Here is a 576716-nt window from a genome sequence, read left to right on the forward strand (position 1 = left end):
GAACTGGAAAGCCATTCCAACCATTTAGAAGTTCATCTTTACCACGATTCACCTGGGGAATTTGGGGGGTGGATTTCAAAAAAATTATTTTGGAGGGGGCGCCTGGGTGGCTTAGTCGGTTAAGCGTCCAACGCTTGGCTTCAACTCAGGTCACGATCTCACCGTTGCGTGAGTTTGAGCCCCGAGTTGGCCTCTGACGTGGGAGCTTGCTTGGGATTCTCTCTCACCCTCTCTCTCTGCCCCTCCCCCACTCGCGCTGTCTCCGTCTCCCTCGAAATAAATAAATAAAAACTTAAAAACAATTTTTTAAAAAAAGAAGAGTGGTGTGTGTGTTTTCCAAAGAAAGCATTTCACATGCTCGATAGGCAAAAATATCTATTTTACACGCACCGTAATTGTTCTACCTAAGATGAAATATGTTATTTTTCTTAAGTAAGGCTACAGGCAGTTTATTAGCAGAGCTAATTAACCCACAATCAACAACTGGCTCACCTCTAATCACAACCTGCTTGCATTCTTCACAGGCAATGTGGTGGTGCTACAGCACTTATATTTATAAATATGTGCAATGCAATATGAACTATATTTATGCGGACAGCACCAATTTTTTTAGCCACAAAATCTGACCTACCTAAAACAGATGGCGAGAAAACTGGACTGTCAGGTCTGGGCCGAAGGCTGGGGCCCCTCATCCCAGGATGAGCAGGAATCTTTCTTTTACTGCTATTTTTATTTACCTTCCAGCCTGTGAGGTGCCTTTTCCTCCTAATGAATATTTCCGGGTGAATTCCTGGAGGTCATTGTGTGTTGTGGTCTCCGCCACGCCTCCCTGAGATCCCACTGAGGGCCCTGAATGGAGGCAGTACTGGTGAACTCCGGGGTGTCCTGGCCAGGGAAGGGGGACAGGTCTGCTGGAGCTGGAAGAAACATCAAGGGTGAAGAAATTCCTCTGAGCGTCAGGGGAATACTGCCAGGCCAGGCTGAAGTTGCTCCGTTGGCAGTAGGTGGCACACATTACTTCGAAGTTTGCTACTCTATGTTCCAGAGTCCAGAAATGCTCGTGTCTTGACCTCTGTTCCTTCGCAGGATTTCAGAATATTGAATGGGAGTCAAGAACTGAATGGTGAAAGAATATCTGGAAGCATGAATGCAAATCCTGGGTGTTTCCTACTTGTGGCCAGCTGGACAGAGGAAGGCACTGAAGAGAGGGATGGCCAGGTCCTGGGTAGACTAGAGGGAAGAGGAGCTGAGTGTGGACACACAACCTTTAAAAACACAGCGACTGGGGCACCTGGGTGGTTCAGTCGGTTAATCGTCTGGCTCTTGGTTTCGGCGCAGGTCATGATCTCATGGTTTGTGAGTTCGAGCCCCGAATCAGGCTCTGTGTTGAGAGTGTGGAGTCTGCTTGGGGTTCTCTCTCTTTCCCTCTCTCTCTGCCCCAATTCTGCTTGCTCTGTCTCTCTCAAAATAAATAAATAAACATTAAAAAAAAACCAGCACCCCAGTGCCTATGGCCCAGTTACTGGTCTGTGCCTGGGCCAATCAGACTGTCTCTTCCCAGGGTGAGGGTGGGTCGTTGTAGGGCAAGTGGAAAGGAGAACGCCATGGAGTCCATGGAGTCAGCAAATTCCCACGTATCTGAGGAAAAGGGGGAAGGAAGGGAGGGAGGAACGAAGGGACAGAGGAGGGAGGGGGGGAGGAAAGGAAGAAGAGAAATGACATTCGGGATCTACATCAGGCAATGTGTCAAACACTTTTACATCAACTATTTCACTTAGTTCTTCCACCCTTTGAGTAGAACATATTACTGTCATTAGATGGAAGTGGAATTAAAGTAAACGAATCTTAAAAATCAGCCCTTGGACCTGGGTCCATCCAGATCTCTTTGTGCCTATCATTTTTAAGGTGGTACATGTCTGTCTGTTGGATAATGAAACCACAAGGTGCTTAATGCACCTTGAATCCAGACTTCTGTTCTCCGTGTCAATGGGGCAAAACTTACCTGTCTGTTCGATCAGGGGAGTATTATAGACTCTCTAGTTCTGTCAAACAGAGCCCCCTCAATGAGGCCCAGGAGATCTCACATAAATTAAACGAGAATGTCAGATAGTATGTTTGTTTCCCAATAGTATGTAGGCACACTCCACCAGTTGGTCTAAGCCAAGGGTGCTCCTGTAGGGACAAGAGAGACGGTGTGGGGATTTCCTCGGCCTTGTACGGCAGGGAGAGGCTTCAGTAGGCAGGAATAGGTTTTCCAGGTTTTCCTGCCTACCCCCTTGCCAATGGCTGGGATTGGGCAGGTGGGAGAACTGGTTCTCTGGGATAGTGTCCATGCCCTTTTCTCTGGTCTGTTTATTTTTGAGACTGGGACTGGAAGCAATTGGGATCCAACGTGAATGGCGGCAGGGCACGGGGTCAGAGGGCAAGTCTCAGAAAACTGTCTGGGAGATGCTGAGTTAGGAATGGTGAAGCATCCATAATGTGCTGGGGGGTCTGGGCCAAGAAGTGGAATCTAGGCTTCAGTAATAACTCACATAGAACCCAGGAATGGCCAGAGCAAGACTAGTGGCTCGGGATGGGTGATCTGGAAAAGCTTCACAAGCAAGATCCAGTGTCTTTGACAGGGTTTATGTGTGAGTGCATCCATGGGTATACCTGGTTCACTTAGGAACGAGAGCTCAATTCTTTTTAAGGCCACAGAAATTCACTCAGGGAAGGTTTCATTTTCTGCGACTGGAGCAAGACATCACATGCTTAACCTGACAAAACTTTCTTTAAAATCACCACCTTCAACCTTATGAGGTTGGTTGGAAGTGGGAGGAGAGGGAAAGTGAATGAATAGGTAGCCAAATTATTCTTTGGGTCCCGGGACCACATTTCTCCATTTTGGGGGGTTTTCTCGGGGATGGAGGGCAGGAGGCATCATCTGATTCCTTGTTGTTTTCTTCATCAGGAAAGGATTTTAACAGGGAGGTTTACCAGATGTGTGAGGAGGCCAGCAGCTCACTCCCAGGAGAATTAATTCAAGTCTGCTGGAATTATAGGGTGCTGGGCCCATACTTAGAGATTTCCTTCTCTGAACTTGACCTTTTCTAGGTGTGAAATAAAGCAGGTGAGCTGGCCACCTCAGTTAAGAACAGAAGCACCACTGTTAGAAGGTTTGCCCACAAAATATCCCAGAAGCTATGTTACATGGAGAAAACTTGAAGACCATGCCCAGTGAAATAAACCAGTCATGACAGGATAAATACCATGTGATTCCACTCCTTGGAGGTACCTAGAATAGTCAGGTTCATAGAGACTGAAGATAGAAGGCTGGTTGTCCAGGACCAGTGGGGAGGAGGGGATGGGATGCTAGTGTTTAACAGGCAAGGAGTTTCAACTTGGAAGACAAGAAAGGTTCTAGAGATGGGTAGTGTTGTTGGTAGCCCAAATACACGAATGTTCTCCATGCCACTGACTGGGCATGTTAGTAAATGTCAGTGTTAATGTTAGTAAATAGATGTTAATAATGTTACTAAATGGATGCGTAGGTTAACCTGCTGTCCTAGACAAGGCTAATCATGGCCTAAAATGACTTTTTAGCCACCAGTTCTTAAATTTGAAAAATAATAGTGAAATCCATTTTCAAAAAAAAAAAAAAAAGAAACCAATGATTTCTCATAATCTCATTACGTTAGACAAACAACAGAGATATCACAACTTCGTAAGGTGGTAAATTATTCACAAAAGTCCCAGTTGCACACAGCAGGATGGGATCAGAATTTTTTTGTCACTGCCTAGTGCTCTGGGGGAATGTACCAAAGCGGAGCGGCCACTGCCACCATGTGAGGCAGAGAGGCCCGTGTTGGAACTTTGTGTCTATAGTCCTGGCGTGCGGCCTGGGCTTCCATCGAGTGTATCTCTCTGACTTGACCACACTTGACCATGATGCAGAGAAACCTCCCTAGTGGCCTAGTCTGCAGGGTGCCCAGTGGAGTCAGCCCTAGAAATACTCTGGCAAACCTTCTGTCTGACCGATGGCTTCTCTGCTTCCCTAATAAGCATCAGCCAGAGACAACATCCTGTTTGGACCTTTTTAATGCATCTGGAGTATCTGGAAAAACCAAGATTCTTTAGGTGCAAGTGACAGACACTAAATCCTAGTGGCTTAAAGCCAAAGAAATGTATCAAGTTGTATAACCTCAGGGTCAAGTACAGCTGGATCCTGGGGTTCAAATAGTGCCATCATCTCTCTCTCTCTCTCTCTCTCTTAGTCTCTGACTTCGCAGTTTCTTTTCCATTTGTCTACTTCTCTCTCAGTCAGGCCCTCTAGGCATAGTGGCCCTTGGTAGCAGTTGGCTTATGTCGTGCTTTTGGCATGATGTGAGTTTCTTTCTCGTGACAGGATTTACTCTCAAGCCCGTCCATGAGCTACTGGCATGGCCAGGGGGATGGAATACTCCGATTGGCCAGGCCCAGGCTGCCTGCCCACCCCTGAAGCCAGAGCCTCCATTGTGGGCTGGGCACGAAGGAGGATTTGTTCTCTGAAGGAGAAGTGGGCACTGTCACCAGAGCAGGGAGCAGAGTTGGACCAATGTGACGACAGACACGCCTTTCAAAGCCCACTCGTGGTGTGTGTGAGGTGGGCAAGAGAAGCTTCCCTGGGTGTAGAATTTCTCCACGCCCGTGTCCACCCCTCCTGTGCTGCCCTACCGTGCTCGATGTCTCCCCTGGTTCCTGTGCCCCATTTTGGCTTTTCTCTTTGGCTCATGCTCTCTCTCTCCAGCCCTGGGGTTGGTGACCCCACTTCAGATCATCTGGTCTGGCCTGAAACTGACCTCCCCTCCAGGTAGGACCCCTAGTGTCTGCCCTCTGCATCCACATCTTGCTCTGGCCCAGGCCACCCGACGTGGGTGGGGAGCCGAGCTCAGGGCTGCAGAGACGGTACTCTAGTATGGGGGTGGGGGAACCTCCCCCTTTTCAGACTTCGGTCTCACCTCCCTTGTCCTGCCAAGACTAAAGCCTTAACCCCCTCCCCCACCTTCCAAGTTATTTTCTTCATTTGTCGGGTCCCTGTTGTGATAGGTGGCATTTGGTGGTGGTGGTGCCGGTGTGTTATTTTCACTCTGCTCTGTGCACTGACACTTTCCAGAGGTGTGGGCACATTTTAAAATAATGATCTCCCCGTGGTCGAGAGAGCCTGACCCCTCTGCAGTGGCTGGAGCCGCTCTGGTCTGGGGGAGGGGCTGGCACGAGCCCCTTGGGACAGAGGAGGATGTCCCTCGGGGTGCAGAGAGCCTGGGCTAGAAGGTAGTGAAGAGGGAAGGGAACGCAACAGGTCTAGGTGGCTGGGTCTCAGAGATGCTGGTTCGTGATGATGGCGCCTGGTCCCCCTCACATGAGCTTGTCATGAGGACATCAGGCCCTGAGGAAGCGTGCTCATGATATCTAAACTCAGCAGGTGGTCTGGAAGACGGGAGGCTGATTCACTCTGGAGGGTCTGAGCAGGGGAGGGGTGCGTAGGAAGCCCCCGGTCATGAGTGCGCACAGATGAGGCCCCCACCTTGGCGGTATCAAAGTATAGGGATCATTCTGTGGTTGGAAGGAGGCTCTCTGTCTGTGCTGGAGGCACACTCCACCAGATCCAGTTCTCATCGCAAGCAGGTTCCTGACCCCAGGGTGCCCCGTGTCCCTCCCCCAAGTATTTCTGTGGCTACTGGTGACAAGCCTTTCCCCTGGTGGGCCCTGTGCCTACTGTTCCTGGACAAGGAAGGCTTGGGGCTCTTTGAAGACACCCTGACCTCATTCTTCCTCCTCTCTTCCCCATAAGGCCTCCCTCATTTGGCCGGTCCTGGCCGTGGTAGTTCAGTTCATTCATAGTTCAGTAGAATCTTCCTTAACATGCTACAACTCCCAAGACCAAGATGATGCTTCTTTGATTATCAACAAAGCAAAGCAAATATTTGTAAGTGCCTAGTACATGTCAGGCACTGTTGTAGTGCTTTGCTGTGTTGGACAAAACCATTCTAGTGGATGTAATGCATGTAAAGCACATAAAAGTACTTGCAGGGTGACAGGTTCTTGATGGAAGGAAGAAGGGCACCTGGATTGTTCCACACAGCAGGCCATTGCTTCTGGAAGTGTTTCCATTGTTGTGCATACTGTTGGGTCCCTGATGTATCCCAACTAACCGCCCCCCCCCCACCCCCGCCATCCCTCAGAGGCTGGACTGGACTGGCCTTGCCAACAGGGTCTGCAGTCCTGCCTCTTCTTCACTCCAGTGTGAACACAGTGCTGGCTGTTTCCTAGGGCTTCCTGAGCCCTGTCCTCAGGTCTCCTCCCACAATCTTTAGGGTCTTGTTCTTCAAACCAAAGCCAAGTGAATACAACAGTGTGTGATGTATCAGCCCAGAGCCAGAGAGGGCTGACTGGGTAACCTTTTCTCCCAAGGATCAGGCTAAGATTGACTCTTGCTGCTTGATGCCCTGGGTATGCTCTCCACACACACACACACACACACACACACACACACACACACATACACGCGCACACACACACTCACACACACACACACACATTGCACACATATACCATTTCTCACATCCTGGCCCACACTCTTCAGTAGGGTCCTCTTTGGATGTAATGCTGACCATAACCTCACTAAGCATGGCCTGCTCAGGTACTGTTTGAGGCAGGTGGGGAATGGATGGGAGGGGTCTTCAGAGTCAGAGAGACAGAGGATCCAGTTGACTAACCATAGAAGATTCCTTTTGGGTTCAAAGCAATGGAGCAGGGTCAGGAGGGCTGCCTTTTCCTTGTGGCCCTTACAGGTGGCAGGTAATGCCCCGTTTCAGGCTCACACCTCCTCTTTGCCTGGATGGTTCCCACCTCTAAGGCCTCACTCCAGAGGCAGAGTCTCTGGTCCTCCCTGTCTCCCCTTCTTACCAGGAAGGGGGCCGAAATACCCAGGGGTGAAGGAGAAATGGAGGACATGAGGAGCCAGTGGGCAGCCTGGAAGGGGGGCACTGCCGTCTTGGGACAGGATTTTCCTGTGCCTCCCTGAGAGGCAAAGTTTGGTCCTTTGACCCAGGGACACTGGGCTCCTCCCAGAGAGACCAGGCCTTTCCTCCACTCTGGCTTGTCTCCCTGCTATGGTCAGAAATTCAATTTGCAAAGATTCCCCCTGGTCTGGGCTGTGGCTCCCTTGCCTTGTCTCTCTGGCTCCTGCTGAAACGAGCCCCTCCCTCCCTGTCTCCTTTCAGATTTCTTGGACGAAATTGATTCTCTTTAAGCCTCTCACCCTGATGCAGCTCAGAGCAGTGGGGCCAGTGAACCTTTTCTTCAGCCAACTGTCTCTCCCATCTGATGGGCTGTGTCCATTAAACCCTCAGATTTGGTGCCTGTATGTGTGTGGCTGTGTGTGCATGCGTGCGTGCATGTGTGTGTGCACCCGTGTGTACGTGATGTATATGGCAGGTAGGAAGGAATCGAAGGAGGTGGGCACAGTTCTCAACAGAGGTAAATGTGATGCCCCGAAGGACATCCACTGTCCCCCCGGGCCCGGCTGGGGCAGAAGATAGCAGCAGGCTCTCCTGTGGTCATCCCTGTAGGCTGCCCCTTCCCCTTGGAAACTGATGGGAGCAGGCAGAGGGAGTTTCCATATTCAGAGGACTGGGGCACAGATATTTCTAGGCAGAACTCAGGCTCAGAACATAAAACTCCTCTCAACTCTTCCTTCTCTGACTCTCTCTGCATTCCTTGGAGATTGTTGACAGGCATTTCTCATGTCTGCACCATTGGTATCCTTCTGGGCTCCCGTGGCCACGAGCAGATCACCTGCACCGGCAGAGCTCCACATGCAGTTTGCTGCAGTGTGCTCCCAAGAGAACCCTTTTCCTCTTCTCTTCCATCCCCCAGTCCCTCATCTCCCAGGGTTTCCAGAATCTGCCACATTCTTGCTCAGCAGTGCAAGAATTATTTACTCACCCTCCGCCTCTCCTGTGCTTCCTGCATATCTGATTCCTCTGTTCATTCAATTTGCTGGCAAAATTATGTTCTCTCCATGAAGTCTGTGTGGACCACGCTCTCCATCAAGGTCCCTACTGGTAATCTGCCTCCTGTCCGCCACCTTGGGATGCCAGGCTGGGCAGTGTGGATTTTGGTGTATTACCTACTCACGGTATAATGGAGAGCCAGTTGTTTATTTGTTTGTTTTTAACTTCTCTGAGCTTCAGCTTTCTCCTTGTAAAGTGGAAAAAGAAGTGCCTGCCTCATACGATTATTGTAGGAGAGCCATGAAATAATAAATGTGAAGGTCCTGGAGCAGAGACTGGTGCATAGTAGGGGCTCCGTTGCCGGAAGTTCTTTCTTCTCGTGGTTATGTCTCGTTTGTTTCTCCAGTGAGACTTTAAAGTTCTAGAGAGCAGATGCTGGATCCTATTTTATCTCGGGATTCCCAGGGCCTCTCCCAAAACTTACTACAGAGTAAGTGCTATGGACTGGATGTGTGTGTCCCCTACAAAGTCATATGTTGAAGTCCTAGTCCCCAGTGTGATGGAGCTTGGAGGTGGAGCCTTTGGAAGGAAATTAGGTTATGAAGGTGGAGCCGGCGTGGATGGGGTCAGTGCCCGTATAAGAGAGACCCCACCCCTCAAGAACTCTTTTGCCCCTTCTGCCATCTGAGAACAGAGTGAGGAAATGGCTGTGTATGAATTGGGAAGAGGAGCTCACCAGGCATGGGATCTCGGACACCCCAGCCTCCAGAATGATGAGAGATAAATGTTTGTTGTTTGAGCCTCCCCCATGTATGGTAATTTGTTATAACAGCCTGAACTAAGGCAGTAAATGCTCAGTGAATGTGGTTTTCAGTCTTCGACCCAGCTCCTGACTACCTCTCTGGGGTTTTTCTCTCACTGCTAACTCTTTCCTTCACACCAGCTGTCTTGAACTATCTACAGTCCTTCCAGAATAGATTCCTCAGTGTCATAACCTTGGTGCTATTGACATTTGGGGCCGGACAGTACTTTGTTTGGGGGATGGGGACTCTCGTGTGCATCTGGGAGAAGATCCCTGATCTCCACTCTGATCCCCACAGAGGCCCTTGTTCTAAATCCCATATCTTTGCACACTTCCCACTGTGTCACCCCTCGTCGTTCCCTATTGCAGTTGCCTAGTTATGTGCAACTGTCTTGTCCACTCTGATTTGACCTCTTCAAAGCAGAATCTGCGATTTTTTCACCTTTTTATCTTTAGCACGTAATACAGGATCTGGAATATTCTGTGGTCGAAACGTGTTAAGTGAATGAATGGAAGAATTGATGGAAGCCTAGATGAATTGATAGATGATTGGATGGGTGAGTTGGTGGATGAATTTGTAAATAGGTGCATGGGAGAGCAGTTGCAAGGAAAGGTGAATTGGTGGATAGAAGGATGGATGCATGGGCTTTGTGAATAAATTAATAAATAGATGAATGGATAGGTGTGTGGTTTGATGAATGGTGGGGAGGGTAGATAGATGAATGTGTGAATGGAGAGGTGACTGGGTGGATAGAAAAATGGTTGGGTGAGGAGATAGATGGGTGAGTACATGGATGAAGAGACAGATGAATGAGTAGGTGGAGGATGGGTAGATAGGTATGTGTGTGAATGGTTGTATAGGTGGGTGGATGGATGGATGAAATTTATGACTGAGTCAATGAATAGATGAAGGGATACGTGTGTGGTTTGATCAATGGATGGGAGGTTAGATAGATGAATGAGTGAATAGATAGATGGATGCATAGCTAAATAGGTTGATGGGTAGATGGCTGGGTGTGCGAGTGAATGGATGTGTAGGTGAATTTTTTGAGTGAAATAACCTAGTTAGAGGATAAAAGGAGTTTACAAATGGGTGGATGAATAGATGGAAGTTGAGTCATAGAGTGGGTCAAAGCCAATGAATATGTAATCCAGATTCCTAACTCCCAATATGCTACTCCTTGGAAAAGCATGCATTGCCTTCTCCCATTGGGGCTCAAGACAGCATGGTCAATGACTGGTAAAGTCATTTATGTAGCATAGTAGGGAAGGGCCTAAGTGGCTATAAGCAGTCAGAAGCCCGAGAACCTGGTGTGATTCCTGGCTCTGCCAGTATCTAGCTGTGTGATCTTGGGTAAGGTGCAGGACACCCCTGAGCCTCAGTTTCCTCAACCGTGAAACAAGAACAGTACTGGTTCTCACAGGTTTGATGTGAGGGTGAAATAAAATAATCCATGTAAAACACTGTGTGATATCAGTCTGCCACATAATAAGCCCCCCCCCAGATGTTAGTTCTTCTTTTTCCATTATTAATTCATTATTAATATCATTAACATCTTGGTCACCATCATTGATTATCGCCCCCTTGTACAAAGGATCTGTGTCCCAATGTAGAATGATAGAACCTGAGGGGAACGTGAGGGGTCATCTGGTCCTGCACCTTCCCATAATGCAGACCCCAAGGCTTAGAGGTGAAATGACCTGTCCAAGTCCTTACAACTGCTGAGTGACAGAGCCGGGGTGCTTGAGGCCCTGGACATTTGTTCCCACTGCCCCACATGCCTCCCCTGAGACCCCAAGCCTGTGGTATCCTGAGGAGGAGTAACTACTTCCTGCTGGGGCGAGTGCTTCCTCCCGGGGTAAAGACTTTGCCCTTCGGCTCTCCTTCCCTTCTTCCATGGAGGTGTGGGCTGACGTGTCATGTTGTCTGCTTCCATAATGTCCTTCTGGTCTCCTCAGTCAGGACTCTCTGAGCCTCCTCAGAGAGGACACCTGAGTCAGGACGCAGTTGTTCTTTCATTCTGAGCTAAATGAGGCAGGAAAGCGGATAGGGACACAGGTGACCTACACACCTATCAGAGCCTCAACTTCCTCATCTGTAAAATGGCTACAATGAGGTTTCCCAGAACTGCCTCAAAGATAAAGACCCTAGCACACCTCTTGGTGCATGGAAACGACTCAGCAAATGTGAGTTCCCTTTGTTTTCTTGAGAGGCTGGGTTCTGGGAGCCATGGGGTATCAGGCCAAGACAGTCTCATCCTGGATTCAAAGGGGAAGAAAGGTTCAGGGCTCACGACTGAGTACCAAGAAGAAGAAAGGTGAAGAGATAGGTTCTGGAACAGTCTGTGACAAAGAACATCACCCAGCACCAGGGAGCCAGAGCCAGAATCTGGGTGCTGGACCTGCTAGGTGACAGTCTCCCGACCCAGCCAGGCTCCAGTCCGGGAGTGCAAGTGTTAATCTGCCTGAATCAGCAAAGCAAAGCGGGACTCACATCCATATGCCAGGCTCAAGGCTCCCAGGAACCAGGCGAGGAGGAAGCTTCCTAAATTAGAATCAGAGTGCAAAGCTGGGGTCACACCTCAGAGCAAGGGTCAAGCGGGGAAGCTGCCTGCAGACTGGGGCAGCTCAGACAGGCTGCTGGGGAGGGGCCACCCCTGCCTCTGTTTACAGAAAGCAGACTGGAGCCCCGTGACCTTGAGGGCACACCTGACTCAGCCTAGGGACCTTGCCCCCCACCGCCAGCCCCCTGCCTGGCCTCTGGGGCAGGGAGCAGAGGCCCATTTAGCTTCTAGCAGAGGGGGAGAGGGGCAGGGGGGAAGGAGGGGAGCTGGGGAGGGGCTGAGTGAGCAGACCGGCAATTAAGGCTGGTGAGCTGCCAGCGGCCGGAGGCACATCCTCCTCCTGCCAAGGAGAGGGCCCTTCATTAGCTGCCGAGCTCTTGCCGGCTCCAGCACCTTGGCGCAGCCTCGGGAGGCGGGGTGGGCCACCAGCCTCAGGTGGCACGGCTGCTGATGAATAAAAACACGTGGATGAGAGCTGGGCTCGCTCCTCTCAGCCAGCTCTTTCCAGACATCCCAGGCTCCTCCCGCACTTTTCCCAGAACACTCTGTGCCCAGGGAGGGAACGGGCTGTGGCTGGACTCCAGTCACCTGGCACAGCTACCTGGGAGGGCTCTGGACCCCTGTGTGTTGTGCGGGGGTTTGAGAAAGGAGAGAGAGCCCCCCAAGCTCTGGTTTTAATTCCATGACAAAGGATGTCTGAACTGTAGGGCTTGTTGGGGGAATTGAAGATACTTTTGATTTATAGTCTGGATTTTTGTATCTCTCTTGTACATGTATGCATATACTTAGAGAGAGAGACACAGTCAAGGTGAAAGGATACTAACAGAGCCCTCTGCTTGGCGCACTCGTGCTGGGGTCTGGAGCCTGGCAGGCAGGCCCCTCGTGTTCCTTCTTGTCTGAGACCCTGAACCCACAACACTGGGACTCTGGTTGACTTCGTATATGCCAGGCATTGTTCACTTGAAGAGGTAAAAAAGAAACCTTCGCGATCCAAGATAGCCTGGAACGTTCGGGAAAAGGGGCACTTGCTCTGGTTCCTGGAGAAACTCTGGCTGGCGTTCGAATTGCAGCTTCACATGTGTTGGAGGACAGGGGACACTCTCTGTGGCTGGAATCTGAAGATGGATGTGTGTCCTCCCAGTCCCTGAGAGTCACCCCCTCTCTTGGAGACAGCATCTGCCTGGGGTGGGGCTGGGGGGCCGTCTCTCTGGGTGGACTGGTACAGGAAGAACCAGGCCTCAGGGGCTCTGCTGGAGTTTCCTAGAAGCCCGGACTATGGAGCGGGCTTGGAGACTTCTAGCACTCCCTCTCCATTTTATAAACTGGGGACATGGACAGCTAGTGTGGAACATAATCTAGTGATAGAGAATCTAGCAGGACCCAATGCAGAAAAGAGTCTTACCCTGAATCTGAGGCCTTCCTAGGAGCTAGGAACTCCTGAAAAGTGAGTGCAAAATTGTAAGGAATGTGTGCATTTTCCTAGGGAGTGGTTCTGGGGAGCTTCCACGCATTTGCAAGGCTGCCTAAAGGACAACTGGTCAGAATGACTGATCTAATGGTGGTGGGATCTAACAGCGAGCAGGGATCTCAGTGGTCTTGTGCACAATGGTAGAGTGGGTGGGAGGTCACCTGCTGCTGGCCAGAAAAGGGAAAGGGGGCTCAGCAGGCAGCCCAGATCTGCATGAGCCCCATCTCAACAGGGCTTGCCCTTGGGTGTCCCCATCCCCCTCCACCAACCCCCCTGCAGAAATGCAAGCCCCCCCCCCCCACCTCCATTGATGAGCCGTGTTTGTGGCCAGACCAGAGCCCTTTTGTTAAGCAAACACAGCAGCCCTCCACTTAGCAGAAATAGCTCTGGAGCAAAAAGAGAGGGAGTGTGTCCACAAACCCATTTGCTGTTGAGGTGTCAGAAATAAATTTTACCACTGGAGTCTGTAGCATCTGATTAGTGAATTATTCAGTTGGGATATTGCGTTCCCTCTGACCTCATTAGTAACCCTGAGGTGAGAGGGATGCATTAGAGTAACCACCAGCCTGTCACGGAGGAGCAGAGTGGGGGCATTAAAGTGGATTAAAGTGCTTTACCAAGAACTACAGCACAACTCATAAAAACAGGGCATTGTTAAACCAGTGCTCAGCAAATAAACAGGCGGACGCCACTGGGGAGGGGAGCGGAGAGGAGGGGATCGGCAGGGCGAGGTGGGGTGCGGGGTGGGGGGGGCGCACAGAGCTTCACGGCTTTGTTGGCAATTCTGCTGCCGGGTTGGTGGCACTGGGAACCCAGGTTGGGGAGAGGGTGCTCTCCCAGCCTGACTCAGTTGATATTTGTGTTCAGCCCTTTCTCAGAGTCCCTGACACTTTCCACTGTCACCTTCTCTCCCTCTTCTGCCAATGGGTCTTAACAGCAGAGGAGAGTTGGCAAATTAAGAGTCAGTAAGACCACACTGGACATCTCCTGTGTTCTGGTCTCTGACTAGCTTTCCATTTCAGTGAAACATCGTGCTCCCCACAACCCCCTTCTTGGCCGGGGATGAAATCAGCTGGTGGGGCTGGAAGGCCACTCTGACCCCTCCGCCCTCTCTGTGCTCCAGCTTTGCCCTTTGTTCCCCATGTGAAGAGTCCCCAGCCCACAGCCCCTGTGTCTGGAAGGCGTGCCAGAAGGATCTGGCTGGTTCATGGATCAAAGAGGGCACTGTATTGGGTCAGGAGGTAAAGGAACCTAATCCTTTGCTCCTGGCCAGGAATTCTTATCCCCTTTATGAGATCCTTGGGGCTTTGTGTGCTCTAAACCCCACTCTTGACTCTCAAATCAAGCTGACTGGAACTCTGGGGGCCAGCACCCTAGAGAATGAAAGGACAGAGGGGAGCATTGGAGGGATAGCTCCGCTTCCGCTTATCCAAATTATAGGCTCTTCCACACGTCTGGTCCCTTGTTTTGGGGAGATAGAACCTGTTGCATAAACCTTAACACACAGAGTCTGTGCCTTCCTCCACCTAGGGACTCATAAGCAGTGTATGGGTTAAACAGGAGCCGGTTCTGGAAGCTGATACCTAAGCAGTTGTTCTGAGACAGCAGAGCCCAGCGGCTCCTCTCTATTCATCATGGAGCATTGCTCACTAACCTAAAGGTTTCAGGGTCTCCTCCTTGCCAAGGACCGGAACACAAATGGGGACAGGTGAGGAGGTGGAGGGCTGCAGTCTTCCAGGTCTGGATTTATCCACACAGACCAAGATGGGGCTGCTGAGGGCACATCCTCTCTCCTTTGTTTGGGGGTGGGGCTCTGGGCTGGAGTTCAAGGCTGCCCCAGGAGACCCAAGCCCCAGTTAGTGACCGGCGTGTTGGCAAATGTTTGTTCAGCAGCAGTCACAAATGGACGCTAAAAGGCTTTGTGGTTCATTGATGGTCATACCCCTTTCCAGCCCATTCTTCATCCATTTCTTGGGTGAGCCGCAAGCCCTCTCCACTGGCAGCTCTCACTTGGCTCTGGGTCCTAAACCCTGCCTGCTCACAGCCCTCCACGCCAGCAATCCCGGGAACTGGAGCTCTTGCCCCAGACCTGGTGTTTGGAGACCCCCAGCAAGGCTGGGGGCCCCGCTAGCTTTCTCCTCCACTCCCTTCCTCCTGGCTGAGCTCACGGTGACCGAGCAGGACAGGTCCACATATGCACACCTAAGGTCCCGCAGAGTAAGTAGTTCATTCACGACACCCAGGAGGCACATAATCGCACAGGGAACAGCAGAGAGAGGGGCTGTCGGGAGCTCCATTATCACTTCACTTTGGGGCATGGACCCCAAGTTTGGCGGGGGGGGGTCCTCTAGTTGCTGACCCCACCGCAATCACATGTGGAACGGCTGTGTGCGTGATAGCGGGAGCTCCTCTTTACGTGCAGAAAACAAATTCCCCACAATTGGAAGGGAGGTAGGGGATGTGGGACAGGTGTCTCTGGCCTGAGGATACCTTGAGGTGTGAGTATGTGCATCTGTTACAGCAGGGACGAAACTTATAGACCTTGTGCTAAGTGAAGAGAAGCCACACCAAGGACCACATACTGTATGATCCCATTTAAATGAAAGGTCCAGAATAGGAAAATCTATAGAGACAGGCAGATTGCTGGTTACCCCAGACCGGGAGGTAGGAGTGGATTGGGTGATGATGGCTAAGGAATGTGGGGCCTCTCTCTGGGGTGATGAAATGTTCTGAAATTGACCACAGCGAAGATTGCCCAACTCTGTAACTATCCCAAAAGCTACCAAATTGCTTGCTTGAAAAGGATGAATTGTATGCTATGTGAATTACGTCTTAATAAAGCTGTTAAAAATAATCTATGCACCTTCCCCCCCTTCCCAGGGGGTGTTTTTCCCTTTCCCTTGTCCCACAGAAGTAAGCCTCTCACTCTGTACTTCTTCCCCTGGAGGAGAGATGGCAGGGCACGTGGAAAGCCTGCGTGTCTCATAGGATTTTCTGCTTCGAAAGTCTAAGCCATTAGGCAAAGTCAGATGTGTTATGGAAAGATGAAAGGAAGAAGGACGAGATGCTTGGATATAAACGAAGTGGCTTGGCAAAGCAAAAAGGGAAGCTAGATTCTCCATCCTGGGCTGGAAAGAGATTCCTGAACAGGGGAGAGAGGAGAGAGAGGTGGGCCAGGTCCAGATCAGTGCCCTTGTCCCTAGCAGGGCCCCAGTGAAGAGGCAAGACCCCAGACAGGTGCGTCTGCATTCTGATGGATTTGGTGGATTCTCTGCCTACTATTGATGCATAGCAAACCACTCCAAAGTCTGTAAAACAATCATTTTATTATGCTCATAGACTTTGTGGGTCTGGAATGCAGAAGGAGCACTTAAGAAGCGGATGAGTGTGGAAGAAGCACTTGTCCTTGCTCTGTGACATCTGGGGGGGGCAACAGAAGCCTGGGGGTGACTTGCCAGCTGGGGGCTGGAGTCATCAGAGGGCCCTTTACTCACATGTCTGGCAGTCATCGCTGGCTGTTGGCTGGGATCTCAGCTGGGACTGTCAGCTGCAACACCCACATGTGTCTGTGTTTCGCGGCTGCTTGGGCTTCCTCATAACATGGCGGTTTAGGTTCTAAGCACACACATCTTATGAAAACCAGACAGGGCTGCACTTCCCTGTACAGTCACATGATGTCACCTTGTGTCATAGCAACAAGACCTTCTTCACCTTGGGAGGAGTTTCAAAGTCATTTTGTAAGAACATGTGGGATGGCAGATATCATGGCCGTCTTTGGAAAGACAGCCTGGCACGTGGGACTATATGCAGCCTTGAAAAAGGGTCCTTGTCTCAAGTACTATGCACAGGTAGTGAGCCATCAGACTCAAGCGGGCCGTACAGTAACTGTGACTATTTCAGTGGTAATCTGAGTGCACAGGTGGCTGACAGCATCTCTCACGCTGCCTGTCCCCTGGTTGTGTGTTGGCACAGCTGAAGACCCAGAAGCCCTGACCTAACCCCAGGGAGGCTGTTGGGCAGGGGAGCCTCCAGAAGGACTAAGACGACATTTCTGTCAACCAGGACAAAGGGGGCTCAAGGTGGGGAGTGGTGTAGAGCGTTAGAATTAATGTTTGCAAACATGTCTTGCACACTTAGGAGTTTGTGGCACGAGCTTCTGTGCTTGTGTGCAGTCATTTAGGTCTACAAAGGGGGTAAGGGGGTACCAAAGGGGGTAACCAAGGGGGTAAGGGACAGATGCCCAAGCTTGGAGTTAGGAGGAAAGGCTAAACCAGCCATTCAGCCTCCCCAGGTCTCAGGTCCCCTCCTGGCGTGGTGAGATTACATGATGTGTGATACATAGCACGTGGGATGTACTCTACAGGTCCGTGCCTGGAGCAGAGTGGAGCTCAATGCACAGGAGCCGTTGTCACCGTCTTGAGGCCAAGTGGCCATGGGTTAAGTCTCAAGTTGGGCAGTGGCCCCTCATGCATCTGAGAGAGTCATATTTCTTCCCCCCGGCCCTAGAAGATTGTCCAGAGTCACCAGTCTCCTCCCTGTCCCATGAAAACAACCTGCCTGTTGTCAGGTTGAGGGTTCTCAGTGAGGGGTGATTTTGTCTCCCAAGGGACATTTGGCAACATCTGGAGACATTTTTTCATGGTCACAGTTGGGAGGGGATGCTCCTGGCGCCTCGTGGTTAGGGCCCAGGGGTGCTGCTAAACATCCTGAAATGCACAGTCAGCCCCCAGGGCAAAAACGGATCCAGCCAAAATGTCAGTAGTGCCTAGGGTGTGAAACCTTTGTTCAGGGTTTCCAACAAGAAATAGACTTTTATTTATTTATTTTTAATTTTTTTATTGTTTATTTATTTTTGAGAGAGAGAGAGAGACAGAGTGTGAGCAGGGGAGGTGCAGAGAAAGAGGGAGACAGAATCCAAAGCAGGCTCCAGGCTCCGAGCTGTCAGCCCAGAGCCTGACGTGGGGCTCAAACTCACAAACAGTGAGCTCATGACCTAAGCTGAAATTGGATGCCCAACTAGCCGAGCCACCCAGGCACCCCAAGAAATAGACCTTTAAAGACAATTTTGAAAACACGGGTGCACTTTTACTCTTCCCATGGGAAGGGCATCCCTGCCCTCACCCCAAGGTGGTGATGATTTTTTCAGCATATTCCTGAAGGAGGTCCCGGCAGGTGAAGTTCCTTGGAAGTAATAGATTTGTGTAACTGGGTGATGTCTTTTCGCCTTTTGCAATCTTTCTTATGCTAAATATATATAATATTTTAAGGCATCATAAAATCTGCCTTCCTTATAGACCAAAAAAGTTATCCAAAATCAATATGAAATGATTGCTTGTCAGGCAAAAGGATGGCGGGACCAGAGTCCAAGTTCCTTACCCTGGGCTCAGGGATAATGAATTTGGTTGCATTGCTGACTCTGGTTGCAGAGACTGGCAGGAAGGAGTGGTCAGAGAGGCTTAAAGAGGAGGTTGTAGGTAGGCAGAGGCTGCCGTGAGGAGAGGCTCTGTGCCAACCAGGGAGACTGGTCCCGGGAATTTCAGGGCCCAGGGGTGGAGAGGCAGGTGAGGGGTGGCTTCGGGAAGCCCAGAAGTTGAGAATGGAATTGGTTTCCTTAGGGATCGCGGAGGATGTGAGAAGAAGAAAGAAAGAGGAAGTGAGGAGAAAGAGGGAGAGAAGGCGGGAGGCAGACGCACTGTCTGGAAACGGAGAGGAAGCGCAAGGGGACAAAACAGATGTGCGGGGACCACGTGGCCACATGACCCAGTGCCCCATCTTGTGCCGGGCCCCTACAGCTAGCCCAGTAGCTTTGTGTCCCAGGCTGGTTGGGGGTGCAAAATCCCTACAGAAGGGTTACAAAAGGGAAGAAGGTCAGGGTCAGAACATCTGGGACTGACTTCCAAGCCCCTTGAAGTCTGGGCTCAGTCAGGGGTGCGGCCTGGAAACCTCTAGCCCCCAACCCCCTAAGCCGATCCCTTTGTGTTTTTCTGTGTGACAAAGACACACCCACAGGAGCCCCCCTCCCTCCGTTGTCAGAAGCCCCTGTCTGTCCCTGGCAGAAGCTCGCAGAGCCAGGGTGCGCTGGCAGGGACGGGAGGGGGAGGGGGCAGGGAAGGCGGCTCGCGCTCCTCCCTGGCACTTGCTATTTCGGACCCACCGAAAGTCTGTTCCTCCTGGGTCTCCGCTCAAACGCGAGTGACAAGACTCCTCACAGCGATCTCTTTGCTTAACCCCTTTTGCTGGGCCATCTGTTCAGAGCTCTGATGTATGCTTCTCCTCAGAGCAGGCGCCACATTATTCAGGCTCCTTGCCTGGCACGGGCTCTGTCCTTCCCGGCTGCCCCTACCCCGCACGACAAAACCCAGCCGCTTGCTCACGTCCTGACTGACATGGGTACTAGCAGGCCTGTGGGCGAGTGGATCAGAGCTGAGCAGAAAATACCAGAGGCCTGGTTCCCTCCTGATCCTCCCTTCAGATCTTAGCGATGCCTCCCCCCTCCCCGGCTCCCCCAAGCTCGCTTTTAAAAATGCCCCTCCATCCCGTTACTATGGTGCCTGTGTTTCTCCATCATGGCCAGTGACGGGCTGGGGCTGCCCCTTGGCATTTCACATCACACCCTGATCCTTCTGGAGGGTCTCTGAGTGAGGGGCCCGTCTCCCCCCAAGGGTTCCTTAAGCTCTCATAAAGCCTCAGCCTCCCCTGGGGCTTTAGATGCACACTCCCTTTTTTCCTCATCTCCCACGATATTCCCATCATTCAGGATAGACTTTGTAGAGCAGTGCTGTTCAATAGAACTTTCTGCTCTGATGGAAACGTTCTGTATCTGTCTACACTGTTCAGTACGGTAGCCACTGGCCACATGTGGCTACTGAGGCCCTGGAATGTGGCCAGTGGGGCCAAGTATCCATATTTTTAAAGTAAATAAATTAAATTAAATTTTAATCGACTTCAATTGAAACTTACAATGGCGGCCGCAGCTCTGTACCCAGGAACCTGTTAGAAATGCAGACTCTCGGGCCTCACCCCAGACTTGCTGGATCAAAATCTCTGGGGCTGGGGCCCCAGCAATCTGGGTGTTAACCAGCCCTCCAGGGGGTTGTTATGCACCGTGAAGCTTGAGAAACACTAGCCTGGAAACCCCAACCCCGGGGGAAGCCCCAGCTCCTGTGTGATGCCTACCGCTCCCATCACCTGGACCTTTGGAGAGTCAAGGTTCCAGAAGACGGCTCCGACCCTCCTTCGGGTCCCTGTGCTGGGTTACTGTCCGCACCTCAGGCAGAGAAGGCAAAACTGGCTTTGGCTGGTGCCTCTCACACACCCCCAGAGCCGCCCCAGGCCGTGGGAAGTTCTGAATAATTAATGCAGCAGAGAGGGGCGCTGGCTTTTTCTGTTCAGCTTGCTAGGGGAGCGCCTTCTCCTGTGGGTGAGGTGTGCAATCATCACCCACCCCAGGAGCATTCTTCCCCGGGTGAGAACAGGCCTCGCCCCCACCTTTCCTTCCTCGCCCACAGGAGGCTGCGAGCGCTGGCTGGGGAGGCTTCGAGCCCTGCCTGAGAGCTAATTCCAAGGAAGGGGCCGCAAGGAGCCCAGTGACAACGCAGCCGGGGGCTCCTTTCCCTGATGTGCTTATCTCCCAGGTAATGCGCCGAGTGGTTCGTGGTGCTTACGCTTTACAACAGTCCTGTGACACGGTATTGTCACGTCTGTTTCTTAGAGGAGAAGCCTGAGGCTCAGAGAGGGTGAAAGTCCAAAGTCAACAGCCAGCCTCTCTGAGCCCAAAGCCCCAGCTTTTAAGGGCAGCATCCTGCTCTTCAGCGCAGGCAGCAGGTCAGGCGTGGGCCCCTCTTTGGAACCCCAGGCAGAGGGGGAGCGTGGACTGGCAGGGGTGCCGGCTGCTGCTAGTGCCCAGAAAGCTCTCTTTCTCTCGAAGCAGAAATCCCTGAGCTGGTGATTCAAAACTGAAGGATGCTTAATTGCATGTTACCCTTACAAAGGAAACTTTATATATATGATTCACGTAATATCAGCTCGTGTGGAAACCCTCACCCCTGTTCCCCCTCCCTTGTTTCTTCCTACCCTTCCTTACTCTCTCCCAACTACCAAGAGCAGGGTAGGGGGGGCCGGGCACCACAAGGGTGCTGTCGACCTGGGCGGAGCAGCGGTAGCAAGTGCAGGCCCGCCTGAGGTTGGAGGGCTGGGAGGAGCTGCCCAGACGATCTGTGTGTAAGAGGAGGGACACCGTCTAGAACGAGGGCACTTTTTGGCACCTGGCCTGCAGTGGCGGGCATGTGACTCCTCCCGAGGACCTTGGAATTCCCAGGACAGCTTCGTCTTTCCTCCCCAGGGAGGCTTCCTCCAGCACCTTCCATGTCTTCGCTGCCTGGTCCTAACTCCCATTCACTTTCCTGCTTGGCCCTCTGTCTCATCGCCCTTATTTATGCTCCTGGGTACAGATGGTCTCTGGGTCTGACTGCTCCACTCGGTCCCATGGCCTCTTTCCCTTCAGAGAGTCCGTGTCATCTTCCGAGGCTGCCTTCTGCCCTTGGGTGGAGAGATGGGGGTCGGCGGGGTGATCAGGGTGTAGAGAGGCGTGACAGTCAGGCCCAGAGAGTGACTTCAAGGAGCCCTAGGGGGAGGAGGGGACAGCTCAGCCTTCACTTTTCCCTCTGTGGCCAGTAGGTGGTGCTAGATGCCAGCTGAGGCCCAGCTGGGGCCTTGGCGATGCAAACCGCAGCCCTGGCTTACCGGAATGTTCTGCCTGCTAAGCAGCCCTTTTGGGTGGGATGCAAGGCATTGTGACCTGCGGGCTGATTCAGGACCCAGGAGGGGATAGGAGAACACACTTGTTTCCCTTCACTCAACCCCGTGGCCCTTATGGGCTGGGAATGAGTTAAGGAGAGACTCTGCCTCACCTTTTCTTCCCCAGGGAGATTAGAACAACTGGGGACCAGACCTTGCCTCCACTCTTGCTCAAATATCACCTCCTCTAAGCAAGGGCAGGCCCTTTGTCGCCTGGGTGCTCAGAGCAAGCCACCAGGGCACTTCACATATGGCGATCATGCATTGTTTCCAGGGCTCCCTAACGGAGCAGACTGTCACCTCCTGCAGGTCAATTTCTCATCGGTCCATTTGTGTAGCCCCCCCCACCTCCCCCCCCCCCCCCCCGCCACCCCAGGGCCTGGCACATGGCGCATGCTCAGTCCACGAGTGCATTGTGGAGTGAGTCAAAGGCCGCACAGAGACTGTATTGCTTTTCCCCCTTGGAGATCTTTAAAAACACTTTTGCCTAAGGGCTTTAGGAATGGCCCAATGGGTAAATACGGATGGATGTTTATGGAAGGGTGGCCTTGAAGCCCCTCTGGAAGCCAGTTCCCAGCTCAGAACTTCACACCCATATGTAGAATATGCTTCATTTCTCTTGAATTGAGGGCCGTTTATTGCACGCTTCCAGCATGGCAGGTATATCTCTCTAAGCAAAGAAGCCTCCCCACGTCCACAAAGAAGTGTGACATGCAGCCTGGGCACTGGGGCTCTGGGACTTTGGTCTTGGCTCCTTGGGTGTGTGGAGCTTGGGGAGATGCTGGACTTTTGGGACTTACCAGAAAATGGAAAGGGAGGCCTTCCTTGGGAGGGCCCCACTGGACAGGACATGGGCTGGTGCACTTAGCTCACAGAGGGGAGGGAAATTGTCCAGGCAGAGAAGTGAATGAATGCTAACGAGCGGGTGGGCATTTGCTCCTCAAACAAAAGTGATTTGTCTCTAGCTGAGCCTCCAGTTCTGCAGAACATTCCGTTTTATTGAGGATTTGGCAAACGGACCTGTAGCTGACATGAAGTGGTGGGGGGTGGGGCAGGTGATTTTTCCAGATGCCTGAAGATCTGGACAGACAAGAACGGAGGGATCAATCCACAAGGTGTGGCATAGTAGGGATAGACATAAAGTTCTGCCCCAAACGCCAACTGGTTGCAGGTGGCATAACTTCAGAGTTGCCCACGTGAAGACTTCTGTTCTAATTGACAAGTCAGCTGTGAGAGCGGATTGCCTTGTCCGTGAATCTGTGCTGGGAGAGAATATGCAAAGTGAAGATGTGAGCTCTGCTGTGCGCTGGTTGACCACTCTTGGATTTCTCCATCGGTTCTGGGGAACTTAGCATGGGATTCATTTAATATCAGCTGGTAATGAAACCCTCGTCCCCATTCCTTCTCTCTTGGTCACTTTCCAGTCTTTCTTGCCAAGTCCCCATGAAGGGGAGTCAGACTTGTCTTTTTTTTTTTTTTAATGCTTATTTATTTTTGAAGAGAGAGAGAGAGAGAGAGAGAGAGAGAGCAAGCAGAGGAGGGCGGAGAGGGAGACACAGAATCCGCAGCAGGCTCCAGGCTCCGAGCTGTCAGCACAGAGCCCGACGTGGGCCTTGAACTCAAGAACCGTGAGATCGTGACCTGAGCTGAAGTCGGACGCCTAACCGACTGACCCACCCAGGTGCCCCCAGAGTTGTCTTTTAAAAGATATGATGTGCTGTAACAGACACCAAGGGCAGCTGGACCAGGAGACTCCAAACTAGCTCAAGTGAGAAACCACCGAAGGAACCTGAGCTCCGTGTATTTCCTGAGGAAGAGGGAGAGAGAGAATCTTAAGTGGGCTCCATGCTCAGCACAGAACCTGGTGTGTGGCTCGATTCCACGCCCCTGGGATTATGACCTGAGCCCAAATCAAGAATTGGACGCTCAACCGACCGAGCCACCCAGACACCCCGAGCCTGACCTCTTTATTGCGGAGAGAACAGGGCCGGCAGCAGTAGGCTGAGGCTGAGTGCATCTGCCTGGGCTGAGATGACTCACTGAGCAGACATGACCAGTGGCCCCTCAGGAGGGGGTGAGTTCCCTAGAGGTTTGCGAGCCCAGGATGGGGCTGAGTTGGAAGCCCCTACAGTTCCTTCTGAGCCTCGGAGACTGAGAGCAAATAGCTCTCCACCCCTCTGCACCCCGGGGCTTCCTTGGGGCCACTTAGCCATAACCTGAAGCAGCTGGCAGGGTCACTGGCCTCACAGCTCAGCCTCTCCTGCTGTCCCCTGGCTGTGCCCAGCTATTTGCTGAGCCTGGAACTGCTAATTGCACCGGGTTCCCCCGGGTCTCTGGGTGAGGGCAAGGGCCGGCAACAGAGCTCATGTGTTCAGGGGTCTCGGAGGTAGGACAGCTCAGAGAGGAAGGCTTCTGCTGCTCCCCTCCTGCTCCCTTCCCAGTGAGGATCCAGGGTTCAAGTCCTACCTCTGTGATCTTGGGCAATCAGGGGAGCTCTCTGAGCCTCACCGTGGGTACTTGCTGGGTGGTGGCAGGTCCCCTTTACGTGGGCCGTTCCTGGAAGCCAGCTGTTTACTTCCTATCTTCTGTATAGTCTGAGGCATCTCCAACCAGAAGCTGTGGGGCCTTGGCGTCACTATATCTGCTTGGCTGGAGTGAGGGTGACTGCCCTTCCTGGTTTGTCCTTGATGGAGGCATTCCTGGGATGAAGGATGTTCTGTGCTAAAACCTGAAAAGTCCTGGGCCAAGCAGGCAAGTGGGTTACCTTAGAGCTGGAATCTGCACCCGTCCCTCTCTTCCCCTGCCGCCTGGCCAGCCCTGCTGTCAGCCCTCAGCCAGTGTGATTTGCTGAAGGACAGCTTGGGGCAGACGTTGAGGAGCGATGCTCTGTCCCCATGTTCAGCGCCACTTGAAATCTCCCCAGAACTCAGGAGCTGAGGGCAGTGTCCCATGCGGTCTAGGTCTTCCCTCCCCTTTCTCCTTTGGCATCCATTATTTCTTTGGGATGTCTAACGAATCTTGAAATCAGCTTGGTTTTCCCCTCTGTTCATCCCATACTGGGAACTGGTACCTCGGGCCGTCTGCTGCTCGAGGGAGGAGGAACAGAGTCAGAGGGCTCCATACTGGGGCTGGGCTTGCAGGGGCATCAGCGAACCCTGTGGCCATGTGGCCTCGGTGGCTGGGTCTTGTTCTTGCAAAACCCCATTATTCTGGGATGGGCACTGTTGACATTGGGCTTAGTACACGACTTTCCTTGGAGCAAGGAAATCATTGTGGTTGCTGGTTCAGTTCTCAGATATTTTGACTTCCTTTCAAGTTGTCCCGAAGGCCCTGTGGGAATGTGAGACCAGTTTCCCAATGATCATGGGATCTCACATCACTGAGGCGCCTTCCATGGAAGCACAAACTCCAGCTTCACACAAAGAGCCAGACAAAGGGACGTGGCCCCACCTGCCTTGAGCTTAGAACTCTATTCAAAGACCACACTACTCAGTTTGCGAGTTTTGTCTCTGGGACCCAAAGAAAGGTTCTTCCGAGATGGAAGGTGGGGGGAAAGGAAAGAAAGAAGCATTATTTTCTGGCTTAATTTTCTAGTTTAATTCAGTGTGCATTAGATCAGCACAGGTGCTGAGCTCCGTGCAAACACAGTAAGCTCTGGTTTTAAGGAACCTCGAGTTCTGGGAGGGAGGCAGATCTCTGAGCCATGGAAGGCTCTGATCGATGCTGTCATAGACGCTGGGCTGGTACACTCTGAACGTGCAGGGGCAGAGAGGTTAGTAGGAGAACTTGGGGAGGCTTGTTAAGGCGGTAGATGTCCAGGGTTTCGAAACCAAGGCAGGATTTTGACAGGCAGAAGCTGTGGGGATCAAAGGTGCAAAAGTGCAGAGATGGGTAAGGGTGGGTGGGGCCAGGTGAGACCGTGCCATCTGGAGCCCAGGTGTGGGGAACCAGGGCAGTCTGGTGGCCCAGGAGGCGGGAAGGGAGCCTAGGCCAGGTCCTCGGAAGTGCTACATACTGTATGACGGAGCCTGGACTGGACTCCTGCAGGCAGTGGGGATCTATGGTAAGTTTTAAAGCGGGAATCTTTCGATAAAACGTCAGCCCTCGCCATGTGCCTTCCACCCCTGCTGTCTTTTCCTTTTTATCCTTTAACGAGGAGTTTGGACCAGACTTCCCACAGCGGAGCAGCCTTGTCCTTTCTCCCCACACCCGGAGGAGGAGGCGGGGGCCAGGGCTGTTCTTGAGTCTGTCCCGCACAGATCGTTTCTCCAGAGCCACAGAGCGGAAAGTTCAACCTGGCACCTTCCGTCTGGAGCAGAGAGGTCTCCCGAGCCCTCTCGGCACCTCCCGCAGCTCCTCTGCCTGCTCCTTTCTCCCCGCGTGCTTCTCCTACAGCCTCCATTTCCTTCCACCTTCCCCTCCTTCTGACAGCAGGGCCCCATCCTCCCATCCCTACCCCCCACCGGACTCCACTGATCTCTAGTTGTTTAAGAGGCGGCCTCTGAGGTCAGACAGACGCAAGTCTGCTCCTGGCCTCCTCACTGTGTAACTTCAGGCTTAACCTCTGCATGTTTGGCTTTTCACCTGCAAAGGTGAATCGAAAGGCCTCCCCTGGAGGTCGGGGGTGTGCCAGCACCTGCACCCAAAGGCACTGTGGAGCACCCTTCCTGCCCTCCTCTCCCTGTCCGGGTTGGCTTTTGGCCCTTCCGGGAGGAAGGTTTCTTTGGCTGGGGAGCCAGTGGGCAGCTCCAGGTGGCATGGGGTTTCTTGCTATGCTTCTCAGAATGCTGCTGGCCTTTTAAACTGCCTCCCTGTCTCCCTTACAGGATAACAAGGGCATAAATCAGGAGCTGTCAGCGTTCATTTCTATCCTTGGGTGGACAGCATCCTGTCCTAGCAAGGCTCCAGGTCTGTCTTTGGAAGACTGGCTCCCCGAAGCCAGGGAGGATGACAGGCTGGGGCTGAGGGGGTCAGTTTAGGCCAGCACTGTATGGGGAAGAGCCAGTGTGTGCTGTGATTCCCGCATGTATCTGTCCCCCTGGCCCACATCAGTTCTGGGGCAGAACCCATGAGCTATCAGACAGGTGGGGACTAGAATCTTCTCCCTATAATGCCCGGCTGCCAGGATGAGATGTAGGCTTGCCAGGGGCTATCTCTGCCAGAAATAAAAGAGGGAGGATCTCCTACCAGGAGGCTTAGGCAGAGAAATCCCACCAAGGGCAACTTCCCCCTTTCTCCCTTCTCCTTCCAGGGGCTGGGACCAAGGCTAGCTCTAATAGAGTCAGTGAAGGTAACTACACTTGGGAGCGGTCCCACAGAACCTCAAGATTTGGCAAGAGAGCCCTCGCTTCAGGCAGGTGCCGGCCAGTATGGGGGGCCCAGCCGGGAGGAGTTTGTGAAATCCCCATTTTCACTCTGCCCATTTTACAGGTAAGAAGAATGAGACCTGGGTGGCCCCAGACTTGATTACAGGGTCTTATTCCTGCAGCAGCTGGTAAAGGATGTCAAATGTACATAAAAATAAGTGAAAGACAGCTCTCCTTAATCAAAGTTAGCCTCTTCCTCGAAAGGTCCTGCTGTTTGCTACGTGGCAGGGTAACAGTCTGCTCTCTTCCTTAGCTGGGCCGGCAGACCATGCGCTGTGTGAGACCAGAGACCAAATCTGGCTTCTCCACAATCTTGCCTAACCTGATGCTTGCCCTTTGGCGAGTCTCCGGGATGCTCCAAGTTCTTTTTCATGCTCAGTGGATACATTAGAAGTGAGGGATGCTGGGCGTGAGGGGATATTCCCATCCTGCTCCCACTTCAGCCCAGGAGTCAGTTGGAGAGAAATAGGAGGCCTTTCTGCCCACTGCCCGCCCCCCTCCCCAGCACAGAGTCAGCAAATTGGTCATCCTTAGGAAAGGTCAGCTGAATCAGCCCCCCTGTAAGAAACGTGCTTGGTATTTTTAGGAGCTTTTCAAGTTTGCAGCTCCTGACCTCAGCAGGAGGCAGTCAGAGCTTCTGCCCATCCGAGCGCAGCCCCAGCCCAGCCCCAGCGCAGCCTAGTCTAGCCCAATCCAGCCCAGCCCAGCCCAGTCTAGCCCAATCCAGCCCAGCCCAGCCCAGCCCAGTCTAGCTCAGTCCAGCCCAGCCCAGCCCAGACCCAGCCCCAGCCCAGCTCAGTCTAGCCCAGATTTAGCTGGGATCAGCCCCAGCCCAGCCCAGCCCATCTTCAGCCCCAGCCCAGCCCAGCCCAGCTCAGCTCAGTCCAGCCCAGCCCAGCTGCTATAACCACCCAGTAAGGCCAGGTGGGTAAATCGTGACTTTTTAGACTGTGTAACATCAGCTTGAAATCCTGTCCACATCACTGCCCCAAATCTATCATCTGACCTTGAGAAAGTCACATTATTCCCATCTGTATAATGGAGAGGTCATCATATTTATTTGCAAATCCATTCTGCAAAAGAGGCAGGATGAATAGGAATCTAATAAACACCCAAAGTTGCTGTACTCTGCTGAATTCTGGGAGATTATCATAAGGCCTGAGTGAGTTTGTGTCCGAGAATTTTGTGTTCCTCAGACAGGGATGTTTAGAGAGACGATGTCATAAAAAATCTGTCATAAAATGCTGTTGTGCGAAAAAGGTAGCTTTACGTTTGGAGAGAGAGGCATGTGGTTCAGGAGGGGCCAGCTGTGTTTGGGGCATGAGGTTCTGGGGTCTCCAGCCAGAATCCGCGTTGGTTCTGTGTTGTCAATGAAAGAATGCCTTAGAAGAGAAGCCTTGGGCTCTGCTCCTAACTAATTGTGTGGCCCTGGGGACATAGCAGTCATCGTGGGCCTGATTTTTCTACCTATAAAATGGCAGGGGTCGGGGAGGAGGGGTTTGGACAGTATGTGTGCTTCTTAACGCGTAGGTTTCCACGGAGGGCTTTGTGTCAATCAGGGGGCTTTGAGGGCAGGGATAATGAGTAGAGCGTGCATCTTCCAGGAGCACCCACTGTGCTCCACAGAGACATTTTATTATTTATTTTACTTTTTTAATTTTTAAAATGTTTAGTTTTGAGAGAGAGAGAGAGAGAGCGTGAGCAGGGGAGGGGCAGAGAGAGAGGGAGACACAGAATCCAAGCAGGCTCCAGGCCCCGAGCTGTCAGCACAGAGCCCGACGCGGGGCTTAAATCCACAAACCGCGAGATCATGATCTGAGCCAAAGTTGGATGCTTAACCGACTGAGCCACCCAGGTGCCCCTCACATTTCATTTTTAAAATGTATGTGAGTGTCTCCTCCTACTGTATGCTATGGCCATGCGTGTTCTGGCATGAACTAACGTTTTAAAATGTTTCCATGGAGGGGCGCCTGGGTGGCTCAGGTCATGATCTCACTGTTTGTGGGTTCGAGCCTCGTGTCAGGCTCTGTGCTGACAGCTTGGAGCCTGGAGCCTGCTTCAGATTCTGTGTGTGTGTGTGTGTCTCTCTCTCTCTCAAAAGTAAATAAACGTTAAAAAACTAAAAAAAAAAAAAAAAAAAAGAAATGTGAGACTTCAAAGAAATTTTTTTTAATTTTTTTTAATGTTTATTTATTTTTGAGACAGAGAGAGACAGAGAATGAATGGGGGAGGGTCAGAGAGAGAGGGAGACACAGACTCCAAAGCAGGCTCTAGGCTCTGAGCCGTCAGCACAGAGCCCAATGCGGGGCTCGAACTCACGGACTGTTGAGATCATGACCTGAGCTGAAGTCGGATGCTTAACCGACTGAGCCACCCAGGCGCCCCAGGACTTCAAAGAAATTTGATGCCCACTTCAACCCCTCTCCCGTCTCCCTGTCTTCCCTCCCCACCCATAGGGAGATTCATTCTCCTGTGTGCCTGGGGGTTCTGGGTGGAGAAGTGTGAGGAACGTTGGACTGGTTGATCTCCAAGGGTCATTCAAGTGGTAGCATTCTAGAATTGTAAAATGTGCTGTGGTGTGTGTGTGTGTGTGTGTGTGTGTGGAGGGAGGAAGTGGGGTTCATGATAAACTGATCTCATAGAAAGACAATTTAATATCTTCTTTCTTCTTCCTAAAGTTCCAGAACTGGAAAGTTCCAGTGGACTCAGAAGTTGGAAGGGAAAGTGAACTGGCTACCTTGGCCAGCAGGGGGCGAAGGGAGAGAACAGTGGGAGTCAGGAAGTGGGGCTGATATTTAAAATGTTCTATTCTGTAATCTGCGGATCAGAGCTAACAGATTACAAGCGTGGCTTCTAACTCAATCTGGCACAAGAGAATGGAGATTCTCCCCAACCCTTGCTTCTAATTAAGCAGCCTCATGTGCTCAGGGCCAGCAGTTACCTTCAACACACACAGGCACACACACACACACCCTCAGCCCCTACCCCATCCTTGGGCACTCCCCCAAGTGTCTGCCCACCTGCCTGCGGCTCCCCAGCTCCCCCGTGCTTACCTGCACAGCCCAGCCCCCTGGAGGTTCCTGCTACAGGTGGGGTGGCTGCTCTTGCCCACCCCTCCAAGCCCCATCTCTCTGTCACTGCCCACGCCCTCCCCCAGGCTTTGAACACACACTTGTTCACCTCATGTAAGATCAGAAATAAACTCTCTCTGGAACCTGTTCAAAGGCTAATGTGCATCCTCTCTTAATTATTGATTTGTTTATTACAGACGCTCGGGTAGGACATTCAAGGCGGCCGCTGTGCCCAGGGCCCACCTCTAGAACTCCTACCCCTCGCTGGAGTGGGGGAGAAGGCTGGGAGAGTGATCTCGTCTTGGGAAGGGGTAGTTGGCTGCTGGGTGAAACCCGCCCACAGGGAAGGTTGCAGACTAATCCTGCCCCCCAACAAAGCCCAGACTGGCCCAGTGCTCACAATGGAGTCCTCCCACTCTCCCTCTCTTCCCTATTACAAGGAGAAAACCCCTGGTAGAGGGCTGTAGGGATGCAAAAGGGTAGGCTTGTCCTCTTTCCTCCCCCTTTCCTTCCTGCCTCACTACTGGGCAGTTACACGCAAGAAGTGGTTCCGTGTGGTGGGCGCAGTGGTTGGGGTTTAACGCCTGCCTCTTACTGCCGCGTACCAGCTGGGCGACCTTGGACAAGTAATGTGACCTCTCTGGTTCTGTTTCTTCCTCTGCAAAACAGGGCGTTTGTGAGGATTCTGTGAAATCGTGCATACGAAGGGTGTAGAAGAATGATACACGTAGAGGTCAATACATCGTGGTTGCCTTTGTCATTCCCTTTCTTGTCCTCATTCTGCTCCGCTTCATCCCTGGGACTCCAGGATTGCAGGAGATGACCCGCCATGGCCCTCACAGTATGTTGGGGCAGCCCCTGGAAGGTCCCTGCTACACCTAAGCACAGTGGGGACCTCGAGCCTGGGCACGGCCACGAGCTCTGCAAGAAAGGGGACGGATCCTTCAGACAATGTTCTGCAGAAGTACTGCCCAGCCCTGGGCAGGGGAGCACAGAGCTGGTCACTGGAAGCACGGCCTCCAAGGCACACTGGGAAAGGGTCACAGCCATCCATCCACAGGGCTGGGCTCCTGGGGCTCTCTCTTTTGGGGTCCTGAGGGTAGTTCTCGAATTTGACATGATGAAGGGGGCATCCCGATGTCCCTGCCTTTTGGGGGTCATTTGCCTGACACCAGTTGAAGGGACCCGGGGTTCGTGTCCAGGCTAGGTCTCTGGGACCCCCTCCACACTCCACGCCCTTACCCCAGGGCTCTCAGGGGGTCTGGCTGGGGCTCACTGGGGCTAGTTTGTACCCCGCCCCCACTTCATCCCCTGTCGCGCCCCCCCGCCCCCCCAGCCCAGAACTCCCTGGGCTAGGCTTTTGTTCCCCCGGTTCCCAGGCAGTGCAGCTGGTGCTGTGGGCTGGGGAGGGGGTGGAGGACGGCAGCAAGCCTGTGGGAAGGAGCTGTCTCTTCATTCCAAAGGCGAGCATGGCTCCTCATGTCCCTTCCCCCCAACATAATGCTTCCCCAATTCCCACACTTGTGTCTCAGCAAATAAGACTTTTTTTTTTTTTTTGTGGTTTTCCACTTGCTCTTCATACCTACTTAAATGTGTGTGCGTGCGTGGTTCTCAGCAACCGTCAGCACCAGAGGGAACTGGAGCCGATTTGGTAATTTCTTTCTTTGAGTCCCAGGTATGTGGACAATGTCTTCCTCTCTGAGCCCGAGGACTTTGGGGCATCACCTCTCTAGCCTTCTGATCTCCTGGAGGTCTGTGCTGCTGTCAGAAATAGAAGTCAGGATGGTTTCCAGCAAGCAGAGAGGGCAGAATTTAAGAGCACCCTACTATGGGGGCTGAACCATCTGGGAAAGGGTGGGGCCCCTAAAGGAGAATATAGAGGAAAAGAAGGGAAATGACATAGCTACATTTTTCAGGTGAGGATGGAAGAGGCTCAGCAAGGTGACAGGATGTGCCCAGGCATCCGGCCAGTAGGTGCTGGAGCTAACATCTGGACCAGATTTGCCTGGAACTGATGCCCATGCTTTAGCTGCTCCTCCAAAGAGAGACCATAATGAGAGGTGTGGACAGAAAGCATTGCCTTGGCATTCCCTTAACTCTTGAGACCAACCGGTGGTTGATAATTGCAGGCAGATCAGGTGTGAAATGCTGATGGAATGTGCAAAGGTCCTGGTGTCCACTGCCTGGTTAGAAGGAACCAGTAGCTGTCATTTGTGGAGTGTTCCATATCCACGAGGCATTTTTACATATAACCTCTTCTTGGATACTCGGGATGACTGGTCCCCCATGTGGCAGAGGAGGATGTGGAGAATCAGAGAAGTCAAGCAGTGTGCCCAAGGTGACACAGCCCGATAGGTTTTTGACACTAAATGAACAAATTCGTTCAGAGCTGAATCTGGAAGCTGGTGTTTGAGCCAGGGCAGGGTAAGGTGTGATCCTGGCTGTTTTGCTGAGAAACAGGTGGAGAAAAGAGCAGTGTGGGAGGTGGTGAAAGAGTAACAGGAGACTAGGGGCTGAATAGTGTGCCTGGATTGGCCGGGAAGGACTAGAGTATGTAGTTGGGCCCCAGGAGGTAGGGAACAGGGCTTGGGTTTCTGCAGGACAGAGGCCACAGTACTGGGGCTGGTGGGCCTGGGCTCAGCCCCCTCCTCTGCTGGGTGTGAAGAGCTCATGAGAGCCCAGGTGGTCTGGCATTGCCTTGGGAACTGCTGTTCCCAACCTTCTCCTGACTGTGGAACTGAGATCAGGAGCTACTTATCTCTCTGTTCTCGAAGCCCCTTGATAATTGCTCTGCCAGGGACAAGTTTACAGCAGCAAGTATAACTCTGGGGTGTGGAGGAGGTAGTCAGCTCAAGGCACCCCAATTCTGTCCCAAACTCATGCGTGGGGTTTTAGGCAGCAAAAAGGTACATTAAATCACCTCCAAAATGTGTGATGCCCACTCTTGCGGGGACATTGAGGTAGGCCCTGGGGAGAACAGAGTGAACAGCAGGGACAGGTCCTAGCCCTGCTGGTGCTTAATAGACTGACACTGAGCCCTTATTTACGATGTGTTGAAAGGTTTCAAAGTGCAGGGTTTTGCTTAACAAACATGTGTAAGGCATCTGTTACTTATCAGTTGTGTTTAAGGGGTTGGCAAATCAGTACATAAAACAAGCAAGGTCCTTGTCCTCAAGAAACTTATACTTTAAAAGCTGGTAATAATGGGGAGGTGGGGTGGCGCCTGGGTGGCTCAGTTGGTTAAGCATTTGCCTTGGGCTCAGGCTATGATCTGAGTTTGAACCCTGCATCAGGCTCTCAGCTGTCTAGGCAGAGCCCACTTAGGATCCTCTGTCCCCCTGTCTCTCTGCCCCCCCCCCCAAAATAAGGGCACCTGGGTGGCTTAGCCCATTAAGGGTCTGACTCCGGCTCAGGTCATGATCTCAAGGTCCCTAAGTTGGAGTCCTGTCGGTGGGGCTCTGTGCTGACAGCTCAGAGCCTGGAACCTGCTTCAGATTCTGTGTCTCCTGTGCTGCCCCCCACCCCCCCTTGCTCTGTCTCTCTGTCAAAAATAAACAAACGTAAAAAAAAAAAAAAGGCTGGTAACAGGAAGAACATCCCCTTCTAGGTGAACAAAAATTCACCTAGAAGGTTCTGCCCCACCTTGTCAATTTCAGCCCCCTCCATTTCCTCCCCCCTCAATTTCAGTTTCCCACCTTGTCAGTTTTAGCCCCCTCCTCCCCTCCCATTTCAGCTTTCCACCTTGTCAATTTCAGTTCCTTCCTCTGCCAAATGAAGGCCATTGGCCTGGCTGCCCTTTGCTCAATACAAAGTAGGTGGGGTGTGTGTAAGTTACTGCAGGAGGCTTAAGAGGAATGGGTCTTTGACAGAGGGTGAGCGTGTCTGTCTGCCCTCTACCCTGCTCTTTGCAGAACCTGCAGTGGACATGGCTGGGAACCCCCTGCTAGGCAGGACTGTGGCGTCAGTCCCTGTGGCACTGAATTCCCACCCAGCCCAACTGCTCACAGCCAGTGGTGACTCAGCAGGGGCTACCCCCTGGGCAGAGGGAAGCTAACCCTCCTACCCCCCAACCCTGGAGCAACAGCCTGGCAGGAGAACCGGGGAGGGCTCTGGGGTTACTTCTCAGTGCCCAGTGCCTTGTTCCACATGGCGCTCAGGCCTGGGGCCTTCCCTGGCTGCTGGCGACTCTGGGGTCTTGGAATGCAGCTGAGAACATCCATGGGAAGTAGAGAGGCTGCAGGGGACCACCCCACAGCTCAGCCCCATGCAGTTAATTTGCTAGGGGGCATTGCTAGGGGGCTCTGTTTCCTGCATGTGTGGGATGAGATTTAGGGTGACCAGGGCATTTGCCCGTTGGTGGATAGTTGGTTGGTCCTGAGGCTTCCCAGTGGAAGCAGGAAAGCCTTCTGGGTACCTCAAACGTGGAATAATGAAGCTAACACACACAGAATGCTTACTGTGTGCCAGGCACTGTTCAAGGTGCTTTACTGCATTATCTCACAACCACCTTGTGAGTTAGGCCCTGTGAACCCCCACCTTGTGGATGGGGAGACCGAGGCACAGAGAGTTCAGTGCCTTGCCCAAGGTCAAATGCTATTGGGTGGCTCAGTCATCTCACTGGGTCTATTACATGAAACCATATTTAGTTTTGTTACAGTTGCCTACCGTCTTGTACCCAAGGTCACAGCACCTGTAGCCTGCAAGACTTGAAGTGTACTTTAAAGGGGCCATTGACAAACCTGAAGGTACTACCAATGACCACAGTGGGGAACGATCAGAAAACTGATTTTGAAGCGTAGGGAGGGCCCTGAGGATATTTTGCTCGGAGAAGAGTTGAGAGGTGGGCACCCTTCTGACTGGCTTGTGGAAATGAGACTAGACTTTTCCTTGGGGTTCTAGGTGTACCTCTAGTACCAAGGATGGATGCTTCAGGGAGGCTGGTTTTAGTATTTGAAACTGAAGGCTATCCAAGGAATAAAGCTGTTTGTGGACAGACTGGGAGGCCTTGGTTGGTATGAGCTTCCTGTCGCTGAAGGTGTTCAAGGAGGCATAGACTGAGCACTTGGAGATGTCATGAGCGGATTTCTGCATCAAGTAGGGCTGTGGGTCTTTGGCCTTGAGAGTCCTTTCCAGCCCAGAGATTCTGTGAATCTCTCATCCAGGGTAAGTAGAAGAAGTAGAGAATCACCTGGGCAGCATCCCCAGTGAGGAACCCCAAGCCCCCTCCAGACACTCCCTCCAGGGCAGCACAGGAGAATCTGGGTATCCTCAGAAAATAATGGACAGGATTGAGGAGTGAGAGGCAAGGGGCTCTGTTCCCCCTGGCAGGTGCATTCCCAAGACCTTGGGATTTGAGTCAGGATCCTGAGCTGGGGCATCTTGTTGTTAGATTCTCTTGTTTCTTTTGACACCTTGTGGTAAGTGGGGCTTTCACCCGCCATGTATGATCAAAACTCCCTCCTTGGCACCTGGCCTTCTGGATACTGTTACATGTCCCCAGCCTCCAACCGTGCCTTTCCGCCTCACATCTTGAGTTTGGGTCACCCAGGAAACAGGAGTTTTTTCTCAGACCCAAGTCCAAGTTGGCCAGCTCCAATAGCTTTTTGGAACAGCAGGTTCTTCAGGGCATGGTTTTCCCTCCGTCTCCTCTGGTGCTCTCGTAGTCACTACCAGTACATTTCTTTTCCCAGCTCAGAGTTTGGGCAGGAGGCCCTGTTTCTTCTCAGACTGGAAAGTCTGGCAGCACAGCTTCTGGATTTAGGCTGACACCACAGGAGTAGGGCATGGTGGGTGAATCCAAAGTGCCTGGGGTCTGGCCTGCATCCCTGTGACATGGTCCCTGCCTTAGGAGTGTGGGCTCATGGGAAAAGCAGATGTGGCTGGGTTTGAGTTTGGAAAGGCAGACATGTGAAGAGGGGGCCAGCAGAGGTTGGGGGGGGAGGTACTGGGAGGTGATGACTCCTGGGTCAGCGTCTTAATGTTTGTATGCCTGCTGAGTCTTTACTCCCTTCCTCCTTTCCTAGAAGGCAAGGGATTTTGGCTTTGGGGATACCTTACAAACAAAATAGTCAAGGAGGAATCTCAGGTGCTCACACAGCTGGAACATGCCCTTTGGGATGAGACAGGTGTTCAGTTTTCTCTGGATGGCACAGAGGTTGGACTGCTGTGCTCCAGGGGGTGGCCTCCCCTCTGGCTTGATGGGGGGCTACATCCAAATCAGGGGTTCCCACCTTATCCAAACCCTTACTACCAGAAGTAGAGCAGCTGCTCTACTGTAAAGGGTTTCTAAAACTTTCCAAAACATTTCTTTTCATTTTATAGAGAGAGAGCACGAGCAAGCGTGAGCGGGGGAGAGGTACAGAGAGGGCAAGAGAGAGAATCTTAAGCAGGCTTCGTGCTCAGCACAGAGCCCCACATGGGGCTCGATCCCACAACCCTGGGATCATTACCTGAGCTGAAATCAAGAGTCGTTTGCTCAACTGGCTGGGCCATCCAGGCGCTCCATCTAAAGCTTTACTTTCTGTTAAAAAAAACTTTGCCTCCTCTTGCCTCTGATGGGTCAGCTGGGGCTATAGTGCTAAGTTTCCTCATTTCTAAGACTGCAGCTGGCAGGAAGAGGTGGAAAGGTTTATCCCGATTGGCAGGATGCTGAGCTGGGTCCTGATCTCTCTGGGACCCAGTGATGGCTGCAGACTTAGAATCACTATGTGTCAGGCATTATTCCTCGTCAACCAGGACGTTTTTACCAAGGAGACACCCCAAATGCTCTGGATCCCTGTTGACGAAGAGGAGGGTGTCTACAATGGACGCTTTCTCCTGCTTTCTCAACTAAATCTGGTGTATCTCAGGGGTTAAGAAGTGTTGAAGCAAGAGTGTATTACATCCCTAGGTGAAGTGAGCACCTTCTTGTGCTTATGGTGAAACTTCCTAAGTTTGTACTTAACAAGGTCCCTGCACCTGATATACTCAAGTTTTGTTTTGTTTTTTTTTTTTCACCCTAATTGAATAGTATTCAGGTCCATGTAGAACCAGAGGATATTCAAGCTGGAAGGTATTTTGGGAGTCATCTTGGTACTTTTCAAACTGCAACGTGCTTATCAATCGCCTGGGGAGCTGGTTAAAATGGATATTCTGGTTTAGTAGGTCTGGGGTGGGGGCCTTAGATGTCTCATTTGAAGAACTTCCAGGCGATGCAGACGCTGCTGGCCAGAGGGCTACGCTTTGGATAGCGAGGTCCAACCTAGTCATTCTACAGACACGAAGTTGAGGCCCAGAGGCTTAGGTGACTTGCCAGTGGTCAGAACTGGAACTCTGTTCTCTCCATTCCTAGTCTATCTGCTTTAAAAAGGGCCTCCTTCCTTTTAAGCTGCCACTTCCTGCTCAGGCCCAGGGCTCTAGCATAAACAGAACATCCCATCTTAATCCCATTTTACTGTTAGGATGAAAGGCTTCTTGTTCCATCAGGGCCCCTAGCTTCACAGCCTGCATTTTTATTATCTCCAAAGGGGTTTTAAAAGTTTTTTTTTTTTAATTTGTTCTGACTTATGGGCACCTCCCCTTCTCTGCTGGAGATGGTAAGAATCGGTTCTCTCTCTCCCCCCAAAAAGTGTGCCGGGCATTGTTTAGGTACAACCATTTCAGTTTCAGCCTGGAAAAGTACTGTTGGGCGCAATCCCTTTGTCGTTCCCTGCTTTTTGGACTCTCCCCTGGGGTGGTCTGAGGAAGGTTCTCTGTATCTCTGCTGCCACCTGCTACCTCCTGAGGCCAAACTTTGACTCTGCCTCAGTTTCCCAGGCTTTCAGGTATTCTCAGGCCTCTCCCAGAATGGGACTTTCAGGGCAGGGTGGTTCCCAGCGGACAGAGGGTATCAGGGGGTTGGCCTAGGACCAGTAGGAACTGGTTTGTCAGACTAAGGAGGCCTCCACTCTCTGTCCCCTCCTGCTGGTGGGAGGGCAAAATGCCAGTCTGGGGACAAGGCCATAATGGCAACAAGGGGGTAAAAGTCTCACCAAGGCTGAGGGATCGCAGAATGTAAGGGGAAGTCGGGAAAACTGCCTTTTATAGACATGTTCCTTTCTTTCCTTTTTTTTTTTTTTTTCTTCCCAAGTTTACTCACAGCGACAGTGCCACTGGCAGGCGCCTGGTCTGTCTGTGGTTGCGCCTGGGGTGGGCGGGTGGCACCCGCATACCCCCTTCCCCCATCTTGCCTGCAAGTTGCCTGACCTGCATCGGAATCCATAGGGGGATGGGGGAGAAGCCTTTCAGATGCTGGATGCAGTTGAATTCAGCGTATTCGCCTCGTCGCCTGCCCTCATCCAAGATCGGGGAGGAGAGCCCAGCTTTCTTCTGCGTGTGAATGCTGTAGTGTGTTTGCCTGCTCGGACTTCCCTAACCCTTTCTTTTCCTTTCCCACAGCGAATGCTCTGGTTTTCTCAGCAAACAGCTCACATTTGGCATTTTGACGTTTTATTAGAAAAAGAAAAAGCCCTCCCCAGGCAAAAAGCGGGGACCCTTCTCTTCTCCGATGGGATCCGAGCTCGCGTCAAAGGCTGCACCTGCTTTGCGCCCCTACCAGGAAGGGGTGCTTGTGTGGGAGGGAAGAAGGGAGGTTCTGCGCCCCCGAATCCGGAGAAAGCAGCCCGCCCGCCCCCTCACCGGGCAGCCAGAGCAGCGCACCCGAGAGCCGAGCCCAAGAAGCCGGCCTCTGACGGTGCTGGTCTGCTTGCCAAAAAATGCCCCTTGCATCTCAATTTCCCCGGCCGTTTCTCTCCCACGCACGACTCGCCCGGGGCCACCTCGGCTCCCTAGCGCAGTCCTTGGGGCGCTGGTTCCATCCCTCCCCTCCCAACGCCGAACGCAAAACCCACCGCCAAGAAGGCGCAGGGGGTGCGGGGTGGGGGCACCAGCCCCTCCCGTGCCCCTCAGTCCCCTCCCAGCCGAGCCCAGCTCCCAGACTCTCGATCACGGAAATAAGTGTCATTTAGACGGAGAACCGCGCGTCCGCGGCCCCCCGTCCCTGGCTCTGGGTGCTTCTCTGCGGTTCCAGTGCGCTCCCGAACCCTCCTCCCCCGTCGCCGTTTTCGGGCCTGTGCCCCCCACCCAGACTCGGGAGCACTCCCCGGTCACCTCGGCTGCGTCCATTTCACTTCCTCTCGCGGTCCGGATTGCAGCAAAACACCGGGCAGCGCGAGGGCCAAAAAGTGGAAAGGAGAGCGCCTTTCGGCGTCGCGCAAGCCAGCTCGCTGACTCCCCCTCCCCAGCCCAGCCCCTCTCAATCCCAACTGCAACTTTTTCCCTTCCGTCTTGGTTTCCCCTTGGCCGCGGCGAGCGGGCGCCGGGCCGCGAGGCGTGGAGCGGGCGGGCGGCCGCGCGGCTGCGGGTGGCGGTGCGGGCGAGAGCCGCGAGCCGCGAGCCGGAGAGTGGGTGGGTGGGTGGGGAGGGAGGAGGGGAGAGGACGGGCGGGGAGAGAGTGGGGTGTGGGGAAGGGGAGGGGGAGAGGAGGGAGGGGGGAGATTCCGCTCTCCTGCCGCTCCCAGCCGGGGCGGGGGGGGGAGGAGGCCGCGAGGAGGGAGGGGAGGAGGGAGGGGAAGAGAGGGAGGGAGCCGAGGAAGACGCTCCGATAACCCGTGCGTTTCGTAAGGCTCTGAGCACTTGTACATTTCTGCAGGCGCGCGACGAGCCATTCGCGGCGGCTGCTGCAGCTCCGACTGCATCCTCCTCCTCCTCCTCCTCCTTCCCCCGGGCTCCGGGTGTGTGTCTGCGTGAGTGTATGTGTGTGTGTGTGTTTTGCAGGTGTGTCCGTTTTAATTCTGCCCAGTAGGTGGGACTTGGTGACTTTAGCACCATATTTTTCCTTTTCTTTTTTTTCCCTTCTTTTTCTTTTTTGCCTCCCCACCGTCTGTTGCAACCCTGCAAAGTCTCGGAGTCGGAGAGCGCGGCTCGCTTCCCGAGCCCCCGGACCCGGCGAGCCGGCGAGCGCCGAGCCGGCCACCATGCCAGGCAGACCGCGCCACTAGGCGCTCCCCGCGGCTCCCACCCGGCGGCGGCGGCGGCGGCGGCAGCGGCGGCGGCGGCGGCGGCCGCGATGGTTTCAGACGCTGAAGGATTTTGCATCTGATCGCACGGCGTTTCAAAGGCAGAGGCCCCCCCTCCCCCTTCCCCCCTCCCTCGCCGTCTTTGTTTCCTTCCCCCCCAGCTCTCCCCACTCCCCCCACCCCACCCCCCTCTCCTCTCCTCCTCCTCTTTTTTAGAAGCCGCGATCGGAGATGGATGTCTCTCTTTGCCCAGCCAAGTGTAGTTTCTGGCGGATTTTCTTGCTGGGAAGCGTCTGGCTGGACTATGTGGGCTCCGTGCTGGCTTGCCCTGCAAATTGTGTCTGCAGCAAGACTGAGATCAATTGCCGGCGGCCGGACGATGGGAACCTCTTCCCCCTCCTGGAAGGGCAGGATTCAGGGAACAGCAATGGGAACGCCAGCATCAACATCACAGACATCTCAAGGAATATCACTTCCATGTAAGTCGGGCGGCAGCTTCCCCAGCCCGCCTCCCCTCTCGCTCCGCGTCTCCCCCACGCCCGCCCGCCCGCCCTCGGCCGGGAGCCGGCCCTCCGCCCGCCCGCCCGCCCCAGCTCGCCGCTGCCCGCCGTCCGCCGGGCGCGCGTCAGGCTCGCCGTGGCTCGGGAGATGCTTTCGGGCGGCGGAGTCCAGGTGATCCGGCCCCGGCACGCGTGAGCCGGGGCTTGCGTGTGTGCCTCTCCTCGGAGGGGACCCCAGCCGGCCCAGGGCTTGCGGGGCCCAGCTCCCGCCCCCACCCGCTGTGGCTCGTCGAGTTCTTTGCCCCCCACTGAATAGCAACAGTTTGGCCACGCTCGAGTAGAATAAAGTAGACGAGGTTCGATTCCCGGCAGAGGCGGCGGCAGTGACAGCGGCGGCGCTTAGCCGGTAGGGAAGGTGACAGGGACTGTTCGCGATCCAGCCGAGATGTTTAACTATTTCCTTTTGGAAACCGCAAAGCACGCTGACAAGTAAACAAGTTGGGAGCTGGCTGCTCGCGGGGAGACTTTGGACATGTCGTGGCCGTCATGGACGCCTACCTCTTCCCTTTCCCTCTCGCCCGCCCTCTCCAACCCCATTTTGGGCATTTCCGAGACACCCCCCGCCTTTCCCACCCTCATCTGCATCTGGGCGCCTACAGATCCCGTCCTTGTGAGCTTTGATGACTGCTCCAGTAATTCCGAGTCAGGATGGAGAATGGAGCAGAGGGGACTGGCGTGTCTTGGGGATGGGGGTTATATGATCTTGCAGATGCGTTTTTTGGGGAAAATCCAACTCGGATCGGCGTTTTGTTTGGTTCTGCCCCATCTGAGCGAGACCTATGGTGGCCCGTATTTCCCACCCGCCCCCCTCCCCCCAACCTTGGGTAGGGGTCGGGGATAGAACTGTGAGCCCCGGGAAAGAAGAGCTCAGGGTCCAGGGAAGCTGGCCATCTTTTCTTCCACTGACCTCAGGGCCAGGTGACCCCCCCCCCCCCCGCCCCGCATTTTGACATCCAGAGATGGGTGTGGACGCACTGGGGTTGCCCAGGGCATAGCTCTCTTATCCCCCTCCCGAGGTCCACACCCCTTGGGGTCCCTCAAAGTGAGTAGGAAGCCAAGAGGGATTCACACTGAAGTCTGGGCTGGGGTCTCAGGAAGGCGTTTGGGGTGGACTCAAGCCCTGCTAAGTCTGCCATTGGTGCTGCTCTCCCCGGCGGCAACCCTCCCTTTGCCTCAGAGATGGGGCGGCCAGGCCGGGAGGAATTGCAGTCCTGCTCTCCCAAGAAAGCCCGCCAGCCCTTTTGGTTTCATGGAGAGTGTGCTCGTGTTCTTGCCACTAACGGTTTGAGGAAATGTACGGCCCAGGAGATGTCTCTGGACTCCTGGCCCAGGAGACCAGCTTGACCCACATCTTAGCTCTGCCGCTCACGTCCTCACTACCTTCAGCGGGTGGGCCTGGGATAATAAGACAAACAGCCAAGGTGGGAGGGGTTGGAGGGGGGCAGGGGCTAAACCGGATGGACCCAACTCTGCCTCTCCTGCCCTTCGGGCCACAGCATTCCAGCATCCGGGAGGATGCCTGGAGGAGGGTCTGGAGCGGGATCGTCAGGGAAACTCCAGCTGGGAAGTGCACCATCGGGCTGTGGGGGCTGGGGTGGGGAGAGCATAGCAGTGGGTCCAGGGGCTCAGGAGTGGGATCTAGGGATCTCCAGGGGGATTAGTGGGCCAAGGATTGGAGAGAAGGGGGCCTGGTGTGGGTCTCTGGGAGCTGGGGAGCCTTATTCAGCTTGTTCTCTGCTTCCAGGATATGTGTATCTGTAGGAAGCCAGAGGGAGGCAGGGATGGCCACAATCACGTAGGCTCTCTGTAGCCAGGCAGAGGTTTTCAGCGCTCCTCTGAAAGCGATGCTTGGGGAAGCAGTTTGATCGAGGAGAGTTGGCTTCTCTTTCCAGGCAGTGGTTCCGAGACAGAGGTGCTGGAAAGGTGGGTGATGGGTGGGGATGGGGCAGTCTCTTGTCCCCTTGGGTGTTGGAGGACTCCAGTGGGACATACAGGAGGACGGTGGGCAGGGAGTGTATTGGGAGACTGTGTGTGTGTCCCCATCCTTGCTTCGGGACTCTGCAGATGGGACTCCTCTCTTTAAATCCACCCCAACACCTAAGAGCCAGGGAACTGGATTCCCCACAGGAGCTGTGTGGAGTGGCAGGTGGGAGAGAGGCAGGTCAGAGGTCATGGGTCTGATGACCCTTCCTCACCCCATCTTTTCCCCAGTGCCCTGTTACATCTATGGCTGGTATTGACTGAACTCGGGGAAGGGCTTCGTCTTCTAGCCCAGAGGCAGAGATCAGTGGAGGGAGGCAGGGGGAATCATGCTCAGCCTGGGAAGCAGATGTCATCGTGTCCTGTTTTACCCGAGGGAATGGAAGCTCAGGGTGGCAGAGTAATGTTTGGGGGCACGTAGCCCCAGTGGAGAGCCAGGCTTGGATCTCTGTCCGTCCAACACCAAAGCTGAGGCCCCAATTCTGCCTGGAAGCCTGTGGAAGCAGGCCGGGAGGAGGGCCTTAAGGACAGACAGAAGCTCTCGCTGCAGGGCAGGAGGCCCGACTTCAGCATGATCTGGCAAGGGGGCTTGAGTTGAAGCCGGGGCTCGGCCGGAGGAAAGCGTGATCTTCCGATTTCTGGCGCTATCAGAGATGCAGAGTTGAGGGGTCCTGCAGTCTTCTTCTAGCCTGAAGCTCTTGCTGGTGGATGCTTAGGGTGCAGCTTGGGCAGACTCTGGGGGATGAAGAAGAGGCTGGGGTGTAGCCAGATTTCGACATCAGGCCTAGCTATGGGAACCGGGGGGGCTGGCTTCCACAGATGTTGTGGGACCGTAGAGTTCTAAGGTCCTTCCCTCAGTGCTTAACTGACAATACGTAAATTTTAAGACAGTTGAGAGGTGCCTCATGGTCTTTCTCTCAGGGTCGTGTGTGGCTTGGCTGTTGTGTACCCATCGGAGGCTGGCTGAGGGTGCCTCTGATGGAGCAGGGGGCTGTCCCGTTGGTATCAGGAGGGAAGCCGCTGTAAGGCATCAGGGCAGAAGTGTGGGTCTGCCCTCCGCTCCTCCCCAAGGGCCCTCTCCCTTGGCCTCTTTCTGTTTAGGAGGCCAGTCCCTCTGGAGCCCAGGGCACACAGTAACCTTACCTAGAAGGGTCCACGCACTGCCCTGCTGCGCTCTGGCCCCACCAGGCTCTGACGTCACAAAGGCAGAGGGCGGTGGCTGGGAGGTGGGCCCACTGTCTAGGTCAAGCCTGCCTGGGGTTGGATCTGAATGGTGTCTTCTTTGACTGTCTGAAGATCAAAGGGGAGGAGATGGCTCACAGGGCCCAGAGTTCCTGGGACTGGCTACCCTGCCTTGGGAATACCATGAGCTCTTTCTTGGCTGGGACTCTGAGCCACCAACTGGGTCTCTGCAGGAGCCACCCCAGGATGGCTGGTGTTTGCAGCTCTCAGGTCCTTCTGTGTCCCCGGTCTTCCCTGCAGGCCCCTGCAGATCCTTGCAAAAGGATCTTTTGGGCTTTGGCTGCTGTATTGACTCCTTGATACTTAGCCTTTCTAAGGATCAAGGGAAGAGCCAGCCTTGACAATTACCCTTGAGAGCTGGGATGCAGGCAGGGGTGTGAGCCAGGCCCCAAGGGCATCATGGAGCTCAGCCAGGCTCTTGGGAGTTAGGCTAGGCCTGAGGGAGGTGGGCTCAATCCGGAGGCCTTTGTGGTGAGATTTGGAAGGGGGAGTGGTGGCAGCTCTGGGGAGTGGGGCACTTCTGGAATGAAAACTGGGGACCCTGGACTCCAGAGGTCCTGGGATTTTGCTTGGAGACAGAGTCTTCAGCCCCCACAAGCCCAAGTGAGTCTTTCCCGGCACAGTCTGGGGCCCAGGGTATCCTCTCTACAGCTCCAGGGGGACCTGAGCATGTGGTGGTTTTGGGGAACACTGGCCCAACCTGACCCTAGCGTTGAGAGCCTTTGGGGACTGGTCCCTGGAGGGCTGAGCCTGGGGCCTGGGAGGCAGCTCAGGGTCCTGCCTGGCTGGAGTGGCGCTTGCGGCTGTGAAGAAGGGAGGGGCCTGATGTCTGCTCCCCTGGGATGCTGTCTGTCCTTGCCCCGCCTGTCCCTGTCCGCTGCCTTCTCTTCCTCTCTGAGTGTAATGGGGGAGCCCTCGCCCCAGCTGACTCTTAAGTGGGAGTGTGGGTGGGCCGTGACCTTCTCTCGGGATGACCTTTGCCAGTATTGTGGCATCTCTCCTGCCACTGGACTCCGTTCCTTGGTTTATACTGGGATCACAGGCACGGTCTCTGGCCTCCCTTCGGGGCCTCCAGGTGGCCAGAGGGAAGGTAGACTTAGAGAAAGGGATGAGTCACCATGAGTCCTACCACTGGTCGTGCCCCTAACCCACTGTGAGCCTTAGGAGGTGCTGTAGCCTTTCTGAGCCTATAAATTCAGCTATGAATTGAGGCCATGGGGCGGTGCCCCTTCCATCTTGGACATCTGCCATCCTAGCCCAAGGAACACCCCTACGAGGCTCTGTGAGGCCACTTCTAAGGGCACCGTCTTTGGGGTTGGTAGCTGACCTTTGTGATGCACCCCAGAAGAGGGCAGGGCTGATCGCTCTCTGGCCATTGGCCATTTTCCCCTTCCTTCTTCCTTCCCTTCCTACTTCTAGAGAACTCTGGCTCACCTAGAAAGAGCCACACAGTTTGGACTCAACTGCCCAGACCAAGTGCCACACTTAGCAATGTACCGGGGCCTGCAGCCTCTGAGAGGCCAGACACCCGGCTTCATGGCTGTCTGTTCTCTACTCTGCGCTCAAGGCAAGAAGGAGACCTCCCTCTGCAAAGCTTCCAGTCATTGCCCCAGCAGAGACCTCCTCTGGATGTGAGAGGAACATGCTAGAACTTCCATTTCAAGTTCTTCTTGTCTAGAAAAGGGAATGTTCGATATTTAGCATATGGACTGAAGATACACAAGCATATGATTTAATAAATAGGAGCGTTCTGGGGTCACAAGATAAAATTTTTACTGCTAAAGCATGCGTAATCAAAAAACCTTGGTGTGTCCATAATCCAAAAGGCTTAGAAGAGCCTGGGTTTGGGAGGGAGGTGGGTAGACAGTAGGATAGGTGACCCTGAAGCCCAGACTCTCCCTCTTGGCTCTGTTCCAGGGGAGGGGTGGGTTGATTGGCAGGGGGAGCAGGGAAAATGAGAGGAGGGGTCAGGCTGGGTGGCAGAGGAGAATCTCAGCACTGGACCACTGGAGGGCCAGGCTGGGTCTCAAAACGCTATCTCCTAGTACCCGTCAGGTCCTGCCTTTTGTTTCTGTTCAGCAAATTCTTTACCTCCTGAACACCTCAGCATTTCTCTTATGCTTTCCAGTTTACAGTGGTTGGGTTTATTTTGGCCACAGCTACTTGAAGCGCATAAGCAGGGATCATAAGCAGTCCCATTGTACCGTTCAACAAAATAAAGAAAAGGGTTGAGCTGCATGTCTCCCAAAAGGAAAGCTGTAGAAAAGTCTCATGACTCCTTCTGTGGTGCTCCAGTCATGACTTCTCTGGTTCCATGGACTCTTCTCTCTGGTGGTGGTCCTTTGGCTAGACATCCTGTGGCTCCATTTTCATCCAGAAAGTTCTTTCTCCCACGGGGGGCAGCATTCTGGAAACGGTCCGTCTGTGAGGGGTTGGAGGACAGCTGAGAGTCCTGGAAGATGGGTCTAGGTGTGGCCTGAGTGGAGGCTGCATTTGCCCCGCCCCTTACCAGATATGGTGGTGGCTGTCAGCCGCTCAAGTCGTCTGTTATCCCATGAGCCTCACTCGCCTTCACTTTGGGAAACACATACTCCTGGAGACCAGGCATGTTTGCTGCTCCTGTTTGATGGGTTGGATCACCAAGGATGAGGACTCCACTGAAGTCATAACAGAAGCTCAGTGCCCACTGGAGCCCTGGGAATCCCCATGAGGATCCTTAATTTTGTGCAGGGCTCACCAGAACTGGCGGGAAGGATCGGCTGCAGGCGTCCCCTCCCTCATGTTTCTGCCCAAGGGGACCGCGAGAGGCCCAGACAGAGCCAACGACTTGACTGTGGCGCCGGGTTACTGGAGGGTCCCTCTCTCAGGTGCTGGGGCAGGCGTCACCCTCTTCTGCTCTGTCAAAGCCAGAGCTTTGCCCACGACTGTGTCTCCCTCTGGGGCGATGTTTCCAAATTCTGGGTCCCCAGAGGCAGCAACTAGGCGAGGCTGGCAGCCACACGGCTCCTCGTAGCCTGCGGCCCTCGCCAATTACAGATTCACTCGGTGAGGCTTTCTGCTCTGCTCTGTTTACGTGCAGGGCTGGGGAGCCCATCCTCTCTCTCCAGCCTCACCTCTGACCCCCGGCCCTCCTTCCACCTGCCTTGTCCCATCACCAGTGTGCCTGGTCTGGGTGGTAGGAAATTTGGGATTCCTTCCTCAGAATCATCAAGCATGGAGAGGAACACGGTGGCTGGGTTTCCCCAGCTGATCCTCGGGGCCTGGCCTCTCCCTAGGTTTGGACAAGCCCCTTACCTCTTCTGGGCCTCTGTTGCCTTATCTGTAAGTTGAGCATAGCGGTAACTACTTCTTAGCAGTGCTCTGAGGGGCAGTGCCCTGTATCACGCCCAGCAAAGAGAAAGTCGTCAATATATAACAACAGTTAACTTGTACCGAGTGCTTCCTGTGTTGTAGACCTTGTTTCAAGCACTTTGGAGGTAATAGTTCATTACGATCTCACATGAACCCTAGGAGAGAGGTACTGTTAGTTAATATTAACCCCATTTCACAGGTGCAGTACGAGCCTAGATATCGAATTTGACTTGCTTAATTTTGCACAGAGTGGGCTGACATTTAATGTCAAGCTGTAGTGTCTGGACTCTTGGGCTAGTATATGTTGGTAGACACACACATTTGTATAGTCATTCGTGAATACACGACCGTCGTACTCCGTTAAGAATTAAAAAGAGGGTCGACATGAAGGCCTAGAAGGGTCGTTTATTTTGTAACATTCTGGGTCTGTGGATGAGAATTGCCCTGGCGGTGCGGTCAGAGGGGAAGGCGAATGAGATGATGGGGATGGGGCTGGCCTGGCAGCACTGGCTGATGGGGTCACAGACAGGCAGTCTCAGTCGGGGAGGCCTGGGGGCTTGCCTCCATGACCCGCTCCCCGCAGCACCTTCCCCCAGGGCGGTGTCTCAGCCAAGCCCTCTTCCCAGGCCTCCTTGACCACCCTGTGGTGTCTTGGCCTTAGGTCAGGTCAGCTCCCCCAGGGGACCGGGTGCCGGCTGAGTCCAGCGGGGATTCAGGAAGGCGACGGCTGGGTCCCCGCCAGCTCCACTCTGGGCCGAGGTGTGGTCAGCAGGATCGTGTCCCTGACTGCCCGTCGCCCGAGAGAGCTCGGGTGAGAGAGTAGAGGGCAAGGGGGCTTCTCGCAGGTAGAGCTTCGGGGTTTCAAGACCGCTGATGGACGCGGAGCAGAAGGGGGATGTCTACGGTGCCGAGCAGCTAGAGCTGGGAGCTGGTATGGAGAGCGTCTTCCCTGATTTCATGGCTCTTCTCTTGCTGCCTCCTCAGACCAGCCGGCTTTCCTCTCCTCCACCCTTCCTCTCGCCTGCGCTGTGCCCCGTTGCTCACGGAAGCTCCGTCTGCCTCTCCACGGGGATGAGCTGGACGCAGGGAGGATGGCTACAGCTGTCCCCGTGGAGATGGCGGGAGTCCTGCTGAGACCGCAGGGCCTGCCTTTGTGGAAACACCCTGTTTTGCTGCTGCTTGGCTGGAGGGCTCACCGCATCACAGAACCTCCCTGGCCTTGGTTTTTCTTTCTGGGAGTTGGGGTACTCCTGCCTGTCTCCCTCATGGGGTCATGGTCAGATCGATGTGGTAACGTGCTTCATGGGCTGTCTAAACAGTGGGGTGCCATGTGGATTGTTTCTATTTCTAGATGTCTGGGGGTATTTTTGAGTTAGGAAGAAGATCAAGACTTTGAACCATGAATCACCTGATCTGGAAAGGGGTTTGGAAATAACTGGGGTCCAACCCAGTTTTACCAAGGAGGAACGTGGGGCTCAAGGGAGGTGGATGGGCTTGGCTCAGTCACCTAGTGAGTCCTGGCGTGGGGCCCTGCCTCCCCAGCTGGTGTGGCTTTCCTTCCCCACCCTCTGCTAGCGGCTGCTGTGGGGCTGAGGGATTTGGGCTCTTCCAGAGGAAGGGAAAGGAGCCCCTAGTCTCTTGCAAAGAGAGAAAATGAAGGGAGCAATCTTAGACTCGCTGTCCTAACCTTGCTGCCTCCCACGGCAAACTAGGCTGTGTGTGCGCATCTGGGGGTGTCTTTGCGCAGGCACAAGCGCATGTCTTCTGTTCGCTGTGCACATCACGTCTGAGGTCTTCGTAAACAAGCTCTAAAGCCTTTGGCTTCCTGCTTGCCAAGTTCAGCTACGTGTAGACCCCGGTGGCCACCAGAGGGCAGTGCTGCGCATGAGACGGTAGGAGGCTGGTGAAGGAAGGCCAGCACCAGCCTGAGCTGGGGATGTGGCTCTAGCCTGGTGAGATGTGTGCGGGCTGGCAGACCTGGCTTTCAGACCCTTTCTTGAGCCAGGGATGAGCAGGGAGGTCGTCTGTCCCTGAGGCGGGGCTTCTCTCCGCAGAGCTGGTCCTGCCTTCACCGTAACTGCAGCCCAGCCACGGGAGTCTCCTGGGCCTGAGCTCCCCGGGACGTGGCTGGGAGAGTGCCCTGCGTGGACGGAAGTCACTGCTCTTCCCCTCTGGTCTGTCTCTGAAGCAGCAGCAGGAGGGATCCGCACATTTGCACAGGGGTAATGGAGATGAATGAACGGGACGTAGTTCCTGCCCACGAAGATCAGTCTTGATGTGGACACAGAGAAGTTTAGAGGTGGTTACGCTGTGGGGTTAGTGTCCCAGAAGAATTGAGCTTTATGAACTCCCCCAGGCTGTTTGATACACTGACCCAAGTGTGGGGGGATCGCTCACGGCTCCCTGCCCCCTTCCCCTCATGCCAAGCTTGGGGGTCACTTAGACATCAGGTGACTGCTCAGTAAATACCAGGTCCTGATGATTACCAGGTGCGAGACCTTGGTGCTGTCTTTTAGTCTTTCTGGGCTCTGTTTCTCCCTCAGAGATCCCCACGTAAGTTGACGGGCCCTGCCTGGACAAGCTGGTTTGGACCGTTTCCTTTCTGTGAGTACTTGGCTCTTTTCTGTCTGTTCCGGGCAGTCTCATATTCCGGGCAGGCGCTGTCTGGCCCCATTCGCTAGTTGGTCCACACGTGAGCCCTGTCCCACTACTGTGGTTGTCGGCTTTGGAGATGGGGCCTTCTGCTTTCGTGGTGGGTGTTCAGCTCACAGAGCCGCGTCTTGCAATGCTGTCCTGAGACCCATCCCGGGGCTGCAGATGGGACCCTCTCTGTTGCGGTCAGTCTTTCCCCACCTACTCGTTTCTGACACTTTTTTGAGGCTGGTACTTTGATTTTTTTTTTTTTTTTCAACGTTTATTTATTTTTGGGACAGAGACAGACAGAGCATTAACGGGGGAGGGGCAGAGAGAGAGGGAGACACAGAATCGGAAACAGGCTCCAGGCTCCGAGCCATCAGCCCAGAGCCTGACGCGGGGCTCGAACTCACGGGCCGCGAGATCGTGACCTGGCTGAAGTCGGACGCTTAACCGACTGCGCCACCCAGGCGCCCCGAGGCTGGTACTTTGAAGAGCAGGGGTGAAGCTGACGTTCATGGCCCTCCTGCTAGATTGGAGGTTGTCTGTGTATGCAACCCTGCTTATGTATAGCTTGAGATCACAACTCTGCCTCTTACTAGCTCTGTGACCTTGGACTGGCTACTTTTTCGATCCTCAGTTTCCTCACCTGAAAAACGGAGATAATGCTGATAATGCAACGATGCTATTGTAAGATTTCACGAGGGAGTGTGCACGCACGCATGTGCCGTTCCTCTCATTTTCTTCCTCTTCTCATTACCACACTCCAGAACTTCATCCCCACGGGCACAGATACTTCCTATGGCTCTCATCTGTTCTTTCTGCTTCCAGTCTTTTCTCCTTCTAGCTCAGCACACTCACCCTGACGGATTAAGCTTCTAATCCAAGGCCTTCTGTTAGAATAATTCCGGCGCCCGAGATTTTCAATGGCTCTTTTGTCTGGGAGGCAGCTCGGTGTGGTAGGGAGAATAGTGGCTTCTTTGGCCACGCGGCCTTCAGTTTAAATCCTGGCTCTGCCCCTATGTCAGTTTACCCACGTTGTGTAACTTCCCTGAGCCTCAGTTTCCTTCTCTGAAAGATCAGGCTGTGTCCATCTTTGTAGAATAGTTGTCGGGATTAGACGAGATTACGGTAGGTGCCTGGCACGTGATGGGCGCCCAGAGGCCAAACTGGCATGTAGTACGATGGGAGTCTCACAGAGGTGACAGGCAGTGACATTTCCGGGTCCTTGAAGCATGGGACTAGAGGGAGTTATGTGGGTGGAGGTAGCACCTGGGCCAAGCTGAGGAAGGCAACAGAAGGACCAAGATGGAGTATAATATCTGGAAAAGGTGACAAAGTGACTAAGGCACATGCCTTTCAAAAGAGCCGGGAGATAGCTGGTTCCCACTGATAGACTCAGTTGGGGTACCAGGGGGCAGAGTGTCCCAGGCGCTCTGGATGTGGGGAATTTCTATGCAGACTAATTCAGGAGCACCCAGCCTCTTGCAGATGGGGTCCCATGGACTTTTACTGCTGTTCTTGCCTGGGGTAGCTCCCCCTTCGCTAGATGATCCCATTTGGGGCTACTGTAATTGACTAAGCCTGTCAGCTACAGATGGGACTGTGGGACCAGTCCTGGGAGAAAGAATTTAGGAATCTAGTGGGAAGGGGGTGAATCCTGAATCCTCCAGTCCACCCTCAAGGGCCTCCCATTCACATTCACTCCAGTTCCACATTGAGCCACAAGAGGGCACTAGACCATGATTTCTGCAGGGAAGGAGGCACTGGTTTGCCTGCCCTGTTGAGATTGTGCCTTTGATCAAAGCTGGTTTTCTCACAGGTTCCAGCATCCCTGAGGGTCATGGTAAAGCCATTTGATTTAACTAGGGCCCGTAGCTCCATAGCTTAGAGTCTGATATCTCAAGGGAGGCTAAATTGGATAGTGGAAAGGTCATAGAATTTGGCTTCAAACTCAGGTTCCAACACTCGCCCTCCCCCTTGCTTGTTTTTTGTTTTTTGTTTTTTTGTTTTTAACTTTGAGTAAGTTACTTAACCTCTCTGGATCTCATTTTCTTCATCTGCAAAGTAAGGTGCTTTCAGAGGTGTTGCTGTTGTGAGGATTAAACTATATGATGTGTGGAAAGTGTCCGGAACATGGTGTTCACTCCATGGTTGGCCATCTGTCTCTTTCTGGAAGAAAGATGAAGTTAGGATGCAGGGCAAGAGTTATTTGCGTGATCACGTTGGCCTATTGGGGTCCTTTATACTCACCAAGGAGTGCTCTATGGTTCCAAGTCACTGGGGGGCAGCAGTGACACCCAGAGGCTGGAGTGGAGTACAGCAGTGTGTTCGGCTGGGCTGGGGTGGCAGTGGTGGGCACTGTTGGGGCAGGCGACATTGAAACTGCATCATGGGTGATTGGCTTCAGGGGGTCTTCGAGTGCTAGTGGCCACAGGTGATTCTCTCAGGTCACGAGTGGGATGGTGGCCATTGGAAATCTTTGTGGCCTGGGCCGATGCTATGAGGTTACGTACTGTGGAGCACACGCGTCCAGCTGAGTGACTTTATCACAGCCAGCCGATCCTGGCATCAACCACCCAGACCCTTCTGGTGTTTTCGGGATTGCTACTCTTTGGGAGGTGCTTTAATTCCAACCACTCTATCTGGTTAGCCCTAGCCACCAGCCACAAGACTCAGGATCTTGGAGGCTCGGTGTGTTTACCTGGAAAATGGCAAGAGGAGAGGTTGCTGGGCTAGTTGAATGGGAGGGTTTATTAGCTTGGATCTTTGGATATGAGTATCAGGAATTGTTTCAGGCCGTGTGCGTTTGCGTGTGTGTCAGGGGTGTGTGGGATCACGTGGGAAAGGGGGGGTTAGTGGTAACCGCTAAGCTTCAGGCTTTACTGGGAGAAGGGAGGGGCCTTTCCCCAGCAGAGGTGAGGCTGGAATCGGGGTGTGACTGGTTCCTTACCTTCGGTGGCCTCTTCCTTATGCACCTGAGATTCAGCAGGGAACCTTGGCAGACGTGCCAGGCTCAGAAAGTTATTTAATATCAGCTTTGCTCCAGATTGTGTTTCTGACTCCTTGCCACCTCTTAAGTGGCAGTCATTTTAACAAATGTGGCGGTAAGACACCAAGTGGGAAATAACATGAGAAAGTGAGGAGGGGGCCAGGGGCGTGGAGGAGGGGTGCAGTTTCATTCCCTTGGCAGAAACCTCGTCTTTGAGGCAGTTGTAGGCAGAGAATAATGGAAGAGGAGGTGGGGCTCCTCAACGCCCCTGGCAGTGAAGGGAAGGGCCTGACTTCCCAGCGTGCGGCCCCGTGGCTGCAGATTTCTCTCCTCTGTGGGAAGGTCCTGTGCCCTATGGGGTGGCTGGCTCCTGTCCCTGGGGAGATGTGCAGGGAGGGCCTGTATCTGTTTTTCAAAGGCCTATCTTCCAAGTGCATAAGAGACCGCTGATGGGGGCTGGTGTTGGGGCACGTTGAGTCCACTGTGGGTGCTGAACTGCATGTGCACCCGGGCTGTGGGGTGCCCAGCACCTGCCTCACTGCCTGCCGAGGCCCATCCCAGCATCTGGGCTACTGGGGAAGGGTGGGCAGGGGCACCAGCAGGGCCAGCCTGGCCCTTCCTCCTGTAGGACCCGGAGATGAGGGAGTCCCCTCTGTGTCTTACTAGTTCCAGCCTCCAGCCGTGCATGGTGCTAAGCCCTGGGACACTACACGGAGAGGATAAAGGGCCATGCCTTCTTGGAGCTTACAGGCTTTTTTTTTTTTTTTTTTAATTTTTTAAATGTTTATTTGTTTTTGAGAAAAAGAGACAGTGCGAGTGGGAGAGGGGGAGAGAGAGAGGGACACAGAATCATGGCAGGCTCTAGGCTCCGAGCTGTCAGCACAGAACCTGACACAGGACTCCAGCTCAGGGACCATGAGGTCATGACCCGAGCCGAAGTCAAATGCTTAACCGACTGAGCCACCCAGGCGCCGCTATAGGTTTTTTTTTTTTTTTCAAAGTTTATTTACCGTGAGAAAGAGAGCGAGAGTGTGAGCATGAGTAGGGGAGAGGCAGAGAGAGAGGGAGAGAGAGAATCCAAAACAGGCTCCATGCTGTCAGCGCAGAGCCCGATGCAGGGCTTGGAACTCATGAACTGTGAGACTAGGACCTGAGCCACCACCTTCTGAGCCACCCAGGTGCCCCCGCTCTTGGAGTTCAGAGTCGAGTTGGGGTGGTGAGCCTTAGTGAAAGGAGTGACAGCTGAAAAGGCTGTCTCAGGAGAAGCAGGGGCAGGATTTTAGAAAATTCACGTGATGTGACGTTTAAAGAAAAACACACACGCATGAAAACGTGGCTTCCCCGAGGTGGGCAGGGTGCAGTGTTTCTAATTGGAGATTTACAGATTCTGGATTCCCTTGTTCTCAGGCCCATCTAATGTCAGAGGAAGCAGTGGAGTTAACTTGTCAGGGTTGTGGGCCCTGGTCGTGAGGTCGACATTGGCCTTGCTGTTGTCCACAAGGGGCTCCATGGTATTTTCGGGGAAGCCATGTACGGAAGGCAAGAGGGGGGCTGCATTTCTGCTGCTGTCACTTTCTGACCTTGGGAGACCAAGTTTGGAGCAAGGTCACCGCTATTAGGAAGGTGATCCCCAGCAGCCGAGGGGACAGGGGCAGGGAGGCAGGAAGGAAGAGTGCCACGGGCCGTGTGTCCACCCACAGGCTGCAGGGTGCTCTCCCCAGACGCTCGTTCATTTCCCCAGTTCTGCATTTGTTCAGCGTGTTTCTGTGAGAGCCTGTGAGGGGCCAGCCCCTTTTGTGAGAGCTCCCTGGACCTTGCTCGTGGGAATCTACCTCCAGGCTGCAGGGAAGCTGGGCCAGGTGTGCTGAGGGTGCAGCCAGATTCCCTCTGACCCCCTCACAGGCCAGGTTCCTGGGAGAAAGTCCCATCAGAAGGTGATCTGGGTGGAGGAGAGCCACGGGTGGGATGAATGCCCAGTTGGTACACAGAGGTTGGCTTCTGTGCTGGTATAGGGTCAGCCGCCTGCTTCCTCCTCTGGGCACCCAGCAGACACTGTGCCCAGGCCGTTCTGGGCCTGCCCCCCCCCCCCCCGCCCCGCCCGTGGGGAACACAACACTCCCCCTCCTTTCTGCTCAGAGCGGTGCCTGGGGCCCCCAGGGAGCAGCTGTGTGACCTTCTCCCTTCCTGACTCTTGTTCTGGCTTCATTGTCCGGAGTAATTTCCTGTCTCCATGCAAATGACTGGTACTCTTTCCTGCCTCCCCACCCCACCTGCCCCAGTCCCAGCTTGCAAGCTGCCTCCCCACCCAGCCCATGTGCTGGCCTGCCTGCCTTCTTTCCGTCAGTCACTCACTCAGGGCTGCTGTTGTCTGGACTCTGGTCTGGTGTGTGCAGGCCTTGGGGCTCCACCCTGTTCCCTTTTCTGGTGTCTGTCTTTACCTGCCCCAGGTGGGTCAGTGGATGGAAGAGGGTGGCATGGCTAGGGTCTCAGTCCAGCTGAGACTCTTGGGTTCCAGCCACATGCCCTTTATGGCATCAGGCTCCTTCGTGTTTTTGTTTCTCTACTGTGCTGTGAGCATCAGCAGCTGGGGATTGGGTTGTATTTGGCTGTGTTCCCAGTAGTCAGGATCTAGTAGGTGCTCAGTAAAGACCTGATGAGCAGGATGGGGGTGCTTCTGGCAGAATGTCTCCCAGATCTAGAACAGATCCCAGCTCGGTGACCATGCACACGCCTCTACCCAGAGCACTGGGCACCTCCTTCTCCTTGCTCTCCCAACCTCTGTGGGCCTGGGGCTCTGCCCTCAGCAGAGCAGACTTCTAGAGTGCAAACCCTTGCAGTGACTGTGTTCCAGCGGCTGTTGTGAGGACTGGCTATTTTAATCCTGTCATTCTCGGCACAGCCCAACGAGGCAGGTACTATTATCAGCCTCATTTTTTGAAAGCACAGGGAAACTGCAGCATGGGGAGGCTATTGAACTTGTTCTCGGTTGGCCATTTGGCTAGTAAGTGGCAGGGCTGGGGTTTGAACTGGGCATGTCCGGTCCCAGGGCCCTCCTCATGCCCCTGGTGTTATCGGTGCCTCTCTCTTTCTTGCCAGCCCTTATTTCATTTAGTCTTGGCCCCCCACCCCACCCCGAGTCCCTGCAGCTCCCAGGTGCCCCTTGGCATACAAGACATAACACCGTGCTCACCTGTGATGTGTGAAGGGGCCTCTGGGACCGAGCGGAGTTTGAGATTCCTGAATTTTGTGGGCACAGGTGTTTTCAGTCACATCCCAGAGAATGTCTTCTGAGTGAGGACACCGGGGCAGAAGACAGGGACTTCCTGGGTCCTATCAGTGCCACCAGCTTACTGGGTGAGTCCAGGCACGGCGCTGGCTGTCTCTGGGCCTCCGTTTTCTTATACTTAAAACCAGGAGTCCCGCCCAGGTGATCTCGGAGGGCCTTTCAGGCTCTGACCTCTGATACTCTGAGCGTGGCTGGGGACTGGGTAGAAGGTTGGAGAGGGCCGAGGCTGCATAGGGGTGGTCCTATGTGTGTGGAAGGCTTGTGGGAAGGGACCCTGGGGGTTCTCACACCTGTGCGTGCATCCCTGGCCCCAGGAGGGCTTGCGGAAGCACAGACTGCTGGGCTCCACCCCAGAATTTCTGATTCCCATTTGTGGTGGGACCTGAGGACTTCCTTTCTAGTGAGTCTCTCCAGGTGATGTGGGTGCTGCTGGCCCTGGGACCACACTTTGAAAATGACAGCTGTGTTGATGGCTTTCGGGGCTCACTCCCTGGAGATCAGAGCTGGGATAGTATTGTGCATACGTTCTGTATGAATTTTCCCAGGCCATGAAAAGTTTGAATACCTCCGTTCTAGAAGCACACTAACCCACTCCCGAGCATATTTTGATGGGGCCCACCCAGGTGCCGGCTTCTCTCTCCATTCCCCTTTCTTCTCTCTGCACCCCAACTGTGGTGCCTGGCTCTATTCCGACCCTGGCCCCCACTGTCCCCTTTTCCCACCAGGCTGGACTTGCCAGAATGTGCTCTGGTCCACGTGATCCAGTATGTAGTTGGGAAATAAAAGCACAGTTAACGTTTTTCATAGTACTTTTCCAGACTCACAGTTGATTTTTAAGAACTGTCTGGAAGGCAGGGAAATAATTCTGTAATTGCAGCTCAGGAACCTTAGTTGGGTCCTAATTGCTCCCAGGGTCAAGTTCGGACTTCTCTGTTCACGTCTAGGCTGCAGCATCTCTCTGGCCTCCTGCCTCCCATTACCCCCCGTGCCTTCCCAAAACATCGCCATGCATTTCCAACTCTCAGTCTTTCGGTCAGGCTGTTTCCTCTGCTCACCTGAGCCCTTCTTGTCCCTCAGGTCCCACCTTTGAGATGTTCTTTGTTGTCCATCCAGACCTGTGTTTATTGATCTGGCTTCCCAGTCTCTGGAGCACGCAGTCCTAGGGGCTGTTGTTCTAGAGGACTTTCTGCTGGTCGGGCGGTTTCTATGGCATTTCAGCCATGTGCATGGTGAGCTGCTCACATTTCCCAGGTGCGGAAATCGAGGCCAGACCGTGCAAGAGCTTGCCCTAAGGCCACACATAAATGGCACAGCTGGGTTTCAAACCCAGGCTCACTCCGGATCCCACCTTCTCCCATTCATGGAGCAGCGTGTGAGGGAGTGAGATCATTGGCACAAGCTCCCATGTCCTCAGGAGGGGAGGAGATCAGGGGACCTGGGGTATGTTGATGTGCTACAACGGCATGTAGCTGTTACAGTGAAAATCTTGATGTCTGTGCAGTAACGTGGCTACGTTTTGAAAACCTGATGCTGATGGAAACCCAAAAACAGAAAACAAGCTGCAGAATGCTATGCCACAAGTGTAATTAAAAAAAAAAAGAAAGAAAACACGACGACCAATGTAACGTGTTGGATACAGATAATACAGTAAGAAGATAAAATTGTGGCTGGGTACGAACCGAGTTCACGACAACCTCGGTTCTAGGGAGAGAGGAAAAGGAACCGCAGGGCTGTTAACTTTATCTGTGATGTTTTCCCTCTCTCTCCGTGTTTTGAGATTAGCATGTGACAAAATGATAATTAGGGAATTAATTAATGATTATTCATTTCAGGTGATGGGTAAATGGTGTTCAACGTGTGATCCTTTCTGTTTTCTCTTAAAATGCAAGTTTAGAATAACCTTAAGCCATGAAAGATGATCATCCTTAAGCAGATTTATAATTTATCTATTTCTTAAATTAAAAAAAATTCCCTTTAATGTTTGTTTATTTTGAGAGAAACAGAAAGCGCACAAACAGGGGAGGGGCGGAGAGGGAGGGAGACACAGAATCTGAAGCAGGCTCCAGGCTCCCATGTCCCTGCCCAGCCAGTCTCCGCCCTCACGTCCCCAGAGGCAGTCTCAGCATTCTGATTTTTTCCCTAATAGATTGCTTTTGCCTGATTTACAGCTTCATGTAAATGGGAGTCGTATAATACACACTCAGCAACATGTTTTGGGAGGGTTCCCCTGCACATGGGGAGGGTTCCCAGAGGAAGAGACCGGGTTCATGCATCTTGTTGCAGGTAACAGAATCCGTTTCTTTTTATTGCTGGGCACTATTCCGTCTTACGGAATCCTTGAGTTTGTTTATTGAGTCTCCTTGTTGTAGGAACCCTGGCTTTTCCCAGTTGTGGACCGTTACGGGTAAATCCACAGTGAACGTTCTCGCACAGCCTTTTTGTGGACACGTGCTTTGATTTCTCTCAGGTCTGGACCTAGGAGTGGAATTTCTGGATGGCGTGATATATTTATATTTCACTTTATGAAACACTGCCAGATCTTTTTCCAAAGTGGTTGTACCAAGTTTACACAATAGGACTGCTTTTGATGAATCTGGGTTAGGATAGACACAGGGTGCTGTCCTGTCTTTGTCTTTCAGATGAGAACATTGAGGGGCAGAGGGTGGCGAATGTGTGTGATGTGACGGGGGGTGGGAGGCTGCCCCCGGAGGGGACGCAGGCAGGGCTTACCTGGAGATACCAGTACCAGCCCTCACCTGAGGCATGAGGGAGAGGAGGTGCTTCCTGAAGCTTAGAATGTGGAATTTTCCAGCGTGTGTGTGTGTGTGTGTGTGTGTGTGTGTGTGTGTGTGTGTACGTCTCAGGTGGGAATGGGGGAGAAGGGTGTTGGGGAGAGATAGCTAGGAGGCCGGGGCAGGGTAGGGGGAACGGAGTGGGGTGTGCAGGGGCCGGGGTGAGGGTGGAGAGGTCGGCGGGACCTTTGCAGGCCGTGGGGAGGGATTTAGATTTTAATGTGAGGACACGGGAGACCCTGGAATGTTTTTCCTTTCAAACAGGAGATGATCCAGTTTACATCTGAAGCGATGGGCGCAGTAAATGTGTTCCGGGAAGCACGCGGGCTTGTGGGCCTCTGGGGTTGGGGCACGTGGGGAGGGTGCCCAGAGGAAGAAACCGCTAAGAGGGAGCAGGCACCAGCCTCGTAGGAGGGACCGACGCCCCGGGGGGGGGGGTGCTGTTCTAGGTGGAGCCACTCCGGGAGAGGGACATCTGGAACCCTTAAGGAGCTGATGGGAGTTCCTGTGCCTGGTGAAGTAGGGAGGGCCCAAGCCATGCCAGCCCGAGGAGATGGGCTTCCGGAAGGGACAGCTGTGAGCTCCTTGAGGTGTGCGGGGGGGGGGGGGCCCTGGGTATCCGTTCTTTCTGGTGCCCAGCATCTGCCTGGCTGAGTACACCTGGACCAAAGTGCGTGTGCGTGAATGAACGGAGGAGGAGAGAGGGCACGCTGGGGACGTGGAGGCTGGGGGACAGTTTGAAGGTCAGGGAAGACCAGAGGCAGCCGTGGGTCCCGAGAGGAGCAGATTTGGTTGGAGTGGGGTCGAGTCCATCACCCCCTTGGCCAGAAGTCCAACCAGGCTGCCTGGCCCGATGGCCTGCGAAGGGCCGTCCACAGAGACGGCCTGGCCTCACCTTAAAGGCCCTGAGGTGCACGGTGGCAGCGTGGAGCTCCGACTGAGGAGTGCCATTTGCTAAAATATATTTGTTTATTCAGAGATTTAATTAACATGTTTAAATATTAAAGAGTAAACAACGTGTGTCTAGTGGGATTCAACATTTACCAACAGGAGTTCTGACTTATTTAATTATTTGTGCTCTCCTGGCCCTAAGAGCCACGTTTCCGGCTTTGTTCTGGGGAGGCCCCGGTGCTCCCCTGGAGGAGGCAGGGAAGTGGGCCAAGGAGAAGGGGAAGTCAGGGGGGAGGAGTGGAGTGTGGGGAGGGATGGTGGGGGGGAGGGGGGGAAGGAGAGGGGAGGAAAGGGGGAAGGGAAGGAAGGGGGAGGGGAGGAGAGGGGAGCGACGGGGAAGGGGTGAAGATGGGGGGTTGGGGGGTGGGGTGGGGAGGAGGAGGAGAAGAGTCTTAGGAAGAAAAGGAGGAGCTGTCCAGGCCAAAGAAACCGAGATGCTGTATTTGGTTTGTGTAGAGGGAAGAGAGAGTTTCAAGTTTAAGGAGGGTAGGACCAGGTTGCAGATTAGGAAGGCAACTCGGGAGTCCTTGAAGGAGTGGATACAGCTTGGGGGAGCGGAGGATGTCGGGGTTTCCTCTTGTGAGGACGCCTATTTTCGTGCGCTAAGGGAGAAGGACTCAGCTTCTCACCTCCAGGCCTGAGGGACCCGCAGTCTGACCAGAGCAGCCTATTCCGAGGCATCCGCAGAGAGGGAGGGGCCTGGGCAGATAATAAGACCCCAGCCACCACTGCAGGTGGAACTCTGAAACCAGGGGTGTTTTACAAGTGATCTGCATTATAATATCTCCGCAAATGAAGTCCTGGATGCCGAGAGATTACACTGGGGGTTATTTATTGGCAATGCGCTCTACGGTTTTAATTTTTTCTTTTTGCTTATTCAGGCTTTAGCTCCAGAGGAAAATAGCCTGGGGTGGCTTCGAAATAGATTCTCTCTGCCCCATTAACTTATTCAGTGAGTTTAATGGTCCTTTTTCCCCTCAGCCTTGAAGCCGTCATTAAAAGGCAGAGATTTATAAAAGCAAAGACACTGAGCCTTAGTCAAACTTTCACTCTGGGCTGGGGGTTGGGGGGGAAGGGGTAGGGAGCAGGGGGACACGCCCTTGGTCCTGGCTCTGTGGGTATAGCCCGCGAGCAGGTCCTCATCCTCAGAACACCAGCTCGCGGAGGCTGGGCTCGCGGTTTGCTCGTTGCTTGGGGGCCGTGACACCACCCCACAGACGCTTTCCAGGGGTGAGTCTCCCCAGCATTTCCCAGCTCTCACAGGGCTCGGGTGTCTTGGAGTGTCTGCAGTGTCACCCAGGGGCTGTGGGGAAGCTCCCCCTGGTCCTCAGCAGGCCTCTGAGACCATTTCCTGGTACATGTCGTTGATTAACACACCCAGATGCCTCCCTTCTGCTCAGGACTTTACCAAAAACCAGAAGACACTTTGCAGAGGGGTCACCTTCTCAGAGGCCAGTTCCCCACGAGCCAAGTGACTTAGAGGCCCAACCACCCAAAGGACCATTGAGCAAATGGCCAATTGGCCTTCAAGCAACTCACCGGAAGCCTGTTTGCCAAATGCTCAATTTGCCAAATTTACTAAGACTTTGATTTAAAGAATGCAATGATTGCATCAAGCCGAGTCAAGCCAGGGCTGTCCAATTCAGTTGAGTCTAGTTCACCCCACTTCGCTTCCTCCGTTATCTGAGCACCTGTGGTGTGCAAGGCTAGATACCCCAGAGGCTACAGCAGAGGAGCAGACCAGTTCCGGCGGAGATGGGACAAGCTCATCCAGAGAATGCAGGTGGTTGTGACCTTCCGTGAGGGTCTGTTGCCACAGAAAGATGTGTGGTGGGGGTGGGGGGGAGGCTAGGCGAACTTTGGTGAAGGAGGTGATAAGAGGGGTGTGCTTTGGTGCCCAGGTTGGATCTGGATAGGGAGGGAGGGAAGGGGAGGACATTTGGGGCAGGAAGTGCAGCATACAGCAGAAGAGGCTGCCCAGCCCAGTGCCTTAGAGGAGACCAAGGCCCCGTTAGCCTGGAGGGTAGGGAGTCCAGGGCCCTGAGGGCTGAGAGATGAGCCCCGGGGCTCTCTTGGGGAGGCTTCGACTGTTGACCTGAGACCATCTGAACTTCACTTGACACAGAATCCCAAGCTGGCTCCAGGCTCTGAGCTGTCAGCGCAGGGCCCGATGGCGGGCTTGATCCCAAGAACTTTAAGATCATGACCTGAGCCGGAAATCAGACGCTTAACCAACTGAGCCACCCAGGCGCCCCTGAAGATTTTTTTAAGTATGGTTGCTAATGGAAAATTAGAAGTAATAGTAAGTGTGGAAAATAGACAAAGAAATGGCTCGTGTTCCCAGAAACCTGGATAAAACCCATCCTTTGGTGGAGTTCCCTCAAGTCCTATAGTAGAATCAGTGTGTAAGGCAGAAAGCGATCTTTGAAAACCCTGTGCCCAGTGGGAGAGGCCCCGGGGGGCTGAGACTGGCTGAGGGGACAGCAGATTCACAGCACGTCTGTCCTGCCTGTTCTCGCAGATGCTCTCATTGAGTGAAGTGGGGGCAGAAGCACCAGTGTTTTAAAAATAGTTACTATTTTTTCCTCTTTCTGGTTGCACAGAGCTAAATTTGCATAAATTCGATGTATGCATGAAACCTTACCTGTGAGTGTATGTGTGTGTGTGTGTGAGAGAGAACATGTACGTGAGCTGGTATTGAATGTCAGTTGCATGTGGTCTGAGAAGAGGAGCATACAGTAGAGGAAGACGGCAGGAGGCGATCACAGCAGCTCAGAGGTGGGGTGATGTGGGTGGGAAACGAGGGGAACGGGAAGGATATTTCAGAGACTATGCAGAAATTTCAAACCACTCTGATTACACCCGTTGAGTGTGAGAGATGGAGGTGTTAAGAGGGACGGAAGTTTCCAGAATTTGGGCGAGGGGAAAATATTTCTGCCCTGAGCAGGTATAGGTGATGGGGGACAGGGTGACTTCTGTCTGGGACACAGAGTCTGTGGTGCTTGTGAGAGCTGATTCTCATGCAGGGTAGAAAGTGGCCTGGAACAGGACACCTTGTCTCTGATGGGGCCCTTGTCCGTGAAATGTCCCGAGTGGAGAAAGCACCAAGGATTCTTTTTAAAGAAGGGGGCATATCCTGGATCTCAGGACCAGCCCGCCTTCTCAATGGTGTCCAGGCTTTTCTTTGGGAGAAGGACTTTCGCTTGTGAGAACTTTGTTAAACCTTTCCAGAAGCATTTTACCTTTGTCTTTATTGGCAAGATCTTTTCGGCTTCTCTGTCCCTCTCCCCCCACCCCTCCCCTCACTACTTCTGTAGGTGGGACGGTGCCTCTCTTGCTCTAAGCGCATCTCTAAACAGGTATGCTGCCAGGTAATAGAAGTCCAGATGCCAGCATTCTGGTGGAGCCCAAGATCGGTTGTTGGATGGTTAGTAACAGTAATGGGGAATGTTAAGATAAGTGTTCACCTACACTCAAATGCTGCTCCACAGTAACTTTTCACTGCCCTATGAGGAAGGCCAGATCTCATTTGCCATTTTTAGAGAAGGCAAATGACTTGTCCAACATCCAGCTCTCTGCTAACAGAGCAAAGGGCCCTTTGCACAAAATCTAATCTTCCCATGATCAAGGTCTCTGGCTCCAGAATGGGGACATGGGAACATCCTTGGAGGAACAACAGGTGTCCGTGCATGGATTTGGGTCATCTTGGAAAATGTAAACATGCTCTGATCCTTATCCGCCATCTGGCTGCAGAAGTCCTGATGCAGAAGGAAGGATGTTGACAATGACGATGGCAGCAGTAGTAATGGCATCACTAACTCTGGGTGCTTACTCTGCACCCAGCCAGAGTAAGGTGCTGGGCACCTGTGATTCAGTGACTCTAATTCTCACATAACTGAACTTAGGTCGTGTGCCTGAGATCACCCAGCTAACAAGCAATGAAGTGGATTGGAGTCAGGGAGTCTGTGCCCAGAGCCCGTGCTCTCACGCCCACAGTCAGTCATGGACACCAGTCCAGGCTGCGCCTGGAGATCGTGGGACCACCCCTCACTCCTCAGCCCTGACCATCAGCTGGATAGAACCTGGTTAGATTTTCCACGCTGGGACAAATGTTCCCGCTGTCAGTTCACTGAGAAATTCTGCTCCATGCTCCCTGGTCTACATTGATCCATTCACCTCGAATAAAATAACCATGTGGGGAACTAGATAAAATATTTGTACCATTGATTGTTTCATTTCGTGGACGATGGCAGCGAGCAAGTGCCTGTGAGCAGGGGAGGGGGGGCCGTACCTGCCCATGTGCAGAGGGCGGCTGGGAGCAGAGCCACAGGGCTGCTGGGGTCCCCGGGGCATTGCCTGGGCACCCAGCTCTAAGGCTGACGAGCTAGCTGGTTTGGTTGGCAGGCTCCAAAAGGGGGTGCCTCGTAACACCTCTGGGTACCAGCTGTGTTAGCCGCTGACCAGGGCGTTGTCTTTCGGAAGGGGAGTGCTCAGGGCACCCAGCCTGAGGAGGGTGTAACCCTTCCCACATCTCTAAAGGGTCATACAGGAGATTTAGTAAGTTCAGGGTCTTCCTTATTGAGTCACCCAAGGAATGCTGGGATGTGTCACAGTTCTAGAAGCAGATTGGGAAGAGCTGGGGTTTGCATCAGGCAGGCTTGATCCTGGTTCTCTGGATGTTGGGCAAGTCACTTAACCTATCTGAGCTTCTGTTCCTCATGGAACAAATACACTCCTCCTCCCCCCCCGCCAGAGTGACTGTTAGAGTTCAGTGAGATTGTGTATGTGACCACACCACCTTGTGTTTGGCTCCAGGTAACTGAAAATGGAATTTGGTCGTTTAAACACACAGGGGGCTTATTTTCCTGGTGTAAAATTAGACGGCAAGAGGTGGGCTGGGGTTGGTCTAGCAGCTTGGATTGTATCAGAGGCAGCATCTCTGTGATTCTCTTGGTTTTTCTGTTATGGTTGCAAGGTGGCTGCGGTCCTTGTGTACTTATAAAGGGCAGGTCGGAAGGAGGAGCAGTGAGGAGTGTCCATCAGGAAAGGAAGAGGTTTCCAGAGGTACCCCTGCACCCAGACCCCTGCATGTTCCAACTGTGGCCATCTCTGGCTGCTGGGGAGGCTGGGTCAGTGAGCATGCGGCTTTCAGGCTCCCAGTGAGCAGAGGGGGAGCCAGAGGTGTGTGCCACAAATGCTGATGTGGTAGCTCTCCTCTCTCGCTCTGCGGGAGGTGTGTGTGTGTGTGTGTGTGTGTGTGTGTGTGTGTGTGTGTATCACAGTGACCCCCTCAGGGAGGGTGAGTGAAGAGAGCTGGGCTTCTGTGCTGTGGAGCTCTTGGGGGGGGGTGGGGCTCTGGGCCTGCCTGGGGATAGGGGTCAGGGAGGACATGAATGCTGAGTCACTCTGGACAAGAGGAAGGAGTAGGGCAGGGACAAACAGCCACCCCGACTCTCAGGGGATTGGGTGCAGGCTGTGACCTTTTCTCTGTGTACCTGGGGCCAGACTGGGGCAGTGGGGTGATGTGGCGGGCTCTGTGTTTCAGGGAGATTGCTCTGATGGCAGTCGGAGATGGATGGGAAATAGCAGACACCTGGGGAGGGGGTGGGCAGACCCTTGGGAGACAGAGTCACCTCCAGGTGGAGGGACAAAGGGCAGAGTTAGGAGGAGGGCGGTAAGAGTGCAATTGAGGGGGGCATTGGAGAGGGAGATGGCAGGGAGGCCAGGCTGGCCAGACATGGTCCCTGGGGGGGGGGCGTGTGAGGAGCCTGTGAGCTGGGGTTTCCAGTGAGGAGCCTGGGGTGGGAGGAGCGACTGGCAGGAGACAGAGGCAGCTCAGGCCTCAAGAGTGGGTTGGGAAGGAGAGGGATGCGTCTGGTTCACACAGCGGGTTTGGGTTTTGACTTGGAAATCCAGAGGCCTGTGTCTGACCGGGGAGTTGGCATTTCAAGGCTGGCCTTGGACATCAAAGCCAGCCTGGAGATTTGTGAATTATGTGCCTGGAGGTGAGAGCCGAAGCCAAGGGTGCAGTGGACAGTGAGAGGGGCTGAGGGCCAGGGAGAGCCTCCATTTGGAGGCAGGAGTGAGGAGAGAGGGCCAGGAGGGAGCGAGCTAGGGGGGAGAACGCCTCGTGCTGCTGCCACCAGGCTGCAGCCTCTAGGACGCAGGGGGTGGTCAGCCAAGTCCTGGCCAAGTGAGGGTGGGCTGGAGGGGAAGGGCAGAGGTGGGCCCAGTGAAGCAGTGAGTACAGACTCGTCCCTCCCAGGCTTTGGCTACCCAGCCTAGGATCAGGGGCGGCCAGCGGTGGGTTGGTGGGAACACATTTTTTTAAGAGGACAGAGGCAGTGGGTCACACTCCCCTCCGCTGGCACTGGAACCGGAAGGAGCCTGCGGAGTGGAAAAGCCGAAGGAGCAGGAGACGTGGCTCAGGGTGGAAATGGGGCGTGTGGAGCTGGAAGAGAGAGGATGAGGGACACAGACCCAGAGGCCGGGACAGCATCTGGTGCCACTGAGTTGCACTGCCTTGCACGGTGCTGGGTCTTTGGATGATTAAAAGAAGAGGGACCATCCTTCTCTGCTGAAGGAGCAAAAGTGGAGAAAGTATCCAGATGGCAATAGTAAAGAGGAAAGAAGACGGGAAAACCCGAGTCAGATGTCTTAGGTCATCCAGTGAGCTACTCAACCCCCGAGCCTCAGTTTTCTCGTATGCAAAATGGGGATAGTCACGGTACCTTCTTAAGGAGGTTACTTAGAGGATTACGTAAGACAGCGCCCATAAAACACTTGGCGTGTGTGCTTTCCATACGTTCTGTGGTGGTGTTGTCGTTACTTTTATTGGTAGTGGGATAGTACGTCACGTCCTCTGCTGAAACGTGTGTGGGCCCAAGGGCAGGGATGGGGGTTCCGTGGAAGAGGTTTGCATGAGCAACAGGTGAGGCAAAGCCAATGGAAGCATGGCCCAGTGCTCCACCTGGGGGCTGAGACAGGACGGAGGTTGGGGGGGAGGGTGCTGCAAATGGGGAGGAGGGGCTTCTGAGGCTGAACATCCCTGGCCCTTAGGTCTCCCTGCCCAAAGGGGCCCTGGGGTGCCTGACAGTCTCAAGGAGCCTCTGCCTGCCCACCGCGGACCCCGTCTAGAACAGTTTGCGTCTGAAATTGCTGGGACCAGATGGTTCATCTGGGACGGGAATGTAAACCTTGTGGGTCTGCACCCCAATCCCCAGCCTTGCGGAGAGAGTGACGTTAGAGGCGTGCAGGGGGCTGGGGATTGGGGGACGGGGGCAGGGGAGGGAAGAACACAGCGCTGCCCGAGAGTACCTGGCCTGTGCCGCCTTGGTTTTAGGACTCTCCGTCTCAGAGCAGCAGGCCAGGGGGGCTGGGGGCTTGGGGGGGCTCATGTCCCTCATTGTGCAGATGAGGAAACAGGCCCAGAGACAGAGGTGTTGTCTGCAGTCACAGTGAGGACTCACCCCCACACCTTTGACTCTGTGTCCAGTGCTCTCTTGGCTTCTAAGCCGCTTCCTGGAATTGTCCTTGGCCTGTCCCATCGGCCTTTTGCAAGGGCCTTCTGTCTGGGGCCCAGGGTCTGAGGAGTTCGGGGCCAGAGGTGGAAACAAAGTGTGGGCTGTGTGTCAGGGCTGCGAGTGACCACTCACTGACTGCAATTCATGGTGCCCCCAGGATGGCCTTGTTGTCCAGGCCCTTCCTGTAGGTAGGCTCCTCCCAGTTCCCCACCCCTTCTGACCCAGCCAGTCAGGGGTCCTTGCATTTCTCGAGGGGGCTTCAGATCCGTGCGGGTGGGGAAGCATCTGCACTGTCAGTGCCTGGCCACTTCCACTAATCACAACCCTGCTTTATGAATCAGCTGGGAGTCGAGGAGAGAGGCCTTCCTACACATGGCAGCCCGGCCTCAGCTCCCCCTGCCTCCTGTCTCTCCTCTTCTCCTCCACTCCTCTCTGCCCTTCATTCATCTCCCGTTTGCTCCGGGGGCCTTCTCTGAATAGCATCTGGGGCCCCTCCTACAGAAACCGGAGTGTTCCTGGGGTTTGCCGAGAGGAGGTGGGCAGTAGAAGCTTGTGGGGCTCTACGGTCTCTGTAGGATCAGGCTGAGGGTGCGGGCTCAGCACAGAACCCCCATCTGCTTGAGCCCAGCATTTGATGTCTTCTGGGCAGAAGTGGCTTCTCTTACTCCAGCAAAATCTTGACCCGCGTTGGAAGGAGACCCAGAGGCAGGGGCGCAGGGGGAGAGATCCACTGGGGTTTCTCCGTGGGTCTCTCTTCGTTTCATCTTGAGACGCTCTCCCTCTGGTTCTTCCTGGCGTTGCCCTTTGGTCGAGGAACGTACGGCCTTCTACACCCTGCCACGAGAAATGCCATGTTTCTTGCACCCCCTTGGTGCTGGTTGGCATTCAAGTGAAAAGCAGAATACTAGGAATGAATGAAGTGAGGTAACTACAGGAAAAAGCAAATATTACCATAATGGCTTTTCAAAGTCAAGGGCTGTGTTTCTGTGCTTGCTAAGCCCTGCTCCCGGACTTGGTTCGACTCCAGAGTTCCTGCAGAGCATGGGGGCCGGTACACATCTCTGCCACCCTGCCCGCCTCCCCACTGCAGCATCGCCCATAGAGCAGCCTCCCTGACGAGGCGGGGACTCCTCAAGGTCAGTGGCGGGTCTCCTCCTAGCGGCATTGCCTAAGCCCGACAGCACTCCTGGCACATGCCTGGGCCATACGTTCCTGTTGAAGAAGGGGTGTCACCGGCCTCGAGAGTAACAGTGGCAGTCCCGATAACTCCTGTTCATCGAAGTCCTACTATGTTCCGTGCTTTACAGAGATGATCTCAGGAATAATGACAGTGTTTGTCTGAAATGGGCGTTAACACTGCCATTTGCTCCGTTCCACAGATGAGCAAGCTGAGTCTCAGAGCACTTCGTAGGTCATGGGCCCAAAGTCCTGCCACGGGGAGGTAGAGGAGAGAGAGTGTTTGGGCCCTGAAGTGCAGACCATGCAGGGCCCGTCTGCCTGTGCCCACAGGTCCTTGGAGATTCCTAACTGCTTGCTATTTGGACCTCAAACTCTGACTTTCCAACCTGCCCTGGACCCTCTCTGTCAGTTCTAGGGGCTGAGCTGTGGTCCTGGGCCAGGGATGGCTCCCCGTCTTGCAGGCAGGACCCTAATCTGAACTTGGGGCCTTGTTCCTCTCAGGCTTGATGCTCACACAGGGACCTTCCAGCCGTACCCTCCACAGGGCGACAGGTGCAGGGCTGTTTCTTACAGGGTCTATGCTGCCCAAGAGGTGGTGTCTGAGACCTGTACTGGGAGGCAAGCTCCGGGCCCTCCTAGTTCTGTAGTTATGTGGCTGTTGCGGCTCCCCAGAGCACACAGAATGAAGGCCATCCGGCCACGCCCCTCCTGCCCCAAGTCTACCCCTTCTGCCTCATTGCCCCTTGTCCCTGTGGTCCTCTGCCCGTGTGTGTGAGGCACTCACTGCCTCTGTCTTCAATCTCCACTCTGGACCATAAGTTTCTGAGTTTCTGCTCACCCCCTGTTAATGACAATAACGGCCACCTTTTATCAAATGCTCATTTTGCGCTAAGAGCTATTAGTGTGCAATCTTCTTTAACCCTTTCCTGGCTCAAGGAGAATATTATCGTGCTCATTATATATGTAAAGAAACAAATAGAGACCCGGAATGGTTGGGCACCTAGTCCGAGAAAGCGTGGGATGGGGGTGGTGATGCTGCCTCTGGCAAAGCTTGTCCCCAGGTTGCAGCTGCCTCCTTGTGTGGGGCTCTCCCCAGCTCTGCTTCAGGGCAGCCCCGTACCCCCTGCCCTTGCTGCCTTTGCCCTCTTGTTTCTGGTGCATTCTTCCTCCTGCCAGCTGCTCCAGTGCCTGTGGACGCGCGGGCAGAGAGGGGCTCTGGGGAGGAAGGGGGCAGCGAGGCAGTGGTGGCACAGCTGTGATCGGCCGCCGCCCCCACCCCCGGCACTCATGCATGGCGACACGGGCCACTGAGTCCTCCTGGGTGGCCTCCCGTGATGCTGTGTCCGGGCCAGCTGGTCAAGGACAATCCACTTGGCTGATGCTAGGGAAGGAAGGTCACCGTCTGCCCTGGGGCCCTTGTACTGGGTGGGAGGTGGTGTTCCAGCTGGAGCTGCTGACATCTGCCTTCTGCCGAACCCCGGCCCCCCTCCCTGCAGCTCCGGCTGGAGGCAGAAGGGAAGCGGGGCCTTCCCTCCCCTCCCCCCGCCCTGCGACCGCACACCCTCCAGCCAGCTTCCCCTCCTCGCCCCAACTGCTCCCCCAGCCACCGCTGGCCCACCTTACCCCGCTGCTTGCCTTGAGTTTGGAGGCCACTCAGTGCAGGTTGAGAGTCCAGCATCCCCAAAAGGATCCTGTGGCCCCATAGTGACACTTAGTCTTAGGCGGCCACTGCCCGACTGTGGGACATTGAGCATCATGAAGTCCCCTCAGGCTTCAGTTTCCTTATCTGCCGTTAATAACAGTACTTCCCCCACAGAGTAGTTGTTGGAATGCCAGGTACCTAGTCCCATCCCTGGTACTCCAACATCCCGGAAGTGAGCCCTCTGGTTCTAGATCACGGCTGTTCCCTCCAGGAAGTGGTCAGTTCATGTCAAAGCACTGCCTTTGGTCTACAGCAATGGCAGTTTTATTTATTTCAACCTGATAACCGGACAGCCTAAACATCTGGGGCATGCCTGTGAGCTCTAGGTGCTTGCCTCAGTTTCCCCACCTCTCAAACACTAGTCACAGGAAATATCGTGGGGTGATGACTGAGTTCCATGTGCAGTGGTATATTGAGCGTGAAACGGAAAGTGGGGAGTCAGAAGAGGGGAGTGTTTTGTTCTATTATTCTTTTCTTATCGAAGAGCGGTTTCAGTGGGGGTCGGAGCACAGACTAGAATTTGATTCCTGCTGGAGTTTGAATCCTCAGGCTGCTACTTGCCAGCCGGTGACCTCGGCCAAGTTATTCACCTTTCTGTGCCTCCGTTTCCTGACCTCGAAGAGGCGTCATGGTGGTACCTGCCTCGTGCTCGCGAGGGGAGAATATGCAGATTCACGTGCGTGTTCACGCCAGGCTCCTGCTTCCATATCAGTGCCTGTGTGATGGACGAGCTCTGAGTTCAGACCTGCGCTCCCACTGGCTAGCAGACCGACCCTCCGTACTGCCCCACCCTGCATAGGCTGAAAAGTTTGCTTTCTGGCTCATTCTCTGAGGCATGGCCTGCTTCTGTGGCCAAGATTCCAGTTGCAATCAGGTGAGCAAGGAGCCCCCATTCAGGCTGTCGTCTCTCCCGAGTCACATAAGCTGTATTGATAAATTAATCTTATATTGTTGGGACCAAACAGCCCTGTAATTTTTCTATTGTGCGGCCTAATCAGTCTCGACAATGTGTCATTAGTTTCTTTTTGTTTGGAATCCGACTCCCTGGGCTGGCCTTTGCGAGCCATTGAACGGGACTCCCGCCTTCCCCAGTCGCCGTGACTGGGGGGCTGGGCTCCGTGCCTTAGAGTCCTGGCCTGGACGCCCTGTCGAGGTGTGCATGTCTGGCGGCTGGTGGCCTGTCCGTGGACAGAGCGGGCACAGCACCAGGGTCAGGTTATCTGGGGTCCACGCTCGGCCCTGCCCTTGGCATTCGTTGGCTGTTTACCTTGTTTATTGACTGTGTTTACAATCTCTCAGTATTTTTTTTTTTATCATTATTGTTTTTTTCTCATGAATTTGTCATGATGTGTGAAGCAGTTAAGGTGAAGCGTATGTGGCAGAAATCTCGGATTCAAGCTGTGCCCCCATCTCATCATCGCTATGGCCCGAGAACGAGACGGGAGGAAGTGCCCCAATGCGGAGGGTGGTTATTTCTTCGAGACAGGATTATTAGTGGCTTCAGTTTTCTTGGTATCTTCTCATTTTTCCCGAACTTTCCATAATGAGTCTGTAGTACTTTCCAACCAGGGAAAGAGTAATTGAAATGAATCAGCATTAAATCTACCGGCAATAGCTTTCCCCATTTGTAAAATGAAAGGGTTGGATGAGATCCCCAACCCTGGCCACGCACCAGAATCCCTGGGATAGTTTGTTAAAAACACAGAGAGCGGATCCTGGTCTCCATGGTGGGGGTGGGGGGTGATTATCCTGTAGCCTGGGATCCGGCCCAGGAATTGGCATTTTGGACAAGTGCCCCAGCACTTTGAGATGTTACGTCTCTCGGGTTTGGATCCCTGGAGGAGTTGATCCGTTAGGCCCTTTCTGCCGTGCTCGTACCCCAGGGCTGCACAGTTTTAGACCGTGGGGTGGAAGCAGGGAGGGCAGTCCTGTGGCCTGCCACTCCCCTGGCTTGAGGAAGGAGTCTTCAGACGGCTCCTGCTCCGGCTGGGAAGAAGCCAGCCGCCCACATGTGTGGCCGTGTGCTAGGAATGGGTGGTCCAGAGATGGGTGGGCTCCAGGAGTGCCTGGAGAGGGGCTTTCATCCAACCGTTTCCTAAGAGGCCGCAAGGCTGGGTCATTTCCCATCTCTGGTCACATATCATTCTAGGTAACTCTCATGCTGGGCCCTGTCCTCCCCACTGGTCAGGTAAGAGGTGCAGAGGGGCTAAGCGACTAGCACAGCTGGATTTGAACCCAGCTATCTGTACCTTGCACATCTGTGGTGGCATTTCCTCCTCCAGCAGGCCTCCCTGGGGGCTCTGGCTTGGTGGTCTTCGAGGTCTCAGTTGTCCCTCTGGGTAGAAGAAACTGGGGTCTTACTGTGTTCTGGTGGGTCTTCCCCCCCCCCCCCCCCCGTCCTCACCTCCAGCTGCACCCCTGCCACAGAGACCACTCGTCCCCCCAACACGCTTTGGCTCTTCATTTGCTAGAGAAGCTTTTGCACCGTGTCCGTGTGGCCAGAAGCCCGTGTGGTCATTGTCCTCCCTGCTGCTGGCATTCTTTCCCTTTCCTTCCATTTAGTTGATTTTATCTTACTGTATTTTGATTTCCTGATTGCATCTTTTCTTAAACCCCAGCCTATTACATTGTAGCCAGATTGACTTGGGGGGTTTTCTGCAGGCCTTTGAAAGCCCATCTCCCCTGCCAGCCCATAGGTCACACTAGAGGCCAGGCTGGTAGGGGCCAGGGAGGAGGTGAAGGCACGCCTGGGTTTGGACGCAGGGTTCCCAGTGTGAGTCACGTGATCTTAGTCAGGTTATCCTGTGGGTCTTGATGTCCTCAGATGTCGTCATGCGCACAGTGGGGATAATGCCATTCATCTCAGAGAGTGTGGACAGCATGGCCCAGCACCAGAAGTGCTGGGAGTGTGTTAGTCACTCCCATTAATGTTCTTCTAGTCTCGGTTTTCACCCTAATCACCCCTGGAAGCCTGGACAAATCCCTACTTCAGTTTCTCACCAGGATGAACTGCTTTGCAAATGGAATTGTCCCCCAACCCCCACAGCTAGGCTGCTGGGGGCCTGGGCTCAGTGGACCTTGTCCTGGGACAAGGATGTTCTACCCACTGGGGGGTGGGGGGAGCAGGAGTGGTTCTAACTTCTAGGCTTTTGCTAGATTCTGTTGTTGATGGGCATCTGAAGCTGAGAGGCCAGCCGCCTGCTTCGGGAGGCCCAGCCCTGGCTGGTGAGGGGCTCTGGGATCCCCCCACGTTGCAGTGTCCCAGCTGCCAGCCCGGGCTTCTCCTCGAGAGCCCTGAGCAGACAGCACAGTTGTAGCTGAACGGCCACACAGCTGGCTAGAGAGGATTAAACTTAATGTGCTGTCAGTCCAAGGGATTTCCAGCTTCCCTGTCCTCTTCCCATTGATTATTTCGCTTTGATGTTGAAAAGGGAAGTTGGACTCGGCTAATGGGCTTCCCTCTGTGCCCAGGCAGGTGGCATTCTGCATGTGTCTGCCCCCCCCCCCCCAGCCCTTGCTCCCTATGTGGTTGGTGGTGGTTGATGTATTTCCCATCCGTCTGGGTCCAAGAGGTTGTCTCCTGTCACCGTTGCTAGGGCTGTTGCTATGGCATCTGTCATCCAGGCTGTGTTGTGAGAGACACCAGGTGGGTGATCTCATGCCCTCTTCTGTACTGACTGTCCCCACTGCTGGGATGGAGAAAGGCCTTGGTGGGAACACAGACTGGGTTCACAGACAGGTGGGTTTGGATGAGAATGAAGAACCGGTCGGCTGAGGGAGTCCCAGGCCCCCTAAAGCTCCTCCTTCCACAGGGGTTAACGTGAGATCAGAACCGTCCATGAGAGGAGCAGGTGCGAGGCTGGAGGTGATGTCATTGAACTCTGGGTCCTGGTGTGGGAGCAGGAGCAGCAAAGTCACCTGTGGCCTGGGGGGAAGACCTCCTAGGGACCCCAGACCCCCAGAGGAACGTGAGCCTGACAGCTGGGACGTCGGGGCTCCAGCTGACCTCTCAGTCCTCACCATCTTCTCGCCTGTCGAGAGACTTCTCTGCCAGCTGGTAGCAAGAATCCTGTCCGATCCACAGAACAACGCTAGGTAATGAGCATTGCTCTCCTGTTTTACAGAGGAGAAAATCTGAGCTCGGAAAGACGCAGCAAGGCACGTGGGGTCGCAGAGCTAGGAAGTGGCAGAGGCAGCGTTCGGACGCGGGTCTGTCTGGCCCCGCGGCCTGGGTCTCCTCCACCAGCCACCACGGCCTTGCAGCAACGGCCTGATGATTCCCCCATGGGCGGTTTTCTGTGGAGGCCTCTTAATACCGTCCGTGAGAGGCCTCCACAGAGGGCCGTCCTGTTTAGGCTGAGGGCAGACGCTTCCCTCATTCTACAGGCAGGGGTTTGTGTGACTTACCTGCTGACACATAGTGGGTCAGGCTAGATTAGACGTGGTTCCTTGAAGCACAGTGACACCCAACCCCGGGGGAGCAGAGGTGTTCTGGGGCCCCCACTGGCCTTTGGGAAGAACTGAGATTCCTGTCCTCCAACTGTTCTTCCAAGATGCCGGCCTGAAGAATGGGCACCAGAGTCTGCTGTGTTTCTCTTTTCTAGCTGTGGTAAAATACATGTCAGGGAAGAAGTCTGCAGTTCAGTAGTGTGAAGTACATTCATACTGTGCTGTCAGTCTCCAGGACTCTTTGTCTTGCAGACACGAAACTCTGTATCCGTTAAAGAAACCAACTCTCCCTTCCTCCCTCAACTCTCCCAGATCCGGCAACCGCTTTTTTCTACCACTTTTCTACTGTTGTCACTTTGAACTTGACTACTCTAGGTATTTTGTATAAGTGGAGTTACAAAATATTTGTCTTTGTGTTACTGGCTTATTTCACTGTCCTCAAGGTTCATCCGTCTTGTAGCATGTGTCCAAATCTCCTTGGAATAATACTCCATTCTATGTATATACCACACCTTACGTATCCACACATCTGTTGATGGACGCTTGGGTTACGGCACCATGTGCGTTCTTGGGAATAATGCTGCAGTAAACACAAGTGTATAAATCTCTCTTTTGAGACCCTACTCTCGAATTTTGGGGGGGATATATACCTATAAGGGGAATTGCGGGGTCATATGGTAATTCTGTGTTAAATTTTTTGAGCAACCACATGGTTTTCTTCAGCGGCTCTACCAACAGTGGACAAGGGTTCCAGTTTCTCTGCATCCTTGCCAACATCTGTTGTTTTCTGATTTTTTGGTAGCAGCCATTTTAATGGGTGTGAGGTGGTACCTCGTTGAGGGTTTGATTTGCATTTCCCTACTCATTAGTGATGTGGAGCATCTTTCTTCATGGGCTTGTTTTGGCCACAAGAGTGCTTTTGGGAAGACCTGTTAACCTCGAGCCCCAAACTGTTCTGTTACTTCACTGCCCTGTGACTCCACCCTTTGGAGTTCCAACCGAATGTAGCCCTTTATTTTGAAGGGATTTGTATATAGAGGAAGTGGGGCCGAGAAGATGCCACAGACAGCTACAGCAAGGCAGGATGGGGGACGTTTCCTGAGAATGGGGCAGACAATAGACTCTGGAGTTCTTGCGACGGGAGGAGGGCGTGCATTTGAGAGGACCCCGGGGTCCCTAAAGGAGGGGTGATCATAATTTCCCAAGCCAATAGCCTTCACCATCCTGGGCCACCCAGGGGATCTGCCTCATGGAGTCCCGTTCTAGGGGAGGATGGATGTGGTGACAAGGCGCTTCTAGCTGCTGAGCCTAGATTACAGAGACCGCCCTCCCTCTGGCTGTGCCCACGTGCCACAGCCCTCTGCCAGGCCTCGCTGCCAGTTTGGGGCTGTGCAGAACAGCTTCCCCTCTGCCGGCCTGGTGCTGGTGGGGCCTGGTGCTCGGGCTGGGCTGGTCAGACCCCAGGGGAGGGGCTGTTTGGGTGCATTTGATTCTCTAGCAAGGTTTCTCTCCTTCCTAGGCTCAGGTACACCAGGATGGCTTCTGTCTGAGTAGGAACAGGTGCCTGGGACCGCTGTGTGCGGTTTTTAATATCTGGCCTTGGTGTGGCCTGGGCGTTAGACCTTGAGCTCTAGGGGAAAGATCTGCTACTTGACTTCAGGAGGTAGTCCCAGTACAAGCCAGGTTGAGCTCAGAATGCCCTTTTGACACAGTGGTTTGTCCCTCTGACCTTCCTGCCCACACCCTTCATGTGATCGTCGATTAAACAGAAGCGCTGTGGGATGGGGCCACTAACGTCCCTGCACACCGACTTGGGTTGATGCTGTGTTTTACGCCCTGTGTTTTACACCCATTTCTTATGTGAGTCTTGTGATGACCCGATAAGGGTGGGGGCGGGGGGATGGTTTCTTCCCTTTGATGACCGAACAGCGTAGTGCAAGGACCCTTCGCATTAACGTTTAGATTTTCTTCTTTTATTTATTCTTTGCATGTGTCACTCTCTGTGGCTCAGTATTGAAAAGGTCCAGTGAAAGTTGCCCTCCCAGGTGCCAGTGTCCCTCCCCTGAGGCCCTAGATAGCACGTGACTTCCCAGAGGTGGCCCACCTGCATTCGTTTTGTGGCTGGCCTTCCTGATCTCCGTTCTAGAATTCCTTCCACCTCTTCTCTTTCTGTCTTTCATCCCTGCAGCAGCCTAACTGCTGAGAGCTGCCTTTTGACCTTCTGGATTTCTCTCTAGCAGCTCCTCCGGCAAGGCTCAGTGCTAGGTGGCTGCTGCCCGTGACGCCGGGGAGGGCCTGGGTAAATGGTGGTGTAACGTAGGCACGAATGTGTGCCCGCGGAGGGAATGACTGCGGGAGGGCGGGCGTGACGAAGACCGGGGGAAGCCACGAGAGGCTTTGCTGCCGTGGCCCTTCCCTGGTGACAACTTCTCTCCTTCACTGACCTCCCCCCCCCCCCCCCAAGGATGACACTCTGTTTGAGTCTGGATTTGTCAGGGAAGCTGTTAACACACTTGAATGTTTTCCCTCTGATAGAGTGCCATCGCTGAACTTTAGAACTGCTTCCTGAGCTTTAAATGCTAGATGTGGGAGGAATCCAGGCACCGGAGTGGGGGAGAAAGAAGGGAGAAGACCCCGAAAGCGTTTTGTTCCTCAGCCGTCTGCTGAGCACCTGTTACGTGCCAGGCACTGCCCTTAAGGAGCTCGTCTCCTAGAGAAGGGGGAGCCCTGGGCCCAGATGGTTATGAGATGAGATGGCCAGTGTCCTTCAAGCTGGGATCATAAGGGAAGGCAGCGCACCATGGAAAGATGCAGAGTATTCATTTGGGTGGGTGGGGGGGCTCATTTTTCTTTGAGGGGGGCTCATTTTTCTGTCTTGATTCTCTATGCTTTCATTGTCTGCTTTATATTTTCCTGGCTCAGAAGAGGTCCTGGCTCTAGTTACCTCTCCTTTTCTAGAAGCAGTATAGCATCACGGCTGTCTTGGCTTGGATAATGTCCTCACAAAAGTCCCATGCGCCCAGAAACCCAGAATGTGGCCTTATTTGGAGATAGGGTCTTTGCAGATGTAATTAGTTAAGATGAAGTCGTACTAGATTCTGGCGGGTCCTAAATCCAATGACTAGTGTTTCTAAGAAGGCCATTTGGTGGCGCCTGGGTGGCTCAGTCGGTTAAGCGTCCGACTTCAGCTCAGGTCACGATCTCATGGCTCATGTGTTCAAGCCCTGCGTCGGGCTCTGTGCTGACAGCTTGGAGCCTGGAGCCTGCTTCGGGTTCTGTGTCTTCCTCTCTCTCTGCCCCTCCCCTGTTTGCACTCTGTCTCTCAGCAATAAATAAACATTAAAAAAGAGAAAAAAAAGAGGCCCTGTGAAGGCCCAGACACACAGACGGCAGAAGGCTGTGTGAGGATGGAACAGAATGGGGTGATGTGCCTGCAAATCAGGGACCGCAAGCGTTCTCAGCAGCCACCAAGACCCTGGAGAGGCCAGGAAGAATTCTTCTCTAGAGCTGTCAGAGGGCGCATGGCCCTGCTGATGCCTTAATCTTGGACTTCTAGTGTCCAGATTGGTGAAAGAGTAAGTTTTTATTGTTCAAGTGACCAAATTTGCGATACTTTGTTATGGGAGCCCTAGCAAACAATACAGTGGCCAAGGGCACGGATGCCTCGGCTGCATTGCCTCACTTCACACCCCCGTTAAGCTGTGTGACCTTCGGCAAGTTACTTGGCCCCTCTGTGCCTCAGTTTCTCTTCTGTACAGTGGAGATCGTGGTAGTATTTACCTCAGAGGGTTGTGCGAGGGTTACAGTAAGTTCCCGAACATGAGGCATTTACGGTGGTGCCCGAGCAGGGTAGGCCCCGGGTACGTGCTGTCGTTTGAAGTCCGCCTCCACTCGCTCCTGAGCCACACGGCTCTCTTCACACCCCAAGTGGTTCCAAACTGCCTTGTCTGTCTGTCTGGACTTCACAGTCTCAACTTTTCCAAGAGAAGGGCTAGGGCCAGCTCGAACAGGAGCTTGTCCTTGTCCCTCCCATTTTACTCTAATTCCAAGGATGGGAAGGAGGTGAGGGAAGGAACCCAGGTAGCTCTGAAAGCAGACCGTTTCCGCCGGCCAGCAAGGGCCGTGGACCTACCCGCCGGGAGACTTTGAACCAGTCGTGCAGTCTTTGCGGGCCTCGGCCTCGTGTCAGAAAGGAACAGGCTCCAACCCCAGGATTTACCGCTCCGGGTTGTAGGTGACCAGTGACTGTTCTTCTCGTTGCCTGTACGTCCGAACAGGGTCTGTGTGAGGAGAGGAAAGGCCTGTTTTCACTGTGGTGTAAACCTAGACAGGTGCTGGGGGCAGGGTACCTCCCAGCTCCATGGAGCTGGCCGTGTGCATCCGTGACCTGCTTCTCCTCGAGCGGGGCGATGCTTTTCACCCCGGGAGGGGCTTGAGGACAGAGTTAGGCCCTGCCCAGTCCAAGAGCCCTGACATTGGACCTTCAGCCATGGCTCTCAACTGGAACATTGGAGGTTTGCCTGGTGAGCTTTTTGGCCCACAGCAGCCATGGCTGGAACATGGTGCTGCCTTGGCTTTGGGAGGCCTGGGGTGTGAGAGTGTGTGTGTGTGTGTGTGTGTGTGTGTGTGTGTGTGTGTGAGAGAGAGAGAGAGAGAGAGAGAGAGAGAGAGAGAGATGGTGCAAGCAAAAACAGGCTTAAAAAATTTTTTTTAAGTTTATTTATTTTGAGAGAGAGAGACAGCATGAGTGGGGGAGGGGCAGCGAGAGAGGGAGAGCGAGAATCCCAAGCAGGCTCCATGCTGCCAGCACAGAGCCCAATGTGGGGCTCAAACACACGAAGCTGTGAGATCGTGACCTGAGCTGAAACCAAGAGTCAGACGCTTAACCCACTGAGCCACCCAGGTGCCCCCAGAGTACCTTCGATGAAGCTTGGACCAGGTTGAGAAAGCAGCTTCGAGGAGCCAGGAGAAGGGAGAGTCAGAAGTCAGCACAGCTCAGCCCTCAGTAGTTACACTGATGGGAAGGAGGGGGTCCATCGACACAGAGGTGGTTCATAAACACCCCAGCTGAATGTCGGCCTTCCCTGCGTGTCCCATGTCTGACCTTAAGGCTCTGCCTATGACCGGCAGCGTGAAAGGGCTGCATCAGGGGCATGCGTTGAAAGACCCAGGGACGTGCCGAAGAAATGAGCTATTAGGACTTTGAGTGGATGCTTCAACTATTCTGTCTTAGGGGTTCTTCACATTTGATTCATCTATTAAAATTGGGTATTTACAAAGCGATGTGTCTGGGCTGTATTTTCTTGCTTTATCCTACAAAATTGACTTCATTGAATTACAGTTTATTTATTTATTTATTTATTTATTTTATTTTATTTTTAAAAAATTTTTTTAATGTTTATTTATTTTTGAGACAGAGACAGACAGAGCATGAAGAGGGGAGAGGGTCAGAGAGAGAGAGAGGGAGACACAGAATCTGAAGCAGGCTCCAGGCTCTGAGCTGTCAGCACAGAGCCCGACGCGGGGCTCGAACTCACGGACCTCGATATCATGACCTGAGCCGAAGTCGGACGCTTAACCGACTGAGCCATCCAGGTGCCCCTTGAATTACAGTTTAAATGTGTTCATGATCCATATAGAGTTGGTTAAAAAGAAAAATCAAAAGCGCTCATTTGGAGAACATTTTTGTCTCTTGCAGAAATATAAAGACTACGCTTTTCCCAATGTCGCTCACAGTCTTTGATACAAGCCTCCATGTTACAGATGCATTTCTGGATTGAGTGCCCGGGAAAGAATGTTTATTTTGACAAATGACAAGTAATGTGATTTATTTCCCTTTTCACCTTAGCTTCCAGGAAACCCATGGCGAAATTCAGTGGCTGATTGTGGGAATTAGTTCATCTTGGATTTCTGTTGGCATACATTTCTCTGTTCCCTTTTAAGAGTCTGTTTTGTTTATGTGCCCGATTTTGCTGTTTTACATTATGTCTACATTATATGTTCCCTTAAGTCCTTTAAAAATGAGTGGAACTCTGGTGTATATACCCAGAAGATTTGAAAGCAGGTACTAGAACAAAAACTTAGACATGAATGTTAATAGCAGCACTATTTAAAATAACTGAAAGGTGGAAACAACCCAGGGGTCCATCATTTGGTGAATGGAAACGCAGAATATGGTGTATCTCCACAATGGAGTATTGTTTAGCTATAAAAAAGAAATGAAATTCTTTATTTCTTTTCAACATTTATTTATTTTTGAGAGACAGAGAGAGACAGAACATGAGCAGGGGAGGGGCAGAGAGAGAGGGAGACACACAGAATCCAAAGCAGGCTCCAGGCTCTGAGATGTCAGCACAGAGCCCGACGCAGGGCTCGAACTCATGAGCTGTGAGATCATGACCTGAGCCAAAGTCAGATGCTGAGCCGACTGAGCCACCCAGGTGCCCCAGTTATACACTTTTAAAATGGTTAATCTTATGTTAGGTGAATTTTGTCTCCATTAAAAAATTACTGTGTTGAAATAAAAAAAAAAAAAGGAGTGTAAAAATTTGTATGAAATCCTCAAAAGGATTTCTATTGAAGACAGGACGCGTCATTGTCTGTTTTGGGACCCGCCCCTTCTCTGAGTTGCTTGTGCCCTGGTTCTCCCGTGAGCTCCGCAGAGTTCAGTGGTCTGGGGCCGCCTCACCTTGTCAGGCCCTCCCTGTTCGGGGAGAAAAATGTTCTCTTCCTAGGTGTGGCCTGCCGGCACTCTGTCTTCCTCAGCATTTTCTGAGAGCACTGTATCGCATACATTTGCACATCACCGAACACAGGGATTGGTAATGTTGGTGTGGCGCCATGGGGATAAACGGAGGGGGTGTTTGCAGCTAGAGGTGGCCTGGCCGGTGGCCTCCTCAGGTCCTGCGGGGACAGTGTCTGTAGTACGTGGGTTGGGGAGCTCTGGCCCAGGCCAAGTAGAGGTTTAACTGTAGGGAAAAGGGATGTGTGGGCGCATGCTCAGCCTGCCTTTGCCGGAAGGCCAGAAGGAATGTTACCTCCTGTAGGTGCTCCCATCCATCCCTGCCCTTCCGGGCCTGACTCCTGCAAACTACCTCTTGCAAACTACATCTCCCAAGCTCCTTTGCTAACCGACTCCTGGCTGGGCTTGGGAAGGGAGAAGGCAGGCTCCCACCCCGCTATCCGGGCATCGTCTTGGCACCTTCAGCAGTGGCTACACCTCTTAGAGCGCCAGTGCCTGCCGCACACGCTCCAGCTCTGACCCTGGGCTTCACAGCACTACCTCCTCCTTGTATCCCTTCGACCCGAGGGCTTCCAGATGCTGCTAACCTCTGGGTTGTAGTGTGGGTCCCTGTTCAATCTTCAGCATCTCCCGCAGGTCACTAATTTCCCCTTCAGACTTCCTCTCTCGGGGTATAGGGTGTGGGCTCCATCTTCCTGATTGGACTCTGACTTACATCACGTCTTGGCCACACCACTGGCCTTTTAAATTGCACCGGCCGCTGACAAGAACGACCTTGGTCCTTGTGCATACATCTTTCTCCTGTACCTGGGCAGCCGTAGGCAGCTGGCCCCAGAATTCAGGACCCCAAGGCCTGGCCAAACATCATCTCCATACAACCGATAATGGGGAAGAACCCAAGTTCGGGGTAGCTGCTTCCCTTGTCTGCCTAGAAAACTCCTATTCATCCTTTAAAGCCCAAATATCTTTACTGCTTGATTGCTCTTTTTCTCATTTCCTTCAGGCTGGAGCAGTTGCTTCTTCATCTGTATTCCCAAAACAGTTCATATAAATAACGTCTTCTGGTACTTTTCAGTTAGAGTCACTGAGGACCTGTTTCTCCCGTTGGTGGATATGTTCACTGAGGGAAGGGACGTGGCCTCACTCAGTTCCACGTGTCTGATGCCTCATTCTGGGCCCATAGCTGGCAGTGAAACAGTTTTACCAAGTTCCCTGGTACTCTAATCTGGCTGTGTATTAGGATCACTTGGGAAGCTTTTAAAAAATACAGATGTCCAGGTTCTCCCTAAGCCCGGTGAAGTCAGAATTCTGAAGTCTGTGGAGCCTGGGCATTGGCATTTTCCAAAGACTACAGTTGGTGATTTCAACGTACGGGTACGGCCGGTGTTGCGAACCATTGATTGTGGTGACTGCTTTGACTCATCACTAGCTCTTATTCGTGTTTCCTGCCATCAAAGTCAGCATCTCCTGCAATTTAATTCAACCCAGCAGAGACTCTTGAGTGCCTGTCTATGCTGTTGTCGAGCGTTGTGTAGACAGACTCTTGCTACTCAGAGGATATTCCGTGGACACCAGCAACATGCGTATCACCTGGGAGCTTGTTAGAAATGCAGAATCTTAGGTCCCACCCCGGACCCACTGAGATTTTTTTTTCAGTTTCACCAGCTTCCCAGCTGGTTTGCAGGCATGTTACAGGCTGAGAAGCAATGATGTAGATATCATACAAATGTCAAAGTGCTCATAGTGAATCTCTTTTCTTATCCACCCTGTTTTGTTTCCCTTTGTTGGGGGGGGGGGGATCATTTTGCATTCCTTTCTCAGACTACAGTGGCACATCCAAAAGGGGTCAAGACTAGGCAGGAGACGGATGAGGTGATGGGTCCCTCAGTATGGGAGGGACAGGAGGGATGCATGGTCTTTGAGAAATGGAAGTCTCTCTGGGCATATCGAGAACCAGTGTTTGGGAGGCCCCAGGGATGGGCTGTTTGGGAGGAATGATTCCTGTTTCTGACACTGCCATTCCTTTGGGAGTGATCCAGGCTTGCTGGAGGGATGCCGTGGCTGTGGCTGTGCCTGTGCCGGACGGAGGACTGCGGTGGATCCACGTGGCCAGGGAGCAGCTTGGCATTGATGTGAAAAAAAGCAGCCTTGCTTGTCTCATGCTTCTGGGGTCTAAGCCCAGTGGGGAGGAGTTTCTGCAGGCCAGCCTGTCAAGACCCACAAGGTTACCTGTTGTTCATGTTCAAGTGGAGCATGGTGACCTGTGTCTGTGCACGGGAGTCGTGACTTTCAAAGGCAGCCTGGATGGGGAAGGACTCCTCGTGTGTCTGACCACATCTCTGCCATCTCCCCAGGGCCGGGCGCCTCTGGCCCTGAGTGTGTGTTCAGGCCAGATTTGCCGGTGATGCTGACGGTGTGGCCAGGAAGCCAGGAGGGGCGATGGCCTGTCTGGGAGGGCGGTTTTGGCTGGGGATCTGCCTCTTTTGCCTCTGGCAGAGGCCTCTGCTGTGTGCTGTTGCACAGTTGGTAACTGGATCTTTGAGAGAACGTGGAGGAGGAGGGAGACCTTTCTCCGGAGACCACTCCTGTTCCCCAATACGCTTCTTTGCTGCCCAGGCATATGTGATCGGATGAGGCCACGGAGGTAGCACATAATTCAGAAGGACAGTGGTGTGCGTTTCTCTTGAGCTCCTCAGATATGTTGGAGATACACTTTCAGGGGAACCAGGATTTCATCTGAGACATGATGTAGTAAAGGGTGTGGTTGGGCTGTGGGTAGGAATCAGAAAGTTTGGGTACAAAGGCCAACGTCTGGCGGGAGGCTCAGTTGTTAGGACTGGCCCAGCAGTGAAAAGTGGCCCCACCAGTGAAAAGTGGGACAGCTTCCCTCCTGTGATGTGGCTGCGGGCTAGCGGGTCAGGGCTGTGGGAAACCTCTGTTCAGCCGGGTGCCCTCCCGTCGTCATACTATCCTGGATCCTTCTGTTGCAGTCAGACCCTGCACGCTGTTTATTCTGGGCCTGGAGAATCAATTGGGAGTAAGAGGGCTGACCCTGGAGTCCACCGGTTCATTTTCCTGAAAGGCTGCGTGTGGCTGCATCGCATTTGGGGGCTCAGGAAGTTGAGGCTCTTGCTGGATATGTTCCCTGTATCTCAGGTCTGTAGCAGTTCGTAGCCTCCTAAGAAGAAATCCGTGGCAGGGAGGTGTGAGTGTCCGTGGGCGTCTCTGCCTTGTTGGGCTCTCAGAGCCCACGGAGGCTGGGACAGGGGCTTGCGTGAGAGTCTCCAAGGGCCCTGGTGGCGGGGCTAGCTGGGATGGTCTGTGAGCCCGGGTGCACATCAGCCAGTCTGGGCCCTGGACAGGCCTTGCGTGTGCTCCCTTGAGCCAGAGTGGTCTGTATCTCCCCCCACACGGACGTTGAGGCATCAAGGCTTCATCTGAAATGTGTCTTGCAGCTGAATTAACATCTTCTGTCTCCCCCCCGCCGTGTACAGAAAACCATACGCTAAGGCAGCAGAGGGGAGAGAAAACCCCTTTTGATGAACGTCACGTGTCAGCCCTGAATTGCTTTCTGCTTCCCTTCCAGTGTCCAGGTGCTCCTGTGGCCGTTCGTTTCCCCGTGAGAAGGGTGGGCGTGGGGGGAGGGATGTCGTCCCCACCTCAGGCCCCGTTTGTCGCTAACAGTGATGTCTCAGAACCGCGTGGTCTCTGCCTCCAGTTCCCATAAAAGCTGAGTTGGATCTGACGGACCCCCGGCTTTGCCACCTCGCACAGGTGTCCCGCCTTACTGAGAGGTGACGCTCGGTGAGCGCCAGAGCCAGGGACTGTGCCTGGCGGGCAGCGGGCCCTCCGTGAGTGTTTCTCCAGCGCCTGCAGCTTGCTTGCCTTGCCCAGCAGCCGTGGATGCGTGCGGCCACAGCACGTGGCTTGTATGGGCTCCCAGCCTCACACCTTCGTGTAATTGATTAGCTCATTCAGCAAGAACTGTTAGCGCATCTTGTGGTGTAACCAGGGTGCCAAGAAGGGGGCCTTCCTGAGGGGAGAGGAGCTACGCCCGCAGAGAGCTCCCACGCTAGAGGTGAGAAGGCTCGATAAACGAGAAGCTCGGCCACGTGTTAGGAATTCAAGGCAAGACTGTAGAGTGAGTAGCGTCGAGGGATGAGTAGATCAGAACATCACTCCCCCACGTTTCCATACTGCGTTGTGCTTTTATGTGGGTTTTTCAACAGTTGTCACGTTAACTGTGAAAGAGGGGGGAGCCTGGGGTAGCCCGGGGAGAGGGGAAATACCAGCAGTGGCTAGAGGGGCCAGGGTGCCGAGGGGCCGGCAGAGCGTCGGGAAGAGAGCTGCCTCAGAACTCAGCCCACGCGAACCTGCGTGACATTCGGGGACGTCACCCAACCCCCGGGAGCCTCCGTGCCTTCATTTTGGACAAGAGTGAGAAAGCGCTTCTGTTAGGGTGGCGGTGGGATTGCAGTGAGGTTCCGGGGGTAAGCGCAGGGCCTGGCACACAGCAAAACACCAAACCATGTGGCCCTTCATTCTTCGAAGTGGACGGTTGGGGTCTGAGTCGTGTAGTGGGAGACAGTGCCGGGAAGGCAGACTGGATTCCCTTAGTCTAGTAGCCGGTGGGCAAAAAGGTGTCATAGTTTGGGAACCCCTAGCAGCAGACTCAGAAACCTGCTCAAAGGCGGGTGGTCTTATGTCTATTTGGGACTTAATCCTGGGAAACCTAAGTAGGTTGTGGGGAACTGATAGGGGAGGCCAGAAAGCGTGTAATAGCAAACCAGTGACAGGACAGGACACCCGGCGATCAGTCCCGGGGGAAACTCTGGGAGGTGGTGTAGAACACCGGAGGGAGGGCCTGGTGGGGGCACCCCGGGGTATTTGTTCGCCATCAGCCAAGGTGCTCCTGGGGTGCTCAGTCCCGTGGGCACTTGGCCTGCCCCCCCAAAAAGCTCTCAGGCCAGTAATTAACAAAAGTTCAACTGAATAAATTTATTTATTTAAATGTTTATTTCTGAGAGAGAGAGAGAGAGAGAGAGAGAGAGTGCTAGTGGGGGCGGAGGGCAGAGAGAAAGGGAGAGACACTGAATCAGAAGCAGGCTCCAGCCTCCGAGTTGTCAGCACAGAGCCCGACGTGGGGCTCAAACTTAGGAATCGCGAGATCATGACCTGAGCCGAAATCAAGAGTCGGACGCTTCATCCACTGAGTCATCCAGGCGCCCCTCAGCTGAATAAATGTAAGGATCAGATTGGCTTTGTTCGGTGATTCATGAATCAGGCAGTATCCCATCTAGCTCCAGTGAGCTGCAGGAAAGAAAGTTTTTTAGAGGCAGGGAGGGAACAGAAAAAATGGAAATTATTAGCAAAGAATGCATTGTGTTAAAAATTTTTTTTTTATGTTTTATTTATTTTTGAGAGCGAGCACGCATGCGCACAAGGTGAGGGATGGGCAGAGAGAGAGAGAGAGAGAGAGAGAGAGAGAATCTGAAGCAGGCTCCAGGCTCCGAGCTGTTGGCACAGAGCCCAACACGGGGCTCGAACCCACAAACTGCGAGATCATGACCTGAGCCGAAGTCGGATGCTTCACCGACTGAGTCACCCGGGCGCCCCAAGAATGCATGATTTTAGGCCATTATTTTGCCCTCCTAAGGGAAACAGAAGGGGTCTGTCAGAGGATTACCTGTTAATGCTGACCAGGAAATCCCAGGTTGGCTGGTTAAAAGTCACATTCCGGGCGGGTGGAAGCTGCAGTTAGATTTCGTATTAAGTCTTGGTTTGCTGACTTTGGGGCTTAGGCCAAGCCACCCCGTTTTGGGTTTGCCGTCTGATTTTTAGTAATTGCTCCCTTTTGATCAGACTCAGCCTGGCAGAAAGGTGATCAAGATGTAAGGCCAAGCCCCGTTCTCCGCGATCGCTCCGTAGTTCTTACGGCTTCTGTGGATCCTCCGTGTGGTGATTCACGGGTCGTGACGTTTCTTGCTTCGTCCCTGTGATACCCCTGGGCCACGACCACAGGTTCGCGATTTTTAAGTTGGCCATATTCTTCATTCCTTTTCTGACGTTCTGGTCTCAGGGAGGTCATTTGCTTGGTAGTTAGTGGCGATGGACAGGCATTAAAAGCTTTTGAGAGGATACAGCGCACCAGGGAGATTATCATGATTATTGTCAGTAGGATAATTTCCAGTGTTTGGAGGGTACTTCAGGGCCACGGTCCCTAAGACCCAAACTAATCAAAATCAGATAAGCCAGAGAAAGACCTCATTGAGGGAATCACCTTTTTATGCTAATTGGCTGGCTCAGTGATCTTAGTTCACAGAGTTTCAACTTCCCCAGGAGTGTTAATCCCAGCGCGGCCAGGTGGTGTTGGCCGCGGCACAGATAACTCCTCGCTCAGCTAAAAGGCCATCAAGGACTGTTCTGTTATCGACAACGATGTTGGCTTGAGAGTAAGGATATTTTTGGGGCATCTACTGTGTTAGCAATGGATTCTGCAATATTTCCAAGACGTAAGGAAAGGTTTCTGATTGTATTCTCATTTACATTTACTCCTAACTAGGGAACATATGGCCTTGCCAAAGGAGGCAAACCCTGAGTCATGAATGCCTCCTGGCGATTCCTTTCTAACTCAATGATGTAAATCCAAGAGGAGTCAACCAGTGAAGTGTCTTTGTTCATTTGCAAGAAGTTAGAGGCACAGTCAGATAACCTGAGCGACAATGCCCGGCTCTGTGCCAGCCATCAAGGCGTTCATAGGTCCAAGGAGAGTAGCAACCACCACTGAAACCGACAGATCCTCTGGGGGCACAGACTGTTTCCTACTAAGGTGGCACTGGGAATGCATTAATTCACAGGGACTGCGGTGGGTCGGTTAAGTTTTCTCTGAGCCTGAAACAAAAAGTTCTAACTTCCAGAGGCTTCCCCCCACACTTCACAATGGCCCGAGATACCCGGATTGAGGGTGTTAATCTTTCCGGGCCCGTCCCAGTGTCAAGGAAAGAACGGGAAGAAGAAAGGGTGTCATGTTTGCTTCAAGTGTGACGTCTTGATCTGGCGTCTCGGGAGGAAGCTGTCTACCTTGATGTCGGCTGCCCCTCTTCCTAGGCTGTTGAATTTGGAGGTCTCCGGCGTTTGTACGGGACCACGTGGCATCTGGCGCCTTCTTCAGCTGTGAGATGCGTACCCAAGGGTTAAGTCCGTGAAACGTGGCTGTCATGTGGGCAGTTAAGGGAACCCGGTATTGGTGCCTTCCAAGGACATTCAAGGATCGTCTTTGTCTTTACTGACTCCCAGGTCCCAAGGGTGGGAGAAAATTGGAAATGTTAGTTTGGAGAGTCATAGCCAGATTTTTGAGGAAACTGGAAGAATTCAGCTATATGACAGAACCTCAAAGACAATTAAGAGGATTAGAAACAAATATAGATAAAGGTGTAAACATAATTTCTTCTCTCTACAATTACTTTCATTTTTTATAGTAAAGCTAATTTGTTTGCATTAAACTTTGCCTAATTATTTACATAAGTGCAGCAGGAATAGTGCTTGACTGCATTAAGCTCTTTTTTAAAGATTGCTTTGCTGGAACATTGTAAGCAAGGGAACAGGCCGATTTTTTTTTTTTTTTCAAGGGGCTTTATTTGGTCTGTAAAGTCGACCTTAATTCCTTAAAATGGTCTGGTCGTATCTGAGTCTATGTATCTCCCTCTCCCTCTGAAATATGACGTTTCCAGTCAAAGCCTTGGTAACATAACCAGTGTTTGTAATTGTGTTCGTTAAAAGGAGAACCGATTCTTATTGAACTTGTGTAAACACCTAATTATTTTGCCATGAAAGGAATACTGAAGGGGTTTGGAATTCTGGAGGGATCGGTGTGGAGAAAAAGTAGATTTTTTTGTTGTTGTTGTTCACAAAGGTGTATCTTAACCAAATCGTTGGCAGCTTCACAGACGAGAGATGAGGATTTCCTAAAATCTGGAAAAGCAAAACATTAGAGAACCAGCAGTGTGTTAAACAAGAAGTCATAAAAATTATAATCGTCTTCCTCAGGTCATTCAGTTCCGTGTAATTAATTCTTGTTGGTCTTAATCTTCTGTGCAAAGTTTTATGAAGCTACCAGTTTCTCCATTAGTGTTCTGTAAATTCCTATTCTGTCCAGTGGTGGGGTCGGTTGTCAGAACCCGTATCGAAGTGATCAGAAACCTGTATTGTAGAGTGTTTGTCAGATGCCTTTGCTTGAACGTCCCTGAAACGAAACGCATTTGCGGGAAGCTTTTGTAAAGCATCTGAGTAAAACAGTAACTGCCTGTAAATGATAAGACTTAAAAATGGCTATGGTGAAAGGTCTGATGAGAGTTTGTTACGATGCATTTGACAAGGAAATTTGGTTATTTTTGTAATCTACAACATTTTGAGATAAGAACTGGAATTGTAAGTGTTTACATTCTGTTAGGACATGATAGATCTTTAGGAGTTTCATACAATTTCTGGGGCACCTCTATCAATAACCTGTATCCACACAAATATGATCTAAGAAGGTTTACTCTCCCCTATTTGACAATGTTTCCCACGTAATTTATCATACTAAATAAGCCTAATTGGTTTAAGATCTTTTTGTAAGGAGAGAGAACAAATCATTTGAGATGTCCCTGGATCTTTTGGAAGAATCCCAAAGTTAGTTCAAAGTCAAAAAGAATTTTATTTTTGAGGCGCCTGGGTGGCTCAGTCGGTTGAGCGTCCGACTTCGGCTCAGGTCATGATCTCACGGTTTGTGAGTTCGAGCCCTGCGTCAAGCTCTGTGCTGATGGCTCGGAGCCCGGAGCCTGCTTCTGATTCTGTGTCTCCCTCTCTGCCCCTCCCCCATTCATGCTCTGTATCAGAAATAAACATTAAAAAAATTTTTTAAAAGAATTTTATTTTTGGGAGGTTTGTCAAAAATATCAAAAGGTTTGGACGCTTGGTCAAATAAGATCATGGGTCTCTGTGAAATAATACTTGGTCATTCATTTAACCAAAGTAACAATTAAAAAGTAACAACTAAAAACTGTGTTGGAAAATACAGAAAGTTAGTTGTAAAAAGCTTTAGCTGTTTTAATATTGAAAAGACTCAGTTTTTTCCCCTAGGTAATCAAAGACCTGATAAAGACAGAATATAGAATGTTTTACTTGACAGATGATATGAAAGGTAAAGAAAAACCTTGGTTTACACTTTCTTACTAAGAGCAGACCAATAATCTAAGAAGATCTCTGTCTTTTTAACACAGAGCAAAGCCCAATTTTAATTTTGCCCCAGTGTACTTTTAATACTAAAACTCATTTTTAAATAAATTAATTTTAGTATCAGCCAGCTGGACCACACATTAAAATTCCTTTTCAAAGATTCCTTTTCCACCAACCTTCTCTAACTTTGTTTTTACATTCAGATTCTGTCCTTTGTTTTTCCTCTATCAAATCACCAGCCTCGCTTTAGGGCAAAATTACTTTCTTTTCCCTCAACAAAAATGCATTTCCATTCCTCATGCCTTCTTTTACTGAAAGCACACATTCTAATTTCTTGCATATGGAGGTGTTTCCCTTACTGTTTCTAGTGGCTTTAAATATATATGTGTCTATATATTTGGCATACAATATCCTATTAGTTTTAGGTGTCTGTTGTAGTGATTCAGTATTTTTATACATTAGAAATAATCCCCGTGATCGGTCTAGTTACATCTGTCACCGTGCAAAGTTATTAGAATATTACTGACTATATTTGCCATGTTGTACATAACGTTCCAATGACTAACTTATTTCATAACTGGGAGTGTGTACTTCTTATTCCCCTCTCTGGTAACCCAACAGTTTGTTCTCTGTATTTATGTATCTATTGAGTCTCTTTCTGTTTTTTGTTTTGTTTTAGATTCCGCATATAAGTGAAATCCACACTATGTGGTATTTGTCTTTCTCTGACCTATTTCACTTAGCATAATACCCTGTAGATCCATCCATGTTGTTGTAAATGGCAAGATTTTTCTTTTCATGGTGGACTATTATATTACATGCGCGCGCGCGCACACGCACACACACACAGCGCATTTGCTTTACCCATTCATCTATTAATGGATCCTTAGGTTGCTTCCATATCTTGGTTTTTGTAAATAATGCTGCAGTGAACATAGGGGTAACATGTATCTCTTCCAGTTTGTGATTTTGTTTTCTTCAGACAGATACCTAGAAGTAGAATTGCTGGATTGTAGGGTAGTTCTATTTTTAATTTTGTGAGGAACCTCCATACTGCTGTTCCTAGTGGCTGCACCAATTTACATTTCCACCGACAGTGCACAAGGCTTCCCTTTTTTCCATGTCCTTGCCAATGCTCGTTATTATTTTTTTTTTTTATCTTCCTTATAATAGCTGATCTGACAGGTGTAAGGCGGTTTTTATTTGCATTTCCCTGATGATGGGTGATGTTGAGCATCTTTTCATGTGCTTGCTGGCCATCTGTATGTCTTCTCTGGAAAAATGTCATCAGGTCCTCTGCCCATTTTTTAATCATATTTTTTTTGATATTAAGTTGTATAAGTTCTTTATATATTTTGGATGTTAACCTCTCACTGGATGTATGATTTGCAAATACCTTTCTCCCATTTAGGAGGTTGCCTCTTTGTTTCATTCTTGGTTTCCTTTGCTGTGCAAGAGTTTTTTATTTTGATGTGATCACATTTGTGTATTCTAACCTTTATTGCCCTTGCCTGAGGAGACTGGTCCAAAAACAATATTGCTAAGACTGATGTCAGAGAGCTTACTGCCTGCTTTCTTCTAGCAGTTTTATGGCTTCAGGTCTCAAATTCAAGTCTCTAATCCATTTTGCATTTATTTTTATATATGGTGTAAGAGAGTGACCCAGTTTCATTCTTTTTCATGTTGCTATCTGTTTTCCAGCACCATTTATTGAAGAGACTGTCTTTTCCTCATTGTATATTCTTGCCTCCTTTGTCATGGATTAAGTGACTATGTAAGTGTGGTTTTATTTCTGGGTTCTCTATTCTATTCCACTGATCTTTGTGTCTGTTTTCGTACCAGTACCATACTATTCTGGTTACTGTAGCTTTGTAGTATAGTTTGAAATGAAAGAGAGTGATAACCTCCAGCTTTTTTCTTCTTTTTCAAAATTGCTTCGGCTAATCACATATGTTAATTAGAATTCTTAACCCGTAGGAACCTTAACTAGGGAGTAAACAATTGTGAACTGTCTTTTACATTAGCATTCTGTGAATTGGCAGGCTTATGAGTACTTTTTATGATTTCTAGAAATGTGCTTTTTCAGAGAAAAATTTTCAGTGTGCATAAAACACATTTGCTAATGGACTCAAATATCTTTGTTTCCTCTGTATAAGAAAGCAAAATATGGATGTCTGTTTTCAGTAAGTAATGTTTAGTATGTTTATCTTACCTGGAATGATCTGGATATTCAGTGAATTTAGCTTAACTCATTCATTATATATTAGCAAAACTTTAAGGTTTCAGGTTACCAAAAAGATAAAGGGGAACTACTTTAAAAAAAAATTTTTTTTTCAACGTTTATTTATTTTTGGGACAGAGAGAGACAGAGCACGAACGGGGGAGGGGCAGAGAGAGAGGGAGACACAGAATCGGAAACAGGCTCCAGGCTCTGAGCCATCAGCCCAGAGCCCGCCCAACGCGGGGCTCGAACTCCCGGACCGCGAGATCATGACCTGGCTGAAGTCGGACGCCCAACCAACTGCGCCACCCAGGCGCCCCAATAAAGGGGAACTATTTAAACAATTTACCTAAAACATTTTTATCCTACTTACATGTGTTCAGTTTACTTGTTTTTTTTTTTTTTTTAAGTTTATTTATTTATTTTGAGAGAGAGAGAGAAGAGAGTCAGCGGGGGAGAGGCAGAGAGAGAGGGAGACACAGAATTCGAAGCAGGCTCCAGTCTCTGAGCTGTCAGCACAGAGCCCGACGTGGGGCTCAAACTCACAAACCATGAGATCATGACCTGAGCTGAAGTCAGATGCTGAACCCACTGAGCCACCCTGGCGCCCCCAGTTTACTTGTTCTTAACAACTATTTTCAAATTCCCCGCAAAAACTTTGTGAGACATTAGACAAAGTCAGCCATTGTACCAAGCTCTTTTTCATGTTGACAAATTTTGTAATAGAGGTAACATGAACTTATTTGATTATAAACGTGGGTGGGATAAAAGTATTAAATTAGATACTGATAACTGTAAGACATGTCTATATTAATTAAACCAACAAACTTAAACTAGATTTAATACTGAGCCTCTTTCCACATCATGTGAGTCTGAAAAGCAGTTGGGTTAGTTTCTATTGTATTTCTGAGATTTAGAAATACTTGATTTGTGAGGCGCCTGGGTGGCTCAGTCGGTTAAAGTGTCCGACTTCGTTTCAGGTCATGATCCCGCAGTTCGTGGGTTCGAGCCCCACATCGGGCTCTGTGCTGACAGCTTGGAGCCTGGAGCCTGCTTTGGATTCTGTGTCTCCCTCTCTCTCTGCCCCTCCCCTGCTCATGCTCTCTCTCACTCTCATTCTCAAAGATAAATAAAAAACATTAAAAAAAATTTTTTTTAAATAAAAAGAAATTCTTGATTTGTAAGTGCTTATAGTTAAACCAATTAAACAGAGCTTTGATATTTACTAGAATTTGGTAAGGATTTTCATTAATTTCAATTTTAGTTTTCCTTAACTATTGAGGGAATAACATAGCAGTTTACCAGAAAATCCCTCAGCATCCTGTCAGTTTGGGGAGGAGCCCATACAGGGGTGGATAGGGGGCCTCTGGAGTTGGTGGTTAAAAAATTTGCATAGGGCCTTGGAGAACAATCTCTTTTATAGTGTCCCAGTTGATTACAACTAACACATTGATTTCTGGGCCAGTGGTTTGCTGAGGGGCCCCTAGGAGAGTGTGATGTGGGAGGCCCAGGCGTCATTTTATGTGCTGGCCTTGTAGCTGCAAAGCTAATGATTTGGTGGACGTTTGTTTATGATCTTGTGTCTTTAAATTTTCATTAGCCTTTCACAATGAATTCTTTAATGAAGTTGCTTCAGACTCTTGAAGCCTTTTGGAAGCTTCTACGTACCAATTAAGATAGATCTCCCATTCTGTTTGCTTGCTATGGGATCCCTGATTTCCAAGCCTTCTTCTTCAGTAAAAAGATCTTGTCCAACTGGAATGTACCAATAAGGCCATTGTAGCTCTTAGTTGCCTTTAGTAAGATTTTCCCATTTGTGTAGGTATTTATAGCATCTGAGATGACAGGTTTTAGACATAAAATAAGCAGGTGTCCCATTTTTATTATTACAGTTGACCCTGAACAATGCAGGGGTTAGTGGTGATGACCTACTTCGCAGCCATAAGCCTGCATATAAGTTTTGACTTCCCCAGAACGTAACTACTAATAGTCTGTTGCTCACTGGAAGCCTTATCAATAACATAAAACGTCGATGAACACGTATTTTGTATCTGATACGTATCACATAGCCTATTTTTACAGTAAAGTAGGCTAGAGAAAAGGAAGTGTTACCAAGGAAGTCAGAAGATCCTTTTACAGTACTGTACTGTACAATACCTGAGTATTAGTCAAGCCTGTGTTGCTCAAGGGTCAATTGTATTTGTTTATGATTATCATTTTTTTAGTCTAAATTTTGGGTTTCTCGGAGTCCCATCAGTGCCTAAGGGGGATGGGCCTTGAGGTGGGGGATTGGGTGGTTTCATCATACACCTCATGACGTGGACATTTTTTGAGGTTGGCAGATTGCCTCCTGTCAATCTGACCGGTTCCGTGACCAACTTATCGTCACAGGGGAGCCTTTGGGTTGGGTGTGGAGCGCTCTAACAGCTTTTAAAAGCTCAGCTCGTGCCCACCAATGGTGCGGCTCTTTGGCCTCTGAGATCCCCATTAGCAATTAACCTTTACCTCCCATGCACATTAGCAGAAGCCAGCGGTGACTGCGGAAACGAAACTGTGGACCTCAGCAGTAACCCAAGAACTAGGGTCTGGGGAAAGGATTGGACTCGTGGACCTCAAAGAATGGGGATGGTGGACAGATTCCACACACGCGGAGAACGGCAGCTGCTATCAGCAGTTCCCAGCGTGGAATCGGGGGAAGGATTTCAAACAAACGGGAAACTCCGGACGAAAACACCGGCAATTCCCGGTTGGAATCTGAGGGCAGAACGCAGGGCCGGGGTTTTGAAGTTACCATAGACTGGCCAGTAGCAGGCCCCACGTGCACCCGTGGCACTTCCTGTGGAGCCTTGGACTGGGGAGAGGTCTGAACCAGCAGACCTCAGCAAATGGGGACTGTGGCCCCGGGGCCCCACATGCTTTGGAGTTACCTACTTGCCACCGATGGTTCCCACATGAATCTTGGGACAGAATTAAGCGCTGGGGTTTCACACTCAAAAACTTGGGAATTGGGAACTGAAAAGCCAATTAGATCAGGAGCTCTGCGTAAAGAGGGCAGAGCTCAGATACAAGAGGGAGCTGACTCCGGCCCTTGGAGATGACAAGAAAGATCGTAAACTCAGAGGGTTCCCAGGGTACCATGCTTGTGTTTCTCTTTGTGCCCCAAACCGTTGAAAGTCTTCTTCAGTCCTGGCGCTGGCCCCAAATCTGTTGAATAACAGAAATTTGGCTGAGTAAATTTGAGGATCTACTTGGCTTTGATGTTCAGTGATTCATGAGTAGGGCAGCATCCCGGCTAGCAAATAGAAGGGAGCTCCGAGGAGCAGCAGGGAAGAGGGTTTTTAAAGGCAGAGTGGAATGGAGAAAAGGAAATTACTAGCAAAAAAAAAAAAAAGTGCTGTTTTAGGCCAGGGTAGAAGGTGTCTATCAGTGGATTGCTTCCTAATGCTGACCAGGAAGCTCCAGGTTGTCTGGTTAAAAGTGCTATGTGTGGGGACCGAAAGTGCTGTTGGGTTAGGCATTACATCTTGGTTTGCTGGTGGGGGGGTTAGCACCAGTGACTCCATTTTGAGCCCGCTGTCTCCTTTTTAACATGACAAAGAGATGCAGGGACCAGGCACGGGGAGTCAGCCAGCAGCGCCACGTGGACTGGTCTGAGGGAGATCCATGTCATGTGGGTAAATGAGGGTTTGCACTGCCTCATCCAGCCTCAGCCTGACCCTGTTTTCCTGCCAGCCATTTGCACGTTTCCTTCCTAGGGAATCAGCGATACTAGACTCTTGTCTTTACCTTTGAGGTCTCGGGCCTTGGTTGTTACAGGTTCCCACCTTTGTGCTGAAACCAGGCCCACGGGACCTGCTCAGACTCTTGCAGACACAGGTCACCCACCGCCTGTAGTTGGTACTCACACGGCAGACATGAATGTCTGCTCCGCAACAACCTCTTCTCTGGAAAAAGCGCTGTGCCCAGGTCGTTGTGCGGAGGTGGGCTGGACCAGTGATGGAGAGGTGGCCTCTGAGGACTTCTGGGGCAGGGACAGGTTTGGGGCCCAGCCTGTGACACCCCAAAGACGAATGTGAGTGAATCTCTTAGCAAAAAGTGCACCTTTAGTCCTGTAACTCCCCCGATAACTGTCCGCGGGAGGTTGCCGAGGGCTGGATGGCCTTCAGAAACACTGACTCACTGGGTTCTTGGAGGCTTCTGCTTTAGAGAAATGGGGCATTCTGTCTGAAGCCGCCAACTGTGATTTCAGACTGCACAAATCCGCTGGCCGGAGAGGAGATGAATGACCGAAGGGAGGGGCAGGGAGAGAAAGCCAACGAAATGGGGGAGACAGCCAGCGGAAGTGAGGTTGGAAGAAACTGAGCAAGACTGCAGAGAAACGAGGATGGTGGTGAGGAAAAGCTCCCCGCTGCCTCCCCACCCCGGGTGAGATTAATTAGGAGAGCACCGGGAGGGCAAGAGATGAAGTCCGGGCGGAGAGTTCAGGAAGGTTTTGGGCAGCAGGAATCAACCAGGGACAAGCCATTAGAAGTGTTTGGGAATGCTAATCTGTGGACCCCTGGCCCCTCTTCGGAAGCAAATAGATTTGCAGTTCTCAGCCCTGGTGGAGTCCCTTTCCAGGAATCCAGACTTCTTGGAAATGTGTTACCTTTTACAAAGAAAGGAGAAAGGGAACAGAGGAGAGAATATATAGAGCGCCGCTCACGATTATTGCGTAAAGCTGTCATCCACGAGAAGAGCTTGGTGTACTCTTCCAGGGCATCCCCTGTTGAGCAGATCCAGTGGGCTTCAGTGAGCAAGCAGTTTCCAGTAAGAAAAAGCCCAGCATTGTGGCCTCCTGGCCTCCTCTTCTGACGTGTTGGGACCCCAAGATAACCTGTATGCAGTGGCTTATGTCTCAAAGATCGGAGCACCGTCTCTAACTCGGTGGGCTGGCCAGAGCCACCCGGGAGCGCAGATGCTGTGAATCAGGAGTGTTTTCCTTGGAGCTCATTTGCACCTTGACCCCCTCTGCTCACGTGTAGCTTCTAGAAAGGGAGAGTTTGGTGCCATACTATTTCCCCAACGGTCTGTGCTGAATACCGGCTACCGTACGATCTTAACTCTTCAGGAAACGTGCAGGCAAGTGTTGTGCCACCCTGGGCTCCACATTCCTGACTTGCACGTGGTGGGGTGGCTTGAGTGCCCCCCACTCCCCCATTAGAGCCCAGGGACCCACCGGTGGTAGGTGCAGCTGTTTAGGCATTCTGAATTTCCAGGGCCGTGCCGGTAGAGAACAGGAAGAAAGGTAGGGAAAGGTGAGCTCGGGTCTAGGGGAAATGGACCCAGCTGTGCTGGGCCCCAGGGTATAGTCAGCAACCCTATTCTAGCGTATTTTGGTGGGGAGGATATGGGATTTGAGTCCGGTTGGGGCTGGTATGGCTGACCATGACCTCTAATATGGGGGGGGGGGGTCTAGGCAACAGTGCTATTATGAACACAAAATTGATAATTCTGTGATTCAAAGGGGGGTAGATCAGGGCACACCCAGTTTGAAATTGGTCCCATCAGTTATCAGAAGTTGGCGATGACAAAGCGCGAGCAGGATCTGGGCCTGGCCGCTGGGAGGAGGCCAACATGCGCTGTCTGGGTTGGTAGTACTCCACTGAGTGGCTAGGATTTGGGCAGGACCCCCGTCCCAGCACTGCACTGAAGTCACGTTGGTGAATCCCTCACCGTGGGTACTGAAGGGGGGTGTGCCGCGGTGCTGTGAGAGGTCACCCGGGCACATAGTAGGTGCTTTACAAATGACTGGATGAAGTGGAGTTGCAGGACTGACCTGCTGCCGAGGGGAGGCCCCGACTGGGCAGCGCAACCCAGGCTTGCGATGAGCCTGTGGGGTACAGGCGTTTTGGGTTGACAGCCAGGAGGCAGGCCGGAACCACGACAGGCTTCTGGCCTTAAGTCCTTGCTCACGGTGAGAGTGGCGGGTCTGGGTGAGCTCAGCAGCCAGAGGCTCACGCTCAGCACTCAGTAATGCTGCCAGTTGACTCCCTGTTCCACCCCGACAGCCACGGGCTCTGTGTCTCTTTCTTCTCCTGGATGGTGCGAGAGGAGAGCTGGTTGGGGTGTGCCCTGAAAATCCCATGTGTTCTGGCCCCAGCTCCCCTCTCCAGCTCATGGGCTTTCCCTTTCACTTAGCCCTTGGGCCCCGGCACCACTTTCCCTCCTGTGCCATTTGCTCTGGGAAGTGGGGCCCTGGCAGTCCTGCCTGCCCAACTGCGTTCCGGGAGCCGGCTGTGGGGCGCCACATTCCCAAGCCCCTCGGCTCCCTGAGGGGACTGTGCTGTTACCAGCCTGCAGAGGAGGAATGTCTGCAGAATGGAGGCCGAATGTCCAGATGTCCCCAGGTGTTGGGGTTGGAGACAGTGTCACCTTGACCTTGGGGTTTCTGGTACTTCCAGTGTGGAGAGCCAGCCTCCAGTGGGTGTGCGTCACCTGCTCCCCTGAGAGGGCATCCCTGGGTGTCTTTGTCGCGTTTACCTTTCTTGTCCCGCCAGGGGGACTCCCCAGACGGGGCCTTGGGCCTCTCTTTGCTGGTTGCAGGAGAGTAAATGCCTCTCTCCAGGGTGCAGCCGACAGCTCAGGAGAGGCGAGTGGCTGCTGCGTGCCTGCCAGATTTAGTGAGCGCTTTTAAGGAACCAGGTGCCCCGTGGGGGCTCTGCGGAGGCGGAGATAAAAGACTGTCCCTGCCCTCGAGGGTCTCAAAGTCTCGTGGGGAGACAGGCATGTCAAAGAGTATAAGACAAGATCCCCAGTGTCCTGTGGGAAGCACAGTCTGTTTGGAGCTGATACTTGCCATCACACACCATGTAGGACCAGGACATTAAAACGGTGGAAGCATTTCACAGCAGCGGGGAAACAGCTGCCGTCCTGAGCCCCCTAAGTGACCACACCCAGTACCCCAGACACGCGACTCTTCTGGAAACTTCTCCCCCACTCTTCTGCCCCCCCCCCCCCCGCCCCTGGATCCAGGAACTAAGGATCAGCCTCAGTTCGGCCTGATCAGTCTGATCCAGCCCTTTGGCCAGAGTCCATTTGGAGTTTCTGCTCTGCCAGGTGCTACTTAGGTCCAACATCAACCCTGGTTCTGTGACAGCACAGCCGAGGCATGAGGCGCTCATGCCTTAGCAAGGGGGGCCTGAAGAGGACTCTCGGAGGGAAGGGGCATCTGAGTTGAGTTGAAGGAGGAGGTCTGAAGTGCACGTGTCCGTCTGTCTGTCAGTGGCTCAGTGGTTTGTGTGCCTCTGACCCATGACATTGGACTTTGGCCGTGCCCCGCCCCCTGGACTGCTCTTGCCTCCCACAGGACAGAACCCACCTGGTTCCAGTGTTAAGGAGGAGCTGCCGAGAGTCGCTCAGGATTCAGGAGCACGGAGCGAGCACAGGGCAGGAGGAGGGACCGAAGTAAAGGGAATGCGGCGGATTCCGTGGTCAAGGAGTTGACGCTCTCCTGAGGGAAGCCAGGCACGTGATGCCTGGACACGGAAGTGACAGGGTCACATTCATACACCAGCGGCCACACAGGAGTAATTCCCCAGTAACTGGAGGGTGAGGCCGGTGGCGGCTGACGGCAGCTGGGTGAGGGTGGTTTGAAGAGAGCTTGTGGAGGGAGGAAGACGCGATGTCAGGACCCAGAATATGGGGCTCCACCAAGCCCTGGCGCCCAGGGGCCGGCAGGGAGAGGCGGTGGCTCCGAGGAAGCCAGAGGGAACCGGCCCTGGCAGCGAGGGCTTCGCTTGGCTGTCTTGTGAAGAGGAAGCCGTGGGGAGCGGGCAAGAGGAGGGTCTCCCGCTGCAGCCGTGTCACAGCCTCGGCCACTGCGGCCACAAGCGGGATCACTCTCCTGGCCAGGCAGGCCCCGGTGCGTGACCTCAGTCCCTGCACAATCCAGCGATTGCTTCAAAGGAAGAAACTCACTTCTTGCCCCCGTACCGACCAGTTTTCCAGATCTCTGCAGACACCCAAGCGGGTGTCCTCCAGTTCAGTTGGTCGTGATGCCATGTGCCGTGAGTTAGTGTCAGTCCCCGCGGTTAAGGGCTCAGTCCTGCAAGACCGCACCACCCCTCTACTTAAGATGCCAGTTGCAAGGCCAGATGGCCACCTGCGCTTCTGACCAACGAGCTAGAGGTCGAAGGTTCCCAGGACTCCCTCCTTGGATTCAGTAATTTGCTTAGAACGGCTCACAGAACTTGGGAAAACCATGTATCTGCCAGATGACCAGTTTGTTATAAAAGGATACAAGTCAGGAGCAGCTAGATGGAAGGGATCCATGGGGCGAGGGATGGGGGAGGGGCACGGGGCTCTTCCCTTCCCGGGTGCACTGACCACCCCTTCTCTCTGCCCCGCCCCCTGCATCCCCTGCATACTTCCCTGCGTTCACTAATTGGAAGTTCCCTGAATCCCGTTGTTGGGGATGTGTATGGAGGCTTCTTTATGTGGGCATACTTGATTAGATCGTGGCCATTGGTGAGGAAGTCAGCCTCCAGTCGGGCGGGGCTGACAGTTCTAACCCTGAGATTACAAGCTTGGCTCCCCTGGCTCCCCGCCCCCAGCCTGAGGCTGCTCAGGAGCCCCTAGCTACCGGTAGTCTTATTAGTAGACGACAAGACACTTGCCGCTTTGGAAATTCCAAGGGTTCTAGAAGCTGTGTGCTAGGAAATGAGAGCAGAGACCGAATGTATTTCTTACTACGTCACACTGATTGTGTTTTGGGAGGGGAAATAAACATACTTTAAGCTCTAGGGTGTTCAGACAATGTGCTAGGTCTTTTATAAGCACTATGTAAAAAAAATTTTTTTAATGTTTATTTATCACTGAGAGAGAAGAGAGACAGAGAGAGGGAGAGAGAGGCGGGGAGGGACAGAGAGAGAGAGGGAGACACAGAATCCGAAGCAAGCCCCAGGCTCTGAGCTGTCAGCCCAGAGCCTGACGTGGGGCTCGAACTCACAAACAGTGAGATCATGACCTGAGCTGAAGTCGGGCGCCAACCGACTGAGCCACCCGGGCCCCCCCCCCCCCCCCCCCCCCCACCGCTGTACAAGCACTGTTTTAATTTGACGCTTCCATGAAACTGGCATCAGGATCATCTCTAGTTTATAGATGAAGAAACTGAGGCTGTGGGAGATTGCCCAGCAGGTCAGTGGCAGTCTGGAGATTCAGAGCCCCTTATTTTTTGCTACTCCAAATTCCTTCCAAAAGTTGAGGGAGGAGCTAGGGAGGTGGGGGTGTGACGGAGCTTAACAGGCTGGCTCTCTGTTGATGGGAGCGCACCTCCCTGACACAGCTTGGCTTTTTGCCTTCTACGACAGAGGGATGAGGGAAGCAAGAGTCCCAAAAGCCACTCGTGTGGGTCCCACTAGCAAGTCCCCTTTGCTCTCTGCTTCGGTCTGGATTTGAGCCTCAGGGAAGCATTTCAACAGGGTGAAGGATTGGACACAGGGGGTAGTGGAGAAGTGGTTTCTGTTCTCAAAGGGTCTGTGGCTCTTCATAAAACCTCTGCCTCCTCAGTGACAGGCTTCTCTGCAGTGTTGAGGCTTCCTAAAGGAAGTTTTAATTTAGCACGAGAGGCATCAGTTAGCCCCGAGCCTATGAAAGACACGGTCAACCCCGAAACAGGTTAGAGATCACAGGCTGGAAACTGAAAAGTTTCCTTCTGGGTGTGAGACTCTCTCAGATACGGGCTGTGGAGATTAAAAGAAAAAAAGGGAAGTTAGTTACTAGGGATATCATGGAGGAGGGATTGGCGGGTCTTGACTCTAAGAGAGAGCGAGAGCTAGAAAGAGATGTCAGAACGCATCTTGGACAGACGTGGTTAATAGATGCTACTTGCATGGCCCTTCTCTGTGTATTAGGCCCTTGGCAGACATCACTAATCGATCACAGCTCTTTCCTGCTTACCCCCAGATTCCTTCTAAATGCGGCCATCTGTGTGAGCTGTTGCCAGCCCACCGGTGCTGCACATCGTTTGAAATGTGCTCACCAGCTCCGCTGTAATGTTTCAAGTCAGGAGGACTCAGCAGAGGTCGTTTGGGAGAATCCAGGAGGTTGAGAATGAGCTGTTCTGTCTATGCTTGCTCTTGGGAGTCCAGGGGAATAGGTATTGTGGGAACAGGAACTACAGGACAGGGGCGAGGTTGGGTGTCAGGGGTAGAGCCGAACTGGAAATAATCTCTAATTAGGCAGTAATTGAAGTCATTCGAATAGAGAGATGCCTTCCAAGAGAGGGAGGATATGGGGAGAGGAACAGACGGCTTGTGGCCGGAGGGAAGGAAACTGCTTGCGATGCTGAAGCAAGGCAAGAGGAAAATTAACAAGAGGAAAAGTGGAATTTCCTTCCCTGAGTGAGGAGGACCATCTCTGCAGCCCCCTAAGTGGAAACCTCTGGAACCCTTAAGGAACTCCAGGGTTGGTCTGCGTCCAGATCACAAGGGCTGATGCTGTTAATGCGTTCTTTTTAGGTCTCAGTCGTAAGCCAGCATTTCTTCCAGTGCCCATGTCTTTCAAGGTGCCTCCCCGCTTCCCGCAGCCTCCCACTGCACATGCCTCTTCCAGGCCTGGCCCAGCCCACCCTTCCTCCTCCACCCTGCACCTCCTCCCTTCTTCTCCGTGGCTTGCTCATGTCCCGGCGCGCTGTGCTAGGCACCGCCAGTGCGATCTTGTCTTCCTGATGGTTACCTTGACTAATCACTCTGACACCCTCAGGTTGCAGAGATCATAATTCCTTCAAAGTCAAGGACTCCCTTCTCTCCCAGGGACCCGGAATTACCGTCTAACAATCAAAATGCCCCGGGCCTTGGAGCGACGTTTCCGCATTAACTCGGAGGCAGAGTTGCAGTAAGGAAATCTGCCCTTTTAATAGGGGAAAATATTGCCCTCATAAGTCTTTATGCAGTGCACTTGAGCTCAGTGTTCACTTACCAATTCGCCTTTATAACTTCCATATTGAGTGAATTAAGTCCTCCATGTGGGTAGTTATTAAAGAAGTGATAAGTGCTTTATAATTCAGTAAAGGGTGGCCTGGCCATTTCATATTTTCCTAAGGAAATTGGCCACCCGAAGGGCAGCACTTTCAGGACCCCTGGGGCCGGCTGATTTTAGGCATAAAGCTTGCACTATTGGATTACTTTCAAGCCAGCTGCTCCGGTCTGGACCAAACTCTACTTCTTGCTCAGACTTTTCTTCTCCAAGGCCCGTTGGGGAGAAAGGGTCAAAGTCATTGCGTCTCTCCCCGCCTTGGGCTGTTTCTACGATTCATCAAAGACCTCTTCCTTCTCTTCTGCTTCAAAGCTGAGATGTCTAGTGAGGGCTGGAGGTTTTATGATCAGTGTGGTTTGACTTTTCATCTGTAGACAAGAGGAGAACGTCTACTAGAGTCCACAGGGTTCTGACCTCCCCGCTTTCTACCCCCCCAGCCCCATGGGTACAGCTTGTTCTTTATACCTCAGCCTCTTCAAATGGTTGGGGAAAATACGAGTCCTGTCCAGACGTCGGCAACCGTAGGGTTTTCATGACTTGGCTGCAAGGTCCTCAGGTTGCAAGGAAGGACGATCGTTTATTAATTTGTTCATTCGAATTTTCTGCCATGTACAGGGATCTAGTGGTGGATACAACAGTGACCAAGATAGACAGGTTGCCTCCCCTCATGGAACCTGCATTTTGTTAGTAAAGAGACACAGTAAACAAGTCAACACATACGTGGGGTAATTACAGATTTTGCCAGGTGATCTAAAGGAAATAGCATTTCTCAACCTTGGCACTGTTATCATTTTGGGCTGGAATCATTTCTTTGTTCTGAGGGGGCTGTCCTGTGTCGTAGGATATTTAGTCACATCTTTGGCCTCTGCCTGCGGGACCTTCCCAGTCGTGACCATCAAAAATGTCCCCAGTCATTGCCAGGTGTCCTCTGGGGAAGAGAATCCGCCCCTGGCTTGAGAACTGATCTAGAGGAAGGTTATAGAGAACGACTTCGGCTAGGTTGGTTAGGGAATGCCTCTCTGAGGAGATGACATTCAAGGAGATTTCAATTACTTTTAAGGGTGAAGCCAAGCGCAAGGGCCCTGAGAGGAGGGGAGAGCTTGGTGTTTTGGAGAACAGAAAGGAGACCGGTGAGACTAAAGCCGAGTGAACAGGGTTGGGTTGAGCCGAGGAAGGAGACGCCTGAGCCAGACGCGTGGGGCCTTGCTGGCTGTGGTGGAGTCTGGATTTCATCCCAAGTGTGGGAGGAGCCACTGGAGGTCCATTTTTGGAGGGTGGGTACAGTGGGGGAGGGCGACATGATCAGATTTATGTTCCAAGAAGCTCATTCAAGCTTCTGAGCGAAGGACAGATTTTTAGCCAGAGTAGAAACAGTGGCCCTGTCTTGGAGACAGTGGCCTTTGGGAGAGGTGATGATGGCCTGGGCTCAGGTGAGGAGGTGGGAGACGGATGGAGCTGATGTCTCTCGTGGAGGTGGACTTGCTCAGGTGCAGATAATGCAGGAGGGGCAGGATCACTCACTGATGAAGTTTGGCTTAGACACCTGAGTGATGCCACTGCCGTTTATTGGGACGGAGAGGCCCAAGCGGGAGGAAAGCAAGGGCCGATGTCGGACCTACTGATGTATCAGGAAAGAGCCTGGGGAAGTGTGACCAGAGACATGCATTTGGGCGCCCTCAGTGCACAGATGGTGTTCAGAGCCAGCACGTGGGCAAGATCACCATGGCATGGTGGGGCGAAGGGGGCCCCTGGGGCAAGACCTGGGAGACGCCAACATTTAGGGATCAGAGAAGGAATATGGGCCCTGCAGAGGACACTAGGAAGAAGTCGCCAGGGGAGGAGAAAGAAACTCAGGAGAGAGGAGAGTCAAGGAATCCGTAGAGAACAGAATGTTTCAAGAAAGAAAGAGTGGTTATTAACAGGGTAACATGCCCCTGAGAGATTGGGTAACCAGACAGCAGAGAAGAGTCTGCTGAATTTGCCAGCATGGAAATCACTGGTGACCTTGGCAGTGCAGTTTCAGTAGAGTGGCGGGGGCAGAAGACTAATTGGGATGGAGAATCCAGGGGGGGTGAGGAGGGAAGTGGTTCCTCCCACTCCTGTGGGAGTAGACAGATCCTCTGAAAATATTGGCTGTAAAGAGATGTAATGACATGGGTTCGTAACTGGAGGAGGACATGGAGTGAAGGAGATTTTCCTTTGAAATGGGCTCTCCTAGAACATGTTTGTATGCTGATGGAAAAATCTAGTAGAGAGAAAGTGAGGGTACAGAGAAGAGAGGGAGAGACAAGGAGAATGAGTCCTTGAGAAGGTGAGAGGGGTTGAGGGCAGGGGAAGGTCTACGTGGGGAGCTGATGGAGCATTGAGTACATTGTTGATCATTTTGTGGGCTCCCTAATGCATGCATGCATTCATTCACTCATTCATTCGTTCATTCCTTCCCTCAGTTGTCACTGGAGACATATACTTCTGGTCGGTACCCTCGGAAAACTGATCTGGTGAAAGTCAAAGTCATGTAGGAAGGGGAAAGATGGAAAAGATGTGCCAAGGTGCCGAAAGCCCACCTCATCTCCTCCTGTGTTTGGCGAGAGGGGGCCCTGCCCACTTCAAGTCCCTCTCCTGACACTGATCGTGAGCAACAGACCTGAGATCTGGTCCAGGGGCCTCCAGAGACCATTTCTGGGCCCTGTAGTGATTCTCTAGGATGCCGACTGGGATGTTGAATGGTGTGCCGTGGGCCACATCCCTGTTCAGAGATCAAGTTCAAGGTGCCTGTGGGGTCCGACCTGTGGGCTCCAGGATGCTCAAGGGGTCCAGAGTGAGGACTGTGTGGGTGCTGATTATGGCAGGCCCCAGGCACGAGGTGGCTGCTGGGCAACAGCCTGGATGGCTTCCCAAGCATGTACTTTCCCGGGGGTACCTGCCCTTATTTGAAATTCTGGAGGTGAGTGAGTGGTGAGTAAGACAGATACGATCCCTGTTCTCATGCGCCGTAGTTCTAGCCTATAGACAACTGACGACAGCCACATAATCAAATAATCAAATAAGACAATTACAGATGGTTATTAAGGGCTGTGAAGGACATGAACAGGGGCTTGTGTCAGAGAGCAGCTGGCGGGGAAAAGGAGGGGGTGAGCTCACATAGGGGTCAGAGCAGGCGTCTCTGAGAAGGTGACCTTTGCAGGGAGCCCTGAGGGATTAGAAGGAACCGCAACGAGTGTTTCATGGAAGTTCTGGCTGGGAATAAGTCTGGTGTGTTTAAATACAGGCAGGAGAGGGTGGCAGGGGCCCAGAAAACAAGGAGAAGGTGTTAGGGGAAGGGGCCATAGAAGTGGCCAGCGGCCAGTGGCCAGCTCATGCAGGGCCTCCGGGCCATGGCACAGTGTTCCGATCTTGTTGTAAGAGCCAAAGAAAGCGGTTGGAGGGTTTGGAGCGGGGGAGAGTGTGACTGTGCAGGGGTAGAGACTGGTCAGGGGGAAGAGTGACATCAGGGAGGCCAGTTAGGAGGCAGTGTCTGTTCGCAGCTTAGAGGTGCGGCTCCACGTGTGCCGATGTGTGGGCATCCTGGGGTCTCCAGCCTGCACCCACCTGCCTGCCCAGCCGGCAGCAGTTAGACTGGGGAGAGGCCGGCCAGTCTGGTCACAGGCGAGGCAGGGGGTGGGGGGCAACCAGGACAGCTTAGATTCCCCAGTGAACCAGCCAAGTACCAGATGAGAGGCCTTTTCTTAGCCAGGGTAGCAGAGGGTGTGTGCCCTTGTCCTTTTCCCCGTTAGCAGACGCAGCGTCTCCGCACCTGAAGAGCACAGGTGTGTGCGCAAACGTTCCCTGTTCCTGGCAGGAGCTTTGGAGTTGATCAGGAAGCCGACACAGATGCTGTCGTTTCCCATCTGTTCCCGGCACGGTCTGAATGTTCCTTTCTGCAGTCCCGGGGGTCCCAGATGCTGGGCTGGTTCACCGTGGTCCTTGGTGTGCAGCTGCTCGGAGAGCTGGTGCGCTAATGGGCTGGCATGCTGGGGTTGCCAGCCCAAGAAAGCTCTCTAGGCTCTCAGGCCCAGCTCCCCAGGCATCTTGTACCCGCCCCCCCCCCCCCCCCCCCGCCCCGACAGCTGTCAAGGGAGATAGAGCCTGGTGACTTGGCTGGTGTGATCCAGTGCGGCTCTCCCCAGCCCTCTTGGTTCCTCAGTGCCATAGAGCTCTTGCTCCAGACGGTTTGTTTATGATGCTAAGCATATCAGATAATTGAAAGCTAATGCTTCTGTCTGGATCACTAGACATAATATGCCTGGATAACAAATCAATTTCCTTATTGCCCTACAAGGCTTTGGAGTCAAATGCGCGGCACATTCGTTGTGATTGTGCGTGCGTGCGGACGTACGTACTCGTGCCCATGCGTGCGTGTGCTCTGGTGCTGATTTGTTAAGGAATGGAATCCCAGGCTGGCTTCCCCTAGGTACTCCGCTCCGTACTTCATTTCAGGCCCGCATCCTGGAGTCAGGGTTCGGAGAAGGGGGTGGGGCCCTCAGGTCTGACCCCGACCGTCCGGCGAGAAGGGACAGGTGTGCACAGCCTTGTTCGCTGAAGCTTTTAGGGTCTGTGTTGGAGGAGTGGAATACTCGGATACAGGAACATCTGAGAAATGCCTGTTTCAGCTGCCGCCTGCCAGGATACACCTCCCAGAGCGGATATACGGAACATGGTATTAGTGTGTCCACTTAGGTGCCCCCAGGAAAATGTCAATCGACTACACCTCTAAGAATACTTCACTTACCTGTTCACCTTAATTATCCAGAAAGGAGATTAGGAACAAAGAAAATAGGGACAAGCATCTACCTATTCATGTGTGTGTACACACGCATATGCACATGTGTGTTTATTTTTTTTATATTTTCTTAGATTTTTTTTTTTTTTTTTTTTTTTTTACAGCTCAAGCATTTAATTTTCCAAATCAGGAAACTTTGTTTCTCAATGTGTTCAGTAGAATTAGATTTTTTTTTTAACATTTACTTGTTTTTGAGAGAGAGGGAGACAGAGTACGAGCAGGGGAGGGCAGAAAGAGAGGGAGACACAGAATCCAAAGCAGACTCCAGGCTCTGAGCTGACAGCTCAGAGCCCGACATGGGGCTCGAACCCACTGTGAGATCACGACCTGAGCCGAAGTTGGACGCTTTACCGACTGCGCCACCCAGGTGCCCCTATTCTCTTAGATCTTTACACAGATTCTATTTACTTTTACTTATGTGGTTCCAACAGTAGTGATGGAATCAGCTGTTAATCACTCAGATGCTATGCGTCAACACTGAACTGGGAACTAAGACATTTGCCTCATTTAATTCTCACACCAACCAGATTTCCTGTGAGGACACTGAGGACCGGAGAGCCTTGAGTAAGTGGCCCAGGGGCATCCATCTTCCAAGTGCCAGAGCTGGGTGTTGGCTCCTGGTCACCCTGCCTCCAGGGTGCCCACCGCTCAACCTCTGTGCTCCAAGGGGCTGCGGAGCAGATCGGTCGCAGTGCGTTTCAGGGGAGGAAAGGCCAACACCTCGGGGAGGTGTCGAAGGGGTGATGGCCCACGGCCGGATAGCAAAGAAAGAGCCAAAAAGCTGCTGCAATTGGATACAATCACCATTAAGACTTAGGAATCATGTCCGGGTAGGGCCATTTGGGTAGAGGTGTAAATTCTGCATGCTTCAGGAACCTCTGAAGGTGTCACTGTGTTATAGCTCAGCAGACTAGTTAGCTTGGTCATGATGATCCCAGATCATCAAGAAAATGTAAGTCATGTTCTGTCTCCTCTGCTTAAAAAGTCAAGGAGGTGTGTAATGCATTTTCGGGCAAAAAGAAACATCTAGCAAGGAGGTTGAACATGCAGAGGTTTTGCATTTAAATTTAGTTGTCCGGAAAATTTGGTTATGAAGAACAGATCATTAATAGCAGTGAGAAATCCCAGTGCAAATAACAGCGGTCTTAGTGCAAGGGAGGAGAGAGAGAAGATTGCAGAAATGAGGTAATACCGGCCTGCCATGTGTAGAGGAAGGAAGGATGCTGTCTTGTGCCACCAGCTAATCCCTTGTCTTGTCCAGCGTCCAGGTGATGAGGAGAGTTCTGTCAGGTGAAGGGAGACACCTGTCTTGGCCTTTGCATGAACTTCAGTCCCGTCATGATGGAAGGGGGTAGATGTGTCCATGTTCTAGAGTTTTCTATGTATAGTACTTAAATATTGGAATTCTAAACAACTCTTAAACATATCCACATGACATGTTTTTAATTAAAATATGGACCACACAGTCTGTACCATCTAATTTTTATGTGCCTGGAGATTGCCAATTCATTTCCATATTGGCTCAAGCCAAACAGAAGGAAGAAAAAAAAAAAAAGCTATGGTACAAAAAGCACAGTCAGATTTATTCTAGCACAAAGGCTTTTTATATTTTCTGTGGATATCTTAATTAATATTTCGCTTGTGCCCTAGTTCATCCCCAGAATGGGTGTGAAGCAGCTGTCTGATTTCAGGACTGCATGCTGTTGTTGTGAATTGCTGGGGGTGACTTCATTTCTGATAGTTTTTCTTCTACTCGTGAAGAGGCCACGCACACGCCCAACCCCAGTCCACCAGACAGCAGCGTGTTCTTTGACCACAGAGGCTCACCTAGACCTCGTTGAGGTTTTCCAAGCTGCACCCCTAAGCCTGGCTCTGGCTTGGTTGCTCAACATTATCATGAATTAAGCCTCACTTCCTCCCTTCTCTCTGGAAGAGTGTTGCACATTTGCTCTTGGCGAAGCGTTGGGATTCTGGGGTGTCCAGGGAGGGTGGTGGCCCGAGAGGAGGGACGGACAGGGCCCCGAGCTGATTCTCAGGCTGGAGCATTCCCATTTCCATGCAGGACTAAGTTATGCAGAAGAGGGACTCTCAGTGATGGAGAAAGCTCTTGGCTGGTGGGTTCCAGGCTGAGCCGGACAAGAGGAGACCGTTATTGCCTCTGGGATGTGTAACTGCCCCTGGTTCAGTGTGCCAAAGAGTCCCTTATTTCCTCAAGTAATGCCCTTGACTTGAGGGGGTCTGGGAGCCATGGCTTTTGATTTTCTCCTTTCACCTGGACCCAGGGACCTAGAGGCAAGCTTTCTGGTTTTGGCCTGGGGCCCCTTAGTATTTGCTGCAAAGCAGCCATTATCAAAGTTGTTGCTGTTTTAAGCTGTGGAATGCATTCTTCAATGGTGATCTCAAGACAGAAGCCTTTATAATGAAGCAGGGCTTCCCAATATGGACATTTAGAGCCAATAATTCTTTGTTGTCCTGAGTGTTTGTGGAACATTTAGGAGCATGTCTGGCCCCTGCCCACTAGATGCTGGCATCATTCCCTGCCCCCACCCCCAAGTCATGACCGACAGAAATGTCTGCAGACGTTGCCAAATATTCCTTGGGGGTGGGGGGGCAGAATCACTTCCTGCTGAGAGCAACGGTATAAAAAGACTCCCCTGGAGGTACTTTAGTCAGGACGGGAGCCTGGAGCCCACCATCTTGCCTCCTTTCTGCCCCCACCCCTCGCTGCTTGTGATGGAAGCACACAGACTGAGCACAAGGCTACAGGTCTCTTCAGGGCCAGCCACCACCCTGTACTCTGTGCTCGAGAGGACAAGCACTGAGTCTCGTAGTCCCACTGACTCGTGTTCCCGGCAGGGCTCGGAGTTCTTCCCACGGTGAGGTGGGCTCCTGGGATGCCTCCGTAGGGATTGGCTGGCACAGCGGGGGGCCCTGGAACACAGTGACCGGTGACTGCCCCACACAGGTTCAAGTGCCTCACTTTCCTTTAAAAAATGATCATTATGGATAGTGTTTCAAGCGGTAAAATAAGCGCTCAGGGAAGACATCCTGGAACCCCAGAAAACCACAATAAAAGAAGCCACATATAATCAATCGTACTAGGCCCAGGTCACTACTATTTACCACGAACAAAAGCAAACCAAATTTGCTCTATTTATCCATTTGTTATTTTAATTGTATTTTTACTTGTATATTTTTATTTATTTTATTTTTAGAGCCTGCCTTTTCCACTTAAACTTTTAACACGTGGCAGCCAGTATAGTTACCGTAACTGACCCCCCCCCCCCCCCCCCCCCCCCCCCCCGCCGGGGCTGGTTCCCAGCGGTGAGTCATAGGAGAACTTGGCAGGTGCCCGGCCCATGTCATGCACAAATGTCAGGCTGCACCTTTGCCGCCCCCGCATCCCTCGGAACCTGCTCCGAGCTGCCGGCTGTGCATTCCCTGAACCTGTTCATAATTTCTGCTTGAACAGTTTTCCTGGAGGTCATAAATGACAGATTTACTGCCCCTCCATTTTTCTGCCACATGGAGTTTTTATCAATGATTGCTGAGAAGTGACAACTTCCAGCAGAACCATGATGATGCCGTTTTTAGCTTGAAAAGACTTCTCAGCTTCAGCGAAGCACAGGGTTAAAAATAACCATCCAGGCTAGCATTCCCCGAGGACTTACTGTGTGTCCCGAGCTGTCGTACGGGGCTTCTAACCTCGTCTTTTCCATCCACTTCTCGTTCTTATGCTGGAGGTATTTTATTACCCCGTTTGACAGATGAGGAAACCGAAGCTCAGACAGGTGGAGTAACCTGGGCAGAGGCAGCGACGGGGCCAGGCTGTACGTCCCGGCAGACTGGCTCGAGGCAAGTGGATGTGGTTTTGTTGCAGCTGTGGTTTTGTTGACCTGGCTCTAGACCTAGACTCCTCACCACACCGTGGCGCCGTGGCTGTGAAAATGCTCTTCCCCCTTATAGGGAAACTCAGACCCAACAGAGGAAGCAGGGGCCATCGCCTCGTAACCAGGGAACCCTTTGCACCAAAGAGTTCACCCATTGCACTGCCATATCTCAGTGTGTGCCTATGTCGAGGAGGGGTCAATGTGTGGCCATAAGGGTAAGTGTGGCCGTGAGGGCCAGGAAGGGCAAAGTGTTAGATTGCACTGATGATTGCCAACTCAACCATAATAGAGACACATTTACGGATTTCTAATGTGGCCTAAGAAAAATGGTTTCGTTTATTTAAGCAGTTGATTGACAGCTGCTTGTTGGGAGCAGATCCTGGCCTGCAGCTGGGCTCCTGTAAATGAATGGTTGTCTTTAGGAACAGTGTGACCTACTTGGGAGTTTACCTGGACTGATGGTCCAGTGAACACACCTGGGGGGCACTGGCACAGGTCATTTTATTCCTTCTGGTATTCCTTTTCACCTGAAACGGAGCCAGGGTCCCTGCCCTGGCAGGACCAGACCCAGCAAACTGCCCTGGGGCCGCGAGACTTCCAGGGAGAGGACTTTGGAGTTGGAATTCGGTCCCGACCTGGCCACCTGGTCCATGTCCCCAGCAGATGCCAGTGTGTCTGGCTGCTCAGCAGGAACCCCGAGAGAATGTGGTACAAAACGGGCTCTCTGCACACCTTGTCACTGTGCGGCTTTGAAATGCTTCCAGAGGCCCTGGCCACCGCCGCCCTGCGGACTTCCTGGCTCTGGCTCTACTTGATGGCAGACGGAAGAGCCACGGGTGGGGCGGGGCCGGGGAGGAGGTGTCTGGGGAAGGTGGCTGCCACTTTTCTGGCCTCAGTGCGCCTCGGATAGCGGATAGCGGTGTCGCGGGATGAGCTGAGAGGGTACTTTGACCTCAGGGGCCCTAATGGGGGGGGGGGAGTATCAGATCCCAGGAGGGTGGGTGGGCCCCGGAGGGCCTTCCCCTGAGGCCCCTCGCAGTTCCTTGGGGCAGAGAGGTGTATGAATGGTAATTTCTCGCACAACCCTAGAGTTGGAAAGGGTCTTAATAATCAGTAGTTGGATGGCTGAGTTGGAGGATGTTTGTCTCTGGCATTTGGTCAATATCAAAAAAAAAAAAGAAAAAAGAACAGGAATCAAACTTAGGACAGGCCAGCCTCCTGTGCTTACAGAACTTCCCAGTTCCTTTGCTTTGGGTTGGAGCTTATCTACTGGACGAGTTAGTGCTGGTTTATGTCTTTCGATAAAAAGCTCTGGTTAATGGTGATTTATATCTTCGATGAATAAATCGGAGAAGATGAATTAATTATTACTTAGTAAATGTAGTGTGCCTGCTCCATGCAAGCCTCCTTAAACATGAGGTCCCTTGGGAGAAAGTTCTAAGCGGAGACCTTTGTGAGGAGAGAAACTGCTGATCTAGTGTAAACCCTCTCCCTTTGCACATGAAGACAAAAGAGGCCCAGAAAGGTCATATCTCTTGCTCACAGCCGCTGGTCCTTAGGTCCCAGAGGTGAAGCCGGAGCTGGGCTCCTTGGTCTCATTTTCCTTCTGTGACGCCGTGGCGCCTCCCTGGTCCCCAGCCTGTCCCCTTTCTGGAGTTGGTTCTGCCCAATCAAACTATTAGTGTTCTTGAACTCCAGATGTGTTAGGCTGGGGTCACCGAAACGAGGCCGTCAGTGTCTGGACCCTGGGGGACCTGAATCCAGTGTGTGCTCCTCCTGGGCTCTTCCACGCGAAAGCCATGCCCACTGTCCAGCCACTCTCCCCCTCCCCCCTTTAAAAACCGTATCATTTGTATTGTCTTTCTGGACCGCTAAGAAAATGAGCATGTCCTTAGAAGAAGGGAAACTAAGTCACGAAGCCCAACCGGGAAGCCGAGTTTCGGGTCTTTAAAAAAGAAGAGCTTTCTGGAGCTGAGAGGGGACACTAAATGTTGTCCCTGGGCCAGGTGCTCTGGGTCCCGTGACGATCTCCTCAGGCAGGTGGTGTGCATAGATCCTCACAGAGGGAGAAACTGAGGCTCAGAGACCCTTGGCCGCTTGGCAGAAGGCCTGGCTAGTGTGTAGGCGATCTGGGATTCGGAGCCGGGTCTCTCTGGCTCTGAAGACGGCACCTTTCCTGTGGACCCCGGCCGACCTGAACCCTGTCTTTCCTCCTCCCCCGCAGACACATAGAGAACTGGCGGGGCCTGCACACGCTCAATGCAGTGGACATGGAGCTCTACACCGGCCTCCAGAAGCTGTGAGTGTGCCCGGTCTCAGTCTCAGCAGGGGCTTTGGGCTGCCTCCAGGGTTGGGTGGGGTCGCTGGGAAGTCATGGGTGGGGATGGGGGTGGGGGGGGGGGGATGTCAGGCTGCCTCCTGGGCTGGGTGGGGTCACTGGGAAGTCGTGGGGGGGGATGGGTGTAGGGGGATGTCAGGCTGCCTCCAGGGCTGGGTGGGGTCACGGTGGGGTGATGGGTGGGTATGGTGGGGGGGGGGGGATGTCAGGCTGCCTCCTGGGCTGGGTGGGTCGCTGGGAAGTCATGGGTGGGGATGGGGGTGGGGGGGGGATGTCAGGCTGCCCCCAGGGCTGGGTGGGGTCACGGGTGGGGTGATGGGTGGGTATGGGGGGGATGTCAGGCTGCCTCCTGGGCTGAGTGGGGTCACAGGCGGGAGGGGGGTGGGGGGGTGCGGAGGGGTGCTGGGCACTGCCAGCTGTCCTCTGTACTTTGCTCCATTGTTTCTCTTTTAGTAGAGTCAGTACCACCTACTTGGGGGATGTCCTGGCCTTCAGAGGCCACGCCCTCCCCCTCCCCCATTTCCTCTCAGCCTAGAAAGCAAGGGTGTTCTGTGATCTCACCAGTATCTAGGGTTTCAGGGCAGGACCTGAACCCAGGTCTCCGGACTAGTGTTCTTGCCTCAACCCTGTGGTTGACTAATGGTCCCCCCCCACCAAAGTGCCACACTCCCAGCCACCTCCTTCTGACTCTAGGTGTTAGTGGCTCTGGGGCACTTGGGGTTGGAGAGGGAGTAGGGACAGTCACTGGACCAGATTCTTGAGGAAGAGACCGGTTGTTGTTACCTGCTTGCTGACCGCTGCGGGCACATCCGGATCCCTCTCCCAGGTCCTGGTGGGGTGTGAGCCCAGATACCATCCCCTGGGCCCCTGGTGATGCTGGCGGATGAGGAAATGCATTCAGTTCACAGGGGCGGCTGCAGGCGCAGCCTTGGCGCGACCTTCTGTCAGCTCAGCTGGGAGCAGACGTCCTGGTGCTCTGTAGGCTCTGCTGACCCTGTTTTTGTCTCTCTCCAGGACCATCAAGAACTCAGGACTTCGGAGCATCCAGCCCAGAGCCTTTGCCAAGAACCCTCACTTGCGCTATATGTGAGTAGAGCTGGGACCTGGGCTGCAGGGAGCGGGAGGGGGCGCGTGGCAGGAGAGTGCTGGGCGGCGGAATTGGAGACCTGAGGTCTGGGCCTGGCCTTGTCACTGTGTGCCCTGGGCCTCCAACTTTACCTCCTACAGTGAGGGTTTGGGATTTGAGGATCTCTAAGGTTCCTGTCAGAAGGAAAAGCCTAAACCAGGGCTTGGAGGGGGAAAGTCTCCTGACTCCCAAGTTTGTTTGTTTTTCATTTGCAGTTTGATGGGAATGTAAATAAGATATTCCACTTATCTGTGATGTGAACGCTATGCTTCTGAGAGCATTTGTAGGTCCGAGTGTGTGTGTGTGTGTGTGCATGTGTGGCTGTGTGTTGAGGTGGGGCTGGAAAAAGAGGGAAGGCAGGGGCAGACCAAGTGTTGTGTCTGAATAGGCTCTGGGTTCTGTGGAGAAGGGCTCAGAGAATGGAGACCCCTGTATAAGAGGTCACACAGCTTTGTCTGGGACAGTTTGCGGGTCACATGGCTCTGGGTGGGATTCTTGTCTGTACCTCCCTCCACCCCTTCTTTCCCTCTGCCTTCCATGTCTGATGGCGGAAGGGCCTCCTCAGGGTTGGCTCTGGTTGGACCTGTGGCCACCTTGGACATCCACTGGGCACGTTCCTGAGAGAGTAGAGATTCGGCAGGAACCAGGTGGAGAGGCAGGAGTCTGTTGTATTTGGGGAGAAAATGGAGCAGTGACGTGCAGGTGAATCTTTCCTTTGGCCACAGGAGAGTTGTACTGGCCGAGGCATTTTGCATTTGATGAGAGGAGGGCAGTCCGCTGGATAGGAGTGTCCTCTGAAGAGGCAGAACATCCAGAGGAAGCTCTCAGAAAGTGGCGGGAAGGGAGGAAGGGAAAAAGAAGAGACCATGGAGGATTGTGGTGGTAGGGGTGGTTCCCTTTGGGGGTCCTGGCCTCACCCTCTGTTCCTCTGTGTGCTTTCTCAAGCACATAGTAAGTAATCGGTGAACACACACACACACACACACACACACACACACAGCGACCAGTTATGGCCACCCTTGCTTGATGCTCACCTTTCTTTTCTCCATCTGGAACTGGCATGCTGCAAGGCCCTTGCTCAGGCCCTGACGTATTAGCTGTGGGGGACGAGACCTCCTTTCCAAATGTCCCATTTAGCAGTTGCCCCTTATCCTAGTCTAGCGTCTGTGGTGAGATTCTCCTCATGTGTGTTCTTTGCAGCTGGAGGCGTAGCTGGAACCAGAGGAGGGCCTTGGACCAGATGCTCCAGGTGTTTATTTTATTGGGGATTTGAATTTCAATGTAAAATATCCCAGGGGAAGAAGCTTTTGACCTCCGAGAAGTCTTGCTTTTCATGCTAACTCGTTCAAAGTTCACAAAGTTAACCGCCCATGGCAGGTCACGTGGGGACGGTGGAAGCTGGGGACCACATGTCCCCTCTGAAGGGGCAGCCAGCTGATGCTGCTGTTGCGTGGGGGTGGGGGCCTCGCGTTGCCAGACTTACTGTTTTTTCAAAAAGAGCTGGAGGTCCAGCGAAACCACTCAAGTTTTAAATGCTGGCAACTGAAGACAAAACCCCTCTACCCCACGGGCCAAACAGAACATCTCCATGCGCAGAATATGGCACATGGAGTACCAGTTTGTGGTAGTCACACTTGGGGGAGGGAAGCTGTCAACATGGGAGAGGACAGAGGCCGGGTGCTTATGCCCTAGAGACTTCTAAGGCATTGGGTTACCTGCAGCTCTCAGGAAAATCGAGGGGGCTTTGGGATCCCTCAGTTTTCTTTGGGCCCCAGAAATGGGAGCAGGGGTGCATCTCTGAAGTGCAATGTACTGGAACATTCCTTTGACTTACCCTTGAGATCCTGCAAGAAAGGTGTGACCCATGGTCTCCTTGGGGATGATCTGGGGTCTGTTGGGTGGTGGCCGTGACAGGCTTGTGGGGCTTGTAAGAGTCCCAAGGTTTGGTGGGCAGAACGGGTCTGGTTGGAGTGGTTCTGTTGATAACTGGGAGCCTGCCCATGACCTTGGGCCCTGTTTTCTCCTGGTAGCATCGGGCAGCTTTTGCCAAAGTGCTTGCTGTTGGCAAGAAGGATGGGCTACAATCAATCTACCCCCAATTTGGGCCTGGCTGTACATCAGAGGCCAGTTGGGATGCTTAGCTTGGTATGAGAGATTTAGCACCTGTCGAGAGGAAGCTACAGTGGACACTCCACAGAGGAGTGAAGGAGGTGGACTTCATCGATGGGCTTATTGGTTAACTTTTCCCACTTAATGAGGACACACCCCCTGATCCCAAGTGAGTGAATTTCCCAGCAGCTTCAGGACATTTTTCTGGCAAACGGGCCAGGTTTCTCTGCTCCCTTGCAGCATCTTCTATTTCTGTACTCTAAATGCAGTTACAAGTCTTGGGCCCCAGCTGAGCAATCACAAGATGATCACTTACTCCAACACTAATTGCCGAGCCCTGGCTTGGCGGCTTTTTTCTTTTTTTCTTTTTCTTTTTCTTTTTTTTTTTTTAGGTGATGGCTGAGAAGTCTTTTCTTGTCTCCTCTGTACGGAATAAGAAGCAGGAAGTGAAATCATCACCCTCTGTACTGATGTCAAGTTATCTAAATTGTCCTGATTGGCTCTGCCTCCCCCCCCCCTCTTCTAAGCTGCTGTTCATCACTCAGGGTCTGCTTCTTCCTCAGGGCAGAAAAATGAACCAATGATGTTGAGGCCAAGTTGTGTGTCACGAAGGAGGCTGGAGAGGAGGACTCTTGTGTCCTACTTCAAGGTTTATGAGTGACTGACCACCTTTTCTTGACTGCTTCAGGTTTTTCTCTGTCCTTTATTGAGCCTGAGAAAAGGAAATTGTGATTCATCTACACCCAGGGAGAGCCTTTCTGAGACACTGGCGTGTCCTTGACCCTTAGATCCTTTTCTTAGCTCCTGGATTAAGGATTCGTAAGGATAAAGATCTTCCAAGTGGATAATTGGAATAGCTATTTGCTCATCTGTAAAATGGGCACACTTTGCGGATGGGATGTGGGGAAGATGAGGTTAAGGAGGCACACGCAGCACTTAGCGCAGTGACCAATAAATGGTCAGGGTTCAGAAACCGCAGTCGTTAATAGTGATAATAATTACTGTTACTCATGGTGGTGATAATAGAACCAAAGAGGGGGGACCAAGTGGCCTTGATGATTCTGACCGCGACTTTGTTCTGGAAAAGTCATATATCCTGCAGTGCAGTCCATCTGTCTGGAGCCTGGGATACTCCCCTCTGCAATCTCTCGTGTCTTTCTTCCTTGAATACTGATGAATGACCCCGGAAAGATTCTCTGTTCTTTCCGTTTAGTCCCCCTGCCCTAGACTCCCTGAACACCCCTCTCTGATGATGTTAGTTTCAGAAAGGACCCAAACGATTCGGCTGATGAGCTTACCCTTGGTTTCCATCCGATTGGAGACCACATCCACATCCACATCCACCCGCACTAGTGAACTTGGATTATTGGCCGAGTTTCCCAGCCCCGTTTCTGCAGCTGGCTCATCTCTTCCTTTTTGGGGGTTTGTTTTCTCTGGCGTGGCTCACATCGGCCGGATCTTTGCAGTCTGGGGTCCCCATAAGCCGAATAATGTAGACGTCTGTCTCTGAACTGCACTAAAATGGTGCTATTTTCTTCCATCTGTGGAGCACTTCAGAGTTCTCGAAGTGCTTTCCCACATTATCTCCTTGAACTCTCATTCCCATGCTGGCTGGGGGAGGGTGGTAGGCAGCCCAGGAGGCAGGGCTAGAGAGGGTCTCACGTGTGAGTGGAAGCCGAACTACCGTGAAGTCCTCTGATTTTCTTTCCAGGAATCTTTCCGTTATACCCCATGGGCCAGAAGGGGCAATATTTTTCACGGAAGAAATTAAAAATTTTTTTTCTTCTTTTTTTTTTTTTTTAAATTTTTTTTTTTCAACGTTTATTTATTTTTGGGACAGAGAGAGACAGAGCATGAACGGGGGAGGGGCAGAGAGAGAGAGGGAGACACAGAATCGGAAACAGGCTCCAGGCTCCGAGCCATCAGCCCAGAGCCCGACGCGGGGCTCGAACTCCCGGACCGCGAGATCGTGACCTGGCTGAAGTCGGAAGCTCAACCGACTGCGCCACCCAGGCGCCCCTTTTTTTTTTCTTCTTAAGGTGGTCAGAAAATTTCATAAAAAAGCTAGTGTCAGGAGAGAAGAAGGAAAGGCTGGTATTGACTGAGAACTGACCCTGTGCCAAGGACTATACCTGGTGCTTTTTGCAAATACGACCGTGTTCCTCTTGGTAACCCTAAGTTAGGGTTCCTCTATCCCCATTTGATAGATGGGAACACTGAGGCACAGAAATCGTAACTGACTTCTCCCAAGATCACACAGTAGTTAGCGGAACAGCCAGGACCTGGACTCTGATCCCCAAGCCTCTGAAGTCGGTGTATTGTTCTGCAGACCAGGCATGTTTGTGTCTCTCCCTGTGGTTCTCCAGCAAGAACTCCTTATGAGAGGGGCGGGAGTCTTTAAAGTTTTATAAGAGAGAGCTGCTGTTTCTCCTGGGGGTTTATCACCATCCATCCTCCAAGACCTCTGTTGAGAAAGTTCTGTTTGGTTTCTTTTCCTATTCAGGTCAAATCCTGTAACGACAGTTATGTTACAACCTGAATATCTCTATTATAAAAGACTTCTTAGGATTAGCCTGTGGCTCCTTCATTTCCAAGAATATGCAATGTGAGATTCCAGCAAGCCAAAAGAATTTATTTAATCCCTTCGAGTTGTTGTGGTCGGGTTTCTCTGGTGTTCCGTTTCTTGCTTTTGCTCACAAAGCTCTGGATACCCCATTAAGTTGTTCCTCTCTGTCGTAAGCAGACGCACGCTTGATCTTCAGCTGAGTGAGCCAGCCCTGAGCTGACCTGTGTGGGAGTGTGATGGGGCGACGAGGGGGAGAATGTCCTGATGGGAGCATGATTGTGTCAACTGTATTGTGTTCCCAAGGAGAGAAAGTCAGTGGCCCTGGGCGGGTAGGAAAGAGGAATCGGCCGAGTCCCTGCCATTTCAGAACTTGACTGAGAAGGCAGTACATTTCTCTCGAGGTTATTGGGGTGGAAACGTGGTGAGATTGATTCATTATGTATTGTAAATCACTCAATGCTTTTTCTCCTTGAAGTAACCCCCCATTCTGGGATACGAGACAATGTGTAGATACTTTATCAGTAGACTTTTGCCTTCCTGCCTGCCTCTTCCCTCTGCACGGACTTTCCTCCAGGTCCCAAAGGGATTGGCGAGTGGTACTCTTGTCCCCTTACTGCTTCTCCCACATGCGCCCTACCTCCTCTGTTCCACATGGAGGACTTAGCCATTGAGCACTGTGTAGCTAACAGCATGGGTTTTAGAGAGAGAAGGGCCAGGGGTTCAAATCTGGATCCTTCACGTCTTACGTAGTAAGCTTCTATGCCTTACTTAGGCAAGCTGCTGAATTTCCGTGAGTTTTGAAGGGATTGTAAGAATTCCTACTTCATGGGATTGTCCTGAGCCTTCAATAAGATGATGCTTAGAAAGTGCTTAACATGGTGCTTTATGAAAGACTTAGTATATGTTTTTGCTGTTATTAATGACTTCTTCCCTGATCATTGGTTTCTGATTCTCCATAATCACAGGTAATTAAAGCAGAAAGGGCTCTAGAGCTAACCTCCCAAATTTATATTCCTGTCTCTGCTCTCATCCCTGCTTTTTATTTTTTTAAGTTTATTTATTTTGAAGAGAGGAAAAAAAAAAGCGAGAGGTGGGGGGAGTGCATCCCGAGCTGTCTGCGCAGCATGGGCTCGAATTCATGAACCAAGAGGTCATGACCTGAGCTGAAATCTAGAGTCAGATGCTCAACTGGCTGAGCCACCGGGCGCCCTTCATCTCCGCCCTTTAGATTTCTTTCATATGTTAAACCACTTTTGTTAAATCTCCTGCTTGACATCTCCCCTTGAGTGGCTAAGATTTGGGTCACACTTAACTTGGCGAAAACAGAATTGTTGGTTTCGGTCCACCTCCTCCCTCCAAACCTGTTTCCCTTGGTGGTTCCTGTTTTTGTAAGCAGTACCACCCGCTAGATCACTCACACGAGAATCTCCTGAGTCATTTTGCTTCTTCTCTTCCCTTCGCCTGCTTTCTTCTATCCTTCCACCGGTTACCCACCATATACCATCTTGGTCCAGGCTCTCTGGCAACAGCTTCCTAACTGGTTTTCTTACTTTTTGTTCCTTACATTTCGTTTCTAGTACCGTTGCCAGAGTGATATTTTAAATACAAAAATCCAGTTGTGTCATTCCACGGCTTAAAGCCCTCCAATTACTTCCCATGTTACTTAGAATAAAAGCTAAACCCCTTACCATGGCCACAGGATTCGGGCTGTTTTGGTTTCCTCTCTTTGTCTGCTTCCCTGGCACTTTCCTCCCTTGCTCTCTGCTGCAGCCCATTTTATTTTATTTTAATTCAGTTTTTTCAAATATTTATTTTTGAGAGAGAGAGAGAGCACCTGCGCGGGCGTGGGGAGGGGCAGACAGAGGGGACCAGAGGATCTGAAGTGGGCTCTGCGCTGCCAGCAGAGAGCCTGATGCGTGACTTCAGCTCAGGAATCTCTAGATATGACCCGGGCCGACACTTCACCAACTGAGCCACCTAGGCGTCCCTCTGCTGCAGCCTTATGAACTAACTCTCTTTCAGTTCCCTGAATGTGCCATGTTCGTTCCTCCCCTTGGAGTTTTTGTCCTTGCTGATCCACTGGCCCCAGATCTGTGCATGGTTGGCTCCTTGTCATCATTCTCTCTGATGCCCCTTGCTTCGCCCAGCCTCTCTGACCACCCAGTTTCCGTGGCCTTTCTTCTCTTCATGCACCTGTCACCCAGTTACAACCTGTGGCTTAACGGTTTCCCTGGCCCTTGTTACTTTCGACTGTGTGGAAATATCTCTTTCATTTATCTGTTAAATTGTTTATACCCCATGTCCCCTGCAAGAATGTCAGTTTCCATGGAGCAAGGACTTTGTGTTCTCTGCTGTAGCTCCAGTACCTAGAATAACACCTGTCCCATAGCAAGTGGCCCGTAGCTCTTTGTTGGACATAGCCATTTGTTGGCTAGTCTGACTTGATCATTCTGTGAACGAGAGGGTGGATTTCTTCTATAGTAGAGAAGAATTCTGACCAAGATCTATGGGTAGGAACTGAGCCAGGACTAGAACACAGGTCTTGGTATTAGCAGCGTGACATTCTTTCCACCGTATCGTCCTGTTGACCGTTTTCGGGTCCTCTCTAGCCAGACCTCCTCACACTCTGTGTATGGTGGAGAACATTGAAGCTGTGTTAAAAAGAAAGGCTATACTGGGGCGCCTGGGTGGCGTAGTCGGTTAAGCGTCCGACTTCAGCCAGGTCACGATCTCGCGGTCCGTGAGTTCGAGCCCCGCGTCAGGCTCCGGGCTGATGGCTCGGAGCCTGGAGCCTGTTTCCGATTCTGTGTCTCCCTCTTTCTCTGCCCCTCCCCCGTTCATGCTCTGTCTCTCTCTGTCCCAAAAATAAATAAACGTTGAAAAAAAAATTTAAAAAAAAAAAAAAAGAAAGGCTATACAGGGCAAATAATGTGCACAAAACACCTCTACCATAACACTGCTATAAAATGTGCAAATAGGACATAATCCCATCACAACACCACTCTGCTGAAGTGTCACATGAAAACGTACAGTGAAGGCAACTTCTCTCTTTGAGATTTCTGCTCCTACAGCTCTGTCTGCTCAGAAGCCCCCTCGAACCTGGTGCTCGAGCTGATGCCTCGCACGAAATCCCATCAGCCAGTTTGGTTCTTTGGATGAGTAGCTAAGAGGTGCTCTCGCACCACACTGCCCGAGCTTGACTTCCAGCTCTGTTCCATATATCTGTACATCTTGGGCAAGTCACTTAACATAATCTGAATCAGTCTGTGCCTGAATCTCCTCGTTTGAAATACGGGGGGTAAGAGGGTTGTTATGTTAGCAAGATTACATGGATTAATGCGTACGAAGTACTGAGATGAATATGTGACCCATAATAAGAAGCGGTATATGTCAGCTGTTGTTGCTGTGATTCCTGAGGTTACACTGTGACAGTCACAATCTCAGTATGCAGCCAAATAAATACGTAGAGAACTATGTATTAAGGCTCTCCTGTGTTCCTCCCCTTCTAAGTGCTGATGCTCTAGGGGATTTATCATGCACAAGACATGGTTCCCGTCCTTACAGAGCTTACCAGGTATTTGGGGGAATATGAGGCCTTGGCATAGGCCTTGGCATATTTGGAGAATATGGTTAAAGCTGTACAATTTCTCCTCAGAAAAAGTTCTCCCCCTCTGCCCCAGCACACCATTTTGTACGCATTTGGGGGGATTTATAGCCTTCCTGTGGACCTGAGTTAAGAACCTGTCCGAGGATGTCCTAGAGACAGGCGTGTGGTGGTTGGGATGTGTGGTTTATACCTAGCAGGTCACAGCCATTTGAAATTCTTTTTTTAATATTTATTTTTGAGAGAGAGACAGAGAGACAGAGTGCAAGTGGGGGAGGGGTAGAGAGAGAGAGGGAGACACAGAATCTGAAGCAGGCTCCAGGCTCTGAGCTGTCAGCACAGAGCCTGACGTGGGGCTCAAACTCACGAACCGTGAGATCATGACCTGAGCCGAAGTCGGCCGCTTAACCGACTGAGCCACTCAGGTGCCCCAGGGTGCCTAAAACTACTATTCTAGATGTGACAAATGAGGTTTATATTATGCCATATCCTCCTGGGCATAAAGGAACACTTTCATAACTTACGGTCTTCACTGTAGTTAAGATAGGTTAGGAATAGACTGGGTATGGTATGGAATTTCTTTTTTGGGGGTGATGAAAAATGTCCTCAAAGTGGTTGCGCAACCATGTGAACGTACCAGAAAATATCGAATCGTACGGTTAAGTGGGTGAACTATATGGTACGTGAATTATATATCAATAAAAACAATGCACGTGCGTGTGTGTGTGTGTGTGTGTGTGTGTGTGTGTGTGTGTGTCCCATGCCTCTCTCCAGCAGAAGCTTTTGGAGCCTGTGTGGGGCTTTCCTGTCTCTTTGCCCTTTGTCACGGGACACAGGATGTTACATTCAGACAGAGGCTGCTCCATTATCCTGAGTCTCGCTGGGAAGCTGATGGGGGGACAAAGCCACAGCTGACCTTCTGTGGACATGCAGTATGAGAAAGAACTAAACATTGGCTGTAGTAAGAAAAGAAACAGATAAACCAGGGATAACGATGGCCGTAACCCGTGCATGGGCAGGCACGTACTGGGACCCTCTCCGTGCTTAGCTGTCATTCTCTTCCTTTCTGTCTCCCTCAGGAAGGGGTCTCAGAGCACAAGGGAGGCGGATGCTGTTGCAGCGATGGCTTTGAACCTTCGCGAAGAAGTAAATTGTGAGCCAATGGTGGCTTAAACAAATTTTTTTTAACGTTTATTTTTGAGAGAGAGAGCACGAACGGGAGGGGCACAGAGAGAGGGAGACAACAGAACCTGAAATCAGGCTCCAGGCTCCGAGCTGTCAGCACAGAGCCCAACGCGGGGCTCGAACCCACGAGCCGTGAGATCATGACCGGAGCTGAAGTTGGATGCTTAACTGAGCCACCCAGGCACCCCAGTGGTGGTTCTTTATAGAGGTTGTGTGTTACTCATGATACCACTCACGCCTTTGACACTCTGCACAAAGTTGACCTTTTCCAGTCTTCCAATCCAAGGCAGCGGAGGGGCCGCTGGCTTAGACTCTTAAGTATGACTGTCGATCAGAGGTGGGCTAGAGTGGCTAGGAGGCTCGTGGAGCAGGTGACAGTGGGGTTGGGCTTTGGAGGAGGTGTGGGCTTGGATGGATGGGCGTGGGCACTTATGACACAGGGGCTGCCGCTCTCCATGGTGTGAGAGCGGCCCTTTTCCCACTTGAAATTCCTCCCGGAGCTATTGAGACACATGTTCATGGTTCCAGGCTGTGGGGTCTGGCCAGCAGGTCAGCTCTGAAAGAATTCCAAGGGAACAGGGTGTGGAAACGGAACCGTTTGTCACTGGAGGAGGATTTTCCCAGATCATTATGAGGCAGCACCGTGTGTCTGCTGGTATGTCTGCTTTGTGGGCAGGAGGGAAGAAGATGCTGAAGTTTGGGCTCACGCGGGTGTGGGGAGCCGTTTGATACCTGGATGGCTGTCATTTTGAGAGGTACCATTTGGCTGTCAGCTGGGTGATGCTCCTTGAACTTTCCTCTTTTTCTGCATTGTTCTGTGACCTTAGGTGAGCCGCTTAACCTGTCCAGTCCATTTCTACGTCTGTAAAATGAAGCAGTGTTGTAGATGGCCCAGGCCTGGCCTCAGCATTTTGGGAAATCTGGGATCGTCAAGGGGCAGGGCCAGGGGAAAAGCTGCAGTCCTTCCCCTCTCCCTACCTCCCCGCAGGGCAGGCACTCCGATGCAGTGAGTCCCATGGACTTAACATCAGTGAAGCACTCACTGTATGCCCAGCTTTCTGTGCAGCACTCACTATGTGCCCGGCTTTCTGTGCACTTCCCACATCACTTTATGGCAAGTGGGCATTGATGTCTCCGTTTTGCAGATGGGGAATTTGAGGCACAGAGTTAAGTGACTTGCCTAAGTTGACACAGCTACTAAGTGGCAGGGACAAGCCAACCCTGGGTGGGCTGCCTCTGGGACTCTAGAGCCTTCCCTTTTATTAAAAGGGAATTGTCTGTGGCCACCCGAGGTCCAGCCTGGGCAGGAGTCCGTTTTCTGGAACCCGGCTGGGAAGGATGGTCAGGCAGTAAGCTTCAGAGTGGCACTTCTCAGGATCAGGGATGCTTTGGAAGAAGGACCGTGGGAGAATACTAAGGGGGTGTCTGAAACCAAGTCCTCGTTTTCACCCGGCTGCCAGCAGGGTCTAGGTGGGTGGGTGATGCCCGGCTGGCCCTCAGGGAGCCGTTAGCAGAGCATCACACGGGGTGGGTGTTCAGTAGAGAGAATGGAGCCTGGTGATGGAAAAGGTGGAGATAAACCCACACTTATGATGTATGGAGGCAGGAGAAGGAGGCTTTCAACTTGTCTGTTTTCGGACAAGGCTGCTTTGCATGGCCCCCGCCCTGGCTGTCTTTGGCCCCAGCCCCAGGAAAGACTATTTGCAGGTGGTGGAGCCCACTACAAAAAAGTGGAAGGGTATGGACCAGGTTAGATGAGCTCTAAGGTCCCTGCCTCAACAGCTCGTGGTTTTGTGCTGGGGTGTGTGCAGCTTCAGCACCTGACACCGCCTTGCGCCACCGAGTGGTGTCATTTCTGTAGATCTGCCGGGGTCTTCTTCCCATAGCCCAGCCTCTACAACATCTGGTGACACCAGACAGAGCTTTTGTTGTGCCTCTTTCAGACGGGTCCTTCTTGCTTCCATAGAACCCAAGTGTGTTTTGTATCCTAGAATTCACCAAGCTCAGGATTTCCAACCTGGAATTTCTTAGCCTCCACGTATTTATGTGCTGCTTCTGATTTCTAGTCAAGTCACACCCTCAGTCTCTGGGTGATTGCCTTTCTGGAGCCCTGGAAAGAATTTGCATCTTGTTCCCTAGGGAGGCAGGTAGCCAGCTTCCTAAATTGAGTTTCTTTCCTCTTGTCCATTTGTGTTTCTCTTGCAGCCTCCCTGTGGTCCTGGGATTAAGGATGTCCTCCCTGATAATTTCTTTCTGTTCACTTTGTTTTATGGACAACATTCTGATCCACCTAGGGCGGACCCAACGTGACCCAGACAGTGTGGCTGCGTACCTTGCCAGCCAGAGTGTTTGTGATGTGTGATTCTTTTCATCGAAACCCTGTGTGCGGCATAGAGCTTTTTCATTTCAGGTATCTCCATTCTCTAGGATGCACTGGACTGAGCTTTAAGGGTTTTCTTGTAACCTTGTCAGCTTTCTCAAAGCTCAGTCTGATGCTGAGTAAACACTGTGGCCTCCGTGTCTCCTAGCCTTGGGGATTAGACCATGTGCCCATGTTTTCCAGCCTTGGTTTTTCTTAGTAGATTTTCTTTCCCTTTTTCCCCTCCCCTAAGGCTTCATTACTTTCCATTTGTCCACATCTCTTTTCTCCATTTTTCTTGTTAAGGACAGATTTAGAAAATGAGATTAGTCTCGTGGCTATTTTGGAGTCATCATTAATTCTCGTCCCTTTTCATTCCTTAGCAGGCCAGCAGTCTCGTGTCTTTTTTTCCCTGGTTTTTTTCTTGATGGATTTGTAGAAGTCTCTTCCCGGGGTTAACCCCTTTGTCTCTTGGGACTTGCTGTCGTCCTCTGCCCTTTCCCGGGTGGGCTTCTAGGTAATCCAGCCATTGTGACTGTTCTGGATCAGAAGGGAATTGGGTCCCCCAGAGTGGGGCTCAGCCACATGCTGTCCCTGACCAACCTTGTGTCTTAGAGTCTCGTGAAGTTTATTCATAGTGGCCCTTGGGGTCATGTGGCATTTTCCTGAGATGTGAATTCATTAATTCCCATCAGAAACATCTGTTGAGGTCCTAGTATATCCCAGGCAAAGCTGCAAAGATGAATTACATTTAGGTCTCTGGCTTCAGTGGGTGGGCCAGGGGCAGGAGAGAGAGGCAGAGGGTGGAGGGAGTTACTCTACAGTGTGATGGGGACTAAGGTCTCCCGGGGATTGCTTAACAAAGGGAGGTGTCGCATCTTTGGGTGAGCAGGGAAGGCCCTCTGGGATGGTGATAGACAGTCTGAAACCTGGGAGGTGGGGTGGGAGTCAGCAGCTGGAAGAAGCTTGGTGAGGGGTTGGGTGGTGGGGTATTGGGTGGGGACTATTCTGGGTGGAGGGAACTGGGTGCTGCAGCCCCCACTGAACCTGGAGTCAGGCTGACAGCTTGACCACCGTCCCCATCTTGCCCTGTGGTCCTTAAGGAGGCAGTACAAAAAGGTACCCGCCCCCCCAGGATCCTTAGTTTCCCTTTTCTCATTGGCAGGTCTGATGCCCAGGGCCATCAAATAGCAAGTGGGCTTCTGCCTGTGAGAGACTGAACAGCTTCCTCCCCTGAGGCGCAGTGAGCCCATTTCTGTGTTGTGTCAGGGCCACTGAGAATTAGGTGCCCCCAGCAGTGCCTGCTCCACGGGGGAGTCCAGGGGGATGGCGTCACTACTCACCCACCCAGTACCATTCTCCTGAAATAAAAGGGAACCTTGGTCTTCTTGTCCTTCCCCACATCTGGTGTGCCCAGCTGTGCCTCGGGGGGCAGGCAGCTCACCCCTCCAGGTGGCAGTGGGGCTGCCCCTCTGCGTGCCAGCTGTCCGTCTGCAATCAAGAGCCTCTGCTGATGCCAGCAAGGGCGGTGTTTGCAAAGATCAACCGTGTGCTCCTTATTTATTGTGCGGAAAAGAAAACAAATTAAGGCCTTGTAATTATACAGTTGGGCATGTTCTTAAATAAAGCTTAAGCAGTCAGAACTCCATTTAGAATATTAATAATTGCATTCCCCAGGCCTGATCCCCAGCAGCTTTCTCTCTTTTTGCTCTTTCCCTCTTCTCCCATCCTTCCCTTCTTCTATCCCCCCTTGTTTCTCTCACTGGTGTCCGTCTCTGCTTGGACCTCAGGAATCTCCGGAAAGCCTCACTCGACGGCCATGACTCGGCGTACTTGAGAGCCCGTGTTGGTCTTTTCAAAGACCATCAACAGCATTTATTAGGTGATTTCATAGGCATGGGGCCCTCCTAGGATTTTCTTGCCCTCCTTCCTCCCCTCCCTTATTCTGGTTAAGCGCTGAGAAGAGGCATAACGTGTTTTGGGGCACGGATACTGGAGTCCGTCAGAACTGGGCTCTGTCCCCAGCCAGACCGCTGAGCAGCTGCATGACCTTGGTCAAGACACGTAATCTCTCCGAGCTGGTTCTTCCTCTGGCGATAAAGTCATCCCCCTCGCAGGCTTGTGTTTTGGGACTTGGATGAGAGAATGCATTTGGATCCCTGACACATAGCGAGTTCCTTACAGATGTTAGGTCTTTTCCCTTTGTATCTCTCTAGATCATACGAGACTTTCATGGAGTTTGTAATGTTTGTTGTACCATACTCACGCTTCCGTTGATGTGCCCTGAAGATGCTTGGCACCTATTAGGTCTTCCTGTACACTTGTGAAATGAGTGGATGTATCTGGGGGCCCGCAGGGAGACAGAGAGTGAGGGTGGTCAGTGTGTGGTGTGGTATTACAAGAGTGCCACGGACCTGTTTCCTCTTGTGACTGATGACCAGTTCCCTGAGCAATGTGCTCATCCCCAACATGGCTGTAGTGCTTTAGAAACCACTCTCAGAAGTACCACCTTATTTAACATGCAGTATTAAGGTGAAATAGCAATTACTCTCATCTGTCTTATCATTGAGGAAATGAAGAGAGTGAGTCACCCAAGGCCACATAGCTAGAAGTAGGGAGGTAGGAACCAGGATCCTGGTCTCAGACTCCCAGTGCCTTGTCTTTTCCACTATACTGGGCTGTTCCCTAAGTAATTGCTGACACCTGGGAGGAGACTTACCTGGTTTTTGGACCTCAGAGTTTTGATGCTGCTCTGAGACTTTCCATAGACCCATCGCCACCTTGATTTTTTTTTTTCTTTTGGTTACTTTCCTGCCACATGGGAAATGCATACCAACACTGATTTTCCTGGTAATTTTATGGTAGTTGGGTTATTGACAGAAACTAACTCAAAAATAGCCTAAAACATTCAAATATTGTTAGATTCATGGTCTATATTAGGTGATGGTATGCATAATGCTACGATGAGCCTTGTTAAATACAGGTGAAAGGTGCTGTGGAAACGTCTCCCCATGGCCGGTGCTGTGGCCTGGGGGGTGGGAAGGGATGGAGATTCTAAAGCGGGATTTGGTTCGGGTGGGACTGGATTGTTCAGTCTAGTTGGGAAGATAAAGTGAGCTTCTTAAACCAGAGATGCTGATATGTTAACTTTTGCTGATAGGTGCTGACCATACCAGACAGAGATGTTCTCGTATTCCAGGGATGCTGGGGAAGGACATGGGTCTTAAATTTGTTTTTGAAGGAATGTGTGCAGTATTTTATAGGAGGAAGGAGAAAACTAGATTGTGTGTGTGTGTGCATGTACATTTGCAAGCAAGCAGGGAACAAAGCTGAGACAAAAAAGAGAAGAAATATTTATTGTGTTAAGCTCCCTGCTAAGCACTCCTCCAACAGTAATCCTGTTCGAATAAGTGACATTCTTCCTGTTTTATAAATGAGGACTCTGGGGCTCAGAGAGGTTATGTAACTTGCCCAGAGTCACACAACTAAAGTTACAGATTCATATCTGTAAATTTCTGCTCCAGAATTCATGTTCTTTCTGTTGTATCATGGTGCAAAGGCTGGTTCACGTCTCTGGAGGTGGTTAGGAGCCCAGCTTTCCCCAAAGGAATGTTGAAAAATTGTTTTTTCTCTGCAGGGAAACTGATACCTCACTACCATTACTTTTGCTTATGCAGCTCTCAGCCTCCTTGTTCCTGTCCCTGGGGATTCAGCACCATGGCCAGAGCCTAGGGAGCTCTGGGGGCCCAGTAAGCTGTCAACAGCTCCCCAGAGAGGCTCCCAGGTCCTGGGCTCCCCGTTTTCCTCTCTGTAGCATCATCGCAGTTGCTGGTGGCTCAGCTGTGCTCTTAAGTGAGAGCCGGGTGGTGTTCAGGAAGAGCCTCGCACATGGGGTGGACAGAACTCTGCTGGCCTGCCTGGTGAGATCCAAACGTAAACAGGAAAGGGCATGTGAGAAGGGTCTACTCATTTCCATTCTCTCCTCCCAGGTCCAGGGCAGAGGGGAGGAGGATTATGATTTATGACTTCGTTTACCCTGAACTGGGGAATCCTCTAGGTCCATGAGAAGGGAACTGAACTGGAGGGGGGCTCTTTGCTCAAGGGTAGAGCTCCCCGGGTCTGTGGTCCAGAGTTGCTGTCCTCATTCCTTTACCAAGCCTGTCCTGTTTCTGTTGAATGGGGCCGAAAGCAAGTGCATCTGTCATGTGTTTTATCATAGGAATAGTCAGAGGGGGACAAACTATGGGAGCAGCATAGCAGAGCTGGCTGAGTTATGGTACTGGTGGTACTTCTTGTCCCTGTGCCCTCTTCATTCTTGGAAGGCTTTCACTTGGGTGTATAAAACAGAGCCCTTGACTGGAAGTCCAGACACCTTCAGGCTTACGTGCAGGTGCAACGCACACACAGAGACAACACACACACACACACAGAGGCACACGCTATGGTAGTGTGCTAAGGTGATGGATTCTGGAATCAGACACACTGATTCAGCCCTTATTTTAACAGTACCAGCTTTGTGACCTTGAACTAGCTAGCTAACCTCTAAGCCATGGATTTTTTTTATCTGTAAAATGAGAACAAATCATAACAATAATATGGAACATAAATGATTTTGGGGAAGAGTCGGTGGACTAATATCTTTAATATCTGATATCTAATATCTTTAGTAATTAGTTCCTAACAAGCACTCAATAAATGCTACTCATTATTTCTACTTCTCAGAAAATTATTTCTGTATCCCAATTTTCTTTAGTTTATTCACATGATTATTGTTAATGATTCTGGAAAAAATCCCCATAGCACGGAACAAAGATTAGCAAGTTAATTAATTGTTTGCACTTGTGTTCAAAGCTCAAGGTTTAAATTAAGTTGAGGTCAGCGTAAGTAGCACTGGTATAAGAAAGAATTAGCTGAATTTGGCACCGTGCTCAATGCACGATTTATGAAATTCAGACCATTCAGTGAAATTGACTTGCATGCTTTCATTTAACAATGTTTGTGATCGAAGTGCAAACGATGTCTTCTGCTTTGTGAAAAGACCGGTAAGCAGAAAAGCAGTTCACAACTCCTTGTGTGGATGGTCTCCCCTGGGAGTACCAGTCTTTGCCAGGACCATGCCCTCATGTGCTTTTCCATTCTGTTCTCCTTAGCTCTCATTTCTGCCACGTCTCATTCCGAAGCGCCTTGGCTCTACAGACAGATGCCCTCCTGTTTCCAGATTATACGATCCTCACACAACCTGGGGGGATGTGAAGAAACAATTCCTTGAGAATCCACATGGAACCAAGTAGGGTGGGGGTCATTCTGGGCTCCATATATTCAGTATGAGATAAGAGGTCTTGCATAAGTCTCCGGGGACTCTGCCAGATCTCTGCAGGAGAGAGGCCATGGGGAATAGGAATGAGCACTGCTTTTCCCAAACATTTTGCAGAATTGGACAACAGAGGCCAAAAGACTGTGCATGGTATAAATTACAGAAAACAGTGGTGTAATGACATTGTTTGGTGAATAAATTAAAGCCCTGAGTCATGAGGCCAATAACAGAGAGGGAGCAGAGAAGTGTAATTAAAAGGAGAAAAGAGATGTTTTCAGCTGACATTGGAAGTGAGATTGAGATAGGAGTGGGGCTGGGAAAATGGGGGCAGCTGGCCCCTAACTGTGGCTGTAGCTCAGGAGAGGGGACATGGCTGTTACTGGCAGTCAAGGAGGAGAAGAGAGAGTGGTAATGTGGAGAATTTTAGTAGAAGCAAAGCCACGTGAGCTTTGGAAATAAGGATAGCTGTAGGATCCTGAACTCTGCAGGAATTTAGAATAAGCTGGGCTGGGAGAGTCTGTGTGAAAACAGATAAGAACCTGAGGAATAAGGAGGGAGATCCGGAGTGGGCTGGGTCTCCTTGGAGTCATGGGGTTCTAGGGGTTGTTCTCCAGGGTCTCTCATATCTGTAGCCCTGTGCTTTCTTGCAAATACTCTCTGACCTGCTGTTTCTAAGGATTAGAAATAATAAGATGTTTTATTTATTTTAATTTTTAAAAAGTTTTGAATGTTTATTCATCTTTTGAGAGAGAGAGACAGAGCATGAATGGGGAAGGGGTGGAGAGGCAGGGAGACACAGAATATGAAGCAGGCTCCAGGCTCTGAGCTGGCAGCCCAGAGCCCAATGCGAGGCTTAAACCCATGAACCATGAGATCATGACCTGAGCTGAAGTCAGACACTTAACCAACTGAGCCACCCAGGTGCCACCCCCCTCCCTGGCAAAAAAAAAAAAAAAAAAAAAAAAAGCAAAAAACCAAGATATTTTAGAGCAAGACACCTGCCTTGGGTCAGCTGATGTGCATGGATATAGGGACTGTGACCAACCTGACTGCATCCCACCATTCTGTGGGGCCAGCAAGGGTTAAAGACTAGAAGGGGCATTCAAATTCTGAGCCACATGCAAACTTTGAGACAAGTCTCCTTCCCCAGATTCTTCTAGAAACATAGGCGGTGAATGGTTTCCATGGGAGAATGTGTCTTATTCCCTTTGTGTGCCTGCACCTAGCCTTGCCTGCCGTGGACTAGGTACCAAATTAGTATGGGCTGAATGATCGAGGGGATGGAGGTTGCTTTTCAATATAGTAAAAGCTGGGATGATACTAAAACTTTGTTTAGAGACTTTGCCTATCTTTGTTGTTCTGTGCTATAAACCAACAGCTGGAAGAGTGCATAGCACATAGTAGGAATTCAGTAAAATTATTGTTCAAACTGGGGCACAAAGTGAAAGGGAACTTACTGGATGGGATTCTGGGACAACAGGTGTGAACTGGGACTGTTTGGGCAAATCAGGGTGTGTGGTCACCCATCATCGGTACTTGTTGAATGAACGGATATTGTATCCTTGGAGCTATCTAAAGAGGAGTGAAGGTTTTATGGGGTTTGCCTCCTTTTAGCCAAAGTACTTCCGTTTATCCTGGAATCATTCAACTCATGTTTTCTGGGTACCTACTCTCTACCAGGTATTTCGATCATATCAGGGATACAGAGAGTTTGAGAAGAGCCTTGTTGTTACTCTTAGGGTGTCCACTGGGTAATGAAGTATTGACAGTATTTGACAGTATGACAAGTGCTAAACTAAAGGGATGGGCAGACTGCTCTGGGAACATGTGAGTGGGGAAAGCGAGAGGAGGTGGCAGTCAGGAAGGCTTTTTGGAGGAAGGATATTTCAGGGAGTCCTGGAGGGTGATTAGGAATTTGCCAGAAATTCCAGGAGGAAGGAGCCAGAGTGTCAAGGAAGTCTGTTCATGGCAGAGAACTCATTGCAGATCAACTCAACAACGCTATGTTGCTGGATGCTCGGAACCATAGACTGTGACCAAGGTAGGTGGGCCCATGACCTCCCAGACGGTACGAACTGTTGGCCATCAGACACGACACCCTGTTACCCATTAGGGCTGACAGTGGAATGGCCATGTATGTCAGGATCCAGGAGGAGGGGCACCTACCCCATGTCTGGAGTGCTGACTCTGGCAGTGACCTAGGTGGGGAGAGAGGCGTCTCGATACCCACGTGGACCGCAAAGGGGGAGCCGATGTGCCCCTTTCAGCATCTCCCTTTCCATTCGGTAATGTGGGGAGCCTTTCACCCTGCCTTCCTCATTTTGCTATTGTTACCTGGGCGGACGGGCTGGTCACAGGACTGGGCCAGGACCACCGTGCTCCTGCACCGAGGTGGGAGGCCTGAGGTCTCAGGATCTGGAGGAAGAGGCTGGGTGGGAGGCGGTGGGTAGATAGGAAGCTGGAGGAGGTGGAGGGAGCTGGAGTTTGCTTAGCTAAGGCCCATCTGCCGCCCCATCCAGAGCTTTTGAATGTAATATTAAAATGTTCCTCATTATTTTCCTTGGATGGGTTTGCTATCCTGATATATTAATTATTCTTAAAGGTCAACAGCGCTCTTTCGAATCCCCTTCTGTTCTATCATGTAATCAGTTAATTAATTGGAAACCATTTAGCAGCGTCTGCTGAGCGCCTTGTCTGGTGCGAGTTTTCTTGTTTTGTTGTTCCTGCAGCGATGGCTCCCTCCACGTTCCTGTTTTCTTATAAGGATTTGGAATCTGAAGTGTGGGCCCCGCCCCTCATCCCTCCCCTTCCCCTGGCGGGCCCTCTCACTTCAGTCATACCACAATAGGTGTGATAGCTCATCATCTTTTTTCTTTCTGAGTCTCTGCTAGTAAGAAAAGCCCATCTCCGTGGAGTGCCTGTGTAAGACGGGCAGTGAATGGGGCGCTCACGTGTAATATTTTATTTGATTCCCACCATTTAACGTGGTAGAGATTCTGCTGCCATTTCAGAGGAGAGAAAGAGGTTCAGTGATGCAGTGGGCTCTCCCAAGAATTACGGAGCTAGAAAGGGGCCAAGCAAGGATCGGACCTCCTGGAAGCTTTGTATTCTCGTTTGCTATGGTGCTGGTCCTTCGAAGTATCCGGGAGAAACTGGGTTGTGGTAGAGTCTTAGGTAGAGTTCTTAGTCCCAGGTGCTGCTGGTTCATCACAGGTGTAAACATTTGAGAGGAACACGGAACCCCGTTACTTCTTTATTGCCTCCATTTTGCTTGCTGTTTCTAGAATCTGATGCGTGCAGAGGGAATTTCTCAGCAGCTTGAGGGCAGAGCAGAAGCGGGAAGCAGTGCTCCCAAATGTGCCCCCCCCCCACCCCCGCCAGCACAAGGCAGTCACGCTAAAAGGCTGACCTGTGCTCGACTCATTGGCAGCTCAGCGTGTGTGTTCTGCTGCCGGACTCCTGCCCACGTGCCTCCTGGAGACGTGCTCTGAGGCGCTCTGACCCTGGGCATGTTGTTAATGTATGTGGCTCCGCCAGGCCCCTCCCTGCCTGTGCTCTGGTCTGCGGTCAAGTCGGGAGCCCGTAGGGGGAGCGGATTGCTGGTTGAGGGAATCTCCATGCCTCTCCCTGGGCCCCTTGCTGCTGCCAGGTGGGTCTTGGTCCCTTTTGGCTTTACGTGTGGTCCCGGTTGGACTAGGGGACACGGTGGGAAATTTGATGTGATTCCCCCTCTCAAGAGACCAAGACTTCAGTCTTCCCACACCTGGGGGTGGGGAGGTTTTCCGAATTCTGCTTAAGAACGGTAGGATTTTGTCCTAGTGGGTCACAGGAAGACAGGGGTCATGGGAACCACAGGAGATGGGTCCCCAGTAACACACCACCTCCTGCTTCTCCTGGTAGGTGGTAAAGAACACAGACTGCAGCCAGGCTGTGGGGGTTCGATTCGTGGCTCCCCCTCGAGGCACCTGCTGGCCCAGGGTGAGGTATCTAATTTCCTTGTTCCATGATCTCTCCTTTGGAATGTGGTGATGATGACAAATGATGATGATGACGATGATAGCACGTCCCTTATAGGGTTGTTGTGGTGTTTAAGTGAGCTCTTTTTTTTAATGTTGTTTATTTTTGAGAGAGAGAGAGCATGCACAAGTGGGGGAGGGGCAGAGAGAGAGGGGGACAGAGGATCCGAAGCGGGCTCTGCACTGACAGCCAGGGAGCCCGATGTGGGGCTTGAACTCAGGAACCGTGAGATCGTGACTGGAGCTGAAGTCGGATGCTCAACCCCCTGAGGCACCCGCGTGCCCTAAGTGAGCTCTTACGCACAGAACCTTTAAAGAGAGCTGGCCCAGAGTAGTCGCTGTGTGTTAGCCATGGTCATCGCCACCACTCTCAATACCGGCCTCGCCACGCATTGAGTACCTACCGCGTGCCAAGCATTTGGTGGGGCACTTGATATCCATAAATTCATCTTAATCCTTAGAGCTGCCCCACACGGCAGATACTATTATGATTTGTGTGGTCAAGATGAAGAAACGGACCCAGGGCGGTTCAGTGATGTCCTTGGAGGGTGGGTCACGCGATTCCGAGGATTGGAGCCGAGAGTCGAGCTTGTCTGTCTGGCTCTGGGGTCGGTGCTATTTGCCACTATTGCCACTGCTCACAGCTAGAGCGGGAGCCGGTGTCACCTGGTGGGTTTGGTACCACGTAGGGTGCTGGGCTCATGCCGAACGATTCTGATTCCTCAGGTCTGGGCTTGGGCCCTGAGAATGTATATTTCTAACGAGTCCCCAGTGATGCTGATGCCGCTGGTCTTGGGATCACGCTTTTGAGAAAACTCCTGCCTGCCCCATGGGATGCGGCGTCCCAGAGCAGTAAGGTGGGGACATAATGAGCTCTCCACCACACTGCCTACCTGGGCTCTCCCTGCAGTGCCCCTTGCCTGTACATTCCATCGTAAAAATGAATCTGTTACCTACTTCCTCACGTGGTCTCTGTGACCGGGTCTCCTGGCCAGCCCAGTGGACGAGAAGGCTGCCAGGTGACAGTGGCATCCCTGTGTCCTCCTGGCTCTGCTGGAAGGGAGGCAGACAGCAGTCGGCTACAGGTCTTTACATCCGCAGACAGGCTCTGGTCTGGGAAGGGGGAGGGACACGGAGGCCTGAAGGGCTCCGGTGCAAAGGCACCTGAAGCCCGTAGGCAGCTGTCTGCAAAGCTATCTCTGGAAAGAGCCGCTTCAGTTAACCCTTTCATCCTAGTCGATGACACCATGCTCCAGTCTCCTAGGAAAATGCCGCAAGGCCCTGGGCTAAGGTCTCTGCTCCTTGGTGCGTCCCCTGGCCTCAGGGGGACCCCGTCCATTTGGCAGCTGAGCAGGGTCCCCACCTGCTCACATTAGTCCATTTCTAGCTCTGTCCCAGCCCTTCTCCAGACTGCCTATGGGTACCTCTCACGGTGCAGCCCTCCACCAGGTTTCAGATGGGGAGGCCAAGTCCCCTTTCTAGTTATTAACAATGGCGTCTGTTCCCAGGAGTTCTCGATTCCTTGGCTCTTTGCACGGTGTCTCTCCACATCTGGACACATGGCTGTTTTGTTCTCCCGTACTTGCACGATCATCTGACCTTTCGGGACAGAAGGAGTTGATAAGAGGCGAAGCAAACTTGTTGCGAAGACAAAACTTCACTACTGTCAGTGGTTCTGGAAGTGTGGTTCCCAAACTGGCAGGGTGGGCATCACTCTGGGAACTGCTTAGCAATGCAAATTCCAGGCCAGACCTATTGAATCAGAAGCTCTGGGAGATGGAGCCTGGTTGTCTGGCTTTTATAACCCTCCAGGTGATGCTCATGCCCAGAGTTGGAGAACCTGTGTCCTAGATGCTTCCCCCAACCCACCCCTGGCCTGTGTTCCTTCCAGCCACTCATCACGAGGGATCACGAGGGATCAGATGCATTGCTGGCTAATCATGTTTCTTTATAAACAGGCCCAAAGCCGCTTGGTGCTTAACATTGTGTTGTTTTGGGGAGAGCCATAGATCTTCCTCGAGTCCCAAGAGTAGATCTTAGAACGTGGATCTTGGGTGCCAGTTCTCGCTTTAGTGAGATACTCCGCGGGAATATGCCTTCAAGTCCTGCATCTTGAAGAGCAGGGTGGTACTCGTGCCCCTGCCCGCCCTCCTCCCTGCCTGCCTTCCCCAGACTCTGGTTTCTCCAGTCCCAATGGTGCATGTGGCAGTTTCCTCACCAGCCTCTCTGTGGCTGCAGCCACACTCACCTGTGGCTCCCTCCTCCCTCAGTAGCCCCTGCTTTGCTTTCTTGATTGTCTCACAGATGCTCCCCGTGTCTTTGTTCTTCACTCATCACAACAGCTCTTGAGTGAAAAATGAGTGTGATGCATTGGCCACATCACTGTGTCACCTTTGTTCATGTACCAGAGTCCCTTGGGTGCCGTGGCTCCTGGAGCCAGACCCAGCCTTCTCCTCCCCTGAGGGGGCCAACTGGTAGGAATGCCCCATGCCCGTCAACCCTCTACCCCCACCCCCTCAGAGCTGCAGAGAGAGCCCTCATGCTTCAGGGCAATTAGCTTTTGGTTAATTTGTCTGAAAAGAAACTCCCAGGGAGCAAAACCCCTCAGAATATAGTCTCAATAACATTCAAGGTCTGGTGAGAAGCAGACTGCAAGAAGGCTCAGAGCTGATGGTAAGGCTTTTTCATGAGCCTTACCTCTGGTCCCCAGGCTTTGTGGTGAGAGCTACCGTTCCCTTGACCTGTGGGGCCTTCAGTCTCTGCCCGAGCATGTGGGCAGGGGCTGGGCTTGGCAGGAGTTCAGACACCAGCACGGCTCCAGGGGAGTAGATGCCAATTAAAACGGGTGGCTGTGTGTTCTTTGGTTGAACTGAGATTTTGCTGATGCCTGAGTTCAGGGGGTTATCGCCTGGGCCTCTGGAACTTGTTTTAATGGGCTTGGGCCTGTCGGAGCTCCAGCAGTGACTGGAGATGGGCAGATAAGGGGAGAGGTGCCATATGCATGGAAAATGATAGATTGCATTTATCAAGGGCCAGGCCTCGTACCAGCTGCTTTCTGTGCCCCGTTTGCCAAAGTCTGTGTAATCCTCACCACAATTCATGGGGACAGGCCCTGCAGTATCCCCAGTTTCCATATGATGAGACAGGTCAAGTAACATGCCCAGGGTGACAGAGCTTGGGAACAGCTCCCAGACCCATGTGATGCCAAGGTTTTGTGGGAATTCAGCTGAACTTGCTGTACGTTTATTGAGCACTTACTATGCTCCAGGGGCTATAAAGGCTATCGAACTGAAAAGAAGTGTGTTCTTTACCTGAAGGAAGAGCAGTCTTCTGGGGGAGACCAGAACATACACAGCAGACAGAGCTGGAAGTCTGAGATGTGGGGAAGTCTGAGTACGTGAGGCCTAGACAGAATGCATGGGGAGAAGAGGAAGGAAGGAAAGGTTTCGGTGTGGGTGGCACTGGCCATACTTAGGGCTATTTGAAATATACCTGGAGGACAGGGAACAAGTGCATGAAAGTGTAGAGGACGCTGGGGGCCATGGTGTGGAGATGGAGAAGTGCTGGGAAGCTGTGAGGGTGTAGCCAGCCTGGTGATACCGCTCTGTTCGTGGTGGTGGTGGTGACAGTGGGGTCTTCAGGGTTAGTTATGAGAAGGGAGGTGTGGGGGGTGACGGAGTGGTTGAGGTCATTGTGCGTAAAGACCTGAATTTCAAGGTGGAGTCTGGGCTTGATGAGGTGGGCCAAGCATTCCTGAGGTCCAGCAGTCATGCCCAAGTTTAGTCTCTCGTGTGCTGGGCCACAGTCCTTCTTCACCCTCTCAGTGTGCAGCAAGTCCTGTCCCCTCTTTTCCTGCCTGTCCTGAGCTTCTCCAGCCCGAGAGGATGCTGGCAGCTGCTCACTGGTCCCCACAGGGTTGGGGACAACCGAAGTGACTCCTTTCCATGTGACTGCTGGATTCTGGGACAGATTGGCGTCTGGGGAAAGGACATCTGACTTTACTTTGGAGAACTTCTAGTTAGACTTCTCCACCTCCTGGAGGCTCCTTCACTGAGGGCCCCAGTCAGTGCCTGGCTTTTATAGATGGTCTAGAGCTTCGTGGACCAGTATGGTAGCCTTGGCCATCCATGGCTGTTGAGCCCTTGAAATGTGGCCCGTCCAAACGAGATGTGCTATGGGGGTAAAGTACACATGGGTTTCAAAGCTACAACACACACACAAAGGAATATGAAATATCTCATTAGCATTTGTGATATTGATCACGTCAATTGACGACATTTTATATTAAGTATGAATACAACTAGTTTCGTCTCTTTTCAGAGACCACTAGAAAATTTGAATCCGCGTATGTGGCTCACATTATGTTTCTATGGGTGGGTGCGTGCTGGCACACTCTTTCTGTAAAGATCCACGTACTAAATAGTTTAAGCTTTGCGGACCATTTGGTCTCTGTGACACCTGCTCAACTCTGTGGCTCTAGGCAAACTACAAGGGGTGTCTGAGTTTTCTTGCTTTCTGTTTTTATAATGTTTCTTTATTTTGACAGAGAGACAGATAGAGAGTAAGCAGGGGAGGGGCAGGGAGAGAGGGAGACAGAGAATCCCAAGCAGGTTCCACACTGTCCGTGTGGAACCCAGTGTGGGGCTCGAACTAATGAACCGTGAGATCATGACCTGAGCCAAAATCAAGAGTCAGATGCTTCACCAGCCAGCCATGTGGAGGCACCCCCCTTTTTTTCCCCAAAGTTTATTTATTGGGCACCTGGGTGGCTCAGTCAGTGAAACGTTTGGCTCTTGACTTTGGCTTAGATCATGATCTCACAGTTCGTGGGTTCGAGCCCCACATTTGGCTCCTTGCTGGCAGGGTGGAGCCTGCTTGGGATTCTCTCTCTGCGTTCCTCTGCCTCTGCCCCTTGCCTGCTCATGTGCTTTCTCTCTCTCTTCTCTCTCTCTCAAAAACTATTTATTTTGAGAGAGAAAGAGAGCATGCAAGGAGAGGAGAGGGAGAGAGAAAGAGAGAGAGAGAGACAGAGACAGAGAATCCCAAGCAGGCCCCATGCTGTGAGCACGGAGCCTGATATGGGGCTTGAACCCACAACTGTGAGATCATGACCTTAGCCAAAAGGCCTTAGTCGGGCGTTTAACTGACTGAGCCACCCAGGTGCCCTGTAAGGGTGTATGAGTTTTCTGTAGTTGCTGTAACAAATAACCCTAAACGTTGTGGCTTAAACACACAGATTTCTAGTCTTACACTGTGTAGCTCAGAAGTCCAACATGGGCCTCACTTGGCTAAAATCAAGATGTCTACAGGGCTGGGGTCCCTTCTGGAGGTTCTAAGGGAGAATTGTTACTTTGCCTCTTGCAGCTTCTAGAGGCCATGCCACATTCCTTGGCCTGTGGTGCCTTCCTCCATCTTCAAAGCCAGCACATCACATCTCTTTTCCCTTCTTCCATTGTTGCAACTCTCTCTGATCTTCTGTCTGTCCCCCTCTTCCACTTTTGAGGATGCTTGCGATTGCACTGGGGCTATTGGGAGAATTAAGAACAATTTTCTCAAGGTCCACACTCTTAATCGCATCTGCAAAGTCTCTTTTGCCATGGAAGTTGATATGTTCACAGATAACAGAGACTAGGATGTGGACATCTTTGGAGGACTGTTATCCCACCGAGGACATGGGCACAGACAACACGTTAATGAAGGGGCATGGTTGTGTTGTGACAAAATCGTATTTACAAAAACGGAAAAAACAGTGCTACCCCACGGACCATAGCTTGCTGGCCCCTGCACACCACGATGAACAGTTCTGCACCCAATTCCAATGTGTGGGTTTTTTTCCCCCTACACCACCAAGCAATTCTGGGACACCAGCTGGGTGTCCCACAATTCAACTCAATTCTGACACTGTCTACCCAGAGATAGCATCAGACTCCACAAGTGAAGGGCTCAGTCGCCACTCCAGACGCCAGTCCCAAATCCAGATTGTCGCTGGTGCTTCTCACAACCTGGCTGAAAATCAGCGGTTCCCTTGACCCCTCCCTTGGGTTCCATAAATTTGCTAGAGTAGCTCACAGAACTCAGGAAGCTCATTTACTCAACTAGATTACTAGTTTATTGCAAAGGATAATAAAGAATGCAAATTCCACAAGCAGATGAAGAGATACGTAGGGCCAGGTCCCGAATAAAGGCTCTTTTGTCCTTGTGGCGTTTGGGGTCTGGCATGGTGGCACCTGGAAGTGTTCCGCTTCGCCAGCCCCCAAACTCCTTTCTTACGGGGGCTTTATATGTAGGCATGGTTGATCAAATCATTGCCCATTGGCGACTGACTCAACCTTTGCTCCCTTTCCCCTCCCCAGAAATGAGGGAGTGGGACTGAGAGTTCCAATCAGCACCCCCCCCCCCCCGCCCATGTGCAGGGGTTTTACAAAAGTCACCTCATTCTCTGAAGTAATTTCAGGGACTGAGGACAAGAGATCAAATATTATAATAAAAGATCCTGCCATTATTCTTAACTGCTCAAGGAATCCTAAGTGTTTTGGCAGCTCTGAGCCAAGAACCCTGTACCAAGAGCAAATACATGTTTCTTATGACAGCCATCATTTCTCTATGTTACGTGGGGTGATTTTCGGGGGGTTGGGGTGATATTTTTGCTAGATGATTCTGTGGTCCAGTAAGTTTGAGATTCAGTAGGTCAGCTCCTTCTCTTAGGAAAGGCTCTGAGAAGTTCTGCAGTAAATAAGTGTGTTTTGTTTTGTTGAGAACCACATTATTCAAGCAACATGAATATTTTCCCTTTGGAAAATCCCTTAACGTACTGCGGACCTCAGATTCCTGGGAACATACTCTGGGAAACCCTGGGTTAGCCCAACACAGGGCCCTTGTAGAATAGCTGTCTCCAGCCTCCCAATCTAAGGTCAAGACACCAGTCACGTCATTGGAGATTTGATTAGAGAAAGCATTTTGGCTTCATTAAAGTTCATTAAATGAGCCATCCAGTGTAATTTAGCTGAATAAAAATGGCTCAAATGGCTTTAACCCCCACCCCCTTTTACAGCAGTTTAATTGAGGGAAAAGCAAATATATCAATGATGTAGAAGGATATTTCTTGGTCTTCAAGAGGAAGGTTGGGCAGCAGCCCCAGCTTTCTTGTCACAGACACTGGATTTTAAGAGGTTGGCTCTTAGAGCCTCTTGGGTGGCCAGCAACAGGCCTTGGGGATGGGATTGCATGGTGCTTCCTTCTTCCCTGCCTGTTCAGCCCAGGGAGTTTGGTGGCCGCCACCGTAACAGCTCCTCATGGCAGGCTGCAGTCACCTCTGGTGTGGGGTCAACTGTACACACAGTCTCAAGGTCAAGTCAATGACACATACATGCTCTGGCTCTTGGAGGAGTTTGCAGTAGACTGTCAGCCGCCTCCTTCTCCGTGGCTGGTTGGCTTCTTTCCAGCAAACTCTCTGTGGGGTTGGTGCTGCATCAGGGGGTTCTCCTTTCTTGACCTTTCCTCCAGGTTCTTCAGCAATGTCAAAAGAATCCTGGCAAGGGAGGGAGTTGGCTCTGTCCAAGAAGACCCACGGAGATATTTCCTTTATGGGGAAAGGGAAGGAGGACAGACAGATCATCAAGGGGGCACTGGCTCTTACAGAAGGAACAATCGCATTTTTCTTCTTTTTTTCTCTCAAAATATTTATTTTGAGAGAGAGCGGGAACGCACACACAAGTGGGGGAGGGGCAGAGAGGGAGAGCGAGAGAATCCTAAGCTGGCTCTAGGCTCAGTGAGGAATCCCAAGCGGAACTTGAACTCACAACTGTGAGATCATGACCTGAACTGAAATCAAGAGTCAGATGCTTAATCGACTGGGCCACCCAGGTGCCCCAAGAATCCCCCCTTTCAAAATGCTGCCTTCTTGGATGAAGGAAATAAGACTTAGATGATGATGGATGCAGCCAGTGAGCCTCGGCTCCTGGGAGCCTACAAGATGAGGAGGGGCTTGACCTTGGCCGTGTTCTGGTTAGCTGTGCTTGGAGCCCCTAGGGTGTTCAGAATCATGCCTTTTGCAAGTGGCTGAACGAATCCTCTAGGAAAAGTCAAGGGGCTGTGGCGTTCATCACTCCCGGTTCTCAGTATTCTTTTTTTTTCTTCCCTTGCTCCAAAGGGTTTATTGAGATGAGTTTCACATCCAAGTCCAGTGCAGAGGAGATGGGACTTATAAACAGGAATCTGGAAGGCGGCACAAGGGCTTGGGGTGGAACCCGGAAAGGAACACGAAATTAAAATAGAGGAAGAGAATGGAGGGCCGGCAGAGGAGACACAGGACTATGGCCCAGTGATAACAACATGGGGGTGGGTGGGGCCCCATTAAAATCCCATCCATTTATACAGATATACAGGGAGCTGTGGGGGACCTGAGGGACCCTCCTCCACCCTCCATGCCCCATCTTCTCCATGGGCCATGCAATGGATGCGGTTGGAGGTAAGGGTGGGCGCCTCCCCCAGGGCATTAGCTGCTCCCCACGCACTTACTGGCCCTGGAGGCACCGGGTAGTGTCTGGAAAGCTGCGTTGAGAGATGGAGAGGGGTGGCTGGTGCATCAAGCGTGCTTCCGGGGTGGGCCAGGCTGGGCCCTCCCCCTGAGCACAGCCCGGGGTGCAGCGGGCTCCGGGCTTCCTGTGGGACCCGGAGCAGTGGCGGCTGGGGCTCCTCCCAGCACTACTCCCAGGCAGGTCTGAGAAGATGGAGAAAGGGCCCAGGGCTTCAGAGAGAGAACCTGGCACCTCTGGTGTCTTGGAAAAGCCGATCCCCCAGGACACCCAGCCCTAGTTGTGATGCATCCAAGAAGGCAGCTCAGATACCAGGACTACTGGGTGTCAGGGCGCAGAGAACAAACTCCCTGAGGCCATCTGGGAGGGTGATTCCTGAAGGAGGCGACTCCTCAGGCTGGATGCTTGGGGAAAGGTAGGTGATGGGGTGCGGCCTCCTGGAGGCAGGGCGTTAGCACCACCAGTCTCTGAGTTGGTTGACAGGAAGAGCCCGGGTCTCTGAGCCTCCAGACCAAGGCTGGAAGTCGCCTCAATCCCACCTGCCCGGGCCAGCCCCCCAGTTGGCGTGGAGGCCAGGGAGGGGCCAGGTGGGTGTCCTAGGAAGCTCAACTTTCTCTTTTCACGCTCTTTTGCAGAAAAACACCTGCGTGTGCCCAGGGGGATCTACCTAGTGGACAGATGCCAGGTTAGATCTTAGCAGCTGGAACCTGATTGGGAGGTGGGTTCCTGGAGCACCTGGGCATAGAGCAAGGTAGTGATGGAAAGTCATGGCTTGGAGCCTTTCAGGGGTCACAGTAGAGCGGCCAGCTTGGTTGTCAGGGCCAGGGGGTAAATGAGGCACTAAGAACAACAAGTATATAGTTTGTTTGAACTGCTCTAACAGGTCTGGGCAGCTGAGACAACAGAAAGGTATCTCCCACAGTTCTGGAGGCTGGAGGTCCCAGGTCAAGGCGTTGGCAAGGTTGGCTTCTTTTGAAGCCTCTCTCCTTGCCTTGTAGATGGATGTCCTCTCCCCGTGTCTTCACACGGTCCCATTCTGTACATGTCTGTGTCCTAATCTCTTCTTATAAACACACCAGCCCTATTGGATTAGGGTTCATCTCAGTGACCTCACTTAACCTTAATTACCTCTTTGAAGTCTCTGTCTCCAAGTACAGTCACTTTTAGAGGTACTGAGGGTTATGATGTCAACATACGAATTTTTTAAAAAAAATTTAATGTTTATTTTTGAGAGAGACAGAGCACGAATGGGGAAGGGGCAGAGAGTGAGGGAGACAGAATCCGAAGCAGGTTCCAGGCTCTGAGCTGTCAGCACAGAGCCCGATGCAGGACTCGAACTCACAAACTGAGAGATCATGACCTGAGCTGAAGTCAGATGCTTGCTTAATCGACTGAGCTACCCAGGTGCCCCAACATACAATTTTTTTGTTTTACGTTTTATTTATTTTTGAGAGAGAGAGAGGACATGAGTGGGGGAGGGGCAGAGAGATTGGGGGACAGAGGATCTGAAGCGGGCTCTGTGCTGACAGCAGTGAGCCCAATGTGGGGCTCGAATCCACGAACCTTGAGATCACCACGTGAGCCAAAGTTGGTTGCTCACCCGACTGAACCACCCGGGCACCCCTCAGCGTATGAATTTTGAGGGGATGCAATTGAGCCCGTGACCAAGAAGACAAAACCACAGTGAGCGGGATCGAGGAGGTGAGGGGGTGGAGTGAGCGTGCAGGAACCGAAGTGGGGGGCCGGGCAGACCCGACAAAGGGTTCACGGGGTGGATGTGAACAGGTGTGGGGTGCCCGGCCGACCTAGGTGGCGGGTGGGACGGTCTGGCACAATAGCACGGGAATAGCGGGGCACCTGCCACCAGCGGTCCCTTACACAGTTGAGTCCTGAGACATAACCTGCCCCGTGGGCCTGCCTCTGCCAGTAGAGGAGGGGGCACTTCCAGATGTCAGCCGTGCCGTGAATCCAGGGAATCTATGAAGTTCCTCATCTCCTGGGTCTCTTGTGGATGGAGCTTAGTGTCCCCTTCTCAAGTCTCAGCCCCCAAGGATATGTTTCTTTGGGGCAATGGAAGAATCCATCTGGTTGGCTTTTCTTGGCAACAGGTCCCTCTTGAGTGATCCTCTCCTGGGACAGTAGGGTTCCGAGGGTAGAGGGTGACATCCTCTGCATTCACGGGTTCCGTGCTGCTGCAGTTGGGCGCCCCCTTTAGGAAGGTCATGGGACTGCTAGCCACACTGAAGTTCACTGGAGATCACCAAGGGGTTAATGCAGGAAGGGCCATCTCAGCCCTGTCTTTCCTCAGGGTCAGATTTTGGCCATCTGTGTGTCTGGCTCCCTGTCCCCAGAGCACCCAGTAACTGCCTCATCATTGTTCATGACTCTGGGCCCCAGAGTCTGGGCTGTGAGAGAGCCAGGAGCGCAGGACAGAATTAATGGCTTTGTTTGGTAGTCTCGGATGAGGGATATGGGGGCAATGTCACAGAGCTTGATTTTGGGAAAGTGTTTGATACATCGTCTCGTAAGATTGTGCTCACCGAATTAATTCCAGTGGTCAGGTGGCTTGGAAACTGGCCGCTGACCCAAGCAAAAGTCAGAGACAGGTGATAATGGATCTTTTAGGGAGGAGGATCCAGGAAGAGGCTGCTGTGGGGCCCAGAGGCAGGATGGTTCTTAAGTAAACCCTTGTCTGATGAGCAAGATAACCAGCCCATCAATAACTGGTGACAGGTGAGTGCAGGTGAGGCGCTAGTTGGAAGGAAAATCAGGGGCAGTGAATTCTGAGTGGGTGGTAAGTCTATTAAAGCCCTGTCTCTCAGCTTCCCCTTGTGCCCTGCACCACGAGCATTTATAAATGCCCGTGTGGCCAGAGGCGTGCCCTGCTTGTCTCGTGGTGGCCGTATGTTTGCCTTACTTGTCTTTTGTGGCTACATTTGTCTCTGGGGCTGGATGCTTCTCTCTGGCGAGGTGCTGTGTGCAGTCGCACAGGCTGCTCACACTGCACTCCTCCAGGGACTTGTGCAGCACAGTGTCACTGTCTCTGGCGACACCTGAGGTGTGTGTGTCTACCTGGGAATTTAGATGTCTGTGGGTTGCTTGCAAATGTCCCGGGGTGTGTCTCGTGTTGCTCGTTGCTGGAGCCTTTGCATTAAGGCCACTCAGACCTCCTCAGCTTCGGACAGCAACCTCTGAGCCCCAGTTTCCTCATCTCTGCTGTGGAGATAATGGTGATACCCGCTTTGTACGGTTGCTGTAAATATTAAATACGGTCACGAGTGTAAAAGTGCTTAACACGGTACCTGGTGCTTAGTTAGCCCTTGGTGAAAGGCGGGTGTTGATCGTGGTGGCAGTGCAGGGAGGCGGGAAGGAGTGAGGATGGGAGAGGGGAGAGGAGCTGGTCTGTAGAGGGAGTAAGGGCAGGCTTTCCTTCCCACAAGAGAGGATGGTCTGTGTACCAGCGAGGCAGTGGGGGAGGAGGGGACTTTGTCCTCCTGGACAGAGCCTGTGACCACTGCAGTGGCCGCTCCATCTGGCCAAGGAACTGGAGGAATCTTGCTGGGTGTGGCAGGGGCAGGAGGAAGATGAAGCTGGGACGCCCCCTGGAGGAAGAGGAGCCCACCTCTCCCTTACGGAGTGTCCTGCCCCCTGCCCCCCAGTCCCATCCATCTTGTAGTAAGGAGATAATACTGTTTCTTATTTGTGATTTGCCCAGAATGCCTGGTATTTTCTATCTTTCAGAATCCAATTTTCTCATGACATTTCTGCCTGATGTAGCATAACATGACCTTTGTGAAGGGACATAGGGACATTGCTGGCAGCCTGCCCCCTGCCTCCGGCTCCCCATGAACCCCTCGCACTCTCCGTGGCTAGACCCCCTCGGGGATGGGCAGGGTCCCCACTTCATCCGGATTACTCCTGTCTCTTGCTTCTTGCTGGGGGTGGAGTGGCGATGGTGGGGGAGGGACAGACGGGGCGTACTTCTGAGGGCTCTGTGACTCTGGGGTTCCTGGCTGCTGACTCTTACAGGGTGCTGCTCCGTTTTAGAACTGGGGGTTCTGTTCAAGGCTGTGCTGCAGGGAGGTCGAGACCTCATGGCAGGTGGGCCTTGCCTTTACTTTTGCTGCCGCTGTGTAGACAGTGAGCTGGGAGAACCACAAAACAAAAGACTCTGCCTGGATGTGTCACTCACATTTGCTGAAACATCGTAGAGGCTAATGGTAACAGGGACTCAGAGTGGCATCGACACCCGGTGTCCTTGACCCCGAGGTCTGAGCTCCGGTGCGAAACCTACTGTAAAGTCAGCCTCTAGCCCACACAGCTTGGCGTGTGCATCTGATCCACGCTCCAGCCTCCTGAGCGGTGGGTCCCAGGGCGCTTTGCCCCAGTGTGTCCTCAAGTGGTCATTGTGCAGGTCCTCCTTTATCACCCGTTTCCTTCTGGTCAGCGCGGGTGCAGGAAGTCTGTAGGCACAAGCAGACTGCTGGTAGGGGTTTTGTGAAGGGGAGCATGTGGACAGGTCACGGTTGATGAGCTTTCAGTGAGTCACACGCATTAGAGCTCTACACCCCACGGGCAGGAGGCGGGCTGCGGGGCACCTACCCTAGACAGCGCCCTGCGGGCAGGAGGGCCCTGGAAGGACAGTGCTGGCTGCAGGGGGAGCAGAACAGGAAGCTTAGGGCCCCCTCCCTGCCTATGGCCCCCCTTTTTTTGTCTACCAGTTCTCTGCACCTGCAGAAACGGGGTTGCCTTTCTTAACATAGTCACAGGCTGTCACCAAGGGTAGGGCGGCCTCAGATGCAAAGGGGAAGCCGTGTCCCTCGGGTCCTTGTGTCTGTCATCTGTCCCTGTGAAAGGTGTGCATACTCTCTGTGATTTCACCAGCCTGGACTTCCCCCGTGATCTCTAGCCCCTGGCCAACAGGCTAGTTGATTTCTCTCCCTGGATGTCTAACAGGCATCTCCAACTCAGTGTTTGCAAGGGGAAGCTCTTGATCTGAACCCCACCCCCAGATATGACCCTTGCACAACCTTCCTGGTCTTAACAAATAAAGCTGCTCGCCTTGTTGCTGGTGTCTTCCTGCCTCCTCTCCCAGACCCAATCCAATAGGAGGTCCTGGCGGCCCCCTCCCCCTCCCTTCCCCTCCTCCCAGTCCACCTGCTTCGTTATCTCTAATCCCCTTCCTCAATACAGAGACCTCCTAAGTGGTCTGCCACCTTCCAGCAGTCTTGGTCTTTTACTTAAAAAAAAAAAAAAAAAAAAAGGTAATTAGATTATGCCACTTCCCGACTTAAAGCCATCCACTGCCTTCTCGTTGGTTTTTAAAATAAAATCCAAGGTCTTCACTGTGGCCAGCAAAGGTGGGTGTGGCTCTTTCCTCTTCTCCCTTACCCCCAACCACTCTCCCCTGCGTTCTTCCCCACTGGCCTCCTCCCTGCCTTTGCTCTTCTTGGCATCCACTGCCCGGAACAGCCCAAGCCTGGCACTGGTTCCTTCTCACTCTGGGCTCAGCTCGCTGTTACCCTCTCAGAGAGCACCTCTCTAAGCTCCTGCGTAAAGGAGCCGTCTCCCTCTTCCACGTCGGTAATGCCATCACCTTGTCCCCTTCCTTCTTTTCATGGCAAACAGCAGCTCTCTTGCTTACTCCCTTATAACTTGAATAAAAACGTCAGGGGTTCCTTCTGTCTCGTCCACCCCTCATTCCTCACTGTAGCCTGTATTTGGTTCTCCCCAAGTATCTGTTATAGAAATCACCTAAATAGGGGTGTGCGTGTGTAAGCATATGTGTGCTTATGCTTATGTGAATAAACGAGAGTGTGCGTTTGCATTTGCTACCTGTGTGTTTAGTGGATGCCAGTACACATGCTTGTGTGCGTGCGGGTCGGTATTTACCTACGTGGCATCCTTACAGCCATCCGTGCTCATCAGTACGTGAGTACGTTGTTCCTGGGGTCCACTTCAGTTCTAGCAGTGTTTGACTGCTGCCTTTAAGGGCTGCTACCACATCAGAAGCTGTTTGTCGAGCCTGGCAAAGTGATAACCGTGGGCGTGTTTCTTCTATTATTTGGAACGCTAATGGCTACTCCTTTCCCCTGTACATCCTAATGAGAACAATTAAATAGCCATTAGGAGGAGAACAGAAGTGTGAACAAAAGGCTGATGTCTTGATCACTGATGGACCTCTTTGCTGTGGGAGAGACTGGGTAGAAGAAATTGTAGGTGACCTGCAGAGGTTTTTTCCACTATCGTGAATGTTAAGAATGCTTGTTGGTAAAAGGGTATATAGTTTCACTGATGCGAGATGAGTAAGTCAGTCCTAGATACGCTATGGTACAGCATAGTCCATTAATGATACCATATTGTATACCTAAAAAACTTGTTAAGAGGATGTATCTTATATTAATACTTACTGCAAAAAAAAAATAAATGAGAGAGAGAGTAGGATACTTTTAGAGTTGCTGGTTAAGTTTATGGCATCGTTTATGGTCACAGTTTCACGGGTATATACTTATCTTGAAGTATACAATGTATACATTAAATATGCACAGTTGTTTTTATATCCGTGACACTTCAGTAACAGAAATGAAAAAGAATGCTAGTTGGCTTGTGTACCCTGAGAGGTCTCTGTCCTCCTGGAGGAGGGTGGCTTCCAGAAGGTTCCCTGAACCCTTATTGTAGTGTGAGGATGTGGGGAAATGACCACGATTTTTTTTTTTTTTTTTACATTTGTAAAATCTCTCCCTTTTTTCGAAATCTTCTGCAAACCTAATCTGTGGCCTTGACTACTGGCAGGCGTATATTGTTAGCAGAATGGAGCGAAGGAGAACAACAACACAGCCAGGCTCCCGTGAAATAACCAAGCTTACTACCATGAGTATTACTTATGCAGATCTGTCCCTTAATTTCCCCTTTATTTGTCATTCTTGCAGAAACCTGTCGAGTAACCGGCTTACCACACTCTCATGGCAGCTCTTCCAGACGCTGAGTCTTCGGGAATTGTAAGTTTGGTCTTGAAGACCATGCAAGTAGTAGGCCGGGTGGGGAGACGTGTTGGGCAGTGGAGCCACCTGAGGTTGGGTGTGCGCTCGAAGGGGCTTCTCGGCTTGGGTGACACGGAGTATACCATGTTCAGTGAGAGTGAGCCACCCTGTCGTTTGATTTCTGAGGCTCTTTTTGGCACAGTACATTTCAGAAGAAGACAGGAATCTTACCTCCGAGCAGGGCACAGTTTTGTTATCTGTAGGTAACTGGTAATAATAGCGTTGACATTTATAATACTAAAGTGTATTTATGAATTTCTGATAAATCACATTGATAATACATGGTTTTGTAGATTATTAGGTGTGCTTTCATTTATGTGACTTTAGATTTATCATCATGAGCATCATGGGATATCTCCAATAAAAAATGTATTTTTTCATTTTAAGGTGAGGGTTCTGAGCCCCCAAAAGGCATGTGAGACACAGCCAAGATTGCATTATTAGGGATTGGCCAACCCAGGACTTGAACCCAGGCCTCTGACTTCAGACCACACGTCCTGTCCATCACTCATAATCTTTTGTCAGCCTGTTTGTCTTGAGTATGGGCATCTTGATGGTGGGGATGGTGGGAGGCAAGTCCATGTATTTATTTAATCTGCCTGTGGACTTCTTGGGCTTGGTGTCTTCCAAGTCTCATGGATTCAGCCCTATCCCCTCCAGTCATTTTGTACAAACCCATGTTGGATGGATGAGTGAAAATTCCTGACCACTGCTGGAAAAAATAACTCCTGTGGATGTGTGAGTCATCAGGGCCACCTCTGTGCATGAAGGACAGCATATTATGTCGGGGGAACAAATCAAGGAATAAATTGGAAAGGAATTAAGGTGTGGATGAAATTAGGGGGTCAGGGTTCCAGAGACACTGCTCACGTGTTCCCTTTTACTTAGTGACTCAAATCCAAATCACTGAATAGAGATCGCTTAGTATCTTTACCAAGAGGCAGTGGCCTTGGGTCTCTGCCCATGATGTTGGCCTTTCAACCTGTCCTCCCCCCACCTGGGAACACCTGAGTTCATGGTTGAGTCATAATCTTAGCTTTTCCAACCAAGTTGGTCAGGAGGGGAATATTTATATCCAGTGACCCAGTAAGCCCATTACTCCGGGAGGGCCTTGTATATCCTACTTATCCTTATGGAGCTGAGTGCCTGTGCTTCTTCAAAGGCCATTTCGGGTCAGGGAATACAGAGGTGATCTCTTCGACAGTATTGTAGACTTTAGAGAATACTGCTAGGTTAGTACTGCCTTTCTTAGGATTTTGCCCCTTCCTCTGGGCTACTCGTCTGGCCCGGGCATAGTAGACATAGCAATCAACAATTCTCAGGTCATGTAGGGCTGAGATCTTGATGTACACCAATTAAAAACTACCTGAGTTGGAAAAAGGTAAATATATATTTATTTGTTTATATAACACTGAAAAATTAGACGATGTCACAGACAGCTAAATGCCAGACCATTAGACTTGATGCATTATATTTATTTCCATCTTTGTAGGTGGAAAAAACCTTAGTGGTAAATGAACATGACTGCTAAGGTCACTGCCAACAGCGATTTCTGAGATCTAACTCTGTGCCAGGCACTGGGCCAAGCAATCTCTCGAATTATGTACGTTGTTTAATTCCTGTAATAATTTATCAGGTAGGAATTAGTACTGTCACTTCACATTTGGGGACACTGAGGTACTCAGCAAGGTTAAGTATCATGTTTTGGGTTACCCATTAACCAAGTGGTAGTGTATGGACTCAAGGTCTTGACCACTATGCTTAGCTGTCTCCCAGGCTCTTAAAATCTCTTTCTAATTCAGGGATAGGTTCTGTGATAATGTTCAAAAAGTGCGTGATTGCAGTTCTTTCTGACGTTGCCCTAGTACTGATCAGGGACTCTGTCATAAGGAGCTAATTGGGGGCTCTCTTTCTTGGGAGTCTCCTGTCTGGTTCTCCTGGAAGGCCTGCCCCTTCCTCTGTAGGAGGCGAGGGACAGTATCTCTCTGGGGGACCTCTGGGGTCTGCAGTTGGCTGAATTATTGAGAAAACGTTCAGTGCTCCTTCTGAAAAATCATTGGATGCGAAATCAATGGTGACCCGTTTCGTGGAGTTTTAGAAACAGTTGTTCCGTGGATATATATTTAAAGAAAATGTCAGATTTATCCCAGAGGATCATGGGATTCTGCATTCATCTTTGCCCGGGATCAATACACCGGTGAGCTAGATGTGACTTATGGAGGAATGAAGACGTCCCCTCCAGTGTGAGTCAGTGTGTGAGAGCCACCATATCCAAGAGTATTTTATTTCTGTCATATTGTTAAATAAGAAAAAAATTACATTGGAAAATAAAGAAGCCCCCCTCCGAGGAGCAATCACCCTGGTAGGGGTCTATTTTTGAGGAAGAATTGAATGTTGAGAGTGGAAAATTTATCTTTTGGATGGAGGGGCCTCATGTTGGCTCTTAGCTGTGGCTATGATTAAAATCCAAACAATCTCAGTTCCTGGCAAATGGAAGAGGGGGTAATATTTTCTTGTCCGACTTCCTGATTAGTCCACATGGCGCCATCTGCCACGAGCCTTCTAGACTGCCAGGGTCTGCCCAGTGGAGCCTGTGGACTGGGGTGTGGGGATGGGTTGGGTATTTCCAGGAAGAAAGAATCTTGGCCCTGGAGGAGAGAGGCCGAGGGGAGACGGCTCTCCGTGCCGTGGCAGCCGGAAGATCACAAAGCCAGAAGTGTGCGGCTCTGAGCCACCTTCTGCGGGAAGAGAAAGGGTAAACTAGGACGTGCAGTGATTTCTCAGCACATTTCATTCTGCCATTGAGCATGTCTGCCTACCCCAACCAGACCCTCTCCCACTAGAAGATCCTTGATAGGAGAAAGCATGCTGTTGGGATTCTTCATTGGAAAGACTGAGTGTCTTTGACCTTTCCAGTAGTAGAGGAGGAGACGAAAATGCTATATATTGAGCACCTGTTATAAACAAAGTCCTGTCTCATCCTTGGAGCAACCCCGCATGGGAGGTATCATTATAACCAGTTTTGCAAATGAGGGGTTGAGGCTCGGCCAAGTTAAACAACTGGTCCAAGATCACAGAGCTCAAGAGTGGTCATGGGAATTGGGATTATGGGAATTAGCATTACCACCATCCAGGTCTGCTGTTTTCAAAGACCAGTGCTCTTTCCTTAAACGACTCAGCAACGCCACCTCCCCCCACCCCTTCCTACCCCCATACTTACCTGTCTCCTTCTGGAAATCACTCTCAAGATGGTGGCTTCCCTAGTGACATCACCAGGGAAAAAAAACCCAGACAAGTTAGCATCTCAGAGCCCTTGTCATGTGCTGGAGGCTTCCTTTACTCATTTCTCACTTACTCTTGTCAGATGAAGACCATACCCATGAAGGGTATGGTCTTGGCCTGGCCCATTGCCCCTGACAAGTCCAGACTGTGTTTATCTTATTGGGAGAACTGGAAACATCTCTGAGGACTCCCTTTGGAGTCCTCAGCCCTGTTTCAATGGCACGAGTTTGCAGAAATTTGAGTTGATGGTGCACAGTTGCTCTGAGAAGTTTCTGGCTGTATCAAGATGGTGTTTTTTTTCCTTACAGAGAAGACTGGAACTGTCTGTCCAGAAATCAGAGCAAGAATCAAAAGAGATTGTCTTAGAGATAAAGAATGAACTAGAAAGAAAAGAAACTTGGATTCTGAATCCCATGACACAATTTAGGCAAAGGCAAGAGGCACCAGAGGATATAAACCCACAGCACGGAAACGTTCCAGAAATACCCTAAGGACCATTAGTGTATCTTGAACAGGCTTCTCTTAATACCCTGCATGCACAGAGCAGTCATGATTAAAACAGATTGGAGTATTTCATTTTCTTAAAGCAAAATGATATTACCTCTGGTATAATTTGCAGATTTAATTGACTTGGTAAAATATTAACTCAGTGTGGGGGTGGGTTTGGGCTGATCCTGGCACTTTCTTTCTCCCAGACTTGGGCATGATCACTTTCCATAACTCTCAGAGCAGTCCCTGAATGATCATGTGAATAGTAGAGTTACTGTAATAATAATTTCTGGCCTCTTTCTAGCCTCTTCTGGTTCACAAAGCACATTAACGTGTGTTATCACGAATCCTCATCACTTTGTGAAGGAGGGTCGAGCGCAATTACCCCCGTTTTACAGACGTTGAAGCAGAGTCTTGGAAAAGCAAGTTACTTGCCATATTTGTTTCCTAGGGTTGCCTTAAACCACCACAAATTTGGAGGCTTAAAACAATAGAAAGTGACTCTTTACTCTTCTGGGGGTCAGAAGGCCAAAGCTAAGGCTTCACAGGCCCCCTCTCCCTTCAGGGGCTCTCAGGAGGAATCCTTGCTCATCTTTCTGTCTTCTCATGGCTCTGTGGCTCCTGGTGTTCTGTGGTTTGTGTCAGTGTCACTCTAGTCTGTGACTCCCATCTTCATGTGGCTGCGCTCCCTGTCTCTCTGTCTGTGGTCTCTCCTCTTCTAAGGACACCCAAGTCATTGGATATAGGGGCCCACCCTAAATCCAGAATGAAGCTGTCTCATGACCATGCCATGATCCTTAACTTGATCATATCCTGAAAGACTCCATTTCCAAATAAGGTCACATTCGTGGGTCTTGGGGGTTAGGACTTGAACAGATCTTTGCGGGGGAGGGGGGGGGCAGGGGTTGGGAGAGACACAGTTCAGTGCACTGTCTTTGCCCAAGGTGACAGCCGGCTCAACCCAGATCTTTTGTGTACTTCTGCCATTGTGTTACCTCTAGGAGGCCAGCGATGATCACTTGGCCCTCTGGACGTGCTTCCCTCAATGACAGCAGGTCTGTGTCCCTTCTACATTTTCTCCTGCTGGCCCCAGATTGCCACTGGCAGCACTGTGGCGGGGAGAAGAAAGCCAGAGTGATGACTGGAGGGAGGGGAATCAGTGTTTTCTAAACACCCTGTCGTGGCCTTAGTCGTGCAGTGGGGTGTCTGTGTGTGCGTGCTTGGATGGATGGGGTTGAGTTAATCTGCTTGGATGGATGGGGTTGAGTTAATCGGTGGGAATCCCTTAGGGCCCTGCAATTAGGCCCCAGGCCATCTTGGGGCCAGGGCTGGGTGTTGGTAAGCTTTGCCCTGGAGCAGCTGTTGCTGTATTATTCATGGGGCCATCTGCATTGTTGATGGGGCAGGGAAAGCCTTACTTCAGGATCCTTGAGACAGCCCCTGAAGCCGGGGCTGAGGGCCCCTCATTGAGAGACCTGACGCGCGGGGACAACTGACAGCATCATGTAGATTGAGGGCTGCCTTTCTTTGCTTGTGGCCCATCTCCCCGAGTCAGGGTGCGAAGACTATGGTCCGTTCGCTCCGAGGATGCCCAGGGCACCCCTGTTGAGAGACTCGGCGTGCTTTCTGTTGTGTGTGTGCGTCTTGCCCTCTAGGAGGAAAGTCCTGAGGCATAGGGGAAAACTTGAGGTTTATTTTGCAGTTTCCAGGAGACTCTGGAATGGAGGGTGGGCCAGGTCTCATGGCACATCCTTTCTATTGGACCACGTTCTAGAGGAAAGGGATGGAAGGAAACAAAAAGCCGGTGTGCTTATCCGTGGCAATGTCAGCCCACTTAATTCTCCCACCAGCCTCAGGATACGTTGGTGCTGTCGGCCCTTTGGCGGGGGGGGGGGGGGGGGTCACTGATAAGTCGGGGTACTCAGCAGAGCAGGGCTGGGGTGAGGCAGGACTGAATGAAGCACGTGGGGCTCGAAGCAACCCAGCCCAGCCCCTTGCTTGCTAATCTTTTCCACCCAGGTGGATAATTTGTATTTTTACAACTACTTCATAATGAATGACCACATCTTGTCAAGTGAGCATCTGGGAAAAACCAGGCTGACCTGGTTCAGTTTGCATATATGCAAGCATCTGGACCCTGGCTACCATTCCAGGCCCGTCCACACCTCCCCTGCGACACGAATACAAACGCTGCTCCGCGTCCTTAGGCCTTCTTGCCCTCCACGTGCTGGGCGGCCATTCTGACCTTCTGCTTTTCCCAAGGAAGCCATCACACACCTGTTGCCCCTGCTTGCTCCTTGCCGTGAGGGTTAAACGGGGGTGATGCACGTGGAGTGTTGAGCGTGGTGGCGGGCACGTGCTAAGTGTGACGCCAATGTTTCTCCATTTTTCTTTCTCAGCTCTTGTTTTCTCTTGCCCACTTGTCTTCTTTCCTCTCAATCCGTTGTCTCGGCCACGGTGGCCTCTAGCCTTAATGCCAAGGCAGACAACCGCCAAGGTCTGGACCTCACCCTTCACTTTGCTCCTCTAGGACCTCATCCCGATTCCTAGTACATCGAACCTCTTTCTTTCCACTGGTTCCTTCTCTTCTGTTTTCAACTAAAGACCTTCTCTTTGATTTCCTGTCTCCTGGAGCTTCAGACCCTGGTGTCAACCTCCACTCATTCCCTGTGCCTCCAGCAAAGCCTCAAATACCACCTTGTCTTTCCTTTAAGGTGCCTGTTCAATCCCCTCCGCCCCTCCCCCACTCTTACCAGTCTACTCTGGGCCCTTATTAACCAGGCAGCAGCTCTCAAATGGGGGTCCGGGGTTCCCGCAGGGGTCCCTAAGACCCTCTCAGGGAGACCACGAGGTGGAATCTGACATGTCCTTTGCCTTCTTCACTTCCATTCTCCTGTGGGGGTGCCATGGACTTTTCCAGAGGCCATGTGCCACGTGATAACATTGCCCTGATGACCAAGGGAGTTTGTGCTAATGGCAGTGTCTTGTTTTAAAATTTTCTGTTTGCATTCCAAAATGGGAAATAGTGAAAGATATAATCTACACATGCAAAAGCTCTTTGAGGCTCTCAGGAATTCTTTTTAGAAGTTTATTCATTTATTTTTGAGGGCGAGAGAGTGAGCATGGGAGTGGCAGAGAGAGAGGGAGAGAGAGAGAATCCCAAGGAGGCACCTTGCTGCCAGCCCAGAGCCCGGTGCGGGGCTCTGACTCGCAAACGTGAGATCATGACCTGAGCCAAAACCAAGGGTCGGATGCTCAATCGACTGAGCCCCCTCGGTAATTTTTAGGAGTGAAAAGGAGTTCTGAGACCAAAAAGGTTGAAAACGTTGGCATCGAGCTTGGTGGCCTCCACGCGTCCACGCATGAATGAGGAGGAGAAGTCCCGTCTGGGTGCACAGAGCCTCACGCCAGGTGCTGGGTCTCATCAAGGTGTGCAGACTGGATTTAATCTCCCATTCATCCCTTTATCCTTTTGCTTGGGTGCTTTGAGAAGTGCACGCATTCCCTGCCTACACGGTGACCCCGTGTTTGGAAAACACCCCAACCAGTGTGCCACCCCAGCTCTCCTCTTCCCCAGTTTATCCTGCACAGACCGGCTTTGTTCCCATCACTTCCAGCTCCAAGGGTCTCACTGGTTCCCACTGCCCCCTGGATGAATCGCAGACTTCTTGATGTTCAGTGTGGCCGCGAGAGTCCTGCACCATCTGGCCTCCACTCCCCCTTGCAGCTTTATTTCCCAGTGCCGCTCGACATGAACTCTGTGCCCTGGCGCGACCTTTCTTTCCTGTGTTCCCGTCTCAGCCTCCAGCATCGCCTTGAACTCTTCCCCGGGTCTCTGCCCAGGAGCCACGAAGTCAGGGGTGGTGCTGGCTCCTCTGTGTCTCCCGTCACACCCAGAAGCACCTCGTAGTTGATAGGTGCGGTGGAGAGTGCACGGGGCTTGGAGTCAGCAGGCTGAGGTATGGAGCCTTGCTTTGTTGCACACCAGCCGAGGGACTTCGAGCATGTGACTCACCCCTCCAAACGTAAGAGGAGCTCCCTCGTCTGTAGGGGGACAGTGCCGGCCGTCTCCTAGGGTGGCTGTGGGAAGCAGATACTCAGTGAAGGTTAGGTCCCCTCTTCCTTTCTGAAAGAGAGCAGCGTACTTTCAGACCAAAGGGAAATCATGCAAAGGTGTTGCCATATTCTACCTGTGGTGTCCCACTGGCTGGGAAACACGGACTCCTCCCCCGGGGCCTCACTTCTTCCTGAAAGCTGATCAATTTGGATGCATGCTTAATTACTTCGGGATTCTGTCACTTGTCCAAAATATCCTGGTTACCCAAGAGCCCTTCTGTCTGGGCATCAGTGGATTTATCTTCCTACTGGTCCAGAAAGAGAATCACATCCCTCTTACCGATCCAGGCATTCAGATTTATCAGATGCCCTTTACTTGAAGAGTCTTATATCAGTGAAAGCCATTCATTGTCCCCTTAATGAGATAACTCCATTTAGAGGGGCGGGGACTTGCTCTAAGTCACATGGAAAGTCAGTGGAGAAGGAGGGCCTTGAACTTGACTTTTTCCCTGTCAGATGCTCTTCTTTACTAAGCTGAGTGCCGCTGGAGAACAGAGACTGTCTTCTTCACCTCTGTATCAGCAGCACTCAGCCCACAGCCAAGCATGGAACAGGTGCTTAGTAAGGATTTTGTTGAATTTATGAAAGAATAAATCTGGTCCCAGGATGGGCTTTGAGCATATCTTAGAAATAGCTAACTACTTACTCCCCAGGGAGAGTAACCCTTTCCTTCCTCCTTCCTTCCTTCCCTCCCTCCCCTTCCCTTCTTTTGTTCATTCAATGGGTATTTATTTGCCAAGCTCAGTTATAGGTACTGGTGATACAGCAATGAACCAAATAGGCAATGTCTCTGACTTCCATGGAGGTTAATTTTTGTTTGGTGAGACAGATGGTAAACAAGCAAATAATTTTTCAAAGTGATGCTGGGCAGTGACAAATCCTCAAAAGAAGAGAATAGTTGGGGGTGGGGAGGACTGGACAGTGTGAGGGCAGGGGGTAGCAGTATCTTACCTGTAGGAGTGATCAGAGGAGGCCATATGATTCTTTAGTGAAGTGAGAGAGCCAATCTAGCAGATACGTTATGGGTTAGAACTCTGCAGGTAGAAGGGACAACATGTGCAAAGGCCCCGAGGCAAGAGCAGGCTGGTCATGCTAGCGACCTTGTCAGACAGCAAGGTCAGTGTGACTGAAGAAGAGGAAAGGAGCGTGAGGTAGGAGATGGGATCAGAGAGGTGATGGAGAGCAGTGCGCACCCCGTGGACCTTTGACTTTGGCTTTCAATGAGATGGGAAGCTGCTGGAGGCGTTTTGAGAACAGGAGCATCCCAAGCTGACATATTTAAAAGGGTCTCGTTGCCAAGGTAGGTTAAGTGGAGTGGATTTCTGTTTTTCAGACGAGTTTATTAGTTTAAAAACTAGATAAATTCATGGACTTGTAAGTATTTTTTAATTTTTCTCGAGAGCTGGCTAAACCCCTCCTCTGCTTCGTCCCTGAAGAGCAGGTGGGGGCCTCCCTCGCAGCCCCGGGGAGGGAGCTGGGCCATCTTCGGTTCAGGAGGTCCCTTCCCCTGTCGTCTTGCCCACAGGAGATTGGAGCAGAACTTCTTCAACTGCAGCTGTGACATCCGCTGGATGCAGCTGTGGCAGGAGCAGGGGGAAGCCAAGCTCAGCAGCCAGCACCTCTACTGCATCAACGCGGACGGCTCCCAGCTGCCCCTCTTCCGCATGAACATCAGCCAGTGTGGTGAGTGAGCCGCCCGGCACCGCGCTCCGGGGAGGCATCCCTCACACCCCAGACACAGCCCTGCGCAGTAGCCTGGAGAGCCAGGGCCTTACCCACCCCCGCCCCCGGCCTGGAACTCTGCACAGGGTGCAGGTCTAGCTTACCGTTTACCTCCTTGATCATTCCTGTTCCTTCGTGAGCCAGGCGTGAGAAGGCTGGTTTCAGGAATGAAGACGGGTTAAGGGTGTCCCTTGTCCGTGGACCACAGTTGACCAGCTTGTCAACCAGACCCGGAGGAGTATGTCTCCAAGCATGGTTTCTAGACCTTTCTGTATCAGGAGAATCTCAGGTACTTGAGAAAAGCAGGTTCCCGGGCTCCACGGACTTACAAGATCCCAGAATGTCTCAGGCTGGGTCTCGGGAATCTGAATTCCTAGCAAACTCCTCGTGGGAGTCTGAAGCAGACTAAAGCTTGACAAGCAGTGCCCAAAGTGGAAGATGCCGTTTGACGTCATTGCTGCAGCTGCCCCACCCCCACCCACGAGGTCTGACATCTGCCCAGGAGGTGCAGGGACTTGTGGCCTTCCCGGAGCTCCAGCAGCTGGTGCCAAAAGTGCCAGCATCCAGACCAGGGACGAAGTTTTGGTGTGAAGTGTTGTTCACTTACCTTTCCCCTCATCCTGTCCTCCCTCCCAGACCTTCCTGAGATCAGCGTGAGCCACGTCAACCTGACCGTACGAGAGGGTGACAATGCCGTCATCACTTGTAATGGCTCTGGATCACCGCTGCCTGACGTAGACTGGATAGTCACTGGCCTGCAGTCCATCAACACCCACCAGGTAGGCGTCCGAGGCTCCGGCCCCATCGGGAGGCTGGGGAGGGAGCCCTCGCCCTAGTCTAAATGAGCTAGATCATGAATAGAAGCAGGGCATGGGAGGATAAGGAAGGGGAAGGAGAGTTCGTGCAGACTTCATTTTCACCCAGCTGCAGTCTTTTCTTGCCAGCTTGATCTTAAACATGCCAGTGAGTTTCTCTGTACCTTAGTTTTCTCATCTGTAAAATGGGTATAGGCTACCATTCACCTTCTAGGGTAAACGGGAGGGTTTCCTGAGCTCTTGGCTATAGAGAGCCTGGCCCTTGGTGCGCACAGCAGCAGGAAACGCCTCCTTCACTTGCTGTACTGATTTCTTTTTGATCCCTGAAGGTGTTCGGGAGTTGGGTGGGGAGTCACTTTGTAGAAACCGATTCCTTCTTTTTGTTGGGGTTTCAGACCAATCTGAACTGGACCAATGTGCACGCCATCAACCTGACCCTGGTGAACGTGACAAGTGAGGACAACGGCTTCACCCTGACGTGCATCGCGGAGAACGTGGTGGGCATGAGCAATGCCAGCGTCGCCCTCACCGTGCACTGTGAGTGGCTGCCGTTAAGGGGGTGGCTGTGCACCGAGGTGATGGCAGCGTGGGAGGCGGGGCAGGTGTTCGAGGAGTTAGTCCTGGGCTGGTAACTCCAGAAAGGCTGTCCCTGTCCCCCAGGAGGTGGCATGCTTCCACCTCATCTATGTTTCAGAATACCCCACAGTTGACCCAAGTCTGCCTTCTGTTACCCCCTAGAAGGTCATGGGAAGGAGCCCTCCAGGTACGCTGGACCCGGAAGGCTTGGGTAAAGACGGCCATCCCTTCCCCCTCCTTGGGGACGGTGGTGGGGAAACCGCTTGTCCCCCCCAGTCTTTTCAGAGCTGGCCGGGGAAGAACTGGGATTCCCATCCCAGTTTCTGGAAGGCTGCCCTGGGACGCAGGAGACTCTGAGTCCTGGGAGTCAGCTGGCATATCCCCCGCAGACCCTCCACGCGTGGTGAGCCTGGAGGAGCCCGAGCTGCGCCTGGAGCACTGCATCGAGTTCGTGGTGCGTGGCAACCCACCGCCCACGCTGCACTGGCTGCACAATGGGCAGCCACTGCGTGAGTCCAAGATCACCCACGTGGAGTACTACCAGGAGGGCGAGGTGTCCGAGGGCTGCCTGCTCTTCAACAAGCCCACCCACTACAACAACGGCAACTACACCCTTATCGCCAAAAACCCGCTGGGCACGGCCAACCAGACCATCAACGGCCACTTCCTCAAGGAGCCCTTCCCAGGTGAGGGTGGCGCGGCCTTCCGGGAGCATGCGGGGCGGGGCAGTGATAGAAGGCACAGCGTCAGCCTCCATACCGCCACCTCCGGTCACAGACTCACCCGGGGGCGTGTTCAGCCCCCACCAGCATTTTGAGTAAATCAGGTAAAGCGGCTGTTTTTCATCAGGCGTCGCAGTGAAAAGCCAGACCCTCTCGGGAGTGTGCAGCTGTGTGCATATGGACGTGCCCCTTTATGGTAGAGAGAGGGACTGAGAGCTAGACCAGAAAGACGGAGAATCTCGACCCAGCCCTTTACGGGTTGTGAAATTCTGGGCGTGATGGTTTGCTTTTCTGAGCCTCAGTTCCTTCATCTGTGCAATGGGCATGACGATACCACTCCTGTAAGAACCGCAGGCCTCTTAAATGACTTAAGGCGTGCAAAGCGCGTGCCACAGGCTTTGGCACCTAATGATGGTTCGACGACCTTCTGTTGCAGTGGTTTCAGGGTCTGTCCGGTTCAACCCCACATTTAACAGATGGGTGCACTGAGCCTCCTTCTACTTGCTGGTTAGTAGCAAGGCTTGGCGAGAGTGTAGGCTTCAGCTCTGAGCTTTCTCTCCCGTTCTGTGGTGACCTAGTGGGGTGGGGGTGTGTGTGGGGGGGTGTGGTACCTGAGGTCATCAGCCAGCGGTGGTGCTAATGCTGAGTGGACCTTTGAGTACTGAAGGAACTTTATGGTTTGACTGTTTGGGAGGTGACTCTGTCTTTCTCTGCCTGGGCTACAGTATTTCGAATACCTTCCTAAGTCGGAGGAGCAGAAAACACCCAAAGAGTTTAGTGCACGTGTGGGTAGCCTCTCTCGGTGGGTTCAGCAGTTGATGGCTTTCCGTCAGTGAAACCCGGGATCTTTGATGAAACCCGGGATCTTTGATGACCTTGGTGATTTCTGCTGGGAACAGGCTGGATGACCTTCAGTCTCCAGATCTCAGGGGTTCTGCTGAGGCTAAGGGGAGTGTGAAGACTGGTCTCAGGTGCGCGTGCACCCCCCCTCTCCCCCGGCCCCCCCTCACACACGGGGCAGCCAGAGCCAGCACTGTGCCACATCTGCTTATGTGCAGGTGACTTCAGAGCCCGCACATAACAGAGGCCGCAGCTCCAGGAGATCCTGTGTATCTCAGTGCAAGGAGAACCCAACGGGAGGCTCTAACAGTGAAACTCCGGAGAATGAGGCTGCGTGGGAGGCCCCATTCTTGCCACTGAGGCCCAGGGGGAGGAGGGTGGTGCACGGTCGCTCAGGAGAGGGTCTAGAACGCTCTGGTGTTTAAGACCCTGGCATTCCTGTTTGGTCCGGCATTTCCAGCACCGCCCCCAGCATGCCCAGCCGAAAGCTTCGGGACTTTTCCCACCGTGGGCCACGCCATCCCTGCTTTGGGAGCTGGAAGAGTCCCGGGGGCACTGTGGAAGCAGCAGCTTTTAGCTGCAGAGATACTTTGCTCTTAGGGGCATATAGTCAGGCCAGGCCTTGCTGGTGTGAGTGGCTAGAGAGGCCCTTTTGCCCTGCCTCTGTCTGCCTAGTGATGAGAGAATGAATTCTAGTTTTTTTTTTTTTTAACGTTTATTTATTTTTGGGACAGAGAGAGACAGAGCATGAACGGGGGAGGGGCAGAGAGAGAGGGAGACACAGAATCGGAAACAGGCTCCAGGCTCCGAGCCGTCAGCCCAGAGCCTGACGCGGGGCTCGAACTCACGAACCGCGAGATCGTGACCTGGCTGAAGTCGGACGCTTAACCGACTGCGCCACCCAGGCGCCCCCGAATTCTAGTTTTTAAAGAGGAGACTGTACGCTCCCTGATGGGCAAGGAATGAAGTCCCCTGAGACAGCATGTTTCCAAAGGGAAGCTCCTGGGGCCTGGAGAGAGCAGGGAGCCCTCGAATACTCAGGAGGGAGGGTGAGTCACTCTGGGCTCCTCCCCACAGAGGCTGCCCTGAGAGCCGTTCTCTGTATCCTCCCAGCCTTACAGATACCCTTTTCTGTCCCCAAGAGACACAGCATCCCCATCTCATGGTCTCTGGAGACCCTTGCCACCTTATCAACTCTCTTTAGGCCAGTGGTTCTTAAAGAGGGGTCCCCGGACCAGCAGCATCACCATCACCTGGTGTTAGAACCAGATCCTTGAGCCCCACTCGGACCTGCTGAATCAGAAGCCCTGGGGTGGGGTCCAGAGCTCCATACTTTAACAAGTCCCCGGGCGACTTGGTGCTCCCTCGTTTGTAATCTGCTGGCTCACTGCCTCGGTGTTCGGTGGGCTGTGGCCACAGGAGGTGGGCGTGAGGGGAGAGTCACAGAGAGGCCCCAGGGGAAACCGCCCACCCGCAGGTACTTCCTCAGAGCCACGTGCACCCTGCCAGGGCCATCCTGTGCGGAGGTCTGCTTGCTTTATGAATCTGAAGGAATCAACGCATGATGAAAAGGCAGTGACAGGGAAAAGATGGGCCAACGTCAAAACGTCTAAAACGTTCAGGAGAGTAAATTACCTGGAGGAGCAGGCAGTCCGCCTCGTACCCGCCGAGCCCTGGCTGGAGGGCTGTCTGTGGATTCCTGCTCTGCTCTTTTGCCACGAGGCTGTTGGGACGTCCCATTTATGTTTATCACAGGTGGTCCTCTCTCGCTCTCGGGCAAGCAGAGCATGGAGATTAAGAGCGAGGGTTCTGAAATCAGACCGAGGCGCAAATCCCTTCTGCGAGCCTGCCAGACAGGCGGCCTGTGCTCCGAGAACGGGGTTGGCGCTCGGTACGTGATTGGCGTGTCACGAAGGACGATCACTAGCCTGCCTCTGCTTCTTCATCTGTAGGATGGGCGCAAGAACAACAGCTCCCTGCCTAAGTTGCCCTGAGGAGGAAACGCAGTGACGAGTGCCAGGGGGGCTCAACACCAGCTGTTAGCTCTTAAACCGGGATTCTTGGGAGGTGGAGGGATGCGATGAATTTAGGAACCTAAATCGCTCATCAGCTCTGTGATCTCAGGGAAATTACTCCGCCCCCTGCCTCTATCTCGAAGGCGGTGGTGAAGATTAGCTCGCCCATGGTGGATTCATCCACCTCCAGTACTGACAACCGTGCTTGGCACAGAGTAAGCCCAGAGTACCGTTTGTTTTAATTTTTTTTTGAAAACCCACAAGGGCAACTGACAAGGGGATCTATGATGGGGGCAAAACAAGATCTAAAGGTGAGGGTCTCCTTTCCTGACTCCTCATGGTCCTGAGACCCACGGGAGAGATTTGATTGGAATGAATATATTTAATGGGACATTCTGGAAATGCGGAGGCTTCCATCAGTAAGGATTTTCTCAGTAAGACATTAAAACAAAAATGTTCTGGAAAAGTTGTGTGTGTGTGTGTGTGTGTGTGTGTTTCCAAACTGTCCATGCTGAACAGAGAGAAGCACTAGAATATTCAGCATGGCATCCAGCCTTTGGTGAAGGAGGTCCCTGGAAGGATTGGTTAGAGAGGATGGTTCAGGAAGCATGGAGCTCAGTCCTCTTTGAGGTTCTAGGACCTTAGAGGGGGTACCAGAGGGGATCAGGGCATAGGAGTGGGAAGCCAGGAAAAATCAGGGATTCACATGTCCAGAGCGGAGGGCCAGGAGAGGCTGGGGGTGACTGCAGGGTGGGCTGTAGTCTGGGAGAGAATGTGAAGTTGGAGATCCTTAGATGTGATAGAAGGAGGAATGTTGTTAAGGGGTGTGTGTGCGCGTGTGTGTGTGTGCATGTGTTTTCCTGCACACATGCAACAAACATCTGAGAACCCTTGACAGAATATTTAGGAATAAGTGAGCTGCCATAGCTCTTAAATTCTCATTTTTTACTTGGCCGGGAAGTCCAGTTCCTTCACGGAGATTTTTACAACAGCAGAAGCAGAATTCCCTCGGGACGCTGGGTACAAACGAAGGGAGAAATCATTGCCCTCGAGCTCTCGGCCTCTGTCCAGGCTGGTTTCCTTGCCCTGAGGAACTTGCGGAGACCGGCACATGGTCACAGGCTGCTGGTGCCCGGTCCAGGGGCGGGGGGCAGGGGAGCGGGAAGGAGGTGTTCCTCCCGTGTTTGAGTCCCCGGCAGCTGAGTGCAGGGGTGCTGGGACGGGGCTCCTGTGCGGGATGCGCGGTGAGAGCGGATGCTGTGGCGTGGCCTCCCCGCTCCCTTCTTCCAGCTGAAGCTGGGGCATCTGTTCTCGCCAACAAGTCTCTGTCCGGCTCTTTGTCTGGACGCAGGCTGCTGCCTCCCTTCTCCCTTCTCTGGGCCTTGTCGGCTTTCCCTGCAAGGCTCTTCTTGACGCGATTTGGGACTGGAGGGGGTGCAGTCTGGGACTGGGAGAGCGTTGCACACATGCCCATGCCCGCCGCGGTCACGCTCAGACGGTCATCTCCCCGGCTGCTGGTGGGGTCAGAGGTGAGGACCACTCCTGGTACAGCTGTCCTCTTCCAGTGCAAAATTCCAGGTTAGAGGAGACCCATGAAGTCTCCCTGTTCCGAGGGTCACGTGCTTCCTGGACGGGAGAATGTTCCTAGGCTCCAGCAAGGGAGCTAAGCACGGAGGCTGATTGGGAGATTGCGGGGTTCACAGATGTGGCCGAAACATTTGGCTGACCTGAGACTACTCTCTAATAAATGGGAGGCTTGTGAGAAATAAGCAGATCGGTGTTAATTATGGATTGATCTGGCACCTCTCTTCCCTCAGGCTCTGAAACCAAGGGTAGAACCCCTTCTCCTCCATCCTTCCCACAAATCAGGCACTTGGTTACGTGCAATTTAGAAAAGGTGGTAGCATGATGGGCAGGCTCAGGAGTTTGGAGAAGGCTCCCTTGGTCTTCCTCAAATGTTGCAAAATGGACAACAGACAGGCCACTTATTTTCATATGTATATATAATATATATATTAATCATATGTATGTGCAACATATATGTTATATATATCATACATGTATGTATGTTAATTTAAGTTAAATTAATTTAAGTTCTAGTTACTTAACGTACAGTGCAATATTGGTTTCCAGAGTAGAAATCAGTGACTTATCACTTAAATACAACACCCAGTGCTCATCACAAGTGCCTCCCTTAATCCCCATCACCCGCCCAGCCCACCCCCCACCCACCTCCCTCCATCGGCCCTCGGCTTGTTCTTTGTCAGTAACAGTCTCTTGTGGTTTGCTTTGCTCTATTCTCTTCCCCCCCCTTCCCATGTACTCATCTGTTTTGTTTCTTAAATCCCACATATGAGTGAAATCATATGGCATTTGTCTTTCTTTGATTGACTTATTTCGCTTAGCATAATACATTTCTAGCTCCATCCATGTCACTGCAAATGGTAAGATTTCATTCTTTTTGATGGCTGAGTGATAGCCATACCACATCATCTTTATCCATTCATCAGTCGATGGACGTTCGGGCTCTTTCTATGGTTTCGCCACTGGTGATAATGCAAGCCATCTGTTAATGGTACATTCACTATAAATAGGACTTTCTCTAGACTCCTTCACAGAAAGCATCACTTTCTCCACAGGTAGAGAAGATTTGCTGGTGTATGCTTAATGAGCCATAATTATAATGACGGTGAGGACTTAGCCAGTGAATGAATGAATGAATAAGTGAATGAGCTGTTCTTATTTTTCAGGGTGTGGTAGGCTTGGGGCAGGAGTAGATGTAATATAATGCAGTGGTTCTCAGAGGGACCAGCAGCATCAGAATCATCTGAAAAGTTGGTAGAAATGCAAATTGGCAAGACCTTCCCCAAACTTCCTGACTCAGAATCTCTGGGGTGAGGACCAATAATCTAGGTCTATTAAAAAAAATACCTATTTTTTGGAAAAAAATTTTTTTAAGACTTTTAACTCTTCATTTTGAAACAGTTTAAGATTTACCCCCAAAAGTAACAAAACAGTACAAAGAACCTCCTTGTACCCATCACCCAGCGTCCCCAAATGTTAGCATCTTACATAAACACAATCCCATGTGCAGAAGCAGGATATTAACACCGACACTGCTATCCCATCTACAGACTTTATTCTTTATTTTTGTCCACTGGTGCCCTTTTTTCTCTAGGACCCAAAGCAGGGTCATAACACTGCACGTAATGCTACGTCACGTTATTCTCTTTCAGTCTCTGGGTTCCTCAGTCTGTCTTTGTCTTTCCTGAGCTGGACACTCTTGAAGAATACTCACTAGTTATTTTGTGGGCTTCCCCACAGTTTGGGTTTGTCTGCTCTTGTCTCCCAATTAAATATGGGTTAATGCATTTTTTGGCACAAACACCACAGAAATGATGCTGTGTCCTTTCAGGACATCATATCAGAGGGCACATCTATGCTTCTTATTACCAGTGACATTAACTTGGTCGACATCGTGTCTGCTACGGTTCTCCACTGCAAAGTGGTTTTTTTATTATTTAAACAAAGTTTTTTTTTTTTTTTTAAATATTTGAGAGAGAGAGAGAGAGAGAGAGAGAGAGAGAGGTAGGGAGGGAGACACAGAATCCGAAGCAGGCTCCAGGCTCTGAGCGATCAGCCCAGAACCCGACGCAGGGCTCGAACCTAGGAACCATGAGATCATGGCGTGAGCCGAAGTCAGATGATTAATCGACTGAGCCACCCGGGCGCCCTCCAAAGTGATTTTTTTCTCCCTTTGTAACTAAACGAGTATAATATTTTGAAACTTTGTAAATGTCTTGTTTCTATCATGCGTTCACACATTAATTTTAGCATTCATTGATGGTTCTTGCCTGAAACGGTTATTAACAGTGGTTATTTGTCAGTGGTAATTTTTCTAATTCCGTCATTCCTTCTGTATTTATTAAGTGGAATTCTACTGTAAGGAAGAGCTTTCTCTTCCTCCCCATTCATTCAGTTATTTATTTATATTGGTATGGACTCATGGGTATTTATTTTGTCCTATGACTTATGATGCATGTAGTTTGCTTGGGCTACCATAAGAGAGTATCACAGACTGGACGGCTTAAACAAGAGACATTTATTTCCTCCCAAGCCTGGAGGTTAGGTGTCCACAAAGTTGATGACGTCTGAGGCCTCTCTCTTCCTTGGCTTGCAGACAGGTGTCTTCTTTTTTTCTCTTTAATTTTTTTTTTTAACGTTTATTTATTTTTGAGAGACAGAGACCGTGCACAAAGCGGGGAGGGACACACAGAGAGAGGGACACACAGAATCTGAAGCAGGCCCAGGCTCTGAGCTGTCAGCACAGAGCCCGACGCAGGGCTTGAACCCATGAACCACGAGATAATGACCTGAGCCGAAGTTGGACGCTCACCCACCTGAGCCCCCCAGGCGCCCGCAGATGGGTGTTTTCTTTCTGTATCTCTACGTGGTCTTCCTTCCATGTGTGTCTGTGTCCTCATATCCTCTCTTAGAAGGACACCAGCCGTACTGGATTAACTTCCACCCTAATGACTTTATTTTAACTTAATTACCTCTTTAAAGACCTTGTCTCTCCGTGCAGTCATGTTCTGAAGAACTGGAGATTAGGATCTCAACCATATGGATTTTGGGTGGATATAATTCAGCCCATAACAATCCATGACTGTCCTTATTTATATTATTGCTTAAACTGTCCCAAATTTGGTCATTGGAAGCTCCTTCACCTTGGCTCCTGTGTTCTTTTCCCGTGCCCCCATTAATTTGGAGCACTTTCTTACTTTCCAGTACTATGAGATATTCCAGGTACATCTTATGCTTCCTCTGACCCAGGCCTGAAATGATGCATTTCTCCAGGAAGCCCTCATTCCTTTGATTGGAGAAAGATAGTGCTCACGCCCTAGATGGTCCTCTTCCCTGCTAGAATTTGAGAATCTCTGATAGAGTGGTTACGAGCTCAGACTTGGATTTGAATTCAGCTCCTTCTGTGCCCTCTTGGATGAGTGAGATGCGGTTCCTTCCTTAACCTCTGTAAGCTTGTTTCTGTTTCTGTTAAACGGGGCTAGTGCTCTCCACCTGCTAGGATGCTTGTAAGGATCGAGCGATGTGTGACATAGAGCATGTAGCTCAGCCCCTGGCTCATAGTCAATGTCTAATAATGACGAGCTTTCACTGTTAGGTGAGCCATTTCTAGAGGCAAAGGTCCAGTAGCACATTTTCATCCGGGGGTCGGGCAGGGTCATAGAGGGATTCCCAGGAACGTCTCCGGGACCTGCCAGAATAAACTCCACGTGTCAGTTTGAGGAATTCAGTCTTGGGGTCATAGCTGCTGGCATTTTCAGGGAAGGTCCGGGGAAGCCCACCCGTGCAGCATTTCTTCTTGGCTCTGAGGTACCACCAACACCCCCAGCACTCTGGGTACCCGAAGGACGGAGCATCGTGGGCGAGACGTTGTGTCTCGTTTTAATTTTCCGTCTCATAGGCCCCAGGTGGGCCGGGCCACCTCCCTCGAAGCTAGGAGCTTTCTCTCTCCTTCCTTCCCACTTGGAAGACCACCTCCTGAAGGGGTTGTGTAGTGTGGAGGAGGGGTGGATATGCCAAGGATTTTAGTTTGCAGTTGCCGGGTGACGGGGGAATCATGGCGAATGGGGGAGGTCGCAGCTATTAGGAAGCTAGAGTGCATCTGTTCTGGTTTTTATTACACTTGTTAATTATCTCTTTGTCTTTTTTGCAGAGAGCACGGATAACTTTGTCTCTAGTAAGTCTGCTTTACTTTCTGCTTTGGAACTGATTCATTCTGATACTTTCAGTAATTATTGAATCCACCTAGCCCTCTTTCCTATTCCACGGCCACCCCCAGACCCCTGGCAGCTGAGAGCATCTGAGTGAATTGTGAAGGTCAGCCGGAGAGTAGAAATACCTCTTAGGAAGCTCCAGGTGCACACCTCTTGGGCTCTTGGCCTCAGTTTCCCCCAGGGAGTTCTCTGAGGTCTAAGCCTGTTGTGGGTCTCCCTGCCTGGATGGGAAGGAGGGATGTGGGGTTTCATATTCCCGGGTAAGACCCCTGTTGGTCAACCCTGTTCTTGTGGAGAGAACGGGAAGCCTCTACACCTGTGTTCCTCACCTGCTCTGAGGACCCCGGACTCTGGCTGGGACTCACCTTGTGAGTGATTTACAAGCTCTCCTGATAGGCTTGTGTGTCCTCAAGTGGAATTATCGAGGCTCAGTTTATAAGCAGTTTGGGGCTAGGACTAGACAATCCTAAAAGAATGTGGTGTTTTGCTCATGGGCTGTGGGGAAACCTGTATTTATTGCTTTTCCTTTTGTCCCCTGTGGGAGAGCAGCGGGCACTCATTTCTGCCCTGTGTGTGGGCTGAGATAGTGGACAGTCCTACCGAGCGCACCCCTTACTGTTCGGCACAGACGTGAAGATCGTCTGTGATTCCTTTATTTGTCCTTGGTCTGAGAGGACTTGTCATCTCACAGAATGTCCCTCCAGAGATTTCTGAATTGGGGCCGTTTCGTGGCCAGGAGGTGATTTGAGACAGAGGACAAATGGACACTTGGCTTCCCGTCCAGGCTTTGCTGGGAAAAGGTGGTGCCTCCTGGTCAGATGGACCTTCTTGCGTCTTACCCTGAGCTGCCATTGTCCTGACCTCTGCGGTAGGGGAGCGGACACTGGGCTGTTCTTGGAGCCGCGGGCCTCCTGGGTCTTGCTGAGGAGTAAAGAGAGAGAGAGAGAGAGAGAGAGAGAGAGAGAGAGAGAGAGAGAGAGAGAGAGAGGCACTGGGGAGCCCAGGACAGGAGCAGGAGAGCCCACAACAGAGGGTAGCCGAGCATCAGCACCAGCTGCCATCACCACCAAATGTGCCCAATGCAGACCCTGGCCGGGATCCCAAACCATTTTTTCTACCCCTTTGTACCTAATAGTTCATGGCCCACGTGGCCCAGGTGACATTCCTTGTTCTGGAATGGGGGCAGGGGGATGGCAGTGAGGGTACTTTATTCCTTGCAGAGTTTGCCCTTGAGCTGTCAGCACCAGCTAGGCAGCCGAAGGGGCCTGGTCCCTGGGGACTCCTGCAAAGCCTGAGGAGGTCCGACAGTCAGAGTCTGGCTTGAAGGGGATGTTCTCCAGCAGGAACTCCTGAGGGGTCCTTGCGATTCGGGCGGGGACTGTGGCTGAGACCAGTGAGAGCCAACCTCCTCCTCCTCTTCTGTTTGGTTTTCAGTCTACGACGTGAGCCCCACGCCCATCACTGTGACCCACAAACCGGAGGAAGACACTTTTGGGGTGAGTCACTTTTTGATCAAGGGGAAGGTGGTCACTAAGGAAGTTGTTTTCAGACTTCGTTTTAGTAGCTGACGTTTTACCTTGCTTGGAGCCTGTGTATACAGCAGAGAAAAGAACAAAACTGTGATGAATGACCTCCTTTCAGGTGTTTGAAACCTGCCTTGTTTGATGAGAATAAGTCATTGTTTGAGGAAGTCTTTGAGGATCCGCTGTAGGCCCTAGGGCTCGGAAGAGAACGGTTTGAAAATCCCCGCTCTGTTAGGAGCCTGGATGGGCCTGATTTGAAGGGGACGCTAGCCACACAAGTCTCCTACGAAAGTCGAAGTTGCTCAAAGCGTATCCTTGGGTGGGTTTTTCAAGCCCCCCACCTCCCCTGCCTGACTCTCAGAGCCAGAGATTTCTCTGGGGAGGAGAGCAAAGGGGGCTTTTTTAGAGTCCAGATCTCCTAGAACGTTCTGGATAAGAATATTCTGTAAAGAATGTCAGTGTGAAGGTACAGAGTTTTTTGTTTGTTTGTTTTTTGCTTTTTTTTGTTGTTGTTGTTCATTAAAATAACAAACAGGGGCACCTGAGTGGCTCAGTCGGTTAAGGGTCTGACTCTGGATTTCAGCTCAGGTTATGATCTCACAGTTCATGAGTTCAAGCCCCACCTTGGATTCTGGGCGGGCATTATGGAGCCTGCTTGGGATTCTCTCTTTACCTCTCTCTCTGCCCCTTCCCTGCTTGTGCTCCTTTCTCTCCCTCTCTCTCTTTCGAAATAAATAAACTTAAAAAAAAAAAACAAAACAAAAAGAAACGACAACAAACAATAGACAAACCCCTCTGAGACCGCCCTTGCACTGTGGATGATGGCTCCCAGATGAGAGGCTGAATCATGGAATGTTCTCTCATCCAGTTGGGGAATTAATTTTCTTTTAATGTGCTGAACGTCTCATGAATTACTGCTTCTAAAGACTTCACTCAAGTCTTTACAAAGTCCTGAATGGGCTGCAGCTGTGCCTGCGGTGGGACCGCTTTCATTTGGGCGCATGTGGGTTTCTCGTGACTGTTCTCAACCGTTTGCTTTTGGCCCCTCCAGGTATCCATAGCTGTTGGACTTGCTGCTTTTGCCTGCGTCCTGTTGGTGGTTCTCTTCATCATGATCAACAAGTACGGTCGACGGTCCAAATTTGGAATGAAGGGTAAGGTGGGATTTTCATTTGCAAGGGTCTCGTGGGGGAACCGTGGTTCCTTTTGATCAAAAGATGCTGTTTTAATTCTCCCTTCGCCCTCCAGGAGGGCCTGTCTGGTAGTATGCTTAAGTGGTCCTGGTGGAGACGCCTGTCTACACCTTATTATTGGTAGTGATGGATTGGAAGCTGTGTTGGTGTCTGCGGGGGCCAGACTGTGGGCTGCCTGGTTTTGCCGTGATTGCCGGAAGCATCGCATAGCTGGGCTGCTGCGTGAGGGTAGTTTGTGAAGGCCGTTGGTAACAAAAAGGACTCCTTGTTGGAGTAACTTGGTTTCTCTCTTGCCACACTTGCCTTGGATTTGGGATGAGAAGGTACCAGCGTGGCTAGATGTGGGGCGGTGGACCCTGGCTTTGGGAGGTTGCCCGTGCGATGGCATTTCCGCACGTAGCTCTACACAGGGTCCCGGAACGGATGCCAAGATCAACGTGGTTGCTGAATCTGCTGGCCAGCTTCCACAACGCCGAGGACTCAGCCCGTAATGGCCAGGGTGGGCTGTGCGCCGAGGCTTTTCCACCAAGGCTCAGGGTGGGAGAGTGGCACAAAAGGGGTTAACACGGTGCATTAGCATCCATCTGCCCAGTCCCAGGGATGGATCAGACCAGATGGCTCCAGGGAGGCTGGGTACCAGTTCTCAAGCAGAAACTTGAATTTCAGGACCTCTTCCCCTCTGGGGTTTCCTTTTATGGCTGGTGTCAGACGAGAGGTAGGTAGGGAAGGATGATGAAAAGGTCCAACAAGCTGGCAGGTTGCTAGCTAGGATCCAGGTTGGGGCTTTCTGGTGAGAGTATGGCATCCACAGAGATGAATTTCTGCAGCTTCGACACATGAACTGGTATCTGTGGTGAGGGTCCTGACCTCGGGACTCTGGGACTGAAGGAGGGCCCAAGAATGAGATCTCCAGGGACTGTGGTCCCCTGAACTCATGCACATGTTTGAGTGTACGTGGCGGTGGGGTCGCAGGGGGTTTGGAACGGAACTAGTCCCCCTCTTCTGTTACAGTCTCAAAATATCCTGTGACTCCCCCAAAAGTTGAGAATGCTGATACTCAGCAAAAGATACCTATAGAAAAATAGAAAGATGGAAAAGAGGAGGGCAGACTATGGGCTTCTTAGAAGCTCCCTGCTTCTGTACTCTCTTTCCGTTCTTGATTAAGCCGAACAGGTCACAGCGAGGCAAGCCAGGTTTGCTTGAATCATACGAAATATTTTGACCCGGAGAAATACGTGTGCAGGCCAGTTATAAAGAGGGGATGGAAGTTTGACCCAAAGCCCCATGACTTCAGCATGATCAGACCACTGGGAGGCACCTTGATTGGAGATGCTTCATCTGCGCGTGCTCCCCTGTGCCAGACAGGGCTTCACAGAGGTGGAGGCTGAAAAGCACTGAGTGAGCCCCGAGCCTTCGATCTTGGTGTAACCCTCGGGCCCCTGGCTTTGGGGCCCCTGCATAGACTGTTGCTTGTGCAAAGTTTTCCGATCGTGGGAGGAACCTTCTTCCTAGCTGTTTCTCCTTCCACCTGAGAAGACATCAGGGCCTTGACCAAAGGGAAGAATGGGGCATTTCTGCTCCTCGCCGAGGAGGCACGCCACCAGCTGAGACCCTGTGACATGCTTGGCAGCACTGAGAGAGCAGATTTTTCCTATTAATTGTCATCCGGTTTCTGGAACAGTGTGTCCCCATGTCGGATGGATTAGGCAGCATCCAGGGCGGTGCCTTCCCCTCAGCTGTCCTCGGAGCCTCTCTCTCAGCCCCCGCTCCCCTCTCCCGGGCTGAGCTGCCTCCTTGGCCCTGGATGGCCCAGGAGAACACGTCCCCATAGGTGGGAGGGGCGTGTCCCCTACTTGAGAGCCAGGCAGCCTGAGGAAGGTAGGCTGTACTTGGAGGCCAGATGTGGGGGCGGGTCCCAGGCTGACCTTGTTGAGGATTAAGCCTGCATGTCTCTGCTCTCATGACTCCTGATTACTTGGGTTTGGGCCCCATTCTAGGATGAGTGAGTAGATGCCCCAGGCTGCATACACCCTGATCTTTTGTTGCTGGTAGGCATCCCAGTCCGGGAAAGAGCGTGAAGGTGTGGGTACCAGGAGCTCCCCACTCCACCTCTTGATATCCACCCCATGCTCAGCTTTGAATGTTCAAATCTCAGTTAGACTCTGCAGATGCCATTTAATTGCTCGTTGTTTTTAGCAGTTACTTAACCCCTTGCAGCATCTCTTGCCTTATTGGATTGCTGAGTGTTGAGATTTACGTGTAATTGGCATATAAAAGGGGCTCTGGGGCTGTAATTTCCCCCCTTCTTTTCTTTTTTTTTTTTAAAGAATTTTTTTTTCAACGTTTATTTATTTTTGGGACAGAGAGAGACAGAGCATGAACGGGGGAGGGGCAGAGAGAGAGGGAGACACAGAATCGGAAACAGCCTCCAGGCTCTGAGCCATCAGCCCAGAGCCTGACTTGGGGTTCGAATTCACAGATCGCGAGATCTGGCTGAAGTCAGACGCTTAACCGACTGCGCCACCCAGGCGCCCCTCCCCCCTTCTTTTCTTTATGTATAAGCCTTTGCTGGCTCCTTTTATTGTCCTTCTAAGAAGGGCCGTCCTCTTGACTCAGTCATGCCCTCCTTTGTCACACGCAGTATTTAGTAAGGATGCTTTTATTCTGTACTAATCCCAGTGCCTTGTCATTCCTTGGCACACACATCATCTGACTGTCCTGCTGGACCAGAAACCACAGATCACTCGGCCCGGGATGCCTGAAAGTTCGCACAATATCTGACAGATGCTTGTTGAACTTGAAATAGATGACCGTATAGTTAATCATAAAAGAAAGCACAGCATGTTTGTAACTCAGTAATGGGCTAATAAGGGCGACTTTGGCAATTGGAGGTGTCAGGGCAGTGGGAGATAGAGTGGGGATAATGGGGGAAACTCAGAAATAATACCCAGTGTCCACACCTGAGGGCCCGGAACACATTGTGTGGACGAGGCTTTCTTCCTTTTGAGAAATAAGAAAAAATACAGAAATGCGAAGGTTGGTATAACAAATACTCGTATTCTGACCACTCAGAATAAGTAACTTTTACTGTTTTGTTTTTATATTCGCATGTAATGTTTTATTCTTAGAATAAAGGGAGGAGACATTGCTGACCAACGAAATTTGCTTTAGCTCTCGCCTCTGGTCCCATGCTCAAGGCCGAAGGAGTGTCCCCATGGACAGCCACCAACCTGGGCTTCGTGTGTGTTCTTCAGTCCACTGTGTTTCTCCCTCTCCTTGTGTCTCTACCTCTCTTTCTCTGCTGTCTCTGAGCACCTGCCCTCCCACCTTTGACCCTCTCCCCCACCAGCTCACACCCTGCAGGCTGCCTCCACCCCATGGTGATGCCAGTGGCCAGGTTGGCAACCAGTTCATTTTACACTTCTGTGTGTATATACACATATGCAGATGTATTTTGTTTGTTCTTTTACGGGTCACGAATTGCACCCATAGACATCTAGAAAATGAAACTGTATATATTTCTTACATCGGTCTTATTAATAAACTTAATTTGGGCAAGAGAACTTGTGCCAAAATAGTTTTAACCGGCATGATGAAAGACTATAACACACCCACGAGTGATCACGTACAGTATGTGATACAAACCAATATATACCGTATACGAGAAAGTATGCACATGCATACATGTGTGGATTTATGTGTGCGTATATGTGTGTACATTTATAAAACACATTGTGTGTGTGTGTGTTTAAAGTTTGTTTATTTTGATAGTGTGCACGCATTTGGGGAGGAGAGAGAGAATCCCAAGCAGGCTCCTGTGCTGTCAACGCAGAGCACAACACTGAGCTGGAGCTCATGAGCCGTGAGATCATGACCTGAACCCGAATCCAGAGTCAGACAGTTAACTGACTGAGCCACCCAGGCACCCCAGACACCTCTTTACTTTGATCACCTGACATCTTGTTCATCAGCACTGGCTTGAGGAAGGGTCACATTCGGGTGGGAGCGCATCTCTTGGAATTGTGAAGGTTTTGAAATGATTCTGAGCTAGAGCAGTGGGGGTTTCCTTGGGCTGTTGCTGAAGCCCAGTGTGACTTTAGAGCAGTGGGGGGTGATTGTTTAAGTGTTTGGTGTAGTTTGCTTTGGGAACTGGCCTTCAGAACAGAAGGGGGTGCCCTCCCCCACCCCCAGCAGGGGCAGGGACCTGGAGGCTCCCTGCTGTGCCAGGGTTTAACTCTTGGATTGCTGGATCCTGGGATGGTTGGGAGAGGCAGGGCAAGGGTCATGTACTGGGAGGTAAACATATACAAACATTTCAGTATTTTAACAACTAATTGTATTGTGCCAGTGCATCCTGGGCCTGGAAATGACATGGTTGAGAGTTTACACCAACCTCCCTTTCCCAAAATATTTTTAAACTGGACATCAGAAGACCATGGCTGTGATCTATGGTGCTTAATGGTGTCTGCATTTATGGACGAAGGAGCTGTGCCTCAGAAAAGGAAGTGTTGTGCTCTGGATTCAGGGTGTGGTTAGGCCGAGTTGGGTTTAGGACTCCCGGCTCACAGCCCCAACCACTTTTCATGGCCAGGGAATGACCTAACTCCTTGGTCTTGGCCGCCCCATCGTGAACATCCACAGTGCACCTGCCATCTTCATTTCATATGGTTGTTAGAAAAATGATCAAATAAATGATGCACGTGTGTCTTGAAATAGGAAAATAGGTCCTGTAGTTTTCATATAAGGTATCCTAGTTATTTAACAGAGAAAGAAGCAAGTGTGTGGGTTTTTGTAGCCAGTATTTGGCCTCTTCCCTCATGACTACCTTCCAAGTCCTTACACACTTCTAGACCAGGGACGCTGTAGTGGTGTAGTTCATACTGTTTGACTTCCTCTTAACTCCCATCGAAGAGACAGAATACTGGTTTCTTAGAGCTGAAACAAACCTTAGACTTACTAGGTGAATGCCCCCATTGTGCAGGTCAGGAGACAGATCAGAGAAGTGCAGTAACCTGCTGAGTGCACAGCTATCTTAGGACAGCGCTGGCCCTACTTCCCACATATGTGGTGTGTGCAGAGAGCCTGGGAGGGTCCGGGAGATGAACTCGGAGATCAACCCAGTTCTTCCAACGCTTTGTCTTTGAATGCTGTCTCACTTGAGTGGGGCTTTCAGCAATGCCTCTTCTTAATCTACTTTTCTCGAGCTGGGGCACACCTGGCCTGGGGGAAAGTTGGGAGCTGATGGGAGAGTCCTGCTTCCCTGGCTAAGGGGACTTCCTGCGTTTCTTTCTGGACGTGTTGGAGACCTCACAACAGGGCAGCGGAAACCGGAAGGCTGGGGAGGAGGGTAGGCTAGCGCTGTTGCTGGGGCTTCCGGTAATACCTCAAGTGCCTCATCAGCCTACGCTTTCCGTTTATCCTAATGGTTGGATGAGTGCTGGTGCCTGTGGATGGGCACTCCAGGACCGTTCCATTGTGAATTAGCGTCCGTTAATAGGTACTTAAAGTAAAGTGGTTGCCTATTTGATGATGATTGGGGGTTATTAACATTCTTTCCATAAACAGATGGTAACTGTCTTCTGAGTGGATTGTAGAATCCTGCCAGAGTCTTGATTTGGAGGGGCTGGCTCCTGCCAAAACATATCGGGGGGGTTGGGGCTTGTGTTGAATGGTCTTATTATCCCTCTGGTTAACCTGTTGGTGAAGGGGGATGGTTGGACCTGGAAAGGCATCATTTCTGAGCTGTTTTCTAGCCTTGGAGCATTGCACCAAGAAGGACTTCTTCCGGCTAGGTGGAGGTGGGGCTGGGAGGGCTCTTGGTCTCCTCAGGTTCGATGCTCCAGCTGGCATCATTTCTTCCTCAGCTGGGCTAGAGGGTCCGTGTGTCCCCAGTTGTGAGCACACCGCCAGGGAATTGATGTCAGGAGAGTGGTGTGGAGATAGCAGAATTCTGGGACTATCGGAAGGCCATGTGGACCATAGGTGAGCATGCTGTTGGTGCCACTGAAAGGATAGCTTCTTCTGCCCTGAGAAATGCACCGTCTGACCTCTCTGTAACTGAATCAGAAGCCAAGAGCAGTGCAAGGCAAAAGCGAAACCGGGTAAAGGACTTGGGTTTCCTGACTTCCTCGAATACATTCATCCTTCCTTCTTGCTTATTTTTCTTTCTTGACTTCTTTTTCCATTTCCTCCTCTGAGTTGAGGTATCCCAGGGAGGAAGGAACCTTGGACCATTGCAGTGGTCCTGTACTAGGGATTCCTGGCTTGGGATTCCTGGTGGACAGTGTGGTTCTTTGAACATAATTTTGAGAGTAGTTTTTGGATTCATTTCCTATATTGTTATCCTAGTTCCTTGTACTCTGCTAACAAACGTTTCTCGCCCTTTCTCTCCTTTTGGGCTCCTCGACAGACCCTTCTACCCCCAAGAACACTCCCAACATCTGCTCAAGTTCTTGTTAAATAGGTTAGGTATGTGGCCAATCTGCAGGCAGGACGTAAAGTAATTGAATCCAGGAGCCTTCTGCTTCTCTTCCTCTGCTTGGACTTCATTGCGAGTTCCTGGCTGCAGATGAAGTCTCACCGCACTTGGTGACTGAATTCTAGGACGTGGTGCCCAGAGCTTCGAGAAGAAGGCTGGGAGGCAGCGTGTGTTTTTTTTAGCACGCCTCTGCTGCCCCGTGTTCATGAGGGTTTTGCGGGTGTGAGGCGAACGGTTCTAGAAGACCCTGCACCGTCGCCATGGGTCATCTTTGGACTGGGGACTGCTCCGTGCCTCTGTCAGGGCTCCAGGGAACCGGCTGCTCTCTGGTGCCGAGTCTTGTATTTGAAAAAGGAAATCCCTGGAGATAGAGTCTGCTACGAAATGTTTTTCCTCTGTCGTTACCTGCTAGCTGGCTGTTTTTGGCAGAGTCCTGCGTCCTGTTCAGTAGGGCCAAGCGTGGCCAGTATGTTTGGCTTCATAGCTAGAGCGATTGCCTCTCTGACTCCCTTGATTTTTGGCAGTAAGATACAGTTCTTTTTAATCCATGTTGTTCAAACTGGTTCCCGCAGGGTTAACATCCTTCGACACCTCGGTGTAGAAGTTCTCCGCCTTTTGTCCCCTAGGACGCATGTGACAGTTGACAGTCACATGCCTTACACATTCCTGTAGGTGTAAACAGGCTTTTGGACAAACACTGGCCCTCACAGAAGTTTCACACCTAAGAAAAATATATCAGGATATGAGTTAGCCAAAGGGATTTTTTAAAAACTGGGAATAAAGTCAAATCTATACTAATTTTTACTCTTGAAAAATTCACCAATTTTCAGTATTTTATTATTCATCTAGAGTTCCGGTGACATACTTTCTCACCGATCCAGACGTCCTCCTGTATCACGGGACCAGGACAGAAACCAGAATGGGTGGCGGTTGCCAACCTGGACTTTCTCACAGTCTACTTTGTCCAACATGGTTTTGCCCCCCCTCAAAATCAAGTTGCAACAGAAGCCTCCACCTTCTCGTGGAGCATTCTTTCCGTGTCTGTGTCTCCTGTGCGTCCTAGAGGCTTTCACTTGCCCAGAGGAAGAGTGACCGTGGACTGTAGCTAATGAGAAACTTCCAGCCAGCCCTGTGTTTATGCAGTCTGTTCTCCCGTGAACTGCAGAAGGCTTTGGGGTGTCCGGAGGTCCGCCCTCCAGACCACAGGCTGTAGAGCAAAGAGATCAAAACAACTGTTGATCGGGAAACACGCTTTTGGACAAGGGGAGAAAAACCACACGCAGTAAACAGTAACAAACCAGCCAACTGCTGCAGATCCCCGGCCACCGTTCCTTCTCCCTCCCCTGCCCTTCGCGCCGTGCGTCCATCATGGGGGTGAGCCGCATGGGGTGACAGAGCGGTGTGCTGCAGAGGGAATGGTATCCTCTGTCCAGCTGTGGCTCAGGGACCAGGTGAGTCCGCTGCCCGCTCCGGCCCCAAGCTTCGAGAGGAGAGGAAGAGGAACCTCTGGTCGGCCTGGTCTCTGCCTGGTTCTTTCACACAGAGGGTTAACAGCATACTCTTCTCCCTTCCTCGATACCCTAGTACATTTAGAGAGAGATTCCCCAAATCACCCTGGTACAAGCCCCTGTATTCTTTTCTCTTGTATTAAGTCTGCTTCCTTAAGCCAGAAGGGATTTGCTGGCATCCCCGTACCAGCCTCACTAGCTTCCCCCTTGACAGGATTGGCTCCCTAATTGGTGGGACCCAGTGAAAGATGTTCAAAAAGCATTAGAATTTCAAGGCGGTTACAGTAGAGCTTTCTGCCCCAAGCGCGGGGCTTTCCTGAGCATGGAGTCGGGGTGCAGGCCCGTGAAGCCAGCTCTGCTCCCCGAATGCAGGCCCTAGCGACTTTATCTTTCCTTGAATGGTGTTGAAGAAAACATATTTCTGTGGTTCCTTTTTCCAGAGTGGCTGGGATTTGGGGTAAAAGAGAACAATATTAGCTGATTTTTCTTTTCTTTTTTTTTTTTAAAGTTTGTTTATTTATTTTGAGAGAGAGATTGAGAGGGGAAGAGGAACAGAGAGAGAGGGAGAGAATCCCAAGCAGGCTCGGCACTGTCTGCACCGAGCCCAACACGGGGGTCGAACCCATGAACTGCGAAATCATGACCCGAGCCAAAATCCAGAGTCAGACGCTTAACCCACTGAGCCACCCAGGCACACCCTTTTCACTTCTAACATAGCAGGGAGAGAGAATGGGAGGCGATGAACATACGTTGAGTACTTCCTATGTACCAAATGCCTACTGTATCTTACAAATCATCTTCAGAGGTAGCTATTCCTCCCGTTCTGAGGATAAGAAATCTTCTCAGAATGGCTGGCTTACCCAACATCATGTGACCGGGAGGTAGGAAGACCAGGTGTTAAATGAGGTCACTTCAATCTGTGGTTCTCAATCTTAGCTGGACATTCCAATCACCGAGTGAAATTACATAAATCCCTCAGCCCAGGCTGCACCTCAGACCCATTAAATCAGAACCCAGAGGTGAACACCAGGCACAGGCACGCTTTTTGGATTTCACTTGTGCGGCCAAGGTGGAGAACCAGTGGTGTCCGGGTCCAAGACGCAGTCGTCTATTTCACTTGCTGCTGGCTCTGTGTGCTGTCTACGGACCGGCTGATCTGATCACTTGGGAGCTTGTTAGACGTGCAGATGCCTGGGATTCGCCCCACACCCACTGGGTCAGCACCGGGAGTGAAGCAGGGGACAAACAGTCTCTCCAGGCATTCTGATGCTCACTGAGTTTAGGAACCATTCTCTTACACTTGTCGAGAAATAACGGGTGATAATACCGCCAGCCTTTCTCAGACTCTCCTGTGCGAATGAACCTTGGTGGGGAGATGCTGGGGATCCTGTGAAAATGAAGATTCTTTTTTTTTTTTTTTAATGTTTATTTATTTTGAGAGAGAGAGAGAGAGAGAATGAGTGAGGCAGCAGGGGAGGGGCAGAGAAAGAAGGAGAGAGAGAATCCCAAGCATGTTGCACGCTGTTAGCACAGAACCCAATGTGGGGCTTGAACTCACGGACCATATGATTATGACCTGAGCCGAAATCAAGAGTCAGATGTTTAACCTACTGAGCCATCAAGGTGCCCTGAAAATGCAGATTGTGATTAATCGGGCCTAGAGAAGTGTTGAGAGTCCGCATTTTTGAGATGCTTCCAGAGACAGCTCTGTGGCCTATACTTCTAGGGACTTAGGCCCATACAAGGGACTAAAAGCCACTGGGGAAACCCTCAGGTCTATGACCTGGGACTTAGGTCCCATCTCAGGCCCTCTTAGGGCCTTTACCAATGCTAGCCAACCTCTGAGGCTTACTCTCTTGGCTGGAGTAACGCGACAGAAAGACTACAAAATCTAACCAACACAGGCACGCCTCATTTTATCGTGCTCCACACAGATGCTGCGTATTTTTTTGCAGATTGAAGGTTTGTGGTAACCTTCACGTCAAACAATCCTACCAATGCCATTTTTCCAATGGGGTTTGCCCACTTTATGTCTCTGTTGTCACGTTTTGGTAATTCTCACAGTATTTCAGGCATTTTTGTGATTATATTTGATTTGGTAACCTGTGATTGGTCATTATGACTCCCTGAGAACTCAGATGAAGCTTAGCATGTTTTATCCATAAAATACTTTTTAATTTCGGTATATACATTATTAGACATTGTACTATTGCCCACTATAGTGTAGCGTAAACGTAACTTTTCTATGCACTGGGGAACCAGAACATTAATTTGACTCACTTTATTGCTGTTTGCACATTGTTGCAGTGGTCTGGAACTGAACCCGCAGTATCTCTGAGGCGTACCTGCACTTTTTTTTCCCCTTAAGTTTGTTTCTTTTGAGAGAGAGAGAACACAAGCAGGGGAGGAACAGAGAGAGAGGGGGAGAGGGAATCCCAAGCAGGTTCCACACCATCAATGCAGAGCCCGACGCGGGGCTAGAACTCACGGACTGTGAGATCATGACCTGAGCTGAAGTCAAGAGCCCAGCGTTTAACTGACTGAGCCCCCCAGGCGCCCCTGAGGTGTGCCTGTGCTCCTAGGGCATTTCAGTGTTCCCCTGTTCGGGTAAATCAGCTTCTCATGTTTCCTAGGGCAGTTTCTGTACTGGCTTCCCTGGTTCAAACCAAACTGCCACCTCGTTCCGTGCAGAGGTGCTTGTGAGGCCTGCTGCCACATCCACTTATCTCCATGACAGGTGCGAGGTCAGTTGCCACCGATGTCCCCTTTGACGAGGGCCTGGGGCAGGGCCCCCAAGAGCCCAGTGGTCAGTTGGCAGGGTGGCGTTCCCAGCCCAGGGTTCCTCTCCTCTCCTAGAAGCTTGTGTGTCCTGTTTGCTCCTCCTCCCACGGCTGATCTTGAGTGCGGTGCTGGGCGCTACACGAGACGGGAGAAGCTTGGACTGGCAGGCCCCGGACTGGGTCAGGGTAGGGCCGTCGGGGGAGGAGGCCCCATGGGTTCAGTGGGTGCTCGCCCAGGCTGCCTGCTGGAGGCTGGACTTGCCTTCTCCTCCGTCCTGCTGCTCCAGGAGTCCATATTTGCACAGGATGCCTGGCCTGCCCTCCAGTTCACTGCGGAATTACAATTGCATATCGTTGGCCAAAGACTGGAACAGTTTTTTTTTTTTTTTTTTCCCACCAGTCCCAGAAATGCCAAGCTTGTCTACCTGACAGGCATCCTGAATTCAAAGGGGCCTCTGTGCTGTAGCAGCCACGCAGACCTGTTCCAGGCAGGGGAGAAGAATGCCAGTGTCTGTCCGTCTGCCAGCAGAGCCTGACACGAAGCCCCGAGGAGGGCGCCTGAATGGTTCTAGGAACCGCTTTTCAGAGTGACTCATTCCAAATAAGTGGAGTTTGGCAGATTGGCCTTGAACCAGTGGAGGGGGTGCCGAGGGGCACCCCATTGTTGGCTCGGCCTCTAGGAAGAGCAGGCAGGGGTTGAGCGCTTTTATTAGCCGTTACTGGTGGAAATGGCTCCAGCAGCACCAGCCCCTGCCCGGGCTTGCTTCGTGGGGGCGAAATGCCTGCCCGATCTGGCTCCGTGTGGGGCGTGCGGACTTCCGAAGAGACGCACGAGCAGAAATCAGGACCATTTAAGAAAATGGGGAAGTGGACGCGCACGTCTGCTGTTGCTGAGCGTGTGGCTTGGGGGCAGCCATTCTGGAAGGTGGCCTGGCGTTTTCATTAAAGGGCTAAAATCACGAGAGGCCCACGTCCGAGTAATTCCACTTCTGAGAATTTAACCGACGGTAATCCCCACAAACGGCCACCCGCATTTACGTGTGTGGACCTTCGTTCCACTGTGACTGCCACAGTCAACCAGACGGAGTGAGAATTGCTTAAGCGTCTAGCGACAAATGGCCAGTTGAGCACATTGGGGTCCACGCCTATGATGGAATTCAATGCAGACATTTAAGAAAGACAGTTTTCGAAAGTAGATTTTTAATATTTCTCAAGGGATATACATGCAAATAGTAAGAAAGCCCGGTAGCACAGAAGATAGCGTCGTGACACAGTCTCTGCCTGATTTTCTGCTCCTGGAGTCACCACTGTGAGGGGTTCTGGCCTACCCTTCCAGAGATAGTCGGTGCTGTGCCAGGATCGATGTTTCCCCCACTACTTTTATACAGACCTCAGCGTGTATTTTTTTTTTTAACGTTTATTTATTTTTTGAGAGAGAGAGAGACACAGCATGAACGGGCGAGGGTCAGAGAGAGAGAGAGGGAGACACAGAATCCTAAGCAGGCTCCAGGCTCTGAGCCGTCAGCACAGAGCCCGATGCGGGGCTCGAACCCACAAACCGTGAGATCATGACCTGAGCCAAAGTCGGACACTTAATCGACTGTTTTGCACCATGTTATTTTTGCCAACAGTCTGTCCTTGGGATCCTTCCATATCAGCTCAGAGAGATCTATTGTGTCCTTTTTTTTTTTTTTTTTCCTTTTTTCCAGCTTTATTAAGATATAGTTGATGTATAACATTGTGTAAGTTTAAGGTGCACGGTATGATCATTTGATGCGTGAATATATTTACTGTGTTCCTTTTTTTTTTACACGTACATATTTTAAAAAAATGATACTTTAAAGCAACAGTTGTTGACCTGAAAAAGTTAACAGTTCATTTCTAAGTGAGTAAAGACTGCAAGCAGGTTTCTCATTGTGTTTTTCCCCTAAAATAAAGGGGAAGTATTTTCACATAGATACCTAGGAAAAATACCCAGAGCATATAGTTAGATCAGAATGGAAACAGTAGTTAATTTTGGATGGTGGGATTATGGATGCTTTTTTATTTCATTTTCTGTGATTTTTGTTTTCTTTGTCTTCCAAGTATTCTGCACTGAACCTTAAAACGAAGCAGGAAGCTGCTTGGGGGGAAGGCTGCACTCCTTTACCGGAGGCAGAGTGCTGACTCACTCCCCACCGAGGCTCCATCTGCCCCTTCAAGGGGACATCGTGGGCTCTGGTGTCACTTAGGATTACTGACTGCACAGACCAGGGCTCCTTCCAGTGTGCATCAGAATCCTTGATGGTGGTGGGGACTGATGAAAATGCAGATTTCCTGGGCCACATCTCCTGAATCCAGTATTGTGGTGCGAGGTCCTAGGAATCTCTATTCTTAGAAAAACACCCTGAGTGATTATGGTGCTCATTAATGTTTGGAAACTTTATTGTAATCAGAAATTGGCAAACTTCTTCTTCTTCTTCATTTTTTTTTTTTTTTAATAAAAAGGCCAGATAGTAAATATTTTAGACTTTGCTGGCCATATGGTTTCTGTTGCAATCGCTCAAACTCTGCTGTTGTAGCAGAACAGCCATAGACAACATGCAAATGAATGGGCTTGGCTGTGTTCCAATAAAACTTTATTTACAAAATAAATAAGGCCCTCATTTCAGACCCCTGACGTAGGTTGACAGGGGACCCTAAAATTAATCAGAAGATGGGAGAGCTTTCCAAGAGCTCCTTCTATTTGAAGAAGCAGGTCATATTATAGTGACCATTAATAAAGTGCTTATTATATGCCAGACACTTTTCAGACACAAGTGAAACCTTAAAACAACTCTGCATGGTAGCTGTTATCCGTATTATCCCGCCAAGGCAGTTGAAGAGATGAAGTGATTATTAGCCCAAGATCACATCGTTAGTGATGGCAGGTTTGCTTGAATGCAAAGCCGAAGAGTATGAAGGTTGTAGTGTGACAGTCCAGTTTCTCTCCAGGCTTTGGGGAAGAATAATTTCAAAACCTGTTCCCAGGAGATCCGGTGTCCCCACGTGTCTCTAAGCTCCCAAGCCAAGGAGGAGTAGCCATGGCCCAGCACTTGATGGTGGTGCAAGTCCTAGGATCCTTCTGCGCCTCAGCCGAGGGGGTCCTGAGCACTCCTGGGGTCTCCAGGCCCTGTGGGCATCGGGAGACTTTCTTGTGGCCTTCCTGTGATGATTTCTCGAGGTTCCAGGTGGCCAACGTTTTCCCCACTTGGAGCCCATGGAGATAAGCTTGCACCCCACTCATCTAAGGTGGGTCTGAGCTAGAGTGGCAATGTTCGGCTGTCCGGGCTATTTCTTCCCTCCTCACTTTTCCCCACCCCAGCCTGCCTGAGCCTCCGCCACCTCGCTGACTCCAGGGGAAGCAAAAGCCCCTCAGCTGGGGACTCGGCTTGGCTCTGAGCCTGGTGGTTCAGCCTGATGGCTCTGCCAGGCAGCAATGTGGGTGGGTCAGAACCTGCTGAGAATACCAAGAGCTACCACGTTTTGAGAGCCTGGTTGGCCTTGAGACGTGGCTTCATGATGTGAAACCTTGCAGGCTTGGCTTCCTCATCGAATTAGCTTCAATCATTTACATAGAACAGGAACCGGAACGTAGAATCCAAGACCCGGAGCAGAGTAACTGCTCAACCAAACAGTAGCTAATTATACAGTCATTGTCATCATTCTGACAGCCTTCCTCTGAGGTTGACACGATCATCCCATTTGCTACAGATGAGAAGGCTGGGATTCTGGCAGGTCAGTAGTAGGGTCATTGGGTCTGTCTGACTCCAAAGCTGTGTGCTCTTGGTCCATTTAAAGTCAGAATGGAAAGGGCTCAGGGCTGCTGGGAGCCATGGTGATTCCCAGCCTGAGAAGCTGCAGGAAGCCCTTGACAGACCCTTCACAGGGTCTTTACTTGTCTCCATCATCTGAGCGCCTCCTGCCTGCTCACAGACCAGTGGCAAACGCCCCACGCTAACAGTCAATAAGTTATCCTGTGTCAGGTAGACACTGGGATGCAGGCCAATGTGGGCCCTTTGTGGTGCTGGTTCTGGCCCTTTAATCCCTGCCCCCCACTCCTTCCTGCTCTGTCTTCCTGCTTCTCTCCACAATGACTCCCAAAACCCACATAGCACATTCCGGCAGAAACCCCATTTCCAGATGTCACCTGGGGGCTTGGCTCAGGTTCAGAGATGTGGCTGAGACAGGTAAGAACCAGCAGCCTCGGCCAACGTACCCCAAACCGTGCTCAGGGGTGGCCTCCCTCCCCTGTCACTTGTATCTCAGCGAACTGTCCTGTGAGCCAGAGATTTAAGGGTCATTCATTCTCGACGTGTATCTCTCCTCTGCCAGTCCCCACCTGCTCTGGTGCAGCCCCCGTCTTGTGGCTGTTGTTTCCCAAATAGCTCTGGGAGCTGCCCCCTCTGTCTTTGCTGCCAGCCCTCCATTCCAGGCTCCCCGGTACGTGCCCCACACTGCAAAGCCGCAGAACCATGCTGGGCAGTGGAGATTTGCTTGTGTCTCGTTCCATGTCCAGAAATTCCAGGCTTCCCCCTGCTCTTACCAGAAGTGCCGATGCTTCTGGCGGTGTGTGGTGGGCCCAGCCTCATCTTGCTGCAGGATTTCCACTGTTTGCCCCTGAGGACTTTCCTCTGCCCCCGCACTGTTCCGTGCTCCCCGAGACTGCAGTCTGCCTGGACTGCCTTGTCCCAGGAGGCCTGCCTTGGCCACCCCGAGCGGGGGACGGTGCACCCGTGACTGGCTTTTATAGCCCCATGCACCTTCCTTCTGTAGCACCTTGCACCGTCATCGAAGGAGTGTTTGGTGAATGCTTGCCTCTCCTGGGAGACTTGTTGGGCTTGCGCACCCCGCATTATTAATGCCGTTTGACAGATGGGTGCACGAGCGTCCTCTGACCACCTTGGGCTCTGCACCCAAAGGGCCGGACTGGAGCTCCTCCCGGATCACCAGCACCCCCGTGGTTTCGTTACTACTGTGATGGGGATTGTGATCTGGGGGCATTTCTTTCGATGCCTGTTGATTACCAGTGAGACGGAGGTGGGGATATTCTCTTCCCAGGCATTGTGTCCCTCCTCCCACCCCCAGGGTGTCCCCCGCACGGGCAGACGCTAGGATGGAACTCCTTTCCCTGAGATGACCCGGTGTTTAAGTGGCCCTCCTTCTCCCTCAGTGTCTCTTCCTTTCCCCCACAGCCTGTGCTGCATTGGACCACCCGTCCAACTGACTCTTGTGTTCACACCACTGTCTGGCTTCTTCTTGTGTTCACACCAGTGCGGTTTCTTCCCCGGCGTGCTCCTGGTGCACATTATGGCAGAGAGTCAGATGGGCCTGGGGTCGAGTCTGGGGGCTGCTGCTGGGAGGCCGTGGCACTTACGGCAACTTATTAACTATCCTGAGCTTCTGCCTCCCCGGTTAATGAATGCTTTAGGTGTATATAAAGCTATTCACTTGGTCCCTGGCCATGTAGTAGTCCCTCAATTAAGTAGCGAGGGGAGAAATATTACGACTGTGGCTGCATTCAGATAACGCTGCGGGTAATCCACAGGTCCTCTTAGGGCTGTGGTTTGCAGCCTCGGTCCTACCTTAGCATCACCTGGGGATCTCTTAAAAAATTCCAGTGGCCGGCCCGACTGGCGAAGTCAGGTTCCCAGTGGCCTCCCCAGCCTCCTTCCTACTTAGCATGCACCCTTTGGGACGTAAGGAGATGGGAGGGAAAGCTCTCATTTATTGGGTCCCTACTGTGTGTCAGGCACTGTGCCTGGCACTGTGTCTACATGTTCTCCTCTTGTTTTCACTGCCAACTTGTGATACACGAATTACTGTCCCTGTTTCTTCTGTGACCTTCAGGAAGGATGAGTGTACTTGGTCAATGTCAGGCATCGGCTGACTTAAGGGCGAAGGATGGAGAGAGGAGTGTGGGGCTGGGGTACCGTCCTCTCACTCAGGTCGCTTTCTCCCCTCCTACCTGTGCGAGGTGCTTGCCCTCCCTCCGCAAGGTGGCCGGCTGAGCACCCCGGTTTCCATTCCCCCGCTCTGTGCCTCCGCGTGGGGGCCGGCTGCCACACCTGTCCACCTGCAGTGTTTAATGGCCCAGCCCGCTTGCTGCTCTTCGGGGCCCTCACCAGTCATCTGCCACCTGTTCTTCCATGTGCGGTCGGTCGTGCTGTTTGCTTAACGGAGAGATTTAAGCGCCTCACAAAGGCTCCCCGTGGATGAGGGGAGCAGCGTTCGCTGACTGGAAATGGGAGCATTGTTGTTGTTCTGTGTTTTATTGCCATTCATTTCCAGGCCCTCTGTGGGGCTGGGGAGAAGTGAGGGGTGGGCTGGGCACAGAGAGGGAGGGGCTCCTTCTTGCCTGACAGCACAGGTGGATCAGAGGGGGAATTCTGTAGGTCAGAGCATCTCAGACTTTATTGTGCACAGACGACACTCAGGAATCTGGTTAAAGATGCAGATCCTGACGTGATAGGTCCCAGATAGGCCCCTGAGAGTCTGCGTTTCTCGTGAGCTCCCGGGTGAGGCCGATCCTAGCCACACTTGGCTTAGCAAGGCTCTAGCTTCCAGTGAAGGACCCACGTCTGTGTTCTGACCTTTGTAATTTTCGCTTGGGGAGGTGTCCTGGAATGATTTAGGAATCTGGAGGTTAGCTCTGGCTGTACTCTGATTTATCATTGGACATCTTAGGAACTTCCCTTTTGTGCTCCATAGTAAGATTTGGGCCATGTGGCTTTCATGGTCCCTTCTGGTTGTACCATTCTGTAATTCTATCCATTGGGTTGGAGTGGGAGAACAGGGTAGATCAGAGGGAGCACAGAGTAGGGAGGATGGAGAGGAGCATCCACTGCACAAATTAGTTTTTCCTCTGAGGTCACCAGGCCTGGGTCATGAGAGGTCAGAGTTTGGGTGGGATGGGTAGTGAGCTTTCTTTTATGCTGTGTGTGTACAAGAGCCCAGGGTAGATTGAACACCTGGCAGGTGGGGGCCAGTAGCTCCTCCTTCCTGACTCCTACTTGGCTTCTCTGAATGGCAGGAGTGAATCTGGGGACATCTCCCATTCCGCGGGTCCAGTGGAGGGTCTTTTCTGTGTGGGAGGCACAAGTCTAGACCCTGGGGGTGGGGGTGCAGATGGCACATGTTCATGTCCTTAACGGGGACCAAGTGTAAGAGAGATGTATCTCACAGAACGTGGAGTCTCGTCACCTTTTCCAGATTGGAATCCCTGGTCTGCCAGGCCCTCTATCAGCTGTGGGGCTGGGCACCACCAGCTGGGATCTCTCTCTGTGCAGCACTGTCACATTTTCCTGCCGCCATGATGGTTAGCCTCTCAGGCCTGCAACGACTTGCCTGCCACCACGTCTGCAGGGTGGCACCTTCTCTTTCCACTGGTCTGTTCTTGGGCACCTCCCCAGTCCCTTGCCCTTCCCCACCGTGTTGGTCTTTTGGATCTCCAGGTTCTGACCCCTTCCAGTTTGGCCTCTCCCACCACCACCTGGGACTGCGTGATGATACCGCTCGCAATTCGGTGAGTTCGGGTCTCAGGTTATGTGATATTTTCACTTCACCATTTCCTGTAGTAGTTTTTGCACACAGTGGGCTGTATCTATCTATCCTGCCCAACTGGACGTGTCCATCTGTTGGTGGATGAACTTGGGCTCCCGTCTGTGTGATTGCTTTTGGCAGATGTGGGATGGGCCACGGTTGGGCCAGGGAGGCCAGAGAAGGCTTTCAGAGCTGCTAATTGTCTCTGCCTGGCTTTCCTCAGGGAGCGTGCGAAGCTTGCGGGCAGAATTCTGGTGTGTGTGGGGGGCCGATGGCGGGGGGCCTCTGCTCTTCTGGACCAACAAAAGCTCTGGACACTCGGACCTTTATTTATTTTTTGTATTTTATGTACTTATTTTTATAAAAGGAGTATAACTGCATCATAGAAAATCTAGAAATTACTGGGGGCACCTGGGTGGCTCAGTTGGTTGTACGTCCAACTTTGGCTCAGGTTATGACCTCATGGTTCGTGAGTTCGAGTCCCATGTCGGGCTCTGTGCTGACAGCTCGGAGCCTGGAACCTGCTTCGGATTCTGTGTCTCCCTCTCTCTCTGCCCCTTCCCCACTTGCGCTTTTTCTCTCTCTCTCTCAAAAATGAATAAACATTACAATTAAAAAAAAAAAAGAAAATCTAGAAATTACTGATGAAAAGTCAGCGGTAATCCCATTATTCAGTTACCAGTGTGAGCATAATGCCTGTGAACGCGTGTATGTGAACAGACACAAGGGCACGCACAGACTGAGATCTGTGTACCATCAATCTATACCTGAGTGTATCCACATATATATTTTACACATATATTTAAATAAAGATGGCCTAGAATGGTCCATGCTGTTTTTGGTTTTTGACCTTTTTTTTCCCCACTCAACAGTATTTCCTAAACCTCTCTCCATGCTATTTACTAGGCTTTTCCAGGACTCTGCAAAGCTTTTTTCTCTTTCTTGCTTTCCTCTTTCACGTTGCTTGTGTATTACACCATTTCATTTGGTTAATGTGGAATTTTGCCCATTTGCCCTGAGGCTACAATGCAACGGGGCAGAGAGTGTATTTATAAAATGTGAATGAGTGTAAGAAAGACCCAGGCCCTGCCTCCTCAGCTTCTCAGCTCCTCTCGGCTCCCTCTGTGCCTGTTTTCAGCCTGGCTTTGTTCAGGAAGCATCAGGTATGAGAGGCTTGGCAGAAGCCGACTTAACCTTCTCTGTCTGCAGTGCTCGCGGCCGCAGCATCAGTCTGCAATTATGGATCACCCACTGCGGGGCATTTCAAAGGCCTTGACGGTACAGCTCCTCCATGAGCAGAAACCAGTGTGGGAACTAGGATGGGCTCGCATGAAATATGTAATCCTAACAGAATCCTTAATCATATGCACATACAGTTCACCCTTGAACTTCGTGGGTTTGCATTGCACGAATCTCCTTAGACGCGTGTGTTTTTTGGTGCTGTTAACGTATTTTCTTTTCCTTATCATTGCCTCTTTTTTTAACATTTTTTTTTAACATTTATTTATTTTAGAGAGCGAGAGTGTGAGGATGGGAGGGGCAGAGAGAGGGAGACACAGAATCTGAAGCAGGCTCCAGGCTGTGAGCTGTCAGCACAGAGCCTGACGTGGGGCTCAAACTCAGGAACCGCGACGTCATGACCTGAGCTGAAGTTGGACACTTAACCAACTGAGCCACTCAGGTGTCCCATCCTTATTATTTGCTTAATAATCATTTCTTTTCTCTAGTTTTCTTTATTGTGAGAATACAGTATAGAATACACACATACAATAGGTATTCGTTGACTGTTTACAGAATCGGTAAGGCTTCTAGTCAACATTTGCTAATTAGTAGTTACGTTTTGGAGGAGTTGAAAGTTATGCATGGATTTTCATCTGCATGGGGATTGGCGCCCCAGCCCCGGAGTTATTCAGGGGGCAGCTGTACACACACCAGCAAGTGCAGGTAGCGGGGGCGGGGTGGGGCAGTGGGAGGCAGTGGCTGTGGACACAAGCTCTGGCCTTAGATGGGAACCAAAGTCATAGACTTGGTGCTTTGTGTCTTGGGTGAGTCACTTAGGCTCTCTGCATCTCACGTGTCCTTGTGTGTGGATTTGAATGGATCGTGCCTACTTGGAAGAATTTTGGGAGCAGGAGTTGGGATTACATATGGGAAACAGGGCAGTGACTCACACACGGTCAGGGCTCACAAAGTGGCCACTGGCATATTTTTAGGGATCTCATGGGTAGGAGAAGGGTAGTGCTTCCCTGTGTGTGTGTGTGTGTGTGTGTGTGCACATGTGTGTGCTTTCACTCATGAGGTCCCTTTCTTTTGATGAACTTAGACTATTTTACAGAGTTATTTTTATTCCACCTCTGTAGGAAGCATAGGGAAAAGACATAGCCCTACTCTCATTTTATTGGAAGATAAATTCAGACCCAGAGAAGCAGCAGCTTGGCAGGGCTGCTGGAAGGAGCGTCAGGCCGGGGGTAAGGAGGTGTGGGATGGCTGTGTGGCGTGGGCAGTCCCTGCTCTCTCTGACTCTCCATTTCCATGACTTAGAATGAGCCAACTGGTTGGGCTACCTCATTGCTAAGGCCTCTCCCAAGTCCAGCCTTCTGTGGCTCTAAGGTGATGGTCAGCGGCCCCTCCTCATTGTGTGTGGACACTTCTGAGGCATTAGGCATGTCCAGCCAGGCCAGTGCCCGCCGGTACCCAGGAGAGCCATGGCAGTTGCCTGGACTTGGCAGTGTTGAGAGAACACTGGGGGAGCCGCGATAATCATCATGTCCGTGGCCTCACCAGAATGCGCTTTATCTCTCTCTGTGTAGTTCAGTTTGAATTATTTACGATGATCCTTCCTACTCATTTGGGAAGATGAATGAAGTCTTAGTAATTGGAGCCCTTGCACAGCCTTCTCTTGGCTAACTTCTGTTGAGATGTCAGCCCACGGAGAGCGCCAGGACTTGAGACTCTCAGGCTCACCACCAAGTCAGGTGGGAACCAGCAGAGTTTCCAGCAGGCTGTGTGGTCGCCCAGCCTGCAGAGGCAGAGCACAGCTAAGCTCGCGTCCTGAACATAAAAGGCCAGGTGAGCAGAGAACTGACACCTTGGCTCCGGCCTTGAGCCCCTCGGGGTGGATAACTTATCCCCTGTGTTCTCCTTCCCCCTCCCTGCCGAGGCCAGTGGGCTATTGAGGAATGCTTGTATTCTCACAATTTAGCCGGTCAGTTTTCTTGAGCACGCTGCACAGAGCTGGCCTCAGGAATGATGAGACGACCCGGGGAAGCAGGAGCACAGGCTGCGGAGAGTGTAGTCAGCCAGGTACTGAGCCGACAGGCACGTGCGCGCGCGCGCGCGCGCGCGCACACACACACACACACACACACACACACACACACACACACACACTCAGAGTTGAAGCAGCTGAATTTCAGTGTTGATAGCTGGGTAGTAGCACCAGCATGAGACTGTCAAGGGCAGCTCACCATAAAAGTCAAAACATTGGATCAATGACAAAGTAAGAAACCAGCAGCTGGAATCTTGATGCTCACAAAAGATTGTGAGAGAAGGAACAAGTGACCAAACATTATGAAGATGTGATCTCTGATTGCAGCAGGGAAGACAAAGATTGTCCTAAGGAAATGCACATCTTCATTAGAAACAGTAGACTGGATTTCAAAAGGAGGTTGAGAAGCACCTTTTATGTGTAAACTATAACTTACCCATTTATGAGCTGGAAGGAATCTCATGCACAGCTCTGGGACGTACCTGCACGTAGCGAAACGTCGCTGTCTTTCAGTGTTCAAGATGGATGTGTGCCTTAACGCCTCACACCAAACCTTATCATGTTGAAGCCAACAATTTTAAGTTAGTGTTATTTGTAGCTAAGACACTCTGTAAAGCGGTATTCTCTGCCCCAGGATTAGCCCTGCGGTTGGAGGCAGAGAAGGTGTGGCTAGTTGGGTGAGGAGAGGGTCCATTCATTGTACTAGATGCTAGACTGGAGGGGGGATCGAGGGGCATGGCCAGCCAGAGTGAGCAGCCAAGTATGCAGGAGTATGTCTGTCATCTGGACTTGTCCAGTGGTGTCCCATGGAATGGAATCCAGGCTCTGCCACTCCAACCAGGACCTCTGGGATGCATCTAGTCTCTCAAAGGGGACAGAGCCCATGGTCTCTGGTTAGGGTAGGATCTGTGTGGGGGAAGGGAGGCTGTGGCTGGATTTCCATATGCCTGTATCCCTCCCTTTCTTGTGGGGAACACTTATGGCCACTGAAGACTTGTGCCTTTTAAAAGTCCTTATTCCCAGGGTGCCTGAGCAGCTCAGGCGGTTGAGTGTCCAACTTCGGCTCAGGTCATGATCTCATCGTTCATGAGTTAGAGCCCTGTGTCAGGCTCTGTGTAGACAGCCTAGAGCCTGCTTCAGATTCGGTGTCTCCCTCTCTGTCCCTCCCCTTGTCGCTCTCTCTCTCTCTGTCAAAAATAAATAACTGTTAAAAAAATTTAAAAGTCAGTATCCCTTATGATATCCCTCGCAGTGGTTTTATCAAGAGTGAAAGACTGGCATGAGTAGACACGACTTTGATGCAAAGAAGGAAAGCGGTTTCTATCTTTGTACAGTCTAAGGTCTGTCTGCCTCTTCAATCCATGGGCAATGTGGAAGCTGTCCTGTCTTCTCACCACTGTGTCGAATCAGAAAAATCGCACTCTATCTGCCTCCCCACACCAATAGGATATATATATATGTGTGTGTGTGTGTGTACAAAGAAATTTATTTCAAGGAATTGGCTCATGAAGTAGTGGGGGCTGGCAAGTCTGAAGTCTGTGGAGCAGGCTGGTAGGCTGGAAACTCAGGCGGGAGTGAGTTAATGCTGAAATCTTGAAACAGAGTTACACCTTTGAGAACCCTTGGATTTGTTTTCTCTTGGAGGCTTTCAACTGATTGGATGAGGCCCACCCACATTAGCAGAGAGCCTCCTTTCCTTAAAGTCAACAGATTGTAGATGTGAACAACATCTATGAAATACCTTCACATCAACACCTGGATTAAGGTTTGGTTAAATAAGTAGGCACCATAGCCTCGCCAAGTTGACATGTGAAACCACCCGTCACGTTGCTTAAGCTCGTTGAGCCTCAGCGTTCCCCATCTATGAAATGGACTTATAATTAGATCTGTGACAGAGGGTTGTTGTTGTGATGAAATGTACTGATATCCGTAATGTTCTTAGTCTGTCCCCAGTCGGGTACTAGTAGGTGGCTGGTGGTGTTAGTGTGATCGGCACAGACCATGGGAAACATGCCCAGGGGCATCAGAATGCCCTCCGTCAGCAATGCCTGGAAGGTGGCTATACCTTTGTGTAGCAGGCCTTTGAGCTAGTAGTGTAGACAGTCCTCGAAGGGCTGTGGGATTATGGAAGGTGATCCTCAGCCTGGGGTGGGGATATTCCTCAGCTCTTTGGAGGATTGCTGATTGAAATGCAGCTGTTGGGAGGAGGCTTCTTGAAGGGGTGTTGAGGGCAGCAGATTCTTCTGAGAGCCTTTAAGATAACTCTTTATAGCCCCCCCCCCCTTTTTTTCTTTATACTTTCCAGGTACATGGGTTTTTTGTTTTGTTTTTGTATAACTAAATAGAGATACTTAATTCAGGTCTAGCGGCTCATGAGAATAGACACATCTTCCCAAATGACTCTAATTCCGGAGGCATCACCAAGAGCCACTCATTGCTTCTTCTGTCAGCATCCTGTCCCTGTCCCATCAAGAATTCTGTTGCACAGGACTAGGGGAGACGGGTTCCTGAAGCTGGCACAGTGGCCCCAGACAGGTCCTTGTGCTGGTGGGTGGGGATTCCTCATCTCCTCTCCCCCTCTCCAGTCTATCCTTCTCCAGCAGGCAGAGTTTTTAATCTGATTGGAGAGAGTCCTGGACGTTCATTATAGGACTATGTTTCACTAGTGGTCAGGGTTCCTATACCTAACAGGTCAGCCGTATAGGGTCCTCTTTCTCATGAAATCCTCTGATACATCCTTCTGTTCTGCCTCCTTCTGACTGCTGTCAAGTAGGCAGGGTAGGCAAGGCCTACTTCAGTTCACAAAAGGCAGAGTAGGCAGGTCTGTTGGGCATGTAAGGTTTACCAGAACCCTCCACTGGGGTAGTTGGCTGCTGGCTCAGGGATTAACCCCGTGACGCTTCGATCCCATCCACCACTGTTTCTTGCATGAAGTTCTCTAGATGGAAACTCCTTGAGGATCGGGGGTAAATGGTAGGATGAGTCCTTCTTGGCTCCTGTAATACACTTACAACAGTACCAAAACTCCTTAAATTGTTCTTTGGACAGAGCTTGATTCCTCTTTCACCCCTTTCCCATGTGTCTCTTCTTTTCCCAGTAGATTCTGGAGAGGCTTACTGACTGCAAGGTGGCCAGCACGGGGGCTGGGAATGGGGGTGGCGGGGCATGGAGGGGTGAGGAGTGAGCCTCAGGTAACTGAATGTTGAGACCTCACTGTCCTCTCCGGAAGAATAAGAACGCACAATCTGCAGTTGTTAAGCTTTGTCCGCCATTGCTGCCTTGGACAGGAGCTCCCAACTCTGGAGTTCTCAAAAGGCCAGAGAAGCTCCAAAGCATCCTGGCCAGCTGTGTATTCCCCTCTCCAAACCCTGAAGCCTTTAAGTATGTGCCTGTGGGACTAGATCCTTGCTTTGATTTGATCACCTCACTGCAACATCCAATTTCTGGTTTCAGTGTTTGTGTCTTGTTTGTATGAACACTCAGAAACTATTAGATCGACGTGGGGATAGACTAAGAGACAAATGGTTAGTTTTTAAATGATTATTTATTTTGAGAGGAAGGAGGGAGGAAGAGAGGGAGAGAGAGAGTGAATATCTCAAGCAGTTTCTGTGCTGTCAGTGCAGAGCCCAATGCAGAGCTCGAACCTACAAACCTGAGATCATGACCTGAGCTGAAATCAAGAGTTGGACACTTAACTGACTGAGCCACCCAAGTGCCCCAAGAAGCAAGTAGTCCTTAAATCCTGAAGTCCTTAAGTCCTTCCCCTACTCCCTGGTTTTGATACAGAGCTGGAGACTGGAGGGAGACCAGGTGACTTTTTAGAGAACAGTGTTGGTTGGGGCAGAGCCAGGCTGCACCCCAGTCTCCTGACTCTTGATGCTGTGTTCTTCCGCCATAATGTTTTGCATCTCTGTGAGCTTAGATTCTGGCCTCCTTGTCTCACGAGCCCTTAGGAATTTTAGCAAATACTTGGGTAATGAAGGGATGGGGTAAATCAGAAAACCGAAGGACCCAGCCTTGGAATTTCCGTTCTTCTTCAGAACGTACACCATCACGGTCTTTTACCTCATCCAGCGTCTTGCGGTTACAGGCTGTGTCGGCTTTGAGCGGGTACCGCAAGGCGAGGCACCGTCTCTCCCCCCGGCTGCCCTCCTGATCGTCTTGCTTGCTTTTCCTCAGCTGGGTCGTGTTTTCCCGCCCACTTCCAAATCCAGTCATGCTTCACATTTTGACTGCTCTCCCTGGTTCTGTGAAGTCCCTAGACTTCAAGTTGCTGCGGCCTGTTGGCTAACAAGCTGCCCGATGTGCTTCCTCTGGGCACCTCCCCGGAACCTCTCACGGCCTCCTGGCTGGCCTTCAGCCCCTGTTCCACGGTGTCCGGGCCTTACGCCGCCCAGCACGTGCTCTTCTCCTTCAACCCCGTGCTCTCCATCTGGCCTTTGGGGTCACACCTTGCCATTCACACAACCCTCTCTCCTTTTCTGAGTGTCTTTCAAGGCTTAAAGTGAAGTGAGCGAGGCCTTGGGCACAGAATGTAAGAAGGTACCAGAAACCCCCAGCAATCAAGGTTAAAAAAAATCAATAGGTTTTTGCATTAAGTTTGAATTTCTTTACAGCATTACTTGGCAGGATGATTTCTCTTGATGGCCGAGTTTGGGGCACCTCTTCTGTGTCGTGCCCAAGACGGCGGTCTCATTTGCCGCGCCCTGACCCAACCCTGTCATCCACACTCTACCTGTCCGTGCCCCCTCTCTCCCGGCCTCGCCCACACCCCCCTTCGCTGTTACTCCTCGAGTCTTCTGGCCCTTGGAGACCCATTCCTTGAGAATTCATGTTCTGTTTACATCTTTTTCCAGGTTGTTAATAAAGATGTTAACACGTTCCGTAGGTCTCACCCCACCCTCTCCGTAGCCTGCGCGCTAACTGGGGCCCTTCCCCCGAGAAAAGACACTGCATTTTATCCTGAGTTCTGTTGTTTACCGTCTCCCCGTGTTTCCGTCCTGCCCGGCTCTGTGTTATCCTCCTCCAAACGCCTCAACGGCTCATGTCCCACATTTGCTTAAACTCCAGGAATGGCATGAAAGATAAGCCCCTGTAAATAAAGCTTAGGATCCTGTGAATGTTCGGGGCTGACCTACATGCACAGTCTGCCAATCTGGATTAATTTTTCAGGGAAGATTTTGTAGGGGCCACGGCACTAGCTTCTCTGAAGTCCACTCCTCTCCTCTCGCCTCCAGCCTCCTTGGCCACCCACTTGTTTTTGTCAATCAGGAAAAGACCTCCCTGCCGTGGGCAGGCATGACTTACTCCTCTGTGCTTAGAGTACACCAGCCACGCAGAAGATGTGTTTCCCATGGTGGTCTTCCTGTTTCTGACGCAGCTGGAACTAGATTTACCTTTGTTCTTCCTTGTCAGAGGAAAAGATAGATTTTCTAACATCAATTTGACAAAATGGAAGGATACTGCAGGGTGATACATCCTTTGCAAACAAGCACGAGCTCACAGGTGAAAGAAGGGGGGTGTTGTAGTCTTTGTTCTTTGTTACCAAAGTAGCAAATGCCCATAAAAGTAATTCGGGGAAATAGAGGCCAACATTAAGTTGCCCTCACACCCCAAATAATTACTCTTTATGTAACCTTGGCACCTTGCCTTTCAGGGTTCTTACATATTTACCGTGCCAGGGATGCAATTTTATGTCTTTGCTTTCACATAGCATGGTATCGTAAATAGTCTGGATAGCGTGACGTAATCATTATTACTGTCATTTTTAAGGATTGCAGGCCCTTCAGTCGGAGTCAGCTGTATCTTTTTACGTATCACCATTCCCCTTTTCTATTGGTCACTCAGGTTATAAATACAGCTCTAAATACCAATGAGGTGAGCATCTTTTGTGCATAACATTTTCCTTAGTTAGGATCCGTCCCATCGCTTAGATTCCCGATGATGGAATTAATCCCCTGTATCAACGGGAATGATGAACATGTTGCCAGAATGTTTTAGAGAAGAGTGTGACTGATTCACAAAGCCACGGTCCTCATGTAAAAGCATTTCTATTCCTCTGCTTGTACTGGGTAAAAGCATTTTAAAAAAGTTAATTTATTTACAGAGGGAGAGCAGGTGAGCATGTGTGTGAGCAGGTGAGGGGCACGGGGAGAGAGAGAATCCCAAGCGGACTCCTCACTGTCCGCACAGAGCCCGACATGGGCCTTGAACCCACGAACCGTGAGATCATGACCTGGGCTGAAACCGAGAGTCAGATGCTCAACTGGGTGAGCCACCCAGGTGCCCCTGGGTAAAAGCATTTTTATCCATGAGTTACTGTTACCCTAGGAGTTCCTCAGATAGACCTATAAATAATTGTGGCACTCTTCATAGTACTCTGGTCCATCCATTTTCTCATGCTAACAGCATCAATGATAGTAGCAATAACATCCCTACTGCTACCTGACATATTCCTTCGACTGGCATCATTTGATAGAAATCTATTTGAGTCACGTATGTAATGTTAAATTTTCTAGTAGACCTATTAATCAAAGTAAAACAGGTGAAAGTAATATGAATACTTTATTTTACTCAACCCAGTACGTGTGAAATATTACCATTTCCGCCTGTAGCACCACTAGCCACAGGTGCTTAATAGCCACGCCGCCTTCTGCCAGATAAGCCAAAAAGCTCTAGCAAGCTCTCTCTTCTTTCTTTTAGGTCGGCTGTTGAAGGCTTTTCTGTTTTTCATTCTCAAGTTCAGGTTGACCCAAAGCTGACTCTGAGGCAAGGACTGGATGGGCAGGTAGTTTATCTGGGAGGCGATTCCAGGAAGCATATGGGAGCAGGTGGGAAAACGCGAAGGCAAGGGGAGTTTCCAAGGACAGGTGTGACATTTGAGCAATTACTGCCTGAGGCCCGGAGCTCCACCCTGCTGGGGAGGGGTGAGACGTGCCCCCCATGGAGATCCAGGGATGAGGACATCTACTCACTGACCCCTGCTGTCCATTCATTGGTAGTGCTTGTCTCCAGGGTGTTAACACCCCCCACCCCAGGCTTCAGGTCTGCCCCCGCAGGGCCAAGCTCACTTCTGTGCTTCTAGAGGAAGTCCTCAGACAAAGCGGTAAAACGCAGGCTCTTAAGGGGGATTGTAGTCAGGGTGCTGAGGCTGTCTGCCATGGTTGTTAGTAAACTCAGGTGGACCAGGGATGTGAGGTGGGGCCGCCACAGCAGCCATCTGATCTGCCTCCGGGTCTACGTCAAGGTGTGGTGGGATATTCTTGGATGGGTGTGATCCCAGCCCAGGTCATTCTCAGTTGATAGGAATCACGGGTGATTCGGTCTGTATTCGTGTATACAAGCAACAGAAACTGATTCTTGCCCACTAGGCAAAAGCTAGTCGACAGAAGGATGTTGAGGACTCTTGGAATGTGAGGACCCAGGAGGAGCACTCTGGCTTGGGAAGGGGAGGGAGTATGATTTTGTGTTCCAGGACGTGGCAAGCCAGCAGCATAGTTAATATCTTCTAGTGGAACAGAAGATACTGTTTCTGAGTGTGGAATGGGAGAGAGGTCACTCTGGCTTCCTTTCGGAAAGTCACCACCTAAAATTATCCTTCCAATTATACTACATACGATAAAAGAAAGATGATTCCCCTATAGGAAATCAAGTTGCTATTAGGGAATGGATGCTGGGCAGCTAAAAATGGACAAATGGCCACTTGCAGAAGGGCACTGGGCTTCCTGGTGAAATCTGAATAAGATTGTGCCAATCAGTTTTCTGCTTTTGGTAACGCACTATGCTTGTGTGAGAGGTCACCACTGGGGGATGCTAGGTGATGGGTATGTGGGACCTTTTTGTACTATTTTTGCAACTTCTTGTGGGCCTATAACCATTTCTTAATAAAAAGTAATAAAAAAAAAAGGGCAGGGGAATTGGTACTTGGGGTATGTAGATACTTTGGGAGTAAAATTTGGAGAAATTAGAGTATCCAAACCTCATGTTTTCTCTTGCTTCATCCTCAAAGGCACCAAAATACTAGAGCTAAATCTTTAGACCTCAACTTTACTCCTCCTCAAGCCTTCCAACCCCGAGGAGGGTTAGGTACCCATTTACTTGAACTCTCGTGGATTTCGTGCTGTAGCCAATTTATTGTATTTTTTGAAGTTTATATTTGGAGATTTGATGTTGATCTGCAATTAATTGGACAAAATAGCAAGCAGGTCTGGAAAGGGACTGGGTTAATACAGCTTCTCAGTCCTATTTTGGTAAGAAGGAGGCGGGGGGATATGATCACGTTTATTGAAACATTCCCTCCAAATAGCATAGCAGCTATTTCTTTATATGGATTCCCAGCCAGAGTGTATTCTGAGGGGATGATTAGGTTCTAGAATGTAGCCATTGGTGTAAAGACAGTCAACTCCCTAGAGGATGTGAATGCTTCCATTCTTTGTTCTTGTGATGCTGTAATGTCAGTGGAACCAAAAGAGAGTCTGGGGCCGTGGTAGCAGGTACCTTTAGTGCCAGCGCTGTGTGCCGTCAACATGGATTTGTCCACAAACCCCAGTTAGTGGGTGTCAGGAAACCATTGCTTGTCTAAACAAGATCTGTGAGACTCCCACCCTCATTTAGCCGTCAGATTTCTAATAATTCTGTAATAAGCCTTTGGCCAATCAGATGCATTCTTTTATGATGGGTTTGCACAGATTTAATCTAAGCAATAGTAATAATTCACAACGATAGAAAACACTGAGCTGTATTCTTCCCATAAATTATTCCCTGGGAGTAAATCAGCTATTTAGGGAGGGAGATGCATTCATGTTTGCAGGCCGCTGGAGGCTTGCTCAGTCCTTTAGGGTTGTGGGGTGCTAGATAGTCCCACAGGCCCTGGTTTCTGAATCTGTGCACAGCCCAGCCCTCGGGGCTGGGGCGGGGGTACTCACAGTCTACACGTAATCCTTCTTCCCGGAAGGCAGAGTATTTTATGGGTGTGATCTCATTCTTCCTCCCAGCCTTCTCTGGAGGCTGGGAGGGATCTGCTTTGGGAAGCTCCTAGAAGATTCCTTTTCTTCCAAGACCTCTCCACAACTCACTTTCCTCCAAAGGCTGCAGCAAGAGGAGCCCACTCCACTGGCTTTTTCTAGAGTTTCCAAGGAGCCACACTGTCCTGGGAGGGGATTGGGAATGCGTTCTTTCCTTGTGTCACGGGATCGGGAGTCAGGGCTTCTCACAATCCTGGCTCCACCGCGTACGTGACCTGGCTCAGGCTGTGTGCCCCCTGCAGCCCTCAGTTTCCTGTAGGAATCAGGGAGGCTACCGCTTGTAATGTTGAGACTTTCAGGAAACGAGAGGTATTTACACAAGATAAGTAGAGGACCCACGTTATTATTAACTTTATAACAAAAATTACTGGGGCGCCTGGGTGGCTCAGTCGGATGTGTCCCACTCTTGATTTCGCGTCAGGTCATGATCTCATGGTTTGTGAGATTGATCACCATGTCGGAATCCGTGCTGACAGTGCAGAGCCTGCTTGGGATTCTCTCCCTCCCTCTTTCCTTCTCTCTCTCTCTCTCTCTCTCTCTTTCTGTCTGTCCCCCCAAAAAATAAATAAACAAACTTTAAAAAAGTACTGAATCCCCGAGAGAGGGTTAGAGGGATCCTCCCTGAGTCATTAGCCAGAGTGCTGCCTTCTGGTCCAGAGTGCGCATGGCGGAGGTGAGGCCCACGCTGCCTTCTGGTCCAGAGTGCCCGTGGAGGAGGTGAGGCCCGTGCCGTCGTGTTATGGCACTGGCTCTGGGATCAGACTGCATGATCACCATCATGATGACCTCTTGTACCACCTGGGATGTGAGACAAACACGCTGTAGTGGAAGTAACACAACTTTTAGATGCAGACAGAGCCTGTTGAAATCCTAACTCTAGGGTCTTTGGTCCCTTCCAGGCCCTTCCCTTCCCCGTGCCCCAGTCATGCCACCCATTTGGTGATGATACGTGGGTATCCTCCTTTGTTTCCAGTTCTCTCCGGAACTGGCTTTTTAAAGGAGAAGAATGGATGCCTGAGTTTGTGGACCAAAGTGAGGTTCCTCCTTGCCAGGAAAGGCTTCCCCATCTGTCTGAGGTTTCTTATCAAGGGAAAATAATTTTCTGTTTACACTGAAGCAAAGTGGCACTTGGTTTTGCCTTCTGTGGTGGGCAGAATGACGCCGCCTTCACCCCTTTCTTCCCTAAAAGATATCAGGCCCCCGTCCTTGGAACCTGTAAATAGTGCCTTGTAAGAAAAAAGGGTCTTTGCAGGTGTGATTAAATGAGGGAGTTTGAGATGGGGAGGTTATCCTGGATTACCGGGGTAGGGCCTAAATGCGGTCATATGTCTCGTGTGTGTGTGTGTGTGTGTGTGTGTGTGTGTGTGTCTGTCTGTCTGTCTGTCTGTCTGTCTGCAGAGAGCTTTATTGTTGCCACGGACCACATGTCCTCTCCCAAGCTCCAGGGGCATTAAAAAGCTGCCTAGTGGCTACAGGGAGAGCTCAGGCATGAGCCTGGGCCCCAGGGAGATGCCAGAGGGGCCCCTCAAAGGCTGCTGGGCTCCAGAGGCTCCTAGTCATGCTTGAGTGCAATCCTTTGGAAGAGCTACTGCTCAGCCAAGCCTGGGGGCTGGCCAGCCTGCGGACGTGAGTCGGGGGGGTCTGGTCTCCCATCTCCTTGGTGAATGTCCCCTCCTCATCCCGGAAGTGGTTCTCCACGCAGTCTCGGACATCTACGCGGGCAGGACCCAGGGCATGCAGACCCAGAAGGGGCCGGTTCAGGTTCTCCAGGACCATGGCAGCTTCCATGGAGTCCAGGGTTTTACCCCACTCATCTTGGGATGGCTTTTGCATGCCTTGGAAGAGGGGGTGACCACTGTGCTGGTTTTGCATCTTCAAGAGACGCTCAGCATCCTTGTACTTTGTAGCCGACTCCCAGAAGAGGTGGCCCACCCCCTCCAGAGGCACATCGTAGTGGTGGAAATAGAAGCCCAGAGAGAGGTAGGTGTAGGAGAGACCTGAAGATGCATGTGGACCAGGTGGTTGATAGAGGCCTCCATCATGCTGGAATAATTCTGACAAATCTGGGAGCTCACGGTTGATGGGTAATAAGGAGCCAAGCTTGAAATACGGTGTTGGCTGGTCCCAGAGGCAGAGGGTGGGCAAGAAGATGATTCTGAAAGTTGCGCCTGGACAAAAGTTTGGAGGGTGGTTGGAGGCTGGAAGAAAGGGCATCCCTGGGTCCGCTCCATCCGAACACTGTTGAAGGAATAGACTCGGGGGACCCGCAGGTGCACTGTCCATATGTACAGTTTCAAGAGAGAGGCTGAGAGCAGTTTGACTCCTCATAATGGGGGATGGGCAGAGAGGTTTGAAGGTGCTAGAAGATTGGAGTGATGTAGTCACAAGCCAAGGAATATGCTGATACCCTCCCAAAAGCTGGGACAGGCTAAAACCAGATTCTCCCCGAGAGCCTCCGGAGTGAGCACAGCCTTGCTGACACCTTGGTTTTGGCCTAGTGATACTTGATTTCTGACTTCTGGCCTCTAGAACTGTGAGAGAGTAAATGTCCCTTGTTGTAAGCCGCTGGGTTTGTGATAGTTTGTTAAGGCATGAAACCAGCATGCCTTCATCCTGTCGGGGCTGACCAGGGGGTCAGCCTCGCCTGGGGGCTTGATTTCCGCAACGTGAAGAGCCCAGGTATGGGAAGGCAAACCTCTGCCTGCTGGAGATTGACCCAGGCTCTGGTCCTGCTTATGGCTCGGACCTGCCAGAGGCGTGGCCGTTGCTCTAAGTGATCCAGGGTTGATGGTCAAATGGATACAGGACCTTCAGGCCCTGGCCTTGGGGGCCATGCAGTGGGAGCCTCCGTGGTGATACTAGCTGAGGGGCCTCAGCCACCAGAGCTGCGACTCTGCCCTTGAAGGTTGACCCTGCCAGGCAGCGTCGGCCGTCACGTTTCCGTGATCTGCCAGCCCCGTGTGCCCGTGGGAGGTCGTCTTTGTGCTGAGGAGCTGCGTCTGGGCTGCAGGCAGAGCAGACACGAGCTGCTCGCGAGGCTGTGCCAGGCAGGAGGGCGTCTTGGAGTCGTGGTTTCCGTTGCCATGTTGTGATGGAGGCTCCATTGTTGGATGGGGTGCGTGTGATTTGTGAGCCATGGGAGAAGGCCGGCTTCTGCGGGAGGTTTAGTTTTTTCAGGAAATTAGGGCAGATTCATGGTTCCTTCACTAACATGCCTTCTGATACGTTCTCTGGAGTAGGATGGGGCAGGGAGCTTTAGTTAGCTCCCTGGGAATCGCTCGTGATTTGGGGGACACTTATCTGGTAGGTGAGCCATGGAGATAAAAAGAGTCCAAGAGCCACCATCACGGAACAGTCTCCCCTCCCTCTAACCACACAGATGTGGGATCTTCCCGCCGTTGTGCTCATGGCAGATATCACTCCTTGATCACGGCCCTGTTAGGCTTGGACCCGGGCACGGAATCCTTCTCGACACGATGCTTTACTTTTCCATTACCACTTGAATCAGGGTTGACACTTGAGGGGACATACATTTGCCATTCCTGCTAATTCCTTCCCCAGTTTGGAGATGCCATGAATCTTCCCTAGTTCCCAGTAGTACGTTGGTCTTTCCAAAGTCCCTTTATAGGCCTCTGTTTAATGAGAGGTCTAGCCATCCCTTCCCCCCACTTCTGTGATTGGGATAAGTTGCAGGTAATAAAACCAGTTCCCAGTTTACCATGGTTCCCCATTTAGAGCCTTCGTGGGTCACAGATCACAGAGGAGGCCTGGGGACTAAATTTGGAAATCAGCAGCTGTCCTGTGATGGGTGTTGGCTGGTATTTTTTAAGGTGAGAGTTTTGGTCAGATGCCTTGAGCACCACCAGCAGGCACCAGGCTCCCAGAGTGCTGGGCGAGAGCAGGAATGTGTCTGAGTTGCCTGATGAGCTGTGCTTTCCTACACTGTTTGGGGCTGGAGGCCGTGGCCTTGCCAGCGGAGAGGAGGAGATCAAGCCAGCTGCCAGCTAGTGTTTGCCTCCTGGCTTTGCCAGTGTCTGGTATCTGGGCAGAGGATGTGCTGGGACTGTGCGGCTGGGGGGTGTCAGTAGCCGAGGAAGTTCTGAGGGGGCTGGAGGGAAGAGGAGACGGTGGAGGAGAACAGTGTAAATCTAGATCCTGAAAGTTACCAGCCGGTTGTTATTATGAACATTTTTTTTCCTGGTGTTAACTTCCTAGAAACGACTGGAGAGAAATCTGCCGTCATTTCATTTCTAGAGGAGAAATGACCGTGGCTAGATGTGCAATAAGGATTTCCTGTGTGCAAGTGATTTTATGATAGAGATTCTAGGCAGACCTTACTCTTGGCCCTTCTTTATGGCAATATGGATGGAGGAATGGTTGTCTGTGTGGCCTAGGGGGTGCGCTCCTCCCTCCCTCCCTTGCTTGCTTTTCTTCCTCCGTCAGTTTTGAGCATCCACCACGCACCAAGTACTGGTTTACACATCCGGGTTCGGCAGTAAATAGAGTCTCTGCTCTCATGAAGCTTATATTCTCGTGGGGACAGATGGACCAGACAGTACACCATCAGGTACGTGTGGAGCATGTCAGGTGCTGATACACGCAGGGCGGAGAAGAAAGTTGGGAGGATGCAGCCAGCTGGAGGGGCTGGGGAGCTCTGCCCAATAAAAAAGTGTCTAGCACGTGGACCAGCTGAGCACAGAGGGAACGCACCTCACAGACAGTGCGGGGAGGAGTGTTCCTGGAGTGGATCCAGAGAACTTGGAAGAAGCCTCACGGGTGGTGATCTGCAAGGGAAGTCAGTGACAGGGAAGTCTGGTGACGAGACAGGTCTGGGTCCTGGGATGGGTCCTCCTCTGCCTTCCGGGAGGATGGCGGGACAAAGCAGGGTTTCAGTGCCAGAGAAATTGGGGACCAGGCAGGGATTTTGCTGTGGTTTTGGCTGATACATGGACATTGCTTTATTCTCTTTTGTGATCCCCCAAATAGCCCAGACAGCAACTTGGCCTTCCCTAAGGTGCTGTGTCTGAATTGGGAAAAGGGGCCAATGCTCACTAGCCACCGCCTGGGAAGGTAGGTTTGTTATAGACAATGAACACTATCGCCCAGCTCTTTTTGTTTCGAAGGCTACGCAAGTACACGGTCACGTCAAAGTTTTGGAAAATAGTGAAAAGCACGGAGAGAGAGAGAGAGAGTAAGAATTACCTGCTTTTTTTTACTATCTTGAGATAACTGTTGTCAGCGTATTGCTTTCTATCAAATCAACGTGGGATCCTACTGTGCCTACTTCATTCATATAACAGAAATCTAGGAAGTACTGTTATGTACTAGGAACCGTTTTCAGCACTGAGGGTACGGCAGCACACACAACAGACCAAAAAAACCCTGCCCTTAGGGATTTCACTTTAGAATAGGGAGCGAGGGACAAACCAGGAAGCAAAATACGTGAAACGCCAAATGGTGATAAGCGCTGAAGGAAAGGAGCCGCGAAGACAGAGGGCGTTAAGGGGAGGCTGCAGGTTTCGATGGACAGCTACGGAAAGCATCCTAACTGGAAGGGTATCATTTGAGTAAATCTGACAGAGGTGAGGTGGTGAGCCATGTAAATATCTGGGGAAGCGCATCCCCAGAGCAGAGGCCCTGAAGTGGGAGCATGTGTGGCACGTTCAAAGAACAGAGGAGGGTGGTGGCTGGAGAGAGGGGGATTGGAGGGTAGTAGAAGATGAAGTTAGTGAGAGTATGTGGGACTGGGCCACACAGGGCCTTCTAGGCCGTGGTAGAGACTCTGGTGGCCATTCTGAGTGAGCAGGGAGCCTGAAAAGATATAAAGCAGGGGAGGGACAGGAGCTGACTTGTATTTAGAAGGGGCTCCTTTATGGGACATAACGACAGAGGTCCGGAGTGGGAGCGAGAAGGGCTGCTGAGTCCAGTAGTACGGATTGTGCACTGCTCAAGGGCAGGGTGTGGCAGCTGGAGATAGGGTCAAGAAGCACGTCCATCAGAGAGAGCACTTCCTCAAATTCAACCAAGGTGCACTCGGGCCAGTAAAGCTGGGTAGTTTCACTTTTTTTTTCTCCCTAGTAAGATGTCGCTAACATTTCACCCATGTCTTTAAATAGTCTCTGACAACATGTTTTTTAGTGGATGAACAGTATTACCTCATTTGGATGTACCGTAATATAATTAATCTCCTATATTAGACATTTCGGTTGTTCCCAGTTATTCACTATTTTTAAAAATATGCTGATGGATGTCAGTGTACATAAATCTCCATGTACATCTCTGATTATTTCCCTGGGCTAAATTTCTAGAAAATGAGTGATCTGGTTAAATAATATGCATTTTTAGGCTCTTGGTTATTAAATTATTTTTTAGATAACAGAGCTGAGCTCAGAAAGGTTGAGGCCTCCAGGCATGTAGCTAGGAGGTAATGGAGTGGGATGTGAATTCAAACATGTTGTTTTCTAGACCCATCTTCCCTCTGTCTCACCACACTTAGGGACAGCTCAGTTGTCATGCAGCCCACAGGCAGGGGCCAAGTGGCCTCATTTTGGTGGCTTTGATGATGATGAGGGTCGAGGAGATGAAACCAGCCAGCTTTCTTTAATCAACTCTGTGCCCGGAACTGTGCTCAGCACAGAATGTGAATATTCCCTTTGGACACTCCGAGTGACCCTAAGAGGCAGAAATAGATTTAGCTCCATTTATTATACATGGAGACACTGAAGATCAGAGAAGTTAAGCAGCCTACTTGAGGTCACACAGCTCAAAAGTGGGAAAGCCAGAGTCGAGCTCTGATACCTGCATTCTTTTTTTTTTTAAATTTTATTTATTTTTAAAATTCCAGTGTAATTAACATATAATATTTGTTTCAGGTATACAATAAATATAGTCATTCACCAATTTTGTATAGGACTCAGTGCTCATCAAGTGTACTCTTACTCCCTTTCACCTGTTTCACCAATCCCCCCACCCACCTCCGGTCTGGTAACCAGTTTGCTCTGTCTGTAATAGAGTTAAGAACCTTCTTTTTTTGTTTGCCTCTGCTTTTTTCTTTGTTCATTTGTTTTGTTTCTTAAATCCCATATGACCACAGTCCTATGGTACTTGTCTTTCTCTGACTGACTTCTTTCACTTAGCATCATACCCTTGTAGCTCCATCCACGTTGTGGTGGATGGCAAGATTTCATTCTCTTTTTATGGCCGAGTAATATTCCGTTACAGATACATATCTCCCATCTCCTTTACGCATTCGTCTGTTGATGGGCACTTGGGCTGCTTCCGTAACGTGGCTGTTGTAAATAACGTTGCGGAGAACACAGGGCTGCGTGTATCTTTTCAAATTAGTGTTTTCATTTTCTTCGGGTAAATAGCCCAGGAGCTAACACCTGCATTCTAAGCCAGACTGTGCTCCCGGGTGTTCCAAGACAGGAACCATGCACGCTGGTTTCTTGAGTGATAAATACTGGCTCATGTTGGCTGGCAGTTCGTTTCACAGCCCACCCTTGGGCTGAGAGCTTCTATGCTGCTCTTGCTCTTATTATTACTGTATTATTATTATTATATTGCTTATTATTACTATATCACTTTTATTACTGTGTTTATGCTATTCCAGTAACATGTTATATGTGCTGATGTATGTGTAATACTGGGAGGTACTACGAGTATGTGTATTATATTGCTATTACCCTGTGCTCTTACCGTTACTACTCTTACTACATTATTACTATTAATCCTGTGCCATTACCGTTACCACGAGCCACGTTTCTCGTGCTGGAACCTGGGTCGAAGAGACGGAGCATACGGTTACTACGGCAGATGGAAGGGGCCCCATAGGATGAACAGAAGCCTGTCATGCCTGTTAAGTTATTGCCTCATATTGTTGTTATTATTGCTGTAATTATTACTCTGATAATACTGATCATTGATATGACTACTAGGTTAAACATAGGCACTGATATTTCCAAGCCAGCCTCTCGGCTAAGTGTTCTGCTGCTGGCTTTCCTCACGGCAACCTCACAACAAAGGCATGTTCTTTCACTGTGCGCCTTTTGCAGTTGGGGAAACTGAGGACTAGGAAGTTTCATGACTTTCCCAAAGTCTCCCAGCTCCACACTGGTCTTCTTCAAACAGATTTATTGAGGTCTGACTTACACACAACAATCTGGGAATATTTAAAGTATACAGCATGAGGCTTTGACATCTAGCCCTGAAACTGTCACCACAGTCAACATGGGGAGCGTCCGGATGCCCCAGGGCTCCGACGACACTGATGTCAGGGGTCTCATGAAGAGCCCTCAGCTGTCTGCGGACGTCTGCTACTGATCAGGAGGAAAGTCTCAGCATTTTCCACTGCTTTTCCATGGACACATGCCGCTGCCACTTTCTTCTGGCCCCCACTTGCCCCAGTGCTTTCCATGAGGACCAGGATTCTCGAGTGACAGCAGACGCTTCTTTCCAGGGAGGGTGCCTCTCACAGGAGGGATTCTGTGGGGGCAGAATTCAAGGTTCTGGGACCCTCAGCACTCCCCTGGGGCTCCTTGCAGAAAACAGGAGACCTCGCTGGTTGAGTGAGACACAGTGGGGCCCCTCCCCTTCCCACTTTTCAGCTCTTGAACCTTATTTACTCTATAGGACCAACTCTTGCTTCCATATGCAAACCAAAGGCATTTCATGACTTTCTGGGGTGCACACTTTGCCTCCGGGGAACTCTCTGTGTCCTGTTAACTGTTATATTATCTACATCACACTCAGTTAATATTCAGATGAACTGTGTGGGCAAACTGACTTTAAGGGGTGTGTGTGTGTGTGTGTGTGTGTGTGTGTGTGTGTGTGTTCCATTGCTAGAAACTTCTCTGAGACCAAAATGTAACAAACTGGTCCTGCTCAGGTATGAGACAGGAAGCCGTGGCTCTTGCCTAAGGCTTGGTCCCCTGAAAAACCCACTGCCATGGTGGCCGAGGCCAACAGAGAGCAGCTCTCGAGGAGAGGGATGTTGCCCACATGTGCCCTAGGGCAGAAGATGGGTGTGTCCCCATTGCTCCTTGAAATACCTTGTGTGGGGGGAGAGCTGCGAGAAGCCAGCCCTCTGTCCCTGTGAACCCAGCACATTTGGACTTGTCCCTGTCTATGGGGACAACTAATAGTGACCACGTCTGTCTCCTTCCCTTTGCCTTTGCTGGAGCGGTGGTTCCTGAACTTGTCCGCACGTTAGAATCGCTTGGGAGCTTAACAAGACGCTGATGCCTGGTGCCACCCTTGGGATTTTGATTTAATTGATGTTGGAGAGGGCAGCCTAGGCTTTAGAATATTTAAAGATCCTCAGGGGATTCTCATGTGTGGCCAGATTTGGGTCTGGAGTGTAGCACAGAACTGCCTAAATGAAATACACTGACAGCCACATACGTGCTTTTAAGTTTCCTAGTGTAGCCATATTAAAAAAAAAAAAAGTAAAAAGAAACAGGTGAAATTAATTCTTCTGATGTATTTTATTTAACCCCATACATTTCAACGTTTCCAATTTAAACATTTTATGAGATATTTTAATTCCTTTTTTTTTCCTTTTTTGGTACCATGCCTTTGAATTCCAGTGTGTTTTTACGATTACAGTGCCTCTCAGCTTACACCAGCCAGCTTTCAAGCCCACTACTGAATTGGAAGTACAAGGCAGGCACATAGTAGGTGCCCAAGAAAAGTTTTCGAACACGTGAACAAGTAGTGGGAGGAGTCACGGTCTTATCTGTAGCAGTGAAAGTCTCCAGAGTGTGTCAAAGGTGCACCATGACAGAGCTCCCCGTGAACAGCCTTGCTTCTCTCTTAGGGTTCAGGCCTCAGACACCAACCCTACCCATGAGGTCCTCCTCCCTGATCATCCTTTGTTTCACCCCTGCATTCCGCTCCCTGCCGTAGGTGGGCGCAACCCTGGTGGGCAGAGTTTTGACATCCTAGGCTCGTTCTGCCATTGTCATTGCCTGTGCCACCTGTGCCATTCTTCTCTGTGCCTCTGTCAAATAACCTGTAAGCTCCTTATAGCCATAGTTATGTCCTCATTTGCCTCTGTATTCCTAGTGGCCAGCACAGTTTGGATTCAGTACGTGTTTGTGGAATGAAGTCCTAAACCAGCGACAGGAGAGATTTGAACTGCCATGGAGATCAGTTTTTTGGAACGAGACTGGGCTAGGCCAGGTCTTGCCTAGAAGGCAGAGCTGATCCAAGTGCTTCTTCATCGTCTGGTTATTACTGATTTTAATCACGTGTCTCAGTCAGCGATGGCTGCATAGTGCTGAGTAACAAACATCTCCAGTCTCCTGTTGCTTCCCAAAAGCATTCATTTCTTGTCCCCGGGCCTGTGGGTTGGCTGGCGTTTGGCTGATTCCAGCTGGGCTTGGCTGAGTTTTGCTCCAGGTTGTGGGTTAGGTCCTCCACGTTTCTGATCTGGGGGCCCCGGCTGAGGTAGCAGAGCAGATGGCAGATGGCTGGGGTGTGAGAGGATGAGGAAAAACACGTTGTGCCTCTTAAAGCCTTGACTTGGAACTGTTGCCATCACTTTCCCTACATTGTAGTGCCCAAAGCAAGTTACCCAGCCAAACCCAGAGTCAGTGGGGGCACGGAGTGGGCGGGAAGCAAATATTACCATTCCAAATGACTGTACACTAATCTGCTTTCCTGGCTCAGGGTGGTGATGCTCCTGCCTCTGATAGGTCCCTCTTGTGTCTCGGAGATGTTTTGCTTGAAGCCTGTTTTTCAGTGTAAAAGGAGAAGAGGATTGGGGCTTTTATCAGTCATAGCTTCTTTGCTGCCCTGAAGTTGCCTCTATCTTATTTGGCATTGGCTGTCTTGTTTTCTACCCCTTTGACCCTGTGAATTAGTTAACATAAGAATTCATGTAAATTCTCTTCTTCCTCTTCAGGAAGCAGTCAAGAATTGTCAGCCCCTGAAACGTAGGTTATCTGAACCATACTATGTGCGCAAACCCTGTGCACCCCCACATTGGGGCATGCGGCCACTGTTGATTCTACAGGACCCGCCCCCCCCCCCCACTCCCCCCATGTTGAGGAGAGGATGTGGCTGACCAGAGTTAATGGTGGCTCCTGGCACATTTTTATTTTTTCAGAATCTCTGCCTGTATTTCAAGGTGTTGCTGAGGTTTAAGGAAACCAACCCACTCATTCACTGTCACCTTGATAACCTTCAGCTCCGCTGGGCCAGAAGGCAGAGAGGGGTTACTGTGTGTATATGCAACTACAGAGGAAAGTCAGCAAGGTGAGGGAACAGGAGAGAGGGGACGGGAGGCTGGACAGCACGTCATTCTTCCATCCATCTGGTTTGGACCTTGCAAGTTCACTGCCGTTACGGAGACCTTGCCAAAGCCCACAGTTGAGCTCAGACCAGGGGCCCCGGATCATTTCCAGAGGAACCTGCTTGTAAGGATTCTGTTTTGAGTAAAGATGCTACTTCTAATGAAGCAGAACGGAACTCCTGGCTGATTTTCCCTCCCTCCTGCAGGCTGCAGGCCTCCGTGGGCTCTGAGGAGCACAGGCCTGGCTGTGAACAGAACGTTTTGACCCTGAAATCGTCCAGTGCTGCTGCTTTCTCCAGGCTTCTCCTGGTCTGATTTGGCTGCTTTTAGGATCCCTGCCTCCCAGCGTGGTGCAGGGGAGCAAAGAGACAGCCGGACACCCTTCTAGTTGGTTGGGGTCTCTGGGGAAGGAGGAGCTTTGAACCCAGTTTGAACCTCTGAGGGTTCAAGTTCCTGTTCTCTTGCACAGTATGATTTCCTGTTTCGAAGAAAAAACCCAGGGTTTTAAGAGCTTAAAAAAAAAAAGGCACTTGGACACGAAATGGCTCTTACAAAACAGCATGTTGATGAGTTAAGTATAAATGAATCAGAGACATATGGATTAAATTTCCCTTGCAATCCGCTGGGGCTTCACAATTAGGGGAAGAGTGTTTGTCAAAATGTGTGTCTGTCTCCGCCAGGGTCTGGGATGGAATCAGAGGCTGAGCGGTCTTGCCCACCTTCCCTTCCCCACGTCCCCTCTCCCCCAGTGCCGGGGCTTAGAGCCAAGGGAGTTACCAGCAAGTCCTGGGTTTCTTCCCTTTACTCCTCAAGCCTGCAGTCCTTTTCTCCTAATTGAATTGTTCCCCACACATCTCCCCTGTGCCTTCAGATGGGGGATGGGGCCAATGTCTAACTCCTGCAAAGACCTCGAACCCATGGGGGAAGAGAGATCAGCATGAGCCACACTGACCTGTGCGATCCTTTAGGAACCATCCCACGTGGGCCTGTACGATCTATCGCAAGCCTTCTTGGCAACGCGAACATCTGTTGGGGTTCAGACGTGGCAATTAGGAAAACCACCCCCAGTGGCCAGAATGGGGGTGGGACGGAGGGTTGGCAGCTTTGGTCTTGGATCTCCTGGGCACAATTCTTGCTGTCAAAAGAGGGCGGGGCGGGGCGGGGCTGGGAGGTGTTCTGGTCTCATGATAGTAATAAGGATACCTGAGGGACAGTTAGCTTGTTTTTCACTCAGAATCATCCAGATGTCCCAAAGTGTGTTGGCCATTGTGTCTTTAATTTCCTTCTCTGGTTTTGACCAAGGAACAGAGAACCACCATATATTTGGAGGGATTCTGAGCAGTTTCCGTAACTGTGTTGTCATTTTGCCCTAGAACCCTTGAGGCAGAAGAAATCTTAAGGAACCCCCCTGTGTAACACAAAGAAAGCGCTTCACCTGATGAACCACAGGGCAATTCACTCTCCCCATTATGCCCCCTGCTCCTTCCTCCCCCACTTGGTGGGACCCCTTTGTCTCCTTGGAACCCAGTCTGAAGGCACAGTGTTCTAGAATGGGAATCACTAAATTCTTTGGCCCTTAGTGCCAGCAGCAAACTTAATAAATGTCTCAGGGACATTATGTGGAGTGAAAGAAGCCAGACGCAAGAGAGAACATGCTATGTGATTCCATTTGTATGGAATGGGTTCAATAAGCAAAACTAATCAGTGCTGATGGAAGTCAAATAGTGGTCACTTCTGGTAATGATTGGAAGGAGGCATGAAAGGCTGGAAACATTCTGCATTTTGATGTGGTTGATGACGAGACAGGTGTATACCTATATAAACATTTCTTTTTTTATTTTAAAGTTTATTTATTTTGGGGTGGGGGAGAGCATGCGTGCGAGCAAGCAGGGGTAGGGCAGGGAGAGGAGGAGACAGAGAATCCCAAGCAGCCTCTGCACTGTCAGGGCTCCTTCACCTCACGACCGTGAGATCATGACCTGAGCTGAAATCAAGAGTCAGACGCTCTTATGGTTTGGCTCCCTCCCTTTCTACCTTTTTTTTTCTTTTTTTTTTCTTTTTTCCTTTTTTTTCTTCCCCAAACCGTAAGGGACTCTTAAAAACTGAGAATAAACTGAGGGTTGATGGGGGGTGGGAGGGAGGGGAAAGTGGGTGATGGGCATGGAGGGGGGCACCTTTGGGATGAGCCCTGGGTGTTGTATGGAAACCAGTTTGACGATAAATTCCATATTAAAAAAGAAAAAGAGTCAGACGCTTAACTGACTCAACCACCCAGGCGCCCCTAAACATATTATGAGCTGTACACATAAGATCAGTGTCCTTGATTCTCTTAATTGTATGTGTATGATTTATTAACTAAAAAGTAGAAAAATCCTCATCACCTCTTTCCCACCCCTAAAGGCTGGGGGGCTCCACTCTCTGGTGAACCTCTTAGCACACTGACTGAGAGTCCGGGCTTGGAGATTGTTGGTGTAGGGGTGAAGGCAGAGCCCAGGGCGAGCAAGACACAGGGAAGGGTCAGCCTCGGAAACTACAAGTGAGGTCTCCTGCTCAAAGCAGGGGCTTTAGTGACCAAGAAGGGCGCAGTGGAACTGAGGGCACCCAAGTGGCTTCTGATTGAGTAGCCTCTGTCTTATCACAAAGGTGAAACTCAGTGAGTCTGTGGATGGGGCTTGGCGGGCCCTGGAGGGATTGCAGTGCGGTGGAGCCCGCCCTGCTTCAGGCACTTCTTGCCGCCTTAGACGGAGGAAGGCGCCTACCTTCCCCCTTTGGATACACAGAGGAATGTGGGGGCGCCGAGGAAGGAGGGCACTGCCTCCACAGCCCTTGTAGATTCACAGGGTCTTCGCAAGTTGGAGGCGTGCAAGGGGACGGAGGGTTCACAACCAGCTCGCCGGACTTCCAGAAAGGGGCTGCACTTAGGACAGGCAGTTGGAAGGTTGCTTGAAGAGACGGACTGGCCTTGTCAGCCTGGTGTGCCTGGACTCTGGTTGGGAAACCTGGCCGGTCAGTGGGATTGAGGAACGTGGCTTGGACAAAGCATGGCAGCAGATTGCTTGGGGTCAAGGCCCAACGGGAGCAGGGGGGCACTTCGGGCTGCTTCTGGCTGTCCAGCAGGTGTGGGACATCTCCTGCCCCATCCCACTTCACCCACCCTCTCTCCTCTCCCGAGCCCCTGAACCCGTCATTGGATCCAGACCCTGAGGCTTTCTGTCTCATTTCTAGGGTCCATATGTGGAGGCCTGAACCTCTGCCAGGCCAGGCACACTCGTGCAGGAGGGAGATTGCAGTTCTCTTTTGGAAAACAGTTTTCTTTCCAACCCAAGCAGCTGCCCTCTGCCAATCAGTGCTAGAAGTGAACTACGTACAGCTCTCCTTGAAAGTCCCCCTCCCGGCTAATGTGCCCCAGCCTCTTTCACTTAGTGCTAAGGCTAGGGAAACCAGACCCAGTGGCTCTCAGAGACTTCATGCTGCCTCGTATTGACACTTGAGTTCTTGAGAGATAAGTCGTTTTTTTGAACTCGGATGATTAGACCAGCAGTGCCGGCTGAACCTCTGCAGGCCCGCTTTCTCTTCTTTCCAGGGGAGCCCCCAGGTGTCTGCCATATTGGGGCCACCACTGCCACGCTTGTGTCCCCAACTTACTGCTCTCTACCTCTGGAGAGAGCCAGGCCAGGTCTTTACCTTTGCAGCTCTGGCTCCCAACTCCTCCCTTCAGCAATCTGGGGCCCTTTGGCCTCAAGGTTGGAAGTTCCGGGCCATCACGGGCTTTGGCCAAACCTACTGGGACTTTCTACAAGTGATGTTTGGTCCTTGGGTCCATGGTGGCTTTTGGAATAACTTTTGCTTATAAATTATTGCCTTTGGGTCTAATAAGCTCTCAAAAATCAGCATGAAGAAGATAAACAAAAGGCAGGAACAGGCAATTCCCAGAATAAAAAAAAAATGAAAAAAGAAGGTAAAAGTAAAGTGGTTAATAAATGTACGGAAATTTGTTCAGCTTAAGTAGGGATCAAAGAAATGCTAATTAAATCAGTTACAAGATTCTGTTTTCCCCTATTAAATTGGCAAAAATGATAATACACAATAGTTTAGATGCAGAAAAATGGTCTGAGGGTATAAATTGTTGTAACTTTTCTGGAGGGTTGTTCAACGGAATTTTTAAAAAACATTAAAAATGGATAGTCTCTTTGACTTGGCAGTTCTGCGTCTTGGCATTTCTGTTACCTTAAGGAAATAATCAGAGATGTTCACGAGAGTTCACGTACGAGGTTGTGTACCGAGGCACTGTTTGTAGTGGTGGAAAATTGGAAGTGACTGAAATATTCAACAATACGGAATCTGTTATATAAATCATGCTTCATTCAAATAATGAAACACCATGAAACCATTAAAATATGTTGTAGAACAATATTTAATGGCTTGAAAATATTTACAATATTTGCTGCATAAAACAAGTCAGATTGTAAGTCAGTATATTCATTATGGTCCCAATTTTATATTAACAACCAAAAAATTCACGTAGATGCATAGAAAAAAGTTGGAAAGACACACACCGGCAATATGCTTGTGGTTATTTCTAAGTATGGACATTATGGGTGAATTTTATTTTCTACCTTGTGATTTACTTTTGCCCTTTGCAAGTAAGAGATTTTTTTTAATGTTTTATTTAATTTTGAGATAGAGAGAGAGAGAGAGCAAGTGAGCAAGCCAGCAGGTGAGGGACAGAGAGAGAGAGGGAGACACAGAATCTGAAGCAGGTTCCAGGCTCTGAGCTGTCAGCACAGAGCCTGACGCGGGGCTCGAACTCACAAACTGTGAGGTCATGACCTGAGCCGAAGTCAGACACTAAATGGACTGAGCCACCCAGGCGCCCCTGCAAGTAAGAGATTTAACGTATTTTTCATTGTTTGAAATTTACGTTGTTTCCAATTTTCCATTATTTTTTAAAGCTTTTTTAAAATTTTATTTATTAGAGAGAGTGTGCATATGGGTGTGAATGGGAGAGGAGCAGAGAGAGAGGGAGAGAGAGAATCCCAAGCAGGCTGCTCATGCAGTGCAGGGTTTGATCTCACGAAGCATGAGATCATGACCTGAGCCGAAATCGAGTCGTACGCTTAACTGACTAAGCCACCCAGGTCCCCCTGCAGTTTTCTATTATTGCTAACGCATTGATGATTGTCCTTTACTTAAATTTTTGCACAGGCATCTGTCAATTCATATAAGTAGAATTTTGAGGTCAAATGTCACGTCCACTAAACACGTGTTACGTCTGTAATTAAAAACAATATTCAGAGGCGCCTGTATGGCTCAGTTAGTTGAGCATCCAACTCTTGATTTCAGCTCAGATCATGATCTCACAGTCATGTGATCATATCCCGAGTCAGGCTGTGTGCTGAGTGTGCAGCCTGCTTGAGATTTTCTCTCTCTCCCTCTGCCCCTCCCCCTGCTCACATGCTCTCTTTCTCTCTAAAAAAGCCAAAATGCAGCCCTTTGAAGGTCTGTATTAGAATTCTGACCCCCGACTCAAGTCTGTATCAGCTGGCCATGTCTAATGTCCACTCTCCATCAAGCTGTGGATGGAGAGCTTGTGACTGCCAGTGCCCTGGGATCAGGAATCATTGTTGACATGGGCCCTGCCACCTTTTCCCGCAAGTTCTTACTGCCTCCTAAACTTCTGGATCCCAGAGGCATCATGGTCTCCCTCTCCTTTAGCATCATGGCAGCTGGCAGGTGGGGTCAGGAAGGGAGAAAGGCCCCAACGTACATGGAACACCTGCTCTGTGCTAGGTGCTGACTCAGCTGTTGTCTAGCCCTGGAGCATCTCCGTTGACTCTTTCTCACCGTACCTCTAATTCCAGCTTCTTCGCTTTGCCTTCGGAGCGCGTCATGGGCCTGTTTCTCAGCTCTGCCGCCGGTGCTTCCTGTCCGTGCATGATTACCTCTCATTCTGCAGTTGTGAGGGCCTTCTGTTGGCCACATGTGCTCCTGCACTCTCCTCTCGGTACCCAGCAGCCAAGGGTTCTTTCAGAACACACTGCAAGCTGTCTCTATGCCTCCGAGCAGCAGAAAGCCCCAGGCCCTCCACACCTGACCTAAATCTCTGCCACGTCCCCCCCTTGGTTGTCCACTGGCCACCGTGGTCTCCTGCTGCCCCTCGTACGTGCTGAGAACATCTTTCCTGAGAATCTGCTCTTTGTTTTCCCTCTGTCTGGAACGTTGCTTCTCCAGGCCCCGTCCTTTTGTTTAGGTCTCTGTTCTGAGGTCACAGGATTGCAGAGGCCTTCTCTGACCTTGCTTTCCCCTGACCCTGCTTTATCTGTCCTTGTACCTATCACGACTTGCCATGGGAGATAGTCGCTTCTCCTGCCCTGGTTAGAATGGACGCTTTCTGAGAGCAGGAACTTGTCTGCATCGCTACAGGCCTTCCTGGCACCTCTAGTGGAGTGTTAATTCTCACCACAGCCCCTAAGCCCCTTGCTGAGATGACAGAGCTAAAGGTCAGAGATGGTAATGGACCTAGAGGTTCAGGTTCAAGGTCATGACATTAACACATGGCAGATCCGAGCTCTGTTCAGCTGACAAACCTGTTTTCTCTCTCTTCTCCAACGCACCACCCCTGGCTGGGCTAGTGGCTACTCTCTCTGCTGCCTTTCCCAAAACAGTGGGAAGTGCTGGTTGAGTTCCAGGTAGCCCGTGGAGCCCCCTTAGGTCATGCTCCCGGATTCCCTACCAGATTCTGTCTTTTTCTTTTCCAGCCTGGCCCATCCTCTGTCTGCTGTGCCGTGTGGTTGTCGGTACCAGTGTTCCTGAGTGATGTATGTCTGGGAGGGAGATCAACCTGCCTTTTGCCAGTGGGGTAAAGTTCCTTGACCTAGTGGGACGGTCCAGCCGGGGGGCTCTGGTTCTGGGGTGCCTTGAAACATCCGCAGGCACCACATCCCTTCCCCATGTGCAGGAGGGAGGTTTTTGCAGAGCGTTTTACTCAGTTTTCCCAGTTGCCGCCTCATCTTGCTTGTTGTTTACGATTTGCTGAGTGCCCCTACTGTGTTCAGCACGCTGCCGCCAAGAGCTAGGACGTCTTTGTTCCCTGCCTGAGGCCTTGCAATCAGACAAATGACTCAAGCCTCAACCCACCCCCCTCCCCAGAAGGTGCTTACCACTTCAAGGCGTCAGGTTTCTCAAGGTTTTATTTGCACGTGGTTTTCCATTTTTAAACTCTCCCTGGAAGAAGTGGAGACAGCTCTGGGGTGAGGGCGAGGGTGGGGAGGCAGGGCTGGGAAGGCAGAATGGAGAATGTTGTCTGTGTAAGGGTTTTTTGAGATCTAGCATCCCAGGAGGCATTTCCAAGGCATGCAATTTGTGACTCGGGATGGGGCCAGTAGGATGCTGGGAACTAGAGAAAGTGAGGGCAGAAGCCCAAATGCTTCTGGTCACTGAAGGTGTAGCAGATGTATTTCTATCCATCCAGGAACCCATTCCTTCATTCCTTCACCCAGCCCTTAGTATCTACATTCAGCCTCTTCCTGGAACGCTGCTAGATCTTGAGAACTGGTCTTCGCCCTCTGGAATCTCAAAGTCTACTTGAAACCCAATTTTATCCTCAAGAGTGTTTAAAAACCTGTGATTCCCTGACTTACTAGAGTGTTTTCTCCTCCCTCTCTGATTCCTGCTTATGGTCTCCCATCATTGCCTTTATCACAATGTTAGATGCTTCTGTGTGTGGTGGGTATGCTTATTTGTTAAATAGCTCCCCTTCTGGAAGCATCATGAGGATGAGGACCTGTTTATTTTATTGATGCGTCCCCAGCCTGAGGGTAGTTTTTGGCATATGGTAAGCATTCAGTAAATATTAATTGGGTCAGTGAAGCCATGAATGAATCAGTGAAACCATGAATGAATCAAGGAATAAAGCTTCATGTGGCATTTTACGGGAATAAAGGAGCGTATAGTGAGGAGTCAGGAAAGGATCTGATGGAGGAAATCCCACGTGATCTGCTCTATAGGCTCCCTGTATAAGAACAACAATACCACCATCAACAACAAAAGCGTGTTCTACCATAAACTGAATATTGGATATGTGCCAGGCTCTGAGCTAAACGCTTCACATGTATCATGTCATCGGAAATAAGTATGACTATCTTTATTTCATAGGTGAGGAAACTGAGGTCTTTTTTTTTTTTCCCAACGTTTATTTATTTTTGGGACAGAGAGAGACAGAGCATGAACGGGGGAGGGGCAGAGAGAGAGGGAGACACAGAATCAGAAACAGGCTCCAGGCTCTGAGCCGTCAGCCCAGAGCCTGACGCGGGGCTCGAACTCACGGACCGCGAGATCGTGACCTGGCTGAAGTCGGACGCTTAACCGACTGCGCCACCCAGGCGCCCCGTGGAAACTGAGGTCTTAAGGAAGCTAAATAATTCGTCCTGAATAAGCTGCAGAATGGTCAGCGGTAAGACTGGGATTCTCACATGACCCCCTTCAGGGGCGCTCAGTGTCCCTCTCTCTTATTTCCTGTAAGGGATGTTGACTGTTCCTACAGGTAACTCTCACAAGACCAAAGCAAAAGAGAGTCCAGCTGGAGAGAGGGAACTTTGGGGTACATGGATGTTTTTCGAGAGAGAAGGAGACGTTCCCTCTTGGGGACTTTCAAGAAGGGAGTTGAGGATGGTTAGCATGAAGTGGTTCTGTGGGGTCCACTTCAGGGATGGAGAGATTCTCCCGGGGTTCCTTTAAAGGCTTTTTCCATCAGAACCGTTAAACTACTAATGGAAGGTGACAGTGCTTGACATTTGCTAATTAAAACATCCACTGACTGAATAATAACTTTTTATTGACAATCATACTGGTGAAGGCAAAATTAATTTGATTTTAGACATTCTAGCCATGGCCTCAGCTGGAGAGGGGCCAAGATAATGTGAAGGAGTCGCTGACTGTCTGGATGGCGGCGAGGAGCTCTCAGATGACCTCGGTTGAGGCCACGCTTGAAGGAGCCTGTGTGGTCCAGCTCACTGTCGGGACATCACGCTGACGTAGGCAGCGTAGAGGTGCAGCCTGTTGGGGCACTCGGCTGCAGGTGACCATAGAATTGCTTATGGATTCTGGACACTAATTCTGGAAGCATTATGTTTGGGGAGACATTTTTGAAGGCAGAGATGTGAGGTGCCTTGTAATCCATGAAGAGCCAGAGCAACCCCCTAGAAGGCGGGAAGGAGCTTCAGGTCCAAGAGGAATGGTGTGGTTGAGCACAGGGTAAGGGAGAAAGGTTGTCAGGAAATGTGGGAGGTCCCATGCATCATACATCTGCTCATTCCATTCCAGTAAATCATCACAGGTGATTACTTTAGTCCCATCTTTACTGAGGGGGAAACACGTTTCTAGAACTCCACAGCTTGCATAAGGCTATACTATTTAAAGACTGGGGTTCATTTGTGACTGGGACTGGTCAGATCGAATCCTGGGAAACCTTTATGTCAACATGAACTTCTCTGGTGTGGAAGCAGAATGATGATGCCCCAGGAAAATGGGGTTTGCTTTGTCAAAGCCGCAGGAAGACCAGGTCACGTGTGGCCATTGACATCACCGTTCACTAGCAAGAGGATGCTGAGTGAGGGTGGTCGAGACTAAAGGATGTTTGCTGCCGTGTTCTGTGACTGGAGTCTGTGCTAGAATTCTGTCCCCACTTCCCTCAGAACTTTGGGCACTCAGGAGACAAGGCCCAGCCTACAATCAGACGTGGAAGACTGACCATTGGTCTAGACCTACCCTCTCCAGTGCAGTGAGCACCAGCCACGTGTGGCTGTTAGAATCAATTAAAATTAAGTAAAATTTCAAAGCCAGTATCTCGGTACCACTAGCCCCACTTCAAGGGCTCAGTAGTCGCATGTGGCTACCATATTGGACAGCACCAAATGCTTTCCTTCTAACAGACGTTTTAACGGCCCATCACAGACCAGAGGCCACTCGGCTCTTGCTGGCAGCACGGCAAGAGTGGATCCTGTTGCTCGCTCCGAGACCGTGAGGCTCTGAGTGAAGGACTCGTTTTCTCTGAGCCCCCCTCTCCCATCTGCTTTCCTGTAAAAGGGAAGGTGGCTGTTGCGGGCACTAAACCGTGGCGTGTGGAAAGCGTGCTCCGTGGCGTTCGTCAGAGCCCGGCACGGTCTTCATATCCACCAGAGATAAAGACGAGCCCTTTGGTCTGGCATGTTTCTTCTACAGGTATATTTCCATTTGGTGAATTTACCTGAGGCCACAAGCGTTTCTGCTATTTAACCCTAGTTGCTTTTGGAGCAAATCTCACCAGAAAAAGGAAAAAAGGGGGAAAGAGAAAAACCTAATTGGAGGCATCTATTTTTTTCTTTTTTTTTCAGTTTATTTATTTATTTTCAGAGAGACAGAGACCGCATGAACAGTGCGGGGGACAGAGAGAGAGAGGGAGAGAGAGAATCCCAAGCAGGCTCTACACTGTCAGCACAGAGCCCAATGTGGGGCTTGAACCCATGAACCCTGAGCTCACGACCTGAGCCAAAACCAAGAGTTGGACGCTTGACGCACTGAGCCACCCAGGCACCCCTCTGGATCTTATGTGAAAGCCACCCTCCTGCCATGGCGCTGAAGCCATTTCCCCTTCCGGGGGACTGCAGCACTCTAGACTTTTGCCTGGGTCTTGTATCTTTATATTTTTTTCTCTCCCCTTCTTCTCCACCTGCCCTCCATGCTACTGTAACACATTGAAATATTTACTTCCTGGAGCTTGTTAATTAGTGACAGAATGCCCATCGTTTTGCACTTGGACAAGCCGAGGGTGTCTGTCCCTCTTTGCTTATTTGTCCCACTTTGCTTATTCTGTCCCGTCCTATCTGAGGAAGAGGCAGCAGAAGGTAAAGCAGTGAGTGGTTCTCAAACTTGGGCGTGCATCTGAGCCACCTGGAAGGCGTGTGACACTACCAGTCCCTGGGCCCCATGCCCTGCCTGGGTTTCAGATTCAGTAGGTCTGGGGTAGGGCCTAAACACTTGTATCTTTTTCTTTCTTGATAGTTTTTTTTTAATGTTTATTCTTGAGAGAGCATGAGGAGGGAAGGGGCAGAGAGAGAGAGAGACAGAGGGAGACACAGAATCCAAAGCAGGCTCCAGGCTCCGAGCTGTCAGCCCAGAGCCTGATGCGGGGCTCGAACCCACTGACCGCGAGATCATGACCTGAGCCGAAGTCGGAGGCTTAACTGACTGAGCCACCCGGGCACCCCTCAGTTCTTTATTTTAATTGAAGTGTAGTTGACCCACACAATGTTACTTAGTTTCAGGTGGACAGCACAGTGATGGGACGAGTTTACCCGTTAGGCTGTGCTCCTCACAAGTGTAGCTACTGCCTGTTCCCATACAGGCTGTTACACTACCACTGGCTATATTCCCGGTGCTGTTACCTTTCATGTCTGTGACTTCTTCTTTCCATAACTGGAAGCCTGGAAACCATATTCCACTTTACTAATTTTGCCCATATCCCCACCCCCACCCCCAAGAACTTGCATTTCTTAGCAAGAACTTGCATTTATAGCAAACCATATTTGGAGACCCTATTTAGGGAATTCCTCTTTTATTTAAAAAAATTTTTTTAATGTTTATTTATGTTGAGAGCAGGGGAGGGGCAGAGAGAAATGGAGAGGGAGCATCCCAAGCAGGATCCGCACCATCAGCACAGAGCCTGGTATGGGGCTTGATCTCACGAACCATGAGATCATGACCTGAGCTGAAAATCGAGAGTTGCGCACTTAACCAACTGAGCCCCCCAGGCGCCCAGGGAATCCCTGTTTTAGGCTGTGACTGTCCGCTCGACGATATCCATGTCAGCATTATCTGGAGAGCTTGTTAAAACACGGATTACTGGGCCCCATCCCCAGAGTTTCTCATTCAATTAAGGGGAGGAGGATGGAGCCTGATAATTTTGCTTTTTTACGTTCCCAGATGAGGCTGATGTTCCTGGCCTGGAAGCCAGACTTGGAGAACCACTGGTGTCTTTATACCAGTGTCAGCTCTACGACCGGGCAGATGTGAGGTCAAAACCTGTCTCTGCCACTCCGTGACCTTAAGCTCTCTGAGCCTCATTTTCCCCATCTGTCAAATGGAAATGAAGGCCGTGGTTGTTGTCAGGATCAGATACGCGGATAGTCGGTGCTGAATAAATGCTTGATTTCTTTCCCCCTGAATGTGAGCTGTCCTGACTGGGCTGCAGTGAGGCTGCCCGAAAACAGAACATTCATTGCTCTGGGTTTGCCCATCTATGGCTCCCTGCTGTCCCCAAGCCAGCACTGCCTGCCCTCCCCTCTCTGCCCCTCCCAGCCTGGCAGTCCTGTCAACCCTCCCCCCTCCCCCCCGCCCCAGCTAAGCTGCCAACTCCCTCCGCTTTTAAAACGCCCACCCCACCTCCCTTCTCTTGCTACTGCTTCCCCAAGTTTCCCAAACAGATTGTGTGTCCTATGAAATTGTATGTTAACTGTATGACAAGAAGAACAAACCGTGCTTATTTTCACATGACCTGAAGCTTTTGGCCACCTTGCCTAAGTGTAACTAAAAGCATTTAAAAAAAAACAACAGGGGGGGCGGCGCCTGGGTGGCTCAGTCGGTTAAGCGTCTGACTTCGGCTCAGGTCACGATCTCACGGTCCGTGAGTTCGAGCCCCGCGTCAGGCTCTGGGCTGATGGCTCAGAGCCTGGAGCCTGCTTCCGATTCTGTGTCTCCCTCTCTGTCTGCCCCTCCCCCGTTCATGCTCTGTCTCTCTCCGTCCCAAAAGTAAAAAATAAAAAACGTTAAAAAAAAAATTAAAAAAAAAAACAAAAAAACAAAAAAAACAACAGGGGCGCCTGGGTGACTTAGTCCGTTGAGCATCCAACTTTGCCTCAGGTCATGATCTCGTGGTTTGTGAGTTGAGCCCCGTGTCGCGTCGGGCTCTGTGCTGACAGCTCGGAGGCTGGGGCCTGCTTTGGATTCTGGGTCTCCCTCTCTCTCTGCCCCTCCCTTACTCGCATTCTATCTCTCTCTCTCTCAAATAAATAAAGACATTAAAAAAATTAAAAATAAAAACAACAACAGAAAGTAACAGGCAACTTTGGTCCGATGCACCACTTGGGAAATGGGACGCCCGCCCTTTCCCCACCTGCATTTCTAACTGCCTGGCAATGTCCTGTGCAGCAATGGATCCAGAGAACAGCAAAACCAGTGCCTAGCTGACCTGGTCTGGGGCACATGACCTTCCTTCTTCTGGGGACCCTGAGAGCCCACTGAAAGGAGTGTGAGGTGGGGGGTCGGTTTTGTCCTGGGATCCCTGAGAACCAAAATGACTGTTCCAGGGTTCTCCGTGGACTGTGCTGGTCTGCTGGGGCCGGAGAAATCAGGGTCAGAGGCACAGAGGTTGGACTCAAAAGCAGGGCCGGGGATAGGCGATGGGGCCCTGCCAAAGAGCAGGTATTGTATATAGAAAAGTAAGACTCGTGTGCCTGCTAATTCTTGCTGGTAGCACAGTCCCGGTGCTTTTAACATAGCAGGTCAGTCTGTTTTCTCCAGCGTTCTCTCACCGGGACTGCCGGTGCTTTCCAGCTCTGTGACAGGGAGTGTGTCACTTGTCTCCCCCAGCTTCGGTTTTCCCAGCTGTCAAATGGGAATAATGACATGTTAAGTCCCAGGCTTGCTGTTCAGATTAAGTGACATCATGTTCCTAAAACCAGACAGCATGGTGCCTACACAGATAATGCCTGACCTGCTTCTGTTTCCCGATCTTCACGGCGTCAGAAGCACGGATCTAGGTGTTCAGACGTGAAGGCGCTACTCTTGGGATGCGTGGGCTGGTGCCAACCCCTATCCCTCTCTGGCATTCTGGCCATGACCAGCTTGGACAGACACCTAGGAAGAGAGACCCGAGCAGAAAGGACAGGTTGGAATCTTCTAGGCAGTGGGCCCTGTGGATTCCTCATTTCCACCCCCATCGTGTACTCAGGCACAAAGGCAGGCTGCTCTCTGCAGAGCCAGTCAAGAGGAAAGCGGCACCCAGCCCTTGCCCTCATCGCTGGGATGTGGCGAGGTCCTGGGCCTCAGGTGCGGGGAGGCGTGTGCAATCCCCAGCTCATCGGCCCCTCGGCTTCATCGGAGCCGCCTCCCGGATGACTGCCATCCATCTTCCAGAGGCAGTCGAGACTCTGTAAAGATGAGTTAGGACGTGAAGAATGCGGTTGGATTGAACCCTAATCAGATCATTACTGCAGCAAGAGAAAAAAAAATCATGTCAGGCCAGGCTGATGTCTCTTTCTGTATCTTTTATTTATTCCCTAATAGCTTTTATTTATCTGTGTTTCTGCTGGAGGGCCGGGAATCCTTGTTCTCCTTCTCCTTTTCATCTGGGCCCCTTTTCCCTCTCCTGGGTTTCTAGCCATGGCTTTGCCTCTTGGGTGCCAGTTGAAAGGGGTCCTTAGGCCCCTGGTTGCTAAGAGCGTCGTTCGTGGGCTTGCAGTTCAGGACAAGGGAAAGGGACCTGTTACTATGGCTGGCCCTAGTTCTTGCTCCCAGGTGGCCCTGTAGACCTCAAGCCTCAAGTGGACACTGAGTGCCCAAGTGGACAGGCTTGTGTTTCACAGGATGGGTGGGGGACTGGTGATCATGGAGGAGAGAGAAGGGGTGTGAGTGCTGGGATGGGAGTTAGAGCAAAAGGAGCAAGGATGCGTGGGAAGGGGAGGGTTTGGGCTGATTGTTGGCCGTTGGCCACCTGACGTTAAGCAGTCCTCTAGGTATGACCCACTTCAGTGGAACAGAGGACACCTGAAGCTCTCCCTCTACCTCCCTGGTCGTCCTTCTCTGCCTGCTCACCGTATCAGGGCCATCTGTGACGATCCTGTATGTCCCAGCCTGCATGATGGCTAGCCTGAGTGCCTACAGATCCTCGGGAACCCCCTGAGTGGTGCCCCACCCTTCCTGGCCCTCCCGCTGGGCTCAGGTTGGTGGGTGATCCAGGCCGGAGGTAGGTGGGAAAGGGGAGAGCACGTGTACCCTAGGGCGGATCTGGTGCAGGTACTTCTGAGGATGCAGCCCAAGCCCGTTAGACATCAGGGCACTGGCTGCTTCCTGGTTCTTCTTGTAGTTCCTGACCTTTCCTCCTCGTACCTCTCAGACCCCTTTTTGGAATGGGGCTGTCCATGGAGGCAAGTTTTCTGTTGAATTTGCTGATGGCGGGGGGTCTTCATTTTTTCCCCCCATCAGTGGTCCTATGTCCATAAAGCAGCGCTAAGGACGATGTGAGGAGGGAAGCAGGACAGAAAAGGCTGCGAGGTGTGCTGGCGGCAGCTTGAAGCTGCTCTGGGCTCTGCCTGGGCAGGCGTGGCCCTTGCTATGGCAGCCTGGACTTTCCTGAGGTCTCTCTAGACTCTGCACAGTGACCTGTGGATTCTGGCTTCCTGGGTGTATGCTGGAGAGGAGGCACCTTGCTTTTCTGAACCCTTTGGGTGCTGAGGTCCCCCGCGTCTTCACCAGGTCAGCCTCCTTCGTTGAGGTCGGCAAACGTGTTTGGACACGTACCGTGTCAACAGTGAAACACGAAAGGAGAGGACGAGACGAGGCAGATGGAAAGCTGTAGCTGGCATCTGGGAGTTTGGAAGCCAGATCCTTCATGTTCTGTGCCAGCTTCCTCCATGGCGTGGCCCCATCTGTCTGCCAGCCCTATTAACATAGGCCTGGGCATCTCTGGGTCCTGAGTGTCAGCGTCCTGCTCTTAGTACGTGTCCTCTTGCACGGGCATGACTCTACAGGGGGCGTGCCTCTTCATGGGAGGAGCCAGCACGGCTCTGCCCACACCCGTGCTCCCTACAGACCCTGTTCCCTTTAACATCAGCGCATAATCATTGGGATCCCAGATGTTTGCACGTCCCCCTCAGGTCTCTGAGTTGGTAGATTTGGTTAATACCTTTCAGTTTTTTCCCCTCTGGATAAACTTGTGCAGAGTTGCACGGGCGTCCTGAAGATTGTATCAGTACAAGGACTTGGAGTATTAAGAGCAAATCATCAGGGTGCGGTGCCGTGAGCTTCCTGACAGCACCTTCCCCTGTGATGCATCTTGGATTGAGGACGCACGGTGGTTGCCCAGAGGTGGTTATGGTGGCTCTCTTCCTGCAAGGTTGTTCAGAGGTGCAGTGTTCTGCTGTAGAACTTGAGAGCAGGACCGAAGTTCCCAGATCTGATGCAGTGCTGACTCTTGACCCTCCACATGTCCCTGTATCATCGACCCCTTACTCATCTGTGACCTTTACATCCACTCCACTTCGGCCATGCACCTCCTTGGCTTGCCCATTGCTTGGAAACTCTCTAAGATGCAGACTTCTTTACCTCTTTATTTCCCTTCTTCCCTCAGTTCCTTCTCTTTATACCCCACCTTGGTTTCCTGTCTCTTGCTCCCCGTGACCTCTGGGTCTTCTTGGCTGCATTCGTTTCCTCATCTGGACCAACCCCATCCTTAGCGGTTCAAGATGTCTCCCTGGAACCTAGACTCCCCCACCTCTTGCTCCCCTGGCTCAGCTTGCTTTTACAGCCCTACTCTGCTGATCCCCATCATGTGACTTACTTTCCCAGTCCTGGAATGCTGAGCAGGGCAGCCATAGACCCAGGCTCAGTGGGTCCACTGCAGATCTGGCATTCACACCCCGGCAGGACCCTCACTGCTTTTTGGCAGGCCTTTGATTCGGTTCCTGCTCACCCCACAGCCGCGGTCCCAGGCCCTGTCCATCCCATTTAAGCCCCAGAGCTTAGCTCTTTAACCCTCAGCGAGATATCCCACCTGCTTTGTGGGGCTTCAGGCTGCTCAGTGCTGTACGTGCAGTTCTCCTCCTAAACCTCACAGTCTTCTGTACCGTCACCTTCCTTCTCCCGTATTCCTCAAAGAAAGAGTGCAGCTAGGTGTGTTCATTCATTAAACGTCCATTGTCTACTCTGTTCCTGAAGTAGGAATATACATGTCAATGTCTCCATCCCAAGACCCTGACAGTGCAAGGCGTTGACTCTCTTAAAAATGACCAACAACGTATCCTAGCATAATGACAACGATAATGGTAGTGAGAAAAGCAGTAGTTTTCACTAATGAGCACTTACCTACATCGAGCCCTGTGTCAAGGATTTTTTTGTGTGTGTATCACACTTCATCTCGACCCCGATCCCTTGAGTTAGGGGTTTACAGGATTCTCATTTTATAGAATGAGAAAATTGAGGCAGAGCACTTCAAGGAGAGGTAGAATTAGGATCTGAACCCAGAACGTGCCTCCAGTTTCTTCCATTCTTGCTCTCTTTTTAGCCTGGTCCCCTTCCTCGTGGATGGGCTCACCCAGGGAGAGTCCTGGAGAGCCTGCAGCCCCCTCCCACATCCCCTGCGCCCTCTTGGCTTTCCAAGCCCATGCCTTTCTGCTGAACAAGCACCGCTACTCTGACCCACCACCAATTTAGCTGCTGAGCACGTGTAGAATCACATCGTGCTTTTAACTGCAGGCAAAGCCCATCCCCTTGGGAACTGTCCCAGTTTGAGGGTTAAAAAAAAAAAGGCAGTCATGTTAAAATAGAGATAAATACTATAGACAGAGAGAGACATGAAAATAGATCCAGGAGGGATGGTAGATACTCTATCTAAATAGATACCAGAGATAAATACATGGAAACCATAGATAATTATTGTAGGGAGTTATGCTCAATGGGAATCTCTGTGGATAAATGTGTAGAGCAGGCATAGTGGAATAATCGAGAGGAAGTGGAATGAAAGCAGCCGTGGGAGTTTGCAACTCCGAGGGGCTGCATAGCCCTGGGCCCAAGCCCTCAGGAGCTCACACTCAATGGAACTAGTCTGGGAGAAGGTCTGAAATAGGTAGGTGGGCTGCAAACTTCCAGGGGCCATGCGGGATATTGGACAGAGTGAGGGAGTGGGATTAACTGGGGAGTATGAGTGGGGCTGGGAGAAGGGTTGGGGGTGGGGAAGGCAGACTTGCAAGAGAATTTTTAGCTGACACAGGGATGTGACAGGCCCGCTGGCGCCTGGGAGGAGAGAGCCTAGCTGGAAAGGGGCATCGAGCCAAGGCCCTTCCAGGGGCCCCACTGAGGGAGGTTCAGGGCTCCGGTCCTTATGGGCATTCAGAGAGTAGTGCCAAGTACCCCAGTTAAGCGGGCTGTCTGCACAGGAGTTAGGGGCATCTGTCAAGAAGCCTGCAGCCCGATGTCATGACCACACAGAAAAATCCATCCCAGGGTAGCACTGTTCCTCGTTTTGATGATTGTTGTTCTGTTGTTATTGGATTTGGGATTGGCCAAGGCTCTGCGTACAGATAGTCAGGGAAGATTACGGAAAGCTGGGGTGAACTTGGGACAGACAGCCACTCCAGTGTCCATCTCTGTACCCTGGTCTTTGCCTCTTCTCTCCCCCGTCCGTCCAGAACTTTGTAGTTCTATTAGACAGATGTTCCTGACCATGCTCTTTGGCTATAGAATTTTCGATTCAAGGGCATACAAAACAGGCAGGAGGGGGCTGTGATTTAGGAAGGCAGGACAGTGTGTCTGTCTCTTTATGAGCCTTCAGTCGTTCCTTTGGGTGATTGAAGAGGAATGGAGTCTACAGTCATTAGACGTGGACTTTCATCCTGGACAGCGATCTCATCTTCATCTCCCGTTCTTCTTTTCTAGGAGCAAGGACCGTTCGTTGTCCTTGTGGGGCACCTTGGCTTTGGTAGCCAACTACCCATTGCTCTCCTGTGCACATCTGGGGTACCCACTGATTGTCTTTCCTTGTTCAGGGGTGGGTTAGGGGCTGTGGAGCATAGGAACACATGGTCTTTACCTTCAAGAAGTTTGACATCAGAACAAATCATGTCAGAAAGCCAAACAGTGGTTCTGTCTCCAATGGGGAGAAAGAGCTTGCGTGGTTGTTTCCTTTATTGTCGGTTTTACCTTCTACACACGATTTAGCTGCTGTGCTGTTCTTTCAGATACCCTAAGGCCCAGATGTGTTTCTCAAGGGGTCAGTCCTGATGGTAGGCCATGTTGGGGAACTCACCTCTCCTCCCCGAATCAGGGTCTCTCTCCTTCTGCTGAATGAGAATCCTGGCGGTGTGACTCATGGAGGCGTGAAGAGAGTCCGTTACGGGTATGCTGGAATAGGCCAGCAAACCCCACAGCTGTCTGGTTGGAAAGCTTTAGATGGAGCTTAGTGGAGAGCTTGGAGTAGTGAACCTCTCTTGGGTTAAAATGCCTGCCCCGTTTTTAGATGAGAGGCTTCCATAAATGAGAAGGAGAATGATCCTAAGGAGAGCGAGAACTTTTTCAGTAGGGATTTGGCTAATCGAATCTCTAGCTGGGCTTATCCCTGAGGATTCATGAGAATAAAAATTGAGGGGACAGGCATCCAGATGGCATATGGTAGGGGCATAGGTTCTGCTCCAGCAATATTCTGGGGTATTTGCCCAGTCTTGGCCGTCTGGAACACCCTTCCCTCCACTCCAGGCAGGGGGGTGTCCCAGAGAATGGGCAGCCCTGAGCAGCCATCTGGTCACTGGGCAGAGCCTCAAACCACCTGACTTGGGGACAGGGACCATATGGGTTTCTCAAGGTTCTACCTTGTTTACTTTTGACTTTAACTTTAATTTTTTTTTAAAAAAATTGTATATTGAGAGAGAGTGAGAGAGCGAGAGAGAGAGCTCATATGCATACGCTAGTGTGTTAGCAAGGGAAGGGTGGAGGAAGAGAATCTTAAGCAGGCTCCACACTCAGTGCGGAGCCCAATGCGGGGCTCAATCTCAAGACCATGAGGTCATGACCTGAGCCAAAATCAAGAGTTGGACACTTAACTGACTGAGCCACCCACGCATCCCTTGACTTTAGTTTTAAACTCCTTCTGAACTGGAAACAGGATCAAGGACAAAGTTTTCTTCTAGATAGAAGCTGTGATGACCGTGGATTTATTCCCCCTGGTGATGGAATGGTTAGACTGGTAGGCAGGATGATGATCCAGTGGATAAAGGATAGGGACAGAACTAGAAAAACCAGTCTTCCACGCTATGTTGGCTACTTATCAGTAGTGCGAAGCTGAGACCATCTCTGTCTTCTCTCTATAATGGGTAGAGAAATTACAGTCTTGGAGCTTGGGTCTGTACAATTCGTGGACACCATTGAGTTTTACTGTTATAGTAGTTAGAGTTATCAAATTTTCATAGCCTCTTAATGGATGACAAAAATCTTTTATCAAGCCTGGGTTATGTGCCTGTGAGTGTGTCAGGCATTGGAGAGACTGAAAAAAACCAGATGAGGTTCCTGCACTGAAGGAGCCCTCAGTGTGAAAGACCTTATTCTCACTCGTGATTCCTCTTCTTCAACTTTTGGGAAACCCTGTGGTCCATTGTTGTGGGTAGGAGTGAAGGGGCCGTTGAATCCTGGAATGAAAGAGTTACCCAGAATCAGGGATGGGACTTGGGACTCAGCAGCACAGACCTCAGAAACCTGTTTTGAACTGAGTTTGGGCTCTTATAGGGCTCTGGGGTTCTGTCATTTCCAGCCTTTCCTTATCTAGACATTGAACTCCACTGCTGTGGTGCAAGTGGGGGGTATGGATGAGGAAGAATGACAGTGTGGCAGTTGTGAGTGTGGAAACCAGACAGACCTGGATAGGAGGCCCAACTGTGCCTCCTGGAGCAAATGATTCACCTCCATAGGACTTTGTTTCCTCACCTGTGAAATAGGGATAATGATGGAACCCACCCCAAAAGGCCATGGCCACGTTGGCGAGACAGCGCATGCATCTTTCCTGGTAGTTTAAAAAAAAAAGGGAAGAATCAAAAGAGAGGATGTAGAGGTTGTGGATGTGAAGTTTAGATCTGGAGTAAGGTCCTGTGTGACCTTGATGGACAGTCTGTAAAGGCAGTTGACCCATCCCTCGGTTATTGTATTTGCTTCCCAGATCCACCATAATGTATTGCCACAAACTTGGTGGCTTGAAACAGTGGAGATTTGTTTTCTTACCATTTGGAGGCTAGAAGTCCAAAATAAGGTGTCAGCAGGGCCATGCTCCCTCCATGGCTCCTGGGGAGACTCCTTCTTTGTCTATTCTAGCCCCTGGTGGCTCCAGGAGGTCCTAGGCTTTTGGCTGCATAAATATAATTTCTTCTTCTGTCTTCACATGGCTGCCTTCTCCGTGTCTCTGTGTGTCCTATTCTGTCTCTTATAAGGACACGTGTCACTAACCCAGTGTGATTTCATTTCAGCCCTTACCTTTAATTAACATCTACAAAGAGTCTGTTTCCAGATAAGGGGATGGTCTGAGCTTCCAGGCTGCCATCTTTCTTTTTTGAGTCGGGGAGGGCACTGATCAGCCCACTACATTGACCAAGACAGAAGCAAGGGAGGGTCTTTCTGTTTTCATCCAGCTCATCAGTTTCTTACTTCTGGGCTCCCGGTTATTTGGACTTCGATGACCAGAGATAAGTAGCTGTAGGGAGCAGTTCATTCATCCATCCGTCCAGTCAAGGGGTTATTTGTTGGATGCTATCACCTGTGAGATGGATACTGTGCCAGGTATTGGAGTGTGAAGATGAAGTAGAAGCTTGCTGATGACTGGGGCCAGCTGGGGGCCATCCCAGTGCTCAGTGTCAGGTATAGATTCCACGCACACGCTTGCTGCCCAAGGGACTCAGTCTTCAGGGAAAGTGGGTGGGCCATGAGTGGAGGAGCAGTCTGGGGCTACGGGAGCACAGCAGGGACACCCAGCGAAGCATGGGGGTTGTCTATAAAGTTCTCCTGAGTGAAGTGGCACCTGAGCCTAGTCTTCAGGGACACATGGAAATCCAAGTAGTTGGAGCAGCTCTTTCCGAAAAGATTGGAAATCTTTAAAAACAGACTTGAGAGAACAGGCCTGTCCAGAGAGCCACCAACAGCTCTGTGTGTCCCTGGGACGTGCATAACTTGGTGGTGGGGAAGCAAGAGAGGAGGCTGGACAGGTCTTATCCGGATTATCATACCACCATTGCCATTAACATTGCCACCATTTATGGACCAGCTCTGAACTCCAGTCTGAGGAATTTGGCCTTTTCCACCCAAAGCAGTGCGAATGTGTGTGTGTGAGGGAGATGGAAGGGGACTCATTTCGCTGAACATCTTTATGTGGAGAAAACAAGAAGTTCTAAATGCCTTGGATTCTGGAAGTGGAGGAGAATAGGGGGCCTTAGGTCTTTGACACAGGGGAGCTGACAGAGCTGGCCCAGGGAGAGGGAAGCCCAGGGCCGATGCTCAGAAGCCCGAGGGAAGGAGGTTCCTCACCCTGCTGACAAAACCAATACTGAGAATAATGGTAGGAATGATAATAATGACAGAATCAGTTTGGCTGTGAGTAACAGAACCCACCCCCCACCAAAATAATGCTGGCTTTTAAAAAAAAATCAACGTTTATTTCTCTCTTGTGAAAAGAAAGTCCCGATATAAGCATTCCAAGGTTTTTATTTTAGTTCTGTGATCCTCAGGGTCCTTCTGTCTTGCTGCTCCGTTGTCTTTACTGTGTTGCTTTATGGGCCAGGTTGGTGGCTAGGGCTCCAGCCATCACATCAGCATTTAAGGGGCAAGAGGGAAGAGGGAGAATGGTCCTAATCCATTCTTTTTAAGGAGACTTCCTAGGACCCTGTGACCCATTGGTCAAATTATGTCACATGCCCCCTAGCTGCAGGGAGAGCTGGGAAATGTAGTCGTTAGGTTGCAAAGACATATGCCCAGCCCCAAAATGGGGAGAAGGGGTAGGCAACCGTAAGCGTCAGAAACCGTGTCATATTTAGGCTATTTGCTGTGCGGAACACTTTGGCCCGTACGTGGCATTTCTGTGGAGGTACTGTTATCATCACTCCCGTTTACCTTTGAGGGAATCTGAGGCTCAGACAGGAAACCGAGGTCACACGGTGAGGCGGGAGCGGAGCTGAGACTCCAGCCCAGCTCTGAGTGTCTCCAAAGACTACAGTCTTCCCCACCAGGCTCTCCTGCATGACAGCCAACTCCGGGAAAGAGGTGTGGGTGTGGGGCCTCGAAGCCCTGGAACCCGCCCAGACTGTGTGATGTCTCTCTGGCAAGGACCTGCCCTCCTGCCAGGCACCAGCTGAAGAAGCAGGAAGTGAGGAGGACTGGCCTCGTGGGGGAGTGAGAATCAGCGGGGCCTGTCTTCTCCAGCCGGGCACACCGCCGTGGGTCTGCACTGCCGTCGCCTGCTCTGGGCTGCTTCTCTTAATTAATGTCAACTTGTCCTGACCCGTATGGGCGCTGAAGGCACCACCTTCACGACTCTCTTAGCGGCCACAGGCTGCCCCTCGCCTCGTCTTGAGGAGGGGCACACGAGCATTGTGTGCCCCTTTGGACCATTGGCGGTCAAGAAGGAGTTCAGTCAGTGGTGTGAAGGAGGCCTCGGTAGGGCTCCCTTCTCGGAGCCCAGTGCGATCATTAGATATTCCAACGTGACTGTGCTATTTGACTATTTACCAGCACAGACTTCATGGTTAGGCAAAAGTTAAACGTATTCATTTATTTAATCTTTATTAAAGGCATCTGTAAGGACTTATTGATTCTTTTTTATTAGCTGAGGGAGGGGAAGCACACTTTCTTGGCAAACAAGTTATTACCCGATGCCAGCTTTGGAAGTTGCTAAACAAGGGGGTCTGTTTTTGAAATACTACAAGAAATATTTAAACATAAAAATCAATGACGGTACATGAAAAACATTAAAATGGATGAGCAAATTAAAAACAAGTTACTTTTCTCTTAATGAAGATCGTTTTACATGTATTTTTTAAAAAGACCATAAAAGAAAGAGAAGAGAAGCGTTGGCAGCTTCTGGTCTGATAACAAGGCGCAAAACTCAGCCACCTGGAAATTCCGCAGAAGAAATACTGAGATGGCCTTCCAGCGGCTCCTTCCGTCCGCTCTCCGCCTCCACGCACACACAGCGGCCCGGTGGTCCCGGGGAAAGGACAGTGGGTCTCCCATTCCCGAGGGCTCGACCCCCAGTGACATCACACGCAAGGCAAAGAACCCACTCTTCCCCGTGGCCACGTGGACGTGCGTGGCCTGGCGTGGAGCTGCGTCTCCGCCCTCACGTCCTTCTTCCCTTCCCGCCAGTACCTTCCCGCCACCGCCCTGAGCTCCTCCTGACCACGCCGAGCACACCGTTCCCTCGGGGATTTGTCACGCATGGTTCCCTCTGCGTAGCCCCGATGGTCTCATGGCTCCCTCAGATGTCTGCTCAGATGTCACCTGCTCGGGGCTGCCCCCCCCCCCGCCCCCGCATCATACCCGGTCCCTTAGCCTGCTTCATGTTTCTCCACAGCACTTAGCAGTCCCCCACAGCATGTTCTGTGTACTCTTTGTTCTGTGTCATTGGTCTCACCCCCTGGAACCAAGCTCAGTGAGGACAGATTTGGCCTCCTGTGTGGCCATTGCCGGGCACCTGGTGGGCCCTCCGTTGGTATCTGCTACCAACTCAGCCTGTGCTCCTCCCCATTTTATCATCTCATCCGGCCTCACAGTAACCCTGGGAAGTGGCCAGGGCAGACGTTATTGTCCCCACTGGGGAAACTGAGGCTGAGAGCGTTCAGGTCAGCAGCTGGGCCAGCCTGAGACTAGACCCAGGGTCTCTGACCTCAGTAGCTGCTCAAGGACAGCTTGACTTTTGAGGCCACATCAGTACCTGATGGGAACTAAGCAGACTCTTGACTGGAAGGGCCAGATATTCTCCAGCACCTTCCAGAACGGGGCTCGGAGAAGAAAACAAACACCGTCAATATTTGTGCAACTGAACGGAACTTAAATTATTGTGATTCAGCCAGGGGCGCAGGTCCCAGCTTGTCGCTTACACAGTTCCTTCAGTCTCTTGGAGCTTCAGTTTCCTCAACCCCACAGTAAGGACAGTAGTTGTACTTAACCTTTTGTAGGTAGGACTGTTGGGAGCACTCAGTGGGATGACGCATCACAAATGCTTAGCACGGGCCTGGCATATGGAATGTTTCAAAACTGGTGGCCACTTTTATTGCCATCACTGTTATCCTGCAGCCGTGGCCGTTGGATACTTCGGGAACGCTCAGACCTTGACCTTCAGTTGGGCTCCCACATTCCATAGTAGTTGTAGAAGCAGCAGGAGGAAATCTTTGAAAGCTCAGTCAAGTCGGCAAACCTCTCTAACAGACGTGCAGTCATTACACCACGGGAGACCAGAAGAGTTCTGGGGACAGATGTCCTTGTATAGCGGTTGACCATTTACTGACAGAGGCTGAGCCCCGTTTATGGTGGCTGTGTGACCCTGTGAGCACAACTCCCTCCTGGCCTAGTTTGCTAGGATTCCTAACTATGTCATCACCAAGTACCACAGACTGGGCGACTTAACCAACAGAAGTCTCTCTGCAGTCCTGGAGACTGGAAGTCCAAGATCAAGGTGTCGGCTGGGTTGGTTCCTTCTGGGGCCTCTCTCCTTGGCTTGTACAGGGCTGTCTCCTCCCCTTGTCTTCACATGGTCCTCTCTCTGTGTAGGTCTGTATCCTGATCTCCTCTTTTTCTTCTTTTTAAAAAAAATTTTAATTTATTTGTGTGTGTGTGTGTGTGTGTGTGAGATAGAGAGAGAGAGAGAGAGAGGGAGAGAGAGAATGTATGAGCTGGGAGGTAGAGAGAGAGGGAGACACAGAATCCGAAGCAGGCTCCAGGCTCTGAGCTGTCAGCACAGAGCCCGATGTGGGGCTCAAACCCATGGACCGTGAGACCATGACATGAGCCGAAGTTGGACACTTAACCGCCTGAGCCACCCAGGTGCCCCCTGATCTCCTCTTCTTATCAGGGCACAAGGCATATTGGATTAGTGCTGATCCTAATGACCTCATTTTAAGTTAATTACTTCTATAAAGTCCTTGTCTCCAAATACGGTCACAGTTTGAGGTGCTCGAGGTTAGGACGTCAGCATATGAATTTGGAGGGACGCTATTCAGCCCATAACATCTGCTCTCCCCTCCTCCCTCCACCGTGATTCAGGGTGAAGGCAGCTCTCTCTGCGGACATGGTGGGTGTTCTGGGAAATGGGTGATGGCGCCTTACCGCCATGTTCATTTGCCCATGTTGGTCGAGGTGCCCTGGGACGCTTGGCCAGAGTGTATGTATATGTGGTTGGAGCTGTGGACAGCAGGAAATGGGCGTGAGGCGTGTGCAGATGTGGGGTGTGCCCGGGCTGTGTGTTTATGGGTCTGGGGTACCGTGTTCCGGTTTTGTGCCTGTAGCTCAGGGTTTACAGGGGATGGGAAGAGGGGAGCGACAACACAGAGAACACGGGACACGTATGCTCTTAACCAAGTGAAGTTCCCGGCTCTTGGGGCACAGAATCATTCCGTATTCTGGACTCTCGTCTCCCAGCAGAGCCATCCTTGATCTATCTGAATTACAGATGAACTAGCACCGAGGGGATGCAGCATCCATTGAAATGAATAGCTTTCTAGGGGGAGGGCAGAGAGAGAGAGGGAGACACAGAATCAGAAGCAGACTCCAGGCTCTGGCTGTCAGCACAAAGCCTGACGTGGGGCTCGAACCCATAAACTGCGAGATCATGACTTGAGTCGAAGGCAGACGTTTAACCAACTGAGCCACCCAGGCGCCCCACTTTCTAGTTTATTGGAGGGCTTATTTTTGCTGCCGGTATCAGGCACTCGTCAAATTCTTGGAGTGGCGCAGGCCCCCCTTCTGCCCCCTGGCCTGTCGCTGCTAGAATGTTTTATCTTTTCCAGGAGAGCTCTAACGGGCCTCAGACAGAGAGCTGCCTGTGGCTGAAATAAAGGGGCCGCGTACCTCCTGCGGGCCGGCTGTGTCTCTTACAGATTAGCAATTAGCTTGCTGCTGCTGCTGAATGTGTGAATCATTGGGGAGAAGCCAGAGTCCCATATTGCTTTCTGCTGGCTTGGAGGAGAATAAAATAGGGCACCTCACTGGCAACTAGACCCTTTGCTTATCATCATCCTGTACGTGATGACGTTGAGATTTCCAGAATCTGACACGTGGCTCTTGAGTTGCTCTCCTGAATGTGACCCCACTTCACTTTTCCAGCCATGTGGTTTTGGTCAGCTCAGAGGAGGGTAGAGTAGTTGGAGACTGTCTGAATATGCGGGAGGTTTTCTGCACTGTTAGCTGGGAAGGTTCTTCTCCTAGGAGTAAGCCCTGGGCTGTGGAGGAGGGTAATGGCGCTAGGGTAGTTTTGGGGCAGAAGTTTTGAAAAGTGGTAGCAGAGGTCTTCTCTCTGCCATGCTAGGAGTCCTTCAGGACAGAAGAGAGGCTGTAAGATAGAGCTTCCCCTGTTTGACCTAAGATTTTGGATAACCTTTGACCTCTGGAAGAAAGCTACTCCGTTCCACTGAAGATACGAACCTAACGCGTGCCAGATACTTTTCGTATGTTAATTGATGTGACAACCCCGTGGGTTTGCTGGTCTTCCATCTACCGTTTTACAGATGAAGAAATTGAGAGAGAAGTTAATTCAGGTCTCGAAGGCCACACTCAACTAGGAAATGGAGAAGCCGGGATTTGAACCCAAGATCTATCTGATGTCAAGGGTCCTGTACTTACCTGCTGCACAGGACACTCCAGTTTGCCCCGTAGCTCAAAGCCACCTGAGTTCCTGCAGACCTGCCTCTGACCCTGTCAGAGTCCAAGCCCTGGGCTGTGCTCTCTGCCATCTGCTCCTGCCTTCTACCCGCCAGGGAGAGGGATGGGCTTGGAAAGCGTGTGAGATCTCACCCAGGGGGAGTGAGCTTTGTCACCCGTGGCTTCTGGGGTCCGAGCATCTGCTCGGCTATTCGTCTCTGGCTCTCCTCATTCGTTGCAGGTGATTCACTGTGTCAGCCCCGTGCTGACAGCAGGCTTCTCCCAGCACATCATCAGAGGCGAAGGAAGGGCGAGACCAAAGGGGTCAAACCTTTTTCCCAGAAAGATAATGGCAGTGGGTTTCAGAATGGGTGGGGCAGTAGCCGCCCCAGGCATAAGCATGGGTCCAGCCCTGGCTTGCTGCGGGGTGGGGATCGGGGTGGTGGTAGCACCTTGCAGCCCCCCGGGGCAGAGCTCAGTGCTAGGAGGACAGACCTGACCTACTAGGTGCTCTCTTGAACTTGTAGTTGACAGCAATATAGAAGCACCTCCGCCTTTCCTTGGAGGTCCCCAGAGGCTTCCTGTTCCTGCACCTTCCAGGACTGGCCAAGGAACCTGACTTACTGCCATTGGTCAGGACACATTTCTTTCTGCTCCTGATGACCACCTGAAGGAGTTTGTCGCTCAGGTGCAGGGCAGAAGCAGGAGGGACTTCTTCCCTACCCTGAGCCTGCCAGCCCTCTGTTTGAGGCTTCACAATGTGGAGACACTAGGGGAATGGCAGAAGGGGTTTTACCCACACCGTCTCAGAGATTTTCTAACCACGAGGAAGCTCGCTAAGGTTCTGTGGAAGTCAGCAATGAGTGAACTGCACATTTTGTGAAAACGCTGTCTCTGTCATATTTGAAATTTGTGTGAGATTATTTTAATTCTTAAAACAGGTTCCTTCCCAGCTCCAAATTATGATCTCATTCTCAAGCTGAAGCAGTGTGTTTGTTCCCAAGTGGAACCAAGGCCCCGAGGCACGTGATAAACTGTATAAGTATTGCCAACTATAGGTAGGATGTTTACTGTATTTACTTTTCTAAGTTTGGATCGTGAACAACAACAGCAGAAAACACAGGAATTTTACCGTCTCCCTTCATCTGCACCCTCCTGCCCTAAATTTTTTTTTTACTTATTATTAATATTTAAGAGCTATCACTCTGTATGAATCATTGGCTATAAAAAGACATAAATTTTGCTCTATTTCCATTTTCTACACATATTTCTTCAACTTCCTACCATATGATCGAGGTTCCATATTAAAAATACATATATATGAAAAGGGTCGGTGCTTATAATGCCTCCCCCCTCGTCTTCACTGATTTGTTCAGTTGAGAGCTCGGGGAAACCGAGCTTCCCCACCAGAACCCAGGGGCCTGTCACTCTCCGTTTTTTTTCTCTTCTGCCCATTTTCTCTCTGGTTTGATCACGAGCTGTGCCTTAACCTACATTCTGGGCATTCTGCCGCCGGGCCACCGTGCTTTGCCGTCGCAGCCTTCGCCAAAGTTTGGTTGTCTCCTTTTGGTGATGATGGGGGACAAGAAACGTGACCCCCTTTCAGTCCTGCCCTCCCTTCGTCATCAAGGCAGCCCGGATCCTAAGTCTGTTTCAGCTGCCAGGAGGGGAAAACGTGGAGCACACTTTGTGGCTGCCCCATTTAAGGCCTTCCTCCCCATCCTGGGCATTTTGCAGCATAGAATCAAGGGGGATAGGCCCACAGCATGGTGCCGTGATGGCAGAAATCCTGGATTTTCACGTTGGCTGGTTGATGGGGTGATCTCGGGAACTTTGCCGGGTTTTGGTTTGGTCACGGACTGGAAGGGCAGGAAACCGTTGCTGGCCTTCCTCACCTGTGTTGGAGGGTAACCGGGAACGGGAAGCAAATGAGCCAGTGAACTTGTAAATGCTCGGAATCCTAAGTGCTGTGCGCACGTAGGCAGGTGCTGTGATGGTGACGATGACCGTGATGTTTCTGAGGGTCATTGGTTTCGCGTGTCTTCTATTTCCAGGAAATATGTTATTTGGTTGTTCTTACAAAATTGCATTGTTACGGTCTGAGCTTGAGCCCAGTCCAAAACCGGGAAGTGCTTTCTCTCCTAGAACTGCCACTGATGCGCCAGTGGCATTGGTTGGATGTGGTCACCAAGACGCCACATGTCCCCATCTGCCGACTCCTCCTGCTTTAATTTTTTAAGTGGCACAGACCTGTCTTCGTCTCTTTCCTATAGAGAGGTGGGGAGGGCTGAAAAGGATTGTTGGCACAGAGCATTGTGTTCATCTGCAGAATCCCGGGGGCTTGGGGTTCTACCGTGGGGGCCCGGGCTTTGTATTTATAGCCAGCATCTAAGCTCACAGGATACATTACACCCTCAGATACACCACCTCCCTCAGCCCTCTGCCACCTCACGGCTTTGTAAAGCACAGGAAGTGTTGGGCTGTGAAGTTAGACACATATGTGTTGAAATCAAAGCTCAGTTGATTTCCACCTGCTTGATGTGGGCAAGGGACTACATTTCTCTGAGCCTCAGTTTCCTCATCTGCAAAGTGGTGATATTAATAAGAGCTACCTGCCTCATTGAACTGTGGGAACCCAGTGGGATTGTGCATGCAGAGAACGTAGTAAGCACTGCTGTATTTTCAGAAGCTAGGGGGAAATTCAGTGTATCCTAATGACCCAGGAGGAAATGGAGCCCCATGAGTATTCCGGCTGGATCCATGGGGTCGCCACCATAATGGCACCTACCAAGTACTTTTCAGAACTCTAGAACTGAGATATGATGTACGTGCTATTTTGAATTATCTATTCAGTCAGTCATTGATCCATTTTAGCCATATTGGATGCCTGTCGATGCACTGATCCTTTTGTGGGATGTGGGCATGACTCCAACATGTCCCTGCTCTGCAGGGGCCTCCCTCAGGTAGGGCACCTAAGACCCCAGAACAGGCTTCGGGGCAAGGAGGACTGTGTCCCATGCTGGGGAGTGGGGTTGGATGCCAAGGAAGGAGGGGTTGGGCGGGTGTCTACAGCGGGGGCACGTAGGCCAGAACTCACAGAGGAAGAGGCTGTGAGCCAGGTCAGTAGGATATATAGAACACCATGCCTGGCTTACATTAGGTTCCCAACAAATGGTAGCTATTAATGTTATTATTTAATGCTTTGCTCACAATGGGCATTCAGTGTGTTTTTTTGGATTGACTGACTGCCTAACTGGCAGTACAAACAAATGAGGCAGATTTTATTATTCCCATTTCTTTTTTCCCAGAGGGCCTCCAGCCTGTACTGAACTGGTGCTCCATCAGTCATGGAGCTAGAGCCCAAAATACTGCCTCGCACTGAGTTCTTAACCTTACTCCGCTCCCCTCCCCCGACGTGCCGAATGGCCGTCTACCTCTGCACGGAAGGGGGCAGGCCTTCCTTCTGTCAGCTTCCTGTAGCGTCAGATTAAATAATCAGTGCCTCTTTGTGGAGCGCGATCTCTGGGAAGAGATGTGAACGTCCAATTCTAAGAAGCAGTTCTGTTAATCACAGAATTTCTTCTCAATAAGCTATTCAGACATACTCCCAATACTTTGTAACTCTCTTAATAATAGCTAATATTTATTAAGCCCCTACCATGTGCCAGGTACTGCGCTAAAGCATCTTCCAGACATTTCTTAATTTAAATATTGCAACAGTCTTAGAATCTGGAAAGGTAGGTGCTACTGTTTTCCCCATTATTCAAATGGAGACACTGAGGCACGGGAGAGGAAAAATAGCTTGCTCCGCTGAGACCCAGAGAGCCTAGATTTGAATTTAGAGGGGCTCTCACCACAGTCCTTGTCCTTAACCAAGATACCTAACGGCCTTGGTGTATGTTGAGAGTCAGACCCCTAGTTGGTTTGTGCTTGTCAAACTCAGGGTGAATTTCAGGCACCTGTGGTTACCGGTTTTAAGGACTGTTCCTGAAAAGCACCCTTTACGAGGATCTTGTGTATCAGTCCCAGGAAGCTGCTCAAGCCCCCCCCCCCCCCCCCCCCGAGCTCAGTGCTTCCACTGTTGTCTGGATCTGAGGTCTCCTGCTCATCTACCTCGTGGAACATCCACATACTACCTGTGGGCCAGGCCATTTGAATCCATGGGATCCTAGCCCTCAAGACCACCCTACATGTAAATGAGCTTCCATCACTCTCCGTCTGCCTTATGCTGCTGCATCGCTCTCTATGGCTCTCGTTATCATTTGACATGTGTTTATTGGTTTACTTATCTACATACCGTCTGTTGACTCCCCCTGGAATGTTCACTCCACAAGACTAGGGCTTTGTGCTGTACACAGTTGTATTTCTCGTCCCTGGAACAGTACCGGGCACATAGTAGACTCTTAATAAACGTCAGATGTGGTGAATGGGCTTATTACTGAGTTTTACTGATGAGGGAAGCAGAGCTCAGAGAACAAAGTCATGCAGCTAATGAGGCCCCCACAGTTGTCACCTGATACCCTTGAGCCCCAAAGTAGCTTTAATTTCCAGCTCCTTATCGGTCAAATACCTGGAGTATGACAGGCCAGTGCTTCTGCTGCTGTGACACCTTGGCTGTCTTGTGTGCTGGCAACTTTTGGCACATACGTCCCCCTCCCTGCAGCCCCCCCACCCTAGCCCCATTACTCAAAGGCTTTTCACTTTCCCATCTCATTCTTCATTGATTTATTAGCATAAGCCATTTTTAGCTATTATAATGTATTAATTCCTCGTGATTACAATCAGCATTAATTACGCTTAACCTTACAGTATCATACAGTGCCTGGCTGGAGGGGGGACTTCTGCCAGCAGGAGTCCGGATGCCCCTTCAAAAGACGCCCGTGGGCATTAACATGCTGAGTTGCAGCAGTGTGGTGTGCCTGCCCAAAGACTAGGAAAGGGGCTTTTAAGTCCCACAGATGTGCGTTCACATTGACATTTCCACTTTCTAGGTGTGTGTGCCCGCCCCCCTGAACCACGGTCCTGATTTTCACCGTGTCACTGGGGGATACAGCATAGCACCCGTACTTATTCCTCCCTCGGCCACGTGATGTGGGGTGAGGGATCCCCGCATCGAGTGCTGTGTACTTCCTGTCCTGTTCTTTCAGATGAACACCTGGAAATACTATAGCACTTCCTCTGCACCTTCCCCTTTATGTATGGAAGCTAGGGAACTATGCATCCATCCGGCAGTCTGTAACACTGCCCTTTAACATTTATTGAGTTCCGGCTAAATTCGTGATTAGCTGAAAAATCAGGTGAAAGTTCATGGAAGCCAAAAAGAGTCATTAGCCAGTCTGTCAGTGGAGGCCCTCTTTTCTACCTCCAACAAGGCTCATGTCTTATTTGCACCATTAAGTACTCTTTCTTTGATCAGACACGAGAAGCATTGGTTAACTGTAATTCCCTAGCGTGGAATGGGAGACTTTCAGACATGCAAACACTGCCGTTAGTTGGTCGTGTTAAAATAAGAGGCTCTTGGGGTGCCCGGGTGGCTCAGTCAGTTGCGCATTTGACTCCTGATTTTCTCTCAGGTCGTGATCTCTCATTGCATAGGTTCAAGCCCTGTGTCAGGCTCCATGCTGGCAGCACAGAGTCTGCCTGGGATTCTCTCTTTTCTCTCTCTCTGCCCCTCCCCTGCTTGCTCACACACACACGCGCATGCTCGCTCGCTCTCCCTCTCTCTCTCTCTCTCTCTCTCAAAATAAAAAGCTGTCGTATCAATAATTGGCACAGGGCTTAAAAGTGTGAACAACAAAGTTTTTGAGGTAACTCCCTGCCCCTTATTTTTGTTTTTACTTTATTAGTATTATTATTAACATTTACGGAGCACTATGCCACGTGGTTGACATAAATGCTTGCTTTAACCCTAACAACAGCCTGATGAGGCCGTGACTGGTGAGCCCAACTTTATTGATGAGGAAACAAATTCTTAGGGAGGTAAAGTGACCTGACTGATTTCATAGTAGTTAACAGAGAGCGGGAATATGCTTGTGACGTGGACGTTCTCGTCATCATCGTGAGCGCCGTTGTCTTTTCTCAGTCAAGAGGAGTAACGAGATGGTGTCAGAAACAGCTCCCCCCCCCCTTTTTTAAAGCCTTATTCTTGGCTTGCAGAGAGTGAGGCTCAGTAGAAAGGAGCAATAGCAGTGACAGGGAACCCTTGATCTTCAGATGGGCTGCAAGACTTTAGAGGAGGAAGTGACAAGGCGGGCAGGATGGGGAGGAAGGAGAGGGAGAGGCTAGTACAAGCAAGCATTCAAGGTGGCGATGCAGTTGAGCTGGATCCCAGTTCTCAAGTGCAGAATTTGACGGTCCAGGCTAGGGCACAGCTATGACAGGGATAGAAATGTACATTGTGCACTTGGGGAGTAACCTAAAAAGTCTTTTTACTCAACTCACGGTAGGAATGGCGGTTGGTAGATCATTAAGTAATGATGGGCTTTGAGCATCAAGATTACATTGTATGGGGCGCCTGGGTGGCTCAGTCGGTTAAGTGGCTGACTTCGGCTTCGGTCATGATCTCGCGGTCTATGAGTTCAAGCCCCACGTCGGGCTCTGTGCTGACAGCCCAGACAGCCTGCTTCGGATTCTGTGTCTCCCTCTCTCTCTGCCACTCCCCCATTCATGCTCTGTCTCTCTTGCTCTCAAAAATAAACATAGAAAAAATTTTTAAAAAGATTAAATTGTACATGTTTGTAAATCAGGGCATACCTAAATAAAATTAGCGAGTGAATTTGAAGGAAATGCTGCCTACAGACCCAAGGTAAATGTCAAATATGCTCTCTTACTCTTCATATGGCTTTTTGAAGTTTTCTTAAAATGATAGATGGTGGCAGGTGTATGCGTACTGACCTTGGCAGGAGATGATCTTGGATTTGAATTCCAGCTTCACCATCTATAGCTGAAGGAGTATGGACAGGTTAATAAAATAGTTCTGAGTCTCTGTTTCTTTGTCCTTAAGATGGAGACATCATTGCAAGGTTGTAAGGGTTAAGTGACACAATACCTATAAGTTGGGACAGTTCTTCGCCATAGTAGATACTCATCCAACAGTAGTTTGATTAACAAGAGACTACGGGAAAGCATAGTCCAGGGCATGGGATATAGAGGATTCTCCATAAATAACATCTAGTTCGTGTGTGTGTGTGTGTGTGTGTGTGTGTGTGTGCATACATAACGTACATAATATCTATGGGTCACTCAGTCCACCTAGCAGAAACTTGAAAAAGACACGTGCCATATCTGAAATTGAAAACATTCCACATATAGACCCTCTGTGAACCCAGGTCAAGATGGGAATGATACCTGGGCTTATTAGAAGTAACCATTTTAAAATTAAATGCCACTTGCTAGCTTCAGGATTCCACTGTGGTGACTTGGAAGAGCATCTTGTTTGGGACTCGTGAGTTCCTGCTCTGAAAGGTGTTTTCCGGGCATGGGCTGCAACAACACATACCTTCAAATTCATGCCAACAGTAAGGAAGGACAATGAACAAAGACCTTGATATTAACGCTTCCTTTAGTTCTCCTTGGAAGTTCTCTTGTTTACATTTATAATGTTTAACTGCAGTTGAGAAAAGAATTCTGCATTAAATTGACATCACGGAGACTTCCTGCCTTCAACAAAGATAACACATTAAACTTCCCCAGTAGATAGGTTTCCGAATCATTGAGTATAAAGTACATCACGTTTGGGTCTGTGAGCATGAGGAGAACAATACCACGTGTGTGCCTGACAAAAGTTCTTTACTTTCTTAACACTTCCCTAGAATCTTCTTCACCAGTCCCAGAGATGCTTCATCATTAATTCTGAACCATTTTCGATTAGCAGAGGCTTCTGACACTTCCAGTTTCTGTGCCCCAACTTCTCCTCCAGTTGGTTAATGACCTTAAAATACCCACATCTGTACTACTGTGCCTTTAAAGGGCCTGCTATTTAAAGGCACCTTGGGAGGAATCCCCTGATTCACACATTTGCATATTAGGCCAATGTTCTGAGTGTGTTTGGGAAGTCAGCAGTTCGAGATAATATTGACAACCACCTCTTGGCCAGGATTGACATTATCCAGCCAAGGCTTCCTATATACTGATCTTTTCCGTCCATCATTTTGCTTTGCCTAACTGCCGAGGTTAGCGACAGGATCGGCTGATTAACACTGGTGTTCGCCAACCCCACAAACACACGCATATTCTGAAACGGACGCTTGAAAAGAGGATGAATTTAAAATTCCATTATGAAACACTGTGGGGTTTTTAATAGAATGCTAACAAACAATATTGTTAGGCAATTAAAAAATAATAAAGCAACCTGCTTAAATAGCTGTAACCTCACAGGCTTGTAATTACACTGGCTGCCCTGGGAACGGACACTCAAGAGAACGAGGGGAAGTAAGCTGTTAACCGAGAGGATTTAAAATAGTCTAGGCTTGAGGCGCCTGGGTGGCGCAGTCGGTTAAGCGTCTGACTTCAGCCAGGTCACGATCTCGCGGTCTGTGAGTTCGAGCCCCGCGTCAGGCTGTGGGCTGATGGCTCAGAGCCTGGAGCCTGTTTCCGATTCTGTGTCTCCCTCTCTCTCTGCCCCTCCCCCGTTCATGCTCTCTCTCTCTCTCTCTCTCTCTCTCTCTCTCTCTCTCTCTGTCCCAAAAATAAATAAAAGTTGACAAAAAAAATTAAAAAAAAAAAGTCTAGGCTTACTACTGAGGGAGTGTGGGCATAACATCCTTGCATGTACTCGCTTAGCAGGAGTCAGACTAGGCTTTTTTCTCTTCAGTCCCATCAGCATATCCACTACATCCTTAGCTCCAGGGCTATTTCTGTGTGTCTTCTGTCAAGCGCAGGAAAAAAAAACAAAAACAAAAACCAAACAAAAGCAATTTCTGCCTACCTTGCCAGGTCTGAAAAAAAAAAAATCCTCTGATCCCTCTGTTGCCCTTGGTGCTGTTGGCATTTCATTTCCTCATCTTGCCATAGCATAGCACGAGGTTACGGTTGACCTTATGTGAGACCGTGAAGCCCCAAAGAAATAACGTGACCGCTTCCTGATCGCACGCAGTTGTATTCACAGCAATGCCAGGGTTAAGAACCTGGATTGGAATTCAGGACCCTAGTGGCACCCATCTGTTGTTCTTACCTTCCATGACAAATCTGCTTCCCTGTTAGGACGGTTTGACTTTTTACAAGATCTTGATTTCCATTTTAATAATCCTAAGCCTTCCCTCGACTCTGCAAAGGAATTAAATTTAAATACGTAGCTTACATTTTATCTTGACATTTTCTTTAGAAGGCAGGAAAGAAAAAGGAAAACGGGGGCCAGGTATTTAGTCTTCCCATCACGAGAGCAAGAGCCTCGCTTTCGCTGGAGCCCTTTGTTCGGATTCTCTCGGGAGAAGTGTAGGGCCAGAGGCTGCTTTGCAGGCCTCCAGGCTCTCTGGTTACCCCTGGAGACACCAGGAAAACTCTGCATCCAGTATTCCAAATCTCTGTGGGAAAGGTACTAGTGTCAGCATTAAGTGATATGGCTTAAAGATAGTCTTGTCAGTCTAATTGATCTTGAGTCATTGCCTTTCCTGTCAGAGCTGTCTGTCTCCTTACCCATAATCCTCATCACTTTGATAGCCTGTCAGGAATATGGGACTTGGCCCAGCCTTGCCTTCATCCAATAACATTATGAAATTGATACTGACACTTCCATTGGCACTAATTTCTCTAAGAGATTGGAGCCAGAGGACAAGTGGTTTAGCTTCATGGCAGTTAAGCTTTCCAAGTAGATCAAGATGGCCTGAGATTGATTGACCTGTACCCTGAGGAAAGGGGGTTGGGGGAGAAGGGAGGAGAGGGAGAAGAGGGAAGGGGACATCATTGGCTGCATCATCATCATCAAGTGGTATTTATTGACCGCCCAAGAAGGACACTGTCTTATATGGATATTTAGAAGATACATGCCAGCCCCTCCAAAGATTGCTTCATGGGGAATTTAGAAAATTATGGAAGCATGTTGGCTACACTGCCTACTTCTGGTATTGCCCCTTTGTGTCTAGAGTCCAAAACGGCAGCTGATGCTGCTACCCATGACTCTCTTTTCTCCACCCTCCACTTCCATACCCAGGAGGCCTAAGTTATTTTCTATTAGGGTGCCTGTCATTTTTCATCCAAAGCAATCCTGGGGCAACAGGTATAAAGAAGTACTCTAGGAAAGTGATGTTTGGTCACCCTCCTTTTAGTAATTTCAAAAGAAGCATATGTAAACTGAACGAAGAGATACTTGGACAAGTTTTACTTCCTTACCTGAATCTCCTTTAGGTTAATGGATTTATGAGGAAGCCGGGTTTTGAAGAGGGGGTTCCATGAAAATGGGAAGTTCTTACGAATTGGTAGGTTTAATAACGTTACCTGCTCTGGAAATCAGTATGAGAATAATACCTTCAAAGCGATTGCAGGAAGTCACAAAGTTGGAGAAGAATACGCATTTCTAGATTAGGTGGTTAAGTCTTAGGATTTTTTTCCTTTGTGCCAGTCTGGCTCATATGTCCATCTTTAGAAAAATAAACAACTCCCTCACTACTACTAGAATCTCCCTTATCTCCATCCACCTTACCACCTCTTTGTGGGGTATTTGGTTTGGGGGTTTAATATCCTCAGTGTATTATACTTAAGTATATTATATATATAACCCATGGAGTAATTTCGTGAGATGGAGAAGGGGTGACACTGTAAAGAAATGCAGACCGTTAAGTCTTCTTACACACCTGTCGGATGAGCAACAAACTGGTGTTACCGTGTGTGTGAGTTCACGTGTATTCTTGCTTAGGAGTGCGTCTGTGTGAGCACGCGTGGCATTTGCAGCACGTTTGTGACAGTCTGTTGGGGAGCGTGCCTGTGACATCATTGCCTTGCTGCCTGTGACTCAAGGGGCTTCTTAGAGACTTGCTAAGTGCTGGCCTGGCCAGGGGAGCCTCTGCCCCAGGATGGGGGCAGGTGTGCAAACAGGAACGGGTACTACAGTATATAAAGCGTGCCGTACAAGGGAAGAGATCACAGAGCTGATACGATATTATTTGGGTTGATTCTGGTATTGTATTTATGCTTTCACGTGCTGGAAATCAGTCGACCCTCCGCCCCCTTCTCCGTTCCTGCTGTAGCACTGTTCGAATGAAATGCTTGTGTCACCTTTACAGCTTGTCTGTGAAAGGGGTGAGTGAGCCAAGGGATTAATAGGGGTTGCCAAGGCTCTTGCCCAACCGCTGCCCAGGTGTGTGGGGAGCAGAGGCAGTGGCCAAGGCTCAAGGTACCTTAGAGGTGACAGCCACCAAGTAAGCAGAGATAATGTCTTTGTTTGCTGGGATGAAAGGTGCTGGACCTCCAGGCTAGAGTGTTTGCTGGGTGGGGGTCCTTCTGAGGCTGACTTCCTCTCTGTCTCCTGCCCTGGCTCAGTGTCTCTCCCTTGTGCTGTCATACTGCTCTGGGCACACCTGTAACGTAATCCTCGCCACATCCTCTCTTGGTTTATCGTATGTCCCACCTGTAGACCTGCAGGCCTCCTCACGACCGGGGATGTGTCTTCTCTCCCTCCCTAGTCTCTAGCTCACAGCCCAGCACGCGAGACAGTATTTGATGAGCGTGTGGGTGAGAAGGCCGATTTGAAAGGTGTGGCATGAACCAGGAACTAAAATATGAGGGTCACTTTTTGAGGGTTTTGGAGTGGGCTTAGTGCTGCAGTTCCTGGGAAGTTGCCCTCGGAAGGTTAAATGCCTGTAGAGTGCATTCCTCATTCACCCCAGCTAGTTTTCTCACCATCCCTTATGCCTGCCACTGCCTGGGGCTAAGGTGGGAGACCTGTGTTGGGGGTTGAATTGTGTCCTGCAGAAAGATACGCTGATGTCTTGACACTGATACTTGTGCAGTGACCTTATTTGCAAATAGTCTTTGCAGGTGTGATCATGATGTACATTTATTTTTGTAATTTTTTATTTTTTGGGGGGGAACAAAATGGCAGAATTTATTGGTGTTTACTGTACACACCTTCCAAAATACAAGGCTAGGTATACACAGGCAGGCATTGCAGCACTGTTTAAGAAGCAAAAATATTCTGAATATTCATCAAGGGGAAAGTGGGTAAATTACATTTATAGGTCATGATGTACATTTAGATGTGATACTGGAGTAGAGTGGCCCTTAATCCAAGTTGACTAATGGCCTCAATAAAAATGGAAGAGACTGACACACACACACACATACACACACACACGCGCACACACACACACGCACACATCAAGGCCACGTGACCAGGGAGAGTGACGCATCCATATACCAAGGAATGCTCAGGGGCTGCTGACCCCCAACAGGAGCTCAGAACAGGCAAGGAAGCATTCTGCTTGGAATCTCAGGGAGCATGGCCATGCTGACACTTGGATCTCAGACTTCTCACCTCCAGAACTGTCAGAGATTACATTTCCATTGTTTCAAGCCACTGAGCTTGTGGTATTTTGGTACAGCAGTGAAAGGAACCTAATATGCTTTGGGAAGCAGTGCCTACCGATATCTGGGACAGCTCTCAGAAAATGCATTATTTGAAGTTTGAGAGAGAGAGAGAGAGAGAGAGAGAGAGAGAGAGAGAGAGAGAGGAGCAGAGAGAGAGGGAGGGAGAGAATCCCAAGCAGGTATTTATTTATTTTGAGAGAGAGAGAGACAGTGTGGAAGGAGCAGAGAGAGAGGGAGGGAGAGAGAATCCCAAGCAGGCTCTGCACTGTTACCACAGAGCCCAATGTGGGTTCAGACTCACGAGCAGTGAGATCTTGACCTGAGCCTAAATCACGAGTCGGATGCTCCACCAACTGAGCCACCCAAGCACCATCGCAATGTATGTTTTCTTTTTTTTTTTTTAATTTTTTTTAATGTTTATTTATTTTTGAGACAGAGAGAGACAGAGCATGAATGGGGGAGGGTCAGAGAGAGGGAGACACAGAACCTGAAACAGGCTCCAGGCTCTGAGCCGTCAGCACAGAGCCCGATGCGGGGCTCGAACTCACGGACCGCAAGATCGTGACCTGAGCCAGAGTTGGCCGCTTAACCGACTGAGCCACCCAGGCGCCCCCGCAATGTATGTTTTCTAATAGCCTGCTGTATTAAAGGCATTTTACTAGGGTCTCAGAAGAATTCAAAGATCTACAGGATAGGATTCTTGACCATTAGGGTTTTATGATCTAGAGACTTCAGGAGCTAAGGAGCTTGAATTTGGGATGAATGAGGAGATCAGTGTTGACCCCAGGACAGTCTGACCAGACAAGTTCAAATGTAGGGATCAAATATAGATAGAATTTTCTCATAGTTTTTCAAGGACATGGTGTTTCTCGTGAACATTATAACACAAGCTAATGGCATAACTAATTTCCAAAGGGAAATGTCATAGGACCACTCTGTGACTTATCTATGTTGGTACCCTTGCCATGGATGCCAGGTGGAGGGTTGCTGTTACAGGGCTCTGAGACCTGGACATACAGTCCTTTTGGAGACAACACTTGCCTTGACAGAGAGCTGGGCCTGGGTGATGTTCAACCAAGGTGGGCAGGGGCCAACCCCCAGTCAAGTGAGCAGTGGGTGAGAGACCACAGAAAGGCCAGGAAGCCCACCCACAACAGCCCATCACCTCTACAAGGACAGGGCCTATTGTGAGACAGTGCAGGGTGTGGGACCCTCAGCAGATGATGTTGAGGGCCTGCTGAACTCTGTGGATACCACCAGAGAACCCTGGTTTCTCACCTTGAGACTGCAGAGAAAACTGGGCATGTCTTGACAGGCCCTGTTGTCCCTTCCAAGGACAATCACAAGAATCTGCCTTCTGTGGGACAGTTTTTGCTGGACGTTGATGGGGCTGACTTTGGCCTTGCACTTCCTTTCCTGAGGCACACTTTCCCTTTGTCTGGGTTTATCATGTGTGGTAGCCCTGTGGTTTAGAAGTCACTCCTTACCACTTTGAAATCATAGGTAAGGGATTCACAGCCAAACTCCTGAAATCCCCAAACAACTTCCACAGAGATCCATTTGGTGGGGAGTCCTCACAGCTCCCAGAAATGCCATTTTGGGTCTTACTCCCAGATGGAGAACCACCCTTTACTTTTCTAGAGGAAGTAAGTTTGATGTGAACTCAAAAGAGCACTGGACTAGGAGTCAGAAGAGCTGGAGTCCGAGTTCTCCCCTGACTCTGTGGTTGGTCAGTTTAACAGCTCTGTGTCTCCATTTCTTCATCTGTGAAATAGGGGGTGTTGAGTATCTCAGGGAGTTGCTGTGGTGATTGAGTTCATGGAGAGGAAATCGCCTTGTGAGTGATAATGAGTCATACAGAAATGAGGGGCTTCCATTGATATTAGATTATGGGTTTTAATGCACAAAATCATGGGACCCTCCTGTCTTTTTTTGTTTTTGAGGTACAGTTGACACATAACACTGTATTAATTTCTGGTGTGGAGCGTAATGATCGGATATTTGTATACACTGTGAAATGATCACCACAGTAAGCCTAGTTAACATCTGTCATGGGTCCCCCATTCTAAAAGGTTCTGTGATCTCATTCCTCTCCCTATTTGAGGCATCTAGGAGGCCTTGTATCTTCCCAGTGAATATTTTCTAATAAGGAGAGAAATCTCTTTTTAGTCTGTCATAAGGTAATGGGCTCTTTGTCAAGCCCAGGGGGAGCTGGGTACGAACACAGGATTCCCAAGGCTTGGGATTGAGTTTACAAGCTCAGAATGGCCTGGAAGAATCGTTAGACTTCCTCCATAAATTTGACCTCATTTCAGTGTCTGAGATTTAGGGGTCTTGTTGTTCTGAAGTGTTTTCATTGTGGACCTCACCAATTTGAGGCCATGTCAATTACGCACCGTGAGGATATAGGGGAGTGATGAACAGTTGGGGCTCTGGAGTCTTACTGGTCCATTTAGAATCACGATGCTGTCACTCACTAGCTGTGTGTCTTGGGCAGACCCCTTGACTGCTCGGACTCTGCTTGCAGGACCTACCTTATGCAGCCACCGTGAGCACTGAATGAGATCATATAACACGAAGCCCAGGACAGTGCCTGGTGGTCAGTCAGTGCTCATCAAGCATTAGTTATTCTGGGGAAAGAAGCCCGGTGTTCCGCAGGTGACAAGATGCTGTGGCATTTCTCCACATGTACTCAGAAGCATTATGAGGAGGGTTTCCTTCAGGCATACCCTGGGTGAGCTATTGCCTGCAAAGGAGTGTGTGAGGCCCGTGCAGCTGTTGAGAGGCCCTCCGGGAAGCCCCCCATCAGCCAGCACCTGCAGGGCCTCTGTCTCTCCTGACCTTTCATCCACAGGGCAACCCTTGGGGTTTTAGGTACTGCATTTCCCACTTGTGAACGAGGTAAACTCAGAGGCATATGGGCTTTAGCTCATACAAATTTGGCCCGTCACTCTCTTGGTCATGGTGTTGAACTAAGATGTTGCAGATTACGCAAAATAGTTCCCTTAGTGGAAAAAGCGATGTGAGTGTGGGAAGGGTGTGGAGACATCAGTGATCCCACATGCCAGCACCTGGTACAACATGCTCACAACATACGATGTCTCCTTCCATTCGCCAAAAGTCCCCACGAGGCTGGGGGAAGAGCTCCGCATAATTCCTTGGGGGGAGGTGAGTGCCCCTATTTTGGAGTACACTGGCTAGTCCAGTGTACTAAAGATGAATTGAGGAATGCTGAGACTTGAGCTGTAAGCTTTTTGTGGGGCCTTGGACCGAAGCACCAGCATTTTGTATTCCAGTTGTCTTACATATGCAACTGGGAGGTAATTATTCGCTTCCTGTTTATGCCTGGAATGTTCTGAAATGCTGTCTGTATAGTCTTTGGAGAAAGCTGATGATGTTTGCCTTCCCTCTAGGATGCATATTTCCTTGTTCTCGGGTCCCTTGCTGCCTGCCATTCTTCTGCCTGGATCTCCTACACAGGAGTTGTTCCTTCTAACCACAACGTGGTGCACAGGTTCCGGGTCTAAAGTCCTCTGGAAATGTCATAAGCTCCACTCCTAAATGAAGCCAGATTTCTTACAGATGGCTTCTCGATGGAATAAAGATTGGGAATGGGAGGGAGATTGTGCTTGATCCATTATCACTTGTCCCAGTGTCAGAAAAACAGTCCTAGAGGGTCAGGCAGCATGGTGCCACAAAATGAGCCCAAACTGTGAAGTCAGATAGATGTGGGTTTGTCTACCATTTATTAACTCTGTGACCTTGGACAAGGTCAAGCTCCTTGAGCTTCAGGTTCCTCAGTGGCATCCCTTGGATGACAGGATCTACCCCCACGGTTGTGATGATTAACTGAGGTGAGGGAAGCCACTGTTCTTAGTTTCAGTCCTGCCTTCTCTTTCCTTAAATGTGTGCCCTTGGGCTGTTTGATCAGAGGCATCATTTTCAATCACCGATGAGAACCCCCAAGCTAGGGAAGCTAGGAGGCATGAACAGTACCTTTGGTTCCTGTAAGAGGCTGGGAGGGAATTCAAGCCAGAGAATGGAGCTTATCTTTTGGGAAATGATTCAGGAAGGGGCACCAAGAAGTGAGGAGGGCATGGCTTCTTGGGCAGCCTAGAGGGCCTGTGAGTCCCTGAGGTCACGGGGGCTACGTCTGTCTGGAAGCTGGAGGAGACAGAGAGGGGAGGGAACACAGGAGCTGGCCCAGGAACAGACATTTGGTGACTTGTCTCCAGGTACGCTCTTGGGCACAGCCCGTGTTCACTTGGCCTCTGTCCCACATCTGCCAATAAAAATTAAAGAAATTGATTTTCTTTTGTTTGCCTCTGAGGACTAGGCTCTTTTTTATGAGACAGTAAATGGAATCCCTCTCTGAGCGTGGCTGGGTTTTTAATTGTGTTTGTTGTGCTCTCACTTTATTCCATTTTATGAGTTCCTGCTCCCAGATTTGTTGATGCGAAGCTCTCACTCACCAGGGACACATCAATATTTGATTTTTATCAGTAGGAAAAGGTTGAGGTTTTTAAAAAATCATTTTCTTAATTCAAAGGTTGGCTTGTTTGCTTCATTCTGACACATTGAAAACATGAGACCCATTCAGGGTTGTTTTCTTTTACTTCCCAAGTCAGATATGTGGTGGGGGAGTCTCTTCCAACAGTGGAGGTCATGGTCTGGCTCCATGTGGAACCAGATTAGATTAGATTAGAGCTCAATTTTGGGACAGAGAGCTGGGAGGAGACATTTTAAAAGGAATTACATCATTGAGGATGAAAGGAGCATCCTTTGCATGGGATACTTTTGTAAAGATTTGTTGAAGATGTTGTGAAGGAAAACATTCAAGTAACATTGTTAAATGTGGGGATGGTTTCATTTCTGTATTAGTCAGCATGAACTAGGTTATGCTGTGGTAACAAACAGCACCCCTGTCAATCTCAATGGTTTTGTGCGACAAAGCCGTATTTCTTACTTACGCCACACATGCACCTGGTGTTGGCTGGAGCCTTCTGCTCTGTGTCTGCCTCACCCAGGGGCAGGAGTGGCCCGAGGCTCTGCCTCATGCTTCCACACTTGCCAAGGCAGGAAAAAGAGAAGGTGGCAGGTCACACACTGGATCTTAAAGCCTCCATGGGGAAGTGATGCATGTCACTTCTGCTCACTTTTCATTAGCCAAAGAAAGCGATGGGGCAGCACCTAACTTGAAGGGGTACAGAAAACTGCCCTCCTGCCAGCACCTAGAAATACTTGGTGAACAGCACTCATAACAATCACTGTTGTAAGAGGGTTTTCTGAATTGGTGAGACTGCCTCCACCTTGGAAGTGAGTACAAAGATAAATGAAGGAATATAGAAATGGATCCTGGGCCTAGGACTTTATAGTTGAGCCATAAATTTGGCCTTGACTGCCCAAAGTTATTTTATATGAGTTTGTACTGCCTTGAAGATATTTGGTGATCTATTTTTCGATTCCTTGGTTCAGATGTCCCAGCTTCTTTATATGGCCTCATGTATTTATACCAAGGTCTGCTTGCAAAAAATATTTCATGTCAGCAGTACTATTGAGAACATGGGTAGTTGAGTGGGAAGAGGAAGAACTTTGGAGATGAACAAGCATAGATTCAGATACAGGCTCCATCATTTCCTACACAGGCAATTTTTGGAAAGTGAATTATTAAGCTTACTTGGGGATCCGTGTTCTAGTTGGTCAGATGGGAGTAACAGTATATTTTGAGGGTCAGATGAAAAGAGAATAATTGTCACAATTACATCCTTGGGACTCTGAGTCATTCCTTTGGAAATTGGAGGAGAACCACTTCTGCATATTGGCTGAGCAAATGCCATTGTGTTGAATTGGTGGCTGGATTTTCTTGGGGACGATCTTCTGAGAATTGTTAATGCTTTGAAAGTTAGGGAGTTGGTGGAACAGAAAGATTTTAGTGACAAAGGCAGGACATTGGTGAAGTGATTCCAAAGAAGTCTTCCCCCTGATGAAAGGGGAAGTGAGTGTTTATGTGTTAACACATTACCAGGGACACTGTTGCTTTTCTCTGGCTCATTTTGTGCATCGTCCCCCCATATCCTTTATCACTAAGGACCCTGACTCCTCAGAGCTTCTGCAGGATGCCTTTTCCCTGCAGACCTCATGGCAACTTGGCACCCCCCAGTTCCTCTGCGATGGGGCCTCCACTCACCTGGGTCAGAGTTCACTCTACCACAGCGAAATTCTGTCTCATGTTTTCATCAGAGATCTTTGCTTTCTGGGGGATCCCAACCCCACATTGGAATCAACCACTTAATGAAAATCTGAACTACTCCATTTTGGCCCCCTTATTTTTTCCAATTGAAGGAGCGGAAAGTGAAAGAGAAAGACTCTGTAAGGACAGCTCGGACCATCCTGCTGGGCACGACACCTGCCTGGGCCATCGAGCTTTCTCTGATTATCCAGTGGTTCTCTTATGGCATGGTTGGAAGCACAAAACCCACTATAGATCTAAAAGAAAAAGAAAGGAGGCACTAGTTTGGGGAAAAAATTATGTGATGGGAATGTCTGAGCAGACCTGTATTCCCTCCTGGCTCTCTCTCAAAAGCTGGAACTTTTGAGACAGCCTGCAAGCCTGTCTCTCTTCCTTTTCGTTAGTGCGGCATAACAAAATAATTGTGTACTGCATTAGGATTAGTGCAGCAGAGAGGCCTGTCACAGGTACTAGACAGGTGTGTGTGTGTGTGTGTGTGTGTGTGTGTGTGTGTGTGTGTGTGTGTGTGTGTGTTGGGAGACTTTGGAAGACAGCAAGCTTGACTCCTCCTCCTGACCTGCCGTAGTCTTTGGTGGCTTCAGGAAAACAGGGGGCTCCCTGGACAGATGAGATTTCCCCCCCCATTACTCACTCTCCTTTATGTCTGCATACATTGGTCTCTGTGGTTATTAAGGGGAGAAGAAATGCTTTTTCCGCCCAGGGGCCCCAGGTCTGTGGGTTTTCCCCTGAGGCAAGTGATGTGAGAAGTGGCCAGAGCTGGTGAGAGAAATCAGTTCCTAGAATGAATGCAGGTGCCCTGTCAGTGGATCTCAACCTGGGGCAGTTCTGTCATCCTGCGGGGTGTCGGGAAATATATTGTGTGTTGGGTGGGGAGACTGGCTTTCTTAACATTTATTTTTTTAAACACTTTTTTTTAATGTTTTCATTTATTTTTGAGAGAGACAGTGTGTGAACAGAGAAGGGACAGAGAGAGAGAGAGAGAGAGAGACAGACAGACAGACAGACAGACAGAATCTGAAAGAGGCTCCAGGCTCTGAACTGTCAGCATAGAGCCCACTGCGGGGCTTGAACTCGGGAACTGCGAGATCATGACCTGAGCCAAAGTTGGGTGCTCAACCGACAGCCACCCAGGTGCCCCTAATTTTCCATTAGAGCAGTTTTAGGTTCATAGCAAGATTGGGTGGGAGGTACAGAAAGTTCCTGTGTCCCTCCCCTCCCCTCCCCTTCCCCACCATGCATAGCCTCCCTCACTCCCAGTGCCCGGGTACATTTGTTACCACTGATGAATCTGATACTGGCTTTTAATGCCCAGGTCCACAGAGGCCACATGTCTGGCCGTATCCAGGGCAGCCCTGTCCCAAAGAAAGGACTTGCCTCACTCCGCACCGGCTGCAGCCGTGCTTGGCACTGTGCTGGACGCTGGTGCAGGTGGGCAGGAGCAAGCTACAGGGGTGTCCTCTTACGTTCTTTGAAGTGATGGGTCTCTGCACTCTTTATTGGCTTTTATTTTAAGGACTGTGGTTTATGGAGGAGCAGAGGTGAGTAAGAGGGCCTCAGGGACCGGACAGCGGTCTGACGGCACAGTGCTCTTTTTGATGTGGATGTAGCGGAATACAAGCGTTCAGCAGCTCTGGGACCCGGAGCTCGTGATGAATTACCCGTAATCTATCTTCGTGAGTCTAATGAGGTGATTCACTCTTGTCCCCATTCTCAAGGATCAAGAGGAACCTCTTTAAAAAGGGTCTCAGGGACCTGCAATTGAAGGCAAATGGTCACGAGGAGGATAATGTACCAGAATTGACCAAGCGTCCCTTTGAACAAACCATTTCGCCCACAGTCTGCGCTTTCGGGGAGGCAGCACCGCGTAATGGTCAGGCGCACAGGCTCTGGGCAGACTGGTGGTTTGTATCCCAGCATCACCTTGGGCAGGGCATGGCTCTGTGCCTCAGTGCTTCCGTCTGTAAAATGGGGAAAATGGTGGTACCGACTTCACAGAAGCATTATAAAGTTAGAGGAGTTGCATTTACAGAGCCTGATGCGTAGAATGCACACAGTAATAAAAATTATTATGACAATTACGGTATCTCTAATTTACTCCTCAACCCTCTGTAATTCAATGTTTTCTTCCTGTCAGTCCTCTGTGGGAACTGCTGTCATTAAGGCCACCTTCGTGTTGTCATGTACAGTGGCCTATATTTGTTCTTCACCCTACTTGGCCTTAGTATGTGATGCTCTTGAACTTGTAGGAATTCTCCTCCTTTAACTTCTAAGACAGTGTCCTTTACTGATTCTCTTCTGCTTTTCCGGCTGTTTCTTCTCATGTTCCTTTCCCTGCTCCCCTTCCTCTGCCTGCATTTTAAGTATTAGGACTTCGATGTTTGCTTTATTCTTAGATTTCTGTGAAGTCTTCCTGGGTGACCCCATCCCTTCCCGTGGCTTAGGAGCCTGTAGCAGGACCCTTCTCCTCCCCATGGCGCTTACCTATCCCTTTGAGATCCTACAATAACGTTGAGAAAGCAGAGACTGTTTTAGATTACAGGCTTTGGAATGTTTTGTTGACCACTCGCTGTCCATTGACTCCGTGAGACACAGATTCAAAGAAACAGTAAAAGGCTCACGTCCCAACGTTCTGTCTTCTCCAGACTCCTCCTGATGTGGTGTCCTGCCTCCGTGTCACTGTAACAACCCACATCCCATGATGCTGAGAACAGAAGCGGGTGAGGTGGGGGGTGGGGGGGCTTCTGTTATTTGGTCTTTTTGGAACTGTATCTTCTATTCCTTCTTTTCCCATTTGTACCTTTGTCTTGCCAAAGTGTCCCCTCCTGCTGCTTCCCAGGATAGGGGGAGGCGAATGTCTACACACCTGCAAATACCTTTCTTTTGCTTTCTACAATGAGTGAATAAACTTTTAGGGGTAGAGTTTTGGCTGAAAACTTGTCCGTCAAAACTTTGAAGGAATTGCACAGGGAAGCCACAGTGGGTTGTAATGGAGAATTGCATTGTCTTTCTGATTTCTGTTCCTTTCGAAATGGGACCCTTCCCTCCCTCCTACAAGCTCTTAGCGTCTTCTCTCAAGATGCTGGCATTTCATAACTTTGTGCCTTGATGCATGCGTGTGTGTGTGTGTGTGTGTGTGTGTGTGTGTGTGTGTGTGAGTGAGGGGGGTGCGTGTGCTTACACCATATGCACACAGGCGTGTATTAATTGTGCTGGAAACTGAGTAGACAGATCATTTGGAGAAATTTTTCCCTAATTTTTTTAATCCTTTCTTTAATCTTTTTATTCTCTCTCCTTCCCTCTCCCTACCCTACCTTTCTTTTAATTAGAGATCGAGTCTCTGGATGGAGTCTTTAATTTTATCTTTTCCTTTCTATTTACCTCCTCTTTCTTTTTTGTTTGAGTTTCTGGAAAATTTCCTTGGCTTTCTCTTCCACTGTTCTTTGACTTTTGAATTCTAATGGTCATAATTCTCAGGGACTTTTTCTTAGCCTTAAATTGTTCACGTTTTAAATATCCTCTTGTTTTATGGGTGTGATATCTTCATTGGTCTCTCTGAGGACATTAGTGATTTAGAAAAAAAGTCTTCTGCTCCCTGCATTGCCTCCGTTTCCTGTCGGTCCCTGATTGTCTGTTTGTCTTGCACTCTCTCTTTCATGCTGCAGCTTTGCCTAAGTGTCTGGTGATCCTGGGCTATTTTCTCATATTTAGGAATCAAGGATTAGAAAGCACTTACACACACGGATGGGCCTTGTCAACTATTAGCCTTCACTGTGGCATGATCACAAAGTAAGCATGGCTTCATTGGGAGACCGCCACATGTAAACAGCTAGGTGTTTTTTGTTTTGTTTTGGTTTTTGTTTGTTTGTTTTGAGGCATTTGGTTTCTGCAGAGAAGCATCCCCTGAATCTCCTACAGAAGAGACTAGGAGTAGGGTAGATGGCAGGCACGGTCATTCTTGGTTTCTGTCTTCTAGGAGCAAGAAGGGGGCCAGTCCTTCCCCAGAGCCCTTCCAGTTAATTTTCTCCAGGAAGAAACCACTAGACTGGGAGCAAGGTGATGGCCTGGGTACCTTGTTCCAGCCCTGAGCCTTAGCCCAGCCTTCTGGGCGACCCTGTCCCTTCAAGTACTAGGCCACCCCGCAGAGCTGACCTTCCGTAAATATTCCCCCTGCAGTCCCTGTAAGCGAGCTTTCCTCGTTTTACATTGCATCTTCCAAAACACGGAAATATCTTATTTCTTCTCATCTCCCCTCTTCTTGCTCTTTGTGTACAAATATTTCTTTAATCTATCTTTCTTTCTTTCTTTCTTTCTTTCTTTCTTTCTTTCTTTCTTTCTTTCTTTCTTTCTTTCTTTCTTTCTTTCTTTCTTTAATGTTTTAGAGGCATTTGGGGCGGGAGGAGTGATAAAAACCCGTGCTCTGCTTTCACTGATGAATTGGAATCACGATGAAGTTTTTCAAAGTTTACAAGGTGCTTTCAGGCACTGGCCTCTCTGGTTGCAGGGCAAGTGATTATCGCCACTCATTGCTGCTTTTTCACACGGTCTCCAAACACCATCAGGCATTTGTCATGGATTGGAATAAGCCTGTCTGTGCCGACGGAGTAGAATTCAGGGTCCCCAGCTTGCATTTACTAGTCTCCCTTTTAGTTCTGCCTCACTGGTGCTTCCCCTCTCTATTTGATGGGAAATATTCTCCCCATAAACTTCAGTAGATGTAATGGATTTCTGCCGTGGAAATATTGTTCAAGTCGCAAAACCAAATCACAGCAGACGCTTTGTCTTGGGACCACGTGTCTTGCAAAGCAGCCATTTCAAACACTAGTTGTATGAAGCCACGGTCACAGCTAATGCACTTTACCCGGGTTCTGTTTGTACGTATGGGAGAACCTCACCACCAGACAGAACCATTGCTCTGCCAAGATGGCGGCAATAATTATCTCTGTAAATAACCCGACTTACTGGGTTTCTTCTTTGGGTTAGAAAATTGTGGAGTCGGGGTTGGTGAAGACACGAATGATGTTCCTTGAAGCCACTGGGGCAGGGTGGATCCTTCAAGAGTGGGATACTGACCCAGTTGCCTGAAGGCTATCAGTGATGCAGACAAATTACTGTCACTTTGAAAGCTGGCTCAGGCTCCCTCTGGGCTCATACTGGGCTTATTTCCCCGTGGACCGAGAGAGGTAGAGGTGATAGAGTCCAGTGAAAGCTACATACGTTCCTGTAGGATTCCAAGGGCCACTCTGGAAAGGCTCTCAGCCTCCAAGGCTCTAAGTAGAGGCTCCAGATCCTGGCCGTGCCAGGGACTCACACAGAAGCTCTTTAAATCTTGATGCCCAGGTCTGTCCCCAGACCAACTGAATCAAAATCTGGAGGTGGGACCCAGCATCAATAGTTTTTAAAGCTCCTGGGGCATCTGGGTGGCTCAGTCAGTTAAGTGTCCGACTTCGGCTCAGGTCATGATCTTGCGGTTCATGAGTTCGAGCCCTGCATCGGGCTCTGTGCTGACAGCTCAGAGCCTGGAGCCTGCTTCAGATTCTGTCTCCCTCTCTCTCTGCCTCTGCCCTTCTCACAGTCTGTCTCTTTCTCAAAAATAAATAACAAAACATGAAAAAAAATTAAAAAATAGTTTTTAAAGCTCCTGAAGGGAGGAGGGGCAGGGTGCAAGTTCCTGCTGTGTAAAAAAAAAAAAAATTTCAGCCCGTTGTTCCTACATAAGCCAAGAACTCATGTAAAATTTGCATTATTTTGAACTAATTTGGATTTGGGGGAAGTACAAATAATTCATGTCCTAGTCATTTTGATACACTCTTATTTTGCAGCTGTTTCCATGGTGTGTGATAGGGTGGATGTTTCTCTCAAGAAAGAGAATGCAGAGGTGGTTCTTTGAATGCAGACTCGAGAGCGTTTGGGGAATACTCTTGCAGTGGATTTTACTCTTATGGAAATGTGGCCAAAATCATGAAAGGGTCTGTGGGCAGGGCCAGGCACTGGCCAGACATGACCTCATCAGAGTCCTGTGTCTCTCCTGGTGTGTGCAGGCCCCGTGGCTGTCATCAGCGGCGAGGAGGACTCAGCCAGCCCGCTGCACCACATCAACCATGGCATCACCACACCCTCGTCGTTGGACGCTGGGCCAGACACGGTGGTCATCGGCATGACCCGGATCCCAGTCATTGAGAACCCCCAGTACTTCCGTCAGGGACACAACTGCCACAAGCCAGACACGTGTGAGTACTGGAGTAGAATGTTGTCCCTTCTGGGGAGGGCAGGGGAGGGGCCATGGCAACAGACCACCTAGCTGGGGTTCTGGAACCTTCTGAGGTGACCTGCCACCTGCTAACCTCCCACTCTCTAAGAGACCCTCCCTGTTTGTCTCAAAACTTGAAAACAATAGCCTCATCAAGGGGTCTCCGTTGGGGCAGAGGGGGCTCAGGATGAGAAGTAGCCCAGAGGCAGGAGCCCCAGCCCCACATGGGGAGGTGCTCCCAGTAAGGCAGGGGGCACAGACCAGGCTGGTCTTCTCTACAGACCTGGCCTCTGCATTTAGGAAGTGTAACCTGACTCTGTCCAGACAACAGCCCCTGAGGCTATCAGACCCTCCACCCCAGCCTCCTCCATGAGAGGGCAAGGGAATGAAGGGTGGTGGGCACCTTTTGAATGGAAACATCTCTCTAGCTGCCCCTCCAGTGCCCCGAAGTGCGCACTTTCTGAGCATCTGATCCTGGTCCCAGCACTTGGACACCTCACCTCCCTCTGCAGATGTCTCATTCCGATCAGAGGACTCAGGGCACCTGTTTCTTCCTCGTTTCTTACTTGCTGTTGGTTCCAGCCCCTCTCTTTGTGTTCCTGCTGAGTTCTGCTAGGGCCTCTCCCAGCTCCCAGGGCCTCTCCCAGCTTCCAGAGCCTCCGTGGCTTGGACCTTCCAGCCAGCAGTTCTTCCCTTCCCTGTGTCCCAGGGTCAGTGTAGGGCTGGCAACCCCAGCGCATAGCCTCCCCTGCTCCTGCCCTCAAGAAATGGTTGGCTAGTTCAGGAGAGACAGCAGAGGCCCCTGGAGATTGCCTGAGAGCTGGAAGGGATGGAAAGACTGGGTTATGGTAAGGCCTCATCTTCCGACAGGAGAACTGAGATATGGGGAGGCTGCGAGTTCCCTTCCCCGTCCCCAGGCTTGTGCCGTAGGTTCTCTTCTTCTGTCCGCGGGGCTCAGGGTTTGGCCACGGAAGAGGCACCTCGAGTCTTGCTCTTCCAAGAGCTGTACTCGGGCCACACTGTAGCTCATGGAACTCTTGCTGCTCCCGCTGGTCCGTCCTACGGCAGAGTGGGCATTCAGCTGTCTCACTGACCTTTGCTTCTGTTTTTCTGGTTCCAATTTTTAGAGAGAGGATTACCACAGTGGGAGGTTCTGGGCTCGAGTCAGAATGAGATCATCATGTGCCTTCCAACCTTGGGTGTCCTCCAGAATTGGTCTCTGTGTTTATCGGACGCCCACCCCCGTCAGTGTCAGAGGAAGGATATCTGGGTTCCGAACCAGGGCAAGGGAAGAAAAATACCTGTGTGTCAGATAAATAGTGGGGGAACACAGTGCTAAGAATGGTTCTGCTCTGGCTAAAGGTCTTGCCTCCGGTCAGGTTCATCTTGGACTGGCCTGAGTGTGGCTGGAAGGAAAGGCTCTCTGGGGTGGTAGCATGGAGTCCAAGCCAGGTCTAGAGTTGACACTGCTGAGCTTTTCAGAGCCATGTTAGCATTTGAACAGAACTTAGGCCTTGCTGTATTGAATACACAATTGATTCTCGTTATTTACAGTAGTTATGTTCCAACAGAGTCACCATGAACACTGAATTAGTGGCTGCTGAGCCCTTGCTCCTAGGAGACATCCAGGGTTAGGTTCCTGTGAGCATCTGGTCACAGCGTTTTTATCAACTAATCAATACATAACCTGTTTTATGTGTGCTTCTGTCTGAAGACGCCTCTTTAATAGATATCCCTGGTTCATTAACATTGAACTTAGAGTCAGCAGCACTATGACTCATGCCTGAAGGACACTTTTCTAGCACCCGGATCTTACCTAACACACCTGTTGTTTCCATAAGGCACACACACCACAGCCTTCTTGCTCATTGGAATGTTAGAAAGTCAGTGCTATGCTTGGGGCCATTATATCCAGTGAAATCACCCACAAAAAGCACACATGCAGAAAATGGCACTAAAGGGACTACAGAAGGGACGCTCATTTACGGTAGGAGAGCTGAAATAAGAAGGTAGCACGTCACGTGGCAATGTGCACGTCGGGTGACTCGGATTTCTCGCCTCTGCTTGCCTGTTTACGAATGACCATAAAAGTGCCCAAGAGTATGGGTTTTGGGGTGATGCTTAAATTTTAGCAAGTGGGCGACTTTGTAAATCCGAAATCCATGAATAACGAGGGTGGAATTTCTGGGTTCCTGGTGTTCTAATCTCTGGGTCGTGTGAGCTCCTGATACCAGCTTCCCAGGACGATTGCAGGGTGGGGATGAATCTGGCACGTGGGAAGGAGGTTTCCCCTGGGCCATCAGAGTAAGTGCAAGCCGTGGAGAGAGCTATGGGATCGGAGTGTCCTTTGATGTGGGGATCCAGTCCCAGCCAAGGAGCTATCGCCCTATGAAATGGTGTAGAGGAAAAGCCTTCCTTCCTAATCTCTGCATTTGTGATTCAAAGCGGACTATTGAAGGATCCAGGCAGTACGTCCCTGTAAACAAGAAGGGGTCAGTGGAGGTGGAGGGGAAGCAGGTTTATGGATGAAGACTGGAAGGAATAAGGGAACAAGCCATACCTCCAGTGAAGGAAATCACAAGCTGCCTTCGGGTTGTTAAAACCCTCCGATACCAAGGGAAGTGTCCTTTTCGGGGAAGCAGCATATTTTGTCCTGTCAGTAGACCGCGGATGGCTCCTAACTGTTTTCGGAAAACGTGGATGGCAACAACAAGGCGTGCGCAGGAGCCTCCTAACGGGACTTGGCTAGCCCCGCCTCTGTGAGTCCCCGGCTGATTCACGCTGACGGGGAGAGGCAGTGCCCGGCCCGCCTCTCAGCTGAGATTTGCCAGCCAAGAGGCAGCAGGTCTCTGATGACAAAGGCTTTATCGGTTGAGAAAAGTGACTCCGCGGCACATCCCCGTGTGCAGTGAGACACTGTCATAAATAATTAAAACCACACGTGCCTTGGCACATCAAGAAGCAGAGAACATTCGTGACTCTGCAGACGGGGCTGGGGTCACTCCTTTCGGGGAGGGAGAATGGCAAGGCACAGGGTATTAAGGGAGGAAAAGACCTCCTATCGTCTCCTGGGGGCTCTCCCATCGATTCCCTCCCACGTCCCATGGGAGATGTGCAACGTGGGGAGAGATCGCAGGGACTCGTACACCTGCCTTGAGACACTGTTTCCCCCGGTTGCCCAGTGATGGATGTCGCACAAAAGCACTTTTCTTTCCGCAACACGTGTTTACCATAAATGGTGGGACCTTTTTGACCAGAGAGGTCAGGATGCTGCTCTCGTCCCCTCCTTTCCCTCTATCTGTCTTTCTGTCTGGTCTCCGGCAGTTTTCCTAGCCTGTCAGGGCTGCAGGGACATTTGGGGATCACCTCATACCTTCCCTTATCAGATGCTTGCCTGTGTTCCCAGCAAGCACTCCGTGCTCAGCATTGTCTTTATTCTCAATTTATTCAGCCTTTCCAGGGACTCTGAAAGACCTGAATGAAAAAGCTCCTCCTCGGGAGTAGGTATGGAATCTGAAGCCTAATGAGGCCCCCTCATTGTTTATTTACAGCCCCCCTGGTTCTCGAAAATATCAAGGAACGGATACAGGCCTCCTTGTCACACAGCCGATGGGGGGCTAGATCCTACAGAACTAGAAACTGCGGGCTAGTGGGGGGAGGTGTGGCGGTGTTTGTAGCGACGTGGAGCCCTCGGTTACCTTGGTCACCCTCGCGACAGCCCTCGGCTGCAGTCTGTCCTGCAGATGCTGGGGCTGGATCCCGGCTGCTGCCTGGGGAGTCACGCGTTGGCTCTTCCCGCGGGCCAGCTGGAAGGCGCCTTGGCCCTGCATAAAGCCCTGGAGTTCTCTGTTCATCCCCTTCTCCAAAACCCATTTTCAGAAGACCGTCGCCTCTTGCTTGGGAGAGCGGAGGCCGTTTGGGGAGCCAACTTGTGCCCGCCTTCCCGCCCTCCCTTGCTCTGTCCCCAGGTCAGGGCACCTGCCTTATTCACAGGGTGTCTCTGTCTTGCTTGTTACCTTCCCAGAGTCGGCCCGCCCCACCTCTCCATCCCTCTGATCTCGCCAGGGACTCTGCCCCACCCCAGCCAGCCGTCCCCTCCCCTCTCCTCCCCTGCAGAGAGTGTCTGTTTGCTCACCTTCCACTCACCCCCGAACCTCCTTAAGGTCCCTGCCCTGTAGCTCCATTTCCCTCTCCGCTTCTCCAGGAGCCCTGACTTGGCCACCCTTGATCTCTTTGCAAAACTAGACCGCACCCTTTTGTGTTGTCTTTGTCTTCCTCCGAGTCACTGTCGTTGGGCTGATTTTTCTCCCTTTCATCCCTTCAAAATGGATTTATTGAGGGTTTGTGGCAGGCCTCCTTTGAGGCTCTGGAAACAGTGGGGAACGGGACACGCGTGGTCCCTACCCTCAGGAACTTGCTGCCAACTATAGCTGATCTCCAAGTGGCAAACGGCACCCCCTGCTCCCTCGGGGCCACTCGTGGAGCCCACCTTCCACCTTTCTGCCTGGTGCTTCACCGGCCTTTACCCCTGGTGGCTTCCTTCCGGAACACCAATCCCACACCTGCTGCTTTAGTGTAATTCCTGCTTGAAATGCCCATCTCCCCTCCTCACTCGGCCCCCACACTACCCCTTCCTTCCTTTCTGCACCCCTATTCATCATTCAGCATCTGGCTCATTTCCAACCTCTTCCTAGGCCCAGGCGATGGCAAAGTGACCCTCCCCCCCTGGGAACCCCTGGCTTAGAGTAAATGCCGCGCACTGGTCTTGAATGACTTTGAATCAAATCTTAGGTCATCCTGTCGCTTCTCAAAAATGTGTGTTCTGTTTCCCAAACCTGATTTTGAATGCGTTCCAAGAAGTAGCTCCTTTGTGTCGTAATTCTCCATTATCTATTGAAGATACAGTGTGGGACTAGAGGCAAAGGAGGAACCAACCAGTGTGTGTTGAGGACGCCTGGTGAGTGTATCCTCACGGCCCAGACTTTCTAGACACAAAGGGAAAGGTCATTGGTCTGTGTCAGCAGCCTCCTCTGGACCAGACGTTGGGGTGGCATCGTACATCTTTTGTTCAGGCGATCTTGCACTCCCTCTCTGAGGAAGAGGCTGCTGTCCCCATTCTACAGATAAAGAACTGAGGCTCAGTGAGCTTGAGTGACTTGTAGATCACGTGGCTCTTGGGGGAGGGGCTGAGATTAAAACCCAGGCCTGCAGACAGCAGCGTCCCTCCCATTTCCCATCCAGCCTCATTGCCAAGGACTGCAGTGATTCACAGGCATTTACTCAGTACCTCCTGCACTCACCACAGCTGGCTGAGGAGGAAGGAGGACGGTTTTATTGTTTTACGGAGGCTCACTTTGCTCCCCCTTTCCTGGATCAGGACAGTGCTGCGGATGGGCTCTTGAGGGATGGGATTCCCAGGAGGACCTTGGCTGAGGCTTCCTGTGGTCACGCGGCCGGGTCAGCCTTGGTCTGGCGATCGGCACTTACCCTTGTTCACAGAATCAAGTCCCCAGGGCATCGTGGTTGCCTTCGGATAAGGCAATACTTGGCCCTGGGGTTGAGTCCATTTGTGTTTATTTATTTACTTTTTGTTTTTAGAGCAGTTTCGGGTTCACAGAAGAATTCAGCAGGAAGTACAGAGAGTTTCCACTCACTCCCTCACACGCCTGCCCCCGGTTTTCCCTGTTCTTGCCATCTTGTGTTAGCGTGGTGCATTCATTACCATTGATGTGCCCGTACTGACATATTATCAACTAAAGTTCATGGTTTACGAAAGCATTCACTGTGCCAGTTGTGACAGAGCAGTGTCAACACAGAACAGTTTCACTGCCCTGAAAGGTCCCCTACGGCCCACCTGTCCACCTCCCTTCCCCACCCTCTGGCAGCCACTGATGCTTGTACTGTCTCTACAGTCTTGCCCTCTCCGGGTGTCATATAGTTGGAATCCTACCGTGTGTTGGCTTTTCCGATGGGCCTCTTTCACTTAGTGATGTGCGTTTTTGGTTCTTCCCTTCCAAGTTTTTTCGTGGCTTGATAGCTTATTTCTTCTTATCCCGACTAAGGCTCCATCAAATGGATGTACCGCAGTGTCCTATCCCTTCACCCATTGGGGGGCATTGTATTAATTTTCCAGGGCTGCTGTAACAAAGTATTGCCAACTGGGTGGGTTCAAACAATAGAAATTTACTCTCTTGAGGTTCAAGAGGCGAGAAGTCTAACACAGGAGGTCACTGGGCCATGCTCCCTCTGAAACCCGTAGGGGAACCCTTCCTCACCCCTTCCTAGCTTCTGGCGGCATTGCCTGTGTCCCTTGCAACCACACAACTCTCCAGTCCTCTGTCCTCTCATGGCACCCCCTCTGTGTGTCCAGCCTCACATAGCTGCCTTCTGCATACACCGGGCCTAGTGGCTGAGTCCCCCCCCCCCACTCTAGTATGACTTCATCTTGAATTAACTGATTACATCTGTAGTGACCCTCTTTCCAAAACAGGTCACATTCCAAGGTACCGGGGATTAAGATGTCAACATACCTCTTGTTGGAGGGACCCACTCAGTCCACGGCAGACATCTTGGTGGCTTCCTGTTTTGGGCAATTATGAGTAAAGCTCCTATGTACATTTGTGGGCGGGTTTTGCACGGACGTAAATTTTTAACTCCTTTGAGCGAACACCTAGGTGTGTCTGTTTTCTGGATTGTATGGGGAGAGTATGTTTAGCTTTGTAAGAGACTGCCAAATTGGCTTTTTCAAAGTGGCTTCACCGAGTCTGGTTCTTTTCATTTTGTATTAGACTGGCCTCCGCCAATCAGCTCCTACCCGAGGATCTCCTGGGATAGTACGCACCTGCCTTCTTAGTGTGCTTTCTGGAGAGTGTGTATATGTGTGTGTATGTGTATACACATGTGTGTATGATGCACCTTCTCTTGTGCTCTAAGCTCTACCAGCAACTGCTGATTGTATACTTTTTACTGGATGCTCACATAGACTAATAGTGAGCATGCTTCACACCTAACCTGTCACTGGTCAGAGGCCAGGCACCACGTTCACTGCAAAACCGGCCCCTCGGTTTACTGACTGGGGTGTTTACCGTGGGGCCAAGCCCAGCCCCTGGTGGCCTTCACCTTTCCAGCCTCTGACTCCTTTTCTGTTTTGGTTTCCCCGAAGCCTTGCTGATGCCTTCTCTTTCCCCACGTGTCATTGTCAAGCTGGCTCTGGATTCCTGGGCCTCCTGTACCGGTTCTGTTTTCTACACCAGTGTCTGTACTTGGAACCATAGGTGTGCATTTGATTTTCAGCCCCTCCTGGCTGGTCCCCTCTTCCTGTCTCCCTACATCTGCCACACACCCTCCCCGGCTGACCTGGCAGTTCTGTCCCGGGGTCTTCTTCATAGCTTCTCGTTCTCATGAGGCTGTCGAAACCCATCTCTTTTGGCTCCCTCAAACTCTCTCTTCTCCTTCATTCCCTGGCCGCTGAGCAGACCTTCACTGGGCTCTTACTAAGTGGCAGGTAACCCTACATTGGGCCCTGGAGTGGGGTGGAGGACCTGCCCTTCCTAACACCTCTTTGGCTACATTGCAGCTGCTTGGGGGTGCTGGCCTCAGGGCATCCCCCCTAACCCAATCGGCCTACCAGACAACGACTTGCACACAGATAACCAAAGCTGGAGCCTCTAGGTCTGTGCCCTTTCAGCTGGAACCAGAGGTGCCTTCCTCGGGAGTGAGCAAGTGGCTCGTCTCCTCCTCCTCTCCTGGGCCAGTCGGCCACGGAGCGTGCCTCTTCTGGAAGGGGAGCTGCCGAAGCCAGTTTCCCAGCTGTGGTAGGAAGCCCAGAGCCTGTGCATATAATGCAGTATTAATAGTGCGTTGGCATGATATAGATTTCTGTCACCTTCTGTACTAACAAACATCGCCTAGTGCTGGGTAATGATGGGTGTTTATTCCCAGCCACTTAGCTCAGCATAATGGACTTGCGGATGAAATATGGAAAATGGGCTCCTTTGTCTGGGAGGCTGCCCCCCCCCCCCCAACGAGTAGCAGAAGTGGTGGCAGCTGCTACTGCAGAGTAAGGCTTTCTAGGTTTTTCTCTAGCTGAAGTTCTGATGGACTTGCCTGATGGAAGGAGGGGGATCTGGTTACAGGGCTGGGCTGTGAACTCCTCCTCTGGGATTGCAGCTGGGAAGAGGAAGCTGGCATACCAGGGTCTGCCATTTGCTCCCTGTGGCTGATTTAGAAGGCCGGCTTGGCTAGACGTGACACGGAGAGAAATAGGACCAATGTGGGTGGAGGGGGGTGGGGGGAGGCATCTCCTCCTTTATTCTGCTGGGTGGATCTTGATGGGCCAACTACATGTACAGCTTGGATCAGAGGTTGGTGAAGGTAATATTGACATTTTGCCTTAGCTTTTTTCAGTGATGGGCTGTCTCCAGGCTTTGCTCGCCAGGGAGTCTTTCAGAGGACATTTTAAGTGAACGTAGATTAGGATTGTTTCCCTCTGGTTCTTCTTTAAGCCTGTTTTCAAATACAACTAGACTAAGTAGCTGACCCCTGAGGATCCTGCGATGCTCGGTTTGGTGATCCCAACATTGCTGGAGGAAAAGATGGCTCTGACACATTACCAGTTGCCTTTCTTTCTGGAAAGAGCTAGATGATGCCAGAATGGGTTATCTTGGGAGTCAAGGCAGTTATGTCCTGGGCCCGCATACTTGTCCTGAGGGTCCTAGCCCCTAGAGATTAACCTCTGTTGGTCGCCGACTCCCAGGACCCCCAGATCTAGGCATAAACTAAGCATGACATTTGGTCTTTGTTTTTCCCTGTCCCGGGAAGACTATCCATTTCCCCTCAATTACATGAAAACCTTAGATATTTGTGAGCACACACTTTGGGGCCATAACCAAATAGCCCAAAGAGACAGACTTCCCTCCATCTTCCTGAGCCAAGACAACCTGCCTTCCTGTTGGATATCATGACCTCATCTGTTCTGTGCTTCCGTGCAATAATCACATACTCAAAGTTAGTAGCTGCATGCAGTCATGCTAATTAAGTAATTAGGTATAATTGTACTCACTGTAAATACACAGTAATTGGCTTTAAAAAAGTACTTGGGGGGAGAAGCACGTGCTTCAAGGTGGCTAAGCAAAGAAGGGGAAGACCCCTAGCCTGGAGGGGCATCACTGCACCCGGGCCCGGGGTGGGGGTCACTCCCCACAGTTAAAAGTAAGGACGCTGTAGAGTGGGTCCTTGGTTTCCCTCAGAGCCCTAGCCGCAGAGGGACTGCTTGTCCCCCTGGCCTGTCCTCGGTCTTGTCTTCGACGAGTGGGAGGATTAAGCCCCCTCTGGAGATCCTCTCCAGCCCAAGACTAGCCAGAGATACATTTCTCTCTTCCCCTCCCACTGGATTCTGGCATCCAGTCTGTTCTGAGGTTTATCGGGGTGATAATTCAGAACCAGCCGAAAACACACACACAGGGGTCAGAGAGGAATCGAAAGTCGGGCTTTATTGCTGGACTGAAGAAAATTGCTTGGACTTAAAAAGCCAAAGTGGGCTTCTTGGTGCCTCTCCCAAATCCTGAATTCGGGATGCGCACACAGGAGTTGGGTCTGAGCAGCGGATGTTCATCTAGTTGCATGGGGGCGGCGGGTGGGGGGGGGGGGTTATTGCCTGCCTCACCTTTTGCAAGCCAGGAGCTCAGCAGCCCTGTAGAAAACCACACGTGCAGGGAGAGTCTCCCGTTTCTGTGTGAGCCCTGCTCAGAAGAGAAACCAGATGGTAGATGATGGACTCTGCTCATCTCACCCGTCAGATACATCACTCACTTCTCCGAGGGAGGAGCCAGGGACACAGGTCGAGGGAAGGGTGGGGGGTTCCTTCTGGTGTCTCCAACGAGATTAAGACTTCTCTTTTTTATTATTTTTTTATTTTTAAAAAAAAATTTCTTTTAACGTTTATGTTTGAGACAGAGAGAGACAGAGCATGAACAGAGGAGGGTCAGAGAGAGAGGGAGACACAGAATCTGAAACAGGCTCCAGGCTCTGAGCTGTCAGCACAGAGCCCGACGCGGGGCTCGAACTCACGGACCGCGAAATCATGACCTGAGCCGAAGTCGGCCACTTAACCGACTGAGCCACCCAGGTGCCCCAAGACTTCTCTTTTTTAATGTTTGTTTATTTTTGAGAGAGAGAGAGTGGGGGAGGAGCAGAGAGGGGGGAGGCACAGAATCTGAAGCAGGCTCCAGGATCCCAGCTGTCAACACAGAGCCTGTCGTGGGGCTCCAGTTCATGAACCGCGAGGTCATGACCTGAGCCGAAGTTGGACACTTAACCCACTGAGCCACCTGGGTGCCTCTAAAAACTCCTCTCTTATGGGCAGAGGCTAAAAGGTGGGAAAGGAGAAAAAAGTTCCCCACCCCCATGTTTAGGGACAGCAGGGAGCTCTATCATTCATTAGTGGTCGCCCCTATTAGTATTCTCTTTCCAGAAGCCCTTTTCCAGGAGAAAATGGTCGTCATTTCCATTTCCTCTGAATGAGCACATGAGTCATAATCCTGATGGGAGATTGCCAAAGGGGCCGGAGGTTCCCGCTGTGCTGTACTCTTCATGCTCAACGACTGAACACCCAAGCACTACCCACCCATGGCATAGCCAGAAGCCCAGAGGCCAAATGCCCTCCATCTTCTCCCCAGCTGCCTCGAATGCCATGTGCTCCGAGAGGTGCTAATAGGCATTTCTCAAAAACGATGTTCCGTGGTCAAATACATTCAGGAAAACCTGGATTAAGTAACTTTCTTACTGTGGCATTCTGGGAGCCTTCAAGGATGAAGGTCATTGCAACGTTGCAAGAGGGGCCTTGGGTCTGCAGCGTTAGCCAGATTTATTGAGCCTCTGAGCCTGATTCTTGAGGTAGGCCTGTTAGCATCTTTGTGGACACAGATGTTCAGCGGATCGCATTCTGGGCTGTTCTGGGGGTTTGGGGTTCTGTTTTCGCCTCCCCGGCAGATGTGGTAACTCATGTGACAGGGTGCCCAGATGGGCCTGAACCCGTTTGGCATGTGTGCTGTCACATTTCTTCCCAAGCCTCTGGGAGGGACAGGAAGTGGCTGCGTTCCATGGGAATGCCCAGAGTTGGGGTGGTGGCATTCTTCAGGATTTCTGGCAGAGAGCTAAGCGCCCTTCATTCAAATGGATCAGGGGAGTCTTTGTCTGTTGTTCTCGGCCTAGAAGCTCTTGCAGGTGCCTCTAACTCTTCCTAAACCCCCAGATCCGGCGATGCTGGTCATGGCCAAATTTTCACTGCATTCCTGTTTCCTGCATTTCACTGTTTCCAGGCAGACTTGCCACTTAGGATTGAAATCTCAGGGAGCCGTTCCTAAGGAGAAATGCATGAGTTGCAGGCTGTCAGCCTCCCAAGCCACTGTTTCCAAACCATGGTGTGGAAGGTCAAAGTGCTTCTTTATTTCAAGAAGGGCATATGATGCTCTTGGCACGAAGTGGGCCAGGGCAAGGTCTCAACCAGCCGAGAGAGTGAACCGAACCCTTGGTTCTAGGGGGTCATTTTTCATTAGAAAAGAAAGTAAAAGGAGTGTGTAGGGGGCTGGTCCTAGACCCTGGTCCCAGCCTCCCTGCTCAGCCACCGTGGAACTCTGGGAAAGGCATCCAGCGTCTCTAAATTTGAGATGAGAAAACACGACCACCTGAGCTGGTATTTTTTGAGATGAAGTGGCATGAGAATTTGAAAGCGTCCTGTCATCTTGCCTAAGTGACATACATAGATCGTCTTTTCCCTGACAACAGTATTTTTACAACTGTTGTTACAACCCCTGATTCAAATATGCTGGTGGGGGAAACCAGCTCAGTGGTGGCAAGAATAGAGATTTTTCAAAGCCCGATGATATTTCTCAAAAGACAAGAATCCTTCCCTCCAACGACTTCTTTTCCCCGACGCTAAGAAATAGCGTTTTATCACCCAGATCCGCAGCCACCGAGATGCTCTTAGGAGTTAACACGGTAATACCGTGGTTGTCAGGAAATGATCGATGTAGATGAGCAGCGGGCTCAGGCCGATTTCCTTTTGGGTTAATGAGACCAACACACCATGAGCCCGAACGGGGGATGGGAAAGAGACTCATAGCGGGATTCTTTCGTTTGTTTGGTTTTTACTCTTGGTTTTATGCCTCTCCTTGTCAGTAAACGTTACTTGGATGAGACTTCAGTGCCCGTGAACCCCCCTGCTTTACCCCTGTTCCTTCCCAAGTGCCTCTCACGGAGTTACTTGTGTGTCTGTGCCCGTAGGGTACCCTCCGCAGCTAGGGCTGTGATGCTCATCTGCTCAGGTGACTTCGTTTTTGAAATATGAGGCCCCTTTAGTCTTTTCTTGACGAACGTATACATCCTCCAGACACACATGTACACGTATGTGGGTCTTGTCATAGTTGCACACGTATCTCACATTTTGGGCACTGATTGTATCAGTTGAGGTCCTTTCGGCTGCAGGTGCCAGACAGTCGTGACCCACTGGGCTTAACACAAGAAGGAAACTGAGAATCACGTTAGCTCCGCTAAATAGCTTGGGAAGGCTCCCGGCACATTAGGACTTCAGCTCTGCTTTTCTGTGATTGTCCTGCCTCTTGTCGTTCTGTGTTTTGCTTTACCACCGGACTGGCTCCCCTCATGGTTACAAAATGGTTGCAGGAGCCTCAGGCATCACCGCTAAGCACATGGACCCGGACAGCACAGAGTTGTCTCTCCTTGTGTGTTGTTGAAACTGAGAAGACCTTTCCCCAAAGCCCCCAGGAGACATTCCCTCCTGTCTCATTGGCTGGAGTGACATCGTATTCCTAAACCCGTCCCCCACCAAGAGAACGGAATTATCACATGCACTTGAGGCTCATCCAGATTCTCCTTTGGGCTTGGGGATGGAACATACTTCTCCGGAGGCACGGGGCTGCCTGGAGGGGAGTGGACACCGGCACAGAATCAGGGTTCTGTTAGCAAGGAAGAATCCAGAAGTGGCTGTTGGAAATGACAACGCCCGTCCCTGCGGTGCTTTGCCAAGGGTAAATCATGCTCACCTTGTCGTGCGGCCTTGCCGACTGCTTCCGTCCTGCTCTTCTGAGAGTGAGCAGAAGCCTCTCGGGATAGAGGTGGTAGGAGGAGGATGGGAAAAGTGATTCTGTGTCAGTTTTACCCCCCCCCCCCATTTTTCTCCTTTTAGGGAGAGCAAGCTGGCAGTTTGTGGTTGTCGTCATTGCTGTTCTGGTCGGGTAAATGGTCCCGCTGATTTGCAAGGCTATACTTACATGCCCGAGCAAGGAAAAATTCCTTCATGTGGCTTCAGCTGGATGCGATGATCTCAGTTGAGCAAGCTGTGTGAACTCCTGGGAGCTGCTGTGTGATCCTTGGGGAGCGTGGTTTCTGGGGAGGATGTGGGGGCAGGGGTGAAAAGAGGGTAAGCGGGGAGGAGGTTGGTGAGGAGAAGAGAATCAACACCTCCTCGATACCTGTCAGTGCCTATTACTAACCAGGCTCTGAATCTCAAGTACCTTACAATAATAATAAAATCTTTCACTGCACAGTACTTGCTCTCAGGCACCTGAGAACAGTCAAAATAGGGGCACCTGGGTGGCTCAGTTAAGCATCCGACTCTTAATTTCCGCTCAGGTCATGCTCTCATGGTTCGTGAGACGGAGCCCCGAGTCGGGCTCCATGCTGATGCTGTGGAACCTGTTGGGATTCTCTGTCTCCCTCTCTCTCTGTCTCTCTCCCACTCATGCTCTCTCTGTGTCTCTGAAAATAAATAAATAAACTTAAAGAAAGAAAACAGCAAAAATATAATAGACGGGCTTAACTTTTAAAAACTATGGGGTAGGTGCTGTTGCTGAGAAAAGTGAGGCACAGGATAGGTAAGACATTTGCTGTAGTCTCGTGGCTAGGAAATGACAAAGCCATGGTATGACAGAGCCTGCCACCTGCTCTTCCCTTCATTAGGTCTTTCTACGTGAAGCCTACCTGGTACGTAAGTGTTGCGACCCCCACTTGGCAGATCAGGAAACTGTGGTACTTGCCCAAGGTCGCTGTCTGGTCAGTGGTGGAGCCAGGGTTCCCACCTGGGGGTTCAGGAACATGCCTGTGCCCTGGCCTGGGCTGCCTCCCCTTCCTGGTAGCTGACCTCCACCTGTACCCCACCTTCTGGGAGACTGAGGATGGTCTTGCAGATTCCCAGACAGATGCTAGCTTGGGTGGCCCATGGGGGCCCACCATGGAGTCAGCAGAAGGCAGTCCCCCTCTGGCACTCCCATGGCTCCTGTGTAGGCAACCCCTTCTTCATCCCTACCCCCGGGAGGCCATCTGGAGCCTCAGTGGCCTGGAAGGCGGGCCTCTCAGTGGGGTAGAGATGGGCGCTGGAGAAAGGTGCTGGAGGTTGTGTGTGGGCTGCACAGAAGGAGGAGGACCACAGGCCTTGGAGCCAAGTTGGCCTCGTTCTCGGGCAAGCGTCCTCTTACCCTGTCCCTGGTGGCCGTGTAGCTTAATTTGTCACCCAGATTGTGGCCAGCCGGGCCTCTCACCAGGTGCTGTGTTAGCTCCCGTCCATGCCCAGACCTAGAATTCCTGGTGAGGCAGCAACTCTTCGTTTTGGATTCTGCTGAGTCGGGCGGCCCTGATGCCACCGGTAATGAAGAAGTGTTGGGACTAAACTCCTAATGGCTCATTGATTGGTTGAATTATGCTCAGTGTAATTCTGAAAATAGATTTTAAATATGTGCTTGGGGATTTGTGGGGATTGGTTACGTAGGAGCTTTAACTCAGTCGTGGCTGGTTTGACAGAGACATCAATGCTGGTGGCCTCCGCTGGCGCCATGCTGTTCGCCACGCTCTTCACCAAGGCGAGGCCCCACCCCGGAGCCAGGAAGCTGGCCGGAGGGCAGTGTGCGCATGCGCAGGAAGGTCCCCTTCCCGTACATACACACCCCTTGGCGGAGGTCTTGAGAAGGTCACGTTGGTTGACCCAACCATTTGCAAACCCCTCCATGTTCTTAGGATGGATTGAGGAGACGTGTAGTTTCTGGGTTCTCCCTTAGACATCCTCTGACGTCAGGGAGTGCAGACTGTTGCCTGCCCTTTCTCTGATTCCAAGTTTTCGCTTTTCGTGGAGCTACGACTTGGGGAGAAGCGAAGGGAAGCCTTCTCAAAGACTCAGCGTCTCTGCATATTCCAGCATCATCTGGTCTACCCGACATCCTTGACTGGGTCTAATGGGGGAGCCAAAGGGTCTGGTGCTGGGCGTCTGATACCTCGCTGCTTTTTGTGACTGTCAGGTTAATTTGCAGACAATAGAAAAAGGAAGCAACCCTCAGCAGATAATACAGAGACCTCCCAACATGCCTGTAATTACCATCCTTATCTACTTCTTTCCCTCTAACCAATCGGGGACCTAAAAGGCCTTCCATTTCTGGGGCACGCTGGGTCAGAAACCAATGACGGATGTCATGGCTTAGCTTCCATAAGGCACAGTAAGACTGTATTTCTGAGGGGAAATTGGTCAGCGGTCTTTTTTCGAGAGCTTCTAATGCTACTCCTCCATTTTGACCTCTATCTGAAAGACTGTGTTTCCTTATACCCTTCCCTGGGGTAATTTATACCCAGCCACTCATTAGAAAAAACGGTATCCTCAGGGAAGGGAGGAAGTAAAAACAAAACCTGGAAGAAAAGAAAAAAAAATTACACTCTGCTCTAATAAAGAAATTACTGACGTTCTACATTATGAACTGTATTAATTTTTAATGGCTGAGAAAGGAGTTGATTTATAATGCATCCTTCTCGGCTGCAGTGCCTGTCCCCAGCTAATAAATAAATGACAGGTCTCTTGTATTAAAAGTATCCGTCATCTTACGTTGTTGGAATGTAGATGGCAGAGGCGTTGAGTGAGAGGCTCCTGGGAGCGGGTGTGCCCCGCTGTGCCCATTTGCAGAGGGAGCTGGCAGGGAGGGTGGCTTAGCTCTCCAACTGGAGGTCAGCTCATTTCTCCCCTTTGGTCTCAGCAAAGTGACCCAAATAGCTGCGACTCTTAATGGTCCAGGGGAGAGTTCATAAGAAGGGGTAGTGCTATGCTCAGGAACAGTTCTGATGGAAATTTAAATTCCGGACCCTTAAGCAGAATTGCCCGTGGCTTGTCCCTGCATGTCTTGACCAGATACCGCAGGATTCCGTGTTAGCAGTTGATCCCTTGTTGATGCTCATGTATGACTCACAGCTCTGGTTCACCTCCGTATGCCTCTTAGGAAAAAAATAATAATAATAAAATAAAGCCTGATATTTATTTTCCCTTCCAAGTAGTATATACTCATTGTAAATATTTTGGGGGGAGTTCCGGAAAAGTTCGGAGAAGAAAATAAGAACTGCCCCCCATATACTGCATGCACCCAGTGATAAATGCCGTGAACGTGTTGGTGCCCTGCCTTCCAGTCTTTTTTCTTTGCAGAGATACACGGACAAACACGTAACACACGCGGACATTCACACGCCGACACATAAGCTTGTATTATGCAAAGACAAGACCGTATTCGGCACTCAGTTTTATAGTCTGAATTTGTTCATTTAGCAATGTGCCATGGACCTTTATTCCATATCATTAAAAATCATGCAGCTGGTGTCTGTGTGTCCGGCCAGGGCTATTTTCACACCGGTGCCATGTACAGCTGGCAACCAGTCAATCAAAATGCACTCCTTTGTTCTCCATCACAATGCCAACTCCAGAGTAAACACAGTGCGGGAGAAAAAAAATGAGGACAAAAGATGGGTCTTACACAGAACTCCTAATTATGGAGCAACTACTGGCTGCAGAGTCGATGCAGTGAGGCCGAGAGAGGAACAGAGTGGCTGGCACCGTCCCCACGTGAGGGAGTCCACACTCCAGCTGGGGAGAGAGGCCCCTAATAGTTCCTGGGGATCCAGGCATGAAGCATGTCTCAGAGGTGCATGTCACAGGAGCCCTGCAGCTTAGAGGGCTGGGTGTGTGCATAGAGAACACCAGCTCGTTTAAAGTAGGGGAGGAGAGGCTTGGGTGAGGGGCGACAGAGGGTTGGGGCTTTCTCTAAAGCCAAGGGGCACGTAGGTGGAGATGGAAGGTAAGGACCTTCCAGGCCACAGTGGCAGTAGCTGGAAGCGGAGACAGGCTTTGGAGGGACAGGGATGGGCGGTCACGGGGGACTGGAGAAGAGCCCCTTGCGTGGAGGGAGCAGATCCCGTGCCAGTGTTACACAGTGTAGGTTATTGAAGCCACGGTTATGAATTTATTCACGGAATTTGCATTTAAATAGTTCCAGTCTTTATTTACCACGCTTGACATTGTTATCAGTTTCTCTGAAATAGGTAATGACTTGAGAAGTAAAGGCGCCATCGACATTATAATAAAAAAGGTAAAACAAAGTAGGTGATTCTCTTTGAATTTAGGGACAGTTTCAAGCAGACACGGAAAGACATCCCCCGCCCCCCGTTCTAGAAAGAGCACAAGAAATGTTATTTAGAAAATGAGAGAGATTTAGCGATCGCTGCCAGCAGGTTCGACAACTTCTGATTTATTTATATTGTCTTCAGAGGCTTATAAAAATGGAAGTTTGCCTGGATTTGGAGACTAGCGTTTGGGCCCTTCCATATATGAATTTATTTCTTGATTTGTTGTGTGCGTTTCTAAACATAGATAGACCAGTGCCTTTTGCTTCTGAAAAAAAAAAAACAAAAAACAAAACGAAAAGTCTCTGAAGCTGGTAGGGAGAGCAGTCGGAGACCGTGTGCCCGTGAGGAATCTGCTCCCATGTTGCAGGAGAGGTACTGCAAGGCAGAATCCCGGAAGCATTCATTCCTGAAGCATCGGAGGGAACCTGTCTTTTTGCCATGACAGCCCGAGATCAAGTCTTCCCTGGCCCTGGTTTTGTACCCAGTCCATTGCAATTACAGTATGATCCTTGCTCATAGTTCTACCTTCAGATCTTGGACCCAAAATTATTCCAGCAAAAGGACTTGGCTCAGAGTCTTTTTGAAGATTGTCTGCGTTCCTAGTGGCATTAAAAAGGAGGCAAGTGTGTGGCTAGACGTCTACCTGATTCCCACATAGTTTCTATGTTACTGAATGCATTAGCTCACAAAGGGAGTTCGTTTCCACGTCTCAACTTCTTTTTTTTATTTATGTATTTTGAGAGAGAGAGAGACAGAGAGAGAGAGAACTCGAGCAAGGGAAGGGCAGAGAGAGGGGGAGAGAGAATCCTGAGCAGGCTCCGCACTGTCAGTGTGGAGCCCAGTGTGGGGCTCGAACCCACGAGCCGTAAGATCATGACCTGAGCTGAAACCAAGAGTCAGACGCTTAACCGACTGAGCCACCCAGGTGCCCCCTCCACATCTCAACTTCTAAGTGACTTCACGTGATTTACAGTTGACAAACAGCACACCGAGGTTTTTCTTTTCGTTGTTTCTGGCTGTTACTATGTCGCCAGCGGGTGGGTCCTTATCTCAGGCATTTTCTCGGCAAACTGGCTGATGGCACACTGGGTGTAGACACTGTGTTTGCATTCCACACCTTCCATTACCTGCTTAAATCCTGACCCGAAGGAAGGTGGTGTTCGTGATTTTTCAGCGTCCCGCCACTATATGTTTTCAGTGGAATTTCAGAAGACCGTCGTTCTTGTGAGACTGTGATTCTCCAGATGTGGTCCCCAAACCAGTGTCATCAGCATCACCTGGAAACTTGTTAGAAATGCAAATTCTGGAGATTGCCCCATCCCCAGACCCACTGAATCAAAAACTCTGGGGGTGAGGCTCAGTGATTTTGTGCTCTAATAAGCCCTCCAGGCAATTCTGATAAACACCAGAGAATGAGATACAGTGTGCAAGACACTGGTAGCCGCCCCCCCCCCTTCCCCTCTCAGTTTGAAATATTTGAAGAAGTGGAGCTGTGTTTCAGGGCAATAGTTGGTGGTACTTAAAATTTGCTATTAATTCAGTAAACATTTATTGAGCACCTACTAAGCTCTAGATACTGCATTGGGTTCTCTGAGGACAGCTGAGTGAACAAATAGGTCGTTTTGATGTGGCTGCTTTGATATGAATATGTAAAAACACTTTTTTGGGAGCAATCGTCACATAAACAAGAGGCCCTCATCTACACCCCTTATCCTCACCCCTCTGTGACTCCTGTGCTGTCCCTGGCTCCTCTAAATGGGGGATTTTGACAGAGGTTGGGTCAGAGTATTTTGAGGGTGAGAAATGGGGTATGAGCAAGGTGTGGGGAGAGGCTGGGGAGGGGGTCAAGATGTCAGCTTTGCATGCTATTTGGGAATAAAGATGGCAGGTGTAAAGGTTTTTGTTTCAAGCGGTGTGAAAACGCCTCCCATACTCCACACTCCATGTCCTAGCAGCCCCGTCAAAAGGGCTGCATTGGGTTATCCCTGTCCCTCCAGGGGCCCATCATCTTGGGGGTTTGTGGGTGATGTCGAGATGGCAGGATGGGAGTCAGCTAGCTGAGTGTGGAATTCTGCAAGGAACGATGTGTGCCGTGTCCTTCCTGGTCCCCGAGGCTCTTGGGCATGGGAAGAGCTCTGTCGGCTTGGGCTCCGGAACCTGGATTTGCTGCTGCCTGATCTCACTGAGCCTCCCTGTGTCCTAGTAAAGTGGAAGTAACGGGAGGACCTGCCTTGTCAGGGCTTTCTGTGTACTGCATGAAGGAATGTGTGCAAGGGACTTGGAACAGCTGCCTGCCTTTGGGGAGAAATGGCTACATTCTATCAGACTGTTAGTACCGTCCTTACAGTCTGCCTCACTTACCCCTTACAGTCTGCCTCACTTACGCTGAAGAAGGAATTTTATTTGTAAAGTTTATTTATTTTGAGAGAGAGAGAGAGTGCGTGTGCGTGCATACACCAGCGGGGAGGGGGAGGCGCAGAGAAAGAGGAACAGAGAATCCCAAGCAGGCTCCATGCTGTCAGTGCAGAGCCCAGCGTGGGGCTTGAATTCATGAACCATGAGATCATGACCCGAGCTGAGATCAAGAGTCAGACTCGCAACCAACTGAGCCACCCAGGTGCCCCCGAAGAAGGAATTTCAAATGTCCCGGAAACACTCCTGCCCTATGAGGCCATCCAGGCAGTGTTTACTTGGCCCTGCAGATGTGGTTTGACATCATTTGCAAGTCACACTTTCCCCTCTGAAAGTAACGTGTGGTGGGAAATGTCTCCCCACGTGGAGTCAGTGGCACATTTGCTGACGTCATTCGGTGACCAGCCTATGTGTAGGCAGCTAGGACCTGTGTATCTTCAGTCCTGGCTTCTCAGAGGTGACCCCCACCGTGATCCAACCAACCCCCAAGCTTCACCTCATTGCTAAGGTTGAGAAGGTGATTCTGCCAGAAAATAGCAGATTAGCGAGAATTTAATTCTGGTTTTCAAAGGTTCTGAAAATAAATGAATACAGCAAATGTCCCTTAATGTATTCAATTTAGATACATGTAACCTCTTCCTATTCAATATGGAAATGTACGCATCTTGTATATCCTTAGAATTTTGAGTACAGCCACATTCTAATTAGTTCCCAGCTAAAATTTCTCAAATTCTTCTCTATTTTGATTTTTTAAAAGCAAGCTGGAGACTGGGTTTTTTGGTAGTGAATGCTTACCAACGAGTAGGGATTATAGGCAGCAGGAATTGAGAGGCCAAGTAGGCTGGGGAACAGCATATGCAAAGGTATAGAGCCGTGTTCTGGATGAGTGGGATATAAGGTATGTGGCAAGAGACAGGGTATTATGGCCTGTGTGCCATGCTTGTTCATCCCAAACCATTTCAAGCTAATATTGGAGGACAGGAATATTCCCCAACAAGCTGTAGACTAAAAAGGAACAAAAAGAACATTTGTCAAAAAAGATGGACTTTTCCCCCTTCTTGGGTAGTTTAAGGGTGGCAGTGTTGTGTGATGGCAAGAACTTTGAACTGAAAATTAGAGAGCCAGATTCACATAACTGCTATGAACCCATTGGTGTGTGTGTGTGTGTGTGTGTGTGTGTGTGTGTGTGTGTGTGTGTGTAAATTCAGCAGCACTGGAGGTAAAAAAATACTTTTTTTTTTTTTTTGCTCTTACATTTACAATTTCTGTTTGTCGGACCTTTAGTAGACAAAAGTCAGTTGTATATCTTTTAAAATAAAATTCTCTATTCAATACGTTTATTAAATTGCTTTTAGGAATAAAACCTGTTAGCAATATGTGAATATCTTCATGTGATTCATCATTTACAATAAAAAAGGATGGTTTTTAAGTCTTCTCAACCTTTCTACTTCAGGAAAAAAAATATTAAAAAGCTTGGAGAAAGAACTACCAATTTACTTCACATCAATTTTTCTCCTTTCCCCAGGATATTCATATCTTCAGTCATCACTGAGGTGGTGGTTGGAGCCTTGGGAATGAAGTGATACGGAACGAGAGGGCGTACAGAGGAACAGAGTTCTAAACTAGTGCCGTGGGCCAGGCCAAGCATTAGGAAGGGGAAGAGGAGGAAAATGGAGACTGGGCAGGCTGTTGCAGAGGGCTCCCGCATGCAAAGGTGGGGGGAGTTTGCAGAAGGAGGGTGGTGTTGGAGATGGAAGGAGTAGACAGAGATCAGGCGCTGGGTCCTGGAAGTCTGGAGCAGAGCAGAAGAATGAGATTGATTACAAGGATCAAGAAGTGACTGGTAGTGGGGAAACAGGCCAGACAGCAATGAAGTGATGGAGAAAAATGGACAAGATGGCCACATTGCCTTGCAATTCTCATGGCTGTGTTGTATCACATTGTATGAATATATCACTGTTCCTTTATACATCTTACTGTCAGTTGACATCTGAGTCTGTCTTTCCTTCCTTCCTTCCTTCCTTCCTTCCTTCCTTCCTTCCTTCCTTCCTTCCTTCCTTCCTTCCTTCCTTCTTTCTTTTGGCTATCCAAAATAATGTTGCTGTGGGCACTAAGATGGTAAAGTGTATCACACACACACACACACACACACACACACACACACACACACAGAGACACATGTATATATTTCTGTTGGAGATGTACTTATGATTAAAATTATTGGGTGTGTGGTTATATGTATGTTCAGTTACAGTATTTTTTAAAACTAAAGAATAGGGGCGCCTGGGTGGCTCAGTTGTTTTAGCGTCAGACTTCGGCTCAGGTCATGGTCTCGCGGTTCGTGAGTTCGAGCCCCGCATCGGTCTCTGCTGACAGCTCGGAGCCTGGATCCTGCTTCGGATTCTGTGTCTCCTTCTCTCTCTGCCCCTCCCCTACTTGTGCTCTGTTTCTGTCTCTCAAAAATAAATAAATGTAAAAAAAGAAAAAAGAAAGAATAAAGGAGGGGCACTCGGATGGCTAGGTCAGTTGAGTGACTTTGGCTCAGGTCATGATCTCACAGTTCATGAATTTGAGCCTTGTATCGGGCTCGCTGCTGTCCACGCAGAGCCAGCTTAGGATCTTCGGTCCCTCTTTACTCTCTGCCCCTTCCCCTCTTGCACTCTCAAGAATAAATAAATCTTAAAAAAAAAGAAAGAAAGAAAAGAAATGTGTGCAAAGTGCTCAGCATGTAGTATTAATACCGTAAATTGAATGGTAGTTAATACCATCATCATCCTCCTCCTCCTCCTCATCAGAGGTACACTCATATTTTTAACCACATGGAGAATTAAACTCCTTGAACATGTCACCAAAGCCGAGGTTTCTCCCACACGTCTTTAGCTATAAAGCCACAAATCTATGGGCAGTGACAACCCTCTTCTCACTAGACTAACCTCCGTCCCTCAACCAGAGGGCCCTGCGAGGCAGACAGAGAAGAAGACGGAGAAGAAAGCCAGGACTCTGTCCTCCCGTAGCTGAGCACTGGCATCCCTCTCCTTCAGTCTTAATTTGTCTCTTCTCCGGTCGCAGGAGCGAGGCTGGTCTGTACGTCTGGGGTGTGTGTGTTGCTGCTGGTGGAGAGGGGATCTGCCGGCAGGAGTGGCACAGAGAGGTGATGGTCACGGAGGTGGATCTTATTTATTCCACTTCCCGGTAGCGGTCAAGATAATATTTCAGGAACAGATATGACTTTATGAATAATGGAGCATGGATCAAAGATACTGTAGCATCTGTTTAATATGAAAAATTGCTGGGGGCAGAGCCCTGGTTACTCTTCACTGCAACTCCGCTGCCACCAAGAATCTTGATTGCCGGGAGACTGGGGTCGAGCACGGGAAAATAGACTCACTTGCTGGCGTCAGAAAAGTTTAAATGGCCAAGTGCTTGAAGGCCACCGGTCCTGTGGATACCCAACGTGTGTCCTCAGTGGTCTGCATTGGAATCACAGGGGAGCTTTTAGACACCACTGGGTCCTGGACCCCCCGCCCCGGAATCCTGGTTTGTGGTCTGGGAGTGGGCCTGCCGGTTTCTCTCGGGGGATCTGATGCACATGCAACTACTGATCTCGTCCAGTCTTGTTGCTTCACAGATGGGGAGACCGAAGCCCTGTGTGGTTAAGACCCTTGTCCTGAGAGATACCGTGTTGTGGGTGGCCTTGGTCGAGTTAGAACCGGGTACCCTCCCTTCTTTTTGCATTTACATTTCCCTCCCAACATCCAACGCGTGGATGATTCCTTGAGAAGCACTTGTGTTCCTCTCTCTGGTTCTGCAAGTATATTATTTCCTCTTGGTTAGTCTCAGGACTCTGCTCTTTTTCTTAGATAGGCCCAACTCAGATGAATTTTGGCATCTTCCTTTTTGGGGACACTTTCCTTCCAAAAAGGAACCTCTTTTTTTCTAGTGTATGCGAATATTTTGGTTCTGTCGGATCTCTGCGACTCTACGGGGATGTGGCCAAGTCATCCTAGTAGAATGTTCCATGGCAAATGGATGCTGCCATGCATTCCTGCCCAGGATGCTGAGAAGCTATAGTTGTGAAGTGATGTTTACCTGGTAACCGAGAGCTCCTGGAAATGGCAGAATCACAGGGTAAAAGGAGCCTCGTGTGTCTGATTCATCCCAGTTTGCAGATGAGGTCACTGAGGCTTAGACAGGTCAAGCGGCTTGCCCAAGACACACAGCTGGTTTGTGTGTGGAAGAGAGACCTGGAACTCAGGTCTTCAGACTGTGCCCCACAGTCCTTGCGTTGATTCCAATAAGCACATCTTTAATAGAAGAATTTCACATACCTGGAAACAGGCCGAGGGCAGGAGATAAAATAGGTCTTCTGAATGCAAGTCTTGTCTTCCGTTTGAACAAAGTCTGCATTAGAAAGTCTCAGGATTGAAGGTGGCGTGAGAGATCCTTCTGTGCACGTGTCTCCTTCGTGTCCCTTTTAGCTGTCATCCAATCTCAGTTCCTTCTTCTAGGGGATCAGAAGCTCCTCTTTCTAGGTGGCCCAGTCCACTCAGGCGGTTCTGACTGCGGGAAAGCGACCCTGTCTTGACTCAGGAGCCTGCCTTCTGGGGACCCTTTCCCTGGACCTCACTGTTCTGTCTCGAGCCATTCAGCAAACAGGGCCATGTGGCAGGCAGGACACTGGCTTTGACACCAGGCAGACCCAGGGTCCTGCTCTGCCAACTACCAATTGTGTGTCTTAGATAATCCACTTCCGCTTTTCTCCTTGTCTGTGAAGTGGGGACACTAAGATGACCACGTGAGAGAGTTGTTACGAGCGTTACACAAGCCGTCACACTCGTCGTGGCCACAGCGCACGTGTGTGCTTGTACAGCAGCGCCCTTGGTCGTGCACCTCCCCGTTCTGGAGGCCTCTGGCCGTGTCTCCCCAGTTTCCACACGAAACCTTCGCACAGCCTTCCGTTTCTTCTCAGGTGGCACCAGTTGAGATGGCCCGTGTGCTTGTCGGCAGTCTCTCCACCGTGCCTCTCAGTTGAGCACTCTTACGAGACGGGCCTCCTTTTCCAGGCACGAGGAAGGGAGTGTGGAAATTGCCCGCGGTGTCACCTTCAGGTCTCTGAGGCAGTGACGCGTTCAGAATCCACGTCATCGGCGACGGTCACGGGCTGTGCGTGTGCGAGTCTCTGCATGTGTGCGCATGTGCGTTTTCCCAGAAATCCCAGTGTCGGAGCCGCAGATGTCCTGGCCCATTTTCCACATCAAGGAGAGGCTCACTGCCTCTTTCGGCACCAGATCCAGGCCATCCCAGGGGGTCAGGGCTTCTCGGTTCATCCCTTAACGTTCGCCCGAAGCCACGTGCGCTGTGTGCGTGCGGAGGGCTGCGGTCCCCAGACAGAACTGCCTCTGCTGAGGCCGCCACCTGCTGCAAGCACTCCCCTTTCTTGGGATCCGTGGCTGTGCGCATGACAGTCCTCGTCAATCCATTTTCCACTGGCTCCTGGTAGGGCCGAGCCTCGCGTCAGGTGTGCCCCGAGCAGTCGCTAATGTGAAGGGCACGTTGCCGTGAAGACACCTGAGACCTGTAGGATAGTAACAGCTGCAGAAGATTCATCCCCGTGCAATTTAAATCCCTCTCCAGAGTCACACTCTCATGGAGGGAGTGGGAGAGAAGGAGAGAAAAGCCTAGAATAATTCTAAGAAGTTACGGAAAAAAATCGGGGAGGGGGAAAGATGACCGAAATATGCTTGTTCGGTCGCCCACCCTACCGCCTGCTGGATTTGGTAACGAGCATTTTAATTTTCTTTTTTAAAGTCAGGGGCTATTTTCACAATTATGAATGCTGCAAATTGTATGTGTTCTGAAGTTCGCTGGTCCTATGAGAAACTCTTGAAAAAAGGGTTCCTCTGTCAAAGAGTTTGGGAAATGCCTCCTATTACAGCCCAGGACACATCAGGATATTCACGGACAAGGGGTCCTTTTGGACAGACTTGCTGTGCTCCGGGTATCCTTGGATTTACCATATTTATTTGAAGAAAGGTCCCTTCAAATGTGCACCCTGTCTCTAATAGGCTGTTCATAACGTTCAGGAGTCAAAATCTTGGATGGGAGGGAATGGAGTGTTACGGAGATGATGTGGTTGTGGAGGGGGAACTGGGGGCCCCCAGATCATGTCAGTAAGGGGAGGGGGACATTCCCCACCAGTATCTTTTTCTGATTTTCTGTCTGTTAGGCTGTGGGATATGCAGACGTCAGTTTTTCTAGGGTTTGGTGAATACCAGAGGCCCCTTCAGAGTTAAAATATTAACTGGGATTGAGGTTGTCTGTTTTCTTCAGGCGGGGGGGGGGGGTCCTAAATGTTTTATAGATAAAGGAAGGGGGTTCCCACAGATTGTGGTAGGAAAGCCCACACGGAGGGTAAACTTGGTTTTGTGAAGTAGCCCGTGAAGACCATTGTGACTTTAGGGCAGATAAACTCTAGGCTTTAGAGATAGGCCTGTTGCCAGACCCATTGTCAGAGTCACTGATTGGCAAGGGAAACCTGTCCCCAAAAGACTTTCATCTTAACACAAGTATCCCAGGCGGTGACATTACTTCATGGGCTCATGTGGGGCCATCATCGGGCATCTTGACTGACCTTCAGTTTAAGCTCATTTAGGTCCCTGGTTCCTTCTCAGGGCAACATGCGGGCCTCTCCTTAGGCCTCTCTGGTGGTACCAGTGTGTGTCCAGAGAGCATGGGTCCGAAAGACCAATATAGTGCCTAACTGGATGGATCCCAGTGAGCAAGGAGCCCTGAGTACACGGAGGGAAAAGGATGCACGAGAAAACTTTTGGAGTTATACAGATGCAGGTTTAAATCCCAACTCTCCTGCCACATCTTAACCTCACTGGGCTACATTTTTTTTTTTCATCTATAATATGGGAATAATAAATAGCATCTTTCCAGGCATTGGGAAGATTAAATGGCATGCCATTTCACATATGAAATACTCCAGTGCTGTGATAAACTCTATCCTTCCGCTGGCACTGATCAAGAGAAGTTGAATGCTGGTGAGAACATCATTTACTGGGGTCAGTCTTTCCCCCCTTGTTCTACAACTTTGATAAGTTTGACTTGTCACTCTCTCTCTCCACACCTGCCAAGTTATAAACGTTTTCTCTCTCCTCAGCCTTCCCTAGTGTTTTCGTATCTTTCTTGCCCTGTGGAAGGCAGTAGCGAACACACTCTTTTTCATGCAAATGTGCCTTGAATTGGCACAAGGGGAGGACAATGTGTTCTTTTTCCAATAGCTGTTTTGATAATGCTTGGCAGTGTGTTGGTATTTTTGGCCAGAGTGGTGCATGCTGAGACCATATCCTCAAGGAATGCTTTTCGATCTGTCCTAAGTCTCTTTTCTAGGCTGCATAGTTTGGATTTTCCGTTGATGAAAAGCACTTCCCTTTTCTTGCCCACATGAAAGTTTATCTGTCCATTTTCTGGGCCACTCCTATCCTCCCGTGTTGCCCAAGGCACATGCAGAAAACCTCTTGAGATCTTCCTGTACTTTATGCCTTAAAAAAACTATTATATTATGTGGAAGAGCTTAGGATCATCTAAAAATCAGAGGTACTGTGGTGTAGTCCTCTTGGAGATCAGGGATACCAGGAGGAACATTCAGGGTGTGGAGAGCAGGTAAAGAGTGAAGGAGTTTCTGATGGGTGAAGTATAGGGCATCAGACCAGGTGGAGGATGACACAGATAAACTGAGGGACAAGACAGATAAAGTAGAGCCCACAGTCAAGTCAGGGGCACAGCAAACAAAAGCACCCCAAGAAAGCCAGATAGGCTAAGAAGTATCCTTGTCCTGTCTCTCTTGTGGCCGTGAAGCAAGTGATTCTGCTCTTGACTGAGGAAGGACTTCCAAGAGATTCTGACCAGAGTCCCATCCACAATGATCTATCTCCTCAATTACCATGGAGACTTCCATTTTTAAAAATAGCCATTGGGTAGAATCTTCGTGCAAAAAAAATGCATCCAAATATATCCTAGCAGTTGGTCCCCCACACCCTTGTGCCTATTTACTCCCTTGAGGATTTTCATCAGGTTTGACTTTTCTTTATGAAGAAAGTGTTTATTCCTCCATATGTTATATTGGCTTAAGCAATGAGTGGTTCCCTGGCTGAAAATGTGTTACATGGTCCTCTGGCTTCTTGGAGGAACAGAGTGTTGTAGTAGTTAGGTGTGTGGCTGCTAGAGGCGTCTTGCCTGGTTCAAATCTCAGCTGTGCCTCCTAGTAACTGTGTCACGTTGGGGAAGTTACTTAACCTGTCCTGTGCATCAGTTCTCTCATCAGTAAAATTAGGCCCATATGGTACTTGCGTCTTGGAGTTACGTGGTTTAAAGGAAGTAAAACCTGGAAGGTGCTCAGAACAATGCCTGGCAGGTAGTGAGCCCTCAGAATGTGCTAAGATTTTTCTTTAGGTAGCTCTGAACCACACTGGCATACAGTTTACCTCTGTAGCCTTAGGTCTCCACAAAGGCACGTGAATAGTTTCTTTAGCAGGTCTCTAAGTTCATAGTGTTGCTTCAGAGCTCAGAGGTGCTTCCTCTAGGCCTCCCAGTTGATCTCCACATAGCTGTCAACTATATCCAGAACATTCTTTGTGTGCTTCCCATCTATCAGCTTCAAAAGACAAGGGAGTGTCTAGCATTTGATTGCCTCAGTAAAGAATTAGTCAAATAATTCAACAATTTTTTTCTCCCTTGTCACCTTCTCAACCCTCGGCCTACCTTTTGCTCTGTGATTATTGGGTGGAACTAAGGATTCACATACTGGCATGCTGCTTTTGGTGGATTGAAAGTCTTCTCTCTGGCCTCGGAGGGTTTTGCAAAATGGCAGTTGAGTTTTTGGGACTCACTAAATAGACCCTCATCTGGACTTGCTTACTAATCCCCCCAGGTGTGTTTTCTCTTCTCTTAGTTTGGGGAGTTTGCTTGTTGTTTTTGTTTTTTAATATATCTGTGTCTTAGTTATAATAGGCTGAGATTCACCTGATTAGCCATCCTTGTTTTCCTTTTTTTTGTTGGGTTTTAAGGACCTCTGGGTATTTTGATTCTTAAGAGTCTTATTTTCCCTGGGCTTCCAGGAAGTTGTTTTTTAACCTGGTATCTCAGGTTTTCTGTTGAGCCTTAGTTTTTTAATACTGTTTCTCTCCATTTCAACATGAGGTTAACAGTGATATTGTATACCTTTTTGTCTTTTGCTTTGCTACTCCAGGATCAAATATCTTAAGGATTAAAGCAGAGATCCCAAAGATTCTCCAACTGGTAGTTACTAGTAGATGAGGAAATTGATTGGGACAGAAGTCCTCTGTCCTTCTTGTAATTCCTAGAACCCTCAGTCAGTAGGGTTGAACTTTGAGTTACATAAATAAACACTATCAACAGATTCACCATTTCCTTGAAGGAAGAGTCAGGTGCTGGTGGAAATGTCTTGAACAAGGTCTCCTGTTATCCATCTTTGATTGAACTTAGGTCCGTCCTTTGAGATTTTATGGTGGTCCAGTTCTCCTCTATGATCCTGAGTGCTTGATTGCTTGAGGAGTGGAGAAGATTCAAAACAGCTCAGTTCTTAGATTTTTACCTTGAAAGAAGCAGTATTTTTCATAGAGAGGAAATCCTTTTTACGTTACCAATGGCCTTCTCTACAGATACCTCTCATGAAGACTTGTCATGAATACTTCTCCATGAATACTTCCAATGATGAGACATTCACAAACTCCCATGGGCCATTATTTTATCAATGCATAAATATTTATACTTTATAAACTTTATTTATCAAATATTGTTTTAATTTAACAACTGGTACACATTTATGGATTGGAAGACTTGATATTGTTAAGGCCATACTTCCCAAATTGACTTACAGATTCAACGTGATCTCTGTCAAAAACCAGGCTGCATTTTGCAGAGATTGACATGCTGATCTTAAAAATCCCTTAGAATACAATCCCTTAGAATCAGCTGAACAATCTTAAAAAAGAACAAAGTTGGAGGACCTAAACTTTTTAGTTTCAAAACTTGATACAAAGCTACAGTAATCGAGATAGTGTGGGACTTGGCGTAAGCATAGACATATACATCAGAGGAATAGAATTGAGAGTCTCCGGAATACACCCTTACCTATATGTTCAGTTGATTTTCAACAAGGTTTCCAAGACCATTCAATAGACATAGATAATCTTTTCAATAAATGGCGCTGGGACAATTAGATATTCACATGCGGAAGAATGAAGTTGGACCCCTTACCACACAACATATACAGAAATTAAAATAGAACCAAGACCTAAATGTAATAATTAAAACTACTAAGCTGTTAGAAGATAACACAGGTAAAAATCTCTGTAGCCTTGGATGAGGTAATGGCTTTTTAGATATGACACCAAAAGCATGAGAGACAAAAGAAAATATGCATGCGCTGAACTTAATCACAGTAGAAATTTCTTATGCTTCAAAGGATGCCATCAAGACAATGCAAAAACAGTGTTCATATTGGGAGTAAATATGTGCAATCGTGTATCTAATAAGCAAATTGTGTCCAGGATATATAAAGAACATTTATAACTCAACAAAAAGACATGTAACCCAGTTGAAAAATAGGCAAATGATTGAAATAGATACTTTTCCAAAGATATACAAATGGCTAATAAGAATGTAAAAAGAGGCTCAACATCATTAGCCATCGGGGAAATGCAAAACCATAACGAGGGATCACTTCATACCCATTAAGATGTTTGTAAGCAAAAAGTTGGATGATGACAAGTGGTGGTGAGGATGTGGAGCAACTGGAACCTTTGTGTATTGCTGGTAGGGAGAAACACGGTGCAATCATTTTGGAAAAGTTTGTCATTTCCTCATGACGTTAAACACAGAGTTGCCATCTGACCCACCAGTTCCCCTTCTAGTTGTGTTCTCAAGAGGGTTGGAAACGTGTAATACAAACACACAGTCCTGATACATGGATGAACCTTGAAAACATTATGTGAAGTGAAAGAGGCCAGACACAAAAAGCTGTATATTTCATGATTCCGTTGATAGGATTTGTCCAGAATAGGCAAATCCATGTGACAGAGAATAGGTTAATGGTGGGTGGGGGGCAGGAAGGTGGGAGGGCTGGGGAGTGACTGCTAATGGGTATGCATGATTTTGTTTGTGATGAAAATGTTCAGGAATTACATAGGGGTGATACTTGTACAGTTTCTGAAGGTACTAAAAACTACTGAATTGTATACTTTAAAACAATAAATTTTATGGCTTGTGAATTACATATCAATTTACAAATTAAAAAAAAAAAAGCAAACGTACATGGACCCTGCCCAACTTGAACAGATAGCTGCACCTTGCTTATTGTGCTAGATTATGGAGATTCTCAGAGGAGGGACTAGGGGCTGACTCAGTAGTGTTGAGGGTCTGGGTATCAAGGACATGGCTAGTTGCCAACTGGTGTGGCCATACCTCAGCATTTTAACAATGGTATGAATATACTGGTACCTGTCCGCTGCCTGTTAACTCTTGCCTGTGCCTCAATTCTGTGACTTCCATACCCCATTGGGAGCAACAGAAAGTGCATACATATGTGTATATATATATGTTATATACATACACATATATATACGTATATATGTATATATATATATACACATATATATGTATATATATATACATACATATATATGTGTGTGTGTGTATATATATATATATATATATATATATATATGAATATGACCATCGTAACACCAAGAAGTTGCAGCTCTGAAAAGTCAGAATCCCTTATTCTGTGGGCCAGAAAGTGATCAAATCAGCTTCCAATTAATATTTTTGAGTAGAGTCTCACAGAAGATGGTAAAAAAGTGCCTAGTTCTATTAAATTGTATTATAATGCAATGTGGAGGCTCCCTTCTCCCTCTCCCTCCTCCTCCCCCTGTCCCCATCTCTGGTAAGGGTCATTGTATTTCCCAGGAAGTCACTGTTGCCTGTCCCGATGCCGTTTTCCTTATTTGAGTTCAGAATTACATGAGCCTACCTCAAGTCTCAAAGATAGGTCATCTTGGAGGTAAACTTTTCCAACTTACTAATGTCCTCAGCCATACTTCAAACCCACACCCACAGCAGCTTCGTGTGATGGAGCCCACTGTATTCCTCCAGGGAAATAAATACATGGCTCAGTACGTAGGAAATGAACTTCACACAAGAGAAAAAGAAGACGTTTACATGTTTGTTATTCATTTATATCCCATCTCATTGCAAAAAGTGTTTGAGGTGTTTTGCACAAGTGTCTGCAAGCAGTGAAGCAAGACGGATGAAGGGGATGACAGTGTTTGGAAACGGGGAATAAGTGTAAGGACGTAAAACTAGTGGCAGGAGTTGACTATCAAGTGTGTGCTGCTACATGGGAGCTTGCAGACTTGGCTCCGGCCGTCCTAGTGGCCAAAGCACAGAGGTAAACATTACAGGCTACAGGCAGTTGTTCAGAGGAAGAATAACTTTTCCAAATGCTGTGGGCTAACAGAAGCTTCTCCCACAGCACCTCATAAAAAGCAAAGTGTGGGATGCGAAGTTACACTCTCCAGCATCCTGAAAATAGATCCAATGGTGCCCCTCTTGGGAGTGTTGGTTAAAATATCCTTTGATGCAAGTCAGTGGCTTAATGCTCAAACCCACTTCACAAAGTGGGTGGGTGGGTGGGTGGGTGGAAGAGGGAAAGCTTTAAGAAGCATCCACGGGAGCCTTGTCTTACTCCGGGGAGACCCGGGCAATACCTGCAAAAGTAGGGGGGGTGGCTTTGGGGAAATCCGTCGTTGAGGCTGGATGGAATTGCCATCTGCCACCCCAGTACGTCCCATCTGGGGCCTTGCAGGTTGGCTTTTGCCAGCAGTGTCCTTCCCATCCTACCCCCACCCCTGCCCAGGCTTTTCTTCCCAGGCTTATTGGAACTTGATCATGTGAGGCAGTAAATCATTGAAGTCCAGAACAAATCTCATTTGACGTTTTTATCTTGACTCTTCTGGGGGCCTTTAATTAGCATGATTGCTGAGTGGGAGATTGCTCCGATGGAATCTGCATTGCTCTTGGTCGGCATAATGGTTATTGAAGTTTCTCTGGTTTCTGTTTCTGGACATCCAGGAATGACTCTGGTTAAAAGTGATTAAAAACCCTTTAATATGGTCTAATAAGGGGTGGTTGGCAGTGCATTGACATGTGTTAAAAAATGCATCTGAATATGGACTCACAAGATTGTAAAAAACTTACTCCTGAAGTTCAGTATGGCTTGTTTGCCACCCTGGGTCCCACCGTGTCATGTGGGACCCCACAGGGTCCCCCTGTGTAGTAATACTCTGCTGGCACAGCCATTGCCCCATAGCTCAGGCAGCCACATGGTCCACAGCTCTGACATTCTCAGCCCTTGTTAACAGTCCACGGGCTTCGGGGAGCATCAGAATATGTTATGATTAAAGATGGAAGTCTGGTTGGCAGTAAGGGTCCTGAGGCCCCAGTTTCTGAAGTGCAAGTTGTTAGTGAAATCTCTTGCTGATGTGGAACACACTGTGGCAGTGGTTCTCAACCAGGGTGACTCGGCTCCCTAGCAGACCTGTGAGAATGTCTGGAGACACAGTGGGTTGTCCTAGGGGTGGAGGATGCTACTGATATCTAGTGGGTAGATTTGATGCTGCTAAGCCTCGTAACAATGCAGAGGACAGCCTTCCACAGTCAGGGCCAGTCGGGCCCCAAATTTAATAGCATTGAGGCTACCAAATCCTTCACTCTTAACTTTCAAAGCAGACTCCCACATGATATTGCTTACAGCTCAGAATGGCCTGGTGAGCGAGAAGGTGTAAAAGTCTCTTGTCCATTTTACGGGCCGAAAAATCGAAGCTTAGAGTGACAGTGACCCTTCTGTCTCCTGCAGGGCCGGACCATCTAGTTTTCATTTTATTGCCACTCACACAGATTGCACGGGGATGATGTGAGCTTTGGGGTCTCTACAAGTGTCCAGAAGGAATACAGTTTTACCTAAATACTTAACGCACATCTCTGGAGAAACCATGACCCCAGGTGTCTTATGCAGGAAAGGTACCCCAATTTCCTGTATTTCCCTTGGACATTAAAGAACATGTACCCATCAAAAAGTACTGTAAAAAGGTAAGACTTGGTCATACTTGATACTTGAGGAAGAGTAAGGTCATTGCAGTGGGTAAAAACATTATTGTTTGCACAGTCTGATACCAGTTCACACATTCACATGCTTTGGGGGCCCTGGCGGTTACATAACGTGGGGCAGTCTATTATGACAACAGGGAGGGGTGTGTTTTTGGAATTGAGAGCATGTGATATGCCCAAAAGCATTCATGTAAAAATTGTGCCCCTTAACTATCTGGGTGTCTGGGTGTATATTTGCAGGTGTAATACCTTCCAGAGCTTGTCGACTTAGTGGGATAATAAACCTGAGAAGGGTCACACAGGATGGTAAGAATAGAGCTGTAATTACACTATCACTGCCTGGAGATTTTAAAGGATTTGTAGTTTTAGGGGACTCTATATAATAGAGATAGTTCAAAGCAGGTGTCGCCTTGCCATTTCTCTGTTCTTAGGGCATGCATGGCTGTGTCACATTTGCAATTAGCATCTCATTCATGCTGATTGTGGCCGGGCACTGAGCTGTGCACTTCACATACAAATCTGTAACCACTTGGTTACCGCCGTTCTAATTACCCCCATTACACAGTGGAAAGACCGAGCTCAGGGGGCTGATATCACTTGTGTGTGATCCACAACTTGACCACAGAAGTAGACGTGACGCTTAGGATGGGCTTATTCTCCTTTCCTGTGTTGCCGTGTTAACCGTTCACGGCAGGTGTATTTTACTCTTTGCTCCTCCACCACGAAAGTTACTCCCATCCTCATTTGAAGCACAGGAAGCAGGGCCACTAAAGCATCGAATGAGTTGACTGTGATAATAGTTTAGAGCATAGAAATGACATGTCCTGCCTCCTAAGGCAGCCAGTGCGCCTGGAGGCGGGGTGGATAATAGACACACAAAAATCCCCCAAAGAATTCATCCACATACACAAAAGTCTCTGAAATAAGTTGCCTCAGTGTTAGTCTCTGTTCTTTTACTGATCTTATCAAACCTAAAGCAGGTCTGCTGTGAATGAATTCCACTACAGTGCTCGGAGCGGAGAATGACTCTGTGTGCTGCAATGCAATGGCTTGAAGAGCATCATTTAATGGCAGGTGTCTTGCCTCGGGTCTGATGAGGGAAAGTCAAGGGCATAAGGTTTCTAGTTCCTATTCTCAGTGTTGCCACACTGTCTTTAAGGGTTGCAGGCATGGTCTCGTGGGTGTGTGCTGATAGATCTCTTGCCCTCCCGGGTCTGCTCCTTTGCAGGTGCCCCCAGTGCCGCTACTGTCCCTATATCATCAGGCACACTGGAGAGACCGGACACTGCCCAGGTCCAGTGGATTTACCAGCATCCAGCCTGTTACGGGTCACCCTATAACCCAGAGGTCCACACACTATATACAGCGTGCAGGCCCAATCTAGGCCACCACCTGTTTTTGTACAGCATAAGAGCTAAGAAAGTTTTTTATATTTTTAAATGGTTGGAAAAATACCAAAGAAGAATCATCTTTCGTAACACATGAAAATGATATGAAATTCAAATTTCAGTGTCCATAAATAAAATTTATGGGAACACAGCCACACTCATTCATTACCAGTCGTCTGTGGCTGCTTTCACTCAACGGCAGAGTTGAGTAGTTACAACAGAGACCCGTAAAGCCAGAAATATTTACTATCTGGCCCTTGACAGAAAAAGCTTGCTGGCCTCTGCCCTGTCCTGCCGACCACCACCACATCTCTCTCTTTTCCGTTCACCTTTATCTGCTCTCAGGCCGTCCTTTCTTTCAAATCCTTCAAGACTCACCCATCACCCAAGATCCTGAAGTTCCTTCAAGATCTGCCCCATGCTAATCGTCTCCACTTATTTCCTGATGAGAACCCTTTGCACTTCCTCGGATGTATTTTGTCGAAGACCATCACGAAGACCATCACTCACATGGTTCTTTCTCCTGGGAATACCTTTCCTTCCTATTTTCTCACCTGGAATTCTTACTTCTCCTTCAAGCCTCACTGAAAAATGCGACCCGCTCCAAGGAGGTTGAGTCTCCCGCGGTAGTTAACCTCTAGGAATGCCCCGTGGCTCTCCTGGCACTGCTTTTATGACCGGAGGTCCTTTCTGTTTCAGCCAAGGCTGGAGGGCTTTCACTAGGGTTGAGGTCCCAAGGGTGGGGGCACTCCACACCCCTATCACACTGAGCTGGCGAGTACAGGCCAAGCATGGCTGCCTGATCAGGGGCTCCCTGGGCTCCCTAGAATACTGCTATCCCCAGGTATCTAATTCCCATGACTTTACAGGAGATTTGTTCTCCCAAAACTACGTGACCTTGTTTTGAAAGTGGGAAACAGAATTCCACACTTGGAAATTGATTTTTAACATTAAGTAGAGGGGCCGTTGTCGTTAGCTGATCCATCATTTACTCTAAATCTCTTATCCCTGAATCCACCCGTGCTGTATCTATTGATCCATCATCCGTCTGTCTTCATTTATCCATCCATCTGTCCTCAGCTATCTGTCATCAGTTCACAGCAGTCCCTGCTTCTCCATTCTCTCTACCATGCGGCTCTACCACCATCACTTGATTGAAGTCCCATTTTTGGGAGGTGACTCACACGTTGTCCCCAGTACTAGTTTCCCACTGCCCCTGCTGATCTTGTGCCCATCTCTCCTTTACTCCTGCTTTATGTTCCAGCTGAATCATACTCTGTGCTTTTCTGGAAGGACATCCCTGTCTCAGTTTGCTAAGGCTTATATAACACAGTTCCACTAACCGGATAGCTTAGAACAACATTTACTGTCTCATGGGCCAGAAATCCAAGTCCAAGGTGTTGCTGGGGCCAGGCTCCCTCTGAAGACGCTAGGGAAAGGTCTGCTCCTTGCCTCTTTCCTGGCTTCAGGTACTTTGCTGACACTCTTGGGCATTACTTGTAGACACGTCCGCCCAGTCTCTGCCTTCCTGTTCACATGGTGTGTGTGTGGGGGGTGGGGGTGGATGTGGGTGGGTGTGGGTGTCTACCTGTGTTCCAAATTTCTCATTTTTATAAGGGCACAGTCATATTGGATTAGGGCCTGCCGTTATGACCTTGCCTTCTTAGCTTGACCATCTTGAAAGACTCTGTTTCCAAATAAGGTCACCTTCTCAAGTGCTAGGGTTATTTTTTTTGGTGGGGGGGGAGGGGGGCGCAGATAAACCCATAATAATCTCCCACTTGCTGTACTTTTCTTAAGCTGCTCCCACCGTTTGGAATGCCACCCCCACCACTACGTATTTCTGCCTAGGGATCATCTCTACCACCTCTTTTCCCTTCACATGTGATCACTCCTTCACTGAACTCCTCAGCTGTGGGTGGGCACCTGCCTCTTGACACTCACTAGAGTATATGCCGTATCTGATCATTTGTTTTAAGAGTCTGGTTGACTGTAAACTCCCCCCCCCCTTTTTTTTTTTTGACTCCTGGAAGATTGATACTCAGATATTTGGAAAATTAGTGCTAGGTAAGCCTAAGAAGATGTATCCCTTACATATTTGGCACTGGATTTTAAGCTTCTAGTCTAGAGCAATAATTATGTCTTCCTTCTTTTTAAAAAAAAATATTTTATTTATTTTTGAGAGAGAAAGTCAGAGCGCAAGCAGGGGAGGGGCAGAGAGAGACAGGGAGACACAGAATCCGAAGCAGGCTCCAGGCTCTGAGCTGTCAGCACAGAGCCTGATACGGGGCTCGAACCCACAAACCAAGAGATCATGACCTGAGCCAAAGTCAGACGCTTAACTGACTGAGCCACCCAGGTACCCCTATTATGTTTTATTTCTATTGGTATTCCCACTTCCTTTTTCCAGTTCTGAACAGTTTCCCATGGGCATAGGTGATCCTCAGCATGGGTCAGCAATTTAGAGATTTGGAGCACAGTGGAAGCAGGGATTTGCATTTTTCTTTGCTGGTGTCTGTCACAGTTGTCTGTCATTGCAAAGTTCTGATGCTTTATGATCTGTGTAACATGTGTCTGCCACTGTTAATTAGGGTATTTAGGGAGATTGTGATACCTCCACTGCCCAAAATGCATGAGTCTTTCTCGTATGTCTCTGTGTCTGCATGCTTTGATTAAAGAAATTAAAGAGGGCCCCAAGATAGGTTAAGAACTGTTGCTTTATACAGATGTATGGTGGAGCCCTTTTCTGACTTCTTTTCATCTTCTCCTCCATTATCATCTTCAATATCTTCTTTATCATCCCTAATCATAGAAATTCAGAGCCAGAAAAACAACTCACAAGTTTATGTTATTTAATAGGGCTGTAAATTTAGAATGCGCCAGCCCTCTGATCCTATTAGCCATACCCTACTCTAAAATAATCTTCTTAAAATTGATACCGCCCAGGGATTTAGACTTTGTTGATTACATTTCCTGCTAGACTCTGGCATTTGCTTTTTGCTCATTGGATCTTAAACAATATGGTCACGACCCTGAGGAAAGTCAGGCACCTTGGGGTACCAGACAGAGTTGAAGACCTTGGTTCTGGGAGGGCCACATAGTCAAGTCAGGGGTAGGAGGCACTGATGCTAAGATGATAATTTTTTTTCTTTCCTTACCTCACCAAGATATTTTGAGGCTAACATAATCATTATTTAAAGTTTTTGGAAGAAGAAATGCCTCGCAAATGCCAAGATACTATTGTAGAACCTCAAAATAATGTGGCATATTGTTATACAGATTCACATACACACGAATCATATCACACGGTTCTAAAAAACAACTTTTCTATTCTCTAAAACTCTGATCTGTCAGGTGGGAAAATAGGGAGTGATGTTGCACATGCATCCTTCCTGGGTTTCAACATGGCAGAGAAGTTAAGTGCGGATTCTGACTCAGGTTTGGAATAGAGCCTGAGATTCTTCATTTCTAGCAAACTCTCAGGTGATGCTGCTATTGCTGGTCTAAGAACCACACTTTTTTTTTTAACGGTTATTTTGAGAGAGACAGAGACCATGTGAGTGGGGGAGGGGAAGAGAGAGAAGGAGACAGAGAATTATAAGCAAGCTCTGTGCTGCCAGTGCAGAGCCCAACACAGGGCTTGACCTCACAAAACTGCGAGATCATGACCTCAGCCGAAACCAAGAATCGGTCACTTAACTAACTGAGCCACCCATGTGCCCCATAAGAACCACACTTTGAGTAGTCAGGGATTAGAGCATGAGGAAACCACAGTAGGCACAGGTGGAGGAAGAGAAGCCAACAGAAAGAGAGGGAATAGAAGGTAGGAAGATGAGCAGAGTGGCACAGTGTTGTAAATGTAAATGTCATAAGGGATATGGGGTGGTCAAGGTGCCACATGTGTGGAATGATCAAGCTAAAAAGGAACGGAGAAAATCTGGTTGTGGAGTAATCATTGGTGATCTTCAAAGAGAGTAGTTTCTCTGGAGGGAAGAGAACTTAGGTTATGGAAAGTTAAGCATGAGTGATCTGTGTGGCAGTGGGGGTTATAGTTGGGATCAAATTATGCAACATGTTGGTGCCCAAAAGAACTAAGGATATGGAATGACAGTAAATGGTATGTATGGTAAACTAGAGGACAGTGCTCCATCATTTACTTGGTTGTGAGTCTGGGAGAGTGAGGCTGGGTTTGATAGGTGTGTACATACCAAAAGATAGAGGTGACCATATGTAGATTTCTGCAGAAAGGGGAATAGAACAGGAGAGAAGGAAGATGCCAGGGGTAGGAAATACCTGAAGAAGGAAGTCGGAGATAGGATTGAAGGCATCATATAAATGGTTGGCTTTGGAAACAAGGAAAATACATGTTTTCTCTAATGTGGAAAGGAAGAAAAATAATTGGGTTCTGATCAAGATGGTGTAATGAGTTCATGGCTTAGTGCATCTCCCTTGCTCAAAACATAAAACAGTGACATAAAAACTTAAAAAGACATAGCTAGCCTCTTCCCCTAAACAAGATAAATAACCTGGTAGACCAGAAATAGTACAGAAATAAAAGATGATGAGCCAGAGCTACATCCATCCTCATGCTGGGCTTTTAAGTCTAGAGGCAGAAAGTAGGTATGGGAATTTAGCTCTGAAAGGATCTGCAGAACTACGGTGCTCCAAATTGTTAGGGGATTAGATTTACTGCTTGGAGTCATGGGCTGAGGACAAACTTTCACACTGATGAAAAGAGTCTGAAAAAATAATGTTGTCATTTCCTGTCTGTGAGCACAGGAAATAGGAATCTCTGAGCCTAAGAAGTGGGGGAGAGAGGGTAAAGATGCAGCCTTTGAGATGATGAACTAAGTTAAGCTACCCAAGTATCTGAAGACTGTTCTGCTGTATCCCTAGTACTACTGTGTAGGGGCCCCAAACCATCATCATAAGACTAGTTCAAAATTGATGTTGTAAGGGCCCAAGTGGAAGCAATAGTAAGAACAGCAATAACAACAACAAAAACAACAACATTGGACAGTGATGAGTGAATGAAAAAGGAAAAGGAAAACAAATCCTACTTAAAATGAACTGCAATCAAAAAGCATGAAACACATGGAAACAAATCTAATGATAAGGATGCTGGTTATCATTACCTTTATTCAGCAATATTCTCGTGATCATAGCCAATGCAATAAGGCAAGAAAAGAAATACAAGACTTAGAAAGACTGGTGACTCTCCTAATCATGAATGCTATGATCGCCTTACAGAGAACATCAGAAAACTATAGAACTAACTGGAGAGTTCAGCAGAATTCCAAATACAAGATCAATAAACAAAAATCAATATATTCCCTAAACACCATTAGAAAATTTATGTGAAAACAAATCTCATTTACAGTAGCAAAAATGGAATAAAACTAAAAATTGAAGCTCTGAAAAAGTATAAGTCTCACAAACATATGCAAGATTTTATGGAAAAATATAAAACATTATTAATAATAGAAGAATAGTAAATGGAGCATATATCTTCATCATGAGTAGGAAGAACTGATATAATAAAGTTGTTGATTCACCCTCAACTTTGTAAGTTAAATACAGTAAAAAATCCCAGCAGGGTTTTTGAAGGCACTTGCTTGATAAGCTTATTCTGTAATTCATATGAAAGAATTAAAGACCATACCTAGGGTATTTTTTTTAAAAAAGAAGGTAAAGATTGAGGAGATTTGTTACAGTAGACAAAAGGACATTATAAAGTTACAGTAATTAAGACAACAGAGACAAACAGGACAAAGTATAATATTTTTTTAAGTACTTAGAAAACATACATACATACACCTATGTATGTAGTTACATAAATCTAGACAGATAGATGTGTGGATAAGTGTGTATTTTTGATATGTCACTGCAAATCAGTATGAAAGGGAAGAACGATAATGTAAAACCACAAGGGGAAAAATAAAGTTAAATTATCACCTCATATCAGTCACAAAATAAGTTGTAAATTCTGGTTGAAGTTTAAAAGTAGAACTGTTTGTTTCAAAAGGGTTTTTTTTAATAGTTAGATATACAGAGAATTGTAATGATAGTACAGAGAACTCCCTTATACAGCTTCCCCTGTTGTAATCATCCTGTATTGCCATGATACATTTGTCACAACTAAGAAACCAGAATCAGTACATTGCTGTTAACTAAATTCAATACTTTATTCTGATTCACTGGTTTTTCCCCCCTTTTTTTTCTGCTCCATGATCCCCTCCAGAATACCACATTATATTCAGTTATCATGTTTTCTTTGCCTCTTCCGATCTATGACAGTTTCTCAGACTTTCCTTGTCCTTGATTACCTTGACAGTTTTGAGGAGCACTGGTCAGATTCTATGCAGAATGTCTTCCAATTTAGACTTGTCAATTGGGGTATGGGTTTTAGGAAGAAAGATCACAGAGGTAAGTGCCATTTTCATCACATCACATCACATCACATCACATCACATCACATCACAGTGATCACATGTTGTCACTGATGAGGCTCACTTCAGTCACCTGGCTGAGGCACTGTTTGCCAAGATTCTCCACTGTAAAGTTTTTTCTTTTAATGTTTACTTTTGAGAGAGAGAGAGAGAGAGAGAGAGTGTGTGTGTGTGTGTGTGTGTGTGTGTGTGTGTGCACGCGCTCACACACACACACACATGAAAGGGGTGGTTAGGGGCAGAGAGGGAAGGGGAGGGAGGATCTGAAGTGGGCTCTGTACCGACAGCAGAGAGCCCCATGTGGGGCTTGAACCCCCGAACCACGAGATTATGACCTGAGTCAAAGTCAGACACTTAACTGACTGAGCCACCCAGGTGCCATCTCCACTATAAAGTTACTTTTCCCCTTTACCATTTTCTTTGAAATTAACCTAATAAGCAAAGCACATACTCAGAGTGGGGACTAAAGCTCTACCTCCTTCAGTGAGGAGTCTCTATATCAATTATTTGCAGTTCTTCTCTAGGGTAGATTGTTAAATGTAAAAGCAAAGATGATATAATCTGACTTTGAGGAGGGAAAATCTTAAGATACAGATTATAAATATCGTAAAGTGAAAGATTAATCCATTTGACTACATGAATTTAAAAACAAATCTATATAAAATGCCATATACTAAGTTAAAAGACAAACCATAGACTAGAGGAATATAATTCCAACCCATGTATCCAACAGAGAATTTGTAGACAGAATAAACAAACTCCTACAAGTCAAAAGACCAACAACCTATATATATATGTATGTATATGTGTGTGTGTGTATATATATATATATATATATATATATATATATATATATGACCAATAAGTGTGTGTGTGTATATATATATATACACACACACACTTTACAGATCTATTTATCTATAGATACAGATATATGCTTTACATATCTATCAATCTAAACACACACACACACACACACACACACACACACACACACACACACATTGTATATGATACACAACCTGAGTAGTAATCAGGGAAATAGACCTTAAAACCTTAAGGAGATAACATCTATCACACATGAAATAATATCTGATATGGGGATACGGGGCAAGAAGTTCACCTGTTTAGTGATCCTAGAAATATGAGTTAGTACCATCACTTTGGGGAAACATGAAAGAATACACTGAAGGATTTATATGCACTAAATTATAAGGAAATCCTCTAAAGCCATTCTTCTCAAAAAAATTTTTTTTTGCACACACATCACCTAAAGAGCTTGTTAGAATGCAGATGTTGATTTAGGGGGATGTAAGATTTTCCATTTTTACCAAATTCCCACCTGCTGCTGCTGCTGGTGGTGGTCCACATGCCCACACTTTGAGTAACAAACCTCTAAAGTAGAGGTTGGCCAATGGTGGCCTTTGGGCCAGTGGCCAAAAGTGGCTCCCATCTGTTTTTGTAAATAAAGTTTTATTGGAACATGGTTATTTGTTTATGTGTTGTCTGTGACTGCTTTCAGACTGCAATGGCAGAATTTAGTAGTGGCAACAGATTTGATGATTTGTATAAAGCCTAAAATATTCATTGTCTGTCCCTATGTGGGAAAAGTTTGCCAACTGCTGCTCTAGAGAAACTCTCCCACACTCACATGAAGAGACTTGTGCAATAATATTTATTGCAACTTTTAAAAGAATAATGAGAAAATGGAAACAAATGGCAGTTGGTAGAACAGATAAATGATTTGCAGTATGGTCACATGGTAGACTACATCAGTTAAAATTAATGAAAGCTACCTGGATCAACATAAATCCACATAGATAAATCTAGAAAACATCCCTTGTTGAGGCACAATAATGCTGTGATGTGTGTATCGAGATATACCTAGGTAGCAAAATTATTCAGAGGTGCTTAGAAATGATCATCTATTTCAGGGAAGTGGTTAACTCTGGTTTGGGATATAAGCAGAGGAGGATCGTGGACAGGCTCTTGTGTTCAGACCCATAGCTGTGATGTATTATTTCTCTCAAAATTTGGGAAGAAGATACCAGAATATTGTCAGTTGTTGATACTGGGTGGTGAGCACATAGTTTTGCTCTTGTCTATACTTCGTGAATATTTCAAACAATTGAAAAGATTAAAAAGTCAAGAAAGGGAAAAATGTGCTGAATGTAAAGACAGCCATCTTGAAGTTCAGGGAGTGGAAGGGGAGGGATGAAGATAACGGTTCTCAACACCTGAGGCTCCCTCTCCTCTCAGCTCAACAAGAGAAGGCGACGTTCTGCCGTTACAGGTTGTCCCTTATATGGTTAATTTTGAGAATGGTGGACATATGACTAATTTTACTCCATGGCTTATGGAGTATTTTAAGTGGTCACTTCATCCACGTCCTAGAGTGGAAGAAATTTCCCTTTCTCTGGGACTAACATTCACCCCTTTCAGCCAAGATGCACTTATTGTTGGGACAATCTTCCTGATGCCAGGGATGGAGCCCCCGGGCACATCCTCCTGCTTCCGAGTGCAAGCCTTGAAAATACCCATCAGGAAAGAGTCACAGAGCGCTCAAGCTTCCATCAGGGGCTAGCCTCTTGCTGCCATCTGAGGATCTCAATGTTCTGTGCCCTTTTGCATCACCCAGGTGTGGATGCCCTCCCACTGACTTCCTTTGGGCATGATTCTATGCGCTAAATGACATTTGGGGTACATTCAGCCTCAGCCCCCTCCCTCAGAATATCTGCACACAACTGGAACCAGACTTGGCACATGGGCCAGGGAGGTCTCATCGTTTATTTTCCGGGTTGTACCGAGGCAGCTTTACGAGAAGAGGCACTGCATACTGACGTTGGGGAATCTCCGTTCCACACTCTTAGCCGGGAAATGTACAAGAGGGACGTTTCAGTTCAGCAGCCAAGTACATTTGAGCAGCCTGCGGGACCCTTTGTAGCATGTTTGTCCGCGTAAGGATATGGGGATACTTGGGTCAGATCATGTCCCGTGGAATGGAGTGGCTGTGTGAAGAGGCCTGATAGCTGGCACTTGACAGCGTTTGGTCAGGTGCCTTATACGTGTAAGCAGCGTGGAACACACAGCCAGTGACGGTGCTATAGTGCCACCTTCTCCCCAACAGCAGCGTTGTGCGCGGTCTCCGGCACGTTTTCTCACTGGGAATTTTATTTCCAAACACGATGCCCTCTTACCCGTGCGGTTGAGTTCCTGAACTGCCTCTGCCTTCTGAGATAGGTTTGTCCCTTGGATGTAGGTGTTAAGCCATGACTAGAGGGAGCATAGTCTGGTCATTACAGGGACAGATAGCAAGGCTTGGCTGAGATGGCATTTCCTGGCCTTTAGTGCACAGCCCATAACCTAGTGCTGGCTTTGTGTTCCTTGTGGAGTAGGAAACTCTAAGACAAACCATGCAGGTATTGAAAATAAGTCAAGGGGCCAGGTAGACGGTAACAGGGAGTGGTAGAGTGCATGGAAAAGCAGAGAACACGTGCCCTGTCTAAATTGAGTGGCTACCATGTTGCTCTGATTGTCACTGTGCAGAAATAGCTGGCCCAGCATTGCCAGCACTCTTGGATTTTCAAGGGAAGCTAGAAATGTGGAAATTTTAAATGTGAAATCTCCCAAGTTTTAAATGTTGGCAACTAAGTAAAAAAATTTTAAAAAGAAATTGTGCCGAAAAAAGACACGTCCTGGAGCCACATATGGCCTATAGGTTAGGTTTGCAACCTCAGAATAAAAGAAGAAGAGATAGGAGGATTTTAAGCAAGCTGTATCATGGACAGCAAGCCAAGGCATTTGAGTCCCACCCACCTGGGTCATTGCTACCAGCCTTCTGTTGCATCTAATGGCAGGAGAAGAAAGAACATAGGTTGAAGACAGAGCGGTGGCCACATCAGGAGCCAAAGTGCAGAACAAAGGTCCTATCCCAGGGACCAGTAGGACTCCCTGGTGACCTTCTTTCCATGACCCCACACAGCAGGAAATGCAGAAAGAGAGACCTGTGGTGGGGCTTTTCTTTACCATAATGCACTCGTTCCTGTCCCTTCTTGTTTACATAGTGGCCTAGGGGAGGGTGCTGGGGAGAGAGTTCTCCTGGGCACCATGCTTGGCTTCCTAGGGGTATTCTCAGATACTTTACACTCTTGCTATGGGCGTAACAATATTCTGGGTAACTGCTCTTCTCTCCAAACTCATTACCATCTCTCTTTCATCAGGTTTACTTTTCACCCTTCCTGAGCTGAACTCACAGAAGTGCCATCAAAATGAAGGAGTCCATGTGTAGACACAGTTTGGGATTCCTTACTTGGAAGGTCCTAGGCCATGCAAAGTGTTACTGTAAGGGCAGTGCAGAAGATGAAGCAGCCTGGGGTAAGGTTAGACCAGGCACCTGCTGGAGGAGGGCAGGGGCGGGCATGGGATGCTCATCTCCCTGGCCAGGGAAGCTGTTAGTGAGGAAAGATGACTCCTGTCCTCCGTCTGGGTCTTGTAGAGGGAGCCATATATAAAGTCCTGCCTCCCCTGCAGAATGTCCCCACCACTGCTGCCTTGACCTCCATTTCAGCCTCTTTTCCCTGGATATTGATTTTCAATAAATGGAAGCCATACTGCAAAGTAGTTACGTATAAGGACTTTGGGGTTGTGTAGAGCTTGGGTCAACATCAGATTCTGCCACAAGTGAACTTGGTTGGTTTGCTTGTTTTTTAAATATATTATTGAGCCTTAGTATTCCCACATTTAAAATGGAGTTAATAACGTCAGCCCTTCAAGGATGCTGGGCGATACTGAGTTAGCCACAGGCATCACCTGGCACTGTCCCTAACTTAGATAGATCTTTGGATGCCAAGGCGCTCAGTGATGCATCTGGTGGTAGGGTTGTTACAGCTGGACATGTTACAGCTCCCTTCTTCAGTCCGTGCCTTCCTGCAGCATGGTTCAAAACCTCTTACCTCTTCTTACCCCTTGGGAAAAGTGAGGAGGCTATGGAGACAATACCCCCTGGCTGGGGTGCGGTGCAGAGCAGGCTTCTTGCCCTTCCATCTGTCCTGTTGTCCCCTCCTGCTCTCTGTCTCTGTCTCTGTCTCTGTCTCTCTCTCTGGACAAGGATCTGAATTGCTCTGGGCCTCCGGTTCCCTACCAAGGCACCCATGACCTCAGCGCCAGGACTCCTGTGTATTTCAGCCCACTGTTGAGTATAAAGTGCTTCTCTCAATGTAAGTGCTAAGCACTCATGTGATGTAGCAACTTGAAGATGACAAACAAATACATTTGAAGAGGAAATGTTGGAAAATAATCCAATAGAGCTCCATTCGGTATTGGGCCTTTTATCAAGGCCACAACCTAAACCACTTTATGGAGTTAGGTAACAAAATTATCATGTCACATAACAAAGGAAGAAGCAGGGACAGAAAAGGAGGCCGGGAGAATCCGAAGCCATGTGAGGAGTGTGTAGGCAGAGGAGATGCAAGGAAGTTCTCGCTGGCAGGTGCCAGAAAGCTGGGGGCCCTAGGTCGCCAAGGCCAGGGGTCGGCCCTGGGGCCGTGGTGAGACCACAGAGAGGGACAGATGATTGGGATCTGTGAGGCTGTCAGAAAAGTGGAGAGGCTTGAAGGTCTAGGCCCCCTTCTGTGTTGCACGGCCGTTGGAACCCTCCCTTCTCTGCTGCAGTGAATATTGAATCACTTGCCCTTGAAGATTTGACCTGCTTTTGGCCCGGGGGGATTGGCTCCGGTCCTTTCATCCAGTACTGTGGGTGCTCAGCGCCCCTTCTCCCCCAGCCTGCCTTCCCAGCGCCCCTCCCTTCCCCAAACTATCCCAGAGTCTCTGGCTCCCTTCTCAGGAAACCTATACCAGACAGTCCCTGAAGACCAGGCTCTGTTCTGAGTTATGGAGCGCCCACAGCGAACTCTATGCTGCACGACTTTGTGTAGAGCAGTCACCAGATGGAGGAAAAGGTTAGACGCACGGGGGTCCGTGGGGGCACAGTGAGCAAGGCCTTCTTTGGAGGTGGCTTTGCCCCTCCTCGGCCCTCCCTGCATCCATCTGTGCTTTTCCCAGTCAGTGTCCACGGTGGTCCTGGTCTCCCCTGCCCTCCCCCAAGCAGATGCCTTTTCCTTCCTGCTCCAGGGCTGCTCAGAGCAAGAGGGGGAGGAATAGAGGATCTTGGAGCAGTGCCTCCTATGCTATCAGGATTCAGCACTTAGAATCTTGGAAAGGCTCCACCTGGGAAAGAGTTCCAGAGAAAACAAACTTCAGATCCCGGCTAATATGGGAAAAGGCTCATGTTCACGGAGGCAGCTTCAGGGACCTTGGCAGAGGCTTAGGCAGGCTTGGCCCCTGCCTTTAATGGATCCAACATGGAGCCTTCCAGGACCCATGATGCTGCGTGGCCTCCAAAGGAGATTTCACTCTCCAGCTATAACGATAAGCCTTTCATAGGAGTTGTAGTCCTTGGGTCTACTGAACCAACAGCATTTATCGTTCCAACTGTTCATGCCCTAACTCAGGCAGGAAAGATTTTTGAGGGACCAAACTCGCCACCGCCCCATGCCCCATCTCCTCGTCCTCCCCCGCTTACCAAGTTGTTTTCCTCTTAGAGATTAGCTGAATTTTTTCTTGGAGAAAGAAGGGGACAGAAAGGGGGTCTTGGGACTTGCAGGGCCATTCCCTAAGTGATAAGAATCCCCCTTCCAGCCCTGGGAATGGCATCCAGAAGAGCAGTGATGGGCACACATTCAGGTTGCTCTGGTCCAAGAAGGAGGATTGGGGGGTGGGGGGCAAGGATGTCAGGGAGGGGGTTGGACAGAGTTCATGGGGACGGCAAACCTTCCCTGACCCCCTGGCACAGTTCTTGAATGCTCCCGTGTGATACTGTGAGGACAGTGTCTGTAGACTGTATGCATGAGATGAACCAGGTGCCCCTCTAGGTAAAGCAGTGTTGACTACGGATCGGGGAACACCTGGCTTCTGCTTCTGGCATCGTGCACATGAAAAATACTTCCCCTTGTTTCTGCGCTTGGGGCTCAATACTGACCATTAATTCCCCCGTGTCTGCCTCTTCTGCCAGGGGTCTTTTCAAACATAGACAATCATGGGATATTAAACTTGAAGGACAATAGAGATCATCTAGTCTCATCAACTCACTATATATATGAGGAGCCCGAGGTCCAGAGTGGGGAAGTGGCTTACCCAAGGTCACATGGTGAGTTACCTCCTTTGACGTCTTTGTATGCAGTACAGGCCCCACCCCCAACCAGTTTTGATTCTTCAGATCTTAAGACCACATGGAGTCTCCAGTATGTCCCAGAGGACTGGGGGATGACTAGGTGCCCAGTGTGGGATTGGTACTAAAAATCCCTTAGGTCAGAGGAGTCTTCCAGGGAGGACGTGTCATAGGGCCGAGGCGAAGAGTGTGGGAGAAGCAAGAGAGGGACCACAACCTGGACAGGAACAGTGGTGTCCCACACCTCCTAGGCAGGCTGCCCAGACCCGTGGCCTGCCTTCCCTTCCACCTCAGACCCAAGAGAGCCCTTGTCCCTGGTTAGCATGGGGAAGCTATCGCAGAAACCTCTCATCCTGAAGCTGAGCCTCTCTCTAAACATGATGTCACAGACAAGAAAGTTTCCCTCCGTCTTCACAAATCTGACCCCGCTCCCTACAGATGGAGAGCTCCCAGTGTCCAGATTACTCCACTGTGTTTTGAGCATCACGTGATCCAGGAATGAGGAGGGGAGAGTCTCTGCGCAACCAGCTCAGTCTGTCCCCATCACGTCCCCAACATCCAGCTGTCCATTGTGCCCTTCACATACCTGCCCGTAGCTTTCATGAGAAGATAGGCTTGCTCCTGTCTTGTCTGCAGGTGCGTGCTCGCACGCGCGCACACACACACACACACACACACACACTCTAGACAGACGTTATTTCACAGACATTATTATAATCTGGGGTTGATTGAGAAACCTCCATCTGGAGATTTGATCAGGAACACCCACGTCTCTGGAGCTCCTAATTCAGTCTATGGCAGCGTGGCCGAAAAGGAGCTGAGCTGTCGTGCAAGTGGCCGCCATTGTCATTCCTCCAGGGCGTTTTTATCCTCTGTAAGACTTGGAGTTACGATAAGGCTGTGAGAACAGCCGTTATTTCCTAAATTTCCACCGAGCCGGTGAAATGAGACCAAAAGTCAATGAGAGAGAGCTGGCAGGCTTGGAAGAATAACGCTCCGCTCCCAGCCCTCCCCCCCCCTGCCCCCGCCACCCCCGCGGGTATGGTCAAGGCAACCTATAGAATTCCAGCTCCTAGGGTTAGAAGTGGCCCTCTGGTATCCCTTAGCAATGCAGGTTCTGAGAACGCTTTCCCTCCCGCCCCTTTCCCCCCATCCCAGTGACCCTAGTGGCTGTGCCCTTCCCTAGATGAGGCTGTTCTGCTATTCCGTGACAATCCAAGGCCCAAGCCCCTGAATATTTGACTCCCTTCCCTTCCTCGGTTCAGCGGAGGCCGCAGCAAAATGGAGTGTTTCCAGTTTCTCTGACCACGCTTGGTTTTAAGTTAATCCCCTCCTCCCTCTCCTTCCCTTTTGCTGACAATTCGTTTGACGGTTTCCGATAGATCTGTGTCCGTACCCCCCTCTTCCCCCACCCCCCTCAAGCCCCCTCTCCGTCTCCCCTCCTAGTTTTGATCTTCTTTGGGGGTTTTGGTTTTTACTTTATTTTGCTTTTTTCTGTTTTTCTGTTCTTTTGTTTTTGTTTTTTATAGGTTTCAGAGAAATTATGTTGAATCCAATAAGCCTTCCCGGACATTCCAAGCCTCTTAACCATGGCATCTATGTTGAGGATGTCAGTGCTTATTTCAGCAAAGGACGTCATGGCTTTTAAAAACTCCTTTTAAGCCTCCCTGTTTTGATGTCACCTTGGTAGGCTGGGCCCTCTGAGAGGTGGGAAGCTCTAGGCGCTGTTCTCTTTGGATCCGGGGATGCTAAGTAGAAACCGCATGAGCCACCGGTGCCCCTGCACCCTTTACCGCCACCGAGATGGGTGTCTTCCCCCATCCGCCACTGGCAGGGTCGCCCTTTCCCTCAGTCATCACTGTGCTCCTTTTTTCCCGGCCTCCGAGGCAGCTCCTGCCACCAACTTTAGAGCCGATAAAGAGAATTAAAAACCTGTGCACCAAGAACCACCTTTTAAACACACTAGCCATTCTCTTGCTTTACAAAAACAACCCAACCAGCACGAGAAAGCCTGATGGAAGCCCAGCCGTGCTCCGGCCTCACTTACCCTGCCTGGAAGCGTGGGGTCTCCCTGGCTCTCCCTAGGATACCAGGCTGTCCTCTTAGTGACCTCATCGCCCTGCAGCCTCCAGCGGGGAAGAGCGGCTAAGCAGAGGTGGAGACCACGCGCTGAGAGAGGGGGAGCCAGGCCCAAGTGTTGGCACCAGATTAGGTCTCAGAGGAAAGAATGGAAACCAATCATTTTCTATATATATATATGTTTTTGGTTTTTTTTGAGGGTTTTTTTGGTGGAGAAAACCATACTTTTTTTGGACACATTTTCCCCCTACCTTCCTCTTCTTTCTGGAATGGCTCACAGTGAGTGTGATACTAGAAAACTCCTTGGCCCCTAGATCGGCAGTCCTGACAAGCTTTTGCTGCGGGAGGTCTTGTCCATCAGTTGGCCATCCTGCTAGGACCACAAGGTACCGAGGGAGCCAGGGGCCAAGGCCCTTCCTACAAGTCCCTGATCCCAGGATTGGCTCTCTACCCCCACTCTCACTTACTCTTGACTCTCAGAACTTTCGGAACCCAATGGAATCACCAGTTCAAGGCCAAGATGAACTGAAGGGGAAGAGAAGGAAAAATTGGCTTCCTCCAGCCCCTCTCATGGAAGTGTCATCCTGTTCTCTGGTCAATATATGTGTTTACTTTGCTTGCTTTGACTCATGCCTTACTCCATGGCCACCCTCTCCCAAAGAGGGGGTTTGCTTCCCCCCACCCCCACCATTTTCCACGTAATCCACTGGGGAGAGGGAAAGGGTAAGGGATGCCTCTCCCCAGCTCTGATAGGAAAGGCACAGTGGTAGAGCCTGAACCTCTCCCAGATTTGCTGCCGTGTTGGGCAAGTGGACTTCGGGCTTGGCCCAGGCGCCTCCGTCGTGGGAAGTCGGCACAGGCTGCCCCTTGATGGGACGGCGGAGAGTGTGAAGCAGGGGTCTCCCACGGGGAGCTCCTCGGACAAGATGGTGGTGGCTATTAACCCCCTAAGTTTTGGGGTGGTGACGCACAGTAATAGGGAATAGTCTCTGCCTTTGGCAAGTTGACGTGGGAAGTAAGAGCCCCGCTTAAGGTTTTCCTTCCTGGGTCCTGTGGATGGTGATTCTTTGTGCCGGGTTCCCAGCCTGATTCTGCAGATGCCTCCATGGGGTTTCAAACCACGAAGCTTTCTAGGTTCTTGGCCCGGATCTGGGGTGGCCTCCCGGCCACCGTAGCATCCAGAGTGTCATGTGGGGATTCAGGTTTCGTCCAGGGCCTTGAGATGTGTGTTTATCCAGCTCCTGCCATCTTCCCCGCCACCCTGCCCCCCAACGCTTCGTGTCAGGCTGTTCCCCACCGTGTCCCGCTGACCCTCTGGGCCAGGGCCTCCTCCCGAGTGTGGCTTTAAGGAGTAAGCTTGAGGATGATGTTTTTAATTATTGTAAATCATTACCTCATTTCCAGCCTGCCAGGCTCCATCCACCCCAGCATCCTTTATTCCGCCATTTTCTCACCTTGTGCTATGACAATGGGGCGTTGTATTTCCACAGAGACTTATAGGAGTGTTCAGTGTATAGTTTCTTAATAAACACTTTATTTTCTAATGAAATGACTGCATCAGACCTCTTATTTGGCAATTCTGCAAAGAATGTTAAAGATCCAGAAATTCTCACATTTCCCGCCACACCTATTCAATTGTTACTCTTTTAAAGAAGTTTCTTAGCTCAGTCCTGTTTACAAAAGTGTCTGTAATCTGTTGCACTGGTGGTTTTCATCGAGACTCCTCCAGATAGGTCAAGTCCATCTAGTGAACTGTTTCCTCGTCCTATCAAGGAAGCATTAGAGGCACAGAGAGGTCGAGTGGTTCACCCAGGGTCACACAGCACAAGAAGCAGAGGCCAGGTTCAAACCTGACTCCTCCAGGCACTGCTCAAGCCCCCGAGACCCTCGCCTCCTTGGTGTCTGGGAGACTGCTCTGTTTCCTGAGCAGCCGAGGCTTATCGAGATCGTTTCTTCAGAGCGGATGTGTAACAGGTTTGGGGAGTAGAACCGAGGGAACCTCGCACCAGTAAGTCGATAGGATTTTCCCTCACATGGAGCCGGTTTGTACCTTCCCTGGGTCTTGAGGACGTGACCTTGTCAGAGGAGGACTGGGCTCTGGGCTTACAGGCTAGTCTGCTTATCCTTCAGGGACACCCTATCCACACACCCACACGCACACCCTCAGGTGGGCCGGACTGTCCCATGGGGCTCTTATGGGCTGCGGGAAGTGGGAGGCAGTCATGGGGGTCCTGCCGAGAGTAGAATGCATGAGTGAGCTGGGCAAGGCTGTGTGCCCTGGGCTCCTGGCCTTGACCCAGCCGGAAGGGGTTGCCATGCCTTCTGTAACTTACAACATCTTCTGCCTCGGTGGAGGGACTCTGTATGCAGGACATCTGGGGCAAGAGTGGAAGACAGGGACTGAGGAAAGGTTCCTGGGTGGGATTGGACCTTTCGCTGGGCCTCAGCAGGCTCTGTTGGAGCTCGCCTCCTTAGCAGGTAACAGTGAGACAGGTAGAGCAAGGGGGGTGAGCTCAAGGCGGAGGTCCAACAGGGACCTCCTGACCTTCATTGATTTAATCTGTTTAAATTGACTTTGAGCTCCCCCCAGCCTGACCCCAAATGGAAGTTCCTCTCCTCTAGAACGGCCTGGGGAGGGCATTGCCCCAGCCCTGCATTCCCTTGTCCTCGGTGGTCCCAGGTCTGGAACTGGGATCGCTGAGGGGCGGGGCTATTGGGGGAAACTTCCATTTTTAGCAAGAGAGATCTGACCTTTGCTTTGGTCTAATGCATGGAGCCTTGGATGCTTGGGAGAGGAGGTGATGGAATGAAATGGCCCCTGAGAAGAGGGGGGGACCAGCACACAGCTCGGGGGGAGGGGTGCCACCAGCCTGTGAAGGGAGGGCTGTTCAGCACAGCAGGAGGCAAGAGGAAAGATGAGGGATTAGAGGTTTGGGGCAGCAAAGGGCAGGAGGGCTGGTCTGGTGGCTTCTATTTTGCCTATGAGGTGCAAGGCCAGGCCTTGTGCTAGGAGTGAGATCTGAGGAGAGCTGAAAAGTCTAAAGAGCCAGGGAGAACAACGTTTAGTGCCCAGGACTCTGTTTTCCTGCTGGGCCCCAAAGTCCCAGACGTTTACTGCGGTGTTAGAGCCTCCGGGGCAGTTAGAGCTGGTGCAGGGCAGACCCGGAGAGCACTGCTCAGCCCAGAAGGATGCTGCCTTGGACAGGCTTCGTGCGGGGAGGCTCCGGGGACCAGCAAGGCCTTCCGGGTTTGGAATCTTCCCCAGGGGATTTCACAGTGGTTTTCCTGAACCTCAACGTACGTTTTGGTCCCGTGGTTCAGGTCCACAGCTGACGCAGGCCATGAAGCCTGTGTGTTTGCCGGGCGCTAGACGGATCTTTGTTCTGGAAGGGGTGTTTGAGGAGCAACGGTTCTGAACCCTACTCTCTGGAGCCTGGAGAGCAGGAAACTCGCTGTGTCTTTCAAGACAGTGGTGAACACGGGGGGTAGGGCCCTCCAGGGACATGCTCTGCAGAGGCCCGGAGCCTTTCACAAGGGCTACATGGCCAGATCCTGGAACTGGCTGCCAAGCGCCAAAGAATGGGCCCACCTGTGGGACGTTAACAACAACCGTATGTCCCTTCTGCAGACCCGCTCAAAGCCAGGCACGTTTTACCCCGGAAGAAGTGGACACTCAGAAAGTAACCAGCCCTGGTTTTCACAGCTGGTGACCGGAAGAACCAGGGCTGACAGGAGGCCTCCTGGACTTCGCAGTGTGCTCCATAGAGCAGCCTGTCTGTTGCTTCTGGAAGGCCACAGTCCTGGGGGGCTGCACAGCCACCCCTCCCGAGGTGAACAAGTCTTTCAGGGCTCTCCGAGGCTAGATGCCATCATCCCTAAGTTCCTCCTGGCACCTCTCAAACACGGTGATTTTAAAGACTCCCCAGAAAAGAATATCTGGGGAGTTTTTTCTTTATCCCATTCTAGAATTTTGTGACCCCGGGCACCCGAAAGCGTGGTTGGTCTTAGGTCTAAGATGAATGATGTGGCTTGCAGTTGGCAAGATTCCCAGGCAGACGATGGTGGCATCTTTGATGTTGGGGGAGGGCTTATTGGGTGAGACACCCCATTCTCAGGATGGTGGGTGAGGCTGCCCACGTCTGGGCAAGTGTGAGCAGCTTTGGACAGGTGGAGCAGCTTTGGACAGGTGGAAGGTGGTGGAAGGAAGGAAGATCGTTGCCTGACTCTTCCCGTCCGTATTCGAACTTTCTTGTCCCACCCAAAAGACGTCCCGGTGTGTCGAAACTCAGCCACATGCTTCTTACCCGGGAAAAGAACCGACGTGAAGCGCGTGTCACGCGGAAGCCAAGAATCTGGCCTCTGGGCTGCCCTGGCTCTTCCCTCTTGTGTGGGAATTCCTTCCGCCAAGCTTACAGCAGCCACGTCCTCACCGCCACCTCTCAGCCACAGGTGTGACCTCAGCACAGGTGGGACTGTGCCGGGATGCCTCTCCTGCCCGGGCCTGGTTTCCACAGGCCGAGCCCAGGCACGAGCAGAGACTCCCGCGTCTCTGACACAGTAGTGAGGGGGCCAGAGGGGCTTTGATGGCACGGAGGCTGGACAAGAGCAGGTGGATCAATGCAGCCATGCCGGACGTGGATCAGGCAGGGGGCCTTCATTCTTCGGGGTGCAGGGAGCCTGAGCTCCGGGTAGACTCCCGCATTGCTGCTGCAGTGGTTCTGGAAGGGAGAGAGAAATAGGGGAGGAGGGGGGAGGCGCTGGGGGGGTAGTGATGCAGGCTGCTCAGGGGAGGACAGGAATGGAGAGCAACTCTGGCGTGTGACAGTGGAGAAGGTGACGGGGCAGCAAGGAGCAAAGGACGGATGGGGAGCCTGGTTTGCAACCAGATTGTCCACGGGGCCTGGGGCTCCCCCCCGCCACCCTTCAGTGGGGCCGATGTAGGCAAAGCCCACGTTTGCCTTGAGGCTCCGGCTCTGCCCTTTGCCGTTAGAAATCCTGTGACCACACCCCCCTTCCCACCTTCCGCAAAACCTCAGCCTGGATCTGACACCACTCTCAGAGCTAAGTGACACTCCTGGTTCAACCCTACTCGAACTTGAAAGTGAGTTGAAGGAGATGAGCTTGCTGGCAGAAGATAAAGGTCCCCTGTCTGCTTTTTTGGGAGGTGGTTCGAAAATTCCATCAGGATTCTGAGATCCATTTAGGTAGGATTTTAATCCCAATTCTTCCTTTTCGGTGGGTGGCTCATCAAGGAACCCAGGGGTCCCCTTGGAATTAAAGCTCTGCTTGTTCAGGGAGATTTCTGCATGGGGGATGAGGTCTGTGGCCTCTCTGTACTTTCGTCCCTGTCCATCAGGACACTTCCCCTCCATCACCAGATATCTGGGTGTAGACCTCTGAAGGCTAAGTCGTCTTTCCGCACCGTGCTGGGCTCGAGGTGGATGGCAGTGTGTGGCTCGAGTGCTCTGTGTGCTCCCGGGCGGGGGACAGTGATTGCTGGGGAGGAGGAGGAGGTATCGGGACCGGCCTCGGATAAGGCCCGCGAGCTGCCCTAAACAAGGAACAGGCAGGCGGGAGGGTCTCTGAGGATCCCACATCCCACAGGGACGTACAGGATGCTGCTGGCTCGGTTTCTGTGCCAAAGGCCTCCAGCCCAAGGCACGGCTCTGTCCGTGCGGGTGCACTCTGGGAAGGAATTTGGAACTATTTGGGGGAAAGGGGAGAGGCAGGATTACCCAGTTCCCAGAGAACAGCCAGAGCCGCAGAGAGGTCCCGGCCGAGGGCCTCGGTGACACTTCCCAAGCCTAGCAAACAGGAGACACGCGAGCTTTCTGCACATGACCAACGCCACCCTGAGCGGCTCAGGGTCGTGGTTTTTTTCCCCGTGACCCTCTCTGCAAACAGGAGCTGCCAGAGGCCTCTCTGAAGTAGAGGAATTTAACTTGGACTTGGCTGAGAGTGGAGAGAGGGGTACCTGGCGTCGCAGGAATGGGGCGTGGCTCTTCTGAGAGGCAGAGAGGCTGAGCACGTCTCCCCACGCCCCTGTCAGAGCAGTGTCAAGCGATAATCAGGGTTTGGAGTGATGGCCGACACTCCCCACTCAGCAGTGGAAAGGGTTTGAAGACCAAGGAGCGAGTCAGCCCAAGGTGTGAATGAGTTCCGGGGTGGCGCTTTCTCGTTTTGGCCTCGTCACAGTTCGGGGGGCAGGGCGTCCTGTCAGCTCGGATACTCCCCCTACCCCACCCGCCCTGGCCAAGCCTGACTCTGGTGAGTAACGCCTGAGGCCTTGGTGGCCAGTAGTGGCACCCAGGCTGCCTTCGTGGCTCCTTCGTGGCTCTGTTCCCTCCTCAGTTTCTGCCGCCCGCGGGCTGTTACCACGGCAGCGGCGTGAACCTGGGTTCCCCCTTTGCGGGCCTCAGTGGAGCTATTGGCCTGTCTCCCTTAAAAAGACACAGGCTTCCCTCCTTTGTCCCCACGTTCGTCCTGCAGTGAGAAGGGCAGGGACCTTTCTTTCCCCAGAAAGGTGATTTCCTTGCTGTCAAATGTGGCCGGGTGACACTTCTTTTATAGAGCTCTGAAATGCCACCTCCTTTTACCCTGAAGCTGACACCAGTTGTGGTCTGTTTTGGTCCTTGGGTCATTGTTTTGAAATTGCAACACCGTGTTCTTTACTCTGCAAGGCTTGCGACAGCCTTTGGCCAAAGGTCGTGCTATCCTGACTCCCAAATGGACTTCTCAGGGGAAAGAGAGGGTGTGGGGCTGCGGGAAGGGGTCACAGGTGCTCTAAAGGGAAGGAGGTGCGTCTGTAGTCTGTGATGTGGCTCTCTAATGGGCTGAACAGTCCTGGGGTAATATTTACTTCACACAGCCAAGGTTCTTGGGGGTATCGGGAACACATGCCATGGAAAGTCCTTGAGTTTGAAGCTGAGAAGGTTTAGATCCCTAACACAGGAGACCTCCGGACCTACAAGACTTCTCTCATTCCTAGTCTTTATCAGCATGGGCTGGACAGGCTGTCCCCAAGATCTGCCCTCCTGCTGCCAAAGTCAAGAAGGGGCAAGTCCTAAAGTCTGTGTCCCCTAGGCCATCCAATGTGGGTGTTCCTCCCAGACCCTCCTTCAGACAATCTCAGGGAGAAAGAAAATTCCAGAATGCAGGCTAGTTGCTGAGTCCGGCCTGTCTATTCTATATACACTGGAGTGTTAGCCTTCTCTTGCTATTAGTTCTGAGAGAAAACTCACATAACAGCCTGAGGGGAAATCTCACAGCAATTTTTGTCATGAGCCACGGTCTCTACAAGCTCAGTCTGGCCAAGAGGTCACATCCAGGATCCGTGCCTCTGGCAGCTCTTATCTGAGGGCCACAGCTTTGGACTGAAGCCTTTCACTTCAGAGGGAGCCAGATGCCAAGCGGGCCAGTGAGAACCTCAGTGCGTTCTTTCCCACAGTCAGTGGGAGCAGAGAAGGCATCACAAATATAGAATAGATTCTGAGAATGTCCTTCTTGGGAGAATTTAAATTCTGAGTCCATGTTTGAATGACTCATGGAATCCTTCCATCTTTATGGCTGTCGGTTTGGCATTTTTGCTACCATAACAGGCAATTGCCACTGGTTACCTCTGTTACCAAAGGGCCAATATCGTCATGAAGAAGACCAGAATAACCCACTGTGTATTTTCAGGATGGCGTTTTTGGCCATCTTAGTTGCTTCAGAGGGTCAATCCCTTGACCAACTATTGTCTCATGTGAATTGATCGGTTGTTTTGGGCAAAACTTCAGTTTCTGCAATATGACTGTCTCTCAATTTGAGTCCTCAGTGTTCAGAGAAACCTTTTCCTCTTACTCCAGTTATTAGGTAAACGGTGTAATAAACAGTGTCGTCAGGATCAAGTGCTTTCCTTTCCATTGGCTGCAACAGTGCTTTCCTAAGAGCCCATCAAATAACTTTGGAGAATGTTACACGGTATAGCCAATGTCTTACAGATTCACAGTACACATTAGGATATCAAAGGCTCTGAGAAGTCCTCCTTTAAATAAACCTTTTTGTCCTACCACTTTCCCAATCTAATTGAACATAGACTTCTCTTAATACCTACCAATAGATTGACACACACACACTTTAGGTAACACCGAGTTATGGTGTGGTCACAGCTTTTTTTTTTTTTTTAAAGAAGAATGAAGTAGGATGTTAACCACTGACCTTATATCACGATGAACGACCACACCCCAATACCTTTGCCCAGCTATGGCGTCCGTCCCTACTTCTGCCCTCTGCCCTGTATAGAGGCAACAATGAATCTGGGAGCTGTTGGATAGGTACTCTTGTGAAGCAGGAAACCTTCACTGTGGTATCCCAGAAGAAAATGGTAAGTCATTTCACATAAGCGTTTAAGACTTAAGCACTAACCCTGGCTGCACTCCCGGGCTGGTGGAGGTGACATCATCTAGGGGTAGTACACAGAATTGAAGATGTAAATGACTTGGGGTAAGTTACCTTTCCGTGTTCCGCATCTCTCTCTCAACTTGCTAATCCTCAGATAAAAGACTTTACCAGACGGGTGCCCCAAATGCCATATCCCTGTGAATCGCTATTGTCCAGGAGGTGGGGGACATCTTCTGGTTCTTGGGGTCACCTCCCTCTGCTGAATGTCTTGGTGTATCACATGTGAAGAATACCTCTGCCCCCCGCCCCGAAAGGCTGGGGGGCTTGAAAGCAAGGGGAGGGAAGTAGAGAGAGAAATGGCTGCCCGTTTGCCTGAGGGTTGGTGGATTTCTTTGGATGAGGAAGGAAGCAGATGCTTGGGGGTTAATAGACCCTCTCTGTCACAGTTGGACGGGGCCAAGCGGGAGTTCTCGGCAAGATTTTCCGACTTTGATCTCAAGAAGGCAGCTCTGCCTAACAAATAGTCTGAAATGTCAAAGAATAAATGTTAAAGCTTGAGGGGTCGTTCTCTGGGGAGTTGCCTGGGCTGGCTGGGGAGGGAGGGGAGGAGGGAGAGAGGGACACAGCAGAATCCTTCACATAAAGATTCCGACTTGGTTTTGTGATATTTAAGAAAAAAGAAAACTCTGAATTATTTATAGCACAGAAGATGGAAGCAGGCTGTAGAGAAGTGGCCAGGCTTAAGACGGTGGTTCATGTTCCATTATTTATCTGCCCCAGCCTTGAACTGGCAGAACTTGCCTCGTTAGTGACGTGCCACTGACCTCTCCTTGAATTACTTATTATTAGTATTACTCGTATTACTATTACTATTATTATATTAATTTAAAATTTTCAAGTCCTTTGACATGGGAGTTGGGGGGAGGCAATTTCTAGAAACAGTTATTGCAAAAAGCAGGAGTTATCTCTTCCTCTTGAGGGGTCTCCAACATGTCCTTCACCGCCTCTTTCCACACCCACCAACGTGCATAGCGCTCCTGGGTGGGTGTGAAGCATCTTGGTTTGGGCCTGGCTTCCAGTTGGCCATGTTGCTATTATTTCATCATGGCGGATATATCTCCTGATACGTTCCGTTTGCAAAATGGAGGCGATGATCATATGCCTTTTCTGGGTATGCTGGGGAAGTGAATGATGCCCTGTGTTCAGAACACCTCAGTGCCTGGGTAGGGGTGGAGGGCAGAGAAAATAGCATCAATGTTGTGTGAGGGGGGTAAAAAGGAATTAGAAGAAATTTAAAAAGGGAAAATCAGAAGCGATAGAGGGATTAGTGTTAAAGCTGGAAAGAATGAAGTCTTTTCATCTGCTTATTTTGGACAGTGATGTTGTTTAGATGTTTAAAAAAGTGCTTCTGGTTGCTAATCACATCCTGATTCTATAGCGTGGGTAATTGAAATCCACTGATAATCTCAGAATTGCAGTTAAATTAGAAATGCCAAGCTTCAGATGCTCTGCCTTCTCCCTCCACAAATAATACAAATGTGCTCTCGGTCCCCGTGCCTCCCAATTGTTCTGCACACCCTGGACATTCTCAGAGACGCGAACAAATGGAACGGGCTTTTGACAGGTTGGGGATGTTGAGGTGAAGCTAGTCCAAGGACAAACTGATCGTAGGTAAGCCTCCAAGCATCACTGTGTTTACTATGTATTACTTTTATTGAAAATACTAATACTCCCGCTGTTTTTTCTAGACTTGTCTTTTCCCCACCTAGAAGAACCCAGAGAACATTTTGCAGCTAAAATGTCACAGTGACACTCCTGTTATAAAACTCTGAAAATGTACTTATTTTTATACCCGGTAACTTACTCTACCTCTCAGAAAGATCTTCCAAATATTTTTCCTCCACCGCCTGCTTTCGGTGATGTAGAAGTGTGACCAGCATTGTTGCTGTAGGGCAGTGGTTCTCAGACCCCTTGGGCTTGGGACCCCTTTACAATCTTAAAAATTATGAGGACCTTAAAGAGCTTTTGCATGTGGCTTAAATCCATCTCTGTTTATTGCAGTGCAAACCAGAACTGAGCAAGATCTTAAAAACACAGGCACACGCACACATCCCACTTAGCCATCAGGCGATGTCATCACGTAGCAGGAAGCCCCTGGAAAAACGCCACATATACCTGTAAGAAAATGAGAGGGGAAAAAAATGCATAGACCATCTCAGTAGACCTTAGGCTTTAAACCTTCCTAGGAAAATAGTTTTAACACATGGCTCTCCTGATAAGGTCTTGGGGCTACCAGAAGTCTCTGGACCACATTCTGAGACCTGCTGCTGTAGGGAAACTGAGGCCCAAGCAGCTTCTCAGATCTAGTCTGGGTCCCTTTGTTGTCAGTGAATGATACCAGTCAGGCTCTTTGCTCCAAGTGTGGGGCTACCGTCAGAACCCCATTTCTTCATGCAGATACCACTGATGATGCAGATACTCAGTTGCTAGGAATACGGGAAATACATGGGAAGGAATTCATCTATTCTGAAGAAAACTGAGAGACAGATGTTTGCTTGCTCTGGAGAAGGAGCATGGGCTTGCTGTAGCAGTAAGCATGATTGGCTCATTGAAGACACTCATCACGAATAGGGTTTTAAAATCCTGATGGTAAAAGAGGGTGGAATGAATGGCATGGGATGAAGGAAATTTACAATCAACACCTTGTAGGTCAGAAGCCCAAACGTGTGTATTCTAGCCCTCCAAGTGCATCACTTTTGGATTTGTCTAAGGAACGTGTGGGGCTCAGCAGTGTTCTACCAGGACCCATAGGAGTGTCTGTTTTAAGTTTAGAGACCCTGCCCCCTCCCTCACACTCCTGACCTGGAAAGTTCTGGTAGAGGGAGATAGGACTGTGAAGTGCATGACATCTTAGGGACTGTTGGGTTAACTCTGTGCACATCTCAGACAGTCCTGGGCGCGTGGCGCTGTTTTTCCCGTCTCTTGTCATTTGTACCTTCGTACCCCAGATTTGTCTTTCGTACCGCAGGGACCGAGAACTGCTCTCAGCTTGTTCTGAGATGCTCTTTGACACCAGTACTGACAGTCCTCTCCAGGAGAATAGGGCCTTTCGAGAATATTTCTGAGGTCATGAGCAGATGGTTCGTTGATTCGCCCTTCAAACACATACTGGGCATCTGCTCAATGCCATGCACTCTGCCACTGAGTGAAGGAGTCATGTTTCCTACCCTCAAGAACTTTGTAGTCTAGTGAAGTCAGTCTTTCTCAAAGACTGGTAGTGACCTGTTGCCCAGGGGACACACGTGGAGACAGTTTTGGGTGTCACTACTGAAGGCAGGCATTACTGAGAACCCCTAAAAGTCACGTGACCCAAAATGGCAGTCGTGCCAAGGTCGAGAAACCCAGTCTAGTATGAAGATAGAAGGCTACTTCTTAGTCTTGGCTAAGAAGGACCCCATACTTTTCAGGACCTTCCTACAGCTGCCACGAGTCCAAGGGCCATGGAAAGTGACCACCTGGAGCCTGGGCCTTACTCCCCTTCTAGGTGCAGTTGCCTAAACCAGAATTGCTCAGCAAAATGGCTCTTAGCTCACTTCCAAGCCATGTGCAGACCTCTCCATCGGTCTATTCTCCTAAGGATGGGTTGCACTGCAGACATATGTACTGCCGAGCCCAAGCATTGGCCAAGGGGGCTGGCTGCTGTTTAGGGCAGAGGGGAGTATGATTGTGGCATGGTTCAGGCTAGGTGGGGCCCTTTGGTTGTGGGAAGGAGAAGGAGAGCAGACTGGGGCCAAGTCTCTGGCACAACCTGTCCCAACTCACAACTCCAAGGAGCCTGAGACACCTACATTCTTACCTTGCCCTTCAAATCATTCCGAAAATACATTTAACAGGGTAGGAGGATAGGATGTACTATATTTAACAGCATGTTGGCTTGACTTACAACTTTCAAATCTTCAGATCTGTGAGATACGGGCTTCAATAATTCTCTTGTTTCTGGTCCTGCAAATGTAAGGGGCAGGCCTGGTGCAGACTAGTGAATAATTATGAAGCAATATGATGAAATTATGCATGAGATAAACATAGGGGAGGGACACTTCATTTTTCAGTGAAGCTCTTAAAAATACTGGATCTTGACATCTGTTTGCAGCTGTATAAATAGAAATGGCAGTTCAAGGAACCCCACAATTAGGGTGATGAGTTGAGACTTCCAAAGTCCCATTGTTTAAAGAGGTGTCTCTCTCTCCGAGCCTTGGGAAGCCTAATCCCTTTGCCCCATGGCCTTTTGGCAGCCTCAGGCTGTTGGAGGTGGGCATTCTGCCTGCTGGGCCATCTCCACGCTGGGGCAGTGCTCAGGTGGTGTCATGCCCTTGTCAGGTTGCCATGGAGACTGATCTCGAGGTCCTCACGATTAATTGGTATTTATTGGGGATCTGCAGTTTTCTAGATGCTGTGACCAGCACTGTACAGGAGAGAGAGAAAGGCCGCACCCCCCCCCCCAATTTTGCATTGTTGAGAGGGTATCATTCTGTAACGGAGAGGTAAAGACCCAGGAGAAATTGAATAGGAAGGATATATTTTTTCTTCTAATAACACTGTGGGTTTTTTTTTTCTGATTACGAAAGTAATTTATATTCACAGTAGAAAATTTGTTGAAATACAGAAAAGCACACAAACACATAAATTATCCACCATCCCATCACCCAGAGACAACACTGTTAACATTTTAGCTTTCTGCCTTCTAATCTTTTTTATGTACTTATTTAATTATTTAACGAAATCAAATCATTCTATGTGCATGTGCGTGCACATGCATTATTTGCTACTTTCTTTTTTATAACATCGCATGTGCCATTTAAACAATATTTTGCAATATGAAAATTTTGTATAAGCCATATATTCACATGGTTCCAAACACACACACACACACACACACACACTAAGGCACATGAATATTCATAGCAGCACTTTTAGAAATACCTAAAAGGTAGAAACAACCCAGATACCTCTGAACTGGCAGATGGATAAACAAAATGTGGCATATACATAGAATGGAATATTATGCAGTATGGAAAAGGAATAAAGTACAGGGGTACCTGGGTGGCTCATTCGGTTAGGCATCCGACTTCAGCTCAGGTCACGATCTCACCATCTGTGGGTTTGAGCCCCGTGTCAGGCTCTGTGCTGACAGCTCAGAGCCTGGAGCCTGCTTTGGATTCTGTGTCTCCCTCTCTCCCTGCCCCTCCCCTGCTCACGCTCTGTCTCTCTTTCTCAAAAATAAATAAACATTAAAAATTTTTTTTAAAAAAGGAATGAAGTGCTGACACATGCTACAATATTAATAAATTTCAAATACATGATGTTAAGGGACAGAAGCCAGACTCAAAAGATCCCATTTTGAATGAGGCCATTGGTATGGAATATCCCGAAGAGGCAAAGCTTTAGAGAGAAAAAGTAGATTAGTGGTTGTGTAGGGCTGGGGTTGAGAATTGGAAGTAACTATAAATGGACCCAAGAGATCTTATTGGGGTGATGAAGATGTCCTAACGCTGGATTTTGGTGGCTGTGCCACTTGGTAGATTTACTAAAAATTGTCGAATTGTACATTAAAATGGGTGGATTTGGGGCCTCTGGCTGGCTCAGTCATGGAGTTTGTGGCTCTTGATCTTGGGGTTGTAAGTTTAAACCCCACATTGGGTGTAGAAATTACTTAAAAAATGAAATCTTTAAAAATAAAATGGGTGAATTTTGTGGGAGGTCAATAATGCCTCAATAAAGTTTACATATATAATGTAGTAAATATACATGTAAAACAAAGTATATGTAAGTATGTAACATATAAAATAAGTGTATAAAGTATATTTATGCAAAATAAAGTTTATGGATATTCTCTGCCTCAATATTATTGATACATATATCAATAACATATGTATTGATATATTGATATATAATAGTATATATATCGATATGTAATATTGAGGTAGAGGATACCTCTCTCTGTATAAACTTTATTTTATATAAATATGCTACATGCATTTATTTTATATATTATATACTTATACTTTATTTTACATACATATTTACTGTATTATATATAAGGTTGAGGTACTATTTATACATCTGTTGAGGTATTAATAACATATGTATTAATATATGATTGATGAAGATATATATATATATATATATATATATCAATAATATTGAGGTAAACAATACATATATCTTGGAGCACCTGGCTCAGTCAGTTAAGTGTCCAACTTCAGCTCAGGTCATGATCTTGTGGTTCGTGAGTTCGAGCCCCGCGTTAGGCTCTGTGCTGACAGCTCAGAGCCTGGAGCCTGCTTCGGATTCTGTGTCTCCCTCCGTCTCTCTCTGCCCCTCTCCCGCTCTTGTCCCTGTCTCTCAAAAATGAATAAATGTTAAAAAATTTTTTTAAAATACATGTATCTTAACAATATTGAGGCAATTAATACCTCAGTAAAGTTTATATATATAAATTTTAATCTACATCTTTATGTCAATATGTGTATCAGTACCTATCGGTCTATCTAATGGTGAGAATTCCCCTTCCTATACCTGTCCCTCATCTGTAGACTCTTCCTATTACCACTATCACCACGTAGGTAACCGCTGAGTGTCATTATCAATTATGTATGAATAACCATCTGTAAACAACTATGAAATATGTTCTTGTTTTTCCTCCATATTTGCAGTATATCATACATATCACTCTACACTTTTTGGTTTCCCCCTGCCAGTTTCTTGAAGGAAACCTTATTCTTTTTCTAGAAATAAATACTATTCCATTGTATCGGTGTATCAAATTGATTTAATTTCTTCACAGTATTTTCTCTTACAAGTAACTGCGATGCCTTGAACCTAAATATAATATTAATACAGGACCAAATAATCCCAATAGGCTATTGGATCCATCTGATTTGTATATGCAGCCCATATGTGTACTGTCAGTAGTAATATATGAGAATGGGGTGCCCCGCAACCTCAATAAATAGTGGGTCATAGCAGGATTTTTAATGGCTGGATAATGTTTCACTTTGTGGATATGCCGTATTTATTTCATGTATCCCCGATATTTGGAAGCTAGGATTCTTCTGTTTTATTTATTCAGTTCTTAGTGAATAAGAGAGCGTGTGTTTCAGAACTTTTGGTAGCGAGGCTGAACGAGGTGAAGGGTGAAGGCAGCCCCCCAGCAGGGCACTGTGCGTCACAGCGTCACTGCCTTGTGGCCCATGGCAGATACCCCTGGGTATGTAAATACCCAGCCGGTACCCAGCAAATGATCTTTCCAGACAGCTGTCTTCTTGTAACAGAGAGTTGACATAGGAAAAGCCATCTCTTTCTGAAACATGATGGCTTAAAATCCCAGGATGCAAATTTAGTGAACACAGAGGTCATTGGTCATTACCTTTTCCCAGGTGACTTTTGAGTGCTGCCCACACTCCCATCGTGTTCTTCCCCAAAATGCTCTTCTGGTCAGAGCCTTACCAACTTTTAGGGCTGGGGTTCTGAGCTGCACAGTTCAGAAATGTTAATGGGATTCTGAGCGAAGCTTCTAATCTCATATGTCGTACAGATGGCTAACCAAGCGTGGCACTTTGACTTTCTCAAGGTCAGGGTGAGGGTTGGGAGGCAGTACCCATGTATCCTGACCTCCTGCCCTGGCCTTTAAGCAGGAGGCCTCCTGGGAACACACTGAGTGGGACATGACAGTAGAGATTGAAAGCGGCTGTAAAAAGGCCACAGACAGTTCAGAGCGAGGCATTTCCAGCCAACCCGTTGATCTGGGCACTAGGCAGAGGAGGGGCCCAAACTGGAGAGAAGTCAACGCGTTGGAGCAAATTCAAGGAAATAGCAACAGGAAATACGGAGGGGTGGAGATTGATCATAAGATTATCCAAATCTGCAGCCTTTTTGCTCAAACGGTAGGTATGTTTTCGCTCTTGCAGCTCTCAGTGGTGACAGCAAAGCCCATGCTGGGCTTCCAACATGCCATCTCCTCTTTTTCTAAAAGGGTCCTTAGTGTCCTTGCAGGGGTGGGCATGGGACAGAAACTGACAAGTAGGAGAAATTTGCCCTCCCTTCTGAGTTCCTGGGCTCTTGTCTGCTGGAGATGAGGTCCTAGGGGCAGAGAAGGTCCATGGACAGCACAGCAGATGATACAGAAGAAACACAAATATGTGGGGCACAGACGAGCGTAAGGGGGTGGTTATTAAGGATCGAGATCTGGTAGCAACAGGGAAGGGGAAAAAAAAAACTGAGCTTGGGAGGAGCATTGAAGTCGAACCAACAAGTGCAATTAGGTTTGTGTCACTTCCTACAGCCCAGGCAAGCTGTTCATTGGTCATCTGTCAGAGGTGGCTGCCAAGATGCCATGTGTATTCCAGGATCCCTGGGTGTTGGTCCTTTCTATCTGCCAGGCTGAAGGAGGGACAGTGGATGCCAGCCCTGGATGCCCGCTCAGGCATGTGTGGCCCACCATATGAGGCTCTCTGGCATCCTCCCGGAAGCCAGGGTAGCTGGGAATCAAGGAAGTACAGGATGGGAAGGAATTCGAAGAGACTTCCAAGCTCCCTCCCCGCGATGGGATTGCAAAGAAGCAGTTGCGGGCAGTTGGAGCAGGCGTTAGCTGTTGATGGCCAGGCCAGAGGGAGGCCAGTGGCCTTTCATCGCTCATTCTGTCCAGCCATGCCCTTGGCAGGACTCGCCCCAGCTCCGGAAGCAGGGGCCCTCGGGGCGCCACGGTGCCCAGCCGGGAAGCGGCCCTGCCTTGCAGCCGCTTCGAACGTGCTCTGCTCCCGCCCGCCTAACTTCTCCCTCCCCCTCCTCAGTTCCCGTTACAGCTGGCATGCCAGTGTGCAGACTGTTAATGCTTCGGAGCCCGGCACGGTGGGTGCTTGATAAATAGTTGTTCATTTTTCCAAAGTTACTCGCGAAGGCATTAATTAAATACTCCTTTCCTTTTTAAAGATCTCCCAGCAAAGAGCGCTTCCAGTTTCTCTGGAAGTGCGCCCATACAGCCACCTGAGGTTTCTTATGCCTCAGTGACACACACTCCCTTAATGATGTTCAGTGATTTAATGAGCGCGATTATTTACTGATGGCAACTTCACGCAAAGGGTGGGGCTGCGCATCAGGGTTGCAAAGATGATTCACGTGTGGGTGCCGCTTCATGGAGAGGTGGCTGTGCACGACGCAGTCGTACATGACCTTGTGATCAATCTGTGTGTGTCTGGGCTCCCTGGAATTGCAGAATCCTGTGCGGAGCCGTATCTGGCAGGATAAGTGATCACCCTCTTCGTTCTTAGCAAGATGGCTAAGGGTGAGGGAGCTCAGATAAGCTTTGGTCAGACTGTGAAGGGCTTTTGAGGTTCACCGGCATCGAGTGAGGACTAAGAAAAAGCCGTTTGATTTGGGCATCAGGAGATCGCTGTGAAATTGTGACGGGTGGGTCTCAGGGTGAGGTGATAAGGGTGCAAAGCCTTGAGAAATGAGTAAGCAGATGAAGAATGGTAGACAGCACGAGTAGTGAACTACCCGTGAGTCTGGTAATGAAGGGGAACACGGGAGAAATTTCCAGGGGGAAGCGATAGGGTCCCTGAGTGCTTTTCATTAATGTGGGGGGATGCTTTTTATTAGGATAGGAGGAACCTTATCCTGTAGATGAGAGGTCAGCAGGAAGGAGAGACTTAAAGTACCAAACAGAGGTAAGTACTAGTTGGGCAATATTCAAAAAGTAGACGGAAAAAGCTGAGGACAAAAGCTTGGGTAGAGGGATTAACCTTGGAACAAAGAACTCCATCTAAGACCAGAGGGAAAGCTAAAAATGAAGGAAGTAAAACTGAGGAGAGGCAACTGAGGAAATTTCTATTTCCTTAGCGAGGTAGAAAACAAAGGCATTCAGGACGGAGTTGGTTTATAGCGGGGGTAGTTTTTCTGTTGTCCCCTTGGAAGGAAGTTCTGGGTCACTCTTGTTGGGAAGGGGACCCAGATATTGATGAACTTTAATTCATAAGGGGGGCAAACCCTACCTGTTTTCACTGCAGTGAGTTTTGGCTGATCTCAGTTTCTCTGCCCTTTTGACTTTGCCTGCATCAAAGCCAAATTTTGGGTCTGCTCCTCACTTTGCCTAGAAGGATGCAGCCAGGGAAACGCAGCAGACGACATTCCTTCATCCTTTCCCACCGTCCCGGGAGCTTGACTTGACCCCATACAAGGATCCCTCCTTCAGGTGTCCCAGAGATTGAGCCAGTCCCACGCCCTGCCTCTTCCTAGCTGTTACCCTTGAAGAGGTTCATGGGGCCCACCTAACTGCAATGTAGTTGAGGACTTTCCAGTTCAAGAAATGGCCCTTTTTGTTGGCATCTGTGGTTTAATGGGTTAATGCTGTGATCGAGCCTAAGCCTGAGTGTAGAGTCTCAGGTTGAGTTGGATTTCAGGAGAGGTGGAGAACTCGAGGTTCTGATGTTCAATAATGTTGACGTTCTTGAGTGTGCCGATGGGATCTATGCAACTCAGAGCTGTGATTTCCTTCCTGCTGGCCCTGCCCTGGTTTAATAACTAGCACATCTGCCTGGGTTTCAGAATTCGGTTCGGCTGAAGCTGCCGCCACCTTGCCTGGTATTGTATCTCCAGTCCTCCCTCAGTGTTTTCAGGGTCACAGGACCCTAGGTAATAACGATGATAAAACCCACCAAGGCACCCACTGATCTGTTCAACTAATAGGTGTTGAGCTACTGGGGTACAACAGTATTGATGGAGACCCCAAGGAGTCTTAGCTTTTGCACAGCTGGTTTTCCACTGGGGAGCCCAGATGATAAGCAGATAGATAAATGAGTCGGTAAGACCATTTTCCAATGGCAGCCGTGCTGTGCTATGCATGAAAATTAAAACAACGTCCTGGGATAGAAGTGACCCCTTTCAGTTGAATGGCTACAGAGTGGGCACTCGGGGACAAGTAGTGGCTGCTGTCAGGCTCTAAAGTGTCATCTAGCTTGAAATGTGTGAGGTGAGAAGGAAGGGCAGGAGAGGACAGTGGAGGGGTGGGTGGGTGCAGGAGGAGGGCTGGTGATGACATCAGGGGTAGGCAGGATCAGATCCTGTAAGCAACGACAGAGCAAGCTTGCTTTTCATTCTAAACTCAGATTTGATGTAGGGGAGGGATATGAAGTTTCCTTCTTTGCTTTTTATTAAAGGTGACCCTGGCCGGCTGACCGTGTTCCAGAGTGGGGGATTTGGGACGGGAGTGAGGGACGGGGGGAGAGAATGGAAGCTCAGATAGGGGCCCATCACCTGGATGAGAGGCCATCGTGGCTTGGATGAGGGTGAAGGTGTCAGGATGGGAAGAAGGGGATGGGGACAAATTTAAGACATGTTTGGCGGCTGCAGTCGACAGGATTTATTGATGGCCATTGGTGGCATGTGGGAGAGAGCCATCAAGGAAAACTGGTGGCTTGGGGGGCTTGTGTCACGGAGTGAAAAGGAGTGCCATTTATACACAGGAAGGCCCTGAAAAGGGCAGGTGCTGGGGTGAAAAGCATGATTTCTCTTTCGGCCGTGCCACACGTGAAAGACCAAGCAGAGAGGGTGGGGAGGGATTTGACAACGAGGATGACTTCACAAGCCAGATGACAGCTGAGCATCCTTCGAGCCCCACCCCACACATTCATTCCCCTCCCCCACCGTGTGTCCAAGGATGTCTGGGGATGGGGAGGCTGAGATTGTCTTGCCCTTCTTGTGAAAACGTCGGAGTCCCTGCTTTTACCAGGTTGGGTGACATTACAAGATCTGCATGGATCACTGATCTGAATCTTCATCCCCAATATGTGAAACATGCCTTTTGTTAAATGTTTTACGCTCAGAACATCACGCATACGTGAACTTTGTGTGCAGAGAGTGGCTTTTGCGATAGTTTTGATATTGTGTGATAGCAACACAAAGCGGGAAATACTGAATCTTAGACGTTTCTGTTCTGACAAGTCCTCCAGCCGCCCTGCCGACGGGCCACACCCATGCTACCAGGCTCCCCTTCCTTCTTTCTCGAGGTGTCCTCCCAGGGAAATCCAGTCACCACGCTTCAGTGTCCAGAGCAATGTCATGACTTCCTTGCTCGACACGGGGCCTGTTTCTGCATTTACGTAGATGAATTCATGTGCTCCGCTAGGTGATAGGCATCTACTTCCGGTCCGGTCTCCAGCAGACTGGAGAACTAGTCCGAGCTTCCGACGTCTCCGTCTTCTTTCATGGTGTCTGAGAGGCAAAGGAAGCAGTAAGAAGATTTATTTCTCACTCACGTGAAGTGTGTCAGTCCTCCTGAAAGGATAGAGTGACTGCGTTTAGATTCGATGTGAACGTTTACTTCCTCTGAGCTAACCCAGTGGTGACGTAGCCACTACCATGTGCTGAGAGCTCCTTTTGCTCGAGCCTGCTTTCCATACGTGGTCTCATTAAATCTTACAACAATGCCATGGTAGAAGTGCTCCTATCAGCCCATTTCACAGATGGGGTAACCAAGGCTCAAAACGGTAACACAGCTAGTGGCAACGGAGCCTGGGTTTGAGTCAAGCCCAACCTCTTAATGACGTCATACAACCCCCCACAGGGAGGGTGCCGCCCGTTGAAATGCTTCCTCTGTGGGACTGTGGTCACCAGGGTGATGGAGATCTCGATGATGATGATGAAGATGGCGGTGACAGTGACACTTAATGACGCTCGCCTGATTTAGGTACTGTAATGTACACATACTGAGACACTTACACTCAACACGCTTCTTGTTTTTTTAACGTTTCTTTTTGAGAGAGGGAGCGAGCAGGGGAGGGGCAGAGGATCCAAACAGTCCCCAAGCTGGCAGCGCAGAGCCCGACGCGGGGCTCGAACCCACGAACCTCGAGATCGTGACCTGAGCTGAAGTTGGACGCTTAACCAACTGAACCAGCCGGGCACCTCTATACTCAACCCACTTCTATGAGGCAGGCATTGCGATTATTATGTCCTTATTTTATTTTATTTAATTTATTTGTTTTTTTAACAGACGAAGAAACGAACAGCCGGAGAGTTAAGTAACTTTCCCAAGGCCAGAGAACAAAATGATTGACATAGACTGAATCTGATCCCAGGCAGTCTGGTTCCATACGTTGTGTCCAGCAGTGCTGGCCAGAGCCAGTTTGGTTAAGGAGGCCATAAAACCCACCACTGTGCCTCAGGGACAGGAGATTTCTAGGCACAACCAGAGCGTTGAGGTGTGGTGGTCAGAGCGAGGCCAGCTCTCCTGGGAGGCTTTCCCCCAGACCACCTCCCCTTCCCTCCACCAAAACATAGAGCCGCACTGTTTACTAGCACCTGCAGTGACTTGACACACGCATTTTTATTGCTATTGTTGATGGGCGACAGAACTAGAACGTTTTCCATCTGACTCTTGCGTGAAAGTCATTTTAACGTAGATTTTCACATTCATACGTGAAGAAGTTGAGGCTCAGAGAGAGTTATCGCTTTCCCCCACAGCGGTCTCCTCGACTCCTCTAGACCCAGTTAGATGCACCTTCCAGGGCCCCAGACGTCCTCTCCCTGCTTCCCCGTGGGGCTCATCGCACTGAATCGCACTGGTGACTCACCTGCCTTCCACGCTGGACCACCGAGCCCCCGAAGAGTGTCTTATTCCCCACGGCGCCCCCAGCACAGAGTCGGGTTCCTGACACACGCTGTAACTCAATGCACGTTTGTTGAATACGGTGCAGAATGGGTGAATTATGTGACCCCTCGGCAAGGAAGTGGGGGGCTCCAGTTTCCATCACTGTCAAAATGACAGCTTTTGTAGAACTGGCCTTTTATCTGTCCAGCTTCGCCACGGGGCAGGGGCTGGGGTGGGCTGCACCTGCCAGGTAGGTTTGGAGCATGGGTTTCTTACCGGGCCCGGCACGGGGGGACGTTTTCTGGCTCTCTCCATGCCCGTCTTAGCCAGGACCCAGGCACAGAGCGCTCACTTGCCCGTGTACTTTCAGCCACTCCTACGACTTCATATGCCAACATAAAAGCTACTCCAAGTGACTTCCACCTACCGTGAGCTTATCATGTGTTGCCCTCCAGCTTCCCTGTGCCTCGCCATGTCCCCAGGTCTCCTGACCCTCTGTAGTAGACAGCAGATGACAAACAGCCTCCGTAAGCCAAGCGAACGGCCCCATTTGAAGGCCTATAGCCTGGAGCGATCAGAGTTTTCTGTAGCCGAAAGTGACAGGCAGGGGTTTCTGCAGACAAATCCCTGTTTCAGGTGGACAGATGCAACAGGTGTGTTTTTAGAGGAGGGAAGACCTTCGAACGTATGCTTGTCTCTGAGTGCACCAATGCCAAGGTGCGTTAGCGTTTGTGACGCAGCCCAAACTGAACAGTCTTGGGGAAGAGAGTAGAAATGAATCGTCGGGGACACCTGGGTGGCTTAGTCAGTTAAGCATCCAACTCTTGGTTTCGGCTCAGGTCATTGATCTCACAGTTCATGGGTTCAAGCCCCACGTCGGGCTCTGTGCTGAGTGTGGAACCTGCTTCAGATTCTCTCTCTCCCTCTCTCTCTGCCCCTCCCATGCTCGCTCACGTGTGCACGTGCTCTCTCTCAAAATAAATAAATAGACTTAGAAAAGAAAGAGATGAATCGTAGTCTCCGCGCTCGCTGGATGCCTTCCACTGTCCATCTCATTCGCTTACAGTATCTGAGGGGGATCACACTCAGAAGAGACGTCATCTCAGAGAGGTTCAGTAAGATGCCCAGTGTCACACAGCCAGTCAGTCGGTAGCAGAGCTGCAGTAACACCACCTCTGAGGCCTTTATCCATCATGGCGTCAGAAGCGTCTCGTCACCCCCTGTTCTTCCATTGCCCACAGGGCCAGAAAACTGTATCATCTCGTGGTTCATTTTTCCTGCCACATTCCCGGGAAACCTGTGGCCAAGGAATTGTGCTTGAGAAGTAGAAGGGCTTATAAAACAATTCAGACCCCCTGAAATCACGGTGGCTGTCAGGAGCTTACGAATACACTTATAGATGGTTTTAGTTATTAATCGGTTTCTTTCGAACATCCGCCAAAGTACAACAGAAGAGGCCGCACACCAGGGGGACAGCATGCCATGACTTTTCACGTGTTAAATCAGTAATCGTGAGCACTACCCAGCAAATTCCATTTACCAAATTCTGGTCTGCCAGAGACCTTTTTGGGGGTCTCCTCGTTTCCATGAGACATTTGTCAAGTGGTTTTGCTCCATTGCAGATAACATTTTTTTTTTCCATGACTGCTCTTCGATCCAAATACTTAATTCCTTCCTGATTTTATAACTTGGATTTCCTCATTCATTCTGCCTAAGTCACGACCCAGAGTAACTGGAGATTCCCATATGTTTGATCTCACATCTCATAGATATGGAAACGTTGTACAGGATGACACCCATGTGTAATTGTCACAAGACACATTTGCAGGACCAGGCCATACTGCCTGGTCATTCAGCTTCTGCATTTTCTGTGCTGAAAGTAAAAAAAAAAAAAGGGCAAATTCCCAGAGAAGAGACTCAGAGGAAAGGGGGCCATTTTGTAGGGTAAAGAGCTGGTGGGGGAAATGGCTTATCTGACTCAGTTCCTCTGGCTTTAGTCTGTGGGTCCAGGAGGGGCTGTGTAAAGGGACCGTGCTCCAGGACTGGCGTCTCCCAAGAGCTGGCAGGAGAGGGATGGCAGCCTGGCCTGTGGGCCCTGCTTGTGCTTTGTGCTGTGGGGATTGTGGAGGTGGGGGGGAGTTTCAAGGAGCCCTTCACGCCTGCCTGGGGAGCCTGCAGTGAAGATCTATTTCAGAGAAAAACAAAGTACATGTATTGGAAAAAGTCGGGCAGGAACAGAGGAACCTGCAGAAAGCAGCTAAAAGCAGGCCAGGGATGAAGGTCAGTGACCCACATGGGCACAAGGGACAGGCGGGCAAGGGGGTTGGAAGGGCTTGTTTTCGGAGAGCGAGTGGAGAACGGGGCAGGTAAGCATCAGGAGAGGAAGATCACCGAGGTCTGTGGTAATGATGAGCACAGGGGACAGAGGGTGTGTAGATGTGACCACACCGAACAACAGTCTTTTGAAAAATGAAAGGGGAGGAGTCCCCAAGGCCAGTGGGAAGAGGGAGCTGAGGTCCACCCGCAGGCAACGGGAACATGGCTGCTAGCCAGGCTCCTGAGTCTGTCTTACGTGGATTCCTGAGGTTCGTGCCCTTGAGCCCCCATGTTGGTGTTTTGGGGACTACCCAAGAGTGCCCAGATCTAACCATGACAGCTGGCCACTTGTCAGCAACACAGATCTAATGATGTTCAGTGACATCTCCAAATTTTCCACTGACGTTGGTCCTAACAGCCATTTGACCCCCACTTTCTGGGATCTTCCAAAGGACCGGTAAGATACCATCCAAAGCCCAAATGTCTATGTGACTCTATTTCTTTTGGCGCCAAAAAGAACTAGAAAGAATGATCTTCTGATCCAAGGCACCATATAAGTGTTGCTGATGACTTTACGGGTGCCCCAGAAGCAGCTTAAAATGTGTGGAACTTGGATGGACCTCACCTTAGCCACCGAGCCCGTGGAGGGATTCCACGGGTCAGGTGGTACCAAGCATTCCTCCAGTTCCAACTTTTTCTCTGTTTTTGGTTTGTTTGTGTTGTTTTTGTTTTTGTTTTTTTTGTGAAATTACGGGGCGTGGGGGGGGTTCAGGAGACAGGCCAGGAAGCCACCGGCCAGTGCGTTTAACATCTGGTGTGGGGGAGCTCTTGGAAGTCACCTCAGAGGATGTGGTGGGGAAAACACCTGGCAGAGCGAACGGGCTGCGACAGGGGAGGCTCGGATCCGGGAGTGTGGAGGCCGTGCGGAACGAATCTGCTGGCTGCTCTGAGCACGGGCTACCCACGCCAAGGGCCTGCGTGGCGGGGACCCGTGGGCTCTGGCCTCTGACCTTGAACCCGTCAGATACAAGGCTGAAGACAGTGAGGACCTGAGCGGGAGGCTTGGAGAGGGGGAGGCGCCTGGCAGATACCTCAGCTCTGGGAGTGGGGGCTGGAAATGGGAACATCCCCTTGGAAAGGAGCCCAGCCGCTGACTCCCCAGGTCCCTTACAGCCTCTGCCGTCCGTGGAGCTGAGCTTCGGGGCTCTGCAACAGTCTGGCAGAACAGGTGTGGTCAGGTGAAGGAGAGTCTGGCCAGGAATAACGGGGTGGCCTGGTGGTGAGCCGGCAGCAAGGAGCACTCTGTTGAGGGGGCTAGGAAGGAGGCTGAGCTGAGCAGGGAGCACCGAGGGAGCTGTCGACCCCTTGGGCAGGGGCGGATGTGGGGATGAGCAGGTGAGGTTTGTCACCACAACCTCTCGGAGCAGACAGGAAGCAGGGTGACCAGAGCCACTGGGAGGCATCTCCTGCATCCCGCGCCCCCAGGCGTGGAAGTCCTCTCAAAGAGGGCATAGGTATGACCTAGACGGTTCCAACTGTGTCCTGAGTTTAAGCCCCGCATAGAGGAAAGCTATTTCTTGAAAGACCCTGAGGGCCCCAGAAGGGAAGATGCGTTTCTGAATTCCCAAGGCCTGGGTGTCCTGCCTTCCCTTCCCTTGGGAACCGCACTCACCTTCTCTCAGACTGAGCCCTCCTGCCTCCTGCTTTAAGCAGAATTGAAGTTGAACCTTTGTAAAGAAAGGCCTCCCACAGGGCCCTAAGATGGGGCCCCATGGCCTCACTGGGAGACCTGTTCACTTCCTAGGGTTGCCTAAACTGAAATCTTCACTGAGTTCGTTGCTCAGGGAAAGAATGGGAGCGCACACACTTCTGCAGGCCACGGGGCAGCAGCAACCTGGTGCAGCTGGTGAATGTGGGAGATCTAAGGGCTGGGCCCTGTGCCCACAAATAACCCAGGGTCCTGTGCCTCAAGATACCCAGCGTATATTGTGTAAAAACCCCCTCCTGGCCTTTGCTAAGGTCATTCGCTCTCTCCAGTGAGGTAGCAAGCATGTGCTCAGCTTGTTTTCTGTGAGCTGCCTGGGGTGAGTAAGCAGAGGGGGGCCCCAGGACACCTGTTTCTGCACTAGGCATAGACAGGCTGAGGGGATAGTAGGATCTCGAGGAAGACTGGGAGGAGATCTGATGGAGCGGGTGGGATTGGAGTTGCCTGGGGGGCACGGGCTGATTTCTCCTGGTGGGAGCTGGAGAAGAGTACCCAGCTGGAGGTACGGTGTGGGTAAAGACGCTCGGGCGTGAATCCATGACGTGAGCTCAGAGGACAGTGAGTGAGCAATCCATCCATCTGTTGGACCTATTTTATGCATCTATGTAGGGAATTTAGGAAGAAAAAGCCTGGGGATTTGGGCCAGGTTCTCAGGTTCTCCGAGTTCTCAGTAGCATACCCAAGACTACCCCGAAGGCACTGATGCTCTGGGCTAATGCGATTTGAGCACCTGCTTTGTGCGTCTGCATTGTTCTAAGCGTTAACACCTCTTGTGTCATTTGCAGATACAACAATGCCATGCAGTTGGCACTTTTTAAAAATTATTTCAATTTTACAGGTGAGGAAATTAAGGATTGGAAAGAGTAAGTACTCAGAGATCATGGAACGTTTGAGGAGGGGGTGAGTGGGAGGAAAGAGCTGGCATGCTCCCTTGTGAAACTTTACAGTCATTAGTATATTTAACACACTTTGGACACATTACTATACACAGAGTATGCTATGAACCCTCATGACGATTCATTGAGTGGGGTATTTTTAAAAATTTGTTTTAATGTTTTTATGTATTTTGAGAGCGGGAGGAGAGACAGCATGAGCAGGGGAGGGGCAGAGAGCGGGGGAGACACAGAATCCGAAGCAGGCTCCAGGATCTGAGCTGTCAGCACCGAGCCCGATGCGGGGCTCGAACTTGTGATCACGACCTGGGCTGAGGTCGGACGCTCAACTGACTGAGCCACCCAGGCGCCCCGAGCGGGGTATTCTCTTAATTTCACTCGTGAAAACGGTGAAGCTTTGAGACGGGCTTAGAAAATTGCCAACTGCTGCCTCCAAAAATGTGTTGTTGAACGTGAATTCATACCCACTCCTGCCTCATTCACCTTGCTCTTACTGCTGGTGCTTACTTATAAGAGGGCCCCCTTCTGTCCTTTCTTCTTTTTGTGCTCGTTTCTGTATATTTGGATGTATCGTTGCCTCTGCCTACACAAATCTTATAACGCCCGTTCCTCCCCACCCCTGCGTGAACGGGTTCGGCTTCCTCTTGGATGTAAGGGAGCTGGTCGTCTTCGAGGCCGACGGCGTGTTCTGTGAGTGGGTGGCTGGTCCTCTGGCCCACCTCAAGGCTCCACGGTGCCCTGTAGTCTGTGTCTTGGCCTGGAGCTGCAGACCGGGAAGGTACAAGCTTGAACAACTTGTTTGCCGGTGAAAAGCCGCAATGCCACAAGATGGACTTGGGGGGCAGAGTTAGATGCCCAGGCTGAGAAGCCAAAGCAGCATCCCTGGGCAGCTGCCGGCGGAGGAGGGCCTCTGGGGAGACTGAGATGCAGACCGAGCCCCTCGTATGGGCATTTGGAGTGAGAGTTTGTCACCGTCAGGTTGCAAAGGAAAGATCCAGGCCAGAGGAAGGGGAGAGGATGGGCGCCAGGCAAGTTGCTGGAGGGACAGATTTCCAGTTGGAGCCTGAGTTTCATCTTTCAGCACCTAGCTGCTCAATTCCAGATGCTTTCCTCGGGGAGCTCCTTTGCTCTTTACTCTCGGGCAGTCAGTGCTTAATGAGAGCCAGAGGGGTCCTCTCACCATGGGATGGACCAGCGCGACACGTAGGCGAGGCCAGTGGGCGCACAAGGCAGACTTGGCTAGGGAGGCGCATGGCAGGGGCCCCCGGGTGTCAGTAAACGCCTGAGCTCGTGGGTGCAGCTCCAGGGGCAGCACCTGCGGGCAGGGACACATCTGAACTTTCCTCCCGCTGTCTCCTGAACTTCTTGTGTCAGGAAACGTGAGCTGGAAATCACCCCAGAACAGACAGTCCTCTGCTGATCCTCTCCCTCTGCCGCTTCCAGAAACAGCAGGGTGTCTTATTTATTTATTCATCTTGGTGGGAACACGGCGTCTCGGCGTCCTAGCCCCCTACCTCCAGCCTCGGGGCGCGCACGTGCCCCCGAGGGGAGCCCCGGCCTACCCTGAGCTTCCTCACATGAGACCGCAGAGCCCCGCTGCTTAGACGGAGCGCCCAGAGGGAGGGTAGGCATGTGGGGCTCCACGCGGTCCTGGTGCCATGTGGTCCTGGTTCCCGGGGCCGGTCGTGGAGCCAGGACATAAATAAGGCTGCTCTTTGCAACTTCCTGGATCCTCTCCCGTTCTCACTCATCTCTCCTTTCTTTTTACTGCTCCCTCTGCTTCCCTTCTTCCTCCCTCTTTGCGGTGTTCTCCTCGCCGGAGTCCCCGGCAATGCTTCCAAGGGAGTTCTCGTACATTCGTGCATTCATCAGATATCTAGTGAGCACCTGCTGTGCATTGTGCCCGCTGCTGGGCTCAGCATACCGACTTTGACAACACACCTCGTTGCTCTTTGACTTGAACACCTGCCAGCACCCTTTGCCGAGCCCTCGCGCTGGCCAGGGGAGCCCCCGTCCGGCTAGATGAGCCGTAGGATGGGACGCGGACTGGCCAGCAGAAACCTCAGGTTCTCACAGTCCGGTCAACCTCATCCCAGGGCAGCAACAGCAGCAGACAGTCCTTTTCCATATCACTGTTACCCACCCCCCACCCCCCACCCACGTTTGCGGAGTAGCCAGAGGCAGATGCTAAATTCTAGACCTCCAAGAAAAATTCTGCAGCTTTCCTTGGGCCGGCTCTCCAGCCTTTGAAACGTCTTCTCTTAGACCGATCCTTGACACGAACTCAGGAGGCCCTCTTGTTTTCCTAGCCCGTCAGTCATCTGGGGATTGCTTCGCGAGAGTGGCTTACTGGGATGGGTCAGCCCCGCTGCGCTTTTCCGTCCAGGCGGAGGACTGGCCGGGTCAGCTGCGGCCGGCGCACAGGGTCTGCCTCTGGCCAGGGTGCACGCTTCCCTGGCTGTGCTCTTAAGCAAGACCAAAGGGGAAATTCGTTCCTCTTGCCCCGCCGCCCGGCGGCGTGAGGCCACATGCAGCCAGTGGGGCCATGAGAAGCAGAGAGGACGGGTCTGGACTGGCAGGCAGAAATTCCTACCTCTAGCGAAAGCAGGCGTCCTGCCCTCTCTCGGCAGTCTCCTTCCCCCTCCGAGATTTCAGAGCTGACCCTCCGTCTCCCTCCTGCCACTTCAAACACCCACCGTTGGAGCTCCGGGAATGTTATTCTTCCATTTAAAGACATTCCATTTCATGTGCAATTAAATGTGTGGTATTGAATTGATGTTTTCTTCTGAGCATTTTTGGCAGCCTGAGACCCTGGGGTCCGGCGAGTGCAAATTCTCAGAGATTCTTCATTCCTCTCTTGTTCCCTCTTCCCCCCTTGCCTGCCAAGAATCTCCCTCCTCCTTCACCACACAGGCGCCCTCAGGACTTACCTTGTAATGTGAGAGCCCCAAGGCTGTCGAGCCCCTCTGTTCTTCTGTGAGGGGGCCTTGGGTTTCTGCCTTCTGGTGCCAGCCTCATCTCCAGAGGCCGTCGTGCTGCCCGTGTTGAGCTCGGAGGGTGACGGCCGAGGGTGGCGAGAACAGGTTCCACTGGAAATGATTCTGTGTCTGTCCTTAGGGACGGGATTGGTTTCCACCAATCACAGTTGCCGGTTCAGAAAGCAGCACCTTCCACGAGGGTACAAGTGACAGAGGTGAGGGGGCTGTCACGAGTGACGGGGAGCAGGGTGGCACTGGACTCTAGAGTCTGATGGGCCACCTCTACCAGCTGGGTGACCTTGAGCGTATTGCTTTATCACCTTGAACTTCAGCAGCACGTTGTGTTTAAGACAGCTGTGAAGGCAAGACCACACGTTGCACACTGCATGGTGCCTGGCTCGGGGTGAGTGCTCTATTGACGGAACTTATTTTTATTATTAGTAAGGGCACCAGGGGTAACACCATAAGCTAAGAGACAAGCACAGAGTGAGACAGAGTTGATGGGAGAAAGTTAGGAACCGGGTATGACAACGGGCCAGGTGAGAAGGGAAGGCAGGGTGGTCAGGAGAACCCATCAGGCTTCAGCTAAGGGCTGAAGTCCCTTCGGGCTGCTGGGACGGCCTGCTCCTGAGTCCCTTAGGAAACAGCCTTCAGGGGAGGACGGTCTGGGTGCTGCCTGGGTGCACGCCCTCCTAGAACAATCATTAGCCAAAGCACCGAGGTGGCCAGTGGACTTCCGCTAAAACATTCTGGGTCCGACTGAGGGAGCATGCCAGCCTTTGGGCGCGACTTTGCTGCTTGACATACAGCAGAGTCAGGACCACAATTATTTATAACCACTGACCCTGGGAAATCTGGGGTTTTTCCCCCTACCGATCAATAGTCATCTTTACTAGGTGGCTGTCTCTACCTTCGATGTCTTTATTCCATTGTCTGACCAACCTCCTCCCACAAACTATTTTGGACTCTGGAGAAGGAGGAGGTTGGACATGGTGGTGGCAGGCTCGGACAGGCTGCCGCCGGCCCCCTGAGTCAGTGCTGAGGGCCCCCCCACCCAGGAGCAGCCTCAGCCATTTTCTTTCGGGAGAATATCTTGACCCCTCTTCAGGTTTCTTTCCAAGTCACTGTTTTGTTTACAGTAGACTGAGCTCTCAGGTGAAACGAAAAGCCTGTAGAAAGGAAGGAACACACTTGCGTTAAATGCCCATCGTGTTTCAGATCGCTCCAATTACCTCTCTTATCCAGAAAGTTTAAACGTGTCCTCCTGAGAACTCTGCCGAGTGGGTAAGTCACCTACCCATTCTACAGATAAGGAACGAGAGCCTGAGGGTGGATGCAGCCCAGTGAGTGGCAGGGTCAGCGTTCAAATACAGACCCCTCTCTTTTTCCAAGTCCTCGGTTTTTCAGCCACACCATTTTGGGGGGTTTTATGCCTCGTCTTCGTCCCTGGTCGGCAGCGCTGAGTAATGTGTATGCCTGGCACATCCCTGTTTCCCCAGAACGTGGGGCTGACAGTGGTCACCTACATCTCTGGCCATGTCTGTCTGTTCGGTGGACCTGTGTAGGTCACAGAAGGCACTGGGTGAGGCACCTCCCCCAGGGGAACGTGGCGAGGATGAGGGGGTAACCACAGTCTGCCCCCTGAACTGTACGGGCTCCGAGACCTTCCGTACCGAGGTGGCTGTGACCTGCTTGGGTTCGTGATCTCGCCCTAGGTCAAGCTCACTCCAGATCTGGAAGACCTCACAGCAGGGAGGCCCATACATATGGTATAAATATCTTGGTCCTCGCTGCAGAGGAAAACTCATGGAGCAGTAACCGAAACCCAGAAACCCTCATTCTGTTCTGTCTGATGAACCAGTTGTCCGGCGGGAACGAGAAACCCTACGGATGGCTTCCTTTGGCAGACCCCAAGTGGGGGCTCTGTCGAAGAAAGGAGCTAGGGAAGAGTCAGGCCAGAAAGTTCCAGGAGCCCGCGACATCTCTCAAAGACCCCTCCTACTGGGCACCGGCCCCCTGGCTCTCTCTGTAGCAGCCCCTCCTTGCTAGAGAGTGGGAGGTGTTCCCACGGCCTGGGCGGTGCATCCCTCTCCCTCCTCCTCCCCTGCCAGTGTCCCAGCGTCTGAGCCTTGTGACCCAGACTCTGCTGGGCCAGCCAGCCAGGCAGTAAAAGGAGATTGATGCCCTCTCCTCCTAGGAGAATCCATCACTTTTTGGCATGCGGGTCAAATGGCTTCACCAGAGGCAGCTCTGAGCAGCACTGTGTGAGCTAAAAATAAGCACAAAAAGGGGCCCAAACAGACACGAGGACGTCAGAAATGGGAATGGCTCACTCCAGCCATCCCCAGGGCCCGAGCAGCGCCCTCTCCTCCCACACTCTTCCCATCCCACCCCTCCTCCCCCGAGCCTCTGGGAAGGTGCACCTTCCTTTTGCCTTGGGTGATAGAGTCCAGGATGAGCAGGGTAAGAGGAGTCGGATAGGGTTGGAAGAAGGGAAAGTGGAGGGACGACGTTCTGTGGACGAGATGATCTTGGTAGCCATGAAGTAGGGTAGGATGGAAGAAAGGCGTGGACGGAACGTGAGCTGGGGAGCCGTATGAAGGAGGGAGTCCTTCCTTGGCCACTCTCTGGCCTTGTGAACTTTAAGAAGCTGCCCCTGCTTCCATTTTCCCATCCGTGAATGGGGCACAATAGCCCTTGTCTCCGGTGCTTATCATCAGAATTGAATTTGACCAAAGAGTAGGATTGGCCATCGATTAACTTCCCTTTGCCCTACTTCTTCCAACTTAGGTGTGGGGTGGGGGGCAGCTGCTCGGATGGTGTTGTGGAATCTTGAGTCTTATTGGCTCATGGGGCTGTCCACGCGGAAGTGATTTGCCTTATGCATTTGGCCCAAACCCAGCCTCTCTCTGCGGAAGCCTCCAGGTGTCTTGTGGAACTTCTTACCACCATGGCTGGTGGGGGGGGGGGGGGGGATGGTGTTCTCTCCTGGGGGAGGATTTATGGTGGAATGGAATCTGTTTTTATTTTCCATTCCTCCCGTTGCCCTTTCTAGATCTCCCCTCCCCCTTTGTGGACAAAGCTCAGGTATTACTCTCAAAATACTTCTCCCTGAAGACAACTAGAGTGAGCCAGGCCTGTTTTATTCTGAGCCACTGGGTGTTTCCAAGTCTTTGGAAAAGATCCGTTTGCAGATTTGGGGAAGACACTTGGGTCCGTGGGAGGCTTCTGCTTCGTGCTTGCAGTAACGTGCTTACCTTCCCCCCTGCCCCCCCCCCCCCATGACTGTGCAAGGCCCACGGCTGTTAACGCTGCCCCCTCCCGTGGTTGGGGCTCCATAGCTGCTGCCACACTGTCAAGTCCTGGGATGTGGAGGGAGAGTTGAGAAACGGTCCCCTCTTTGCCGCCTCCACCTGACTTGCCCGAACCTTTCAGGGCCTGTGATTCTTGCTGCCGAGGGTGGGAGAGGAGGGAGCGGGCTCTGAGACTCGGAAGCCGAACACCAGAGCCTGCTCTCTGTGGAGCCCCCCCGTCCTTCCGTGTTCATCCTGCTCCCGGCTACCATGAGTGAGGAGAGCTCGCAGGGCTGGTGAGGTGGCCCAGCCCGGAGCTGGACCAAGGGACCCAGAGATTTATATACTGTTAGCTTTGCCTTTATGGGGGGTGTGTCCGGAACATAAGGAGGCGAGAGAGGCATGATCATCATCACATGCATGAGTAGTTGAGGCCCTGAGAGGGACCTTGATGCAGCCCAGGCTGCACAGCTCGGCGGGGAGGAGGGGCCTCTGGTAAGTCCAGGCTTGCAGGCCTTCGGATGGTGAAAAATGGATACAGCATTTGTGGACACACGACTGTCTGTTAGGAGCTGGCCAATTCCTCCCCTTCCCATGCCCTCCTGTTCCAGTGGTTCTCAAAGTGGGGTGCCCGGACCAGCAACGTCAGCATTACTCCAGAACTTACTAGAAAGGCAAATTCTTAGGCCCCGACCTAGACTAGCAAATGGGAATCTCTGGGAGAAGGACCCAGCCATTTGCTCTAACGAGCCTTCTAGATGATTCTGTGGCAGCTCAGGTTTGAGAACAACACTGCCCTCTTACAGTGCCGAGGGAGACTGGGGTCTGGGGTGGGGTCTGGGGCCAAAGGGAGCTTGTCCCTAGTGGTTTGGCCACTCTGGCCTGTCCTGATGCTCTGGATTCTAGTCCCGTCTCAGCCGTCAGCTGGGGACTCCTGACTTGTCCCTTGTTTCTCCTGCTTGTAAAATAATATCCATAATGATGCAACACTTAAGAAGACTTAAGGAATTACAAACCTTCATACGCAATGGCTCGTGTAGTAGGTAAGTAGAACTTGTGTTATCTTCCCACACCCATTTTATAGATAAGGAAACTGACTCCTAAGATGCTTTGTGAGGCGCCCAAGCCCATACTGTGTGGAGGATCCAGGTCTCGATCCAGGTGCCCCTGACCTCTCATTCCTTACCAGTCCTTGCGATGTTCAGAAGTGCAGACGTGGCCTTATAAAGCTGCCTTCCCAGCCCATTTCCGCTCCGCGGCCACGCCAGGATGCTCACCTTGCAGGACCCCGTGCGTCATCACTAGTCACCCGGGAATGATTATGCCGTGATGAGCAGATGGCCTCCCCCGAGACAGGTCCTGACCTCCCATTTTGTCTCAGTGGGAGACTCTTTAGCCTTCCCCTTCAAGGCCGACAAATACCACTCCTCAGAGGCTAAGAAATAGCAACAGAGGGTGTAAAGAAGGGAACCAATTTTTAATTCCCTTGTTGCGAAGACTGGGGCAAAGCCCTGCAGAGCACGGCAGCCACCTGGCAGTCACGTGGCCCGTGAGGAGTGGCCACCAGCCGCTGGGAGCCTGCAGCTCTGTCTTGCGGGGGAGGAGAGAAAAATGCTCTGTAAATGCTTCCTCCCACAGATCCGCGGGTCATCTGGGACACCGTGGGGAGACCAAGAATTCTGATAGGAAAAAACAAAACAAAAACAAAAACAAAGAGGTTTGTATAGTCTATTCTGAAAGGAATTCCCAAGCCAACCAAAACACCAAGCAAAGCCTTGCAGCCACCCTCGTCTGTTCCTGTCACATGTGTCCTCGCTCATGGGGACTGTCTGCCATAGTCCTCTGTCTTCGGTTTTCAGTTTGTGACAAGGTCATTTGAGACAATCCTCTTTCCTGGCTCTGCAATGCTCTTTGTAGTGTTAATACAGATGTTTAGTGGGCTTCTGCTGTTGCACAGTTAAGGGGAAGGTCAGTGAGCAAACCTCTGGCTTGTGCCTTACATCACTAGCCCCCTGCTCGTTCTATTCCTTCGTAGCATTCTTTCCAAGTAGATGGGACGGCTGAGGTGATATCTCTGCTTTCTCCTGGCGGGTGGACTTAGCCTGCTGAATTAGTGGAGGGGGTCACGGCTGTTCTCTGCCTGGACCGTGGTTCTGGGACAGTGTCTGGATTTGGCTTTCATGATCTCACTGGTCTTCCAGAGGAGAGGGATTTGTCAAGTAAAGGCTTCCCCCAGATAATTTTAGCTGCCACAGAGTCATCTCTATCACAAACCAGGCACCGTGCTAGGATTGTGACAGCCATTCTTGTATAACAAGAATCGTGTGTGTGCGTGCGTGTGTGCGCACGCACACACGCACACACACACACACACACACACACACACACACACACACATTGTCCCAGGTGCTGGGCCAAACTCTTCAAATGGATTATCTCATATCTTTACAAGACTTCACCAAGAAAGGTATTGGTGTTAATCCCATTTTATAGATGAGGACATCGAGGCACTGGGATGAAATAACTTCCCCAAGCCCAAAAAACGAGCAAGGAGGTGGAGTCAGGATTCAAACCTGATTCTGAACACCCCAGAGACCTCACGATCCCAAGTGCGGTCCAAGGGCCCACAGCACAGAGGTTACCTGAGGGTTTGTTAGAAGTGCAGATTCTCAGAGCTACTGGCTGAATCAGAATGTGCACTATGCTCAGGGGATTCCTGTGACATGAGAGTAGCTGTTGAGACTGATCTATATGTGTGTATATCACACACACACACACACACACACACACACACACACACACACACGCTAGTTATACCAGAATCCTGTGCTTTAGCTACTGTTGATTCTGTTTTCCAGCTGAGGCAGCTGTTAGACAGGTTAGGGGTGGGTCAGGGACAGAGGTGAGATTTGGTTCTGCGTCAGACTGAAACCACAACATGATGCCCGTTGTCATGCCCGAGTTGGGGTTCCTGGCCGCGTCTGCCTCTCCCTGGCTGTGGACCCAGAAGTAGAACCCCCTGCTGTCATGAGGACAGGTGCCTAGGACTGATCAGCTGCTCTCCCCTCTGTCCCCCTCCTACAGACGTGCAGCACATTAAGAGGAGGGACATCGTGTTGAAGCGGGAACTGGGCGAGGGAGCCTTTGGCAAGGTCTTCCTGGCCGAGTGCTACAACCTCAGCCCGACCAAGGACAAGATGCTCGTGGCCGTGAAGGTAAATCCCAGAGGTCTGCGGGCCCCAGGAAGGAGGAGGGGGTGCTGGGGGCCGGGGAGCAGGCGGGAGAGGCTCGCTCCATTCCTGGTGTGAAGGGGCATTCTTCATCCATTGTAATCAGGGGCCCTTGCTCTAAGGGCAGCGAGATTTCTGTTGGATCCACACCGACTTCCTCTGACTTTGGAAGTCAAGAACTACGGCACCTAAGGGGGCTGTGCCTGAGGTGCAGCTAGAGGAGCACGTTAGCCTGTGAAAGGGCCTGGGTCCCCATCCTTGTCCCCAGCTGGCCCTCCTCCCTCCTCAGTGACCTCAACAGGATGTGTCATCCGTGCCTGGAGAGTCACTTGACGTTTCTCAGGAGTAGAATTGAGTGAAGGGTGGGCGGCTGAAGGAGAATCTGGGAGCCCCCGGTCAAGGGCAGCAGACGTCACTGGGAATAGAAGGAGAAGAGTGGGGAAGGACCAGCTACTAACTAAGCCCAGGGAGACTAGTGAGTGAACCCGGAAAAATTTCTTATACCCCCACGCGTGTGATCCGGGTTCAGACCCCCGAGGGTAACTGCCTCCTGGCAGGTACTTAGATGGACCCAGGAACCACAGGACTTTTGTCTTGCTGAGCCAGCAGTGCAGGAGCTGAATTGTGTGGGGTGGTAGAGAAGAGACTTACCACCAGTTCCCCACCCCTGCACTCAGCCTGCAGAGAACAGCTTCTCCTATAAATCAGTGCTAAACAAATCTTTGAACATGATTTGTACGGACAAGGGCCAAGTAGGTGTCAGGAGCCCTGCTCTGGAGCGTGGACTGACCTCCATGGGTGCCACAGGAAGGCCTCTGAGAGGAGGGTGCATTCTGCCTGGTGTCCTGGGCTGAGAGCAAGAGATACCGCCCCCCCCCCATGAGGACTCTCACTGGGACCTCAAAAGGGTCCCGCCCTTAGCGCTGAGGGCTCCAACCAAACCACTCACAATGACAGTTCCATGCTTCTGTGACTTTGGGGTCTGTATATTCACAGTCTTGTGTGTCTGCATATTGCCTGTCCACGGAGGGCAGATGGCCTCCACAGATGCTCTGCAGCCCCCAGGGATAGCGGGGAAGTCAGAGAGCCTGAGGGAGACCCCACCCTGCCACTGATTAGCTGTGCAACCTCACACAAGACACTTAACATCTCCAGCCCTCAGTTTCTTTATCTGTACAATGGGAAATACAATATCCTTCCTTAAAAGCATTGGTGATGAAATCACACCACATGTAAAATTGTTCATCCATTGTTTGGGACATGGTAAATGCTCAATAAAGAGTACTTGCTACTGGTTTTTATTATCACCATCATTGTCAATGTTGGTCTTATTGAATGTGCTTAGACACATGACATATGGCCTTCCAAGCTTACACTGACCAGCTAGAATAGGGGGTCTGAACCTTTTCTCTAAAAGGGCCAGATAATAAATATCTTAGGCTTTGAAGGCCATATGCTACCTGTTACAACTGCTCTCTCTCTCTCTCTCTCTCTCTCTCCACACACACACACACACACACACACACACACATATACATCTATTAGAAAAAATATATGTATATTTTACAAAAGTAGGCATTGTCTGCTGACCAAGGATCTGGAAAATAAATAAGGAACTAGAGTATATTTTCTGTGAAGGCTAATCATTATTATTGCTAGACTGCCTGAGAATAAACTTGTTCAGTGTACCTCCATAGACGCAGGATGGTCAGATAAGCAAGAAAGTCTTTAAACAGCTTGGAACAGGGGAGTGGAAAGATTTCTAATTTTGTCTCCAAACAAGGATTCTGCACTGCTCTGAAACTTTTAATTTATCGGGAGACACTAATCCACTGGGCATTCCAATATCCGTCCGGGGACCGGTAAATGAAATGGACATTTTTGTGCTTTGAGCAGGAAATGAAATGATGGCCCCAAACCTTGGGAAATGTTCCTCACTGAGTGGTCAGGCGTTAAAGGACAGTACCCGGATTGGATAATGCAGAAAATGCGTTTCTGTGTTCATCTTTTTAAGATGGTTTTCTTCTGTCCTTGGGTCTGGGAATGTGGAGGAGACGAGTGCCCCAGGATTTTACAACATTTGCAGCCCAGGGGATCCACCCAGACTCCAGCCCCTGGAGAAGACACTCATTTACTCTAGAGAACGGTCGAGAAATGGTGTTTCCTGTTTCTCATCCTCTTTAGATTTTACTGCTTTGTGCAGACTCCTTCCTCTTGAGGCTGTTCTCATATTGGTGCAGGGTAATTGTGGACTTTCAGAGAACACATCTGAGCATAACCCAAGGTTAGGTTTTCCGCAAATTGTGGTTTTAAATCAGTTGGCAAGAATCTTTTGCCCGGTGGTTGCAATAGGGGAGACGGAGCAGACATCACAGCCTCTGTTCTGAAGATGCCTGTAGTCTGCTGGGGAGACAAAAGAAGACCCGAGAAAGAAGGAGAGCAGGGCAAGACAGAGCGTAATTTGTGCATAAGGGTAGTGTAAGACTGATAATATGTGGTTTATATTTTTAAATAGGTGGTGCCACTTTTAAATAGTCACTTGACAGAGAATACATTTGTTCAAAAGATCTCAAAGAGTCTCTTCTGATAGCCAATAGCTGATAAGAACATGAGAAAGGTGTCCAACCGAATTAATCGTCAGAAAAATGCAAGTTGGCCATATTGAGATACCAGTGAACACCAAGCAGAATGACAACATAGTGGTGACGATACCAAGTGCTAGTGGGAAGGCGCAGCAGTATGATCATTTTGAAAAAGTTTGGTATTCTAGAACATTAGCATACTGTGTGACCTAGCACTGCTACTTCTAGACTGTACCCATTATCTATCTATCTATCTATCTATCTATCTATCTATCTATCCATCTATCCATCCACCCACCTATTTGTCTATCTATCTATGTATCATCTAGCTAGCTATGTATCATCTAGATATATAGATCTCTCTCTCTCTCTCTCTCTATATATATATATATATATACATATATATATGTATATATATATATATATATATATATATATATATATATATATATATAATTCCACTTATTTCAAGTTTAAAAAACAAGTAAAACTGAACTCTAGTGGTAAGGGATTTATATTTAGATAGTCGCAAGTATTTTACAAAAGCCAAGACCGTGGACTGCATAAGTCAGTGTAGTGGTCACCTTTGGGGTGAGAGAAGGAATACTGGAGGGGCGGGGCATGCAGTGGGAGCCCTTCTGGGGGTGTTGGCAATATTTAATTTTTTCCTTACATCGAGGAAACACTGGTATTAGTTTTATAATAATTCAGTGTGCTATAAAAGACTTTTCTTTCAAAGATTGATCGTATTCCTAAAAATATGCCCCATTTATTCATGCCATAAATATTTATTGAACACTTACTATGTGCCTGGCACTGAATGAGACCCTGGGGATGAAAGAGGAGAGGGGACGCATAGGCCTCTGTAGCGCACATCTCTGAATTCTAGCACAGTAGAGCCCGGAAGGGAAGTTTCCGGAAGAAGAGGAGGGCATGTGCAGAATGATGACAGCAGCATCTCACAGAGAATGCTGATTATGGACTCACGATATGCTGGGCCCTGCTCTTAGTAATGTCTGTGGGTGAAGGTTTGTTCTCACGGCCTCCAGAAGCATTAAGCATCGCCGCTATCCCCATTTCACAGAAGTGGACACTGAGGCACACAGAGAGAGGTCAAGCAGTTCGCCCAAGGACCCGCAGTGAATCAATGGTGGGGCCACCTCAGATCCAGGCAGGCCTTCTCCTTCCCAGATGAGGGGATGAGCCCCTCGTCACTGCTTTTCCTGGTTCCCTGTGTCTCTCCATGCTGTGTCCCGGGGGAGTCTCCCCATTGCTCCAAGTCATGAATTCTTGTGGTTTAATCTAGTGTAGCGCTTGTCCTGTCTGTGGAGGCTTTTGTTTTAACTTCAATGAACCACATAATCGACTTCCGAGATACCTAATTGGTTCACGGTTTTGTTGTTATCTGAATTTTATTTCTCCCTCTTTTGGTGGCATACCTTCTTGTTTTTTTTTTTTTTTGAAATAATTATTTCTTCACTCTCTTTGAGCATTTACTTGTTTTAACATCGCTATCAGCCTCTTCCTATGAAATTAATTTTATCTGCAGGAAATTCATGTTGTGGTTATTGACGGTTTTAATCATTTGGATCTAATAATCTCTTTCTTCCAGTTTGTCTGAACGCCAGCTCTTGAGTTCCCTTTAGTTTGGAGAGTTGTTTTGTTTTTGTTTGGGGCAATCATAATTTCCAGTTTCAGTTAGTTTGCACTGGAATAGGCACTGAAAACATTTTTAGAGCAGAATCTCAGATTTTTACTATTTTCCCAATTTCTTAAAAACATAGGTTTTCCTCTTATTCTTAACACTTTCTAAACACCGACCTTTAGTAGGTTTCTCTAAAGTCTTCATCTCAGGCTCCATAAAATCAGCCAACATTTTGTACTCATATTTCATTGCTTTCTATGACGTTTCATTACATTAAGCAATGACATTAACAGATGGATCATAAATGATTTTGGGAAGCAATCAGAGCTGACCCTTGGCAAGCTCCCCTCTGGGACAGAAGTATCTGTCTGAGTATCCAATTAGCAGTGAGTATTCAGGGCATAATAGATGCCGGTCAGGATGTTCCTCAGAGGGTGATGGACAGTACCAGTGAATTTGGCCAGTCATGTGGATATAACTGGGTGGAGAGTTTTTCTGGCCAAAAGAACAGCATGTGCAAAGGGCCTGAAGCAGGGAAAAGTTTGGTGGGTACAAAGGACAGAAAGACCAATGAGACTGAAGTGTAATGAATAAAGGGGAAGAGGGTATGGGAGGAAATGAGGCAGAGAGAGATGGGGAGACCTGACGTTTGGAGCCTATCAACTGTCTTAAGGGGTTTGGATTTTATCCTGAAAACAGCAGGAAGCCAATGGCCAGTTTTAAGCTAAGAAGACAGAAGAGAGAAGGGCATCCATGTCTGTAATAACTACCCATCTTCCTCTCTCATAAAATCGTTTGAGAGCGTCAGCAAGAAGTGGCTGCGGATTTTCAGACTAAGAGAAAGATGATTTTTATACTTAAAAAGTGTTAATTGACGTGTGCGTGTTTGAATATTAAAAGTTTGGACGTTTAGAAATGCGTGCATCCCCGCACATATTAAATGGGTTTCGGTGTGCGAATGCAATATGAAACCAAACACTTTGAACTATCCCTCCACGCCATCCCCACCCCCCTGCAAGAGAAAAGGAAACTGGAAGGCGGCAGCCCTGAGGCTGGGCAAGAGGAGGATGTTAAATGACCTTGACAGAGTTGGGAGCTACTGAGAAGTTCGAGCGTTCTTGCCGTCAGGATGGCTTCCCTTCCATGTGACCAAGGGGCCCCAGTGGGACCCAGGCCTGGTGGCGGGGGGGGGGGGGGGAAGTGAGAGATGGCACACTTAGAGAGGAAGATCAGAAAGTGTGTTGTCCTCAAATTTGGGGGGACAAGAAAGGAGACAAGTTAGGGGGCAAATTCCAGATCTCTTTGTTCTACGGATACTGCTCAAAGGACCTAGGTAGGAGCCGCCTCGGCTTCAGAGACCCGTCGGTGAGACCCAACTCCCTGCAATAATGGTTGGCAGCCATGTTGAGCACCAGTTCTGCCCCCGGCGCTCACCGGTGCCACTGACTGGTGATCCACTTTGAGGTTTCCCAGCCCCGAGGAAGGGGTTGGGTGTGTGGATGCCCCCGAACAGTGCAGGAGAGTCTCTGAGCTGGTTTTCCTCCTCGTTAGTCTCCTCCTGTCATCTCTGTCCCAGATGCATCTATCCCTAGGGGTTGGGGCCATGTGCATCCCTGGACCCCAGATACCAAACCCGACTTTTTGCCAGTTACATAGGAACTTCAGGTTGGACCCAGGAACTGGAAATCCCAGTGTGAAGGCAGAGAGGGAACTGGCAGCAGAGAAAGGCTGTGGCGAGACTAGGAGACAGCGGTTGCTTTGTGCCCCGTCTCCCAAATGACGAGCCTCTGTCCTCCTGGCAGTGTAGGGTGCCAGGCTTGGGGATGCTGGCTGGCATTGCTTGAGAGCTGAGAACGGAAATATCCCGTGACTGCCATTGGTGTCCAGACGGTGCAAGAGAATGATTTACAGAGATGGAGAGAGGCCATTTGGCTGGCCCCAAATTTGATCTACTTTTCCTTCTCGTAAATCCAGCATTCACATAAATCTTTGTAGTCCTCTATCCCACCCATGCTGGGTTCCTCTTTTTCTCCCCCCTCTTATTCTTCATGAAAATAAATAAATCACCGCCAGTCATCCTCTGCCCATGGCCCAGCCCATGCAGCTCAGGAGCTGGGTCACCAAGAGGACCCTGTCTCACCATGACCCTGCCTTCTTCCACCCATAGCGAGAAGGCTTTGTAAATGCCATCGTTACTGCTGGACGTGGGCACACAGCAGCCTACTCCTTCATTACTGGGTAGCTTCCCTGAGAAGGCAGCCAGAGCAGAAGAGGAGCGCACATGAGATCAGAGGCGGCAAAGTCAGCGATGGGCTGGACCGCCCACCTTCCTTCCAGTCTGGGTCTGCACCACCAGCTCAGCATCCTTGTGGGGCCTGGCCTCTCTGCCATCAGGCCACATTCTCGCCTTTCCTGGCCTTCTCCTCTGCCCTTTCACACTGTTTAACTTCTGTGCCCACTGTTCCCTTGGGGACATACCTCGTGACCGATTCATCTGGTAAGTTAATCCAGCAGGTGCGCTGCACAGGAAAGCATCCTGGGCTCCAGATTCAAGCTATGGCTTCTTGGCATGGTCTTTGGCAAGTCACTTCCCCATTCTAGACCTCAGTTTCCTGACCTGTCACGTGGGAAACCTACACTGGGTCAATTCCAACATTTCTGTCAATAGTAGAATCATTTACTCAAACACGTTTTTGGTGAAAGCTCCGAATTTTGAAAAGAATGAAAGGTGGTATTGGTTGAAGTTGGAGTGGATTTGACCTCTGGCTGAGAGACCGCGGCTAGAGGCACTGCCACTGAACTCTGGGGGTCGAGAGGGGCTGAGGTCCTGTTTAACTGTACGCCTCTGTCATTTCAGACGTGTGAATGTGGACTGGCTCCCAGACGGGGCTGGGCCTCAGTTTCTCCCAACTCTAGGAAGGAGCAGGTGGAAGCTGGTGATGTTTAGGGCCCTTCTGGTGCCGAGTCCATCATCAGTAATGTGTGCTAATGACTGATGAGGTCTGATGGGCCCCCTAGATATGAGGCTTGCATATTCATGTTCCCACAGCGCTGTCAGCCGAGGCAGCCCTGTGGATTTCAGTTAACGGGCATCGCGGTGGCCAGAGAAAGACCTCGCTGGGGCCACGGGGGAGGGGGTGGGGGGGCTTTTGGTGGTACCACGGTCTACGGGGGAGCGCAGTCTGCCTAAATCACCAAAAAGGCCACATGCTTGGCAGAGAGGATGCAAACCCATCTCATGCCAGTCTGGATTTCACTAATCCGAACATAGTGTGCATACTTCACCCTCCCCCCCTCATTGCCTCATGTTGTGTCCCGTGAGGTTACTAAACCGTGTTGGCTGAAGGAAGTGGGTGTTGTTTGGACCCATTTGCCTTCTGAGCTTGTGGGGAAGTTGAGGAAGCCCAAAGAAATGTGTGCGCACACCTGCCCAGGCCGTGTCTCCTGCAGGAAGGGGCCCTCTCCTTCATTGGTCATGCTCCTCTGGCCTAACATGGCTGCATCCCCATGGCAGTGCCCTGTCCACGATCCCTCGATGTGCTCAGCGTCTTCCACGTCAGTCTCACGGTCCCCTTCTTGTGCTGGAGCCACCACACTCCTACCTGCCACCCCTCCTGGCCATTGCTTGCCCATTTATCTTCCTGGGCCCTGGGGCAGGTCTGATGCCTCCCGCTCTTCCTGGGTTCTCCCTCCCCACAGGGGCTACATCGTGGGATTTTAGTGGCCACCGGATGCCCACCTCCCCATCCCGCTCTGGGATTTGGAGGGACTTCACCCCATTCTGGTCCTGAGTGGACCCGGAGGCTGCTTCCTGTTCACTGCCTTCCCCATAGCTGCAGCCCCACTCACTCTCCAGTGCTTCCTTCACCTTCCTACTAGGAGGACACAGGCGCCTTCTAGAAGCCAACACGTTCATGTTTCTCTGCAAATACGTACTCCTTCACCATCTAAACTCAAGAAGTAGAAAGAACAAGGAGACTTTATTATGTTGCCTGCCTGATTTCTGGTAGGCTCTGGGAAAAGGCTAATTTGTAGAGTTCAAGCAATGGGGCGGTGGTTTTCCCACTGTTTCTTTTAGCTGTGGGACCATTTCTTGAAGGAAGCCTTAGGGGAAGAGAACTTTGTCAGATTTTCCACCTCCACAGCTCCCTCCCTCTGCTGTTCACACCAACCTCGGGGGGAGTGTAGGGCTCTGAGATGAACATGAATTGAAATCACTGGCCGGTGGATGGGAGACAGGGTCAGAAGGTTGGTTTCTGTTTCATGAGAGCTGACATGATTTGTTGTGAACCCGCAGTCTTTATTATGGGCACGTTTATTCCCATGAGGGGAACAGACAGGCCCTGGTCCTCCAGTTGCTGAAAAGCATGTCGTGCATTGTTTCCAGGCCCTGAAGGATCCCACCCTGGCTGCCCGGAAGGATTTCCAGAGGGAGGCTGAGTTGCTCACCAACCTGCAGCACGAGCACATTGTCAAATTCTATGGTGTGTGTGGCGACGGTGACCCGCTCATCATGGTCTTTGAGTACATGAAGCACGGAGACCTCAACAAGTTCCTCAGGTAAGCAAGGACTGCGGTCCCCACCCCTAGTCCCCCCACCCAGCTCCGCTGAACCCCTGTTCTTCACCTGGAGTCAGAAGTTACCCCCACTTAAGTCTGGGGATTAGAAATGAGGCATAGCTGTTCAATCTTCCATACCATCTCCTGAGGAGCAAGCTTCAGACCTTCGTCACTGATTTCTGGTGGGTAACATTGAGGGGGCCGTGACAAGGGAGTATTTTCTTCCTGATCACAAAGTAGACTGGCCACAAGAGAAGGCTCTGGAATGAGTCCGAGGAGGGAGCCCCTACCAGCCTGTAACTCTCAGCTTAGAGACTCTAGAACCACCCTTTCTCCCGATTCTCTGAATAGCTTTCTCACTTTGTGCCTTACATGTCTTAGTGCCGCAAAGTAGAGCTAATTACACCCCTCCTGGAAAACTTCGTGGTGGAGACTTTTTTCATGACGAAGAAGAAGGCCCAAGGTTACAAGCTCATCAGGAGGCCATGATGGTTGAAAAAGAACAGCAGATTTTCCTTGGAAAAATTTATAACCGTGCTACCCAGTACCTTGGCTACATATGGATATTTGAATTTAAATTTACACTACTTAAATAGAATTCAAAAATTCATGTCCTTGGTCGCACTAGCCACATTTCAAGTACTCAGTAGTCACATGTGGCCAGTGGCTACCATGTTAGACAGTGTAGTATATGATATTTTTATGAATAAAAAGTTCAATGGGATGGCACTATTCTAGAAAGATCGGATTTGTGGTAAGAGGGTTTCCCCAAACCTGGATCTAGATCATCTGGATTTTGAGGTCCTCTTGAGGGAACTGGTAAGAGAATGGAACCCCAGCCAGGAGTTCTGGATGGGGTTGCAGGGGTTGGAAGTTCTGGTGGGGGGCAGACTCTATCTTCCCCAGGGAGGACAGCTTCTCACCACTAGAGCAGAGTTAACACTCTTCAGCTTCCTACATCTGCCACTTCCAAGTAGTGCCCAGATGTGGAGGGGGCAGCCATGTGTGAGGATCTGTGGAATTCAGGGTCCCAGGAAGCAGGTTTGAACAACCAGGCCCTAGACACTTAGGGTGTGGTCTTAGCCACCTTTGAACTCCATTGAATCCCATGGCCCATAGTGACATTTTCAGAATTCGAATGTAAGTCATAGAACACTGTGGCTACTCACCAAAAACTGATGAGCATGTCCTTGAAGTGAGACATTCCTTGGGCGCTGTGGTTTTAAGGGGGAATGGAAAGGGCCCGTAGCAGATAATGAACTTTTCTTATGAGCTGAATTTCCAAAAAATGGCCCCTGAGGAGTGGAAAGTATCTGTAGGGTGTTTGGAACCTCCTGAACTTGGATTTTCACAGCGAAATTTATTCCTCTCTTGGAGATCTCAGCCCTTATCATAAGACAGACCCGGGTTCGCATCCTGAATTTGTCACATCTTACCCATGTAACATAGAGCAAGTTCTTAAACCTTAATTCTCTTTCCTAGGAAACAAGACTGTTAATAACTGCTCCAGACGTTTGCTGTTATGAGTACTGAATGATTATATTTGTATACTACTTGGATGAGTTTTCCATGTAGCTGGGTTTTCAGTCAGTGAGAGCTACTATTAAATTATTACAATTACCATTTTATCAGAACTGTGAACCAGTCACTAACACAGGCAGTGCTGTTTCTCGGTATTGAGGATCTTTAGGCTGTGCTCGCACCCCCTGGAATGGTCAGAGGGACATGCTCCATTTTCCACCGAGCCCTCACCACAGATTCAGCAGTGCCTTTAGCCCCATGTGCCACACACAGGGCTACAGAGAGCTCCTGGTGCCTCTGTGTGCCACTGTCATTCCCAATATAAGGGAGGAGGGAGAAAAAGAGGCTAGAAGGCAGTTGGTGGCTCTTAGGGGCAGGCTGCAGTGTCCTCTCCTGGTAGACAAGATTGCAGGCTTGCTGGCTGATGCCCCTTCTTTGTGAGCTGATGCCGTAGCTCTCTTTTGGAGGGGTGAAGTAGGCAGATCCCACAGGAGACAGTAAAATGAATGTGTTCATATTTAATGACTCCTTTCAGTGGAAATTGGAGAAGCAGTAAAACAGGCTGAGGCCTCTCTGTATACCAGGGCTCCTTGGTCCACAACTTCATAAATAAGGGCTCTGGGTATGGTTACGGCTCATTGGGCTTTCTGGAAAAAAAGAGTGAATACTGAAAGTGACCGATATGACAAGGCAAGGCATTAGGATAACAAATCCGGGCCTTAATTTGGGATGGAGGGGCAACCGAGGCTTCAGAGGCCTTGGTTTCAGGGTCATAGGGTCTCTCCGACCAGCTCTGCCACCAACAAAAGTTACCCAGTCCTAGGCAGCGTGGTGGTCACAGTAGGAATGTGGTCTCAAGACCCCTGCTAATCAACAGTGTGGACTGCCCACTGGCAGCATCAGCACCGTGAACTTGTGGGAAATGCAAATACTCAAGCTCCACCTAGCCAATCAGAATCATAGGGGTAGGAGCCCAGGGTTCTGTTCAGCTGGCCCTTTGGATAATGCTCCCTGAAGTTTAAAGCTCTCCGGAGCCACACGCCGCCTGGTTTCAGTCGGCCTCCTGATTACCCATAAGGCCACTGCGGCACTACTGTGACTTTGGCCAGGTGATCTGATCATTTTGTGCCTCAGTTTCTTTATCTCAAAATTGGAGTGGGAGGATTAAGTAAATTAATAGATGTAGGGTTCTTAAAGCAGTGCTTGGAACAGTAAGGGCTCTGTAAGAGTTAGCTATTGTTTTTTTTTGTTGTTGTTTGTTTGTTTTTTAAAGATTTTGTAGTAGATATCTAGAACCCAGGAAACTCCTGAATAGCGTTAAGATGTTTAAAAGAGTAGATGTATTTCCTGATCCATTAGAGTACGTCTGCATCATCTTAGCTGGGAACCTGGTTGTACTCATATCCACACTCACATGATGTAATATTGGGTAGATAAGACTAGGCAATAAGTAGGCTAGGAGAGATTTTATCCATGTCTGTGGCGTATTCCAGAGATCACGGCATCCAGACGACTACTCCCCTTGATCTCCTGAATTCTCTTGTCCCCTGTCTTCTCTCCCACCCTTCACAGGGCCCATGGGCCAGATGCTATGATCCTTGTGGACGGGCAGCCACGCCAGGCAAAAGGCGAGCTGGGTCTCTCCCAAATGCTCCACATCGCCAGTCAGATTGCCTCAGGCATGGTGTACCTGGCCTCCCAGCACTTTGTGCACCGGGACCTGGCCACCAGGAATTGCCTGGTTGGAGCCAATCTGCTGGTGAAGATCGGGGACTTCGGCATGTCCAGAGATGTCTACAGCACCGATTACTACAGGGTAAGGTGGCTTTTCCAGCTGCAGGACTCAGCAGCAGAACTAGCACCTCGCTCACATGTCTTTGTCATTGTCCATTAACCCTGTCACTTGAGAGAACACACATGCGCACCCGTGCCCAGACATACACGCAATGGTCATCCTTTGGCCTCTTCTGCTTCTTGACATACCTGTGTATTATTCTCTCGATAGCTCACGCCTCCCTTCCCTTTGGACATTTAGCTCAAATATATTCTTCCGTTGCAATGACATATGCATCGTGTTCTTACTTGCATCAATACTCATTTTTCATGCAAACGGACCCATACGTATATGTGTATGCCCAAGTGCACACATATTCAAGCTCAACTTGGTACTACATTTTAACATCTTCCACCTCAGTCCCTGATCCAGCCTTACCCACAACACATTTTATTCTCTGAAATTATCTGGTGACTGGGTAGGCTTATCTTGCCTTCAAAGGCAGATCTTAATGAGAAGTCAGAACCCAAAGTAAAGTAGCAAAAATCGTTAATGAGGTGCTGAGCACGATCACCCCAATGATTTAGGAAAGAGGAAGCAAGAAAGCATGTTATTGTTGCCAACTTTTGAGAGAGATGCAGGTTGGCTTTAACAAAAGCTTTCTGATTGTGAGAGGAGATATCACGTTCAATTTTACTTCTATACGTTAATAGGTATCTTATTTTTCTCCCAGAATTATTTTCTCCCTTAGTCTTTGGAAATCCCCTTCTAATGGATTTGAGTGGTTTTGACAGTGTTTTTATTGCCAGGGAAAGGACAAGTGGGCATGAGTGTCATTGACCCTGAAAGAGGGAAACATGGGTGCAGCCTGAGATGCAGAGATCGGGTAATTTCTGAAAAATGATCGGAAGGCACATGCCTCATGAGATACGTAAATTTTACTTCAGGGACATCGAATGGGTGAAGAGTTTGGATAGGTGGCGTCAGAGAAGGGTGGGACAAACTTCTGGAGGTCAAGAGGCATGGCAGCCATTGTGGGGAATGAATGTAGGGAATGAACGATCATATTATGAGTGGAAGAGCTCAGATACGATTGTCCTGTCAGCCTAGGCATGATGGACGAGGAGGTGGGGAGTTTGGGGGTGGCATATACAGATCAGTTCTATCTGGATGCTCCTGGTGGCTTTGCCTAAACAACATTGCCCAAGACATTAAAACTGATCACTCGAGACACTTCATTTTAGCCAGGGCCTGAAGAAAAATGAAATATTTAAGAAATGCCCTTTGTGGTTAGAAGTGATTTGTTCACGGTACAACCAAAGGATGGCAGATGATATACCATCAGGAGAGAATATGAGGCAAAGAAGACCAAAGGGCTTCTGGGAAGGTAGTATATCTGAGCAAGCTGGGCCATATCTTGAGCCACCTGCCCTATCCAACATCCTCAGATATGGAGAAGGGAGTATAACGTAGCAGTAGCCACAGATGGATGGCCAGGGCAGACCTGCCAGGAAATACCAAACCGGAGACTTTCTTTAGCATCTAGACTAATTTTTTCACTCATTTCCAAGAGAGACATTGGTATCATTACTAAGGGCCATGAGCCATAGATTTCTTGAGTCTGGCTGGAGTTGGCACCATTTAATTGCTTTGCGTTCTGTGTAATGGGGTTTGCTGGCCTGTCTGGCTGAGCTCGGATTTATGTTGGTGTTGATAAAAGCAAGGGAAGGATCATCGTTTTTCTGTGTGAGGCAGATGTGTGATTATGCCAATCTGTTCTCAGCTGGCTTTACCATGGTCTTGGGAAATAATATCTGACCAGAATGTGTGCAGACTCAGCTTTCAAGCTCACTTCAAGGAGTGCACTTACTATTTCTTGATTCTGATTCAGAAGAGTAAAGAAAAAAAAAATCACCTCTATCAGTCACCAAATGACACGGCTTTCCTCTTGCTTTAACGACTAAGAACTGATGCTCTTTACTCCTGGGAGAGCAACAAGGGGCAGATCCATCTCCTTCCTGTGGGCGCCAGGGCTGATTGGAATTTGAGGAAGGGAGAGTGAGGTGGAAAACGTCCACTCTCCAGGTATCTGCAATTGCTTTTTTCATGAGTTCTAAGCCAGGCATAAGCTGAGGCCAGCTGGCTTGAAAATGTATGTCTTTGGTCCCAAGGAGTATGAAATAAAAAAGAGAGTTATGGTAGTAAAAACAGTGCACCGCGGGAAAACTGCGCATCCCACTGATGGTGGGTAGATATTATACTCTCCATATTCCGAGAGCAGCCTGTATCGTATCTTCATGTTCAGTTGCTCACGATGTCCTAACCTATGCACAGCTCCCCCGCCCTCACTTTCTGTAAAACAAAAGGCAGAAGTAGATTTCCCAGAGGTCACATCAGTAATGAACTTTGAAGTCTTGTTATCCATGTTGGAAGATACGAGGGTGACAAAGGTATTCTGCATTGGGACCTAATGTTACCTAATGCCACCATTAGCAGCCATGGGACCCCAACACACTTCCCCTAAACTCTCTTTAATTTTCTTATTTTAAAAATGAGGACAAACATAGTCTCTTGCAGAGTTATTTTGGTGTTAAGCAAGTTAATTTGTGTAAAGAGCCTGGAATACACTACTTAATGGATAAACCATAGCTTATATTATCTTCCTTAGTCCCCCTTCGTACCCAAGGCAGGAGAGCCACAGGGATAATCTGGTTTCCAGATGGAATTGTCAGGTCAGACAGGAGGGCCTCCTGACCACTGGAAAATAAACTGGGATCATGCAGCTGCCCCAGAGGAATAAGGTCTTTAAGTTGACCACCTCTGGAAAATGTCCTTCCCAGGGTTTCAACTTTGATAGAAATACTGGATCATCAGTACTTGCCTGTTCCTCTGGTTAGTGTTTATATGGTCCTCATAATCTGAGAGTGAAGTCCATGTTCAGGTGATTTACAAAACATTTCTTTTTGTTTGGTATACCAGCTGAGGCTCTGGGGGGAATGCAGTGATTTATTATATAGCAAGAACACTGAAGGATTCTCTCAGCAAGCTGACATCCAGGACAAATTGGCACCTCTCTGCTACTGTAGGTTACGGAAATCTGTTGAGCCTAGGAGTTTGCTGGTTTCTTGTGCCTAATTCAGTTAAATGCAGATGATTCGAGCTTGTGTGTGTGTGTGTGTGTGTGTGTGTGTGTGTGTGTGTGTGTGTGTATACGCAGGTGCACACTCCCATATACAAGTGTTCGTCTGCCCAGCGCAGATTCCATGATGTGTACACAAGAACAAAGAGAGATGGAGACAAGTTCCTCCTTACATTCTTTTTAAAACTTTTTAATTTCTTAAAACAAGAAGCACCATCTGGCTCATGGATGAGTGATACGCAAACGGTTTACAAAGGTGAGCTGCCTGATTTCCTATTACATATTTAGAAAGAGAAAACACACATGTCTGCACCAGAGTGCCAGGACCATTTGTTCTGTCTTCTTAAGACTCTGCCCAGTGACAGATACCTTTCCCTCCTGTGGATCACTCACTCTACACTTCCGAGATGGCTTTTAAACTGGCTTGGACAGGGGTGGGGTTTTGGTGCCATCATAACCTTTCTCAGGACATCAGACAACAGTAAGGAGTCAGCGGTCGAATATGGAATTAAAGAAAGTTTTGAGAGTCCTGAAGAGGAGGAATCTGGGATTCCAGAATAGAAATGTTTGCAGATATTTTTATTTTGGGGGGGGGGGAGGCGATATGCTGAAATATGGGAAAAACAGGATCCGAGGGCCCAGTGCTCTGATCCTCCTTACCCAGAGGACCAGGAGAGTGCCTTCCTGTTCACCTGGCTGTCCTTTGTGCCTAGTGCAGTGCCTAGCACTTATAGATGCCCAATAAAAATAGGAATGAATGGATGAAGTCAGAATGGGGCTTCAGAGTTAGGCAAAAAGTAGATTAGGCCAGACCAAGAGTAGTCTGACTGGCAAACAGATGCCCATCTAGGGGAGCTTAGTCTTTGCAGATGTTGTAGGGAATCCATTATCTAAGCATGTAGGATAAGTACCTGGGAACAATGTCCAGAGGACACAGGTGAGTGGTGGTCAGAGTCAAGGATGACCCCAAGTCAGAGTTGAGTCTTGGTAGGGGGTGGAGCCAAGTGTCCAGGAGATATGAGGGGAAGTATGCCAAAATGTCGGCAGAGACACATAAGGGGGACAGAAGGCATGTCTGGCATTTGATAACAAGGCACTGGGTTCTGAGTTGGCGATTCTAGATCAGGGTGCCTGGGAACCCCTGGGAGGATGTCAACAGTACCCATTTGGATGTGGGAATAATCTAGAATAAACTGATTTGACTGGTAGAATATTTGATTTCATGGATGCCATGGTGCCCCCATGGCCAGTGATGAAAAGTATAGGCTCTTGGTCTTGGGCCCACATTACCTGGTTTGCATCCCATCTCCTGTAATTCCAGGCTGGATAACCTTGGGCAAGGTATTTAACCTTTCAGCGTCCCCAACTGTAAAATGGGGCTACTAGTCCATATCATATGCATTTACTGTAAGGATTAAGACTTAATGAATATAAAGCTCTTGAGATAATAAATGTTAAATAAATATTAATTAGTGTTACTATTATTGGAGCTAAAATACAATGTCTTCCTAATCCCAAAATGGGCATTTTGAATAAGGCTTACCCAAGTGTATTAGTTAAGCTAGGCCACCTGCTATAGTGAATAGATGCAAATGTATATATATTGGTTCCCACACAAATAGAAGCCTATTTGTAGGTCATATACCAGTATGAGCAGGTGAACTTGTTGGAGAAATAGCCCTCCTTTGTGCAGTTGTTCAGGCTGCTGGAGCTCTACCCTCTTCTTTGTGTGCTGTCCTTGGTCACCGTAGGCATCCATCCCCATTCCACAGCTGGAAGGGGGAAATGGACATGAAAGAATGCATATGGTTAATGGGTCTGATCTGGAAAAGGGACCTGTCTCTTATGGCAAGAACCCAGTCACATGCATGGTCTCACTGTTTTTAAGGGAGGCTGAGAAATGGAGTATAACTGTGTTCTCAGGTAGAAGAGAAGAAAATGTGTGGTAGTGAGCAGCTGGCAATCTCTGCCACGTTATGGGTGAAGCAAAACTCCTTTCTCTTCCAACATTCCATTCTAATGGCATATCATTCCATGTCTGATGATGTATCAGGAAGGTTAAGATAAGATAGACTTACTTTCTACTGCTATTCCCATCCTGAAGATGGAGAGATTATCCTGAGGTGCCCCTTTTATCCTCTGCTTGCAAAGTCTGGGTGTCACGTGACATTTGTAAACAATGGGGGAGCTTGGCCCCACCTGCCATCTTGGTGCTTCCATTCATCCCCCCTGGAAAGCAAAAAAAAGGCATACCAACAAGAAAACACTTTCAGTTGACTAGGTGGGGAAAGGGGGAATGTTCTAAATCAAAGGGAGTCCAAGTTAATTGAAAAGAAAATACATTCTCAAAGTTTTGTTGACTAATTAATTCATTTTTTGTATTACGTGGAGAGAGGCCCTTAGATGGAAGCCAAATAGCTGGAAGTGTGTGGAGGAGAAGCCAGAGCTGTGAAAGAACTTGTAATTTACTTTTACCCTTAAAAACTAGTGATGGTGATTTCAGCCAGCTGACTTGCAGGATTACATAGAGACATCAATACCCCTTGCTCTTTGTTGGGGTTTTGGGAGGCTCACCCAGTAACTGGCACACCTCTTCCCTGCTCAGATGCTGAGTTCTGAGCCCTTTGAGACACAGAATCCAGACAGATGGAGATTATAATGTGCACTTGTATCATGATAGAATAGTTGCAGATGGTGGCCTCGCTGGGCAACAACAATGAGCTTCCTCGTATTGAATTCCCAGTCTAGACTTTCTGTCCAATCATGGCAGCCTGGGAATATTTCAGGCTTTGCTCTACTAGGGCAGAACTCTTGTGGCTCATTTCTGTTCTCCGTAGATAGACAGATGCCCATCAGAAGGGGGAAAGGATGTGGCCTGCATGCTGGCCCCCACCAATCAGAGAAGTTATTCCTCCCAAGGGGTGGGATGCAGGCTGGAGAGCATTCCAGTTGTTACTCCAGTAGGTGTCCCCCTAGCTGGAAATCTGAAACAGCGCTAAAAGGATGGGTCTTTTCACAACTCTGTTCATCCCCACCTAGGCAAGTGGCTGCCAACTGCCCTGAGTCTTAAGATCTTTCCTCCAAGGCCAAGAATACTGTGTCCTGACACCTGCTTAACTGCCTGGAAGAGGATTAGTAGCTGGGAATACTGCTCCTTGAGGGACTCAGACCCATTTTGGAGAGGGCTCAGGCAGACTTGTCTCTGGGCTTTCGGCTGTTAGGTTTTCCTTAGTAGGCCCAGGCACCATGGTAGGAAAATTGGTTCTATCAGAAGATGAGCATCGCGTCCAGGCGGCCCAGTGGCCAGAGCCCAGTTACGGGGTCTGATTGTTCCCTTGCTGTTTGTTGAATATCCTAATAATTTGTTACCCATATTCCTATTTATCTGGAGGAGAACTATGCTGGGGCAGGGAGAGGGAGAGTCTATATTCCATTCCTAAGGAAAGTGATGGTCCCATTTCTTTTTTTTTTAATTAATTCTTTTTAACGTTTTTAACATTTATTCATCTTTGAGAGACAGAGAGAGAGACAGAGCATGAGTGGGGAAGGGGTGGAGAGAGGGAGACACAGAATCTGAAGCAAGCTCCAGGCTCTGAGCCATCAGAACAGAGCCCAACATGGGGCTTGAACTCACGAACTGCGAGATCATGACCTGAGCCAAAGTCAGATGCTCAACCAACTGAGCCACCCAGGTGCCCCCATTTCCTTTTTTTATAGATACATTTTTATTTGGAGTAATTTTAGATTGACAGAAAAGTTGCAAAGATCATAAAGAGAGTTCCCATATGTACTTCACCCAGTTTTTCCTCCTGTTGTCCATGATACATGGCCAACATTTGTTAAAACTAAAAAAATTAACATCGATGCAAATTGTTAATGAAACTAAACTTTGAGTTTTATCAATTTTCCCACTAATATCCTTTTTTTTAAATTTTTTTTCCACATTTTTATTTATTTTTGGGACAGAGAGAGACAGAGCATGAATGGGGGAGGGGCAGAGAGAGAGGGAGACACAGAATCAGAAACAGGCTCCAGGCTCTGAGCCATCAGCCCAGAGCCTGACGCAGGGCTCGAACCCACGGACCGCGAGATCGTGACCTGGCTGAAGTCGGATGCTTAACCGACTGCGCCACCCAGGCGCCCCACTAATATCCTTTTTAATGTCCAAGGACCCACTCCAGAATACTGCACTGCACTTAGCCACATTGTTCCTTAAACCAGTAGGACTTTTTGGTTGAAGTGGAGGTGAAGGGATCCACTACCTATTGTAGACTGTCTTCTTTGGATCTCTTTGCCCCAGGGCAATCCTTAATTCACCTTTCAGAGGCCCTAGAACTCCAGAGTTCCCTGTGTTCTGGAAGAGGGGTAGGTGGGCTATAAGAAGTTCTTGAGGAACTCAACTTTATGAGCAACTTGTAATTCCAGACTCTTACAGGAATCTTTTGCAACTGTGCAATCATTGGTCACTGTCTTTAGAGAGCATGCTGATAGGACTAGAGTTCACTAGCTTAGATTAGGAGGCTAAGGGAAGGCTTGGGACTCCTCATGTTCACAGCCCCTAAACTATGTGTATGTTCTTTTCTTTTGCCTTGGGAGAGGGTGCCCCATTCTAGCAGAGAGACATGGTTATAAGCAGACATCTGGGCATGCTCAGAGCTTTAGTTGGCCAGAACATCTGCTGTAGACATGGTGCCATGTTATACACATCTTGAGCGAATTCTGAATACAACTTTAATGCTAAGTCCCATTAAGCTGCACAAAGCTACAGAAGGAATGAACACGGAGGAAGGTGTGGAGGATAGATGTATGCTGATTATAGGTATTATGACCTTGTTTCCTTGATTAAAGCCAATGGATTTGCACAGTAATTATACAAAAAATATCAGACATTTTGGAATCCAAGTTCGTTGAGGGACAAGACTGCTATTTAGGATATCTTGGTCTCAATGCCAGCTCTGCGTCCAGTTAGAGGCTTTACTTTCATCCGTAAGTTCTGGGGTTTGGATCCTGGTTTTATGGTCTCTTTTAGGTTTTACTTTCTATGGGACTAAGTTCTAGTGGTAATGATAACTGAGCCCGAGGCTTGGTTTCCTTAGAAAAGAAGGGAGACAGGGCTGAAGATACAAGAATAAAGCCGACGTCCTCTTAAGCACTCTGTGTTATTGCTTTGCCCTGGACCACAGCTGTTCAATATCGCAGCCACCTTTTCCCCTTCCTGATAAAACAAGGGAACAACCTCCAGCCTTGAAATAGCTTCCCCCCATAATACCTGGATCTAGTTTAGTGATCGAAATTTGCTTTCTTTTCTTCCTCTTCTTCAGCTCTTTGGGATATTTAAGGTAACTGGACAAAAATCAGCCTGATGGGCATAAGAATTGTTGGAAAGACTTTCTTGATGTTTTATCAGTGATGGGAATTGCTTGGATTCTTTTGTCCATCTCAGCACTTCCAAACCTTCAACTTTCCCAGACTGTGTTATTCCTATTCCAACATGGTGGTAGTGCTGTGGACATCTACCTGCAATGAGACCATTCCACAAAATTCAGAAGTGAATATAGGGTGGGGCCTGGTGTTTTGAGCCATGGAACACTCCAGCAATCTGGTACGAAGATGATTTGGAGAGGACATGATGACCAGGAAGTTGAGGTACAATCGATGGGACTCCAGCAACAAAGTGAAGAAGTTATTTTGGGCATCTCCCCACAGGGGTTTAGGAATGCTAGTGCTGGGGAGTGTTCTTCCATCTTTGCTTATGGGGTCCCATGACTAATGTGGTGACTAGAAGGCAGGAAGATTTAGTCCCTGCTGTGACCACAGACATGGGGTAAATATGTTTCCGGCCATCGACCTGAATTTATCATATGCAATGTAGGCACTTCCTGTCTGTCTTTGTCATTGTCTTGAGGTTTCTCACCTCTTCACAGGGGACTGGCCACACCAATAGCATTGTTTTCTGTCACCTCATGGGAACTCATGGTTTGGACTTTGGTGGGTATTCTTCCGTTTCATCTTTAGATACATTGATGCCTTCACTGATCCTTTTCCTGGATAGGGCTTAAAGGGCTGGGTTCTGGTTCAGCCCCTCACTTACTTTGGTGATACTGACTTTAGGTCAGTACTCTTGCTTCTCAACTTACAAGGTTGGATTCGTTGCATAGTTTTCCAACACATTTTTTATAGCAGTAAATCTTTTCTTCAGATGGACCCTTATAAGATAGAGAGACAGAGAGAGAGACAGAGAGAAGGTAGATAGGGGGAGAGAGAGAGAGATAGAAAAGTGCTTTAGTTGAAGTAGAAGAACATGGGGCCATGGCATTCTTCTATCTCTTACCTACACTCAGTCGTGGAGCTCTTGCAGTACTTTGTGGAGGGACTTCCATGCCCTGCAGGGCTAAGCACTGGGATCCCCAGTTAAGATTTAGGGCAGATCTATGTGCTCCAGCCACACGTAATAGTGATGATGAGAACAAGACTGGTAGCAGCAGGGAATCAGTGAGTGAATAGCTGGCTTTGAATATCACCTGATTTTCCTGCCTTTCTGCGGCTCATCAGTTGACCATGTAAACCCTCGCACTCAAGCCAGCTGAAAGAGAAATGCTCATTTTACACATGCTGATTGTGGGGGTTTGTGCTTGCACACCAGCCTCTTACTGTTCTGCCTGGAAAGGAAGAAGGTCTTCTGAGAACTTGCAGGGAAGAAGTAAGCTGCCAGGGATTATTAGCCTCCATGTTATGGAAGAGCCTTAGAAAGGGTTGGTGATATTTTCAAGACCCCGAGATTTCTCAACAGCAAAGTCAGTGTGAGAGCCTTAGGCCTTATGATGAAGAATCCACTTTGTACGTCTGCTGAACTTTGTCCATGCTGGTTCATTTCCCCTCGTGCCAAATCCTCTAGCCATTGAGAAAGTCCACATGTTGGGAAAAGAATTCAATTCAATTCCCTGACTATGTGCAAGGATGAATAGAATGCAGTCTGTGTTCCCAAGGAAATTAAATTTTTTGCAGGGAATATAAAACAAGATGAAAATTTGTAACTCCCCAACAGGCCAGAGGGAGGAAAACTCATACAAAGGGGTTACCGTTACCAATTTCAAAGGCCCATTTAATCAGAGGGATGATGTGGATCTTAAGCGGTTGATGGGTGGTCAGTGGGTTGAATTTTAGGAGGGCACTCCCGTCGCGGGGGGGGGGGGGGTTAGCATGAGCAAAGGCATGGAGGTAGCTTGGAGGCTGCCACACCAGGAGGGTGACCTAGAACAGTGTGTCACTCAGCAGGCCGAAAGTGCAGACGCGTGGAAGGAAATGTTTGTAAAGGAAGGACGGGGTCACTGCGGCAGGCCTTGGAAGTCCAGCTGTTCTGGTGTGGGTGCCAGTGGACTGTCGTGGAAAGTTGCATCATCTGTTTTAGTGTAAATGAGGCTGCATGTGGGGACAGGTCATCGGGCAGTGGCGTGGAGGGTGGGCTGCAGGGAACCAGGACCACCAAGGCATAGTGCCGTCTGTGGCAATAGTCCAAGCAAGAAGCAATGAGGCCTCGTGCTCTGGTAGTAGCAGTGGAGTATGGAAGAGAAGCCATCGGAATCAGTGGGGCCTGGAAGGTCAACTGAAGGCCAAGGCCTGGGTACCCAGAGTCTCTTGCAGTTTTCATCATCACCTTGAAAAAAGAATAACAGTAAAATCGAGGGTCAGGATGGATGTTACACAAATGCACAGGCCACCTACCCTGTCTGTATCCCTAGAGTGTTAGAAACAGATGAACAAATGCCAAATCATTCCATTTTAAAGAAACATGAAGCTGGAAGGAGCCTTAAATGTCATTTGTTTCACCCCTGTGGCCCCAAGCTGAATAGCATCAAAACCACCCCAGACAGATGGTTTACTCACTCTATTGTGGTGCGTCTCCTGGGATTCTACAGGTGCCCCCTTATTCTTTCCAGATGTGGTGAAGGAAAGCCATTATCAGTGAGAGATTTATCTTTTTCTTTCTAATTTGTAATACCCTTTAGAAGTAGGACATCCTCAATTACGTCTAGCTGCTGTAAGGTAAGTCTGTTTCATCTTATGTTTTCAGTAGAAATAAACATGGTTTATATTATAAAACAGACATTACAACACCAGTACAATGCTAAGAAGCTCATTGAAACCAGTATAGCCTCTTTATAGATTATTTGTTGTATTTTATTCATTGGGTGTATCTTGACTGGTGAGGACTCAGTGGAATATACGTATCTCCTTCCCTTGCCCTGCCAAAAAATAATGTCCTTTTTCTGAGAGCAGTTCCCAGTGGTCTCTTTTAGACTTGGTCTCATCTCCCTGTAATTTTGAAATCTGGTTGTTATCCTCTGTCCATGATGGTGGTGCAAGGTATGGGATGGATTCTGTCATAGTCAGCTTTACCTCCACAGGGACAGATACTGGGAGAAAAAAAAAAGACAGGGAGATGACCCATCAGAAAATCCTGAGAACTTGAGACACGTTTACACTGGAGTTCATCCTGAAGAAACCAGAAACAGAGGCAGGGTCAAGAGGCTCCTGAATCAGATGTTGTCTCATTTCATTCTTCTCTGCTCACATGGAGGACAGGATAGCAGAACCTCTGTCAACTGACACCTCTGTGTATCTGAACAGGCCCTGTTTGGGTTACCAAAGTGTAAAAGACCTTTCTTTTTTTCTGAGGCAAACTGAATACAGAACATATAAAGATACATAAATTTCCATACAAATATCTTCTTTACCAGCTGTAATTAAGATATTTGCATGTAAAGAGAACAGTGTGTTCCCTTGACTTCCTCCTGTAGGGAATTGTTTGTCTCCTAGTCCTCAAAACCCAAGACTTTGTGCTCTATCTAAACTGGAGGGGGTGCTCTATCTAAACTGGAGGGGGAGAGAAGCTTGGGTGGGAGGAGGAAGAAGAGGCAGAGGACCGGGTCAGTACAGCATCTGAAATTCAAAAATTTGAACGCGAGTTTTAGTCCTAGTTGGTTTTGTTTTCAGGTTTAGCCTAGCTAATCCCACAGGACAAAGTTGAGGTAGGGGTGAGGGAAGACCTGAGAGAAAGTGGGCAGAACACCCATTAATTCTGGAGTCAAGTAGATAGATATTCCTTTGAATTCTGAGCTTCTGCTTATGAGCTATGTGACCTTAGGAAAATTTCATAAATTCTCTAAGCCTTAGATCCTCATCTGAAACAGAGAGATAAATAGATAGAGAAAGAGGGGGGTGGGGAGGGGGAAACAATTTCTTCTTTGGTGCAGATTAAATAAGATAATGTATGCAAATTGCCTGATACCTGTTAGGCACTCAATAGATGGTAATTATTATTCTATGTAAGTGAATAAGGTAGAAATTATATATAAGAAATTTTAAATAATTTTAAATTACAAGGCAAGGTATTTCCTATCGTGGGTTTGGGTGCTGGGTACTAAAATTGGAAGGGAAAAGAGCCTCGAGACAACTCGGGCAAATACAAAGCAAAACCACTTATTCCTCTGGGACTGGTTTAGACACTTGAGTTGGTCTGTCGGAAGCCCAGGAGGAAAGAGAAAGCATCTCGTTGTTCAAAGATAGAGCTTCCCATTGTAGAATTGGTGGTTCCAATTAGGAGCTAACTTCTGCTAAATATACACCATGAATTCTATGGTAGATGAAGGTCTTCAGAATCAGAGCTCATTCTCCAAGCATCCTAAATGTGTGCCATCCCTTGTTGCCCCAAAGGAAGATTTTGGGGTCAGGAGAACTAGAGCCTTGGGGATAAAAACAATATCTGTATAGAGAGATATAGGTAAGATATAGATGTAGATATTAGATAGACGTATATAGGCAATAACTATAGATATATATAAAAGGCTGGTTTAACTAGGCCTCCCTCCTTTCTCTCTCTTGTCATATGCAGCATGATGGTCACTGCACGTTATTGTGCATAACATGAGATGATGGATATACAAGAGTGTTGAACTGTTGGCTTGGGTACTGTTGGTTTTATGACCCCTGTCATCACCACCCTTAACCACCATGACCACCAGTATAGTCCGCTAAGAAAACGATCATGTACACTCTGGAAAAAATGAGTCAAGTTCATCAACGTCCTAAAGTTGATTGGCAAGGGTGGTCAGCATGCCATGTGTCCCACTCTGCCAATCACCATGACAACCTTGGCTACCGTTTCTTTGTTGAGTCACGCTCTTTCACCTCTACAGCCAGGATTGACCTTTGATTTGTGGCCCAGTTTGTTCTTGAAGTTGATCTTTTTCTTACCCATTGGGGAAACCCCCAGCTTCCTGGTCTTTGTATTTATTTATTTGTTCATGCCCTTGAGCTATATGGGCATCTGCATGGCCTGTAGTTTCCTAGAAAGCAAAGGAACCTATTCTGTTTTTATGAGAATGCTTGAAGAAAGTGCTTAATTAAAAAATATATAATCCCATGTCAAATGTTTGTAATGGGTAAGGAATAATGGCCTAAGCATTTAATCCATTTTAAATGGCTCCTTGTAAGTCCCCACTTGCCATACACCAATAATCATTATGTGGGGACTCTGGGTAGATATATTGGGATCTGATTCCCCACCAAAGGCCCAAACATCTGCTTATCAGTGAAGAAGCCTGAGGGGATGTCTCACAATAATTAAAACGCCCATGAGACTTCAGTTAGCACCCGAAGGACAACTTATTAATGCACACAGGGGGCCAGATTATTCAAAGGCTATATGATCAAAGCATTCACTCCCAATAAGCCAGTCCGTGTGGGAAGACTGATCATATTGAGAAGGTTGCTTAAAGAAGAAGTCAAAGCAAGAAAGTCAGATGCATCAAACTATTAGAAGCGTCCAGCTAAGGGAGACTGATATACCCATATCCATTTGATAACAGAGACCTTCCAGGAAGTTCAGAAGTACTCCAAGTCTTCTGCCAAAGTCCACGTCTCTCTCCTGACAGAAGCCAGGAAGGGATGAACACTGCCACCGTCCAATTCCGTGTCATTCCCTTCCCAGGTCTCTATGACCGGCCAGTCCCCCTTCTGAAAGACATATTCTTTCTTCATTTGCATCAATCAGGGTACAATTGAGCTATGAAGGCCTGGAAACCACTCAGGCTCTTACAGATGACCTGGGCATATATTCTTGTTTTCAGCCATTTTTTGCTGATCTTAAAGAGACCAGCTTGTATTCTTCATTTCTAAATGGAGAGGAGTCACTTTACTGTCAGAACCGCTAATGCTTTCCATGTCGCTAGATGTCCTTTATACCTAAAACATGACTTGTTGCTTGCAAATCGAATTGCCTTGATGCCAACTATTGTGGGCTGCAGGGATGGCAAGTAGATCTCAGGTAACAGTTCTTTTTTTTTTAAGTTTATTTATTTTGAGAGAAAGAGTGTGTATGTAAGCAGGGGAGGGGCAGAGAAAGGGAGAGAGAGAGAGAATCCCAAGCAGGCTTTGCATTGTCAGCAATGCAGAGCCTGATGCAGGCCTTGAACTCACAAACTGTGAGATCATGACCCAAGCCAAAATTAAGAGTCAGATGCTTAACCCACTGAACCACCCAGGTGCCCCGAAGGTACCAGTTCTCCTAGACTGAAAGTGGTTCCTCAGCATAGAATGATAAGAGGAAGTTGGCGGTTGCATCCAGAATCAGTGAAAAAGCATGTGGGATTAATTGGTGATGTCTACCATGGGTAGAGGGAAGGGAATTAGTGGTACCTGTGTCATATTGTCCCAGTTATGGTATATCCCATCCCAATCAGTGCTCTCAATTCAAGGATTCTACTGCATCCTTTTAGTCATGCTCAAACCTTAGCTTCTCAGAGTTGAAGAGATCTAATAAGGTGTCGATGTGAGTTTATTGAATATATCTATCTGTGTTGAAGGATCATTTACAGAGGGAGGATTTTGGCAGGTGGGCCTGAATTACTGGGGCTAATTTAGGTTTATATGCCCAAGTTCACAGAGATGACCCTAGTATCCCAACATTTTAAATTATCTTCTGCTTGCTTTTTTTCACTCTTCACTTAAATGTTTTTGTTGTTGTTTCTGGCTTTTTTTTTTTTTTTGATCTTATGTATAGCAAATGTGGCTTCTTCTTGTTAGATTTGGTTCCGTATTCCACTCTACCAAGGTTTCTTTGTGGTCTAGATATAGCTTTTCCTCCCAGCTCTGTGCCACCTGCAACTATTATCAATGTACAATGTACCAGAAATTAAGTGTATTTTTAATTTTTTTTTTGGAATGTACAATAGCTCAAGGCTTGGATTTGCTGCTGGAGTCTTGCTCCCAAGCAGATGTTGACCCAATTATCAGCATTCTTTGAATATAGTTATTCTATGGTTATGATTCCTGCCATTTGGACTCTTCTTCTCCACATACTGACCTCTTTGTTCAAAAGTATTTCATGAGAGTCCTTGATAAATGCCTGGGTAAAATTTATGTAAGCAATCTATGCTGGTAAACTTGTGAAATCCTGGCTAGAAATAAACTTGGAGGTCATCTTGTCAAACCCACTTACTTAACAGATGGGGACACTGAACCCCAGAGAGGGAGCAGGTATCTCTCAAGTTCATGCATCTATTTAGTGGTAGAGTTGAGGCAAGAATATTGGTCCCCCATCTCAGATCCAGTGCTTCTCTCTGATCATCATTGAAGTACTTGGAAGTCAATTGAGCCAGTATTGTTATTCCTACCAGTGAACTGAGGCTCAGAGAGATTAATTAGTATTATTCAGATTACACACAAAAATAAGGCAGGGCAGATTGGGTTCAGTGTGCTGATTCATAGGTAAGGCTTTTTAAGGAATGCAAGGTCATTTTTGAAAGGAAGTTTTCAATAGTGTACAGTAGGGTCTCTATGAGGTCAGGTAGGCTTTAGAGTTAGAACTGTGAGCCTATAATAAGTCAGCTCCATCATTTTTTTTTCTAGTTGGGCTTTGTGGCAAAGATATTTAAGGAAGAGGAGGCAACAAGCAAGGAGACCCTAATTCAGAGAGTTTGGGATCTCCAGTTTGGTAGTAAAACCAGCACCAGTAAGGTGATTTGGGCCAAGCATAGTCCCAAAAATGTTAACACAAATTCGGTGAAACTTAAGGGTAGGGAAGAAATGCCCGGAGCAGAGGACATGGTCATCAGAGGTGAGGAATGCTGCCCTAATACCTCAAATATGTTGTAGGAAGTGATTTTTTTTTACATTTTTATTGTGAAAATGTATTCTTGAGAACATCTGTCAGCACATACTTGTTCACGGTAGTTTTGATTTCTGAAAGGGCACCACCCATGCCTTATTCTCCAGTCACAAAACTCCATATCTGATATACAGTAGGCTTTCTGCAAATGTCTGCTCAGTGAAATAAACAAGGAGGCAGGTGTACCTCTTGGTGAATGACTGACCTGGGATGCTGCTCCAGGGCGCCGCAGTTTGGGACAATCAGAAATCACAAAACCAGTTTTCATCCCATTCAGATATCATCTGGGGAATTGTTTTCCATCATTTTGGCCTGGTAAATGGGCTCTGCAACATGTTCCCTTACCTCCGGATGTGGCAGGGCCAGAAAACTCTAGGTTGGTGAAGCACCATGCCCCAAGGCAGTTACCTGTACCATGTGGAAATGGAACAGACCACCCAGTAAGACGGTGGGTTCTTCATTTCTGGGGAATTTTCCAGGAAATCGAGATGACCACATTTTAGACATGTTATAGAGACACCTGCATTGAACATGAGGTTGCAGTAGGTGACCTCAAAGTTTTGCTTTTGCCCCAGTTCTGAGATCCTGAGTCAACCCTATAATAGAAAGTGCTTAGATGGGTATAAAGCAGAAAAGTAAAGAGCCATTATTATGCATGCACGAGGAAGTGTGTCAAGTATATATTTCTGTGACGCTATGAAATTTTCACCCTCTCCATATCTACAAATTCGCGTCTGTGTTCTTTCTCGCCTCCCTCACACCTCACCACGTGTCACCTGCCCTCTCTAGCCCACTGCTCTCTGGGACTGTGTCTGTCCCACTCTGAAACCTTGAAGACTTCCTCCCTTCTTTGTACTCCAAAATCCATGGTCTATCTCTTCTACATTAAAGAAAAATCTTCATTTGACCTTTCTGCCCCTTCCAACTGGCATGTGTCTCCTCGACTACTGAAATAGGTTGCTTTTATCTTCTGTCTTAATTTTTGGGCTTCTGATCTCAGCACTTCATTGACTGTAAGTTTTGGGGGTCACTAATTATCTCATCTTGGCAAAATTCAAATGCCTTTCCTCTAAAAATTCTAATCCTTTTTGGAACTGTTGAATGACATTTATTAATAGCTGCCCCATTCTTTTCTCCACCCTCCATTCCCTGACCACTTAACATTCTTGTTCAGTGCCTTCGTGATGCCTGGCTCCACAATTTCTTCCCTATCCCAGCCATTCTTTACCTCATCTATTGGTTTTTCTTTTTGCTCTCCTTTAAAGTTCTGGTGCTGCTATTTTAGACATCTACTTTGGGAAACCTCGCACACACACACACACACACACACACACACACATATGCTTATAATGCCTTTTTGCTTTTAGGCAGAAGCTGGTTGAATTTACATTTTTAGCCTCCACCTCTTCTCTCTTTGATTGCTTAAGCTGTTAACCTCCCCTGGAGAATTCACTGGTGATTGAAACTTGGCTTGTTGGAGATAAAACTCACCATGGCCACCTCCTGCTTCTCAAGCAGATACTCAGCAGCCTGTTAGCATGAGTGAAAACCCTCTTGGGACATTTCCCAAAGGGGAGGCATTTTTGAACCTGTCTCTTCATCATCTATACCTGATTCCTTACCTGATCTTTCTCTCTCTTTACTTCAGTGTTACTTGTTCTTTGTATGTTGTCAGGAAGCACCCTAGTCCACTCCATGACCAGACCAACTCTTGGATCAACGAATGTACCTTCAGATTCAGAGTCACCTTGCCCATACTCTTCAAACCTTCCATCATTCCAGCTGCTTCTTTAAGAGATTTGAGTGAATCTTCATTTCACAAAATTATAAATGTCTTACCCTGGCCCCCAGGGCCCTCAGACTGTCTGCCAAACTGCTTCCTGGCCCCCTCCCACAAGAAGTCCTCTCAGCTCTACCCCAGCCAGCCTGCCTTCATTCCACAGTGGTGCTTGTTCATTTCCAACATGTCTGATACCTTCCGTATACATTTCCTAGGGCTGCTGTAACAAAGCACCACAGGCTGGAGGCTTAAACAACAGAAACTTATTTCATCGTGCTTCTGGAGGTCTGAGACCAAGGTGTCAGCATGGTTGGCGTCTTCTGAGGCTTGTCTCCTTGACTTGTACTTGCTGTCTTTTCCTCCGTGTCTTTCTTTACATCTTTTTCCCTCTGTGAATGTCTGTGACCAAATTTCCTATTCTTTTTTTTTAAGTTTATTTATTTATTTTGAGAGAGAGAAAGCATGCATGCAAGCAGGGGAGGGGCAGAGAGAGAGAATCCCAAGCAGGCTCTGCACCATCAGCCTGGGGCTCAATGTGGGGCTCAATCTCATGGACCGTGAGATCATGACCTGAGCTGAGAGAGCAAGAGTTGGATGTTTACCCAACTAAGCCACCCAGGTGCCCCCAAATTTCTTATTCTTATAAGGACATCAGTTGTATTGGATTAGGACCCACCCACATGACCTTGTTTTTATCTTACTTACCTCTCCACATGCAGTCACATTTTTTTAAAAATTTTTTTAACGTTTATTTTATTTTTGAGACAGAGAGAGACAGAGCATGAATGGGGGAGGGTCAGAGAGAGGGAGACACAGAATCTGAAACAGGCTCCAGGCTCTGAGCTATCTGCACAGAGCCCGACGCGGGGCTCAAACTCATGACCTGAGCCGAAGTCAGCCGCTTAACCAACTGAGCCACCCAGGCGCCCCCACATGCAGTCACATTTTGAGGGACTGGGGGCTAGGACTTCAGCTTAATTAATTCTGGGAGGGACATCATTCAGCCCATAATGTCTTCTCTTCTCGACTTACCATTTGTTCTTTCGTATTTCTCTTTGTTCTTTCTCTCTGTCTGCTCCTCACTGCCATCAAACCCAGTGGTCCCATTTCACTGTTCTCACTGGATGGTCTCCCCAGTATCACCCTATTGAGATGTGTTGCTTCATGAATATTCTTCTTTGTTGGGTCCTTGATATGCTTCTATGCCTCTGGTTTGACTGAGAGCAGGGGCTTTGTCTCTTGTCTTTTGAACACAGCTCTTGACCTGGGAGGCACTTGAGAAATGCCATTGCTAAGTCATTGCATATCCCTTCTCAAAAGCTGCCTAACATACCTACTCCTCTGACTTCTCAAGAGGCCTTTTAAGGGGAATGAGTTTTTCCCAAGTGGTAATGGAGTCTGTACACACTGACTCTGTTGATACCAAGGAGAAGAAAGGCTGAGGCTCCACACAGGTGACATCTGGCTAGCTCACCCCTTTTCCAAATTGGGCAGGCAGGGAAGGGCATCTGGGAAGGAAGCCCTGAAAGTGGTGGTGAATTCAGTGATTTTTCTGTTGGAGACAGGAAGGACAGCTATTCCCTCCGAAACTTTGGAGAGGTGCTATTTCTTTGACTTAAGGGGGTGAAAATTCTGGATAAAACCCTCTTCCTTTCAGAGTGGTAGTTGGCCGAGAGGCTCATCTTGTTGGAAGTAGAACTGAGCCCTTGGAGGGAAGCCAGTGGATCTTGGTAGAAGACCAAAAGGAAGACAGCTGGGTGCCATGTATTAAGAGTGGTGTGATGGTGTGCCTGCCGAGCTGTGGGTAGCATCTCTGGTTGGACTCCTGAGTGAGGGCCTTGGAGCTGGGCTGATGCTGTCAGCCTTTTCCCCTAGTGGTATGACAGGTGTCTGGAGGCTATGCCAGGAGATTCGCCATTCACTTAAAGATACACCCACTCCCCTTATCCTCCCTTCTTTCATCCTTCCATGCTTTCTTCCTCTGCCTTCATCCTTTATTCTCTCTTCCCCTACCCCGCTCTCTCCTCCATTCACTGTCAGGAAGGGCCATGCCAGAAGGGCCCGATCAGCGTGTCATGGCAGCGACAGAGGCTAGCAGCACCGGCAGCTTCCACAGTGAGTCTGGATTTTGTTTCTGGGGCCAGGGGGCTGGGCAGGGCCGTCCACACACAAACCGACAGCTTGCAGACTTTGGAGAGGAACTTCCATGGGCGGGGGATGCTTCCCACCTCTCCTTCCCTGCCTCCCAGCAGGCGGGGGGGGGGGGCATCATTTCACTTCCATGGAAGTTTCCTGCCAAAGCCATTGATGTGCTTGGGATATCTCATGGGGAGGAAGCATGGTGGGGGGTGGAGGGGCCATGGTCTGCTAAAATTAGGTGCACATCTGGGAGAGCCGCCGGAGTTTAAATGGCTGCCAAGGATTCTGTCCAAGCCTGCGTGTGTGGTGAAGGCTGGAGGCTCTGCATGGATGATGGTTTGGCTGCTTTCTTGCATTTCAGGAAGTGTGACCTTGAGTTTTGAGTACACTTTGGGTGCCTACACTCCCTTTAAGGAATTGAGAATGCCACATAGGCTAAAGGGTCTGAAGAAGCGGGGGTCTCCCTGTTGACCTGAAATGAAGCTTGTCTAAGAAATTTGATGTTTAGGACAGTTTTTATGTAGCACCATAACTGAGGCATCTCCCCGAGTATTTGGGGGAAGCTTTTTCCCATCCCCATGTTAATTTCTGTGGTAATCTCTGGCATGGAGAATGGACATAATGCGGAGTCAGAGTTCCATCTGTCTTGCCTTGTTCATCAAACTGAACTGGATGGCTTCCTTCCACTTTTCGTCTAGGGGCTGTTTCCTTCTGTTTTGGGAATGGTCCACTTGGGGAAGTAGAACTACAACATTTACCTATCCAGCCTTAAAAACCTCACCTAGCCTAGGAGGACACATGTCCGTCTCGAGATGTTTCCCCACAGGCAAGAGGCTGTTTTCGGACACTATGGGGTGTGTTGTAGCTCATTTTGAAGTGAGAGACCTCCAGTCTCCAATACGTGATATCATCCTGATGCTGCAGTCTCATGGGCAGGTGCACGGGGGTGCTTTTCCAATTCCATTCATTTCTCTTGTGATACGGTTAGGGAGGTAAATTAGGCATAGCTTCCCAGGTTCTCTCAGGACCACGTTTTTATAGATATCTCCTCTTGGCACTGTTACTAATAACGGCCTTACAGTTCAGGATTTTTTAATGCCAACAGCTGTGTAGAGTTAGAGTTTATCAGAATGACCATGTTTGCTAGCCTTGTGAGAATTTTGAAAGCAGGGCCATTATAAGAGATTAATCAATCTCTTCTCATGCTTTTAACATCATGTGTAATTCATTCACCTCGGGGTAAAACTCTTGGTTTGAGGAGTTGATGGGTTTAATTAAAGTATCAAATTGGTCAAATTTATTAATTAAATTCAACAACTACTTATTATTAATCAACTTTGTATATTTGTCTAAACCTGGACACCTCTGAGACTGAAAAGGGAAGCTATTAATAATTAAATTGATACCACAGGCATAAACTGTTACCTTCCCTGGTAAATTAGGACACTGTCCATATATCGTGAGCTATCCTCAGGGCTGGGGGATACAACTGTGATAAAAACAGGAAAAAATCTCTGCCCTTAATAAAGGAAATAGAAAATAAAGATAAAGTAGAATATATTATATGTAAAAGAATAATAGATCCTTTGAAGAAAAATAAAGCAGAGAAAGAAAAAGGAAGTGTTTGGTGGTACTACTGGTGGTGGTGATAGTTGTGTATGTACGTGTGTGTGTGTGTGTGTGTGTGCGCACACATGCACAATTTTAGACAGGGAGGCCAAAGCATTTGAGTAGCCTAAGGCATATAGCATACCTTAAGTTATATATTTGACTTAATTTAGCCAAAGAGGGCTTTCACGGCTTGGATAAAATTTATCTGAAACAAGTCAGGTCTAGACATTATGACTCCAAAGCAAGAAATACAAACCTCAGAATTACAAAAATTGAGAAGGGAGAAGGCGGCCATGGCATTGGAAGCATACCTTGTCTGCTCAGTAGTTAGGTTTCACCTCTGGCTGACATGACTAAGACACTGTCAAAGTGAGTAAGGCTGTGGGCTTCTCCACTTGGGAGAGCATCTTATAGAACGCCCCTCAGTCTTTGACATGCACTAGCCATTCAGGACATCTTAAGGGCTTTTCTTCTTCCACCTGGTGTCCTCAGGGGTGGTTTGGGATGGCAGCTTATCTTTGATGAGCACCTACACCAAACACTTGGATAGGGACTTTAAAGAGACTGATTTATTTAATCTATACTGTTCCCATGAATATTTATCATAGTGCCACTTTAAGGATGAGAACACTGACGTTTAAACACAACACTGGAAAACAGTGGAGCCAGGATTTAAGCCTACATTGAGCCAAATCTGAAATCCTGTCTCTATCAGTTAGTCTCTGCATTCACCCAAAGATACCGGTTGGCAGGAAGTGGGAGAAAGAAAGGAAAGGGAGGACTTCCTAGGTTATCCCCCAAGGTCCTGCGAATGGGCTTATTTGCATGGCTGGATCAGGAGCAGTAGATATGTTGGGGTGGTTGTCCAGTCTTTGCTGATTGTGCATGAAGGGACAGCAAATTCCGCTTCTCCATGTGTCGTTGTCATTGGGAATGGGGATAGGCATGGAAAATCGGGGATGGGGGCATGAGAGCAAGTCTTCCTGTTGTGGCGTCCATCCTAGGCAGAGGTGGAACTGGACTTCAGCGTGTCAAGTGTTTCTGGGTTTCACGCACGTTGGAAGGAGGGACGATGCATGGGTCTGTGTATAGATAATAGGGTTGGGGAGAATGCATGCGGAGGTCTGAGGCTGGATAAAGGTTTTTTGACAGGGGTTTGAGTGAAGGGTTCAGCTTGAAGAGAATCCTAAATTTCCTGCCTGCCTTTGTGAATGGAATCCACAGACAGACTGCATCGAGTCTTGGGACTGCTATTAGCAAGAAGCAGGATGTCTCTGGACCATATCTTATTATGGTTATACTTAACATCAATCTCACCATGTAACCTTGTATTTATGTGTAATGAACATTTATGTACTTCCCAGGAAGAAAACTTTAGGTAGCATCTTACTTTCTGCACAAGCTTGGTAAGGCTATATGGCAAACAAACCATCATTTATATGCACCAGAGAGAGCCTCTTTAGCAAAGTGAAGAATTACTTTGAGATGTCAGTAACCCTATCCAGTTTTCCTTTCATGCCAAAAGAGAGTATTTCCACTTGTGATGCTGTTATTTTCTTGGACTTCTAGAACACATTTATCCAGAGGTTTCAGTGAACGTCAAGGCAATGTCTCTTTCAGTGTCACGATATGTGTCATATGGGTAGAGAGAAGTTATTACTCTGTCATTTGCCAAGGGTTTTCTTCATCACGACAGTATCAGTGTCACTTAGGAATATACTCCAGGCACGTGAATGTCTCTCACTGTGGTCTTCCAACTACTGGATTATGACTACCCCATCAAGTCTTGGTTCTTTACTGCTTATGGCCTGTTGTCTGGTTTCCCTTTATCACTTTGCTACTCAGGGCTAAGGAGCAAAACGTCTTTCATCTTCCCCCATGGGGTACTCTCCTCTGACTTATCCCTCTGAGTCCCCTTTCTGGAAAAAACAACCAAGCAAGCAGGCAAGCTACCTTTTCTAAGATACTGACTCATCCCAACATCATTTGGCTTCTCTATTCTGCACCCACGTCCCATGGAGTCCCAGTTGGGAGCAGCAGTAGAGATCAGAAAAGTCTGGTTCTGACAAGGATATCTTTCTTTTCACATGTTATAGAAGGCCCACCCTGCTACCCTGCTACTCACACGTGCAGGGTATGCTGTAATTCTAGGAAATGTTTAGTTGCAGTTGGAAGGACAGTGCCAAGGCCTTTGACACAAGTCAGTGAGAGCATGTGGTCACAAGTATGCGCCAGTCCAAAGACCTCCTTAGAAACCTGATTAGAGACATACCTTTTGCACTAGAAACATTCAGGGTGTATAGGTCTCCACCCAATTGAACCCAGTTTTTCTGAGGAACCTGAGATCACAGACCTGTCTCTCCATGCCCAGGGCACACAACAAGAGCTTCGGATGAGTGTTTTCAACCCTCTCTACATGTTGGTGTGCTTCAGCTATCACTGAGTTTGTGGGGTGGATCAGGATGCAGCGAAGTGTCCATGAACTAGAGAACATTATGATACATACTAGGACTTTGACAGTTTAACAGCCCTGACATTGCAGAATGTGATTTCCTACCTTCTCGTTGGTTCCCAAGCCTTGCAAATCAAGATAGTTAAGATAGCCTCTTAGGGGGAACCTAAAATTATGCAGTATCTCATGTCCTTATAGGTTCAGAGCAATGAGCTGGTGTTCCCAGGTCCAGTCCTTTGATTCTCACCTGGAGATTTATCCAGAGATGGGAACTCTGCCCTTTAAGTTGTAATTACTCTTTAGACTCATAACGCCCTTAGCATTTTGCTTTCTGGTGATCTGAAAATTGATGTCTCCTATCATAGCAAACTCCCAGAACAGCAGGACAGGAGTTTCCTGGAATGGGGTGGAGCTCAGGTCTTTAAGTAAAGAAGCTGAGGGGTTCAGAGGGAAGAGGACAGTGAAAGAAGGGAATCCTTCTAGATGTACCATCTGGGACTGTTTGTTAAGAAAACCTCCCTAGTCTTTGTGATGGGATTCTGTACTCCTTGCTCTGGACTTTATCTTGAAGTTTATTTCTGCAATTCTTTCGGGACAAATGATTCATGAGAAACCCATTCGTCTGGAAGAATTGAGACAGGACCTCCTGTCTGGGGGTACTGGAGGGGATCGGATCACATGAGTTCTGCAGTCTCTTTTGCTTGGGTCAGACGGGTCTCTCTTGAGAATTAGCTGGTTCCTTTGATTTTTGTTGCCTCCTCCCATCCTGGCACTTGTGGCTAACCCTAATGGAAAGTAGATGTCTAATGCAACCTCCAGCCAAAGGCACTGGGCTGCAGAAGCCCGGTATGTGGGCGGATGCAGCCATGCAAGGAAAGCTTTCAGTGCAAGTGCTGGTCTCAGACCCACATGTTTGTCAACTGTGTCCTTGCAATGCTTTATGGCTGATGAAACCCAGGCGTGTGGGTGCCACCATGCAGGGTGGAAAAGGAGCAAAGGGCATTCTGTGGATGAAGGAAGGCATATTGTAGTTCCGCCCTAGCTGGGCAGTTGGTTTCTACCTGGGCCTCTGGGATCTCTCAGAGTCTTCCTTCTTAGTTCATTTCTAGAAATAGACATTTTATTCCTAGAAGTAGAGACTAAATTGAGAGTCAAATTTTCCAGTGTTATATCAAGATTCTTTTAGCTGCAAGTGACAGAAACCTAATCCAATCTATCTTAAGCAAAGAGGCAATGTATTGTGTTCATAATCACAAAATCCAGATTTAAGGTTTATTTCTGGTGCAGCTTAATTCTAAGACCGGACTAAATCACCAGGCTTCACATACATTGCTCTGTCTCTGTCTCTGTCTCCTTCCTTCTTATCTCCACTCAACCTTCCTACCATCCCTCCTTCTCTCTCCATCTTCCCCCTTTTCTGCCTGAGACAGTGATCTCAGGGAAAGAGGTGATAATGGGGAGACAGATTTCCAAAGAATCAAGACTAATGAATTTTGGAAATCATGATGATACATGCTATGGCAGTTGAACAGATTATCTGGGACCTAGGTGTTCAGTAAAAAAGACTAGTCTTCACTGGAGATGCCTTGTCTTTGGGAGCCCTGCTGACCAGGCATGAAATAATCACTGTTGTTTCTGGGTCAGGCCAGACATTATGCTGAGAAAAGCTACAAAAGAAGGACTAAGGAAGCAAAGTCCACAACTGACTGCCTTTTCTAGTCTGTCTATGAGGGGCATACAAGTGTTTTCTGGTGTCATTTTGATGAGTGCTCTCTGGGCTGATGTAGGCTCCCTTCTTAGTTCATTACATCTGCAGATTTAGGTATTTCCGAATGAAAAATCCCTCTTCAGCTTTTACGGGTGTTTTTATAGAAATAAACTTCTAGGATTCCTGTCACACTTCCCAAGATCTGCTACCCCAAACCCATCAATTTATATGCCTCAAGACGTCCCAGTGAGTTTTCCTTCAACTTGGATGTGAATAAGAACTCTGATTCGGTGGTGCAGAACATTGGTTTTGGAATCGGAATAATTTAGGTGTGAGGCTTGGACCTTCCGCTTTCCAACCTCTTGAACTCAAATAAGTTGCTTAACCCCTCCTTCCCTCCCATCCTTTCTTCCTTCGTCTATGCAGTGCTGTTGATAATAATAATTTTGAGAGCCAAGGCACATTGGGAGGACTGAATGAAGCAGTGCATTTTAATTCATTCAGTGCAGATCCTGATATAGTTTAGGCACTCAACAAGCTGTTCTGTATCCCTGGGACCAGCCTCCACTACTGGTCCCAACGTTGGAATGTTGAAAGCATCTCTTTCTATCCGTTATGATGAATCAAGATGAGGGCTCAACTCTAAGGATTACCTACTCCAGAGTTAGCCTAGCTCCACCTTTCGGGGACCCATCAGGTGACCCTTGAAGATTCTTCACCCAGTTTCATTAGCCTAAACACAAGAAGCCCACTTGCTCTAATCTTCCTTCTGTGCTTTTGGAGACACGAATTGTATAAGAGAGTAGGAATGCCTTTGAAAAAACCACCCAACTGTGATTACTGGCTCAGCATTTAAGACTTTCTCCTGGGTTCATCCTCAGAACAGCCTTCCCTCGCCTGTTGACCTTGAAGGGGAAGCCAAGAGGTAGGGCTTGTTTTTCAAGGGAGAAGGAGCAACGCACAGCTGCATGCCTCAGGTTATGGCCTGGGATGCCAGATGCTGTGTGGAGGGACAGCTCCTCCATACCTTTTATCTGAGACTACCCTTGGCTCACACCCTTTGCTGCAAAGAGGCACTCAGGGACTCAGTTGTAGAGTAGCGGGCTGTGTGAAGCTTGTGAGCCTCAGAGCCCTAACCGCACAGCACTGGGAGGGGCATCCAGAGTTTATCCAGTCTCCGCTTCACCAAATCATAGCACTTTGGAACTAGATGATACCTAAAGGCCAACTAGCCCAGCCCTTTTCCTCACCCTACCAATTTTATAAATGAGACACAGGGGCCCAGGGACGAGCCAGGTGGTATGATGTAAACCTAAGGCAGGGCCCTGGAGCTTCTGAGTTCTGGCCCGTTGCGCTTGTTGGCCCGCCTGCAACACACACACACACACACACACACACACACACACACACACACACGCATGCACACACATGCACACACACAGACACACACACGCACATGCATACACATGCCACTCTGGAAAGGCAGGCTGCCAATGTTGAGATGAGCTTTGGCTCAGTGCTCTTGGTATGTTGATTCAGGTCAGAAAATTTTGCTTGGGACAACCTCACGCAGTTTTTGAGCGGAGAAGAGTCTTAGCAGCCCTCTGGTCCAGCTATGGAATTATTACAGCTGTGAACATGCGAGAAGAAGGAAGAAGAGAGTACAAAGCACGGAAGCACCCTGGAAGTACTGGGGCAAGAATGCGGACGACCCGAGTCGCAATCCACTCTATTCCACGGCCTCCCATGGTGTCAGATCTTGCTTCCAGCTGCCTCCCTCCTAGGATGCTCGAGGCATCTCTAGTCACTGTATGGGTTGTGCGGTTGGGCTAATTAATACCCCTTTCCTAGAATTTCTCAGGGGAAGGCCTACCTAGGAACCCATGATGCAGAAAAATAGTAGCGGTGCTAACTTATGTTCATTAATCACTTCGCAGCTCACGGGTCCCCCGCTGTTGTCACTCATCTGCGGGCTGCCCTGAGAACATCATCCCAACATTTTTGCCGAGGTTGAACCCCCACCTTTAAGTGAAGGTGGGTGGAGGAATTTATCCACTCTCCCACGTTTGTGGTCCTGCCAGAGGTCTGGCAAGTCATCTGTGAGCCCAGTCCTCTCGGGCACCAAGTGAACCTCCTTTAGAATTAGAAGGTCTTACTTTGTGACTCAAAGAAGAACCCATTTTCCACTGGGGGTAGAGGTGCATTTGACTCTCAGGAAAGCTTTGGCCGTGTGAAAAGTCGCTGAGTGTTTGTTTCTCCTTGCCCCCGTAAGAAGTGCCCCAGCAGCTAGTCAGTGGGTGGACAGGAAGCTTGGCTTCAGCTCAGAGAAGCTGGATAAGGCAGCCTCCAGGGAAGGAGTGGCATATTTTTTTTATGTCCTGTCCCATGGTGCCCTTCCAGCTTTCCTCTGCCTGGGGATGTAGCCATCGGATGGGAGGTTTCTGTTGTGGTATGTGTTGTTTACTGAAGTAATTAAAATATGCAAAGTGTTCCCCGTCCCCCATTTTGAGCTTCTTCCCCAGCTACTTCTGGCATTTTCAGTTGGCAGTTAATAAAACAAAAGGGGGGCCCAAAGGCCCGAGTCTCCCTCCAGCTAGAATGATTAATTTGGAGTAGTTTGGAAGTCTCAGATTTTACCTCTAGCTATAGCCGTGCCTTTCTGGCTGATCTGTTCAACCTGCAGGAAGCACTGTGACTGGGGGGCCAGTGAATGCTTCGTTAAGGGCGCAGGGCGGGTGGAGGGAGGGGGCAGGAAGGGGGCAAGGGTCTGGTTTGTTTATTCTCACTGCACACAACCAGAAGCGACTTCTCTTTCCTCGGGGTAAGCGCACATTGAAAGAGCTATAGCGAAGGACACTTGGAATTCACTTCCTCACCCGGCCTAAGTGTTTCCTACCACCAGACACCTCCATCTGCCTGCACACACGGAAGTACACAGCCCGTTACCTCACGGAGGACGCTTCTTGAGAATGTTTATCAGAGAACAGCGCCCGAGCATCACCGCACCCATTGTGGCTGCCGCTTCTTGCCAACATGTATTGAGGCCTGCCACATCCTGGGTACGATGCTAAATGCTTTACGTGAAGTGTTTTATTTAATCCACGCGGTCTGTTTAATCCACCCGGAGGTAAACGGCAGATGTTCAAGAGATGGGGAAGCTGAGGATCAGAGAGGTTAGCTGATTTCCCGCAGTGACATGGCCGTGAATTTGTGGCTGTGTGTCTGACTCTGTATCATGATGCCATCGTGCCTCTACTGGAAGACCTGCTTCGGGACGGGCTGCCTTCTGTTCCTACTATGGGGACCTGCTTCTGCACGTATCACCTCCTCTAATGGGGCATCTTGCCCTTGCCTTGAACGGGGTGTGCAAGGTGTGGTTTGCCAGGGGGCTTCAGGCCTTGCCTCAGTTTACCTCTCCACTGGCTCAGGCATACAGCCACCTGCCTCCTTCCAACCTGTGGCCCAGGGAGATTAGAGATACGCAAACCAGTCATACACCAGGAGTTATCACAGTGGGGGATGGGGGGTGGGGGCGGGCACAGCTGGCAAAACCTCTTTTAGACACAGTTAAGAAGCAGCCCCTAATGGTGACAGGTGCCACACCAGTGCAGAATGCTGGTCAAGAGTTGTTTTACCCTGCTAACTAGGCTTTAGGCACAGTCTCTGGTCCACACAGATTCTCTCAGAGGTAAATGGAAATCAAGAGCAGCAAATGGAGGCTGGTTTAAGCTGTCTGCTTCTCGGGCAGCTGACTTGGGGCCCCAGCCGTGGTTGTGCAGGCGCGTCCTCCCGTGATCTAAGCACGCCGTCTGTATGACCGCCTTTCCAAACGGCAGGTCAGTGTGCCAGGCTTCTGGAATCTTGGAGTCAGAAACAAAAAGTTTTCAATTAAGAAAGCCAACCAGTCTAGCTTCTCATCCGGAGCTAAGAGGTGGGCACCCCGCCTGGGCTAATTTAGAGATAAGACCTCACTGGCTAGCACGGGAGAATATTTTGTCACTTATTCGAAAGGGTCTTTCTCTCATAGTGCCATTGGCGCACATCAGCTGTGTTCACCAGCGCACTCGGAGGGAAGGCGCAGGGTCAGAAGATGATGTCATAGAACCAGAACCAGGGTCGAAGAATTCAGTGCGTCATCTTAAGGCTGACGGGTATCCAATCGATAGGATGTATTTTATTGTCACTAACGTCGCTGAGAAGTTTGCTGGAGAAGACAGTTTGCAGCTCAGCATGCCATTTGAGGAAAAAGATCCCATCTCAGTCTTCGCCTTTTTAAATTCAAATCATCTTAGTTTTCCTTCTTTTTCCTGCCATGAGGCATCACACATAGGAGAAATAACAATCCTTGAGCTCTGGCCATAGAATATTCTAACCTGCCCAGTCTTGCCCACTCTGAGACTAGCGTTAGCTGCTCTTCTTGGGTTTTCCCTGCTTTTGTGGACAGCTAAGTATTCCGAGGATCTAGGTTGGCAGCCCCCCCTCCCCGACCCTGGAAATGTGTTCCCAGCACTTGCAGGTGGAATTGTTTCGAACCCACAAAACCCATAATGAGAAGAATTAACCTTTAGCTTGGCCTCTGCCTACCATGGACTTTCTGACACTCCATTCCTGAGCCAATTTCCTTATCCATAGTCCAGGAGTGGTGTCTCATTGTCGTAAGGGCCCCTGGGCAGAATGTCCAAGTTTCTGGAATAGAGGGAAGTGCTATACAATAGCCATAAGCACTGAGAAATTAGCATCTTTCAAGGAAGGTCTGGGTTAGTGGTGCCTGGGTGTCTCAGTCCATTGAGCACCGACTTCGGCTCGGGTCATGACCTCGCAGTTTGTGTGTTCGGACCCTGCATCGGGCTCTGTGCTGACAGTTCAGAACCTGGAGCCTGCTCTAGATTCCGTGTCCCTCTCTCTCTCTGCCCCTTCCCTGCTGGTGCTCTCTCTCAAAAAAAAAAAAATAAACATTTTTTTTTTTAAAGGAAGGTTTAGGTTAAAAGTAATACATATGTGCATGTGTACAGAAAAACTGCATGCTTGTTTCATTTAATATCTCATTTAATTTCTGTACATGTTCTATATAGTTTGTTATTTTACATTTAAGAAAGGTGAGTCTTCCAGGGATTAAATAAGTTCCCTAAGGTTGCTTAGCGAGTCAGAGGCATCGGCTAAGTTATTTATACATTATCCCCTTTGTCCCTTCGGATCATCTGTTTCCTTATCCTATATGCACATTTTCAATATCAGTTATCATATTTTTTAGATTTTTTTTTCTGGCATTGAATATTGAATATTCTGGTCTTACCTGGAAGTGATTTTATGTTTGCTAAATAAATCTGAATCTAAATCAAAACCTTGGTAGTGCAGCCTGTGCTGAACAGGGTAAATTAAAAATCTAGATTTATCACAAGAAGGCTTTAATTTCCTATTTTCCTTTACCTATGAATGTGTAGCAAGCACTTGGGGTTTGAATGGATCAGTCTAGATCCAGTGTGATCCATGCATCTGAGCCGAAGTGAGACCTCCAGCTTTGTTCAGTGCATTGAGCTCTTTTCACAACGTGTCTATGGTTTGTTTCCACTGGAAAATTTGAGTGCAGCCAGGAGGCTCCACGTCTAGGCATCTGTAAAAGAAAATAAGGGCCAAGTTATTTTTCAACCTACATCTTTGGACTTGCACCGACTGCTCCATAAAAAAATATATTGCTCGGGGGCAATAAAGGACAGTGAGGTCTCTGAGTGAGTGCCAGCATTTAGACAGGATTTAGAAAGGGGAAAACAAAAGGGGAAGTTATAGAAGGTATGTGTTCCGGGGACTTCCATCTGAGAACTTGCTTCTGGCAGACGCAACTCTAGGTAAGAGACTTGGGGAGAATCACAATGGGCCTATTTATCCTCTAGGCTCACACTGCTAAACAGCTTGGCTCTTAAACTCCTTGTATTTTTGGAAGACTCTGAGGGTTTTTCCTAATCCTGGGGCTAGCGGCTCAGTCTGAAACAGCCATTCCACTGAGATTCTGCTAAATGGATGCTTTTTGCATAAACTGTCACAAAGCCCTGCTCAGAGGGAGCCGTCCTATAATGATGTCTTTGTGAGTTTTCTCTGTACCTTCCCTCCAGAGAATTCCAACTACCTCCTAGACCCAGGGCTGAGGTCTTCAGTTTGTGTCTATAGGAAGCGAGGTAATAGCATGTTCTACTGTATCAGGAAGAGGAGGAGAGGCAAATTGAAGGCAAACAAGCCTGCTGTATGAAGTCCGAAGTCTGATGTCGCTGTAGAAAATCTCAATCTCTTGTGTAAATGTTTCACCATGGAACATCCGTAACTCGGGTGACGCCACGGACAGACGTGCATTTGTGACAGGGCACACACATACTGTCCATTTAAATCAGATGACTATACAAATGGGTACATCCCTAAGGCACTGCCCACACCACTGGGGAAACAGAGTTCTTGGTGACCCAAAGCTTAAGCACAGCAGGATGGAAAGCAGGAAGCTATAGAACTGAAATGTAAACTTCATATCCGTGTATTTTTGATTTGCGGGTCTTAATTAATACGTGCTTTTCTCCAGGAACACGTTTACCTCGAAAACAAGAACGGCACTCTGTGGGACCTCCATTGCATTTACTCGTTTTAGTGACCTTGGGCGAGTCACTACCTCTCTTCCAGCCAAGGTTTTCATGCCTTGGGGGCAGGCTAAGTAATTTCCAAGCCCTTTTCCAGCTTTGTATGTTCCCGAGCTACAGCCCTAGCACAGACTCTCCTTTGGAGTGCTGGGTTCTGATGAATGTCGGATTTGGGGAGATGGAGTGGGTGAAGTTACAGGGTAGGGCTGGTCCCCCGGAGAGCATCCTGGAAGCAATACAGGCTTTCGCACCCAAGGGGCATGATTGGGGAGTGTGCAGATGGGGCTGGGCCGAGGGGTGAAGAACTGGTTGAAAATACAGTCTCTGTGATTCAAAATAGCCACGTGGGGAAAAAAGGGGAGAGGGGATCAGGGACAGGAGGAGGGTGGGCAGACAGGGGACCTTCTGGAAGGGCAGAATGACATTTCTAAGGCTTTGGTGGCCCTACCACATCTGTGGGGAGGGAGCTATTAAGATAGCCCAGCTGTTGAGGGGCGGGGGGGGGGAGGAGCAGGTGGTGAGAAGCGTTAATGCCTGGAAAGACAGTCGTGTTATTTTGAAGCTTTGAAGCTCCCGGCAGAGTTCATCGAGTGATTTAGAGTGAAACCGCTTATTTTTGCTGTCTGGGAGACAAGATACATGTGAAGAGGACATGGAGCCTTTCTTTTTACATTTAGGCCATTGGTTTCAGGAGGCGTCGAAGGGAGGTTTCACCAGCTTTGTGTGATCGGGGCACGGTCAACAGGCCTGTGTTTGTGTCTATGACTGTACCCACCTGCGTGTGTATTGACACACACATATGTTCATGTACACACCTGCCTTCTGGATGTATGGGTGTATGTAAACGTATGCTGCATGTAGCTAATACTGGTGTGCGGCCTAGCTGTGTGAAAACCCCAGGCCCTCTGGAACAAGAGTGGCAATGATTCCAAAGATTGTAGTAGTGGCTGCTGGAAGCGTGTTCAAGATGACTGCCAGCCTTGGCTGATGATTCGCTTGACACGCAGAACAAGGGGTAAGAGGCAGAGCCACTGAGGCAGATGGGAAACTAGGAGAACTTCCAGCGGATGGAGAACGCGTATGCTAAGCCTTTTGTTCCGCTTAGATCACGTGGAGATTCTTTTACGTGCTGAGACACGCAATCAAGAAAAATAAAGTTGACTAAGTTAAAAAATAATGACACCCACGATGAATGACAGTCTTTATGATGAAGCTATTTTGCCATTAACGCGCATCGCGAAGGCTTTACAGCTGTTCGGAAGGCCGCTGTGCTTCTGATGGGCTTTGACAGATTTTGACTTGGCCCATTCAGATTAGTGATTATGGAGGAAGCTCGAATCCTTCCATTCGTTCCAGAAATATCGTGCCCTGTGAATCTGTGTTTGCTCACCTTTGCTGGGTCGTGGTTTCTTTATCGGGAATATATGGGTCACTTTGTCTCCTTTATAGCTTGTCAGAGTTGTGTGAGCATAGACGTTTTGAACTTCTAGGAGAGAAGCGGGCTTCTCTGTGGTCTTTGCAACCCACCAGTGGCCTCCTTTTCTGTGTAATTGGATGCAGAGACCTGGGGACCTTCCAGGGCTCGGCTGAGTTCCTCTTTAACCCAGAGCAGTGGGATCCCTCTGACCGCAGGGGAGTGGGTGCCTCTCTATGGAAAAGAGCAGGATGATGGAAGAGGAGAAGTGGCTGTGGGGAGGTGAACCGCAGGAGACTAGCAGGAGACTACGTGTGTGTGTGGGGGGGGGGTGCACCCTGTCCTCAGGGGAACTGGAGTCTGAGAGTCTCTATCCTATCCGCTTTCCACACTTTCAGTCTGGCTACTCCTGGCCCCCAGGCAGGGTGGGGAATGAGGGCCAAGGACTTAAAGAAGTGGGGCTGGGGCTTTTAGGCAGCCCCCCGGCTGGAGGTGAGGTGCTGCTCTTGTCACACACTTTTGCATTCCCTCCCCTTACACTGCTGGCCGGGGTGGGTGGGATAGCGCCTTGAGGAAAGATCAGATTGAATCAGAGACAAGACTTCAAATGTCATATCACTAGAGGCTCAGTCTCTAGACCTGTGGTCTTCAGATTTGATGTCCCTAAAAGAATCTTGAAAAGTCACCTGTGCACTCCCCCTGCACGTTTTAAGTTGCTGTATAAAATCTGCAACATGATTTTAAATAGTTGCGAAGGATGCCATTTCCAGAATATTGTAAATATTGACATTGAAAAAAATACATCACTCCTGTAATGTATCTAATGAACTTTAAATACCAGAGCAGTTTGACACATTATCTATTAAACACACGAACAAGTGCATAAGCAGTCAGTTTTACATGGCTCCTTTTTCTTCCTGAATTTATGTTTTCATCCCAGTTACCCTACCAGATTTTATCCTTATGTGTTATATTTTTATGCACGAAAGCCTTTTATTGGCCACTCTGTCATAATTTAGTGTGACGAAAATATGTATGAAGATTTAAATTTAATTTTTAATGTCCAATAACCATTAGTTTCTAGATATTAAGAGTTTTTGGATTGAGTTATCATTACAATTATTGGCAATACACGGAAGTAGGCAGCAGATCGAAATAATGTACATATATCACAACTTTGATGAATACGAAAGATAAGAAATATAATATTCTTGGAAATGCATCTCTTACATTTTTCCAGTAGCCTATAATGCATATTATTTATTGCTAAAGTAAGGAAGGTTCAGGATCAATTCTATTTCTGTTTTTTATATATGTCAATATAAGAACTGAGAAATGTTATTTACAGTAAACAAATAGAGAAGAAGGAAGGAGTTTTGTTATTGTAATGTGACTCAATTCTTTGAACTATTATCTGGCCATTTGCCTAAAATCTCATATTGGTCTCTTATCAAAATTTCTTTTAAATCTCCCCTTAGCTCATAATTCTTTTAGGTCTGTCCGTCTTCAATTGTTTGAAAAGAATTGGAAGCTACTCGATGTGCAAAAGGATTTATTTTCCAGCCACTAGAGACATTCATTTTCAGCACCTGTACCAATATTTCATAGCGTTTATTTGTTTGTCTGTAGGTTTTCTCCCCTGAGATTTAGAACGAGTGAGAGATTGGTGTTTCCTTTGGAGAGTGGCAGGTATGTGCGTGTGTGCGTGTGTGTGTGCACAATTGGGAAAAGGGTTTGCTGGGCCACAGAGGCTTCTCAGTCAATGTTAGAAAAAATCCATATGGGAGTTTAGGATCTGCAGAATCCTTCAAAATGATTCTTGCCTGGGTACCCACTGGAAAAACTTTACTTGTCTCCAAAATCATGTGGCTCCTGGATTGAAACCACCTGTTACACTGAATGGGAATTCTAGACTGTTCTTCTTTAGTGGGGGGGAACAGTCACCCAAGATATATGTAAAATGTGCACTTCCCTATTGACAATAACAAAAAGGTGAAAAACCCAAGTCCTATCTATAGGGGGCTGACTGTGGCATAGTCATGCTAGGGGGAGTCCTACATAGCTAGAAAAGGAACAAGGGAATCCCAGCAACAAACAAACAAACAAAAAACAAAACAAAACAAAAAAGCAAAGTATACAACAGGTACTTTGAGAGTGAGTATCTAAGAGAGTGAGGAAAATGGAAAATGGATGTAATATGTATTTTCTGATGTTAAAAGAAGAATGAACTAAAAGCAAACAAGATGTCGTTACCTATAGGAAAGAGGAGATCAGAATGGGGAGAGAGAATAGAGAGGTATTAGACTCAAATTTCATGTATCTTGTTTATTGGTTTTGACCTTGAAACCATCATTATAAACATTTACATTTTAAGGATTAAAGCAATTCTTAAAAATACAAAGCAAAGGGAAACAAACAAACCTAACTGTGCATGAAGTATGTTACATTATTTTATATATAAACATGTATTGGGATAAAGCAAATAAATAATATTACTGACATAGGAATCAAGATTTTCAGCATAAGAAAAAATATAGATATAAAATCGAAGAGGTTAAGTAAAAGCTCTGTAATCCTAAATTTGAGTTGGAAAAATCAATATGAACTCATGATGCATTTTCTTTTAATAGAAAAGTTTTTTTCTAGCGACTTCCAATCTAGACACCTAGAAATAATGAGCAACTCAACCCAATAGCAATGACCACACTCCTGGCGTCCATAGTGTAGTCTGTAAATTCCATTGTCCGCCAGAAGAATCCAGGGATTCTTGGAGAAATGGCTTATTCTAGGGCTGGGGCAGCAAATGTACAATATGAGCCTACAATATTTTCTTTAAAAATTTTGATGTTGATTTATTTTTGAGAGAGAGAGAGACAGAGTGTGAGCAGGGCAGGGGCAGAGAGAGGGAGACACAGAATTCAAAGCAGGCTCCAGGCTCTGAGCTGTCAGCACAGAGCCCGACGCGGGGCTCGAACCCACGAACCGTGAGATCATGACCTGAGCTGAAGTCGGACGCTCAACCGACTGAGCCACCCAGACGCCCGGAGCCTCCAATAGTATTTATTGTCAGAAGCAAGGCCCGGGGTATGCGAGAGGCACCAACGTTAAGAGGCTGCCACTGGCCAAAGATGGAACAGTAAGCATCAAAAAGAGCAATCATAATAAACTGAGACTCTTCGTCGGGTTAAAAGACACCCCCGTCTACACACTCACAGCCACACCCCCCCCCACCCACCCCAACATGAGTCGAATTTCATGCTTCCCAGAATCAAGCCAAACCTCTTGTTGGTCACCTTTGGAGGATGCTAGGGAATGAATTCATTATTCTGAGCGCTGATAAATAAAGGGAGAGAACTGACCATTTCCTAAACGAAGTGTTAGCGGTATAACCAAATAGTTAATGAGGGAACTTTTTTATTTATAGAAGATGCCCAGCTGATACATGCAGAGGGAATGCTAGAACTCCACGCTTTCGTAGCCCCTAATGAAATCATGGGTCCGGGCAGTAAGTAATCTTCAGTGCCTGCTTGTACCCTCGGGTGAAAGAGGACGTTACAGATGATCAGGCTGGCAACATGGGAATCCATGATAATGTAGGTGGTGGAAATGTCCTCTAAGGTAGTATAATCCAAAGATCTCTAAGTACATATTTTCTTTCTAGAATCAGTTCTTGGAATCTTTGCCTTATTCCTGTACGTTTCCCGTTTCAAAGCTCAGCCTTCAGATCTTTAACGTATCTGATAGCTTGGATCATTAGCTAGTATTTCTCAGGCAGTGCCTAGGCAACTTATATTATCTTCATCTGTGAAAAGGGAGGAAGAGGGAGTTCTATCATATAGGAAGGGAGAGAGGATTAAATGAGGGATGTATGGCTGGTACTCAGTGTGTATTAATTGATATTACTGATATGAAGATTATTATTTCAGCCTATCGCTTGTCGGGATAGGTTTTACCATGGGAATGCTTGTCAGCTTTTTTAAGTTTGTGTATTTATTTTGAGAGAGAGACAGCGTGAGTTGGGGAAGGGCAGAGAGAGAGAGGGAGAGAGAAACTCCCAAGCAGACTCCAGGCTGCCAGCATAGAGTCCTCTGTGGGGCTTGAACTCGTGAAACTGAGATCATGATCTGAGCTGAAACCAAAAGTCAGACTGACTGAGCCACCCAGGCACCCCTGTGAATAAATATAAATCTATATCTATATCATATTTATATTCATATATATTTATGAATAAATGTAAATATATATTTTTTTATTATTATTTTTTCATCAGCGAAGGATTTAACCACTACCTTTCCCAGACTAGATTTCTCCAGCGTGGGAGAAGGATGTAGATAGTCCTGGGGGAAAAATCAGTATCGGCCAGGTAAATCTTTATGGGGAACATGGAAACCAGGAAATTAGGTTTGTTATGCTGTTCTCAAGCATGTAAGGACACACACAGTGAACAGTCATTGCACTTTATGTGTATACTTTTGGATTTAATGATACTCGGCGGGTTTTTACATACATGATCTCACTGGAAGCAGGAGATGTTTCACTCCTGTGTTGAAGATGAGGACGTTGAAACTCAGAGGTTGAGTGCTTGTCCAAGGTCACATCACAACCCAGGGCTTCTGACTTCCAATTTATTGCTCTTTTTGTTATGTTACTGGCCTCTTGAAATATCTTAGTTCACTTCCAGAGGAATGCCTTACAAATTTCTCTCACATTGGTGGTCAAAATCTTGATACGGTTTTTCTTCGTGAAGTCCCTGCAGCCAATTAATACTCTTCTAATACTTTTATTCCCAAACACTTAAGCTCATCAGAGTTTACATCAGCACACGTGAATTCCTCCCTGTTTGTAAATTGGGAGATTTCAGTCTGGAACACCTCTTCTGGATTGTGTATAAAATCATTAAATGAAGCAAACAATCAGCATCAATTTGAAGGAATCCATTACTTAAAAATTTGCATCAAAAGGGATGTTTCTGTATTCCTGACTTTTTTTTTTTCCATCAAGAAACCAGGTAAAATAAACCATTCCACAAGATTCTATCGCAGACATAATTTTTCTTTAAAAGAACATCACCTTCTAGGGGCACCTGGGTGGCTCAGTCAGTTGAGCATCCGACTTCAGCTTAGGTCATGATCTCATGGTTCATGGGTTCGAGTCCCGCTTCACGCTCTGTGCTGACGGCTCGGAGCCTGGAGCCTGCTTCAGATTCTGTGTTTCCTTCTCTCTCTGCCCCTCCCCTGCTTGCACTGCGTCTCTCTATCTTTCAAAAACGAATAAATGTTAAAAAACATTAAAAAAAAACACCTTTTGAGTCAGAACTTATGTAAATTAGGTCTACTGGTTTTCCTTCATTCAGGTGTTCAGTTTTTCCTTTTATTATTTTTAAACATTTCAAATGTGATACATGATTGTGATCAAATTACAAGCAGTATAGAAATACATATAGTGAAAAAGTGGGATTTCTCTTTGGTCAGTGCTCACTCTCACTTCCTTCTCTAGACTGTATTTCTGGATCATTTTCTATGCATTTACAGACTTACACATTATCCCCTTTTAATGTACTTGCTTATGTATGACACATTTTTACATAAATAAGAATGCTAATATATATATATACATATATATATATACACATATATATATACACATATATATGTATATATATGTATATATATATATGTATATATATATATATATAGTCTTGTGTTTTCCTTTAATGTATCCTAGACCTGTTTACACATCACTGCACATACTCTCCTATGTTCCTTTTAACCACTACATATCTATGTACAATGATGGGCAAATTGTTGCCCTTAAAAACGATGAAATAAAAATCCCCTTCAACCAATAGTTTTTGCTTATAGGACCAAGTATTTTCCTAAGGCTCCTTAGAGGTGAAATTACTGCCTTAAAAGGCACTCAACATCTGTAGTGTAGACAGATTCTGCCAAGCTGCCTGAGGACAAGGCTGCACCAAGTCTTAGCAGTGACCCTTGAGAATAACTCTATCCTCGTACCTTTTCAAGCACTAGATAGTTTCAATCTTTTCAATTTTTCCCATATAACATTCAAAAGTGTGTCTCTTTATTGTTTTAATTAACATCTCTTCATATGTCTGTGCTCATTTGTCACCCTTTTGTGGACCATCTGCCCTTATCCTTTACTCATTTTTTTTTTTTTTGGTCAGGTTGCTGTTTTAAAACTAATTTAAAGGAACACTTTATAATATATGAATTTTAATCCTTTGTTACATATATTGCGAATATTTTCTCTGTCATTTGTCTTTTAACTATGCTTATTTTGTATTTTGCCATGAAAAATTGTTTGGTTTTTATAAGTTGTATCACTAAATCTTATCTTTTATGGCTTCTTGAACATGTGTCATATTTAGGAAGGGCTTCTTCTCCTGAGTTATACAGATACTTTTCTAAGTTTTCTTCTAATATTATTATTGTTTTGTTTTTATGTTTAGCTCTTTAATCCATCTGGAAATGATTTTTGTATATGGTGTGAGGTAGGTATCTAAGTGTACTTTTCAAATGAATAGTTCATTGTCCCAACACTTTGACTACTAACCCATCATTTCATATATTAAATTCCAATATTATACATGGGTCTGCTTCTGGACCCTGTTTTGTTCCATTGATCAATGAAATTTGTCTATTTCTATGCTAATAACACCGTGTGTTCATTCCTGTAGTTTGATAATATGTTTTGCAATCCGATAGAGTAAATCTCCCTTGTTGTTCTATTTCAAGTGTATTTTAGCTTTTATCAAGTATTTATTCTTCTAGACAAATTTTGGTATCATCCTGTCAATTTCCATACATCATTCCATTGGGGGTTTTCATTTAGATTGTGTTGAATTTGCAGACTAATTTGAGGTAGGAATGAGAGATTTATGATATTGTCTTCCTATTCAAGGAAATGACATACCTTTCCACATTTCAGATCTTCTTTTATGTTTTTCAATACTTTTCTTTAAGTAGACTTTGTACATTTTCTGGTTAGGTTTATGCCTGGGAATTAAGCTTTTTTGTGCTATTAAGCAACTTATTTTCTATTAAATTTATTACTACGGGTATATGAGGGTAGTTTGATTTTGGTAGGTTCATTTTATAAATGGGTTGCTTACGAAATCATGTAATGATTCGAATTGCTTTTTAATTAAATGCCTTGAATAATCTTACCATACGCATGCATTGGCAGCTTTGACTCTTCAGTGTTTCTGCCTTGCTTTTATTCTTGCTTTATTGCATTGGCTGGGACCACCCGAATAGTATTGCATAAAATTAGTGACAGAAGATACTTTGTATGCTTCTAAAGTTTTATTAGTACATATAATATTTAGTAAGTTAAATAAAGGAAGTTACCTTCTATTACTAATGAATTTGGACATTTAATCAGGTAAATGTGTTGGAAATTTTTGGCATCTTTTGAAATTATGGATTTTCTTTTATCTTTTAATTTAGTGAGTTAAACAGTAGACTTCTTAAGACTAAGGCATCCTTGCATTTCTATTATAAATCTTATTGAGTTATAATATGGAATTCTTGTAATATCTTGCTGATTCAATATAACATTATTCATATTTGGAGGCTATATTTATAACATAACTTTACACATATATAGATAAAATATCTATGTCTGTATTCATATATTTAAGGCTGTATGCTATGTTTGACTGATTGATTTTATCATCAGGAATATTCAAGTTACAGAAAATGAACTGGGAAAGTTTCTACTTTTTTATTTTTTATTTCTTGCTTTGGAAAAGTATAAATAGGATAAAAAATTTTAGAACTTACCCCAAAAAAACCACTTGGACCTTGTACATTTTTACTGTATAGAATTTTTACTATAATTGTAATTGTTTCGTGTTTAGATTTTCTACTTTTCTTTTTTTTTTTTCACTAACCTTTTCTAGAAACTCAATTATGGCATCTATATTTCCAAATTTCTTGTTGTAATATTTTTAACATTTTACATTTGTCTTCTCTATAGCTCTTATTAACCTTGCCAAAGGTTTATATTATTTTGACAGAACTAGCAATTAATTGTAAAGGTATAGTCTCCTTTTTACATTTTCCCCCCTTTTGGTTATTGTTTTACTTTGCCTTCTTTTATACCAATTCCTCATTTTATCTTTGTTATTTATTTCCTCTTGCTTTCTATGATCATGTAGGTCTTTACTACTTTTGTTGTGGAATCACATTTTAAATTTTAATTTAATCATATTTTTAACTATTTAAAAAATAAGTACTTAAATGCTGTATTTTTTAAAAATTACTTGAGCTATATTTCATAGGCTTCAATGAACACACACTTAATTATTATCATAATAAATAATTTTACATTTAATTTTCAATTATTCCATTATCAAATTGTTTTTTAATTGCCCAGAGAGAAACTTTTTAAAAAGTTATTCTTTTGTTGTTAATTCCTATTTGGTACAGAAAATGTTTCTTTTTTTTTTTTAATTTTTTTTTCAACATTTATTTATTTTTGAGACAGAGAGAGACAGAGCATGAACGGGGGAGGGGCAGAGAGAGAGGGAGACATAGAATCAGAAACAGGTTCCAGGCTCTGAGCCATCAGCCCAGAGCCCGACGCGGGGCTCAAACTCACGGACCGCGAGATTGTGACCTGAGCTGAAGTCGGACGCTTAACCGACTGCGCCACCCAGGCGCCCCGCCCCTCTTTTTTTTTAAATATATATATATATATTTTTTAATTTGTAAAAATGTTTTATTTATTTTTGAGACAGAGAGAGACAGAGCATGAGCAGGGGAGGGGCCGAGAGAGAGGGAGACACAGAATCCGAAGCAGGCTCCAGGCTCCGAGCTGTCAGCACAGAGCCAGATGTGGGGCTTGAACTCACAAACCACGAGATCGTGACCTGAGTTGAAGTCGGATGCCTAACCGACTGAGCCACCCAGGCGCCCCTAACATATATTTCTTTATTTTTGAGAGCGAGAGAAAGAGAGAGCAGGGGAGGGGCAGAGAATCCCATGCAGGCTCCCTGCTGTCATCACAGAGCCAGATGTGGGACTTGAACCCACGAACCATGAGATTATGACCTGAACTGAAATCAAGAGTTGGATGCTTAACTGAATGAGCCATCCAGGCACCCCATTTTTTTTAATGTGTATTGTTTCTTATGTACTATGTTTTTTCTTTTGGAATTTCAGATTTCTTTTGAGGTATAATATGTGATTGGTTTTATAAATTGTTTCAGATAATTGAAAATAATGTTCCAGCTTTTTTAGGGAGGCAGAAAGACAATCATAATAGTCATATCTATCAATTAAAACTCATCTCCATTTTTTAATTTAAATTTTAGTTAGTTAACATACTCATCTGCATTTTTAAACGTATCTTCATTTATCTCGTCCTCTTGATCTATTTGTGAAAGAAGTGTTTTGATTTTCCATTATAATGGTAGTTTTGTCAGCTTCCTTTTGCTTATATCCTATTTTTACTCTTTGTACATTTTTGTTGCTATGTTACTTGGAGCCTAATAAGTCATAATTATCATAATGGTGAATTTTGCCATCTTGAAATATGATATAAACTACTTTCTCTTTATTTAATTCTTGGCATTCTAAATTTTTTCCCACACATATCTAATTTTCAATATTTTACATTTAAATATTGTATATTTAATATTCAATATTTTACATTTAATAATCTATTGTGTATATATGATTTAATATATTTTATATTATATTTTAATATTAGCATATTTAATATATATTCCTTTTTTCTTTTTACTGTATTTTTGCATTCTTTCATTTCTAATATTTTCTGTTACTTTCTTCTATGTATGTCTTTTCTTAAAATTTTTTTTTTCAACGTTTATTTATTTTTGGGACAGAGAGAGACAGAGCATGAACGGGGGAGGGGCAGAGAGAGAGGGAGACACAGAATCGGAAACAGGCTCCAGGCTCTGAGCCATCAGCCCAGAGCCTGACGTGGGGCTCTAACTCACGGACTGCGAGATCGTGACCTGGCTGAAGTCGGACGCTTAACCGACTGCGCCACCCAGGCGCCCCTATGTATGTCTTTTCTAAATAACACACATCTTGATTTTTTAACATAATTTTTCTCTTATTTAAGAGGCAGTGCAACCCTTTTGTATTTAGTGTCTATAGCGGTATTATTTGAACTTCTTTTTCATTTTGTGCCACATCATTATCCCATTCCTCTTTTTTGTAGCCTTTTTGGTATCGGCCAGAGATTTTTGGTTCTTTTTTCTAACAACTGGTTTGCAAGCTGTATGTACTATTTCTATTCTTCTAAGAGCCATTTAAAAATTTTAGCAAGGAAATTTAAATTGAAACCGTTGTAATCAACAATTGATGACTGTCTACCTGCTCCCTTTCCCTCCCAAAAAGACAGAGCCTTTGTCAGGCTTTAATGATTTATCTGCCTACTCTTTTGTGTACTTATGTGAAATTATCTGGAGACTTCATTCCAGATAAGTACTGTTAATGGTAGCAATGGTAGTACTCTTAGCATGATTAGTATTATTATTTACTTTATGTCTCTATTTTACTAGAAGACTTTATTAGTCATTATATTACATTTTACTATCAGATTAGCAACCATTATTTAGATTTTTGTTTTTAATTTTAGAAAGTGAGAGACAGTGAGAGCAGGGATGGGGCAGAGGGAGACGGAGAGAGTGAGAAAGAAAAAGAGAGAGAGAGAGAGTGAGAGAATCTCAAGCAGTCTCCTGACACAGGCCTGGATCCCACGACCCCTGGGATCATGACCTGGGGTGAAATCACGAGTCTGATGCTCAACCATCTGAGCCACCCAGGCTCCCCAACCATTATTTAGATTTAAATTGCATTTTTTTGTGTGTGTGACTTATTTGCTGTACTGTATTTGTTATGTTCCAAGTCATTGTCTAGTTTAGATTATTTTCCCCCTGTTTTTCTGGAATAATCCTCAATTAATTTTCTCATCTTTATTTTCTGAAAAACCAAGAGGGATCAACTTTCTGAGTCTTTTCTTGTCTGAAAGAAACACCCTCGTTTGTCTTTACACATGACACAGAGCTATCTTGGTTATAAAATCCCAGGTTGAAAATAGTGCCTGCAAATCCTTATAATCATTTATCTTCTAAAATATTTCAAGTAGATAAGGCAAACATCATTTTCCTCTTTAGACATAAGAGTGCCCATTTTCCAATAAGTCATTCTTTCCTAAATGTTCATTATTGTTATACCTCCAACTGGCCCACTGTAAGAACAAGAAATTCTGATTAATAGTTCATCGGGACATTTATAGAGAGCTCTTTCTATCAATGGCAAGCACTTTTCTAACAACAAATTCTATGCATTAGCCAAAAGTCCCCGTTTCTGATGTTGTATTTACTAAGGATACAGTTAGTTCCTGAGTTCTAAAACAAGCTGTGGATTGTCTTATACTTACACCGTACATCTAGCCTGCTGGTCCATGAGGATTTCCCTAATGTTTTCTCAGGAAAGGGTACCCTGAATGTCAGTCACTTCTTCTTGTCCTTGACTGTCAAATCTGTAGACCCACGGGTGGGTCTTCTTAGGCTATTTAAAATGTTTATTTATTTTTGAGAGAGAGAGAGGGGGAGAGAGAGAGGGAAAGTGCAGGCACATGTGGTATGCTAGTGTGCTAGTGGGGGAGGGACTGAGAGAAAGGGAGAGAATCCCAAGCAGGCTCTTCACTGACAGTGCAGAGCCCAGTGTGGGGCCCAGTCTCATGAACCGTGAGATCATGACCTGAGCCGAAATGAAGAGTCAGACGCTTAACCATCTGAGCCACCCAGGCACCCTCCCTTAGATTTTAAAAGACACTTTTCTTACTGGACTTTGAGATGTCACTAAGAACTGTCATAAATTCTCTTTCAGTCCACCTGATTTCTTATTAGCAAGTGGCTTCCACACATTTGGAACTTCCCTGTCCCCTTCACTTGAAACACTGAGTCTTAAGTTGCAATGAGAAATACAGGATCATCAGGTAGGAGGTAAAGTCATAGTTCTGCAGGTTAGATGCACATGAATAATGTTGTGCTTTAACCGCCATGGCCAAGGAGTTTAACCTGCTGCCTAAATACTCCTGTACTTGACGGCCTCCCTCAGTGACTCTGCTGACTTCCCATGGACCTCCTTTCAAGGTTAGGTTCGCTCTAGTACCAGATTCTAAAACCTCTCCCACCCCGAATCATCTTGGGGTCTTTCTTTACGCTGTGTCAAGGAACCCACTTTCCCTTATGGGTTATCTCTAGTTGCTACTCCAGCTGCCTCCAGTGTATAGATCTTGGATGTCAGTGCCCCCACTGGGCCTCTGAGACAAGTTGCATCAAGGTGTGGCTATCTTAGAATAAGAGGCATGGAGAGCACATCTACATATAAGAGTGCAGACAGGCATGACCGACTCTGGTCATCTGGTCACTCTGTGTGTCCCTCTGTCTTGACCCCTTTTAGGTGGGAGGACACACCATGCTCCCCATCCGTTGGATGCCCCCTGAAAGCATCATGTACCGGAAGTTCACTACGGAGAGCGATGTGTGGAGCTTTGGGGTGATCCTGTGGGAGATCTTCACCTACGGAAAGCAGCCGTGGTTCCAGCTCTCAAACACAGAGGTACAGAAGGGAGTAGATGGGAACCTCGATTTGGGTGAAGGCTGGTAGGAGATGGCTCAGGCCAGGACTTAGACATAGTATACAAAACATCAGGTGGGGTTGGAGCCAGCAGGGCATATGTAGGCAGAAGCAAGAGCGGGGAGCTTCTTAGTAGGAAAAAAAATTATAGCTGTAGGAATTGTGGCATAATTGTCAAGAGAGCATAAAATCAGATGTTTAAATTGAGATGCGAGTCACGGTCCTGTTTGTTCTGCTACACTTAAACATCACACATGTTTCACTAAGACAGAAAATGAAAACAAAGAACAGCTCTGAGTTCTTCAATTGTGCCATCTTGTGGAAACACCCAAATTATCTGGATTCCCAAAGGCTTTGGGCATCCCAGGGAGGTGCAGCGTGGTAGATGGGGAAGGCACATTTCACGTTCTTGACAGAGCGACGTGTGTGGACTTCCAGGAATAAAAGGACCCATAATAGTAAACATAATAATAATGAACACATTCTATGTTTTTATAATTTTGATTTTTAATAATAAAAATATCGGTAATCAGATTTGAGCAATGGTTAACATTTAGTGCCAGGTACGTTTCTGAGCATGTTAGCTGTAATAACTCAGTACTTTCCACAGATACCTGTCGAGATTCAGGGAGAGGGAAGGGAACTGTTTGGGGTTCTGGAGAGGACTGGCCAGAATCTCAGAGGTGGGAGCTTCTGTGGCATGGAGAGGGCTTGGGCCATGGTCACAGCAGTCCTGGCTCCAGAGCCAGTCAGGATGGTTCTCACTTGTGTCTGGACCAGACTCATGTTGCCCTGGAGAACTCAGTACAGTTAGTGGGCAGTAAGGGGCTCGGATTTCCAACCAAGCAGACTGATAAGAGAATGCAATTATTTTTTTTAAATTTTTTAGATGTTTATTTATTTTTGAGAGAAAGAGTGCATGAGCGGGGGAGAGGCAGAGAAAGAGGGAGACACAGAAGCCAAAGCAGGCTCCAGGCTCTGAGCTGTCAGCACAGAGCCCAATGTGGGGCTCGATCTCAAAAACCATGAGATTGTGACCTGAGCTGAAGTGGGACGCTTAACCTACTGAGCCACCCAGGCACCCCCAGAGGAGCCTTTGAATATTACGATTTTATCTGAATATTCAAGAAAGTATCTTTGTTTTGGGAAGCTGTGTTCACCTGTGCCCTAACCAGTAAGTTTCTAAGACTGAAAAGAAGGCATTTCTTTAAGTCTGTAGTATCTCATCAATCACAAGCTAAATGAGTCTTAACCACATTTCCCAAAGTAGGACAAGACATTTTAATGACCTTTAAAAAAAGAAAGTGTATCCAAACCCATTTGTTGTAGTGTTTTCAAAAATTGTTGCTGCTTTCTTGGGCAGTGGGATTGGTGGTAAACACAAAGGTTCCCACAAGCGTGCCCACACATACATGCATGCATGCATATGCCCACGCGCATATGTGCACACGTGCACACACATGTACAAATATGCATGCACACACATGCATATACCCACCCACATATGTGCGCACGTGCGTACACATGTAAAAACATGTTTGCACACACATGTACGTGTGCACATACCCACCTGCATATGTGCACAGGCGCATACACATGTAAAGACATGTGCATGCACATACATGCACACACCCACCCGCATATGCACACACATGCACAAACGTGTGCACCCGGATACATGCATGCATGCATATACCCACCCGTGTACATGCACGCGTGCACACACATGCACAAACATGCACGCACAGAAGCACACACACATCCTGAGCAGAGCCTCCATGTAGTTTGGTGGCTCCAGTAAAGAGGGGATCTGGGTTGAGGGACTATTGGTGTCAGTAGAAGATCTGCCCTGGATACCCAAGTTGGCTTGTAGTAGCCAAGAAAGTGTTTCTGATCATGTTTGTTAAATGTTTATTTATTTTTGAGAGAGAGAGAGAGAGGGAGAGAGAGAGAGAGAATGTGCAAGTTGGGGAGGGGGAGAGAGAGAGAGAGAGGCATAGAACCTGAAGCAGGCTCCAGGCTCTGAGCTATCAGCACAGAGCCCGACGCGGGGCTCAAATGCACGAACTGTGAAATCACGACCTGAGCTGAAGTCAGATGCTTAATCGACTGAACCACCTGGGTGCCCCAACGTTTCTGATCATTTCTAACACAGTTCGGTGAGACAGTGGCCTTGAAGGTGGGCTTTCTGCCCTCCAGCCACCTGTCCCACTCCACCCTCCAGAGCAGCCAAGTGCTGGCAGCTACTGATCACGGGTTCCTTTACGGAAGCTGACACCCCGGCCAGCCCCACCCTGCAGGAGACGCCACAGAGCACTTTTGGTCGTAGCGTTAACAGCTGCTGCAGTCTGAGCTGGGTCCCTTTCCGTGGAGGTGAAGGTAATGGAGTGTGGAGACAAGGCTCTAATAAGAACGGGAGAATATGAGCAGCTGGAGACCTATCGGGCTGGCACAGAAATGACTCTCGTGGGCTGGCTCCAACCCCCGGGGTGGACAGGACCAGGAAGGTGCTGACACAGTGAAGGTTTGACAGGCTGTCCTGGGGTCAGAGTGACATGAGACAACATGGCACTGTTGGGGTCAGCAGGGGGAGACAAAAGAGAACAAAGGCACTTGTCTTGCCCAACTGAACACAGAGTCACGGGGTCAAAGACACTAGAGGCACTCAACTAGAGATGATTCTGTGTATTTTTATCATTACAACCCATCTCCGAACAAGGGAACTGGAGTTTGGGGCAAGTTGCCCAGAGTTAGGGAGAAGTTAAAACCAACCCAAGTCGTGGAAGATGAAACCTTGAAACGTCACGTGTTCGAGGTCAGCAAAGAAGTGCCTTTGATGGGGCGCCGGGGTGGCTCAGTCGGTTGAGCATCCGACTCTCGATTTCAGCTCACATCATGATCTCGCCGTTCGTGTGTTCAAACCCCACGTCAGGCTCTGTGCTGACAGTGCGGAGCCTGTCTGAGATTCTCTCTCTCTCCCTGTCTCTCTCTGCCCCTGCCTGTTCATGCTCTCTTTCTCTCCCTCTCAAAATAAATAAACATTAAAAAAAAAAAAGAAGAAGAAGTGCCTTTGAGAAATTGGAAATGAAGCTCAAATTACAGGCATGGTCCCCACGTGGCCAGCTGGGGTGGGTCCCACCACACGTTATTTGTCTTCTTCCTACTCCTCCTTAGGCCTCCCCTTCAGTACGTGTTGCCAGGCTTCGTGCTCTTGGCTTCGTTTGCATTTTACGACACTTAGGAGGTAGTCAAGGCAGACATTTGATCCCCATCTTCCAGATGAGGGTGCTGGGACCCTGTGAGGTTAACTGACTTGCGCCGGCCACCCAGCTGGGCAGTGGTGAATCGTGCAGCAGTCTTGGTGTGAAGGATGTTCACAGAAACCAAATATGCGGGTTAGTGCAAAGAGCAGGGGGTGGGGGCTTGCTGAGAAAGGGACCCGCAAGGTGGCTTAGAGATAAACAAGGTGCTCTACACAGAGGCTGGGAGCAGGAGGGGAGCTGGCCAGGAAGTGGGAGCTAAGGGGAGGGAGGCATGGAGGGGCCAGATGGTGTAGAGCTCCTTCAAGGGGGTTTCAAAGTCATTCAGGCTCATAAGAGGGGAGGGACAGGTCAGATGCCAGACCCTGCTGCTAAGTGGCAATGAATGCAGGGTGGCGTTCAGACGAAATTGAGGGCCAGAGAGGAAGAGTCAAGTACAGGGGAGAGTGTATGTGGGGGAGTCCGTGAAGACCTGACCCAAGGGGCGGGGCACAAAGGGCAATCAGTGGTGGGCGCGGCCAGCCAGCCACCTGCACAGGACAGGGGAGAGACTCGGGGCTGTCTCCAGCCAGCCTGCCGCCCGTGCAGGGGGGCACCCCGGCTCTGCACTGGAGCCCCTCCGTGAAGTCGTCGCCTGCTGCTTTTGCTGGGTGTGAGCCGCGGGGCCCCGGCGGGGCTTTGGATGTAACGTCCTGCCGCTTTCCACTTTTTCAGGTCATCGAGTGTATCACCCAGGGTCGTGTGCTGGAGCGGCCCCGAGTGTGCCCCAAAGAGGTGTACGACGTCATGCTGGGGTGCTGGCAGAGGGAACCCCAGCAGCGGCTGAACATCAAGGAGATCTACAAAGTCCTTCACGCTTTGGGGAAAGCCGCCCCCATCTACCTGGACATCCTCGGCTAGCGGTGGCTGGCGGTCACGGATGCGTACTCTGTTGCCTCCTGTCTCCCGGCCTCACATCCTCCCTTGTCACCTCACACTCCTTTCTTCCATCCTGACTGAAGCGAACATCTTCATATAAACTCAAGTGCCTGCTACACATACAACACTGAAAAAAAAAAAAAAGGAAAGAAAAAACCCTGTAAGGCAGTTTGGCGAATATATATATATATACATATATATATTTATATATCTAACTATCTATCTATCTATATCCACAGACAGAGAGATACCTTCTCTAATACAGAGAGAAGCTGCTACCACAGAAACCATAAGACTGTAACAACAACTCAGAAAATCTTAAATATTATAAACACAAACGGAAACCCCCTTTGACGGAAGCTGGGGTCCCTGCTTCTTCGGCTCCGGCTTTTCGGAGCCGAAGACCTTGACGACACAGAGACGGTCTTCGTGCGGGGACAGGAGGAACTGGGGTGGAGTGCGAATTGTTCAGGCGATTACCTGCACAGGTGCGTTTCCCCTCCCTGGCCCCCCCCTCCCCGAGCTCTGCACAGGTGCATGGACAGACCCCATCAACTGCACTCAGGATGCAGCGGGAAAGAACACCGGACCGGGGGCCTCTGGAAAAGCCTCGTGTCTCCCCTGACTGTTGCCTCCACACCTTCCTCTGCTTCAAGACAGTTCTCCCATTTGTCCATTCTGGAAAGTAGAGTCCTGACGCTTTTGGAAGTCAGTGAGGGCGTGTACCAGTCAACACGTAACAACCGACAAGACACAAAACCATCATGACAATGGACTTCATCCAGCTTGGGTGTAAACCACGCTCACGTTCCTTCCTAAATTTGAAAGGGACGTGCCATTTATTCTCTGAACCTCAAGAACTGGACGTTCTGGACTTAGCCACAGAAGAAGAAGCTGAAATTCGAACCCTCCCTGGCAAGGCACTGCCTCTCGTCTTTCCCTCGCTGGAAAGACTCCTCAGCCCCACCTCCCGCATTCGGGCCTTTGGGGGAGTTTGGGGGCGAAGGGAACGTCCCGCGTGTTGCCCGCAAATGTGGACGCAGCAGGGTTCCGGTAGCAGGAGACTTCGTTCCTTGTAGGTCGTTATAAAGTGTGCCCCTCCGTGTCCTCTGTTTCTCATCCTGCCTGCCCAGGTCCCCAGCCCCCCACTTCCTGGGCCTCTTGCAAGTCCCAGGTGAACCTCACTGCCAGGGAAGGGAGCCAGGTGTAGCCAGAGCGTGGGGCAGCGCTTGTATCGGGGAGCGAGGCGGTACCGTGGGCAGCAGCCAGCAGGGGAGAATCTATCTGGCACCTGCACCGGCCCCTTGGCATTCTCCTCACGTTTCCAGGCCCTGGAAGGATTGATGCATCTGCCTTTGAGCTGCTGTGAAAATGCAGGGGCTGAAAAATCGCTTTTGTGGGCTGGGGGCGGGGGGAGGGGCCGAGGCTTCTCTGGGAGGTGTCCGCCGCGGGCCACGGCCACAGGCGCGGCATCTTAATGAGGACTGAGCCCTGACCAGGGAGAGAGAATGAGGCGTGTGGGCTGGGGTCCTGGCCGCTGCTGTCAAGGGCTGTCACAGGGGCAGATCTCCGGGCCTCCCCGATGCACCACAAGGAAATGCTTCCGGAGGGCAACCGCCTGGCCCCTCCCAGCTCGCCGGCCCCTCCACCTCACCCCAAGCACAGAGCTACCTAGTGGACTGGCCTTTGCCCAGTGGGAGCCTCGGGGAGTGGGGGGCTCGGACCCGCACCCTGCCCTGCCAGCCGGAGGGGCTGTCGGCGGCCCCGGGCGGCCTGGTCAGCTGCAGTGCGGGCATCCCTGTGGGGTTTGGGACAAATCCTGTATGTGTGGTTTTGCTTCTTTTTTTAGACCCACAAATGTTTTTATTCCAATAGAAAAGAGCTGTGCTCAGACTGTAGGCCTCGGTTGGAAGTCGGGGATCAGTGGGGCCGCTCAGCTGGGCTGGGAGGGGAGCCGGAGTTTGGTTTAGGGTTTTCCCTGTGCTGGGTTCCCAACCCAAAGGACTTTGGAGGAGGGCTGGGTGGACCGACCACCTCAGAGGAACCCTTTGCTCTCCTATGGCAGGTATCCTCCTGTCTTTCCGCCCAGAGGCCACGTGGCTCTATTCTGGGGCCTCTAATGCTGGCTGAACTGTGCCGTCTGGTGTTGAGCAGGGTAACTAAGAGAGAGGTGAGCGTGGAGGGGGGGCCTTGAGGGGGAAGGGCCTTCCGGTTAGATGTGAGGCCCCAAGGCTCCTGTTGCCGCCAAAACAGACCTTGTGTGGCCTTCCATCTCACAGGCTGTGTTTCTAGAACCTCATGGTCACTGATAGGCTGGGAAGAGGGGGTGTGGGAAGGAGTTGGAAGCTGCTGGGCAACTGGGAATGAGGAACCTTCTAGGGTTTCACCTCAGGGTGCAGAGTCATCACGGCCTGATGGAAGAAGACAGTTCCTTCGGGAGCCAGGAGCCCTGGAAGAGACGGAAGTTGTCTGATTGTACAGGCCCTCGTGCTGGCCATGGGGATGTGTCTGCATCATGTCCCCTGGAAGCCGCTGCCTCTCGTGAGGGCAGAGCAAGGGGCAGCAGAGAGGGAGGCCCGGCTTTCTTACCCCCTTGTCGTGCTCTCTTTGCACCGTCTACATGTTGACTTATGTAAAGGCAAAGAAAAAAAAAAGCTTTCTGGAGGGTGAGGGAGGCAAAGACTAGGACTGTGGTCACTGAAGGGGGACCCAGGGCCCTGGGAGCAAGCAGGGGACATTATCCCTCCTGTGGTGGGAAGCTCGGCTGAGACTTGCTCTACTGGGTCTCAGTCTCCTGTCTGCGAAACAAGAGGTGCCTGTTCGTCTCCGGCCCTTCAGGGTCTGAAGTGTTTAGATTCTCAGAGTGCTGAGTCACTGTGCCATTGTTCTCGGTAGCGCCCCGGAATGCTAGGGTGGCCCTCCAGGGTGGCCCTCCTCGGGCCTTGCGTGGGCAGGGGCAGCTGCCGCCCGAGGGCTCGAGGGCCTGGGCCCACATGGGTCCTGTAGACACTCCTCTCCTTCTTGGTGCCTCCGTCACAATGGCAGATGTCTGAGATGACTTTAGACCCAGAGGGCGTTTGGTCTTTTTCCCCATCCCCAGCCTCTTTGCACACCTAGAAAGCTCTGAAGAAGGCCTATCCATCTATTTATTTTCAAAGAGCTCAGTGTGACTAAATGAGTCTTACAGTGACATCCCATCAGCCAGTGTAGCCACCCCAGTCTGTCCCACTGTCACCCCTCCACACCAAAATCCACATTTTAAAAAAGCATGCTAGAGGGACCGTGAAGATGCGGTTGGATGCAGACACCATCGTGAGCCTTGGGGGAAGCTCCAGGTCCCTGAGGCTGACCTCCCTGCCATGTCTTCCTCATCTGGTCCCCTCCTGGACTGAGTGACAGGGACCTGCTGTTGGGTGCCCACCTTGGAGTAAGGAGGCATGGCCAAGGGTCCTCCCTGTTCCTGACTTTGGACGTGAACCAGATGCCGCCCTCTTATTATATCCCTGACCTCAGTGGATCTCGAGACTCACTGAGTGTTCTCTTGCTAACAGACGAGAGACTTGTGTTCCTCCACTCAGCAGATCATGCCCAGATCCTCCCTGGAGAGAGGCTTCCCTCTGGAGGCCAAGGAGCCTTGGTCCTTCTGGGTTCAAGTTGAACCTTACCCTTCTTCTCTAGTGATGCTTATCTTGTGGAATATACTAGTGCAAATATTTTTGGTGCTAAATACTACAGAAACCAACACCCATAGGAGAGCTGACAGCCAATTTCTGGGGGTGCGTGAGACACCCCCTCAAAAGCGGAAGGATTCCGTTGTGCTGGGACACTACAGGATGCATGGGAGCTTGGGTGGGAGCATGCAGGGATGTGGAAAGACCGTCAAATTCCCAGCTCTGCTCTTGGTTACCCAGGTGACCATGGCCAGGTCATAATCTCTCAGAGTATCAGATTTCTCATCTGAGATATTTGAGAGACCAGAATAGATATCCTTGGGATTCTTCTCAATTAAAAAAAAAATTCTGTTCTGCTCCCACCTATTTTGTTTTCTCTGCTTTTTTACTTGCTTATCAGAAATAAGAGACAAGATGAAAGGCAGGTATGGAAGGGGAGGAGGAAAAGTTACCCAAGGCAAGAAATTGTTTCTGGAAGGCACATAGGGAAGACTGTAGTGATTGGTAGGGTTGAGGGATATTGGGGGGTAGGGGGACAGGCACACGGGCTCACCGGCTGCCGCCTGGCCCCATGGCTGATTTCCACAGGCTTTCCTTCCTCAGCTAGCTGGCTACTCCATTCCATACAGATGCACCGTGAGCCAGCAGAAACCATTCCAAGATAGGGAGACACGCCTGCGTACCTCTCATGCAGGCCACTGGCAATTTGAACTCAGAAACCAACAGATGTTTCCCTTCAAATGCTATTTCCAGGGGGTAGGATGTTGGAAAGAGGGCAGTATTTTAGGATGCAGACTCTTCACCCAAGTCCTTTTCCTTTCAGGAATGATGAATGGTGTCCTTGCTCCTCTTTTCCCAAACTAAACAGCAGCCGGATTGTCTTGTTCGAGGTGTGGTTACTGCAACAGGCAGTCTCGGGCTTTGAGAGCTTCGCTGTGCTTTGCTTAGAGTCTGAAGCCAAGAAACGCCTCTAGGTGTTGGTTGAATGAGCCATGTCCTGACAGGCTAGAGGACCACTCTCAGATGCCCCCGGGATGGCTATTGTCAGCTTTGGTGGAGCCAGAGTACCCAATGGCATTTGCCTTAGAGCAAGAAATGGCACCCTTAGCTCAGGGCTTGGTGCTGTAGCCACTTTGGTGTTGGTCCCTGGTGTGCCAAACTTTTCTTTGATACCAAATAAAATGTTCAGGCTAGCACGTAATAGGTTTTAAAGGGAAATTCCAAGTCTTTGTATCATTGTTAAGATCTCAATATAGACTCCAGAAAATGCTTTGGGATTGCTTAACATCATTGGTAGCATCATCTGTGGGAAGTATAGGCCCATATACATTGTATGTTTATGTCTCTATATTCAATTAGACTGACTTCAGTGAAGTTCTGCTTGGACTCAGCAAACGGATTCCTTGATGCTTGGTCTCTTTCAGTCTCACATTCCTTGGAGATGAGCTATCCAGAGATGGACTGGCCTACAAGAGACAGAAAGATGCTATTGGGAAATGTGTCATTTTGTAAAATTTGATCACTTGGTGCTCCCTGGATTAATGCTGGTGACAACATTCTGGGCACCTGAAAATCCCTCCCTCTGGCAGTCTGATAGATTACCTTGCAGGAGTGCTTTCTACTACTTTCCATTTGGGAGTCAGCATTGAATTTACCAGGACTGTAGATGCAACCACTCCCTAGAAGGGATGGGACAGAGAGAATGTGAGATGCCGATCATGCTCACTCTTTTGGAAAAGTGACTGGTGGATGTGGTGAACATTTGTGTCACTACTTTGGGCATTAGGACCTTTGCTGTAAGCATAAACTGTTTCACCCTAAGGAACTGAATCATGGCTTCTGACAGAGTCTCTGTTTCCCTGGTGCAATCTCCCCAAGCATAGTTTTCCTTGACTTCCTAAAAAAAATTCTATGCGTTGCAGCAAGAGATGTCTCTGGCCCAAGTGTCAGTGTGCCAATATAGATGCTTTCCTATTTCACAAGGAGATCTGTGGAGATTGAGGTCCCCCTCAAAATACTTGGAATTCTCGATCAAAGTAATAAAATTCAGATTCCCCTTCCTCTTTAGCTAAGTTCCAAATTTAAAACTAGGCCTTGTCTGATACTTGCAGTAGGGATGGTGTCTTAAACCAGTGTGCTGAGTTATTTCCCCTCATACTGAGGCAGGACAGTAAGCTCTGTTAATTTTTCCTCTAATCACCAAGGTAAACATTGCTTTGTGTGCAGTGCTATGGCCCAAACTTGTAGTTTGCAAGAGACACTTCTAGCCAACAAAGCTAGATGTTTCTAGATGTATCAAGAGGACACAGATGAGGAAAGTCCTGAGCATCTGAGGCTCAGGGCATCTGAGAAGTACCTTGGAGCTCAGGTGTCTTGCTTTCCAGTTTGACATATTATGAGAAGAATTGGTTTGTTCTCGCTTTAGACAATGACCAGTGTAGACGTCCTTCATCAAAGTCCAAAGGAAGACTGAGAACCCTGATATCCACTATATTCTCGAACATTGTTTTGGATGCAGTTTCTCCGAAGCCCAATGAGAAATGTCAGTACTCAAGTCTAGGTCTGATAGTTATTCCTTCATTTAAGAAGAGTGTATGGAAGTCATTAAAAAAGAAGAATTTTGTGATATGTTAACTGGGAGGACATACTCAAATGAATAGCTTCCTTAAATGTTTTGTTTCTTTCTTGGAGAACTCTCCGTGACCCGTCTCCATTTAACAGCTATGTGACGTTCAGCCGATGCTTCTGAGCCCACCTCTGGGGTAAATGAATAAACCTGGTCCAGGTGATTTGATTTCTGCTTTCTGCAGAAGAGAAGTAAATCTCAGTAAAGAAGATTTTCTTTCATTTTTGTGCTTCTTCCTTTTTCCTTTTTTTTTTTTCTTTTGGCTGTATCCTCTTGCCTCCATGGGACTGACAATCCAACATCTCCTACTCCATGAAAGTCTTAATGTGAGGTGAATTCCAGGACCACAAACAGTTAGGACTTCAAACAGTGAGAAAATTGGCGCTGAATGATTCGGCACACAAAGCAGAAAACCTTCATTTCCTGCAGGCAGGATGGAATTGACTGTTATATTAAGACTTGTGAAGGAGCCCTGCCCCAGAGTAATTTCGATGCTGTCAGACAACGTTGACATCTAGATTAACCTCTGTGCAGTGAAGTTTACTGCAAAGCTCATTGGGATGCAAGTGGTGTTATCTCTGCAAATCCCATCTGGAACCCTCGGTGGCCCATCCCTTCCCCACCCACTGCTCACTCCATCCGTGAACTTTTAGCCCCCAGGAGCAGAGAAGCCATGACTGGGGTCTGAGCCCAGCAGAGGGAGCTTCTTGACCTCTCTCTGACCACAGTGCTGAGCCAAGTTTTCCGCTCCGTGGGAGTGACAGTGGGGGTCACTGTCTTGGTTTTTCCCGAGGGGACTGCACATCAAGGCGTGGAAGCCACTCTGCTGATGACAAAACGGCTTTGCAGCATATCTCGACGCTGCACAAAGTGAAATGGCTTATGAAGAATTAGTGTGCACTGCCTCAGTGAACCCTGCTCTCCCCCCCTACCCCACTCCCTGGGGTCCCCCAGCAATTCTTGGTGTGGATGTAGCAGGTCAGGGCTACAGCCAGGTGGCCAGATGGGGTAGTGGGTTCTGATGGACAAAGGGCTTGCCCTGGGTCTGTGCAGGGGTTTCCCACAATCCTTATGAGAGAGAGGCAGCCCCAGCTCCTTCCTCTCCTGGTTGGGACAGAGTGTGTACCTCTCGGAAGCCCTGGTGTGTCAGCTCTTTCCTTATGGGGTGGTGGGCTCCAGCGTGGCCTGGACCCTTTCTGACCCAACTGTGCCATGCCACGTGAAGGCACAGCAGCCAGCGGAAACCTCAAATCTGAACTCACGGCTTCTTTACAAACCAAGGCTGTTAATTACATCAGAAGTCTGAAGAAAAGGTCCTTAGTTTAGATTCCGACTCCTCCACCTTCAGATTCCCTCCTTCGGGCTGCTCCACACCATCCCGGGTGTCTTGGGAAACTGACCTGCAGAGTTTAGAATACCGTGAAGCCCAGAGAGCATATTTCTCCGGGGGTTTTACTGATTCTGATTCTCTCTGAAATTGTTTTTCCTACCTTGCCTCTTGCTTTGAATAGGAGTAACAGTCTCCTTGTATGTTCTCAGATATTTCTTTAGGAGAAATGAAAGCTTCCGGCCAAGGACACTGTGTTTATTGACTGGGGAAAATAGATTTCTGGGCCAACTAATGTCACAGTCATACAGAGGCAAACCTGAGGACATTATTTGAAAGCAATTATCAGTGTTGCATCTTGTTCTAGATGCTCAAGCTCACGTAGTGCAAACTACATTCATCCCTCATTATTTATAATACTTGTTTAAATGCACACATGTGCACGCCATCCCCTCCGCCCCCCCACGAATGCATCTTCACTCGTCTTGGTCCAATATGACCCAACAAGCCAATGTGCCCTGCATGTTCCTCCCACTGGTATCTGTGTCTATGTGCATGCAAGTAAGTATGCTCCAGACATGTGGCTTCTTAAACTTCTCTACAGCTCATCTTTTCTTTTAATATCGTCACACAGCCTGTGACTTTCTCCACTATGGATCATTTTATGAAGTTAGGGTGTTTTCAAAGGAGACTGGATCCCAAGTTTTCAGAACCTTCGTATTTAAAGGTTGGACTAGTTTTCTCAGAGAAACACAAAACCAAAGTAAACCTTGATATAGATTTTATGTAATTAATTTGGAGGATGGTCGGGAGGGGAGAAGCGCTGAATTTTGGCTTGGATAATACGTGCTAAGTACAGATATACATGTGAACTGTGCTAAGTACAGATATACATGTGAACAGATATACATAGTTCAAGCAGATTACTGAAGCTATCTTGGAGTTGAAGCCTTTAGATAGGAAACTCAAAACATTCAGATTGAATCAGAACTTGATGAGAAAGGGTCCGATTTTCCCTGGGAAAGTTAGATGTTCCATGGGACATGGAAGGAACACTGGGTTGGAAGTGAGTAACTGCACTGGGTGTTACTTGGTGGGTGGCTGTGCACAAGTCACCTCAATTATCTGGCCCGAGGTGGAAGTGTCCTTAGTATAAATGGGCAGCTGGCAGCTAGTTGCAGACTAGCCCTCTCTCTGATTCCAGTGAGGGCTAAGCCGATGTACTTCACCCAGGGACGGCTCCGACCAGCTGTCATTAAAGCGTACCTTCTCAAGTCTCACCCAGAACAGGTGTGCACAACCTCCCATCCTACAGAGTCAGCCCGGTGTTCATCTTGCAGTCAGTTCACATCTCACACCTGCTGTTGAACGCTGTCCAAACTCTGAACTCCTATGGTCCATCGCTGTCCCTGACTCCAGCCCTTAAAGTCTGGCTTTTATCTCTGAAAGTCAAGGAAAGCCCTCTGGGCCCATCTCCTTCTTCCCTACCCTGAGCATCAGCCGCACTTGTGATTGAGCCTAGCTAGGTTCCTGGAGAAGAAAACTATGTTCTAGCAGCCATCCGTCAGTCTCTTTCCAGCTCCATGGACCAAGTGATTAGCTCCTCATTAGCACCTCATCAGTTGCTTTTGCACCAGAGACTCTGGGACAACAAGCCTATTACAATGCCTCAGTCTGTCTTTTTGAAGTCATCCCTTCCTTCCGGCTGGATTGAGAAAGGAGAGCCTGCTACCAACAGCTTTTCCGTCAAATTTCTCTGGCTTTTTTCCCCCCCTGGCTGTTAAATATACAGATAAATGGTAAACAGTGGCTTTCTCTTTTGTTTTCCAGGCCCCTCCCAGTGTGAGTGTACTATGCCCCTACGGAACAGGAGCACCACAGACCACATGTCAGCACAGTGTTCATTTATTTAGTGGAATGGTTATAATATTGACACAAAGGTTTGCAGCATCTAAATCTTGAGGGGGATAAGAGGCTTTTTCTATCAAATGAGATCTTTACTGTGATGGCACAAGAAGGGTTTATACCTTAAGAACAGCAATGAACCTGAGAGCATGCTCCCTCTTTAAGGAACAATGAGGTGGAAGAAATCACTGGAGAAATCACCAGGACACCAGACCCTCTATTCCGCAAATCACGATGTTTCAATAGATGCTTCAACTCTGTCCTTGACGTGGCTCTAAAAACACAATAATGAACTATGATCAGCTATCCACATTTACTACTAAAATTCATCATGTCTAACCCAACCCCTATTTTTATCAAATATCATTTTTTTTTCATAACTCTCGGGATAGTTCAATGTTGCTTTTTTTTTTCTAGGCCCCTTGTAATATTTTCAGTGAGGTTTTTTTTTTTTCATTTTTATTTCTTTAGGAAAGACATGGGGTCTATGTTAAATATTGTCTGTGATAAAATGGCAAGTGAGGTGGAGGGAGGTGATGGGCTGAGGACACAGAGGACCTCTGAGCTCGACTTCCTGCTGAAAAGCATTATCCCTTCTGTGCCTCAGTTTCTTAAGCCACAGAAAAGAGCCGCTAACAGCCCCCCTCCTGTCACGGAGGGTTGTAATGAGCACTGAATGAAGTCATAGCTGTCAAAGTGCTCTGTGAGTGCCACAGGACCCCTTGAAGAGGTAAAGCCCCCTCTCTGGCAGTGAGTGTTGCAAATAGGCTTGCTGATGCCGAGCTGTGAGCGGCTCTGGCATGTGCCTTCTTTCGAGGCACACAAGCAGTTTCTCCTTCAAATTTCTTAAATTCCCCCTGCAGTCCGGTTTCTAGATTGTGGCCTTGGCACTTTCCTCTTTGGCCACTGTGCTTCGGGAGATGGAGAATACCTTTACAAAAATATAAGCAGAAGGAGGATAGTTTACCCATTTGGCTTTGTCATTGAAAAGAGATTACCGGTAGGTTTTGTTTTCAGGCCTGGAACCCTGAACATTTCATAGCAAGATGCCGTCTCCTGCTGCATTGAACTCCAGATCATCCGTTGTTGATTTTATGAGATTCTGTAGATTTAAATGTAATGTTTTTTAACTGAAGACTGTATGAAGCTTCCTTTATAAATTGGGTGGTAAAACTAATCTTGCAGGAAGTACCCGAAGTGATAATGATCCTGAAGCAGCTTTGCATTCATTCTGGGGCCAGCATTTTGTACATGGGGAAATAACTTTAAGATGGAATGAACTGCTTGAGTGAAGACCAAATGCTAAACCACACTTCTGATAGCCTTGAGCACCAACAAGTAGGTGTGAGTGGGATTCCCACTGAGAAACGCCTCTGATTGAAAATGAAACCCCTGACAGTAAACCCTGAGGCCAGATTGCCAAGGTTACCACAGTGAAGTCATTTACAGCCCCTAAAAAAATCCCAGGTGTTTGTAGCATCAGCCACTATTTTAGGTACCTTGCAATGGTGACTACTTGGCAAGGTTAATCTTTAGAGTGTGATTTCCTTTAGATTTCTGAGCCGCAACCAGGTGTGATGTAACTGACTAAGAGCTGTGCATGGTTAAAAAAAAGAAGATTTTGATCACTCCAGAGAGGAATCAGAATAAAGCCGAGTACCTGAAATCCTAAGAAATCCACAGATATTTTGCTCAAGTTCAGACTTCTGTTTTCTCTTTTTACCTTGGGCTCAATTTTTGTTTGTCTTACATAGAAAAGCAACATCTCCATGCTGGAATTCTGTCCCCCCCCCCCGCCCCCTGCGCCCCATGTAGCTGTGCAGCAACAGAAAGAATTTCAGCTTTCTTTGAAAGGAGAGTCTAAATTGGGTTATGACTAGGATTTTAAATTACGGTGTGAAATTGGAGAAGGCAAGCTAGTTCAGGGCAGTGTTCCATAATTCATTCTGATAATCCCGAGGAGATGACCTCCTTCACAGTACTGTGAAGGCCTGCTTTGAACAAGCCGTTTCACTGTGTAACTTCCTAGTGACAAGACTGATTATTTAAGGATTTCAGAGGTATCATTTGAGAAATAACTCACTGGAAGTGGAAAATTTGATCTAATGTGTTAACAGGAACAAGAAGAACTTATTTTAATGCTTTTTTCCCTTTCCTGAGAATTTAGTCTTTTTGAGGGGCTATTGGGATACTTCCTTTTCAAGGCTAGAAAAGATTAATTTTAGTTCATGTCTAAAAGCAAAGACTCCCCCAAGCCCAGTAGAGTCGGAAGCAACCAAAAATGGCCCATGGTAATCTTCTGTTACCCCACAGCATCAAGGACCCTTCTTGTTTATGTGTGTGGGCCATGGTGGGTAAGCTCAAGGGCACTGTCCAAATAAAATGAAAAGAAAGCAAGTCAGGACAAGAACATTCTCACTTTGAATGTGAGAGAAAACAGCAGTCCTGCTTTCTCTGGCAAAAAACTGTGTACTGTTAAGGAAAGAATTATGTTCTTTCTTAAGTAAGTTTCACTTTCAGAGAGAGAGTGTGTGTGTTTGTGTGTGTGTGTGTGTGTGTGTGTGTGTGTGTGTGTTGGCTGAAAGGGGGTGGGTGGAGCCAGTAAAGAAATAGTTCTGGGTTTAGACCTTAGGCATAGTAAAAGCTCTGCTCAGTTTCTCAGAATGTGACAATAAGATTGGGGTGGAGAGAAATTCAGGGGCCCATATTCCAGTATGTGGTAACATTTTACCTAAATATTTCCTTCAGGAACTTTTAATCGTAGCAAGTCAAATCAATCCTATGTCTGTAATTGGTATCAGGAAAAAGAAGTATGTAGGTAATTTCTGCAGCCCCTAATGCTTTTCTAAGAATTGGAGGTCCTTGCATTACATGAGGGAATATGTAAGTAGGGACTGAATGGGGAGGTAGATGGGATGAACTACCCCATCAGTATTATGGCAATGCGTTAGTTCTGTCCTGCAGGAAAACCAGGGTCACTTCAGGGCCACTTTCATTAAACTGGCATAAAAAGAGGCATTTGAAACATGTTTTGGGACCTGCTACCTACAGTCAGCCTCTGCTGAATGAGTTTTCACTTTGATGAAGACACAGTTTCTGGCTGGTCAGTGATTCCTGGGTATCTGTTTTCAGCACCAGGGACAGCAAACACCTCCCTCAATTGAATTAAAACCTATCTTGATTGGCCTTCCAGGCAAGGCAGAGTAGGTTTTTCCTTTACTTCCTATCCATGGGGGCCTCCGCCTGCAAGACTTTATTCTTAAGTTCAGGTGTTCACATCTTTTATTTAGCTCTAAGCCTAGTGGCTTAGCTGTTTTTGTCACATTCATCAACAAATGATGAAGGCTGGACTAATACTGCCAGGTCTCCTGGCTCAGAGGAATGGAAAGAAAGACGCCTAGACATCAATGGACAGCACACTTAGGCAGAGGAACCCCCTGCAGAAAGTCTTCACAAGGCACCATTGATTTGTAAACTCCCAAATGGGAGGCTGATTATTGGCAATTGCTTCCTTTTTTTTAATCTGCATGGTTCCCATAAAGTACAGGTCTACATTTTATTCTGTGTGCATTTGTAGGCGATATTTCACAGGAGCTGAACAGAAGCTATGAGCTTTGGGGGAAGAAAAGGGCCCAGTAATGCTGTTAGTAAGCCTTTTGGAGACGCTAGGTAGGCACTGCTTTGAATGCCAGCAGCCACCCTTCAGATCTGAGTCCTGTTCAGCAGCTAACTTTGCCTTAAACAATGCAAATGGCTCCTTGAAGCCTTCATCAGGCCAGACTGAAGGGGTACCCTGAGAAAATGAGCATAGCAGAAGCAAATGTTTTCATTTGGCATTGTGATTGACCCGTTGTCATTTAGCACAACAATAGTGCATAAATGTCATCATAGAGGTACCATTGTCTTCTTTTAACAATCAGCTATATCCTCCTCACTTTTGTCAGGATGGCCCCCCGGGCTGAGAAAGCAAGACAGTCACTGCACATTTCATCTTAAATACTGTCTTCTATTTCATAGACGTTGAATAAATTCCACTTCAGCTGCCTCTGGACCATCCAAAGCTCTGAGCACTCCCTCTCTTCTACTTTCTCTCCCACCTTCAGTGTTGCTTATCATAATTCATAACATTTGATGGTCTACGACCATAAAAGATTCTTTTTAGGATAAATCAGGTGGAAGCAGCAGGCCAGAGCCAGGTCTCAGAGGAGCAAGTTCAATGGAACTGTAATGTTTAACCTTGGGGTAGGTCTGAGGAGAAGCCATCCTTCCCCTCCATTCCTTGTCCTCCTGAGGGTGTCCTATTCCAGTGCTCACACTTGCCGTGCAAAAAAGGCACGAGTTCCTCTAGATTATTTGTGTGAAAGCTAGGGGAAGGCAGGTTCAAACATTCTCTATTAGAGTCCCTTTAGAATGGAGGAGATTTGTTTTATATTGACATCAAGGAACAACCTTAGTTTGGAAAGAATGTAAGTGGAAGATCAACAGCTACAGGAGAGCTCAATAAGAGAAGTGTTTTTTTCCCCTTAAAACAGAGAAGAAGAAGTTGCAGATTGCCTGGTGGGAAACAAATGATCTACTGACCAGGGAGAAAAGTGGTCTAAGACTAGAGATACAGAAGCAGACATCTCTAGAAGTGGAGATGATGCCAATCAAAGTCTTGGGAGGGAACAGACCAGAGAATAAAATTGTATGGAGGTTCTCAGTACTTTTTCTGGAAAATTCCTATAATATTCAAGGGCACTTCTAGCCCTCTGCCTACTTAGAGATGAGCTCAGTGCTACTTCTGGGTTCTTAAGGCAAATGCCCTACAAACACCAAAGTCTTGTATTTTCCACTGTCAGTCAACACTGGCTGTCTTGAGTGGGATTATTTCCCCCTTCCCTATGTGAAAGGGACTTGTTTTCAGGAGAAGTGTCCTTTAAACATCCAGCTAAAACTGGAGGTAATTTTTTGCATGAATGGCTTTTTACAGCTAGGTCTAAAGCAGAACAAAACTTGTATTAAACTAAGTGCTACTTTACATATCTTATTTCAAGGGAAATGAAGGATTTATTGCCGTGTAAATGATGTACACTGATTTGTTTCCTACTGGACATTACATGTCCCTTTATCTTTAGGCTGATGTTGTGCAGCAAACTTTCAATATCTGGAAAATCAGCTGGTACCTACTTCAGTGCACTCATAGGATGTTATATTCTCAGAGAAGAATTTTGCAAATGAAGTTTAGGTGCTGCTATAACTGATTTTCATCCCTATCCCTAAGCTTTCTGTACTAAATATATGTAAAGTGATTATATCTTGTCTGAGCCCATGTGTTTGTGTGTGTTTCCCAATGTTTATATAAACATATTGGCCATCTGAAGCATTAGTTGGATTATGGCGACTGATGAACAATGGTGTACATGGCATGTGGACATGTGATACATACACACACTTGTTCCGAGGCCAAGCTAATCTTACAGAGTTTAGGAAACGATACGTGGCATGGCTTGGGAAACGTTCAGCAGCGGATGTAGTACAGCCAAGCCACCATTCACAGTGGAGACCTTGACAGCAGCAGAGCTGAGGTGTGCTCAACTGGATTTTATGTCATTTATTTTAATCTCAATGGATTGTTCTTCAGTTCTGTTTAATGATTTAGACGTATTCCATCATGATGCTTGTTTCTTCCCCCCAGGCCACTGGACAGTGCTGATCATGTTTGTTTCCCATCATTTCGATCCCAAAGTTGTTAACTTAAAATGGGTGACTGAGGTTTTAGTAAAACTGGGTTTTACTAGTAGTAACCCCTTCCTTGAGGTACTATTTTTTCCATTCTCTTCATTTATGACAACTAAATCCATTGGCTATGCTAAGTTTATTTGCATCCTAGCAAGTCCTGGAGAATCAATTTAGTTAAAATAATGACTGTATTTGCCTTCAGAGAAGAGGCTTGTGGTCTAAATAAAATCCTTGGGTAAAGGTGTCTTTTATGCAAAAAATATGGATTCTAACTTGGTAAGATGGCCCCAGGGTAGGGGGGATGTGTTCTCAGTTGATATTAAGGGATGTGTTGAAAAGGCAAGTGCCCTCCCTTTCTCTGTTCCCCACCCCACCCTACCTTCCTCCCCAACCTCAAAAGAAAACAGAAAATTATTTTTTTAAATTGTATTAATAATTTATGTTTAATACAAAAGGATGATTTAATGGTATCACCAAAGGTCATTTCTCCCATTGTGCATGTCCTTCACTCAGCCCCGTACCCATCACCCCATTCTTCACCCTCATGCTTCCATCCCGAGGCAAACATGTGTCTTCATTGGAATCTATCAGTGTTGAAGTTAAATGTGGGGGCAGAGATTTAACACCATGACATTAATGAAAACCACCCATTCTTCACTTTCAAATAGTTAATTGCTACAAGAAGGCAAACTCTTTTCTTGGTTATTGCTTAAAAACATTTTATACATATATATGTATATATGTGTGTGTATGTATGGACATATGTATGTATATGCACATGTACATGTATATATGTATATATCCATCTCCAATATAAATATATCATATGTGATAGTTGTAAATACTTCTTGGTCATATCTGTCTTCCTCATGGTATCATATCTTCAGTGTTATGTTAACAACTCCATTTATTGATTGATGAAATCGTGTGTAGACCTGTATCCTCCTGACATAGTTTATGTAGGGTCTCTTCTCAAATAAAGTATAAAACATGAATGCCCTTGTTTTATTTGGATTCATTATTTAGTAGAGAAGTGTGTTGGATTTAAAGGTATGTTGAAATCTGGCAAAGTCCTAATGTGTGCAAAAAGTATAGGATCCAGTACCATCTTGACAGCTGAGACCCTGATTTGCTGAGAGTAAAAGTAGCTTGAAAAATGTTTAAGGTAGACCCTAGGTTGAATATTGGATTGAGATGAGTGTTTCAAGAAGAACATACACACATTTTTGATTTGAGGCATGGCTGAGCTGTATGTCATGGTGGTGTCCCATCATTCCATGTATGTTGTTCTTCAACTTCCTAGTTACAATAATTTCAGTAACAGTTTTAAGGTGGGATAAGATATGTTCCCTTGGCTATTCTTTTATCCCAAAGGTTTTAGGATTCATTGACCTAATTAAAACCCTGTCTCCGTCTTCTTTTCTTTCCACTAACCCTTCCTTTCTCTCCATCTTTCTCTCTCCTTTCCTTCATATAATGTGTTTCCTATAGTGAAATTTCAAACTTGCTTCTATTAATTTCTTTCAAAAGCACTGATGGTTGTGGGAGAGAGACAGGGAGGTTCAGTCTGTAATTTCAATCATGAGAGGTCAACAGAGTTGTGGAAAGATTTAAGGCAGGGTTCCCCCACCTCATCACTGTTGACATTTTGGACCAGAGAATTCTCCATTGTGGGGAGCTGTTCTGTGCATTTTAGGATGTCTATCAACATTTTTATTAGAAGCACTCTTCCTTCTCTGTCCCCCTCCCAGAGTGTGTCAGCCAGAGATGTCTCCAAACATTACCCGGTGTGTCCCCCAGGGGGGGCAAAGTTGCCCTGGTTCAAAGCTACCAGTTGAAGAGCTTAGATCTCATCACACAGTATCACACGGTATTAAAAGAGGAATTAAATTCAGGAAAATTGAGAGCCCCAGGTCATGTGCCAGCCCTTTCTAGCCCAGCTGCTTATCTGTACCACATGATAAACTTGTCTGTTTTCTCTAAGCACGTCTCCCCTCAAAGCCTATTGCTAACGATCAACTTGCAGCACCACATTTGGGTTTCAGAAGACAATAGAAATCTCTCCCTAATCTCCATGTATCAAAAATGTTATCCCTAGAATACCTGCCCATACCAATTTACAAAAAATGTATAATACGTGGGACTCTGTGTGGGAAGAAGCCCAAATGGCCTTTTCGAAGGTTCTATCCCTGTGAAAGAAGCTGGCATAGCCAAAGTACAGAAACATTGTCCTTCAATTGTCCCTTGTGATAATCATACTTCTCACCTGGCCTTGCTCCGTGGCCATATAAACTACAAGGTCATAATTAGGTCAACAAAAATCCTTAGTATATACATTTCTTTTTAATGAGTAAGCAAACATGCATTAAATCTTTCCAGTCAAGGGCTAATGTTGTCTATACAGTGATATGTGCTTAGTATCTACTTACTAGACGTTTGTTGAGTTGAACTGAATTTCTCATTGTCCAAGGCCCAGATCATTTGTACAGCATGCAAAGTGCTGTCACTATGCCTCATGAACCCAACTTACAAAAACCATTCAGGATCCAGAATTCTGAACAGCCCTGACAATGTGGAAATTATGAGTAAATATCTTTCCTCCCCAGTCTGTGGCTGGTCTTGCATCAGTGGCCTCCCATGGCAGCAACCATGTCAGAACTGGGCTTTTAAAGGCAACAGTAGATGCTTCTCAAAGTAGGATTTGGAAGAATGCCCTCTACAGTCTAGGCCTTGTGGCTTGGCTCTTTTATTATTTAGAGTAGTGATGGCAATCGACTGGAGCGAGTGACAGCAGATCCTCCTACCCTCCTACCTTCCTTTCATCCTTGAAACCCTCAGCCCATCCTCCCCAGAGGGTCCTCCCTGCTCCACACAAAGACCAAAGGTCTCGAGAGCTCACATCTGCATTTTAGAGTGTCCTCACACCCTGGTAACCCATGATTTGTCATTTATTTTGGAAAGAAATTCCAAGGATTTGACAAATTTATGGACTTCTGGGCCTGGAAGGTCCTTGACTGATAATCTCATTCAACTACCTGCCTGTAACTAGGAGTCTCAGGTAAACAAAAACTGGAATAATCTCTCAAATAAAAGCCTCTTTCAGTACCAGAGGATATGGATAATACTGTTGTCTTATAAAGACAACATGCTTCCAAAAAATCATCACCCCAGTGGTGACACAAAGAAACAATCACCTGACAAACTTCAGAAATAGCAACTGGCCGTCCCTGAAACGGAACCTGGAGGCACCTCTAATGGCATCAACAGAAGTGCTGGGAATGCACTCGTTAGACACGAGGTAGAGATGCAGATTTATCACAGCTGATGTCCTTGATGAGGGGTTAATTCTTGGCACAGATCATGGACATACATAGGAGGGAGCTTTCAAGGATACTACCTGAGGTTCTCAGAACACATTATCTTAATGTTTCAAGGCATGGTGGGTCCCCTTCGCCTGGGCCAACCCCATTCCTTTGTCCTGTTGGGATGCTCAAGGTTACTTAGCTATTAGCCAGGGAGATGTTCTATTTTAACCTCCCTTTCCCTCCATCACCAATGCTTGCAATGTTCTCAATTATTCAAATCGCCACTGCAAGGCTCAGCAGAGGGTCTAATTACTGCCCTGCTTGCCATTGCTGATGAGCTGCAAGGGCCAGGGAATGACTTTAAAGCAGTAAAGTCTGGAGGGGCAGCTTCCTTGAAAAAGTCTGTGGGAGTCTCAGTCTTATCGTGGAGAGCTAGATGGTGCAGCCTGGAGGATTTGCTGGATAAGGCCATCTCCAGACTACAGCTGATTGCCAGAGAGCCACACCTCAGGAGAAAGCATAGTCCTTGGCTGAAATCCATGATTCTTTGAGTGTCTCAGCCATAGTCCTTTTTCCCTCAGACTCTTGTGAACATGCACACACCCCCTTAGCCACTCCAGCTCAAGTGTCTTCGCAGACAAATGCTACAATATAATGGAAATCCAGAGGCTATGGAATAGGCAAGGTGCCAGGACATGGTAAGGGGCATTCATACAGAGGTCAAAAGTCGCTATTTGCCAAACTCTCTGCCAAGATTTCTTTCAGGAGCACCTGGGTGGCTCAGTTGGTTGAGCATCCAACTTCAGCTCACCTCATGATTTCATGGTTTGTAGGTTCGAGCCCCACGTCAGGCTCTGTGCTGCCTGCTCAGAGCTGGGAGCTTGCTTCAGATTCTGTCTCCTTCTCTCTTTAACCCTCCCCCACTTGCACTCTGTCTCTGTCCCTCTCAAAAATAAACAAATGTTACAATTTTTTAAAAGATTTAATTATTTTAAGAGGGACAGATATTAATATTAATTAATTAATTAATTAATATTGTATAAATGTACTAATCAAGCCTCAGAGGTTAGACAGTTGTCCGAGGCTTCCCAGTTACTTGAGGGAGAGGCAGAGTTTGAACCCAGCAGTTGGTCTTAATCACCACTGTATGCTTCCTATCACATGGATGGAAACTTTTGCCCAAGACCACAGTGGAGGGTTCTAAGCCAAGAAGACAGAAGAGAAATGTGGTTTGAAGGACTCTTTTTTTTAAAATTTTTTTTTAAAGTTTATTTTTGAGACAGAGAGAGACAGAGCATGAACGGGGGAGGAGCAGAGAGAGAGGGAGACACAGAATCGGAAGCAGGCTCCAGGCTCTGGGCCATCAGCCCAGAGCCCGACGCGGGGCTCGAACTCATGGACCGCGAGATCGTGACCTGAGCTGAAGTCAGACGCTTAACCGACTGAGCCACCCAGGTGCCCCTGAAGGACTCTTTTAGGATGGTCATTCTTTATTCACATAATAAATTTAGGAGTGTTCTTATGTTAGATGTACTACAATGTGCTAGAGCCTGGAGACCTTGTCCCATTCTCCAGATCCCACGGTGAACAGAAGATGGTCTAGATTGCTAGAGTAAGGGCATAACAAGATGCAGAAGGAAGGCATAGGAGGACAGAATTTTAGTTCACTACTTGGATGATGGCTAAGAGAAGAGTTTTTGATAAAGAGACTCCCAGGGCTCCTCTGAGAACAGAGTCAACCTCTCACTCTTTTTGCCCTTATGTTGTGTATGGTAAGTTCTAGGGCTTTGAGATACATCTAACCAGAATTCAGTGGGAGCCGTGACCTTCTCCCGGATTTTCCTCCAGGTGGAGAGCCAGAAGAAGCCTTCTCCCAAGACCTTTTGCACACCTTGACCTAGAGAGCAAGGTGATGTCTCAATCGCGTTCTGACACCAGGGACGCACTGGCTCTGCTCATTTCCTATCTCTGTGAGATGAAACAACCCACTGTCTCCTGCTACATAATGGAAAGCCCCACCGGCAAAGTTATGTGCAATGGGGCTGATCATAAACATGATTTATGGAGTTAGTTCATTTACTGCCTCTGATGCTGGCCCCAGCTGCCAGGAGTTTGACTGACAATTTCTGTTTATTTATTTCTCACTATGTAATATCTGACTTCACATTATAAATTCTTCTGATTGGAATTTCATGGCATCTGTTCTGGTATTTATTGATGGCATGCTCATCAGGGACTCTGTCCTTTTTGGGGATGAGCTGGGCTCTGAGACCCTGGTTCTGTCTGTCAGAGTGAGCTAGGGCCCTGACATCCCAAAGTGAGAGGACTTCACTGTTGCTACTTGTGCCTCGTGACAGACACCTGTGTTAGAGATATGGACACCTGTGATGGATATCTCTTATGGTTCAGAACCAGTGGGAATAAATGGCAAAGAGGCAACGTGGTGTTTGGCCACTTGCAAAGGGTCTGGTGGAGTAGGATATAGCATGCCAGATCCTGCCTGGATGATGGTGGCTGTGTCATTTTCCTTATTCCTCCTTTCCTAGTCCACAGGTGGGGCCAAAAGGCCACTAGTATTCAACTCTTAGATGGGGCATAGATCCATGTAGACAGAAGAGAGTTGGACTCATTCATCTTGAGCTGATGGTCTCACCATGTTGAAGTCTCCACGATTCGAGTATAATCAGAGGAATCGGGGTGAGAAGTCACTTTCAAATGTTCATGAGGATTCTCATGCCAAATTGGGAGACAGCAAAGGTTGGCCAGAAGACCTAGAGTTATAATGATGTTTTCCTCTCCAGTCTATACATGTAGGGTTTTCCATCCAGAAATAGCCGATCACCAAATTTCGCTGAGACAAGCAGCATTGTTAAAAACCTGGCTACATCTCTGTCATAGGAACTTCACGTTTTTTTTCTAGAGAAAGGTCGTGTTGTTTTCCCCATGTTGTGCCCACAGTTGGCTTCCCCATCAGCCTTGGTCACCTCAGCTCCCGTAGTCCAGCCTCAGCACAGCTGATGTGGACCTCTACCCAGAGCTTTCTCGCTAAGCCATCATAAACACCCCTTATTTGTATCTTAATATTTCTAGATGTGGAAACTGAGGCTTAAAGAAGCCAACTCTCAGAAAGATTCACTTCCTTGCCATAGGAAAAAGTCAGGCATGAGGTGAGGGCGGAATTCAAGCCTACGCCTGGCTCATTGCAAAGAAAATTTTGTTCCTACCTCTGAGGATTTCTCAGGTAAATTTTCTGATTTCTTCATGGCCACTTTGTCCCTCAAACAACCAGGATGGAATATGCCTCTCCTTTCCCCAAAGACTTCCTCATCCATTAACTGGCTGGGGATATCAGACAAGATACTAGCTTCTCTTGGCCTCAGGTTTTTTTCATATGTAAAAGATATATCGTTTTATCTAGGTTTGGCTTACAGTATGAGGTCATGTGAGGACATACACAGTGTTTAGTGCAGGGTCTTGCCCTTGGTGGGCCGAAATAAATGATGGGAATCATCATCACCATCACCATCATCAGCATCACCACCCTCATCCGTTTCCTTATCTGCTTATGAGTGGTCTCCATCGTCCAACTCTCTAAGAACCCAGTGCCTCCCTGGCTGAGATTAGATTCTCCCTGAGAGGATTTTCTTTACAGAAGTGGACAGGGGAGTCCCTGACAATACCGACATTACGTTATTGATTTGTGCCTCCCAAGGCAAAATGCTTTAAAGAAGATCCCAGCTTCCATACTTTTCTAAGCATTGTTCAAATTCAGTCCGTCTCTCCTCAGCTTCCCCCAGCCTTGTCATGGCTGTGTGTCCCTGACTGACACACAAAGAGAACGTCACGGGCAGCCACTAATGAATCCAGGAATAATAACAGCTCCCACAGCTTCAAAGCTGGACTAAATGTTACAAAAGTAAAAATTTATCCTGCTGTCAAAAACTAAGTGGTATAAAGGGACAGGGAAAAATTTGAAGCTACTATTTAAGGTTCATCTTAAGGATGAAGCATCCTAAGGATGCTTACATGGACCTTATTCTCAGTTTCTAAAAGAGAAAACTGAATCTCAGACAGATTAATTGACTAGCCTAGTGTCGCTCAGCTAATAAATGGCAGAGATGGAATTTGAACACATATCCATCTGAATCTGAAGCTCATGCTATTTCTACAATGTTCTGCTGACTTTATAAACTCACAGGACTTATAGTCGGATATATACCTGCACACGATCGTAGGTTCTCCCCAAGCCGCCTCTGAGAAGGCAGGTCTGGGCTGGATAGATGAACTAGCAGAGCCAAGGAATCCAAGACCAAGGCCAAGGCCTCTCATGTGTTTTCTTTATAGGTCAGGGTGAGTTTTTTCCATGAGCCCTGAGACACAGTCATATCGCCTTGATGCCTGGAAGGCAAGGAAGAAGCATCTGCAAAGCACGGCTGCCTTGGTGTCAGGCCATCTTATTCCCAGGCAGATATCTTATCCCGACCACTTTACTGGTCTTAAGATAGGAGCATGGTAAGATAATAGTCTGTACTATTAGCTTAAATGCACAGCAGACAACCAACATTGGACATATTTAAACTATGGCCACTCTCTACCAATAAGACAAAGTAAAACATGGAAGTTTTGTTTCATAGCATCAAAGTCAGAATCACTACCAAGGTCTCTGATTCAATGCCAGGGTCAAATTCTCTGGCCATGGTGCTGGAAGTTGTTCTTCCCTCACACTTTTAACCTGTCAGTGGAGTCTCCACATCTGAGACTCAGTTTTTCGTTCGTTTTTTTTTTTTAAATGTTTATTATTTATTTTTGAGACAGAGAGAGACAGAGCATGAATGGGGGAGGGTCAGAGAGAGAGGGAGACACAGAACCTGAAACAGGCTCCAGGCTCTGAGCTGTCAGCACAGAGCCCAACGCGGGGCTCGAACTCACAGACTGTGAGATCATGACCTGAGCCGAAGTCGGAGGCTCAACCGACTGAGCCACCCAGGCGCCCCAAGAGACTCAGTTTTTCTATCTGCACAAAGCAAGAATTGGGTGATCTCTGAGAATAATTCTATCACTAAACCCCAGCGTCTGTCTACTCCTCTCTAGATACAGCTGAGTTTGGAGGAATGTGTAATATGAAGCACTTACATAAAAGGAGGTAAGCAAAAGACATACTTGTAATTAAAAAAAAAAGGCAAGAAGAATCTGCTTTTCTCATAAACATCCAAGGATTCTTTAAAAAAAAAAAAGAAAAAAAGAAAAAGGTGAACAGTGTAAGTTAAAACAACCAACCACCCGGCCAAACAACAGTTTAACATTTATTTATTTTTGAGACAGAGAGAGACAGAGCATGAATGGGGGAGGGCCAGAGAGAGAGGGAGACATAGAATCTGAAGCAGGCTCCAGGCTCTGAGCCGTCAGCACAGAGCCTGATGTGGGGCTCGAACTCACGGACCGTGAGATCGTGACCTGAGCGAAGTTGGATGCTCAACCGACTGAGCCACCCAGGCGCCCAACAGTTTAAACGGTAGGAGTAAGCAAAAGACAACGCCGCTCTCAAAGTGAATTCAACTTTGCAACAATTAAAGTGCAGAACAGGTGAGATAATTACTTGCATTTTTGCAGCTGTTCAAAAAGTGGCAATTTTACTACTACTAATAATGCTGATGGTAATCATGGAAAGTGTCATCATTGTGTTAAGATGATCATTAACATTGATAACCTGCCATTGATCAATGATCTTGGACATTCATTTTAAAGATAAAGATGCTAAAGTTCAGGGAGCTTTAAAACATTGCCCAAATGCACTCAGCTACGAAGGCACTCAGCGACTCAACCTCAACACTAGGGCACTTTGAGCCAGGCCATCCTTCGCTGTGGGTGGCTTTCCTGTGAGTATGGTAGCACCATGGAGGATGCTCTGCAGCAGCCTGGGATTCTACCCACCAGATGCCAGTAGAATCCCCCAGTCATGATAATCAAAATTCTCCGGATGTTGTCAAATGTCCCTTGGGACAGGAAAATCGACCCTTGTTTGCAAACTACTGTCATAAGGGATCGAGATGGGTTTCACACCAAGGTCGGCAGACCATCTAAACCCAAGGCCATTATGTTTAAAAGAATCACAAACTAAGAATGTCTGTATAAACGTGACAAAGTGAAGCACAGGCAAATGCTGAGATTTGCAGATAAGTGGCCAAGGGAGTGCAGGGAGGCCAGGGGCAAACCCTGTGGTGTAGAAGCCCCTGCCGACTTTGTGAGATTCTCAGCAGAGGCAGAAAGTTGGTTAGAGCTCCCTAGGGCCCAGGGCTCCACTCTGGGGAGAGACCCAACCACACCTCCAGGGTGTCCAGTCATGGCCGGGAGCGTAGCCAAATATTCTGCCAGAGGACATTTGCACCCCCTGCCTAGTCCTCCCAAAACTTGGTCCCTGCTGGGCAGTACTTCTGTCCTCCTTGGATTTCTATAGCCAAACTGATGACATACAATACTCAGCCCCCAAACTCTGGGTGATGGATGAAGATTTCAGTTAAGGTAGGAAGGGTGTCAAGGGAATTCACCCACTCTGGCTCAGAATAAATAGAAGGTCTGGACATAATTGCCCATGTTAAGAAGGAATTAGTAAAAAAAAAAAAGTGCGTTAATGTGCTAGATGCATCTGTGCATCTACATACGCATATCGCAGTATTATGTAGATACACAGATGAGAAAATAAAGGAAATGGATTAAGGTGGATAAATAGATGGGGAAAAAGAAAACAGCGCACAAAACGCATTCGGAGAGCTAAGTCTTGAAGAGAGAAAATAGAAAAGAAATTCTCTAAGAGTGCTTAGAATTATAGAACAAGAGAAACATAAAAATTTAATAAAGTAAGCTTTATAATTAGATGACACACAGCAAACTTAAAGAGGAAAAAGTGACCTTCAGGAATGAAGAGAGCCAATTAAAAGCAACAGCGTCATCCTTTCCGAAGTAATACATCAAAAACAGCAAAGAACGTAGGAGATGAAGTCAAAATCAAAATTATGACACAAAAGGGAATTCTAAGGAAGTCACTATGTGTATGAGGAAAAGGAGCTATAATGCCAGTACAGATAAGGGAATAGATATGGATGTCAAAGGTAAGTCAGCTCAGATTAAGTGCTGTTTTTGAAGAAGAGAATCCAACAAGTGGAATAGAAATGATATTTGAATTTATAATAAAAGAAAATTATCCTTAAATTTAGGAAGAAATGAATTTGTTCATTGGAAGGTCAAACTGTGTTCCATGGAACACAAAGACAATTTCTGCTTAAATTGTTAAATTTCATGTATAAAGAGAGAGTTTTGAGGTAGCCAGGAATGAGAAAGAAAGCCCTCTTCAAGGAGGGAAAATCAGTCTGGTCTTGTATTTTTTCACATCAAAATCTATGCACAGAGGCAATAGGGCTGTGTCTACAAGATTTGGTGGGAAACAAAGTGTGACTCAAGGGAATTATGGGCAGCCCTGTTTCTAATCTAATTAGGGCCCCACCAGGGCAACAGTGGGCTCTCCTTAAAAATGCAGACAAACAAAACAAAGCTCTTTGTGGATGAAATCCATTCATTCAAAAGTTAAACACAGAACTATGGTTAAAATAGGAAATGCTTGAGCAGCCTAGATGGCCCAGTCTGTTGAGCATCCAATTCTTGGTTTCAGCTCAGGTCATGATCCCAGTGTCATGGGATCGAGCCCCACGTTGAGCTCCATGCTGAGCGTGGGGCCTGCTTGGGATTCTCTCTCCCTCTCTCTCTCTCTCTCTCTCCCTCTCTCTCCCTCTCTCTCCCTCTGCCCCTCCCTGATGTGCTCTTATGCTCTTGTGCTCACTCTCTCAAATAAAAAAAATAGGAAATTCTGGTTAAACTCTCTGTGTTAGAAGATGGTGGAAGGATTGTCTCAAGATTTAACAAAGAATGCATGCCCGAGGAATTTTATAAACCCAGGCAAATTGTCATTCAAGTGGAAAGTCAAAGGACAGAGAAGATCACTGTGTTACTCCTCTGTCTCCCCTCAACAAAGATAGGAAAACAATTCTGGAAGAAGAACCTATTGGGTTAGCAGTGAATTCCTGTGAGTATGGAATCTAGATTATAGTTATTTGAATTATTGTGCAAATAATGTTCTAAACATTGAATTGAAATAATATAAAAATTGACAATATAAAAATTATGCTGTAAGTAGCAAAAATTGCTGGGAGCCATTGTAAGAATTTTTTTCATTTCTCCTGGTGGGATGTTAGTCAATATCAACTAAAATGAAACAAATAATTTCAAAAATATCTTCAACTTTAATGTTTTACATAAAATTTTTATATCTACTGTGAATTAATTTTTAGTAATTCTTGTTTCTTATGTTGAATAAACATGAGTGGGGAAAGTTCAGTTGTAACTCAGTGCACTGATTTTATGTAAGGCGTTCCTGGGTGGCTTAGTCAGTTGAGCATCCGACTTTGGCTCAGGTCACGATCTCACTGTGAGTGTGAGCTCCGTGTCTGGCTCTGTGCTGACAGCTCAGGGCCTGGAGCCTGCCTAGGATTCTGTGTCTCCCCCTCTCTCTGCCCCTTTCCCACTTGTGCTCTCTCTCTCTCAAAAGTAAATTTTTAAAAATTTCTAAAAATTAAAAAAAAATTTTTTTTAAACAGAAAGTATATTAGAGTGCATTAAAACGCCTTATCTACATACTGTGTATGAGTAGAGGGAGACTTGTAGCAATGCTCATCTAGGGGGAGTATTATTTCTGGGTAATGAGATATTGGGTGATTTTTTTTCACCCTTTTATTTTTCTATATTGTCTAATTTTTAACGTGCATGTATCATATTCATGAAGAAGAGTTGAGTTTTTCAAGAAAGTATCAAATCAAGGGGGAGAGAGAGGGAAGGAAGAAGGAAAGAGAAGAAGAAAAAGAAAAAAGGGAGAAAGGAAAGAGAAAAGGGAGGAAGGAAGGAAGAAGGGAGGAAGGGAGGGAGGAAGGAAGGAAGGAATGTAAGGAGGGAGGGAGGGAGGAAGGAGGGAAGAATGAAGGAAAGAAGGAAGGAAGGGAGGAAGGAAGGAGGGTAGGAAGGGAGGGAGGAAGGAAGGAAGGAAGGGAAGGAGGGAGGAAGGGAGGGAGGAAGGAAGGAAGGAAGGAAGGGAAGGAGGGAGGAAGGAGGGAAGAATGAAGGAAAGGAGGAAGGAAGGAAGGAAGGAAGGAAGGAAGGAGGGTAGGAAGGGAGGGAGGGAGGAAGGAAGGAAGGAAGGGAAGGAGGGAGGAAGGGAGGGAGGAAGGAAAGAAGGAAGGGAAGGAGAGAAGGAGGGAGGAAGGAGGGAAAAATGAAGGAAAGGAGGAAGGGAGGAAGGAAGGAGGGTAGGAAGGGAGGGAGGAAGGAAGGAAGGAAGGGAAGGAGGGAGGAAGGGAGGGAGGAAGGAAGGAAGGAAGAAAGGGAAGGAGGGAGGAAGGAGGGAAGAATGAAGGAAAGGAGGAAGGAAGGAAGGAAGGAAGGAAGGAAGGAAGGAAGGAAGGGGAAGGAAGGAAGGAAGGAGGGTAGGAAGGGAGGGAGGAAGGAAGGAAGGAAGGAAGGGAGAGGGAGAGAAAAGAAGGAAATAATACAGATGAGAGATGCTGCAGAAAAACGTGTTCTATTTATTCTGATTAGGGGAGCTAGTAAAATATAGTTGAAGATGTAGAATGTATATGGGCTTTGGAGTTTTATAGACCTGGGTATATTCTATACCTGTTACATACCTAGAGTTTCACTAGACAAGTTCCCTGAACTGAAGTCTGAAGCTTCCTCATCTACGAAATGGGAACAAACACACCTGTTTATAAGGGTTGCTTTGAGTTTGTGATAGATGTATCACACTGTGCCTAGAATTGAGTCGTCCCTTTAAAAATGCCCACTTCCTTTTAAATTGTCTCGTAATCTTTTTCCCATCCATCCATCTATCCACCCATCCATCTCTCTGTACATCCATCCATCCAAGAAGCTTTTACTGGGCAGGTGTTTGCCAACTGCTAGTAAAACTTCGTGTGAAAAAATTCAGTCCCGCCCTTGGCAGAGCGAGCACGTCAGGTGGGATAAGAGAGAGACCGTGAGGATTCAGGGCCAGAAGATGCAGGTACTTCTGCAGAGAAGCTTCCCCCTCAACCGTTTATCAACCTTCGCTTCAGAAGAAATCTCCCGCGCCCTAGCTTGGCTCATCAGAGTGGTATTGTTCTGGGATCTTGGGAGCCAGTTGGACAATGTGTCATTTAAATTTTGTTTCCACCGCCTCTTCTGCCTCTGTTCTGACTCCCACTGTTAAGTGCTGTGGCTCTTTATCATGGCTTTGAAATCGAGAAAGACACTTTGGAATTCAATTAGCCACATGGTTGCCACAGCAACGAAAACATATAAACTTAAATGATTTATACACACAGACAACACTTCAGAAAGGAATAAATTTAATCCCGCAGCTGGGAATGAAATGGATTGTACAATAAGAAAATTGTATTCTTCTCTCCCCCACGAGAGGCCTCATGGTCTTAATGTGATCTCAGTGAGGACGGAGCTAAGGGAAGACAGCAGGCCATGTGCAACTCCTGCTTACTCCTGAGGTTCACGCGGGGCACTCGGCCTTCCTTTGCAACCACTGGGGCATTCGGGGGACAGCAAAGCCAGGCATAGGGTAAATATTATTCCATGGCCCATATATTATTCCATGGACAATTCCCATAGGGGAATTGTCCTCTCTTTCCAATGCTGTGCATAGGTTTGTACACATTCCTGCCCACAGATCCCGAGATGGGCTTCACAGGAAAGTGGGAGCCTTCACAGAGCCACCGAATGGAAGGGACAGCCTTACAAAACCCAACCGTTCTCTGCCTCGCTCCTGCTCTGCATCCTGTTATAGGTCAAGGATCAATGCAGCCCATTGGTGTCTTTGGGCTATAAGCACTTTTTAAGGTAGATTCATATCGACCTGGACAGTATCAGGACCTATAGAACTTTATTTCTGCTATACAAGAAGGCTTAGTCTTCATAGGCTAAATGAAATAAATGAAAGCTGACAGTACCTTGAAATAGTTATCTTCCTTTTTTAAATTTCGCTTTCACATTTTACATATACGGACCTTTTGTAATCATCTAGAACAGGACTTTCTGGATTTCTTTTATTGCACACGGATATATGTGTATTTACTTATAAATATATATATGCATTGCTGTTGATTCATATATATTGAAAGCCAATAAAGCATAATTAAAAATTTTTTTAAACGATGTACTGAAGCTTTAATATTTTCTCTCATACCGAAATGAATCAGTGTGCACTCCACTTTGGAAACCACTGAGCTGGCAGGCTCCACATTGCTTAGAGAAGAATTTGGGTGGTTGAAAGGGGAACAGCAGAGAGAAAGAACTGTATTTAAATTTCCAATATAAAGGGCACCTGGATGGCTCAGTTGCTTAAGCACCCGACTTCGGCTCAGGTCATGATCTCATGGTTCATGAGTTCAAGCCCTGTGACAGGCTCTGTGCTCACAGCTCAGAGCCTGGAGCCCGTTTCGGATTCTGTGTCTCCCTCTCTCTCTGGCCCTTTCCCACTCATGATCTCTCTCTCTCTCTCTCTCTCTCTCTCTCTCTCTCAAAAACAAATAAACATAGGGGCGCCTGGGTGGCACAGTCAGTTAAGCGTCTGACTTCAGCCAGGTCACGATCTCGCGGTCCGTGAGTTCGAGCCCCGCGTCGGGCTCTGGGCTGATGGCTCAGAGCCTGGAGCCTGTTTCCGATTCTGTGTCTCTCTCTCTCTCTCTCTGCCCCTCCCCCGTTCATGCTCTGTCTCTCTCTGTCCCAAAAAAAATAAATAAACGTTGAAAAAAAATTTTTTTTAAATAAAAAAAAAATAAACATTACAAAAAACCTTCCAATACATGATCTTGAGGATAAAAAACAAACAAACAAACCCATGATCTTGAGGATCAAGATGGAAGATCCCAAGGGGACAGGGCACAGTGTGGCTGTGCAAATAGGCTGGAAAAGTTGAGGAACCACGTGCAGAAAATACTAACCTTAATGTTCCCCACCCTCCTAGGGGACTGTAAATGTTGGGGGAGAGGAGAGCACATGAAAAGACCCCCACTGCTGTTTGTTTTTAGGGAGCCACTGGACACAAAGCCATTCTCTCCTCCACGCCCCACCAGGTGGATGGCCGCTGTGGCACCTAGACCGAGGAGCTGTTCGACAGGTAGGTCCCTGTTCCATGAGGGCTCTCCATCAACAGCTACTGCAGGTGACCACTGAGTGGTCCAGCAGAATGAGACCACCCAAGCTCCCAAGGCTTTGCTGAGTCGATCCAAACTGCCTCGTCTGGACAACTCCATCTTGAAGTGCTTAGGACATGTAAAATTACTCCCTACTCACATTACCCATGCAGAAAATGGTGCAAGGAGACAGTCATAGGATGATGATGGCTGCATACTAGACTGTTCCTTGATGGGACGGAACAGTGATGAAACCACCTGTACCACACATCACTAAAACCTCACTAATTGGTCTCCACTAACTTAGCACTGTTGACTTTCCATATTCTCCTTTGCAAATACAGGTGACCCTTGAACAACACGGGTTTGAACCATGCTGGTCCACTTTTATGCGGATTGTTTCTTTTCTTATTAAAAAATTTTTTTTACCATTTATTTATTTTTGAGAGGCAGAGACAGAGCATGAGCAGGGGAGGGGCAGATAGAGAGAGAGGGAGGGAGAGAGAGAGAGAGAGAGGGAGACACAGAATCAAGCAGGCTCCAAGCTCCGAGCTGTCAACACAGAGCCCGATGCAGGGCTTGAACCCACGAACTGTGAGATCATGACCTGAGCCAAAGTCGAAAGCTTAACCAACTGAGCCACCCAGGCACCCCAGTTTTTTCAATAAATATATTAGAAAAAATTTTGGAGATTCGTGACAATTTGGGAAAAACCTGCAGTGAACTGCGTAGACTAGAAATATTAAAATATTAAGAGGTTGGGTATATCATGAATGCATAAAGTAGACCCAGATTCTAGTCTTTTATCATTTACTACCATAATATATATACAAATCTATTATAAGAAGTTAAAACTTATCAAAACTGATGCACACAAACGCTCACAGACCATACACGGCACCTTTTGCAGGAGAGAGAAATGTAAACAAACATACAAATGCTGTGTTAAAAAATAAAGGAATGAAATGAACTGTAGTACAGTTTCACAGGCACCTCCTGTTACCTATTACGGTGAGTCAAAATGTTGCCGGTATCTGTGGGTGAGGTTTACCTCCACCAGGGCAGTTGGTCTCTCTAGTAAATTGCCTATCACAGTAAAAAGGGTCTCCAGGATTCTCATTATTAGTAGTTAAGTTTGGGGGAGGTCAAAAGTGAAGTGCAAATTTTCGACTGTGTGTGGGGGTGGCAACTGCAATTTCTTTTCCAGTAAGTGAACCTTTATGCCACAAGTCAGCACATAGTTCCAAACAAAGCTTAGCATGCAATTTGCGTGGAATACTTCACATCTGGGGACTCCTATCAAGAAACATTCTATTTCCAGCTTTAATTAATGTATTTGAAAAAATTCAACCACAGTAATTCATTTGTATTCTACAATTCAGGACTTTGTCTATTACGGACAGTCCTTTCCCTAGGTAGGCATGGACTTTGGAGAAAGGGTTTTAGAAGCCTTTTCTGCCGTGTATCAACTTGGCCGTGTCTGGCAAGCCACTGTACCTCTCAGACTCTCATTTGCCCAATCTGTAAAATGGAGATGATAACACCAGCCTTGCTGAATTGTTGTAAAATATATATGTCATCAAAAGCACCTTGCCTCATGCCTTAGCCCACAGTAACCCCTCAAAATGTAGCTGCCTTTATGGTAATTAGTGTGAATGAAAGAGAACTTTCTCTACATGCACCTACACCCCCATTCGAAGGTGTGAGTTTCCCCGCATTCACATAGGGGATGAGCGAACCCTGTACTTTCGCATCTGTGAAGGGTGGGTAGGTTTTAAAGGGACAGCCTCCCTTTACCACTGCTCATTCCCCGGAACGAGGTTATCCTAGGCCTTCAGGAGGCTTTTGAGCAAGGCTAGCAAAAGAGGGACACAGCACTGGAGAGCTTCAGTGGGTATCTGCAAGTAGGGACAGGACCCCCTGCCTGCCAGTGCGGTAAAAGTGGACTACGATTTTTATCTTTGCATTCTTTTTATTGTGGCAAAATAAACACACATAACATTTAGTATTTTAGGGGCACCTGGGTGGCTCAGTCCATTAAGCATCTGACGCTTGATTTCCGCTCAGGTCATGAGCTCACGGTTTGTGGGTTCAAACCCTGATTCAGGCTCTGCACTGACAGCATGGAGTCTGCTTGGAATTCTCTCTCTCTCTCTCTCTCTCTCTCATTCTCTCCCTGACTCTCCCCTGTTCACACTCTCTCTGTCTCTCTTTATCTCAAAACAAATAAACATGAAAAAACCATTTGCTATTTTAACCATTTTTAAGCGTATCATTCAGGGGCGCCTGGGTGGCTCAGTCAGTTGAGCGTCTGAATTTTGGTTTTGGCTCCAGTCATGATCTCACAGAGTTCGAGCCCCACGTGGGGCTCTGCGCTGACAATGCGGAACCTGCTTGGCTCTCTCCTCTGCTCACACACACACACTCTCTCAGAGTAGATAAATAAACTTAAAAAAAAGTGTAAAACTCAGTGGCATTAAGTACATTCACCATGCGTACAAACATCACCCCTATTTAATTCCAGAACTTTCTCATCTCATACTCATTAAGCAGTTACTCCCCATTTCTCCCCCCCAGGACCCCAGCCTCTGGCTACCTCTCATCTACTCTCTGTCTCTGTAGACTTGCTTCTCTTGGACACTTCATATAAATGGAATCATATAGAATAAGGCCCTTTGTGACAGACTTATCTCATATGTTGCCAACGACCATTCATTGTGAAGCACGTGTCAGTACTTCCTTTGTTCTTTTGGCTCATAATGTTCCATCGTATGGGTGAATGTCCTTTTATGGGTCCTGGGTTTGGTTCTTAATCCTCTCCATGCATGTGGATTCACAATGCAGTGGACTTGGTGTCACACAGGCTTTGGCTCAGTGGCACCATCTCAGGCGCTCACCTGTTCGGAGACGTTGGGCATGTGTCTTAGCCTGTCCAGGCTACAGGTGCCCCTCCTGTGAAACGAAGGTAATGATGATGGTCGGGGACAATCATACTGGGACATTGAATGAAATGCACAGAATACAGGCGTACCTGGAATATAGGAAGTGTCTTAATCCGTTATTTTGTTTGTGTTGTCTTCAAATTTCTTTAGCTTCATTAATGTTCCTGATAAAAAGAACCACCATGGAAGCCAAGGGTCCCCGATGGGGGTGCACCCTGCTCAGTCTTGGCTCTCTGCACCCCACTCTGGTGCGTGTGGCTGGGCTGGGCCCCTTGTCGAGCCCCAGGGAGCTGCCCCCTTTCCTGTCAGTCTCTGACAAGCCACCCGCTCTTGTTCTCCCTTCTCCTTCCTGCTTCTGGAAGCTTCCAGAAGCTCTCATCAAGCATCAAGCAGCACTAGGTGGGAAGCTGACAAGGGTTGCGGGGCGGCCCCAGCCCTGGGCTGGGAATGGGCAGCAGCTCTATTCTGGGGGCAGAGGCCTGCCTCTGGGGCTCCCACTCATCCCTCAGGGCCAAGTGCTGGAGACCAGCCTGGAGGCAGCTGTCCCTGCATTTGTGATGATCCAGCACACAGACCATCCATCACTCTCCTCCCCACGGCCACTGGCATTCCTCTCTGCCAGGTCCACGCTGGAGAGCCCAGGAGAAGCGATGCTTCCAAGGAAAGAGTCACATCAAATGGCCACAGCCCAGGGTGGCTGGGCCCGGGCAGATGAGTAGACGGCCTTGCTGTTCTGCTCTGATCTTCTTTCACTCCAGCCACTCATTTCGATTCTGCTTCCGGACTTGCCCGCTCTGGCCTATGGAACAGGCTTTGGCCATCTGGACTCCAGACCACCGTGTAGACCGCAGTCCCGTCCCGGTGCAACACCCCACCCCCTCCAAGTTTGGGGCCACCGGCCATGCTGACTGCTGCATCTAGTGACGGTGCCAGGCAGGACCAGGCCAACTGCAGTGGATGCATTCCTTGGGATGGAGTGGACAGGGAGGAAAGCCAGCCCACCAGGCCAAGTGCACAAGAAGCAGGCGGCGCAGGGGCAAATGGTGAGTCAGGGTGGGTGGGAGGATCTACTGCAGAGTCAAGGGGTCCCAGCAGAAGGGCAGAGTGTGGTGTGGGGAAAGCCACTCCATGGAGCCAAAGCTCCCCAGGAAGCCAGCACCTGGGACTTCCCAAAACCTGGCCACTTGGCACCAGCTTCTAGATGGAGGCTAAGGGCAAAACGCTGGCCCCGGGGGTCAGTTGATAGGAACAAGCTAAGTTGGGATGTGGAGGGCACACCTACCAGGCAGAAATGAAATGTACTTGCCTGAGTTATAAGGGCTGGGGTAGGGACTTGGTGTCTTAGGAAAGCCGGAGCCTGGTTGGCGCTTGCCACTCTCAGACTCTTCCTATCTGAGGTCAAGTGGCCTGGGCTGAATGTCATCTCCTGGGAGAGACGTGAACTCAGAACCTGGGTACCCTGTGGGGCCTGGCCATGGACCGGGAAGGATCTCCCACCATTCATTCATTTATTCATTCACTCACTCCCCTAAGCCTTCCTGAGTATCTTTTCTCTGTGCTAGGTTTCTGCTAAACTCTTTTTTGTTATTTAAAAAAAATTTTTTAACGTTTATTTTATTCTTGAGAGACAGAGAGAGACAGAGACAGAGTTTGAGCAGGGTAGAAGCAGAAAGAGAGGGAGACACAGAGTCCGAGGCAGGGTCCACGCTCCGAGCTGTCAGCACAGAGCCTGATGCAGGGCTTGAACTCACGAACCCATGAGATCGTGACCTGAGCTAAAGTCGGATGCTTAACCGACTGAGCCACCCAGGTGCCCTGGTTCTGGCTAAGCTCTTGTGTGGCTTGATGTGGTCACAGAAATATACAGAACAGCAGAGCCACCCTACTCCCTAGGGACTTAGGTACAAGCCCCCTCCCCGCCCCCCCCCCCCGATCTATTTGAAGTTCCTTGAGAGTACAGTCAGGATCTTAATAATTATATTTCTAACAATGGGCACACAAGAGGGTCAGTAAATGTTTATTGAAATAAAAACAGCTTATTTAGATCAAACTCTATCTCACAGTTCTCACAGATCTCACCCTGATCAATTTTAATACGATTTCCAATCAAGGTTAATGTGTCCTCCCATCTTGTCCCCAGCCTCATCCAACACACACACACACACACACACACACGCACACACACACGCACACACACATGCACACACTCACATGCATGCATGCATGCACACCCTGAAAACTAGGTCACTTGAATAATTCTGGTTCTGTTGCATATTTATTCAGAATGCTGAGTTTGGAAATGCTAATGTGACCCTGAGTAAGCATCTTATCTATATAGTATTTCAAGTTTAAAATGTATAATTATATATTAGTTAATATATATATTAATAATATATATTAACTATTATAATATTAATACAATATTATATATTAACTAATATATACTTATAACTAATATATATTATATATTAATATATATTAACTAATATATAATTATACATTTTATTATTTTATGCTACATTTATATATAATTCTGTAATGTAATGATATATTTTATAATACAATTATGTTTTGTAATATGTAATTACATATGCTATATTATATATCTGTATGTATACACATTATTTTATAGGATGTAAAATAATAATCCCAGTCCTAACCACCTCCTAAGCCTAGAATGTGTATATGAAATAGAGGTGTGGGGGCATTTTGAAAGGGAGAACATACTAAGAAGGTTCTACCTGTCCACAGTGGAGTTTCAGTGCTGGCGCTGAGGCTGTTTTTCCAGTTCCATAGATCTTGTCTCCCGGGAGGAAGAAAATTCCATTGCCTAAGCCCCTACCTGGAAGGTCACATGAGCCTACCGAGCTCCCAGGAGAGTCGTGAGTATCAATGGATGAATGTATGTATATAGCCTCTGGCACTCAGCCGGCCACAAGAAAATTTATCTTTAAATTTGTTTTAAGTTTATTTATTTTGAGAGAGAGAGAGAGAGAGAGAGAGACAGAGAGAGAGCAGGGCAGGGGCAGAGAGAGAGAGAGAGTGCCAAGCAGACTCCATCCACACAGTCAGGGCAGAGCCTGATGCAGGACACAAACTCACAATCCATGAGATCATGACCTGAGCTCAAACTAAGAGTCAAATGCTTAACCGACTGAGCCACCCAAGTACCCCCACAAGAAAGTTTATTACCTCCTTTATTACCCTTTCCTTCAGGACAGCAACTGGGGCTTATTCACCTGTGTGTTCCTCCCAGGCGTCTAGAACAGGACATCTCACACAGCGGGTAGCCCCTGAAGTGTCTACACCAGGGCCTCGCACACAGCAGGTACTCAGGGGTGTCTAGCCCAGGCCTTGCACAGAGAAGCACTCCCTAAGGTTTTGAGTAATTGAGATGAATCTGTAGACCTTACCAGCTCAAGCCTCCCTCTTCCATCCGCATGAGCCAGGTGGCTCTGTCTTCTCCCTCACGGTCGGGACCTCAGAGCCAGGTGGGGAAGGGCTACGCGCCCCATGAGGCCCTTCCCTCTCAGGAAATGTGTGCAGGCGAGTAAACCTAACACAGCAATTGCCTCGGGAGCAAGGGAAGGTGAGGCAGCTCGAGCAAGGCCCGGGCTCCCTGGGAGGGCAGTGCTTAATGAGGCCCTTTGGCACAAGGCCAGGGACTTTTGGCCATTCCCCGGGGGTTGGATTTGCTGCGTCTTGTGAAAAGAAGCGTCACTCTGCAGGAAGGTCAGGGGGGACAGGTGCACGTGGAAGGCAGCAAGCCAGCAGAACCCCAGGCTCTCCAAGCCGGGACAGCGCTGCCAGCAGGGGTGCTGGCCACACTCCAGGGCCCTCTGGCTGCGTCCTGTGTGGGCATCACCTCGGCGGCCCAGGCAGGCCGGGCTTCCTCGGTCTTGCTTTGAAGAAGGCCGCGGGCCTCGAGACTATTTCCCTAGCACCCGGGACAGGCCCACAGCGCCTTCTCTGCAATTCCGCCAAGAGCTCAGAAAATGGAAACTTTTCGTAACGTAATTGGCGGCAAAACCTGACCTCCCCCGAACTCCTCTGGCTGCAGAACTTGACCTTCTCTGACGTGAGGTTATCCGTTCAGGGTGAATATTCATATGTTCATTCTTAGTGCCTCCTGTGGTTTTTCCATTTACACGCCGGCCTTCAGGAAGGAATGGTGTGTTCATGTTCTAGACTCTGCTTTAGTTTGCAAAGGGAGTTTATAGTAAAGGCACAGGTTTGTGGGAACTGGAGGAAGAACCGAAGTGTCATCACACACGGAGGCAGCTTTGGGGCCTCTCTCTCTCTCTCTCTCTCTCTCTCTCCCACTTCTCCTTTCTCTTTCCTGGGGCTGCTGCATGGTTTCTCTTCCCTCCCCTGTACCTCCCTCCCTCATTTCCTCCCTCTCCTCCTTCCCCCTTCCTCTTCTCCTCTCTCCTCCTTTTCTTCTCTTCTCCCTGCACCCCTGCTCCTCCCGCCTGTCCTGCCAGCTCCCTCTGCTTCCTCATCATTTGGGGCTCTTGTGAGTTTGGCTTGCACGTAGCTCATCTACACTTGACTGTGTCTCCAGGCTTCATTTCATCAAGCCTCCTGTCGCGGTGCGCTCCGTCTTTCTGGGTGTCCCCGTGGACAAAGAGAATGCTCATTGTCTCAGCTCATCTTTCACGCTAAGCTGCTGGCCAGCTTGTCTGTTTATACCAAGTCCATGGAAGGGAGTACCCTCGCTAGGTGCCCACCTTGCTGCGCTCAGTAGTGTCAGGGGAAGGTACCACGCGATACAAAATACTGCTGCTTACTTTGACCCTTGAATGGGTGCTGACGTTAGACGGTTTCCCTTAGAAGGGGCGAAGGTCAGGCAGGCTCTAAAATCTACTACGTGGCCCAAACTCCAACATTGCTGGGGGATGCCAAGAGACTGGAAGTATGTTAGCAACCTCCAGGGCCCTAGTTATAGCCTTCCCTTTTCTGCCACCCACCCCCCAGCAGATGCACAAATGCTCCAAACCTTCAAATTTCCCTAAGATGACAGGGCCCCTCCCCCCATCTTTAGCTAGTCAAAACCACATGTCCCCAAGTGTCAGTGCTTGTCAATCTGGATCGATGCTTGTCATTTCTGTCCAACCCTGCTGTCCCGGTATCTCCCATTGACAAAAGACATCGGAATCAGAGCAAACACAAAATAAGGCCTTCTACTATGATAGGCGTTTATTTATTTATTTTTTTTTATTTATTTATTTTGAGAGAGAGAAAAAGAGAGGCCAGGGGAGGGGCAGAGAGAGGAAGAGAGAGAATTCTAAGCAGGCCCCAAGCTGTCAGTACAGAGACAGATGTGGGGCTCGAACTCATGAACTGCAAGGTCATGCATGAGCTGAGTGGAAATCAAGAGTCAGATGCTTAACTAACTGAGCCATCCAGGCGCCCCTCATATGGTAGGTGTTTAATGAATGTTTGTTGAAGCCATTTGGATGAATACGTCAAAGAATCGATGGATAATAATGGCTCTGTGTCCACATCTATTGTGTTTTAGCAACTCCTACCGATGTAGTAATCTGATGTGGGAACAATGGGTTTTACTGATGGAATGGACATCACCAGAGTCCTTTAAGGGCACATCCAGGAGATCGTTCCTTCTGCATGTGCGTGTGAAGCCAAAGCCAAGGGGAGTCACATGCAGCCTGACCTTGGCGAATCTTCTGCCACCCCCTCCCCTCTTCCACTCCCCACCCCCCCGCCCGTCACCCCCACCCCCACACAGCTGGCTGATATGGGAGACCTGGGCTGACAGGGCTGGCAAAGCAAAGTCACAGGCCAGTTATATTGGAAGCGGCTGAGCAGGACCGTAGCCCCAGACTGTCATTGTCATAAGGGGACTGAGAGAATCCTCAGTGGAAGGGAGGAGGCTTGCTGTGTCAGCAAGAGCTGTTTAAATAGATTTTCTTGCTGGCAGGGTGCTAATGAGGTGCTAACACCGGGGAGGGAGGCAGGCGGGGCTTTCTGGGAGGAGCAGCAGATCTGAACAAGGCTTCAAAGGAGTTGGTCTGGAGCCTGGGAAGGCGGCCCTGCCCACCTGCCCCGAGTCCATCTGAGGGCCCCTCTCTGGGAGCTGACGAGAAGGACGGCTCAGATGTTCTGAGAACGGATCCTCTCATTCTCTCTCACTGTTTTTAAATCATCCTCCTCGTCAGTTTTTAGAAGGCAAAGTGCTAACTACCGTGTTCCCCGCCAAGTCCTGTCTTAGATCCTGCCTGCACGCCGAAGTAGAGAGAGGGCTCCCCCCTCACTCCGGGCTCGCCTCACGTCGCAGAGGTGGGCTCCGGGCCCCTTTTCTCCCCTGGTGTGGGGGCTCCCCTTCCTGGGGTCCCCCTCCTTCCTTGCCACCGGGGAAGGACATACCCCTCCACAGCAACTTCCAACTGCATTAAAAAAATTTTTTTTTTCTGTTTAAATTATTTTAAAACTTCTGGAAAGCTAGCAAGATAGTCAGTTTGTGTCTGTCGATTCTAAGGACAAAAAGGGTTGGCATCTATTAGATCAGGCCATATGAAAGTCTCATTTTTGTAGGTCAGGAACAATTTTCTATAGGCAGTGTCACGTAGTTCAAACCAATACATCTGTCTGGAGCTGAGCATTATTACACAGACTGGAATCCGGCATGCTGGGTGTTCTCAGGATGGCATCTATGAGCACCGGCTGGAGGACTCACAGGGGCGTGCGGGGGGCGGTGCCGTGGCATTGGAAGTTGAGAAAAAATATAATAATGGTGGTGCGACAGAGCCGGTGGTCATGAGTGGCGTTAACAAGGGCGGTAACCCTCGCTCTGTTCCACGATAAGACTGTTGTATGTCATAATTCATTTCATTCTTGTGACATCATCATGAGGCAGTTATTGTACAGGTGGGGAACTTAAGTCACAAGGAAAATTTGGTCACGTGCCCAAGATGGCCCAGGAGGATGCCAGGATACGACCAGGCAGAAGGGTCCCGGAGGCTGAGCCGTCTGCCAAAGCTGTGAGGGAGGAGGAGGAATTGCAAATAAGAGGGAGGTGTCCTGGAAACCTCGCATCTTCCCCGGAGGGCTGTTCCCCTGCTGAGCTGGTAGGAAGTCAGGGGCGTGCTGCAGGGGACAGAAGAAGCTCTTAAATGTTTTATTTACTTTATTTTATTTTGTTTTTACACTTTTAATTTATTATTATTTTTTTAAATATGAAATTTATTGTCAGATTGGTTTCCATACAACACCCAGTGTTCATCCCAACAGGTGCCCTCCTCAATGCCCATCACCCACTTTCCCCTCCCTCCCACCCCCCATCAACCCTCAGTTTGTTCTCAGTTTTTAAGAGTCTCTCGTGTTTTGGCTCCTTCCCTCTCTAACCTTTTTTTTTTCCCTTTCCCCTCCCCGCTGGTCTTCTGTTAAGTTTCTCAGGATCCACATAGGAGTGAAAACATATGGTGTCTGTCTTTCTCTGTATGACTTACTTCACTTAGCATAACACTCTCCAATTCCATCCGCGTTGCTACAAAGGCCAGATTTCATTCTTTCTCCTTGCCAAGTAGTATTCCATTGTGTATATAAACCACAGTTTCTTTATCCATTCATCAGTTGATAGACATTTAGGGTCTTTCCATAACTGGGCTACATTGGGTGTGAGTATCAGCCCTGCTCACACTGTCTGCATGAGTTGATGAAATTAAATCGATTCACATGAGTTCCAGATTTCCCAGGTTTAAAATGGGGCTGATTATGAATAAAAAAGGCTGTTATGAGGACCCCAGGAAATGCTGTTCTCCTTAAACTTGGAACTCCCTCTAAGCAGGTCAACGTCATTCCTGTCTGTGTCCACGCTGGCCCATTACTCTGGCTCCGGAAATGTTTATTATGGAGTGTCTGTGGTGGAAAGACTGAGGTTGGACAGGTTTGAATGGTGTGGGACACGTGTAAAGCTGCCGTGAGTTGTTAGTGAAGAGGAAAAATTGAAAAAGAAATGAGAGGGAGTGAGTGAGAGGGGAAACTAGGGAGAAGATGGGGCAGGAATCCATCCAACCAAAGGAACTGGGTTGGAGGGGCGTCTGGGTGGCTCAGTCGGTGAAGCATCTGACCTCAGCTCAGGCCATGATCTCATGGTTCGTGAGTTCGAGCCCCGTGTTGGGCTCTGTGCTGACAGCTCAGAGCCTGGAGCCTGCTTCGGATTCTGTGTCTCCTTCTCTCTGCCCCTCCCCGACCACACTCTGTCTCTCTCTGTCTCTCAAAAAGAAATAAATGCTGAAAAAATTTTTTTTACAAAGGAATTGGGGTGGAGAAGCTGTCCACTTTTTGCTTCAATAGCCCCAAGACGTACGTTTACTCGGTATAGTACATTCCTTTCCTGCGGCTGCTGGCACAGATGATCATAAGCAGGGTGGCTTAAAACAATAGAAATATATCCTTTCACAATTCTGGAGGCTAAAAATCTGAAATAAAGGTGTCTGCAGGGCCATGCTCCCTCTGAAGTTTCTAGGAAGGAATCTTTACTTGACTTTCCTAACTTCCAGTGTGTGCCAGTAATCCTTGGATTTCTTGGATAGAGGCAGCCTAATTCTAACCTGTGCTTCCAACTTTACCTGGTCATCTGCTTTGTGTGTGTGTGTGTGTGTGTGTGTGTGTCCAGGTGTCCAGATTGCCTTCTTACAAGGACACTGGTCATTGGATAACAACACACCTCTACCCAGTGTGATCTAATTTTGACTTGATAATATCTGTAAAGATCCTATTTCCAGATAAGGCCACATTCACATTCACAGGTTCTGGTGGATCTGAATTTAGGGGATACTAGTCAGCCCAGCACACTCAGCTAGCTACCAGCTCTAACTTAAAACAAATTCTTTCTTTCTTTCTTTCTTTCTTTTTCTTTCTTTCTTTCTTTCTTCTTTTCTTTTCTTTCTTTCCTTCTTTCTTTTTTCTTCTTTCTTTCTTTCTTTCTTTCTCTTTCTTTTCCTTCCTTCCTTCCTTCCTTCCTTCCTTCCTTCCTTCCTTCCTCTGTCCAGGAAACATTTACTAAGTACCTACTGTGTCAAGGACAGTGTTACATGCTGGGGATACAAGTTTGGTAAGTCAAGGCTGTTCTGCATAAGGATCTTATTCACTAGTTGAAGAGATAGTTGTGTTCACAAGAGAACTCAATAGAGGTTTATGGAGCCAGTGATTGGATCCTGTTCGTAAGGATTGTGGCAAAGATAAAGTGACCCTTGAAAGAGCGTTGGTCAGGGAAGGTTTCATAGGAGAGGCGGTGCTTGTGCTGAGTCTTTCCTGAAATCATTAAATGGACAAAATGGGGAAGGTGCTCTAGGTGGAGGGCATGGTATATGCAAAGACTGGGGGCCCTGAACCTCCCTTTTGTGTTTGGGGTTCTGCAGATGCTTTGGTACTAATGCTAGAGCAGAGTGCAAGACCCACTCACAGGGAGAAAGGGACAAGCCAAGGGAGACAGCAACTGACTCTCAAGGCCATTGGTGGGTCACGTGGTGGCATCCATAAGTCTTGGCTGGAGATGGGGCAGCAGGTGGACCATGAGCATCCTATCCCGAAACAGCCCCTCTCACTTGGCAGGTTTGCCCTAAGAAATAAAAGGAAGGACAAAAGAAGGAGGAGGGAGGCTGTGTAGTCATTTAATCACCATGACAATTTCACAGGTTGGGGACATTGAGGCACGGAGTGGTTAAATGGTTTGTTCTAAATCACAAAGCAAATAAATGGCAGAGCGTCAACCCTTGATTATGGGATTCACTCAATGGATTATTCCCAGTGCTATGCACTGTCTCCCAAGGGAACCTGATAGAAAATTTAAGAAAATCAAATAGGCCAATTAAAAGGCAATTATTTTTATTACATAACGAGTCTTTGGCTTATCCAGGGATCTGCCACAGAATTATGTTTAAATAGCAACCACCTAATACCAGCCTCCCCAAGCAGCTTCCATTCCTGGGTATTTAAATGTGTCCTGATGGATCACAAATCGCTTATTTTAGGGAAGGAGAATAGAAAACCAAAAAGCCAAAATGCGAGAAGCCATCAACCAGTTAAAGATCAATCAGGAATGAAGAGGCATTAATGCTTCCTGGGAATTATAATGGAAGCCAATGGAAAAAAAAAATGTGACTTCATTAAAAAAATTCCTGTTGGTGTTACCCGTGGATGCTTCCTCCACCACAGCCACCACCACGGCTACCTCTCAGTGTGAATTTTTTATTTATTTTTAATTAATTAATTAATTTTTTTAGAGGTCGATTTATTTTTGAGAGAGAGAGAGAGGCAGAGAGAGAGGGAGAAAAAGGGAATCCCAAGCATATTTGGCTGCTGTCAGCACAGGGCCCAGTGTAGGGCTTGAACTCATGAACCGTGAGATCATGACCTGAGCTGAAATCAAGAATCAGGTGCTCAACCAACTGAGCCACGCAGGTGCCCCTGAGTGTGAATTTTTATGTATGTATGTATGTATGTATGTATTTTAAAGTTTATTTATTTTGAAGGAGAGAGAGAGAGAGCAAGCAGGGGAGGGGCAGAGAGAGAGGGATAGAGAATCTCAAGCAGGCTCTGCACTGTCAGCACAGAGCCCAATGTGGGGCTCAAACACATGAACCACAAGATCATGACCTGAGCCGAAATCAAGAGTCAGATGCTTAACCGACTGATCCACCCAGGCGCACCCCCAGTGTGAATTTGTTAAAAGGAGATTTGGACCCAGAACATATCTGAATCAAGTTTTCATCAGACATACAAGTGTTTTAGAAGCACACCACTTGCGTCAAGCTAGTTGCAAGTTCAGCGTTAAAAACAGTAACTTTCTGTAAGGATCTGACATCTTAAGATGTGCAGTCAGCTTGGGAGAAGGGAACTTGGCTGGAACTGCTGACATGTTGAGGTTACCCACAACCCCAGGACAATCAAGGCTCCAAAGTCCCCAAACACCATTTGGGTCTCTTGTACTCAACCAAATTACCCCTTCAGAGGGCTGCATGGCCCGTGGCAGCCCCAAATAGGAATGTCTAGAGTAAGGATGGGTTTTGCTTCTAAAATGGAATGAAGAGTAGAGAACACTGTTGTAACGTGAATCAGACTCAAAAAGCCCTGAGTTCAAGTCCTCGGTCCATGTTAACAATCTGGGTGGCATTGGGCAAGTCTTTATTCCTCTCTTGATCTGTATTTGCACACCTGTCAGACGAGCAGGTAGGACTAGATGCTTCCTTTATCCCCTCCTGGCTTAGACGTTTTATGATCGATGAGCAGGTAGCTGTGATGTCCGAGGCCTTCAGCGGAGCAGCGGGGACCGACTGGGGCTGGAGCCCGACCCGCTCTGCCGCCCAATAAACACGCCAGCTCTTGAGGCTGGCGGCCAGGATGGGGACGCAGGCTACTGCAGTTTCTTTAACTTCAGGGCTGGGAGGAAGCGATCGATACAAGTCAGATGGAAAGGACATAAGCAGCAGGGGAAATGTTATTGGCAAAGGGAGACACTTAAACCCGTGAAACTGGAAACTATAAGGCAAGGACAATGAGGCCTTGAAGCCCAGCGATAACGTCAGCACTTGGCCGGCTGCGCCGAGCTTCGGCAAGACAGGGAGACGGGCCTTTGGAGGCGCCGAGGGTGTTTGGCCCCACCCTCGTTCGACTGCCAGCATGTGCTCCCCTGACGGGGACTTCCTGTGCTCCAACCCATGGCCTCTGTCCCCCAAGCCACCCTTCATACCCCCCCCCCCCCACACACACACCAGATCCCTGATAGGAAGTATTGAATATGTGATTTTCTGTCTTAAACAAGACATATTTTCATTATTGGAAACGATGCTTCCCTGTGATTCTCAGTGATACAGGGATGGAAGAAGAAGGCCTGCTTTTGCAGCTGGGGCACAGGAGTGCATAGCTGGGGTGCAGGGGTGCATAGCTGGGGTGGAGGGGTGCATAGCTGGGGCACAGGGGTGCATAGTTGGGGTGCAGAGGTGCATAGCTGGGGCACAGGGGTGCATAGCTGGGGTGCAGGGGTGCATAGCCAGGGCACAGGAGTGAAAGAGAACCTGGCTGCAGGCCTCCCAAACACCCCAGGCCCGGCCACTCACCGCTGACCAAATCCAAAGGCAGAGGGATGAATGGGGGTGAAACAGGAAAGGAATGTATTTCAGGGAAGAGAGCGGACTAGTGTCTCAAAGACTGTCCCCCAAGTGCTGAAGATACTTCCAGGTTTATGTAAGGAGAATGTGGGAAGAAGTTCAGTGCGTGTGTGCAGGTAGGCAGTGAAGGTCATGTTGATCACTCTCCTGGGGTCAATCATATGGGGTCTTGTTGGCACAGGACAGTCCTTATTGCTTGAGGGGATAACCTCAGTCCTCATCATGGGGTGCTTTGCCCACTGGGTCTTTTGCATGAATTAAGAGATCAGCTAGAAATTGGGGTGCCTGGGTGGCTCAGTGTGTTAAGCGTCCGACTTTGGCTCAGGTCACAATCTCGTGGTTTGTGAGTGTGAGCCCCGTGTCGGGCTCTGTGCTGACAGCTCGGAGCCTAGAGCCTGCTTCAGATTCTGTGTCTCCCTCTGCCTCTGCCCCTCCCCCGTGCATGCTCTGTCTCTCTCTCAAAAAATAAACATTAAAAAAAAGGGGCGCCTGGGTGGCTCAGTCAGTTGAGTGTCAAACTTCGGCTCAGGTCATGATCTCCCGTTCTCGAGTTTGAGCCCCACATCAGACTCTGTATGGAGCCAGCTCAGATTTGGATTCTGTGTCTCCCTCTCTGTCCCTCCCCGCCTTGTGCTCTGTCTCTGTCTGTCTGTCTGTCTCTCTCTCAATAAAACAAAACAAAACCAGAGAGAGATAAGCTAGAAAGAAGAACTTCATCAATCAAAAGTTTGAGGTCACATGGAGGTGGTTGAAGTCCTCGTTCACTTTTAATCAACAGCCACGGACCACTTCCAGGGTGAAGAAGGACGGATCCAGTGCCTCTTCTAAGGGCACCCAGCAGGATAACCAAGGAAGCTCACGGACACATGCACCACCCGTAGGCACAATGACAGATGTCACCTGCAGTGTCTGCTCTGCACCACACAGCGTGCTGGGTGCTTGACAATTGCATATGGGGCTGGGTACGCCATTTTTTTTTTAAAGTTTATTTTGAGAGAGACATACAGACAGAGAGAGGAGAGAAAGGAGCCCAAGCAGGCTCCGCACGATCAGTGTGAAGGCTGATGTGGGGCTCAAATCCACGAACTGGGAGGTTATGACTTCGAAGTCGGGAGTCAGAAGCTTAATCGACTGAGCCACCCAGGTGCCCCTGCGGGTTCTATTTTTAAGGTAGCCTAGGTCTGCTGTTCACAGCTGTGAAAGAGTTCCCTTGAGGAGAAAGGGGAGCTTCTTTTTTTTTTTTTTTTTTTTTTTTTTTTGGTGTCCACTTTGATGGGGTTGATGGTCGTGAACTACCAGCTTGTCTGGGCAGAGTGAGCTGAGATTAAGAAAGAGTGACATTATTCTGCCGAATAAAGCAACAGGCCCAAGAGGAGAGAGGTAGGGGTGAGGTCTGTAGGAGAGAAAGATAGGGGAGAGTTCAGTAGAAGCTTCCAGGAGCTCGGGGGAAGAAGGCCCCGTGACACCTGCCATTAAATGTCAACCTGTGTTCGCTTTCCTTTATGCCAGAGCCTAAGGGTTTTTTCCAAGGGGAGGCGATTTTGTTTTCCAGGCATTTGGCACCGTCTGGAGACATTTGTGGTTGTCATGATGGGCGTGGAGGTGTGTGCCTACTGCCATTGAGTACGTAGTGACCCAAGGGTGCTACCAAACCTCCCCCACTGCACAGGTCAGCCTCACAACAGGGAATTAGTGGGCCCCAGGTGTCCAAACTACGGCAGGCTGGGAGGTGTGAGAGCAGCCACAGGGGTGAGCTGCCTGGCAGGATGGCTAGGATTCTACCCAGTGGGAGGACGCTGAAGGAGCAGAAAAGTGAATATGGCACAAGAAGTGACCGTGAGATCTAGGTGTCTGCTCCCTTAGCTCCGAGGACCCTCACGTCCCCCTTTCCAGGAGTGGATGAGCTCTCACTATTGTTTCTGTACTTCCCCCCACCTGCTACAAGCCCTGAGGGCTACTGGTTTAAACCCACACTGTCTCTTTCTGCCTTTGTAAAAACCCTCTGAGTCTTTTTGTGAGTGAGCTTCATTTTGTACTGGAGAGAAATGAAGGTTTAGGGGAGTGAAGTATGTTTGTGATCACTTGACGAGGCTGGATTGGGTCCAGGTCTAGCTGAGTACAGAACCCCAGCCGTCCACCATCCCAGACAGTCCCCCGAGGCACAGGGGAAGGCCAACCTGTGGCTGCACGTGGAGCTCAGCAGCCTTTTGGGTGTCCAAGTTCACCGGTTGGTGGTGAGTTTCCAAACCACTTTCACGTCTGGCAGGACTGACCCAGCTATCACCCTACTCGGGACTGGCGATGGTTTGCATATCGGGTCCAGTGAAATTTTAGTTACTGCCCCGGTTGTATAATTTCTCCAAAATGCTTTCAGGTCAGTTATAATCACTCCTGATCTGACACCATCATAGCAACTTAATAATTTAATTCATTGACTAAAAAGATGACACCAGTGCGCCCAGTGGTGTTTTTAAACTCATTTACGTTCTATTGATCGCAAGGTCAAGTACAACCAAGTGGAACACCGTAGCACATGTATGCACACATCTGGGTTTTCGGATGTCTGGTGGTAAGTCTTTGACGTGGACTTCACGCCTCCTTGTCTAGCCTCTGCCTTCCGAGCTTGCAGATTGAGAGGACTGTGTTAATTTTCAGCTTTGCAACCCCACATCTCTACTATTCCCCAGGCAGGACCTGGGCTGTAGGAGCTAAGAACCAAATGGCTCGTTTGTGTTTATGCTTTGTGACACCAGCGACGTATGGTTGTTGTCAAACTTCAATTCTTCTTCATTCTGATGGCTCTATTTTTAAAAAAAATTTTTTTTTCAACGTTTATTTATTTTTGGGACAGAGAGAGACAGAGCATGAACGGGGGAGGGGCAGAGAGAGAGGGAGACACAGAATCGGAAACAGGCTCCAGGCTCTGAGCCATCAGCCCAGAGCCCGACGCGGGGCTCGAACTCACGGACCGCGAGATCGTGACCTGGCTGAAGTCGGACGCTTAACTGACTGCGCCACCCAGGCGCCCCAAGCTCTATTTTTTTTTAAATAGCAAAAGGAAAGAACATCTTCTATGATGCTATGGTAAATGTTTGTAGGTTTTAAATAAGATGTATTCCTCTCCAGCTCTCCCCTCCTTTATCTCCACCTCTTTCTGTACCACGGTGCAGGGTTTGCAGTTTGGGTACCCCTGTCATTTCAGGTCGGATGCTTCTTTGTTATGCGACTTGTCCTGTGCTTTAGAGAATATTTAGCAGTATCCCTGGCCCCTCCCACTAGACCAGCAACACCTCTTCAGTACTGACAACCATAAATGTTTCTAGACATTGGCAAATGTCCCCTGGGAAGCAACATCTCCCTCCAGTTAAGAACCACCGCCATCCCGGATGGGCCTTCTGCAATCGCTTGCCTTATGTAGGTCATGAAAATTAAACGCTTTAAATAAGAGTTTCAAATTTTACAGATCTCAAAGTAAAGCTTTATGGTATGTTACAGATTGGACTTGGAATAACACCCGGCCTTGAATCAGGATTCTGCCACGTATTAGTTAGGTAAGTTAAAGTCTCTGAGTTTCAATTACCTTAGAGTAAAATGTGGACAATACTCACCTTGCAGAGCTGAATTTGGAACTGGATTCATTCCACTGGATACAGTGAATGCCGCCATCTTTGTTCCCAATATTGTGCCAGATGAAACTTGTTTAAGTAGTGTATTTCTAGGAATTTGCTAGCATAATTGAGAGGAATTGATTTCTAAAAACAATTATTTCAAAGTGAATCTGAAAGCTCCTAATCTCATAGAGTCTTAATAATGGGAGGAAATTCAGCAAAATTTGAGTTGGTTAAGTCAGGTTAAGTGAGGTTATGTGCCTTGGGAAATTCCCCGAATTAATGACCGACTGGCTTGGGGGTAATATCCAGCTCTGTAGACAGATGATCATGACCTTGACCTATATCTCACTATATATTCAAACCATGGACCTGTGAGCCGAATGAAAAGGGAATGCTTCATGGAATGGTTCCCTTCACTAATAAAAGCCTTCTAGAATATGCACATTATACCCAAGAAGATCCTGTTTCAGCTCTTACTATAGGCCTTCAAGGTTAAAGATGCAGCTTGCATTTTCTAGGGGTGGGAGACCTCAGATTGCCCCGTGGCCCCAGGCCCTGTCTCTTGGGTTGGCCTCTTGGGCACAAGCCTGGCCTGTCTGGGGCCTGAGGTGGCCTTCAATGCTGTAACTGAATTACTTGGCTGGTGGTGTGGCTTTAAACCGTGAGACCACCTGAATCTCCAGTCTTCGGCTGGGTGGACAGAGATGTGGTGTGGACACAGAACAGTCACAGAACACATGAAAAGGATAACATTGAAAGAACGTGGATTTTGGACACAGGCAGACGTGACTCAGATATTGATCCTACTGCTTACCGGTTGAGTGGGATGAGGTACTGACCCGCTCTGAGCTTTGGTTTCCCTATTTGAGAAGCTAACATTCAGAGGTGTTTCGATGCTGGGAGTTACTGCGGGCACAAGGTGCAATGAAACACGTGACACACAGGAGAACTTCAATAAAAAGTTCCTAATTCTATTATTGCCATAGCCAAGGATGGCCTCTGAAACAAGGAAATTTGCAGGAAGCCTGCTCAAAAGCTTCTTTTGTGATATGTGAATGTCTTAATATGAAAGTCTTGTGGCAAACACTTCCAGAGGAACACAGATGTGGTTGTACATTGACGGTGCCCCCTTCAACCAAGTGAGCCAAGTGCTTGGTACTGGAAGTGAACAGGCAAATCTGGGACATGGGGACTCCAGGGCCAGATTCAGTTAGGGAGCCTTTGAAGTCAACTCTGCGGTGACCTAAATCACATTGGCTCTCAACCTCTGCCTCGGGGCCACGTTTCTCTCCTCCCTCAGATTTCCACCTGCAGCCCTCACCTGAGCAGTCTTCAGATCCCATACTGCAGAGAATCCCTTAACAAAGACTTTCATTCCACGGAAGCGGAGAGCTCAGCCTGAGGGCATTAACAGAAGGATTGGAGGTAAACTCCAGCTTTTCCACGCACAGCTGATATTTTTGTTAACAGCTACAGGTTATTGCTTCTGAAAACTGTGCCTGACTCGTTCCGTCAAAGCACGCAAACTCTCAGGCTCTGGCTTCTCCCTTATTGTTGACGGAGTTTGCTTCTCAGCTTTTTCTTAAGTTCCCTCTAATGAATTTGAAGCCATAAACCAATGCTTCCACATCAGAGGAAACCATTGTATTCTAACTCATTTTACAAAGAAAAGGGCCCTGTTTGAAAGGAAGAACTTCTTTTGTCTGAATTGATAGGATCATTGGTAGCCAGCTGAGCCCTGATCCCTCTTTTGCAGGGAGAGTCCTAGTTGGGTGTTTGCTACTAGGGCTCTTGCAGGATTCAGGCTTAGCAACTTGTGGAGTTGGGAACCTCCTTTCATTGTTTCTTTTAGCATTTTTTAGAAAACATTTCAAACATTTAAAAAAGTTGAAAGAATTTTACCGCGAATACCCGTATCCCTACCATCCAGCTAATACCAAACATTTTTACTGTATCTACTTTACTAAATAGCTATTTGCTTATCCATCCCATTCATCCATTCATTTGCCTCATTTTTGGGGCAATTCAGAGTACGTTGCAAGGTCAGGGTGCACTCCCCTAAATATGTCAGCATTTGGTCATAGCTATATACAGTTCAGTATGTGTTTACAGGAATTTTTTTTTCTTTGAAGTAAAATTTGCATACAATGAAATGTGAAATTCTTGAGTGTACATGAGTTTCAGTAAATATTACCCTTGTGTTAGCCCAAACTCCTATAAAGGCACTAAACTTAAACATCACCTGGGAAAGTTCCCTCATCAGTCGGATGGTTATTATTATTATTATTATTATTAAAGTTTATTTATTTTGAGAGAGAGAGAGAGAGAGAGAGAGAATCTCAAGCAGGCTCTGCACTTCAGGATAGAGCCTGACATGGCGCTTGAACTCACGAAACGTGAGACCATGACCTGAGCTGAAACCAAGAATCAGACACTTACCCGAGTGAGCCACACAGGTGCCCCATTAATATTTTTTACAATGGATTAATTTTACCTCTTCTTGGATTTTATATAAACGGAATCTCACAGTATGCACTTTTTGTGTAAGATTGCTATTATTCAGAATAATGTCTCTGTGATTCATCCATAAAGTTGTGGGTATCGATAACCCATTCATTTTTATTGCTGAATATTACTCCACTGTTTGAATATATGCCTGCGTATTTATTCATTCTCCTATTGGTGAACACTCGGATGGCTTCCAGTTTGGGGTTATTATAAATAAAGCTACCAGGAATATTACTGTACTTGTACATAAGTCTTGTTGAGTACAAACACTTTTATATCATTTATTTCAATATGTAGTAATAGAATTACTGGGTATATGGCTATAGTAACTATATGTTTATAGGAAACTGATAGACCTTTTTCCACAGTGACCGTGCCATTTTATATTCCCACTAATTGTCTGAGAATTCCAGTCACTCCCCAACCTTGCCAATACTTGGTACTGTCGGTCACTATAAATGTAATAATTCTGCCAAGTATGTAAAGGCATCTAATTGTGTTTTTAATTTGCTCTTTTCTAATACATAATGATGCTAAGTGCTTTTTTATCTGTTTTTGGTTATACATATGTCTTATTTTGTAACATGCAAATTACATACCCACAGTCCTTTGTCAGGTACGTGACTTAGAAATATTTTCTCTCAATCTGTAGATTTACCTAAGCATTTCTTTAATGGTATCTTATGATAAGCGGATGTTTTTAACTTTGATAAATGTAACTAATTATTTTTTCTTTTATGCCAATTGTTTTCTGTGGACTAAAAAGCTTCTGCCTACTCAGACATCTTTTATATTTTACCCTAAAAGCTCTATGGTTTTCTCTCTTACATTTGTGTCTATGATCAATTTTGAATTAATTAATTAATTAATTAATTAAATGATTTTTGTGTTTGGTGTGAAGTATCTAGTTATTCCAGAATGGAATAACTTTTCTATCCATATTGCATTGCTTTGACATCTTTGTCAAAAATGAAACGATGGTAAGATGTGGATTCATTTCGGGCTTTCTGTTTTGGGCTTTCCACTCGATCAGGTATGAATTGAGGTTAATTTTTTTGCATATACATATCCAAATGTCCCAGCACCATTTGTTAAAAAGGCCATCCTTTCTCTATTGATTCCATTGTATATTTGTCAAAAATCAATTTACCTATTTTAGTGATCTAATTCTGGGATATTCTATTCTAATCATTCATCTAAATGTGTATCCTTTAACCAATACCACACCGTTTATATGACTGAAGCTTTATAGTAAGTTTTGAAATCAGGTAGTGTAAGTGTATCCATTTTCCCCTCCCCCCAAATTGTTTTGGATATTCTAGGTCTTTGCATTTCCATTTAAATCTTGGAATCAGCTTGTCAATTTCTACACAAAAAGCTTGCTAAGATTTTGATTGGGAATTATATTTGTAGATCAATATGGAGAGAATTGACATGTTAATAATATTGAGTGTTCTAATCCATGAATATGGTACATCTCTTCATTTATTTTTCTTTTAAACATTTTCTTAGTTTTTTTCTTTTAGTTTTCAACGTACAACACTTGCACATCTACTTAAAACTTATCACTAAAGGGGCACCTGGGTGGCTCAGTCAGTTGAGTGTCCGACTTCAGCTCAGGTCATGATCTCATGGTTTATGAGTTCAAACCCTGCATTGGGCTCTGTGCTGACAGCTCAGAGCCTGGAGCCTGCTTTGGATTCTGTGTCTCCCTTTCAAGCTGCCCCTCCCCCGCTTGCACTCTGTCTCACTCTGTCTCTCTCTGTCTCTCAAAAATAATAAATAAACATTAAAAAATTTTTAGGGGCACCTGGGTGGCTCAGTCGGTTAAGCTGCCGACTTCAGCTCAGGTCACAATCTCGCGGTCCGCAAGTTCGAGCCCCGCGTCGGGCTCTGGGCTGATGGCTCAGAGCCTGGAGCCTGCTTCCGATTCTGTGTCTCCCTCTCTCTCTGCCCCTCCCCCATTCATGCTCTGTCTCTCTCTGTCTCAAAAATAAATAAAACGTTAAAAAAAAATTTAAAAATAAATTTTTTTTAATTTATCACTAAATATTTTACATATTCTGAAGCACTTGTAATTGGGATTTTGATATTTTATATTCTAATTGTTTGCAGCTAGAATAGAAAAATACACCTTAGTTTTGTATACTACCTTTTATTCTATGATCTGTCCAAACTCACTGATTAGTTTTACTAGTTGATTTGTACAATCCTTGAGATTTTGTATGTAAACAATTATGTCATCTACAGTAGAGGAACTTCTACTCATTACCTTTTTGGTTTTTATGCTTTTAATTTACTTTTCTTGTTTTATAGTAGTGACTAAGATATCCTGTATAATTTTGAATAGAAGTAATGTCCCCCTTTCTTTGTTCCTGATCCTTGGGTGGAAGAAATAACTATTTCATCATTAAATGTGGTGTTAGCAGGGCACCTGGGTGACTCAGTGAGTTAAGCTTCTGACTTTGGCTCAGATAATGATCTCATGGTTTGTGAGTTTGAGCCCTGTGTTGAGCTCTGTGCTGACAGCTTCAAGCCTGGAGCCTGTTTCAGATTCCATGTCTCCCTCACCCTCTGCCCTTCCTGGTCTCTCTCTCTCTCTCTCTCTCTCTCTCAAAAATAAATAAACATTAAAAAAAAGTTTTTAAAAAAATGTGGTGTTAGCTATTGGTTGTTTTGTAGATCGCTTTTATCAGATTGAAGAAATTCACTTCCAGTCCTTGAGTGCTGAGAGTGTTTGTTGTGAATAGCTGTTGAGTTTTCTTTATACATGGTCTTTGGGACTTTATCTCTCTCACACTCTCCTCTCGATTCCCTCTTTGCCAGTCTATTGGGTGAGAGAGTTTCATGCCCTTGTTTTCCTTTTCATTTAACTGATTGCTTGGGACATTAACATTTTTCTGTCCCAATCATTTTTATTGATTTGTAGAAACCATTACTGAATGATGGATGTTAAATTATTTTTCCATGGGAAGAAAATATTTTCTCAAGTCTGTTTTTTCTTTAAACTGTAAAATTTAGACTACTGTAATATTGATGTAGTCACATTTTCCAGTTGTTCCTTTCATGACTTTCCTGGTTTGTATCTTGTTTAAAATGGGTTGTTGCCTTGTCAAGGCTAGAAATGAACCACAACAGGGGTATCATGTAGAAAACACGATGGCTAAGTAAGTGCCAGAGGAAAATCTATATCTTCAAGTGCATTTGTTAGTCAATAAGATCAAATTTTAATAAACAGTTTCGCACTCAAGAGACTATCAGGAAGACCAAGGAGGGCGCCCGGGTGGCTCAGTCAGTTCAGCGTCTGACTTCGGCTCAGGTCATGATCTCACAGTTCGTGGGTTTGAGCCCCATGTTGGGCTCTGTGCTGACAGCTCAGAGCCTGGAGCCTGCTTCAGATTCTGGGTCTCCCTCTCTCTCTGCCCCTCCCTCACTCTCTCTCTCTCTCTCAAAAATAAACATTAAAAATTAGAAAAGTATTTTTAAAAAATTACAAGTAGAGAAAGTCTTGAGGGGCGCCTGGGTGGCCCAGTCAATTAAGCTTCCAACATCTGCTCAGGTCATGATCTCTTGGTCCATGTGTTTGAGCCCCACCTCAGGCTCTGTGCTGACAGCTCAGAGCCTAGAGCCTGCTTGCTTCAGATTCTGTGTATCTCTCTCTCTTTGCCCCTCCCCAACTCGTGCTCTCTCTCTCTCTCTCTGTCAAAGATAAACATTACAAAATTTCAAAAAAGGGCACGAAAAGATAAACATTAGAAAATTATTAATAAAACTCAGTACACTAACAGATAAAAGGAAAATTATTTGCTTATCCCAATTCATATAAAAAATGTTCGTTATCTTTCCACATTCATACCAAACAAACAAAAAATCCAATAATCAAAAGAAATCTCATAGAAAACAAGGAATAAAAAGTAACTTCTTTTAAGGGATAAAGATATCTGCGAAAGCATTGCTTTCCCCAAAGCCCTATTTAATGAAGCAAAACAAGAAAAATTTAAGAAGTTCATAGATATCTGAAAAGCAGAGACAAATATTTTTCTTTTTTTTACTACAGACAACAGAATCTTCGACAGAAGCTCCTGGCAAATATTAGAATTAAGAAGAGCATTTAGTAATGTGATTCAAGATCAACAAAGAAAAACGGAGTTTTGAAGACAAGAAAGTGTGAAGAAATACAAAACTTGATTTAAGGACATATAGGAGACCTGGAGGAAAGGAGAGATGAACTCACTCATTTTTTTTTTAAACGTTTATTTATTTTTGAGAGACAGAGAATGAGCAGGGAAGCAGCAGAGAGAGAGAGAGAGAGAGAGAGAGAGAGAGGGAGATACAGAATCCGAAGCAGGCTCCAGGCTCCGAGCTGTCAGCACAGAGCCCAATGCGGGACTCGAACTCACAAACCACGAGATCATGACCTGAGCCAAAGTCGGATGCCCAACCGACTGAGCCACCCAGGCACCTCAGATGGAACTCATTCTTGATGGAAGTATTTAGTATTGGAGGGATGAGAACAGGATCCAAATTTATCTCAAATTTTAATGCAGTCCTAATACAATCTAACAAGAGTTTTCATGGAACTTGACAAACTGTCAAGGGCATAGAGAAGGGAACATTGTAGAATCAATGCAACTCTAAACATGGACAATGAGGGGGGAAACGTGTCCTGCCAGCGGGGGTATGTTTATCATGTAGCAAATGAAACTTAAACCTTAGGACCCTCATTTCCTCATTCTTCTCGAGGACCTGGGGGGAGCCTGGCTGCATACTTCTGTGGTCTTATGTTTCCATGAAAACTGCCAAATTAAGATTTCCTAACCACATATCTCTTTCTGCTCTGCCTTTCCCTCTGCCACACTTGTGTCTGGTGGTATTGGCTCTAGACAGATTGATGATGGGGTCATGGACACAGGGGTCATTGTGGGAGGCTTTAGCTACAGGGGTACGGCTTCACAATAACCAAACCATATGCAGGAGTGGCCGTGAACACCATACGTCTGCCCCAAACTCAATTTCCCCTCAGCCAGAAACCCAGTGCCCAAGCTTTATAGTATAGGTACAGTGATGTTTCCAGGGCTCTAAATTTCATTCTGGAGAGAGAAACCAGAAAGCAAATGAGATGCAAAATGTATTCATAAAGTTGATAAAGCTTGAATACACTCTTCTAACTGCAATTTGGAAAGAAGTTTTGGAACATTTCAATAAAATAGTGAGAAATTATAGACTTCTGATTTGGGTGGATATAAAAGGTAACTTCTTTTGTCATCTTTATTTATTGCAGAATAAAGAAGTCAGAGAAAGACTGAAGCAGGAAACCAAAGCAATAAAGTTGAGTTATAAAATTAACAAAATTGTGCAGACACTGAGAAGAAAAGTATAACAAAAAAAAAATGCCGAATTATATAAAAAGTCATAATTATATCAAGAGAAAGAGATATGGTTTAAATAGAAGTTACAGATAAACTCATGGATTGTTTGATAATCTAAGTAATCAGGATATTGAGTTATAGGAACACACTGGAAAATATTTACATTTATTGCTGATTTGACACAATAAGTCAACATCAACAAAAATAACAATTTGCCACGAACAAAAATATTGACATGAAACTGGTGAAGGAGTGTGTCAGTTCAAAGAGTTTTTCATATTTCACATTTTCACAAGAAACCTTGAAATTCTCTAAAATCTTACAGGTTGTATACAAAAGAAGTTATGTTGATGTTTTCCCAAATTTGACAAAACTCTTACACCTTTACCTGTCATTACCAATGACACGGACCCTGCTGAAAGAGACTTTTGGAAGCAATCGAAAATAATTTTTAAAAACCCTAAATTTTTAAAAAAAAATTTTTTTTTCAACGTTTTTTATTTATTTTTGGGACAGAGAGAGACAGAGCATGAATGGGGGAGGGGCAGAGAGAGAGGGAGACACAGAATTGGAAACAGGCTCCAGGCTCCGAGCCATCAGCCCAGAGCCCGACCCGGGGCTCGAACTCACAGACCGCGAGATCGTGACCTGGCTGAAGTCGGACGCTTAACTGACTGCGCCACCCAGGCGCCCCTAAAAACCCTAAATTTTAATGAACTGTGTTAGAAGAAAGTTTGAATAACTTTTTTATTTTCACTGCAGAAAATATTACAAAATTGTTGTTAGGTGAAGAAGGTGATAAAGGGTATATAGCACCCAAAATGTAGAAAAAAAGTACCACACATGTCAGTTAGTTGATACAGACAGTATATTATATGGACAATATGTTATTTTTGTGGATTTTTGTGATGTTTGTAGCATTTGAAAACTTTGACAAATATATGATTTGTCATAACCTTTCACTCATTCTCAATAAATACTCACTTTTATAACTAATTTTAACTCTAACTTGGTATTCATTTAAAATTTTTATTTATTTTAATTTTTTAAAATTTATTTCAGAGAGAGATTGTGTGTGCATACACAAGCGGGTAGCAGGGAGGAGCAGAGAGAGAGAGAGAGAGAGAGAGAGAGAATCCTAAGCAGGCTCTACCCTTCTACCCTCAGCACGGAACCCATCTGGGGGCTTGATCCCATGACCCTGGGATGAGGATCTGGGCTAAAAATCGAGAGCTGGATGCTCAACCAACTGAGCCATAGGGGTGCCCCAGTATTCTTTTTTTAAAGCAGTTCCCCCAAATTATGTAAGTGTCGGACCCCCACAAAACTTGAATCCTTAGCACCTACTAAGTATCACAACATTTTATGAAACTAGAGTAATTAAAACCATGCTATACCAGTACTGGATTAGATCAGTGGCGAGCAAGCATTTTGCGTAAAGATGGTAAATATTTTCAGCTTTGTGGGTCATTCATATGGTTTCTGTAGCAACTACTCAAACCTGCCGTACGAAAGCTGCCATGCATGAGATAAAACGAATTAAGGTGACTGTATTCCAATACGATTTGGTTATGGACCCTAGAATTTTAATTTCAGATATCTTTCATGTGTCAAGAAATAGTCTTCTTTTGACTATTAAAAAAAACAATTAAATAATGTAAAATACGGGACACTTGGGTGGCACAGTCAGATAAGCACCTGATTCTTTTTATTTTTTTAATTTATTTTTGAGGGAGAGAGAGAGACAGAGCATGAGTGGGGGAGGAGCAGAGAGAGAGAGGGAGACACAGAATCCGAAGCAGGCTCCAGGATCTGAGCTGTCAGCACAGAGCCCGATGCGGGGCTCGAACTCACAAACCATGAGATCATGACCTGAGCCAAAGTCAGACGCTCAACCGACTGAGCCACCCAGGTGCCCCAGCACTCGATTCTTGATTTTGTCTCAGGTCATGATCCCATGGTTCATGGGATCGAGCCCCTTGTCTGGGCTGATGGTATAGAGCCTGCTTGGGATTCTCTCTCTGCCTCTCCCCTGCTCTCTCTCTTTCTCTCTGTTTCTCAAAATACATAAAATAAACTTTAAAAAAAATGTAAAAGGGTTCTTAGCTCACAGGCTGTACAAAATCAGGAAGTGGGCCCGACTGGATCCCTGGGCTGTGATTTGGTAACCATTCGCATGGAGAAATTTAATGGCTGAAGAAAGTAGTGGGTCCTCTAAAAAACTCTACGGATACTTTTGGCATGATAGATTGGGCATTTTTAAATCAGTGGGCAAAGAATGCCTCGGTCCCTCTCTCTACCGTGTACTTCTCTCGTTCGCCTTCCCTCAGCCAGTGCTCAGGAACCCGAGGCAGAAACTTGTTTTGACAGAGCAGAAAGGGATGTTGTAGAGCAGTTAACGGCGACAACAATGACAGCGGCAGCGTATCGCAGCCTAAGGGCACTCTGGAGCATAGGTCGGGGGGAAGGATGTTAGAGTTTCTGTTGCGAACAAAGGAATGTGAGCAGGGCCCCTGAAACCGTGTTTGGTGACGCAGGGGGCGGTTTGGGGGAGCAGGGCCTGGGAGGGGGCAACCCTCGTGAGTGTGCTATGTGGCCGGTGGGGAGCACCGGCAGGGGACAGGGAGCTGAGCAGAGGTGGATGGGCACCCACGTCTCCAGAGATGTGACCTGCCTGGCTTGTCACCCCCCACTAACGATACACTGGTTTCCCATCAATGCCCCGTCTCTCATCCTGGCCCGCTTTGTGCACTGAGAAATTATTGATTGGAGTAAAAGACACCAGCAAAAGAAATCTCCTATATATTGCAGGCAGGATGGATCCAACAGGGGCAAAAACGAAACAACCCCAGACCCCAAACCTTCCCGTGATGAGAATGAGAGCTCTGTGTGGATCGATCATTCGTGGGATGAGGAACCCCTTGTGCCTGAGAAAGACTCTCCCAAATGCCGGTCAGGACAAAGGCTGAGAGCGGATGGGGGCACCAGGGGGCACTGGAAGAGGCAGAGATGGTTTGACTCCCAAGGCAAAGAGAAGACCGCGGTGTTCCTGCACTTCACCAACACGTATAGTCATGGAACCACAGATCCTGAAGACTCCCCTGGCTAGTAGCTTGTAAAATAACCAGGGAATCATCCCTGTGACAGTCCCTAATCCAGAAGGCGTCTCTTGACTGTATTTCACCCTCTCGTTCTCACAGAAGGGGTCCCCAGCCCCCCGTGTGTCTGCTCAAGATCATTGCAGGCCACCGCCCCAAGCAGAATTCATTTCTTCCTCTCACCGATCCCCACCCGTGTACCCTTGTTCCCCAGTACAGGGCTGCGGAACCCATGGGGAAAACAATCAGGCTCTGCCTCTGGGTCGGGAAAGGCAAGACCGGCGGCCCCCTGCCAGATTCTGCAGCACCAGGCTCTCTATTACAGGCTGTTTTGTTTCAGATGAACTTGATTTAACCCTCCGTTTATTTAGAATCTATGAAATCATAAACTCTCGTCTATTGTATTTGCACTCAGCAGATGCCTAGGGGAGAGTTTCTCTCGAATGTTTATATCAGAAGGCTCCAGAGTTCCACTTCACTCCCTGCACATCCATCCACGAGTTATGCACACCCATACACATCCCCACCGCCTACTCTCGCTGCCCCACCCCATCCACATCCAGCCCCTACCTATACACACTGCACGTCACTCCACGGACACTTGTTCACCAACAACTCAGACCACACTAGAAACTCACTTCTGCTCTGCAACTGACACCCATAAAATCCTATAAGACACATCTAGTTTCTCCCCAACTACCCATGTCCCAACACACACACACACACACACACACACACACACACACACATTCACATATACCCGGAAACACACACCCTGACGCTGGCATGTCAGCGCGTTCCAGGGACTCATCATTTCTTCCTGATGTATCTCTGACTTCTATGGCTCCCTTAGAGTTTCTTTAAAGGTTCCCTAATTTGGAAAATGCTTGTCGAGGCAGATGCCTGGCTTTTCTCCATAGCAGATCCATATATCTCAAGGCAAAGGGACCAGAGCGGCTGACAGCTTCACAGATGATGTACTTCCTTGGGCGAGGCTGAGATGGTAACATGAAGGCAGCTTGTGGATTCAGTTCATGGGATTCCAAGTTCTTTACCATTAGGGCACTTTTTGTTATTTTCCCCACATAGACCCCATGCCTTAAAATACTTTGTCTAATGAGCGACCTGCAGGTATAACTAATGGGGTTGCCCCTTGCTCGTTCATCAAAGGCACACATGCCTTCCAAGTCCAATTTGAGATCAACACCTGGTAGTGGGGGCCACACATTGAACTGATAGGATACAGCCAACAGCGGCTTGACATTTTAGTTAGCCTACGCAGCCTTATCTCAGATAATATACAGTTTCTGTCAGGCTTTTGGAAATATTGAAAATAGCTCAAAGAACTCCACTACTCCCTTCATGGATCCCCACAGGTCTAGAGACCTCAGGTTGGGAACCGCTGAACTGAACCTTTGACCGTTTTGCCAAGGTGAGTAACCGTGTAAAATAGGAACGGGGCAAAAGAAAAGGATGTGATTAATTTTAGAACCTGTGTGGCTTCTGGGAGGTAGTTAGGCTGGCTGGAAACTCTGTACTGGATTTCCCTTGTAAAGTCCAAAGCCTCCACAGTGAATGGAGATTTATTCACCAGACTTCCTTTGATGCCAGGCCTGTGAATCGTGTCCATTCTAATAAGAGGGGGTTGCCTGACCTCCCACGAGCAAAGGAAGGTGGTCAGAGGCCTGGCCGGCCCTGAGCAAAGAGCGGGCCCACTATTAATAATTGAGAGTTTGGGGGCCCAGCCCAGGACTCGAGAGCCAACCAAGATACGTAGGGAGAGGTCCCCCAAGGCTGTGTGAAATCTAAATAGTGGTTAGTTTCAATCTTAAAGCCTGTGGGCATGGGCTAGAAGAGATGTAGAGATTCATCTAGTCAAAACAATTTGCATTGTGGGGGACTCAGAGACTGGAGTGACTTATCTAAAGACACAGAGCCAGGAATCATGACAGAGACCATGCTAGAGCTCCACTCAGTGGATCCCTTGGCTCTGGGGAAATTTCCACAAGGGGGGGATGGAGCAGAGATTTGGTATCCATGGTACGGATTATTGAAATTTTCCTTGAGCAGTTCCTCCCTCCGTCTTCAAGTATAGATGTCCCAGGCTCTGGAGATATGGTTCTTGATTCATGCTTTCAAATTCAGGAAACGGAAAGTAGAACAGAATGAAGGGGCCTGGGCCTTCCCTGGAAACAGAACACCCCCATCTAGCGACTTGCTGGAGATACCTCGGGCCAGAACCGGATGTCACCAGCTTTCCAAGAGGGTCCTGAAAGCAAGCACCTGGCAGGAAACGAATTTGGGATTCTTTTTTTAAAATTGTTTTTGATGTTTATTTATTTTTGAGAGAGAGAGAGAGGCAGAGAGAGAGGGAGACACAGAATCCGAAGCAGTCTCCAGGCTCTGAGCTCTCAGCACAGAGCCCGACGCAGGGCTTGAACTCTCGCTGGAGATCATGACCTGAGCCGAAATCAGACGCTCAACCGACTGAGCCACCCAGGGGCCCCGTGAATTTGGGATTCTTAAGGAAGGATGGATAGGCAAGACACAAGAGGTTAGCTTTGTTCTTTCTTCATTTCTCTGAATGAGGTGAATGCAGGAAGAGGAAGGTTTTTGCATCCTGTCACATACCCCCACCCACACCACTCATGGCCTCCCCAGCATGGGGACAAGGAGAGAATGCAGAATTTTCTTGAGCAAGGGGCAGTAAGTTATTTATCATGGGTTTGTGTAGCTAAAGAAACTCTGGAGTGCAACTAGGTCATGACTCCCATTCTCCAGCCTCAGAGAAGAAAGAAGCCATTTGAATGTCCCCAAGAATCACGGGGGCTCCCCTCTCTGCAGCAGCCATAGTTTGAGAGTCCACCTCCGTCAGCTCTGGGAGACGACTCACACGTGACCGGCATCACAAAGTGAGTCTTTGGCTTCAGTTCCCTCCCCTCAGGTGGATCAGATGTCTTTTACTCTTCGAATCCTGGCATTCATGAGAGTATCAAGATTCCACACAGTTTTGACAGATGAAAGTATAGATGGACACGTGCCATTTGGTTAATATCAGTGGCATATGGACAAGGGAGGAGGAGACAGACTATTAACTTTCCTTCGTGCCTATCTGAGTGATGTGATTTGTTACAAGAAGCATGTGCGTTTGTAACAGAAAATTTTTAATTAAGAAATTAAAAGTAGATTCCCGTTCTGGTACGGACCATGTGTTAATCAGAGTGCTTGGGCCAGTTATTTAATCTACTTGAACCTCAATTTTCTCCTGTATAAGAATGGAGCCAATAATACCTACCACCCTATGCTCGATGGATGTTGTGAACTTCAAATAGGAACCCTAGGCATTATGGACAATAAGTCAAATATTATTAGGATTGGGAAGAACCAAAAATTGTAAAATTGTAAGGGGCATGATTGCATCGCCTCAACTCCTTTATTTTTCTCATTCTTTTAATCATCTTTGCCACTTTCTCTAGCCAGAGGGCTGTTTTCATTGATTCCACGAAGATTTATATCCTTTATCTGGAGGCTGTATGGAAGATGAGAATGGGGAGAGGTCACCCTTACACCCTAACGTTGCGTTCATTCTGATTGGAGAGGCCCAGAGAAAAGAAAACAATTTAAGACAAAATAGAAATTGCTATAAGAGAGCTATCAAATGGACCGACTTCTTCAATAGGAAGGGCTCCCAGCTGATTTGTAGTTTTTGATCAATGTTTGCTTGGTGAAGTGGTCGTTCCTGTTGAAGGAAACAAGATAAAAAAAAAAAAAAGCATGGAGATGTAACTGCATTAAACGCAGAGGGGGATAATTAACCTAAGTAACCTTCAAATACTGTGTTTTGACCGTAGGCTCTCAGGCTACAGACAGAAAGAACTGTAAACAGATACTGAACTGTAGTTAGTAGATTTGTTTACACAGGAATATGGGTTAGCAAACCTAAAAACTAAGTACCGTTAGGGTTGAGCAAATATGTAAAATATTTTGTGGAAATGAGAGTTAGAGTTCTCAGTGTCAGAGAACTCTTTTTCACCACATGAAAAAGGAAGATGAGAATAAACTCTGTGGTTTGGCTTGGGACTGGACATATTAGCCTGAAATATTTTAACCTATATAGATACACTTGGATATAGATAGATGATAGATGGTGAGTTTGTATCCAAATGAGAGGGCCCTGTAGTAATGAAAAATGTACTAGATGATCAGATATTAGCTTCTAAATATTATTGTCCAATAAAATAAAGCAAATCAGGAAATGGCTGATTCCAGGCACAACTGGGACAGGTAAACCGTAAGTTGAGCCTAGAACATATTGTGCCGGAAAGCAGGAAATTACTCAAAGAATGATGGGGATGGGTCAAAAAGATGCAGGATCAGGAATAGGATTAAAGTGGCTCCCACTGACCACAGTTTGGACAATTTGAGGTCAAAATCAGTAACGTTATAGATTAAAACGCATAAAGTCAGAATTCATGAATCTGTCCTCATTGTGGTAGACAGAATAATGGTCCTCAAAGATTTCTACATCCTAATTCCCAGAACCTGTGACTGTGTTACCTTGATATGTCACATAATAAAAGAGACTTTGCCCGTGTGATTGAGCAATTTGAGCTGGGGTGGGGGATTCTCCTGGATTCTCCTGGTGGGTCCAATTTACAAGTGTCAAGGGTCCATATACATCCATAAGAGAACCAGAGGAGTCAGGGAAGGAGGTGCAATAATGGAAGCAGAGTTGGGAGTAGTGTGACTGCTGTAAAGGGCTCATGATCCAAGGAATGTGGGCAGCCTCTGGGAGCTGGAAACAGTCAGGAGCGGCACTCCTCTAGAGCCTTTAGAAGGAATGAAGACCTGCTAGCACACTAACTTCATCCCTAGAAGACCTATTTTGAACTCAGCCCCTGGCACTTTAAGGAAATAAGCATGTATTTTTTTTTAAGTCAGTCAGTTGGTGGTTATTTGTTACAGCAGCAATAGAAAACTAATACCTTGCTATACACACATACACCCTCATCCATATACATACATGCATAAATGATGGAGAAGTGCAAGCTCTTCTCTCTAGTGGGATCCCAGCTAATAAATAGAGAATGATGGAATTTGAAAACTACCATTTGGCAACCACTACAGTAATCATTTCTTCAGGCAAGAGTTATCAACGAATGCTAAATTTAATGAGTCGAATTTTCATGAGAAAAAGGATACCTACTTAGTCTCCGAGTACCTCTCCACAAGGCACTTAACACAGTTCAAAAGAAAAATAATGCCATACAGCGACACCGTTACGGTCTCATCAGTGGTATTGATGGAAAGCCCCTTAACCAAGGGATCCAAATTAACTTCACCAGCGCTGGGACAAGGACACCCCACGTGCCTCCTGATATGATACGATGCACTGGGAACACAGCATCACTGCAGTGTTATTTTACTAAAAATGCACAACTTGAACCAAATCATGAGGAAACACGGGACAGACCTACACTGAGGGACTATCTGAAAAAGAATAGTCCTGTACTCTTCAAAAACGTGAAGGTCACAAAAGGCAAAGGTCAAGGAACTGTTTCAGATTAAAGGGGAAAAAGACATCATGACTGAATGCAAGACAAGGCCCCCGATTGGATTCTGGATCAGGACTTTGCTTTTTTTCTTTTGCTACAAAGAATTCTCATGGGAAAATCCTAGTGGTGAAATTTGAATAAGGCCTGTCAATTAGATAATACTTCATTAATGTTAATTTTCTGGGTTTGAGAACTGTACCGTGGTTATATAAAAGGATGTCCTTGCTTTTATGAAATACATACCGAAGTATTTAGCTGACAAGGGGCCCCATGTCTGCAAATCCTTCTAAAATGCTTCAGAACATGCATATGTATATAGAAAGAGGGAGAGAAGATGATAAAACCGATGCGGTAAAAAATTTAAAATTGGGGGAATCAGAGTGAAGCGCGCACATCAATTATTTCTACTATTTGTGTAACTTCTGTAAGTCTGAAATTATTTCAAAATGAAAAGATTTTTAAGCAGGCGTAGTAGGCTCAATAACCCTTGTATGGAACACAGAACTGAAGCTGGAGGCAGTGACAGGTACCGGGGGTTTGTGACGCAAGGACAGCTAGCAGAGAGGCTTGCACAGGACAGTGGCCCTGTCTTGTCGCTCCTGGCCCCTGAGTGCCAAACACAAAGTAAGTAAATATTCGTTGAATACGGGGAACGCGGAAGGGGGAAGGGAAGAGGACCTTTACTCTCAGGCTGAGTATGGGCAGAACGTGACCACCTCCATTTCCAGGCCTATTTCCTGAGCACCACCTGCGTGGACTGCCCAGCCCTCCTCCTGAACACGTGCTCTCACCAAACCTGTGATACAGGAGGGTCTCCTGTTGGAACTGGGGAGGGGCTGATGCTGCCTACTCAGAGAAAATTCTGACCGCCTGGCCACGACTGATGTCAGTGTCACTTATTGAATTCATCACCCAAAGGGTGGAAAGAAAAAGTTTTCAGAGAGGCTTGTCGACTGCACATTGAGGAGGGGGTCTGGAAGCTTCACACTGTAAAGTCAAAAGATCACTGAAGAACTGAAGGTGGGAAGAAAAAGGAGACTCAACTCGCTTACTCAAGACTGTCTGAAACAGAACTGCTTCATTCTAAGTCAAACATTCATCGATTCAGTTATTGATTGGTGGAGGAATGACGACCCATCAATTCAACACTACTTCACCGAGCACCCACAGTGAGTGAGAGGGAGTGTACATTTATTGAGGACCTACTGTGTGCCAGAGCAGAAGTGGGCTGATACTCGTGTAACTGTCTCATTTAACCCTTCCAGCCAACTCTACCTCTTCCTCGTCTCCCCTCTAGTCGTCCTTCAGTTCATTGAAAACTTACCATGTGTCAGGCTCTTTGCTAAAATCTTTGTATTCTTTCTATCGCTTGGTTCTGCCCGTCATAGCTCTGTGCAGACGTAAGAGACATTTAAATAATACACCAAGGGTTGCAAAACTTGTAAGGGGCAAAGATTTTCTCTGAGGTCCACAAGCATCTTAGTTCCAGTACTTGTTAAATAATGGATGAACATACAGTGTCCAGGACATTAACCCAAGGGAGGTTGAATGCTGAAAACTTACAGCCACTGAAGGTCGCCGATTGCCTTGTTGACCCTAAGAGGGTAGGTTCTCCAACCCCTGAATCACACGGTTAGAATTGCACAAAGGGCTTGCATCATTGGTGAACTTTGCTGACCTCTCTTTGGTCTTTTTGTGGCATCTTTTGAAAAGGATGACTGTTCGGACCCCCATCTGCACACGATGTCTCCCCTTGTCCATCCACGCTGGGTGCTAGAAAAGCGATTGTCATGTTCAGACATCTTTTTCAACTCAAGTACATACAATGCAACAATATCAACTACCTACTATGTGCCAAGCTCTGTGCTGAGTTCTGGGGACACAAAAATAGATGGAACTTTGCTTTCTGGATTTTCCCAAGTTGAACAGAGGAGGTAGATCTGAATATAAATGACAGTGTGAGAAGAGCCAATAACAGAAGCACACACAAAGTGTTTTTTTAAAAAGAAATTATTTTAGGGGCTCAGTCGGTTGAGCGTCCGGCTTCGGCTCAGGTCATGATCTCACAGTTTGCAGGTTCGAGCCCCGCATCCGGCTCTGTGCTGACAGCTTAGAGCCTGGAGCCTGCTTCGGATTCTGTGTCTCCCTCTCTTTCTGCTCCTCCCCTGCTCATGCTCTGTCTCTCTCTCTCCTTCAAAAATAAATTAAAAAGTTAAAAAATTAAAAAAAAAGAAATTATTTTAGCTAAGGGCTTTTTAACAACAAAAAGATTAACTAAGAAAATTATGTGACAGAATGAATAAGGATTAACAGTTAATGTAAGCAAAAAAAAAATGTGTACAGTAAACAACCTGTAAAATACAAATATACCTAAAATGTAGCCCTGGTGTTAATTACAGATGCCCTGTTTGCCACATCAATGGGGAAATCTTTACTCAGAATAATGTTGTCTGATTCTTATCTGAATCATCCTCTTCCTCCTCCTCCTCCTCCTCCTCCTCCTTTGTATTCTCTTGTTTGTGTCTCATTGATTGATCTCAGAGGCTATTCTGTGTTAGACCTGTTCTTTTTTATTTTTATTCTTTACAGAACCAACATCCTAATAGCTGAGTACTCTCATTCTCTATGTCAGCAGTTATTCAGTGTTTGAAGTATAGATTCTTTCTATTCAATGATTCCCGTTGACCAGGTGTCTGACTATTTTTTTTTTCTTTAGAGTTCACGATCCCATAGGGCAGATGCTAAAAAAGGCCACTGAAAAATCATGTATCTTGCTATTCTAATAAATTTGTTCTTGGGGAGGTGTTTCAGTAAGATCTGTAGAGCCCGCCTGGGCCTTGGTGACCCCAGGAGAGGAACATTTAAATCTCATTTAGTATATAACAATATGGAAACTAGGTGCTGCTTCATTCGAAGGAGAAATCTGCTCATAGGTTATGTGGATATGTGAGTAGTGTTTATTGATCTTTTATAATATTCCAGTGCTATGTACTGTACCCATGTTACAATATTAACCCTCACAGTAATACTATGAGGTTTTGTTTCATTATCTTTCCGATGAGGAAACTAAAGCTTGGAGAAATCGATGGGTTCCAAGGCACAGTTCCAAGGCTGGTCAGTAATGTGGATGAAAATCCAGATATATTGGACTAAAACCCCAGGATCGTTCTACTAACAGTAGTTATCAGACCTTACATTTAGGAGGTCTGGGGTAGGGCTCCAAATTTGCATTTGTAATAAGTATTCCAGATGAGTCTTTGGTTCAGCACCAAACCATCTTAGAGCTATTTCCTTACAGAGAAGCACAGACAATTATGTCAAACCAAAACAAAGTCAACCCAACAAATTGTGACTCAGTAATGACTATGTGCGAGTCTCTATATCTGGCTTGGAGGTTGTGATATTGTGATTTATAACAAGAAATATATATTGAGTCTTGATCCTATTTCTGGTGTAGAGCTCCTAAAACCTTTGGAATTTCCTAAGTGATAAAAATAAAGGTGTCTTCTGCTATGTTGTTGAAGACACCATTGGACCTAAAGATGGGGGCTGGTTACCAATGGAGCCAGCTATGTGATGAGTGGGTTCGAACTTTAGGTCCTACCCCCTGACATCCAGGGAGGTTGAATCAGTCATGCCTATGTCATGAAGCCCTCACAGAAACCCAAAGCGTCTTTGGATTAGTGAACACATGGATGTTTGGGGAGAGTGGAGCCCCTGGAGAGAGCATAGAGCCTCTGGCCCCTGTCTTCATACCTTTTATGCATGTCTTCTATCTGGCTGTTCCTAAGTTATATCTTTTAATAATAAACTGGTAATCTAGTGAGTAAAAGAGGTTTCCTGAGTTCTATAAACTGCTCTAGCAAATGATTTGAACCCAGGAAGGGGGTCGTGGGAACCTGTGAAGTATAGCCAGTTGGTCAGAAGTGCAGGGAACAACCTGGGCTTATAATTTGGCATCTGAAGAGGTAGGGCCAGTCTTGCAGGACTGAACCCTTAGCTTGTGGGATCTGATGCTGTCTCTAGGTAGATAGTGTCAGAATTGAGATGAGTTATAGCACACCCAGCCGGTATTCTTGAATACCAAAGAATTGCTTGGGAGGAGGGGCAGGGAAACCTCTTCCGTCCACAAATTGGGATCTGGAGAATTTTAGAGGCAGATACAAATATAATGGTTTCTTCCTGCCAAGACTTTTTCTTTTGGTATAAGATGTGAACAAGGTAAAAATTAAACAGCAATAAAAGATGTAAATGTCAGCTTAGTCTACCACTACAGGTGACATCATAGAGCCATAGATGAGTTGCTGACAAATGACATGCAAGGATACTACTTTCTTGAAGACTTCAGAAGGGAAACAATTTGAGTGTTGAGGGAGAGATTGAATGTGAGGTGGGAAGTGATCTGGGTTTTGGAGAATGAATGGACAGGAATCAAAGTAGGGAAGAATTTGATTGTGATAGTATGGACTAAATCCAAATAACCCTCTTGCTCACATATGGCTGTCTTTACACCATGTGACAGTCAAAGAAACAGACCCTAACAGCCAAAAAAGTAATTAGAGCAAAACAGTGGCTTGTGAGAAACTTGGTATTTCTAATAAATTTTAACATTTCTAATTAAATTCAAACACTTCTAATAAATTTTAACTTCATAAACGGGCAGTGTCTTGCAATATGAGTAGTATGCGACACTGGATGTCACATGATCACCACTAAGCCAATGGTTCTTGAAATTCACTTTGATATATAAGTGCTTTGGATTACAAGCGTGTTTCTGGGACGAATTACGCTCGCAAACCAAGGTTTTACTGTCTATGGAATTCCTAATCCAAAGAATATTGAAGGAGACCAATTCCTGGATCTGCTCTTGGGATCTGGGTGGCCAACTGTTCTGGTTTTCCCAAAACAGAGGGCTTGTCTGAAACGTGGGGCTTTCATTGTTAGAGCCAGGAAAGTTGTGCGCAAGCGGGGCAAATTGGTGACTCAACGTGGAAGACTTGGATTCTTTGTGATCTAGGAGACAGAAGAGGGTGAGATTCTGTGTCAGTGACCTGATCTTGACTTGACGGCACTAGGAACAGGTTTGCCTCTGATACCTGTGCAGACTATACACCAAATGTTGTAGCCTTGCCGCCTGGAGGTTCTCCTTGTGGTCAGCATAGAAGAGAGCTGTGAGGGGCACCACGGAAGCCTGCTCAGAACAGGAGTGCCTGACATCCTGGCCTAAGAGGAAGATGGTGTTGACAATGCCATTGTGCAGCAGAGGGGGCAAATATAATGACAGTGACCATCGTGGACCAAGAATCGGCCTCCTTTCTGCTTACTTGGAGACACTTAAGGTCAGGAATTCTTTTATGATCCAATGGAGGTGGAGAAAGAACCCAGTAATGTTATAGTTTGCTAGTCTCTGTAGCCTTGTCAAGTGGGGGTTCAGAGTTGGCTTTGCTCTGAGAGGCAATATAATAACATTTAATATCCAGGGTGGATTCCAACCCTGCTACTTTATTAGCAAGGTGACCCTGGGCAAGTTACTTAATCTCTCTGAACCTTGGTGTCCTCTATAAAGTGAGACTACCTCATAGGGCTGTGATGTGGATTAAATAAATTAATATTTGAAAAACACTCAGAACACTGCCTGACACATTGTAAGCCCTATGTAAGTGTTTGTTAAATTAATTTAGAAAAAATGTGCCGTTCTTTGCTAAGGATTGGGAAACAAATTTATATCCATGAAATCATGGGAAAGCCATTGAATTTGTGATTAGGAGGTCATCGGTGACCTAATGCATGCAGGAGGCAAATTGCGATGACTTAAGAAGGATTGAATGGTAACAGAGGCTCCTTTTACGTATTACACGTGGAATAATGGTGTGGAGGGAAAGGGGAGACGGGGCAGTAGACACAAGTTGCCTAGAGGACAGAAAGATACTTATAGTGCTGCTTCTCCAGGGACCAAAGATTTCTCTCCCCTTCCCTCTAGCTCCCTTTTCTGTTTGACTGCTTTCCAGCTGGGCTCCTCCTGGCCTGGAACTAAGCTGGGGTGGAATCTAGTCCACCCAGTGTGCAGGGTCCTGTTTGTGTACAATAGCTTAAGTGCTTACAGAACAGAAAATTGTGCACACCTCACAGACCAGTCACAAAGATTCTGCTTTCAAGGTCAGAAGCACATTTCCTCCCTTGATTTATGATTTTACTGACAGGAGACACAATTAGGGAGCTGGGCCCCCATTGCCCAGTGCCCACATAAGGAGGACAGTAAGGAGCAAGGCTCTGACCATGAAGGAGAAACCCTGGGGCCCTGGAAGTAAGGGAAGCCATGGGGCACAAACCTGAAGACCTACAGTACCTTACGTACCAACTGTTGCCATTTGTTGAGCATATACTATGTGTAGGCATCACGTAGAGATGTAAATTGTACATGTATTATGCATCAACTATGTGCACAAAATTATGTATCATATTATGCTTTATCCTTAGCCCATTTGTCGTCTTCTTCTTCTTTTTCTTCTTTTAAGTAGGCTTTACACCCAGTTCAGAGCCCAACGTGGGACTTGAACTCATGACCCTGAGATTAAGACCTGAGATGAGATCAAGAGTTGGATGCGTATCTGACTGAGCCACCCAGGGGCCCCAATAGCCCATTTTTCAAATGGGATAACTGAGTCTCAGGGAGGGTAAGTTGTCGAAAATCACAATGAGGTACATGAGCGAGAGCTAAGATTTGTTTTAATTGAAAACTTCTGTCCTGTTGACTCCAAACTCCACAGTTTCCAAACCGTGGTCTGTTAATCAGTTCTGGAATGGCCATTAGAAAGCCCATAGGAAACATACTAAATCACTAAACTCACACCCAGTGATTCTAGTTAGAGGGTCCAGGAGAGACTCTAGAGTCTATGCTTTTAAAAGCTCATCAGGGAATTCAGTTGTGCAATCAGGTTTAGAGAAGCCCTACACTTGGCCACCTGGACTGCCCCCGAACTCTGGCCAATCTCCCCAACTTTGTAAGGACCCTGGAAGAAGGAAGGAGCCACAGTATCCCAGATCTACTGCTCTCCCCTTGTCCACTTCAAGGAAAGCAAGAGGAGAGAAAGAGGAGAGTAGAGAAGGCCACAGAGAGGCAGGAAGAGGGAGCAGAGAATGGAAGCTCCCTACAGACATATTTTTAGCCTTTAAAAGCAGACACAAATTCTGGGGCAGGGGTGGCTGAATTCGTGCCAGCGTGAGCCAAGGGGGAACACAGGCTTAGAATGAGCAGCAAAAGTGAACTTGGGATTTCTCCAGGAGCCTGGACATCTTGGTGCTGACCTGTAGCTCCAGTTATGTGCCCTTGGGTCATTACTTACCCCCAGAACCCCAGTCGCTAGCACTGGAGAGTGATGGGGCCAGATAAGACTCTGGTGGGCCCTCCCCCCACTGTCATTCTAAGATTCTGGGGTTTTTTTTGTTTTGTTTTGTTTTTGTTTTGTTTTGTTTTTTGGGTGTTTTTTTTTTTTTTTTTTTTTGATCCTGAGGTTCTCAGTCAGCAAGAAATGCTGTGACTTTCCCCGCTCAGCCTCTAGAGGGATGGAAAAACAGGAGAAGGCAGAGGAGAGGAAAACAGACAGCTTCTGTCTCCCAGAGTGAGACCCTGCATTGTCTGGGCAGATCAGCGGCCAGGGAGAGGGTGGGAGCGAGGCTGGGGTGATGCAGGATCAACCAGATGACGTTTCCCTGGCGACAGAACTCTTCACAGCTAAAGAAAAGTAATTGAACTTAATGTCCAAACACAAAATCAGTCCATAAATCCAGGTGCTGTCTATTGGAAATTTCAGAAGGGCTCTGCTTCCCTTAATCTTATCTCTGCCAGACAGTTACTGTGTTCTTGATGTAATTAGGGTGATAAAACAATGTGACACAACCACTGGTTTCTATCATGGCATCGACACTGTTGACTTAAATGACAAGGTTATGATTTTATAGGAGGCTCTTTATTTTTATTTCTATCTCCATTGTGGCTGGGTCTTTTCCAAACAGGGAACACGTCTCTCCAGATACGTTCACCAGACACCATACGTAAGGACTGCTTCATTCATCACCAATTGGTCAAGTACCCACATCTTCGAAGGTGCCATTGAGATTGTTTTTAGTAGTTAAAAATCACAAGACTAGCTAGGGATTGTCAGAACCATAACATGTTTGTTGCAGGGCTGGGTGATTTATACATCCTTTAAAATTAATGCTGGCGGGGACAAGTCTGCCTTGTCTACATGTTTCTCTTCTAGTCGACAAAAAAGACTAGATTTGTCTAGACCCTGTGCCCACGAGAGAGCTGTCCAAGTGGTTATGTCAAAAGGCAGACGTTCGTGACCTTTTGGGGTCAGGCTCAGAACCCAGAAATCAGTGCTCCTAGATAGTGTGGAATAGATATTAAAGAGCCAGAACAAGTTTTGTTTGAAACCAAGAAGCCATTCTGAGTCCAAGGACCAATTCAGACAGTCTTTAGAGATACAAAGAGCCCAAGGCCATGACTGGGTCCAATTTGCACTTCTCTGAGAAGGCACTTTGGTAGAAACACACATTCCAGCCAGAACAGCCATGGGCCCATGGTGACAGAGACTCAAAGCTGTCTTCAGCACTGGAGCCCCAGCACCTTTCCTGTCGAGAATAAAATATAATGCACAAAGGCAATGCTTAATTATTTGCAGATACCACGGCACAGTTTCTGCTTCATGGCTGTGACGTGTTTTCTGGGGACCCCCTTCCAGCTCTCTCACAGCCCGCAGGCTATGCGGCTAGGGATGGAGTCATCTGGCTCAGGGACAAGAGCAGTCAGCAGCCTTCCTTTCTTCTACCTTCTTTTTTTTTTAATTTTTTTTCAACGTTTTTATTTATTTCTGGGACAGAGAGAGACAGAGCATGAACGGGGGAGGGGCAGAGAGAGAGGGAGACACAGAATCGGAAACAGGCTCCAGGCTCCGAGCCATCAGCCCAGAGCCCGACGCGGGGCTCGAACTCACGGACCGCGAGATCGTGACCTGGCTGAAGTCAGACGCTTAACCGACTGCGCCACCCAGGCGCCCCTCTTCTACCTTCTTTATATCAACTGTGGAAAAATGTCCAGTCTTCCGCCATATGGGTGGCTGTGGCTTCTCCATTTTTCAAGAGCTGGCAACGAGGACTCTTTCCCATGCCGGGAAGCTATGAGAAAATGACAGGGAGTGTGGAGGCCTAGAGACAAGCGGTCATATAGCTTGAAGGGCTCAAGGAGGCAATTTACCCTCCTAAATACCGGGGGACATCTGTGGATTTGCCTCCATGGTCTTTTTTGACATTTTAACTAGGAAGATGGCTTTTTGTGGAGGAAGGAGGGGAAAGCTGTCATGAAACCCATCCCCAGGATTAAAAGTGGTGACCAGGCAGCCAACAGGAGCATTAGTTACCGTTTTTTCACAAGGAAAGTCAGGCCTTCCAGACAAAGGCCTAGGTCTGTAACAGGTTTATAAGCTTCTGGGATTCTGGAGACTTCCTCTGTCATTTCATAAAGTGAGTTGTGTACAAAACCCTTGACACCAAAAGGATTCACGGCCTTGTCTTAAGTGCTAGGAAGAAGTAGAGAATTGGGGATACCATGGCCCACTCTGATAGCCTCAGGGTCTGACTGAAGAATCCCCATGGAAAGACTGCATTTGGAACCTGGAGAAGGAGGAGGGTGGTGAAAGCTTTAGGGGGGCACGGAAGAGGAGGGGAAGAGATGCAGGCAACTGGCCCATATCCCAGAAGGAGACAGAGTTGAGTCAGTCTCCCTGAAGCTTTTACCCATTCATTGTAGCCACAGACTATGTCTCTTCTGCTCACAAACTATCTTAGACAAACAAACTAAACATTTGATTTCTCAAAATTTACTCAAGGGAACTGAACGAAACCTGAACCAAGCAATAGTCATTAAAGGTTATCAGGGAAGGGACTCTTTTTATTCTATGCACATTTCACCAGGGGAAAATAAGGGGGAACTCTCCCAAGTAAACTTTTTATTTTTATATTTTTTATTTTTTGAAGTTTATTTACTTATTTTTGAAAGGGATTGAGAGAGAGAAGGAGAGACAGAATCCCAGGCAGACTCTGCTCCATCAGCACAGACAGTCCGATGTGGAACTCGAACTGACAAATCGTGAGATCATGACTTGAGCCGAGATCATGAACTGGAAGCTTAACCCACTGCGCTACCCAGGCGCCCCTAAACTTTTTATTTTTAGGGGATGAAAAGGCCACGTAGGGATTGTGTAAGAAAATCTTGCTCAATTGTATGCAAGAACCAGGTTGCAATGAATTCTAAAAACATTGACAAATAAATTTAAAAGTGTGAAAAACAAAATAAAACAAAACAAATACGGTTTTGGAGTACATCCCCAAAGTGCAAAGTTGGCTTAGCATCAGAAATTCTATTAATCTAATCTATGAATCTATGAATCTCTTTACCATATTATCATATTACTACCTAAATATCATATGACTATCTCAAGAGATTCTGAAGAAAACCTTTTGAGAAATTTGAAAATATATTGATGATTAAAAAGATATCATAGCAAACTAAGATAAGAAACAATCTTCTCTATCATGATAGAGAGAACCTACTAAATATATATTTACTGGTGATACTTAGAAGTGAGCCCATAACATCAGACAAGGATGTTCTTTCCTTATTATTATTATTCAATATGCACTGAAGGGCTTAGCCAATGCTCAAAGACAAAATAAAGAAATGAGATATAAGTAAGGGTTATAAAGAAGGAAAATTTTATTATTTGCAGATATATGAATGAATATATAAAATATAAGAGAATCTACTGAAAAATTAGAATAGATATAAAAATGATAGGTACAAGCTCAACAGTCCATAACTAATGGATTCTCGACTCCACCAATTAGATAATGTCCTTTATAAAAAAATCATTCACAATACCCACAAGAACGATAAGGTAACAAGAAATAAATAAAAGAGATGCAGGGAAAATATGGAGAAAATTATAAAACTTTATTAAAGGACATAAAAACCTGAGTAAACCCAGAAATATACCATGGAAACGAATGGAAAGAACCTTATACCACAAAGATGTGAATTCTTCATATAATAATCTATGAATTCAATAAAATTCTAAACAAAATTCCCATAAAACTTTACGTAGAACTTCATAAACTGATTTTAAAATTTGTTTTGAAGTATATAAGTCTAAGAATAGCTAAGCCATTTTTGAAGGATAATGAGGAAGGGGGATTTGTAAGTGGGTTGCCCTATTCAGTATCAATACTTATAAAGCCACAGTAATTTTTTAAGTGTATAATAGAAGTGTGTAAGTTGAGGAAAGGGACCAACATTATAGGCAACTCCAATAGAATTTCCTACAATGATAGAAATAGTAAAACTCTAAGCTGTCCAATATGGTAGCCACAGGCCACATGTGGCTATTGAGCACTTGAAATGTGGCTACAGAGACCAAGAAATAAAATTACTAATATTATTACATTTTAATCCTTTTAAATTTAACTAACCACATGTGGCTCACGACTCCCATAGTTGGCAGCATATCTGTATAATAAAGTCACTACGAGCTGACAAAAACAAATATGGTGGCATGGTATCAGACTGAAGTGTCATTACAGACCAGTGGGGGTTGGGGGGGGGGGGAGAAATCGGCTGTATATAGGAAAAAAATATATATGTATATGAATTTAAATCTCCATCTTATCACATTGGCAAAAATAAACTCCAGATGAATTAAAGACCTAAGTCTAAAAATCAAAACTTTAATAAAAATTTCAGAGGGGTGCCTGGGTGACTCAGTCAGCTGAGTGGCTGACTCTTGATTTCGGCTCAGGTCATGATCCCAGGGTTGTGGGATTGAGCCTTGGGTCAGGCTTCACATTAAGCAAGGAAGCTGCTTAAGTTTCCCTCTCCCAGAGGCACCTGGCTGGCTTAGTCAGTTAAGCATGCAACTTCAGCTCAGGTCATGATCTCACAGTTTGTGAGTTCGAGCCCCACATCAGGCTCTGTGCTGACAGCTGAGAGCCTGGAACTTGCTTTGGATTCTGTGTCTCCCTCTCTCTCTGCCCCTCCCAACGCACGGTCTGTCTCTGTCTCAACAATAAATAAACATTAAAAAATTTAAAACAAAAAGATTCCCTCTCTCTGTCCCTTGTTCTCACTCTCTCCTTAAAAAAAAAAAAAGAGAGAGAGAGATTTAGAGGTAATATAAGGAGACCTTCCAGGGTTTTGACTTATGAAAAAAAATGCATAAGTCTTAAAGAAATGTATCAATAAATTTAACAATATTAAAATTAAAAACTTCTGCACAACAAAAGATGCCATAAAATATACTGAAAATACAAGCAACAGAAGAATACATTTGCCACATCTAACTGACAAAAGATAATTATTCAGAATATGCAAATGACTACATATCAAATATGAAATAGCAAACAACTTAGTGAAAAATATGGAAAATATATGCAGAATGTTTTCCCAAAAAAAGAAACTCAAAGGACCAGTAAAAATACGAAAAAGATGTTCAAACTCCATAGTAATAAGGGAATGCAAGTAAACACAACAGCATGACTTTTGCATTCATCAGAGCATCCGTGTAATGGGTACTTGCCAATCTTGCCCATCCACAGCATCTAAACCCTCTTCGTGTTTGGGGGTCCTCCCCATTGTTTGAGGTAAAGCCAACCTTCCTCTGAGAAGCTGAAAATGTTAGATGTTTCCAGGAGGTAGTGAAGGTCATGGGACAATAGATTGCTGGGTCCACATGGGGCCACGACAGGCGCCTCTAAGCATGTTAAGTGTTAAGAGTGTTGAGTGGTATTGTTGCAAGGAGCCGCACTTGGAGTTGATGGCAGCCTGAGAACGGTTCCTTCACAGGACTGGGTTTTGGATGTATCCTGGGCCGAGTAGCCATGAACCTGGTTCCCAGCCCTCCCCGGTGGGTGCTTCTGTCAACTACCTAGCCTTTCACATATTTTTTTTTTTCCCACTTGAATCAACTCTATGAATCAACTCGAGTTTGTTTCTACTGAGTATGACATTAACAATGCCAAATGTTGGCGAGGATGAGGGGACGTGGATCTGGCATACATCTCTGGGGAGCAGGACATTTGTTGTAGCCACTTTGGAAACCAAATGTCAATACATACTGAAGGTGAGGATGCTGGTGTCCATGACGTTAACTTTACGCTTGTAGGAATACACCAGAGAGAACATTTCCCTCTTGGATTCCCAGCTGGATGTGTAAGCACTGTAGCAGATGTTTTCAGTAGTTTACAATTAGAAACTATCTCTATCAATGGGGAAATGGATACACAAAGTGTGGTATATTCACATGCTAGATTTAACAGTGATTATAATAAATGAAATTGATCTACATGCCTCATATGGATGAATGTCACAAAAATACGGACTCAAAGTTTCAGTATGATGCCTAAAACAATCTTTTTTTAAATTAAAAAAAATTTTTTTTAATGTTTATTTATTTTGGGGACAGAGAGACCCAGAGCATGAACGGGGGAGGGTGAGAGAAAGGGAGACACAGAATCCGAAGCAGGCTCCAGGCTCCGAGCTGTCAGCACAGAGCCCGACGTGGGGCTTGAACTCAAGGACTGTGAGATCATGACCTGAGCCAAAGTCAGACGCTCAACCGACGGAGCCACCCAGGTGCCCCTAAAACGATCTTTTATGCGCATTTATATAAAAGGATACTCTGGGGTTTGGGGGTAAATACATGTGTATTGATGTAACTGTAGTAAAAAACCAAAAGGATGCAAACCTATTTCAGTAGGGAGGTTGTCTGGGAAGGGAAGCAAAGGAATACATGAAATTTGAATTTTATCCATTATGGATTTTTTTAAATCAAAAAAAATACCTGGAGCAAATATGATAAAACTTTGATACTTAAAAATTCTGGGTAGTGAGTATATGGAGGCTTATGATATTCCTCTTTCTTTTTTACTGTGTATTGGGATTATTAAAGAAAACCCCAAAGCTTTTGAATTAAAAAAAGTTTAAGACCCTTAATTTCATTTTTACACTGTTCAGATTACATGAATCAATGATTATATACTTATTGGGTGTTTAGTGTTTGTCAGGCAGTGCACTAAGTGTTCTATCTATATGATCTCTCATATAGATCTCATATCTATATGTATATGTATATCTATAGATCTCTCATATCTATCTATATGATCTCAAGCTCCATCTAATCTTATGCGTAGACCAGTGGCTCACTGAAACCACACGGGGGACTGATGCCTGGACCCCATTCCTGGGGATTATTCTAGTCAGGCCTGGGAATTGGACATTTTTCAAACTCTTCCAGTGATTTGACTATTCAGTCAGGCTTAAGAACCCCTGAAAGGGTGTATAGATGTGTTTCCCAAACTCTGCCTGATTAAAAGAATCACCAGGGAATACTTAAAAATATAGATTTTCAGGTCCCATCCAACTCCATGGAATCAAATTCTGTAGGGAAGATGCCAGAATAGTCACACTTGTATCAAGTGCTCAGATGCCCCCTATGATCGGGCAGGTTCGGGAGACCTGAGGTTAGTGCTTTCCATTCTGGAAGGCCTCCTCAGCACATGCCCATCCCTCCTCGCCCACATCCTCCTGGAGATTTTCGTTCAGGAGGTTTTCTGGGTTTCTGAGACCCAGAAAAGAACTTTCTTTAAAAAATTCTCCAGATGATGACCAGCCATAATGAATATCCACTGAAGTAGTATATTGTTATTATTATTGTTATTGTTATTATTATTATTATTATTTTACTACTATTACAGATGAGTAAACAGGGACTCACAAATGTGAAACACCAGGTTGGCCTGGTTCCACAGCTCATGCTAACTTCTCTGCTTATTGTGTCGATGTCCCCGCGGTTGGGATCAGTTTCCCCAGGCTCTGTCTCTGTGCTGCTCCCGGCTCACATTCTCTTTTCTGCCAGGATGCTCCAGCGTCAGCAACAAAGGTGGACCGTCGCAGTCACTGGGTGGAAATGAAAGCGGTGGAATCCAGCCCCTTGGGGTGGGACTGGTGGTGCCTCCATAGGGCCTCAGCTCGACAGCCTGTGCACTAGGACGTGGCTTCTCGGAGCTGGGGTGCAGGTGGGCAACTGGAAACAGAGCCACTGGCAAGAGGCTGGACCAACCCGTGGTTGTCAGGGCAAAATGTGACTCGCTGAGCTGCTGTCAATGTAGACTCCATCCTGGTCCCTTCAGACTACTGTGTGTGTGTGTGTGTGTGTGTGACGGGGACAGAGCACGGGGAGGAGCTGAACTTGCAGAGCAAGAACAGCGGGGTGAAGCGGAAGAAAACTAGGGCTTAGAGTCCTTTCTTTTCCAATTCCCCCTTCCAATACAAGCACCCTCTGCCACCAGATGAATCATCCTGAAAGTACATCTTCCAATGTGTTCTGTAGAACAAGAACCCTAAGAATGAGTTCTTAGAAGAAGAGGGAGGAGGAGGAGGAGGAGGAGGAGGAGGAGGAGAAGGAGAAGGAGAAGAAGGGTCAGAGGGCTTCTACTGGAAAGTGCTGCACATCATATGCCCCTCTGAAAGAGTCACCATGCTCATTAGCATTTAAAAGGCCCCCAGGAGTCCTCTGGTAATCTGTTTCACTTGGTATAACCCACTGATAAACCAACCACTCTTTGTGATAGAAACACCTTAAAACTTTGTAGCTCTGGTGTTCTTGGGAACACACTTTAGGAAACAATAGTATAAATAACTGCCTTGTAGGTCTATATCCTCAGGTTATTGAATAGTGCCTCATATTAGGAAGGATTTCTAATGATTTTGTTGAACAAGTGAATGACATCCAAATTTCCTTGCTTGGCACCTTTTTTGACCATTCTGGTGTCTACCTGAAGTACTTCTGCTGTTTTTACCTGCCACAAATTTATAATTTTTGTTTGTTTTAATAACACTTCATGGGGCGCCTGGGTGGCTCAGTCAGTTAAACATTCAGGTCATGGGTTCAGGTCATGATCTCCCATTTCGGTGAGTTGGAGCCCCGCCTCGGGCTCTGTGCTGAGAGGGCAGAGCCTGGAGGCTGCTTTGGATTCAGTGTCTCCGTCCATCTCTGCCCCTCCCCCACTTGTACTCTCTCTCTCTCTCTCTCTCTCTCTCTCTCAAAAATAAATAAAACATTAAAAAAATTTTTTTTACAAACCACTTCATTTTGGGGGGAGGTTGGGGTGAACTCATTCACATCCCAATTTTAGTCTAGGCATCCAGGAGGTGGTGTGTACATGATCTATGCCTTGCCAATAAGACCATTAAATCTGCTCAGTTGGGCCAGGTATGGGCATTTTGACCTATGTCAGGACATAAGAAACTCAGTTCTGGGACTTCTACGGAACTGTGGAGACAGTCAACTCTTTTTTCTTTTCTTCTGGGATTCTTGGTTATAATAATATTGTAAGTTTGAAATGCCTAGGGTCTTAAGTATAGAAAGCTTACCTGAGGGTGAAACTAACATAGGAGAAAATGGAGCTTGGAAATGAAGAAAGTGGCTGATGTTCTTTAAGCCCCTAGATCCAGCTATGCCTGAAGCTAACATTGGCTATGAAGTTTTCATTTGCAGTGAGCTAATGACTTGCTAGTAATTTTCTTTGTTCAGCCAGTTTGTGGTGAGTTTTTCTCACTTGCAGTCAGAATACTGTTGTTCTCAAAGTGTGGTCCCCAGGCCAGCATCATCAACTCACCTGTGAACTTGCTTTCAACCTGTACTTCCTTCTTGTCTCCTCCACTTTCACTCATCTGAGGCCCCGCTCAAGTGACCCCCTTTTGAAACCATCTTAGCCACATGGCCATAGTAGTCTGTGTGGTTGTTTTTTTTTTTTTTTAACCTTAATAGCACTTACTGGAATCTGCTTCTGTTACAATCATTTGCCTTCTGTCTCCTTTCCTCTGCTAGAGCCTGAGCCCTACAGTCAGAGATGCTGTCATATTTACCTGTGGTTCCCTCACTGCCCCACAAACAGGGTCTGGAAATCAGTGAGAGATTGCTTAAGGCTCCCAGTTTGTATTTTCAGAGAGCCTCGTCTTCAAGGGTCCATTTAAGACGCCAGCATCCTCTTAATTACAGCTGTTAGCACCCAAAAGTGGGTTTGCAGATCCTGTCTCTCTTGGGTAATTTAAGGCTATGAAGCACAGGCCCTTGTTAACAGTTCTTGGGAAGCAGTTATCTTAACTTCAAACATGGGTCGCCGTAATAAATGGTGCAGGAGAAACACAATTCAGGACCTTGCTAATTGTTCTTGCCTCGCCGAGTTAGACATTACGTCTGCATATGACCAGGGGTTGATGGGATGAAACAATCCCTCAAGGAAGCTAATAGAAAGTCAATTACATCGGCCCTCTAAATTGCTTTTGGAACAGGCCATTGCCGGGCCTTGCGGGAAGCTTTCGCACTCATCTCTGATGGGTGGGTGAAGGGTCCAGGGGATCTCTTTGGCGCCTCGTCTCACGCTGCACTAGGAAGCTCCTTTCTATCCAGCGCCATCGGCAGCCACATCATCTCTCCCACCGGCTCACCAGTCCCAGCTTCGCGCTTCGCGTCTAACTCAACAGAGGACTTGTGTGTTCGCAGGCCTCCCTTTGGCCGAGTCAGATAGGAGGTCTGTCAGGGGTTTTCCAGAAGCAAGCAGGGCGGGTTCCTCCACGCCCGGCTGGAGGCTGCTTCGTCAGGCCCCTTGGCCAAAGGGACCGAATGGGGAATCACCAGCAGGGTATCAATGCCTTCCCCACACGGACCGCCCGTGGCCTTGGCTTCGCGTCCCCCATCCGGTGCAAGGACGCAAGGCCCCGGTGGGCAGGGCTGGGCCCGCTCCAGGAGAAGCCTGGCCCCCTGCTCTCCTCACCCAGCGTGTTTTGGTGCTGTTGAGCTAAGCGTGAACAGCATCTTGTTTCAGCGACTGCTCCGGACACCCATCTTTTGTGTTTGGGAGAAATGCAGCAAAGCGGTCTGGAAATAAAGCCAGCCTTTGGCCGAGAAGTTCTCATTACCCAATCAGAGAAGAACCACGGGGCGCGGGGGACACCCAGACGCTAGAGGAAAGGGCACTCCGCGTTGGCTTGAGGGACAACTCAAATGGTTGCTGTGTTTTATTAAGAAGAACCTTGCACTCTTGGGGGCAAAGACATTCACTTTTATTTTCATCTGGCTGCAAACAAGCCGACAGCAGTGAGCATCTCGGCCTCTTTTCTCAGCCAGTGAATTTTACCCGCTTTGAGCTAATTATGGCATTTTCTTTTCTTTTCCTGTTGTCTCTTTTCTTTTTTTTTCCCCTTGTGTTCTCTCTCTCTCTTTTATTATTATTATTTATTTTATTTATTTTTTGTTTGTTTGTTTTTGGATTAGGGAAAACTAAGTGTGAGGACTATTCAGCAGCTCAGATATCGAGGACCATGCAGGGATTTGGAAGAACCCAGAAGGTCCTAGAAGTGGTTTTCTGGATGTGACAGATCTCAGAGGGTTTCAGCTGGGGTATGGCTCTGCTCTAGGGACCTGGTGGCAGTTCCTTTCTCATCTTCCTGGATTAAGCCCCTGGGTCCTGTGGAAGGTGGAGTGGAAGGAGCTCCTGTTCTCCCAGAGGCTTTCCCAGTGCAACCAGGTAGGAAGAAATGGATCTCTTGGGGCCCCGCATCCATGATATATCTTATTCTCTGGGTCTTTGGGGGTTAGGATGGGCTTCCCTCTTCCGAGGACCTGGAAACAGTGTCCACCTAAAGAAAGGTTAAGCCTTCATTGCCTCTTGATAATTAAAAAAAAATTTTTAATGTTTATTTTTGAAAGAGAGAGAGAGAGACAGAGACAGAGCATGTTCAGGGGAGGGGCAGAGAGAGAGGGAGACACAGAATCCAAAACAGTTCCAAGTTCTGAGCTGTCAGTGCAGAGCCCGATGCAGGCTCCAATTCACGAACCATGAGATCATAACCTGAGCCCAAGCTGGACACTTAACCGACTGAGCCACCCAGGCGCCCCAACCTCTTTGAGTGCATCTGGCTGTCCCTTGATTATTCCATCATGCACCCTTGCCGCTGTGTGCATGCATCACGTGTGTATGTGTGTGTGTGATGGGTGGTTATGGGTGATTCTGGGTAAGGATGGCTCAGCCCCCACCTCATGGATCTGACTCCTGCCTTCCCTATCCCTCTATTCCCACCCCAAGCTTAGATTGTTCTTGGGGACACGGTCAGGCACTTCTATAAGTACACCACCCTACCTCTTCTCCGCCTCCTCCTACAGATTGAGGTGGGTGGGGGGAGGGAGAATTGTACCTGTCACTAGTACTGTGACTAGCCATGTTCTTCCAGGTCCCAGAAACAGTGGCAACAGGTAAAGTAAAGCAGCCATCAGAGGTAGAGGTCAAGAGGACAGAATGAATGACACTCGTGGAGTCCCTCTGATGGGACTGCCCCTGGGTCTGAAACACTCTCTCCTCTTCCTTCCAAGAACTGGGCCTTTTTGGGAGACTGTAGGCACCTTGCCATGCATCTGGAAAAATATCGTTTCCCGTTCGTATGGGTGGTAACGAACTTTGCAGAATCTTTAAGTGTTTTGCTCTCAGCCTGGGCCACCTTTACCTCGTGTATATTCCATATGCAGACTGGGGTTTCGGGCATCTCAACCAGCGCATTTTAATTTGGCCGAGCTGGGACCAACAGTGTAGACAAACTTACTCCCCCCCACCCCAGCCTACTGATGAACAAGGAGGTGAGCAGAGGTTTCGGGGTGGGAGAAGGCCTTTTGATTGAGGGAAAAGGGGAAAAGATGGGGAGGAGAAATTGGGGTGGGATACTTTCCCACCTGCCCTTGGGGTGCAAGTCAAAGGCTGATATGATTGGTCTGGACACACTATGCAAGGCTCTGGGCCCCAGCAGGCTGCTTTGACACCAAGGGGCCCTAGGGTGTCCAGGGATGAAAGCAGGCTGGGATTTCCCTGCAGAGACTTGGAAGCCAGGAGAGTCCTGACTCCCTGAGGGTTGTAAGTTTGGGAAGAAGAGGCACAGTGGGGTTTTCTTTTGCAGAGAGGCCCCCTCAGGCCGCGGAAATTGGCACGTGGCCATTAGAGGAGGAAGATAACCAAAGGGGCAATCTGTGGTAAAGACAGCCATGACCACTTTGTGGGCACCTGTGAGAATCTTCTGGGGGACAGCGGACGCTCTGATGGGGGTTAAATGCCTATTTGGGCTGCAGGAAGGGAGCTTGGAGCCGTTGTAAGCACAAACGGCAATGTGGATGTGTCCTTTCCTGGCCCCAGGTGATTGGCCAAACCCAGGAAACCGGAGTCCCAAAGAAGACAGGCAGGGTGGGGGGGAAGATGCTGGAGGTTTGCAGTGAATGGGCTCGCCTGCGGCGGCTGGGATGCTGGCTCCAGGACCCAGACCCAGGCAGGTTTAGGAACAGCCCCGGATGGAGCAGGGCTGAGGACCTGGGCTCTTTGTTCTTCCGGAAGGCGGTCATTACAAGGTGTGTATGGGTATACACCTGTATTTGTATGTATATCACGCAGAATTATTATTTTTAAGTTTGTGAGCCTGAAAGAGGAGACACAAACAGTGTCCTGAGACCATCACGCTTGTTTTGTAGCGCCGTGATCGGGTGGCTTACATTTGCACTGTCCTCTGAAGCTATGACGAGGCGTCTCCTCTGCCCCCGGCCTCCATGCCTTCCTTTCTCACCTGGTCTCATTTCTTTTATTTTTTTTATTTTTTTTATTTTTTTTTCAACGTTTATTTATTTTTGGGACAGAGAGAGACAGAGCATGAACGGGGGAGGGGCAGAGAGAGAGGGAGACACAGAATCGGAAACAGGCTCCAGGCTCTGAGCCATCAGCCCAGAGCCTGACGCGGGGCTCAAACCCCCGACCGCGAGATTGTGACCTGGCTGAAGTTGGACGCTTAACCGACTGCGCCACCCAGGCGCCCCCCTTTTTTTTTAATATATGAAATTTATTGTTAAATTAGTTTCCATACAACACCCAGTGCTCATCCCACAAAATGCCCTCTTCAATGCCCATCACCTACCCTCCCCTCCCTCCCACCCCCCATCAGCCCTCAGCTTGCTCTCAGTTTTTAAGAGTCTCTTATGCTTTGGCTCTCTCCCACTGGTCTCATTTCTTTAAAACCTCCTTTCTTCCCCCTTAAGCCCTTCTTTTCCTCACCCTCCTGCGCTTCCTCTTTCTCTTCACCCTTGCGCACATCAGCACTGTTTTGTGTAGGGTTTTGATTGCACGCAGCTCTCAGGAGGCATGAGGAGAGCTGGGTGTGCAGGACCGCCTTCGACGATGAGCGAGGCGGTTGCCCATCTCCGTCCGCCGCCCTCCTCTTGGAGAGGCCCAGTTCATAGGGGTGATCCTCGTGGCCCAGCTCCATGCATGACTGATGGCTCTGAGGGGGCCAATCGGATGATCTCTGCCTTGACATCCTTCGCACTTGTGTCCGAAGTTGCTTCCTCAGGGGAAAGGGAGCGAGGGAGGAAAGCTATCACGTGTGACACTAGTTCCCATCTCATTTGCTGGCCTGGCCAGGAGGCCCCCTGGGAGCCACAGAGGAATGCATGGCTGTTTGGTGAGCACTGCCTCTCCCTGGCACACAGGTTTCAGTAGATGAGGAAAAAGGAAAAAGAAAATCTTCTCTCGGATGCAGCAATGTTCACGCGATGAGAGTGGCTCTTGACATGAATATTTTAAGGCCAACAGAATCTTAGAGCAAAGCAAGATATAAGATGAAAGATATTATTTTGTTTGAATTCAAATGTGCCAGAGCACAGGTAGCCACTGGTATACCCCCTACCTCATCCTTCTGATTGCTCAAAAGACAGCTAAGCACAGCCCGTAGGAGCCTCCCACCTTACAGAGCTGAGATTGGGGTACTGGATGAGGCTGGGGGGATGCTCCCTAAGTGAGATGCCCCATCTGCGGCCATAGACCCAAGAGGATGTGCCTTGAATCGTCAGGTAGCTCCCAACACCCCATGTGAGACAGGGGGCAGGAACCGTAAGACAGGAGGGCGAGCTGGGTGGAGGGGGCAAGTGTGTGTAGGAGGTCGGGCTGGGGAACTGGGGGGGTTGGTGGGGGGCTCCCTGATGCAGGCCGGATGTGGCCCAGGAGTAAGTGGGCACGATGGGGAAAGACTTCCTACCTGGTGACTTAGAAAGGGAAGAAACTGGCAGAGGTTTGGTGCAGCCCTTTCCTGGAAGCCTCTTGCACATGCCGTGTAGTTGCAGGGTGTGCAACTCTGAGACCAGACAGACCAGAGAGTGACCCCTTTGACTCCCACCTGGCTCACCTGCCTTAGGAGTTCGGAGGCAAGGGCTATGTTGTCTTCTCTTAGGATTTATTTTTTACATGCCTTATATTGTGGCCCTTACTGTAGAAAATGCCAAGACAGGGGCACTTGGGTGGCTCAGTCAGTGGAGCATTGGACTCTTGATTTTGGCTCAGGTCATGACCTCACGGTTCATGAGTTTGAACCCCTGTCGGGCTCTTGGCTGACAGTGTGGAGCCTGCTTGGGATTCTCTCTCTGTCTCCCTCTCTCTCTGTCTCTGTCTCTCTCTCTTTCCCATTCCCCTTCTTGTGTGCTCTCTCTCTCTCTCTGAAAATAAATAAATAACTGAAAAAAATACTAAGACAGAAAAATAATAGAGTATTTTCTTTAATTCCTGTTTAACTACAGAAGGAGAGAATTTAGCTCAGCAGCTAATTTTGTTGATGAAAATTTCTAAAGATACTTTAAAAATTTTAAATGAAGAATCTGTCTCACTGATCTAGATTTTTTTTTTCTCTTAAAGAGAAATTGACTTCATCCCAGTTAATATCACTGGCACCCTCCTTCCGTCCCTTCACTCCATGCTGCCTCCTTCAGGGAAAGCTCAGTTTGGAACAATAACTGGGTTTCAACTCTCAGTGGAAGGTGGGTTTAGTGGGCAACATGTCACAGCAGGAGAATACAGGTGTCAGTCAGAGGTGCTTGAAATTAAGCCCTGGTTCTGCCCACAATAAGGGTAAATGACTCGTTGGCTTCCTTTGTGCTTTCAATTTCTCATCTCTTTCAAGGGACTAGGATCCCTACAAAGCACTTAGCACAGTCTCTGATCTCCATGGCACAGTTAGTAGGAAACAAATAGAAACTAATGTTGCTTTATTTGGGGGTAGAGCTGGGGCTTCAGGGCTTCTGGAAACTGTTGACCTCTTCATCTTTGCAGAATAATTGTTTTAGAACTTATCTGGGTCACAGTCTCTTTGGAGAGGTTGATGAATGCTCCTGGTGCCTTTCCCCAGAAAAAGGAAATATGCAGATTATGCAAAATTTTGCATGCTTTTATTGATTGCTTACTGTAGCTCAGTGGTCCTCGAGCCGTTCCGCTACGAATATCTTTTTTTAATGTCAGTGTGTTTTGCTTTTTACTCTCCTCCCCCAACCTGATAGTAGTCGCACTTTTCATCTCGTTGATTGAGAAAAGTATCTGATGATACGCAGCAGAATTCCGTAGTGCTTTTAAGAGATTTTGCATTTTGTTAATCACAACAGCTCAACCCGGATTTGAAAGGAAAAGTTGTAAATATATCTATGGGCTGCATGATTGATTCCATCTGCATTCAGTGCTTAGTGCCCATGTGGATCCCTCCATTGTTGGAAACTTCTCCAGGCAGGTTTATGGAATCAAAGGCTGCAAGGAAATCAAAGGACCATTCAATCCAGCTCCATTATTTTGCATAACACGGAGGTCAAAGGAGGGAAGCCAACTTTTTCAGAATCACACAGCCGGTTGGTATCTGGGAGGAGACAGAAACCCAGGGTCCCCACAGCCTAACAGCTACCTGAAGCAGACTCTCGCTGGCAGTTCTGAGTTGGTGAAGTCTTCCTTCTGTACCAGCCAGTGGGCACCGGTCTGTAGGGAGTGAATTGGGAAATGAAACGCGGTAAGTGACTGCAGTCTGAAAGCTAGGGTGACTGTGTGATTTATCTTCCAAACTGGGACACATCTGAGAGAGAAAGGGAGCACTATTAATAATTATTTCGGGGCAATAGGTATAAACCAAGACTATTCTGGGCAAGGCAGGACATAAGGTCACCCTGCTGACAGCCCACCTCAGCTTACCAAGGGCCAGTTTCAGAGTACTTTAAAGGCCATTCAGCAATCGGGATGATTTGCTGGAAGGAATTTGGGCCAAGCATCCGACCAGCTTTGATCGGAAAGCTTTGACCAGCTTTGACTTCTGGAAACTCCCTGGGGATTGCTGGAGACCCTGGAGATGTTTGAGCTCCCTATTTCCCAACCCCAATGCAGCAGCACTTGCCACTCTTCATTCTTTCCCATGAGAAGCAGCTCCTTCCCAATCCCTCTATGGGGGAACTGTAGGCATCTGTAAGGCAGCTCGGACAATTGTATCTTCAGACCTTGTCAGCATCGTAAGAAGCCCGGTATCCTGGAGAGGGTTTGGTTCCGGATGCTCTGCTGGATAACCTCAAGCAATCCCTTCTACTCTCTCTAATTCCCATATCTGTGAGATTAGAGGTGGGAGTAATTCACTGGGTGGCCAGAGTGGGTGCTGCTCGTCACAGACTTCCAAGCTCCAAGATAGGGAACAGAAAAATGGGATCCAAGCAAGGGCAACTAAATACTTTCACCTAAAAGTGACATGTGCCATTTGTACCTCACTGGCCCCAGCCAGTCACGTGGTCACGCCTAAACTGAAGGAGGCAGAGAAGAGTGGTCTTACCGCGGAGAATCAGAATATTCACTCACAAATGCTGCCATGACTCCTTCACCCTCAAAGTTTTCTAGTTTGATGTTTGCAGTGAAACAACAATTTTCTCTCCTTTCTCCTGCAAAAAAAGGAAATCTAATCAAGAAGCACACAATAGAAAATGGGTAGGATTGAAATTGATTTGGTTGAAATGAGAGGTGGTGACTTTACCCTTTTGTGGCAACATCCTCACTATAGATGACCTAAGGTCTTGGGGATGCAGGGCAGACCAGTCAAGTGGGTCTTTAAAATTTTCTAGACAAGGAAACACAAGAGCGGTGCGAGAGGATGGAATGGTGTGTGTGTGTGTGTGTGTGTGTGTGTGTGTGTGTGAGTTATCTATTGTTACATAAAAATTACCCTAGAAGTTAGTGGTTTCAAATAATACACATTCAGTATCTTATAGTTTTTGTGGCTCAGGAGTCTGGGCACGGCTTAGCTGGGTCTTCTGCTTCTCGGTTTCCAACAAACTGCAGTGTAGGTGTTGACCAGACTACTGTCCTCTTGAGATCAACCTGGGTAGGTTCTCTTCCAAGGTTTCTTGGTGATTGTTGACAGGATTTGGTCTCTCACGAGCTATCGGACTAAGAACCTCAGTTCCTTGCCCCATATCTCTTTCCATCAGAACAAGCAGGTGAAAAAAGCCAGAGAGAGAGAGAGAGAGAGAGAGAGTATATGAACAAAATGGAAGTCATAGTCTTCAGCCACCTAAGGACAGAAATGACCTCCTATCACCTTCTCTCTCTTCTACTGGTTAGAAATCACTAGGTCCAGCCTACACTCATGGCGTGTGGATGACACAAGGGTGTGGGGATCATTGGGATCCAGGTTAGAAGCCGTTTACTACAGAAGGATTTGGGAGACGTTGAGGAAGCTGATAGGGTGTGTGTTATGGGGATGAAGAAGGAGCGAATGTTGCCTTCAGAGCTTTAGTTTGAAGAAAGATGACGGTGGTGCCATTATTTGAAAGGGGCGTGTCAGAAGAGGAGATGGAGGCACTGAGTCAGGCTTGGGATAGTGATCGCCAGCCTGTGCATGAATCAGTCCGGGTCCCTGGACACCCAGAAACCCTGTCGAAAGGATCTCTTGACCACTAGCTGGGTACCTGCACCCATCCTGTGCACCTGTCCCTTTGTCCTCTCTCTTCCTTAGAGCTTGAGTGGCTGAAGCAACACAGGGGGAGGTTCACAGCAAGCAGAGGGGATTGAAGTGGATTTAACACTCCAGGCTTTTCCATGGACGTTATCAGGCTCTGACTCCCCCTTGCACATCCCCCCATTTGCTGTTAGAACGAAGGAACCAAAGAGGCTACAGGGCCAGACCCTGCATGAGGCTTTAAGAGAAAAGGAAAAAGGCACAGGATTGTGCACATGCAAGCCTGCCTGGCTCGGTTTTCTTTGAGAAATATGGCAAGTGGCTGATTTAACATGGTTTTCCATGTGTGTGTAAATTTCCTAAAAGGTTGACCTAAATGAGTTCTTACCAAGATCTGATAGCCCAGGACAATGGAATAATCCTTTTTAATAGGATTACAGGCTGTGCTAAAAGAGACTGACAGCTTTTAGGCTCTGCATTGTAATACGTGCTCAAAGAGAGCACCGGAAAACGAAGACAGAAAACAGGTTTCCTGTGTTGTTTTACACTCCCTGAACTACTAATATCTCTAACTCACAGTATCCTTGGCCGCTCGAACTGAGCACATCAGGGATCCCCTTCCGGCATTTTCTGTAACTAGTTCGGAGTCCTTAGGCTTCTCCGGACCTCTGTGAACTACAGGAAATCTTGAGGACGTACCAGTCACTGGGGCCAGATTTATGCAAGTTCTCCTTCTCTTCAAGGTCACTTCCTATCTCCATCATTTTGGGTTCTTTGTTCCAGGGGTCAGCCCCGACGCTGGAAATCTCCAGATGAGGCACCGGGTGTTGGATGTGGGCTCTGCATGGGGGTGGTGACACTGGACATGGGTGGTCACTGCTGTGAAGTTTCCCTACGTGGTGATCAGTGTAGAACAGCATAGAACGTGGTCTGCATTTGGGGAAGGGCCCCCTCTGAGTGTTTCATTTACATTTGAGAGAGAGGCAGGCAGCCACACGGAGAGCCTAATCTGAATATTAAAGGAGATTCCTTCTAGGATGTGTTCTGTAAATGGGAAAGCCAATCAAGAAAAAAAAATTAGATTCCATCCTCACAAAGGCAGGTGAGACCAGTGTCAGAGCAACCGTAAACGTTAATTAAGAACATATTCTGCAAAAGCGACACTTAGTGCACCAAAATGCCTTAAGTCAGCACGTTAAAGGCAATAAAGCTAATTTGAAAATACATTCGCTGAGTGATAACGAGTGAATGAAAAAATATTTTGTCAAAATTTCATTCAATTAAAGAAACCCAAAGAGGCTACCTCATTAATCACCAGTTTGAATGTTCTGTATATCAACTATGTATACATTTAAAAAATTTTTTAATCTTTAATCAAGTATTTTTTGCGTCTAACAATTCTATGAAGATGCAATCTACTGGTCTGAAGATTTTTCTTTTCTTCTCTTTTCTTTCCTTTTCTTTTCTTTTGTTTATTTATTTTTTTGCATATGGACCTCACTCATGTTAAAAAAGTTTTCTCATTCACCATTGGCTGGGCACACACTTTGGGTTTTCCCTGCATCGTCCTGAGGATGGCCCACACACCGCTTTGCCCACCACAACTCAAGATCGAAAGTGGATATTTGGAAGAAGCCTGAATGAGGTTATAAGAGGAATCTGAGGTTGGGGGTGGGCAGAGTTTGGGAGCCATGTCAACTAAGTACCCAACAAGCTTTTATTAAGCCCTTGCTTTGTGCACAGCACCCTGGGAGGTACAGAAGAAGCTTGAAGCTTGAAGTAGTATGTCTGCCTCAGCTGGCTTTTGGGAAAACAATGTCTGTGAGCAACAAATCGCGTCCTGGCGGGAAATGCAAAAGATAAGGAGGTTTAAAGAGTCTTCAAAAAAAGGAGATGTGGGTCTGGGCTCTGTAGTCAGAGCATGTGCCAAAGACTCAAGTGCCCTGAGCATAACTATTCTGTACCTAGAATCGTGCTCTTCCCTCATCACCAAGGGAAATGCCCTCTGGGCTTTTGTTCTGCCCACCAAATTCATCCAGTACCTCAGGGGCTCCTCTGGCATTTTCTCCAAGTTTGTTCCTTGATCTTGAATCCAAAAGAGATGTCCCACTTCTCGGAACTCCAAGAGTTTTACTTTAGTTAGTAATGAATCATTTGTATTACATTTCACTGGGGAAGGTGGGCAAAAACGAGCCAAGCTTTTTTTGAAAATCTCTCATTTAATCTTTAAAATAACCTCGGGAAAAGGTACAATCATCATCATATACGTATCACATACCCAGATGCCCATTTTAACCCTGCAGTCCTCATCTTCCCCTTGGTATAGGCTTGGTCGATTCACATCTTGGACCACAAGTACATTTTAAACTTGTGGAGGGCAGTGGGCATGGCTGGTCTCATACAGCACGTCCACTACTTTGCACAAGATAGATACTCCCGCTTGTCTGCCAGATCCACAGAGGATAACACCAACCACATGTCCACAGTCTCCGCATTTGTCCTGATCAGTGCCTTCCCTGCTTCCATTGTTCAAATGAGGTCCCCAACTGCCTCTTCTTGCCAACCTCCCCAGCCTCAGCTGGAAAGGCAATCTGACGTGGGAGAAGGACACTTACTGAGGCTGGAGCTCCGTGTACGATTGACCTACACTCTGATTAGTGCATAGAGCTGATATGATGAGTCCAATGTTATATACCTTTTAGAATTCCAAATTCAAATCCAACAAATATTTACTGAGCACCAGAGACAGATTAAAAAAGAGGGTGAGGGGAGTGGCTGGGTGGCTCAGTCGGTTTAGCGTCTGACTCTTGATTTCAGCTCAGGTCATGATCTCACGATTGTGGGATTGAGATCCATGTTGGGCTCTGCGCTGAGCATGAAGCCTGCTTGGGATTCTCTCTCTCTCTCTCTCTCTCTCTCTCTCTCTCTCTCTGCCCTACCCTGCTCTCTACCTCTCAAAAATAAATAAACATTAAAAAAAAGAGAGAGGGCAAGAAAAATGACAAAGAGGATTCTGTGACTTCCTGGAGGGTAGGGGGTGGCAAATATCACATCAGAAGGCTCTTGAAGGCCGATTTAGCATCCAGACCTGTGCTTCCTAAGCTCCAGAATGTGCTGTCTGGGAGCTGTTGGTGTGAACGCTGATATGGGTTGGCTGTGCTTCTCATTCAGCCGACCTGAGCTTCTTCTTGTCCAGGAGGTACATTTGGGCACATTTGAGAGGTGGCTTGTCTGCAGTCACTGGTCAGATGACATCCCATGGCACTGGAGGGATCGAATTCCAAGTCTTGGCCTCCTTGGGGCTGTGCCCAGACAGTGAAGCTCTCACTATAGAATGTGATCCTGGCCCCATTAAGGACCAGAAGGGTGAACCCAAGAGTTCTGATGTGGATAAAGACCATCTTCATTGTTGCCGTCCTCCCTCGGATTCCATGGCTCTCCAGGCCAACAGCTAGGTCTTCTGCACATCCATTGTTGGTTTGTTTTGGCTCTTTCTTCAACCGTCATCTTTGACACTTTGGTTTCTGTCTCATTTCTAAACCAGTCTCTCCTTCCCCCAAGGTTAACTTGGACTCCTATTTGGAAGAGCCCCTCTGCTCTTCTAACCATGTTTGCTTGTACTTCTGCTCCGGACTCCAAGAGTCAGACTCTGACTCTGGCTTCAGATTTTGTGCTTTGGGAAAGAGCCCTCTTTACTAAAGCCAGCACTCCTGTCCCAGCCCAGCTGCGGCCCCTGTAATTACTGCCTCTTTCTAAATAGCCCATCCCGGGTGTCCTCATGCCTCTGTGAGCCAGGCCATTCTTCCCGCCAGCCCCGCTCCAGCCAAGTCTGCTTTGTCCTTGAACTTTTTTTGCTTGGGTCATCAAGAAAGGAACCTTCCCTGCATTTTAATCTTCTAAGACAAGTTTGCAAGGATGCTGCCGAGCTCCTTCTCAGTGATGATTTATGCATGGCGAGTGGAAAAGCATGCTGTTTTCATTCCTTTTAAAACCAAGTAATGACCTAGGGGGAGAACATTATATCTATATCTGTACCTGTTCCCTTCTCTGTATCTGTGTCTCTTTCTTTGTCTGAATCTGTATATCTACGTGTATGTTTGTATGTGTAGGAGTACAATGGCGTGGATTTAGTAGTCCAGCCCAGCCTTGCCATACCATTGTCTATTATTTATATTTGACCTACTAGAATTTGACACTTATTTGCAATGCAAAGATGCAAAGTTGTAGCGTGTCCTTTAAGAAATATCTATGTAAATATAGGCCCACCCCTTCAAGCAAAATAAAAATACATGGTGTTTGTCTTTGTGTTATGGAGATGCAGATATTCAAATCATCTCAGGCTAATGCCCCCTGGGAGAATAAAAAGAACCACTAACCAAATGACATTGGACAAATCCCCTAAACCCTCAGAGCCTTGGATTCTTCAACAGGAAAAAAAAAGTCAAAGATTTAGATTAGCTGATCTCTAAGGGAAAGCCTACCTAATCTATGATCAAAAGGCTTTTGGGGATGCCTGGGTGGCTCAGTCGGTTAAGCCTGACTTCGGCTCAGGTCTTGATCTCACATTTCGGTGAGTTCGAGCCCCGCGTCGGGCTCTGTGCTGACAGCTCAGAGCTTGGAACCTGCTTCAGATTCTGTGTCTCCCTCTCTCTCTGCCCCTCCCCTGCTTGCATGTTCTCTCTCTCTCTCTCTCTCTCTCTCTCAAAAACAGGCATTAAAAAAAGAGAAGCTTTTGATTTTAACTGGTGTCATTTAATGAATAATTTTTACTGCAAATCTGGTCTTCCAGATTCTTCTTACGAAATGACAAGAACAGGGCCCTTCCTGTCTGGGTTGTGTATCAGTCAAGGCTATAGTCAGGAAACTCATGCCAGGTAGTTCAGCTGAGGGAATCTGATGCAAGGGACCAGTTACAAAGCGTTGGAAACACTGCAAAGCCAAGTGGGGTGGTGAGGAAACCCGAAAGTGAGCACCAAGCAGGGACTCCCTGCCATCCCCACGCTGTAGGGACAATGGGGAGAGGTGGTTTTGTCAGAACACAAGATCCGGAGCATCTAGGAGACTATGGGACAGGGGACAGAGGGACACACTGGCCAGAGCTGGAACCACGTTGGGACACAGCTATTGTCACAATGTCCCCTGAAGCAGAAAGACAGAGAGAAGCAGAAACAGTGTGGCTTGATTTGGCCTCTTGTCTGCCAACTGCTTCTGGAAGCTAATGGAAGCCAGAAGGCAAGGGAGTCTGGGAGACACTTTTTGCGGGGACCTCTACCCCTGTAATACAGGGCAGGCAAGGAAGGGGCAGGGGCAAGTCTGAGGACAAGCAAGCCACTGACTGGTACAGGCGAGCTGGGAGGCACTCTTTAAAGAATTTGGGATCCCCAACCTGGCCTGGCTCTTCAGGGCCCTGGCTGCCTGAGGCAGGGGCTCAGACGTGGAAAGATGCTTCTTAAGCCTTTTCAACCCCCATCACCTCACGTTTGGATTGATCTAGTAAACAACCTCTCCGTTCTCAGTGACAACGAGTTTGTGAGTTTCCTAATTAGCAACTACAATTTCTTATCATCTACCATGTGCTAAGCAGTCTATAGACAAGAACTCCTTCTTTCCTCTGACTACTCAGCTGGGAAGATATAAACACACATATTTTACAGATGAGAAAACTGAGGTCAGTGAGACAGGGAAATGTGCCCAAGGGCCACAGCTGGATGGGTAGAAGGTAGGATTGAACCCAGGGCATTCCAGCTCTAAAGCTCCCTGTCCAAGAGGGGCAAGGCCAAGTCCAGTGGAGCTCACTGTTCCTTAAGGAATATCGATTTGATTTCTGGAAGTAAGAGCTTTGAAATGCTAGGAAGCAGTAGCAAGAACAAACACTTGGGGAAGGAATCAGCCCCGGGGCTCTAACCTTCCGAGAAGCGTCTCCCTGGAGGGCAGCACCCCTCCCTGACGCCCCTCCAAACCTGGGGGTGCTCCAAGCTTCTAATTCTTCCTGGCAGCTTGTTGGGCTTATGCGTTTCTTAGCCCCTCTAACCAGGCTTCTTTATTTACAGAATCACACTCGGATGGTAAATGTGGCTGTGGAAAATAGGATATTACAGATGCGATTTGGAAGAAGTTGCTGAATCAGGCCATTAAAGCCAAGAGTAAAAACGAAGAGGGGGAGATAAGTGGATGGCTCCCTCCCCCTCGAAGAGAAAGAAGGTTGGTGGCGATGGCAGTGAGGAGTGGGAGTGTCGAGCGGCTGAAGGTGGGGAAGGGCCGGGATGGAATGGAATAATGCTGAGTGATAGATGCTCACACCCACATGAATCCCAGCGGCTGGCGGTCTAGGAGGTAAAGGCAAAAAGCAAACGGACAGCTGTCTAGAATCTGGAGCACCCACGGTTTATGGACTCGTGCACCCCTCCCGCTACAAGAAAACGTTGCTTGGATGAGGATAAAAGGGATGTAGATTAGGGCTGACCTGGAAGAAGCTTCCAGGAATATTCAGGAATACTTGGGAAACATTTTGGAATCAGGGTTCCACACTGCTAAGTAGGGTCCCCATAAGCAGGGTTCCTCGCCTCTCTGATTCTTTTCTAACTTGATTAATGGTGTTAATAATACTGATCTTCTACGGTGGAGGTTGATGATGGAGTGAATTCCCTGACACACAATTGCTCTATTAATTGGAACAAACGGTGCAGATGTTACTTCTGAAAATGTCTCCCCCGCAGCCCTCAAACTGCTTCTCACAGTAGCGTCCAGAGGGTGGGAGGTGACATACCTCTAGCATGGGTCTCATGCTAGTCAGACCCAAACTGGCCTCTGACACATTTTACAAGGGGTGTGGCTGAGCGAGAGGATGTGTGGGGGACTTGTCCCCTGATGTGATGGCAAGCCCAGTGGCAGGTGGGGGCAAAGGGGTCAAGGGCATGAAGGACCACGTATGGTAGATGCTGTGGGTTGGAGTGGTGAGCTTGGCAGGATTAAACGATCTGTGCAGCCACATAGTGCATAATTATTACCAGTGCTTGGCTATTTGGATATTTTAGACAACCGAAGGAAGACTTATGAATCAATTAAGCAACCCAACCATTGGGTGGGTTACCTTGTGAAGTAGTGAGTTCCCCGCCATTACAGGAATGCAAACTGAGCCTGAATATTCTGGAAGAGATACTTGTCTATAGCCCTGAGATGTCTAGATGGGGTTAGAGACCTCTCATAATCATAAGTTACTGGTTTTTGTTTTTTGTTTTTCTGACTCTTCTCCATGAGGATCCACCTTGGAGGGTAGGAAGTGATCCAGGTAAAAAAAGGCATAGGGATGTGAGAGGGGGCTGGGTTGGCTCGACACAAGCAGTGTGGAGCTTTCACTTGAGGCAGTGTAGTGACAGTGGCATCCCAGGCTGCTGGGACTCACGCGAAGAGCTTTTCCAGCCCTCCGATGTAATATCCACCCGCCCAACGCCACTTCAAATCGCTTTTGAATCTATCACAGCTTCTCCTTTACAAATATCTCGGAGAATAAAGTGAGCAGACAGTAATATTCCCATCTAACAAGTGAGCAACTCGGAGCAGAAAAATGTACTACTTGAAATTGCAGGTTGAGCCTGGCTGGGGTCTGAGGGGGCCCATTATTCCAAACTTCTCATTTTACAAATGAGAAAACTGAGGCCCAGGGAAGCAGAACCAACTGCGGTTGGTGCCAGGGTCAGGGCCCGGTCACTCCTTGGTTCCGTAGTGCACGGGATCCCCCAGTTTCATCGCTGTGCGTTGGCAGGAACGATCTACTATGGTCTCTCTGAAGCAGGCAGATCAAAGAGAGACCATGGATCCTCTTTCCTGGCCTGATGTCCATTCCTGAGCCTTCGTGGGAAAATGTTCCCGCTAAATGGAAGATTTCGGGAGCCCAGTGGAATCTGAAGCTTGATGGAGAAGAAGCCACAGAAGACAGGGTTGGCCACCAGCCCCGTTGACCATGCTTTCCGGTGCTTTGTGAGAGGGTAGGAAAGCCACCGATGGGCCCCCGGCCATCGGGTGATGGCTGGAGTGGCCGAACAGGTGGCTGGCAGTGGGGACAGCAGCCGGCTGAGGACCACCGCCATGCTGCCCAGGGTTGTCAGTGTAATTACATCAAGAACAGGTTTTCTATTTGGCAAAGGACACAAGGATGGGGTTCCTGGGTGGCTCAGCGGGTTGAGCATCTGACTCTTGATTTTGGCTCAGGTCATGATCTCACGGCTAGTGGGTTCAAGCCCCGTGTTGGGCTCTGTGCTGACAGCACAGAGCCTGCTTGGGATTCTCTCTCTCTCTCTCTCTCTCTCTGCCCGTCCCTCGCTCACGGTTTCCCTCTCCCCCACCCTCTCAAAATAATACATAAATTTTAATGAAGAAAAAGAAAAAGGGGCACCTGGGTGGCTCAGTCAGTTAAGCATCTGACTTCGGTTCAAGTCACGATCTCGCGGTTGTGAGTTCGATCTCTGTGTCGGGTGAGCAAGAGCCCTGCTTCTTTCTCCCTCTCTCTTTTCCTCACTCACTTGGGCCCCCCCGTCTGTGTATCTCTCTAAAAAAGAAACAAAAAAGAAAAGGGAAAGAAAAAGAAAAAAAAAGTAAAGAAATAGAACTAAAATTCTGGGCATAGGAGGTGATTCCCACCTGAACAATGGCCATTCTGGTGGTACCTGTCACTCTTGGAACGGCTGGTGTGTTGGAACGGCTGTCCCTGTGGACCCCGACTGGCAGATCGGCCTGGAGGCCTCCCCTCCGCTGACCCCAGGACTGGACACAGCAAGGTCAGTTTCCTTTACTCCCTTTCCGGCCTGATCAGACAGAGAGACAGAGGCGGCGAGAGGGCAGGGTATTCTATATTCCAGGGGAAATTGGCAGGATGGTAAACCCAGGAACCCCAAGAAATGCACCCTTCAGGACGGAGGAGGCAGTATTTCTACCTGGAGACGGTGCTATGAAGGAGAGAAAAGACGTTATCCACAACAGAGTTTATATTTATACTATATATACACCATTCTTTCTTTCTTCGCAGGATGAACAAGTAGCATCAGCAAGATGACCTGGGCCCCGAGTGAGCGTCTGGGGTGCTCCCAGGAAGGCACGTAGGGAAGCACAAGGGTGTGGGGCAGAGAAAGCCCGGCATGTGGTCCCTGCTGTGTTCGTGTCAGGTGACACACGGAGGGAAGGTGGAAGGAGGCTGGGGTGGGGGGACGCCAAGGACCGGGTGCCGTCTCCCTTGAAAGAACTAAGTGCAGCTACTAGAAATGAGCTGGCGACCTGGATTTGAATGTGACCTCTGTCACTCACTCACACAATAGCCTGGGGCTTCAACTCTTTGAATCCTGGTGTGTTCACCTTTACAGCTCAATAATGCAGTTCTTTTTGTTTGTTTGTTTGTTTTTTAACATCTACTGGAGAGACAGAGAGAAAGCACACAAGTTGGGGAGGGATAGAGAGAGGGAGACAGAGGATCCAAAGCAGGTTCTGTCAGCACAGAACCTGACTGGGGGCTTGAACTCACCAACCATGAGATCATGACCCGAGTCAAAATCAAGAATCAGACGCTCAACAGGCTGAGCCACCCAGGAACCACCTCCCACCCCCCAACTTAAAATTTTTTTCTTTAACATTTATTTATTTATTTTTTTTTGAGAGAGAGAGAAACACCGTTCTACTAGCTGTGTTATAAAGCAGCTTTCAGGATTAAATTATATTTAACATGCAAAATGCTTTTCAGCACATGCGCCTAGTTTAAGTGTTTTTATACGTATTATAAAAATAAAGCTGGGTTATCAGTTTCCTTCTACCAATTGAATGCAACACAAGTCAGTGAACTTCAACGTGTAAGGACCCAACACGAACAAATCATTGTGTTAGCTTCCTTCAGTGAAACATGCCAGTTGGAAAAAGTTGGAAGGACTTGGTGCTTCTCTTAAGAGGCTTAGTATTTAGGGCGTGGGGATGGGGGATAGAGACACGTTCACGTTCACAGCTGACCATAACACCGGGCCGATGGTGGCTGTCGGTGGGAGAGCCACATGCACAGGAAGTACGGGAGTGTTGAGAAAGGGCTGAATCCTGGCTGGCAGGATGAGGAAAACCGGACGGACGGGATGTTATCTGAACCGGCTTTGAAGGCAGGGGGAAGGGTGGAGGGCATCATTCTTTAGGGCCATGGCCGGTGTGGGGTTCTTCTGGGGATGCCGGAAGGAAGGAAGGAAGTACCATTTCCGGGCTCTCTAGCCCCACATCAGCAACTCGGTGGCATCTTCTCTGCAGCCGTCCCGACCACATATAACCATAGAGGGCACCGTCATTCTCCTCAGGCACTGTGAGCACTTGAGACTTGACCTTGGTATAAGGGATTACAGCTGAATCCTTCAGACCTGGGTTTTGCATCCTGTCTCTGCCTTCCGTGGACTGACCCTGGGACTTAGTTTTCCCTCCGGTCACACATACATCGAAGTGCCGCTGTAGTGAATAATACAAAAAACACAACCAGGCAAATTTTAAACAGTGGTGCATACATGTTACTTCCCTTTGGGAAGACACAAATGAGGGTGTGAGACTCTAGATTATACTGAACCAGTAGTGGAGCATGGAGCTAGGCTTTGTTATTATCAGGAAGGACGGTTCCTTGCTGTTTTTGTTTGTTTGTTTAATGTTTATTTATTTTTGAGAGACAGAGAGAGAGAGAGAGGAGTGGAGGAGGAGCAGAAAGAGAGGGAGACACAGACGCTGAAGCAGGCTCCAGTCTCCAAGCTGTCAGCCCAGAGCCCGACACGGGCCTTGAACTCAGGAACCGTGAGATCATGACCTGAGCCAAAGTCAGAGGCTCAACCCACTGAGCCACCCAGATGCCCCTGTGTTGGAGGTTCTACCTCTCAGTTTATAGACAAGCTGTTTGGAAGGTGCAATTATTTGCAAAATTAATTTTGAGCACTTGTACTCGTTGCCAAGGACAATAAAAACAGGGAGGTCTTTTTCCCCCCTCTTGTGATGTGTTGGGGGCAGTTTGCAATGGATGAGCATTTTATTTAAAAAGGGAGCAGTTACTTTTCTCTCATCCACAAACTCTGCCTAGGTAGCAAAAAGTAACTCCAGTCTGATGTGCAAACTCTGCAGATACCTTGCTCTAGAATTCCACACACATCACGTTCAGCTCATGAAATTTCCTCACCAGATCTGAATGAGGGAACAGAGACGATCTCAAACTGGCTCTTGGATCCCGTCCAAGCTATTTCAAGTATTCGTTATGACATAATATGAGTGGGGTGTTTTATTCCCCGAGGGCTCGAAGGAGGGAAATTCCTGACCATATAATTACATCCTGACCTCCTGAAATTTCCCCTGCCCTTGCACTTTGCATGGATAATGCTATTCTCTCCTCCTGACTGGGAGCCTTGTGCAGGACAGAAGGGAAAAGTAGATTTGTTTTCATTTCATCCACCTACCCCAGGGCCAATGTGGCAGGCTTCCTACTCCAATGGCAGTCCTCTCTACCTTGAGAGGACTGAGGGCGTCTTCTGTGTCTGATGTTAGGTGCGCTCTGAACTTGGTGAGTTATAATGGACCTTACATGCCCTGAAACCCAGGCTCCAAATCAGGACTCAAATAGTACATGTTGAAAGCACCACTTTGTCCAGATGTAACGATTATGATTTCTGGAGTCAAGTATGGATTGGGCTGGAAAAAGAGAGAATTCAGGTAGATAAAGGGTTAGCTCCACTTGCGTTTGACTGAATACATCTTGTTCTTAAAATAACAGCACAGTTGGATTTGAATTGTTTTCTTTTTTTAATGTTTGGTTTTGTTTACGTTCGTGGTACTTTTTTTTTTCAAGTAGTGTTTTCAAAGGATAATTTATGTCTGTAATCACATTCTTAACAAAACTGGCTAATCACCCAATTAAAACACACATTTCAAAAATAGGTAAAGTGAAAAATAGGTTGTTTTCATTTCTACCTTAGATTGTTCCAGTGAATACCAACCATGACCTCTTTCCTTCAGATGAAAGATTCCCCAGAAACCTAGGAAGCACAGACTAAATGCACCCCAGCCGTGGTTTCAGAGTTCATTGCTTTTTCAATACCAGGGGACTCTGTCTTTTTTAGGAGACTGTTTCCTGGATACTGTTCTTAAGTTTGTAATATGTTTACAAATATAAGATATTTTAAGAATAAAGTTGTACTCCTAAAGTAAGCCTTTAATATGCCTTATTTTCCATTCCTTGCCTCTTTTCCAATCACATTCCCCTCAGTAGAGAAAACTACTATGGTCAGTTTAAAGGTTATTCTTCTAGACTTTTTTAACATACAAACATTAAATCTGTTGTGTATGTGTGTTTCAGCTGTACATCATGCACTTTTCATTTAATGATATATGTAGGAGTTCTTTTCATGACAAAGCATATAAGGCTTACTTCTTTAAAAACAAACAAACTGGGGGGCCTGGGTGGCTCAGTTGGTTAAGCGTCCAACTTCGGCTCAGGTCATGATCTCATGGTTCGTGAGTTCGAGCCCCGCGTCGGGCTCTGTGCTGACAGCTCAGAGCCTGGAGCCTGCTTCACATTCTGTGTCTCCCTCTCTCTTTCTGCCCCTTCCCTGCTCATGCTGTGTCTCTCTGTCTCAAAAATAAATAAACATTAAAAAAATTAAAAAAAAAATAACAAACAAACAAACAAGGAAGCACCCCCTCCTCAAAAAAAAAAAAAAAAAAAAATCAAAACCAGTATATTGAGTTCTATGGTATAAATAGACCATATTATCAAGTTATTTTCTTACTGACGGACATTTATGATGTTTTAAACTTTTTCCTACTGTAATTATGCAGTGAAAATCCTTGTCTGTGCCATTTTGCATCAGTGACAAAATGCTGCATCTTTTTCTAGGGTAGGCACCTAGAAGTGAAATTCCTGAGTTGAAGGAGATGCATATTTTAAATTTTAATAGAAACTGCCAAACTTATCTCTGAAAATGTGGTTCCAATTCATACTCCCATCAACAGTATTTGAGGACCTGTTTCTGCACACCTGAGCCAGTGCTTGTCATTATTACTATTTTAATATTTTATAAACTGATGGGTGAATGCGAGATCTCATTGTTTTTTAATCTATCTTTTAATTTGGTTACTAATAAAATTGAGCAGCTTTGCAATTGCCAGGATCTCTTGAAGCTGAACTTTTAAATTATATTTTGTTTTGATAAACGAGCTCATGACCATAGTATAAAAATAAATAGTGCTAAAAGGGTTAAAATAAAAAAGAGCACATCAGCCCTCTGGTTTCTTTTGTTAGTTTGTTTGTTTCTGTTGTTTTCCTCCCAGAAGACAAAGCCTTTCAAACTTTATGATTGTTGCTGCTGGGTTCCCCCCCCCCCCATATTTCTAAATAAAGTGCATGCATTGCTCTCCTTTGATTTTCCATTTTTATTTATTATCTGAAAGATTTCCGAGGCAAACATGCCAAGTTTTCTGGACTAAATTCATTCTCCCTTTCTTGCTTAGCAACAGACCCTTATATAGTAGGGGGTGATGTTTTCAGCTAAAAAGCAATGTTTTCCTGCTTCCCTTTGCATGGTAATCATTTAAAGGGAAAAGCTTTAAAGGGAACTCGCTCTGGGGCGCCTGGATGCCTCAGTCAGTTAAGCATCCAGCTCTTGATTTTGGCTCAGGCCATGATCTCATGGTTTGTAGGTTCCAGTCCTTCATCGGGCTGTGTGCCGTCGGTGCAGAGCCTGCTTGGGATTCTCTCTCTGCCCCCACCCTTCCACCCCACCGCTCGCACATTTTTTCTTTTTCTCAAAATAAATGAATAAATTTCAAATTAAAAAAATTATATATATACATATAGATAGATAGATAAATAGATAGATAGATAGATAGATAGTATAAAGGGAACTAGATCTGGGCATGTAGGTGAATTTTGGCTTTCTCCTTTTTCTCCTTCTTCCTGCTTGGAACACAGATGTAATGGCTGGTGCTTCAGTAATTATCTTGTGACCATGAAACACCCAGGAAGACTGAATTGTCACCCTAAAGAAGAAGAGCAGAAAAACATAAGAAACCTGAGCCTTTGCTTTCCATGGCACTCCGCTGACCACCTAACTTAACTTTGGCTTCCATAAACTCTGCTAGTTAGTTTTTGTTTTCCACTTGCATTTTGATGTCATGTATTATGCTTACATTTAAGGATGGTCTCTACTTTTGTGGAAAATGGAGATTTTAGTCCCATCTCATTTTCTTCATGTATTTTTTATGGTTACTTTCAAGAGACTAAAAGGCAAAAATGCCTTTTCTTCACTCCTTAAAAGTAGAATTTTGGTATTTTTTTAAAAGTTTGTATGCATATTATAAATTGCTTTCTATAAAGCTTAGATCCTTTTTTAAAAAAAAATTTAATGTTTATTTATTTTTGAGAGAGAGAGCATGTACGAGCAGGGGAGGGGCAGAGAGAAAGGGAGAGAGAGCATTCCAAGTAGGATCTGCACTGTCAGCACAGAGCCTGGTGTGGGGGTTGATCTCAGGAACCATGAGATCATGACCTGAGCTGAGGTCAGACCCTTAACCAACTGAGACAGCCAGGTGCCCCCAGATCCTTCTTTTTTAAGTGTACGTATTTATTTTGAGAGAGAGAGAGAGAGAGAGAGAGAGAGAGAGACTGAGGGCGGGGGTGGGATGGAGATGCAGAGAGAGAGAGAGAGAGAGAGGGCGAGAGAGGGAGAGGGAGAGACAGAGGGAGAGGGAGAGAGAGAATCCCAAGCATTGAATGACTCAGAGCTCCAACTCATAATTTATGAGATCACGACCTGAGTGGAAATCAAGAGCTGGTTGCTTAACCAACGGAGCCACCCAGGTGGCCCAAAGTTAGATCCTTTCACACTTCCAGCCAGGGGTGTATTAACATGCCTATCTTAATGCTATCAACATTAATATCATCATTTAAAAAAACATCTTCGAATCTGGTAGACTAAGTCTGCATCCTTTAAAAATTTTCTTTTATTATGGGCGCCTGGGTGGCTCAGTTGGTTAAGCGTCCGACTTTGGCTCAAGTCATGATCTCGCAGTCCGTGAGTTTGAACCCGGCATAGGGATCTGAGGTGCCAGCTCAGAGCCTGGAGCTTCCTTGGGATTCTGTGTCTCCCTCCTTCTCTCTGCCCCTCCCCACTCACACTATGTCTGTCTCTCTCTCAAGAGTAAACATTAAAAAATTTTCTTCTTTTATTACTAGCAGGATTTAAACATTGAAAAAAAATCTCGTTATAAGTCTTGTATTTCTTCTTTTGTGATTTTTATTTTTGTCTCATTTGTTCATTTTTTTTTTTACTTTCTATTTTTATCTTCCTTATTTTCTTATTGGTTTTTAAGAACCATTTACATATTAGTGTTATTAGTCTTTTTCTTATTCAAATTTCACAAATATTTCTCTTCAATTTCTTACTTAGGTTTTCATTTTGCTCATTGTTATTTTTGGTGTGTACAAATTTACATGTTTTATAGAGTTACACTTATTTGTATTTCCTGTCTTTTCTTCTGTTGCTTTTTTGTTTGGGATATTTTTCACACTCAGAGAGCTTAAAGATATTTATCTATATCCTTTAATTGCCTTTATATTTAATTCTTTAATTTACCTGGAGTTTATTTCAGTCTGTGTGTCTATTAAGATTTCATGTGTTTTTTGGGGCGCCTGGGTGGCGCAGTCGGTTAAGCGTCCGACATCAGCCAGGTCACGATCTCGCGGTCCGGGAGTTCGAGCCCCGCGTCAGGCTCTGGGCTGATGGCTGAGGGCCTGGAGCCTGTTTGCGATTCTGTGTCTCCCTCTCTCTCTCTGCCCCTCCCCCGTTCATGCTCTGTCTCTCTCTGTCCCCAAAATAAATAAACGTTGAAAAAAAAATTTTATAAAAAAAGATTTCATGTGTTTTTTAAATAGTTTAACATTTTTTGCTGCATGTTTCATTGACTAATAACACCTTTCTGTGTTGCCCCTTTGACGTTAACTTGTCACTCACTTTTGGACGAGCCAGTCAATTTCACTGGACTGTCTCTAATCCATGTCATGCTTACTAAATTACTATAGCTTTACAACATATTTTAGTATCTCTTAGGGCAAATGGATACCTCGTTCCTCTCCCCCCAATATAGCTATTTCTTTTCTGCTTTTCTAGGACACCTTAAAATCATTTTGGCAAATATTCAAAATATCGAAATGAAATTTTGATTCCTTGACTTTTGAAATTTCGATTTCGATTTATTTAATCATTTATTTAATAATTTAATCTTATTCCTTACTTTTATGAAATATGAACATACTGGAAAAATTCTGTCCTCTCATCCAGGTGCATTGCGTACTCAGTTTGTTTAATCTAACCCCTATTTTATAGCCTCTTTTATATAGAGACCTGGCACACCTTTTTAGCCCTTTCTTTTTGGTAGGTAGTTGGTATTTTTTGCTTACTTCTGTAAACGTAATTGTATTTCCATTATATCTTAAATTATTGTTGCCAGCATATAGGAAGTCTGATTTTTGTTCACATTTCTCATATTTTTACATTGCATATGGCCATTTATGGAATGCTAATAAATTCTAAGAGCTTTTAAGTTGATTCTCCAGTGTTTGCGGGGCTATAATTAGATTTCAAATCTGGCTATCTTTTAGCTTGGGATAGGTTTATTAATTGTTCCTGAGCTGTATATCCGCCTTTCTCTTGTGCTGCCATACTGTAGCAGAGGGTGGGGGCTGCTGGATGGCCGTCAGCGCGGCCCTCCTCAAGAAGAAGCTGGAATTCAGCGCTGAAGGAAGACTAAATGCTGGCAAGAGGAACAGGATGGGCCCATTCCAGGCAAGAAAACAGGGTACGCAAAGACACAAACTCATGAAAAAGCCACATGGGTGGAGAAGATTGCCGGTAGTTTCCTACGGCTGGATATAGAAGCTCCGAATCAAATCCACACTCCTTAGTCAATACTATCTTTTCCCACCTTGCTCGCCCTTTTCATTCTGGCCCCATCTCGGCCCTTCTCAGCAGATGATCTGTGCACTGGCCACCCCATGCTCCTTGCCATTCGGATTGCCTTTCCTACTCACACACATGCCACAAACTCCTATTCACCCTACAGTGCCCTGCTCAGTAGTGTTCTGGGTCCCCAGTGAACCTGGAAATAAAGCAATGATTAGTAATATAGTAATATCCTTTTAAAAACGTGAACATATCTCTCTTCCATTGTAGCCAGTGCGCAAAAACTATGTCCTACTTATCTTTCTATCTTCCAGCATCTAGCAAATGTCTGGCACACAAAGGGCAGAATTAAATCGCATTTGGACTTTTATAATTAGGAAAGATTGTTCAGTTGCCTGTTTTATGCACATGGTGTTTCTTTCCTTAATTCAGTTATCCCAATGGAAACCCACCATTTTTACACCCCTTTTTGTTATTCGTCTCCAGCCTTCTTATCAGATTTGGGTTGTTTATAGCATTTCCCGTTGTTTATCAGACCCTGGTTTCTGAAATGTTGGTTCTCGCTTGTAAGGTAAAAGGAGGCAGAAAAAGTTCTTACTGTTTTTCTAAACATGAGAGAGATGAGACTCCTGTATTAGGAAGGCCGGAAAGGAAAAGTTAATGAAATGCCTGTCCCCAGCAGGGAGGGCAACTCATTATAGAGCACTAGGAAAAACCAAAGGCTTTCACTGTTTAAAAAAAAATTGCTTTTAGGAAGGAATTCAGCTTTGTTCAAGGCACAAAAGTGAAGTCCACACACGAAATAAATAAAGGAAGGTGTTTTATTGGATATTGCTTTAAGAAGAGAAATTTCCAATCAGCTACACTTAAAAATCCTGCATTACCATATCTGCAAATTTGGGGAAAAAAGAAGCTGGAAGGTCTAACACTGAATCAAAGCCATATCTATCTCTGGCTATCTATCTATCTAATCTATCATCTATCATCTAAGATATATTATAGTATGTCTAATCTATCATCTATCTATCTATCTATCATCATCATCATCATCTAAGATGTATTATAGGTATGCCTTATCTATCTATCTTTCTATCAATCATCTATCAATCATCATCATCTAAGATGTGTTATAGGTATGTCTAAATAAGACAACATAGACTGGTTCAAAATAAATTAAATCGAGTGGCCATCATCTCTACCCAGTGCCAGGAAACAGTTGGGCTGGATATTGGATTGAGCTTGACATCTGTTTTGGAGTTCAACCAGAGGGAGCTGGCTTAACCACGATGCTGGCTAATTCTCCCTCCTGAGAGGCAGGGCAGGCTGGAGAGGTGGCTGGCCCAGGAGGCTGCTGGCGGAGTGAGTTGGGTACCAAACGCACACGGAATGGAGACTGAGTGCAAAATCGTGTCCACTTGAGTCGCAGGTCAGAAACAATGACATGTGAGGGGCGTGTTGCACTAAGACATAGGGATCAGAGTTTCTCCAGGGACACGGCCCAGGTGCCAAGGCAGTCTTGAGGAACACAGGCTCTGGGGTATGAGGTCCAGCTCTGAATTAAAAGATGCTGGCTGATGTCTGGCTGATTGATGGTCATGCGTTTAATTCTCTGCCAGAACCTTGATGAAGACATTAAATCATATTGGCCCTTACAGACCCACTCTGAGGGGCATTATGTTGTTTAAAATAGATGATAGGTACTTCAGTTCACTGTGCATTGGGTGAGTGTTTACCCAGAAGCTTAACATTAAATTAAGCGAGCAAAAATAAAAGAAGGCACGAAGTCCACTAATGTGGACTCACTTTCTTACCTATTTATACTCAGTTTTATCAAATACAGTCACCCGGATTCTACTGCCAAGAGCTGGTTATTAGCCAGATTAGTGAGAACGGGTTGTCCTATGGCCCAAACAGAAGTCTAAGCAGTTAACCTGACACAGAAGAGACAGAAAAGCTGTAAAAGGAACATACGTGTCCCTACAAAGCTCTCCCAGGATGTGGAGAAGAAAGAAGCAGTCTTAGGTTTCAAAAGCTACTGTGGTGTCACTGTGTGACATTGCATGGCATTTATTAATAACAATGAGATGGCTAACATTTTTTGGATGCTTATTATATGCTAGCCAAGTGATCTGCATGTGTGACGTTAATCTTGAGAAAACCCCTAAGAGTTAGTTCCTATGATTCCATTCTACGAATAAAGAAAGTGAGTGACGGGGAGGTTAAGAATCTTGTCCAAGGTCACACAGCTGGTAAATGACAGTGCTAGAATTGGGCTCTGTGCTAAAAACTTTTCAAACATTCTTTAATTTAAACCTCTCTTAAGAGAGATATTATTATCATCCACCTTTTATAAATTTCCAAGTCCAGGCTCAGAGAGGCCATGAAAACTGCTGGAATTCACATAGTAACTATGATGATAGAACCCCAAATCAAAGCTGGATCTGAGTTACCACCCGATGTGACACATGGTTCAGTGAAACAACTGGACCAGACTCTTCAAAAGAGTCAATGTCATGAAGAACAAAGAGGGCTGGAGGCTCTAGGTTGAGAGAGAGAGAGAGAGAGAGAGAGAGCGAGCAAACACACGTTGGCTAGATTCAATGTTGTTCTGGACAGAACCTAGGTTAAAGATGGCTCATGTAGCAAGGAGAGGGTTGGGAGCATGGGGGAAATTTAAATAATAAGAGTTTGTGAGACCGTAGTATAGTGCTAAGACAACATTTCTCCAAGTGCAATGGCTGTATTATGGTTTTACAAGAGAATGTTCTTGTTCTTTGAAGATACTTGCCGAGGTATTCAAGAGTTGATGTGCACAACCATCTCTTACATGGTTTATCAAAAACAAAATGTGTGTGTAGGTGTATATATATGTGTCGTGTCTGTGTGTGCATAAGTATCTGTTGGTACATGTCTATGCCTATATACACATTTATGTTTATTCAGAGAGAGAGAGAGGGAGGAAGCAACGTAGCAGAGTTTTAAGTGAATTGGTAACTAGGTGAGTGTTCACGTTTTACTCTTGCAGCTTTTCTGTAGGTTTGGGTTTTTTTACAGTATAAAACTGGGAGGAAAAATCTATGTCTGTGTGACTGCCCAGTTCCACTCCTTAACCTCTACTGTGGTCTGTCTGCTCTAAGTCAACACTGAGGCTATGGGTCGCCAGTAACAGGATGGATCACCGATAACTCTAATGATAAGGCACATCACTTAATATGTACTATGTGTTCAGTCAATATTTTATTGAGAGTTTACTACATATCAGGCATCCCTCCGGGGGTATCCTTTATCCCTCTGAGGATAAAATAGTGGCATAACAAAGTCCTTGACTTTGTGGAGATGGGAGATGGGAAAACCAGTGCAGCAGGCAGAAACTAAGTAGTTAAGTGAATAAGTGGTTAATAGAGTTCCAGACAGAGATGGAGAGAGATGTAGGGCTGTTTAGCTAAGTGTCATCAAGGAAGGCTTCTCTGAGGTGGTGACTTTTGGGCCCAAACCTGAGTGAAATGAGGGGACTAGCCTGGGGCAGGTGCAGAGGAAGTGCTTTCCAGGCTGAGGAGAGCTAGCCCCTCAGTGAACCATCACGCAAGCCATCCCCAGCACTCCGTATCTTGTGTAATTTCCCTGCTATCCTTCCCCATTTTTTGTCTTATTTCATTTTGTTTATTTTTCAAAATGCATGAGAAGTTTTGTAGCAAGGTTCTCTTGGACCGTAAGATAAAATTCCCTTTCGGTGCAATCTTTTGTTTTGTTTTTTGTTTTGTTTTCAGAAAATGTAGGCAAAGAGATAGGTGTCCTCTTGCAACACGTTCAGATGCAAGAAATGTCACATTTCTTTCCCTTTTAAAATGAAAGCTAATAGATTTTTCCCCCATAGTTCAAGTTTGAAGGGAAATACAGTGATTTTACCGGAGCTGCTTGGATCCAATGGACCCTGTAGAAGCCTAGACACTCACGTGGTAAAGAGGTCACCCGGGGAGGTGGCTCTGTGCCTGGGTCACCTGCCACCTGCTTAAACAACCCACCTGTCCCCACATTTTTTGTATATTAGGTGGAAAAGCGCTTTATACAGTAAGTTGGTCAATCATACCTGTTACAGACAATCTTCCCCATGAGTTGTTCACCATTTAGCTTTGGCTGTGAGAATGACTGCATATGTTCTGTCTGGTTTGTAGGTCCTAAAATCTACCACCCAGTTTTTTTGACTTTAGCCTTTGACCATCTCCTTTCAAAACTATAGAAATAATCATTTATGTTTTTTTCTATAATTTTTATAGTTTTGCTTATGACAATCAAGTCTTACACTTATTTATAACAGATGTTAATGTAAGGGACATAGGTCTAATTTTATTTTACTTCAAAAAACCCCCACAAAATTTGTTGAGGATCAATATGGACATATGCAAAGAAATAAAATTTTTATAGAACAGCCTCCTTGCTCATAAATGCCATATTTACAACAAAATCTTGTATAAGGAGAATTTGGGGTAGGGTCATTTGTATTTAAAGACTTGAAGGCCTTTTCAAGGAAATAATGCTTGAGGCCTGTAATCGTGAGTGAACTACTGTTAACAGGACACGGATAGTTCTCATTCCTTGAAAATAAAGCAATAAAGTCAAAAGCATTAAGTAAAGACACCATCAGTGACATTTTATGCTATTAACAAGTAATAGAAGACAGTCAATTTTCCTTTATCCTCCTTTGTTAACCTAGAAACTTTTTAAGACTTCTATTCTTTGCAAATTTAATGAGGTACTTGTTATCTTTTTAAAACCATGTTTGGATATTCCACAAAGGAAGAGACATTAATGTGGGAGCCTGGTTGTATATCCAAATTTTCACAACGCCTTCTTTTGTATTGAAAAAGTATTTTACTTGTTCTTGTAGATATCACAATATGTCTTCCCACAGAGATCGTAGAGGCTACGTACGAACACTGGATAATGAAAGCGGCTTATATGACCACCATTCAGAGACACCGAATGCTATTCATGTTGGCCTATGTTCTTTTACTCTCTTTCTCATGTACATACATTCATGCTCAGTTCATAAAGACTCGATTGTTTGTTTCTGTAAACCAAGTGGTGGGTTGGGGCGGCGCAGTGGGAGACGTGGAACATGCAGACAAATGAGGAATCACTGCATGCCCCATGGCTGGTGACAGTAGGTGGCCCATGTCAATGGGATGAAGGAGAAAGGAGGTTTAGCCCCTTCTCGGAAGACTATCCCTGGCATATTGCTCGCATAAGATGATAGACATGCAATGTTTTGTAGCCTGAACTCTTGTAGAATATGTTTTTAATATACCATTTATTGATAGCCATTTATTGTGTGCCTGCTGTCTATACAGGGCATTTTACATACCTGAGTCCTAAGCCACGTAATCACTTCCAAAGTAGGAAAATTATATCCCATTTCCCCCGGCTGGCCTAGATAAGAAAAAAATGAGACAGAGAGAGATTAATAATTGCCCATTTTGCTACTTTTGGAGGCAATGTTCAAAACAGCTAACAACGTGACATCCAATCAAAACCAGCATCCGACCAATCTGTGCCTATCATGTCCAGTCCACAGGACAAGGTAATGATATTGCTACCAGGCCTATGATCATAATTTTCTTGATTATATTTCATATGCTGTTTTGGTAATCTATTTAACCCAATTCAGTAACATATTGAGACATCTTTCCATGTTATGAGATGTTATTTTACTATGTATATTTCTGTTTTTTCTTAATTTTTTTCTAATGTTTATTTTTTTAAATTTTTTAAATGTTTTTATTTATTTTTGAGACAGAGAGAGACAGAGCATGAGCAGGGGAGGGGCAGAGAGAGAGGGAGACACAGAATCCGAAGCAGGCTCCAGGCTCTGAACTGTCAGCACAGAGCCCGACGCCAGGCTCGAACTCACAGACCGTGAGATCATGACCTGAGCCTAAGTCAGAAGCTCAACCCACTGGGCCACCCAGGCGCCCTTAATGTTTATCTATTTTTGAGAGACAGAAAGAGACAGAGAGAGGCAGCATAAGCGGGGAAGGGGCAGAAAGAGGGAGACACAGAATCTGAAGCAGGTTCCAGGCTCCGAGCTGTCAGCACAGAGTCCAACACGGGGCTCAAACTCACAAACCATGAGATCATGACCTGAGGAGAAGTCCCACACTTAACCAACTGAGCCACCCAGGCACCCCTACTATGTATATTTCAATGCATTTTTATTTAATGTATCAGAATGACTTGTGACTTCCACATACTCAAACTGCAATTCTCTCTAATGTGGAAAAAGTACACAGAATTAAAATCACATATACTAGAATTTTGCATAATGAGAATTCTCAGTGGGGAGGGAGTACTGTAATGGAAATTAGTAGATACTAAGTGGAAGAGAAAACTTTGTTACAGGCTGAGCACTTCCTGTTGGGAAAAAATTATCAGGTGGTTTTTCTTTACACAAATGGAAAGTGTATGGTTGTGTGTGTGTGTGTGTGTGTGTGCGCACGCGCGCGCGTGCAGGCATATGGGTTCATAAACAAGCTACCTCTTAAGAACATGGCCTCCAGCTCCGGCCTCAGTCCTTTATTAACGAGAATGTGGGCGCCTTGGCAGCTCAGTTGGTTAAACATCTGACTCTTGATTTTGGCTCAGATTGTGACTTTGTGGTTCATGAAATCGAGCCCAGCATCAGGCTCTGTGCTGGCAGCACAGAGCCTGCTGGGGATTCTCTCTCTCTTTCCCCCCCCTTCCCCTCCCCCACCTATATCTCTCAAAAGTAAATAAATAAACTTAAAAAAAAATAAAAGAGAATGAAAAATAGCAAAGTAAGGTGATTTAGGAGGGAAAATAGAAATGAGTTGATATTAAAAATAGGGCTCCTCTAGAAAGGAAAACAAAAGGAGTTTACTTAGTTTAAAGACAGAAAGCTAAGAGGAAATTTAGGAATTCCTGAAAGGCTTATAGTCACATAACTGCAAGATAAAGTAAAACATGATCTAAGTTGCAGCAAGGCACAGGTCAGTTGGTTTAAGGATTAACTTTTGAATCATTAAATTCAATGCTAGAATGTAGAGCCCAGAATCTTTAACTGGAAAATTTTTAAATTTCATTTTCTTTAAAGTTTATTAATTTTGAGAAAGAGAGAGAGAGAGAGTGAAGGGGCAGAAAGACAGAATCCCAAGCAGGCTCTACACTGTCAGCACAGAGCCTGATGCGGGGGCTCGAACTCACAAACTGTGAGATCATGACCTGAGCTGAAGTCAAGAGTCAGACTCTTAACTGACTGAGCCACCGAGGCACCCCTTTAACTGGAAATTAAAAAATAATTAGAATCTAGAAATAGGAATCTTTATATTTTAGGTCCCTGAGTGTTTGAGTCAAGAGGTAGATAACAACCTGTAGAAATAACTTTCGGTTATAAAAGGTACACGTTTACATTAAAAGCTTTGAGATGTATAAGGGTGCCTGGGTGGCTCAGTCAGTTGAGCGTCCGACTTCGGCTCAGGTCACGATCTCAATGTTTGTGGGTTCGAGCCCCGCGTCGGGCTCTGTGCTGACAGCTCGGAGCCTGGAGCCTGCTTCGGATTCTGTGTCTCCCTCTTTCTGCCCCTCCCCCCCTCAAAAATAAATAAACATAAAAAAAAATAGCTTTGAGAAGTATAGAAAGTTTGAACTCTGGAGAACTAAAGTACCCGCTGATGCAGACGTCTTTCAGCCAGTACAGACTCTCCTACAGGGAAGCTCATAGCACAGAGATTTGTCTAACTCCGTCCTTTGTGTCTTCACGTAGCTGCATATCTGAGGGAACTTCCTCTATTTGCCGATGCTGCTGCAGCATCACTTTCGAACAGCTGTGTAGTGTTGCACGGCCTGGCCAAACCTACCTTACTTATCCTTTCCTTTCATTTGCCATTTAACTGTCGGTCGTGATGTGAGAGTTTGGGAGGGTTCTGGTGTTGGTGCTGGGAGGACCTTTGCTGCCTTCGGTGTGATCCTGCCTCGGGGACCCACTTCCCCAGCAGTTCCCAGAAAGAGTGCTCTCTGCAAGCCTTCTTGGCTGCGTGCACAAGCACGCATTTCGTATCCTCTTTGAAAAGCCATCATAAGATTAAGAAGACTCTGTGCCCATCGTGGCCTCCGAGAGACTGACGGGGCTTTGGGGAACCCAAATGGGTTTCGGACCTCAAGACGGATTTCCCTCTGAACGAGGCTCATTCCACACTGGCCTTCTTCCTGTATTTCCTCAGGGGAATCTCCAAAAGTCCCTTGTTTGCCTCTGCCGTGTATGCATTTAACAAAAAATGTGTTTCTATTAAGAATTTCCATATCCGGGTTTCTCATTCATCAACCCCTTTCTGCACGAGCCATTCTATCACCAGGGTAAGTGGAGAAGAAAAAAAAAAAGTGTGGTCAATTGAGAAACCACTGGTTAGCCACCAAAGCTTCAGCCACAGGATTTGATGGTGCCGTTTCCAGAGTTCTGCGACAGTGCTGTTGGTGACATTAGACACAACCCTGCATTTTCTGCATTCGATAGAGAATGCAGGTATCTCCTGGCTTAGTAAAATCCAAATATCTCTCTATAGGAGAAGGAAATGTTCCACTTATATGGCCTAATGGTGTTTTGACCCTCTGGTGCCCACAGGACCTTGGATATTTAATTCCGTTTGTAAATGAGAATCCCACATGACTTTTTAGAGTGGATGCATTGCAAACAGTGTAATGACCCTGGGGTACAATAGAAAGAATTACACCCAAAGCTTAGGGAAGCATCCTGCGTCAGAGAAGATTCCTGGCAGAGATCGACATATACGGGCAAGGCAGTTGGAATTTCTTTTGAACATTATAGGCACTTCTAGTTGCTCAGATTTAAAACAATGACCAGAAATGGAAAACCAGTGGGAGAATTTAGGCTAACCGTAAACACCGGTTAACCCAGAATATACGTGATTTCATATGAGGAGTTTGCGTATTCCCCAAGCCTACCATAGTACATGACACATAATAACACCGTATACGTTGATTTGAATCTAATTCTAATATGTAATTCAGTATTCAGAAAGTCAAAGTTTTACTGCTGCCCTACTTCTAAATGGCCTGATCTCTTTTTGGAACTGTGCTCCCTCATTTCTTCCATAAGGGATGGGAGTAGGTCAGGGCTTGCCTACGTAGATGTCACAGGTCACTGCCTGCTTCTCTGCTGTGTCCAATAGCTTCAAAATCTTTCTCAGCCCAGAGCTCCGGAAGGCTGCTACCAATCAACAGAGTTGGTGCAAGGTGAACCCAATTTCTAAAGTCTAGACTAAAAGGGCCCTTCCATTTCTTTATGTGGTATGTCATTTGGTACTGTGAATTCTCATTTCTTGTACCAATATTTTACCTATTTGTCAATTTTCTAGCTATTTGGGAAAAAGACAACTCCTTCAGTGTCTTAAAATGGCCTCTGAGTTCTGGCTCCAGACTCTTCTGGAGAGATAAGAGGTTTCTTTACTTTTTTACTCTCCACTTCTCCCTGGTGTAACCCTGCCCTTGACAATGATCTAGTGCTTGATGTTTATGTATGCTATCTTAAGATAGTGACTCTCAAACCCTGACCACAGGTGTTGGGATACTGAGAGCTAGGCTGAGGAGCTCCCCAACTAAAACGAAATAATCCCATGTGCTTTTCAAGTTCAAGAAACAAATGAATTGACTGGATAAAAATGTTAAATACCCACATTTTGTCTTCAAACCACGGCACCTTATACTGTATGTTTCGACTGGTATCTAGTATGATGGGGTTATAATTTAATTTACTTCAAAAATATTTATTTGGTTACTACGAGTTTCACATATTGATGTTTAAAAATGTTCCAATAAGTACATTCCAGGTGCTTTGCAGTGGAACATGTTTAAGAATCATTTCCCTGGATTGTTTGCTTTTGGAAAGCAGAGGCCGTGCTTGGATGAGCTTTGAACCAGAGAAAGCATCATGATTTTTCCAACTGCTCTCTACTTGAGGGTGGGCTGTCTCCAGCCTGCATGGGGGCTTGGCTGGAAGGCCAGGTATTCAATGTGTTTCAGAAGCAGGAGTGGCTGATCTCATTCAGTGACCATGACCGTCCTGGTTATAGAAGTTATGACAGGCCCCAATTAAAGATTATGGCCAGCCCTATCTAGGTCACTGGTGGAAGAGACGGTCACCTCCATGTTCAATCTTGCCTAACCCATTAGACTTTCAGAGATGCTCTCGCTCATATCCCACCACCATATTGAAAACATGGCCAATAGCTTATGACTCCCACATTCTTAGTGTAGGAATTTAGGCTTTTAATCCCTGACAGAAGTACGTTTTCAAGAGAACTCTCCAACCTCTGTCAGTTGTGGTGACTCACCCCGAGAGTCTATGATGGCTTCTTTCCCAAGCCCTGAATGCCAACTGGGAAAATCTGTTACAAAACTGAAGAAAATGGCTTTCTCTTCCGATTGTTCAAAGATTTCGTTTTTTCATGTTGAAAACAATTTATTCCTTGAAATAGTGGATTTTTCCCCCTTCAATACGGAATAAAATTTACTGGGCTTGCCCATAGGCCCTAGTTGGCCCCGCAGATACCATGGCCATCCTGGATGTCTTCAGCATCCAGGGGAGAAAATGCTGCTTCTGTTCCCTGATCTTTTTTTCCTCCAGCACCTACCTGGCACCAAACCTTTTCATGCCTTCTCCAGATTGACATGACCAACAGAGAATATATAGTCATCATCTTCCTGGGAAGACCCAGATTTTGTGCATGAGAAAAAGTAAGTCATTTTAGGAAGTCAACTAACACACATCAGTCAAGTGAGCTATTTGGACAAGTGTAGACAGCCCCTCTCATTTTCTCTTGGCCTGCGATAACACATTTTGATTGGTGGGTGAACCCCTGCAGATATTGAACCAGTCGGCTATCGGCACTGCTGCTTCAAGCTTCAGGCTGCCATGTCTCAAATTGTGCTCTTCAGATTCTCAAATGGCCAGGGACGCCCCTTCAACTGTCCCACTTGTGATTCAAACAGAGATCATTTTGAAAGGCGATCTTTGAATTCCGAGTGTCAGTGATCACCTACTTTTTCCCTCTTAAAGATCCTGTTCAAGCTTCCTCATCACAAGTATCTCTTAGTAAATGCTGTCATGAATGGGACTCCAGTGTTAGGGGCTATCTCCAGCTGAAATAGCACGGGAAAGATCTACAACACTTTGTATTGTTAGTACGGCCGCGTGCTTTTTCCTTTGTCTGAAACACAGAGTATGGTAGATTCTTTCTTCTCAAAGAAGGGTGCTCTGTTTCTGCATATTATGCAAGGCGTAGACTCCCTGCAGGAAAACAGCTCCCTCTGCCCTTATTCTACTCCCTCAAGATGTTCAAGGGAAACCTTGATCATTCCTCCCCAGATACGTTTCACCTTCGCTAGAGATCATAACAGCACTAGCTAGGGTGGCCATGGGGGTCAGGTCCTGTTCTAAGATGCTAAGATGCATTATTTTACATAATCTTTGCAACAGCCCTATAAGGAATTCCCATTTTATGAATGAAAAGACTGAGCTACCAAGTGATAAAATCACTTTCTTAAGAGCACTGGGCTTAGGAATGGCAGAGACAAGATCTGAACCTTGCACCCTTGAGCCTATTGTTGGAACCACCATCCAAACTTGCCCTGCGCTTCAAAGTGCTTCTTGCTTTGGTTTTCCAGGAACAGGACAGGGAAGGGCACCTAAGATCATTGAACCCCTCCTTTGTTATCTTCATATGTATCATTTAATCACATCCTCAAACCCCTGTTCTTTATGTATCTTTGTTGCCATTTCATTGTTGGGCAACCTCATAGGAGACGGGCCAGGTGGATCTGTCCAATGGCACAGATCTAGAGAATGGTAGAGATGGGTTTTGAACTCTGATCTATCCACATGTGAAAAACCGTGTCCTGCCTCACTGGAGCAGAAGAGAGAGAAGACAGGATATTCTTATTAGCCTTTTCATACAGGGTCTTCATCTTGTCCTCCAGAAAATATTTTTTGACACTGAGATGCTACTGACACTTTTCTAGGTAGGTGAGATGCACTTTTAACAGCAGAGTCTTTGTGACTCAACCACCTTTGTTTGACAATGGAAACATTTGAAATAACAGGTACTCAACAGATTTTTGATGATATCACAGAATAGGTGGAACTTGGTTCTGTTTAGGGGTAAGGGGAAATGAGCTGTATTCTCTAGGATTGATAAGCTATGTCTCAAATGAGAGAAAGAACCCCAGAACTTCCGGTTTCCCTGGAGCTTTCCAAGTACTGTTGTCAGAATGATTATTATTTTATTCACATTCCTCAGATCTGATTCCCTTTAGCTCTTCCTCATCCTGCATAACTCTTTAGCTCTGAAGCACTCCCAATAGATTCCACCACGGAAGATTTCAGGCTGTATTTTCATCCAAGAAGGAGGGAACACGGATCAGGGAAAGGAAGTGAGGAGGGTATCTGCCCAGATGTGTTTATACACAAGCCTGGAGAACTGCATGGATACAGGCACACCGACAGACCATTGAAACACACACACAGGTCGACAAATAAACCCGCTGATCCCTACAGTGACACATACATAGACACACACGGTCACTACAAACACAATTTTGCAATGTCTAATATGCACCCAGTTGCTCCAGGCCATTTTTTTTAATTGAAGTGTATTGACATATAGCATGTTAGTTTCAGGTGTACAATGTAATGATTTGATATTTGTATACATTTCAAAGTGATCACCACAATAAGTCCACTTACCATCTGTTAGCATACCAAATTAAAAAAAAATTCTTGTGATGAGAGTTTTTGAAATTTATTCTCTCAGCAGCTGTCAAGGACACAAGATGATATTGGCTCTAATTATCATGCTGTACATTATATCCCCAGGACTTATTTATTTTATAGCTGGAAGTCTGTACCTCTTGACCCCCTTCACCCATTTCACCCACCCCCAAACTCTCCTGCCCTCTGACAACCACCAATCTGTTCTCTGTACCTATGAGTTTTGTTTTCTTTGTTCATTCATTTTGTTTTTTTAGATTCTATGTAGAAATGAATTCATCCCATATTTGTCTTTGTCTGGTTTATTTCACTTAGCATAATACTTTCAAGGTCTACCCATGATGTCGCAAATGGCAAGATTTCATTCTTTTTCATGGATGAGTAATAGTATTCCACTATGTATATACATGTATATACATATATGTGTGTGTGTGTGTGTATATATATAAATATATATATATATATATATATATATATATATATATATATATCACATCTCCTTTATCCCTTCCTCTATGACTACTTAGGTTATTTTCATACCTTGGCTCTTGTAAACAATACCTCAGTGAACATAGGGGTACATACATTATTTCAAATTTGTGTTTTCATTTTCTTCAGATAAATACCCAGAAGTGGCATTGCTAGACAGGGTAGTTCTATTTCTAACTTTTTGAGTTACCTCCATACTGTTTTCCACATTGGCTGCTTCCCCAATTTACACTCCCACCAATAATGCATGAATGTTTCTTTTTCTCCACGTCCTTGCCAACACTTGTTATTCTTGCCTTTTTTATGATAGCCATTCTAACAGGTGTGAGGTGATGTCTCATTGTGGCCTTGATTTGCATTTCCATGATGATGAGTGATGTTGAGTATCTTTTCATGAACCTGTTGATCAACTCTATGCCTTCTTTGGCGAAATGTCTGTTCAGATCTTCTGCCCATTTAAAAAAAAATGTTTAATGTTGGGGCACCTGGGTGTCTCAAAAATTAAAATAAAGATTAAGAAAAAATTACAAAAAGTTTTTGATGTTTACTGAGAGAGAGAGAGAACACCAGCAGGGGAGGGGCAGAGAGAGAGAGATGGGGACACAGAATCCGAAGCAGGCTCCAGGCTTTGAGCTGGCAGCACAGAGCCTGACTTGGGGCTCAAACCCATGGACCTCGAGACCATGACCTGAGCTGAAGTCAGTCGATTAACCCACTGGGCCAGCCAGGTGCCCCTTTTCTCTGCCCATTCTTAAAATCAGATGTTTTGGGTCGTCATTGTTGTTTTTGAGTTGCATGTGTTCTTTACATATAGTAACTCCTTATTAGATCTATGATTTGCAAATGGCTTCTCCCCATTCTGTAGGTTGTCTTTTCATTTTGTTGATGATTTTCATTGCTGTGCAGAAGCTTTTTAGTTTGATATAGTCTCACTTATTTATTTTTACTTTTGTTCCCCTTGTCTTTGAATTTTAAATTTTTTTTTTTTTTTTTTAGAGAGAGAGATAGAGAACATGCACACAAGAGGGGGAGAGGGGCAGAGAGAGAGAGAGACTTCTAAGCTGACTCCATCCTCAGCATGGAAACTGACACGGTGCTCAGCCCCACGACCCTGGGATTAGGACCTGAGCCAAAATCAAAGGTCGAATGCTCAATTGACTGAGGCACCCAGGCACTCCCTCCGATCCCACCATCTTTGGAGTCAGATCCAAAAAATCTTTGTAAAGACTGACTGCAAGAAGCTCACTCCCTATGTTTTCTTCCAGGAGTTTTATGGTTTCAGGTCTTATATTCAAGTCTTTAGAATCCATTTTGAATTAATTGTAGTGTGGTCCAGAAAACGGTCCATTTTCATTCTTTTGCTTGTGGCTGTCCAGTTTTCCCAGCACCATTTATTGAAGAGACTGTTCTTTCTATATTGTATTTTGTTGCTTCTTTTGTTGTGAATTAGTTGCCCATACTATGCATGGGTCTTTTTCTGAGTTCTCTATTGTGCTCCATTGATCTACGTGTCTGTTTTTATGTCAGTACCATACACTTTTTTTTTTTAACTATAGCTTTATAATATAGTTTGAAATCAGAGTGTGATGCCTCCAACTTCATTCTTCTCTCTCAAGATTGTTTTTGCTATTAGGGATCTCTTGTAGTGCCATATAGATTTTAGGATTCTTTGTTGTATTTCTGTGAAAAGTGTCCTTGGGATTTTGATGGGGATTGCATTGAATCTGTAGATTGCTTTGGGTAACATGGATATTTTAACAATATTAATTCTTTCAATCTATAAAGACAGATTGAAAGAATTGAAATGGAAATAAATCTTTCCATTTATTTATGTCATCTTCAATTTCTCTTACTGATGCCTTCTAGTTTTCAGGGTAGAGGACTTTCACCTCCTTGGTTAAATTTATTCCCAGGTATCTTATTTCTTGGTCATTATTTCTTCCAATATTCCTAAGGCTGGTAAGACGTAATAAGGACAGAAGAGTGATTGAAAGAAATCCCTCAAGCATGCTGTCTTTTCTATTCACCAGGGAGGTGTCTGCTTATTATTTTGTGGGGATGGTTGTTCTTGTTTTAAAAAAGGGACTGTATCTTCTTCAGGCATAGGGATATCCATGCGAGGGGAATGGAGATACTGTTCCTCAGTCATACTTGTCCCCGATCCTGAGGACACACACACCCTGGGGCTCGGCCACCCTTCCTCTTCCTCTCACCAGGGGCAGGGAACCACTTTCCCCAGAACCCACAGCAAATGGACGTTCGTCCCATTCCCTAGCTCTTACCCTTCACAAGTAAGGAAACGAGTCTAATAAGAGCTGGCTTTAGAGTTTTCTCTTCCTCTAGGAGTCCAGCAGCACCAACATTTCAAAGACCTGCCCCCATTAACTTCACGTTTGCCAAGCCTCCCTGTCAAGGCTGGTCACGACCCAGGGTGGGGTGGGGAACCAGTGCCCTGAAACTTGCCATCACAGGAAAGGAGGGAGGCCCCATGGGGGGGCCAAAGCCCTCCCTGTCCTGCGATAGACCTGCTTGGCCTGCCTGGAAGCCCAGCCAGTGTTTTCACAGCTGCGGGCTGGGACGCCGCCCCCCAAGCCTCTTGTGCACAGTTGGCCTGCGACCCAGCAGCTGCGCACACCCAGGCATCACTCGGGTCCCCGCGGGGTCTGGGGGAGCCTCGGCCAGGGGGCCTGGCCCCGAACTGACCAACCTCGCCAAGGCGGGCTGTATCTCGGGCTCCTGATCCACTTGGTTAATGCGGCTATTAAGTGGTTCTCACATGGCTTCCTCAGGCTTCTATTAACTCCCCAGGCGGCAGCGACAGCCTTATTAACTGCAAATGGCTTCTCGTGGCAGTGTTCCATTTCTAATATTAATAATCAGCGTTTAATAAAAACAAAGAGGGGGAAAATACAGGCGGCAAAAGCAGACTGCTTTGCCCCCTCCCCGTTTGTCACCCTGGCAGGAGGCCATGAAAAATGGCAGCCGTAGCAGCAGAGCGGTCAGCCCGGTGACAGGGACACACAGTCACGGGCGCGCTCACGGGTACATGTGCACACACACGCTCACACACGCTCACTGCCCTCCCTCCTTCACTTGGCCCATGTCAGGTTCAGAGCCTACTCTTCCTCCCTGCCATCCCCAGCCTCTAGATCCCCAGCCTGGCCATCTACGGTGACTTCCGTGGCCCAGAATGACATCCTTAACTGATGTCTTTCCACAAAGGGGGGAAGGGGAAGGGCTCAGGCTCTGGCTCTGGCATTGCCTTCCTTTCCCCTCTTCCTTCCCCCTCTCCATCAGACCCTTCATCTGCAAGACAAATGGCTCCCGCCTGCCAAGGCTGAGGAGAGTGGAGTTAAAAATGTAGTTAATTAAATTTACTCAAAAAGATCAACTCTCAAGATTAGGAGCTGGGTTTATCGCCACTAAAAATAAACAGGGCTGGGGAGGACAGGATGGAAATTACGGAGCTGGAAGGCGGGTGGGGGCGAAGAGGGACTTGGGGCTTTGGATCCTTGGATGCTGGGCTGATATTTAAAGACCTTTGACGTTGTGAAAGATCTCAGTGAACAGCTGACGTCTTCTGGGGACCGAGGGAGGTTTTTGTGATAAGGAACCTTCCCACGTGGAGGGTGAGGGGACTGTTCCCTTTCTGCACTTCCTGGGTGTGCAGACACTGTAGGAAAACAAGCTCTTGGTGTGTGGCGAGGAGCGTGGGTCTTCAGTTCCCTCCTCGACTCCCCCCCCCCAGCAGCCAGCACCCCATTCTCTTCCTCTACTTAAGGGTTATATGAACTATTATCAAAAAGCCTTGTGCGTAGGGTGGAGAGGCAGGCAGCTGTCCCAGGGGAAAGTGTTTTTCGGATCCTCCCTTTCCCAACGTGTCCCAGACCCTGAATGATCAGGACACCTTCTCTACTCTTCTCAGGGGCTGGGAAGTCTCCTGACTAGGGTCAACTGGCAAAGGGTATGTGGATGCCTTTAAAGATTCACTCATCCAGTCTTGGTGAGTTGAAATCTGGAGCTGGAGGGAGAGCTCCGGACATACCAACTCACCCGTGAAGCCATGGTCTGGTGGTTCCAGCTGTTTCACGCTTCCGTGACCACGCATAAGCTGCTCTCTCGCTGCAAGACTCCTATTCCTTCTTCAAAACCCTACACACGTGTCATTTCCTCTGACCCTTCTTCACCAACTCCCGAGTCCAAGCTGACCTGTCTGTCGTCTGTTAATTCAGTACTGACTCTTACTATTACAGGTTTTATCTTCTGGCTCCCTACTAAGCCTTGAGCTTGTAAGGGCATGGATCTTATCCACATGCCTTTACATATTCCCAGCACCCCATGTAGTGCTCCTAAATGGAGCTCAGATGCTAGGCTGTGGTTAGAGAAGCCAGGGAGTTGAGATCCTGGGGGGAGAATGTAGGCAGCATCTGTGGAAATCGGCTTATGTTCTGATTTAGCTATGGGTGGGCGTGACACCAAGGAGCCCCCTGGGCGCATCAAAATGCCAGTGGCTATTGACAAAGGACTTCCTGGCTTGAAAAATGGCTGTCACTCTCTCCTATCCTGAGCTTGACCTTGGAAACAGCCACAGAATAAAATCAGGGCCTTTCAAATTAATACACTCATCAAAATGTCATTCTGCAAAAGCTATTTGCTAACTTTGAGGCTCTCCAAGTTTCCCCTGCTTTGAGCAGGAGGGTCTTCTACAGCCAGATGTAAACACAGAGAAATGCCGGGATTTGGGGCCCTGGCATTGGGGGCTCAGAATCCCTGAGGAGGAGGGCTACCCTTGACCAAAGCTCGGGCTTCCAGGAGTACTGCCATCAAGACATTTGTCATGCAAATTCCCTTCGAAAACAGGCAGGAGGAGAAAAAAAAAAGGCAGAAAGATAAACTTTGAGAGAAAGAAGAAAAAAAAGAATAATTTCTGCGGAGAAGAGTGCATATCACATCAAACTTGTTGGTTTTTTTGAGACAGACCTAAGCTCAAAAATCCCTGATCTACCAGGATATTAATGTCATTACTTTTTAATTTCTTACATTTAGCAGCCAAGGAACCCGGACAGTGTAATAAAGCTGCACTATGGAAACGCCAGAGCGAGGCAAAGAAGGGAGGGACGGGCTTTCTTAATCACAGTCAGCCATACTCTGTCATCCCAGTCACGGCCACACACCAAAGGGCAGTGTCTTCAGCCCCTGCCTGTGTTCTGCAGAAATGGAAAAAAGCGAGAACCAATCTCACCTTCTGCCCCAACTCTGGGCAAGTGCCTTCAGCTTCCTGGGGAGCGTGCCAGACAATCAGGACACAGCGGAACACAGCTTCTCTGAGAAAACTGCCATGCTTTCTAGACCCAGAGAGCTCACAAAATAACTGTCAGAATTTACCCGTCCTGGACCCTGCGGTCCTCAGTCGCTGGGTCGGAATCTGGGCCTCGTAGTGACGCTGAAATTAGAGCCTCATCACCTGCCTTCTTGGTTCTAGATACACCTTCCCCCCTGTTGGGCAGATGCTCCCTGCAGGTTCCACCTCTGCATCGGGCATTGCTTATTCTCCACATGTGCACGCGCCTGTGTATGTGTGTTGAGCATACCAAGGACCTAATGTGCTTCAGAGAACCCTGAAAGAGGAAATAGCAATCAATATGCCTGTCTAAACAATTAGAAAGAGATGTTTCCGAGTCTCCTAAATCTATCTGGCATGTGTTAGATGCATGCTGTCAGGCTGGCTGCCATTAAATAGCTTCTAAATAATGCAAAGACAATCAGATGTACAAATAAGCAATTCAATTTGGGTGATTGATTATTGAAATAATGCTCATGCACCCAAGGCGTGACATTTCCAATCACATCTCCATTTCATTTCTCAGGCGGTAATGATCTTTCTGCCTCTACTCGCAGAAAGCCATCTCATGGCTGGAGGATTTGGGCACGGGCTCCTCTTGGGTTCTATGGATTGACTGTCCATCTCGCCGGAATGTTCCTTGCACACATGAAACAGATGTGTCTCCTTTGCTTCCTCTCTGCTCTATAAATGCCACCAACTGCATGCTATATTCTCCCAAACGCATGGAGAGCACTTGTTTAGGAATCTTTGAAGGTCAAGGTCTTACAGATGACCTTCATATGGCTTGGCTCTTCCACTCGCTGTCCATCGAACCCCTCAATGTTCACAGATTTCCAAAAGGGCATATATGTAGTATGAGAGTCTCCATAGAATTATCTCTGTATCTTAGATGATAATGAGACAAGATCTCATTGTCTGTGATGAATGTAGAGACCCTCGTTTCAGCTGTGTAAACCTCCAGACCTGACCCCCGACTTTCAACATTGGTGTCAGTGGCCGAAGACACTTCTCTCACGAAAGCCCATCTTGTATAGTCAGTACCTTTTGGAAGGTTGTTTGGTGAGACCTCCTTGCTGACTTGAGAGGGATATTCATAGAAGCTAGCTCATGACACGGCATGGCTCGCCGGCCCACAGGATCTGATGTTTGCGTTTGGCAAGTGTTCACTGGCACGGCCAGGTAATCCAAACAGTTCAAACCCTGGTTTCCATGTCTGAAGAAAGGAAACAGAATTTTATAGCATGCCAGCCTTTAAGGAGAACTGTTCACCTGGCAAAGGGACATTTGTCTAGGTTAGCACCTCACTACTCAACAACTAGCTCTTGAGCCAGTGGCATTGGCTGTATCTGGGAGATTGTTTGGGGCTGCTCCCCAAACTTGCTAAATCTGAATTTAACAAGGTCATCAGGTAACTCATAGGCACATTAAACTTTGAGAGGTGCTGCTCGATGACCTAAGAGGAGTGTGGTAGAAAAAGCCGGGCCCTGGGTTTACTACATTCTAGCCGGTAATCTAGAGTAGGTTATCTGTCTTCTCGAAATGTCACTACCTTGGGGGAGGGGAAAAAAAGTTAGAGAGGGAGGGAGGCAAACTATAAGAGACTCATAAAAACTGAGAATGAACTGAGGGTGGATGGGGGGGTGGGAGGGAGGAGAAAGTGGGTGATGGGCATGGAGGAGGGCACCTGTGGGGATGAGCACTGGGTGTTGGATGGAAACCAATTTGACAATAAATTTCATATTAAAAAAAAAAAAAAGAAACGTCACTGCCTTGACCTGTAAAAGTTAACAGTAAAGATGAAACCTATCCTTTAAGGTGACTGTGAAGCCTAATGAATTAATGCAAGAGATATTGTCAGAGCCTCGACCATCTTGGGCTCTCCAGGAGAGGGGGATTTTTTTTTTTTTAATCAGGTCTCTAACTTGTAAAAAAAAGTTGCTATTATCTACTGACCTACAGTTCTTTACAGGTATGGGATAGGTTAACACCAAACGCTAAAAATATTCAGTAGACAAGGTGCTAAGTAAATCTTTTTTTTTTTAATTTTTTTTTTTACATTTATTTATTTTTGAGAGACAGAGCACAAGTGGGGGAGGGGCAGAGAGAGAAGGAGACAGAGGATCCCAAGCAGCCTCTGAGCCGTCAGCACAGAGCCCGATGTGGGGCTCGAACCCACAAACCATGAGATCATGACCTGAGCTGAAGTCGGATGCTCAACTAACTGAGCCACCCAGGCGCCCTGGTGCTAAGTAAATCTTAATCATCCTCCTTCCCTTCTCTGGATGCGAAATGCCACGTGTTAGCTTAGTAACTAGTAGTTCAGAAATGTACCGTGTGGCAGAACCTCTTGAACATGTCCATCCCTCGGCTTTGTGGTGGGTTTTCTAACGTGTGGGCTGACCCCGGTGCTTTTTGCCAAGCAGGTGAAAGCCGCAGGAGAGTTCACACTGCAAGACTCTCTCCAAGTGGTGCACCCAAGGCACACTTCGGCCGGAAGCAGACAAAGCGGTCCCCATTCCTAGGCATGCTACCAGTTCAGAGTGTGCCTCTCCATCTCCCCAGACCTGGATGTCACTGCCCCTGGTGAAATGCTGCCAAGGTTTTTTATGTGCCCGACTCAAACTCAGCTCAGGCACCACTTCCTCCAGGAAGCCTCCCCTGACCTATTTCCCAAACCCAGCCCAGTGCTCCTGCTTTCTACTCTCAGAGCACCCATGGTTGCTTTTGCTCAGCCGCAAGCAAAGCCTTTTGGCTGGCTTCTCCACTGTGCCGAGAGGCCCTAAGGACCAACATCATGCTCGTGCGTGCCTCCCGCAAGGTGCCTGAACAGTCTAGCCAGAGAAGGCAACCGTGGGTCTGCCCCATACCCTCGTCTCCAGCCCATCAACTGTCCCTGGTGGTGTCAGAATTCTAGGTGTTTTGAGCAGTTTACGTCTGCAGCTGCATTAGGAATGAATTATGTATTAAGAAGGAACGGTGCCTCAGTGCAGAGAATGTAATGCCCGCTTTGCCCTTCCCAGGGCCCCTTCCCCAAACATCCCACCTCTTGCTCTCTGCACCTGCCACTAGCCTTGTACAAATTCAGAAAATGAATTCTCCAAGTCTTTCACTGTCCCACTTCTCCTTCTAGCACAGCCTGGTTTCCTCAGACTCTTCACTTCCAATTAGTGCCCCCTCTCCTCTCCTCCCTCTCCATATCTTGTCTCCCAAAACGCTTCAAACAGAAGCAAAAATAAATTACACGACCTACGTTCCTAGTGTGAGTTGGGTAAATAAGCGTAATGTCTTCAGCCAAAGGAAATCATCTCTAACTGGGAATATCTGGTTTCAGTAGGCCCTTCGATAGAAGATGAATGGTGTCCTCTCAAGTTATTCATCACCGTGGCCCTGCTGAAGGCATACTATTGTAAACAAGGTACTTATTCTTGCCCTCATGGAACTTACATTCCGGTGGGGGTAACGGGAAAATGAGCATACTAATAACAATACACTTGATATTTACACTGGGAAAATTTTCTGAAGGAAATAGATGGGGTGATGCGATAGTAACTTGGCGAGGCCTCTCTGAGATGGTGGCATCTGAGATGAATCTAGAAGGATGATGATAGTAAGCCAGATATGAGAAAAGCACTCCAGGCAGAGGGCAAAGCAGGTTCAAAGCAAAAGGTTGTAGCACCTGAAAGGAACAGACAGGAGGTCGATCTGATCAACGCAAGAACAGAGAAGATTTGTGTAAGATGAATGAAGTTGGAGCAGTGGGTCCAGATTATTTTGGACCTTGGAAGCCACAGTCGAGCTTATGTTATTTGGAGAGTAGCGGGAACCCCATAAGGGAGTGACGCGATGTGGTCTGCATTTGTAAAAGGTCACGGGAGGCCATATGGAGAGTGGGTGGTGGTGGGGTCTACAAGGCGGGTGTGAAGCCTGAGGATCTTCAGTAGCTTGAGCGTGAGAGAATTAAAGCAGATTTGAGTAATGTGTTTGTGAGTCTGCCCTGATCAAGACTATGGCTGCCTTTGAGCACCTGCACAGAGGATCAGTGTTTTGACCTTTGTCTGCAGACCCCCCCACCCCCCGGACAGTGGAATTATTTCACAAAGCCCTGGAATGTCTAGGAGCACCAATCATTACAGACAGAATAAATAACATATCTCACCCTTATGTTATTTATAATTTATTTTTTCTTAATTCAAACAGAATTGTGATTAATAAAACATACCTCTTCTTTTAAAAGCGTTGTTGAATGCAAAGGAACTTTCTGTCTTTAAGTGTATAGTCACATCAGTGAAATCTTCTAACTGGTATGGAAAACACTTCATGAGCTCAAAATATACCCTGCTGAGTGGGTCAACTTCCAGAATTCATCCTTGACTCAAAGAACCTCACCACACCGTCTCTACCTCTGGGTACCCTAGAGGCTTGTATTTCCTACCCGCACTTGTGGCTAGCTAGGTGGGGACCAAGGGGAAAGCAAGCCGATGCTATGTGTGACTTCCCTTATGAACTATATGAACAGGGATGTGTCCTTACGTGGTCCCTGTCCCCATGACTGTAAAGAACTCCAAATCATGGAGCTGCGGACTGGGAGTTGCTGGGATCGGGGGTCCGTGAGTCAACGTCGGAGGAGAGCCTGACCTGATCCGCACAGGACTGGGAAACAAAGAAGGAAACCTTTTGTTGCCGAGATGTTGACCTTTGTTTGTTGCCGCCATCTAGTTAGCCGAGGCTGACTGACACAGTCCTTCGGATATCCCGTACCTGTGACCAAACAGGCACATACACCCGGATGACCATTGCTGCAGCCTCGTGATGAGCAAGAGAATGCAGACTCCCTAAATGACCGTCCATGGGAGGCACTTCTTACAGTGGAATAGCATCCTGCCGTTATGAGGCAGCTCCATAAACGATACTGTCAGGTGAAAAGTGCAGGGTTCTGTAGACAGGTATAGTGTTTGGCCATTTGTACGTAAGAAAGAATATCCCGATGTAGCAGCAGCTAACATATATTCGGTTCGGGTGCCATTCGGTATCCTCAAGCTTTGCGATTATTAACTTATTTAATCCTCGCAATGGCCCTCTCCCAGGCCACGCACGGTGTCCTTCTCCCTGGGCTCCTACCCCTTGCCCCACCCCTAAGACACAGAGACAGGAACACTGTGCCACTGTCTGAGAATTCACTCCTTGTTCGAAGAGAAGTTTGCTCTCAAATAGATTTTTGCCTTTTGCAATTATGTCATTAAAAGTGTTCTGAACTTCAGACTTGAAATGAACTCCAGAAAGGGTTTGCCCTTTCAGCTTTCTGGCTTTACATAATTTATGGTTTCGAATCTTACCGAAAAATGCAAAAGGGATTCAGAAAAGGCAGACATGTACGGCCGCACATCCCTCTGCCCCCTCCCAACAGTTTTCATAAAATTCCCCACGCCCACCCCTGCCCACAGTGGAGGGACCAGCATCTTCAGGATGAGAGGGTTTTATCTGGGTCACAGAAAGAACAGAGGCATGTGGAATTTGTCACGCAATCCACCTCCCTCCCCGACCTTTCCTTTGGTTTAGCTGTTAGCAGCTATAATGTTCCCGTCCCGCATCCGCCTCTCATGGGCACCTCCTTCCCCGTCCTTCCCTCCTTTTCCCCCATCTCTCTCCCCTCCTCTTTCTCTTATTTATCCCTGCCTCCTCTGACCCACCTGGCCCTGAAGTGTCACTTAGCTTTTAAGGGATTAAATAGGACCAGGGGAGGGGGATGTTTGAAGTTAAATTATCTACTTTCCATTCCAAGCTCGGCCACTTTTCAAACTTGTATTTCTGGGCGACTCACCTTAACTTCTGCGGCCCCGTTCTGCACATCTGTGAACTAAGGTAACGGTTGTATCTATCTGCTAGGTCGTAGCTTGGATTAAAGGACGTCCTGAATGTGAAGAGTGTGTAAACACTTCATAAATATTGGCTTTATCATTTTGGGAGGCAAGATGGTGTCCGTATTCTCTGGCAGCAGGCTGTCGAGTTTGAATCTCCACACTGCCATTTAATAGTTGGGCCATTTTCAAAGTCACTTCTGCTCTCTAAGGTCAGTTTCCTTATCAGTGTGATGGGGACAACGATGCCATTTATCTGTAGGATCGCCGTGGGGAGAAAATGAGATGAAGCGTGTAAGGTACTTAGTACAGGGACGGGCACATTGGAGACCTCCAGGAAATGCGGGCTTTTGGTGTGGAAATGCGAAAAAGCAGAGGAAAACAAACAAACCGTTTTCCCGAATCCCCTGAAAATCATTGCATCTAATTCTTTAAGAGAAGAGGTGGCCTCACCCCAGATTCTTGGCTGCAAGTCGAATACCGGGCTGAATTCGTTGGCCTTTGGCTGCACTGCCCACCACAGAAGGCTGCCCACCCCGGACCCATGCCAGTTTTCAGGGTCAGGAGGATGTTTGCATTTTCATCTGGCAAACTCCATCTCTCTCCTGACTTTGGTGGACGAACTTCTCCAAATTTCTCTCCTTCTGTGGCCTCCCCTCCCTCTCCCCTGGACTCCAGTTCTAGATAAGGAGGGCATTGACTGAGGGGGGTGTGTGTGTGGGGGGGGCCTGGTTGGAGCAGGTGTAGCCAGAAGGGAAGACCCAAGCCTCTGAGCATCTCTCAGCCGGGGATAAGCTCTGTGGGGATTGTGGCTTCTGACCCACCATGCTCAAACCCCAGTGTTTCCCCTTCCGACTGTGAACTCAGTTAGCATCTCTCCGCCAGGTTTGGTTTTCTCAACTGTGGAACTGGAAAAATAGCAGTGCATTTCTTCGAAGAGTTGGCATTGAGAACGAATGTCTGTGGAGTAGCTGGCTCAGCAATTGGTAGACGGGTTATTACTGGGGTGACCTTGAGTGACCCACACAAAGTCCAGGTGGGTGGGTCCAGAAAGAAGTAGCCATCATTTCAAGATCTGAGGCTCCGGTGCAATTTTTCCCTCTGAAATCATTCCTGGAGTGTGGCCCTCTAGACACAGCATGGATGGTCTGGGGTAGGCTCCTGGCAGGAAGAAGCCCAGGAGTGAGGGGAGAGGCAGGAAGGAGCTATACTGGGAGCTATACTCCAGCTCTCTGCAGCTCTCTGGACTCAATGGGCCTTCCTTCTCTGGGTGCTATTCAAGCGAGGAGCCAGAAGTCATTCTTGCCACCACCCCCTGGACCTGATCTTGGCCAGCTGCCTGCCTTCCCAAGCCAACGAACAAGCCTTTGTTGTTCATTTTGTAAAACAATTTAACCTGTGGGAGTGTCACATTTCTGCAGCAGGGACAGACTCGGAAGCTCTGCCTGGCATTGCCCTGCAGCCCCTGGTTCCAGAAAGGTCCCGAAACTCTATTGCCTTGCGTGCTCTGAGATCCATCCTTACTTTTTGTTTCAGAAGGCTTCGGAATTCTCTCATTTTCTGAGTGTCCGTTGGAGCAGGAGAGAGAATCACGGACTATTAGAGCAAAAAGGAACCTCAACAATCATCTATAGAAATGAAAAACCTGAAGCCCATGACAAATCTGACCCACCACCATATTTTGTGTGTATGTGTGTGTGTGCGTGTGTGTGTGCGTGTGAATGAGTAACATGCCAACACATAAAGCCTGGCGTTGTCCACTTTTGTTGCAAAGTCATACATCTGGCAGTGCTGGCTTGCATTTCACCATGGCTGCAAACAGATGGACAGGACAGTGGCTGCCCCTTTGCGCTGACCTGAGTTTCTGTCCACGCAGTCCCCACCCCTCCCCATGAAATCACACTTACCCCTTTGGTTCATCTCCATATCTGCATGGCCCCAACTGGCATTTGAGCTCACGACTTCTAACCTAGTTTGACTCCTCATTGTATAAATGGGAATTCTGAGGGCTGACCGTGAGAGGTGACTCTGCCAAGGTCATCAGAGCATAAGTGCCAGGAGTGGGATGTGAGCCCAGCCTTTTCGAGGTCAGGCTCTCTTCATAGAAGCCCAGCCTGTTGAGGACCCGGAGAGGCCATTCGTACCCGTGGCCCTTGGTATCAGTGCCCTCTGGATGACCTCGTGGGGTTTTGGGTCCCCCTCTCTGGTCTTCACCCCTTGGGGGTCATTGCTTTAGGTTGGAGTAGTTGTTGATGGCGGGGCTCCTGAGTTTCACTCGGGCCTTTCTCCAGATGGCCAGAATCAGAGAAACAAGTCCAGAGGTGACTCTTGCTTCCTTTTGCATGTTTCACTTCTGTACTTTATTACCTCTCCTCTTGTCCTTTTCTGTTAACCCCGTTTAGACGAGGCTGGGAAAATGTTCTTGCTTTCTCCTGCAAACTGTGGTCAGGAGAGAATTATCGTGCCCGGCAGCCCAGAACTGTCTCACCGCCTCTCACGCCCGGGTACCGATGGGGCGTCAGGCTGCAGAGGGGACATGATGTTGGCCCTGCAGAGCCAAGATTTTGACTAAACCCTGGCTTCGCTTCTCCAGCACTGAGTCCCCGGGTTGTATCAGATGATGCCACGGATGACCAGAGCTGACTCGAAACAGGCACAAGGAGGCTGGCAGGCGGCCCCAGCAGTGACCCCAGCGTCCCTCCTCAGGGGCCCCAACGTTCTTCAGGGCCTGTGACGACGGGTGGGGAATGAGGGGGGGCGAGATCTCAGCGCCTGGCAGGTCTCGTGCATTCTGTGGGTGCCCGGAGGCCCTGGGGGCTGGGTCTGCATTTCTGTTCTCTCCAGTCAGCCGCAAATCCCCGTCTCTGAAAATGAAATTAGAAGGAACGGCTGGCAGATAATACCTATGGTAGATCCCGATGTAAAATGCCTCCCTGGCCCTCTGATTAGGCCGCTCCTAGGACAAGCAATGAGGACTACACAGTAATCTTATTATATGGGGTCTGCCAAGGGCAGAGCAGGGGTCACATATTTGTGCATCGTAACCCCATCCCCCACTTCTCTTCCCTAAGCCACCAACCCCTCCAGGGCACCCGCTCTCTATCCTCTGGACGGAAGGCACGGTCATGCTGGGGGATTCTTGCAGGCCAGAGGACTTTCTGGTTTCTTCCCTGCCTCAGGATGGCTCACCTGTTGTCCCCAGCCTCAGAGACGTGCCCCACAGTTTGAACCTGCTGCTGAAGTTTGGGTCCTACTGTTTATCAAAAGAGAAAGCTGTACACGGAAGATTAAGCGCGTGGAAGCCAAACATTCCCAGTGTCTGGCCCGTCCAGCTCTCCCAGTAGCAGAGGGCTTAGTTCTCTCTTCCTGGGACAACGTGACAAAGCAAAGGATCCTTGACGAGCTTCCGTCCAAAGACATAGCATTGAGAGGAATGAATGTGGCCATACAGTGGGCGACGAGGTCTTGCCCCCTAGCTTCTGATTCAGCTGCCTGTGTAAGGAGAAACTAAGTATTAGGACATTTTTTAAAATTTATTTTTTTAACAATTATTTTTGAGAGAGAGGGTGGGGGACATGAGCGGGGAAGGGGCAGAGAGAGAGGGAGACACAGAATCCATAGCAGGATCCAGGCTCCGAGCTGCCAGCACAGAGCCCGACGTGGGGCTCAAACCCATCAACCATGAGCTCGTGACCCGAGCCGAAGTCGGACGCTTTATCTACTGAGCCACCCAGGCGCCCCAAGCAACGAAGTATTTGGAAACCATGCTTGGCCACCAGCTAGTTTCCTCCTTCTTGCTGTCAATAAAATTTAACCCCATCTCCTTTACCTATGGAGCATAACTCTGGGGAAATGTCTGTGTGTGGTGTGGGGAGCGTGTGGGGGTAAATTTGGCTAACTGTCAGGGTAAATTACCTAACGATTGGAAAATACACAGATTTTGGCTAGTGACAAGTAACAAGATATGGTACTTACATCGATTTTTATGTACAAAACCCAGGGCAGTTTATACTATTGCACTCTGATCGGTTTTCTGTACCCATGGATGGGGAGAAGTAGACAATTTAAGAGAACGATAAAACCATTGTTTGGAGTTTCATTTATATTTCATTGATATGTGACACCAGAACACGGATTGATGCTTACATTACACAAAGTAACGTTTCATGTGTCCTCATCACACAGTGCCACCTCCGGCTGTGGCACAGTGACTTGGACGTAGCAGGAGCACTCTCAGGACCCGCTAAGTGAACGACTGTCATCCCGTTAGTCACGTGCCCACAGACGCACCGAGGCTCTCCTCTGTGCTGAAGTCCTTTGAAGCGCTAAAAATCATGTGGACAAGGAAGGATCATAATTTCCCTAGGCTCTAAACCAAGAGTCAGCAAACTTCTTCCGTAAAGCCTCGGAGAGTAAATACTTTTGGCTTTGCAGGACAGAGGTCTCTTCTGCCAATCCCCGGCTCTGTTTTTGATGCACAAAAGCAGCCACCCACACCAGGGAAACAAACGGGTGTGGCTGCGTTCCAATCACACTTCACTTACACAAACAGGTGGAAAAGGACCTGGCCCTGGGGCCAGAGTTTGCCCATCTGTGATCTAAGGCTTTGGTAAGTGCTATCAAGGGCTGTGCTGAAAAACAAAGCTGGCGCTTTGGCAAAGTTTGGTCACGGATTGAAAGCCTGACCAAGCATGTTACCATGAAAACAAGCATAAAGCTGGTTGTCAGGGAAACTGGATTCTTTTCCTGGTTCGTTCACTTGGAGCGAGACCCTAAGAAAGCCTCACTTATATCAGCCTCAGTTTCCTCATGAATAACGTGAGGGTTTCTTCTATTTACATCAGAAGAACTTCAAAACCTTTTGCAGAATGTATAGGATTTACTTCCACACGCTCACCACTTTTTTAAACTTGGGTGAACTTTTATGAGCTCAGGATCGGTCTCGTGGGAACAGTGTGTTGTGCAGAAGAAAAAGCCGAATCGTGTCTGCATTTTGTTTCCGGACCGAAAAAAAAAATAACCATTTTTATCTATAAAGTTTGTTCATGGTGCTCTTTTATTTCTGGATATTAAATACCTGTATCACCACTTTTTTAGGGACCTGATATCTCAAACACTGTCCCTACAGCTGAGGACTTTCTCATTGCCTGCACTTTGATAGAGGGCAGTGCTTAATCCCCAGGAGCTAGGATTTTGGCATGTGCACCACGATCAGAGAATTGGACAGTCTCCCCTCTGCTCTATGAATCTTGGGAAATGAGGTAAAGACGTAAGGCCATTAGTAAGGCTCCAGTGGGGATTCGGTGGGAATCTATTAAGGACAGAGCCAGCAGCGGATTCTAACCAGACTCTTCCTTTGCCAGACTGTGGCTCTGATTCTTGAGCCCAGCCCCTCTTGATTTCATTCATTCATTCATTCCCTCATTTATCTTATCAACATTTATCTAGCACCTACTATGCGTTCAGCATGACAGAAGGCTGTGTCCCAAGTGAGCAACACAAAAGGAACTTACCACCGACGGGGAGAACAGACACACACTTGTACAACTGATTATTTAATTGCAACTCCTTATAAGGACCGCCATGGAGAAGTTGAGGGTATTCCTATCAGGAGTAGCAGGGAGAAATTCCCTGATCTGTGAGGAAGGCCAAGAAAAGCCTTGCCAAGGAATAAACGTTTGAGGTTTGAGCTGAAGGATGAATGGGTATAAACTTTTGAAAGAGGGCCGGAAGCAGAGGGGACAGAATGTGGAAAGACCCTGAGCAGGCAGGATCTTGGGCACTTAGGAACTGAAGGGAAACCAGGGGCTCTGGAGCTGTGTGAGTCTGAAGGTCCTGGTGGCAGACTGAGTTGGAGAGGCATTTGGGTCCTGTTGGCCAAGGTAAAGATTGGGGCTGTTCTTTCCCAAGAGCAACTATAAACCACGGAGGGGCTTTAATTGGGTGAGTGAAATGATTGGATTTCCATTTCTCAAGTCTTGCTCTGGCTGCTGGGCAAAGAATGAATGAGAGGGGTAAGTGGGCTAAGAAAAGGACAGTTCAGAGGTTATTCAGTGTCCCCAGCAGTACTGAGAGTGGGGTGGTGATGGGACACAAGTGAAATGATTCAGGAGAAATATGAGAGGTAAACAAGACAGAACCCCACGACCAGTTGGTGGTGAGTTTCTGTTATGAACACGGGGTAGTTGGAGGCCATCTTCATTGATACAGGAATTTCTGCAAAAAGAAGAATTGGGGTAAGGTGGAGGAGTTTTGTTTCAGTCATATTGAGTTTTGTTACTACCTGTTGGCCCCTCTGAATCTTTAATCTTCTAGCTTGGCTGAATCAACTGAGATAGTATTATTACTGTTGCCTTTGGTTCCTACTTGGGGATACAGGATGGACTTCAGGCAAGGATACTGGGTTCCTCTCTCTCCTCCATGTATTAGTTTCTTCACTCCTGCGTTTCCTGGTGTGAGCCCTATGGTCATTTATCCCCATGGGAGGCTCGGGACAAGCTATTCTCCTTTTCTCCTTGCCTATTCATCCTTTTGCACCTCCCCAGTGAATATCGGTATCTCCTGATAAGCAATCCAACTGTGACTCGCTCTTGACTCCTCTGGTTTTTTTCTAGGAGTGCAACTAGTCCTGACCTTCCAAAATCTTCTCAATGGGCCATTACACCTGAGCCTATTGTGACTCTTGGCCTTACTCATTTGGATAGCTGGCCCCCAGGCTATGATCAATATGTACGGAAACACTCTCAAAAATTCACTTTCTTATCAACCCATCTTTCTGGGTTTTTTTTTTTTTTCTCTTCTTATTCTTTGGGGTCAAGGTCCTGGTCAGTCATCCCAATGTGTACAGCACCTCACCTGAAAACAGAAGCATGTTATGAAACTACAATCATGAGGTTATTGTCAAGACTGTATGGGGACCTGTTTTCTGGATGACCTGTGAGCACCATTTCTCTGTCCTTTCTCTTTTTCTCATTATCTGTGAATAATTGGGGCTGGCTGTCATGATCGACTCCATGATAATGATTGCCAAGTCCTTAGAAAATGTCAAACACTAGATATAATAATAAATTACATCGAGGGAAACTCTAAGGGTAGGTGTTAGCTCTTTACAAAAAACTTCTGAAAATCTTTACAAAAAACTTTAGAAAAATCCGGTAAATGGTGCAGATGAAGATCTGAGTCCTTTCTTCCACACCTTGAGGCACCCAAACATCATATTCTTTCATTGCACCATGCTTTCCATTTTTCCCTCTACTGGGACCAGGACTACGTTAAAAAAAAAAATAGAGCATGGTTGCATCTGAAGGACACATAAGGAAAAAATGCCCCACAGGCAGAAGAGGGATGGAATGAGCAAGTACATTAAAACATTACTGAAAGTCCGGAGGAACAAGGCAAAATCCCATCAGCTCAGCAGTCCTGGATTATTTCACCACATGACACTAAAAATGAACAACTTACTAACCAATTAGTTTCTTCTTTTTTTTTTTTTTTTTTCTTTCCACATGACTTTTAGTTAGAATGGGAACATCTGGAGTTTGGAATCAATTGTCCAGAACTAGCTGCTGTGCTAATTAATATTCACACAAATAGCTTTTCTGCCAAGGTGTCCCTGCTTCAATCTCTGCTCCCTGCAGGCGCCAGTGCTTCCCTACGAACGGTGTCCATCTGAGGAACATTCTGGTTGGCTTGTACAAGGAAGAGGGGGAGCAGAGGAGGGTGATAGAGAGGCTCGCAATATGGCCGCCTGTCTGAAACAAGGAACAGCCCATTGGATGAAGTGCTGAGAAACAACTCAGGAGAAGGAAAAACTGCTGCTCGAACAGGGAGATGTAATGAAATGCAGGATTGCCTCCCCAGTCTCCCTAGAGTAGAAGAAGGTGAGTCTCAGAATGAGTTCATGTTTCCATCTTGCTGGATGGTGGCAGCATTAAGAAACTTTCTTTCACATAGGGGCGCCCGGGTGGCTCAGTCAGTTAAGTCTCTGACTTCGGTTCAGGTCATGATCTCGCAGTTTGTGGGTTCGTACCCCATGTCGGGCTCTGTGCTGACAGCTCAGAGCCTGGAGCCGGCTTCAGATTCTGTGTCTCCCTCTCTTTCTGCCCCCTCCCACTCATACTCTGTCTCTCTGTCTCTCTCTCTGTCTCTCAAAAATAAATAAAACATTAAATTTCTTTCTTTTTTTTTTTAAGAAACTTTTTCCATTGTAGACTATTCTGGCCTCATTACAATTTCTCTTTTCCACAATGAACTGGTAGAAATTCTAGAATTTCCTGGGAAGGTCCCTACGTGCAAGAGTCTATCCAATTCTGAATCTACCTCCGTGGGCTCTCATGACGGCTTGCTTGTTTCTTTTTCGCTTTTACTGCACAGCACGGGACTTGACAAGATATTAATGTAGATATTAACAACCCCACTGGCCACTTCATCCAAGCCACTGGCTTGTTGGTAATTCACTTTGCAGACCTTCACTGGGCAATATGGTAGCCAACTGAAATGCGGTTGGTCCAAACTGAGATGTGCTATAAAAATGTAAAATGTACACCAGATTTCATGTTTCTTTTTATCTTTTTAATGTGACTACTAGAAAATTTTAAATCATATATGTGACTTACATTTGTGGCTTGCACTATTTCTATTCAATAGCAGTGATCTAGAGTCCTGAATCAGAACACATGGAATTCTCCTCAGCTCCCTCTAATAAAATAGCTACTATTTCCTGAGAATCTACTACAAAACATTGACCAGGGGGCCTGCCCCTATTTTAGGCATTTGCACATTATCTTTAGTACTCACGGCAGTCTTATTATCTAGGGATTACCAACCCCATTTTACAGATGGAGACCTTGGGCTAAGAGAGGACATGTGACTGGTTGGACCCATGTGGTTCAAGTCAACGTCATCGACTGCACCAACAGTGTGCTCTACATTGTGTCACACACTGGGGACAAGTTTGAGGAGTTATCATCCATGACCAGCTTGACTGAAACCTAGGTCCCTCTTAAACCATCTTTACCCTTATAGTTTTTCAATGTACAGAAGGTAGAGATTTCTACTTGCTTCATCATTTCATGTTCAGCTTCTCTTTTTCACGGGACTGGTTATGAGGACAAGGCAATGGATATAGAATCAGAGCCCTGGTCTGAATATGACTCATTGGAGCTCACTGTCCTTGCAAAGCTTTTATAGCACAAATGGTATTCTTCGTGGTCTCCAAGTGTGATAAGCTGAAGCGTCCAGCCCTGGGTTTGATATTTGTATGTCAGCACCAGGATGATTCACAAGGGGCCAGGACATGATGAACTCCATGCAGTCTTAGGGCAAAAGGTGCATCTGGGGGGTCTGGGCAGAAGAGCAATGAGGCATAAGAACATGAAGACACTGTGAAAAGGGGGTATGGTCAATGGCAGGATCTGAGACTGGACTGTCAGAGTGGTTGGAGGTTCAGGCTCTGACTGACAAACGGGCTTATAATCCAAGGCCCAGCAATGTGTGAGGGTCTCACATGTGTGGCCTGAAATCTGGAAGCTTCTGTGCTTCAGATGACCCAATACAGGAAGGAAACAACAGAAGTCAGTATAAGGGACCATATAGAGAATGCGATCTGGAAACGGAGATCAGAGATACTCAGAAAAAAGCAAATGTGTCCATATGTAACATACCCTGATTATGAGCTTTGCATCTTAGGCAAAGCTGCCCTGGTGTTGAGCCCCAATCTTGGAGTAGGCAGATGCCCAAAATAGTGGCTTTATACTTAGTTGTAGAGAGATTAATGTTAAATTACTTATTTTATTCTTATATGAACTTTAAGAGGCAGGTACAACTTTTATCATCTTCCCCATCTTACAGATGAGGAAACTGAGGCACAAAAATAACACACCAATGATGAGAGGTAGAGCTGGGGTTCATTTCTAGATAGTGTACTAAGTTATCTATTGCTGCATTACAAATTACCAACATTTAGCACTTAAAACAACACAGACTTATTATCTCACGGTGTCGTGAGTCACAGTTGTGGACAAAGCATGGCAAAGCATAGCTGTTCAAGGGCTCGCAGGGCTGGCTGGGTTGGGCGCCGGGTGGCTCAGTCGGTTAAGCATCCGACTCCTGATTTTGGCTCAGGTTCTGATCTCATAAGTGTGGGATCAAGCCCCATGTCAAGCTTCACACTGAATGTGGAGCCTGCTTGGGGTTCATGCTCTCCCTCTCTCTCTGCCCCTTCCCCCCACACCCCCCACTCTCTCTAAATATAAATAAATAAACATTAACAAGTAAAAAAAAAGATGTTGGCTGGGCTACATTCTCATCTGGAGGTTTAGCTGGGGAAAAATCCATTTCTAAGTTCATTTTGGTCACTGTAGAATTCATTTCCTTGTGTCTATTATGACTGAGGTCTTTGTTTTCTTCTTGGTAGTTGGCCAGTGACCACTCTCAGACCCTAAAGAGACCACCCTCAGGCCATTTCCTCAGGGTGCCCTCCATAGTCTCTCTCGGAGCCTGGTAGCTTCTTCTTCAAGACCAGCAGGCAAATCTCTCCCCCTAGTCTGCCAAGATAGAATCTTATGTAACATACGTAATCGCGGGCGTGACTACCTCATTATCTTCATATTCTCCTAGCCAGAAGCAAGTCTCGGGTATCACCTGCACTCAAGGGGAAGGGAGGATACAAAGGTGTGACTCACTGGGGATCATCGTAAAATTTCACCTGTCAGTGTGTGTGCCAGTCACAGTAATGACAGGTAAATGCTGAGTGGGCTGCTTCATAGAACCAGGCTGAGCCTGTCCTGCCCTCCCTGCCTCATCTCTGCCCATTCCTGTAGAGGAGATCCTAGGGTCACCACGCTAGCTTTGTCCAGCCCCTTAGTCTATGACTGCTGAGCCTAACAGCACTTACTATCAGGAGTCCACCTCACCAGTGAATGGAGTCTGGGATCATCTTGTGTCCTGAAATCTGGAAGCTTCTGTGCTTCAGATGACCCAATAGTCTTAGATGCCATCCATTCATCTTTTCGTTTCCCTGCATGAACCTTTGCCAGACTCTGTGCCAGGTGCCAGATGCATAAAAGATGCTCTCCCTCGGTAAGCCAGACTCTGTTTTCCAGCTGTGAGACCAACTCATAAGATACCTTGAATGCCAGGACTAGCACCCAGAGACTCCTGAAGCTCTTCGCCTGCCCATCATGATGGATTCCTTAAAGGTCAGCACAGCCTCCCATGTGTTTTTGACTATTGTCCGTGGTCTTCAGAAGCAGATCATAGCTGGGTTAGTTGAGGCCCAGAGGACCCACTTCTTTCCTCCCCTTAGATCTCTTTTTCCCCTTCCCCCTCCTGTCCCATGGTTGAAGTGCCGGGATGCCTTCCATCAGGTCCTAGAAGCGTTACCATAGTCCCCCTGTATTTGTGGCTGGGGGTTGCTACAAGAAGTTCGGCTCAGTTATCTCTAGCAACTATCCTAGTATAAAATCATGGTTGTGTTTTGTTAAGTATACTTTTACCTTTCTGAGGTTAATGAACGCGTAGCTCTGTAATTATAACAATCGCTCATATAGCAGAAGTCTGACCCAAAGCTGACAGGGATATGTGCCAGCTCCTTGCGGGGGTGGGGGGGGGGTAGCAAGAAAGTCTCTGCCTGAAGTCTCTGTCTCTCCCAGAAGGATTCAGCTACAAAACTGCCTGAAAGAGGGAGGCTCCAAGTGAGACAGTAAGCAAATAGCTTCTACCCTGGCCTTGATGTTCAGAACTTTGGCTGTTTCTGTTGTTAGGCAAAGTAACCATGCCGGCTTGGTTTTTAGGATATCCAGCTATATAGTACAGGACCTGGCAAATATTCGATATACACACATGCTGGGGTGAATGAAGACATGAATGAAATAATGATTATATCATTTCATTTATCAGTCACCTTTGTATACTCATTCATTAAAAAGATTGTTAAGTGTATTTCTTTGCCCTGCTCACTACCCCCAATTTTGCCAACTGCTGAGAGGCTGGAGTTATTTTTCCCTCCACGGATCTATGGTCTTTATTTGCTTTAATATAAATTAAGTGGCCATCTGTCCTTAATTCCTTCTGGTCCCAGGTCATCTTATTAATCTCTTTGGCCCAAATAGATCCTATCCTATCCTGACCCATTCTGTCCCTTATCACCATGCTTCATTGTGCTAATATTTCTGGGTCCTTCCTTAAACCAGGCACCCAAGATAAGAACCATGAAATTATCAAACCACTAGGTGGTTTGATATGAATATACTACAATTCTCTTGCTTTGGTGTAGTTCTTCTTTTTTAAAAAAATGTTTTATTTATTTTTGAGAGAGCACACACAAAGGACAGGCAGAGAGACAGGGGCAGAGGATCTGAAGGGGGCTCTGCGCTGACAGCAGCGGGCTCAATGTGGGGCTCAAACTCATGAACCCATGAGATTATGACCTGGGCTGACGTCAGATGCTCCACCAACTGAGCCAACCAGGCTCCCCTCACTGGTGTTATTGTTTTTTAATGGATGTTGAAAAACCTTGAGTGGGGGAGGGGTGGTCCACAGACAAATTCTTGAGAGCTCTCTGAGTTCTCCATCATGGTATTTAAAATGTGCGATTCTATATTTATGCCAAATTATGTGTTGTAGGCATTTTCTAGAAGCTTGGCATAAAACTTAAAAAAAGATACTGCCACCATTTCAGTGACTACCTTTACACTTTGCTTAGAATTACATCAACGTCAGCTCGTACTATTCCAATCATCCAGGCAAAGGAGGAAAAGACAGAGGTAGATTAGACTATAAAGGATGCTTTGTATCCAAGTGATGTCACTGCATCCTGAACCAGGGATGGTTTTGCAGTCGTTTGCAAGGAACAAAAAGAAAGAATCAGAAAATTGACTCACCACAGAGCCCACATTCGTATTAGCATGCCAGATTCAAAATAATTTATTCCACAGCAGTCAGTATCATATTCACATGGGGAGCCGAAATTTAGTTTTAGCAAAAGAACCATATCCATCACACTAAATTAATGTTGTTAATTTAAATATTATTGGCTTTGTTTGCATTTGATTTGTGACTTTGTTTTGATTTTAGCGTTGTATAAGAATTAGAAGAATAAGGGATGTGTACTTAGTTTTATGTCTCTACATGTTTTAGGATGTCAGCAATAAAAGAGTAAAGTGTAAATACTCACTGTCTTTTCATGTCAAGTATTGTCTGATTGCACCCAAACCTCCAGTCTTCCTGAAGTTGTCTCTCTAGGTCCCCTCCTGAAGAGCAGTGGATTCTCTTGGATTGGGAAGGCCCCTCATCTGGGCCACTGGACAGATCCAGATTTGGGGGCAAGAAACCCACTCTGCAGGACACGGGGTTCATGAATCACCTGCAGTGGAATAAGCTATGAATTCCATTACACACAGATTTGTAACTTGGTTGAGTTTGACAGTTGGAGGTGGGCTTGCTGACCCTGCCCAGTCGCTACCCTAGAGGATTCTGCCCCTTCAAAGAAAAACTACAACAAAAACAAGAATGAGTAACAAAGTGAAATCAGGTCCCACTTATGGTAATGTTGGCCTGGATCAAGAGCACATGGTCAGCTACATGGCTCTCGAAAACGGACTGGAAGGAAGGATTGGGAGTGTCTACTAAGAGAGGTGGCACTGTGTTCCAGGTTCACGAAGGAATGCGGAAGGACCTGATCAATTCTGCTCTCTACAGATTCTGGTCTCTAGGGTTGATCTGGGGTCTCTAGGGTCAAAGTGATGATCACGGCTGCACTTAAACCCTGGGAAACAATGCTGATGCTGATACCTGGGTCATTTCCAGTGCTGGCTTTGTAACAGGGCACAGAAGGAAAGGAGAGTGCGGACACCCAAGTCAGCCTACCTCCTGGACGTTGGGTCTCTGATGTGTGGGTGCCTTTAGATGAGTGTTCGAAGGAAGAATGGTCGATCGACCCTTCTAGGACACTGGTCTGACCTCAGACACCCCTCCTTGTCTACCTCCAGACCTACCTGGAAATGATCCCACCTCTCAGAGCCCTGGGCTCTAATACATGCTTTTGCTCTCTCGTTCTCTCTCTTTCTCTCTCCCTCCCTCTCTCACTTCTCTTGAGGGATCGGAGCCTGGTCTGGAACTTTCCTTTGAATTTCAGAAGTGTTAGCTATAGGAAAGACCTCCACGATGAGAGGTCCTTCACTCCTTTCCCCTTGAGGTTCTGAGACCTGTATTCAGTTGTCTCTGAGCTTGGGGAATGCTTATGTCTGCATAGATCACTCTATCTACCCTGAGCAGATCATTATTATACACCAGTGCTCATGTTACCCTCGCTCTCTACAGATGGTGACAAGCAGCAAGAATTTACCACATTGGACTTCTGGAAAACCAGCGATGTAATCCAGGAAGTCCCATGTTTACTGGGTACCTACTAAGTGCACCCACTGTCATTTTACAGGTAAGAAATGTGAAGCTCTGAGGAGTTCACGGAGGAGGGAGAGCTAGGATTTCATCCTAGACGGAGTTTGCTCCAAAGCTCCCCCGTTTCTGGGGGCGCCCCTACATGTTCCTGGTGAGATTCTGCATCGCATGGCCTGGGAACAGTGTAACACAGTGGCCCTGTCGCCACAGGGGCCACACAAATCGTGCCACACACGGGCAGGCTTTCAGCACGCTGTCAGCCAAGCACGCTGGGGGCCCATACCATTGCTCGCAGACTGACCCCGCAATACTTTGTGGATTCCCATGAAACCCGAGCACCTCTTTTAAGCACTTTACTGTCTCTGGATATTGGCCAAACCTTCTTCCACTTGTCTTGTTTGAGTTGCGACCGCAATAAAACCTCCCTCCTTCAGGGAATGAGGTGGCCTGATCTGAGCTCACCATCCTAGAAGTACTTTCTGAGAGGTTGTGCTGTCGAGAGTACCTTCCGTCACTTCCACCGGCAGATTTGTTTTTTCCCAGTGTCCTCAAATCTTTGGAGGTCGTATTGCTAATGTAAACTTAGAGCAATCACCCAAGCGCCAGAGAGAAGTCTCACTGGCCTATTTATAAAAGTCTCCAAGGAAATGAGAAAAAACCAGGATAGACTCCCCTGCTATTAATTGTTAAAATTCCCATGATAATATATATTTGCTCCTCATCTTCCTATCCACTTTAGGCTGAATTCCCTTTGCGCAAGATGATGGCATAAAACTGAAATACGGCCGTGAGAAATTCTGGCAAATGGTTTCAGCAATGGCCCCTTTAACATTTAACATCAGTGGATTCTTACCCCCTTTATTCAGCACCACCCTTTTTCTCCTGCCTCCAGCTAGCTTCCCTAGGCTTCACGGGTTTTTAATAATCTGTAACTCTGATCACTGTAAGTGGCTCAGCACGTTAGCCAATTTCCTTCATATTCCAGGAGCCACGTCATCAGAATCTACTGATTTGTATACACTCATATCCCCCATGCTTTTTTATTAAAAAAATTTTTTTAATGTTTATTTATTATTGAGACACAGAGAGACAGAGCATGAGCAGGGGAGGGGCAGAGAGAGAGAGGGAGACACAGAATCCAAAGCAGGCTCCAGGCTCCGAGCTGTCAGCACAGAGCTAGACGCGGGGCTCGAACTCACCAGCCGCGAGATCCTGACCTGAGCTGAAATGGGACCCTCAACCGACTGAGCCACCCAGGTGCCCCTCCCCCACGCTTTTTCTTACCTAGTTTTTGACAATCGCAATTTGGGGAAAGATTTCATTACTTCCTAGTTGCTCCTGTTTCTTGTCTTTATTTCCTCTTGTTAAAGACGCATTTAGAACAGGAGATCCTCAGCTCAGCTTTGGATCTCTTCCTTCCTTCTTCATTACCTGGGCTGGCATCTCTCCAGTGGCCAATCTACTCACTCACTTTCTTTAGAAAGTAGAGAAAGCTTGGTTCTGCCTTTTGGATTTTATTTTTATTAAATAGTTTTGGACAAAGAAGAGCGTGCTTTTCAAACTTGCTGCCCCTCCGTGTATTTCCCTCAGAAGCTGTTTGCAGACCCTTCTCCTCTATCCTTGCATTAATGTGCAGCAGGGCTATTTAGAGCTGAAGTCCCCAAATGCTACAAATATCATGTTGTACTTTAGGCCCTAGGTTTTGAAATAAGCCTTGTTTTCAATCCTGTTTTTTTTTCCAGTTTCCGTTTGCTGTCAGTTCTGAGCAAACACTGCCGAAGTTTTCAAGGAATTCTATCGTTCTCGCTTCTCAGAGCAGAATGCCCCAAACGGCAGAGGTAGAGACTTAACTTTTCCAGACTGGGGTAATTTTTGAGTTCCGTTAACAGTCAAAATTGCCTTCTTCAGGTGCTCACAGATTGTTACTGTGCCGTAGGTTAAAATAAACTAGGTATCTTCTGAAATATTTTCCTTCAATCTTTGTGTGTGTGTGTTTGTGTGTGTGCGTGCACACACAGGCGTGTGTCCCCACTTGGTAACTCAAACTGACTCTACCTGATGCCCACATCTGCATGAAATCAGTCATTTTTCCAGCCAATCCAACTAGAAATTCCAAACACCTGGAGCTTTAAAATTTGTGACTGGAACTCCTGGAACCCTGAACTGCTCTTTTTTCCTTCTGGTTTTCATCCCTAGGCTTGGTGTCAGTACAGGCACGGCCTCGGTGCTTCCTCCTGTAAACCAGAACCTTGCAGTGTGGACATGTTACCGAGGTTAGCCCTGGAAAGAGAGTCATGGGCCTCAGAGGCACGTTGTTGGACAAGCCTCAGACTGTGTTATGAAACAAACCCTTGTTTCTAGGGCGGGACACTTGCTGAATGGGCTGTGTTACATGGTTGCAAACAAGAATGACAAAAACAAAACATCCTTAATTTCTGGGAAAGTCAGTGCTTGAACTTCAAGAATGAGTTATTGAGGGAGGGAAAGACATCTCCTGGAGTGGGAGATCTAGCAGAGAAAGTCCAATAGCTTCCCCAACGGGGGGCCACTTCATCCCCCCACCCCTTCCAGGGGACCAAACTCTGTTTCTGGGCTGGAGAATAGAAGAAGCTAGTGGTTTATCATATTGACAGCCAGGCATGGGGGCCCCGAGGCCCATGTCCCCAGCCACAGTGCTCCTGCCTTCTCTGACCTTCTTCTTGGGTGAGATTTATACCTTCAAATCCCTTTCAACCCCCCTGGAGCCTCATCTCTGAGGCTAGATATCTGTGTCTACCATAATCAATTTCTCTTGAGACTTGATTCTTGACTTTTGTTTGGTTCTTTGGCCTGGGATCATTTCTACTGGCCTTCCTCTGTTAGATCTCAAATTCGTTGTCTCTCAAATAAACCATAACTTGTCAGATTTCGAGGTCCCTAACATTTCCCCAGCCTTTCAGGTCTGCCTAGATCTTGGAGGAAGACCTGTCCCATAATGATTTGCAGGCCACCCTTCCGACCTGTCTCCACTTGCTCCCCAAAGCACAGATCTAACCCAAAGACCTTAAAACCCAAATACCGTGCCAAGTCACTACTAACGACACGTAAAGCACTATTCTCAACTGGGGGTAATTTTGACCCCAGGGGACATTCAGCCATGTCTGCAGACATTTTTGTTTCTCACAACAAGGGGAAGGAAACACTGCTGGCATCTAGTGAACATAAAGGCCAGGCCAAGGATCGCTCTACACTGCATAGGACAACGTCCACAACGAAGAATTAGGGGGCCCCAAATCTCAGTGATGCTGAGGGTGAGAAGCCCTGTCTGAGAGGAAGAATCAGGTGAAAGTTATGGCCTTCCAGCCGAGCAACAAGCAAAGATTTCCTCCCCGGAATCAACTACTTTTCTTTACATCCCGCTGAATGTGAGTCAGTGGCAAGGCCACTGGTGCCAGCAGACTATGTTGTCTGCTTCTCTAACTCGCTTTGCACCTGTTCCCTAATTCAAGCCACTGTGTTGGAGCAATGTTCAGGCTAAGCAATCTTCTTGGCACACACGCACGCACAATACATGCATGTATGCATATGTATGTGTATATGTGCACACACCCATATGTATATGATTTCAGTAAACATTTCCTGAACTCTACCTGTATGAAGAATACGACCAGGAGCTGAGAATACAAAAATGAATAAGACAGTCTCTGCCATCAAAGAGGTTAGGGGGGGAGCTAGCACGTGAGCCAAAGGTCACAATGCAATGAGACAGGTGGAGTAGCCAAGCCAAGGGAAGACTCTTGCTGCCATGGAGGAGGCCAGCAGGGCTTCCCATGGGAGGTCGATGTGAGCTGAATCTTAAAGAGTGTTTAGGGCTGGTCCAGGCCAACAGAAACAGCCATGGAAAAGCATGGGATATGCAAGGGCAACCATTCTTTAAGAGCCTTTGATTCTTAGGGCACTTGGGTGGCTCAGACTTTGGCTCAGATCATGATCTCGTGATTCGTGAGTTCAAGTCCCACGTCGGGCTCTGTGCTGACAGCTCGGAGCCTGGAGCCTGCTTCGGATTCTGCCTCCGTCTCTCTGTCTCCGTCGCCCCTCCCTTGCTTGTGCTCTGACTCTCTTTCTCCAGTATAAATAAAACATTAGAAAATAATTAAAATCTTTAAGAAAAGAATCTTTGATTCTTAGAATAACCCTTGATGATGCATAAGGTGAGAATTATTATGGATGGAGGAGTAAAGAAGGTAGATAGTGTGTCCAAAGCACACATCAGTGCCAAGGCTGGAATAGATCCTGACTGTCAGATAGAACTCATACAATCATTCCCCCACTCAGTTCTTGAGTAGGCATTTATTGAGTCTTCAGGCCCTGTGTTCAGTTCAAATTCCAGTTCCAACACAGACTTTGGACAAGTTACTCAAGCTCTGTGAGCCTTAGTTCACGGTCTATAGGATAGAGATGAGAGTGGTAACTCTCTCTTGGGGGCTCTCGTAAAGATTAAATGAGCTAATGCTCACGGAGCCTTTAGCATACACTCTGCAGGGGAGGCGGTGGCTGTCAGGTGCTGGAGTCAGCATCCCCAGCCCCATTATTCTGTTACTTCTCTCCCTCCCTCCCCAGCTCGTGCTTCCTGCTCTGGGGTTCCCACACTGCCACCCGTGTGGTGAGGAGGCTCCCGGAGGCCCCCAGACATCCAGGCACAGAGCACTTGGCGTTCCGTTTATCTTTTGTCAGAGAAGCGGCTTCTGAGCAGAACAGACTGCTCATTCGCGCCATTCGCACGTTTCCTGTCTCCCTCCCTGTAAGCCGCTAAAAGGTAGGGAGGAAGCTGTTTCCTTACAGTCTCATTTACACTTCTCCCTGTCTCCCCACTCCTTCCCAGGAAAGTCGGTCTCTGTGTTCTGGTGTTTCTACGTACAAGCAGAGCCCGGCATACAGGATTCCAGGCCATGCCTTCTCGGGGAGGCCTCATGGATGTTGTTCCCGCTGCACTGCCCCGGAGGGGAAGCGATCACCCCATCCCCACCCCACACGGCACTTCTGTGTGCTCTATGCTTAGATAAATGCCCTTTGGGCAAGAGCCATGGCAAGTTGGCCAGGCTAGACGGCGGTAATGGCTGGGAGCCCTGGCGAGGACTGTTGTGAAACTGACTCCTGTATGGCTACAAATTGATCCCAGACTTCTCAGAGCAGGCAAATCTCCATCCCTTCCTGTGTACAGGAGGATAATGAGGGCCGTAGCCACATGAGCAGACTCACAGACGGCTGGATGTCACATGTTTGGCCATTCTTACATAAGGATGGCTCCATGCGGTGGTCCTCAGGTGCTGCAGCCTGTGACATGTCTGAGAACTTGCTGGAATGTCCTCCATGAAGAAATCATTTTCCTGTCACCCGTGCCAGCCTCCATACCCCATTGCTCTGCCTACATACACACATATGATAAAAATTGTCAAATACATTTGAGAAAATCCCAGACATCGTTCCTGATGGAATGCCAGAGCTCACCGATGAAGAGAGAGTGGTTGGGAATGGACATGAGCGTTGGAAGATGCTAGGGTCTCTGTGACCCGTATTGAGGATCGCCACAGAGAGAAGGAGGCAGCTAAGGCCATCAGCCCCCATCTCTGGACACTCAGGCCCCTCTGGAGTCTATCACCTACCTAGAACTGTTGTCTTCAAATACTGGCATGCACGAGAATCACCTGGAGGGATGTTAAAACACAGATTGCTGGGTCTCCAGCCCCCACCCCCAGAGTTTCTGATTCAGTAGGTCTAGAATAGGACCTAGTATTTGCCTTTTTAGCAAATTCCCAGGTGATGCTGATGCTGCTGGTCCAGGGATCACTGATCTACTGGCTATACCCGACCTCTGGATTTGGTCAATGAAAAAAACTGCTTACAGATGCTGATAAAATGAGGAAGACTCAGACAAGGTGGAGCAGAGTGGGGAGTTCTCAGCGGTTCCAGAGCAATAGTAGAGACTTCCTCTCTCAGATCTGTTGGAGAATCTGCTGCCTGGACCTCTTCTTGCCAGGAGGTCACGGACCCCAGACTGAGGAATTCTGCTTCTGGCTCTAGAGAGCTTTGTTGCTGCACCTGCAATGTTGTATCCATCTATCTACTTGGGATGCCCTCTGTGTCAGTCTCTCCTGCTATGCTGGCTGCCCTCAAGAGCTGGGGACAAGTTCTGGGTAGTTCTCTCTGTGAAGCCTCAGTGTTGATGTAGTGCCTAATTCAAAGTAGGTCCTCTTGACTGGTCTGATGAATACAAGAACAAGAAGTTCCCTCCTGTTTATTCTGCCAGGTAGGTGGATGACCTTTCTGAGGTCAGCAGGAAGAAGAAAAGAGGTCTGAGTGCAAACCCCCAGCATCCGCAGACCCCTATGTCTTTACTCATGCTATTTCCTATCTTTAGTAAACATCCTGCTCTTCTCCTTGACCTCTTGGAATGCCACCAGCTCTAAACCAGCAGGAAATTGCAGTGGAAACACTCAGACCAGGGTGGCTTAAGTGTGGGGTAACAGTAGAGATAACGGAGCAGGGGTGAGTAGAGACCCTAGTGCAGAGAGCCTCGGGTGCCAGGCTGAAGAGTGTGCATGTAGATGAGCAAAGTGAGCTGTGGGAGGTTTGGGGTGCAGGAGGCAACTGATGAGAGGGGAAGTCCTTTAAAGTAAAACCACAAGTCCTCATCCTCAGTGTGGGTTTTAACTCTAAAAGTAAAACTCTCATCTAGGTCCTGTAGAGCAAATTTTTGAAGATAAACATTTCCTCCTGATAGATGCTCCCAGTCCGACCAGGGCCCATTCATCAAGCTCCTGACAAGCCTATTGTCCAGACCAAGTGGAAAGACACCCAAGACCTTCGTACAGGTTGGAGGGGGAGGGGCCTTTAAGAGACTACCGAGGGCATCGTCCTTGATGTCAAGGAAAACTCAGTGCCAAGGGAAATGGCGGAACAAAAAGGACACATAGAGAATTCATACTAAATAAGAAGCATTAGAGGGGGAGGAGGAAGAGGCAATTATTAGATATATACTTCATGCCTAGCATGGGATTTTAATCAAAAACCACACAGCACAGATGGTAACGACACTTGTGGTGAACATAGCATAACGTATAGACTTGTCAAATGGCTGTGTTTTATACCTGAAACTAATGTCACATCGTGTGTCAACTACACTTTAATAAAAGGGAAACTACACAGTGCGTCAGACCTTCCTATTCTCACTTTGCTGATTAAGGAATAGGCTCAGACAGGCAAGTAACCTCTCCACGATTCCGGAACGAGAAAGTGGTAGAAATAGGCTGGTTGTGTGCCAAACCCCATGCTTGTTCCACTGCTGGGCACCATCACTGTGTTTAGCTACACAAAGATGGTCACAGTCTAGTCCTTGTCATGGAGCAGCTTGCTAACTTGTGAGAAGGGTCAAATGCAACCAGATAGTGACTGAAGATGACCAAATATAAGGAGAACACTAAGGAAGGTACAAAATGCTAGGCAAACTCAGACCAAGGCAGAGGAGGTCATTTCCACCCAAGGGTATAGGGAGGATGTTTCTAAAAGAGCATTTGAACTGCCTTGGGGGCTGGTAGAATTTTGTGGGGTAGAAATTGGGAGGAGAGGCACTAGGAATTTCAGGCCAGGGGAACCTTGAGGGAAAGGTATAGAGGTAGGAGATGCCAAGGTATTTGGGGATCAGGCGATGAGTCATGAGAGAGAAATTTGCAAAAGCAGGTCAGGCAGGAGAGGGTTTTGAAGATCATATCGCAGCATAGGGGGCACTTTTCTGTAGGCAAAGGGGACTCAGTGTGCATATCAGAGCAGGGACGTGGTCAGCTCAGACGTGGCCTGAGCGGGGCTGAGGAAAGATTAATGTGGCCACTTGTGCAGATCAGTGAATGGAGGCCAGTGTTGGAGGGCTTGATGCCTCTGCAGTGTTCAGGGGCCTCTTCGCTTTGCATTAAT

The 576716-nt window shown here is 48.4% G+C and overlaps 1 protein-coding gene and 3 long non-coding RNA genes across 14 annotated transcripts; 2 read left to right on the forward strand and 2 right to left on the reverse strand.

Moving 5' to 3' along the window:
• The first annotated feature begins 39630 nt into the window (after positions 1-39630).
• On the forward strand, positions 39631-437324 carry NTRK3 (neurotrophic receptor tyrosine kinase 3). 10 transcript variants are annotated; one of them, XM_045058831.1, is made up of 19 exons: positions 39633-40556; positions 114847-114921; positions 115975-116046; positions 152703-152771; positions 162226-162383; positions 163059-163201; positions 163633-163774; positions 164203-164499; positions 173125-173148; positions 174620-174681; positions 175760-175862; positions 270249-270437; positions 358002-358132; positions 366762-366934; positions 370028-370271; positions 390357-390431; positions 410727-410768; positions 416725-416883; positions 420876-437324. In XM_045058831.1, exons 1-19 carry the CDS (start codon positions 40309-40311, stop codon positions 421059-421061), a joined length of 2592 nt encoding a protein of 863 aa, XP_044914766.1. In that variant the 5' UTR covers positions 39633-40308; the 3' UTR covers positions 421062-437324. The 10 variants fall into 10 exon arrangements, 9 of the variants coding, with proteins under 9 accessions (XP_044914761.1, XP_044914766.1, XP_044914760.1 ...); XR_006598852.1 differs by lacking the exon at positions 390357-390431 and having other exon boundaries at positions 39634-40556; positions 420876-422154; positions 430534-437324; XM_045058827.1 differs by lacking the exon at positions 390357-390431 and having other exon boundaries at positions 39634-40556.
• LOC109500502 lies at positions 42970-43862 on the reverse strand. The gene is made up of 2 exons (XR_002158073.3): positions 43761-43862; positions 42970-43637 (listed from the first exon to the last, which is right to left on the reverse strand). It is a non-coding gene; the product is annotated as an uncharacterized LOC109500502 (long non-coding RNA).
• LOC123385806 lies at positions 44325-45613 on the forward strand. Its single transcript, XR_006598855.1, has 2 exons — positions 44325-44462; positions 45279-45613. It is a non-coding gene; the product is annotated as an uncharacterized LOC123385806 (long non-coding RNA).
• LOC123385805 lies at positions 215996-219325 on the reverse strand. 2 transcript variants are annotated; one of them, XR_006598854.1, is made up of 3 exons: positions 219018-219325; positions 218767-218840; positions 215996-217251 (listed from the first exon to the last, which is right to left on the reverse strand). It is a non-coding gene; the product is annotated as an uncharacterized LOC123385805 (long non-coding RNA). The 2 variants fall into 2 exon arrangements; XR_006598853.1 differs by having other exon boundaries at positions 215996-217372.
• Positions 437325-576716: the final 139392 nt, after the last annotated feature.

Source organism: Felis catus, chromosome B3 (assembly GCF_018350175.1).
Source record: "Felis catus isolate Fca126 chromosome B3, F.catus_Fca126_mat1.0, whole genome shotgun sequence".
In the NCBI taxonomy this organism is placed as follows: domain Eukaryota; kingdom Metazoa; phylum Chordata; class Mammalia; order Carnivora; family Felidae; genus Felis; species Felis catus.

Bases quoted from the DNA above. Each gene is read 5' to 3' on its own strand.
- NTRK3 (XM_045058825.1), top strand. From the start codon at position 40,309: ATGGATGTCTCTCTTTGCCCAGCCAAGTGTAGTTTCTGGCGGATTTTC. The intron at 162,384-163,058 runs GTGAGTGAGCCG...CCTCCCTCCCAG, and splicing joins CATGAACATCAGCCAGTGTG to ACCTTCCTGAGATCAGCGTG. The intron at 164,500-173,124 runs GTGAGGGTGGCG...TCTTTTTTGCAG, and splicing joins CCTCAAGGAGCCCTTCCCAG to AGAGCACGGATAACTTTGTC.